Below are 576716 nucleotides of genomic sequence, written 5' to 3'. Positions count from 1 at the left end.
CTGAATTTGTTAACAATGAAGGCAAAAGTTAAATAAAAGAACACTGGCTATGTAACCTTTCTAACACACCGCTTCCAGATTGTGTCTCAAGCATGTTAGAGTTGGGCGATAAATTTAATTTTTTTTGTAATGTTAATAAATGTGATTTTCAAATACTTAATCGTAATTATTTAATTTCATCATCCAGTGACAACTGAATGTTTGTGGACTTAAGTCTCACGCTCCCTGACGGGCCGCGGGACCAGCAGTATGTCCAAATATTCGGTTGTCTACTTTCCTTAGTGTAATGTAATTTTAGATTTGTTTATGTAGATGTGTGTGTATTAGAATGATATAAAGTCAAATACCTGGTTTTGTTCTCCTTGGTTGTATTAGACTTCGTTGCTATCAGTCCGTCGTCCGGCGGTTCTTTCCCCTTTTTTATTTACAGTCACTTCAGGTAAATTGGTTTAATAATTTCACTCACTTTCACTTGATTCGATTTGTTATTAATTGATTTATTTCTATTTAATTCAGATAATGTTTAGCAAGCTACCTGTTTGATGAAGTACTGCACTCGATGAGCAACAGCGGGCTACTAACTAAAAACGCCGCGCAGAAATGCACCTTGCACGAAATTTAAGTTAAACTTCTTTGTCTAACTTGCTATGAGGCCGGTACTTGCTGACTTCATGTGTTTAGGCTTCTTGGCTCGCTTCGGTTATCACTTGACACTTCCGAGAGCCCCAAAGTACACAGTCAGCTTTGTAAGGTGACGACTTTCATCAAGTATGACTTTTTAAGACTCTTAAAATTTTATCATTGGGAATAAAATAGAATAAGAATAAAAATTTATTAAGTAAATAGTCGTCACTTAACAGCCTCCCCTTCTTAAAACTATCACCGTCCTGGGTGAATATACATGTCATATATTAAGGTACTCTGATTTAAGGTAAGAAGTGTATCATGGTAAACTAAATACTTGGAAGAAAAATTTCTGCTTTTCACTTTTTTCCTTTAAATTATTCTAAACGAAAAATAAAAATTTTTTATTAATAATCTTAGCATTTTTGTATATAAGAAGGTGATTTTTTTTTTTTTTTTGTAACTTTTATATCGTACTACACTCAAATGTTCATATATTCTATTATTCAACAGGATTATTACAGTTCATAGGAAGCATGCAATTTGGAAGGATAACGGGATTTAGTATTATTAGACATTGATTGTTTATTAATTGTGTTGAATCAAGAGGAATTAGGTTTCAAGGGTGGTGGTAAGTCCCACACTCGAATTTCATGGTCCACATCAAGCAATGAATCTGTTGCTGTTTTATCATTAATGTGTATCCTTGAACTATGGTTATAAATAGTTTCTGTTTGAATGCACCTTTGTTGGTGTTTATCATTTTTTATGATTGGAATGTGACCGCTGCATTCTTTACAAGTGATCAAGGTTTTACTTTGTATGTTACAAAGTGTAATATGTTTTTGTAAATCACTTTTGTAAATTTTATTGCCACATTTATTATGTATTATTATATTTTTCTTTATTTGTGTTAGTGTAGCAGATTTATGGGCGTATCTTACACCATATTGTTGTAATCCTTTCAAAGCTCTTTGTGTTGACGGCTCATTGCAGTAAGTGTGAAATGTCATATACATGGTCTTATTATCTGCCTGTTGTATTAGTAGACTCATGTATTTTATGTCGTTTAGAGGGCCTAAGTTCATTAGACATTCGTCCCATTCATTTAGTATTTTGTTTACTGGCATTTTTGACATCAATCGTGGTTGTAAAGTACGATCGTCATTTTCTTTCGTTGTTACAAGTTTATATTTAGTACTTTGAATTTTAATGTAGTGTACTACTATTTGTCGCATTCCTTCGGCTTCATTTTCATAGTATAAATGTATTGGTGTTATGTTATTATTTTGTTTCCTGTTTGAAAAGTAGATGTCTTCAATTCCAAATCTACTTTCGAAGAATCTAGTCACATTAACTGTGTTGAAAGGTTTTTTCAACAACACGTGTATTGCCTTACCATTACGGTTAACTCTAACAAACTGTAGTGAAAAGGTATCTGAGTCATTCTCAGCCGTTTTGTTACTGGGGTGGCTGGGTTTTATAGATGTTAGCATTCCTATAATTTCATGCATGGAAATCGAACGATCTTTCGAAGGTGTATATTCACTTTTAAGGGCTATTTTCACTGATTTGAGGGCCGTAGCCGCTGCTTGGGTTATTGATATCAGATCGGGGTCCTCAATCATTTTGTTTGGATTCTTTACATGGATAGTCATGTCGATTTCCGGCCTTGGTAATAACGGTCGGTTGACCCCTTCTGGTTCGATGGTTGGGGTTTCATCTAGAGTTGCTGCCGCAACTGCAGCATCACACAGTTGGTAATACACGGCCTTGTATCCACTGTAGGGTGTGATAGCTGGCTGTTCTTTCAAGAATTCCAATGGGCCAAACTTATTTAGGATCGTCTCTAATTGATGTGTATTTATTGGTCCTTCGATCATTATATCTATTCGTCTTCCATTTTCCGAGATATTATGTACTCGGGTTATTTCTATGTTTGTTAGATAAGCGGCTGCCGTTGCAGCCTCTAAAGGTTGATAGTATATGGTTTCATAGCTTATGTATGGAGCATCACAGGGCTGCTCTTGTAAGGCTTGAACCGTGCCGCATCGTTGTAGCACCGTTGTTTTAATAAGAAGATTTTTGTTCTAAGAAGTGTCAGGAATAGATATAAAATTTTTAACTGAAAATGTTTCACATTACATGTCAACATACTACGGTGTTCCATTTAGTAAGTCTCGGGCGAAGCCGAGACGGGGGGCTACTAGTCATGAACAACTATGAAATTTTTAATCGTTTCAAGCTCAAAATTTTACATTTTAAGAGTGTAATGTATTCAAACTATTCGTATTAATGTAAGCTACTGGACATAAACTTTTTACCATCGCGGCCAACGCTGCTAATAATGCAACTACTCGTCCAGCTTCTTTTACCTAATTGAATACGTCCTTCTTTCATTTCTCTCTTTTATTAGATGCTGCTATCCCCACTACGCTAAAATGATCCGATGGTAGGGTATCTGTATAACAAGGTTATAAATAATGTTTGTCGTCCTGCGCACTTATAGCAATTTTTTTTGTTATTAAGTGAATAGCTTATAATGATGCAATGATAAAATTCACTGCTCCCAGTTCATGTTAGAATTTTCAAACAGATACTTAATGTCATCTTTAAAGATTATCGTAGCCCCTACTACGAAGCTTTTTACACGTTTCCCTTTTTTTAATAAGTTTTGATTCTAAATTCTGACACATTTCGTTCTTTTTTTTCAATCCTACTAATTCATACATAATTTTACCGTTATTTTTATCTCTTATAAGACAAACAAATTTTTTGTTTTCCCAAGCCACATTAAACCTATTGTAGATAGCATAATCGTATGTGTCAGATTCTCTTTTATCATAGTATAAATACTTTTATTTGTTATTTTATCTATAAGCTTATGAGTGTCAGCGTAGAGCAATGTTCTCTAGTATCAAATTTTATTTCCCATGAAGTCATAAAGAAATCAATACACATGTTGTTAAACTAAGACATTTAATTTTATACATCTACCTCAATTGTATATAGTTGTATTGTGTAGGGCTGTCATTTTTTTTTCTATACTCTCCTCACTCCTCCACGCTCCCCTAATGCTCCACTGCAGCTTCCCCACAGTGCCTCCACAAATCCCGTGGTTATTCGATGTTCTTAAGTGATTTTTAACCCAATACTTTCTCAGGTCAGATACCCCTGCTAGCCCCCGCACTTTTCTGCTCCACCACTTGTCCCCCACCGAATTTACTTTGCTCCCCCACATATTACCTCACTTATCTTGTCATAAATGTATAAACACATGACAATATACTGATAAATTTTATTTTATAAAGCAGGTTTCCATACTACCCAAGAGGTACTGCTATGGCGTCAAAAGTTTTTGAGTTAGTGGAACTTTGTACGTGCACTATAAAATAGTTCGGTGGTGCAATATTTTTTCAATACTTAATTTTTTTTATAAAATACAACCGATTTATAGGTAAAAAAAAGCAGTGATACATCTACAATAATGTGTCACTATTATAACGTTACACAAATTTATTAATTAAAAAATGATGCAGTACATCATTTTTGTTACAAATATTTCTTCACAAACAACATTCTCAATTTTACAAAATTATTTTTTCAACCCGTTTGAATGAATATGTTATTTGGATCCTTATATCGAGACAAAGCTACATACAACTGACCACGAGAAAACCATGGTTTTGAAAAAGTGATGAACCAACTTAATCAGAACTTTGACCTTTTTTATTTATTGTTATCGAAATTACCAGAAGTACTGAAAACTCTTTCTGTATAAAATAAACAGCAGAAAAAACCTATTCACAGAATTCAAAAATATTCTAAGTAAAGAACACCTTAGTCTCACTTTTTTCTCCCGTGATCATTTCTGCTTATATATTGTATTTAAATAACTTTATAATTTTTAGACATATTGCGTTACATAAACCAACAGCTAAACTTTAATTTCTTATCAACATTACTATCACTCCTACTTTCAAATTTAACTCATGGAGTGGGAGACCTTGTCTGATACTATTTAATATTTCTCCAGGGAAGTTTATATAAATATTTTCTCTAAGTTTATATAAATATTATCTCACGTTAGACATTTTCCTCGCTATTTTCTCAAAATTTAAAGTGTTGATCGTGTCCTTTTTTAAAATAATAGGTTCTTCATAATCTAGACGACATGTACCAATTCAATGTATGGGCTTACAGCTGTTTGTTGCAGTATGGTAGTCAATGAAATTTTAGGTTTCGTAAGATTACGGGTTAAAATGACAAATTTTCACAAGCAATTTTCTCAGAAAAAAATGTATTGACATAGCAATTTTTTTCATAAAAAAATCTAGAATAATTTATTTACATAATCTTTGAGTTTCAGAGCTAGCCAGCACCTTATCTCAAATCAAATTCTGGTATGATATATTTACGAGGATGCTGCCTTATTATATGTAATACATGGTAGTTAAATTCAGGAAATTATGTTTATGTATCATATCTTATTTTAGACGTTATTAAACATATTTAATCTCTTGGGATGGAAATAAATCTCTAAAAATTTTATTGTTCTTTAGTAAATTTTTTTTCAAGTTCTACTTATAGTTACAATTTTACTTTTGGGTTTTGAAAACGGTATCAGCAGTAAGTTTCTTATAATATGCAAAGGTGCTGGTGTCGTAACTCACAATTATAATTCTGAATTGTGGATATGTGGATGAAGTAATAGGCGCCGTAGGTGTCCATGATGCATGTTGTCTTAGCTCCTGCATGAATATTAATCCTGAAGAGGCTGTCAGAGGGACAGCCAAATATTAAATTATGTAATTTAATTATAGATAAATAGTCGTGCTCCGCATTACCAAGATTGAATCTAAATATTATTTGATGACAAAGGAGCAAGCGAAGGGAGTTTGCAAATATGTATAAACAATAACAACAACATTCGTATGATTATCAATGCAGGCCAAAAGTGCATTTACATCAGTGGAAACAAGTAACATTTAATACGATGTAATACCACTGCCCTTCAACTAAAAAATTCACTATTGATGACGTTTTTATTACCAACAATACTTAAGGGGGGAATAAAATATAAGGGAAACACTGATGATTTAGATCACTACAAATCATGACGTTTTTGAATTCCTGGGGCATATATACATGAGACTGCGGCTAGCCATTTCTGAGGTTAGTTAAACTTGCTCCAGCTAACTGGAGTTAGTAGTAGCTCCAACAGACTTATGAAGTTAGCGCCCACAAAAAATAAATGACGATATTTCGTACTTGTCCGAGGCTTGAATGATTTTTCCTCGCTTGTGCAAATTCACTCCACTAATTTTTTGTTTGCGGATAAATGGTTTCAGGGATATTTGCAAAAGAAAACTTTCGAATAAGGCACGGCACGGCACTGAAAAAAAACCTTTATTTCAGATGCTAAATTGTGATAAAAATGTATTCGATTGACTCCATTCAATTCCTCCACATTTGCAGATTGCGTCAGTGTAGTTTGATTGATTTGGATGCAATAAAATAATTTAATTTAATTTTGTGACTGTAATACAAGTCAAATATCTAGTAACTTTCTCTAGTGATTTTTCAAGTCCCATTCCGTTCCCTTAGTTGAAACGCAGCAGATGTAAATTCCTTTGTATCGATAGATATTAGTAGGTATAGATATTATTTTTAATCGAAAAGTAAGGCTATTCAAAAAATAAATCAAGCTAATTTAAACTTAGTAATAAGCTGCTTTTTTATATGTGAATTCAAAATAATATTGATATTTAACATACATTAAAAAATGACAGTGACTCAAGGCACGCGGCCCCCGAGTCACTGCATCAAAAAATTCGTTCTGGTGGAGCACCAGTGGTGCGGTGTGGTTAATTTGAAACATTTAAATTTCAAATAACAACAATTATTATAGGTTATAGGTAGGGATAATGGCAGCTATTTTTTTACACTCGGGGTTTACTTAACTAAATCTATGAGCTGTACACAGGAAGCAGCTGTGGATGCAAGATTAAAGCTAAGCAGCAGAAAACTGAGAAAACTCAGCAGGCAGTAGTTATGTGAAAGTCAACAGCTCTTTTCACAACCTTTTCAGTGTTTCACTTCTCCGCATTAGTCAACAGCTCGTGCTCTACAAAATTTTTATCAGGTAAAATTGTTTCACTCAAGTGTCTATCTTTGCAAGTACCAACATTTTTTTCAAAAATTTGTTTCACGTATTTCAGACGTCAATAGCTCTTTGTTACCTTATCAGTGCTTTGCTACTCTGCATGAATCGTCAGCTCGTGCTCTGTAAAATCTGTTTCAGAATAAAGCTTTTTATGCAACTATCTGTCTTTGTAATTGCATTTATTCACAAATGTATTTTATGTATTTCAGCTAGATGATCCGACACAAAATTATCTTGAGTGGTTTTGAGTTTTAAGATTTTGTGACAAACAATACGATGGATGTATAAATGGAAGTTGTTGTGCTTTATATCAAGCATTTCGAACACGAGGATGCAGTAGGCATGTGTGTAATGTCTCATTAATATAACAAAGTAATCTACTCGATTAAACCGAAGGAGTATACTTTGTTCATCAGATACGATTATTTGTAAGATAGCCTGTTAAGTTGTATCCTGTATTTTGATGCAAAAAGTTTTTTGCTCAATTCAGACGTGTGTTTATATACGTTTGTTCTGTATTTTATAATTTCATCTTATTTTAGGAGGAAAAAAGTATACAAGAGGTACAAGGCATGAGTTTGCAGTCAGCTAATTGTATATTTTTTTGTCAGCTCTGAACAGTTAGATGTGTTCAACGATTCAGTCTTTGCTGTTTTATAATCTCATTTAAATCTTTGTCTCTTAGTTGTAAGTGGTCAATTGTTTTCACACTTTGTATGATAAAAAAATTTCTACGTTTTAGTAAAGTACATATTTTAAATACTTAACTATGCCTCATGTATTTGTTTGATTTACTATCCATAATCATAACCAACTTATAAATAATTCATCACCAGCAGATGAAACTCTTTCTCAAAAATAATTACTGCTGCCATTTGTATTATAATTTTACTAATTTGAAAATTTTTTAGATTAACTAGCGGTTAATTCGTTTTGATTAAGAGATTGAGGGAAAATAATTAAATTTTTTTTCTCGAACCAAAACGAGCTTCCAGTATTAGAATACTTTTCCGAAACGTTGTTGTATTACAAATAATATAATATGGATGGTAATTTGCATCTTTTTTGAATTTAATCACCCGCCAAATATGACGTCGAACGGACTGTCACACGAATTAATCAAAACTTACATGACGCCGTCGTGGTTGTTGCTTCTACTATCGCTCGAGTAAAAAACTGGAAATTGTCATGTTTTAACTTGTCCTGTTTAGTAAAACCTTTAATTTATTGTAGTTAGAATAGTCGTCGTATACGTATTGTGATTTCCAAATTGAAAAATTGCAACTTGATCATAACAAACTTTAAAAATTCAATTGTTTTATCAGTTATGCCCGCAGAAAAGTGCGCCGTAGATCATAGCCAACGTCTACGTGTGCTTTAAAATTATAATTTATTTGATAATGAAGGTTGTTAACTTCTTGAGAAAATGATTCGTGGAGTAAAACTAGTGAAGAACTTGGTGCGAATGTAAGAAATTTGTATGAATATGTGAAACAAAATCGGTTTGGAGTAAAAAATAAATTAATAGCTTGCATCGCAAATCCCGTTAAGTCGTTTGAAAATGATTCTCCAAGCGAGAAAAAAATTATATAAAATAAAGAATCCAAAAGTATGTTGATAAAAATGATTTAGAATATGAAAAAGAAGATTTGTCTGAAGAAAGTGATGACAGTGACAGAAATTGCTATGATGGCGACGGAAAATAAAAAATACTGTGGATAAATTGAACTCCATAAGATTAGCTATTATTAGAGATTCTTCTACTTCCCAATTGTGTGAACAAAATCCAGATTGGTGAATATAGTAGCTAAAATATTGATTTTTATATGATAATTGGTCGTTTAGTACTAGAAATTTATTTTTTTTCTCAAATGCTACGCGAGAATTCAAGTAAAGCATGTCTACGGTTATTGGAGTGGCTAAGATCAGGCGCAAAAAGATCCAGAGAAATATACTGCCCTTATCTTTTAAACGTGATTTCACAAGTAATGAGTGTACTGAATTCAAGCATAAGTTAAACACAATATTTGTTATTGTTTTTTAATTTTTCAACAAAAAATAGAAATATTATTCGATATGCCGTATTCAAATTAAAACTACTCGTATAAGTAAATGGTAAGATGAACTGAATTGTTTTGTTAAAAAAAAGCGTAAAAATTTTTTATAAAAAATGCGCCATCAGCTTAAGTACCATAAATAATTGATTGGAATGTATTTATTTGAGATATCCACAAAAATTTTTTTTTTACTTAACAACAAGTTACGTCGGCGTAACGCATAAGGTTTTGAGCTAAGCTTTCGCTTATTGCTCAGGATTGATTTTCGCTAATGTCTCTTGTTAAGCAGTCAGATAAATAAAGATAGACCACGATGCGAGGCAGTAAGGTGCGTGAGGAAAGTTTAACCCCACGCCAGCTACTCTCACGAGACGGTGCAATGGTACACGTAAGCAGATCAACTCGCTTGCTCCTTTGCACAAAGACAAGCAGCCCGAGAGGTTCGAGAAGACTACTCGTGAGGATGGGTGCGTCGTAGAAAATCAAGAAAGATTTTCGTTTTCTTTTAACTTACTATTTTATTGATTGCCAATTACTGAAGGCAGTCCGAGTTGACTGATAAATTGTATGAGAGACAGAGGATCTTGACTCAGGGGATCGAGGATGATCTTGGAAGAATACCACCAATTAAGAGCAGCAGTATAGGGAACATGACCAAAACGAGTCAAGCAAAGGACCTCGACCAAAAGAAAGTCAAGGATGGTAAGATTGATTGATTGAGACTAACTAGTGTAGAATGCTTCGGGCCTTAGATACGGGTTGACATGGGTCGATTCAGGGGCACCGTTCTTGCGTACACGCAAAGTTGGGATGTTGGGAAGAGTACGAACCAGGAAAGCAATCATCGAATGGAAAAGCGTGTTTTCTAGGTCACGCCCTTGCAGAGTTCGGGGCCACTACTCAGGTTCGAGACGTGATAGTTAGCAAATTTAAAAAAATCTTCTTTCCAGCCCAACACACTACAGAGGGGAGACAATGTCCTATTTGTCCTCCCGTCTCTCTTTGCGCCTGGTGTTTCTTATGACTAACGTTATTCTAAAACAGTGCTAGTTAAAAATAAAAGAGCAAGTATACTTAATAAATAATAAAGAAAAGAAATGGTGGTAATTTTATCGGTAACGATGATAATAACAGTACTAATTGAAACACTACAAATAGTGATAATAATAATGGTTGTAGCAGTAGCAGTGGTAATAAAAACAATAATAATAGCAAATATAGTAGTCAATAAGTTGAGTAGTGGTAGTAGTTACAATAACATAAATAATAGCAAATATAATGATCGTAGTTATAATAACAATAGTTCCAGTAGTGGTAGTAGTTATCAAAAAAATAGTGGTAGTATTAATCGTACAAGTGACAATAAGAATAATAATAATAATAATAATAATAATAATAATAATAATAATAATTATAATAATAAAAATAATAATAGTAATAATGATGATAATAATAATGATAATAATAATAATAATAATAATAATAATAATAATAATAATAATAATGTTACAGTAACAAAATTATTATTGATGATAGTAATTTCACTGAAAGAACTAGTTGCATTAGTCAGTAGTACGTGAGCCTTGTTTATAATATTGGAAAAACAAAATAAACGCTATGACAATTATGTTTTTTCTCAATAAGCTAACTATAAATGTTATCAATAATTAATCTTATGTTGTTTACTGATATTTATAAATAATTATGTCTTCAACGAACTCTTAATATTATTGAGAGAGGCTGTTTAGTTGTACATGTTGGTAGTGGCGTGGGGTTGCTCGTTCAAGTGCGGAAGTAAGGAAGGCACCAATAGCCGATGAGGCGTGTGGCTTTGTTTCTATTTGACTAAAAATATTTGGTGATTGTCATACCTAGGAATTGGTCCATAAGTTGGCATGTTTGCAGCGTTCGGGTTCTCACGGAAATTTTTGTCTAGAGCAATAAAGGTACACTGCATGCGGGTGTGACTTCTTTGAAACAGTTTCTTCTTGAAGGCGATAAGAAAATGCCAAATTCCTTTCCCTTGTGGTGCTGTTTGTGCAGATGAATAGGAGGAGTAGAGTAGAGTAGAGTAGAGTTTATTAGGCTAAGGACCAACGGTCCAAAGTAGCCTTGCAATGTATACATAGCTGTTTCAGACAGCTTACAGAGGTTTAATAAGGAGCGAGTCCTATTACATTGTGTTCGCAAGTAATATCACATACAGATGAGTAAATTGTTAGTTAGACAATAAATAATAATAATAATAATAATAATAATAATAATAATAATAATAATAGTACTTAATAATAAGATAAATATAATGCAAACTATACGTTGTAGATGCTGAATTAATACTGAATATTAAAATTTGAGCTAGGCTTATAAATAATTGATGTGGATCAATTAAAACTAAAAGAAAGATAGTTAAGAATTCAAGCGGCTGTCATGTTCTTTAATGACTTTTAAGAGTCGGCTTTTGGTCCAGGTGAGCGGTGGGCGGCGTAGAGAAGGAGGCAGAGCGTTCTATTCTCTAGCAGCTCCAATGGTAAAAGAGTTGTTGTAGATGTCTAAATTGACTGGTGACACTTGCAGTTCCAGAGAATCGGTGTTGCGAAGGGCAATGGCGTCGGATGATCTAGTCTTGAATTCGAAGAGTTCGGCCAGATATGAAGGGAAACCAGTTTTGAGTACATTCTCAAGGAGGCCAAGCATAATATATAGCCTCCTGCTAGAGAAGGAGACGATGCCATATTTTTTATAGACAGGAGTAATGTGTTCAGACTTGCGTAGGTTGTCCACAAAACATAGTGCTGCATTTATACATCTGGTCATTTTTTTTCCATCTCGGCAGAGAGCCCACATAGTACAGATGCACAAAAATCCAAGTGTGGGAATATCAGCGAGCGAACGAGAAGTAGCTTAGTGTCATTGGGTAGACTACAGCTTAAACGCTTTAGTCTAGCTAACGCTGAGTAACAGCTTCTAGCAACTAATGCACAGTGAGATCGCCACGTAAGCGAGCTGTCAAGAGTGACGCCAAGCAGTTTTACAGTGTCGCTAGGCTCGATGATCGTACCATTGAGTACCAAGTCAGGTAGTGTACCAGCCTTTTGCAGTCGATTGCTTATGCCTCTGGTACCAAACCAGATTGCATGAGTTTTGCGCTCGTTGACGATGAGTCCATTGAGCTTGGCCCAGTTAGAGATGCAGCTGAGAATGCTGTTGGCGCGCAGTACAATGTTCTTCGCTTCACTGGCGTTACCGTGGATGTAGAAACAAAAATCGTCGGCGTATACGTGATGGTTGCAATCATTACATACTTGTGGAAGATCATTGATAAACAATGAAAAGAGTATGGGGCCAAGTAATCTGCCTTGTGGAACGCCTGAGTTCCTGAAAAGAGTTTGGGACAATTCACCATCAGGTGAACGTACTGTTTGCGATCTATTAGCCAGGTAAGATCTGATCCATGCAGCAGCAGTGTCAGAGAAGCCAATGACAATGAGTAGAGAGCAAGAACGGTGCAAAAGAGTGGGTGTGTCAGGCAGTTTAAAAATTTTGAACATTCAGCTGCTGACATTACAAGTGAATACGACAATAATTGTTATACTTAATATAAAACTAACAATTTCAAGAAATTCAAGAAAAGTAAATTTCAAAGAAAAAATTCAAGTAATTTCAAGGATGTTATCAATCGAGTAAAAGTTCCAAATTAAATTTTTAAATTTTTTCAAGATATTTGAAAAACTAGTAGTGTGTATTGTTGTAGTAGTGGCGGAGTATCTTAACTTGGATTGATTTCTTTAATTTTGTACCTATTTTCCACTACGGGAAGATTTATGATAAAACGAATCATACCGATTGTCTGTATCAACATATCCATGTGACAAATTATACCCTATCTTACTAATATATAAAGCAAAGTCGCTAAAACCGTTGTAATCGCTAACCACGATAACCACTGAACCGATTTTGCTGAAATTTTGCACACTGATTTTTGATGATTCCGAGATGGTTTTCGAATAGTTTTTTTCTTGAAAAAGTTAATAACAATAGCAATAAATAAGTTCAAAGTTTTTCTAAAATAAGCTATCTTTGAGCTTCAGTTCAGTATGAACCGCTAGGTGGCCTCTAGGTAAAATTAAAGCCACCCGCAATCAAAGATAGTAAAGAGTGGTTATAACATACCCCATCGAGTCAACAATTATCGTAGTCAATCATTGGCACTACACCAAGAACAGAGTGGTTCGTCATGCAACTGGGCATTCCAGCTACCGATGACACTCTTCTTTTATGAGCAAGCGAAATAAATCGGGTTTAATCCCAGATAGCCAAAATAACCGACTGTCACGGACACATGGGTGTTTGGGACGTCAATGTCTACGGTGGAATCTTACCAGGAGACGTGTATAGCCAGAGCACAACCTGCTCTAACACTTTGGCCATTCAACCATTTGACCTGGTGCTGCAAGAGAATTTTCTACTTCAAATACAAGCCAGGGAAGACAGCCCTGCAGAGTACCGGCAGCCACAACGGCGACCTTCTTAGTGGTTGTCCCAACGGCATATCTATAGAGAAGGTATTTGTACGGTTCTTAACCGCTAAAAAGGTGACAGGTAAAAAAGAGAGAGAGAGAGAGGGTTGATCGCATAAAAACGCCCTCCCTCCTCTCCCTCTCGTGTTGCTATGCAAAACAAATTTGCGACAGTTAGTCTTGTGTGGCGCTGCAAAGACGTACGACAGAGAGAGAGATTTTATTGCAAGAGAGCGTATCTCTTCTTCTCTAATTCAAATTTTTATTGCAATAATTTATTAATAAGTTAGACACGTGCACGTGCTCGGAAGCGTGTAATTAGCCCTGGATCGGAAATATCCTTTTATAAAAACTATCCTCTCTCTTGGCACTAGTTACCAAGCGTATTGGTGCTAGACTATCGCGTTTAAAAAGGGTTATTAATGACCTATTACTTATTGCTGATAGTTGTTTGTATTTACTTAAAAGAATTAGAAAGAGGCCTCTGTCTCAGATTATATCAAAGCTAGTTATTTTGTTAACCTAATTTCTTATTATTCGTTGTGCTTGTTCCTTGTTATATTAAAGATATATTTCTTAACAAATAACGATGTTATAAAAGTTCATTGTAAATATATTAAAAATAAGTATGAAGAAAAGTACGAGACGACTTCACCCACGAAGAAATCTCGGACAAAACAAAATGGTGCGATGGCCGGGAAACATCTTTGTGGTTAGCTACAACTTTACAACCGTTTGATCGTCAAGGCTCAATTCTCCTCGCTACGCAACTCATCATTCTCTCGACTCGTCATCGCCACCCTGCTGCAGCTTGGTACTTCAAATTCGACTCGAGCTAAATATTTTGAGTTGAAGTTTTTTTGTGTCATACCAACACATTTTGGTTCGAGATGTATGTAAGCGTATTTTAGTAATTAGTGGCAGAAGTCTTGTTTTCATTTAATAGGTGAAAATTGGGTTATTTCTTTGCTTCTCGCGCAACCATCGTGCGTGCATATACAGAGCTGTACGAGTTTTCTAACTTTGAAATAAACAGCGTTCGCTTTCAAAGAGTTAATCTGGAATACACTATCTTGTTATTTCTTGTGTTTGCATTAGTAACGTGTCAAAATGACGTCTCGAATAAGGTTAATTAACTAAAAGCGAGCTTCGTTACAAGCTCAAATGAAACATTTAGAAAAATTCGTGGAAGACGAGCAAGCTGATCCGCCCGTGCATACGGAGGTGAGAATCGTTCGCGCACGACTCTCACGCACGAGAGAGCTCTTCGGTGCTTACGAGGAGCTTGATGACGAGCTTTCGTTATTAGTCGAAAAAGACAGCAATGACCTCGCGGAATTCAACGATTTCGAAACGCGCTTTCACGATACGTATATAAAATGCGAGGAATTATTCCCTGATTAAACGATCGCAACCACTGCAGCTTGGCGGCGACGGCTTGAATACAACAATGAGCGACAAAAATCGAAGGTTAAAGCTCCCCGTCACCGAGCTGCCTAAGTTTTATGGTAACATCGCTTAATGGCTGTCCTTTAAAAATGCTTTTATTTCGATCGTAGATTCAGCCAATATATCCAATTTACAAAAATTTATACACCTCCAGTCGTGCTTGATTGGGGACGCTTTGACTAAGGTCTCCGTATATAGTGTTAGTGAGGAGAATTATGCACACGCATGGAAACTGCTTACTGATGCTTTCGATCAAACGCGTATTCTTATGGCAGCACATATCAACGCTATTCTTGATACGAGGGTCTTGGCGGAGGCTTCGCATAAGGGCTTAACTAGGCTGATTGACGAGATACGGCAGCACGTCAACACCCTAGCTACCCTGAAAATTACGCTCGACGAAAATTTGCTAACGATAATTTTAGAGACGAAAGAATTTATTAAGTGAGAGATCAGTTTTTCACTATGACCGTCATAGTAATCTCTTGAATCATTCAGATTTTCAAATAGGTAGAATATGTATTTGTATTTTTCTTGCTATAAAAAACGTAGAAATTAAGCTCCAGGACTTTGCTGCTCTGGTAATGAAGTTATGAGATAAGAGAAACAAATTTTTCAATGATAAATTTTTTGTAAGCTTTGAATCTTTACAGCATAAAAAAATAGCACTTTTCGTAAATTATTTATACGGGAGAAACTGCAAATCAACGGCCCCTCATGGCCAATGATTATTTATGGCATAAGGAACACACGGTACTTTTCAGAATAATTATATATTTTTTTTTTATTTTTACAGCTTATTATTTGGCCAAATAAACTGTATGGATTCCAAACCAAAATATTTTTAATAAGAAGATTTTTGTTGTGAGAAGTCTCAGAACTGGATGTATAATTTTTCGCTGAAAACGTTTCACATTACGTGTCAACACACTACGGTGTTCCATTTAGTAAGTCTCGGGCAAAGCCCGGGGGGGGGCCGCTAGTAATTAATAATTTGATGTCTAATGTACTGGATGTTGATGACTTTTTCCAAGTGTATGTTTATGAAACGAATCATCTTTTAAATAAGATATTGTCAAATTCTATACTATCAAGTGAGGAAACACATTTCAATGACAGTTATTTGTTTCAAATGAAAAATTGGATGGGCCAAGGAAAAGAGTACTACAACAATGTTGAGTTACAAGAGAATACTGTTTAACAGTAAAGATGTATTTTGATCTTATGAACCTTAAAGTCCAAATTTTGATAGCTCAGATTCAATATTAAATATCAAGGTTGTAAGTTCTAAGAATGTATGTCTATCAAATACACTATCACTATGTCACAGCTCATAAATCGAAATTAACAAAGCATCGTTGACTTCTGGTGAATTTATTCATACAAATCTGTCTAGACACACGTTTATAAAAATTGGAGAAAAGGCTTTAGTGAATAATGGTGAGTATTTTACAGTGTACAATACTTGCTCTATACATAGTATACTTGAAGTGTTTATCCAGTTACTTTTAAAACAAAAAAAAATTTGAATATTATTTCGATAGTTTATCTACATCAATTGAAAGTTTGAATATTTTCAAGGTTGTTGTATGACTTTACAATAAATAGCTGTCTGTTAGAATTTTTAAGTAAACTCGTTTTGAAATTATGCTAGAGGTGACAAAAGCAAAAGCTAATATTATTACTAGTTTAAATTGTAGATGTGGCGTGACCACGTTAATTTAAAAAAATATATTGTCATCAACGTATATTATCATGAAGATGGCATATGGGAAGAATGTGACCATTTAAAACCAAAAAACGCTGAAGGCGATGGCACTTATCCGACAAAAACTACTATTTTGATCTTTATCGAGATTGTGGATTACAGTTTTTGAAATATTTGATTTTTTCTTCAAGTTTTCAACCAGCGTACATGAATCGAGGCATTCACTTAATTAATGAGACAATTTAATTCACTTTAGAATTTTTAAATTATACTTCGTACCTATTCTATAAAAAAGGTAAGAAAAATTAACTTATGATAAAAAATTTTCTTGTTCAATTAATGTTACAAAGAAAAATCAACTACCATTTTTAAACTTGCTTGGAATCATGGCTTCAAAATACCTAGACTAAGTAGAGTCGAAATCAGTTTGATAATTTTTTCTTGACTCTTCTTGGATATTTTAGAGCTTTGAGGATTTGCTTTCAGCTGGTTTAAACATTGAATGTTGATTCTTTAGAAGTTGTCAGTTATTAACGGACTTTTATAGGACATACGGAATGGGTACTGTTTAAGTATTCTTTTCTTAGACTTACTTTTTTGAGCTTCTGAATCCACTAGATGAGTGCTAAATTTTTTTGTTCTTTTTGCTCCAAAGCTCCAGCATCGTACAATTAGTGTCATGCTTTAAATTTTAATACCTACGCAAAGTTGACGAACTATTACCCACTAATATTATTGCCTCTATGTTCTTATTTTTTTCTAACACTTAAAGCTGTCTGATAATTTTTTAGTATCTGTAAATTACAGGCTGGCTAGCGCCAGTGTGGGTGAGTCGCGGGCCACGGTTACCTCTGTGAATGTAAACACCATGAACTCTGCTGCGCACTAGAAGTTCGAAGTAGCGATTTGTTGACATATTTTGAGATGCTACAAATATAATACTGTTGTTTTTATTGTTATTTGTTTGATATGTAGCGCTGAGTACCTGCAGGGACTCCGATATATCACATTTCAGGCATGGATATGGAATTTTTTTCTAGTCAGTTTTCTGAAATCATGGCAGTTAACGATTTTTCCATTTGTTTGTTTAAGCACTTAGTTATGGCTTATTAAAATTAGTGTAATGTAGTAAACATAGTATATTAGTTACGATGTGGATAGCTTCTCTGGCTAAGGAGTCCGAAATTTCATTACCCGCTGCTTATGCCATGGTGTGATGAAAACAAAACAAGTCGATTTGTAAGCCAAACCGTTCACTGCGTTTGATGAGCCTTTTTGTGTTGAGTATTGTGAAGTATGTTTAGACTTGATCGGGGAAAAGTGTTTTGTTACATTTTCGCTCATTAAATGTTGTATGGCCATTAGTATGCCTATTGTTTCTGCTGTCAAAATAGAAGCCTGTTCTGGGATTTTTTATAACAGTTTTCGAAGCAGATGTGAGTTTGAGTGTATGGGAACACCGTTGTCTGAGGATCTGTTGTCTTTTGAAGTATCAGTAAAAACTAGGTATTTGTTTGCAAGTCAATTTTGTAGATGAAGCGGCACTTAAATTCTGCTTCGGGGTGGTCTAATTTTTGTATTGCTAAGCCCTTGTAAGTATTCAAAGTAGGAGATTGTAAAAGGTCAAACTAGTTGTATTGACACTGTTTTAAATAGTGACGAAGAGTGTCAACCCACCACGTGTCTTTTAGCATTTTGATGATTTTCATGAGCTTGTATGCCTTATCGATGACAAGTTGGGCATATGCAAACCAATAATTAATACTTTCGGTCGTTACTTAATGAAGATTCAATTCCATATTGAAATCAAATAAAAAATGAGTTTACAAATAAATCTTCACAACTTATTGTCATATATTAGTGTACCGAAACAATTATAACACTAATATATGACAATAAGTTGTGAAGATTTATTTATAAACTCATTTTTTATTTGATTTTAATATGTGCAAACCAATTGAGCTGAGGCTCTATAACAAGGACATGGTACTTGATAGTTTAGCTAGGTGGCATACAGAAGTTATTGAAGTTAATCGAATAATTTTCTATGGATGCGAAAGGAAGTGCAGAGGCTATGAAGATAAATATAATACAAATTTACTTATGTACCTACACAACCTTGTGGTGTTTAATTGTGTACCTACATGATTTTGTAATTGTATTTTAGATTAATGCTGAGAACAATTACAGATGGTAATATGATCTTACAAATAACAATACAATTTTGGGGTCATCAAAGTGCGATACTAGAATTTTGATAACTTGTTTATATTACTTAACTTTGGCTCGGCATACTTTATGACAATAGATATACGGAATAAAGGTTTTTATTATACTCCTTCGAGGAAAGGCGCTCGACTATCAGGATCTAATCTTCATTGCCACGCCTGCTCAAGTCACTCCATGGCCATTACTTCGGGACTTTGTCTGTCCCCATCTTATCCTGGCTCTTCTTTTTAGCTATAGCCTAATAAGCTATGGCTCAGTACACGAGCTTAGTATGCGTTGTACTGTGTGTGATTAAAGTCTACGACCTTATAATCTCTATCATAATATCTATCGACCAACTGAAATGTACAAATGCTAAAATGCAATTATAAAACCATCAACTTTCGAAGCACTGAAGTCTGTTTTGTACATAGCTGAAGTTAGTTTGCTTCGTTAGGTTGATGTGATTTAAAGACAAAAAAGTATAAAGGCTTTTGAGAATGATTTGGTCTGGTACAAAGGAAATTCGACAGTACCTTTTCTGAATGCATTTTTTTAAAAGTGACCCTACAGATACGTTTCCCAATTTATTCTTTGTTTAAGAAACTCACTTCTAAAATTACAGTTAGCCTCGATGCTGACATACTTATGTTGAAGGCAAGGATTGAAAATGATGTAATGCAAGTGATTTCTTTTGAAGAATTTAAAAAGTAATGAATTTCAATACATTACAATTTATTATCAAATTCAAAAGTGTCTTCACAATAAAACATATCAAGTGAGAGTGAGATATCAGTTATTCTATTTCACGTGTTTATAAATAAATAAAAAATAAAAATAAAATTTTTTACACATTAGCTTCAATACATATTTTCCTACGATTCAATTTTCACTCAACTTATAAATACTTTGTTTCAAAGTTCGGCAATAAGCTGTATAATGGTGAAGACTTCCTATAAAGTTTGATTTGTTGCAAAGCTACTACTCCGACTATAACGTGCGATTTACTATTCGTCAAGAAATTTGTAGGAATAATTTTCAAATAATTTTTATTGCAAAACTCTTGACTGCCAATGAATTTAAAGTTTTCTAATTCTGGGCATAATTATAGATGCAAGAATGCAGTTCTTTGATGTTAAGTACTTCTGATTGATATTCAGATGTTACTTTGATGAAAGAAGTATTTGTTACACAATTTTCAAATAATTTGAATGTTAGGTAACCAAGAAATTTTTTAAAATGTAAAACATCATTACTATTAGCATCAAAATACTTCAAACAGATTTCAAATTTATTGTTATACAACATCGTCTTCTTAGCAGTTAAGATAAATTCTATTTTAATACCCCAAAAACACGATTTACCTTTGGAATTAGGATCAACATTTTTTTTAAATTCAGAATGATTTTTGTAAAAATTGTATCAAACGAACACGTACATTTATTTGAGTATATCTCGTTCTTGTGTGTAATAGGCTTTATTAGCAACCCATTTTTTAACAAATCAATTGTAAATTTTGATTTAGGTCTATTGTACATCATATCTGTCTTTCTGTGGTTCCATGTATTTACCTCTTATTTTATGAATATTTTTTTTGGGCTATCAACGTACATATTTCTGTAATCAGATTCGTTCAACTTCGGGAGAGCCTTGTTTTGATTTTCTAAATAAGCTCTAGCTAAATAAATCAAACCGTCAAGAAAATCTATGTATATTGCAAGAAAAAGTTGACCACAAATTAGCCAATTTATTGATGTTATACGTGTGATATCTAAAAAAAAAAGATTATGATCACCCTGAGGATGCAACATCTGAATCTGAATTAAAATAATCTGTCATAATATTTGTCTATTTAACAGTTTCTAAAGATAAGAAAAAACAACTTTTGGCAAATTTTCACTAACAGAAGGCGTCTTTTAAGTGAATGGCAGATGATCCGAAACAAATTGAAAAATCGGGTAAATTTTTTGTCCTAGTGGTATACTTATTAGGTATAAAAAGATATGCTATGATGTCTTTCAATTAGTAGATATTTTTTTGTGAGACGTCTAGCTGCATCCATGAATATGGAAATGTTTTTAAAATTCCTTACTGCACTCCACAAATTGATCTGTTCGGGAGTCCAAAACGTTACTGAAACGGAAAAATTGCTAATCTGTTTGATGGCACTGTTCCATTAAGCATTAATTTTCATAGCTATAATAGCTTTTACAACTTTTTTTCATTGAGAAACTCCATACTTTTTTGTAGATAGCTTCTTGGCGAGATTTCCACAATACCGAAGTATTATGAACAAGCAGACCTTCAAACTCGCCATAATTATTACAATATTGAGCTTCGAATCTCTTATATTTCAAGGCTTCCGAGTGCACAAGATCTTTGAGAGTTTTTTGTCGAGGAACTCCAAAAAGAGGTATTTTTTTAAAATGACGGATCTTTGTAGAGTCATACGTAGTTATATTAAACGTTAACTTATCAGTTGAAAAATTGATCTTCCTTTAACGGTATTACCACATTAAGAACGTTCATCACAGCTAGAGGGGTAATGTAGAGAGTGCAGTGAGGGGGGAGCGAGCATGTGGCAGAGCCGGCAACTGTTTTGAATGCATTTGTACACCTATTCATAGGCGTCCGACACTGTTTTTTTAATTTAATTGCAAGAATAACTTGTCGATCTCGTTAAAAATTGAGAACAATACCAGTATTATGGTATTGCGTCATGCAAAAAAAAAATTGGAAAAATTCTACACACCATTTCCTTATAAATTCTATTTTTATGTGACTCCTCAATAAGGTTACGTGTTAAATTGAAGTTTTTTCAACAATCATTAAATTTAAAAAACGGTGTTGTGAAACGATCTCAAATATAACACGTAACTTTCTCACAGTATTATAAGCGTCCTGTTAAAATTTCAGTAAGATCGTACAGAAAACGCTGTGTGTGATCAACGTCCTTAAGTGCACACCTTAATAAATTAAATTACTTCTTTTTGCTGAACAACGTATGTTTTTTTTTAATAAAAAAACACAGGGTAAGAGTTGAGCAAATCAAATATTTTCAATGGAGTTGTAGGTCTATCTGCTGGGAAAATTTTTTTTTTTTATTATTATTTAAGACTGGTTTTAGTATTGTTGACTCCACGTCGTCAAAAAATATGTTGAAGTTTAATATAAAACTGTTTAAAACATCGGGATTTTTATTTTTTAATTTGATATTTCTACACCACGTTTACCAATTATATTTCCAAATACGTAAAAATAAACAGTTTTACCACTTAATGTATTATGGAGTTTAAAACTACCTTTTTGCCAGATAGTATTTGATTTTGGTTTCCTTTTTCCATCAAAAATCATCATGATTTGAAAGATTTCAAACAGCTGATCAACTCCTAGTGCTGCATAACGAGGCATTGTAGAAGAGTTTGAAGTTACAAAAAGCTCCTTTTTTTGCTTCTAAAATGAGATAAAATTATAAAATACAAAACAAACATATAGAAACACATGTCTAAAACGAGCAAAAAATTTTTTGCATCAAAATACAGGATACAACTTAACAAGCTATCTTACAAATAATCGTATCTGATGAACAAAGTTTACTCCTTCGGTTTAATCAAGTAGATTACTTAGTTATATTAATGAGATATTACACACATGCCTACTGCATCTTCGTGTTCGAAATGCTTGATATAAAGCACGACAGCTTCCATTGATACATCCATCGTATTGTTTGTCACAAAATATTAAAACTCAAAACCACTCAAGATAATTTTGTGTCGGATCATCTAGCTGAAATACGTAAAATACATTTGTGAATAAATGTAATTACAAAGACAGATAGTTGCATGAAAAGCTTTATTCTGAAACAGATCTTATAGAGCACGAGCTGACGATTCATGCAGAGTAGCGAAGCACTGATAAGGAAAAAAAGAGCTATTGACGTCTGAAATACGTGAAACAAATTTGTGAAAAAAATTTTGGTACTTGCAAAGGCAGAACTTGAGTGAAATAATATTACCTGATAAAAATCTTGTAGAGCACGAGCTGTTGACTAATGCGGAGAAGTGAAACAGCTCATGGATTTAGTTAAGTAAGCCCCGAGTGTAAAAAAATAGCTGCCATTATCCCTACCTATAACCTATAATACGTGTTGTTATTTGAAATTTAAATGTTTCAAATTAACCACACCACACCACTGGTGCTCCACCAGAACAAATTTTTTGAGGCAGCGACTCGGGGGTCACGTGCCCCGAGTCACTGTCATTTTTTAATTAACGTTAAACATCAATATTGTTTTGAATTCACCCATGACAAAGCAGCTTATTACTTAGTTTAAATTAGCTTGATTTATTTTTTGAATAGCCTTACTTTTCGATTATAAATAATATCTATACCTACCAATATCTATCGGTACTGTAACGGTGCCCCACCGTTAGGCCACATTAGGAGGCTAGGGCAGGTAGGGAAGCAGGGAAAGGGGAAAAGAGCGTTAAAGGGCTGAAGAGGGAAAGTAGGGGAACGGGAGAAAAAGCCGAGAGAGCGGCAGATTAGCTTGGGCAAGCAAGCGCGCGAGAAGCGTAGAATTTTGAGTACGACTCTCGTGATCTATTTTGTTTTCTTTTTGCGCGATAAATTTTTGGCACGCGAGAAGTGTTTTCTTTGGTGACTTTGGGTGCGACGTCCAGAGAATACCAGGTGTGTGCTGAAGGCTGCTGAGAAAGCAGGCGACCTGTGCTGGAGGCTGCTGAGAAAGCAGGCGACCCCGAGTTCCACGAGAGGCGGAAGGTTCCCCCAGCCAGAGGGTTAACGCGACTCTAGCGTTAGTGACCTCGACTTCCAGACACTGCCAGTAGGGACGCCTACTGGCCCCAGCGTTGGCACGACAGCTCCTTCGAGACCGAGAAAGTCGTCACTACCTGCGACCGTGAGTACCGGTCCTTAGGCGACCGTTTTATTGTAAAGGGCAGCGGCCCTCGATTAGCCCGCGTAAGTCTGCCCGGTCTGCGTTTTCGCGCCGCGAGCTCGTCGAGCAATCACGCTCGACGAGCGAGAAATCACATACAAGCACATACACTACACACCCGCGAATACTTTTTTTTAATTATTTCATATTCCCTGAGTATACATTTTAATTTTGAAAAAATACCCGCGAGTGCTACTTCTTTTGGTGTGCCTCAATTTTCCCTTTTATAATAATTATAAACGATCGTCGCGAAAAGCGACGACAAACACCTTGCAGCCGCGATACAATATTCCACAGCAGTGTCTCGGCGCACGAGACCCGCAAAATATTTTACAGGGAGTGTCACCGTTGGGTATCCGGGCAACACAGGCCCAGTCAAAGTAAAGAGACTCCGCCTCGTTAATCCGCATTGTGCACCCCGTAACATTGGCGCCCGACACACAAAACCCACGGATAGGTATCGCGCGAAGTCGTCTACAAGGTAGACGAACTTCACTATTATTATCTCTATAATAATAGTAAAGTAGGAGCTGTAGCAGTAGCTACAGCAAAAATAAAAACAAAACAGATCGCGGGTATAACACGGAGAACGCTTATAACGCACACGAAAGACACCGGCAGACTCGTATAGGTCGCGCATGTAAACAAAGCAGCGGCTTTGTTTACGTGACAATTTTGAGTCGTTGCTGACTTCCAGCACTCAAAATTTTTGTCTACAAGTGCGAGCGAGAAAGAAAATAATATTTCGAGACGAAATATTATTTTCAATAGCTAACCAGCCTTGCCTGTGAAATCGGATTTTTACAGGCGGCGTACGCTGACACACAGCGCATATACGGCATAGTATACACCGGTATATATATATACACGGCTGTTGGCTTCTCGCGGCTTGTAGTGCGCGAAGCAGTAGTGTACGTGTGCAGGTACACTATACATAACTGTATTTACAACTGTACCACACACATATACACACGCAAAAGAAAGTGTTGAGGGAATTGACTTACTACAGCTGATAGCTTTAAATATAAGCTATAATAAATTAAAATTTTAATTTAAAGCCTCAAGGCATTTTAGGCAGAAAAATTGCGTCCAGCTAACGCCTTGGCGCAAATTCTCCCTAACCGTCAACTCTCTCCTCCCAAGCTAATCTGCGCTGCGGCACAGTGCACTTACTGCCAGTAGTTTTTTTTGTATAGTGCAACCTTAAGACCATGGCACCGCTACCACAGGATCAAGAGGATAAACTAAGCGATTTCTGCAGGTCGTTAATAAAAGAAGACCTAGGAATCGATTTTCTAGAAAATCTCGAGCTGCTAACGACTGGCAGTAAAGCAGCCAGATCACACCGCCTTTACCAGTGGCTGACGGGGAGCTATGTCCCCGAGAATTTTGAACCGGCGGAAGACGTCGACGCAGCCATTGAGCGACGTGTAAAAGCGCGTCACCTCATGGTCACACAGGCCTGCGAGGAGTTTGCAAAAGCAAACGATGACGAAATTGACGTCGAAGCCGTGCACCCGCTACAAATAGTGCGGGACAGTGAGGAGGTGAATAACCTCCTAAAAATCACAACGACGGCGGCAATGACAGCCACGCAGGTCAAAACTCTGGATATTCAGACATTGGGGACAAATAAAGATGAGCTCCTCATCAATACGTCCTTGCTTGTCAGGAACTCGGACAAAAGTAGAGCAACTCAGTCAGAGCAAGCTCTCGAAAGGGAGAATAGATGGCTGTAAGATAGGCTATTAAGAGCCAATGAAAAGATCGCGAACTTAACGCGAATAAGTTCGGCTATCACATCGAACCAGAATCAGCCACAAAGAAGAAATGTGACATCCTCAAACGAAAACGCGCCGGCGAAAAGGCGCGAAACTATATTTGGCGAACAAGCGTTTGCAAATATCGCAGGTTCACAGGCCACACCATTCGGAAACGGCCGTTACAACGTTGACTTAGCGTCGGCGTCGGTACACATCATGGCGCCACCGCCACCCACGACAATGGGACATGTATGGCCATCAAATACAGTCAGCTGGATACAAGCGATATGCCCATCATGCGCAGCAACTAGCGCATATATGTCTTCGGTAAGCTATCCGCAAAGAAGTGGGTACTCAACAGCACCACCTGCTCGTACAACGCAGTCACAAGCGTTTACGACGTGGCCCCACACATATGCGGTGAGCTCGTCAACACGCCCGACGTACCCATACCTACCCCCACATACGGCTGCACCGGTTGACCCCACACGTTCAGCCTGGTCGGGAGGGAGTCTCCCGCTCTCAGCGGAAAGACAGTCGGGGTTAGGTAGGTCATACGCCGACCCCGGATGCCGTGACTTAGGACAAATTGTCCGTCGATGGAACGTAAAGTTCACCGGGGAAAGTCATGACAACTTTGACTCCTTCCTCACGCGCATTACGGAATGCCGCACAACTTCGGGGCTTACGGAAGCAGAGCTTTTCCAAGCTCTGCCAGAGCTTATGACTGGCATCGCAGCGACGTGGTTTCGCAACGAATGCGACCAGTGGATCAGCTGGGCTGATTTTGTAGCCGCAGGACAGGAGTGGTATGGCTCAGGCGAAGAACTGCAACGCCGCCTGATCTCTGATGCGCAAATGCGTACCCAGTACGCTGGTGAGCCCATACGAAATTTCTTAACGCAGATTAAGAATATCGTGCGGCGAATTCAACCTCCATGGCCGGTAGAACGTCAGTTGGACCTATTCCACAGGAATATGCGTCCTGAGTTACAGGATCGAGTCCGACGAGACAAGGTTCACAGCATGGCAGATCTGCTGCGAAAGGCCACTGAGGCTGAACGCCTCTTGGAACTCAGGAGTGCGTTCCGTGAGCCACCCCCACCAGAACATTTCTACTTGCCAGAACCGGCATACAAGCCCAAGGCTAAGGCTACTGAGGCCAAAAAACAGCCCAGGGTTGCGGGTATAAGCGAAGCCCAACCTTTGAGCGATAGCGTACAGGAAATAGCGGCTATCCGGAACGAGCAAGCTGCCCTTCGAAAGGCAATTGAGGAGCTGCCAAAGAAACTGGCTAATCCTCCAAAAATTGCGGGGTTCGACGTGATGGATGAATACTCGGCAGAAATAGTCGATGAGCTGACCAAGAAAAAGGTCAGAAAACCGGAATTGGACGAAAACATGCTGAAGCTGCTGCTTGACCTTCTCTACGTCGAGAAGCGTCGAACAAGCCTGGCTAAATATGCTAATGAGCCAAAGCAGAGTTCTCGCGCTTCAAACGGGCCCCGTCAACAGGGGCGACGATCACCCACGCCTCCTTCGCCCAAGGCGAATAGACGCCGAGATTCGGGCTCGCGCTCACCGAGGCGAAACCCGAACGAGGGGTCAGGCACGAAAAAGTCTGGCACCCGGAGAGACAGGTCTCCCTCGCAGGAGTCACAGCCACGTTGCTACAGGTGTAATCACCTAGGCCACTATGCGCGGGACTACCCTAATAAGAGGCAGGGAAACGAAAGGAGGCAGTCGTAAGCGAGGGTATTACGCCGCCTCCCTCTCCCGAACCCTCACAGGCCACGGTTACATCGGAGGACGCGCGCCGGTGGTGGCTACAGCTGGAAGTAGCCGGGTACAAGCTGCGAGCGCTATACGACCCTGGCGCTACGCACACGGTCATGCGAGCAGTTGGGCTCCAGATAGCCAATTCCTGTCGTCGGCAACTACGCCCCACGCTAGGAAGCGCGGCTATGGCCGACGGGCGATCGTCACGCACCTTAGGCTTCGTCACCCTACCCTTCGAGTTGGGACGGGTGAAACGGGACGTAGACGTCATAGTGTTGCCCGAGTTAGACGCTGACTGCTACGTCGGGGCTAACTTTATCAACGCTTTTGGGACCGTCCATGATCCTGTTGATAGAGTCCTGGTGTTGAAAGGACCAGATACCAAGGTTCCTCTAGAGGTAGCGGGCGTGATGACGACCGGTGAGGTCCGACTCGCTGCCGTCGGGCTGGATGAAATCTCGTCCACCCAACAAGAGGAATTACAGACCCTCCTGGACCGCTACGTGGAGTGTGAAGCTCCTTTAGGTTGCACTACGTGGGTCGAGCACGAGATTGAGGTCACGAGCTCGCGACCCATCAAGCAGAAGTGCTACCCGGTATCGGATAAGATCCAGGAGGTAATCCATGCCCACGTGAGCGAGATGCTCGAAAGTGGCGTGATTGAGCCATCCAATAGTGAATGGGCAAGCCCTGTGGTCATGATACGCAAGAAGGATGGCAAGTATCGGTTTTGAGTCGATTACCGGAAAGTAAACGCGGTAACAGCACCCGACGCGTATCCACTGCCACATATGGATACCATCCTGCGCAAGCTGAGGAAAGCACGTTTTATTTCGACCCTTTATCTCAGCAGCACGTACCACCAGATACCGCTGGCCGAGGCGGCTAAGCCGGTGACAGCATTCACCGTACCAGGCAAGGGGCTCTTTCAGTTCCGACGGCTACCGTTTGGCCTGAGTAATGCGCCGGCGACGTTTCAGCGGCTAATCGACAGCGTCATTGGGCCGGAGCTCGAGCCCTATGCCTATGCCTACCTCGATGACATAATAATTGTCACAGAGACATTCGAGGAGCATCTCAAGTGGCTAGAGCATGTGCTGAAACGCGTGCGCGAAGCCGGACTCACCCTCAACCGAGGAAAGAGTGAGTTCTGTCAACCCGATGTAAGATACCTTGGCGTCCTCGTAAACCGAGATGGTTTGCGACCGGATCCGGCTAAATTCAAACCAATTACGGCGTTTCCGGCTCCGAAGAATTTGAAACAACTTAGGCGGTTCCTAGGCATGGTTTCATGGTACCGGAAGTTCCTGCCAAACTATTCGACGGTAGTAGAACCGATCAACAGGCTGTTGCGTAAGGATCAGCCGTTCGACTGGAAAGATGAACAGCAACGATCCTTCGAACAGACAAAGGCTTTTCTGACGTCCTCGGTAGTGTTACAACGACCCGATCCCAAGAGTCCGTACGTGGTGCAAACGGACGCCACCGACTCCGGACTAGGTGCCGTATTTTCCCAGATAGTCAACGGGCAGGAAAGAGTACTGGAGTTTGCAAGCCGTTCGATGACTCTGGCTGAGCGCAATTATAGTGTGACAGAGCGAGAATTGCCTTGCGGTCTTATGGGCGACGCGAAAGTTTCGCCCTTATATCGAAGGGACACGCTTTAAGGTTGTGACCGATCACAGCAGTCTCCGGTGGTTGGTTAGTATTAACAACCCGACTGGACGACTGTCAAGATGGGCCATGGAACTTCAAAGTCATGGCTTCGAGGTTGAACACCGGAAAGGAACGCAAAATCGCGTACCCGCTGCCCTGTCACGACTGTATGAGGATGATGAGAGTGGCGCTGTGTCAGCGCTCATGTGGGAACCCCCGGCTGGAGATCCTTGGTACCAGGAGATGGTACAGAAGGTACGGGACGACCCACGGGGTCGACCGCGATGGAAAATCGTCGGGGGATACCTGTATGCATATCGCCCCGATTCCACGGTTGATGAAACTCTCGGTGACCTGGAAGCCTGGAAGCTGGTGGTACCTAAAAGCCAGCACGACCAAGTGCTTCAGGAGTGTCATGATACACCATCTGCCAGCCATCTTGGCCACAAGAAGACGTTCGCGCGTGTCTCCCGGTTGTACTACTGGCCGGGATACTACCAGGATGTTGCCCGTTACGTGCGGAGCTGCTTGGTTTGCCAACAAACCAAGGTAGATCAGAGGCTACCCCCAGGACTTATGGGGCGTAGGATTATCACTGCTCCATGGCAAGTAGTGGCCGCTGACATGATGGGCCCCCTACCAAAGACAACGCACGGCCACGAATACATCCTCGTGATCGAGGATCTATTTACGAGGTGGGCCGAAGTCGTACCGCTACAGCGAGCCAATGGGAAGGCTGTTGTGAGCGCACTGAGAGAGCGCGTCATCTGTCGACATGGTACCCCGGAAGCGTTGTTGACGGATAATAGCACCGAGTTCCGGAACAAAGACGTCGATGGGTTTTTGGAGAGTCTGGGCATACGGCACATGCTTACGCCGCCGTATCACCCGCAGGAGAACCCGGTTGAACGTTTGAACCGTATCATCAAGACCATGATTCGAGCTTTTGTCGAAGCCAATCATAGGTCATGGGACGAGAAGCTGCCCGAACATGTGTTCGCTTACAACACAGAAAGGCACGCTTCCACAGGCTTCTTCCCCGCGATGCTTAACAGCGGTAGAGAACCGTACGCCCCAGGTACGATGCGCCGACAGGTCGATTCGACGGCCTAGCAACGCCTAGAGGATGAGGCAATAGAGAGCTGGAAGCAGCGTATGGAGCGTCTGCCGATGCTGCACGTAGAAGCAAATCAGCGAAACGATAAGGCACAGGCCAATGCCACTCGGCATTACAATGCCAAGCATCGCGACGTGGTCTACGCTCCTGGCGACCAGGTATGGCGGGAGAACCACGTCTTGTCCTCGGCAACGCAAGGCGTGGCAGCAAAATTAGCCCCAAGGTACGCCGGCCCCTTTACCGTCCGGAGGGCATTGGGTTCCAACACGTACGAGTTGGAATCCGAGGAAGGCACACCATCGGGCCCCATTCACGTGAGGCAGCTGAAGCCCTACGTGAGCAGACCCTCAGCGACGGCGGGAGAAGATCCTCCTGAAGATTTGGGGTCCGAAGAAGAAGAAGTGGCTAGAGCTCCTCAACCACCGTTGGAAAGCGGCGAACAGGCGAAGCGCGACCCACCTTTAGCAAATCCATCCGATGTAAGCGAGGCTGCCGGATCAGCCAGGCCAAAGCGAGGCCGCCCGCGAAAAACGACCGTGGCGTCGAAGCCATCCGCCACGGCTAAGACGCCTGCAATTAAAGGCAGACCACGCAACGACGCTCGAACATGCGACCCAACGACGGGTCAATCGCCGAGCGATATGCGATGGCTGCGGCCCCGTAGAATAGAAAAAAATTTAATTTTGTAAGCACCTCTATCCCAACTAATTGTGTTTTCTTCTTTTTCTCCACTTTTTGTTTCTTTTATTTTCAGGGGGCAGTATTGTTACAGAGATGGAGGCAACACACCTTAGTCTGGGCGGTCTTATTAGACGCCTCAGGCACGCCACTGATGAGCAGGAGAGGACCAAGCTGGTCGAGGCTTTTCAACGAGGCCTCAGATCCCAAGTGGGAACAACTCCGCGACTGGCCATTGAGCCCCGAGGCGAAGACGAGGCCGACCCATCGTCGGCAGTCCAACCAACACCAGAGGCCACGGAGGCGCCACAGCTCTTGGCCATCGAGGCCACGGCCGATCCAGACGACGCCTGGGAAGGCATCCTGGAGCGGCTCAACGAGGCCCGGGAATGTGTCGTGGCGAGCCGGGAGAAGGCGCTCGCCACCTTCACGGAGGTCAAGGCCTATGATCGGGAGCACGGCTCCACGACCAAGACCGTCAAGGCCGAGAGGACGGCCCTGATCGGCCGCAAATGTTTTGCGGCCTTCAATGACACCTGGGTCGAGGCGCGCCAACTCCTCGCTGAGGAAGAGCGTCGCCGCGTCGAGGAGGCCCGCCGCCAAGAAGAAAAAAAGGAAGGCGGACGCCGAGGCTCGGCAACTCTGCCAGGAGGCCGAGCGCCTCCTGACCAGGGCTCGTGCGGTCCAGGCAAAGGCGGCAGGGACCACCACCCGCCCCGTCTGCTGCTATATGTGCGGACTGCAGGGGGTGAAACGGTCCGAGGAGTGCCCAAGACGCTCCGAACACTTTCACTACGAGCGCGTGAATGGGGTCTGGATCCGCTCGTGATACGGTCCTAGGATCAACCAGCCACAGATTGACAGTCCCAATGTGATTTTGTTTTCATTTTCTTATTTTTTTCTTTTTCTTTTCATTTTTCATTCCTTTCTGTTTTTCTTTTTCTACTCACGGCAATAAATAGTGCCCTTTTTTTTTTTTTTAAACATATAGCCGACGTTGTATTTTTCTTTATCCACCTTTTTCTTTCTCCCTCTAGTAGTTTAAACCCCAGCCTTCCTAAATGGCGCGTAGGAGGTAGAGTTGGATACCCCGGTATCCAACGTCTAGTCAGGGGGTGTAACGGTGCCCCACCGTTAGGCCACATTAGTAGGCTAGGGCAGGTAGGGAAGCAGGGAAAGGGGAAAAGAGCGTTAAAGGGCTGAAGAGGGAAAGTAGGGGAACGGGAGAAAAAGCCGAGAGAGCGGCAGATTAGCTTGGGCAAGCGAGCGCGCGAGAAGCGTAGAATTTTGAGTACCACTCTCGTGATCTATTTTGTTTTCTTTTTGCGCGATAAATTTTTGGCACGCGAGAAGTCTTTTCTTTGGTGACTTTGGGTGCGACGTCCAGAGAATACCAAGTGTGTGCTGGAGGCTGCTGAGAAAGCAGGCGACCCCGAGTTCCACGAGAGGCGGAAGGTTCCCTCAGCCAGAGGGTTAACGCGAGGCTAGCGTTAGTGACCTCGACTTCCAGACACTGCCAGTAGGGATGCCTACTGGCCCCAGCGTTGGCACGACAGCTCCTTCGAGACCGAGAGAGTCGTCACTACCTGCGACCGTGAGTACCGGTCCTTAGGCGACCGTTTTATTGTAAAGGGCAGCGGCCCTCGATTAGCCCGCGTAAGTCTGCCTGGTCTGCGTTTTCGCGCCGCGAGCTCGTCGAGCAATCGCGCTCGACGAGCGAGAATTCACATACACACACATACACTACACACCTGCGAATACTTTTTTGTAATTATTTCATATTCCCTGATTATACATTTTAATTTTAAAAAAATACCCGCGAGTGCTACTTCTTTTGGTGTGCCTCAATTTTCCCTTTTATAATAATTATAAACGATCGTCGCGAAAAGCGACGACAGATACCTTGCAGCCACGATACAGTATTCCGCAGCGGTGTCTCGGCGCACGAGACCCGCAAAATATTTTACAGGGAGTGTCACCGTTGCGTATCCGGGCAACACAGGCCCGGTCGAAGTGGAGAGACTCCGCTTCGTTAATCCGCATTGTGCACCCCGTAACAGTACAAAGAAATTTACTTCTGCTGCGTTTAAACTAACAGAACGGAACGGGACTAAGAAATCAGTAGGGAAAGTTACTAGATATTTGGCTTGTATCACAGTTTCAAAATTAAATTCAACTATTCTCTCATTTTATTGCATCCAAATCAATCAATTACTACACCGTCACAATCAGGAAATATGGAGGAATCGAATGATGTCGTTCGAATATACTTTTATCGTAATTCAGCATCTGAAATGAAGGTTCTTTTTTTTTCTACGCCGCACCTTATTTTAAAGTTGTCTTCTGCAAATATCTCCGAAACCATTTGTACACAAATAAAAAAATTAGTGGAGATAATTTACACAAGTGAGGAGAAATAGTTTCAGTTTTGGACAAGTACGAAATATCACCATTTATTTTTTTTGGGCGCTTACTTCCCAAGTCTGCTCAAAATGCTTACTATAAGCTTTCTATAAGGATATAGTGATTTAAAATATATTGCAGAGCGTGCTTCACAGCGTACAGATTACAAACTATACCCCCTTATTTATATCACGCCGTAGTTGAGCAGACAAGGTCATTTTCGTGCTTGCTTGTCATACTTTCAAATTGCATCTGCGGTTTTTTTCTCTACAGCTACTGTTTTAAAAAATTTCATTAAAATAAACTCATGTTTACAAAAACTAGATTGACAATTAATTTTCATTTAGTATTTATAAATTGTTAGCTTCAAAGAAAAAAAAGGAGGAGTTTATCATGTTTGTGAAAAACTCAAAACACTTGCTGCATTCTAATTAACAATAAAATCACCGTTAAATAAAGATCAATAATTCTCACTAAGGTCTGATGAATAGTAACAAGAATTGCAATTCTTTTTCTACTTTATAATTATATTAATTGATAAACTAGCGCCTTTAACTAAATAACTCGGTAAGCGCGTGTGTATTAGTCATAACTAATTTATAATGTTGATTTATAAACAAGCATCTTCAACCCAATAACTTTATGTACTCAAGTCTTTTCATTTTAAATAAACAATAGCGTTAATTGAACAAGTAGCTCTAGCATTTCTATCTTCAATAAATAAAAACACTTGACGTTCTAATTACAGAAGATTTGAGTTGGAATGCACACGTAGTGGCTACATATTACACGGGGTCCTATGTTAATTACGCTATGGGGCGAAACTTTTGTTCAGCTCTCTCAAAGCAATGATGGTAACTAGCCTAATTATTCCTCACTTGGATTATATTTGTTTAGTTTATAAAGCCCTACCAGGATACCTTGATGTTAAGGTGGCTCAATACGAAATGAAAATACATTAAGTATCAACGAAACTTGGAGGAATTACACTTTAATATGAACCGAATCACTTCTAAAAATTTGAAGCTGTGTTGCCAGACAATTTTTAAAAACAAATCTCTTAAAAATTTATGTTTTACTGGGGCTCTTATAAAAGGCCATACAATATTGATTAAAAATGTTACGATATTTTCCAAAATATATCTTAACGTTTTGTATAAAATTAGAAATTAAAAGAAGTCGTAAGCTTCTTAATAATATCAAAAAAATTTGGGAGTGCCAGGTAATATTTTGGTATGAGCTATCGAAAAGGTGATTTTGTATGAACAGACACAGGTTAATTGTGCTACGGCAGCGTCATCCCCGGATGTTTGTTGATCTGATGGTCTGTTGTCACGCAATTAGATATAGTACACGTGTCATGAGCCACCTTAAATTAGATAGACTTTGTAACACGAGACTTTGTAATGATGAGCTGGGGAGTTAAATTGGGTTAAAAATTAACAAAGGCTTGAAAAAAATATAGTTTGGATGTAATGAAGTAATAAATTTATTAACTCTTACCTTAGTTGCCTTTAGATACAACAATATGTTAGAGCCTTTTGTATCATCATAATTAATAGAGTATTCGTTGTTGAATCGACTAACTGCATAAAGATGTGAATGATACGCCATACTTTTTTTAGTACGAATTGATTCTTTCACAAGCCACTGTAAAAACGAGGGAGAATAATTTGTTACTTTTTCTACATTTCATTCATAATGTAATAAGATTTTCTTAACAAAATTATGTAACATATGTTTTTTAACGTAGCAGATCATCAGATTTTTGACTTAGAGATCATGCTACACTCTCTATCCTAAAATCCAGAAAAACACGTCATATTTTTAAGAGGCATACAAAAGTCTAACAGACGCACGTCTTTCAAACGTGAACTCGTAAACTTCCTCCAATTCAGTGATTGCCCTGAAGAAGATGTACAATAGTATTGTCTGCAGTTTCTATTTTAAAACGGATTGAAAGAGAATGCTAACAGTACACTAAATGGCACCTTGAACTTTACCTTGAGAGTAATATCATTTGTATGTAGAAATATCCTCCTCTTTTTTTGTGAGAAAACCAATACTTACAAAAAGTTCTTGGACAAAAAAAAAATTGACACAAAAAAAAGCTGAGTTTTACATTTATAAATAATGTGCCATTATAGGCAAGAAGAAATAACAGCGGTGTATGTTATCTCTTACAGATAAAAACATAAAAGATTTAATGTACTAACAATTAAATAGCATCAATTTAAAGACTTTTTTTTTTGAAGTCTGTAGATGAATTTTAGTAAAGTTAAAAAAAAAAAAAAAATAATAATGATAAAATTAAAAAATTAGGAAATCAGGTTTTGAAAGCAAAGCTCTAAGCCAATTTGATCTTTAATTCTCTATTGTTTTTAATAATCAATACAATTCACAAAAAATATTAAAAATGTTACTTCTTCATTACTTAGTTAATATAGTTTTAATAAAGCGATACAACATAATAAAATATGTCCTATGTAATGATGAACTTGGCATGGTTTTATTTCAAGAAACGATTTGAAAATCTACATAAGGAAACTCATTTGTTTAGTAAATATATCTCAAATATTTAATAGAGCTTATCTTTTTTTGTTGTAACGTCTAGCTTATGGATACGTTATAAACATAACAATATCTTTGTGAAAAAGAATGGGAATTTGAGAGTTATTAGTTTCTTAATTTTTTTTTTTTTGCAAATACCTCAACAAAAACTTACGATATTATTATAAAACTACTGCATTTTTATCGGTTGTTGTTAGTCCAACTTCAATTTCTTTTTTTTTCGAGTAGCGAGATAAAATAATAGTAACTAAGTACTTGCACAGTTTTTATATTGATTTATCATTTTAGTTAATAGCTGTAGACAAATATGTCAAGTAAGTGACAAATCAATTCACTACAAATAGAATCGTAACTTTTGATAAGTATAATATTAAAGATAAAACGAAACCAGTAGAACATTTGCGGTAAACATACTACATAGCTGGCCAAACGTTGAAAATCAAACAAAATTTTGAGATCTTAGTCTCACAAAAAGATTTTTTTTTTAGTTATAATAAATTTTAGATAATACTATGTACCATGTACACAGGAAACTTGATCCCACAGAAAAATACCGATCAGAAATTGTGTATAAAAATCCTTATATTTTCATTATCAACACAGTCATCGAAGAAGCTTAATTTCAAACGAAATATAAGTATTATTGATGTTAGTCAAAGTGCGTCAAGCAGATTAGATAGTTTTCTATTTCAATGATTCTCATTTGCTTGAATAAAGTTTGAATGTTTGTCTTTCCGTGTATTTCCTGGTTAAAAATCGCATTCCCATGTTTCTATCAACTCATAACTGAATGTTCGTATTTTTCCGCTAGTTGCATAAGTTTTCTTACATTTATTATCCATAGATCTGCACTCCTCAAATTAGTATCTCTGTTCATTTGATAACACTGGGGCAACCGTGCTAGAAGTAACTTTGAAATTTTAATTCGATTCTTTGATAAATAATCATCCTTAAGTTTTAAGGATCATCGTAACTATTGACAATACTGTCTGGTCTCTCTTGGCAGTGTTCAACATGTTAGATAAATAGCTTGAGAACGTATTTCTTTAAATAAATCCGTTTTAGAGCTACTGTGGATTAGTTGTTTGCTATTTAATAACCTTGTTGTGGAATAACACGAATTTGATTTTTTTTACAATTTTTACTCTGTACACACGCTTACTGGTCGAAACCATGGTTGAGCATTCAGTAAAGGATCTACTTTAAATTAGATAAAGGTTTTTGGGAAAAGCTCCGTAATTAATCTCAAAAATTTCACATCTTGTTAACAGTTTTTTTTGGAATTTTATTTTTAAAGCCAGATACGTAAGAGGTTTATCTAGTTCGTTGTAGTATCCTAAAAACGGATTTCTAACTTTGGTATGCATAGTAACAGATATATATATATATATATATCGAGCAGTGGTAAGGGACTCACGTATGATTGATTATCGGGCATGTTAGAAAATATGAGAAAATACCTTTTTCAATTTACAACAGACCATACGACTTGGGTAAACTGCTTAAAGGCATGCGAAAGTAATTGAAACCATCGATAAGTTTTATTTTCAAAAATTTCATCAATATTATTTTTGATCAATTTATGATAACGAATAGTGCATTGAGTTCATCGACTCTTTTAACTGTACACTTACGCTATAAGCGTTATAAACTTGTTAGACGATTGTCTTTTTGTGGTTGGATGTAACATAGATAACTCATGGATGAAATAATATTCTTTGCAAATGTAACAAAATGTAATACCTCATTATAAATCAATGTATAATCTTACTCCTAGTTGTATAAATAAATACATTATAAATTACCAGTAGGGTATCTGGGTAAAAACAATACAAGTAATAAAAAGAAAAACGGTTTGATGCTTATGTTTTTGTTTAAAATTCATATGGTTTTTGTTAAAACCCATTTGTCTCACTACCGAATGGGCTAAAAATTTTGTTAATAGTTGTAAGAAAAAAAAAATAATAAGGCTACATTTTCACTGATGATAATAGTGTACGATACTTTTTACCAATCGATGATTTCAACCAACAAATTTTTGAACACCTTTTCAAACAAACAGTTTTAATAACAATTGCGTTTAAACATATCTCTTAGGGTTCTAATTTGACAGTGTCAATTAAAAAAATGAATTTTTTTAGTAACTTAACGATCAAAAATTACTAAAAAATTACTGCTCCATACTCTACCACACACAGTACTAAAGTGTGGCTCACGAACATTTGCAACGCGTAGCGAAAATTTGAGCATACTTAACAAATGAGTTTCCGTATTAGGCTCCGCTGTTAATGTGGAAGCAATACCTACTAATGACTAAATGTCTTCCTCATATTTCATATGAACTTTCCGTAAAAAATTGTTATAGGTAGACTTTCTTATCATACCTTCATACAAGAGGTAGAGACGACAAAACCAACATGAAAAAACCCCTTATGGGTAAAAGTGTAAAGTTCTTCGATTGTGATTGGCACAAGAAAAGTTATGATTTTTATTAAATATTCTAATACATAAAATCATAAATAATGTTAGTATTTTTTCTGAAATAAGTGTAGCTGCAGTTTTTCACCCTCGGGACATACTTATACTTTGTTCCTTTGTAGAAACACTTTGCACCCACGGGCCAAAGTTATTTTCTAAGGCACGAAGTGTGCCCAAAGGCTCAAAATTTCACTTAACGCCCTTGATAAAAGAACAATATACGCAACTTGGACACAAACATACAACAATGTTTACACTTTTTGCCTTAGAGACGTAATGTACCATTTTCTACATCAGGCACTTTTGAAAGGCTGGCGTGCCCTGATAGAAAAATAGATTTTTCACGTAAGTGCCATCTCACCATGGCTGTCTTACGTCCCTCAGGTCGCAAATAACCCCATGGACAATGGCACTTATTCGACGAAAACTACTGTTTACTTACATACACAAAAAACTGAAAAGCATACATGGTGACGAATCTCTAGTATTAGCAAAGTATTATTTGTTAAACAATTTAATTACATGCTCGATATCAGAATATAATCACATAACGTGACTTGATATGATTATACAATTGTCCATCGTAGTCATACGTAATACGAAAAAAAGACATCATTAATTATATAACTTATTACAGTCAAGACAAAATTTGGGAAGATAGACAATATTGTACGAGATTTTCGATCTTTTTTCTATGCTCATAATAGGGATGACATTATCAAAGTACGACCTTAGGTACTAAGTTTCTTTTATGTTGATAACAGCAAAGAGTTTGTGTTTAGTGAGAGATTATACTGGAAAGTTTTCTTACAACATTTTATCTTGAGAATATACCTTTCTGTTACAATTTAATATTTATACATACACTCAGTTTGCACAACAGTACTGAGAATAATCAGTGTCTCTACAGTGTACCACTTTTAAATCGCAATAACGTCAGCCAGTATTTGAAAAAAAGTCCACTTAAGGTATTTTCATTAGCGTACAGCAAAGTAAAGTTGTAACATATTCGGAGACAATGACCATTACGACTCGGGGTACGAGAGTACGAACATAGTTGATGAGATAGAAGGGGAAGAAAACTAGAACAGGGACAGTGAAAGTATATGGTACCAGTAAGAAATGTGTGATAATTTTTCAAGATGATTTTTGAATGAAGATAATCATCCTGGCATACCATTTTTACTGCCGTTTTTAAAAAAAAAGCTCATGATGGGACGATGTAATAGTAAGAAAACAGGTGTCATTCCAGGTTTTAAGAGCGTTTTAAGTGCATAGCTTTAACAATTATTTTACATAAAAATAAGTGATGCATAGAACCAGCTTCATAAGCAAATATGTCAAAAATGAAGAGACCTTGAGTTTCTCATTGAAAATAATGACGTAGTTTTGTTACGTATTTGAGTACGTATCAAAAGTACGTCACATAAATACGGAGTGAAAATACGTGTTGGTTTGGAACCTTTCGTCACCTAACTTTATCACGTATTTTGCAGTCATGAAGTATTTCTTTATTAAAATAGTTTTAAAATATGATTACGACGTGCATTAGCATGATCTTCGTGACTGTTGGCATCCGCATAGTAACACTAAAATAAGGGGGTTCAAGTATTTTTTCTTGAATTTGAAGAAAGTGGAATCTTTAATTTTTTTGTTTTTATGTTGTCTCAATACTACTGAAATACAAGAAAATATATTTAAACCCCTCTGTTTTGGTGTTATTATTTGAATAATGACAGTCATTACGATCATGTTAATGCACGTCGTAATCGTATTTTAAAACTATTTTAACATTGAAATACTTCATGACTGCAAAATACGTGATAAAATTAGGTGACGAAAGGTTCCAAACCAACACGTATTTCTACTACGTATTGATATGTCATATTTTTGATACGTACTTAAATATGTAACGAAACTAGGTTATTATTTTCAATTGGATTACGCAGTAAATGAAGGCAATAGTAATAGTAGCATTGACGTGACAACTCTCACTTACCATGACACTGAAGAAACTGAAGAACTGAATGATTTACAGTGATGGTGAGTGTGAGGATTGTTGTCAAATAAGATAACTTCGATTATGCAAGGTATAAAAGTTTTCACTATACCCTAGCCGAATAACGACTTTTCTTTCCCGATTTCAGGGACGAAAGTACCAAATTCCCCCGGGTAAAAATGTGCATTTTTTGCTCATAGAAAAGTACTATTTGTGTGTTCTTCTCCTTCACATAAGGATTGAGGGACTTTCCACGCATATTTTTGCAAAATATTTTTCTAATTAGCAAAGAATGCGAGTTTTATCTGGAAAGTTAAATAACGCTATTTACTGTAAATAGTGATAATAACGTTGTGTATTAACAGAAAAAGAGGAAAAATTGCATACACGGGAAAAAATAACAATATCGACTTCCAGGTGTTTGCTTCCTTCTCCGTTGACTTAGGAAGCGATTAAACACCCAGGAGAAAATGCCATACTTTCATCCCTTATAGAGTAATACATCATGATGTTTAGATGCTAGTGATAGTGAAAGTAGCGAGGGTAAGAAGACATTAAGAAAAGAATGTAAGTGGTGTCAAAACGCTTTGTTTCAAATCCGAAAACAAGACATCCTCTCGTCTTTTCTGTAAGGAAACAACTGTACAAATTTTATAATGTTAAATATAAAAAAAAAACCTTTTTTATTACATACATAATATGTTTACTGTAATATAACAACTGAAAAAGTGGCCATTCCACATATAGATTGATAAGAACAATGTCTTTCTTTTGCCGTTTTAAGCCCGATGAGGCACGTGGCAATAGCAGCAGCAGGTGAACAGCTTTATAAATATTTTTGCCAGAACTCATTTAATGCTGCCAGTGAGACCACTGTGCGGTGACCAAATAAATGCGAGTCCGCAAAACTTATCGGCTCAGCAGCAACGGAGTTATTGGCACGGAGCGCGCACATTTAGGTGTTTCAGGCGCTCATGCCATGTTTTGAGACTAGCAGTAGATATATTAGCCTCATGTTTCAGTGCCTCTGCTCGCAGGAACATTCTGTATATCTCATTCGACTGTTTCACACCTGTGGTTATAATTTTGTTGTTGCGCAAGATTTTCACGCTGTTTCCCTTGAAGTTTAAGTTCGCGTGATGTGCATGCACCAACGGAGAACAGATTCTTTTTCATCCCGGGGACATGCAAAACATTCTCGAGGTAAGCATTCAGCCACTGTCCCTCGACGAGCCTCTTGACAGGTACAGTACCTTCGTCAACAACTGTGCACTCACTATCATCTCCCAGAGTGATGGTACTACCTTCCCTCTTTGGACGATAGTTTGTGAACCACTCTTTTCTGAAGGTGATGTATGCGGATGCACTACTAACGGTAAACCACACATCGTCATTATCAGTGTTAAGCAGCCATGCTATCTCGCGTGTGGATGGCTCCCGTTTATCAGCATTGAACGTTACAGGGCTTTTGAGGTTGTGACTGCTCATAGTAACGAGCGCAACGTCACGAAAACTCTCTGATTCCTTCGAGCCACTTATGTTCTAAGAGTTCGACTTCCGATCTGGACACTCCCGCGCGAAATATTCTTTCTCGCCGCATACATCGCACTCAACGTCCTTAGTGTCTCGACATTTTTCCTTGTGCTTGGGTTTCGTTGGATTCGCGCCACTTTTATGAGTCACACTTGAGGTAGCAGCAAGTGCCACAGCTTCCTCATGTTCGGCGTTCAAATATGCTTCCTCTTCGATCAGCCTCTTTTGTAAACATCCGACTGTTTATTTTGAGAGGTCAACACTGCTCCAGGTCGTACGTAAGTGCCGGTACTTCGCTGGCAAGCTAGTAAGGGTTTTGGAGATGATTAACAAATCTGGTATATTCTGACCCAAATTGATCAACTGCGTAGATAGGTTTTGCACTTTGGCAACATGTTGCGAAATTGGGTCAGTCGGATCCATCCGATACTCATGAAAACGCTGACTCAAAAGCAGCTTGTGCGTTCCACTCTTTTGCTCGTGAATTGCCAGCAGTCGATCCCACATCTCTTTTGCCATGCCACACGACAACAAACACTGCATCGGCTCCAGTTCCATGGACGATGAAATAATGTACATGGCCTTCACATTGTTCTTTATCCACGCTTTCGCCTCCAAGCTACTTGCGTCTGCCAGCTTTACACTCATACCGTTCACGACCACTAGCAGTTCGTTAGCAACGAAGATGGCTTTCAGCTGTGATTTCCATGCCTGGAAGTTCTTACCGTCGAACCTCGAGATATGACGTGTTGAGATTTCTCCAGCCTTTTTGCACTATACACTGTTTCGTGTCCTCGTAACAAAAAACTTCTCGCCCTTCTTCACTGAAGACAAAGAAACAAGAACATACACCTTACTCTTGAACTCATTATGCAGTCTCGTGGTCTGGGCCATAACCTATTAATATGAAAAATAAAAGGTCCGTCAAGTGTATTTTTTAAGTAGAACAAGAGTGAACGTAGTGTGGATGAGGATTTGTTTATGGGCAAAAGACAAAACTCGACAAATGTTTAATGTAGAGTTTAATATAAAAGATTGACTGATACGAGGATACAGACGCATGTGAATTCTTGTCGTAGGTAGAGCGAACTAAACGTGTTGCAGGGAGCGCTGCTCACGACGATAAAAGCGTTACAGACATAATAGCGAGTAAGACATATATATAATCCGGAAATACACAACACCTACTTAATCGATGAAACATTAATTAATAGTATAGTGGCCAACCACCAGATAACCTGGGGCACTTAACAGCCATTAAAGTAATTTTTAAAATATTAACTAATTTCATAAGCACCCTTCACCAGACAAACCAGAGTGTTTACTGGGCTTTTTTTATTTAAAAAAACGTCAATTAGACTCTTCAACAAAACATTAATAAGACTTGCACCTGTTACCAGGTGAGTGACATTAATACTTATTGGGCACTTTATTAACTGACAAAGATCTTAATTATGACGTGATTGCTAGATTTAAATACTTTTGAAATTTTTTTTTTTATTACATTAATCTACGTATGTTTTTATTCAAAATTCAAAAAAAAGTAACATGTCATTTAAAATATTATTATTTGTTTTCATTAAGATGCATGTTAGTAAATAATTACTTAAATATTAAGCAAAAGCAACTGTTTTATTTATTTAGCTTTCAATACGCATTCGAAATCGGGCTGATAATAATTAGTGTTTTAATAATTAATTGAGTGGCCAGTAAGTGCCTAGAGTCATGTACTTATAGGCATTTGTGTCATTAATTTTCGTTATTAATTAATGAAAAAGCCAGTAAGTGCCTTGGATTATTTGGTAATAAGCGCTTGTTTGATTTTTTAAAGTTCTAATTGTTAGTTAAGTGGCCATTAAGCGCCAGGGGTCACCTGGTTGTAGACACTTGTGTTGTGAGTTAATATTTTATTAGATGTTATTTAACAACAATTGGATTAAGTAGCAACTAAGTGCCCCAGGTCTTCTAAATATAGGTATTTGTGTTATTAATGAATGTTTCATTAATCATTTAAGTAGCCAGTAAGTGCCCTGGGTCACTTAGTACAAGGTATCTGTGTTATTAGTAAATGTTTTATTAACAAGTCTTCAAATAAAGTGTTAATTGTTAAAATATTTTTTTCATATCATCCATGACCAAAACAAATGAAACTTCTTGGGCCCTAATAGATCTAGAAAAGAAAACTGTTTAAAATGACTATGTTGCTTCATTTTTTTTAAAATTAGAGCATCACGGACTCATAAAATTTCATCACAATTGACATAATGGCACTGTCAATAATAATTCTACTTTATTTTCACATTTATATTATACTAGCAGCCCCCTGTCTCGGCTTCGCCCGAGACTTACTAAATAAAACACCGTAGTGTGTTGGCACGTAATGTGAAACGTTTTCAGTTAAAAATTTTACACATATTCCTGACACATCTCAAAACAAAAATCTTCTTATTAAGAACATATTTTTTCGGAATCAATACAGTTTGTTTGGTCATATAATGTGTGAAAATTCAAAAAAATAATTACGCTAAAAAGTACCGTGCGTCCTTTATGCCATAAAATAATCGGTGGCCATAAGGAACCGTTCATTTGCAGATTCTCCAGTGTAATTCACGAAAAGGGCTATTTTTTAAAGCTGATAAGATTTTAAACGCCTAAAAAATTTATATTAAAAAAAATTTTTTTTTTCTCTTATCTCACAACTTTGTTACCAGAGCAACAAAGTCCTGGACCTTAAACCCTACATTTTTATTGCCACAAATACACAAATATATTTTCTACTTATTTAAAAATCTAAAGTAGGATCTTTAAGCATTTTAGAGATTGCTGTGAGGGTACAATGAAAAGCTGATCTCTCACGTAATGGATTCTTTATTTGTCGATTTTGACGCTGCTGTTCCAATCTCGGTAAATTTTCTGCGTCAGTTTCTTGACGCCTAAGTAAAATTGTATTTATTAGATACATTTAAAGTTTTTCTTCCAATTAACCTTCTTGCGACTTTTGGCATGCTTAAAATTTTTGTGACCCCTAAAGGCTGTTTTCTGTCAACTTTGTTAAGTTCTAATACATTTGTTGGCAAGGTAGTTCGACGTCCGATGGCCCTAAAAAGGACCGGTGAGCTTCTTAAGTTAACTCTTTCTTGACTGCAGTTAACAGCAATTGTGACTGCCTAAATACCTCAGGCTGATTTTCTCTGGCTTGCTGTTGAAGACCCAGACTGATTGGGAGAAAAATTACAAAGTCCGAAGCTTTGGGGCTAGTTGTAGTGCTCTTTCCCAACGTCTCCCGGTATAACATCGAAGACGTTGGCGTCTAAAGCACCTTTTTTATTTGCAGATTCAGTTGTTTTGGTGATCTTAGATGGGGAGGTTGGTTAGTGATACTTGTCCAGTGGAGGCTGTCCCGTTGGCTCAAGTTTTTTTTCCTTCATAGCTGTTAAAGGTTTGCCCAGCGCAGACCTTGGAGAGGATCAGTGATTTTTGGTTGAATGCTTAGAGTCGAGAGGGTAATATTGGGTCGTCGGTCACCGGGTTTTCCAGCCTTGCGAAGAACAACTCCGCAGGTGACGTCTGCCAGTGAATGGCTGACTTGGTTTAATAGTGCCCATCTTTAGTCTTTTAGTCGACGAATCGCTTTCCGAAAATGGTAGTAAAAATGTATTTGTTGGCAAGGTAGTTAATACTTAGGTGGCCCCTAAAAAGAACCGATGAGATTGATGGTTAAGAAGGGAACGTAAGTACTTATAACGGCCCTAAAAAGCGCCAGTGGTAAGACTTCCAGCTGTTCTTTATTATTATTCCTGATGATGAAGAGCTGGCAACGGGTAGATTGATTCTTACCCTGGGAGTCTCTACACAGTGGATTGATAAGTTTCCGGCCCGGCCAAAAAAAACAACGTTTTTAAGAATTTTTTTTTTTTATTTCTCAACATAATCTCCTCCAAGGCTGATACATTTCTCATAGCGGTGTTCTAGTCTAGTCATGCTATCTCTATAGACTGATTCGTCAAGCTCCTCAAAATAACCATTTACAGCTTCGATTACTTCTTCATTGTCCGCAAATCTCTTACCGCCAAGCCATTTTTTGAGGTAAGGAAACAGATAATAGTCACTCGGGGCTAGGTCTGGAGAGTAGGGAGGGTGCGGCATCAATTCAAACTTCAGATCGTTGATTTTAGCCATCGCAACGATTGACGTGTGCACTGGTGCGTTATCGTGATGAAACAAGATTTTTTTTTTCGCCAGATGAGGTCGTTTAATTTTTACTTCGTGGCTCAAACGTTGTAATAAGTCTGCGTAGTATTGACCAGTGATAGTTTTACCCTTTTCAAGGTAATCAATGTATATACCTCTTGCATCCCAAAAAACAGTAGCCATAACCTTGATCGCCGAAAAAATTGTTTTTGCTTTCTTTGGAGTTGGTTCCCCTGGTCCAATCCACTGTTTAGACTGTTCTTTGGTTTCAGGAGTGTAGTGGTGAACCCAAGTTTCGTCAACGGTTACGAATCGACGCATAAAATTCGCTTGGATTACGCTTATACAACGCCAAATTGGCGGTAGAAATGTTCTTTCGAATCAATTTTTGGTCGACTGTCAGCAAACGTGGCACCCATCTTGCACAGAGCTTATCCATGTACAATTGTTCGTGCAAAATATTTTGTACACGTTCATATGACATCTTACAGGTCTCAGCTATCTCACGCACTTTTAATCTGCGGTCTTTCAGCACTATTTGATGGATTTTTTTGATCATATCTGGAGTTATGACCTCAATGGGGCGTCCTGAGCGAAGCTCATCAGAGGTGCTCACACGACCCTTTTTAAACTCGGAAACCCACTGCTTAACGGTTGAGCTGCACAGAGATGTTTGATAAAAAACGATTTTCTTTCACGTTAACTTTTTACTTTGTAGGAACTACCTTCTCATGTTTAAGAATTGATTACCAGAATAAAAGATTCAAAACGCACATCTCCTTTTCCACCTAACTTGTAAAGTTTTGCACGTATGTTACACTTCCACTCTCCAGCGGCATATAATGCCGTAAGAAACTCATTTTTGAAATGCCTCCCAACTGTTCAAACAAAGAACAGGTGGTTAAAAACAGATGATTTTTCGCCCGGAATATCGTATGAAATTAAAAACAAAATTAGTGATATGACTGAGAAAGAACATGAGAAAAGTCGGACATTAGTTTTCAATTTGACCTTCGATGAGATGAGTATCAAGCAAAATAAAGAGTGGGATACAATCACGCATTCATCGACAGGACTGGTAGATCATGGTGGTCAGCTTTCGGAGCTGCATTCAAATGAAAAAGAACAGACAGCTTCTAAAGCATTTGTTTTTATTTTGGTGAGCATTAATAGGGGTTTCAAAGCCGCAGTTGCGCACTACCTCATTGATTCCCTTACTGGTATTGAAAAGGCTATTCTTTAAAAAGATTTGCTAACATTGCTAGGCGAAAAAAAAAATTAAGGTCATGAGCATCACGTTTGATGGTGATCCGGCACACTGCTTAAAACTCTGTAGAAACTATTTTGCTTTAAAAGGATCGTTTACATTTGATAAAAGTAATACCATTGACTGAAAATACATTATTAACTTAAATGACAACTTGTGAAACCTGTGAAAAAAAGTAAGGCAATGTTTCATGTAAAATATCGGACTGTGAGAGTTGTAGAGAGTAGATCAGTACAAACTGGTTTTAGGAGATCTGTTATTTCTCTAAAAAATGTATACGACTTGGCTTTTTATTTAATTAATAAGAAATATTTGGATTATGTATTGAGTTACAAACTGAGCCAGGACCAGAACTTTTTTTTCCCCTTATCAGAAGCATGATTGGCCCTAATAATAACCGTACAGCTACTCAATTTTTATCTGCATACAAGAAGCTCACGTATTACAAAATGTTGTGTGTAACATCAAGTTCCGCAAACTGCTCATCTTTGAATAATACTTCTTTGTTGTCAAAGACTGGGAATACTAACGATATCAAGCAATTCACTGAAGAAAAATGCTTGAATACGCATAAAAAAGTAAAAAGTGCACCTACAACTAGTCGACCTTGACCACCAATACCACAACCGATTTTCTCAGTAGATATTACAAATTATTTTCGTAATGAAAGCTGCCTTGTGGATCACGACTACAGTACATCAAAATCTTGGACGTGTAATGAGTATGCTCATGAGGTCACAGCTTACATCGCTGGATCAGTAGTGCATGTTTTCAAACAAAAAATTTACTGCCAGGAGTGCTTGCTATTAATGGTCAAGAACACTAATCTTGGCAAGAGTAAACTGACAAGTATGAGAAATTTTGGAGGTTTGAATTTTGTATCGGATGATGTACATATTATTTGCAAAACAACAGATTCAGTTGTTAAACATAATAAAAATTTATTTGCGAAGAAAGTTTTTACCAAAATAACGCTGGAAACGTTAAACTCTTTGCCTAGACATATTTTCAATAGTTATCACTTTCTTGAGCAAGAAGCACTTATGGACCATAGGTTTCAAATAATTTTATTAATTATAGGAAAATACACTGATATTCAAATGGCACATGAATCAAAACTTGCAAACGATCAAAAGGAACGGGTCCACATGCAAAATAATAAAATAACTATTTTTAATGGACAGTGAAAAGAATGTGTGGTTTATGTACATGATTAGTTTCTGCGTACAAAAATTGTAGGCTATGGACAATGTTACCGGTTTCATTTATTATTTACTGTATTCTATCGTTGTGCCTACTATACTATTTACTACTGTATATAAATCCTTGCTGTTATTTAATCATATCGTCTTAATTCATTAACTTTGCAATGATGACATACGTAGCACGTTACTCTAGTAGTACAGTTATTATTTGTTTAAATAAAGTAGCCTGATGGTTAAAATTTAATTTGTTTTTTTATTTTGTATTCGCCCTATATTTTTTATGTAAAATTTAGCTCTTGTATTGAACAGTTAACAATTTTAACAGTCAACTGGCAGAATTTATCTTAAAAATGCATTATCTGATTAAGTATTGGTTGTAATTTCAGCTTTACATGTTATTTTATTATTGGGTTTTGTACCCGTTATACCTTATGCTTACGCTGCCTACATACACGTGTAGTTTTGAATCTCCCGCCTGTACAAAAATCAAAATAATGCCCAAAATACTATAACCAATCACAGCCTAGCAAAACAGAAAGAGAAGGAACTATCAGAAATCCAATTCTCTCTCTCTGCCTATATCGCTACCACTACCCATGTAACGGTGCCCCTTGTTCACCTTCCTGAGAAGAGGGAAAATTAAAATGAAAAATTCACTTGCGTCATATATTGTTTCAAGATGACACTTTCGAAATCATTGGTTTACTCCAGCGCAAAACGCACACGTAAAAAAAAATTTTGAAAATTAAAAAAAAAGGTATTTGAAAGGTGTGGGAGAGGAGGGTGTAAAATTCTGACCACATAATAAAAAAATACGTGTAACTCTGCTCTTCACACATTAACTCAACACATCAATGGTCAACATATCTATCTTCTTAGTAGCGTGGAAAAATTAATAAAAAATATACAAATATAGATTCAAACAATGTCTACGTACAAATGTTGTTGTGGAGGCGTGTTAGAGATATATACATACATACATTCACACAAGGCTATAGAGAGTATGTAAAGGTATGAGAGGATGGCTGCATGGAATATTTTTTGGCTTAAAACAATGCAGAAAGTGGCCAAATATCTCCTTCTACTGTGAGAAAGGGCTGTAGGGTGGCTGTGGAGTATATTTGGTGGTATGGAGAAATTATGTGGTGTTTCTCCCTGCCCGACAAAAACGATATAACTATTTTAAACGGGTTAAGAATTCCAGCTTGTTTTAAACTTACATAGGAGGCATTCTATGTCAACTCTTCTAACACGGTACACAAGTGCCAAACAATCTGCTTTTTACCTCACGGTTACAGCACAAAAACTAACTCATAAAATATTTAAATTCTACAATCCAGATGTATTTTTACTTTAGCTTTTTGATGCAACTATCAGTTCTTCCAAAAAATGAGTTTCTTACTTTAAAAACGTACAGAACATGTTACATTTAAAAATGATCTGGCAACTTGTATTTGTCGTCGTATTCTCTCAAAAAAAATAATTTAAAAAAAATAACTATTTCGATGTAACAAAAGCTGCTTTTCTGATTTAGACTGTAAAAAAATATTAAAAATATCGTTCTCGAGATACAGCGTAATTCATAGTGTTTTAAGGTAAGAAACGAGTTTTTCAGAAAAATCGATAGCCGCATGGGAAAGCTGAGGAAAATTTACATCTAAATCATATTTTAAAAATATTTGAACGTTAATTTTATTGTTGTAGTCGTGAGTTTAAGAGTAGATGTTTTGGCGCTCTTGTGCCGCGCTAAGAGAGTTCATGTGAAACGCCTCCTATATAGGCTTGAAATCAATAAGTGGGGCTATGAAAAAGCTTCCTCACGAATTTCATCTCATGCTCTTTTTACCACATTATTTGAAACGACATTTTAAAAACTAGTGGTAAAGCTGTACGTATTCAACCTAATATTATTTAGTCTACTTCAGCACCTAGTATGATAATTTGGTTCGCTCAAGAAACCGACAAACGTTAATAATTAATCAAAAACATTAAGGCTGCTTTTTTGAGGTTCAGAAATGTTAGGATGGTTTAATAGACCAATAACCTCAACCTAAAAAAAATTTTGGAGTCTGGTACTTCATATGCGGAACTTCAAACTAGCGGGAAAAGGCAACAATTTAAACTATACTTAACTCTCGCTAGCTTAAATCTTCATATCTGAAGTGCTGAACTCTAAGCTGTGATATCTCGACTTTTGATACTGTACGATACATCTAGCACTGAACTATGAATTACAAATTTTGAGGTACATAATCAGGAGGATTGGTGCCTGCAGGAAAAAAAAAATTCTTAGATTTGTGAGACAAAATTTTTTTTGTGTAGAATAGCAAGACAAGAACTAGAAAGACAGCTGAAACATAGTATTAATGTGATATTTACCAGTTACAGTTTAAGCTTACACACAAGTTTGTAATGTATATCTTAAAGACAAATCCTAGAGAGAACAGATCTACTTATAGGTCCAAATTAGCAAGTAGTAACCTCAGTTATATTTCCATGATAAATAAAAGATCTCGCTCTCTCTACACTCAGAATGTATATATGTAGAATTAATAATAATTATAAATCCTACATTAAGTTAAACGTATAATTCTACAATTTATGAAGTTTTATTGAATTAGCAAATTAACACTCTCCTTAGTTATCGAACATGGATATCTCATTGCTTTTTAATTTTATACAGTAAACAAAAATATCAGACTTGTATTTTATCTGGTGGTTTTTGTTATCATCAGTTTAATTTTTTTGTTTTTTCTACGATTATTGAAAAAATAATTTCAAAATATAAATAGGTATGAGCTATAATTTGTAACGATAAACCTATTGGTAAGATGAAATAAGTATGATGGACTATTAAGTCAGAGACAATTTTTGTGAAACAACAGGTTCAATCGCTGAAAAATGATATAGAAGTCACGGAGTGATATAATGAGCTATTAAACGAAAGACAGGAGTAATAATGCCGTCTGCGATTTCATTTATACCTAGGTAGATGGAAATATATGTTTTGGGATCCAAAAAAAAAAAAAATTTCATTTAGCTACAAGAGGGTTGAATATTTTTATTTACTTCTAAGTAAAAACTAATGAATTGTATTTACCTGAATTACAGGAAGAATGTTGATTAAATCCAAACCTTGTATTTGATGAGGCTCAATACTGTAAGGGCAATTCATTTTTGGCAGCATACTTACAATTTTTTCTGTTAGAGCTCTGAAATATAAACTTTTATAATGATTAACGAGTAATGCAATAACTAAAAGAAAATACTTACATTTTTTTACCAATAGTAAGGTTCTCCTGAAAGAGTATGTCCACATTAACGTCAAAGCAACACGATTCAATACACCACGTCATACCGCCAACAATCTGAAAATTGTAAAGTGTTTTCATACATCATCTCAATATGAAATGTTACATTAGAAATAAGAACATGTAACTTCTATTATATAAGGCAAGTGATTTTAAAAACATATTTTTTTCATCATAATTAATATTTTTTATGTATTAGAAAGCATCTTCTGGTAAGTTTCAAACCATATTAGGAAAAATTAAGTACAGAAGCTATGCTTCAAAAAGCAGACGCTATACTAAACAGGTGTATTAGCTGCGTACTCAAGTACTGGTGCAACATATTGTAACGAGGCCGTAGCTATCTCGTAAGCATATAGCAGCAGCGCTAGCTATAGAGTTAACAGCTAGTGTACCAGTTCGTGACGAGAGTACAACTATTTCCCTTTCTTAGGTTATGCTGCTGCTCAAAATTTCTTTTAATAAAAAATAGTTTGAGCTTACAAGTTTACGAGTAAAAAATAATATTTGCGTAAAAGATTTACATGTATTTTTTGAGGGAAAATAGCAGAAAGCTTCTTTCTAATTTTTTATTCAAAACAAAATGTTGGATTCACTTTTTTTGAAAGAATTTTTCTTTTGTAATATATTAACACATATTTATGCACGTGCTACACTAAAACTCACAAATATTTTGACAACTGAGTGTATTTGGAATTATAACCAATTAACTGATATAGATAATACGTAACTAACGCTTTTTTACAATGCTTGAAAAAATCCTTACTGTTAGTAAATATATAGTACCATACAGAGAACTTCTCAATGATTATTGTGAAAAAAGTTATGTGACCGCCTAGTGGAAACAGTGCAAAATTAGACTAAACTAGATTAATCGGTATAGATTTGTGTACAGACACATGCAAAAAAAATGAGAGAAAAAAGTATATTGCATACGCAAATGTACAAGCTGTATACACATATTACTGATGTGCATGCACATCTTCTGTAGACTTAGGCCTGTATTAAAAAATTGAAGGAATAATACATGAGTTCTTACTTATCTAGTGTCATCCAGAAACAGCATCTTAAAAATCAAAAGTAAATTATTTCTTTCTGTCTGATTCTCTCTATATCTCGTTTCTTTAATCATCACCTGGAAGTTTGTACCTATCTGAAATTCACACATATTCAGTTAATAATTTTATAAAAATCGTGTACATTCATGTATATATACACATACACACACAATAATTGAGCTTGGCCGTCTTCTATGCGCTCTAACAGCTAACCTATTTACAGATAAATTTTACTTAAAAAAAAAATTCTTTGTTACTAATCATTTAAATAGTATCTGTCTTACCATTATAAAGTATAATTTTGTCATAATGAAAAAATACAGCTCACACAGTTTCTAGTTAATGATTAGTTTTTTCAAATGATTAAAATAGTTTTATTTAATTTATAAAATGATTCAGCCAAATTTTCATTTATTATTGTGAGCAAAATATTTTACTGCATCATTAGCACGTTATTATAGCCCCATTACCGAAAATGTCACACTTTACACAGAACAAAATTCTTTTGAATTTTGTCCTTTACCTGGCTGAGCTAACCTTAAATGTAACCTGCTGCATACCAAGCATATAAGAATAAACTATTGAATCTAGGACTGGACAACTGGTTGTGTAAGTGATTGCATTATGATAATATTGTTTTTATCACGTAAATTAACATGTTTGCTTAAGAGCAGGGTTGTATCTCTAAAAGAACGATTAAAATTTTTTACATATCAAGGCCAAAGACATCTTGTGGTGGGAATTTACTTGTTGTAGCTTCAGGCGTTTCTTAAACTATAAAAGTGTCTCTTTGAGCTTACTATGTAAATTACATCTTGGCAGTGATCTCTTTATAAATCTTACACTAATATATTTGTTATAGTGAGCATTAAATATAAAAATATGTGGACCAATTTTTTTTTAAGTTTCTTAGTGACCAGATATAGTGTATTATCTAGTGTTAGTAGTGTAATTAAGAAAAATGGCTATAATTTATTAAATGATTCTTTGTTAAAAGTGAGACCTAAAAAGTTATTTTTAAAAAAATGACACGAGAGGAAACAAAAAATCACTTAAAAAAAAAAAAAAAAAATTAGACAGAGCATTGTGTAAAAAATTTAAAATTGTAGCACTGAAACAAAGCGAAAAAAAAAAAAATTAGTAAAAACAAATCTGTCAAGACCTTTCAAAGAAAACACAGTTTTATAAATTTTTTGTACGATTTGAGTAGATGCATCAAGGAACCGAAAAAAAGCAACAAAAAATCAAGAAATGATGTCAGCATGGCAGTAAAGTGGGGTATTTACATCTCTGTCTCCTCCTCCTCGTACTTACAACGTTATATGTACACATAAGGCTACAAAGAGCAATTAGCTCTTTCGTCATCTCTCGCTCAGCTCAGCTGACTGCTCAAAAAGTCAAAATGCATTCTGCAACTTTAAATAAATAAAATGGAAAAATTAAAGTGCATCTTAGCAATTATTCTATAAATTTAAACGACACTTGTTTTAAAGAAGAGAAACTAGTTAACATTATAATTTTTGCCGTCAATGAGAAATAATAAAATTTGGTTAGTCCCCTTCGCTACCTGTTGCCATGCGACATTTTGGTGATCTTTCTCACCACCCGTTAAAAAAGACAACTATCTTTATTGGTTGACATTCTCATCCACTCTCACATTTTTCGTGTTCCCCTTGAAAATGCCAAAATTACCTTTAGAAAATCTCCTCCCCTCGCACCCCAACAACCCATCAACTAAGCAAAGAATTCTCTTACTTCTTAATGAAACTAATCCAATAAAATTTTGTTTAGTAAATTAATAGCGTATTGGTTAAGCCCCCTTTCACCTTTTTATTAGCCACTCTTAGACTTTTGCTTTCAGTTAAGCAACTTATCACCCTCCCTTACTCCTAAGAAAGAAAGTCAAATTTCATTGATTTCTATATAAAATCAACCCAATAACACTTTTGTATAACTTATGAATTAAAAATAATCAATACACTATTTATATATTGTTCTTATCAGTCAATAAAAAAAAATTTTACAATATAATACTTTAATAATAATTCATCTCACGTCTCATTTCACGGTTTCAGTATTAATTATTCACAAACAATAATCACTTTTCTTTATATTTTAATTAAAACTCTTTACATACAACATCTTTCATTTCATAAGTATTATAACCTTCGAGTTATGTAAATACATCATTTTTAGTTTTGCATAGTAATGAAACTATATAGAATTCACCGTGAGCGGATAAAGGTTTTTTTTTAATACAAACCAACACTGCCAAACCTTTGTTTTTGTGGTTCACTAATTGTCACAGCAAATGCTAAAAGTAACAGATATTGATTTCTATACGAAACCATCCGTAAGGATGATAAATTACCTGTATTTAAAATTAAAAGTTATTTTTGGTATAAAAAATTTATTTTCAAATTTTCCTTTATTTATTGTGTTTTGCTTTAGTATCATACTAAAATAATTTTGTAATTTGTAATCGTGTACTTCTACACAAACCGTCACGTATACTAAATTCCATATGAACATAACTATTACTCTAACTTGTCAAGGATGTCGAGGGTCAAGGATTTACTGCCTTAACCTATTTATAGTATTGTTGGTAGTGTCTGTATCATTGCTAACCCTACTATAAATTCTATCATTGCTGTAATTGTTCTTATTGTCATTTCAACTACTACAAAATTTTTCACTCTTTTTTTTTTTAATTATTATGCTTGTCATAAACTACTTATATTTTACGATACATGGTGTTTCGAAAATATTTCGGTGATGAGAATACACTTACTACTATATTTAAGTTACAAAAAATCCCATAACTTCGCTTACTTTCTGCGTATTTATTGTATCGTGGTAATAACAATGTTACCAATTATAATTGGTAAATGTTTTATGACTTTTGTCGAGGATGTCGAGGGTCAAGGACGCAATGCTTTAACTTAGTATTAGTATTGTTACTAGTACTTATTACTAATCTTATTATAGACGCTATTATTATTATAGATATTTTCAATGTCATTCTTATTATGTATAAAATTGTCGAATTATTATTATTTTTTTTTTATTTTCTCTCGGTGCCCGGCTGCCTTTTATATGGATGATCGCGTTACACTTAAATGATTATTAGTTGAGGTGTTGTTAATCCACCCTCTGTGGTGTTGTTTCTATCCCGTGTGCCTGTAATCATTCTCGATAATTTTAGTAATATCAGGGCCCCCCATTTTTCAAAACCCCAATGGTCCTGCAGCTGCTCTTAATAATATTTCCGCCGCAATCCACGCGTAATCCTTCCAGTCTGACAGCTCTCTTTTTATTTGCACTAACTCGTATTCATACATTTGGTGATATGTGCCCCCGTGATGTTTCCTTATTTCATATGTCCTACTCTATTTCCACGGGTATATATTTGTATTTTTATTTTTTTAAGAACCGTAGTGGAGAAAGTGAGGGGTAAGAAGGGGAAGTGGTCAGCCAACTGTCTGTGCGTCATCTTCGTTGACGTTTTGTCCACGTTTCTCTTTCTATACATTTACGCTTACGCACACATGTTTGTAGCTGAAAAGTGATTTGCTCGAATATGACGCTACCCAATGCATTATACTATTCAAGAACCACGTGCTTATTTTTGGATGCAAGTGTAGCACTCTACTTACAGGTGTTTATTTCCTATCTTATGTTGTGGCATAAGCTATGTGGTATACATGTCTATTTCTTGCCATCCTACTACGGCTACACTTTACTGTTGCCACGTGCTTAATTTTTTCTTAATTTGTCGTTATTTTTTTTTTTTTCAATTCATTGTTTTTTTGTAGTTTAGTATTTTTTCCTTATTTGTTATTTTTTCATAATTTTTTTCCTTTTATATTTTCGAACTCTCTTTGGTTATTCAATAAGCACACTTTTTTAAAAATATTAAACTAGTATAATGCCCTAATAAAGGCGATTCCAGAAAGATTGGCAATCTTATGCCAGAGGCTCAATTGGCTTACATTGGTCTAGTCTGATTTTCTGTTTGTAAAATATTTCCGCTCCCTTTCTTCTGTTTTTGTGTGTCATGCATAGAAAGCAACTTATGATGGAGCTTTCTCGATTTCAATTATCTGACGGCGCTGGCGCCCATTCAATGCAATTATTATTTTCCACTGAATTATCTCCATCTTTGTTAGCTTGGTTCATTGATTCGTACGCTCTATTTTACGTGCTATAGCCACTAGGTGTTCCCAGGTAGGTGACTTTTCAACCACCTTTCCCATTTTTTTTTTTTTTCATCTTGGTGGTTGGCCACCACCGTAATTTTCCTGGATCTTTGGTGTGTCCTACGCCCTAAGGTGCTAGGCGGGTTAATTTTAGCTGGAGTTGTTGGTGTTGTTTTCTGCAGCGTTGCTGGTTATTTCTCGAACGCCATCCTGGCATCCAGGTCATCCGTTACGTTCGTTTTTTTGTTGTTTTTTTTTTTTTTTTTTGGGATTTCAATGCGTTGCTTGTTTTGCCTTCTCCCAAATACAGGCGTCAGCTAAGGGAGTTCACTGAGCAGTCCGTAAGCCTCCAACAGGGTTACGAGAATCACTTTCGATTACTCCAGGTCCATGCCTAGGGGAAAATCTTTGTGAAATTGTTGGGAATAGTGGGGAGCTCTTAGGCTATCTTCGAGGAAGGAAGTGATGAAGCTAGGGGATCATGGTATCAGCGATAACGAACAGTAAGTTTACGTTACCCACGAATAATAAATTTGATGACCGACTTTTTTTTCGTACTCCTCTCTGCCTTTCAATTTTTTTTGTTCGTCTGTTCAACCCTGCATGTTCCATGCCAACAGCCTAATTTTTGTTCTGTTCATACGATAATTTTTCGTTAATTGTAGTACCTCGCTTTCATTTTGGTAATGCTATCTGTCTATTATCTTATCATTACATTATTATTATTGTTACTATTATTGTTATTACTTACATTATTCTTATTATTATTCTTATGATTATTATTATTATTATACATTTTTTTTGTTTCATTTTTTGTTAGAGAATGACACGCATGCATCTTGTATGCTTTATGTTTTGTTCCCATATCGTTCGTATGTTACTGTTGTGATTTCTTACTTTTACCAGAGTGCAAATATGTGTTTCCGTTTGCTTTATTTACCGTTGGCGTTATCGTTTGGTTACTTACATCTGTCAGTGTATGTTCTTTCGTAGCACATTCGAGGACTGCGAAAGAAAAACAATTTTTTTTACATATTTTATCAATATTGTTCCTACGGAAAAGAGTGGGTTAATTGTCTACAGTTATCAGTTAGACTAGTTATCAGTTATTTTATATCTACTTTCTGTATGATTCGTTGCTCACTCGTGGCTCGTCCACGGGCCATAACTTAAAGAAAAATGATGCTTTTTCCTACGTATTTATACACGTATGATTCTGTGTATCCTGCCTTCCTATGCAATACTGTGTTAGCATACTTGCTTTATCGTTCTGATTTTCTGTATTTCTTCTGTCCTTACAATTATTAGTATTATTACCGCTATTATCATGATTGTTATTATTAATATTATTATTATTTTTATTGTTAGCATTATTTTATTTGTTATTGTTATTGTTACTGTAACTGTTACGGTTACTGTTACTGTAACTGTTATTGTCATTATTATGATTGTCATTATCATTATCATGGTCGTTGTCATTATCATTCTCATTGTCATCGTGTTTGTCATTATCATTACCATTATCATTATAAGTATCATTATCAATATCATTACCAATATCATTACCATTATTTTTAATTATTGTCATTACCATTATTATTAGCATTATCGTTGTCATTACCGTTATCATTAGCGTTAATATTACCAATACCATTATTATTATTATTACTATCACCATTATTATTATCTTTATCATTATTATTATTACCATAATCATTATCATTATCATTATCATTACCATTACTATAACTATTATTATTATTGTTATTACTATTATCAATACCGTTCCCATTATCATTATTATTATTATTTTTATTATTATTACTATTATTACTATTATTATTATTATTATTTTTTTATCGTTATTATTATTACTACTGTCGTGCGTTAGTGGCTTGCAGTCGCTTTAAGGGTCTGGTGGTGGTGGTGGGTCTGCTGGGGGCATTATGCGCTTTTTATTACTATTAGCACTTTTTTGCTTTTCCCTAATCTTTTTTTGTCTTTCTATGCCTTGTATGTGTTCTTTTATGGAATTCCTTTCTTCGTTGTTTCCTGCTGCAAGGGTATTTTTTCTGTCTTATCTTTTGGTTTTTTCGTTACCTCTCATTTGGATCCAGTATCTCTATCACTGTAGCAGCCGATATTTGATGTGTGTTTTTTTACTCTAAGTTTCCTGGGTTTCTTTTTAATTACTTGTTTATTTGAGTCCAATGTTTCTATTTTATCTTTTCTATTCTTTCTTATTATGTTTCTTTTTCTCCTGTGGCGCATTTTATATGCGTGTCAGCAGCGCGTTCACATCTTCTTGATTTTATATTTCCTGTCTTTCCACAAGCTCATACAGCTCCTGGTACGGTCATTCTGGGTTCACCCCCCTCCCCGATCTTTTAATATTGGCTTACAAGAAAGGACATCCAGTGCCTTGTTTATTTGTTCAGATCTATAGACAACATTAAACTCGTATTTCCGAAGTTTTGCCTTCAACCTTGTAAATCTTAAGTCAGGTTTCTTTAATATAAAAAAATGTTTGAGCAGTTCGTGGTCTGTCAAGACTGTAAATTTGCGACCAACAAATAGGGTCTTAACTGCTCTTCAGTATACACTATCGACAACAATTCCTTGTCGTATGTTGGGTACTGTAATTCAAATTTCTTCGATGACGTAGTCGGATGCGTCGGTTGTTTCTATGAATGGTTTACTCATGTCTGGGGCTCTTAGTACCAGCTCGCTAAAGAAAGCATGTTTTAGTTTTACGAATGCCTGTTTTCTCTTTCTTCCCATTTCAAAACTATAATTTTCTTTATTAGTTATGAAAGTGGTTGGGCTATTTTTGCATATTCCCTCATAAGCCATCTTTCATATCTCAAGAGCCCGAGAAACTTTTTATTTTCTTGGCATTCGTCAACCCCAGGAATTCTTTCACAGCCTTGTTTGTCTGTCGATTTGTCTTTATTTTTTCATTCCCAACAATGTGTCCCAGTACTTTTGCCTCTCGCTTGAAAAATTAGCATTTCTTTGGCTCTCTTGTGAAAGTTGCATCTAATAGCCTTTGCAACAGTCTCTTAAACGCATTCCATGCTATTTCAGGTTTTTCCCAAATACCATGATATAATCCATGTATATTTCAATTTCCTGGTCCTGCAGTCCTGCGAGTGCTAGTGTTATCACTCGCATGATGGTATTTGGTGAATCGGAGCATCCCATCGACATTCTTTTACATTGGTAGTGCCCTTGTGGGCATGAGAATGCGATCTTATGGGCGTTATCCATGTGTGTTTCCACCTGAAAAAATCCGCTCTTCAAGTCGATTACAGTTATACATCGCGCAGCCACCAAATTTTTTAAAATTTTATTTTGAAATGGTAACGGCTAGCATGAGCCAACAGTTACTTGATTCAACAACCTAAGATCTGTGACAACTCTCCAGCATTTTTCTTCATTTGGTCCTGCATTTTTCAACACGATCTATGCTATGCTGAGCTATGTGGTGATTTTGATGGCTCGATTGTACCTTCGTTCAATAATTTGTCCAGTTTTGTCTGCATTGTTCCCTTAATTTTACAAGGTATCTGACCCTTTTTGCAGTTATGGGTCTATCTACTATTGTTTGTATTCTGTGTTTCAATAAATTAGTTGCTTTCAGTGGTTCACCTACTAGGCCGAATACGAGCAAGTACAATTCTATTAGTTCGAGTACGTGCCCTATTTCTTCTTGGTTGCAGTTTGATGTGTTGCCAAGTTTCATTATCCCTTCAACCTGAGCTTGCATGTTTGCTGTTTGTCGGGTACGTTGTTCCTCTCTGTTGCTATAATTCTTTTTGTCTTCCCTCTTTGCCCAACATTTATTTTCTTGAACATTTGATGATTCGGTATCATTTCCCCCTGCTTGATTTTTCTTTCAAATTTCGCTCGATTCTAACTTAAATAGTCCTATCATCACTTTTTACAAGCCTTAACTCTATTTACGGTATTGGTACCTTTTTTTTTTCGTTCGCTATATTTATCATTTTCCTGTAAAATTCCCGAATAAGATTCTCTCTTTAGAGAATCTAGATGTGGTTACCCAGACTTACCTGAGCCTCATCGTCCAGCTTCACCTACTGCCAGGGCCCCTACGCCAGTCGGAGAGAGTCCCCGCCACACACAAATCGAAACAACTCGTGAGTGGTTCCACTGGCTTCATAGCTTGTCAATCTGAGCTTGGTGACGTTTAAAGGCGCCTACAGCTGTTGCCAACAGCCCGACAAGGTCTTTCTGGTCCTTGCCGTGTTGGGTACATTACCATTAGCGCCCTGAGGTCCATCATCTCCCTGGCAAGAGGCTCCTATGCAATGTCGGTACTTTTTTGAAACTCGGCCTCCAAGTCAAGCTCAGATCGACCACCGGGGTCAGAAACAAGGAGACTCTGCAGTGGAGCCAGCTCTCTTTCATTTTGGCATCATTTTTCGTGACGTAATGACCCGCGCAGGCCGGCACTATCCTTTTTTTAAATGAAGATTTGAAAAGAATTAAAATCACGGCAGCAGCCTTCTGTTTCCAGAGAAGAATGCTACTTGCTCGGGCTGGCCAGAAGTCGCCACTCTTTCTAAGTACCACCTACGGAGACTTCCAAAGCGTTGTGTTAAAAAATTGTGAAAGTAGTGATTGTGTGTAGTAAATGTTTATGTAGGCCAACTACAAGTGCCCCAGCGCGACAAGCAGCAGGCATACAACACAATAAGCAGAGCAGAGAACTCACTTAAAAGAGCTGGCGTAAACAATGCGGGAAAGAGAAAAATTGGGCTGAGAGGTATGCGTTGCTGTTGCAGCGGAATGGGCCGATCCAGTCTCGACTAAGGAGCCATCGTAAGCATAGAGGGCTAGCGAGGTTTTTTGTGAGATAGAGTTTTGTTGGCTGGGTTGTTTTCGTGGAAGAAAAAGAGATCGTGCGCGTCGCCATTCTTCCTTCCTTTCAGGTGCGCGAATCAGAGGTCGCAAAAAGAGAACAACAAGATAACAAGAAGACGGACGAGACGAGCAGTGTCCACGGCTTTGTACCCCTCCTTATTGTTCCTATTTACAGGAACAGGAGTGCTGCGTGATAAGTAGTAGTAGTAGAAATAGTGGTAGCAGTAGTAGTATTTTTTTTTTTTTTTTCGTGGTGGGAGGAAAAATGCATTGAGGCACACCGCAGGGGCAGCAGTAGTGTGGCACTCGGTGGATTTTTTTTATTAGACCACCCATACCCACTAAAAACCCCCCCCCATGCCACGTGGCTTTTGATCCACCCCGAAACCGCGTTAGCATTACTTCAGGGTGGAGCCACCAGGGAGAACATCGCGTCTCACAGCATTAACGAGTTAACTCGCCACCGTTTCCTAGAGGTGCTGATGCTCTCGAGTCCTGAAAAAGACTCGGGGTTTCCATGAGGACCAGCACCTTGTATAGCGCTTCATAGTAGGCCGCCTACTTAGCCAGCACCACTATAAGCTTAATGCTTTCCCTTGCTGATAGGTAAAAAGTACCTAGCGCAGCGTAGGTCCACGTTAGCCTGTCTTTCAACTCAAGGCCTTTTTGGCTTATTTTGATCCTGCTTGGGCCTTATCCCTGGCCTCTTTTAGGGCTCTTCTAAATAAAAGGCAGCTCCCGCTGCCTGTTTCGTGCTTGTTGTCCCTTGTTGGGCAAAGGAAGCACCGTGCTGGGCCTAGACATTCCTTCTTCCGGTGGTTTGAGCTTCCACGCCGGAAGCAAAGCTTGGATCTGTTTTCGTTCTTACAGTTGCCTGAGACGTGTCCATATCCCAGGCATTTGTAACATCTTATTACTTCAATTCTTCTTCGTATTCGGAAGCTTACGAAGCCAACTCGTAACCTGCCTTCCTCTTCTACTTGTCTGACAGTTGCTTTGTCCACCTTTATCAACGCCAGCCTCTGTCCTCTGGCATTTGGCTTTAAGAGAGCTACTTCTGGCTCCTGGCTCTAATGTCCAAAAGTCCTAGCGAAAGCCTCTTGAACCTCTTCTTCCTCTACAATGGCATCCAGGTCTCGGACCTTTAATGTCACTTTTCTGTTGCTCATTTTGACAGTACCCTGTCCGGCTATCGACTTCTCAATTTGCTGTGAGAATGCAGTAGCATTCTCAACACATTTGGCCTTAATAAGTATGTCTCCTTTTTTTGTAGTGACAACACTTTAGACTGCAACATTAGCCTTATCAGGGTCAAAGTTCTCCTTCATCGTCCTCAGCACCTTTGCAAAGGTCTGCCCTTCGGCCATCTTCACTACTACTGTTGTTGTCGCTTCCTTTTTGTTTGTCTGGCTTGTTTTTGCATTCAGGAGAATTTCTTCTTGTTTGCCACTGCCTGTTTTTTTTTTCTTGGAGGCATAATTTGCTGGCGTCTCTCAGGGCTGTCCGATGGGCTCCTGTTTCTTTTACTTCGTTCTATTTCCTTTAGGGCAGTGTTCAGGGTTCTTTTCTGTACATGCCGTCGGAAATTATCTCGCCTTTCTTCCCTCCACTGCAGGGATTCGAACGACAACTTCCAAGCGTTTGCACACACTTCTTCTTCATGGAGAAGGCCTTTTCTTAGCACCTCTGCCTCTTGGAAGTGTTTAAGCACAGCTTTGAGCCCTTTCTTAACAGTATTCGCTGTGTTACCGTACTTATGGTTGATTAATTGTAGCATCTCTGTAATATCTTTCGTTGCTGATTCGACTTTATCAGCCACTTGCTGTCGCTTTATTCTGAGCTTAGCACCACTTTCTTCTAATGAGGCAAACTCCTCCTGGGTCTGGTGGCTAAATACTGACACGTTGCTGTCCTCGGTGACGTTGATGCCTATGCTCGACAGACTTCCTTTTCGTCCTTTGTCCGTTAGGAAGGGCCACGGAACATTAAGCAGTCCCTGATGGCCATGAGACACGTCTTTGTGCCCCCCTCCCCAGAATCCGTGGGGCCTGCAAAAGTCACCCGGGCTTTTACCGGATCGGAACTGCCGGCGGATTCCCTCTGAGAGGTTACCGCCTGGGGTACTAGTTTTGCATCGACGTTTTTCATTTTGACATCTTTTTTAATGGCGTACTCACCCGTGAAGGCCAGCACTACCCTTTTTTTTTTAAATAAGTATTTGGAAAGGGTTAAAACCAGGGCAGCAGCCCTCTCTGTTACCAAAAAAAACCGCTACTTGCTCGGGCCGGCCGGGAGTCGCCACTCTCCCTCAGTCCCACCCGAGGAGACTGCCCTGGCGTTGAGTAACAAGTGTAAGAATCGTGTTCGTGTTTAATGTATGTATATGTTGGTACACAATGGTCATTCCAGCGAGACGAGCGGCAGGTGTACAGTCCCACGACCGCGCAGACAACCCAACAAAACGGGCTGGCGTAAGGCAGTAAGGTGCCGCCATATAGCCTCCTCAGTGGTAGTAAGCCTAGATTAGTCAGCCCACCACGTCTTTTTTGTTCATGAGGCGTACAGCCATATCAGATGTGGTTACCCAGACTTACCTGGGCCTCATCATCCGGCTTCACTCGCCGCCAGGCCTCCAACGCAAGCCCGGAAAAGGACCCACCACACGCAACCCAGAACAATCCGTAAGTGTCCCTGTGTTTGTTTAGTGAGAGTCTGTGATGCATGTATCTGAGGAGAATGTTTTAACCACCGCTTACTTCTATACACGATGAATGCTAGTTTTTAGTGCCCCGCATCAAGCAATGGAGTGCCACCCACGGAAGCAGCAAAAAGCGAAGAACAAGGAGCACAAGCAGAGCCGGCCCATGCATGTACAGCGATGGAGACATGGGGCATTAGTCTCCCGTCCACATCGCCGCAGATACACACGCCAACGCCACACACGCTTTCCGATCCACGCCCCCGACCACCACCACAGAGAGCCACCCCAGCTGCCCGTCGTTACCTCATATTTTAAGAGGATGCCCCTATCCGCCACCCGGGGAAGCGCCCGGTATGGAGAAACTAGCGAAAACCCCACCCGGGAGTAGTAGTAGTAGTAGTAGTTGTAGTAGTCCCGGGTGGAGTTTTTCTAGTTTCTCCATACCGGGCGCTTCCCCGGGTGGCGGATAGGGGCATCCTCTTAATATATGAGGAGACGATGAGCAGTTGGGGTGGCTCTCTCCTGTGGTGGTCGTGGGCGTCGATTGAGGGGCGTGTGCGGCGTTGGCGTGTGTATCTGTAGCGGTGTGGAGAGAAGACTCGTGCCCTCTGTCTTCATCGGTGTGGATGCATGGGCCGGCCCTGCTTGTGCTCCTTGTTCTTCACTTTCTGCTGCCGCCATAAGTGATGCCTGTATGCTCGATGCAGACCAACAAAAACTAAAACTAGCACCCCGTCGTGTATAGAAGTAAACGACGATTATAACATTCTTCTCAGATACATGCATCACACAGTCTCACTAGACAAACACAGGGACACTTACGAATTGTTCTGGGTTGCGCCTAGTGGGTCCTCTTCCGGGCTTGCGTTGGAGGCCTGGCGGTGGGTGAAGCCGGACGATGAGGCCTAGGTAAGTCTGGGTAACCACATCTGATATGGCTGTACGCCTCATACACAAAAAAGACATGGTGGGCCGACTAATCTAGGCTTACTACCACTAAGGAGGCTATATGGCGGCACCTTAGTGCCTTACGCCAGCCCGTTTTGTTGGGTTGTCTGCGCAGTCGTGGGACCGTACACCTGCCACTCATCTCGCTGGGATGACCATTGTGTACCAACATATACATACATTAAACACGAACACCATTCTTACACTTGTTACTCAACGCCAGAGCTGTCTCCGCGGGTGGGATTAAGGGAGAGTGGCGACTCCCGGCCAGCCCGAGCAAGTAGCGGTTCTCTCTGGTAACACAGAGATCCGCTGCACTGGTTTTAACCCTTTTCAAATATTTATTTTTAAAAAAAAGGGTAGTGCTGGCCTTCGCGGGTCAGTACGACATTTAAAAAGATGCCAACATGAAACACGTCGATGCAAAACCTGTACCCCAGGTGGTAACCTCTCTGAGGAAATCCGCCGACAGTTCTGATCCAGTGAAAGCTCGGGTGACTTTCGCAGGCCCCACGGATTCTGAGGGGGGCCACAAAGACGTGTCTCATGGACAACAGGGACTGCTAAATGTTTCATGGCCCTTTCTCACGGACAAAGGACGAAGAGGAAACCTGTCGAGCATGGTTCTCTGTCCATGGGCACTTGTATGTATTAGAAACAATGTAACAAATCTCCACTGTATAAGTATCAGTTTATTTTATCTACTGCTATCCTTTATTAACTTCGTAAGTTAAAATTATAACAGTATTCTTACTAAAAAAGAAATTCAAAATTACTTTTACAGCATTCAAGGGTGCGCTGTTGGTGTTGCCATTTAGATGGTACATCTAAAAACACATTTTGAAAAGTGTTTAATTTCAATTTATCGCAAATAAAATAACTTTCTTAAATCTTCACGTGAGAAATTTCAAGTGCGATGGGGCAACTTTAATACTAAGAAATAAATCAAAAAAAATTTTTTAGTAAGGATACTTGTTAAGAAATTTCAATTGAGATCTTAGATGAGTTTTCAACATGAAATAGTTACCTGAGATCTCACCTGAGGGCTGTAGACAGGGAAGGTCATTACCTATTTATTTTTTTTTTTTTTTTACTCTAAATAAAAACAGCCCTGAAGAGTACGGGCAGCCATAACGGCCTCCTTCTTAGTGGTCATTTCAATAGCATACCTACAGAGAAGGTATTCTCCAAGCCTACTTTCCCGACTAACGATGAGCGGTTAGTTATCCGGAAAACTACCTGAAGACGAGGTATTCTTTGGTCAGCAGAGTACCTACCTTCAGTACGATCTCCGTACACAGAGACTTAAAAGTTGAGGGTCAAGCTACCCATAGCTGGCTCTTTATCATCAACCATAACGATAAAGAATAACTGTAAATTTCACCACAGGACCTTTTCAGGGCCATTCTAAAAATTTACGTTTTCTACGTAACCTTCAATCTCATTGGTTCTTTTAAGGACCTCTAAGTTTAAACTACCTTTCCAACAAATACATTTTTACTACCATTTCCGGAAACGATTCGTCAACTAAAAGACTATGTAAAGCCGGCCACTATTAAACCAAGTCAGTCATTCACTGGCAGACGTCACAAACGGAGTTGTTCGTCGCAAGGTTGAGAACTTCAGTGACCGACAACCCTATATTATCCTCTTGACTCTAAGCATTCAACTAGGAATCATCGATCCTCTCTAAAGTCTTCACTGGGAAAACGTAACAGTTATGAAGGAAAAATAAACTTAGGCTAACGATCTTTCCACCTGAGATCACCAAAACAAGTGAGTTTATAAAAAAAACGTGCTTTAGACATCAGTGACTTTGACGTTGTATTAGGAGACGTTGGGAAAGAGCTCTACAACTAGCTTCAAAGCTTCCAATGTTGTAATTTTCCTTCTGATCAGTGTGGTGCTACAATAACAGGCCAGGAAAGATCACCCTGAAGTAAAGAAGCAATCACGTTAGCTGAAAATTCCAGTCAAGAAAGTTTACTCAAGAATCTCACCGGTCCTTTTCAGGATAATCAGACTTTGAACTACCTTGCCAACAAATACATTACAACCTTATAAAGTTGAAAAAAACAGCTTTTAGGGCTTACAAAAGTCGTACGAAGTTGAACTGGAAGGAAAACTTCTAATGCATCTAATGAATACAATCTTAGGCGTCAAGAAAATGACGCTGAACATTTATCGAGAGTAAAGCAGCATTAAAATCGATAAATGAAGAATTTCTCAAGTGAGAGATTAGCTTTTCACTATAACCCTCATAGTTATATCTTGAATCTTCCAGATTTTTAAACACGTAGAATGTGTATTTGTATTTTTGTGGCGATAAAAAATGTAGAGATTAAGCTCCAGGACGTTGTTCCGGAGATAATAAAGTTGTGAGAAAAGAGAAGAAATTTTTATTTAATTATATATTTTTTGCGAGTTTTAAATCTTTACAGCTTTAAAAAATAGCCCTGTTTATAGATTATACGGGAGAAACTGCAAATCAACGGTCCTTTAGGGCCAATGATTATTTTATGGCATAAGGAACGTACGGTACTTTTCAGCACAATAAAATTTTTGTCATTCAATTTCAATTTTTTTTACAGCTTAGTATTTGACCAAATACACTGTGTGAGTTCCAAACTTATATGTCTTTAATAACAAGATTTTTGTTTTGAGAAGTGTCAGAAATAGATCAAAAATTTTTATCTGAAAACGTTTTACATTACATGTCAAAACACTACGGTGTTTCAGTTGGCAAGTCTCGGGCGAAGTCAAGACAGGGGGGCAGCTAGTCATTTATATGAGCCTCATACAAACTACTATAGAAGCAGTTTTTTGGAGGAAGACTATCTTGGAGTTTTTCATAGGAAGAGGTTTAATTATAAGGAAACACTTCCTTTCTTTTTAATTATTTAATTCGTTCCATAGAAAACCCATATGAATCGTTTCCGCTTCAATCGTGAAAAATTACTGGAATTATCCGTGAGTCTTGATAATTTAAATTACATTTATTATGTGCGGCATTGCATACTTTGTATTTACTGCCTTGTAAGATGATAATAATCTCAAACTTTTTGATCGTTTGGGTTTAGACCAATTATTTCATTGCACATATGGCAAAACATTGCTTTTTCGCATTCTATTTGTTCTTCTAACTACACTCTATATAATATTCAATACTTAATGCCTTATGATGTTAATATGCACGTTCATTTTCAATAGTTTCTAGCAAACATTTAAAATCAGCATACACAACGAACGGTACCCAATTTTCGTACAAAAAGTTTTTTAATTCAAGTATACAATTATTTTCGTTTCGTTTATTTGGAAGTATTATCTTGCATTTGCTAATATTTCTATAACTAACTCTATGAGCTTCTAATTTTTTAATCGTCTAGAAGTAGTGGAGGCATTGGTCACATATGTTTGTTGCATATGCATGATGTGATAAATGATTACTTACTAAGCAGGAAAGACTTATTATCTAGACATAATGGTACTTATGTTTTTTCGTTCTCTTCCGCATAAAAACTTTTAACTAGCAAAATATTAACATGCTTTTTTTGTCAGTTAAATGATTAGAGAGCACCTTATAAACTTGTACTTTTTTCTTCAAAAAATATAAATTTATTAAAATATCGTTTTTTCTCAAATTTTTTCACTTTCTTAGGATTTACTAGAAAGTCTATTCCGTCAAAGTTACATTCATTAGAATATTGAATATAATTGGTGACACGATGTGCATTATGTTTTATGATGCATTGCTGATCAAATGGCCCAATTGAAACACTGTACATCATTATTCATCATATCATTATGCATGCTTTTTTATTTTGAATATATTTTGGTACATCAATAAAAGAGCTACCTCTCATAAGGTTCAATTCATTTATATTGACAACTCAGTTAATTATTGAAAGCGAAGACCATCATGATTCCTTGTCCCAAAAATTTTCCATATCTCTTTCAATTGGTTGTTGCACATTTGTTTCAGACCACTCACTTATATTATTTGTTTGATATATGATTTTTTATTTTGTATTGAAATATTTAATGTCAACATTTTTAACATCCTCACTTACTTTTTTAAAACTTAGCTGCTTAAACTACATTCACTTACAAGTTGTTACACTTTTCAAGCGTTTGCTGTATTCATCTAATAAAGAGAACTTTGCAATCTTTAAAAAATTTTCCGTTATCTACATGTTTTAAATTCGAAATTACCGCTGTCCTGATACAGTTTTCAAACGCGCTGTTTACATCATCATAGCTAAGAGATGCAGTCTGATTCGCTGCTGATACATTTTGACTATTATCAGAAACTCCTGCTGCTGTTGGTATTATCCCAGCACCCGACGTTATTCTAAAAGTAAGTAATTAATTTTTGAATGCTCTCATTGCAACAGCAACTTTTTCATGCACATTTAATTCAACATTCTCATATTCAACTGCATCATTTTTGATTGCTTCCTTAGACAGTAGAACTTCTAAATGATCATGAAGTAAGCGCATACAAGTCTTCAACAAAGTCATTGAAGCTTGAAATTTTTGTCTGTCAGAAGTTGATACATCCGAACGTTTGCTTATAATTTCAGTCTTATGTAGAACTATGCATCCCATATTCATTATTTCCTGTACATTTGCAGTATTGGCACTTTCCCTTGAAATCCGTCTTTGCAGCTGCCATATATCATTAGCGTAGTCTTTAAAATACTGAGCAGTAATCATGATTATTTTATTCTTATTCGTTTTTCTGACAAAAACACGAACTAAGTTTAATCTTAAGGCAAACTCATGATACATGTATGAAAAAAAAAAAAGAATTAGACAGCGACAACATTTGCAATTTTACATTAACAAAATTCTTAACAATGGAAATATAGAGAAAATAATTATATTTATCAGAAAGAAACACAGAGCTTTAGCTAGTGCCCTTATTTCACTTGAAGTACAAATTAATCTACATGCGCTACAATCTTTTCGGAGAGATCTTGTATCAATTCAAATTTAAGAAATAACAATAAATGTTTGCCACACACGACAAGAGAAATCCGAAGCGATGTTTCGCGACGCATAAAACTATCGAATAATGAATATAGCACAAATGCTGGCATTATAAGTACGAATACTTAAGTTATGCACGAATGCTTGGCTTTTGTTGGAGAGGAGTTTACCACTCGAACGCTTAGGCTAGTCTAACTCTCTTCTCTGGAGAAGAGAAGACCAGAGCGCCATAGCAAAGAAAAGGAGACGGAAGATGACGCGCTCGCTAAAGACACTAACGCCGTCCGCCGATCCCCAACTCCCTCCATATGTGTGTAGGTATAACCACCTGTTTTATTTTTTTCTATGCCTCTTTTGTAGCTCAAAAGTACAGGTATAAAATTTGAATGCCTATGTGTTAGCGTTTCTTTTTCTTTCTTGGGACCAGTCTGTAAATTTTTCTTTCTCTCTTACCGTGCGGGTAGTCATGTGTGGCTAGCTACAACAATATCGCCTACATGTATACCTATACGTATGTATATATTGGTCATCTATTTATCAGAGAAAATTGTACAACGTTAGTAGCACATAAAAATCAACTAGTATATAGGAGGCTAAATCAATACTGTGGGAAGCTCAAAATTTTTCATTTCAGCAATCAAGAAAAACGACGCATGTACCTACGTACAAAACAACTATATATGAGAGCAGTGATGTCTCAAACCCCCGGTATAAAATCAAACGCATCCAGGATACTTAATGGAACACCGTGTGAAAGTTAAAAATAAAGCAATAGGAAACTTATAAAATTTTTGGAAGTAAAAAGGCTCATACGCCTATACTACGCCTACGTGAAAATATTAGACGTCTTTATGAGAATCTTTAGTTCAAAACATGCACCTCTGAGTCTTGACTGAAAGTCGTATGAAATGTAAAATTTTTTGTTACACAACGCATCTGTACCATACTCAACGCTCCGTCTTCGCTCATCTCTCTTTCTCTCTCTGTACCTGTACCTGTAGCATCTTGACTCTGAGCCAATCGAATTCTTTATTAGCCCATAACATTTTTCCATAATACTATATATCAAAGATAAAGATAGTGCACACCTGCAATACTCAGTCAAATTTTCTTTCATCGGCTTTTCAAAAATTATACCATAATTGAAGATAAGTTCCCCTCCTTGAGTCTATCTCTATTCTCGCAGCAGTTTGGCATAGCTGTTCAAAAAAAAAATAAAAACAGATTGCTTTCCCAAAATATATTTATTTATTCCTTGACACTGGTTGACTGAAAATTTTTAACTCTTTATTTACATTTGCTATAGAAAGTACTAGTCTACAAGATCGAAGTCAGTGAGAAAGACGATACGTGGCAATTTTTAAACTTGATACCGCTCGAAGATACGTCAGTTGCACTACAGGATGGAGGATCATCAGATCCATTTCAAATCTACCTCCAGGACAGGTATGTGTTCAGCCAAGTATCTCAAATATCTTAGTTTAAAGACATTCTAAGTTTTCCTTTCACACCACCTAGTAATGAAAAAAATACTTGCAACAACCTGCTTGCTGTAGAGGCATCAGAACCAGCCTATATTGGAAAAGTTTATATTTTACCTTCAGCACAATCATTTGTGCAAACAATACTCAAACCGTGGGAGTCACCAGCATCGCCAACGCCATCATTTACAGCTAAATTTGCAAACGAGCCTCAGTAGGCTGTTCAACCATCAGGTAAGAGATGACTTCATGCATTATACATAAAAGAATATAGATTGATTTTATTTAACTAAATAATTTTTTTCTAGCAGCAGAGTCTATGATGCCGTTGAAGTTACCCAATATCGCTAACGCCGTCATTCACTGCTCAATTTGAAAACGAGCCATAGTTGGCTGTTCAGCCATCAGGTAAGAGATAACTTGATACATTTTTTATGTTTATGAAATACTGTAACTGATTTATTTAGTTAGGTTTTAGTTTTTTTTTTTTTTCAATTTCAACAGCAGAGTCTATGGCATCATCAGAAGGATTAGAGCCCACCGCTCTTGACGGAGTTAGAAGAGAAATATCAACTCAGATTGAATGCAATTTGTTTTATTTATCGGTTTCGTTTTTTTTTCTTTTTTCTTAGTAGCTGTAACAATAGTAGCAGTGACAACAAAAATAGCAGCAGCAGCAGTCGCCACAGCTACAGGTAAACTCATTCAAATAATTGACTTGACAATGTCCCCAGTCAAAAAAGTGCCTGCTAGACAAGCTCCGCTATTAATTAATTTAATTGAAGACAGACCTTCACACCAGAAATAGAGATAATACGTGAAGTAAGATCATGAAAAAAAAAAAATCAATCACCAGAAATAATATATGAATTACGTAAAATTATAAAAAAAAAAAATTCTACGAAAAACCACTTTGTGAATTTTGAATTGTAAATTGTACATTATAAATTATAAATTTTTAATTGTACCAAGAATTAAGATATTAATACAAAAATTTTATATATAGCATTTGAGTTTATAAAAAAAAATTGTTTATTTAGTGATTTTGTATTCTTCTACAGCAAAAAGAAAAGGTGTGAAGATGTGGCTAGCTAGGATAATACGAAATTCTAATTACAAGTCCAGTAACATTTTTCTTTTAGTTTTTTACGAAGTGGAAAAGTGGTACGAGCGCAAGCGAAGAAAAAATAAAGCTTTTTAGTATCAGTGCAGACTAGAAAAGAATCTTTGTTTTCATTTTTCAAATTAAAAACACAATTCGTAGTTTCCTTACGAAGGAAAAATCTTTTTTTCTTAAAGTAACATTTATAAAAAAGTGCAGTGATTAAAACAACATGGACTACAAAATAGATATCCAAGGCTTTTACGATACTAATGAAAAATTCATACCAAAAGAAGTTGGAGTAGTATCACTGCAAGGAAACGTTGTGGGGCATAGGTTAATGAAACCTTCTTACGCATTTAACGATTTACCTCATGATGTGAGAAAATACAACAATTATCGTACTCTGTAGGGTCATGGGATTGAGTGATATGAAGGTGACATCACCATTAGGCCAATCAATCTACGAAGGCTCAATGTTAAATTTGACATAATTGTTAACAGTAAACAAAAAATACGTTGATATAGAAGAAAATGATTCAAGAAACATAGCGTTTCGTTTTTTCGGTTATTCAGTGGCTGAGTTAACCTAAAAAATTCGTGAAAGTCCGAAAATCACTTTTTTCGCGTTTGAAAAAAAAGTTGACCTCCAATGCCGAAAAAATAAGTGACAAAGTTGTAGATCTTAAAAAAACCTATCGATTGACGCGCGTTGGATATAATTTGAATGCGTAGTTGCTGAGGAAACTTGAAAAAACCATCGAAAATCGTCTTTTTTTAATTTGTTAATAACTTTTTTTTTTTTGAGATTTTAAAGTTGGTATTTGGTCAAATTATGAGTTTTTAGTTCACAAACCTTTAGTTGTTTTTTTAGCCAAAAATATTAAAAATTTTTCGAAATATCGCATTTTTTCGAAAAAAAACACTTTTCGTAAAAACTTCAATAGACGTCAGGAAATAATGCTGGAGCGATTTTTCAGGGCTTAATCTCTTCGTCTAGACTTATTCTATCATGCAATGTTTGTAGTAAGTAAAATTTGTTAATTTTTCATGCCGAAATCGGACTCCGAAAAAAGTACTTTTTTTTTCTATCGGTTTTTTGCATTTTTTTTACGTATTTTGATAATTGCACGTATATAACTAACTGCAATGCATTGCACTTATTTTTTTACGAATTTAAAAAAAAAAAATTTTATGATACGACCATGTGGAGCCAAGTTAGGTTTTTTTTTTTAAAAAAAATCCCTATGCGACGGTGAAAAGCGTAGAACTCGGAAACTTGCACACTTTACTAACAAATACCCATTTTGCATTAAAAAAATTATTCGCAATCGTTAACTTTAGCGGAACGATGGGTATGATAACGTTACAGTTGAGTCTTTTTTCGCGTCGCGCATCGACTGCCTGCTGGTATGAGGTGTGTCTGGCTGGTTGCTCTTACTCGGGCGCTCCGATACGGCTCCGAAATGGAGTCGGAGTGGTGAGAGAAAGATGCTCTCCCCTCACGCAGCTGCTCCGGACCGTGAGTCTCTGGAGTACATTAGTGCAGAAATGAAATGTATCATTGAATGACCTTCGCTACCAACAATTCAGCAAGTGCTCCGCGCGTTATACGTTTCAGTTGCCCAGTATACCGCCCACCGAAGGTGCAGCAAAACAGCATGTATTTCGAGCTTACCTGCAACTACAAAAGTGGTTGGGAAATGACATAGAACCAACCCTTTGGGGATGGAAGTTATCGAACAACGTAATTCTACCCAACTATACCGACGAAGCCCTAGTACCGGATGAAATATTAAAAATAATTGCATGTGGGTGCGAAGGTTCTTGCAAAACAAAAATTTGTAGTTGTTTCAAGCACGGTCTGAAGTGTTCCAATGTATGTGCTCATTGCCAGGACTCGCAGTGCACAAATTTTGAAGAACTAGATCATGCTATCTCACATGAGCAGTCTTTCGTGGAGAATACGGATATTGGTGATGTAAGTATTGGACAATTTCCAATTAATGAAGACATGTTTTGCAATTTGCAAATACCGGCTTTTAATGATCCAGTACTGGAATGTACCATGGATCATGAAGAAAACGAGGATGTGCTTGATGACATTACTGAGCAACCCTATAAAAAGGTGCGAACATATAATATGAATTAGTTTTACTTTTTTTAAAAGAATGTGTATTATTGAATAAAAAAAAAGAATTAAAATATATTGCTTTTTTTCGTTAACCCATTACTTATTTTTAATGAACCTGTGATAACATCTACAAATAAAGTCAGGTAACCATAATAAAGGTAATATTTACAAGACTTGACGTCCCCAAGCAGCGTAGTCCGAGCGCCCGAGTAAGAGCAACCAGCCAGACACACCTCATACCAGCGGGCAGTCGATGCGCGACGCGAAAAAAGACTCAACTGTAACGTTATCATACCCATCGTTCCGCTAACGTTAACGATTGCGAATAATTTTTTTAATGCAAAATAGGTATTTGTTAGTAAAGTGTGCAAGTTTCAGAGTTCTACGCTTTTCACCGTCGCATAGGGATTTTTTTTTAAAAAAAAAACCTAACTTGGCTCCACATGGTCGTATCATAAAATTTTTTTTTTTAAATTGGTAAAAAAATAAGTGCAATGCATTGCAGTTAGTTATATACGTGCAATCATCAAAATACGTAAAAAAAATGCAAAAAACCGATAGAAAAAAAAAGTACTTTTTTCGGAGTCCGATTTTGGCATGAAAAATTAAAAAATTTTACTTACTACAAACATTGCATGATAGAATAAGTCTAGACGAAGAGATTAAGCCCTGAAAAATCGCTCCAGCATTATTTCCTGACGTCTATTGAAGTTTTTACGAAAAGTGTTTTTTTTCGAAAAAATGCGATATTTCGAAAAATTTTTAATATTTTTGGCTAAAAAAACAACTAAAGGTTTGTGAACTAAAAACTCATAATTTGACCAAATACCAACTTTAAAATCTCAAAAAAAAAAAGTTATTAACAAATTAAAAAAAGACGATTTTCGATGGTTTTTTCAAGTTTCCTCAGCAACTACGCATTCAAATTATATCCAACGCGCGTCAATCGATAGGTTTTTTTAAGATCTACAACTTTGTCTTTTAACTTTTCGGCATTGGAGGTCAACTTTTTTTTCAAACGCAAAAAAAGTGATTTTCGGACTTTCACGAATTTTTTAGGTTAACTCAGCCACTGAATAACCGAAAAAACGAAGAGCTATGTTTCTTGAATCATTTTCTTCTATATCAACGTATTTTTTGTTTACTGTTAACAATTATGTCATCTTTTTCGTAGATTAATTGGCCTACATGGAAAATTTAAAGTATCATTTTGTTATCCTTGCAAAGAATTTTAGAAGAATATATGTGCATGGTAATAAGGAAGTTAAGTTTGTTAGCTCAATATTAGGATGTGAAGCTCACGATTTGTTTTCGAGTGTGTCCTTCCTTGGACGAACTTGAAAATGAAGACTCTTCTCTCATGTGTCTTACAAATGCATTTAAAAAATACACCACTATTTTATGCTGTGTACAAAGCGTGCTTACTGGAAAAAATGGTTTAATAACATCTTATCTTCAAAAACCTTAGGGCAAGACAGTAATATGAATTTGAACACACGAACTACTTAAATGTGGAGTATTATGCTCACAATTAAATATTTCTGAAGATGTTGTCGATAGTACAGGACTTGAAAAAAGATAGTGTACAAAATTTTACTATTTACTGATGGATAAAATTCATTATGAATAAATATTGTCAACTAATACATTATGTTTATTTTGATTATCCTTTCAATGCCTTTCCTTAATACTCATTTACAATTTATGAAAACAGAAGTATGAAAATATTCAATCAAAAAAATAAACAATATCATTAAGTTTCAATAAAAACACTACTATTTTTATCAATAAAAATAAAAAAAAATGTGAAGTGCAAGTCTTCAACAGTTTAAGCAGAAGCTAACTAATTTATGTCAATGAAATAGTCAGTTGCCGACTGAGCTACTGAAGACTTGCATACAACAAAGTTATCATAGATTCAAGAAGCAGAAGGACTTGAGAAATTTAACATCACTTGTAGTAGCTTGAGCCACCCTTAAGTTGAGAACACTAGCAACATCATGAGCCCCTATCAAGTTGAGAACGCTGAGCGAAGTAATGCCAGCCAGCACTAAAATACCTAGCGAGGGGGAGCAAGCAAAGAAAGTCGGCGGTAGGGGGGCTACGTGTCCTACAGTTGGCGCCAGTTCTAGTGCAGCCATTCCAAGAACGCCAGAGGGGAGAGGCTAGCTGTGCCAAAATCGGCGCCGGAACTGGAACAGTCGTTCCAGAACCGGCATAGCCTATCTACCGACCGTAACCCAGTATATGCTATACATTCAACTGACTCTTGCTCTCACTCTGGCTCTGGCTTAAATGTTATCAATCAATCTTATTTACTTAAATCGGGGAACTAAATACTCATAATTAAGCGCACAGACTTTTGATTAGAAGACATTTTTTATTAATTATTCATCCCGTACTTTTAATACTTATTTTGAAATTCATTCAGATTTTAAAAAAATATTTAGCTTTTTTTAAGGATGTACGTTTAGCTATAACCACCAATTTATTATTTTTCCTCATCATGATTGATATGAATTATAGGACAAGCTCCGGAAGCTATCACTTAACATATGTGACTTCAAGATTTGTATTTTCCGGAGCCCCAATAGCTAAGATGGCTAAGGCTTATGCCACTTCTCGAATCGTTTTGCAATCTTAGAATCGATTTCAACTGACGGTATTATTTTTTTTTTTTTTCAATACAATGCATCATTCTGGTTAATATTCTTTTATTTATGTTTTATTTAAACTTATGTAATGTGTTGTAAACACTTTATTTCCGATACGTCTAAATCATTATGTTTTAATACTAATTCTATGAAATAATTTTATAAGTTGATACTTCTCGTTGGCAAGGCCATTTTGTAATTTCATAATAATGAAATAATTTCTTGGGATATGAATCTAATTCATACATTTCAGAACTCCCAAGAAATTATAAACATCTAATCTGAGAGAGAGAAAAGGCACAAGAAAACTTACATTTGTTACAACAATATCAAATAAGATTGTCACCAGCAAGGTAGAACATACATCTAATTATACATTAACAGTTATCTGCATTTACGTATCAGATTTTTAGCTAGTATTTACATTTCTAATTTTTACCTTGTGGTTACTACCACTTATACTTACAGTATGGATTTCAAAAACAAATAAAAATTTCATTATGTGCCAACAATAAACCCTTTTTCCTACAATACATAATGGCTGTAATGTTATACAGATGGTTACCGAAATTTTTTTACATTACGTTAGTTATAAACAGAGAAAAATAAGATTAACAAATTATTGGTTACAGTACAGTTGGTACATTTTATTTTTTACCATAAAGCCATTAAAATTCTCTCTTTCTGGACAACTTTATTTTGTTTTTTAAAATTAAAATTTAAGTTTTTGTTTGATCACAAATGCGTCAGTAGACAATTGTCTAATTATAAAACACTTTCAAGTGTTCACCACATATTTATATATAGACACATCTACACACATATTTACACCGACATCTTTGTATATACGTACTTATTCATGCATACTGGTTTGAAAGTACGTCAAATTTACACTTGAATTCGTGTTTGCTGCTTCATAGACATTGGAGGAAAACTTTTGATAATTAATTATTTGCAGAAAACTACCTATGATAAGAATCCAAAAATGAAAAGAGCATATAAATTATACGTCGGAATAAAAAGATAAATATATAATTTTAAAAAGTGTCCTTAGATACTAAACATAAAACAAAATTTTACTTATTTAAGTCAAAACTTAATTACTTATAAAACTATTGATTGCTGGTGAAAAATAAATATACTTTTTTAACTTAGTGCTTTATGTAGGTAAAAACCTTTTCAAAAAGAAACGTTAAAAAAATCTGTAATTGATATTTGAACATTTTAAATTATTAAGTTTTGAATACTGAGAAAAAAGTTGAGCATTTTTAATTATTTTCGTTTTACAACTACTTGTTACAATTGCGAGTTTTGCTTCAGCTCTACGTTTCTCACTGTTTTCCCGAGTAGTATTAAATACTTTTACTTTTAATAAAAATTTAAACGCAGCGATTCGATGTTGATAGCACGAATTTTTTTTTCTCAAACCATTTAGGATATTCATTATTAATAATTTTTTCTACATCATTTTTAGACACTTGATTAGTTTCCTTTGAGACCAAAGACTTGTATGATATTGTTCATAAGCATCTAACTGACGAAAAACAATTTTAGACAAAAAATCTGTGTATAGTAACCTCTTCATCTACAATTTTAGTGAATACTTTTTTACAATCAGGACATTTGCTTTTTTTTTAATCATTTTTAGCAGTGTAACCACTGAAGTAAGTAACAGTATTTCTCGCATAAATGCCTTTGGTTTCAAAATCCACTTTTTCTCGATTAGTCTAAGGGTAAAAATGTTTCCATCATTTTAGCTGCTTGCAAAAGTTCTTGTATTTCGGTAAATTATAAATCAGGTGAATTTTTTGCAACAGCTGCTAACGAGTGTACCTTATTATCACTATGTTCAGTCTGTTTCGTATTAATTAATAAATTTGATTTCGTTGTTTGAACAATCCCATGTTGACGAGTAGCAATAAAGTATGTCTAAAAGTTAGACGATACATACGGCAAGTTGGATTAGGACTAAAGCCACCTCTACTCCGACATTTCGTATTACAATGCTCGACGCTATCTTGGTTATGAAAACTAGTTGCTAACTCAAACTCTAGATTGATTAACTCTACTTTGAGGTCTTTAAACAATTGTAACAAGCAATTAGCAGTTAAAGAGAAGCCAATAAAAATCGGCGGTCTGATAACTGTCTCAAATTTTCTGCTTTTACCTGAGCGTACCAGATATATCGTCCAATTTTTAGACCATTGCACAAACTCTTTGAGACACTTTTGGCAGAGGAGAGTAGAGAGATTGCTAAAGCCAATGCTACGATGCAAAACGACTTTTTGGCGCTGATCAGAATGCCCCGCCGCGGCCAGCCGTCGAACAGGGCGCACATCTTACCACTCGTATCGAACAGCGTGCGCCTAAGAGAAGAGAAGTGGATTCGCGTGGAAATGATCGTATAGGCGCACATTTTGGAAAGATGTGGAAGGGGTATACCGAATATGTGTCTACGAGGAGAGGAGTAGAAATGTTGACTATAAATGTATATCTGAGCGCACAGCAAAAGCAAGCGACGACACGTGTTTTTCTCTTTTGACTGCAACCGAGTATATCGTATATATATTGAACTGATTTTTTCCCGCTCTTTTTTTTCTTTTTCCCCTACTTTTAATACTTATTTTGAAAAAAAATTTCAGCTTCTTTTTTAAGGATAGCAAGATGGAGCATCAATCAACTTAGCTACCAAAACTTCGATCCTTAGGAATCTGAAAGCCACTCATGTTGATTAATAACCTCTGGAGCTTGTCCTACAGTTCATAACAATTATAAGAAAAAAAAATAAATTAGGGATAATAACTTAACTGTCATCCTTAAAAAAATAGCTAAAATTTTTTTTCAAAATAATACTGAATTTCAAAATAAGTATTAAAAGTAGGGGAAAAAGAGAAAAAAAGCGGGAGAAAAATAAATTCAATATATATACGATATACTCGGTTGCAGTCAAAAGAGAAAAACTCGTGTCGTCGCTTGCTTTGGCTGTGCGCTCAGATATATAGCTATAGTCAACATTTCCACTCCTCTCCTCGTAGACACACATTCGGTATATCCCTTCCACGTCTCTCCAAAATGTGCGCCTATACGATAATTTCCACGCGAATCCATTTCTCTTCTCTTAGGCACACACTGTTCGATACGAGTAGTAAGATGTGCGCCCGGTTCGACGGCTGGCCGTGGCGGGGCGCTCCAATCAGCGCCAAAAAGGCGTTTCGCATCGTAGCATTGGCGTTAGCAATCTCTCTACTTATCTCTGCTTTTGGATTTCCGCAAAAAAACTACTCAATTGATAAATGACAAATCAAAATCCACCTAAAAAAAACAATTTTGCTGAATTTATCTGAACGGAGGATATGAATGAACTGAGTAAAATAAATTTAAAATGCACTGATTATGAGCCACGAACGAAGATATATTTCGTGGCTCAAAGGAAAAACTCCGAAGAGAAAAACCCAAGAGAAGAAAAATTAATGAAAATACAAACGAGTGAGGTTGAACAATAAATTTTAAGATAAACTTCCTGCAATGGAGAGTGTGTTCTTGTGCATTGTGTGTAGAAAACGTATACATGCGCGTCCGCACGTGTCTCGAAAAACTCACGAATCGACAAACGTCGCACGGTCCGTGAAGCGGATTTTCGCCATGCTTTACTCGCAGCATGCCGAGCTTCTCGAAGATGATGCAGATGACGATGATAATAAAAAAAAGGAAAGCGTGAGAGAAATTAACCCCAAAAAGGTGACTCCCAGATACCCGTGTGCGTGATGATGAGAAAATATGTAGAAACCAGTAGGACGAATATAATACCCAACTATGCCAGATACTCGAGATCGCAGTTGACAACTGTAGACCGCTCTGTATAGACAGATAGTTCGGAACTGACCCGGCACGCCCACCCAAAGTAGTCACATGACCCCCCTTCCTTTTTTAATTCTTCCACCCGCTGCAGTCGTCAGGACCCATCAATCCCTAACACCTTATGTGAAAAGCCAGGAAAAGAGCGAGAGAGAATGATATAAGCAATTAAGAGAGGGGGAGAAACCTATGACCCGAGGACACTTAATAAGAGCAAAGGAGATAGAGATGTAGGTGCATGATAGAGAAGGAGAGAAAAAGTCTAGCTAATCAGAGTATAGAGAGAGAGAGACATAATGAGAGTTGGCGCGAGAGCGATTAATTGTACCGACTGAAACAAAAGGAGAAAAAGGATGAAGGTAAGAAAGAAATTGACCAGCACTTGCATATGTGAATATGTGATCAATTTTGTGTGAACTCGGTGTGCTGCCACCTTCGGCGTGCTGCGAGGTTGATCCTCCACCGCTCACGAGGTGGTCTACGAATTTTAGTCGTTTTGACTAAACACGCTGATTTACATGTTTCTGGGATTCCACTTTAACAATCATCACATCCTTCAGAGTATTATTGCTGCCATGATCAACTTCATGAGTTAAATAAACTTTGTTAGATTCACTTCCATTGACTTTAAAAAAAATGTTATTTTTCGAAGGATATGATGAATTATTAAAGTGTTTTGTAACAAACGATTCGCTGCTATATTCGACACCACAACTAACTGCTTTGTTCTAATATGCAAGGATTTAAATTACTTCACTATTACATGCAGCCATTTCCTCAGATTCATGATCAGATTTTTCGTCCATAATCTGAGCTTCAACCACTTGCCAATCAATGGGCACTGCTTTAGCCTGCAAGCATAGAGTACTATCTTCGTTCTGTATCACGTCATCCTCCGCAAAATGATCAGTGAACAGACCTGTTGATCATATAGAGGATGCTGACCAAGTACGAAGATTGCTGTTACCTATATAGGAAAATATTTCACCAATTTTCTTGTGTATTCAAAAAAATACATTTATTATTAGGCCTATCCCGGACATGGTTAGTAACCACGGGAGAGAGTGGTTATTACGTGTGTGCTCGGCTCCGTCAATTTTGCGTCTTTTTTGCGATTTACTGTAAAACTTGTACGGTTTTTGTGTTGCCGTTTTGTTAATCGTGTCTGGATAATTGTGTTTTCGCCAGAAGCGGCGTGGGACTATTGGGGAAGTAAGGTTAGGTTAGAGGTGCGTTTTGTGTGTTATAGTATTTGAGAGCGTGTAAAGTATGTTTGGAAAGAAAGGAGATAAAGAAGAGGAAAAAGACTGTAGGAATAAAAGCTTGATGAAGAGTTCGAAGGTTGTGGTGGCGACTAAGGGAGAAGGAGGTTTGACCAGTACAGCAAACACGAGGTCTAAAAGCTCGGGATTGATGACGTGCGTGACGGAAATCAAGAGGACGGAGAAGGCAGGAAATGTGCAAACGTCAATCACGGATAGTTTTGCGAGGGGAATGAAGTTTAGTGAGAAGGAAAATGTGGTGGAATGTTCGGGCTGTCTGGCGTTGAGAGAAAGGTTGCGCAAGGTGGAGGAGTTATTTGTGAAGGAGAGAGAGGTGGTGAACGAGGAATTAGAAAAAGTGAGGGATGAAGTAGTGTCGGGGTTAAAGAATTCAGGGAGGAAAGCGTAGCGCTGGAAGAGTAGTGTAGACGTAAAAGCTTTGGAGGTAGGGTTGAAGGAGAAAGTGGAATCATTGGAGAAAGAAATGGCGGATTTTATAGGAAAAGTTAGAGCTAAGCTAGAGCACTTCGAAGGTGTGGTAGATAAGGTAGAAAATGTAGGTAATGTGCTGTCAAGGAATAGTGTAGAGAATGATTGTAGCGGTAGTATAGGTAAGGTATCAGGGGGCTAGGTTCGAGTATGGGTAGGAGTTGTCTGTCCGAACGCGATGTATCCATAGTAAAAAATTTTGTCAAACAACAGGACGAGAGGGATCGACAAGAAAATGTTGTAATTAGAGGTATTATTTTGCACGGAGATTTTCGTACAGGGGTGAATATGTTTCTCTCGGAAAGGCTTGGTGTACGTGTTGAAGTAGTAAGTGTGTGAAGGAGCGGAAAGGTATTTGTAGTAAAATTTGGTAGCGGGGAAGATAAGGCAGAGGTTCTGAAAAATAAGTATAAGATGAGGGGGTCGAAATATTTCATTGAGAATGACTTCAGTTTTGAGAATAGGGAGAGGCAGAAAAGCGTTAATGCGTGGGTAAGAAGAAATCAAGAGCCAGGCACGAGGGCAAGGAGTTAGTTAGGTGGATTCTGGCTGAATGGAAGATGGTTCAAGTGGCGGAGCGAGGTTAAAGCTGATTCAATTTTCAACAGGTGTACAAAGGCAGCGGGGGCGGACAGCAACGTCAGTAGCCAGGTGGTACCTGAAGAACAACTAGGAGAAGGGGCAAAGAAGAATAACTGTGTGGCAGGTGTAGTGAGTGAGGGAAATGAAATTAACAGTTCTAGTTAAAGTATAAAAGAGTTTTTTGCGTAGAACCCACAAGAGGTAAAATTAGGCGTAAGATTTTAGGTGCAGAGTCAGGTAAAGTAAAGTGTGCAAATTGTAAGTTATCTTGTGAGGTTAAGTGTATGTATTGGAATTGTGCAGGTATTGCAAAAAAAGACAGGGACTTTTGGAACTTTGTTAAAGATTTCGATTGTATTAGCTTGTGTGAAACGTAGCTGGCCCAAAACATTGGGTGGCTTTTGAAAGCAAGCTCTAAAGACTTTGTATGGAGAGCGATTGAGGCAGAGAGTAAATAAAAGAGGTAGGGCCTGTGGTGGTTTTTTCTCGGTATAAGAAAATCACTACTAGAAATTAATAAAAAGTACGACGTCTGCGTAAAAGGGAATATTGTAATGTTTAAGCTAAAGATCAGAAATTGCATATTCAATGTTTGGTCGGTGTACCACTCAGGTGATCTAGGGCAGGTTTTAGATTATATAAATAGCTATGAATTTAACGGAAATGAGAAGTTAGTAATTGGAGGGGATTTTAACATAAGGGTGGGTAACTTAGGTGATTTTATAGATCTAGATAAGGGGCTTTTTGTAAAAAGAAAAAGTAAAGATGTAATAGTAAGTAACGAAGGAAATCAGATGATGGAAATGATAGTGGGTAAAGGTTTAGTAATGATAAAGGGCTGGAGTAAGGGGGACGAAGATGGGAAATTTTCTTTTGTAGGGGTAAGACGCAGCTCGGTGATCGATTATGTACCAGTTAGCGATGAGACGTTGGGCTGGATATGAAGTTTTAGGGTTGCTGGGAGGGCGGACTCAGACCACATGCCCTTGTGATTGACCGTGGATGTGCAGGGCAGTTTCATGGAGCCGACCAGAGGCAGCGTTGATAAGCCAAGAAAGAGGTGTGTCTATAAATGGGACGTGGAGGACATGGCTACTTTCAGGCAGGAGGCGAAGAGATTGTGCAGAGAAAGCTGTGTGGTGCCAGGAGAGTCAGTGGATACGGTGTGGATAAATATAAAGGAAGTGGTGAATAAATCGGTGGTGAGAAAAGAAATTGTAGTGAGGAAATGGAAGTTAGGATAAAGGAAGTGGTGGGACAAGACTTGTGGGGCTAAGATGAGAAAGGTGATGAAAGCTTACCAAAAGTGGAGAAGGGGAAAAGCGGACAAAGATCTTTATGTAAGAGAAAGAAGAGAATGAAGGAAACTATGTAAGGATAAGGAATGTAATTTTAAAAGAATAGAAGAAGAGAGGTTAAAAGGCATTAAAAACAAGAGTGAGGCTTGGAAGTTTCTCGGATCAAATAGCAAGGGTGTTTCCACAGATGAAAGTAATATTCCATTAGGTGATATACCCAATAACCCAATAACCCACATAGTTTTAAAGTAATAGTAATCAAAACATTGCTCTTCGTTTGATTTTGGAAGGTAACCAAGTAAGTATTGCGTATGTGGTAACGTTGCATTGTCACATGAATACAAGTAAATATATTGTATGTATAAGTATACGCAAAGGCATTCACATTTCACTCTGATGTTGAAAATACGGGATGAAATACGTAAGTTGTATATCTATATATAAGATTGACCTATACATTGGGAAACAACTACATTAAGAGAAGAAGGATGCTTTAAAACTACCTGGTTAGAAGTGTATCGTCATATGGGGCGGAGATTTGGGGTTGGCAGGAAAGAAAAAATTTTGAAAAGATTCAGCTCGATTATTATAGGTGGGTTTTGAATTTCGACTTTTGTACACCGCGATACATTGTTCTATGCGAGACGCAGGTCGATAAATTATGTAACGTGTGGCGATTGCGTGCATTGAATAACGAGAGAGAGTTAAGCGTTTTAGAAGATGACAGATTGGTTAAAAAATGTTAGAAAGAGAAAAAACTGTTGGGTAATACCGATCTGCACAATGTAGAAAGGGAGTCGTTTTTTAATTCGATAGGTTTAAGTGCTCTGGCGGTAAATATAGGTATGTGTAGGGATAAAGATTTGATTGAGGAAGTTAAGTGCAGAATAATTGATCTGGAAAGGCAGAAATTGGAAAGTTGTCTAAGGAATGCTAAGTATAATAAAAACTAGTCACATTAGAACGAGTAAGTTACCGAGATATCTTGAAAGGTGTAGTAAAGAAAGTGACATTAGTACAATTGCAAGGATCAGATGTGGAAATGTGGAAGTGGTAAGTAAGTATTGGCTAGCGGCAGAGATGAGATTGTGGTTTTTATGCGGTAAGGAGGCGGGTACAATCAAGCACGTAATCAATAAATCTTGTGTATGTATCAATTGGCAGGAAAATAAAGTGGATTTTAAACATTTGTTAAATAAGTGTGCCAGAAGCGATCTGGGTGTAACTGAAGTAGTTAAGTTGTTCAAAAAATTTGAGGCTGAATATAAGAAGAAGACTGATTATTTATGAATTAGAAGTTAGCGTATAAATCCCGATACTTTGTAACTATATTATATTGTATTAGGTTTCATACTTTCAAGCAAGAGCAGTATATGGTTTAAATAATAGTTATATATGGATGTAGCGGGACCGAGTACTGAGTACGGTAATATATAAGAGTGACTGTGTAAGGGGGCCAATAGTCTGAGAATAAAGCTATATATATATATATATATATATATATATATATATATATATATATATATATATATATATATATATATATAGGTCTGTCCCAAGACAAGATTATACGATGTTTTTTTCAATCTTTTCTTGTTCTTTAAACCAGTAATATCGTTCTCGTCTTGATTTGCAGTCAACTTTCTTGATAATTCTTGATTTTGAGTTTTGTATATACATAGACCCATTACGCTCTAACGAAAAAAGCATAGTTTATTTCTTCCTCATAAAATAATAGATTTAATATACAATAAATATAAACATGTTTGAATTTCTTAAATATTCCTTAACATTTAAAACGTGTTTAAAAATCGAACATATTTTTAATTCAACTTCTGGTTTCTAGTAAAAGTTAGTTAACAAAATACATCGTCCGGCAAGAAAGAAAACGTAACTATTTACTAATCACCGATATCTTCTCGTCGACGGGCACTTTTTAAAAATAAACTATTCTAATTAACAGTTGGGTTTGCTTATTACTGATGTTCGCTGGCTTTAGGGCACATTTAATTATTACATATTACTAAATAATGATTGAGTTTTCAATAGCCAATGTTTGCAATACTTAAGGGCACATTTTATTTATAAATAATACTAAAGAACAGGTGGATTTTTAATCGCTGATGCTTGCACGCCAAGAGAAGCAATTTATTACTTAATATTGCCTAAATACGGTTGCCAAAATATTTTAGTAATAATAACCTGTTTTTTACTAAATATTTACAAGTATTTGATTTATACTGGACTCAATAAATAAATCAATCACCTTTTTAGCGTTATATACCTTAATTAAAAAAAATTTATATGAGGTATTACTTCAGATGAAATTCTAAGTATACCCAAAATATCGTTGATTCGATGTGATGCTATTACACCCTATATATAAATGGTATTCTGAATTAATAATTTTTTTTATTTGTAATAGTATGCCTACTTACTTTTGAACTTTTAATGTTATTTTATGATTTTGATTAAATATAGAATTAGAAATTCAAAAAAGATTGAATTTTTAATTATTATGTGTACTTGTTTATCAAGATCCTATACAAAATAAACACGTAATATTGAACAGAATTAAAAAGAGAAGCTGGTTGAAGAATCCTGTACAAGTCCTGGCTTGCCTAGTATTATTCAAACATATATTACCATTTTCTGTGCCATAAGTGTGTTTTAAGGGCCACTCAAAAATAAACGCTTTTTGAAGGTAAATTTTTAATAAACATAGTCATTTCGATAAAACCAAAGTACAAGTTCAAAAAATTGCCAAAAAAGTACCATGAAATTATAACTTTCAAAATTGGGAGATGTTGCGAGGCAAGCCAGATTAATATTGTATACTTTTCTTCTGATTTTCTCTTAAGTTAAGTCGTCGACAGTACATTTTTAAGAATGTAATAGATTCTTTTTAAAAAAATTCACCAGAACTATACATAATTTTTGGGGTTAATCAAAGATTTCTAAAGATATGGTTGATTTTGTAACGATGTTAGGTTTATATCGAGCCGATAAAAATCGCCGAAGCCACCTTAAGATGCGTAAAAGTAATAAATTAGTGGTTATAACTGTATTGAACACCTTAAAAAACAGTTGCAGCTGAAAATTTTTTTTTTAAATATTACCAGATTTGGGAACGTTAAAAGTACGAGAGAATTAAAAAAGAAATGTTTTGAAATTAAATGCCTGTGCATATAATTATAAGTATTTTATTTCTTGATTTGATTTTTGGAAAATTGTGTGGCTAATTTCTCTTCAACTGTCATATATTTTCCATGAAATTTTGTAAAAAAAAAATAACATTTTTCTTATTAACATATGCCAAAACTTTTTATTTACTATTTATGCCTCCTTAATTTCTAAAATGTTGAATCATAAGATTAAAGTAAGTCAGTCGAATAGCAAATTATAATTATTATACATAGTTAAAGTGTTCGTAGCAAGAAAGACTCGTCACAGTCGTTGCCGCTTGCTTTTGTCATCCGCTTAGCTATAAAGCTATATAGCCGACATTATCCTCGTAGGCACACATTCCGTATACTCCTTCCAAGGGTCTTCAAAATATGCGCCTTTATGCACATTTCCACGCGAATCCACTCCTTTCCTCGTAGGCCTATACGCCTACCATGGTTCTCAAATAAAAAAATTAAAAAATGTGAGCCTGGTTTGGCTGCTTGGCCGTGACAGCGAGCTCGAACCAGTGGAAAAAAGTAGGCACACTCCGTAGCATTGCAATCAGCAATCTCCCTAGCTACTAATCTCTGCACTAGAAACCCCGGGGTGCCTACTGGCCACTTTATTAATTAATAAAGGATGATTAAACAACACAAGTGCCAATCACCAGGTAACTCGAAAGGCTTACTGGCTACTTCATTCGTTAATAAATTATTACTTCGCAATAGAAGCGCTAATCATCAAAGGGCGCTGGTGGGAAACACAACAAATTAACATAAAAACAATAAATAACGCAAACGCCAATCACCAGTTAACTCTGGGCACTGACTGGACACTTTTTAACTTAATAAAGCATTAATTAATGATAAAAACACGTGTCACTAGGTAAGCTGGATCCCTCTTAGGTAACTTTATTTAAATATGATCCATTAATTGTTGATATAAGCGCCAAACACTAAGAATCTCGGGGTGCTAACTACATCCTCTTATCAGATTATGAAGCAATAATGCTTCGTAACACCAAAACTTATCACTAAATATTTTGGGGCGCTTATTGGCATCTACGTATAAATAGATAAATCACTACTAAATAAATGAGCACAAATCATCAGGTAACTCGGGGCGACTATTGACTATTAAATAAATCAATCAAAACAATACATAACATTAGCCCTAATAATAGGTGACCTAGGTCACTTGAATTTATGACAGAATATTAAAACATTACGCGATAAAAATATACTAAATAAACAACTGAGGCGCTTGTGATATCAAGTGAGGCTTTATTAACTAATAAAATAGTCAGACATCGTTCTTGGTCACCTAGTATTTGGCGCTTGTGTAACGAAGTGACACATGATTAACTAATAAAGAATAAGCAGTAAGCATTTTGAGTAACCTGATCATAGGTACTAATGTTGTTTAATATTTCTTTATTCATTTGTTAAGCAGCCAGCCAGCACCTCAAATAACCTAGTGATTGGAATTATTAGGTTTAATATTTAATCGTGCTCTATTAATGTTTAAAATAGCATGTAAACTCTCCGGTTCACCTTATGTTTAAAAGTTACCATTTAATAATTAACAAAATGGAAAATTAGCGTTTTAATTACCTGGTTATTGGCGGTAGTGTTCACGATTATTTTTATTATAATTTATTTAGCTGCCTGGAACTGTCTCGAGATTTATCTGGTGATTGATATTTGTGTTGTTTAATCGTACTTTATTAATTAATAAAGTGGCCAGAAGGTGCCTTGGATTATCTGGTGATTAGTGCTTTTGTTATGAAATAATAATTTATCAAACCATAAAGTGTCTAGTAAGCGCCATTAGTTACCTGATGATATGTGCTCGTGTTAGAAAGTTACAATTTATTAACCTATATATGTATATAATATAGCAAGTAAGTGTTTTGGGTAACTTGGTAATTGGCTCTTGCGTTATATATTAATTTTATATTAATTTATTAAGTTTCCTACAAGCGCTCTTTAATGAGCACTTCTATTACGAAGTAATAATTTATTAACTAATAAAGTAGCCAGTAAGCGTTTCGAGTAACCTGGTAATTGGCATTTGTATTGTTTAATCATAGTTTATTAATTAATAAAGTGACCGGTAGGCACCCCGGGTTACCTGGTGATTGGTGCTCATATTGTTAATTTTTAGTTAAAGCATGTATGACTGTTTATGACACTATAAGTAATCGGGTTCAATAGTTCACGATAAATAAAAAAAAAAAAACATGCGCTTGGTTCGGCCACTTAGCCGCGATAGAGCGCTCGAACCGGTTGAAAAAAGTGGGCACACTTTGCATAGCTTTGCAGTTATCAATTTCCTCTCTACGGAAGCGCCTATTTGCCATTCGCGCGCGCGTCGCACAAATGCAAGTAAAGTTGATGCGTGCAATGCGGTAGTACGCAACGCATGAAGTATTTGTCAAAAAAAAACTTTAATAAATAGAAATACTTCTATAACCAGTGCTATAACATTATGACTTGGTAAAATTCAATTATTTCTAGCAATAATCAAGAAAAAATTTATGGTATTACGAATAATATATTTTTGAATCTTAAATTTGAGGTTATATGTATTAACTGTGTACATCAATACCTATACATATAAAATTAATTATATTTATTAAAGATTCTTTTGACAAATAAATACTTTATGCTTTGACAAATAAATTTAAGCATTTCAAGTATTAATGAAGATAAAATTGCATAAAAGATTTTTTTGACAAATAAGTACTTGATTCGTTGCATGCGACCGCGTTATCATTAACCAGAGAATATAGAATATATCTCTTTAAGTATAGAAGGCCAGAGCAGGCCTTTTCTTGTTTCCAACTTTTGAGGCACATAAATTTAGTTAGGTACCCCATAAGGCAGGTGGCGTTAGCGTTGGAGGTAGTGTACCGAAGCAGAAACTGTCGTTACCATGTGGGTCGGTGCTGTAGGAAACAGTTACCATGTGTTACAGATCAGCTGAATCTATTATCATGTACATCGACTTAGTAGGTAAACCAACTAAAATGTCAAAAAAAGCCTAGCTCCTTTTAAACGTCTTCAATTTTTTATTACCACACTTAATTTGCCTAAACAATAATTATGATCATTCTACGTATGGATGCAAAATGTTACGTATTACATTTATGTGCATGTAAATTATAGTATGATGTATAATGTATAGCGTTGCAGATCAAAACTGGTGTAAATTCGATCCCCATAAAAAAACTAACTTTGTTTTAAAGTAAAATGTTAGGCGAGTTTAATGTGTTTCGTACATATCGGAAAAAGAATCATGACTCCAACAATAACGTGATATAGTGGTATGTAATATAGTATTTATTTTAATAGCAAACTATAATAATACCAAGTGCCTCTTTCAATACAAAACGAAAGATTGGAAAAGTAACGAGATCAACAAAAAATAGTCACATTGTTTGATACATCAAAAAGTTATTAAAAAGAAACATTTTGATAATAAATAAATATCTTATTTAAATATCTGAGTAAATAAAGAATTTACAAAATGAAATTAAAGATTTACAAAGTAATAAGATCAAGATATAGTCAAGTTATAAAACATCATTCTAAACCTATATAATTTTAATAACAGAAACTATGATAATACTAAGTACCTTGTTAAACATGTATAATATTTCTTATGTTACTTATACAAAAGTATTAAACGATATGAAAGATTTTAAAAGTAATGAGATCATCAAAAAATAGTCCAATTTGTTGCTACATGAAAGATTTATTATTCACAAAAATAATGGAATGATAACATATCTTTGTAAAATATCTAAGTAAATAAAAAATTTCGCCAAACGAAATTAAAGATTTACAAAGTAATGAGATCAACAAAAAATAGTCAATTTTTTAAAGATCACCCTGAATCTATATTACAATTGTTTACAATTGTTTAAATACTTAAATAAGGTAAATATTTTATTACAGAGCAAAACATGTCAATATTTTGCAAAATTCTTAAACCTGTATAACTTGCCGGGCTGGCTTTATACTGTTTTGGACGTATAATACAAATTGTGAAAATTCCCGTTTACTTTCTGAAGAAGTTCATAAATTGGTGAATTGTGGAAGCTGTAATACTTGAAATATTTGTTTCGGAAAATAATAAATAATAAAGCATGAAGTCTTTTGACAGTCATGAAAAATATTTGAAGGCTGTAGAAATTATTTGTACTAAAAAAGCTAAGGGAATGAATAAGCACGCAAATCGGTTTCTGATTAATTTCACGTAAACAATTATAATATATATTCTTTTTCCAAATTTACTTGCAATTGTTCGCCAAAAAACAGTGTAAAGCCAGCCCGGCAAGTTATACAGGTTTAAGAATTTTGCAAAATATTGACATGTTTTGCTCTGTAATAAAATATTTACCTTATTTAAGTATTTAAACAATTGTAAACAATTGTAATATAGATTCAGGGTGATCTTTAAAAAATTGACTATTTTTTGTTGATCTCATTACTTTTTAAATCTTTAATTTCGTTTGGCGAAATTTTTTATTTACTTAGATATTTTACAAAGATGTGTTATCATTCCATTATTTTTGTGAATAATAAATCTTTCATGTAGCAACAAATTGGACTATTTTTTGATGATCTCATTACTTTTAAAATCTTTCATTTCGTTTAATACTTTTGTATAAGTAACATAAGAAATATTATACATGTTTAACAAGGTACTTAGTATTATCATAGTTTCTGTTATTAAAATTATATAGGTTTAGAATGATGTTTTATAACTTGACTATATCTTGATCTTATTACTTTGTAAATCTTTAATTTCGTTTTGTAAATTCTTTATTTACTCAGATATTTAAATAAGATATTTATTTATCATCAAAATGTTTCTTTTTAATAACTTTTTGATGTATCAAACAATGTGACTATTTTTTGTTGATCTCGTTACTTTTCCAATCTTTCGTTTTGTATTGAAAGAGGCACTTGGTATTATTATAGTTTGCTATTAAAATAAATACTATATTACATACCACTATATCACGTTATTGTTGGAGTCATGATTCTTTTTCCGATATGTACGAAACACATCAAACTTGCCTAACATTTTACTTTAAAACAAAGTTAGTTTTTTTATGGGGATCGAATTTACACCAGTTTTGATCTGCAACGCTATACATTATATATCATACTATAATTTACATGCACATAAATGTAATACGTAACATTTTGCATTCATACGTAGAATGATCATAATTATTATTTAGGCAAATTAAGTGTGGTAATAAAAAATTGAAGACGTTCAAAAGGAGCTAGGCTTTTTTTGACATTTTAGTTGGTTTACCTACTACGTCGATGTACATGGTAATAGATTCAGCTGATCTGTAACACATGGTAACTGTTTCCTACAGCACCGACCCACATGGTAACGACAGTTTCTGCTTCGGTACACTACCTCCAACGCTAACGCCACCTGCCTTATGGGGTACCTAACTAAATTTATGTGCCTCAAAAGTTGGAAACAAGAAAAGGCCTGCCCTGGCCTTCCATACTTAAAGAGATATAGGTATTATATATTCTCTGCATTAACTTTACTTGCATTCATGCGTGCAATGCAGTCGCATGCAACGCATGAAGTTCTGATTTGTAAAAAAATCTTGAATAAATAGAATTTTCTCTTTATTAATACTTGAAATGCTTAAATTTATTTGTCAAAGCATGAAGTATTTATTTGTCAAAAGAATCTTTCATAAATAGAATTAATTGTATATGTGTAGGTATTGAAGTACACAGTTAATACATATAACCTAAAATTTGAGATAAAAAATATATTGTTGGTAATACCATAAATTTTCTCTTTACTATTGCTAGAAATAATTAAATTTTACCAAATAATAATGTTTCAGCACTGGTAATAGAAGTATTTCTATTCATTACAGATTTTTTTTTGACGAACACTTCATGCGTTTCGTGCAACCGCGTCGCACACATGACTGACACATCGACTTTCTTGCATGCATGCGACGCGCACACGTAAGTATGGCTGATACTAATCATTGGTTTGGTCTCCCTGTGAGTAAAAAGACTCTTGCATGTTGTTTTCAATTTTTTTCGCATAGATACTTCACACCTTTTATTAATTAAAAAAATGACGGTATTATTATAGAATAACTAAAATACAATCTCTAAGGTGCTTTACTGTATTACTCCATGTAAATATAGATTTTTCTCTAAATTTTCACATCCATTTCTAATTGATATTCTAAGTTACATCATTAGAACTAATTGAGATACTAAACCTTATAACGTTTTAAAATTAAAATTTTAAGATATAAAATAAGACTTAGTTTGATTTACTTTCCTTACAAAAGTAGACCAATCTACAAACCTTGTCAAAATTGCCTAAGCCTTTTATTCTAGCACGGTAATATCCAGCACTTATCAATAAAACTGTTATGTTTTCCAATTTCATAGCTAATTCTTCATCGTACCAACAGTCAACCTGTCAAACATGCGAATTTATATTAACAATATAATTCTTGTAGTTTAATTTTATAACAATATAAATAATAATTTATCGTTTAAATATTACGCTTTTTATCTCACCTCTTTAGAATTTAAATTTTCAAAACCCCTTTTACAGGCTTTATCAATCATCTTTGAGAGTATATAAAAATTGTGTGAAAAACAATTAGAATCCTTAACATCAATTTTTCGATCAGGTCTGAAATGTAACTTTGTAAGAGAGATAGTTAAGCACTATTACTCAAAATAATTACGATTACATACAAAACCACTGGGTTATAACTCTAAAAATAACCTCATTGAAATTTGAAACATGATTGAGTTATTAAACAAATTACAGAATTATAGGAAACACATGATAAAAATGTAAATTGCAATATTTTCAAGTTTAGTGAACTTCTTTAACATTATTAAAATATCATAAGGTACAATAAACCGGAATCAGTAGAATGTGCTCTTTCTCTGACAAAATTCTAGAGAAAAAAGGCTAAATAAATCAGTATAATGTTTATTTTCTTGTTATTTTTAATTCTTAAGTTATTTTTACTAATCATAGAAACAGAATGTTATTTTTAATACAGTAAATTAGTAGCACCTTACACATTATTTCAAAATAAGTTTTGAAAACATAAACAAGTTGGTGCTGTTACCGTAGTCTATCACTCATACGCCTATCATTATATGGTAATGCATTCAAAATACACACAACGCTTAAATGTAGAAAAAGCTTATGCTTAAGGCACGATTCCGATTTCTGTGGCACCGTGATCCGTGATCTGACTGATCTGAGGCTGAATCCGCTGAAATCACATAGAGCGGAATAGACCGACACAGGGGTCGTACCATACTACCATGTAACTATTTTTCAGTACATCGACCTATGTTATAACCATAGAGGTATAAGAATAGAGGGGAAAAGCGCTATACTTGCCCATTAGCGGCAGCGACAGCATAACTAAGTGTAACGGGGCATCTGTCCTTGTTGCCAAAGCCACGTTATTGGCTACTTCTTCGTCCTGAATCCTACAGTTGATTCAATCTCATGTAGGACTCGACCAATAACATAACTGCCAGACAAAGACAGATGCCCCGTTACGTAGCGAATTCTGCTGTCGCAAATCACGCCCCCTTTTCTCCTCTATTCTTATACCTCTATGGTTATAACATAGGCCTGCAAAGCAAAAAAAGTTATATGGTACGGACCCAGGGTGTAATCCGCAATCGCCGCCAGCAGTTACATATGTACGACGTGACAACGTTGCGTGGTTGGGGAAGCGTCTAAGCGCCATCTGCTTGCGAAGTCGGAAGCATGCATATTTTTCTGTAAACAATGCACAAAACGATCGTGTAGTAGTATCCATGCTATGTACTAACAACGCACGTTGTGCTCAACAATGAAAGTTTGCTTGTTATAAATTTACGATAATTGGACCTTAAAATAATAATAAAATAAAGTAGTTTTTTACATTTGCGATTAAGGTTTGTATCACTGTCGACTGAAAAAAGCTCATTTGAGTGTAATCATATGTGCAACCAAGTTTTATAGGTTATTTTCAAATATTTTAGTGGTTGTTTACATTTTCTGAAGACGTATCCTGGTGCTTATTATGTGTTATTGATGTTCGATCGCTGAGACTTGCTGCTAATTAAGAAAAGGTAAATTTCGTATAAAACCAAGAAATGTTAAAAGCAGCATAAATAACTGAAATGATGATGTTTTATTGTAGATGTCTGTGAAAATTAAGACAGTACAACTAAGTATGGCTGATAAAGTTATGAATGTGCCTGTAAGTAATAATTAGCTTATAAGAGTATCCTTTTACAAAGTATTTTTTTATTTTCCCCACAATAAGTGGGTTCATTTTTAAAATCAAAAACAAATGAAATTTTAACTATTAAAAAAAATAATTTTTATATGAATTTACATTAGATTTGTGTAATTACCATTAAATGTTGTAATTGATTAATTTATTAAAGAATAGAGTAAGGCATCAGAAAATGACCCCCAAACATTTGAACATAATCTATAATACTTATTGCACATATAATTACACTTAAATTAGCTTTTTTTAGTCAACAGTGGTACAAACCTTAATCGTAAATGTAAAAAACTACTTTAATTTATTATTTTAAGGTCCAATTCTCGTAAATTTATAACAAGCCAACTTTCATGGTTGAGCACAACGTGCGTTGTTAGTACATAGCATGGATACTACTACACGATCGTTTTGTGCATTGTTTACGGAAAAGTATGCATGCTTCCGACTTCGCAAGCAGATGGCGCTTAGACGCTTCCGTATGGGCGCGCTACTATCGATTTACTGGTGATGTGATCCGCAATCTCACCAGCAGTAAAGCAGACGACGTCCGTCTACTTGCTCTTTTTCGTGACATTTTCCGACATTCTGTCGTCTGCTTTGCTTTGTTTACAATCAGAAAATGTCACGAAAAAGAGCTAGTAGACCGACGTCGTCTGCTTTACTGCTGGTGAGATTGCGGATCACATCACCAGTAAATCGACAGTAGCGCCCCCAACCACGCAATGTTGTCACGTCATATATATGTAACTGCTAGCGGCGATTGCGGATTACACCCACAATAGAACGAGAAGCATAGAAACAGCCAATGAGAGCTATTGCACTGCTCCCACTATTTGTGTTTCTGTGTGCTGCCCATAGAGATATCTCTATGGTGCTGCCGCCGAAAGTGCCGCGTAATAGAAAGTGCAAACAATGCGCATGAAGATAAGTAGAGTTATAAGTGGAAGTGATACGAGCTCTGAGTATTCATACGAAATGTTTATAAATTTATATGATAAGTATTTTATATTATTATTAAGTTTTTTAACATCGAATTCTTTGCCTGATAATCTGAAAGAACTCTTACAACCATTTTGTTTGCAAACAACAGTTTATACAGTAGCGACACTCAATGCAGAAGTAGCGTACACTGTAGAGATATAACTAATAGAGTAGAGGAGTGAGTACCTAACACATAAGTGTAAAAATGTCTCGTTATAAGAGAAAGACAGAAAACGAAAAGACCTTCCATCACCCCATCTGTAAGCATGGAAACTTTGAAAGTATACCTATACATAGAGGATCACATCATTTGCCCTCTCTTTCTACCAACAGGACGCGTTTTAAGCCGACTCCCCTACTTTATTCGTAATATCTTTATGACACCAAAATCACTGGACGCCATGTTGTTGGTAGGATAACTCGGTCACTTCCCGGGAACATTTACAACGTCACAGTAGACTTTTAAGTCACGTCAAAATACTCAGTACGGAAAATCTAAATAGAGCTCGTTAGTCATTTTCTATTCTTGTAATTAAATATTTAAAGAACTCGCAACAAACTCACTTTCTTATTAACACCACAATGTAATCAATCCAAACATTTAAATATTTGTATTGCGCGCGTGGCAGCTATCCCACCTGAAAAAGAAAGACGGAATTCAATGTGTAATGACTTTTGTAATACCTTTAGGAAAGCCATGTGGTATTACATATGGTTTTACATATATCATTACATAAGGGGTATAAGCTTGATATTAACATATGTAATTCCATTTGAAAAAACACGTAGAATTACAAATTGGAAGAAGGAAAAAAATTTTGTCATCTAGAAATAACTGCAGAATACTGTAATGCGTCATTTACTGTGAACAATTGGTGTTACCATCTGGATGATAATTCTAAATTAAGGGAATTCAAATTATATTTTAGGAATTTAAGAAATAAAATTGATAAATTAAATTTTTTTTTATAGAAGTAAAATCAACTGAACCCCCTTGTTTAGGAGTTATCATACCGATGATAAGACAAATTGTCATCTGCTAATAACTTATTATGGTATTTTGCAGTTAAGTATTTCTAGATGATAAAAATTTTTTCTTTTACCAGTTAGTAAGTAATTCCATGTGTTTTTCCATATGGAATTACATATGGCATCACCAAGCTAAAACTCCTTCTGTAATGCCATACGCAAAACCATTTGGTCTTCACGAAAGTATTACAAAAATAATTCTACTTAGAATTCCGTCATTTTTTCTCAGGTGGAATGTTCTTGGTAGGATGTAACTTTATACTTACATACACAGAATCGAAAACTTGGTACGCTTTTTCAGGCCGAGTGTCGCAACTGTATAAACTGTGACCGAACTACTTTTTTTTTTTATTAACATTCATCAACACCCATAAGCTCAGACATGGATTTCCTTTAGACAAGCATAGTGTTTATTAGCCATCGATGCACCTGAGTTATGACCAGATGTTTATACGTATAAACACGAGGGCCAAGCCAATACAGTTACACTTATGATCACGTAGACGAAGCATGAGAGAAACAGTTAATCGACCCACGAGAATCAACTGCACAGGCGAAACGGCGAGACTTGAACGGTCACCCATCCACGTACTAACCGCGCCAAATGCTGCTTGACCTCGGAGATCGACGGAACTACAATTCTACCGTTGCGCCACCGCGACCACGACCGAACTACTAGTAGTTTCCACTACTTCCAGGCTTTCAGCAGATGAAGAATCTGTCACTACAATACTACATTACTACAGTCTATTTCGTTGAGTCAGAACGTCAAGAGGTTTATGCTCACATGGAGCGCAATAGAGTGAGCAGAATATATAAGCCGCTGTGAGAGTAAGAGAGAGGTTTTATCCGCGCACCTCTCTCTCACTCTCCTCATGGCAGCTTATGTAAGTATGCTGCTTGTTCTATTGTGATTATGCTCCTCTTATGATTTGGCCGCAGTGGCCGCTGTCTGTCGAACACCAACTGCAGATGGCGCTCGGAGCGGCGGTCGATTGCCTGAGCTGATGGGTTCAATACCCGGTAAGGCACTGAAATGCCAGACGATGGTCAGAAAATCCCCTGGAATCCTGGAGAGACCTTTCCTTAGAGTATCCCAGTCCTCTGGTAATCCTGGTACAACCGGCCGCGTGATTTGAGCCTTTTTTCAGAAATATCCTGGAGACGATGTCCAGGTCCTTGAACCTAAGATAGGATCGCGATTATTAATTTCGGATTACCTTAGCTAATTTCAGAAAGAAATACAAATTTTTACTAGCCGTAGAGTTGGTAAGGGAGCGCTTAACTGAGCGTCGCAAGCTCTGGCTCTCGGTTCAGGCTTTAGAATAGGACTTCGGAATTAGACTGCCTGTATTCAGCTGGTCCTGCTCCTTTTATACCCAATTGTAGTCTTTCAATTGGTTTTTATAAATTCGTCTTTGACTAGCTTCTGGTCTCTGGAAGGCGGCAGGTCGTGCTTCCTCATACTTAAGAGGCGTCTCTGGCAAGCAGCGGGTCGTGTTACTCGTGCTTCCGCGTCTCTGCACTGAAAAAATGTAGGGAATGAGGCTTGCCCAACAGAGTAAGCTCTTTGACAAAGTATGCTTTCAGCTTCGTATTATCCACTCGGGAATGCTGCGCGCTTCTTTGAGAACGCTACCTTCTCATTCAGGGCAGGCAGCCTGCCCTAAATGTTAAGCAGTTTACCCGCTGAGTAGGTAAGGCAGTGGACCTTCTGCGGGAGCCGTGCGGTAGCCGATGAGTGAAGCGCTCTCAAAAAAACGTATCTTATATAAACAAATGTGTATGGTAGGAGTTGATTTCTCTATTTTTGTATGCCCTATTTCATTTAATGTAAAAGATGGATTTTTTTCTAGACGCGCATAATTTTTTTCATTTACGTGATCTGCTTGTAGGTAAAGGTTTTTGTGATAAAATTTTAATAAGACCAACCTAAAAATCTTTCATTGCATGACACAGATTATTTTCTCTTTTATGCACATATAAAACAAAATGTTTTAAACTGATAAAAATTTGACAGTGTACACAAGCATCCAGCTGTAAGCTGTTCACTGTATACGAGATGCTTTATTAGAGGTTACTTCTCACCAGTAAAAAAAAAAGTTTACTCGTCAGTAAGTTTAACATACGCTCGATAACTTTTTTCAAGCTCAAAGGCTACAACATTTCACAAAGGACCTATAGGTGGACCTATAGGCTGTATATAAGAGTAACGCGTGCACGTTATTCTTATATATAGCTATCAGCAGATTTCTCTTACACGGTAAGACAGCTTTCTTACGACATATGTAGCGACTCCCACTCTATTCACAGGGTGCGCAGCGCGCCCGAGCCGAGGCAGAGGTCGAACAAAGATAGAGGGGGTGCTGCGTTTCCAATGATGGTTGAGCTGCTTACCAAAAAAATTTTCAGTGTGAGTGGCGTCTCTGGAAAGTCGTTTCTGAATAGCGGCTGGTCGTGCTTTTCCGTCTCTGAAAGGTGCCTCTGGAAAGCGGCTGGTCATGCCTCTCCGTCTTTGAGAGGTGGGTGGCGAAAACCGGCTCTTAAAAGTGAGCGGCCAAACCCGTCTTTGGAAAACGGTGAGCCGAGTCATCCGTTCTCGAATGCTGTAATTGATTCTGAAAACAAAATTCTCCTCCCGAATTCTTTGAAAGTATCTCATTATTTGGAAGTGCTTCACTATTTATTATTACTATTATTATTATCACCTTTATTATCACTACTTTTACCATTATTATCATTATTATTGTTACAACTACTATTTTTGAAGAGAACTACTCTTGCTTCCATTTTTGTCGAAATAAATTTGAGCTACCCACCTACCGCTACCCTTAGCTCGCGAAATACGAAAAAGCGCAATAGCTCACAAAGGCTGTTTCTATACTACTCGCTCTATTGCGTTGCCCTAGTGATAACTGTCAGCTGATATGTCATGTGAGATGTCATCTGATATGTCAGCTGATATGTCATTTCAAAATGTCATGGATAACTTAACTAAAAACATAAAAATTAATAAAAAACTGTTAAATTGTTCAATTAACGGCCGTCTAGCGTGCCAGTTTGATTGTACCATCCGCATGATGTATCGAAAAAATACCTATTGGAGCTTTAAAGCGTTAATTTTTATTATTCAATGTTCAGAAAAAATTTCAAATGACACAGCACCTGACATATCAGCTAACATATCATCTGACGTGTCATCAGGAATTTTTTTCATAATTTTAAATAATAAAAATCAATGCTTCAAAGCTTCAATAGGTATGTTTTTCGATGTACCATGCGGATGGTAGAATCAAACTGGCATGCTAGAGAGCTGTAAATTGCATAATTTAACAGTTTTTCATTAATTGTTATGTTTTTAAGTTAAGTTATAGATGACATTTTAAAATGACATATCATCTGACATGTCAGATGGTATCTCAGATGACATATCAGATGACATTTATCACTAGGGTGGTCTATTCCGCTCAATGTGATTCCAGCCTAAGTGTGGTTTCTTATACTCGCTGCGTGCAAGTGTATTAAGGGGGTTAGAGCGGTACAGCCAGTCTCAAAAGTTAATTCAAATTAAAAATTAGTGTATTTTATGACTATTCTTGATAAATCATGCGAGCTTTTTATATCGTACAGCAGAAGATTACTAACAAGTGAGAAAATAAAAAATTAATACTTTAAAATCGAATTTATGCTCCATGTTTTATTTTTCATCTGCTGTATATAGATATACCAATTGCATTTTCGTAAAATTTTTAATTAAAGTATTTCTTAAACCGTGACGGCTTGCTTCCTCAAATTTGGATGTGTTATTTCAATTGTTACTTACAATTACATGCTAGTTTTTTTGAAAGAATTGTAAAAATATTTTCCAAGTTGTTGGTAAAAATGTACATGTCGCGACGACGTTCTAATAAGATTCTGTGTATAAGATACTAAGTTTGCTATTTTTTTTTCTCAAAAACTGTGACTCTATGGTTCCTAAAATTTCAATATGTTAGTAACGTAATGAAAACAAACGCATTATAATTTTTCGAAGACTGTCGTAAAAAATTTGTTTTTCGCTCTAACCCCCTTAATGGTGAAACGGTACGTAATAACAGTACTTTATAGGATCCAATCTTACTAATATATGAGGCTAAGTCGCTAAAATCGTTGTAATCGCTAACCGCAAAAACTACTGAACCGGTTTTTAAGAAATTTTGCATACTGATTCTTGATGATTCCGAGATGGTTTTTGCATAGTTTTTTTCTTGAAAAGTCAATAACAATAGCGATAAATAAGCTCAAAGTTTTGCTAAAACAAGCTAGCTTTGCGCCTTAGTTCAGTATGATCCACTAGGTGGCGTCGAAGTAAAATTAAAGCCACCCGCAACTATAGATAGTGAAGAGTAGTTACAAGATGCCCCATTGAGTAGACAATTACTGTAGTCAATCATCGGTACTACACCAAGAACAGAGGAGTCCGTCGTGCAGCTGGGCATCCCGGCTCCCGGCTACCGATGACACTTTTCTTTCATGGATAAGCGAAATAAATTGGATAATACCTCGGATTCCCAAAATAAACGAGTGCCACGGAAAAACAGGCGTTTGAAACGTCATTATCTCCGGCGAAATACCAGGAAACATTTATAGCTAGAGCACAAGTAGCACAACCCGCTCCAGCACTTCAGAGCTTTGTGGCCTTCCAACCATCCAACCTGGTGCCGTCAGAGGATTTTCTACTTCAAATGCAAGCCAGGGCAGACAGCTCTGAAGAGTACGGACAGCCACAACGGCCTCCTTCTTAGTGATCGTCCCAACGGCACATCTACAGAGTAAGCATTCTCCAGGTCCATTTTTCCAACTAATGATCAGCAGTTGGTTATCTGAGAAATGACCAGAAGACGAGGTATTCTTTGGTCAGCAGAGTCCCTCCCTTCCTGTACGCTGTCCGTACACAAAGACTCAGAGGATAAGCGTCAAGCTACCCGCAGCTGGCTCTTCATCATCAAGAATAATAAGGAATAGCTGCAAGTTTCACTACCGGCTCTTTTCAGGGCCATTCCAAGTATTTACGTTTCCTACTTAACCATTAATCTCATCGGTTCTTTTAAGGGCCATCTAAGTTTAAGTTACCTTGCCAACAAATATATTTTTACTACGATATTCGGAGACGATTTGTCAACTAAAAGACTATAAAAGGCAAGCCTCTATTAAACCAAGTCAGTTATTCACTGGCAGACGTCACGAGCAGAGTTGTTCATCACAAGGCTGAGATCCCGGTAACCGACGACCCTATATTATCCTTTCGACTTTAAGCATTCAACCAGGAATCACCTATCCTCTCCAAGGTCTGCGCTAGAAGAACCTAACAGCTATGAAGAGAAAATAATAATCGTGAGCCAACGGGACAGTTTCCAACGGGTAAGCATCATGAACCAACCTTTTCACCTTAGATCACCGAAACAACTGAGTCTGCAAAAAAAGAAGATGATTTAGACACCGTAATCAACGTTATACCAGGAGACGTTGGGAAAGAGCTTTACAACTAGCTCCGAAGCTTTAAACGTTGTAGTTTTCTTTCCGATCAGTGTGGTGCTGCAATAGCAGGCCCGAAAAGATCACCCTGAGATATCCAGGCAGTCACTTTTGCTGGAAACTTCAATCAAGAATGACTTTACTTAAGAAGCTCACCGATCCTTTTCAGGGTCATCGGACGTTGAACTACCTTGCCAACAAATATATTACAACCTTATAAAGGTGAAAGAAATAACCTTTGTCGAAATAGAAGGAGAACTTCAAGTGCATCTTATGAATACAATTTTAGGCGTCAAAAAAAGGATAAAAGAATTTATTAGGTGAGAGATCAGATTTTTACTGTGACCTTCATAGTAATTTGTTGAATTTTCCAGATTTTTAAATAAGTAGAATATGTATTATTTGTATTTTTGTTGCGATAAATAACGTAGAGATACAGCTCCAGGACTTTGTTGCACTGGTAATAAAGTTGTGTGATAAGAAAAAAAAAATTATTCAATGAAATGTTTTTTGTAAGCTTTGAATCTTTACAGCTTTAAAAAATAGCCCTGTTCATAGATTCTATGGCAGAAACTACAAATAAACGGCCGTTTAAGGTCAATGATTATTTAATGATATAAGAAATGCACGGTACTTTTTAGCATAATTCTATTTTTTTCACTTTTTACAGCTTTTACTCGATCAAATAAATTGTATTAATTCCAAACTAATATGTTTTTAATAAGATTTTTTTTCTGAGAAGTGGCAGAACTAGATGTAAAATTTTTAATTAAAAACGTTTTACATATCAACACATTACGGTGTCCATTTAGTGAGTCTCGGGCGAAGCCAAGACGGGGGGGCCGCTAGTACATTATAAATAGCAAATATCACAAGTTAACTGATTTATTATGATAGCAAACGTGAAAGCAACAATAATTTCAATTAACAATTCTGAATATCCTAGTTGTTTGTTATGTACAATGTTAAAGCAAAATGTTACGCTGACATATAAATTGATAAAACAAAAACGCCACTTAAGCCAGCAACATAACCTCAATAACCTTAAATTGTAGTATCGAAGCAAAACAGACTCATCTCGACTGTAAAGTTACGCGAGTATGATGTAAGTGACAGTAAGGGACATCTCCGCTAGCTTTATTTTATTAATTACCATTCGCATAATGGAGGATTATAATCAAAATCTTTCCAATAAAAAAGCTGCAAACCATGAGCTGATCATAATAATAATTACATTTACCTTCAGCGATTCGAAATAATATTTGACATAGGCGCATAGCGAATAGCGAATACGTACAGGAGACACTGTATTTTTTTACAGGATTTTTTTTTCATCTAAGAAGTAATTTAATCTCATATAGTAATCTCAGATGTGCAACTAAAAGAAAAGTACAGCTTGAAGCCTCACTGAATACAGCAGCCTTTAAAACATTGAAAGCTCTGTGATTATTTAACTATTGTTGTAAATATAATAAGTAATGATCCGTTGAAAATATTATCTTAAAGTAGAGTTAATTTGTTATCAATTTTTAAATTTTTTTTTATTTTTGTTATTGCACTGCGGGCTGTTTATATTTTTATAACTGGATGAGAACAATCACAATCAACTAAAATTCATTCATTAATTCAAAAAAAATTATGACATACTTATTAATGATTTTTCTACCATAAATACGTACATGACTTACTTCAAATAATTTCTTTCTTAAATCCAGCTATAATTAATTTTTATTAACTCATCACTATTCAAAATAACTGTTAAATGATGTTTTCTCGTTTTTAGCAACAATTTTAGGCATCACTTTTAACATTGTAATGTAAGCTAAAACCTTTTTCAAACTATTGACAATCACATATTTTTGAAACACCGCTACATTCGGATTGGCTTAAATCCCAATATGGACGATGTGCGGATGAGGCACACTATTGGAGAAACTCGGACTCATCGGAAAGTTGCGCCATCACATACCTTATCTACTTACATCATGTTGAAGCCTGAAGCACAAGCAGAAAGAGACAACGCAATAACGCATTGAGCGCATGGGTATCAGTCTCTCTCGCACATTTCCAACGGCGGCGGGGAGTCGTATCAGCCAGACTTAGTTTACTGACCCTCACCGTTGGCCGTGTAACCTCTTGAGCCCATTAGAGTGAGAGAGAGGTTCGCGTATTTTACTTATCTCTCACTCTAATGGGCTCAAATGGTTACGTGGTACGCATTACGCTCTCCGTGTGACCACCGCCTAAGAGCCCATAGTGAGAGAAATGAGCAAATTTTCAGGACTCTTGAGATCTCATAACATTATTGATTGTGTGTTATTGAGTAGCATTATTTTACCAAGTGTAACACGCACAAAGTCTATGACTGAAGAACTCAAGCGCCGCGTAATTACGCGTCAGTTTTTGCGTAAAACCTCTAAGTTACTATTGCATATATTTGTAATGATAACGTAATAAAAAATAAATAATAAAAAATTGCTTAATAATTAAGTTCATGTAATAAGAAATAAATAAACATTTTTTCAATCAATTATTTACGGAATTATCATGTGTACACTGACGCTGCCGTTGTGCGGCGCTTGAGTTCTTCAGTCATAGACTATGTGCGTGTTACACTCGGTAAAATAACGCTATTACGCTACTCAATTGATGCAATCTTCTTATTAAAAACATATTTTTTCGGAATCCATATAGTTTGTTTGGTCAAATAATAAGGTGTGAGAATTCAAAAAAATAATTATGCTGAAAAGTATCGTGCGTTCTTTATGCCATAGAATAATCAGTGGCCATAAGAAGCCGTTGATTTACAGTTTGTCCCGTGTAATTCACGAAAACGGCTATTTTTTAAAGCTGTTAAGATTTTAAACCCCCAAAAAATTTATATTAAAAAAAAAAATTTTTACTTATATCTCACAACTTTATTACCAGAGCAACAAAGTCCTGGACCTTAAACCCTACATTTTTATAGCCACAAAAACACAAATAAATTTTCTACTCATTAAAAAATCTAAAGTAGGATCTTTAAAGATTTAAGAGATTGCTGTGAGGGCACAATGAAAAGCTGATCTCTCACGTAATGGACTCTTTAGTTGTCGATTTTGACGCTGCTGTTTCAATCTCGATAAATTTTCTGCGTCAGTTTCTTGACGCCTAAGTAAAATTGTATTGATTAGACACACTTAAAGTTTTTCTTTCAATTCACCCTCTTGCGACTTTTGGCAGGCTTCAAATTTTAGTGACCCCTAAAAACTGTTTTCTGTCAACTTTGTTAAGTTCTAATATATTTGTTGGCAAGGTAGTTGGACGTCCGATGGCCCTAAAAAAGACCGATGAGCTTCTTAAGTTAACTCTTTCTAGACTGCAGTTAACAGCAATTGTGACTGCCTAAATACCTCAGAGTGATCTTCTCTGGCTTGCTGTTGAAGACTCAGACTGATTGGGAGAAAAATTACAAAGTCCGAAGCTTTGAGGCTAATTGTAGTGCTCTTTTTTAACGTCTCCCGGTATAACGTCGAAGACGTTGGTGTCTAAAGCACCTTTTTTATTTGCAGATTTAGTTGTTTTGGTGATCTTAGATGGGAAGATTGGTTAGTAATACTTGCCAGTAGAGGCTGTCCCGTTGGCTCAAGTTTTTTTTCCTTCATAGCTGTTATAGGTTTGCCCAACGCAGACCTTGGAGAGGATCAGTGATTCCTGGTTGAATGCTTAGAGTCAAGAGGGTAGTAAAGGGTCGTCGGTCACCGGGTTTTCCAGCCTTGCGAAAAACAACTCCGCAGGTGACGTCTGCTAGTGAATAGCTGACTTGGTTTATTAGTGCCCGTCTTCAGTTAATATAGTCTTTTAGTCGACGAATCGCTTCCAAAAATGGTAGTAAAAATGTATTTGTTGGCAAGGTAGTTTACACTTAGATGAAACCTAAAAATAACCGATGAAATTGATGGTTAAGAGGGAACATTAATACTTATAATAGCCCTAAAAAGCGCCAGTAGTGAAACTTCCAGGCTATTCTTTATTATTATTCCTGATAATAAAGAGCTGGCTACGGGTTGCTTGATTCTTACCCTAGGAGTCTTGATGTACGGAGACTGTGATGGAGGGAGGTACACCGCTGACCAAAGAATATCTCTTCTTGGTCGTTCCCCGGATAACCAACCGCTCATCGTCAGACGGGAACATGTGGGTAAGCGCGTTGGGGACGCGACGACCAAGAAGGTAGCCGTTGTGGCTGCCCGTGCATCTCAGAGCTGTTTTCTCTTGCTTACATTTGTAGCCACAAATTTTCTAACTGCACCAGGTGGGATGGTGGGACTGCCACACAACTCTGAAGAGTTGGTGCAGATTATGCTCTGGCTAGATATGTCTCCTGGTATTGTGGCAGAGACGGCATCGGTTGGAATTAATTTTTTTTTTTTTTATTGCACTCGTCGAGATTCAGGGTGAAAGGACACCTACCCACCTACCTACGTCCCTTCCCTCTTAGAGAAGAGTGTTGTCCGTAACCAGGATACCCAGCTGCAAGACTATTATCCGCATTCTTTAAACAGCTCGTTGAACTGCCGAAGCTCGACTACATTACTATCGAGACGCTCCGGCCTATTTTGACCATACTTGTCTAATCATGTTGCAGGTAGCTTTGATTTTATGTCGACGCCACCTAGCAGATTTTACTGAACTAAAGTGAAAAGCTGGCGTATTTTTCCAAAACTTTGAGCTCAGTTATTGCTATTGTTATTAAATTTTTTAAGATAAAAACTATACTAAAACCATCTAGGAAGTATCATGAATCAGTGTGCAAAATTTTAGCAAAATCGGTTCAGTAGTTTTCGCGGTTAGCGATTACAACGGTTTTAGCGACTTTGCTTGATATATTATAAGTAAGAAAAAAAATGTTGTCAATGTAAATGTCCCTATTATGAGACAGGGTTAAGCGTACTAAAAAGTAAATTAAGCTTTTCAAAACCAAACAATACATATAAGTGGGAAATTTTTTATATTATAATATAAAATGATGTGCTCTAGCAATAAAAAATTTATTATAATGTATAAATAAGATCGCAATAATAATTTAATTTGAAATAATGGAGAAAAATATGAGGTACCGATTAATGGCATATCAAAAAATAGCATGGCTTAGTTGTCCCACTCAGTTAGTCCCGGTTTATGGGACAAACAAAAACTGTTATATTTAACCTACCTTGATAAAAAGAATATTTTGTAGATCGTAAAAATTGATAATAAGTTTAATAATTTAAAAAAGTTCATCCCACAAAATCTTCTATAATTTAACAAATTAAGCTCAAAGGAAGGTAAAAATGAAGATTTTAAATAATTTTCGATAATTATAATAATTCTTAGTGACATTTAAATTTAATTTATTCATTCATATAATTAACATTAGAATTTAAAAAAATAAATAGTATGATGCCCGACACTAAACTTCAAATGTTGACAAACAATAAAATATTAAGAGAACAAAATCTATTAATCCTAATATACCTACTTTCCTTGTTTAAATCTGCTTTTAATATCTTTAATGTATTCTTGTAACTTTTTTTAAGCATCTTTTATGTTTTTTATCTCTTGTAATTGTTTTTTTTTCTCCCTTCGTTTTCTAAAATTGTTTAACTAAAATCAATAAATGTTGTTAATTAATTAGGTAATTAAATAATAAAGAGTTTAATGACTGCTAAATTTTGAGGTTATAAATTCGTTTGAGGTTATAAATTTATTTAATATATGACGTGTATTGATTTTATTTTAAAAAATGAAGGGAGAAAAAAAACAATTACAAGAGATAAAAAACATAAAAGATGCTTAAAAAAAGTTACAAGAATACATTAAAGATATTAAAAGCAGATTTAAACAAGGAAAGTAGGTATATTAGGATTAATAGATTTTGTTCTCTTAATATTTTATTGTTTGTCAACATTTGAAGTTTAGTGTCGGGCATCATACTATTTATTTTTTTAAATTCTAATGTTAATTATATGAATGAATAAATTAAATTTAAATGTCACTAAGAATTATTATAATTATCGAAAATTATTTAAAATCTTCATTTTTACCTTCCTTTGAGCTTAATTTGTTAAATTATAGAAGATTTTGTGGGATGAACTTTTTTAAATTATTAAACTTATTATCAATTTTTACGATCTACAAAATATTCTTTTTATCAAGGTAGGTTAAATATAACAGTTTTTGTTTGTCCCATAAACCGGGACTAACTGAGTGGGACAACTGGGCCATGCTATTTTTTGATGTGCCATTAATCGGTACCTCATATTTTTCTCCATTATTTCAAATTAAATTATCATTGCGATCTTATTTATACATTAAAATAAATTTCTTATTGCTAGAGCACATCATTTTATATTATAATATAAAAAAATTTCCCACTTTTATGTATTTTTTGGTTTTAAATAGCTTAATTTTCTTTTTAGTACGCTTAACCCTGTCTTATAATAGGGACATTTACCTTAACAACATATTTTTTCATACATAAAGAGTTGCTCTTCAAGCCTCATTCCTCTCTGACTCCAAAAAGTTCGAAACTCTGATTTTGGTGTAAGTAGATGCGGATACTGCACAGTGCACACGTATGATCACGTATACACCTATATTCATACAAGGACCCAGGCCATAAGTGAAAGAATGACTGGTCACGGTACCAGCGCCTACTTCAAATACATTAAATAACCCAATGAATTCCAGTTGCTGTTAAAATTAATTTTATTGCTTTATAAACTGAATAGAATATTCTAATAATTGTTTATGGCAATGTTTAAGGTATATAAATTACAGAAAAATTATAACTAAAGTAGAGTCTCTTGATTATCAAAATTAATAATACCTAATATTGTTTGAGGGGTATAACATTTGCTTACATACTCTTCTGACCATTAATAATTTAATTTTAAAGTCACCTTATTGTAACAATAGAAATAATCATGTAAAATTTCTTAATGTGGTGCAGGACAATCGGTACATCATATTTTACTGCATTACCCAATAGTATCTCTTTTATCGACATCCGTATTATATATAGTGGATACCTACAGGTAAGTCAGATATTTCAACCATCGACGAAATGAGGATGTAAACAAACGACTATAAGTTTGCAAACATTCAGGTTGATGAAGTTGTCATCATTTATGTACCAAGAATATTAACTTAAGTTTTAAATACACATTTATTTAATTGAATAAAATAAGCACTTCGCCATATATTTCATCATGATGAGTTTCTGTTACTAGGTTTAATTTTTAAACGTGAAACAAAATTACCTCAACTCTCTATGAAATGCGTTTTAGTCGTTTTGTTTCGACTGCTGTTTCGTTTTGTTTGAATATATAGTTATATAGTATAGCCTGAATAAAAAAGTTTTTCTTACTTCGAATTATTCAAAAATTATGTTTTTTACTCCAAATTTTCTAAAAAGGATTGTTAGTATTTTATTTTTTACAGCAATTTTCAAAGTCACTTTTTCAAATATGCATTAGGTATCATATTGTTTAAAGCTTACAGTTCACAATTAAGCTTCAATTACTCATTACTTCTAAATGAAACTACTAATGATTTATATTAATTAGTATATAAAAGACATTGAGGTGTCTAAGTATATATATTGTTATAAATAGGAGTGGCTATACTTTTTTATGTTTAACAAATATTTCTACTACTTAAATTTGCAAAAACTAACTAATTATCTTTTTTATTAATCAAAATACAGCAGTGAATCGTATAGGTTTTCTGTACTTGCAGTCGGAATTAAAAATTATCTACATGTAAATATTTTAAAGCCATACTGATGATAATATTACTAATTTAATTCCTTTTGGAAGGTATTCCACTCACATCCCAGTCTTGAAGAGATACTTTCTGGAGATAGTTTGGCAGCGGTTCCTGAAATCATGAGGAGACAATTTAAAATGAAGTTTCTTTTACCATAGAGTAAATTAGTTGCACAGCTATTGTATTTACTGAGACTATTGAGTTGCTATACATTTTTGTTAGTACTCTGATAATACCATTAGTCTCTTATACCAGAGCTATTAACAAAAAAATTAATTAAAAAAAGTGGTTCAAAACCAAAACGTATGTACTAGTGAAACCACTTAAGTGTATATCTTGTGATAAATCTTTGTTTTTTTGATTTATGCACATCTTAACACAAATCTATAAATTTATTAGAAATACTACAGAAATATTCTAAAAGGAGACATCCTATTACTCTTTCCTACTTTCGAATTCCACACTTATTTAGTTTATAAGGTGTTCAAAGGTATTTTACTACAAATGTAAGTGTATTTAAAAAATTGTAATGAAAAATTACAAATAATTTTAAGATGGTTCAGTGTTTATTGGATGGTACTTAAGGACGTTCGGTAGTGATTGAATTTTCCAACGAATTTTTCTGAAATTTTGACCAGACGTTTTTATTGTTGTTACAATAAACCAGTCAAAATTTAAAGAGGTTCCTCTGTTTCGTTTTCGAGATATTGAATTTCAAAGTTAAGTCATTTTAACACTGTCGCTTATGGGAGAACTGACTAAATCACAGTTTTAAGCAAATTGGGCCAGTGAATTTGGCCAATTTTTTTATATGTTACAGATAATGTTATTAATTTGATGTATACCAAGTTTTGCGACGATCGTCTGATTCGTTTATAAATAAAAAATTAAATAAAAGCTCGACCGAAACGCAACGGCAACGTCGCAAGTGGCGGGAAATTCAAAATGTTCCAGGATGTTGATCAGTAAATATCTCAATATTATTGTAGATATTTATGCATTCACGCATAAAATACAAGCTTACGTGTGTGCGTGAGTGTATGTACAGAACGCCCACCCCTTCCCATAAAAAACAATAAATGTTAATAACACGCTATTTATTTATTTTTTTTAATTTCAAATTTATTATTTCTTTTTAAGATACAATTTTTTTGCACATTACAAAATCACATGCTCATAGTTTGAATCACTCATCTTAGAAATCATCCTACTTATCTGACATCCCATGCTGTATGAGACTTGTCAAGTCATTTAAAAATTCAAGTATTTTATTTACACTAGTAGCTCTTTTGATTAAAGGGCTTTGCCCATTTATTAGAAACGATCTTAAACCATCATTACCTTCCATAAATTTATCAACAATAATATTAAAATCTACTTTATTTTGACTTAGATTTTTAATCACTGTTTTGGGAATGATAGACTAAATCTACAAATAGAAATACAATTGTTACAAGTCTTTCTAATTACTCATTTATTCATTTTCACTACACTTTTATAATAAATCAGTAACAAATACTTACAGCTTTATCACAAAAACATTGATACACGAACGCTGTCGTAACCGACGCAGCACGCAGCAGACGAGCAGACAGTGTAGAGTGTGCAGAGACACCTGATGCGTGTACATGAACACTCACACATTTAAGACCCGTACGACGTTGCCAAATCTTCATTCATCGCTGGTTTCCCCTCACCGCGCAAATGTTTCCCCCCGCTAACACTACCGAACGTCCTTAATTATGTGAACTGTTGACATATTATAACAAAGAAGACCACTTCATACAAAGATATCCCACCTGAAAAAAGGAAGACGGAATTTTATGTGTAATAACTTTAGACAAGCCATATGGCATTACATATGGTTTTACATATGGCAGTACATGAGGGGTTTTGGCTTGGTGATGCTATGTTTAATTTTAGTAGAAAAAACAGATGAAATTATAAGTTAAAAAAAATGTTATATAGAAATAACTCCAGATTATCGAAATGCGTTTTTTCCTGCACATTACTAGTATTACCATCGGGATAGTAACTCCAAAACAAGAGAATTCAGATGATTTTTCTTCAATATGAAAGAAAAATCGTATTTTTCTTTTTATTCCTGAAATGGTAATTGAATCCTACTGTTTTGGAGATATCATCTGGATAGTAACACTGTGAATCGCAAATAACGCGTTACAATATTCTGCAGCTATGTCTAGATGACAAATGATTTTTCATCTTTATAATTTGTAATACTATCTGTTTTCCCTTATGGAGTTACATATGGCTTCACTCAGCCAAAACCCCTTATGTAATGCCATATGGCTTTTCTGAAGTTATTACAGAAGTAATTACTCATGGAATTCCGTCGACCTTTTTTCACGTGGGGTGTTTACGAGTTCAGGAAATTCATTTTTAATTTCGCACATTTTATGCACATGTATCATTGAATATAAAAATGAACTCTAAATATAAAAAAAACATCTTGTTTTTAAAAAATTATTATTTTTAACGACCACTTCAAATTTCTTTCTAAACAATAATTTCCCCTAATTAAAGGTAAAACATCCAAACACTTACTCCATAGTCGTATAATCAACAATAAGACTGAACACAAAATGATGATTAGAGCTTGACTTTATTAGTTATAAAATCACGCTCTAATCACCATTTTGCGTTCAGTCTTAATTTTAATAATTTCCCCTGTTGATTGTAAATGAAATCTTTCAAGAAACAATATAAGCTTCAAGAAATTGGAGTAAAATAAACAACAAGAATAGTTGCTGAATTTCATCAAATTTATCTCCACAGTTAACAATACGCAAAATTGAAAAAAAAGTAATAAATAAATAAATTTATTTGAGATAATGTATTATGGCTTTCATAGGTGTGGAATCGATTTCTCTGCTATTACATATCAACTATTGAGTCACTAAATTATTCTTGAAATAGACACTATGCAGAGATCCTAAGCCCCGTACATACATACGAGTTTGTTAATCTTCGGGAAACCAACGACATACTCAAGGATTTGATACAATTCCAGTATTTATACATACAGTTAAAAGATATGTGCTTTTCCAAACATGTTTTGACATGCGTATATAGTTATTTTAGACGTATCCAAGTAAATTTGTATTTGCATTTAAAATATTTCAAATTTCCTCCACGATAACAAAATACTCGTGGTAAAAGCTCGTCGATTTATCGTAGGTGTGTTTCATCATCTCTACTTTACCCGAGGACGAAGGTGCAAAACTCATTTCCTACAATTCCGTATTTTTATAGATTCGCATTTAATTTGTTGCAGCTGTACACAAAAAGTATTTTGTTATTGATTGTATGGCTTACAGTGTAACATAAAGTTTCGTAAAAAAATCGCATTCACTGTTTCCCAGGAATTTTAACAAATACATATTAAAAATGTGAAGCAGAAAACAAGACGTTTTCCATTTTTAAATAATACATCACAATTTTATGAAACTTTAATGCTGCTTTGCCAGACTTTGTCGCACGTAAAAGCATTAATTAAAAAAAAACATGGTAAAAAATTATAAACGTCTCGTTAGTATTATTAAACTAATAAAATAAATATATTGATAATGATATTCGTAAGCCAATTAGCGGAACTCTTATTTATTACAGATTTACGCAATTGTTACGTAGAGCCGAAAAAATTGTTTCTTTTTTAAAATCAATTTTTCATTAGGAGAATTAATTCGACGTTCAAGATATTAATAAAAATATTACTATTAACATAATAATTATTCCGTATGAACTCTCATTCTGAAGTTGTAGCAGTTTTCGATAAAGAAAAAAAGGTAAAAATAAACAACTGTAATAATACAAATACATTTGTACTATATGCTAGTAAAACATTGTCTAAGTGCAAATATAATAATTTTTATGTGTCTATATAATAGTACATTACGTACTAAGCGAAGAAAGTACGGCATTCCCTCCCTATGTGAGTTGCATCCCGCGCCCAAGGCGAGGGAGGCAATTTCCTCGCAGAGGATGCCAAAATACTTTTCCTAATAAGCAGTAAATGCGTTTTTTTACCTGGGAGAAATGTTGCACTTTGCTCCCTGAAAACAGGGAACAAAGACGTACTTTCGGCGGGGGTATGAGAAAAAAAAGTTGTTCCTACCTCGTGCGTTTTTGAGAGGCTGGTGTGCCCTCGGTAGGAAAAATAGCATTTGCCATATCAGCGCCATCATTATCAGCGCCATATTTTCTTCGCAGGTCTCTCAGGACACAAAATAGCCCCGGAGACGACGGCACTTACCAGACGAAAACTACCGTTTCATCATGTTTTTCAAGTAGAGCGTCGAAATGATATTTCATTACACATCTACATTTTAATAGAATAAATGTGTGGTGTGGATAACTTATATAAAAATTTTTTATTAAGGTAAACTTTTCACTATGTATAATAGCAACATAAAAAATTATATGTATACTTCAAAACTTTTTCCATTTTTTCAAAATTATTTGCCGCTCCTTAACGATCACGTCTCTATTGAATAAAACACGTGGTTTTAACACACGCAAGTTCCTATAGCAAAACCATTTAAGGTACAGGGCTCATCTATGACGCAGTTTTTCAGGTATATCTTCAGCTTTGAAGTTATTTACTTTTTTTGATAAAAAACACATACATAAGTTTTAAGCAAAATAATTCAATCAACGCCATGTCCGTACTATAAAACAGTATATTTGAAGGATGTACGTATAGTGTCTCATGCGCCATGTCCCCTTTTATGAGACACTCAAAAATCATGTAAATAGACGTTTACTATAAATATAATATGAAAAATGTATCCCTTGCAATAGCGTGTAGGTAATGAACAAATACATAAGTATGTATGATGTTTCTACTTCATACATTATTAAAAGATGAGGAAATTATCATGCCAGAGGAAATGCATGGTTTTATATTAACATATAATACTTTCGAACAGTCTAACCTCAAATATTTTTTAACAGGATACACATTGCATTTCTATCTTATGGTAATTTGAGGTTAGATTGTCACTGCATTGATTCTGCATTTTTATCAAATTTGTATACATTTTCCATTATGCGATAGCTACAGAATAGTGTCCCCCCATGACGAGACACTGAAATCATGCCCAATACATAGGGATATCTGCATAGAGACTGTACCCTTCATGGGACACGCTTATTTTTAATAATTATTTACACTTATTAACACAGTACAAAATTTATGACATTGAACAAGCTATAAACGTTATTTATAACTTTTTTTTGTGTTGTAAAACATCTTGCATTTAATGAAATCAATTAATCTTTGCGAGACATATCTACCTATATATTATTATATGCTCTGTAGCTAAATTTTTTTGCTTATCACTTTTGTTAAATACATTTTTTTTTTCTAGTTGTTGGATATACTTAATTTCATAGTGATTTTTATTCATGTTAACACCAAGCTTTATAAAACCATTTAAAAAAAAAATTGTTTATAATTATTTCTAAAATCTCGTTTTCATGAAAGTGTCTCATAAGCAAGGACCATCAGGTATCATAGATAAAGCTACTTTTTTGTCTAAAATTACCACATTGCTTTTTATACGGTAAAACTACATGATTTTTTTTTCGGTATAGGTAAAATGTAAAATAGTTTGTTGAACACTTTCAAGAAATTGAAAATGCTGCATTACAGTAAAAATATTATAAACACATCATACGCAATACTCTTCGTGTTATTTTTAAAATATAGTTTAATTTTTCTTTTATTAATCTGTATTGCCATCTATCCATATCGCTTTATCTTATACACAAATAAATCTGGAAAGGTTCATACGAGAAGTAATTTGCTTTTAACTTACCAAAAAAAAATTTTCCGCAAATTGCAGTAAATATAAACCACAATCATATCCGTTATGTTGTTGTGGAACATCTATTAAAATTACTCTCATGGTTTTATTGCTAAAAATAATACTAGAGTTATCGATACTCTGGTTTAAATATCGATATATAACTGTTGGAACATCATCCACACCATAATCTCCCATAGAATTGAATACAAGAATGCATGGCCTGAAAATTTAATGAAAATAAAATACATGAATATCTTGATTTTTTAGTACTTAGACCACAGCCATTTTTGTTTTAAAACATACAGAAATTGAAAAAAATTTGGAAGTGAGTATGTGCGGAATTTCGCCTATAGCCGCATTTTGAGCTCGACAGCCTTTCACCACCAAACTGGAAGCTCTTGCTTTTTGCAATCAATTTTTTTTATATTTCCAGTAGGTCAAATGATACATCATTGTAGGATGGTGCAAAGGAACCTCTTTGTATGTTGTTCAATTTTTTTTTGTCTACGCCATGTTTGCATTTAAAAGTTGCATTTTACATTATTAAAAATATATTGCAGTTTTATTTTTATTAATAATTTATATTCCACATAAAAAATGTTGTTTCTTGTAATTAATTCCACGATAAACAATTTAATTTTTTTTGTTCATAAATGTTTATAAATGCAAGGATGAATAAAAAAAAATCGGACTTTTTTTATAAATTGTTCAATAAATGAATGAAGCCGATATCTGTATGGATCAAAACTATTATTCCAATAAAGCTGAGAAAAGTCATAAAGCTGAAGCTAGCCGCTGAAGTGTATGAAAAAGTCTGTAAAAAGACGATTTCTGAATTAGATTTTAAAGGTTCTAGTACGCTTTGGCCTTTCCGATAGTATGTCCGATCACAACACAAGTCATAAAATTATATTGTGGAAGTTAAACAATACAAATTCATTATAAAATAGCAGCGAACGTTGATTAAATATACGATTTCAGATAGTAAAATGTGCGTATGTTGTATTTAATTATGCAAAGCATCAAAATAATAATGAAGAGGTCCTACGGGGCTTTTTTCTTTCTTCCTTGATACACAACACGGACTACTTCTTTTCATTAAAGCACAAAACTTATAAACAATGCTTTGTTTATAATAAAGCTGTCACAATAACGAGAAACTGAGATTTTCTCGAAGAAAATCGATCTTACCAAGCCTCAAATTAATAATCAAGAGGTCTAATGGGGCTTGTATTCTTTCTTTCTCGATACAGTACATGACCTACTTATTTTCATTAAGGCACAAAACTTGTAAAATTTTAAATTTCCTTCGAGAAAATTTTAGTTTTTCATAATGTTGTCAGCTTTATTATAAACAAAGCATTGTTTATAAGTATTGTGCTTTAATGAAAAGAAGTAGTCCGTGTTGTGTATCAAGGAAGAAAGAAAAAAGCCCCGTAGGACCTCTTCATTATTATTTTGATGCTTTGCATAATTAAATACAACATACGCACATTTTACTATCTGAAATCGTATATTTAATCAACGTTCGCTGCTATTTTATAATGAATTTGTATTGTTTAACTTCCACAATATAATTTTATGACTTGTGTTGTGATCGGACATACTATCGGAAAGGCCAAAGCGTACTAGAACCTTTAAAATCTAATTCAGAAATCGGCTTTTTAACAGACCTTTCCATATAGTTCTGTGGCTAGCTTCAGCTTCATAGAAAATTTTGCACAAGAATGAATGAATTTTTTCAGAATTTTCTAACTTTGTCGGTCAAATCATGCATCGATTACCGGTCTAAAATAAGCTTTAATCTTGGAAACATCACCATCAAAAGATATAAACTCTGATTTAATGATTTTTCTAACAGACTATAAAATTATCCAAGACATTTTTGAGTATAATTTAACTCTATTACTTTAAAAACCATGTCTTAGTTATCAATGCGTAAAAAAATATATTTTCCGACCTCGGGCGTTTTTGAGGATCGGGTATGCCCTCGGTAGGAAAAATAGGATTCGCCACATAAGTGCCATCGCTCCGCGGCTACTTTACGTCCCTCAGGCCACAAAATAGCCCCGGAGATAATGGCACTTATTCGACAAAAACTACTATTAAATGATATAAATAGGTGTAGCCCAGTAATTAATATTTTAATAAACTTATGTCTTTCCGTTGCAAAACAGTTGACTACGTACGATTCAGTTTGGTCGATATTTTTTTGCGTGTCTATACGGCGCCGTTTCAAGGGAGAACTGTAATTCTGTTCGTTACTGCAAGCTTTAACCAAACTCGGTAAGCATACCACGGCCAAAAACCAATGATACCTAAAAATGAATAATATTAAAACTCGAGCTTCGAAGGACGTTACATTATCTTATTTTTACCTGTTATTGATAGGTATGAAAGAAAAATCCTTTGCAAATATATCCACATATGTAGCCAATTTTTTTATGTCTCCAGCAGGATCTGCATATTTCCGTTTAATACTTTCATAAAAAAATGAATCGACAATTTGACTCTTATGCCTGTCACTGTCACTAAATATTACGTTATAAATGAAACGTAAATAGAAGTTTATTATAGTGTCGTTAATAAAATGCGTTTCGTTTAAACATCCAAGATCAGCGATGCGTATAGGTATTCCCCTGTTGGGAGTTTCGGGATATACAAGTATTCTAAAATAGATTCAACTTTAATGTTTTAAAATTTTTTTTAATGTTAGTAATAGGGGTGTGTCTTACATGTCGTTCAATCCGTATTTTTCAAAAAATTTTCTTGTCAATTCTTCAACAGAATTGGAGGAAAATTGTTTACTTTGCACTTGATGGTCTGCAGCCGTATTCTATAAGAATCCAATAACATACAATAATTATATTTCATATACGAATAACTATACGTGGGCTTGCGTAAAATTTTGTAATTTTGTTTTACACTATTTTTATAATATATATACCTATATATAAATTTTTTCAATACAGGTGGTGGTGGTATAACAAAAATAATGTTATGACAAACAACGCGTAGATTGATGGTAAATACATCACGAAATACATGAAATGTATAGGGATAAATCGTAAATAAGACGTTCACAGACATTGGTGCGCAGAAATTAGGTCTGAGCTTCAACATGAAAACCTCATGGGAGATACCCGTGCAATAATGAGGTGCGCAGTACCTAATTGGTGATGATTTTATAACCATGCACAGTATTAGAAGCAAGTGATATTAACGCTAAAACAATTGTTAAAAAAATAAGTAACATAACAAAAAAAACACGTTCTTCGTATCATACGAAATGCTGCAGATAAAAACAATATGAGGCTGCTTCAACCTTCATCTAAAAATATAGAAGTAAACAATTTAGCACAGTCAAAAATTTCAACGCGAAGTTACTGCGCCATTTACCCCTATATTTGTGCAAGTATTAGTTACCTGTGAGATTTTTTATAAAAAAAAAAAATTAAAGTACACTCACCTGATAGGGAACATTGTCAACCCATACTGAAGGTGTGGGACAGGTAGCTACAGTTTCTGGCAATGCTTGTTTACAATAGAGGCAGTAATTCAAATCTGCTGATTTTAAATTACAGTAGGGGCATAAGGCCAATAGTCCTTTGACGTATCTGGAAATCTAAAAAATATTTTTTTTTTACTTTCATACTTTATTAAATCACGCTTTATTCCATTCGACGTACTTTTCTCAACTTATTACTTTTCGATGAAGCTTTCGAAGATTGGGATAATTGCATTGATCTGCTCTCTCTAGATTCGATTGACAGTTCTTGAGATAGTCTCAATGATCTTCACAAGTTAAATAAAGCATTAATGTTTTTTAACTGAGTTCAGTAACTCGTGAATTCGCTGTAATAATATCAACTTTGTATTAGGTTTTTAAATTTTTTAAGGAAGTCATATCATAAAAAAAAAATTTAGGAATCTCTTGAAAAAAAATGCGTGAACTATATATAATTATCATAGGAACATATAAAAATTTCAGACACTGAAACTTCACACTTATTTTGAGAAATTATTTATTTACTTGACAAGATGGAGCTAAAAATAGCCTCACACCAAAGTAGCCTAACCAGGGATCGTGCGTGAAGAGCCCTGGGCTTAACATTTTTTATTCGAGGGTAGCTGCGACTAGTAGCGACGCGTGGTGGTTGACATGGAAACTAAAACCTCTGCCAAAGTGCTGTCACCGCTATATACGAAACTGTCCCAATCAAAAATTTTTGTCATGGAAAAATAAAAGAATCTAAATATAAAGTCCCAACAATTGATTGTGAAATTGGTATAGAAGCTAAGGCGAAAATATTACAAGGTGTGGTGTAAAACTTATTGTTTGTTGAAAACCCATGGAAACTTAATTTATGAATAACAAAATATTTAATAATGTTAGAAAATCCAGATTGTATGCTGCTTCAGTTAAAAAACGGATATGATAACAAGAATTGCATCTCAAATGATCAGAGTCCATCGCCTCATGCAGCTATCACATTTTTGAAAACAGAAGAATGCAAACAAATACTTGTATCCAAAATCTATTTTGAAATCAAATCTTATTCTATTTTATATGGTATCCATGCATCAAGGCCAAGTAATTAAAACATTGTCAGGTTTCATAATTTGAGTAAGGAAGAGGGAGATTTTTATTTGACGTATGTGTTTCTGTAGACTTTGCTATTAAATTAAATGAAACAACTATCAGTTAGAGTTGCAAGGTTTGGAAAGCTGAAAGAAAAAAAAGGATCACCTCAAGTAGTGCATATCAGTTGTACACTTATACCCAAAACAAAAATCCAAACTGGACAGATAAAATGCCGCTCATAGACGTCTCATTTTTACTCCAAGACACGCTGCACTTATACAGGTGCTTTGCTTTTACGTTTTCTTCTTAAGTTTTTGACATTTTCAATGTTTTCATTACTATTCTCTTATCACTATCTTAACTTAAACTCCAAAAATGGGAGAGGTTTTAGTTTATACTTGAACCACCACGCGTCGCTACTGGTCGCGGCTACCGTCGAATTGGCTTATTGCAGCTAAAAAGCAATAGATACCATTATTCAATAACCTGAGCATTTTAAAATTTTTGTAGGACACTCAAAAACGCCACGGTTGAAAAAGAAAGAGTTTTCTCATAGATACGTATGTGAGGAATTGTAAAAAAAACCCCTCACTAAAGTGATAGAAAAAAAAAAATTTAAGGCAGTCATGCGGCAAAGTTTGTCATGGCTCCCATACTCTCTGAAATATCATGAAAAATCATCTACTTCAAAAAAAAAGGTAATGTTTTTGTTCTTTTTTTATATTGATGATCTGGCAAGGAACTCTTGCAAGGTTTGCACCTTGCCCGGTTCCAAATTTTATGAAACTTTTATTAGTAGAAGAACATAAAATTATGAGAGACTATCCTTTTTTTGGCGAAAATGCGATTTTAGGGGGTAAAAACAACCCTTCAAAAATCATCATTAAAAATACAGTTTTTTTAATATCTCGAAACAAAAAACTAAATATTGACTAAATTCTAATACCAAATTGTTATGAAATGGCAGTTCTATGACTATTATTTCGGTTGTTGACGGTTGCAACCCATAATGTTTTCAAGTAAAGTAATTTTTCCTACTTTGGGCGTTTTTTTTAACATTTGGACGTTTCGTGCGCCCTCGGTAGGAAAAATAGGGTTCGCACCTGGTGCGCATCCAACCAGGGCAAGCACAAGGAGTCTGGTGCCTGGAGCTCGCCTTGGCGACTTGCGCCACCAGATACGAAAGCTACCATTTTTTTCCGATTTTTCGAAAACCAAGTTGCAATTTTGTAAATAAAACGATAGATAACTCCCCTATATAAAGTTTTTGATAAAATTACAGTAACACTTAGACTATAATTTTTTTTTTCTTTACGAAAAATTATATTTTTACTTAATTAATACGATTTTTAAAATTTGGTATTCGATAAATTAAAAAAAAAAAAAAAAAAATTATTACTTGAAAAAATTAATGGTTGCAACCTATTTGGGTTCAAATAATTGTTATAGAGCTGCCATTTTATAACAAACAATTTGGAGTTCAAGTTATATCTATATTTAATTTTTTTTGCGATATTAAGAAATAGTATATTTCTTACCTAGGGCGGAAAGTACAACTTGCGCGCCCGAAGGGCGCGATTGCTGTATGTTCCTGCTGAGGTAAGAACATTATTTTCGTCCCTCGGGCGAAGTGCTTTCCACCCTAGGGCATACTTTCCGCTTGCCAATTACTTTCCGCCCTAGGGCGGGAAGAAACATTGTGGCCCTACCGGGGAGTAATTGGCGGGCGAAGAGTTTTCCCATGGGTGGAAAGTCGCCCTCGATACAAAAAATGTCGTTCTCACCTCGGGCAGAAACATACAACAATTGCGCCCTTCGGGCGCACAAATTGTCCTTTCCGCCCTAGGTAAGAAATATACTATTTTTGTATCTAGGCCGGAAAGTGCAACTTTCCGTCCGTGGGCACACTTTTCGCCATAGGGCGGGAACACACTTTGGGCCCGGCAGAGCCACAATGTTTCTTCCAGCCCGTGGGCGGAAAGTGTTGCCCTAGGGCGGAAAGCACTCTGCCCGAAGGACGAAATGGTAGTTTTCCTACGAGTTTGAAAAGTCTCTGTTTGCGAACCGAGAGGTTTGTGGCCCGAGCCGAAGGCGAGGTCCGTAACGAGGTTCGTAAAGGAGACTTTTCGAACGAGTATCGGAAAACTGCTTTTTTGCCCGAGGAAGTACCAGCCTCCCAAAACCACCCGAGGGCGGAAAAGTTTATTTCAATAGTTATTTATGAGGGTTGTTTTAACCCTCTAACATCGCTTCTTCGCCGATACAAAAAAGACGTCTCTTTTTTATGTTATGTGATTAACTTATATTATAAATTATGTTGAGTTACCACAGTTATTGAAAAAAACTTCACTTTTATTTTACTACCATAACTATACAAGATATCGTTTGTAATTTATATGTTTGCTTAGTAATAATATTTACTTTAGGACTAACGAATGCTTACACTACATTCATACTAAATCGTCGGCTAAATTTACTATACACTCGCATACATTGCACTTACATTCACATACTTAATTTTCAATAAAAACTTACAGTTTCTCTTCCTCCTCCTGCCACGTGCTTGGTTCCAAATGTTCTGATTCATTAATTTCTGTAAGTGTGATTGAGTTTTTATTAATTGAATCACGTAACGTAATAAAGTATTTTGTTATAATAAATGTGTATCACTCAAAATTAAAAAATTTAATAAATTAAAGTACTCATTATCAGTCTAAGACACTGTTAATAATCACTCATTTTGTATATAATTATGGTGGTGGTATTCCTAAGCCTCGACACGAGACTAGCCTATGCTTTGCCCCACCCCTACCCCGACTGTTGTTCGGATCCCAATACGTTCAAAATACTTTTATTCTTATCACTACTGCTTTTAAATTCCAAACAATGATGTAGAAATGATTACATCAATTTTCATATGCAATTTGAATGATATTATACTAACCAGTTGTTTCGAAAATGTTATCATCATGAATGTCTTCAACTTTACTGCAGCAGAACTCATCACATTTTTCTACTTTGCCGTGTTTTTGGAGCTGTATTAATTTTTCTTTTAATATTTTTGACAGCTTATATTTTCTTATTAATTCTTCGTCCAATTTCAGAATGATAGGACGTTTATTAAAGAAATTATTGTTCATTCCACGATCTAATTTTGTGGCACATCGAACTTTGCTAGTGGCAATGGTTTCTGTACAACTGTCACTGATCTCTGAAACGGACTAAGTATCACACAGCTTTTACGTATTTTCAAAAAATAAAACATGTCAGGTGTACTGATCAGCAGTTTATGTTCTTAAAAATTTTCTTGACACAAAAAATTATTTTTGTTAAACAGGAAAAATTTAATATTATTTATACAAAGATGATAAGCATATTAGCAAATCCCAGAAACTTTTTAATTTAAAGCAAAAAATGATAATCTCTAAATTTTAGAGCACACTCATGAAATTTAATGTACAGTCTTGTCACAAAGTCTCTTGAAATTATTTCCTAGAGTGCTTCTTAAAAAATTTGTGAATTTCTTAGTTTTACATAATCGTTTGAGTCAATGGAGATAGAGCTATATGAGTTAAAATATTACTTCAAATGTAGATACTATAAACAGTATTGTAATAAGTGAAATGGAACAAATTTTTTTAACTGTGAAAAGAGACATGCAGTTTAATAAGGTTGGAATTTGATAATTTTTCTTTGACAGTTAACTTCATCTAATTTCCAAATTAAAAATTATAAACTGAAATTGCAGGCTGACCTGCTAAGAAATATTTTCCGCACGAGTTATACATTTTTATAAAACACATTAAATAATAAACGTTAATTATCAAGTTTTTACGATATTTGTATAGTTATTTTCACAGCGTTCACGACACAAAATTTTGTTTTTTATTTTCGTTTGCAAAACACTTTGATTATAATTCACAAGATATAAAACTTGAACGATTAATACTCTTTCACAATATTTTTTCGTTATTCATGTTGGGGAAAATGGATGTTGCAATAAATTTTTTAAGACAATCAGGATAACATTAAAAATTAAAAATATTGTTAACAAAAGTTTTAGACTACTAAGATGTACAAATTTTCTGAAAGACGCATATATATATATACATATAAGAAATTACATATTAATACTTGCAAGTATCCTACCCCTTTTCCCTTTATTGGCTCTGTTAACTAGTTTAAAAAAATAAACGAAAGTATAAATTATTTTTTTCTTATTTTCTATGTATACTTTCACATTTTAACCTAATTCACTGAATACCAATTCACCAGAATATCATAATTTGTTTACCATGCAATTGGGATTTTGCATCAAAAATTCTATTTGGTCCGTGTTGTAGAGCTTTGAAAAATACTCGGCATGTATTTTTCTTTTTTTTTTAAATCAACAACTCTAAAAGATGTAGCCCCATGAAGATTATCTATTCTTCATAGCTATAGATATACTCCTTATGTATGTAACGTCATAACGACATATATGAAAAACAGTCATTTTTACTTTTCACTGTAACTCGAGTAAAAATAAATTTTTTTTCTTGAAACTTTCAAAAACACTTGGTTTTGATATTATGTTGACAATGTTTAATTTTGAGCAAATTTTATGTTACCGTTTCTGCGTTATTTGAGGTTATGTGTACGTTTGATACTTTTTTAAAAACGCTGTATCACTGAAAGTTTTATACCGTTTTTTATGTTTTTGGGCTGATGTTTTTCGTACTTAATTGTAGAATATCCATGTGTAATGTATGATTTACAAGGTCACACATATATAGTGTTTTCTGTTAATTTTAAAATACCATAATTTTAAGGTACTATATATACACTATATCTCTTTCAATTTTTATTTTTAAGAAAAAAGAAAAAATACGTGTCCATTATTTTTCAAAACTATACAAGACGGACAAAACAGAATTTTTCATGCAAGATCCCAATTGTTTAAACAAGTACAAAAATGTGTGGATTTAGATTTGGACTATATTTTGTAGAATAATTAGGCCAATTTTAAGAAAAAATTATCTCATGCAGAATTTTTGTTTATTGCTGTCAGAAAGTCATAATTTTTCAATAATTAAAGTTAAAGCAGTGATAACTCTACATAACAAAACCAAATTTTTTGACGTATTGCACATGTTGGATCCACTTAGCGACCTGATAATATGTTTATTGCATTAAAGTGAATGGTGAACATTGTTTTCATAATGTTCTTATGAAAATTCATGATATACCATTGAAAATACTGATTTTTAAAAATTATGTTCGCACCTTTTTTTGTTATTTCTAATTTTATTTCCAGTTTATGCAAGGGAGCACCTTTAATTAAAATACCCGAATTATTTTGTCATCAAGTTTAGTTTAACGGAAAATTTTTTAATGGCAATTTAAAAAATACTCAACATCAGAAATGCTCGATGTAACAAACATGGCATGATAAAATACAAAAGATGCATTTTTAAGTGTCGCGACAGTACTTTCAAGCCTCCAACATTTTTTTCTAATTAGGAGTTCACCCAAAATCATGAAAGTTTTAAAAAAAAATACATTAAAAGTTAACCCTGTGAAAAATTTCAAGTTATTTAGAGGTATGTTTCAAAACAGTCCAAAAGTTACAGCGTACTAAAATACAATTATTCAAAAAAACAAATAAAATTTAGCGTTTTCGACAATTTTTTCGCTTTTATATTTTCTACTGAAATAATAAAAGCCGTCTATTGCCTGTTGTTCAATTATTTACCTATAATAATATTCATAGAATGAAACTACAATGAATGAGTGGAAAAAAAATCGTGATGTAATCTTATATTATGCCAGGGACAGAGAAAAAAATGTTCTGGGATTTGATCACATATTTTCAATGTTGTTCTAGGATAATATAAAATTATTAGAATTTTACAACGACCAATACAAACAATTGTAGCGATTGCCAATCGAAATTATAACTGTGTACGTTACTTACTTTGTCATCAATAATATAATCATCAATATTAGTAGAACTCGTAACAGCAACTTCAGATGTGGGCTGCACTGATGCAGTAAATGCGGGAGGAATATCGTTGACTTCTTGCGATTAAGTCAAGTGTAATGGATACGTAACATCGGATTTTTGAATTTGCGTCAACTATTCAGAAAGTATCATAATTAAAATTTAAGAATTATTATTCCTACTTTGGGAGTGTTTGAGAAGCTGAAAAATTATTATTTGAGAAATAAAATGATAATGTTGTCAAGTATATATTTTGTGTTCATTCAATTTATCGAAAGGGAAAGTGCACTTAGCACTAAATTCATAATACTTATTAAAAAAGATTGATGACATTCGATAACAAAAACGTTACCTACTACAAAGCATTTTTATAAAAAATAGAAACTATTTTTTTCTGTCTAACACATTACATGTTAAGAATTAAAAAAAATCTTACTACCTCTAATTATAATGATAACAGCCCAATTACATTTTTGTATGAGTTCAAATTTACACCTCAACATAGTCAGATCGATTTTTCAACTTGATACGTACGTTACAGTCTCAAGAACTTCGGCAATATACTAGTATGTATGCGACTGGAATCCCATTATTAACATTAAATTGTAGGTCATCGCATCCAAACGTCTCTTTGACTTTTTCCCACGTTACCTAAAAGGAAAAAATCTTAAATAATAATACAACGTTTATGCACACAATATTTTTAAAAATAAAAAATTTTATCCATAGTTCTATTTTGATTTCATTTAGTACTAAGTCTGAAAAATGTTGACATTTTCGATAAACATCTATTGTTAATACAGGTACAAATAAAATTAATAACAATAACATATCATTAGACTTATTACATGCGTAAATTATGTAACCCCTCTTCTATTACACATATTTTGTTCCGGATTATAAATGTAAATACATCCCACCCGATGTATTCTGTAGTATTGAACTTTATGTCTAACTACTGTCAGTATACAAATTATTGTAATGTATTCAATACTATTATATATTTTTTTTTCTTTTTAATTTACATTGAGACAAAAAGGTTGGATAGACGAAGTTGTGATAGACAATCTTAATTTTTATAAATGTATAAAAAAGCTATCAGAAGTTGTAATTTAATTTACCAATGAAACTTTTTCGTCATTAAAACAGACCCACGTGTTATGTTCAACATCCTTCACAAATGTATAATAATGACCTTGCATCATACTGCTTCCTCCATGTACAAGGACGGCAAATAAATTATACTTTTGCTTATCTGGAATGAAACAGATTATTGTACTTTGGACTACAACAGTATTTTTTGCAATATGTATGAAACCAACTATTACTAAAGTAGGAATTCTACGAAAAATCTGCCATTGTCAGTGTCGAAGTATAAGGTAAAAATTTTTAAGTAAGCACACCTTTGTAAGTACGTTTTTTCATCCCATGTATTTCTCAGAATCAAAAAAACATTGTTAACAAGCGATCTATTTTTCTTTTTTGAAAGACTTCGTACGACTTTATGGAGCATAGTTATGATCAAAAACATGAAAATACCTTTAACACAATATTTTCTGACTTTTTTACTATTTTACTCATAATTACGCCCAAGAAGGTATTAAAAAATAGAAAATAAAGTTTTTGACATAACCTTGAATATTTTTTTTGAGTTTTTAAAAGTTTTGATGACATACTAAATCTGTGAGCACTTATAGTAAAAAATCAAAAAATTAGTTAAATTTATTACGTACGATATCGTTTTCCCACGTAACAAATTCATAAAAATTTCCATATTTTTGTTATTTTTTTCTGTACTTTTCAGTCATAACTATGCTTCATAAGGTCGTACGGAGTCTTTCAAAGAAGGAAAATGAAGCTCTTGAGATAAGCTTCAATTTCCTTTTTACATTATTGAGAAGTACGATCAGCGGTAAAAGTACCAAACAGAATAAGCTTAAAAAATGAAAAATTCAATAAAATTTGTGAAATTGGTTTACTCCTATTGAGCTTTAAGTGTCAATAACTATTAATGTAGGACACTGTTTAAGACTTTTCAAAAATAAAAATTGAAGCTTTTTTTAAGCACTTTGTTTTCCTTCTTCGAGCAATTCTCTATGATCCTTTGGGACAGAGTTAAGATTAAAAAAATCAAAATAATCGTGAAATTCAATCAACAATTGAGTATCGAAAAATGAAGAAAGGGAAAATATAGTATGTGTCGGGACAAGTAATAGTAAGTATCTGATCAGTGGAGGTAAGACACAATTTTTGTAAATACGAGATGACAACTATGAAAGGCCCATACCTATAAAGGCGATGTTACGTTAGTGGTGAAAGCAAATTTTATCAATGTATTCTACGTTTTTTATACATTATACAAATATGCAGCAGTAAAAATTATTGTTAATAGATGCACGTTCAGATGCTTACCTTTATTTTCTCCATGTATAATTTTATCATCATCAGTCAAGGAAATAAAATCGTTAAGATCCAATGTGGGTGAAAAAGTAATCCTGTTAAGACAATATTGTTATAAGACAACGTGTTAGATATAGTATGAATATCATTAGGAAGAACAAGGTACTATCTCGATTTTGAATTGAAGAGGAAACTATCTCATATTTGCGCTCAGAATGGTATCATTTCGGCGCTGTTGAGACAAGATACTAGTTTGTCTCAGCACCGAGGAAAGTAGTATGTTGATGCTCGGTGGTAGGTACTAGCGAAGCGCTGCTAGACTTAGGTACTATTTCAGAGCAACAGAAAAACGGCTGTATTGTGGCTTCCAAAAACTATAATAATTTCGGATGTATGAGAAAAAATAGATTTCTCGAATACTTCCCAGTATAAAACAGTTGGTCAATTATTCATTTTCTTATCTACGATATAGCCGTTTTCCTGATAGCTAGGAGATGGTTCATTTCTTCGTACTGCCTAGATAGTACCTTTTTTCAGTGTAAAATCAAGATAGAAACTTTTTCCTCCATGATTACCATCTAAGAAAATGTATATATGAATATGACAATTCATACAATTTATTTTTCATGTACACTGGGAAAAAAATTACTTGCCTTTGGTGAAGTTTTTTTTGCACTTGGTTCACGTGATCATATTGAAACCGCTTCAAAGTTAATGTGAGAATAGTTGGTAAATTTTTTATTTCCATCACTCTTATCATATAGTCCGGGTCGTAATCTGGAATTCGTGGGAGAAATTATTTGGATAGGATTTTTTTGCATGATCTTACGCAAAATGATCACCTAAAAACGAATTTGCATGTTGCCAGGCTTCAAAGTTGTATGAAAAGTGTTTAAACAAAATTTTTTAAACAAATTAAAAATATTGTTTATTTTGCCCTGAAAAAAATTTTTTTTAGCTTTTTTGGACAATTCTAAACAAAAAAGATGTGTTGCAAATTTTCTCTAAAATCAATACTTTTCGAGATATTAATTGTACAAAGTTTAAAAAACCGTGAAAATCGCCACTTTCAAGTATGAAAAACAACAATAAAGATTAAAAATTTTGATGTTGCTAAAGTTCTCAAATATTCTTCAAACATCCCTTGACAAAATCCTAAGGTGTTTCCGGATGTTATTTTATTGCAAACCCTTCATTTTTAATTTACAATTAAGCGTGTGCAGGCTTAATTTACAATAATTTTTTTTATTTAAATACATGTATGTTTATACAGCAACAGTGAGGTTAACCTCATTTTTCATCAATATGAAAGATTATATAATTATTATTATTCCCACAATTACTGTAGAAGAATAATATACTTACCATTAAAATCAAATATGAGCGCCAGTAAATTCCGTGTACTCCTCGTGAGTGGGAAAGAGACGGAGCATGAGAGCCGCGGCCAGCAGCGGACGACCGTAACGATGCACACGCTTGATTGTAAATTAAAAATGAAGGGTTTGAAATAAAATAACGTCTGGAAACGCCTTAGGATTTTGTCAAGGGATGTTTGAAGAATATTTGAGAACATTGGCAACATCAAAATTTTTAATTTTTATTGTTGTTTTTCATACTTGAAAGTGGCGATTTTCACGGTTTTTTAAACTTTGTACAAATAATATCTCGAAAAGTATTGATTTTAGAGAAAATTTGCAACACATCTTTTTTGTTTAGAATTGTCCAAAAAAGCTAAAAAAATTTTTTTCAGGGCAAAATAAACAATATTTTTAATTTGTTTAAAAAATTTTGTTTAAACACTTTTCCTACAACTTTGAAGCCTGGCAACATGCAAATTCGTTTTTAGGTGATCATTTTGCGTAAGATCATGCAAAAAAATCCTATCCAAATAATTTCTCCCACGAATTCCAGATTACGACCCAGACTAATAAAGGTTCGCTTATTACAAGCATAGCAAGTTATAAGATTATCTGATATCGATGGTTTACTCATAAGTATGAGACAGTCTTCCTGTGAAATTAACGTATTGTTACTACATAATAATTATTAATGTATTCATAGAACATATACTGGTACTAATAGAGATACTGCACATACTATGTTATGTAACATCATCTTCGTATGATCAATTACTGGTAGTGATAAGTCTAGAAAATTTTCATCATTGCTACGTTGTGAACCACATTTTATGCATTTGATTATATTAACCAAAATACCTGAAGAGTGTTTCAACCATAAGCTTTATCCGTAAATAACTAATATGCTGTAGGCGTTTGTTTTATATATGTATATAATATATATGTAAAACTGTAAAAAATTTCTTTTTCTTGTCCAATATGGTGCCATGAATATATTGTCAACGGTGATAAAAAAAAAATTTTAACAGTTGTTGCTCTTAATATTAATACTAAGGATGCCCCATTACCATTTTCTCATTTTGTAACAGAGAAAAAATTGTTGATTTTCATTTTTTTTCACTGTAACGAACAAACATGTTAGAATAACTACATTTTTGTAGAAAATTAAACGATTTTTGAAAATTATCCGACACGATTTTTTGAACTCAACTCGTTCAAAAGGTATTAAAGGTCAAAGTGGAACATCAAATGAAGTATGAGTATTTAAAAAAAATATTTTTCGAGAAAATAATAGCTGAGAAACATAAAACAACATTTATTTCATTTTATTTTTCGTTTATGTTCTACAAATTATGTTCTTAAACTTTTAAATGAGTGAAGTTTGTGAAAAATCGTGTCAGACCTTTTTTAAAGATCGTTCATTTTTCTATGATAATATGTATTCACACGTATAATACACTTGTTCATTGGGCTGCAATGAAAATCCAAATAAAAACAAAGGTTTTTAAATTTAATAATTTTGGTGTCCATTACTTGATGATAATCTATCAAATGAAGCATAGATGAAATGTAATACTTACTAAGTTTTATACAAAACCTACTAAGATTTTTTACAAGATTACCACTTAATAACACACAGTGTATATTACGGCACAAGTACAATTTTTGCTACAAGGGTTAAACTTATACTTGGCACTTACAAATAGAGGTAAAGGAAAAGGAGGAATCAAAGTACTCTAGGGGCCAGGTCATTTTCACCGCCGATCGAGGTCCCCTTGAACACCAAGATTTTCTAGATGTATTTTGACCTCCTGAATCCGAATCTGCAAGGTGTTTGGCCGTATCGACTGCTCCTTAATAGTTATTAATAAATTCAATGTTTAAAACGCTTTAAAAAATAATAAAATCGCTACCAGCAAAATAAAAACCATGTCAAACGATTCCAATTCTTTTTATAAGTACGTCAGGGTTTTAAAAATTGAGAAATATTAATTAGAACCTATGTTATTGCTTTTTTAGTGGAAAAATCTAGCTTCTGCGTCCGTCGCGCTCGTTATTTTCGTCATAACTTGGTCAAAAATTAATATTTTAAGCTTCAAAACCTCTCATTTTGAAGAACAAGGTCTAATCTATATGTATAAGTTAAAAAAAAGTATTCTGAGAGTGCTTTATTTGTTTTTAAATGCTGTAATATATAAGAATTTTGGCGAATAAACGGACAGTAATTTGTTTATAAGCTCTCACCTTTTTTGCTTTCGAGGTGATAAATACAAAAACTAAGTATGCAAACTTATTGCATTTCATCCACAGAGCACGCCAGTTTTTACAGAATTTATAATAACGACAAACAAATAATTGAAAAATTCAACTACATGTTTAATTTTATATTTAGAAATAAATTTATTTATTTTAATATTATTACTAAAGCGGAAAAATTCAAAAGCTTATACGTGCATTTTAAATAGTACGGAAAAATTTTACAAGCACAATAAAACAAATTGTTATTATATGATACATTAATACGTATAATCACTATTATAATCATTTAATTTGAGCTATCTTATTTGAAATTAAGTATGTAGTTAGATTTTTTAATTATTTATTTGTCGTTATTAAAACGTTGTGGGCATATCAGCAATCGTAAAATTTCATTTCAAATGCAATTTCGTGGCTCATTTTACGTAAAAAAATAATTATAAACAATTAAAGGTGGTAAGATTGAAAATTTAAGTCAAAAGCCAAGTCAGCGTGCGAATAACGAGTACGTCATTCGAGGCGCGGCGCGCACCTTACGCCACGCGCAACATCATCTGGCTAATTTTGGAATAACTTTTTTTCTTGTCCATATTTTTCAATTCTGTAGAAACTGGCGTGCTCTGTGGATGAAATGTAATAATTTAGCATAGTTTTTGTATTTATCACCTCGAAAGCAAAAAAGGTGAGAGCTTATAAACAAATTACTGTCCGTTTATTCGCCAAATTTCTTATCTATTACAGCATTTAAAAACAAATAAAGCACTCTCAGAATACTTTTTTTTAACTTATACATATAGATTAGACCTTGTTCTTCAAAATGAGAGGTTTTGAAGCTTAAAATATTAATTTTTGACCAAGTTATGACGAAAATAACGAGCGCGACGGATGCAGAAGCTAGATTTTTCCACTAAAAAAGCAATAACATAGGTTCTAATTAATATTTCTCAATTTTTACAACCCTGACGTACTTATAAAATGAATTGGAATCGTTTAACATGGTTTTTATTTTGCTGGTAGTGATTTTATTATTGTTTATAGCGTCTTAAACATTTCATTTGTTAATAACAATTAAGGAGCAGCCGATACGTCCAAACACCTAGCAGATTCGCATTGAGGAGGTCAAAATGCCTCCAGAAAATATTGCTGTTCAAGGGGACCTCGATCGGCGGCGAAACTGACCTGGCCCCTAGAGCAAAGGAATAAAGGAGTAGAAACGAACTCGTTTCGTTCTTGACCACTAGCTGAACTCTTCAGTACAATAAGTTTAACGCTTGTAGCAAAAATTATACTTGTGCCGTAATATACACTGTGTGTTATTAAGTGGTAATCTTGTAAAAAATCTTAGTAGGTTTTGTATAAAACTTAGTAAGTACTGCATTTCATCTATGCTTCATTTAATAGATTATCATCAAGTAATGGACACCAAAATTATTATATTTGATAATACAAGCCTTACAGGCTTTTCGGTGTCATCATTTCCTCCACCACTCATATATTTCGACATGCTGTATCAATCTTGCCATCGTATAATGTATATCTGCATATCAGTAAAAGTATCAGTCGTGCTCGTCTACGGCTAAGATCACTAGCACGCCGTACTGAAGAGTTCAGCTACTGGTCAAGAACGAAACGAGTTCGTTTCCACTCCTTTTTTCCTTTGATTCCTCCTTTTCCTTTACCTCTATTTATAAGTGCCAAGTATAAGTTAAACGCTTGTTGCAAAAATTATACTTGTGCTGCAATATACACTGTGTGTTATTATGTATTTAGTAAGTATTACATTTCATCTATGCTTCATTAAAAAGGTTTTTCTGCACTATTTACGGTTGAAACTAAAAACTACAATGAGGCACCTCTTAGTATATTTACATGAAAAGCTAAGAACATTCAAAATTTATTTGCATCATCATTAACAATTGTTTCATAGTAGCACAAGGAAAAAAAAATTTTCTGTAGCCCACCCCTACGCGCGTACATATGTACGTATATTATGTACCTACATTTATATGTATATTATGGTATCCGTAAGACCGTCAGTTACAAATGAATATTTTATTGATTATAAACCCTACAAAATTTCTTCATTATTTCCCAAAATAAAAATCTACATATACAGAATACATAATTTTTTGAGTAAGCACGTGCCACCAGACACAAAATGAATTTTCAAATCAATAAGAATTTAAATTTTTCAACTTCGTTAAATTTTTTCAACATTTTATTTATTTGTTTCGTATTTCTTAATCATGATATTTTATCATTTATTTATTATATATGTGGTAGAATATAATACACCTTTTTTTTTTAGTTAAAAAAAAAATAATTGCAAAAATTGTATTTAATTTTCCGGATTTGTTGTCCTTTGAGGGCTTTCAAGACCAAAATCAAATTTTTTTAACGTACTCCTTTTGGGCTGAAAACCAAAATGTTTCTGAAGTCCAAGCAATGTGTAAGTAAACTTGATACTTTAAAATTCCAAACAAAAATAATAAAAATGATCAAAAAAATGGAACAAATTTTAAATATCCAAATTACACTCTACTTGCCTGGAAAATCGGTGGTATAAATATTTATTTTGGGACGTAACGAATAGTTTTCGTAGCGTATATGATAAAACCTAAATTGATAAATAACGAACACCCTAATATGTATACACTAAGGCAAAAGTGCACTTTCCATAAAAGAGAAATTACTGAGTTTTCCATTTTAAATTGTGACAAGATCTAGTAAAAGATTTGACCAGTACTCTAAGAAAGTAACTCTTAAAATTATGCGCAACATGATTCTCATTTTTTGTACAATAAATAGACAAGAGCACTCGAAAAGTGCAAAGCTACATACTTTCATTCCCGTTAAGAAATTAGCATTGGAGTATTTTGTTAAGTAACTGTAAAAAAAGAGAAGCTCGTTCGACAATTAGTAACCAACGATATGTTTATTTAACGCACAATACTCCCTCTTATTTGATTTCAAATAGCGCTTTGTATCACTCCAAAACAAATTGCACAATAATAATCACACGTGAAAGAAACACGCGTACAGTGGAATAATATGGTGTATTGTGGAAATTTTAGACTATTTTTAACGATTAAACAATCACAATTCTGACGTTGTTTTCTTCTCATCTATAATCTATTATTTTTATAAAAATTATACAATATTTATGTTTTGTTATAAATAAAAATTTATCAGAATCAAGTTTGATCCGTAAATCAATTGAAGAACGCACCGAAAATAAGATAAAAATTAAATTGTAAAAAGGTATGTGAATAATATTTAATGATTATCATTTTGTGGAAACCAATAACGGAAAAATAAAAAATTCTGAATAGCCAGTATTCTGAAAGTATTCTATATATTAATGGTTCCTCATCTATTCATTGTGATACACGGTGCCAGTTACTAAGAGGATTTCAATAAAAATTGCTCATAAGCGCTCTTCCGCTCATAAAGTAATTAATTTTGATTTGAGCTCAGAATGTATCGTAATAATATTTAATCAAAGAATTTCTTAAATCTTTTTATGTAAATTAATTACTAAGCCATACCTTGGAATAAACTTGTGATAATATCAAGTACTTTATGACTTTGACATTTATCTCGCGAATTTTGAAGAAAGTGCAAAAAAAACTCATTTACGTCTTGCTGTCCCCTAGTATTCCAACCGAAAGTGCGAGTCAATTCATAAGTGTCGATATTGGTATCTTTACCTATCTAAGAAATTTTATATAAAATAACTCACCTATTTTTTATTGACTGTTTGGTGATTAATTGTGAAAATGATGTATGCATTTATAAATATACAATTTTTTTATAATACCTTCATTTTTATAAATAGTTGCTGTAACTGATATAAAATGTCATTACCAGCGTCTGAATAATTTTGTTTAAAAGTAAGACTGAGAATGAAATCTCTAAAATCTTGTATCATGAACAGGGTTTGTACAACAGTATTTACGTAACACCTGTTATCTGTATTCTGTAGTCCAACATCTAAAATACAAAGAGAAAGCATTTCTGAAGTAGGTAAAATTATAACATTATGTAATGTAGGTAAGAGAATTATTCACTGACATCTATTCATTGCTGTCACAAGTGTATTAAAGCTATGCAAAAATCTACATCATTTCTTGCTGTACCTGAAATGTAATAATGATTGCTAAACTAAGTAATAAATGTAATTATAATTAAAAATAACTATTGAAACGAATGCAATGTTTTTAAAAGGGTTTTATCAATTAAATGGAAGTCAGTACATCAAAATTTGTTTACTCCCATAATGTAGCATTACAAAATAAAAGTAATTTATAAAATTTATTCACATATATGGGTCATTCTTTGAAAACTGACATATTTTAAGGGCCTTCAGTAAACAAAGACTTAAAATGGGATTTTAATTGCTCGAAAATGTTTTTCGTATAGTCAGTGACCAGAATAAGTTTCAGTTGTTTGGACTCTGCTGGAATCATACGATAAAAATTTTTTTGAATAATGTTCTTACAATATTTAACGGACATAACGGCGCTATCAATAAAAACTTGGCTTCAATAAAAATTTGACTTCGTTCTTACATTAATATCATGTACTTACCATTAACATAAATATGAACAAGTCAGGATACAAATCAAATATTCAAGACTAAACGAAAATACGGGCTCTTAGTAAAAGGAGCGTTATGGGCTCTTAAAATTGCGTCGAAAAGTCGAGATTTTAACGCACCAAATGAAAATGAAACTTTGCCACTGAACTTATATACAAAAAAGCTATATTTTAATTCACCACTTTTCTAATCAATAATCCAACTCCTCGGAAATATACATGGCATTCTTTAGCGTTATGGGCTCTTACTTAGTATTTTGAGGAGACTGAATTTACGAATTTGCAAGCCTGTAGCACTGACTTATGAGCATACAAAAATCGAAAAAAATTTATGCAACATCCTCAACCTTCGTAGAATACTAAATGTCAAAATAGAATGCCCAAATTCGATGGCGTGCATTTGAGAGAGCATTTTCCAAGCAAATATAAAATTTGTCAAATTTAAATTGAACACTATCCAACCCTTGGGTATAACTTTTTTGGTTTTCTGAAATGCGTGAAAATGTTTACTAACTATAACTGTGAGATCCCGTATCGTCGAAAAATTAAAAAATCAGTATGCATCCTCCTGGCGTCGTCGTGGCAGCTGAAAATTTTTTAATGATAAACGAACCCGTATCGCTAATTTAGCCTCTGTTGTGCATGTGAAACTAAAAGCAATATTTTTTTTTGCATCTGAATTCTGTTGTACCTTTAGCAAAATACATCCTTCCAATATTTAAAAATGATTTCAGATCGATATCTTACATGACGTTGTAATCGACTGGGGCGAAATAAATCAGTTTTGGTAGAATGACCCATACGTACGCTCACAGAAGACCAGAATCTATTTTGGTTACCTTATTTTTCTATACCCACGTAATGTCGAATTACAACGTACTACCTTAACAATTATTATAAAATGCTGTATAATGTATCATGAATTATTTTCTGTATAGTGGTCATGAGCCAACTTATATATATTTTTCTAAACTGTTTCAATTGTGTTGTATTCATGTGTGTATGATACGATATAATCAACGAAATTTATTACATTTTACTAGATAAAGCAGTAAATAGATTATGAAAATTATATTTCTGAATGAAAAATTTATAACTTCCTTTTCATTATCATTAATTCAAGGAAAGACCGTTGAAGTAATCGTAAAGGAGATTAAAAATACAAATAAATATTGTGAATTATTGGAATCAATAAATATTGTGAGTCTTTGAATAAAATCTGTGCACTCAGAATTAATAGAAGTCGATGCCCGAAAACCTGTTTAATACTTGCGCTATGGTATAAGTATAAAAATTTTTGCAGCCCTAAAGATGGCAAGCAAATAAGCTGATCAATTTCGTTGACTTATAAAATTAAATAGAGTTTTTTTCCTACTATAGGCAAAAAGCGCAACTGCTGCTTTGCGCCCTCGGGATACAATTTGAGACCTTCCGATTGAAAGTGTCCAATAAAAATTGATAAAAAATATTTTTGTCGGTTTCTAGTCGGCTTTTGCACTCGGAAAACCACATAAAACATGATAGCGTTGAAAAGTTGATTTTTATCATATTTATTTTTATAAAAGTACAAGATTAAGTCTCACCATCCGGATGGTAACAGTAAAAGTAGGGGGTTAAAGTATTTGTAAAAGAATTGTAGTAAAATCTTTATTTTTTTTTTTTTTAATTCCATGTCAAATAGTTGAACCCTACAGTTTTGGTGTTGCCACTCGGATGGTGGGACCTAATGTTGTACATTAAGGTGATTTATGCACGACTACTGTGTCAAATGTGCAACTGAATAGATAATTTATGTTGAAGTTGTCAATAATCATAAAGATGTTATTAAATATTCTTCATTAAATTAATTAAAGCACCCATGTTACATTATAGATCACAATATCCAATATGAAAGTTTCCAAAAACTATTCTGTATAATTACGATTAACCTCAAAAAATTAGCAGCCCACTCTCGCCTATGCTTTTAACATAGTGAATGGCAATGCATGATTGCGTTTAAATCAATATCTTTCGGTTTTGTCCTATGAGGTACAATTTTTAACGTACCATTACAAAGAGGACGACTTCTAGTTTATTCCTCTAGTTTTTGGTCATCCTGGCCCAGTTCTATGAAGAGTAATCGCAAAACTTATGGTATAAAAATTGTGTACGTCCATTAGAGTCCGTGTTATACAAGTACTCAACGACGATTTTCAAATGACTTGTACTCGTGATTTTATCCTATGAGCCTATCTGAAATTTTGTAGAAAGGTATATAAAAGATTCATAAACAACATCTCCAAGTTTTACTTTTGATGGCCCATTTTTTAATTTTCACATGAACCACCACAACTTATGTTAAATCTTGTGCTTTTAAAAAATAGATAGGAGAAAAATCAACTTTTGAACGTTATTGTGTTTTATTAAGTTTTCTGAGTGCAAAACCAGACTAGAAACCGACAAAAACATTTTTTATCAGTTTTTATTGGACACTTTCAATCGGGCTTGTAATCGCTCTGGGCCAGTGAGCCCACTCTCCCTTAAGTGTATAAGAAGGTTATGTAAAGTGCCAAAAACTCAATGTCAATTACTGTGTAGGAAAGCCCTCAAGTTATCTACAGTATTGTATGTATTTTCTACGCGTAAATAACTTACCTTTTCTACACCACGCTTCTACCTGCCCATCCCTGCTCATAGTGAATAGCTGTTATAGTTTTTTCATTTATTTTCATTTATGCAGTCGTAAGGCGGTTACTGTTCTTTCACTATACGGAAATTATGGAATAAAGCAACTCTTTTCCAGTCGTACCGTCGCCAAAATCGTAAACGCTTTACAGCTAGAGTAAATAAGTCTGTCTCAGACCGTCTGAGAATACCATAATACTGCCTACTTGTAGGGGCGTTACATGAATTTACTTGATTGCTTTATACTTACATCTGCAAATCCTTCCTCTTGTTCAACCATGCAACATATCGATATTGTATAGATATATTTATACCACTCCAAATTTGTTTCTTCAAAGTAAAAAAAGTTTCTGGTTTTATGTACCCGACACTTAAGAAGAAAATGAAAATAAAGCGTACTACAGACTAAGAGTAAACGTGTCAATCTGCAATATCTGCATTCCAAAATGACAATGAGTACTGGTTGTTCGTCTGCATGCATAGCAGAAACTGTGCATTATATTTGCAAACGAGAATGAAACTAAATTAGGAACGCAGTCGAATGAAATATATTCTCAAAAAAGTAGAATTAAAACTGGTAGCTACAATTAAAAATAATAAATGCTTTTCATGAAGTTCTTGCATAGTTCAAATATAACACTTTAAAAATCTTCATCATGTCAGAAAAGAATAACAGTAATCATTGAGGTTACACGCAGTGTCGTTTTATTTGCTCTCTATATCGACCGAGGCCATAGCCGCTTAGCGCCGCTCGTTTGCTGCGCATCTTGCCATTTTTTCAGCGTGAAACCTAATACAGCCGGCAAGAGAAACAGTGTTTCGACGAAATGAATGTTGATAAAAGTATGTTTAGCGATGATGATGGTGATGATGACGATGTAAGAAAAAAATATTTTATAATAAACAAAATATTAAATATTTAATAACATTCTATTTGTATGTAGTGTGATTCACTGATCGTTGACGTTGAAGAAAATGAGCCTCCCAGAACCAATGTTTCCCTAAAACGGAAATGGCGCGCTGTATGGGCAAGTGTTCCTGCTTTTAAAAATTGGATAATTCTTAACCCAGACATATTGTATCATGTTTTTTGTGAAGTGTGCGAAAAGTTTCTTGGTTCTTGTTTCAATACTTTAAAACATCACACTCTGTCTACAAAGCACAAAAAAAAATGTGAAGAAGAAGGCTTGGAAGTTATTTGCGATTTTTCAATACCTACGTTTTCTGATCACGCCTTCAAAGTAGCTACAGCGGAATTGAAATACTCTGCGATGTTTGCCAAATTTAATTTACCATTTGAAATTGCTGCCGTAATGAACGAAGATTTAAAAGAAATTGAACCAAATGAAATTTTTAAATATATGAAAGTAGCAAGAACGAAACTTACAGCTTTGGTCACCAATGTTATTGGCCTGGCTGATAAGCAAGACACCGCAAAAGATCTTAGAAAGATGTATTTTTCCATTAATATAGATGAGACAACAAGGCACAGCAAGTACAAATCACTGGCAATTATTACTCGATATCCTAATCGCGAGACTGGAATCGTGGAAACAAAAATCTGGCATTTAATGCCCGTCTTTAAAAAAAAAGGAAACGCCAGTGCAGATTCACAACGCCTTTTAGAGTGTATCCAGCAATCGTTTACAGAACACAAAATTGAAATGGATAAAATTCTCGCTGTATGCAGCGACGGATGTTCTACGATGGTTGGGGCGGTTAAGGGATTAAAAGCTCGCTTGGAACAGCTTGTACCAGGAATTTTGCACGTCTCTTGCCCAGCGCATAAGTTGCACTTGTGCGCAAAACATGCAGCAAAGTTTCTTCCAGAAGAGATAGTACACTTAGTAACAGATATATACACTATGATTGGAAATAGTCCACACAAAATAAAGGATTTTGATCATTTTCAAGAACACTTTGGTGTACCTGTTCATGCTATACTCCGTTATATACCATTGAGATGGCTTTCGTTGGAAGATTCAGTAAACAGATGTCTTGAGCAGTGGCCAGCAATTATTGAATATGCACGATTTTTATCTACAAAAAAAGATGAACTTGCACAAAAAGTGTACAATTTAATGATGAAAGTTGATACTAAATGTTTTTTCTATTTATTACAACACGTTTTAGGTCTTATGAATGGCTTAAACCGGTTTTTTCAACGCAGAGACGTTGTTATCACTGAGATGACTGATAAAATTGAAGTGACGTACAAGCGCCTTGTATCCACATTTCTAAATCGTGAATACGTGATCCGCACACCAGTCTCAGAAATTGATTTATTTAATGAGGAGGAATATCTGCACTACTTAGATTTCCAGCTGGGGGATGGAATTCGACATGAAACTTTGATTCACGGCTGTGAATTAAAATTTTTCTACGAGCGTGCATATAATTGCATAGTTTCGATTTCAATTGAAATGAGAACTCGCTTTGATAATTTTAAAAATGTATTATTTGATGCTTTTTCATGTCTACATCCTAAGAATGCGCTGAGTGAAGATTTCCATCGCAACAAATCCTCCCACTTCGATTTATTTTTAAAATTATTTAGCAAACTAATTGAATCAAAAGAAGTGTTGGAAAAAATACGAATGCAATGGAATGCATTACCATCCCATCAGTTTCATCCTAATAGCAAAATGGACCGAAAGAGACCAGATGAGTTTTGGAACTGTATGTTTAATTTAAAAAATTGCAATGGTGAATACCCGTACAATGAACTAAGTTTCGTGGCTCAAATGGCCTTGTCAGTTCCTCATGAAAATGCAGATCCTGATAGAATATTCAGTGATATGAATAACATGTCAACAAAAAATAGTAATTGCTTGAGTGATAAAACTATAGACTCATCTTTGCGAGCAAAATTTTTATGTCCAAAGGGAAAGCGATTTGTTCCTAGCAACCGAATGATGAAACTGTGCCTCCAGAGGAAATACTACAATACAAAGAAAAAACAAAGTTAATTTACATGTGCTTTCCTGTATAATACAAGTAAAAGGTATATAAACAATCTAAAAATTATATAAAAGTAAATGAATAATTTTTATAAGAATCAAAATTGTATTGTCAATACAAAACGTTTTAAAATATTTTACACTAAAATAAATTTAAACAATGAAAAGAAAAATCGTTAATAACAGCACTATTGATAAAATTATCTGTACTTGTACAAATAAACGGTATTTGGAAACATTTAATGGAATAAACACACATGTCAGTACTCGAATTGTAGCTCTTCGTGCAGCACCAGGAGTTACATTTGACGCTGAAATTACTTGCCCAACGAATATCGCCAGTGTAGCCCTGATGAATTTAAATCCACCTAAAATAACGAAGGCTATTTTACTACAAATTTGAAGATATTAACACCAATAACAATAATAATAAAACGGTCTAAGAAATTAGTGGTGCAACAATCTGTTAGAGAGGAACAACTGTCCACCGTCGACTTATAAGTTTCAGTGCTTGAACAGAACAATGAGACCCATAGTCTCCTTGGGAAGATTGTAGAATCCGAGCTGCTTGATGATCAAAGTGATCTCAACAGTATTCCATCATTGTGAACAGCTAGTGCTGGATGTAAATAAGGCAAACCCTCATGATGATCCTAAACCACCTAAAGGCATGATGTTCATCTGAATAAGCAGTAAATGTAAAAACTATTTTTAGAGTTGATGAACATTTTATACTTATCTAGAGAAGAAATAACACAACGCAACTGCAAAGCATAATAAATAAATATTGCAATAAAGTTTAAAAATATACTAGGGTAAATTTTTCACGCTGTAACTTGAGCTCACTTTTCGACAAATTTTGAGCTGCGAAGAAGTTTTTTGTAAACTGACTGGAACTTTAAACTCATCATGATGAAATATATGGCGAAGTGCTTATTTTATTCAATTAAATAAATGTGTATTTAAAACTTAAGTTAATATTCTTGGTACATAAATGATGACAACTTCATCAACCTGAATGTTTGCAAACTTATAGTCGTTTGTTTACATCCTCATTTCGTCGATGGTTGAAATATCTGACTTACCTGTAGGTATCCACTATATATAATACAGATGTCGATAAAAGAGATACTATTGGGTAATGCAGTAAAATATGATGTACCGATTGTCCTGCACCACATTAAGAAATTTTACATGATTATTTCTATTGTTACAATAAGGTGACTTACAATTAAATTATTAATGGTCAGAAGAGTATGTAAGCAAATGTTATACCCCTCAAACAATATTAGGTATTATTAATTTTAATAATCAAGAGGCTCTACTTTAGTTATAATTTTTCTGTGATTTATATACCTTAAACATTGCCATAAACAATTATTAGAATATTCTATTCGGTTTATAAAGCAATAAAATTAATTTTAACAGCAACTGGAATTCATTGGGTTATTTAATGTATTTTGTGACGAGGATTTTTCGGCCGAAAAACAGCCGTCCCGTATCCCCTCACAAAATTCTCACTTACGTCACTTACCGTATCCCTACTCACTGGATACCTCTCCTCCAGGAGGTCGGCCACAGGTGTCCGGCTCGGGAACGCTGGACACTCCCTAAAGGAAATTAAAAAGGGGAAAACTGAGGACACGAATTATTGACACTAACACTGATATATCTTTCACAGCGCGCGCGCGCTATTTATTCCTCCTCAATGCTCTCACACTATGCCCGCTCTCTCTCTCTCTCTCTCTCTCTCTCTTCTTCTATATCGAATTATGGTGCACTGCTCCCGTCGTGGATGTCTTGGTACGGACGCCTCCCGATCGTCCTCCGCTGGTCTTCACCTTGACCTTGGTGCGGACGCCTCCCGATCGTCCTCCGCTGGCCTTCACCTTGACCTCGCTGACGGTGGCCCGTACTCCGACCTCTCACCCATGCGCCTACACACACACACTCTCAAGCACGCCTTGCCTCTTATACACGATACTCACACGACCTCAGCCCTTGAGCCTTTACCCGCTCCTTTACCCGCGCCACTAACACAGGTTATTCTCCTACACTCACTCACTCTCGAATCGCCCTGATTCTCTGCCCAGTCTACCACCCGGTGCCCTAATACTATAACTTTACCTCCTGATTATCCTCGCTGTTGACTCAGCTGGTATCTCCCGGTCGACGGCTCCTCTGCTCTTCGCGGGTATTGTTCTCACCTCTCTCTGTCTCTTACTCGGCTAATCGCGGTGGAATTCCCTCGATAACGGTGCCTCGATCGGCTCCCTCAGCTCCTCCGTGCAATCTACTTCCTGGACCTGTCACTTTCCTATCCCTTGAAAACCCTTGCTCTCCGCTATCCTCTCTCTATGCTCATCCGTGCCGTACTGACTCGTTATGGCGGTGCACTTCGACAGATGCGCGCGCCCCTCCCGTCTATGCGAAAAATCTCCAACACGCCTAAAAACCGGTAAATTTTTGGAGGTTTCCAAAACTAGGGAATTGACGCGGCCGCTCGGTGCTCACACCTCTCTCTCGTATCGCGAGCCCTCGCCTCTCTCTCCTTCTCTACCTTGCACACATGCTCACCCAATCATACCACACACACTTTCAATCCCTTCTCTGATCTTCGGTCCTTCTCTCTCCTCTGGCTCGTAGTCCGCGGCACCGAGAACACACATTAAGAATGTGTTGTAAAACGATACATATGTAAAATATATACTGTATCATAGGACTCGGTAGCCGCCAATGACTCGCCCAAAAATATAGGTATATAGTGACGTGATAGCTTCAGCTACCACGTCACAATTTGAAGTAGGCGCTGGTACCGTGACCAGTCATTCTTTCACTTATGGCCTGGGTCCTTGTATGAATATAGGTGTATACGTGATCATACGTGTGCACTGTGCAGTATCCGCATCTACTTACACCAAAATCAGAGTTTCGAACTTTTTGGAGTCAGTGAGGAATGAGGCTTGAAGAGCAACTCTTTATGTATGAAAAAATATGATGTTAAGGTAAATGTCCCTATTATAAGACAGGGTTAAGCGTACTAAAAAGTAAATTAAGCTATTTAAAACCAAAAAATACATAAAAGTGGGAAATTTTTTTATATTATAATATAAAATGATGTGCTCTAGCAATAAGAAATTTATTTTAATGTATAAATAAGATCGCAATGATAATTTAATTTGAAATAATGGAGAAAAATATGAGGTACCGATTAATGGCACATCAAAAAATAGCATGGCCCAGTTGTCCCACTCAGTTAGTCCCGGTTTATGGGACAAACAAAAACTGTTATATTTAACCTACCTTGATAAAAAAAAATATGCTGTAGATCGTAAAAATTAATAAGTATGATAATTTAAAAAAGTTCATCCCACAAAATCTTCTATAATTTAACGAATTAAGCTCAAAGGAAGGTAAAAATCAAGATTTCAAATAATTTTCGGTAATAATAATAATTCTTAGTAATATTCAAACTTAATTTATTCATTTATATAATAAACATTAGAATTTAAACAAATAAATAGTATGATGCCCGACATTAAACTATAAATTTTGACAAACAATAAAATATTAAGAGAACAAAATCTATTAATCTTAATATACCAACTTTTCTCGTTTGAATCTTTTTTTAATATCTTTAATGTATTCTTGTAACTTTTTTAAGCCTCTTCTATGTTTTTTATTTCTTGTAATTGTTTTTTTTCTCCCTTCATTTTTTAAAATAAAATCAATACACGTCATATATTAAATAAATTTATAACCTCAAACGAATTTATAACCTCAAAATTTAGCAGTCATTAAACTCTTTATTTTTTAATTACCTAATTAATGAACAACATTTATTGATTTTAGTTAAAAAATTTTAGAAAACGAAGGGAGAAAAAAAACAATTACAAGAGATAAAAAACATAAAAGATGCTTAAAAAAAGTTACAAGAATATATTAAAGATATTAAAAGCAGATTTAAACAAGGAAAGTAGGTATATTAGGATTAATAGATTTTGTTCTCTTAATATTTTATTGTTTGTCAACATTTGAAGTTTAGTGTCGGGCATCATACTATTTATTTTTTTAAATTCTAATGTTAATTATATGAATGAATAAATTAAATTTAAATGTCACTAAGAATTATTATAATTATCGAAAATTATTTAAAATCTTCATTTTTACCTTCCTTTGAGCTTAATTTGTTAAATTATAGAAGATTTTGTGGGATGAACTTTTTTAAATTATTAAACTTATTATCAATTTTTACGATCTACAAAATATTCTTTTTATCAAGGTAGGTTAAATATAACAGTTTTTGTTTGTCCCATAAACCGGGACTAACTGAGTGGGACAACTAGGCCATGCTATTTTTTGATATGCCATTAATCGGTACCTCATATTTTTCTCCATTATTTCAAATTAAATTATTATTGCGATATTATTTATACATTATAATAAATTTTTTATTGCTAGAGCACATCATTTTATATTATAATATAAAAAATTTCCCACTAATATGTATTGTTTGGTTTTGAAAAGCTTAATTTACTTTTTAGTACGCTTAACCCTGTCTCATAATAGGGACATTTACCTTGACAACATTTTTTTTCTTACTTATAATATATCAAGCAAAGTCGCTAAAACCGTTGTAATCGCTAACCGCGAAAACTACTGAACCGATTTTGCTTAAATTTTGCTAAAATTTTGCACACTGATTCATGATACTTCCTAGATGGTTTTAGGATAGTTTTTATCTTAAAAAATTTAATAACAATAGCAATAAATGAGCTCAAAGTTTTGAAAAAATACGCCAGCTTTTCACTTTAGTTCAGTAAAATCTGCTAGGTGGCGTCGACATAAAATCAAAGCTACCTGCAACATGATTAGACAAGTATGGTCAAAATAGGCCGGAGCGTCTCGATAGTGATGTAGTCGAGCTTCGGCAGTTCAACGAGCTGTATAAAGAATGCGGATAATAGTCTTGCAGCTGGGTATCCCGGTTACGGACAACACTCTTTTCTAAGGGGGAAGGGACGTAGGTAGGTGGGTAGGTGTCCTTTCACCCTGAATCTCGACGAGTGCAATAAAAAAAAAAAAATTAATTCCAACCGATGCCGTCTCTGCCACAATACCAGGAGACATACCTAGCCAGAGCATAATCTGCACCAACTCTTCAGAGTTGTGTGGCAGTCCCACCATCCCACCTGGTGCAGTTAGAGAATTTGTGGCTACAAATGTAAGCAAGAGAAAACAGCTCTGAGATGCACGGGCAGCCACAACGGCTACCTTCTTGGTCGTCGCGTCCCCAACGCGCTTACCCACATGTTCCCGTCTGACGATGAGCGGTTGGTTATCCGGGGAACGACCGAGAAGAGATATTCTTTGGTCAGCGGTGTACCTCCCTCCATCACAGTCTCCGTACATCAAGACTCCCAGGGTAAGAATCAAGCAACCCGTAGCCAGCTCTTTATTATCAGGAATAATAATAAAGAATAGCCTGGAAGTTTCACTACTGGCGCTTTTTAGGGCCATTATAAGTATTAATGTTCCCTCTTAACCATCAATTTCATCGGTTATTTTTAGGTTTCATCTAAGTGTAAACTACCTTGCCAACAAATACATTTTTACTACCATTTTTGGAAGCGATTCGTCGACTAAAAGACTATATTAACTGAAGACGGGCACTAATAAACCAAGTCAGCTATTCACTAGCAGACGTCACCTGCGGAGTTGTTTTTCGCAAGGCTGGAAAACCCGGTGACCGACGACCCTTTACTACCCTCTTGACTCTAAGCATTCAACCAGGAATCACTGATCCTCTCCAAGGTCTGCGCTGGGCAAACCTATAACAGCTATGAAGGAAAAAAAACTTGAGCCAACGGGACAGCCTCTACTGGCAAGTATTACTAACCAATCTTCCCATCTAAGATCACCAAAACAACTAAATCTGCAAATAAAAAAGGTGCTTTAGACACCAACGTCTTCGACGTTATACCGGGAGACGTTAAAAAAGAGCACTACAATTAGCCTCAAAGCTTCGGACTTTGTAATTTTTCTCCCAATCAGTCTGAGTCTTCAACAGCAAGCCAGAGAAGATCACTCTGAGGTATTTAGGCAGTCACAATTGCTGTTAACTGCAGTCTAGAAAGAGTTAACTTAAGAAGCTCATCGGTCTTTTTTAGGGCCATCGGACGTCCAACTACCTTGCCAACAAATATATTAGAACTTAACAAAGTTGACAGAAAACAGTTTTTAGGGGTCACTAAAATTTGAAGCCTGCCAAAAGTCGCAAGAGGGTGAATTGAAAGAAAAACTTCAAGTGTGTCTAATCAATACAATTTTACTTAGGCGTCAAGAAACTGACGCAGAAAATTTATCGAGATTGAAACAGCAGCGTCAAAATCGACAACTAAAGAGTCCATTACGTGAGAGATCAGCTTTTCATTGTGCCCTCACAGCAATCTCTTAAATCTTTAAAGATCCTACTTCAGATTTTTTAATAAGTAGAAAATTTATTTGTGTTTTTGTGGCTATAAAAATGTAGGGTTTAAGGTCCAGGACTTTGTTGCTCTGGTAATAAAGTTGTGAGATATAAGAAAAAATTTTTTTTTTTAATATAAATTTTTTGGGGGTTTAAAATCTTAACTTTAAAAAATAGCCGTTTATGTGAATTACACGGGACAAACTGTAAATCAACGGCTTCTTATGGCCACTGATTATTTTATGGCATAAGGAACGCACGATACTTTTCAGCATAATTATTTTTTTGAATTCTTACACCTTATTATTTGACTAAACAAACTATATGGATTCCGAAAAAATATGTTTTTAATAAGAAGATTTTTGTTCTGAGATGTATCAGGAATATGTGTAAAACTTCTAACTAAAAATGTTTCACATTACATGTCAACACACTACGGTGTTTTATTTAGTAAGTCTCGGGCGAAGCCGAGACGGGGGGCTGCTAGTCGTACATAAAGAGTTGCTCTCCAAGCCTCATTCCTCTCTGACTCTGAAAAGTTCGAAACTCTGATTTTAGTGTAAGTAGATGCGGATACTGCACAGCAGTGCTCTCGACAGTGGCACCCAAAGAAGCGCGGAGTTCAAATTAGCTATATGGAGCAAGACGTGAAAACCCAGATATCACGACAGTATTTCATACACAAAAAATTAATAAATAAACCCTAAGCTATTTAACCCAATTACCCAGTGAGCCTACTGGTCGCTTTGTCATTAAATGAATTTAATAACACAAGCGCCAATCACCACACAACCCGGGGCGCTTACTGGTCGCTTTGTTATCAGAAACATTAATTTAATAACACAAGCGCAAATCCCTAAACAAGCCGGGGCGATAACTTGTCGCTTTATTATTAAATAAATTAATTTAATAACACAAGCGCCAATCACCACACAACCCGGGGCGCTTACAGGACGCTTTGTTATCAAATTAATTAATTTAATAACACACGCGCAAATCACTAAACAAGCCGGGGCGCTTACTGGTCGCTTTGTTATCAAATAAATTAATTTAATAACACAAGCGCCAATCCCAACACAACCCGGGGCGCTTACTGGTCGCTTTCTCATTAAATAAATTTAATAACACAAGCGCCAATCCCCACACGACCCGGGGAGATTACTGGTCGCTTTATTAATAAGTAAATTAATTTAATACCACAAGCGCAAATCCCCAAACAGGCCAGGGTGATGACTGGTCACTATCGTAATTATTAAAGCTATAAATAACAGTGAAAACAGTAATGTTTACATGGTAATAGAACTTGCATCATTGACTGGCGCTCTTGTTATTAAATTTATTTATTCAGTAATAAAGCGACCAGTAATCGCCCCGGCTTGTTTAGTGATTTGCGCTTGTGTTATTAAATTCATTTATTAACAAAGCGACTAGTAAGCGCCCCGGGTTGTGTGGTGATTGGCGCTTGTGTTATTAAATTAATTTATTTAATAATAAAGCGACCAGTTATCGCCCCGGCTTGTTTAGGGATTTGCGCTTGTGTTATTAAATTAATTTTTCTGATAACAAAGCGACCAGTAATCTCCCCGGGTCGTGTGGGGATTGGCGCTTGTGTTGTTAAATTTATTTATTTATTAACGAAGCGACCAGTAATCTCCCCGGGTCGTGTGGGGATTGGCGCTTGTGTTATTAAATTCATTTATTAACAAAGCGACTAGTAAGCACCCCGGGTTGTGTAGTGATTGGCGCTTGTGTTATTAAATTAATTTATTTAATAATAAAGCGACAAGTTATCGCCATGGCTTGTTTAGGGATTTGCGCTTGTGTTATTAAATTAATTTTTCTGATAACAAAGCGACCAGTAAGCGCCCCGGGTTGTGTGGTGATTGGCGCTTGTGTTATTAAATTCATTTAATGACAAAGCGACCAGTAGGCTCACTGGGTAATTGGGTTAAATAGCTTAGGGTTTATTTATTAATTTTTTGTGTATGAAATACTGTCGTGATATCTGGGTTTTCACGTCTTGCTCCATATAGCTAATTTGAACTTCGCGCTTCTTTGGGTGCCACTGTCGAGAGCACTGCTGCACAGTGCACACGTATGATCACGTATGCACCTATATTCATGCAAGGAGCAGCCGACAATCGTCGGTGTAGGTCGGAGGACACAGCTGCTTGTCCACGCGCTCTTATGGCATTTTGGACGAATATACATTAGATACTTTTTATCTTTTAATTTTGTGTTGGTCCGAACAAAAGTAAAAGACCTTATCGAAATTTTTCGCTGTACACGCTGGTATTTTTATTTTCGTTCGATCTGTTACCGTTAATGAGATATAAGCGAAACAAGTTTTAAACGCCATTTTTACGCTATTCAAGAGAGCTTTTGAGTTTTTAACTATTTTTTTCGTAATCTACGCATTGAATTACGTACTATATTAAAAACGACCCCTCGGATATCAATTTTTAGGTTCAGCGGATTTTCTACTCGTCTATACATATGGCATTACCAAGCTAAACCCCCTTATGTAATGCCATCCGTGACACTATATGTAATGCCACATGGCTTTCCTGAAGGTATTACAGAAGTAATGACACATGGAATTGGAATTCCGTCTTTTTTTTCAGGTGGGGTATTCTCCTCTTCCTGCAGTCACCTCACTACTCTCATAGTTAGAAAGAGTAAGAGATACGGTATGTATTGCGTTCTCTCTCTGGTTTTGGAGTCAGCAACGAATATAGATATATTCGTTGGAGTCAGCCAGCTCGTTGTTGGGCCTTGGACCGCGCAGTCTATTTGTACAAAACTATGGCACTAGTAGTATAACTATATGTGATATTAGACTTTTGTTTGCTATCTGCTAGAACTTGAAAGAAACAGCACACATGTTTCACAAAATCTATGCCGACATATCCTACATGGAACCACCTGTATATCTTAAATCTTACACCATGATCCAGGGTTCGTACCATATAACTTTTTTTGCTTTGCAGGCCTATGTTGTAACATAGGCCGATGTACTCAGCGCTCGGAGACAGAATATTTTTTCCGAGGATGCAAGGTTTAAGTTGGTAACACCTTGCATGAGCGCTCTCAAAAGTGACTGCCAAACTTGCGGGAAATTCAAATTGGCTATATGGAGCAAGACGCAAAACCCCAGATAACTCGACAACATTTCATACACCATAACTTGATAAATTAATCCTAAGCTATTTAACCCAATAACCCAACGCACCTAAAAGCAGTATCACAAGCTTTAATGATTAATAAAATACAATAAACAATAACGCAAGCGCCAATCCCCACACAACCCGGGGCGCTTACTGGCCGCTTTGTTTATTAATTAAATAAATAAAATAACACAAGCACCGATCACCACATAACCCGGGGCACTTACTGGCCGCTTTGTTTATTAATTAAAAAAAATAAAATAACACAAGTACCGATCACCACACAACCCGGAGCGCTTACTGGTTGCTTTGTTAATTAAAACAATAAATAAAATAACACAAGCGCCAATCCCCACGCAACCCGGGGCGCTTACTAGTTGCTTTGTTAATTAAAATAATAAATAAAATAACACAAGCGTCAATCCCCACGCAACCCGGGGCGCTTACTGGCCGCTTTGTTTTTTAATGTAATAAATAAAATAACACAAGCACCGATCACCACACAACCCGGGGCACTTACTGGCTGCTTTGTTTATTAATTAAATAAATAAAATAACACAAGCACCGATCACCACACAACCCGGGGCGCTTACTAGTTGCTTTGTTAATTAAAATAATAAATAAAATAACACAAGCGTCAATCCCCACGCAACCCGGGGCGCTTACTGGCCGCTTTGTTTATTAATTGAATAAATAAAATAACACAAGCGCCAATCACCACACAACCCGGGGCGCTTACTGGCCGCTTTGTTTATTAATTAAATAAATAAAATAAGAAATAACATTCCGGAATGTTATTTTATTTTTTTTAATTAAAACACAAAGCGGCCAGTAAGCGCCCCGGGTTGTGTGGTGATTGGCGCTTGTGTTATTTTATTTATTATTTTAATTAACAAAGCAACTAGTAAGTGCTCCGGGTTGTGTGGGGATTGGCGCTTGTGTTATTTTATTTATTGTTTTAATTAACAAAGCAACCAGTAAGCGCTCCGGGTTGTGTGGTGATCGGTACTTGTGTTATTTTGTTTATTACATTAAAAAACAAAGCGGCCAGTAAGCGCCCCGGGTTGCGTGGGGATTGACGCTTGTGTTATTTTATTTATTATTTTAATTAACAAAGCAACTAGTAAGCGCCCCGGGTTGCGTGGGGATTGGCGCTTGTGTTATTTTATTTATTGTTTTAATTAACAAAGCAACCAGTAAGCGCTCCGGGTTGTGTGGTGATCGGTACTTGTGTTATTTTATTTTTTTTAATTAATAAACAAAGCGGCCAGTAAGTGCCCCGGGTTATGTGGTGATCGGTGCTTGTGTTATTTTATTTATTTAATTAATTAACAAAGCGGCCAGTAAGCGCCCCGGGTTGTGTGGGGATTGGCGCTTGCGTTATTGTTTATTGTATTTTATTAATCATTAAAGCTTGTGATACTGCTTTTAGGCGCGTTGGGTTATTGGGTTAAATAGCTTAGGATTAATTTATCAAGTTATGGTGTATGAAATGTTGTCGAGTTATCTGGGGTTTTGCGTCTTGCTCCATATAGCCAATTTGAATTTCCCGCAAGTTTGGCAGTCACTTCTGAGAGCGCTCATGCAAGGTGTTACCAACTTAAACCTTGCATCCTCGGAAAAAATATTCTGTCTCCGAGCGCTGGATGTACTGAAAAATAGTTACGTGGTACGACCCCAGTCTAACACATCTGTGGTCTAGTCAGGGCATTCGATATCTCGCTTAAGTAAGCATTTTTGTCGATAATCCCTAAACTACGCAAGCACATTATCGTTATTTTTGGTTACTTTATAGGAATTATCGACAAAACTGCTTACTTAAGCGATATATCGAATGCACCGATCAGACCCCTACCCTGAGGCTCTATTCTATCACGGCTTTCGATATCTCGCAAAAGTGAGTATTTTTTTCGATAATTCTTAGACTGCGCATGCGCTCAACCATAATTTTATTTAAATTATTGAAAAAAAATACTGACTTTTGCGAGATATCGAAAGCTATGGTATAGGTCTACTCGTTTCCTGTGTTTCTGCTAGCAGACAGATGTTGAGACTGCATACTTTTACCAGTACCTACAGAGGGTCAAGTGCAGTGTGGCAAATAAGCCGCCATATTTAGGACTTTCTTAAAAAACTACCCTGCTTACATCAATCACGCGACCATCGTGCAATTGCCACACGATTATCTTTCGATTATTACGCGATTGACTCGCGATACTCGCGTGAAAAATTGTACAGATTTCTCACGTAAAAATCGCGTGATAATCGCACGATTTTGGCAAAGTAATTGAAGAAAAAAATATGCAATGCTCAATTGCTCAATCGGTGTTCTGCAAGACTTTTAATGTTCAGTTGCCAGTACTAAATGAATACAGTTAATGGCTGTACAAAATTTCTCATCGCTGTGATTACGTAGTAGGCATATATTTATTGTAAAAGCTTATCTATGTGAGCTTATGTGTCTTATTAACTGGCGGACTGTGATTTTTCAAATTATTAATAATATTGTAATCCGAAACAATATAAAAAAGTGTAAGGTTTTTAATCAAGAAAATTGATAAATTTACAATTTACTGCAATAAGTTGTGAGTGACGGGTAGGAAATGATTATTTGATTAGACAAATTAGCATAACGGCTAACAAAGCACTTTTAAAGAGTACGAATTATTATCTGTGTTCCGAGATTGTTAATTGATCACAACTTATTGCAGGTTGATTGATTCCTCCTAATGTACGCTATACTTATATCTTCTATCTATTTTTCTTAAAAATAGCTCTATTAATAGTATAATTACTAACGATTACCTAAAATCTATGAAAAAAAGAGTAAGTGATGAGGTGCCAAGGTCCAATAATATACTAAATAGCCTTAAGAGTAAAACATACGTACAATTAAACAGTTTACAACAGAATTCGATTAAAAATAAATTTCATACATATATTTTCATTCAACTAGATATATTTACATTAATTTTTTATTTATGTGCCATGTATATATCCTTACCTTAAAAAGTATGTATGCATGTGTGTATATATATTACATTATCATATATGTTTTTTTTAACGTGACAAATTATTGGAAATATTTTAAAATACTAGTAAACAAAATTTTATTTTTTTACCTTTACCCATGCTGAATTGCATGATTTGTTGTTGTAAAACTAATTTACTCAATTATTAAAAAGTAATATACATATTTTGCACAATAATACAGATTTCTCCAAGCGAGAACTCAGTTGGGTTGGGTTGCCGTAGTTTATACAAACGTGGCTTCTCTATCTGACGCCACCTCTCTAATTGATCAAGCAAAAAACTGTGCGATGTTGCCGTTCGGGGCAACTAACGAGAAAAAAATCGCATTTTCACGAGTGTACTAACTATAGATTTTTTCAACACAACATTTATCTTTTACATACGAACTGTAAATAGTTACCGAATGTTATTGATCCAAAATGTAGTATCATACATAGCGTTCTATCTAACCAATTTGAACAGTTAACTTGTATGCATGTACTATACTATCAATAGGTAAAGCTTTATTGGAAAATCATCGGCCATAGTCTTTTTTAAACAGTGATGTGGACCAAAACATTGCATAATATTTTTCGCTCCAATTATTTCGCCAAAATCGCGCGATTATCGCGTGGTTGTGACGTGAGAAATCTGTACAATTTCTCACGCAAGTATCACGAGTCAATCGCGTAAAAATCGCAAGAAAATCGTATGGCAATCGTGCGGTGATCGCATGATTGCTGTAAGCAGGGATGTATATCTGTATATATTACCCATACAACTCATTCACATCGATGTATGTCACTCACACTTATAAAGCTCACAGACGTAAGAATCAGAGTCAGTGAATGGCTGATAATAGACCAAGAGCTGAGGCTGATGTCCAAGGGTGGAATCTTAATCAGCCGCCACTCTCACTCTGAATCAAGGAACCTTCTGATTGTCGGAAATCCAAAATATTTTTGGTCATATTTTATTCTGGTAAAGGGTTTTGTTGGTATTTTAGAAGTGTCATTCAGTCTATCTTATAAACCAGTCGCAACTTAAACTGATGAATAGACAACGCAAAGTTGTCACTTCAAAGTGCTATTTGCGGTAAGTTAAAAATGCATTTTAAACCCGAAAATTAACCTTCAAAAATATATATATTGTTATCTTATCTATAATTTAATCTACAATACATCATCTATTATCTTAGATGAGCGTTAGATGATCGTTTAGAACGGTCATTATCTCACCCTTATTGAATTCGAAAATTGCCGGAACTTAACTTTCGGGGTGACTTGAGGTTCAGTAAACAAGTACACGATCAGTAAGAGCTAATTTGAAAGTACGAATAAAAACTGCAAAAAATTAGGTGTTAGTTTGAGCAACGTTTCGTTGGTCTTAACGCCAACCTTATTAGGCTCACTTTATTAACAAATAAAACAAGAACAAAAAACACAACAATTTTTGTAAATCACATTGTAGGGCCACAGTTTATAAATATCAATAATAAATATTTACGTCTATATCGTTAAGACGATCGTTACAGACTGTTTGTCACCTTAAACTAATAACGTAAGTGTCGAACATGTATGTATTCCTATATATAAATATAAACAGCAAATATACGTTTCTTGCAAATATAGATAACGTGTGCACGTATTTAAAAGAGATTACTTATAAAAACTTTATATATGTTATTGAGAAATAAGGTATCCTCTTTTTTATTTATTGTGTGTTTAGTACAGTGTATGTGTGGCATTGCTAATAATAATATTTTTTGTCTATTTGGTTCAATGTTTAGAATTTTGGTTTGAGGAAAATTAAAGTTATTGTTGAATTCTTTCGTGTGTGAAGCGACAACAAGTTCATCTTTCTTTGTACTTTTGTATTCGTTCAGGCATTTTTTCAATGCTCTCGTTGTGTGACCTTGTGTCACCTACGTATGATGCAGAACAAAAATCGTAAAAGAACCCGAATAGAAATGTGCCGTACGTAGCTTGCCTGACTGCCTGTACAGGTCCGGTGCTCTTGCCTGAACTGACATCAACTCGTCGGCTTGGAGCAAGAAGGGGCCAAGTCAGGACAAGTGGCAAGAAGGTGCCTAGTCAGAATCAGGGGCCGTACCATATAACTATTTTCCTGTACATCGGCCTATGTTATAACATAGGCCCGCGAAGCTAAAAAAAGTTAAATGGTACGGCTCCAGACGCAAGAAGGGGCCAAGTCAGGACAAGCAGCAAGAAGGTGCCTAGTCAGAATCAGACGCAAGAAGGGGCCAAGTCAAAATTAGCAGCAAGAAGGTACCAATTCAGAATCAGACGCAAGAAGGGGCCAAGTCAGGACAAGCGGCAAGAAGGTGCCTAGTCAGATTGATTTTTATTTCTCCTGATTTTAAGTTGGCGACACTTTGTGTATACACTATATATGTATACGGCCATGTAGATCGGATAATGATATATTTATTAGGTATAGAGGTGCAGGATTGCAATCCAGAAGCACTGATTTCAAGTCAAGAAGAACTTTTTGGGCTTTTGATTAACAATAGTAAACATAAATATTATATCCACTTGCATACACACTCACTCTTGTTTACATATACAGCAGCGGCTGCTAAGTAGCTACGGTCAAGTGACTTGGTGCTAAAGCTGTCGTTTCATCGCTCATTAATTATAATGCACATTTCTACGTTTCAGCTACTCGAAAAAAATTGGGTTATTTTTTATAAGTGTCATTTTCAATGTGTATTTTCGAGACCGCAATAAAGTTCCATACCCTTTTTTTCTGATAACAGGAAAGTAAAACAGTTAAATTCTACAAAAGTCAGCTCTCAATTTAGACCTATTGGAATTTTGCAGAAATTTGAATCAGAAAACTCATTATAAGACGTCTCATTTTTAAAAGTAAGTAAAAAATTCAGGATTTAAGAACAAAAAAATTTGCATAACATTTCTGTATCGTCTCATTCAGAATTTCAAGTCTTGTACGTTTTGACACGTCGTTGAGAGTCACATATCATTCCTTTTCAAATAAAAGATGTAGTTTTGAAAATTTTAATAATCTTTCAAGGTAGTCCGTCACCCTTGCACAGCATTTATTTTAAACATTTTTACTAATAATGTTAACTACAAGTCACCAGAACTGCTACTTAACCTGACAACCATATTCCTAGAACTAAAAATTATCGATTTGAAAACAAAAAATTTATAAATTTTTCGGATAACAAGACTTCAGAAAGGATTTTTAAAATTAACTAAGTATTTTTTTTTATCTAAGTCCAAATTTATATTTATTGGCTTAGTTTTTTCTTAAACAAATTCTTAGGGAATCATCGGTGGAAAATTTGCAAAAACTTCTGACATATTTAAAAAAAAATTCAATTGTTTACCTATTTTTCGTATATTTATATAAACATCTAAATTTTGTTGTTGTTTTGTGTTGGTGCCTTAGATGAGAACGTCACCGAGGGCTCAAAGTAATGGAAAGGCGAAAAGTATGCCCTAGGGCGCAAAGCCGTGTGCCCGAAGGACGAAAAAACCATTATAGTATCCTGAATCTAAGAACAAATATCATTTCATTCATATTAGTTGGGCAAGGCTCCCAGATTTTTGGGAGTTCGCCGCATCCGCAGTGCGCAATCACCCTCTCTCCATAGAGCAAGCTGGAGCGGGAGAGCCCCCCTACCCAGACCTTTAACCTAAAGCACCGCCCACTTCTCACAAGTTAAATATGACATCTTGTCAAGTACTAGTACAATCGACGATAGCCGTGCGGGCTATTTCTTTTGCCCCAGCCAAACTTGCTAGCTTTCGAATCTCACTGATAATTTTTTTTTTTTTTTTCCCATCAGCACAATTTTTATACGTTAGGTTTTTGTTTTAAAAAAATATTTTGTTGGTTTGTTGCCTTTTGTACGCTTGGTACATGCGACGAGTCGTCACTATAGACAATTTCAACAAAGCAAAATAGTTAATTTTTTTTTTTATTAAAAAAATGCTTGTAGTTACATATCAAGTGTCATGAAACGTTTATGTAATTATGTAAGCTCATGTATAACGTTTCAATACTTAGACATAATTTTTAAAAGTAGTATGTACAAGACAAGGTAAGTAAAATTATAAAACAAAGTATTCGTCACTTATTAAGGAAATCGAAACATTATTATTTAGTGAGTTAAGCTTCGAGTTATTATAATTAAAGTATTATTTAGTATTTACAAATTTTTAAACGACACGTCTTGATCATTGTTAATGTAATTCACTATTACGTTATTATGGTCGGTAAGCAACACTGATTAATACATTAATCAGTCCCGAATTGCACAAACTTTTTTTTGATTGGTGTATCATTAATAACTTACTTCGCTACAAGTATTTATTCTTGGAAATACGTCTCGTCGAAAAATATGGATTGCCATAAAAGCTCATGCTGCAATTTCTCAATATTTTTCTATATGTACCCTAAAAACACTCGACAAAAAATAGTAAAAAAATTCATGCTAATTTCAGATAGTATAATTAATAAAATCTGTAAATTTTTAGTTGTTTTTAAATGAATAAACAACTTTTTTTTCGCTCAGAGTATGTTTATTATAGCACGCTCTCTCTGTAGTTTCTCTGTGATTTTAGCTGTATAGTAAGATATTTCGATTGATAAATTTAATATAGCTAAAAACACGTCAAAAACTTCCAATTCATACAATAGTTTTGTAACATAATGAGCATGAAACAGTAAAGGTCTTTCGAACACTCTTCATGGTTTATATCAACCCATGATTTACATCTCCAGTTCCATTTTAGCTATGGAACCAAAATTTGAAGAATTGTTCTAACTTAATAAGACAAAACAAGCTACCTAATTATAGCTCTCTAAGTTTCTTTTCAGATATAATTTGAAGCATGACTGAAAATCACCGATGAGCTAAAATCTCATGAACATGTTTACATGACTACAAATTAGCCTCGCTGGCTTCATTAGTATTTCTTATATCTCAGTTTAAATAAAAGTTGAGTTATAACATTAAACTTAATTTTTTGTTTCAAAACATTTATAATTGTATAAAATTTCAGATGCTTGGCTTTAACCGAAAGAAATCATGTGAGTTAAAATCAATGTTCAAGATATAATTTTTCATCGATCACTTCAAATATTAAACTCCTCTTCAATTTACAGTTATTTCCAAACTGGCTGTCAATCAATATACGTGTACTGTAAAATATTGTTTATACTGATTCCTGAGTATTCGTTTCAATTGATACACTGTATAAACTTTACAGCTTTGAACGTGTACTAGTTAAAAAAAAGTCGTCATCTTTAGCTAAAAATAATTATGTTGGAGAGCAAGTGCTTGGTTATCGATTTAATTTGCTGTATATGGAACATTTTCACGTAAAAAGTTGTGATTCATTGAAAACTCTCGTTATTTAATGTACTTTCATGTTGGAAGTACAGTACATAATGTGGAATACTGAACTTCGTGCCTGAAGCATACACTTCGCAAAGTCCTTGCTTCCCCTGCTTTTGTAGCTATGTTGCACACCGTAGTGCAACTTTAGCAGAGGAGCCAAGCCAAAACAGCGGTATGCCACCGTGTTCTAATGTTTTTGCGTTGCGATAACTACAATACTTGTGAGAACTGCTGAAAAGGTGGTGACGTGCTCACTCAATATCATTTTTTTTTTTTTAGAGTAGGAATAGGTAGTAAATTGCAAAAGAACCATTCTCTACTTGTTTAAAGACTTTTTGACCGCTTATGTGTTATAGGGGCGATCATGAAAATTAAGAATGGTTCTACAGAAAAAGGAATAAAGATGAAAAAAAAGAATTAATAAACGGGTAAATTGATCGCCCTTTCCCGATGATAATTTACAAAAAAATTTTTTTTAGATGCGGAACGGGTGTTAAGTTATGAACCTAAGGAATTCGAAACATCAAGATCATGTGTGCCTAGTTTTTCAAACATTAGTGAGGGCAACAATACAATTTTATCGGAGAAAGAGGACGCTTGTTCAGATGAAAATTCCGGGATTACCTCGCATTACTCTTTAAATGAATTAAAAGAATCATCCGAACCTAGCACGTCTTTGACAACGAGCTTGACTCCTCCCATGAATGGTTAACTTATTTTTTGATATTAATTTTTTCAAATACCTATCTTGACCTCACGAAATAACGGTAGTTGATAGTGTATGAAATTCTTCATTAACTTATTCATTTTTGCAATACATGTTGAATTACAATACTTGATAAATCGACGCCTCCAACGAAAACTACAAATTTATGTATATTACGTAAACTATCCCAACGTCCTTTTGTAACGAAAATTAAATATGAAAAAAAAAGAATGATATATGAAAAAAAAGGGAATGAAAAAAAAAAGATTAAATATGAAAATAAGAAAGAAATTAAATAAAGGAAATACAAAAAAATGAAAAAAAGTGTAATAAAATGAAATATGAAAAAAAATAAAACAAGAAATGAAAAAAAAAATAATAAAAAAATAAAAAAAAAACAACAACAAACCAGGGGGGATAAATGGGTCATGGGACCCACGGTAAGAACGAAATTCTTTGAACATGACGAGTATAAAAACACAATTTCTCAGGTAACAAGGGGGTCGCCAGACCCATTGAAAGAACGAAGCTCTATAAACGTTAATACTGCATTCATGTAGTTCACTAAACAAAAACTTGAAAAACGAATAAAAAAAAAAAATTTTTAAAATAGTTCAGTACTCACGATGGTTGAACTTCGTGAGTACTGTATTTATGCACGACGTTCTCACGAAGTTCAACCATCGTGAGTACTGAACTATTTTAAAAATTTTTTTTTTTTATTCGTTTTTCAAGTTTTTGTTTAGTGAACTACATGAATGCAGTATTAACGTTTATAGAGCTTCGTTCTTTCAATGGGTCTGGCGACCCCCTTGTTACCTGAGAAATTGTGTTTTTATACTCGTCATGTTCAAAGAATTTCGTTCTTACCGTGGGTCCCATGACCCATTTATCCCCCCTGGTTTGTTGTTGTTTTTTTTTTATTTTTTTATTATTTTTTTTTTTTTAATTTCTTGTTTTATTTATTTTTTTTTTCATTTCTTGTTTTATTTTTTTTCATATTTCATTTTATTACACTTTTTTTCATTTTTTTGTATTTCCTTTATTTAATTTCTTTCTTATTTTCATATTTAATCTTTTTTTTTTCATTCCCTTTTTTTTCATATATCATTCTTTTTTTTTCATATTTAATTTCATTACTTTTTTTTCATTCTTTTGTATTTCCTTTATTTCTTTTTTTTATATTTTTCTATTTATATTCATTCTTTTGTTTTTTCTTTTTTTCCATTTCTTTTTTCATATTTCATTTCATTATTTTTTAATATATTATTTTATTTGTTCAAATTTCATTTAATTTCATTATTTCTTTTTTTCATATTTTATTTTTTCATATTACGTTTCTTTTTTTTCCATATTTAATTTCATTACCTTTTTTCATTTATAACAGTAATTATTAGCATTACTGTAATGCAAAAAAAACCTCAGGTATAATGAAAATACAAATATTTAATGCGTTATAACGCGCCTTATTATATTTAATCTACATAACCATATTTATGCTAATAAAATTTTTTTTTTTTTTTTTTTTTTTTTTTTTTTTTTTTTTTTTTTTTTTTAGATGTATTATTTAGAAAACAAATACACAATTTATGAAACAAATTCATAATTGAATGTATTATCAGTGAATACATTTAAAAATGGAATGTTATAGTTACGAATTACACGATAAGTACAAGAAACCGACTTCTACAGTCGGCAGCGCTCGTAACAGAGTGGGTAAGGTACAGGACTCACATGCAGAAGGTCGAGGGTTCAAATCTCTTTATTGGAAAATGTTTTTTTTTTTTTTTTTTTTTTTTTTAGAATTGTAAAAGAAAAAAAAATTCAAAGTGAAAGAAAAATTACTGTGGGGAAATAAAATTAAAATTTGTTAAAAAATTAATTGCTTGGGAGTGTGAGGTGGAATGGTGGGTAAAGGTATGCAGAAGAGTAACACGGCACGGTTGACAAATGTACATATATAGTTAGGAGAGGGGAAGTGTGTAGAGAACACTTGGTGAGGGGAGACGGGGTGAGGGGAAAAACTTGAGAGGAAGAGATTTCTGATTCAAAAAAAAAAAAATCTGTCGGTTTTAAAATTCCAGCCCCCCGAGTAACGCGACATAAAGAACTTCGTTCTAAAAAATACAGCAGTCCAGGCAGTGATAGAAACAAATCACAGGGATCTTCTCCTGACTTTTGAAAGATCGCTATCTCTAACTTAGAGATCACCCAAGCGGGATTTAAATTAGTGCTGAGCACTGTATTCATAATCAAAATGGATGTAATATTATAATTTCAAACTAAAAATTCTGTATTCGAACACAAATCTAGTTTTGGGCAAAACATTTGTAAATAAAAATTTTAGTTTTCTTTGCTACATTATTCGTCGCAGCAAACATCGTTGGGATTTTTTTCGTTGCAGTCTGTTGCACTATGATTATTTTCGTTAAAGCAGTGCGTTGAGATGGTCTTTATTCGATTCCATGTCACGGTGGTAGTCTTCGATGTGTCGGAATATTATACACAAAAACACGATTTAATCAGATTTTTAAATAAATTTTAATAACTAAACTAAATCAAATTCAGATGAAAAGATAAAAGAGAAAAAGCGAAGCAGGCAGAGAAAAAGGAAAAGCTCAGATTGGAAATCTGAAGCTGCTAAAAAAGCGAAGGATAGTGGTGCTGCTGGTATTTCAGCACTAGGTACTCCCATTAAAGCAGCAACAATGGGCTTTGGATGTGCGAACTGCCGGTTTGATTGCTCGCAAAAAATAACATACACAGAACGACAAGCTCTATTTAAAGAATTTTGGGAACTTCAGAATCATTCAAGGCAGTGGGAGTACTTAGCTCGAGTAACGACTTACAAGGAAAACAGCTCAACAGTCACGACTTCTAACCAAGCTGATGTTGATACACGTCAACAGCGTAATTTTTTTTTGGTTACTCCCAAAAATAAAATTCAAGTGTGTCGCAGTATGTTCTGTCAAACTTTCGGTGAGTATAATAAATCGACACCTATTGGAAATAACCACTCAGTTAACGTTTTTTGATTAAAATAAATATTCGAAAATCTGAACTGTACCGTTCTTCGTCGAAATTTATATATATATTATTTATAAATTTTTTTATACATTAAACTACAAAAATTTTACGTACATTATGAGGTTACATTTAATGCATTCTATAAATATCGTCTATATTTTTCTTAAAGTATTTATTACAATTTCATTGAAACAATTATAGACAACTAAGTGATTGAAAAAAAATTTAAAAGCGTAAATCCCGAATTCGTTTGATAGTCATACAAATATTACGTATTTCTTTTTTTGCTACTTTACAATACTATTCAAATAATACTTATAATGCTTGATGCATTGAACGAGGAATGCAGGGTTCGACATCCCCTTTTGGTCAGCAATGTTTGGCTTTTGAAATGTGGAATACTTCGAATCGGATTCTACGACTCCTCTCTCTAGATAAATTTGTTTAAGCTTATGAAAATTCGTACAGAGTTTTTAAGGTGGCTTATGCGTGATTTAAAGGATTATCATACAAGTTGGGTCCCTTTGCCAAGTAGAACGTTAACAGTACGATTTTATCGACGATATCGCTCTATACGAAATGTATATTGTATATTGTTTTCAAAACTTTTCCTAATTTATTAATAACTCTATCGTGTATCCGAAAAAAATACTCTTCTCCGTCGAAAATCTTTAATAATCATTCGATTCTAGTTAGTAAATGTCGTCAAGTTTTTTTATTCAACTAATTCGCTACGAACTTACCAGCTTCGACTTTTTGAAAATAGTATATTTTTTGTCAAAGATACATTTGTCGAAAACTTTTTTTTATAATCTCATACGTATAGGTGATTTTTCAATTAAATAAATATTTTTTAAATAAATTTGCCCTTCTTTTATTAAAATTGGATAGTAATTACATATTTTTGACGGGGAAGAGTATTATTTATTTCAGATACACGATAAATGATAAATAAATTCGGAAAAAATTTGAAAGAAATCTACAATATACCCTATGTATGGAACAGTATCGTACAAAAAATCATAATGTTGACGCTCTATTTGTCAAAGGGATCCAACTTTTGTAACAATCCTTCAATCCACGCATGAGCTACCATAAATAACGGAAAATGTATTGCCTCAAACATCTTTAATTTTCATTTTGAAGCATCTGAAAAAGTGCCGAATGTTTAAAATTATGAGCATTCAAAGGACCAAAAATGAGCGACAATTTCGCAATCAAATTTGTGCACAGACTGTTAAAAAAGTCATTTTTAATTTTTTTTTGTTTATACAAAGTAGAAAATCTGAATATTGTGGTAAAGATATAGCTCACTCAGAGAATTTATTGTTTCTACAATTTTTTTATGGCAGTACTCCTTTGTTATGACGAGAGCAGTAACTGATTCATCTCTGCCTTTTAAGATGGCTTGGGCGTTTGGTGTCGTACCTAGCGAGGGGCACTTAGAGGTTCTGTGGATTATAAAAAATATTCTTTGTCATTGTCGTGATAATTAAATATCTGAATCACATACTGAAATTTAAAAGTTTAGTTCGCCTGAAAAGTTGTAGAATATTGATAAAAATAATATATAATCCAATAAGGACTCATAATTTTCATCTGCATTTGCGCAGAAGCCGATAAATAAATTATTTCTTAATTTTTTGAAAATCTAAGTGGTTTATATATGATTTTTACTCGTCAAAAAGATTTCTTATGGAAAAAAGTAGGAAAATCATTTTCATTTGTAGAGGTTTGTCATTTACTTTTAGAGTTATAGTCATTTTAGTAATGATTCTCAAATAGCTGCGTGTTAAATTCGTGAATTTTTAAAAATGATTTTCTAAAAAAAAGATGTGGTTGACACTACTATTTCTTTATCGCAAATGAATTTGGCATAATTTATTTATATAATTTCAGAATTTCTGAGATTTTTATTACTCCGGTAAAAATCACCCAAGCCATCGTTCTTCCATTTCCTTTGAAATCCATTTCGCTTGAAAGAAAATAACTGTACCACTATGATGAAATGTAAGGAAAAATATATTCTCTGAATCACCTGATTCCTCATGACACTTAAGTAATAATATATCCGATAGTAATGGACTATCATTACAGGCATTAACAAAAAATGGTTGGAAACAATTAAACGAAAACAAGATTCAACTTTCGGTCAATTTATTGAAAACGATCAACGTGGAAAACATGATAATAGGCATAATCGAATATCAGATCAAGTAATTAGTAGTGTGCACGAGCATATCGCAACTTTTGAACGCGTGGAGTCTTACTATTGTAGAGCGAGCCCAAGTCGAGAATACTTGGATAGTGATTTAAATATAGAGAAAATGTATGAGTTGTATAAGAGTTGGATGAATGAAAAGAACGGCGGAGAAATCGCTACCAAGTATCATTACAGATTCAATTTCACTAGCAAGTACAACATATTTTTTCACAAACCCAAAAAAGACTTGTGTGACGTATGTACAGCGTACGAATACTTGCCAGATGATCAAAAAATCGCTGCCAAAAATGCATTCGACATTCATATTCGTAATAAGAACTACGCTCGACAACTAATGAAGCAAGATAAGGAAGAATCAAAAAATGACCAATATGTGTGAATTGCTTCGTTCGACCTACAGAAAGTATTGAATGTGCCACATTCAGAAGTGTCGGTGATGTACTACAGCAGGAAAATTAGCATTTACAATTTTAAAGTATTTAATATGGCTAGTAATCAAGGGTATTTTAACGTTTGGAGTGAAGTTGATGCTAAAAGAGGGGCGAACGAGGTCAGTAGTGGCGATTTATTCAAAATGAAGCTCAGTCAGGAGTTAAAAAATTTCATTTTTATTCGGACAACTGCGTGGGGCAGAATCGAAATAACATTCTGTTTACTATGTACTTAAAAGCAGCAGTAGATCTACAGGTGCATATTCGTCATCGGTGAGCTTTATTTGACATAATTACAATACACATTATATGACACAATTAATTTTTAAACTACGTTAGCTTTGCTTAAAATGGTTAGACAGCAAATAAGAGCCCTATTTTTTATGAATCAGAAAATAATTATTATGCATCAAAAAGTCCTGAGATAAATAATTCAACGTTAGGGAGAAATTATGTTATGTACCGAAAAAAATTTTTTAAAATTTTTTTTCCATTCCGTGTGTTAAAGTATTATGAATAATAAAAACGACTATATATTTGTATTCATCTCCACTTTTCTTCATCTTACTTTGATTCCACAAGGCTCGTATTATTTCTTAATGGATTTGAATGGAAGTCATCGTCGGAAATTTTTAAAAATAATTAACACACCAAAAATTATACGCAATTGTTTATAAAAAAATCTGATTTTTTTTTAAACAACTGCCAATATCTTTTGACACGTTGACTTTTTTTTTTAATTTCTCATGATGACTCCCATTCAAATCGATCAAGAAGTAAAATGAGCCTTGTTAGATCAAAATCGGATAAAGATAAAGGGAGATGAATACAAATTATAAAGCCATGGAATAAAAAAAATTATTAAAAAATGTCTTTCTTGACGAAAACATTACTTTTTACTACATTATTGATTTCAGGGCTTAACGGCACATAATACTCACTTAATGGTTTATTTAAAATAGGGCTCTAATTTGATGTCGAACCACCTTAAGGGAGTTCTATCCTTCGCTATAGTACGTAATGAACATAATATAATTATACTGTGTATGCGACTGTTTAATGTGTCGTCTGTGCTTTTCACGCTTACACGAAACTATAACCTCTAGGAGTTTTCAGTAAGCTTATAAATTTATTTTGTATTTTTTAAATACCCTCACCGCGTTCTGTAAAGTTATGTCAAATTAACACTATAATCTTTTATCGCTGAAAAAAGTTTGATTGCAAATTAATTGTTAACGAGCTAGATACAAAAGTGCTGTTTCTCATAAGGTTGCGTGCGAAAATACGGCAAAGTTTAATATTAATTTCTTGGCTCCGAGGAACCCCCACGTCTCCAAATTTTAACAGTGTTCTTGTGAAGGCCCAATTTATACCTAAATAAATTTTCGTCACACTCTCATTGTTATTTCTGTTACCGATAGAACTTCTTTAAGTCTTTCGTTCATGCCATTTGTTTCAAATTATATGAGTCAACTTGTACTGGGATGCAGTATTTTGTTCAGCGCTAATTATACCCGGGTAAAATTCAACGCAAAAATCGGGAAAAAAATCATTTTCATGCGTTTTTGCAAATATTTTTTTCGGTCCCCCCATTTCAACAAATAGGGAGATACCCATTTTTCTTGAGCGACACTCTCACATAATTATTAATAATCAAATATCCTTTTTTTGCATACCCACGCTTCAAGTTTGTGTCTTATGCTCCTGTACAACATAATATTACATTTCTAAATTTCATTAAAACACAAACATTTAAGCACGTATATGAAAAAAAAAATTCTATACACACCTCGGGTACGAAGTCAACTACCATCGCTCGTGTGTCTTTATGGCCCTCGCCCTCGGCTAGGGCAGTAATGAACCAAACGAGCGATGACTTATTTATATTTTTCCCTACGTGTGTGATACACTATTTAAAATCTCCTTTGGAGAATAATAGTACATTAAGTCCTTAGGGCGTAAAATACAGATTTGAGAGCCCAAAGGGTGCGGTAGTTGTACGTTTCTGCCTGAGTCGCGTATCCTAGCGTATACCGAGGGCGAAAAATGCATGGACACACTTTCCGCCTTCGAAATTAATTTGGTCCCTAGTGAGCAAAGTGGCAGTTGCGCTTTGCACCCTTTGTAAGAACACATTTTTCTTACTATGGGTGCGAAGTGTGGCAAGACTTCACAGTCAAAAATTTATAGCTTATAATATACTAATAAATAATAGCTATAAATGTAGCTATTATTAACTCCAATTATAAATATAATCACCTACAATGTAGCTATAATCGGCTAAAAATATTAGCTAATAAATGTAGGTATTTATAGCTATAAATTTCGGACAACTATTAAACAGAAAAAGTTAATTAATGATCTTTGTTTGTAAGTTATATCAGCCACAATGGATGTTACCATCCGTATGATAACACCAAAACTGAGAGATTAAAGTGTTTTTAAACAATTATGTGGAAAAAAATTTTATTTATTTGAAAACTTTTTTTTTTTAATTGTTTAAAAATACTGGAACTCCCCAGTTTTGGTGTTATCATACGGATGGTAACACCCATTGTGGCTGATATAACTTACAAACAAAGATCATTAATTAACTTTTTCTGTTTAATAGTGGTCCGAAATTTATAGCTATAAATACCTACATTTATTAGCTAATATTTTTAGCCGATTATAGCTACATTGTAGGTGATTATAGCTGTAAATGTAGTTAATAATAGCTATATTTATAGCTATTATTTATAGCTATATTATTAGCTATAAATTTTTGACTGAGCTTCGAGCCCAGGGCCGCGTTTTTCGCTTTTCAATTACTTCATGGTTAAGGGTTCAAACTCATATTTCTCGCAGTTAGTACGAAATAGTACATTACGATACAAGTGTCCTAAATGAGCCATTCGTGAACGGCGTTATTAGCGCACGAGCGAAGCGAGTGCGATAAAGACGTCGTTCATGATCGCTCATTTTGGACATGAGTATCGTACATTATTTTATAGCGCAAGTGTTCTAAATGCGTGCAAAGGATCCAACTGCGGGTCCTAAGCACGCATTTAGGAAACTAGTGCTATAAAACATCGTAAAAATACTCTAGCCACGCCATTCGGGTGCGTTTTTTGTATTTTGCGCCCTAGGTACGCAATATATTATTATATACACAATATTTTTCAAGCACTTTGTAAAGTTGTTTTATTTTTTATATAGTTTTTATCAAAGATCGAAGATCGATTATTGTCAAACTTAAAATATGACTTAAAAATTGGTTTCAGCTACCTAGTAAAGGGGCACACTCAAACAGAAGGTGATTCAATGCACTCGGTAACAGAATCTGCCTCAAAAAATAAATTGATTTTCACGCAAAACCAATGGTGCGATATAATGGCGAATGCAAAACGTGACGATCCGAAGTATACAGTTCATGAGCTAAAAACAAAGGATGTTTTTAATTTTGAAAAATTGTCCAACAAAAATTTCTGAAAAAAAAAAATTTTCACAGATTAGCGAGATAGCACCCACTGTCCACTAGTTTTGTTTTTGTTTTTTTTTTCCTTTTTTCATTTCTTTTATCTAGTATTATTAGAATAAGATATCAGAGTTGTAATTAACTGTATAATAAAAATACTAGAATTAGAAGATACGCTTTCCTCACCGCCTAGCGGTAAGTATCAGGGGCCGTACCATATAACTTTTTTTTGCTTCACAGGCCTATGTTATAACATAGGCCGATGTATAGAAAAATAGTTATATGGTACGGACCCAGGGCAAGCTTTTTTCTCAAAAAAAACTAAAAATACGTTGAAAAAATTTTTTAACTCTTAATGGATTTATTAGTAAATGATCAGTTGTTCTCAATAATCTAATTATACGAAAAAATAAAGTACTTCGAATAAACTGGAGAAATAAAAAGATTGATTGTTACCGTAATTTTTCCATTTCTGATATCCCACGTAGGCCTATTCCACTAATGATGTTGATGTCTGAATCTTGAAAATTTTTTTGAAAACCAATTAATTTGAAAAAAACTAAAAGAAGAATAATGAAACTTAATTATAAAACTAAAATAATGCATTTTACTTCAAAGCGATTATCGATTCCTAAATAAAAATACTGTTAATAAGTATCATATTATTTAAATGAATAAATAAATTACTACATTACTAAGCCATCTTTTTAAAGTGACTATCAACATTACTCTGATAAGCAACAACTACTTCATGTAAACACTTTAAATAAATTATTTAATAAAACATCACTTAGTATACTTATTTCAATAACAAAAAAAACTCTAAATTTTGAATAATACTATAAAGTGACGCAAATCTAATGACTAATTCAAATTTTTCACAATACGCTTGATGTGTAGGAGTAAATAAATAAAGAAATTAATAGAAAATTTTAAATATGGTTAAAATAAAGGTAAGTTTTTATCTAATAGTGACTTTATGAATTTAATTTGCATAAAATAAACAAAGTATAGTAAAAATTTTAAGCTAAATTATTTAAAAGATGATAAAAATTTTAATAGACCATATTAATTACAAGTTGCCTTACATTTTGATATATGGATTGAGTGCTGAATCGTGTTTATATATTTTGGAAATGAATAGTTCAAGATGTTCATTCGAAATTAAAAAATTACTTGCATTAATACTTAGATTTGAAAAATAAGATTAAATAAAAATCGTGTTGAGTAAGTAAATTTACATTATGTTCTGTTTTTTTGGTTTTGTATTTGCAACACTTGAAACTATTCTTTCCGCTTTGGCGTTAGAATGTAAAAAAGATGAGATCGCATCAATTGATATGTTCAAATATTGTTGTTATCGAAATAAGTTTGCTTCAATGATGTTTTATTACATAATTTATTATTTGTGTTCGTATAAAATAGTTATTGCTTATAACAGTAACTCTAATAGTTACTTCTGAAAGACTGCTTGATAATGTAGTAATTTATTTATTTATTAAAATTCTTTATTTGATACTTATTTACAGTATTTTTGTAGATTTCTAAATCGGTTATTGCTTTGGAGTAGACTGTATCTTTTTAATTTTATAATTAAGTTTCATTTTTTTGTTTTAGTTTTTCTTGAAGTAATTGTTTTTCTAAGAAATTGTTTCAGACATCATCATTAGTGAAATACGCCTAAGTGGGTTACCACTAAAAGAAAAAATTGAAGTAATGATCAATATTATTTTATTCAACGTATTTTATCTTTCGTATAATTAGTTTATTTAGAAAAACTGCTCATTTATTAATAAATCCTTTAATACGCATAAAATGTTTTTGACGTCTTTTAAGTTTAAGTCATAGCCCAATCATTCCTTTCGTATCAATTAAATTATATTAATCTTTCCTTGAAAAAATTAATAAAAAAAACGTGCTCTGATGCTTAACGTAAGGTGGTGAGGAACGAGTATCTTCTAATTTTAGTATTTTTATTGTACGAGTAATTGGATTTCTTATAATTCATTCAAATAATAATGATGATAAAAAAAATAACCAAAAAAATGATGAAAATAATAATAATAGCAGTAATGATAACAATAATGATAATAATAATAATAATGATGTTAATGGTAATAATAATAATAATGATAATAATAATTATAATAATAATACTGATGATGATGATGATGATTACGACAATGACAGCGACAATGAATGCGTTAAAATCTCTTTTTGAAAATTCACATGGAAAGTATAAAATCCAATAATTTATTGTTTTAGGAAGATGATTGTTCATCCGAATTATTTGACGATACGTTGCCAACTTTTTTTGATGAAGAAGATGAGCTGGAAGAAGATGCTGACAACGAAAAAATACGATCGTTAGAAGATTTACTAAATTTCAAGAATTACTTCGAAGTTATCAGTGAATCTGTCGTAATCAATCGGGTCCAATTATTTATGATGATTCTTAAATTTTCAAAAAAAAATCATTTGTCCATGACAGGAATATTAAGTTTGGTAGCATTAATCAATTCAATTTTTCAAACTCCTGTACTGCCCCAATCAAAATATAAGTTAGATCAACTTTTTAATGTTGACGATGGAACATCTTTCCACACTACTTGTAACACGTGTACAGGGTATATAGGTAAATACGAAGATATTGATTTCGATACTGTTTGTAGGGTATGTCAAACAAAAGTTAAAAATGTAGTTCCATCGTGCGATAATGTTTTTGTTATTATGAATCCCTCGCGGCCAATAAAAGAAGTACTGGAGGCAAATGATGTTTACTATAATAATGTAGTATCAAGCAGGTTGAGCGATGATAGAACTATCAGAGACGTTTATGATGGCAAAAAATATAAAGAATTCGTCAATACGCTACCAGCTAATGAAAAAACCAACTATGTCACAGCTATTTTGAATACTGACGGTGCCGCACCCTTTTAATCTTCAAAGTACTCAGTGTGGCCAATTTATTTACAGCTGAATGAAGTTCCATTCGAAGACAGGACAAGATGTATCATTCCATGTGGGTTGTACTTCAATCGAAAAAAACCTAATATGTCTGTTTTTCTTGATAGTTTAGTAGATGAAATTAATAAGGTGACTGAGCAAGGAATTCAATGTTCTATAGAAGGTGAAGTTCGAAATATTAGGTTATACGTGTTAATTTGTTGCGTAGATAGCGTTGCTAGAGCACCTGTTCAGGGAATGAAGCAATTTAATGGCCACTACGGTTGTAATTTTTGTCTGCACCCTGGAGTACATGATGGCACTACCATAAGGTATCCTATTGATGATGAAGAGCCACGTGAAAGAAATGTCGATGAAACACTACATTACATGTATCAATCCGTTATGGATGAGGAGTGTACCAACCACAACTTGGCATAAAATCAATCTCGCCGTTAGTAAATTTACAATCGTTCGACATTATTTCTGGATTTGTAGTTGATTATATGCATGCTTGCTTATGCGGAGTCGGCAAACAAATTACAAATTACTTGATTGATGATAAAGACACAGAGCGCTATCAATCATTACTACAGAATATTAAATCTCCGAATCAAATATCTCGTAACACTAGACCTTTGTCCGATAGTAATTACTGGAAATGCAAAGAATGGGAGAATTGGATTCTGTATCAAAGCACACCTATAATGGCATTAAAACTTCATAAAAAATATATCGAGTACTGGACACTGTTTGTTGAAGCATTATATATTCTTTTGGGGACCAATATTTCTATAGTTCAATTAAAAACGGCAGAGAAAAAATTGAGGTTATTTGTTTTATTGACTCAGAAGTATTTTACAGAAAGGGCAATGACGTATAATGTGCACTTGTTGTTACACCTATGCAGAAGCGTATTGGACTGGGGACCTTTGTGGGCACACTCCACATTTTCTTTCGAAGCAGCAAATCACGACTTGTTGCAAGCAATAAAGTGTGGCAAAGGTGTAATCTTACAGATTCTCAGACATGTCAATTTAAATCGAAGTATATTTATCCTAGAAAAAAAAGTTTTACCAACAGCTCCTCAGATCGTAAAAGTATATTTAGACAATTTAAATAAATTAAGAGTCAAAAAATGCTTTAAAGTGATGAATATTTTATATTTTGGTAAAGCTGTTGATGTTGAGTCAGATATTCTAGGACGATATGTGCCTAAAAATAGCAAAGCTTATTTGCGCATGATTAAAAATGGATGTTTGTATGCAACAAGCTTTAAAGTAAATTCAAGATCTGATAATTCTTACGCTCGATTAAAAGATGGAACGTACGTCCGATTGATTAAGTTTATTGTTGGTTTTGATGATGCAGAGAAGAATTATGTTCAAAAATTAGTGTGTAATACAATAGCTACGCGTAATCACGATTTAAGCTCAAATTATCAGGTACTTCAACAAGTTCTTCATATAAAAGAGTCTCTTATGCTTATAGATACAGATGACATTGAATCTGTTTGTATTTCGATAAATGTAGATGGCAGGCAGTACATATGTCCTGTAACTAATCTATTGTATTATTAATTGTAGTAACATGCATATATTATTTTTTTTTTACTTACCCAGATAATCAGTTAAAAAAGTTTTATTGATTTTTTTTATTCAACTCCTCCATGTTTTAAGATTTCTTATTTTTTAAAGTCTGTGAATTTTTACAGCTCACTGTTTAGCGTATGTTCCTTTTCTCACTTTATAAACTAGAGTTATTTCCAACACTTTAAATGATTTTTACCTACGCTCTTTTTCACGTCAGATTGAAAAAAATATATCTTATATTAACCAATAATTAACAAAAAATTTAGCATTACGAAATTTTATAGTTAGTGTTGTGTTAAAGTGACTTTTTTCCACTAGTATATTATGATAAATTATTCCATCACTAAGAATAATGTATTTGATAAATCAAATTTAAAAAAGCTTAACAATAAAAAGTTGTGCATTAAGAGACCTGTAAATATTGTTTTTTTTGACAACAATTATACAACAAAAATAAAAATTATAATAAAACTTTTTGTACAGTCATTTATACGAAATCACACAAGAATTGAGATAAGAACTTACATAAGAACTTAGATAAGAACTTACATAAGTACTTTGATAAGAACTTACATAAGAACTTAGATAAGTTCTTGGTCGATAATCGAGTATAAGTTCTTATGTAAGTTCTTATGTAAGAAATTACATAAGAACTTACATGAGAACTTAGATAAGAACTTACATAAGAACTTACATAAAAACTTATGTAAGAACTTATGAGTTATTTTTTGCTGGGAACTGCGGGTCCTAAGCACGCATTTAGGAAACTAGTGCTCTAAAATATCGTAAAAATACTCTAGCCACGCCATTCGGGTGCGTTTTTTGTATTTTGCGCCCTAGGTACGCAATATATTATTATATACACAATATTTTTCAAGCACTTTGTAAAGTTGTTTTATTTTTTATATAGTTTTTATCAAAGATCGAAGATCGATTATTGTGAAACTTAAAATATGACTTAAAAATTGGTTTCAGCTATCTAGTAAAGGGGCACACTCAAACAGAAGGTGATTCAATGCACTCGGTAATAGAATCTGCCTCAAAAAATAAATTGATTTTTACGCAAAACCAATGGTGCGATATAATGGCGAATGCAAAACGTGACGATCCGAAGTATACAGTTCATGAGCTAAAAACAAAGGATACAACACCAAATTACCGTTGGATGACAAAAAAGTTAAAGATATACAAGACCTTATCAAAAAAGGCTTGATTCCAGATGAATATATCAATTTTCATACTAACCTCATGGAATAAATTCATTTATCACTGTATTACTTAAAATAAATCAGAATGACAAAATTTTTAAAACTACATCTTTTATTTGAAAAGGAATGATATGTGACTCTCAACGACGTGTCAAAACGTACAAGACTTGAAATTCTGAATGAGACGATACAGAAATGTTATGCAAATTTTTTTGTTCTTAAATCCTGAATTTTTTACTTACTTTTAAAAATGAGACGTCTTATAATGAGTTTTCTGATTCAAATTTCTGCAAAATTCCAATAGTTCTAAATTGAGAGCTGACTTTTGTAGAATTTAACTGTTTTACTTTCCTGTTATCAGAAAAAAAGGGTATGGAACTTTATTGCGGTCTCGAAAATACACATTGAAAATGACACTAATAAAAAATAACTTAATTTTTTTCGAGTAGCTGAAACGTAGAAATGTGCATTATAATTAATGAGCGATGAAACGACAGCTTCAGCACCAAGTCACTTGACCGTAGCTACTAAGCAGCCGCTACTGTATATGTAAACAAGAGTGAGTGTGTATGCAAGTGGATATAATATTTATGTTTACTATTGTTAATCAAAAGCCCAAAAAGTTCTTCTTGACTTGAAATCAGTGCTTCTGGATTGCAATCCTGCACCTCTACACCTAATAAATATATCATCATCCGATCTACATGGCCGTATACATATATAGTGTATACACAAAGTGTCGCCAACTTAAAATCAGGAGAAATAAAAATCAATCTGACTAGGCACCTTCTTGCCGCTTGTCCTGACTTGGCCCCTTCTTGCGTCTGATTCTGACTAGGCACCTTCTTGCCGCTTGTCCTGACTTGGCCCCTTCTTGCGTCTGATTCTGACTTGGTACCTTCTTGCTGCTAATTTTGACTTGGCCCCTTCTTGCGTCTGATTCTGACTAGGCACCTTCTAGCCGCTTGTCCTGACTTGGCCCCTTCTTGCTCCAAGCCGACGATACTTACACTTTACTGCTGAAAATAAGTACAACTTACCTCGATCGAAAAGCAGCATTAAATAAAAAGCTTCGTACATATGACAACGTTAATTAGATTGCCCGAGATTAACAAAAAAACTGACTTCTCATGTTAAAATTCTTATAAAAAGATAAAAAAATCGTAAAATTCGTTTGTTAAAATATTGAATAAACTGTATTCATTGTATATATTTTACAATAATCAGGTGGTTATACAGAATTCTATTCATATACAAAACAGGGTACCCATAGACATATAAAAAATATAGACTGCTCGTTCTAATGTACTAATGTACGGCGCTAAGGCACAAGTAGAAAGAGACGTTGCTACCCTATCTCAAGTTATGACGTCGATCATGACGTCATTTGTGACATCGCAAAATATGTCATTCATGATGTCGTGAATGACATCACATTGACGTCAATATGACGTTATTTACGACGTCACAAAAGACGTACTTCATGACGTCTCAAAAGACTCTTACTAAAAAGCATTATGTAGTTACATTTGTAATTACATTTGTAATTACACTTGTCAAGCCATTTGTCATTCCACTTGGAATTACACATGGGGTTTGAGAATGAAAATTCCAAGTGGAATGCCAAGTGTAATTCCAAGTGGAATTACAAATAACAATTGGAGATTGATTTTTTTCATAACGAAGTTCTTTATGTCGCGTTACTCGGAGGGCTGGAATTTTAAAACCGACAGATTTTTTTTTTTTTGAAACGAAAGTGGTTTACTCTTCCTCTCAAGTTTATCCTCTTACCCCGTCCCCCTCACCAACTGTTCTCTATACACTTCCCCTCTCCCTACTATATATCTATATCTGCCAACCGTCTCGTACTCTTCTGCATATCTTGAATTTTATTTTCACACAATAATTTTTATTTCACTGAGAATTTTTTTCTTTTACAATTCTAAAAAAAAAAAAAAAAAAAAAAAAAAAAACATTTTCCAATAAATAGATGTGAATCCTCGACCTCTTGCATATGAGTCCCTTACCTTACCCACTCTGCTACGAACGCTGCCGTCTATAGAAACTCTATTTCTTGAAATGAAATGCAATAAATACGAACTCCAATAGCTGTTGCTGTTGAAAACTAGTTTGGTGTTAGTATTTATTGCATTTCGTTCTAACCGCTGTTATTGGAGTCATTAACATCATTCAATCATAAATGAATTATGTAAGATAATTATATAAATATATTTCGAGTTTCATGTCATTTTAATGGTTTTGAAGGGCACTTATTTTGAATTTGATAAAAAAATAATGGCACAATGTGATTGAGTAATTATATAAAAATGAAACAAAAATTGTATTAATGGGCTATAAAATCGCAAAAAAAAAGTGAAAAAAAATTTTTTTTTTAAATTAATGAAATGAAATATAAAATTAAATAAAATAAAATCACAAAAGACATAAATAAATACAATGGAATCAAAAAAAAATAAAATAAAAAAGGGAAGAAAAAAAAATAAATATAAAAATAAAAAAAGGAATTAAATAAAGGAAATACAAAACGATGAAAAAAAATATAATAAAATCAAATATGAAAAAAAATAAAACAAGAAATGAAAAAAAAAAAATTAAACAAGAAGTAAAAAAAAATAAAACAAGAAATTAAAAAAAAAAAGAAATAAAAAATGAAAAAATTATAAAGGAAATTAAAACAACAAACCAGGGGGTATTAATGGGTCATGGGACCCACGGTAAGAACGAAGTTCTTTAAATATGAGATGAGTATAGACACAATTTCTCAGGTAACAAGGGAGTCGCCAGACTCACAGGAAGAACGAAGCTCTGTAAACGTTAGTACTGCACTCATGTTGTTTACTAAAACAAAAACTTGAAAAACGAACAAAAAAAAAAACAATAGCTTAGTACTCACGATGGTTGAACTTCGTGAGAACGTCGTGAATAAATACAGTACTCACGAAGTTCAATCATCGTGAGTACTAAACTATTGTTTCTTTTTTTTTTAATTTGTTTTTCAAGTTTTTGTTTTAGTAAACAACATGAGTGCAGTACTAACGTTTACAGAGCTTCGTTCTTCCTGTGAGTCTGGCGACTCCCTTGTTACCTGAGAAATTGTGTCTATACTCATCTCATATTTAAAGAACTTCGTTCTTACCGTGGGTCCCGTGACCTATTAACACCCCCTGGTTTGTTGTTTCTTTTTTAAATAGTTTATAATAGAATCGTGTACAGCGTAATGGCCATTAAAGATGTTATCATCCGTATAGTAACACCAAAACAGGGCGATTAAAGTATTTTTTCACGAACTTAGAGAAAATAGAATTTTCTATTTTTTTTCAAATTTTCTCAAAATGAACTGAATCCCCCTGTTTTGGTGTTACTATACTACTGGTCACATCAATTAAGACCATTACGCTGCGTACGATTCTGTTTTAAACTATTTTAAAAAGAAAAAAATTCATCTCTGATTGTTATTTGTAATTCTACTTAAAATAACACTTGGCATTCAACTTGGAATTTTCATTCTAAAACCCTATGTGTAATTCCAAGTGGAATTCCGAGTAGCACTACAAATGGCTTAACAAGTGTAATTACAAATGTAATTACAAAATATTTTTCAGTAGGGACGTCATTTACATAAGTTATTGTTTAACAAAGGGCTGTTTTAAAGCATTCCCTATCAAAAACTTCAATGCTGAATCAATGCTGAATCAACGTTGATTTTAGCGTTGAATCAACGCTGAACCAACGTTAAATCAACGTCGATTCAACAATGATTCCATGGATGACGGAACACTGAAATCAGTCGTAATTTACATTGTAGATTCTACACTGATTCAACGTTGAATCAGCGTTGATTCAGCGTTGATCAAAACGTTAAAATTAAATTTTAAAAAATTTCAAAGTAGAATAATAACATTTGGAGCAGATATATTGACGGTTATGGAGGTACTATCCGTATGGTAACACCAGAACAGGGGGGTTCAGTTATTTGATGTTAAACTGTATTTAATGCGTATTATATTTTTCTATTATTAAATTAATGTTTATATCAATGCTAATTCAACGCTGATTTAACGTTGAATCAGTGTTTATTCAACGTTGAATCATTGATGAATCAACAATGTAAATTACGACTGATTTCAGTGTTTCATCATTTATGGAATCAACGTTGATTCAACGTTGGTTCAGTATTGATTTATCGCTAAAATCAACGTTGATTCAGCATTAATTCAGCATTGAAGTTTTTGATTGGGTTTGATCTCCTTACAAAGGCTACCATCAAGATGGTAACACCAAAATAGAAGGATTCAAAAAGTTTTTGAATTTAGAAAGTTTTTTCCCTACTAGAGAAAATTTTTTTTTACTATAAAAAATACTTGAACCCCCCAGTTTTAGTGTCACCATCCTGATGGTAGCCTCCATGACGCCATCAAATGCTTTCAAACAGCCCTTTGTTTAACAAAAACCTATGTCAATAACGGCTTTTGAGACGTCTCGAAATACGTCTTTTGCGACGTCGTAAATGACGTCGTATTGACGTAAATGTGGTGTCATTTATGACGTTATGAATGACGTATTTGGCGATGTATTAAAATTAGATAATCAAAGCTCTAGATTTAGAAGATTTTTGATTAATGAACTACCTCGATGCACGGTATTTTTAAGCTTTTTTTTATTTATTCGTCATGTTGTACTCCAGTGACCAAGAGGTTTATGACCTATAGACACGCAAATTGAAAAACAAGCATAATCATTCGCGCTGAGCCGATAGAGCTTTATAGACGATAAAGCTTTGTACGGATTTTAGCCTCTAGACGATAGAGCTTTGTATGGATTAAATACTGATCCTTTTTCAGTAAAATCTTACACGTTAGAGAGGTGTCCCATATAAACGCACTTGACGCGTTCAATCGTAATTTTATTTATTATTTTTTATTTTTTCTATTTTCGTAAATCAGACTCAAAAGTTTGATGAAATAAAAAAATTTGACCAAGTAAATGCGTGAAATGAGCTTCTTCTACAGTATACAAAAAATTAAAATTTTATTTTTAAGTAGTTCAACGTTAAAAGATCAAGAGTTTTACTGAGTATTCGAGCTTGACGCATGAGACCCTCTCGCATTCTGATTTTTTTTATTAGGCGATGCATGTTCAAAAAAATTTGAACTGTATTGTTTTTCTGTGAAATTTAGTGAGAAAAAAATATGCACTGAATAAGCGTATTGGACGTGCGTAATCATTTCTTAAAAATCAGATCTCCGGTTAAAATACTTCGGCCTTGCTATTTGAATTTTGCGCTGGTACGGTAACTGATCAAATCTCTGCAATCGGTAACCTTGTCTCCTGGCATACCTATTTCCACCTTATCCGTAAAAGAGTTTAGCTATGCGTAGTCGCCCCTCCACAATGCTTAGGCTCCACCTACTGAGGCTAAGTGCTCTGTGATTGGAGGAATTGATCAATTATTAAATCAACAATATCTCGTTAATTATCCGTCGAATCCAAATTTTGTAAAGCGCTTTTCGAGAGCTTTTGATAAGCTTTATCTCGTGATATAGTTTTCCGGGCTTAAAATCAGAACGCTCTGTATATGTATATGTACACATCTTATCACCCGATGACCCGGGGTGGCCGGGGTGCTAAGTGGCCACTATCTTAAATAAATAATTATGAATCACACAAGCGCCTATCACCCAATGACCCGGGGTGCTTACTAGCCTCTCTATTAAATAATAAAATATAATTTGTTAACACAAGCGCCTATAATCCGATGATCTGGTAGCTTACTGGCCTTTCTATTAAATAATAAAATATTAATTAACAGCACAAGCACTTATCACCTGATGACCGTTGTGCTTATATTAAATAACATATATCGTTCAATAAAGCGACCAGTAAGTGCCCCGGGTCATCGGGTGATAGGCGCTTGTGCTATTAATTAGTAATATATATCGTTGAATAAAGCGACTAGTAAGCGCCCTAGGTCATCGGGTGATAGGCGCTTGTATTAATAATTAATATTTTATTATTTAATAGAGAGGCCAGTAAGCGCCCTAAGTAATCGGGTGTCAGGCGCTTGTGCTATAAATTAATAATATATATCGTTTAATAAAGTGACCAGTGAGCGCCCCAGGTTATCGAGTGATAGGCGTTTGTGTTAATAATTAATACTTTATTATTCAATAGAGAGGCTAGTTAGCGCCCTGGGTCATTGGGTGATAGGCGCTTGTGTGATTCATAATTATTTATTTAATATTGTGGCCAGTTAGCACCCCGGGTCATCGGTTATTGATAGGACTCATCGGACCTTAATGTGTACATATATATAGCTCACTCTGAATCGGTTGTCGGAAACGTTGGAAATGTTTATACTATATGAATCCGAAAACCAATGTATTTAACCAACTCTGGCGCGCGAGCGGATCTACATGGATACATATACAAACTTAAATGCTTGTATATATCCAATATCAATGCAGACGAAAGTAAGAGATTACGGGGTGAAAGTCAGGCCAAGCTGCGCCCAAGTCAGCGCCGTATTACAAGTTAACCCACCTGCGGCCAAACTTGGTTGCTTGATATGGATCATGCGTTTGAGCTGATGAGCTACCTACTTTTAATTTCTACTTAGGTTATTTTACTGACTCCCACCGTTGGCAATGTGCAAGAGTGACAAATCCCCACGATCAATACTGTGTCTCTCTTTACTCGTGCTTCATGACTGTACATAAGAACGAGCATCGAGGAGTCGGTCAGTCCAATTTCTCTAGAATGTATGTTTATATTCATAGTAAGTATAGGTATACTTTCTTGAGGAATTGGACCGACCGGTCGACCGACTGACTACAAAAAAAGACGTACCTATATGCCATATGTCTATAATGAAATAAGTACGATAAAGTCGTCAGGATCCGTACCATATAACTATTTTTCTGTACATGGGCCTATGTTATAACATAGGCCTGTAAAGCAAAAAAAGTCATATGGTACGGCCCCAGTAAATTGTTGGAAAGAAAAATTGGAACACACACTATAGACCAAGAGTTGAGTTGAGGCCATAGAGATACTAGAATAGAGTGCGCAAGATATACTGCTCCCAGTAAGTTAGCCCGTCAGAGGGTGCGAGAGAGACAGATGCGAGAATTTCCCTCCGTCTCTCTCTAGCCGATCGCTGTGATTGGCTCTATTCCCTCTCCAAGCGCTGAATGGCTGGAAAACAGAGAGAGACGGAGGGAAATTCTCGCATCTGTCTCTCTCGCACCGTCTGACGCAGTTTTCAGGCATTAGCGCACTCTATTCTAATATCTCTATGGTTGAGGCCGAAGGGTGGTCTAAATTTTAATTATCCGCCACTTTTACCAGAATTGAGGAACCTCATGATTCGTGGAGATCCGAAATATTTCGGTCATATTTCATAGAGGTAAAGAGTTATGTGGTAATTATAGTTCTTCCATATGATCTTTTTCATGAACCAGCCGCAACTTAGACCAATGGATTGAATATTAAAAAGTTGTCTACGAGAATGCCATTGGTGGCAAGATTAGAATGTATCTTGTACTAAAAAATTGACCTTTAGAAAAATAGACTCTCTACCCGATTGTAGCTATAATACTCATCTAAGATAGTAAATGATGTATTGCAGATAACAATATAGATAAGAATACAATATCGGGTACAAGATGCAATTGAGTCTTGCAGCAAATGGTCTTTTTTATAAAAACTTTTTATTTTCTATTTACTAGTATATGTTGCGGCTGGTTATTAAAAAAATTATATGGCACAACTATAATTACCACATAACTCCTTATCACTATAAAATATGACCGAAATATTCTGGATCCCTACGAATAATGAGGTTCCTCAATTCTGGTAAAAGTGGTAGCTGGTTACAAATTTGACCATCTTTTGGCCTTAGCTCTTGGTATACGAAGGCCGCGGTCACATGGAGAGCGTAACGCGTACCACGTAACCGTTTGAGAAAATAATTTAACTAATAATCCCCATTCATCGAAAGCCGAGATATGGGGTGATGATAAAAATTACGAACCAAACAAATGTCCAACTACGGTTAACAAAAAGGTTACACCTAACGTATATCACACAATTTTTGCCAGCCGAAACGAACCGGCTGATTTAAAACACGGAATTATATTTAAAAAATTTTTTTTATCATTTCATCGCCCCATGTCTCGGTTCTCAATAAATGGGGAGCATTAGTTTAAACGGACGAAAGGTTGGAAATCGCTTCTGCTGCAATGTTACTAGGTGTAATCCGGTTATTTTGCTGATGCTATAATTACACATTATTGCTCTAACTATATAAGGTGTTGCGTTGCGCATCCATTTTGATTGACCAATTAGAAACGCTTTCATCGCACCGTCATGTCTGTCTGAGAATTCCAAAAGCTTTTTCAAAATAAAGCATATTAACATCAAGAAACTCGTAAAACAATTTTTTTTTTTATTTCTATATTTTCATTCCAGTTGTTTCAGTAATAACATGCACAATTCATTAATATTTACACAGAAAAAACTGTCTAAATAGTAGTACACGTATTGACGTACATGTACATTCATGCGTATGTCTATATCTATATATATATATGTCTCACTTCGAGGTGGATGCAGGGGATAGGTTTTAGTTTCAACTTTGGCCACTTCGTTTCACTGTGTAGGCTCTTTGGCGCTGTAGCTCCCTCAAATATGGCGTCTTGGTGGAAGGCGCAGAACAGCACACAAATGAGACCTTGGAACGCCACACCTTGTATTTTTACATGATGGATCTCAATAACAAAACACGTACCCAGTACCTCTAAGCTATGGTGTAAGATATACAGGTGGTCCCATCTCCCATGTAGGCATAATTTTTGTGAAGTACTTGTGCTCTTTCATTTAAGGGGGTTAGAGTGGTACAGTCAACCTCAAAAGTTAGTTTGGATTGAAAATTAGTAATTTTTAACATTATTAGTAATGAATCGTAAGAGCTATTTGATATCGCCCAGTAAAAGATTACTAATAAGTGGGAAAATAAAAAATTAACACTTCAAAGTTGAATGTATGCGTAACGTTTTATTTCTTTCCTGCTGTATATAGATATACCAATAGCATTTTGTTCACATTTTTAATTCAAGTATTTTTCAAACCGTGACGGCAGGCTTCTTAAAATTTGGATATGTTATTCTTATTATTATTTACAATAACAAACTAATTTTTTGAAAGATTTGTAAAAATATTTCTCAAGTTATTGGTGAAAATGTAAGTTTCCCAACGACGTTTGCACAAGAGCCTGTGTATAAAATCCTAAGTTTGCTATTTTTTATTTCAAAAACTGTGACGCTATGATTCTTTAAATTTTAATATTCTGTTAACATAATGAAAACATAATTTTTTAGAGACTGTCATAAAAATTTTTTTTTCGCTCCTCAAGTTCCAGCAGGTGGCGAATAAGAGTCAAATATTTATAACTACCAGTGTTAGTGAACACCATTATATATAGTTTTTTTTTATATTATAGTGCTTTACATTCAGCTATCTCGTAGAGGCACTACTAGTGATCTTCGTGGGAATGAGGAGACAATGTCCACCATTTGAGGCTCATGTGGAAAGGCGTGAGCTTGAAAATGCGTCATTTAGCATATATATACGTCACGACATATATATGGATACATACACGTATACAAGTATTTGAGTAAAGTCTCCATAAGCCTCAAACGGCGGCTGACCAATTAGCAGCGGTCCCGACGGTGTCTTCTCACTCCCTCGAAGCTTACTAGGCACCACTCAGGGCACTTAGCACTTGGAATTGGGAAGGAATTATGGTGAGATTGAAAGGGGGGAGCGGCGGGAGCGCTCTAATAACTGCTCCACATTTGCCTATAACGTTTTTCATGTGAATCAGGAAAACCCCGAGAAATCTTCCGTAGGAAAAACCTGATCTGAAACAGCCCGGTGTATCTGCCTCATTTCTAACCTGATGTTCAAGCTGCAGACTTAACCAACGAGGCAGAAATTTGGCACACCTCCCGCTCACGATGTCACAGGGACAGAGAAACAGTCAATTAATCCACGAAGCAAATAGCAGAGGAGAAACGGCGAGACTTGAACGAGTTGAACGGTCACCCATCCAAGTACTAACTGCGCCAAATGCTGCTTAACCTCGGTGATCGACGGGACTGTGAGGAAGTTTGCCTTGCAAGCTCAAAGTAGATAGCGCCAGGGTAAACCAACTCTGTCATGGCGACTCGCGGGAAAATTCAAAATATATTATTTTTAAAACAAATTTTTTTTTTCAAGAAAGACTGTTAAAAAATTTTACATCGCATTAAATAAAAATTACTAATTTATTAAACACTATAAAATATTTATCGCTTATATTTTACGCAGAATAATTACTTAAATGAAACATCCATAAGGCTCATTTGTACATATCAACGGAGATATCCTCCTTATCAACGGAGAAATCTCTATCGATGCGAAGATGAGCTTTATGGATGTTTCATCTAAGTAATTATTCTACGTAAAATATAAGCAGTAATAAAAAAAAAATTTGTTTTAAAAATTATATATTTTGAATTTTCCCGTGAGTCGCCATGACAGAGCTAGTTTATCCTAGCACCATCTACTTTGAGCTTGCAAGGCAAACTTCTTCATAACTCTCCCCGTCAAGTCATCGTGTCAGTCACTATCTATAGTTTTTTTTTTTTTTTTTTTACATTATAGTGCTCTACGTCCGGCTCCTTTAGTAAGGGCACTACTATTAGACCAGTTACTGGAGCAGTTAGACATATAGATTTCGGTTTTGGCGTGATGTAACGGATTTTGTTGGTGGAATCGGTGGGGAATGGCACCTTCAACAATATCTAGGGGGTGCGCAAGCATAAAATCAACAGGAAAATTTACGGGAGCTCGGAAACTGCAAAATTCGGTAAAAATGACCTGTTTTTTGCCTTTTCTTGATAAATATCTCCTAATGAGAGCTTCTAGGCGAAAAGTTTGCTGCACATGATTTGTTCGTTATTTAATTTGCTAAAAGATGACACGATTTTAGTTTTTTTAATTTGCATTTTTGCATTGCAAAATGGCCAAAAACTGCGAAAAAACGTATAGTCACTTTAATCCTTCGCCAAGATAAGAAAATACCCATATTTTTTTATGAAATTTGGGAATTTAGTAGTTTCAGGTATGCATAACTTATATTCAAAACCTCATCACTGTCGGTCGAATAGTTTTTGCATAATGTATTTTGCAATCAAGCGAATTTAAAAAATTAAATTTGTTGCAGCGCCCAAAAAAAAAATCTCATGTTGCTCCTGATTTTTGTACATAGGCTCTGAGACGCACTTTACAATATGTGATCATAAAATTGTTTGTTTTAAACTTTTTTATATGGTTTTTAATTTTTTTTAAAAAACGCCTTACATGCAAAATAGCATAACTCCGCGATTTTTTAAAATAAATTTATAAAACTTAGTGAGCTTATAGGAGGCATCTTACTGAACAATTAGAGCTTTGAAAATCGTTGCTAGCTGCATTAGAACTAAAGTTATAAACGTTCAAAGTTAATAAACTTTTATCACACATACGACAATGTTATAGCGGAATAAAAAATTTGTTAGTATTTGTTGATACCCACTGTAACCAAGAACGTTAAGTGTTGCGTTGCATGGTCAGGAAACAGTTTTTTAAAAAATTAAGAACGTACCGAATAATCGTGCGAAATCGGTCGAAAGGTCGGAGTGGGGATGACAGAACACCGGCGCCAGAAATGCCTCGGCGCGTTTCAAATTCGCTAGAGCCGAAAAAATTGCATTTTCTTAGCTTCTGTTGCACCAATTCAGCTGTTTTTTTTTTAAGTTGGGGTAGCAAATCGAGAAAAGCTTAACTATCACAGGGAGAAATGTGGTAAAACATTGTTAATAACAATTTTTTAAACAAATTAAAAAAATTACTCATTTTGGTTGGAAAAAAATTTGTAATTTTTTTTGTTTTTTTGTTTTATAAAACAATTACATTTTTACACTATCTACAGAATACATAAAATGATAAAATGATATTTTGTATCCATAGTCGTAGCTTTTGAAGGTGTTTCATGTACTAATACTTTATTGATATATTTTTTTATCTTACGCATACGTAGATTTACTTTCAATTCACAGTATAATATATTATGCCGAACTTACCACAATTTAAAATTTGAAAGCTTTATTTTCATGAACAACTGGACATGGACAAGTTTTGTATGCTAAACTAGCCCAGGTGTATGTGACCTAACTTGATCCTTACAGTCGTTTCTTACACCGAACGTTGGATACTTTTTGGCGGCCGTAAACTGCAACCGGCCTGTGGTCATAGTTGCTGAAGATATAGATGTACTGGTTATTTTCACTCAGCTGGTTTCAGACAATGAAAATATATATTTTCTAAAACCAGCAAAAGACAAAACAGTACAAGAACTGTATAGTACCAGGTCATTCACATACGAGACCATAAAACATTTAATATCTATAATGCACGCATACACAGGGTGTGACACGACATCAGCGATATACAATCAAGGTAAAGGCAAAATACTAAAGGTATTAGCATCCAATGATGATTTGAGACAAGACGCTGCTATATTTAACTGTTCATCAGCAGACCGCGAAAAAATTCAAGAAGTTGGGCTACAAATTATGAATGCTCTATATAATGGCAAAAAATCCAGCACCTTTTTAAACGAGTTACGCTACTTATTGTTTAAAAAGAACTCTCGTAAAAGTACATTCAAATTAGAAGCATTACCACCGACAGAATCTGCTACTGCTCTTCACGCTCTACGAACGTACCATCAAGTCCAAGAATGGCTAGGAAATAAACTTAATCCACTAGACTGGGGCTGGGAACTTAAAGAAGGTAAATTATTACCTATATTCGTTGATGGACCTCTTGTACCCGATGAGATATTAAAAGACATCAAATGCAGATGCCAGAAGAACTGTTTGAAATCTTGTACCTGCGTCAAACACGGTTTGCGTTGCTCAGTATATTGTACAAATTGTGCTGGACAAACTTGCAACAACTTTGAGTATAAAAAAATAGAAACGGAAGAAGTCGTAGAAAAAATAATTGATGATGATGATAATGATGATGAAGATATAATGGTTGAACAAGATGATATTAACTTTATTGAAAATTATAAAGAAGAGATAGAACAGGAGGAGGATAAGGAGGAGGAAGAAGAAAGTGAGGAGACAAACGAAAATAAAGTTAATAATATGATTAACCTTAAGCGTAGGCGTGTTGATGAAATTCAAATTTAAATTTTTTTAAAATAAATAATGTACTATCCGTTTTAACTTATTTTGTAAAAATAAAGAAGACAGTTGTATTATAAAAAAGGCAAAAAAAAAAAATACAAATTTTTTTCCAACGAAAATGAGTAATTTTTTAAATTTGTTTAAAAAATTGTTATTAACAATGTTTTACCACATTTCTCTCTGTGATGGTTAAGCTTTTCTCGATTTGCTACCCCAACTTAAAGAAAAAACAGCTGAATTGGTGCAACAGAAGCTGAGAAAATGCAATTTTTTCGGCTCGAGCGAATTTGAAACGCGCCGAGGCATTTCTGGCGCCGGTGTTCTCTCATCCCTACTCCGACCTTTCGACCGATTTCACACGATTATTCGGTACATTCTTAATTTTTTAAAAAACTGTTTCCTGACCATGCAACGCAACACTTAACGTTCTTGGCTACAGTGGGTATCAACAAATACTAACAAATTTTTTATTCCGCTATAACATTGTCGTATGTGTGATAAAAGTTTATTAACTTTGAACGTTTATAACTTCAGTTCTAATGCAGCTAGCAAAGATTTTCAAAGCTCTAATTGTTTAGTAAGATGCCTCCTATAAGCTCACCAAGTTTTATGAATTTATTTTTAAAAATTGCGGAGTTATGCTATTTTGCATGTAAGGCGTTTTTTGAAAAGAATTAAAAACCATATAAAAAATTTTTAAACAAACAATTTTATGATCACATATTGTAAAGTGCGTCTCAGAGCCTATGTACAAAAATCAGGAGCAACATGAGATTTTTTTTTTGGGCGCTGCAACAAATTTAATTTTTTAAATTCGCTTGATTGCAAAATACATTATGCAAAAACTATTCGACCGACAGTGATGAGGTTTTGAATATAAGTTATGCATACCTGAAACTACTAAATTCCCGAATTTCATAAAAAAATATGGGTATTTTCTTATCTTGGCGAAGGATTAAAGTGACTATACGTTTTTTTGCAGTTTTTGGCCATTTTGCAATGCAAAAATGCAAATTAAAAAAATTAAAATCGTGTCATCTTTTAGCAAATTAAATAACGAACAAATTATGTGCAGCAAAATTTTCGCCTAGAAGCTCTCATTAGGAGATATTTATCAAGAAAAGGCAAAAAACAGGTCATTTTTACCGAATTTTGCAGTTTCCGAGCTCCCGTAAATTTTCCTGCTGATTTCATGCTTGCGCACCCCCTAGATATTGTTGAAGGTGCCATTCCCCACCGATTCCACCAACAAAATCCGTTACATCACGCCAAAACCACATAAAAATCTATAGTACCTGGACTATATGGGCACTTAGCACTTGGGAAAGGGACAAGGAAAGGGATGGGGCGGCCTCCCATTACTGGGGGGAAGGGGGAATTAGGCAATTTTGCTGCAAGAATGTCGCTAAAAACTCTCCTTGAGGAGCATTGCGTGATGAAAAAGCACATGTGAAAATTCACAGAGGTACTAGTCCGAAAAGTCGCACTGGCCGGGAATCGAACCACGGTCTCCCGCGTGCCAATCCACGACCTAGCCGACTGAGCCACCGCGCGCTACTATATATAGTTACTTCTACGTTTGCTCGGTGTTCCAGTGAGCTTCGAGGGAGTGAGCGGACAATCTTGGGACTGCTCGTGATTGATTGACCGCCATTTGAGGCTTATGGGGACTTCAGTCATATACTTGTATATATGTATATATCCATCCATATATATATACACCATGCCGTATATATATGCTAAATGATGCGTTTTCAATCTCACGCCTTTTCCCATGAGCCTCAAATAGTCAAATGGCAAACATTGTCTCCTCACTCCCTCGAAGGTTACGATGGTATTCGTTTTTTATGCGACACCTGGGAGAAAGCGGAAGTGACACAAAATGTTCACATAAATTTACTGTATAGGCAATATAGAATATAGACAGTAAGACCATCTGTGTATCTTACACTGTGCTCTATGCTCGTAACGCGGATAGGTACATGTTACTTAATCGTCATAGGCCTTAATAAAACAATTTTTTTTAAACAATTAAATCTTGACATCTTAGACATATCCATTATTAATCTTGCATAGATCATTGTTTCGCATATAAAGTTGATGTATGTAGATCAGTGTAATTAATATGGTTATTTTTGCAATCATATATTTTGCTGACATATATTTTTTTGAATTAAAAATTAGTTTAACCAGCTTGAATTCGTGATGAATTGTATTGCATGTGGATAAGATATTATTTCATTTTATATATGACTTTAATACTAGCTTGTAATACAACCTACTAGATGTCTCTTAATTTTTCATTTTTTGTAAATTTAAATATAAAAGTTGAAGTGTATTACTTTTTAAAATTTAATTTAATAATAATCATTGGTTGAAGATCATCAATTTTTTTTTCTTTAAATGATTTATAGCTTACATTAGTACTTTAAAATTAAATTATTACGTAACTGAAGAATGTCTTTGCTGTAAAAGTATAGAGATGTAAGTCCTATTCCAGAATAACTACTTAACGATAAATTATTTGTCATTTCTACAGACAATGCAGATGATTCAGACAACGAAATATTTATTAGTACAGCTAAAAAAAAGTTTATATTTGAAGCAAGGAATGGTTCGCATTCATACAACTCTTTGTAAACAACAGCTAGTCCAACCTGTGACAGAACTTATAGAAATCTTTATTGATGATAAACCAGTCCAAGTCCCTCCGGGAACAACAGTTCTAAAGGTAAAAGAGTTTTAATTTTTTTTCCATTCGGATGTAAGACAATAGAAGGTATATACTAATTATCTATGATAATTGGAGCACATTTCACTTTGATAAGAAATTTTGTGAAGTTGAGGCCTGTTGTAATTATTTGTTTCCAAACAACTACCCGTGCAATAGTATGCGTGAAATATGCATTTTTTTATTGTTTTACAGTCAGTGTGCAAAGTTCAACTTTTCTTGCCTGCTCAGAGTGAGTAAAGTGGTTTTGGTACATAGTAGGTAACATAGTCACTTTACTGTTTTGCAATCAGGTATCTACGCATTTAAGCATGAAAAACCACTTCAAGATGATACAAGTGGGGGTTGAAAAGGTTTTGCAGCCTGACAATGACCTAGGGAGGAAAAATAAAAAAAAGCGTCAGATCAGGTATTCGATACCAGATTGAGTACCAAGTCGTGAAGGGCGTATAGGAGATTTAATATAAGTTTCTGTATAGGAGCAGGCGTAAAAAAAAAAAATCAAAGACAGCATTGCAATTAGCAGAATACAGTACTGACCGTTGAAATACATTTAATATCTCCATGTTCGCTTCGTGCTCATGTCAGGTAGTACCATCGAGTTAGATGAATTGTCTGATTTATTGGTCAATTCACTCTTGATAACCTTTTTTTTAATTTATTAGAGAAATATTCCTACAAGTCTCTGTAAATTTCTGGCGATCTTAGCAAGTGACAACTCCTCTTACTCGATAGCACCACCTGACGTAGGCGCATAGCGAATAATCACGTGTGAAATTCAGTTTTCTCGATTTTAATTATTTAATAGCAGAGGCGTTATTTTGAGTGAAATATTTCTAATAGAAAGACGTTAAAGAGAGGTGTTGAAGGAAATGGATGATTAGATCCAGACTTTATCCATTATATTAATCAAGCCTGGATCCATTATCCATTATATTGCTCCATGATTAATATAATGGATAAAGTCTGGATCCATTGTGTCCGCAGTTTTATGTTCATTATGGGTCCATTCTGGTTAAGGACGTTGCTCTGTTTATGAAAATGATTACAGAACTTGACGAAACTTGAAAGTATGATGGATTAAACCATTCTGAACTCGCACACGTTTTTTGGGCATACCTTATAATACTAAAAAAAGAGAAATATGCGATCTATGATAAGCAGTTTAACACTGTTCTCATGGGACAGCGATTAAAATAACCTTATAGAACCTGTGAGAAATATTTTGTTAATAATTAAAAAAATATTTTATGATTCCACCCTCAAAGTTTAGAGCCATGTTATAATGCTTTTTAATAAGATATCAATGAAAATAGTAACGAAAAAAGATGTTTGAAGGTTAACGTGGCAACACCGTATCTTAGAGAAAACGAAAGAGAGAGCGGGACATTGGCGGCACAGTCAAATGTACCTCATGTGCGATACTGAATCCACAGCAAGTTATTAAAGAAGGTGTTAAACAAAAAAAAATTATTAATTGACAAATACAAATGTATTTATCACGGGAGTATGGTGTAATATGTATAAATTTAAGTATCGAATTTTTGTAAAAATTTTTGCTTCTCTATTTATAAATTTTACATAACATTACTTGCATCAGTGCCAATGCGACAAACACTTTTATTTCTCAACATGTTTTTACAACTCTAATATCACATTCAAAATTACGCATGTAATGATACAACTTCAGTAATAATCTGATTTTTTACTTTTGTGACTGACAGTAAGTGATTGAGAATAATATGGACAATCAGTCTTTTTTCAATAATTATTGCTGATCCATTTACTCTGCCTTCTAAAAGGTGAGTCGCACATTCTGGGCCATTTTTATAGGCATCGATTAAATTTTGATAACTGAAATTTGACTCGGCCAATCTTTGCATCATTTCTTTTGAAAGTACACCTTTCAAAGGTAAAAATGTAACTACCGTTCTCTGATCGCCGCAACATGTGTTCGTTAATCTTTTTGGACACATATTTTCCTTTCCAATGGTATCTTCCGGGAGGCATGACACTTGACTTGAATACTAATACCTAATAATGAACAGCGATCAGCTGTATCTAGTATATATTCTCTTACCCCATATATAAGTATACTTAAAAACAGCTGGTGGTGTTGCCAAGTTTCGATTCTACGTCGATAATACAGGTAACTGGTCAAGACGAAAAGATCCAGGGCAACGTCCTTAAAGTGCTGGATGATGTCATCACGTAATACACACACACACTGTACAGTACTCTCTACCAGAGATTAGTAGGGAGATTGCCGACTGCCATGCTACGGAGTGTGCCCACTTTTTTCCAGTGGTTCGAGCGCCCCGCCGCGGCCAAGCGGCCGAACCCGGCGCACAATTTTTTTTTATTTGAGAAACACAGTAGGGATATGAGAAGAGTGGATTCGCGTGGAAATGTCCATATAAGCGCACATTTTGGAGACGCGTGGAAGGGGTATACCGAATGTGCGCCTACGAGGAGAGGAGTAGGAATGTTGGCTATATAGCTGTATACAGAGATGAGTAGAGATATTGCTAACGCCAATGCTACGGCGTGAGACAACTTTGTTCCACTGATCGGGGCGACCCGCCGCGACCAGCCGTGGAACCAAGGCGCACATTTTTCGAGAGTGCGAGACTCGTATCGAAGAGCGTGCGCCTACAAGAAGAGAAGTGGATTCGCGTGGAAATGAGCATATAGGCGCACATTTTGGCGACACGTAGAAGGGGTATACCGAATGTGTGCCTAAGAGGAGAGGAGTGGAAATGTTGACTATAGCTATGTATATCTGAACGCACAGCCAAAGCAAGCGACGACACAAGTTTTTCTCTTTTGACTGCAACCGAGTATATGCTATATATTTAACTGACTCTTGCTCTCTCGCTCTTGCTTGAATATTATCTATCAATCTTACATTCGATTAAATCGTGAAACTAAAGGCTCATAATTACATGCACAGAATTTGATATCAAAACATTTTTTTTTTCCGTACGTTAATACTTAGTTTGAAATCTAGTATTATTTTTAAAAAATGTTCAGCTAATTTTTTGAAGGATAACAGTTCAGCTATAACCACTGGTTAATTATTTTTCCTCATCATGATTGTTATGAACTGTAGGACAAGCCCCGGAGGTTATCGACGAACATATGTGACTTTAAGATCTTCTTCCCTCGAAGTTTCGATAGCTAAGGTAGTAAGGGATTCTGCCACTACTGTTCTTGTTTTGCTATCTGAGGATCGATTCCAACTGTCGGCAAATTTTTTTTTTTAACGTGATTCATCATTCTAGTTTATTTTCTTTTTATTTATGTTTTATTTATGTTTTATAAATAATATTAACAAACCCTTTTTTCCCTATTCATCGAAATACATTTTTTTAATACTAATTATATTAAATAATTTTATAAGCTGATACTTATCGTTAGCATGGCCATTTCGGAATTTCATTATAATAAAATAATTTCTTAGGATATAAGTATAATTCTTACATTTAACACTCCCAAGAAATTAAAAACAGATCTTATAAATCAAGTTAACTTTTAAAAATCAAGTTAACCGTTAAAAAAATTTTTTTTAATATAAATTTTTTGGGAGTTCAAAATCTTAACACCTTTAAAAAATAGCCCTTTTCATGAATTACACAGGAGAAACTGTAAATCAACGGCTTCTTATGGCCACCGATTATTTTATGGCATAAAGAACGCACGGTACTTTTCAGCATAATTATTTTTTTGAACACCTTATTATTTGACCAAATAAACTATATTGATTCCAAAAAAATGTGTTTTTAATAAGAAGATTTTTGTTCTGTGATCTTTCAGGAATTTGTGTAAAATTTTTAACTAAAAACATTTCACATTACATGTCAACACACTACGGTGTTTTATTTAGTAAGTCTCGGGCGAAGCCGAGACGGGGGGCTGCTAGTACATATATATGTCGTCAACATTTTTTTAGGATACATCAAAATACACGAATAGTGTTATTTTGATACTTCTTGTTAGCAAGGCAATTCTATAATTTTATAAAACTAAAATAACTTTTAAGGATTTTAACATAATTTGTGTATTTTAAAACTCCTAAGAAATCATTAACATCCTATTTACGGCAAAAAAAAGCCGTCCGTCTACTGCTATTTATTTAATGTTGAAATTTCATCAGTAAATGAATTTGATGAACACAATAGAAAATAGTTTTGTAAATATTTAAAATTTTTTGCAAATCTTTAATAAGGTGTGCTACTTTTATTTATTTTTAGACAGGCAGGAGAATAATAATGAATGTAACAGTTCGATGAATAAGTAATAAAATTTATTTGGCAAGATTCTGAGACAAAACATTTTTTATAATACCGCAGTATTTTGTTTAAAAAAAAAAAAAAAATGAATTACCTTTAAGGGTGATGATTGTAATAAACACATTTTTAGGCTGTAGATTATTAAGAAAGTTTAATTATTTATATCGAATGCAGAAAAAGCATCGTAAAAAGGTAAAAGTACGTATTATGGATACAAATTTCGATTGTTACGTTTCATCGACCAATATTAAATAAAAAAATAGTCATATGTCCATAATTTTTGGTTTTAATAGAAGCGCTATGCTCTTCTGAACAAATTGACATTTTTGAAATGAAATTTAGATGTAAAAAAATAATTTTATAAGCAAATTTTGACACGATCAAAATGTCCATAACTATGGAATAGCTAAAAAGTTGTGTCCATATTTATGAGACACAAGTCCCAATTCTGAAATTTACATGTTAATTAAATGGGCTCGTGCGTTTTATAAATAGGAACATCACATATTGCAGGTTATGTTTCAAACTGTCCGTATTATGAAAACCGGATTCGTAATACTATATTTTTCAGTATAATAATGTTTGAAATTGTTTACTATTTTTGTTAATTTGATACGGTAGTATTATAGAGATTCTTCAGTATATTTTATTTTTATTATTAGAATTTTCATGATTATTTAATCTTGAGTTATCATAATATGGGCACGTTTCATATTACGTACTTTTACCTTACTTTTAACAATGATCCCATCGGGTGAGTGCAAGAAAGAGCCTTTTTAAATTCTTGGGCAGAAGAAAGTCTTCTTAAACTAAAAGAAGAAGCCTTATTATATGCCCCTTCGTAAATTGTTTTGCACTTAAGGGTTCAAATCCACTTAATAGTAGATTTTTTTTTTTTTTTACCAAATTTATCATTTTGTCTTCATTATTTTGTTTATGTTTCGTTATATATATATATATATATATATATATATATATATATATATATATGCGAATCAATCATCAGACACCAATTTTTAATTGACCCTTTACGTTTAAAAAATTTTGTTTATTTTTTCCGTACTCAGCGTAAAAAAATACTGTATGTACTAAGCAATACTACCGTATGTCATGTTATAATCAGTGGCGTACAGCTAGTAATAACAGACTTTTCCCACATTTTTGTATTTTTCGGTCATTTTTCTGATCTAACACTGGTAACTAAAAATTCTGGAAGACAAAAAGTATTAGTACTCATTATTGTTGTATGTACTAATTTATGTTACCACATGTCTAGTTATTTCTAGTAGCGTACTTCGAGTAATAAAAAAATTACCCAGTATTCTTGAATTTTTCGGATTAAATTTTTCATTTGATATTATCAATCAATAAATTTAGATTTAATGTAATTGTGGCCATTTTTGCAATGTAATACTATAAATTTGGAATTCCGGAAGGCGAAAAATAACTAAACGTATTATTGGTGTATGTCCTAATCGAAAAAACAGTATGTCTAGTTGTTATAAGTTGCCAACAGCACGTAATAAAAGATTATCCCAATATTTTGGTGTTTTTCGGTCATTTTTTTGTTGCAACGCAGTAAAATGTGGATTCCGTAAGTCAAAAAATATTAAAATGTATTACTGTTGTACAAAATACTGTTTGCAAAAAAATAAAACGGTACGTAATACTATTGCACAGTTTATTTAAATAATGAATAAATGTATAACATCAATAAAATTATTATTTAAATATTGTTTTATAACATAATATGGTCAATTTTAATAATTATTGTATACAGTTCACTTTTCTAAAAAAACAAAGTTATACTGTATTATTATACGTAAACATCCTTTTTACGTATACTGCTTGGTTGTACAAAATAACTTAAATTGACAAAAAATTTCTGGTAAATAACTGATTTCAAAAATTAAATTCTAAAATTTTAAATGATATAAAGTTTTTACTACACATTAGTTCTTTTCTTTTAAACGTTGCGCATTATTTTAGTTAGAGACAAAATAGTAATTTTCATTAAAATATTGAAGATGTTTTTTGAAAAACGAACATGATTTTTACTTCTTCGTGGTGAATAGAGCCACCAGCGAGGTCCGTGGTTAAAATATTATATAAGATCATTCGTTGTTTTTAAATTGAGTATTAAAACATCGTGTCATGGTTTTATAGATATTTAATAATGCAATGAACAAACGTATTGAGAGCTTAGGCGAAAACAAACCAGCGTGATATAGTACCACCTCAAGGGTGGTGTAAAAATGTTTTAACAAATAACATAGATAAAATACATATTAAGCGAGTGGAGGTTAACGTGTGAAGAGGACTAAAACAAATATTGGAGCGTTGCTCAAACTATGATATTAATGAATTGTAATCCTCTACATCGACTTGAAGATAGGAAGCAAAATGTTTTACTCAAAATCTTATACTCTATCTCAAAATAGGAGTTGTGTGATTTAAGTTAACTACTTTATTTTTATTTCTAAATTATGAGTCACGTTATTTTATTCGTTAAAAATAACCTATATTGCATGTAAAGATTTTTATGAACAGAAATAGAATTTTCGGAACAAAAGTTCAAATATAAAGTTTCGTGGAAATTAATGACATTTTTGTTACAATGCAATATAAAAATTTTAATTTCATGCATAATATAAAAAGTAATTTTAGGACTTGGTTAGCAGCCGCGTTAGAGTGCAGTCGCGTGCGTTCTCGTCTCTGTCTATCCTGAGCATATCGCGTGATTTGGTAAGTGAGCGAGTTGAATTTTGGTGTGTTATTGTGAATTAAAGGTAGAGATATCGAGTGAGATATACATTTTTTGCAGAGCGAAGTGTATTTGTTTGTAAGAAGCGGTAGAAAGCGAGCGGTGAGTGAGTGAGGTTAGGTTGGCTGCAAGTGTGGGCATTGCGCGTGCCATGTCCATGTACGTTAGCTACTGAAATTGTGTGTGCGGATAATTATGCCGGGAAAAATGAGCGAAAAGAGCGATAGAAAAGATGTATGGGTCAGAAAACAAGAGAAAAATCAGAGAGAGATAGCTGATGGGAGTGGGGGAGTTAATACAAGAGGAACGTTAGTGACAAAAGGGACAGCGTGTACAACGGCTGGTAAGGGACAAACCGGTGCAGGGAATTTGCAGTTTAGAATTAAAGATAGTTTTCAAAAAGTAGTAAACATTAATGATAAAGAAAAAGTTGTAGAGTGCTCGGGCTGTGTTTCATTAAAGGAGAGGTTGCGCGAGGCTGTGGAAAGTTGGGAAGATGAAAGAAGGGTGATAAGAAGGAAATGAACAGGTTGAAAAATGTCGTCGAAGCGGATCTTAAAAAAAATAAGGATAACGTAATGTAATGTAAAATATGGGAAAAATAAAGTCGAATTCAAAGCCGTAGAAATAGAGTTGAGGGAAAAGATTGAGTCGATGGAAAGAGGTGTTACGGAGTTTTTTAATAAAGTTAACGACAGGATAGGACAGTTCGCAGTGGTGGTTGATAATAAGGAAGGAAACATAGGTATGTTGTCAGTAGGTGCGAGTGTAGGAAGCAGTACAAACAGTAACACGGAGACAGGTATATATGCGCATAGTGGGGATTTTTCATCGGCAAGTAGAAATTGTTTTTCGGTCCAAGAGGTCAGTTTTATAAAAAAGATAGTAAAGCAGCAAGATCAGAAGGATAGGCAGGAAAATATTGTTCTTAGGGAGGTTACATTATACGGGGATTTATACGTGGGAGCAGAAAAGTTTCTGTGGAAACAGCTCGGTGTACGTGTAACGGTAATAAATGTGAGGCGTAGCGAAAGTGTTTTTGTTGTGAAAAAGAGTAGTTGGGAAGATAGAAACGCGGTACTAAGCAATAAATTTAAGTTAAAGGGAACCAAATATTTTGTTAAGAGCGATTTGAGTTTTAAGGACAGAAAGAGACAGGAAAAAATTAACGCGCTGGTCAGACAAAAGCGAACGAGCGATACGAGCATAAAAGGTGGATTCGGTGGTTTTTGGTTAAACAGTAGGTGGTACAAATGGAGGGGTGTTGCAGAAGCGGAAGGTATTTTCAACAGGCGCTCGAGGAGAGTTGGAAATTTTGACAACAGAAGCATGGCCCTGGCCGCGGCAGTGGCCACAGCCCGGGGAGCACAAGGAAAGGATAAATAAAAAGAGAAGTAAGGTAAAGACGCAGCAGAAAATAATGATAGCGGTAGCTTCAGCGGAAGTGTGAAGGAGTTTTTTTGCGTATGGCCCAGAAGAGCAAGTTGCGGTGATATGGACGAAAGAACGGTGTCGGATGAGGTAAAACGTACAACCTGTAAATTGTCAAATCGTATTAAGTTCATCTTTTGGAACTGTGCCGGGATTTTTAATAAAGATAGGAACTTTTGGGACTTTGTTGAAAAGTTTGATTGTGTCAGTTTATGTGAAACATGGTTGGAACAAAATCAGTGGCCAAAGTTTAAAGGCAAGCTCTCAAACGACTTGGTGTAGAAATCTGTGGCAGCGGTGAGACTAAATAAAAAATGTAGGGCTAAGGGGGGTTTCCTAATCGTTATTAGAAAAGCGGTTTTAGGCGAGGATAAAGATTTTGATTTATGCGTTAGAAATAATAGTGTAATGTATAAAATAGAATGTAAGAAAAGCTTTGTAAATGTATAGTTGGTGTACAATTCCGGGGACTTAAGGGAGGTTTTGAGTTTTATTGAAAATTTTGATGTTAACGAAAAAGAGAAGGTGATAATCGGGGGTGATTTTAATGTGAGAGTAGGTGAACTAGGTAACTTTGTAGAGGGTAAGTCGAGGAAAGTAAAGGGTAGAAAAAGCAAAGATACGAGAGTTAGTAATGAGGGTAAACAAATGATAGAAATGGTCGGGAGTAAAGGTTTGATCATGCTAAGCGGTTGGTGGGATGGGGATGAAGGAGGGGATTTTACATATGTAGGTGCGGGAGGGTCCTCGGTCATTGATTATGTGTTAGTTAACGATGCTTTGCTGGGATGGGTTAACTGTTTCCAGATTAAAGGTAGAATGGATTCGGATCACATGCCCTTTGGCTTGGCCATAGATCTACATGACAGTTTTGAAAAGTTTGATAAGAAAAAAGACAGTGCGGTGTTAAAAACTATGTGTAAGTGGTCTGAGGAAGGTATTGTGAACTTCAGGCAGACTGAAGAAGACCTGTGTAAACTGATAAGTGTTAAGTGTTACGAATCAGTGGATAAGTTGTGGACAGCGACAAAAGACACGTTGAATAAAGTAGTGGTTAGAAAAGAGATTAAGAAAATGAAATGGAAGATTAGTGAGAGGAAATGGTATGATAAAGAATGTAGGGCAAGGAAGAGAAAAGTGATGGCAGCGTATTACAGATGAAGGAATGGTGAAGTGGACAAGGTTTGTTATATGAAAGAAAAAAGAGAGTGGAGGAGTCTCTGTCATGAAAAGCTGGAGAACCTTAAGGCTATAGAAGAGGCCACGTTAAGGAGCATGAAAAATGAGAGCGAGGTGTGGAAATCCCTCGGCATGAAGAGGAGAGGTTCATCAGCGGATGAAAGTAATCTCTAACCTACTTTAATCATCTAAGTGTCAGCGATTAGAAACCCAATAGTTTTTTTGTATTAATGACAAATAAAATGTGCTCTTGAAGGAGTAAGCAACAGTGACAAGGAACCTAACAGTTTTTTAGTATTATTGATAAATAAAATACGATCTTTAGCGAGTAAGCGTCGGCAATTAAAAACCGCATAGTTTCTTAGTATTATAAATAAATAAAATACACTCTTAGGTGAATATGCATCGGTGATTAGAGACCTAACAGTTTTTTAATATTATTGATAAATAAAATACGATCTTAGGTAAGTCAGCGATGGCCATGAGAAATCTAATAGTTTTTAGTATTATCAAAGAGTAAAATGTGCCCTTAAACCGTCAAAAACTAGAAATTAGCAATTTAACTGTTATTACGTACATTAAATTAAAAGAACATATTCTCGGTTGAGCAAGCATCGGTGATAAGAAACCTGTTGTTTTTCAAACTGTTTTTCAAAATCGCTGTCTACGTGATAGAAATAATCAGTGATTCAGTGTGCCTCAATTACATGAAGTAGATTACATATAAGTTCAATTTTATTCATTAAATAATGAGTTATACTATCTTGCAGTTTCAAAAAATTAGTCTGCAACTAGTTTGAACCACAAGTGTGGGTGTGTGGAAATTTTTTTTGTGTGTGCATGTGCATTTTTGTGTGTGTGTTACGTTGAGTCAGAAATTAAGTTTTTCAAAAAATGCCTAGAGATTTTTGTGCAAAGTGCAGAAAAAATACGCTGGTTTATGCTCAGTAAAAATTAACAGTTATTATATTACATTAAAATACTAAGCGTTTACATCGCATGGACAGCCTTATAAAAAAAACAGTTAGTTTACTAATTATCGTTGTTTGTTCTATTATGTGTACATTTTATTAGATAATAATATCTACAACAGTCTTATTGCTTGCCTGGAATCCAATTGGTTCATGAATTATATTAAAAAATTGTTAAGTTGCTAATCGCCAATACTTGCTTGCATGAAGATACATTTTCTTCACTAACAAAATACCCTGAAAAATATTCAATCTGCTTATCACCAATGCTTCCTTGCGTAGGGGAAAATTTTTGTATAAACTTTTGTGGGTAATGTGTGTGTGTGGCGCTGGGCACAACACGTTGTTTGTATCGTTGCTTCTTATACACCTACAACACAACAGTACGACACCACAATTGACAACACTGCAAGCAGCCGTCATACCTCGTGCATCAATGAGTCTCCGTCTCGGGTCATAACGCCAATCCTTGGTGTATACCGGTGTTGCAAACGGTGGGTCATACTTACTCGTACTCTGAGACGTTTTCTTCTACCTCCGACTCCGAGAAAAAGCGTTGTGTCAGTGAATCCTCCCCAGCCCCTCAAACGGACGCAATGGCTGACCAAGTAACACTTAGTGACTTAAGAAAGCTGATTCAGGAGTCAACCAGCTCTCTACACCAAAGAATAACAACATTAGATACGAAACTCAACGCCACAAATAGTGTGCTGTCACTGCAGATGAAGGCGATGGACAAACGTCTCCAGAATCTGGAAACCCTCCCATCATCCGTTCAGGAGTTGGATAGCAGGCTGAAATCACTAGAGTGTTCAACCTCATCTACACAGAACTTAGGTGTACTAGCCAACAAGATAGCTGCCTAGGAAGACAAGCTCGACACTATTGATGGGGTACCCAATTGCTAAACTCTAGAATAGGCTCCATAGATCGACCAACGTAATCCTATACAACGTCACCAAACCTGCCCCAGACTCCGGCACCGATAAAGTCGTAGTAAAAGAGACCCTTGCGAAGGTTGGTGTAACATCGGTTGAGCGGGTGATGCGTCTAGGTAGGGCTCTTGCACAGAGTAAAATAAGATCTCTACTGGTAGCACTCGACAGTCAGAAGGATGTATACTTCCTCCTATCACAACGTACTAAGTTACGAGCTGGTGTGGTGGTCTCCACTGACAAGACCAAAGAACAACGCGCTGAACTTGCTATTTTTGGCGATAAAATAAAGCAGCATAATCTGGCGAACCTCACATCTGAAAAGAGAATAAAATACATCAATGGTGTACCTAAAATTATTGACGATACTACCCAACAGCCGTTTCGTGCATGAACAAATATACCAAAGCACAGGCAAAATATCCGTTTACTATACAACAAGCTCACAACACTGAAAACCACACTACCTACACTCACCAGAATCCAAAGTATCATCATATTTACAGAAATATGGCTTAAGCCTCACACGAAGACAGTGAAAACTAACTAAACTAACTAATTATTGTTTAATAATTAACATTAACAATCTATTTTATTCCTATGTGCGCTCAGCGCCTCACCCTTATTTCCTCGTATGCTTTGTAATTGAACTTTTAGCCCGTTAATCAAGTAAATAAATAAATAAATAAACAAACTTCTCTAAAGAACAATAAAATTGCCAATCACTAATACTGTATCGACTGGAGGTATTTTTCATTTTTTAAAAAAAAATACAGTTGGCTTTTTAATCGACAACACTTACCTAGCTAAATATAAACTATAATAATAAAAAATTCTTAACAATAGTTATGCCGCTAATGGACGATACTGGCTCACCTAAGAGCACTTTCTATTTATTCTTATTACTAAATTCTGTAAGGCTTCTAATCAGCGATGCTTGCTCGCCTTCAAGCATATTTCATCAATTTATAATACTTAATTCTGTTGGATTTTTTAATCACCGATGCCTCCCTTCCTGATACCACATTTTATTAATAAATACACTTAAAAACAGTTGTGTTTCTTATCTCCAATGATGACCTGCTTAAGAGCGTATTTTCTTTATTTAAGCGTGCAGGGGGTCGAAGCCCCACTAGTATGTATTAATATAAGTTTGCATACATCATACGGGGTCAGTCCACAACAATATATATACTTGTCGGGTTTGGCCCCTGCGCGCTTTGCATGCCAACCCCAAAAATTATTTGTTATTCTATGCTTTTTAGGAGATAAGAAATATATTGGCATAAAAAATGTATTTGTGGAATAAAAGATGGTCCTTGCTTGAATTACGTGCGTTAATAAAAAACTTTTTGCATGTATTTCCCATTTTTTTCAATTTTCTACATCTGGAAATTTTTTCTGAAATAGTATAAGGAGCATTCTTTGGTCTCATTCTGCACCCACATTAAAAAATATACTCAGTATATCGAATTCTCTTTCCGTAATATAATTCAGATAGGGATCAGTGTATAGTTTTCAAATCAATCTACTGCTTTCAGTTTTATACACATTTTTTTTAATTTTTCAACCTTTTAAAGATAAGACTCTTTTAATTTTATCATATTTCACTCAAAATACAAAATTTGTACAAAACTTTCTTTTAAGCATGTTTACATCTAACAGCTCAATAAATATTAATTAAATTTATTGACTGGCTCTGTAAGTTAATTTATAACAATTAGCCTTCCTCATGAAGCAATACTTCAGTGGTTAGTATTATCATGTAATAAAGTGTTATTTACATTTATGTGTGTACTACATTGTGTGTATTATGTTGTTATACGAAAATCAATGTCTATCTTTTTGCGTTTAAGCATTATGGGAAAATATATAAAATTAAGTTTTTAAAAGCAAATACTCAAGTACGTATAAGGTCAGTGGTGACCGTTTGGGTATCTTGGTGATAAGTAATATAACTCAGAATAACGAAAACGACGTTCGCGTACACTTACCGTCTTATTAATATATATGTTACTGGCAAATGATGCTCACTAACATTTAAATTTGTTGTTCGTGTATGTAAGAGTTTATTTTTAAAGCTAATGTCTTGCCGTGAATTCTTAATAAAATTGTATGTATATATATATACATATATGTATCTTCCTACATTAAATAGTGAACTCAGTAGGGCATTCCACACAAACCCCCCACCGCCCCCCATTTGCCCCCCACCGCTCCCCCAGAAAATAAGGTAAAAATCCGTTATTTTCTTGCTTATTTTGACATATTGTAGTTTTTCTCAAACCCCCCCAGCCCCCCACTGACCCACCACACATTTTTTCATGGCCCCCCACTGCCCCCCCCACCGATAACCCACAAAATATTACATGAATAGTATAGAAGTATGGTATAAGTCTTTATTTAAGCCAGGGGGTTCAACCACGTATGGCTTCATAAGATAATAACAATGTATGTTTTAATATTTAATCAAATAGTTACAGATTACTGCACAATACTATAATCAGCTAAACTTAAATACAATCAATTGTATTTCGATTTACTGGATCCCTTGGTTTTTTTGTAAGCATAAAGTTTTTGGTGGGCTGACTTTTTTTGTTAGCATTTTGTAACGTTGCATTTTGCCAGCCCTGTCAATGTGTTAAAGTCTATTACCACATTCCTACCAAATCACATGGAAATATTGTATAGTATTTTTTCTCAAAACATCCCACATTCCCCCCACCTACCCCCTATGGCCCTCCCACTGACCCCCACGAATTTTTTCATGGCCCCCACCGCCTCCTCACACCACTTTTTTGAAACCTGACCATGATTATACCGTCTTTACCTATCTTTGGACAAAACTGTCTTATTGCCATAATTTATTTCATCGTCAAAAAGAAATTAAAAGTCATAAATTGATTCATAGGGGATTGTTGCGCAAAACATCATTATTTATACAACTAAGTACGTTTAAAAACCAATTTATATGGAGTTAACAATATTTTGAAACCAAATAATATATACACATATATTGGTGTGCATAATTATTATATCATCATCACTTATATAGTCCTTTATTACACAATTCTTCTTTTTACGTACATAAACTTAAGTTAAATTTAGAGTATCATTAATATAAACAATGAAAGTTTCGCACCACTTTATGAGTCATCTTATAAAGCCTGATGAAACCACGAAGACTTACGTCCATTTCTATTTTGTTTTAAATTAATGCTGAAATTGGTACAATAGATGAGCACAATATACATTCATAATATGTATTATTAATTAATAAATTTTACCTATACATAAAAAAAATGATTAAATCGTGTTATGAATATTAGATACATTATTACATTCAAAAATTTCTTTCCAAACTATATTTTCAATCTCTAAACTGTTTTCTCTATCGACTTGAACAAAAATTCCATTTTTATTTTTGCATCTTGATAAAGCCACGTATAATTGACCATGAGAAAATAAAGGTTTTTTTAAGTATAATCCCACATTATCAAAACTTTGACCTTGAGACTTATTTATAGTCATAGCAAATGCTACAACTAATGGGAATTGTTTTCTATATAAAATAAAAGGTAATGATGAAGTATTTCCAGTATTTAATGTAATTCTTGGAATGAAAACTTTATTGACAATTTTTTTTCCCGTTACTATTTCGCCATCTACGTTATACTTCAGTAATTTAGTAATTCGCAATCGTGTACCGTTACATAGTCCGTCTGATATACTCAAATTTCGAATTAACATTACTATTGTACCTATTTTTAATTTAAGTTCATGAGGTGGCAAACCTTCACGAATGTTGTTTAACATTTCTACGGGAAAATTTATATAAATATTATCATCTGATTTATCAACACCTTTATATGTTGCAGTATCGATGCTGTAATAAGTTTTAGTTTCCCCATGTAATTTACTTGAAATCTTATTGTTTAAAAAAAAAGTATATTTATTACGTGAAGTTAGTATCACGTTATTGTCAAAACAGTTGCTGTAATTACCAAATATTTTGGTACAGACATCATCTGTTATCCAGGATTTAGGAATGTTAAATGTTTCTATGTCCCCTTCTCCAATTCTTAACAGTAATTTTAAAAATTCGTTATTACTAGAACGGATATTATTTTGTAATCTTAAAATTTTGAAGAATTTTCATAAAAATGATGATTTAATAGTTTCTTCCATTATTATAGTCTTATTACCGTTTTTTATTACTGGAAGAATGTGTCGAAGATCTCCTCCTAATACTATTAATTTATCACCAAAGCAAAGTTTTGTATTACAAAAGTCTCTCAACGTTCTATCAACGATTTCTAGAGCTTTTTTCGGAATCATAGAAGCCTCGTCCCATATTATTAAATCAACTTCCCTTAATTTTTTTTTTCAGTTTCAAATTCTAAAAATACACTTTCAATATTATCTAAGTCTAGAGGTAAACGAAAAGTTCTATGACTAATCATACCTTTTGGTAGTAATACAGATGCAATTCCTGTCCAAGCCATTGACAAAATATTTTTACCTCTAGAAATAAAGTAATAAATGAGTGTCTTATATAAGTAGGTTTTTCCGGATCCACCAGGACCATCTATGAAATATAATTTTTCATCTTGTTGCCAAACAGTTTTAAAAATTTTTCTTTGATCTTCATTTAAATTTGTGTACATTATATCGAACATTTTTTTACTGAAAGATATTTCCTCAATATTGCAATTATTTATATAGTTGTTAATGGTTGGTGTGGGTAAACTAAAAGACTCACATGATTTACCTTCCGATACCAAAATTTGATTAATATGTAGAAGAGCACTATTATTATCATCATTGTCGAAGTCTTCCGTAAAATATTTTTTATATTCATTCAATATTTTATCTCCTTGAATGTTTTATGAAATGAAAAACCAAGCAAAAAATTGTCTTAACCGGTATGGAAACATAATTGTTATGGCTTCTTAAAAAATATTGTCGGTTTCAGAATCATGTTCTATTAAAATCATTGCAATTGCAGTATCCCTGAAATTTTTATATGTTATTCCATTATGTTTTTTAACGTCTTCAAACGATGTAGCCCCATGTAATTTATTTAAAATAAGTTTAAAAAAAAGCGTTCATGATCTTTTGGAGATACTATGTTTAATCTACCTATAGCAATATTTTTCAGTGTAACTTTCCTTTTTTTCCAAATTTTAAGTTTATTGTCAAAAATATAATGTTCTGAAATGTTAACATATTTTAGCGATTTTGCAAAATCATCTACTTTATTTAATTCAAACCAAGCTGTAAGGGGTCTTTGATAATTTTTTATTACATTTTTGATATTATTTTCTTCAAATATGAGTTTTTGTTTATTTTCAAGATGAACAGCTAGATTTACAACTGTATGACTTCTACCACACATTGGATATTCTTGAAGTCTCCAAGCTGCTTCCATTGGACTTACATATCTAGCATCTACGTAACTAATAATTGTACGTTGTATTTATACTGCTTTGTATTGATGCACAATATTTGGAATTTGGGGGATTGGCGCGCAGTGCGCGCAGGGGGGCGTGAGCCCCACTAGTACATATATATATTCATATATATATATATATATAATAAGAACCTATTAGTGTAGTGTACTCATTTTAAGGCTTTATTGAAAACGAGTACATATAGTCTTGTTACAGTGAGGAAGATTTTGTATTACATTAAGTGACGACTTGCGTAAACAAATGAATTTTTTTTGTTCCATTTCATACTACATTTGTTACATCAATACTGAAATTTTAAGACTTTTAAAAGAGTCCTACTTAGCGAAAGTCGTCACCTAACAAAGCTGACTGTGGACTTAGTGGCTCTCAGAAGTGTCAAGTGGCAACCGAAGCTAGCCGCTAAGTCCAAACACATGAAGTCAGCAAGTACTGGCCCTATACTATGTAAGATAATAAAGTTTTAACTAAAGCTTCGTGCAAGGTGAATTTATTTGCGCTGCGTTTTAGTTAGTAGCTTTTCACTGGTCATCAAGTGTGGTTCTTAATTATTTGTTTAAAATTTAATCCAAGTTGTTATAATTGCGTGATAAATTCATTGTAATTTATTGTAAAATGAAATAAAAAGAACAAGTATACCAGATAGTGCAGAATATTTCATTAGTTAAAACCAAATAAAATCAATAATATCAAAAAAAGTAGTACTGAAATTTCATATAGAATTAAGCTGCAAAAAAAGGTACGTTGACACATATATTTTACAAAGCCTAACACTCTTTTTTTCTCTTTTCCTCGATGTACAAACAAACAAATAGTTGGTCATTCTGCTAGTCTTGCAGCATGTCAGAAAGCGTGAAACCCAAATCCACATACGTCCAGTTTTTACCGGATAATAAAGTTAAATAAGTACGATTAATTGTTTAACAAAAATTGGTAGCAGAGCTTGGTTCAAGTCTCTTATTATTTGTTTGTTTATTATATGTTCTCTTAGTGCTATTTTTAAAGAAACAACTAACACAATTCATAGAAGCATGTTTATGAATGCCGTGTAACACCCCATATAGTGAAGTGTGTGCGGACGTGTATATGCTGTGCCTTTGTGGAGGGCATAATATATGCGGTATTTTGTTATAATTGAAAAAAAAATAAAAAAATAAGTAATCTATTAATAAATTTACGGTAAAATAAACAAGAAAAGTTTACTGTTATTTTTAAAAAAAAGTGAAAAATAAGCTAACATTGTGTATTATATGATGGTAGAAAATGAAAATTAATGATTTATTATACTACACACACAGACACACACTTATGAGACATAACAAATACACTATTGTTGCCCCGAACCTGCTAACCAGAGTGGTTTATCCCTTAAGTCCTTCTTCAATAGCGGGCAACCTATACCCAAGATCTAACCAGAAAGTTCTTCATATTTCTATGCTGAATCTGATAATCAGAGCGGTTCATCCCCATTAGTCTTCTTAAAAAAGCGGACACTCTTTACCCTAGGTCTGCTACTTAAAGCGATCTACCAGAATGACAAATACATACACACAAACAGATTCGCACCTAATATTGTTAGTTGTAGATAAAGAATTCTTGAAGATTGAGTAAGGATTTAATGTAATCTAATGATTTCACTTGTATACACACCATTGATCAATTTATTTTTATAAAACGATATTTAATAAAACCCTCGACCCGTAATTTTGCGAGTAATAAAAAAAATAAGTAAAGTGGGAAGAAATTGTTTGTGTAAGAGCTTATAAGAGAGAAAAATGTCCTTGAAATAAAGATTGGAATGAACTAATGATTAAATACAAAGTTACTATAATTTGCACAAATTAAATACTGAATTATCGGAAAATAAAATCAATAATTTTGAAGCAGATATCAACAAACAATTCAACAATATCATCTTCTCGGAAAGGAACCGTTTTTTTTTGTTTTTTTTCTAACATCTTATATGAGCAAGTACATGAGTACTGTATTGATACATACAGTACAGTTTGAATTACGGCGTCAGCGTTTGCATTGTCACTCTCTTGCATAAATGCGCAAAAATACAAACAGAGATCCATACACTGTTAACAATACGTGTGCTATTCAGTGCCCGAGAGAAGATACAGCGATAGTGTATTTGAGCGCGTTAGAAGGCGAATACTCTTATTTAACGCAGAGAGAGAGAGAGAGAGAGAGAGAGCTTTAAATCACGCCTTTGATGATGGTGGCGTAGCGATTTAAATATATATAGCTGCACATACCATATTCGAAATTTCTGTGCCGTATACTTCCTTGTTTAAAGCAGATGATATCATACAATCGCGCTTGATTACACTCTCTCACTTTAGTTTCTGGGTAGACACATAGTACACTTATCGTTCCGTCGGCAGGCGTATACCTATAAAAATTAAAGCAGCAAACTCATTGCACATGCATGCCCCATACAAACATTCACCTTAGAGACACATACACACACACATAAATTCAACTATTTCTTTATTAGTTATGTCGAGGATTTAATAGAATATCTTTTAGAAACAAATAAACAAAACAAAAAAATAGTGTAATAGTTTTTTTTATGACACACACAGAAAGAATATAGGATAAAAATAAAAAAATAAAGAAAAAAATAAAAAAATGCACATAAAGCAAACTATACAACTAAAAAATGGTCAATGAAAACGATGATGCTGATATGACAGTAGCTAAAGCTCTGATGGAGTCTCTCAAGGCCAACTTCTCATTTCAGCATGCGATTAAATCCATTCCTATATTTGATGCGAAAAATATTCCGCTCAAGGACTATATTCAAAATGTTGAGAACGGAGGAAGCCGGGTCAGAGATGACCAAACAGATTTATATAAGAGAGCAGTATTGCAGAATCTACGAAGGGCCGCAAGCATAAGAGTAAGTGGACAAGATTTCGAAAACCTCGAGGCATTTATAACACAATTGAAAATGATAATATGTAACCAGAAAAACCGTTGTTTACTATCAAACTAAGCTGCCGAAAGTACGCCGACGACAAGGCCAATCAGTGGGCGAATACTATGGCTATGTAAACCTACTGCTGACCGGTGCTGAAAGGGTTTCGACAACGTGCATATGATGACGCCAATAAGAGATTTTGTGCTAAACATGTTTATGAAATGACTAGCACCTATGATAAGCCAGCAAGTAGATGTGAAAGAACTTGCCTCCTTAGCCAATGCCTTTAAGTATGCGTTGAGATTAGAGAACCGAATGAGAGCGGGTATAATTCCAGGCACACGATACCAAGGACTACCTCGCGTAGTTTTAGAAATAATCTAAATTACTTATATCAACAAAAAAATAGCTATCCTGACCGGCAATTGTCATCGCATCAAATAAGACAAGTTGATGAACACCAAATCAACAATGAGAATCACAATCCTAATAGGAAATTTAATAATAATCTAATTTTTTGAGAAAATTTTAGGAACAATGAAAAAAGTCAATATCATGGAAATCATTAAAATAGTAATAATTATGGTCAAAACGATTTTAATCAATATGACAACAAGAATCCGAAAAGTTATGCACAACAAAATTCGAATTTTAATTCTAGAAATAACAAATCTGGTTATCAAGTCCAGACAAATAATTATAATAGATACCCCCACAATGGTAATCGTTGTAATTACGACAATTAAAACCGACAAGGCAACATTTTCAGAATTATCAACAGCCAAGAGACAATTATTGACCGCGTCATTTAAACTCGCAGGTGGCTCACCCTTAACGTCGTACGGAGGTGAGCCCCAGCGTTTTAATCAAAACTAAACACCGAGTACTACAGCTCTGGTGATAAATATTGCAACGGAATCGAAACCGTCCACATCGGTACGTGCCACGGATTTGGTGTAGACGACGAGCCTACAAGCATAAGGTTGTCGGTCCCACACGGAAAAAATCGTTTTATCACACTCATGCTCGATAATTGCGCCGCCACAGACCCGATCAAATTAAACCAGTTGCACCCATATTTACGTGTAGAGACCCCCACCTAGTTGTTACTAAAAGAACAATGTATAGAACAGTACAAGGGAAACCTACAGTTTTTTATGTGATCCCTTACGGTTTTTCCATCAAAGATGACGGTCAACTAGGTCGAAACTTTTGTAAAGAACGACGAGCCACATTATCATACAATCATGATGCTATAGTATTAGATGATGACGTATTAAGAAACCAATGCTAGAAAATCAAATTTTAGCTACAATTCTTAATACGAACAAAGAAACTAAATGTTCTAGGATAAAATTGACCAACAAAATTTGCACAACGAATACATCGTAGGCCAGCCTGAAAAGTCAAATATTCCTAAATACGAAAAATTTGGAGATTTAAAAGCTGATATGCACTTTCGAGATGAATATAACAGATTGATTTTATCAGAGAGGGGTGATAATTTTATGAAGCCCGCTGATAATAAAACTGATGAAAGTGGCATATTCAGTAAAAAAAAAAAGAATTAGATGACCAAGATACACTCCAACTCCATGCTATTAAACGGAGTAAAAATACTTCTAGTGTGGAACAACATTGCCGTTATGAGGAACAAAAAAATACTAATAAATCAACTAAATATACGATCAAGGCTCAAACACGTCAAACGGAAGAACGAGACCGAATTTATCGATTGATTTCCGAATTTCCAGAAATCTTTTTGTTACTGGGAGACCTTTTACCTTGTAGTAATCTCGTTGCACATGAAATCCCGATGGAAAAGGACGACCCTATTAACACTAAAAAATATCGTTACCCACCGGTACATTAAAAAGTTTTATAAAAGCACGTAGCAAAAAAAACTTAACGATGGAATAATTGAGCCCTTGTCATCACCGTATAATTTATCTCTCTGGATTGTTCCAAAAAAACCTGAGAGCCATGGAAATCAAAGATGGAGGGTAGTAACTGATTTCCGAGAACTTAATAAAAAGACCATTGGTAATGCATATCCATTGCCTATTATCGCGGAAATTATGGACCAGTTAGGTGAATCCGTATATTTTTCAGTTTTTGATTTAGCAAGTGAATTTCAACAAATTCCTAAGTGACCATGATAAGTCTAAGAAAGCATTTACGACGCCCCATGGACATTACCAATACAGACAAATGCCTGAAGGCTTGAAAAATTCACCTGCACAGAGATAAATTTTGTGCCATCACCGTTCAGAACCCTACTGCACTGCTACAGTACGAATAAATTAGGCTCTCCTCGTTCCAGAGTTTGTACGCATACAGTACAGTGCAGCATTGAACGGTGGAAGTTCGAGGGAGGGGGCTGTTTGAGCCCAGATGTTTGGACTCTCTGAGTCCAAACGCTTGAGCTCGCCTCGCAGTCATGACAGATGTATATTACATTCTGTATGCGCTCAAAATTTGGGTTAGGTGGCAGGCATCATCCATACTGCAGGAGCTCAGTGATGCATCGAACTTCAGGAACACAACCACTCGTACTCCTATGGTACAAAATCTACCTCCGCGTGGCACGTCATTCCAACGACTAATGGATCTCATATTAAGAGGTTTATTAAATGTTAAAATGTTAGTGTATTTAGATGATAGTATTATTTACGCGAAAAATGTAGTAGATCATGACCGTTAAATAAGGTTACTTTTCTACCGATTAAGATCAGTAAATATGGTACTCCAGCCAGATAAAGTTGAATTTTAGCGAAAAGAAACAATATTTTTTGGGCATATAGTAAGTCAACGGGAAATTGAACCAGACCCTCAAAAATACAATTCGTTCGAGAATTTTCCTAATCAAAAACTATAAAAAATATAAGACAATCGTTAGGACTAGCAGAATACTACCGATGCTTTATTAAAAATTTTTTAAAAATAGCTAAACCATTATCAGATTTTTTAAAAAAGGTAGATAAATTTGAATGGACTGAAGTGCCAGAATAAAGTTTTTAAATACTAAAAAAACCATGTGTGTCGAGAGCCTATTTTTCGATTTTCCGACTTAAATAAATCATGCAAGTTGACAACAGATGCATCTAACTACGCTATTAGAGCAGCATCAAGGCAAAAAAAGTGGGTTTGACCATCCTATAGCCTATCTTTCAAGAACTCCAAATAAAGCTGAAGTAAATTATTCTACGACTGAAAAGGAATGCTTAGCTGCACCATACGCATCGCATTATTTTCGTTCGTATTTATTAGGAAATGAATTCTTTCTTGTAGCTGATCATAAGCCATTAAATTGGTTGCATACAAGAAAAAATCTGGGTCAGCGTTTAATGCGCTGGATGTTTAAATTCACCGATTATGAATACACTTTCAAATACAATCCAGAAAAACTCAATACCAATGCTGATGCATTATCTAGAAACTCAGTAGGATCACTTCTGTGTGTGGAAAACAATATAAATAATAGATTAACATTATAAGGAGTTATGATAGTGGATCAAAAAAGAAAAGATGAAAAAAGGAAACAGAATTACAAAGTCAGAAAAAAGGAATAGTAAGAACATCCAAGTCAACGACTATCAAACCTAAAGCATTGTTAATAACCTTAAAGGAGACAGTGAAAGTAACAAAACCTGAAAGCACGACTAAATCAGGAACAAATGTACTTAATTTGTCCAGGGGTCCTGGACGACCCCTTGGTTCAAAAACATACAAGGAACGGCTAAAGTTAAATCATAATGAGATTGCTTAAAGGACTCGAACGAAAACATTTCCACAACCACAGACATCATCTACATTTCGACTGAGTATTTTAAAAAATGTCATTAAAAATACATCACAAGATTTCAGCTCATTAAAAGTTAATTTTTTAAAATCAGTAGCCTCAACATCACACGCTAGCGATACATATACAGAAATTACCGGAATAAAACCTAATGTTTCCAAAAATGAGGAAATGCCACAATTACCAGTCAGTTACATAATTAACCTTGGTGCATCGTCAAGGACAAGTATGTTTTCCTAAAACGACGCGAGTGATACTGACGAGTCGTCAGGAGAAGATACACAACCACTATTGTATGGCCCTAGTCGAAGTAAATTATGGCAAGAAGTTACTGAAACGGAAGTCAACTCAAATACAGATACTGACTCAGATTCAAGCGTGACGAATACTGAAATCTCTATTATACCCATTTCACTTAGTGGAGGTTCAAACGATGACGTTTTTGAAGACAAACCCAAAACTACGACAAGTAATACTGACAAGGTTACTAGTTAAAAAATACAAGAGTTAACAAAAAATTTAACCAAAGTCTACAAGAATATTTAGACAAGTCTAACAACGATGATGAACCCAAGCAAGTTGATACGGATTTTTTTTATCAGTAACTAGATTTTCTGATGAAGTTAAGCCGGATCCCAAAATTCAGGACACATTAATCGAAATGGACACCTATGATCCCGATAATTTTGATGATTCTGTATTAGATGAAAAATTGTTGATTTATCAAGAAGTACAACGGACTTTAAACCCGTATTCAATGAAGATGAAATTTTAAGAAAATATATGACAAATAGAAAATTATCGATTACTCCTCGTATTTAAGAAAATACACTCTTAAGTTCTAGTACACCGAAGCATACGAGTACTTTTATTATTGCAAAAAACAGACCGTTTGAAGCACTGGACTTGAAAAAAATAACAGAAGAAACCTTGGATAACTTGAATGAAAACAACAAACAAACTGCAATGCAAACAAATCATTGAATCGAAGTATTGCACCTGATCTTATGCTACTATCGGACTTATACCCTTTCCAACCAATTAATCGATACCAACAATAGTACGGAAAAGTGTACGTAAATCTTAGTGATGATAGCAGACGTACTGACAATTATTAGAACGTAAATAGAGATAAACTAATTAACACTGTAATTACCACCAGATATTGTCTTACATACAAAAAAGGCAATATAGTTAATTTTATTAGCAAAGATTGTTACCCAGTCACATCTATCTCAAGACTGTTGAGATCGATAAGTGCATTGACCGTGAGTTATTTGATATCAAAGAAATTAAAAGTCGGCCAATTATAAATAACACCTTATAAATGCATAATAAAGTGTAAATCGGTATTCGTGAAGCACCTACTGATTAAATAACTTCAGAAAGTCTTACAAAAGCTTTTAAATTACTGAGGAAATTATTATTGAGACGCAATCTTAAAACTTTCCGAATTTCAAAAAAAGGAAGATCTTAGTGACAAATAAGAACCTGGATGTATAACAGAAGTTTTAGCACCCATACAAATGACTGTCTGTTACGGTAAGGTTGATTTTCCGAAAATTCGAGAACGTAATAAAACAATACAAACACTACATGGTGGCCCTGTTGGAGGACATAAGGGAATAACCAATTAAACCAATCTTATCGGAAAATAAGAGCACGATTTTTCTAGCCCGTAATGAGAAATGATATTTTCGATTATGTTCGTAAATGCAGCAAATGTCAAGAGAAAAAAATTAAACGAATTAAAACAAGAGAGCCCTTGGTGCTGACAGATACACCTATTGAAGCTTTTAATAAAGTTTCCATTGATACCGTCGATAAATTAAGAAAGACGATAAATGTTAATTGCCATTTGTTAACCGTACAGTGTAATTTGACTAAGTACATCATATTAGTCTTCGTACCAGATCTAAAATTGAGTACGCTTGCCGATGCAATCGTACAAAATGTAATATTAATTTACGGTGCGTCTATAGAAATTTTATTAGATAGACATGCTACATTCATGTCTAATTTATTGAAACAACTCAGAAAAACCCTTAAGACCAATCATCTAACTACATCATCATATTATCCTCAAACAAACGTATCACTAGAGTGAAGTAATGCTGCCTTAAATGACTATAAGAACTTACTCTGAAACTTATTATGACTGGGACACTTTGGCCAAATTTGCAGCTGTCACGTATAACACAAGTGTACATGCAGCAACGAATTTTACACCCTATGAACTAGTATTTGAGAGAGTAGCAAGGTTACCCTTGAAGATACCTAAAGACGGAAGGTTACAAACCTATCCATTATACTAACAAGATCTTATTAAGCGACTTTAAAAAATCCAAATTGTGGAAAGAAATTAACAAAAAAAAGTGAAAATACAAGCAAAAACAAAATACGATAAAAAATAAAGCCTCTAAATGATAAACCAAAGATGACGTCTGGGTAAAGAAAGAAGTACGTTCCCTTAAATTTGATCGCTACTATAATAAACTTCTAAAAGTTAAACCAGTTTTAGAGAAAAATAATGTATTAATTGAAAAAAATGATGGGAAAATCATACGAAAACACTCAGATAAATCAAAACTAGTTCTCCAATAATAATATACTTGGAAGAATTATTTTCTACATGTCTTTCAGTAAAAAAAAAAACAACGACGCCGATTATATTGGCTATCTCAATGACAATAATACTTAAAGGTTGCGCAGATTTAAACCATTATAATCATGGCAACTATAACATAGAACTACTGGAAACGAACCCTGGCATGAATTATGAACGAATCAGTATTACAAAAATTAAAAGAGCTGATTGAAAGATAATGATATGGCTTGGTATTAATAGATTCATATCGAACACACACCTACTTAAGAACTAGATGGAACCTTTCGATATTATATTTTGCAGTTTGGTTATCCTAATAGTACTAACTATATGGAAATAGACTTTTTAAATTCAAAGATAATGCAATTGAAAAATCGTATAGCAACACTATTGAACATAATATATATACTGTGGAAACTTATTTAAGAGAGACTATTATTTCACCTCCCCCAGCATACGAACAAAAAGACTGACGTCTTGTGGAATTATTGGAAGCATTGCTAGAGGACTTTTTGGCTTGGTCACAGAAGATTACCTCAACCTCATAAACACTAACATGTACAATTTGCGTACCTATCTAAAGGAGTATATTAAACTGTATGAACAAAACAGCTATATTTTTGCTGCTGCATTCACAGAACTACACAACACTACAAAACGCCATGAGCATATTCTAAAACAAGTTACTGATACATTGATTTCAAGACAAGATTTTACTCTCGACAGATATCTGATACATTTATCAACTTACCTTAGAAGAACTAAGGCTACCCTAAATAATATTATTTTACGAACGAATGATGGCTGTACGAAAAAAACACACAAACTATCCCTAATAAGTAAACATAAGATCATCACTCAGATACAATCAAGTAGAAGTGAACTAGAACCTTTAAAGGGCACTTATGCCTTCCATAAAGCTATTAAACCGATTAGAGAACTAAACTTAAATAAACAAGCATGGACAGATGCAGAATTATATATACAAAATATAATACATCAAATGAAGAAAATACGAACTTAAAAGTTGGAAGAGAAACAAACTTTTCTTTTTATTTCAATACGTAATGTTATTAAAGCTATTATTACCATGATTATAATATCAATACTCACCAGCAAAGCAAGAAGCTGTTTGAAAAAGACTATAAAACGTAGTGTCGGAAAAATTCATAAAACGCACCATCAATTTACTGAACACAGATCCCCGAATAACCATAGCACAAGAACCAAAGAAACACGAACCAACTGAACTTTATGTCGAAATTATAAAGAGTTAAAAAGTACCTGAATTATCTAAAACTAGACTTATGATGAAGACACGGAGTTTGATATTCCCACGCCATACACCCCAAAAATAGGAAATGGACTTATAAATCGATAGTAATTTGATAATATTTTTCTTCCAGGCTGCACGATAAATCCCGACTATGAAATAACAATAGAAACTACAATCAATGTAAATCATCCCTTGCATAAAGTTATTGAACAATTAGAGAATAAAGGAAATATCAAGGAAATTCTCATACTTACGGATTTACATAGTTATCGAATGTTAACCGTTATTTACAATAGTGATTTATTCAATAAAGAAACTAATGAAACACCAAATATAGGGAAAAAAAGTCATACACTTTCTACTTTTAAGATGAAATCCACTATTTATCAAGCAGAAAATATTTATTTACCAACATCGCCAAAAAGTGACAACGATATATATACTAAACATTGACCCAAAAAGACTTATATGTCTTCTACTGTGGGATATAGAAGAAACAAAGGGGAAAAGAGATTTCTTTAAACATTTTTCTCAACATGGTACCCTAGAATATTGTTATGCCATTAGAGATCGGCGGGGAAGGTTATCCCAAGGATATGTAAAATACGTGGATCCTAAGAGCACTATTCTAGCGCTGCAGAACGATGAACCCAAGTATCGCACAAGATACGCCGAACCAATTAAAAGGAGTGCAAAATACAAATTGAACAAAAAATTGACTCACTCTGTATGTCATCAACAAGTTGAGTTTATGACATATCTAGGACATGTTATTACATGCGGAAGACAACGATGTACAAAAACTTCAGAAACAAAGCTAACCTTTGCCAAAATTATCGATTTACGAGAAAAAATCAAAAGGATCAGAAAATGAACCCAATAATTGGACCACACCATTCAACTAACTACTTTCTACATCGAGAAAATACATCACTTAGTTTTAAGATTTTAATTTTAAACTTTATAAAACAATTGAGCGAATTTGTATTCAGTTAATTAATACCGCCACGTATTTAAACTATATTGGCAGACACAGACATCACAAAAAAAAAAAAATTCGAGACTTTGAGATTAGAACGCATGTTGTATTTCATTACAACTGCATTTTATTTTATTGTAAAAATGTTCTAATAATAATAAGCTCAGCATGTATTACTATCATTTATTTCATTGTATTGTCAATCCGCAAAAATTTCGATATAGCATGATAAGTAATGATTGCATCCATCCATGTATTTCCTGCCCGTCATCCAACCGTTCCATAAACATAATTTTATTTGTATATTCACATTCCACACATAACCTACGAATCATTACAATTATTAACTGTACGAAATACCCTACAACAATACTCATACATATACGTGTATCAATCAATGATATGGGTAACACCCATCAAACTCACGCTTACAAAGTTATATTCACAATGGACAAACAAAACTCAAAAATCGTCGAAGCAATGGTTAATGGACCCCGACTTAAAATACTATTAAAAGGAAATTATAGTCAACTCATGCTAAAAGAGATACGTTTTGCATCGAAGGAACAAACATCAGGGCGTATTACGAACTTCAAAATCGTGGAGTTCGGTATGCCAACAATGAATGGATACGCAATCAAGAACAAGGCACAACAATACATATGCCATCCGGAAATCATGTATACAAATGCGATTTACAATTGCATAGTATACTGAGTAGTATTCAAATTAAAATTAAAATGAATTGCAATATTTGTAATAAGAATGTCAGCCTTGTCAAAGATAATGGCACCGCGATCTGTGTTGTAGGACAGGGCAGAACACTAACCTCGAACGTTTACGTGACTAACGTTGAGAGGTTAGAACGCCAATAAGAACACATTGAAAAAAAAGAGATAATGGACAAGAAAGAGGAAAACAAAAAAAAATCATTGCATTAAAATTAATTGCAAGAAGACGTTGTCCTTGTTCCATTACATAAGCCATCAGTTGTATTCAAATTTTTTATTAACATTACGATTGCGCCTCCTTTTACATTCAACTCATGTGGTGGGAGACCTTCTCTAATACTATTTAAAATTTTTACTGGAAAGTTTAAATAAATATTTTTGTCCGTTTTATCAACTCCTTCACAAGTAGAACTATCGATACTATAATAAACACTTGTTGTTCCATATATCTGATCTAATAATTTATTCTTAAAAAAATGAGTGTACTTATTATGTGATGTAAAAATAACGTTATTTTTTTGGAAAATTGTGATAGTTACAAAAAATAATAGCACAAACATCCTGGGTTCTCCATTTCTTAGAAATTTCACAGTACTTTATTTTTTATCTCCCTGTTTCGAACAGTAATTTTGAAAATATTTTATTAACACAAGGAATGCTAACATTTAATTTTAAAATTTGAAACAATCATTAATGAGCTAGTAATTTTATTGAATGCTCAATTAAACTTCTGTTAATGTTTTTAATAATTGAAAGAATTTGATGAAACTCACCTTCGAAAACAATTAATTTATGACCAGAATAGATGGATATTTGTATCACGTAAATCATGCAATGTTCTTTTATCTACTTCTGGCTTTTTTTGGGTCGCAAAAACCTCATTTAATGTAATTAAATCTACTTTTATCAATTTTTTTTCCAGTTCTAAATTCTAATAATAATCTTTCTATATTGGTGAAGTCTAATGCTAAACGATATTTTCTATGAGTAGTTCTATGAATAGTATTATAAAAATAGTTGAAATAATCAAACACAACCGTAATGAACATATTGTATTAATACATAAAACGTATACAACACAATATCAAATTCAACTTTAAATTTGTTGGAATTAGGTGAAGTATTAAGCTTAACTTTAGTATGCAAAAATGGTATGTAAAAACGTGTAAAATTAAGTAATCATGCCCTTTCTCAGTAGTAAGTGAGACTTGTCTGGAATTTTTTTATTTGCTGTGATGTCAGACATACTTTTGCATAAAATCGTAATACCGAAAGTTCAAGAGTTTTAATTAACAGAAATAATACACTAGAACTTACAATACTGTACTGATAGAAAGGAGTAATTTAATAAGTATAACTTCTTACCTTCTTATTGGTAATTGTCTTCTTTGTAAGCTTAATTGATAACAATACAAAATTTTTTCAATTGCCTGAATGCAGGGCGAGTTCACAAAATTTATACTTATAGCCTTATGACGAAACGAACAATACAATAGAACGCTCGCTTGAGGTATGCGAGGAGCTCAACGATTGGAAGCGAACTAGTGAGTCGTCTCGATGCTAGCAGCGAAAGCCACTGTCCATCTTACAATCTGATTGGACGCAAAAAAACGGCATGTCATCTCAAGATAGGCTTAAACAAATACTTAACAACCGAGGCTAATTATGTTTGATTTTAAATTTTAAATTCAATGGAACGCTATTAAAAATCGATTAACCTCAAACAATGTTTGAAAAGTTTGATAATCAATACTTACTGATAACTATTCCTATATTATAACCTCTGTTTAAATTGTTATTCCTGCGATTTCTTCATTTCTATTATTCATAATATTGTGATCACCAATATAAGATAACATGCTGTTTTTTTGAATACTGAGTTCAAAAGGCACTAAATATTTTGCTTCTTTGTCATAAGCTAGAGTAACTACTTTGCAGTGTACTCCATCCAAATGCACAATCTGTAGAAGAAACACAATTTAAACAGTGTTATAAAAAAAATAATTAAAACTTATTCTATTGATCATCACTTCATATTAAAGCTTATTTATCAGCTCCGTTTCCCAAACGAAGCACATAATTCTCTTGCTATCATTTGTGACGACAAATTTGAATAGATTCAATTTCTTTGCTTGCCCAACAACTGGTAGGGCAATTATCTTATCAACGTAACGAATGACTTTGCTGGTAAAAAAATATTAACACTAAACTGCATGGTAAGTATAAGTGTTCTTAGAAAAATCTAGACGCATAGTCGTAACCAAAAATTTAACTTACACAGCATAGTTTTCATCTCTTAGCTCATTCAACTCGTCATCTGTTGTAATTTCAAAATTTAATTTTAGCACAACTAACAAAATACGATTGTATCAAAAGTATTAAGTAAAATATACATATTACTTGGATTATTTAATATGCACTTATACTTTAATAAAAAGAAGTTAGTGATCGAGCAAAGTATGTTATAAAAATTTTTCTGTAGCTTACATTGCTTTCAATAACAACTGATGGTCAAGAAAAATAAAGACAATGAGAGAAAAGGAGTGACATCTACGGGTAGTATTGGCTCCGAAAATGACCTGTAGCGTCCTAGCCCATGACAAAAGTTGGAAATCTGGGTGGAAGCCAGTGACATCAAACTCATGTAGTTCATACACATCTTTAAATATCTTCAAAGTTTTACATTTCATCGTAATACGTAAAGAGAAAAAGTATAAAAAAATTTAATTATAAGTAACTTTTTATCCCAAGTAAATCAAAGCAAGCGTTTTTATATAACAGCCGTCGCAATTATAAGGAGCCTGCAAGAATATGACGTATGTAGTGAATAGTCTATCCAAACGGTGCATCTGTTGGATATTTTTCTAGATCGATCGATATTTTGCTCTCAGAGTTTCTATGTATACATGGTAAAGCAGAAGCTATCACCAAATGCAAAAGAGATGATTTGTGTGGATAATAAAAAATAATGCTCATATTGTCAAGAGCGTGGGCCACATTGTACTAGCAGGTGCGAAAAATTGTGGCTAGATGCAAAAAAAAGAATAATAAAAAATCCTAATATTAACGAAGAACCAAAAAAAAAGAATAGAAGAAGAAGAACAAGGAAAATATAGTTACAATAGTAATAATAATTGTAACAATAGTTATAGTAATGATAATGATAATTATAATATTATTAAAAATAGCGATAACGATAGTGATAGCGATAACGATAACGATAACGATAACGATAACGATAACGATAACAGTGAAATAATAATAATCATAATAATAGTAATAATAATAAAAAATAACACGCCAGAGGAGCACACAACACTATGGGCTTAGTAAGAATACCCTTCGAAAAGTTTATGTATGCCCTGCACGTAGTCCTACGCGTCTTTCCCATAGAAGTGTAAAATATAATAGGATGGGACATTTTTAAGTTGTGTGACGGCCAAATGAATGCCACAGAGAATACTGTTACGTTGAATGGAATCGAAATCCCACTGAAAAAGCCAGGAAGTTTCAAGATTTTTGTGAGAACATGGCAAGTAATACATCCATATGGGAAGCAAGTGCACAGAAACACAGAAATAGGCTGTAATTAAAAAAGGGAATTTCATTGGGCAATTTTGTTGCAATAAATAATGATGGTAAGATATATGCAGAGTGTGAATACAGCAGACAAAGCAATAAATATATTGGTCCTGTTTCTAGACTTAATAGAGTGCAAGGTTATTGAAACACCTAAAAAAGCTGACGTCAATGGGGACGACAAAAAAGTATTAGGTGAAATTTTTATACAAATGTTTGGAAAAATGGAAAATTTGAGAAAACGATGAAGTCACTTGAAGAGAGAGTGAAAACAAGATAAATCATACAAACGAAAATAAAAAAAATGTTAAGAATATGGGCAAAAGTAAACATGGCAGCGACGTCGATAATAATGACAAAAACATTCGAACCTACAAGAGGGGTAATAACTGAGAAACATTAATCAGCAGAAAAACAAGAGCTTACGAGATTAAAAATAGTCGATACGTCGAGTTGTAACGAGAAGAAGAAGAAACACGTGCGAGCATTGAACCTGTACGTGTTTTGACTTGAGGAAAAGCCTCTTAAAGCAACAAACTTGTTAAAACACAAGATAAGAATGTCAACAGAAAAACCGATAACAGCAAAAAGATACAGATATCTATCGGCCATAAGAGAGCAGAAAAAAATAGAGATAAACAAGCTGCTCGAACAAGGCATAATAGAGCCATCTGAATCACCGTACAGTCTGAACATGTGGACCGTGCCAAAACACGCTGGACCAAATAGTGCGAAACGCTGGTCCATGGTAACTGATATACGGCAGTTAAATGACGTAACAATAGGCAGCTGCTGCCTAGTTCCGTTTCAGAGCGATATACTTGAACATCTGACTCCAGCACACTATATGACAGTTGCTGACTTGAAACAGGGGTTTTTCGAAATCGAGATACACGAGGATGACACCTAAAAAACCGCGTTTTTGGATCGTGTAGGCGTTGTCAGTATAAAAGAATGCCTATGAGTTGTACTCTCCAAATACGTTATCAAGAGCCATGACTTTGGCACCAGCAGGTCTACAGGTACGCGAGATGGAGGTTTATCTCGACAATATAGTGGTGTTTGCATCTAACTTCCAAGAACATCAGAAATTATTTGTTAAGCTTTTATAACGGTTGTTGAAAGCAATTCTAAGAGTTAAGCAAAAGAAATGCCAATGTCTGAATAGTGAAGCCAAAGTTCTAGGGCATATCGTGAAAAATGGCCAAATAAAAATCGATCTGAAAATGATAGAAGCTGCAAGGAAATATTCAAACCCTACAAATGTAAAGAAAATTAAATGGTTTCTTGGATTCGTAGGATTTTACGAAAAGTTGATTAAAAACTATGCAAAAATCGCTTAACCGCTGTCTAAACTTATAAAGAAAGGAACAGCGTTGAAGAGGGAAGAGCAGCGTGTACAAGCATTTAAAACACTTGTAGATACGCTTTGTAGTGAGGCGGTACTTAAATCACCTGACCTGGAAATAGCATTTCTGGTGGCGATGGATATATTAGATTATTCTATCGGAGCATATTGAGTCAGGGGCAAATAGGGAAAGACAGCCCATGCGAATATGCCTCAAGATACTTCAAGGGCAGTGAATTTATATACCCTATATATGAAAAAGAATTGCTCGCAATAGTATATGCAAAAAAGCAATTTTGATCGGCAAATGATTAATTAGCTTACATGTGTAAAAAAGAGAAAATCCTTGAGACAGTAAATACCGTAGAGATGAAGAATGCAGCTGCAAGTATATGGAATGAGAATGAGAGTAAAAGGGAGAAGGAAAGTGACTTAAAGGCACAGGCTTACGCGCAACATGTGCTTCTATAGAATAACAAGCAACATCCAACTGTACCGAGTTCCGTCAAATCGAGCCAACTGGCGCCGAAGAAAATAGTGCAGAGAAAAATGTTTATTAAGAAGGTACATGAAAAAACGATTGAATTACGGCGGTGTTTACAAGCGAAAGAAAGTCCAGGAAAAGGCACTGGATTGAACGAAAAAATCAAAGCGATACTTAACGATTCAATAGATAACTTCTAAGTGAATGTTTAACTAGATGTTAAGCACTGAGATTTAAAAGGTTAGCCAGGCATCACAATAAATTACTTGGAAATCTGATACTACCGCCGGACGACCTTCAAGTGATCCAATGGAAAGTACGGATAATGATACAAACATGCCTAGACAGCCCTTGAAGGAGAGAACGGGCTCATGAGATATATGACTACTTAAGGGAAGAAAATTCTTTGCGTGGGTCACCATAAATATAATAAAAACCATCGGATGATGAAAATACAATAAAAGAGAACATGAGCGATAATACGGACAAGGGTGATAAGCTTAAAAATAAAAAAGAGAATAAAAATATAACCAAACTGAATTCAGAATAAAATTTCATGGAGCCAAATAAAATTTTAAAATTATGGAGGAGCTTACGGTAGAAATACTAGTTAACTGCCTGTTTGACTCGCTTATTCTTTCCTGAATATGGTAACATTGACTATATATTTCAATTGGTATAGAAATTAAAAAAAAATCTTTATATACACTTGCAGGACACCAAAAAAGAAATGAAGTACGAAATTTTTGCGAAAGCTTCACGATAAACAAAAATAAAGAGTATGCATACTTGCCACTTTAGACCACTCGTCGCTGTAGATAAGCAAAACGAAGAAAAACAAAATCTTTGAAAAAAGGGACTGTTAGTTAGTAAGAAATCAAAAATTGTTATCAAGTGAGAATTCAAGTTAAAGAAGCCTTAAGGGAGAATAGGGAAAGACGGTAATAAAACGAATCGAAATGAAAATAACTCCATGGAGAAAAGTATTCATGAAGATAGGGACACATCTCTACCCGATCCCAGTAGCACGTCAGGATTGTCATTAGAGAACGAAAAAGAGAGCAGGGTAGTCAAGAAAGTTCAGATGGAGGTAAGCAAAAGTGGCTCCAGGTAAAAGATAATTTTAAAGATTGAAGCACGCTAGAGAGATATAGAATATACAAGACCTGACTACCGCGTGATGATGAGCCACCAGGGATTGCAAGCGATGGTTCAGACCCCCTTCTGTTCCAAAAAGTAAAAAAAGTAAAAAAATCATTGTTTCAGATATTTAGATTCTGCACAGTGTTAAAAAATGTCCCAAATATAGAAAAAATTTATGTGATTTACGAATGAGATTATATTGATCCAATAATCATGAATAATGAAGAGAGAGCAGTTGAAAATACCATACTTTCTAAAAAGAGGAAAGTATTCATAATGTATATATGCATGTGTGTGAAAAAGCACTTTAAAGATAATGTAGTGAGGTCAGATATTAAAACTTGCTTGCTCTCCGAGGGCTTGTCATGAGTAGCCATATAAAAAATGTAGAAATAGTAAAAGACCTCGAGATTTTAAACGTGAATCAATGGGTATACCTAATTGAACAATTAGAAGAAGTTTTTTAAAGATATGTTTATTATAGATACGCTGTACACAAATACACTAGTTGTACCACCAACATACTAACGGTTTAAAGTTATTAGGGAATATTATAAGTCTGCAGTAGGAGGCCATAGAGAAACCAACAAAACGTACAATAGAATCTTGAAAGATTTTTGTCAATTCAAGACTGACTGACAATATACATCGTGTTAGATCTGGTACAACGCGCAAGAACTCTAGGAACGGTGAGAGCCTTGATGGATAAATTTATAACATATTTTGGCGCTCCAGAAAAAATACTGTTGGACTGGGAAAAGCACTTCAAACATGAATCGATGGAAGACTTCGCAAGATTATTTAAGATCAATAAAACTGGCAGCACAGCATTTCACCCACAAAGTAATAAGGCAGTTGAGAGAATGTACCATGTTTTGTGCGAATATTTGAAGGTGTATGTTGATAAGAACGATAGATGGGACGAGTTATTACCTCTATGCATGCTCGCATATAATACATCCGAAAATAAGAGCAAAGGATACACGCCGTATGAGTTACTCTATGGGCAGAGAGCTCGTATACTTTCGAGCTTTGAACGGATAAAAACGGATTAAGCATATGGTATATAAAAATAATAAAACGATTAAAAAGCCAGGTGTGGAGTGAATGTCTTTATTTCAATAAAAGATTTTCGACAATTCGCCCCTCGAGGAGGCCTTCTCAAGATATATCAACCTGTACATTATAAATGATAAATTGACAGTATAATATTTTGTTATTTTAATTAAACAACAAAACTGAAAAATATGGTAATCTACTTTTTCACAACAAATATAAACAAAGAAAATCCGCACTGATGTCATGACCAAACCACAGAACTGCCAAAGATAAGGAGAGCCAAACTACTGGACTGATCATAAGTAGTGTCATCCAATTTATTAATACATACAGACAGCTTATTCAGCCCACAAGTCCACCGTATAAACGTGCATAATAAAGCCCTTACAATAAAATTTTTTACATAAATTTTATAAAAGTTTTGTAAGATTCGGGTAAGTTTTTTAAGTCAGATTTTTTACAAATGCTATTCGAGTGGCGAAAAATGTGTTTTAATTCCGAAAATCAAAAATATTTTTCATGTGTTGTTTTTTTCTAACTAATAACTGTCTAGAGGTTTGTCCAACATGGCAGGCCTTACAACCTTTGCAAAAAACAACGTATACTACAGATCTTTTCTTATCGGTTTTTAATTGAATCTTTCCTAAGTTTTATAATGTTCAATTTCTTACAGTTTGTAGAAATTACGGCAAACCCCAGATTATACAGAAGTTTCTTTAACAAATCATTTTTAACAAAACAAGTTTTATTGTTTGGAATAAAAGTTTTTGGTTCATTAATTGTTTTTTTTGTTTTTACGTAGACTGTCAGATATGTAAATCCTAATCAAATATCGAACTTTATTTTTTATTACTTGACAAAAGAAATAACTGGGGTAAACATTATTTTCAAGCATTTCTCTGTTAATAATTAGCCTTTTTGTTCTAAATCTATGATTATACAACTTAAAACATTTTTCAATTAAATCTATTATTATTGCTCTTTAACAAGGACATTGTGATGTTAAAAATAGTTCAAAACCATGCCTGAAGAGGAGCTCTTACTATATTAATCCATCAAACAAAAATCATTCTCTATTCGAATTATTTTCATATCTATAAATGATAAAAAATTGTCTACTTTGATTTCCACCTTGAACTGGTAATATTTTTAATACGAATTAAATTTTTCAGTACAACTTTCTAATATATGAAGCAAAGTCGCTATGTGTAGCAAATGTATAGCGGCGATGGAAGTAGCTGACAAGAAGTGTATACGTACCTATACTGACTGCTATAGGACGGTATCCCCTCTCTTCCGAAAACGCATAGGCACGATGGAAAAAAGCCAGTGCCTTTATGCATTTGCTCCGTGGTTAGGGCTTATGCTTGTGGGCTATAGCTATATACATGCGTTAAAGGCACACACGTCATGAGCCAATCACATAGGTTCAAAAAAGGGGGGGCACATCCATCGCTGCTATACATTTGCTCCATGATTTTTCCCTCCGTGTAGCTTAGATCTTATGTCGACACCACCTACTGGATCCTACCTACTGAACTAAAGTAAAAAGCTAGCGTATTTTAACAAAACTTGAAGCTTATTTATTGCTATTGTTATTAAATTTTTCAAGATAAAAACTATACTAAAACCATCTAGGAAGTGTCAAGAATCGGTATGCGAAATTTCAGCAAAATCAGTTCAGTAGTTTTTGTGGTTAACGATTACGACGGTTTTAGCGACTTTGCTTCATACATTAGTAAGTTGTACTGAGAAAATTTAATTCGTATTAAAAATATTACCAGTTTACGGTAGAAATCAAAATAGACAATTTTTTATCATTTATAGATATAAAAATAATTCGAATAGAGAATGATTTTTGTTTGATGGATTTAAGGGCCAGCTAAGTTTAAACTAACTTGCCAACAAGTACATTTTTACTACCATTTCCGGAAATATTATTCGTCGACTAACAGACTGTGTTAACTAAAGACGGCCACTATTAAACCAAGTCAGTCATTCACTGGCATTCGTCACGAACGGAGTTGTTCTTCGCAAGGCTGGAAACTCCAGTGACCGATGACCCTATATTATCCTCTTGATTCTAAGCATTTAACCAGGAATCACCAATCCTCTCCAAGGTCTGCGCTGGGCGAACCTAACAGCTATGAAGGAAAAAAAAACTTGAGCCAACGGAACAGTCTCCAACGGAGAAGCATTACGAACCAATCTCCCCATCTTAGATTACCAAAACAACTGCGTCTGACATAAAAAAAGGCTTTAGACACCAACGTCTTTGACGTTATACCAAGAGACGTTGGGAAATATCTCTACAACTGGCTCCAAAGCTTCGGACTTAGTAATTTTTCTCCCAATCAGTCCGGGGCTGCATCAGCAGGCCAGAAAAGATCACCCTGTGGTATCCAGGTAGTCACAATTGCTGTAAACTTCAGTCAAAAAAGAGTTTACTTAAGAAGCTCACTGGTCTTTTTTAGGGCCATTGGACGTCGAACTACCTTGCCAACAAATATGTTAGAACTTAACAAAGTTGACAGAAAACAGCCTTTAGGGGTCACAAAAGTCGTAAGCATACTAATAGTCGCAAGAGGGTGAATTGGAAGGAAAACTTTAAATGTATCTAATGAATATAATCTTAGGCGTCAAGAAATTGACGCTGAAAATTTATCGAGATTGGAATAGCAGCGTCAAAATCGACAAATGAAGAATCCATTACGTTAGAGATCAGCTTCTTATTGTACCCTCACAGTAATCTATTAAATCTTTCAGATTTTTAAATAAGTAGAAAATGTGTTCATATTTTTGTGGCGATAAAAAATGTAGAGATTAGGCTCTAGGACTTTGTTGCTGTGATAACAAGGTTGTGAGATAAGAGAAAAAAAAATTTTTTTATAATATACATTTTTTGGGAGTTTCAAATCTTAACAGCTTTAAGAAATAGCCCTTTTTGTAAATTATACGGGAGAAACTTTTAATTAACGGCCCCTTGTAGCCAACGATTATTTTATGGCATAAGGAACGTACGGTACTTTTCAGCATAATTATATTTTTTGTAACTTTTACAGCTTATGATTTGACTAAATAAACTGTATTGATTCCGAAAAAATATGTTTAATAAGAAGATTTTTGTTTTGAGAAGTGTCAGGAATAGATGTGAAATTTCTAACTGAAAACGTTTCACATTACATGTCAACACACTACGGTGTTCCATTTAGTAAGTCTCGGGCGAAGCCGAGACGGAAGGCCGCTAGTTATTAATATTTATTTCTTCAGCATTTAAGAAGCAGTCATCCCTATATCTTCTATAAACCAATATTGATTTCGATGATTCTGGTAACACCTTATGTTCTAGGAGCCTTATCTACCAATATTAGACTACAATAATCACGTATAGGACAGCCTATTAGCTGTTTATAGTATTTCTGGTTAAGTACAAAATATGTGGCGTTAAGAAGAAACCTCAAACTGTTTAAGAACTGCTCCTTTGACATGTACAAGAAATCTCTTAAAATTTCTCATTTTTTTGAAACACCCTAAATTATGAAATAATGTGGTAGATTAGTAAACAAAGATACATTAAGTTAAATTAATCTATGTCCACCGGTAACCACGATATGTTATAGTAAACTCTTTAATTCATAACTTATTTTTAGAAAAGTATAGCTAGGTTTTGGAGTATTAGTTATTAACAATTTGGATGAAACTTTATCAAAAATATGAAGAGGAGAATCAATGCTAGAAGCAATAATTTTAACAAAAAAATTACTTTTGTATACTTTTATAAACTCATGTGCTCTGACTAATGCAGAACTATCAACTTCAGAGGATAAACTTCTTTGCATTTTTTGCAATTCAAAAAACCCCCATCTTTCCCACTTAGTAATTAATTTTTCACCCGCTTTTTTATAAACCTGGTAATTTATGACATTTTAAAGATTAGTAATAAGTAGGGTCATTCCACGCATTCTCAACCTCTTCTTGGTATTGAGATGCAGAGATGACAACTATAGAACTACTCTTATCCGACTTACAAGCAATTAACTCTTTGTGACTTTGAAAAAATATTTTTGTGGCATCCAGATCCATCTTAACTTTTTTATCAATATAACTGAGTTTTGCCTTATTATGTACCCGGGAATTAATTACATTTAAGAATTTTTTTTAATCTCTTTGTGGTGTTCCTTATTAACCTTATCTAATACAAGATTGGATTCTAAGGACTTACGTAACTGAAACAAAGTATTCTTATATAAATTATGTTTTGTTCTAATTTATGTGTAGGTGTTACAAAGTCAGGCAAGGGTATACCTGAAAGACTCTTTAAACCAGTATCATTCGAGGCAGAAATAAATTTATTAAAACATTTACTGTCGTAATTTTTTATTCACGTTCATATATCGCTAGTTTCATCCTTATTTATTGCAATCAAGTTTTTAGTGAAAAGTTTAATATTATTAAATTTCTTTTCCAACCTAATTCGATTCTTAAAATAAAACTTTTTTAATTGTCTGTGGGTATAGATTATATATATTTCTCAATAAAAATTTGGATACAGACATGAATAAATGACGAGTCAATCGCTTAATCTGGAAGTGTAACCTGTTTAAAAAAAAACAAATACATCGTTGATTTCTAATTTAAAAGCTGTTATATTAAAACTTTTATGTCATATGTCAAGTGAAAAATTAATGTTTTTGTTTTTAATATCCATACTATTAACATATCTGATAGAGTCAACTAAGTGCCTTGAAAATACATCAAAGTAACGACAACGTAACAAAAATGTACGTTGTAATTTAGCAATTTTTTGTTGTTTGATAACATTAAATAGTTTTAAAACCAATGTGGATTTATACTACCCAAAAATAGAGTTTATTTGTTGCAAAAATTGTCCTAAACATACGTTCGTGTCTAGATTATTAAAAACCTCATTACCATTAAATACAAAATCATTCATATCAATCTCTTCATCACAACTTAAATCATACATGATGTCAATTACGCAAGTCAACGTGTTGAGGACGCCATCAGTCGAAGTGCCGTATGGTACATAGTTTAAACAGATTACAGATACTCTCACACAAATGTAAACAATAGCAGCGTTGAAAAAAGTGCCTAGCCAGTATAGATCAAAATATTACTATGATAAGAAGCTTAATATCAAATTTTTGATGAAAATGGAACTATTGTATGTACTAAAAGAGCCGTCGAAAGGAGAATATGATAATTAATTCCAAGGCCCATACGAAATAACAGGGATAAATAATGAGCGTCATGATGTCAACAGAGGAACGATGAAGTATGAGTACTGCTCGTAGACAAAATGAAAAAAGCATGTGTCTCGAAAGTGCAAAACGAAGATAAGGAGGAAGATCTAAATTAAAGACATAAGGTGCAAAAAGCTAAGAGGGAGACAAAAAAGGAAATGAAGGAATACTGAGGAGGCCTGACAGTTAGCGTGACTGACGCAGTTGCCGAAGCCCATGCACATGTTCACTACGAGGATGTTGGTGTAGCGTAGGGTACGGGACTTATATAATGCATACTAATGCAGTCTTTGTACAGTCAAATATCTAATAATTTTGGGTTGGCGTATCGCTACGTGTAGAATATAACGTAGAAACATGAGACGAAATGTTAGTATTGATATAACAAACGAACAAAGACAATTAGGTTTTCGTCCAATTTTCGCAGCCCCTAGACACAAAATTTTTTTCTCGGTTCGCAGTAAATGAAAGAATGGATTTTCCTTCATTAAGTTCATAACAACGGGATGATAAGAAGACACCTTATTTTAGAACCTTAATTTCATATAATCTATAAGACGTTACTTTTTTGTCATCACAGCCCCCAAACGCACCGCGTAAAATACAACAAAAGTAAATTAAAATTACAAAATGTTTATAATACACATAAAAATCGTGGTAAAAATAATAAATAATTGTAATACGGACAAATAAAATAAAATTGCATGGTAGCTGAGACATACAGGCGACCTATCTTTATTATACGGTGCCCCAGCCACTCCCTATCAAGCGCATTGAGGGAAAAAAGAAACTGAAGGACACTCGTCGAAAATTTTTTTACTGCAAATGTCTATACACCCAGAATTCGTGAGGACAAATCATTGTATAGATAATGAGTCACTCATATTTTTATCCTTTTAATATAAATTGTTATAAGCAATAAGGAATATTATTTGTAATAACAAAATTGTATGTTTACCATCAAGAATATACGCAAAACAAATTTTATATTAACATGTGAACAATAAAAGCATATTGGAAAAATAACAAAAAATAAGAGAAAAACGTCATGAACGATACAAAAAAAAATTAAAAACACATTTACAAATACACTTATGAGTTAATGTGGCCCACTTTAGATTTGTGTAGTTAGTAGATGTAAACGATGTCAGATATGCGAGTTTTTAAGAAAAAAAATATTTCATAGTTATTTTGATTTAAACTATGAAAAAATAAAGTTGCAATCTAAATTTAATATTTTATCGGGCGCCCAGCTGCAGCCTCTTAATTAATTTATTTATAAAGATCCTTATATTCTTCACCTACCAACAAAATCAGCAGAAAAAGGAAATGGACTTTCGTTTAACTGGAAGAATTGTCTACCTTGGAATCACAAAAAAGCTATGACTGCATAATACTTATGAGAGTTAGTCTGAACAGTAAATTTACATTTTGAACTCAATCAGTCCCCAAACGCAAGCTTATTTTAAACACTTTAAACGCCTTCTTACAGAATTTTGATAGTTTATATAGAAAAAAAGTTACGAGCGAAAATTTTTTTTTTTTTGTATTGATCGAATTTTTTCATAGTTTTGCGTAATTTCCCTCTGAAAGTTGAAAAAAAATTAGTCTCCCTCTACTTTTTTCATGTTCACGAATTTTCTCGTATTCGTAGATGCATAAAGAAGAAAAAACGCCGTACCTTGTAGGTGCTCTTTCAATTTTACTTTTTAAGAAAACTGAGGACTCCTAAGTATCTCCTAAGTGTACATTTAACGTGAGGCTGAATATACAAAATAGAGCTCAGATTATACAGACTCCTTTTTTCCATAATCGATAATTAGTTGACTAATGATAAGTTGTAATAATTTAATCGTTAGTAAAATAACTAACCGGATTGAGCGGAACGAATGAACCGACTAGACAGAGCGACAGTATGATTATAATCGAGCATTATTCTTACGAGCACTACACGTACCACGAGCGCTGTTCACTTTTTAACATGGAATCCAACAACTATAAATAAGTTTTTATAAAACAACTAGCAGCCATATTAGTTGGTAACTTCTGAAGCAAAAATTTATAAGTATGCTTACTGAAAGTAAATGATATTTGTTATTCTGCTACGTGCCAATATGCTTGTTGGTTTATAATACGTTTATAAATCTAACAGTATTTTGTTTTAGCTAATGCAATTAAAATATGCGACATAAGGTAATTTCATAGGTATTTACTGTAATCTGAAGTGTATCACCTACATGCATTTTTTCAATAAAATTTTTCAGTCGTTCTGAAAACTAGATTTTATTTTGAAACACATTTTTGTTTTTTATTTACAGATGTGCACCAAAAATTTATAAATTAAAAAAATAAAGTTAAGATACTGATTTTGATTTCCTAACTACATATATCCTCAAGATGTTTATTATTGAGCAACTATAATTGCACCAAAACTACATACTAAAAATCAAAGGTAATATTACGCATTTTGATACTATCTACTAAAAATACATAGAATCAAAGAAAAAAGCAAAATCCATGGTAAAATATTTACTGTATGTATAGTAACTAAAGTTAATGTGTAAGTTACATTAAAAAAAAGTTTTAAATAATTTTTTATTTAATCATCCAGGAAACCTTATAAGAAAATTTTATTTTAAACTAAAATGTTGCTATGACGGCTATCTTTTTAAGCTCTAAATCGAAAGGTTTCCGTATTTTTGAAAAACTTGAAATTTAATTTTGACTTGATTTCTCAATTTTTCAAATCTATGTAGGAATCAAAAGATATTAAGTGATTACTTTTTTAGCAAAAAAGATCAAAGAGTATAAAAAAGAATTAGAAAATCACCTTCCCTTATTTACTAAATTGGCAAGGTCAAGACATCTGAAGTTTCACCTATCAATGTTTTACCGTCCCAACACTTTTCTTTCCCCCACAATCCTTTATACCTTTCAAATTGTTTGGTAGGATATTAAACCTGAGGCTACTCTAATTTCAAAATAATATTTGTGATAAATAGACACAAGATACTGTTTTGTTTGATAAAAATAGAATTTATAATGCATTAATAAAGTGTATGGTTAAACTAGTATTTGAGTGCTTGCAGTAATGTAAATAGTATTTTTATGATGTTTGAACAAAAGACATACATAATTCAAATTAAATTCAGCAAAGTAAGCGTGATTATAGCAACATAGCAAGTATTTTTCATGTAAAAGTTTCCAAACAATGTCTATAATTTAAGATACTTACACCAAAAAAGTGTTGAAATAGCATTCTATAAAAACTGGCATATTTTGAGAGCTGGAATAGAAAAACACTTTAACGGAATTTTTAATTGCTAAAACATTTTTTCCTTATTGTCCACGACCATGCGAAGCTAAAATTTTTTGGGCCCTGATGGATTTCCACAAGAAAAGTAACGATCGTATATGAGAGTATGAGACTCTCTTCGAGTCTACAGTTCAATATTAAACGAATAAACTAAAAGCTAAATCCTGAGGGTGATCAATTAATACTAGCGGCCACACTCACAAAAATGAAGAAAACTCATGATTCGTGTAAATCAGAAATGTTTGTGACATATTTCATTTGGATAGAGAGTTTTGTTGATATTCAAGAAGGTCAATATTATATACCAGACGCAACCTAAACCAATAGACGGAAAATAAAAAGAGACATTTGCGGAAAGCTTAGAATTTATTTCCTTCTCGAAAAGCGTCCTCCAAAAAAAGTCAACTCCATACAAAAACAATACCTGCCGCAACTTTACTAATCGTTTTTTTACAATAATTTATGGCAAAAATGAAAGTTACTGCAATTTTCAGATTTAGTCGATGTCGTAAAATGTTCTTTCTTTCGTCAGAATTTGCACCGCTTATCTGACGTTAATCTTATCCATAAATACTTATCCTACATATACACGCTACTCTTACTAACGAAATTTTTTATGTCTTAGCTCTGTAAATAGCAAAAAAATTTTGTTTTTGCGTAACAAATAAGCAACAGATTTTGTAGTAGAGGTTGTTACTTGGTGTGGCTACCTTCATGTTCGTCTCAGTTTTGATTTTTGCTTTATTTTCATACAGCAATTCCACAGTTTAAAATCCATAAAATTTTATTGATGGAAAACATTTACTAGCCTTATATTGCATCATACTAGAAACATTAAGACCATTTCTTATTGTTGGTACAAAGTGCAATCACCACTATACGCCCTTGAGCCACACTTTGCGCTCTTGTAATCACTAGAGATCCTCGGGCAGAAAGTGATTTCCAGGGTGAAAAGTGTGTCCCCGTAAATGAAACAATTTATACGATATCGTCACAAACATAAAACCACTGTGCCACTCGGTCACTCATGTTTGTAATTTGTGCTGTAATGACGTAATGTACTATTATTTTGCATGTAACATTTTACATCATTTTGGGTCCATACATAGTCGAAAAAAATGTATATCGCGAAAAACAAAACTTTTGACTACGTATGTAGACCCTCAGAAAAATATTTTTTTGCCTTTGAAATTAAAAAAATACTACTACACAGATTAATAAGAATCAGTTTAAGGGTACATTATAAACATTAGTTAAATGAGTTTAATCCTTAATTTTGTCTTGTAAAGGTTGAATTAAGAAGAAAACAATATTATAAATAACTATTACTGTAGATTTTGTAGCAACAATGTCAGTGATAGCGATGGTGGTAAGAGCGTTGTTGTAATGAGTGCTAGGAGTTGTAATGACGATAAGGGTAACTGTGCTATTTTAAAAGCAAGTTTTTTTTTTTTTTTTTTTTGTGGAAGGAGGAAAAATCCATTAAGGCACACCGCAGGGACAGTAGTAGTGTGGGACTCGGTGGATTTTTTTAATAGACCACCCATACCCACTAAACCCCCCCCCCCTCCCATGCCGCGTGGCTTTTGATCCACCCTGGAACCGCGTTAGCATTACTTTAGGGTGCAGCCACCAGGGAGACCATCGCGTCTCACAGCATTAACGAGCTAACTTGCCACCATTTGCTAGAGGTGCTGATGCTCTCGAGTCCGGAAAAGGACTCGGGGTCCCTGAGGACCAGCACCTTGTCTAGCGCTTCATAGTAGGCCGCCTACTTAGCCAGCACCACTATAAGCTTAATGCTTTCCCTTGCTGATAGGTAAAAAGTACCCAGCGCAGCGTGGGTCCACATTAGCCTGTCTTTCAATTCAAGTCCTTTTTGCCTTATTTTGATCCTGCTTGGGCCTTATCCCTGGCCTGTTTTGAAGCTCTTCTAAATCAAGGGCAGCTCCCGCTGCCTACTTCGTGCTTGTTTTCCGTTGTTGGGCAAAGGAAGCACCGTGCTGGGCCTGGACACTGTTTCTTCCGGTGGTTAGAGCTTCCACACCGGAAGCAAAGCTTGGATCTGTTTTCGTTCTTGCAGTTGCCTGAGACGTGTCCATATCCCAGGCATTTGTAACATCTTGTTACTTTAATTCTTCTTCGGATTCGGCAGCTTACAAAGCCAACTCATAACCTGCCTTCCTTTTCTACTTGTCTGGCAGATGCTTTGTCCACCTTTATTAAAGCCATTCTCTGTCCTCTGGCATTTGGCTTTAAGAAAGCTACTTCTGGCTCCTGGTTCTGATGTCCAAAAGTCCTAGCTAAAGCCTCTTTGACCTCTTCTTCCTCTACAATGGCATCCAGGTCTCGGACCTCTAATGTCACTTTTCTGTTGCTCATCTTGACAGTACCCTGTCCGGCTACCTACTTTTCAATTTGCTGTGAGAATGCAGTAGCATTCTCTACATCTTTGGCCTTAATAAGTATGTCTCCTTTTTTGTAGTGACAACACTTTGGACTGCCATGTTAGCCTTATCGGGGTCAAAGTTGGCCTTCATCGTCTTCAGCACCGTTGCAAAGGTCTGTCCTTCAGCCATCTTCACTACTACTGTTGTTGTGGTGTCCACTTTTTTCTTCTGGCTTGTTTTATCATTCAGGGGATTTTCTTCTTGTTTTGCGCTACCTGTTTTTTTTTTCTTTGAAGACATAGTCTACTGGCGTTTTTCAGGGCTGTCCGATAAGCTCCTGTTTCTTTTACTTCGTTCTATTTCTTTTAGGGCAGTATTCAGGGTTTTTTTCTGTACATGCCGTCGAAAATTATCTCGCCTTTGTTCCCTCGACTGCAGGGATTCAAATGACGACTTTCAAGCGTTGGTATGCACATCTTCTTCAGTAAGACAGCCTTTTCTCAGCACCTCTGCCTCTTAAAGATGCTTAAGCGCCGCTTTGAGCCCATTTTTAACAGCGTTCGCTGTGTTGCCGTACTTATCGTTAATCATTTGTAGCGTCTCTGTAATGTCTTTCGTTGCTGATTGGACTTTATCAGCCACTTGCTATCGCTTTACTCTGAGCATAGCGACACTTTCTTCTAAAGAGGCAAGCTCCTCCCGGGTCTGGTTGCTAAATACTGACACGTTGCTGTCCTCGGTGTCGTTAGTGCCTATACTCGACAGGCTTTCTCTTCGTCCTTTGTCTTTAAAAAAAGGCCATGAAACATTTAGCAGTCCCTGTTGGCCATGAGACACATCTTTGTGCCCCCCCCCCCCAGAATTCGTGGGGCCTGCGACAGTCACCCGGGCTTTCACCGGATTAGAACTGCCGGCGGATTGCCTCAGAGAGGTTACTGCCTGGGGTACTAGTTTTGCATCGACGTTTTTCATTTTGGCATCTTTTTTAGTGTCGTACTGACCCGCGAAGGCCAGCACTACCCTTTTTCCTAGAAATAAGCATATGGAAAGGGTTAAAACCAGGGCAGTAGCCTTCTCTGTTACCAGAGAGAACCGCTACTTGCTCGGGCCGGCCAGGAGTCGCCACTCTCCCTTAGTCCCACCCGCGGAGACTGCCCTGGCGTTGAGTAACAAGTGTAAGAATGGTGTTCGTGTGTAATGTATGTATATGTTGGTACACAATGGTCATCCCAGCGAGATGAGTGGCAGGTGTACGGTCCCACGACTGCGCAGACAACCCAACAAAACGGGCTGGCGTAAGGCACTAAGGTGCCGCCATATATCCTCCTTAGTGGTAGTAAGCCTAGATTAGTCGGCCCACCATGTCTTTTTTGTTTATGAGGCGTACAGACATATCAGTTGTGGTTACCCAGACTTACCTAGGCCTCATCGTCCGGCTTCACCCGCCGCCAGGCCTCCAACGCAAGCCCGGAGGAGGACCCACTACGCGCAACCCAGAACAATTCGTAAGTGTCCCTGTGTTTGTCTAGTGAGACTGTGTGATGCATGTATCTGAGAAGAATGTTTTAACCGCCGCTTACTTCTGTATATGATGGGTGCTAGTTTTTGTTGGCTTGCATCAAGCAATGGAGTGCTATCCATGGCAGCAGCAAAAAGCGAAGAACAAGGAGCCCAAGCAGAGCCGGCCTATGCATCCACACCAATGTAGACATGGGGCACTAGTCCCCCGTCCACACCGCTGCAGATATACACGCCAACGCCACACACGCCGTCTGATCCACGCCCCTGACCACCACCACAGAGAGCCACCCCAGCTGCCCATCGTTACCTCATATTTTAAGATGCAGCAGCAGCAACAGCAGCAGCAGCAGCAGCAACAGCAGCAGCAGCAGCAGCAGCAGCAGCAGCAGCAGCAGCAGCAGCAGCAGCAGCAGCAGCAGCAGCAGCAGCAGCAGCAGCAGCAGCAGCAGCAGTAGCAGCAGCAGCAGCAGCAGCAGTAGTAGTAGTAGTAGTAGTAGTAGTAGTAGTAGTAGTAGCAGTAGTTTTTTTGTGATTAGATGGGAAATGCCTTAATGCACACCACAGAGACTACGCTAGTGTGGGTATCAGTGTATTTTGTATATTACACTGCTTACCTCCCCTCCCTTATGCCGCGTGGCTTAAGTTTCACCTCGAAACCGCGTTAGCATTACTTCAAGGTGGAGCCACCAAGGAAATCATCGCATCTCATAGCATCAGCGAGCTGGATTGCCACCAGTTGTTAGAGATGCCAATTCTCTCAAGTCATGGAAGGGACTAGGGGTCCCTGACGACCGTCACCTTACCGCCTTTGTAGGATACTTTCTTGACAAGTGCCTTTATATACTTGATGCTCTTCCTAGCTGATAAGTAGATGTTTTCAGTGCAACGTGAGTCCAGATAAGCTCACAATACTTTGAGAAGCCTGACCTTGTTACTTTAGTCAGAATTGGGCTTCTTTCTTGGCCTTTTCTAACGCCTGTCTCAATGCTGGGCAGTTTCCACTAACCGCTTTGTATTTTGTGTTTCGTGTTCCCTGTATTGCAAGGGAATCGCCGTGCTGTACTACTTAATCTTTTGTACTGTGCTTTAAACTCCTGCATCAGAAGCACAGCTTTGATCTTATCTTCTTGTTTGCAGTCGTGGGATACATGTATGTACTGGAAGTACCTTATAACAATGAGCGGTTTTTGACACGACAGAGAACGAACCCAACTTTGACCCTGTTTGTATGCTGTACTTGCTTGGCAGCCTTCTTATCCAAATTTTCCAACGCTATTCTTTTTTCTTCACCGTTTGCTTCAAGGAGTTGGACCAATGGATCTCTTAAATTCTTCTTCTTCGACGATACTATTCAAATCTCAGATCTCAATCGTTTTTTTTTGTACTGTAGTTACTGCAGTTCCTTAACCAACCACTAACTTTTCCACTTGTTGAGTGAGTCTTGCCACATCCTTAACTTCTCTGGCTTTCTGGAGAAAATCTCTTTCCTTCATAGTGACTATGCTTTGCACGACGGCTTCTGCTTTGTCAGGATTAAAACTAGCCTTCGTTGACTTAACTACTTCAGCAAAAGTTTTTCCTTGAGCTACCTTTACCAGATATTTTATCATTACAGGGAGGATTGAATTGTGGTCTTTTTTATTGCTGCGTTGATTTCTTTTCTGCTTGCCATCGCTAATTCTCCGTTTCTAGTTCTCTTAGAGAATGGAGCTTGTTATCTTTTCTCTGGGCTGTCTGAAGGACTCCTATTCCTTTGGACACATTCTCTTTCCTTAAGAGCAGAGTTCAGAGTTTTTTTTTTGAATGTGCCGATGGAAGTTATCTCTTTTGTGTTCCGGGTTTGTAGGGATTTGAAACACTCCTTTCACTACTTACTACAGTTTTCTTCTTCAAAAAGACGTAATTTTTAATAATTTTTTTTCTGACTTACGGTGTTCAAAATCAGCTTTCAGATCATCCTATATGACCGTTGCCGTGTTTCCATACTTTTGGTTGATGGCTTCTAACGTCTTTTCAATCTTCTTGTAGCAGATTGAACTTGTTCGATTTTTTGGTTTTGCTTTAATCTAAGGTTTTTTGGTTTCGCTTTACGCCATCATTTTCCATAGAATCGAGCTTTTTTCGAGTCTAGTTGCTAAAGACGCTTACTTTACTGCCTTCGCTGACATTGCTGTCAAAGCTCGAAAGATTTCATTTTTGTCCGCAATCTGAGAACGAAGGCTATGGAACTTTCAATATTTCCTGTTGGCAATGGAACACGTCTTCATACTCCCCCTTACCCCTTAGAATCTAGGGGGTATGCGACAGTCACTCCTGCTTTCATCGGATCGGAACAGTCAGCGTATTTCCTCAGAAAGGTTACCTCTTGTTGTACTTGTTCTCAGACGTTCTTCATTTTAAAATCTTCCTTACAATGAATCTACATCTTGACCGATGAAAGTCAACGCTTCACTTTTTTCGAAAATAAATATCGAAAAAGGATTAAAAACCAGCGTAGTAGACCACTCCGTTGCCAAAGATAGGCTCTACTTGTGTGAACCGGCCAGGAGTCACCGCTCTTTCTCTCAGTCCAGCCAGCAAGTTGTTGGGTGTATTATCATCTGCTACATTATCGCTAGCTAAGTCGTAGCCTACTAGGTCACCGGTCATACGTAATTGACCTCAAGTGATCACCTTTACTTGAAAAATCATCGACGTTGAAGAAAATATTTTCCTTAGTCGATCCTCTGTTAATGCACGTAGATTTGATTACTGTAAGTCTAAATTAGTAGGGCCTCATGATGCCAATACCACTGCTAATTGATTTTACAAATTCACCAACCACCCTTCTGTTACTGCTACTGATTTTATTTCAATGCTTACATTTTTGCTGAGCTTAAATGCCTAATTAAATAGAAATTATGAACGGGTATTGAAATATATATCATCTTCAATAAAATGTATGTAAAAATGTATATATATGTGTGTGTATGGCTCAAATATATATATACACTAGTGAGCTTCGCCCACCTGCGCGCACTGCGCGCTGTTAAATAACGTTTAATGTCATTTAAATTTGTTTTCAGCTTCAAATCGAAAACTAAAAACTGTGGACTACAGTCTCACGCTCCTTCACAGGCTGCGGGACAGTAAATAGTCCAACTATTTGTTTGTTTAAGAAAAATTAAAAGGAAGGAAAAAGTAGAGTGTTGAATATAATATCCAGATTAACTTACCTTTCTTTCCGCTAATTATTGATTCTGATGGCCTGCACTTCCTCTTTCCGTCGATTTATAACTATTTATTTTTTATTTATTATTTTATAATAATTTAAATTCCTTTATCAATTAGTTTTATATAACTTTATTTTATATTACTAGTATACATATAAAATAAAACAGAAAAGGAAAAATTAGACGGAACGTCTGGTTAATCTTATAAAATTAATTATTACGTCTGCACTTGATGAGCGGCAGCGGGCTACTAACTAAAACGCCGCGCAAAGAAATGCACCTTGCACGAAGTTTTAGTTAAACTTCTTTGTCTTACTTGCTATGGGGCCGGTACTTGCTGACTTCATGTGTTTAGGCTTCATGGCTCGCTTCGGTTGTCACATGACACTTCCAAGAGCCACGAAGTTCACAGTCAGCTTTGTTAGGCGACGACTCTCGTTGAGTATGACTCTGTAAAGAGTCTTAAAATTTTATCATTGGCTCAATTTTTCTGCCCACTCAGCGGATCCATAAGTTATATGAACGGGAACAATATCTTACCGATGAATATCATCTATTGGATATTTGTTTTCGAAAAATTCAATAATATAATTTGTGTTAATAGGTTTTTTTTAAATGACGCTTATTTTAGTCCCGGTACGATTTACTCTTACAAATCGTAATATTAGACTAAGCTCTTCTTCATTAATTTTTTTAAAGGTTTTTACTTCCGTCGTGGATTCTACATTCTTAGCTGGTGCTGCGATGTTTCGTGAAGATAATTTGTCTTCTATTTCTATGGTTGTTGTATTATTTAAGGTTGCTGCAGCAACTGCTGCATCACATAGTTGGTAATATTCGACTTCGTAGCTGGTGTATGGGGCCGAACATGGCTGTTCTTCTAATGATAACATCGGACCAAATTTGTTAAGCGATGTTTCCAATTGGCGCTTGTCAATTGGCTCTTCGGTCATTATGTTTAACCAACGTCCATTTTCCGATATATTGTGGACCTTGACTTGTCTTTTATTTGGCAAGGGGACAGGTGCCGTTGACTTTGCCCAATTCCTCTCGTCCGATACATTCGACAATGAGTCGAATAGCTCCTGTAGCGTTGGCGCTGCATTTAGGTTATCAGCCGCTAACGCTGCCTCCCGTGGTGAAAGGAATGCCACTTCGTAACTTGAGTACCCCATAGCACAGGGTTCCCGTTCGATGGACCTCACTATCCCGAAGTTTTCCAGAATTTTTTTTAGCATTAGCCTACTATAATCCCCCTGCAGCAGTATGCTAAGCTGGGATCCATCAGCCATTGCTTCTATGATATTAGCGTTTTGTTTGTCCATTGTGTGTGTAATTCTGCAAGCGTAAATATGATGGATGTTGTGAGGATCATCACTTGATACTGTACATGTATGAGTGTTACTTATCATTATTATTACTTATCATGCTATGCCGAAATATTTGCGTATTTGTAATACAATTAAATAAGTAGTTTTAATACAGGCTAAAGCTTAATATTAAAAAAGAGGAGAGAAAAAAAAATTTTGACAATAGAGTAACATGCAGCTAAAATAGAATACAACATGCGCTTTTAAATTTAAAGCCTAATTATGATTATTTTTATAATCATTATATTTATTTACTTATGTTTATATATATATATATATATATATATATATATATATATATATATATGTATTTTTTTTTTTTTCAGTTTTACTAATAATAAACGTACTTCATATAAATCCTACAGATAAAATTAAAAAATAAAGTGAAGTTAAGAAGAAGGAATACGTGAAAGAAAAAAAAATTGATTTTACAAAGCTTAAAGTTAAAATCTTAGAACTAAGTGATGTGTGTTCGACGTAGAAGGTGGCTAGTTGAATGGTAGGGTTCAAGTATTGGGTTCATTTTCTGCTACTTGTGATCTTTTCTCGTAGATCAACGGTTTTGGTAAGGATTGACTTCGTTTCTGTAGTTTGTGTACAGCGTTGTCTTTTGCATGTAATCACATGTCTGTGGTAGGTCATTAACTCAACTTGTTGTTGACATAATTGGTGAGTTAATTTTCGGTTCATTTTGTACTTTGTACTCCTTTTAATTGGTTCAGCATATTTCGTGCGATATTCGAGTTCATCGTTCTGCAATGCTAAAATAGCGCTTTTAGGATCCATGTATTTTACATATCCTTAGGATAATCTTCCCCGCCGATCTCTAACGGCATAACAATATTCTGGGGTGCCAAATTGAGAGAAATGATTAAAGAAATCTCCTTCCCTTTTCTTTTCTTCTATATCCCATGGCAGAAGACACATAAGTCTTTTGGGATCAATGTTTGGTGTATCATTGTCGTTTCTTGATGGTGTTGGTGAAGAGATCTTTTCTGCTTGACTAATAGTGGATTTCATCTTAAAAGGAGAAAGTGGTTGAACTTCTTCTCCTGTATTTAGTGTTTCATCAGTTACTTTAGTAAATGAATCACTACTGTATTTGGCGGTTATAGTTCGATGTTCATAACTATGTAAATCCGTAAGTATGTGCATTTTCTTAATATTTCCTTTATTCTCTAATTGTTCGATAACTTTATGTAAAGGTTGGTTTATGTTGACTCTAGTCTTTATTGTTATTTCATATTCGGGGTTCATTGTTCTACCTGGAAGGAAAATAGTATCAAATTACTATTGATTTATGAGTCCATTTCCATTTTTTGGGGTGTATGGCGTGGGAGTATCAAACTCCGTGTCTTCATTATAGGTCTAGCTTTAGATGATTTAGGTATTTTTCGTTTTTCTTCAATTTCAACATACAGTTCAGTTGGTTCGTGTTCATTTGGTTCTTGTTTTATGGTTACTCGGGGTTCTGCGTTCAGTGGGTTGATGGTACGTTTTATAAATTTTTCCGAGACACTACGTTTCATAATCTTCTTGAAACAGCCTCTTGCTTTGCTGATGAGTATTGCTATTATAATCATAATAATAATAGCTTCAATGACATTTCGTATTAAAGAAAAAAGAGAAGTTTGTTTTTCCTCCAACTTTCGGGTCCGTATTTTCTCCATTTGATTTATTATATTTTGTACATTTAATTCTTTATCTGTCCATGCTTGTTCATTAAAGTTTAATTCTCGAATTGATTTTATAGCGTCATGGAAGTCATCAGTGTGTTTTAAGGGTTCATGTAGTACTGTTAAGTTTAAGTTCACTTCTACCTGATAGATATATTGTATTTGAGTGATAATCTTATGTTCACTGGTTAAGGTTAATCTGTGAGTTTTTCCCTTACATCCATCATTCATTCGTAGAAGACCTATACCTTTTACTCTTTCTTGTTGATCCATTTTATTAGGACAGATAATGTTTAATTGTTCTTCATTGGGTGTTGAGAATAACCATGAACTATCAGCTGGTAAATAAATCCATTGGCTTTCGGTTTTCAGCGTTAACATAATTTCACAGTATTTAAATACTTCTGGTCCAGGTCGTAATAACATAAGAATTTCACATTCGTTCATAAAATAGGGTTCCTTTAGTGGTTCCATAGCCGAGCATATATAACCGTATATCGTCTTATCGCATTGGTTAAATGTAACTTCGTTTAGTCGTAAATACGAATTATGATCTGCTGCTAGTGCTAGGTAAGGGTACGACGGTTTTATGTAGGCAGATCCATTTTGTCCATAATGGGGTATCATGACTGGATGTAGTCTATAAAGATTGTAAGGGGTTCGATCTGCGAGTGGCAAATGTAATATTACCATGGTTCTATTTTCTCGATGTACAACATCTAATTTGCTTAGGGTACTTATTTCGCCAGCATAAAGGTTTTTATTGGTGCTACAAATTCTAGATTTCCCGCAAGGTTCTTTACATCCCGGGCTACTGTTCTAAATATATTTGGAGAAAATAGCTTTGGATGTGCTTGATCTCTTTGTAAATCATGCAAGATGTCAATCAGATCTTCATGGGAACGAATAATGTGATCTAGGGTAGCCTCAGTTCTTCTAAGGTATGCTGACAAATGAATCAGATATCTGTCAAGAGTAAAATCCTGTCCTGAAGTCAATATATCAGCAACTTGTTTTAAAATATGCTCATGGCGTTTCGTGGTATTGTATAGTTCTTTGAATGCGGCTGCAAAAATATGGCTATTTTGTTCGTACAATTTAATATATTCTTTTTGATTGGTATCCAAATTGTTGATGTTAGTGTTTATAACGTTAATATCATCATCTGTGACTAAGCCGTAAAGTCCTTTAGCAATACTCCCAATAATTCCAAAAGGTATTAGTCTTTTTGCTCGTATGCTGGAGGGTGGAATAATGTTATCTCCTGCATGGATTCCCACAGTATTTATTATGTTCAATAGTGTTGCTTTGAGGTTTGTCAATCGCTTTATTTTTAAATTCAAGAGGTCCATTTCCATACAGGTCCATATAGTGAGTGCAATTAGAATACCCAAACTGTACAATACAATATCGAAAAGTTTCGTTTAATCCTTGAGTAGGTGTTTGTTCCAATATGAATTTATTAACATCCAGCCATATCACAATCTTCCAATCGGCTCTCCTTATTTTTGTTATACCGATTCGTTCGTAGTATATTCCAGGGTTTGTTTCAAGTGGTTCTATGCTATAGTTGCCATGATTAGCATAGTTTAAGTCTGCGCGGCCTTCGAACGCTATTGTCATTAAGATGGCCAATATAATCTGCATCGTTGTGTTTTTTCTCTGGAAGACATGTAGAATATGTTTTTTACAAGATATTATTATTGGGGAACTAGCTTTAATTTATCTGTATGTTTGCGTATGGTTTCACCATTGGTTTTTTCAAGTAACACATTATTTCCCTCTAAAACTGTTCTAACCTTTAGGGGTTCATTATAAAAGCCATCAAATTTATGGGAACGCACTTCTTTCTTTACCTAAACGTAATCTCCTGGTTTAACATTTAGAGGCTTTAATTTTTTATCATATCTTGTTTTTGCTTGTACTTTCATCTTTATTTGTTGATTTCCTGCCGCAATTTGCATTTCTTAAAGTCGCTTAATAAGATCTTGTAAATATAGTAGGTATGTTCGTAATCTTTCATCTTTAGGTATCTTTAAGGGCAACCTCGCTACTCTCCCAAATACTAGTTCATAAGGCGTAAAATTTGTTGCTGCATGTACACTCGTGTTATATGTGAAAGCTGCAAATTTTGCTAAGTTGTCCCAGTCATCATATGTTTCAATGTAAGTTCGTATAAAGTCAGCTAGGGCAGCATGACTTCGCTCTAGTGATCTGTTTGTTTGAGGGTGGTATGCTGATGTAGTTAGATGATTGGTTTTGAGGGTTCTCATGAGCTGTTCCAATAAATTAGACATAAATGTAGTATGTCTATCTGATAGAATTGCTCTAGGCGCACCATAAACTAATATTAGATTTTGTACGAGTGCATCGGCAAGAGTGCTTGATCTTAGGGCTGGTACAGGGACTAATATGATATATTTAGTCAAATTACACTGTATGGTCAGCAAATGGCAATTACCATTTAGTGTTATTCTTAATTTACCAACGGTATCGATGGAAACCTTATCGAAAGCTTCAATAGGTGTATCTGTAAGTACCAAGGGTTCTCTTGTTTTTAGTCGTTCAATTTTTTTCTCTTGACACTTGCTCCATTTACGTACATAATTGAGAATATCATTTCTCATTCCAAGCCAATAAAACTGTTCTCTTATTTTTCGGTAAGTTTGGTTTATTCCCTTATGTCCTCCAACAGGGCTGTCATGTAATGTTTGTATTATTTCATTACGTTCTTGGATTTTCGAAAAATCAACCTTACCGTAACAGACAGTAATTTGTATGGGTGTTTTATCAAAAATTGTTAATAACATTTCTGTTATCAATCCAGGTTCTAATTGGTCTGTAAGATCTCCCCTTCTTGAAATTCAGAAGGTTTTAAGATTTCGTCTCAACAAAATTTTTTTAAGCAATTTAAAAGCTTTTGTAAGACTTTCTGAAGATACTAAATCGGTCGACGTTTCATTAATAACGATTGACAGTATATTATGTCTTCCATAAGGTGTTATTAAAATTTGGCCAACTCTTGGTTTCTTTGATTTCAAATATCTAAAGTCCAGTGCACCTATCGATCTCAACAGCCTTAAGACAGATGTGACTGGTTGACAATCCTTGCTAATAAAATGAACTATATTGTTTCTTTTGTATGTAAGGCAATATCTGGTGGTAATGACATTGTTTACTGGCTTAGCACCATTTTCGTTCTTATAATTATCAGTACTACTGCTACTATCACTAAGACTTACATACACTTTTCCGTGCTGTTGTTTGTATCGATTGATGGGTTGAAAAGAGTATAAGTCCGATAGTAACATAAAATCAAGTGCAATAGTTCGATTCCTTGATTTATTTTCATTGCAGTTTATTTGTTTGTTGTTTTCATTTAAGTTATCCGGGGTTTCTTCTGTTATTTGTTGCAAGTTCGGCGCTTTAGATCGTCTGTTTTTTGCAGTAGCAAAAGTACTCGTTTGTGTCAGTGTGCTAGAACTTAAGGGTATATTTTCCTTAATACGTGGGGTAATTGATAATTTTCCACTTGTCCTATATTTTCTTAAAATTTCTTCTTCATCGAATAGGGGTTCAAGACCTGTTGTACGTCTTGATATATCCGCAATTCTTTCATCTAATACAGAATCATCAAAATTATCAGGATCGTAGGTGTCCATTTCGGTTAATATGTCTTGAATTTCGAGATCCGGTTTATCTCCATCAGAAAATCTAGTTACTGATAAAAAATCGGCCTGTTCGGGCTCGTCCTCGTTGTTAGACTTGTCCAAATATTCTTGTAGGCTTTGGTTGAATCTCTTTGTTAACTCTTCTATTTCTTGATAAGTAACTTCATCAGTATTGTTTGTCGTAGTTTTAGGTTGGTCTTTAAAAACGTCATCATTTGAACTTTCGCTAAGTGAAATTGATGTAACGGAAATTTCAGTGTTTGTCATGTCTGAGTCTAAATCAGTATCCGTATTTGAGTCTATTTCTGTTTCAGTCAGTTCTTGCCGTAATCTACTTCGTCTAGGGTCATATACTGGTATTTGAGTATCTTCTCTTGACGATTCTTCAGTATCGCTTGGGTCATTTTCGGAGAACATACTTGTTCTTGACGATGCACCAAGGTTAATTATATCTCTTACTGGTAATTGTGTCATTTCCTTATTTTTGGAACTATTATGTTTTATTTCTGTAGTTTCTAAATTCGTATCGCTAGCGTGTGATGTTGAGGCTACTGATTCTGAAAAATTCACTTTTAATAAGCTAGAATCTTTTGATGTATTTTTAGTGACATTTCTTAATATATTCGGTTGAGATGTAGATGATTTCTGTGGCTGTGAAAATGTTTTTGTTCGGGTTCTTTGAGCAATCACACTATGATCTAATTTCGGCCGTTCTTTGTTTGTTTTTGAACCAAGGGGTCGTCCAGGGCGCCCTTGATCAATTTAGGTACATCTGGTTCTGATTTGGTCGTGCTTCTTGGTTTTGTTACTCCTGTTATTTCCTTCGAGGTTGTTGGCAATGCTTTAGGTTTGATCGTCGTTAATTTAAGTGCTCTTACTATTCCTTTCCTCTGACTTTGTAATTCTGTTTTCTTCTTTTCCTCTATTTTCTTTCGACCCATCATCATAGCTCTTAGTAATGGTAATCCATTGTTTATATTATTTTCTGCATAAAGAAATGGTCCTACTGGGTTTCTAGATAATGCATCAGCGTTGGTATTGAGTTTTCCTGGTTTGTATTTAAAAGTGTATTCATAGTCGGTGAATTTAAACATCCAGCGCATCAAACGCTAACCTGGGTCTTTTCTTGTATGCATCCAATTCAATGGCTCATGATCGGCTACGGGAACGAATTTATTTCCTAATAAATACGAACGAAAGTGATGCATTGCATATAGTGTGGCTAGACATTCCTTTTCAGTCATGGAATAATTTATTTCGGCTTTATTCAGAGTTCTTGAAAGATAGGCGACAGGATGGTCAAACCCATCTTTTTCTTGACTCAATACCGCTCCAATTGCATAGTCAGATGCATCTGTTGTTAACTTGAATAATTTAATAAAGTCGGGGAATTGTAAAATAGGCTCTTGGCATAGGTGATCCTTTAGTATTTGAAAACTCTTTTCCTGCACTTCAGTCCATTCAAATTTTTCTCCCTTTTTTAATAAATCTGATAATGGTTTAGCTATTTTTTAAAAATCTTTAATAAAGCGTCTATAGTATCCTGCTGGTCCTAAAAGTTGTCTAATATTTTTCATAGTTTTTGGTTGTGGAAATTCTCTAACGGCTTGTATCTTTTTAGGGTCTGGTTTAATCCCTTGTTGACTCACTATATGCCCAAGAAATATTACTTCTTTTCGCAAAAATTCAACTTTATCTGGTTGGAGTACCATGTTCGCTGATCTTAACCGATCGAAAAGTAACCTAACTTTACGCTCGTGATCTACTTGATCTTTTGCGTAAATAATAATATCATCTAAATACACTAGCATTTCAACATTCAATAAGCCTCTCAATATGAGATTTATTAGTCGTTGGAACGTGGCAGGTGCGTTTTTCAGGCCTTCGGGCATTCGTCTATATTGGTAATGTCCATGGGGTGTCGTAAATGCTGTTTTATACTTATCATGTTCATCCACGGAAATTTGTTGGAATCCACTTGCCAAATCAAAAACTGAAAAATATACGGCTCCTCCCAACTGGTCCATAATATCTGCGATATTAGGCAATGGATATGCATCACCAATGGTATTTTTATTAAGTTCTCGGAAATCAATTACTACCCTCTATCTTGGGTTTCCCTGGCTATCAGGTTTTTTAGGGACAATTTAAAGAGGTGAATTATACGGTGATGACGAAGGTTCAATTATTCCATCGTTAAGTTTCTTTGCTACGTGTTCCTCTAAAACTTTTCTATGTACTGGTGGGTGACGATATTGTTTAGTGTTAATAGGGATGTTATTTTCCGTCGGGATTTCGTGTGCGACGAGGTTAGTACACGGTAAAATGTCTCCTGGTAACAAGAAGTTTTCTGAGAATTTAGAAATCAATTGATATATTTGGTCTCGTTCTTCCAAGTTTATATGACCGGTCCGCACGAGTCCTTTTAGGTCGTTTATTCTATCTCGTTTATTTTTAACAATTGGTCTTTCATGTTCGCTGCTAGTATCGGGATCAAATTCAGGTGCAATGTATTCGAAAGGTAGGATTTCTCTTGGGTCTATTTCAATCATAATATTATCCTTATTAGTATTTATTGCCATAATATTACATTGACCGTTCTCATTTTTTACTATTCCTTCTCCTAAATATATGTTATCACACCCTACATCTATTCGCGGTAAGTATCCTTCAGTTAAATTAGTATTAATTAAATTAATTTTTACTATTTGACATGTTCGAGCCTTAATCGTATATTTAGTTGCTTTACTGGTGTTTTTTTGTTCCTCATTAGGGCAATGTTCTACACTAGGAGTATTTTTATTCTGTTCAATGGCATGGGGTTGGTCGACAAATTCATTATTTTCACTGTATATCCCACTTTTATCAGTTTCATTATCAGTGGCCTTCATAAGATTTTCACCTCTTTCTGATAAGATCAATGTATCAAACTCATCTTGAAAATGAAAATCAGCTTTTATGTCTCCAAATTTTTCGTATTCAGGTATATTTGACCTTTCGGGTGGGCCTACGATATATTCGTCATAAAATTTCTGTTGGTTAATTTTATCCTTAAGGCATTCCGTCTCTTTGTTAGTATTAAGGGTTGTAGCTAAAATTTGATTTTCCTGTGCTTGTTTTTTGAGTTTTATGGTTTTTTGTTCTTTTTCATCTCTTTCCAATTGCTGTATTTCCTCAAGAGTTTTTAAAAAAGGGATGGGGTTCATTACGTCATCATCTAGTACTATAGCATCATGATAATATGATAATGTGGCTCGTCGTTCCTTACAAAAGTTTCGACTAGATAAACCGCCATCTTTGATTGGAAAATCGTTAGGGATCACATGAAAAATTGTAGGTTTTTCTTGTATAGTCATATACGTTGTTCCTTTAGTTAAAACTGGGTGAGATGTGATTCCAGTAAGGTTATTAATTTCACTAGTCTCTACTCGTGAATATAGGTGCAACTGATCTAATTTAATCAGATTTGTGGCAGCGCCATTATCGAGCATGAGTGTTATAAAGTGATTTTTCCTTTCTGGGATCGATAACCTTATGCTTGTAGGCTTGTCGTCTAGGCCAAGTCCCTGGCAGGTACCAATGTGGACGGTTTTAATTCTGTTGCTATTTTTATTACCTGCGCTGAAACATTCGGTGTAGGGGTTGAATTCTGTCTTTGGGGGCTCACCTCCGAACGACGATTGGGGTGAGCCGCCTGAGAGTTTAAATGATGTGGCAAACGGTCGCCTCCTGGTTGGTATTGATTTTGAAAGTTCTGATTCTGATAGTTAGGATTAAAACTTTGTTGATCATAACTATTATAATTATTATTTCGGGAATACCTATTGTAATTCTGACCTTTGCCTCGGTATCCTTGATTATTACCAGGATTAAAATTAGCATTTCTTTGAGTGTAATAATCATTAGGATTTTCGTTATTATATCGTCCGAAATTATTCTGATAATAATTAGAGTTTCTCGATTGATTTTGAAAATTCCAATTTCTTCCCTGATTCTGATAATTTTTACAGTAATTCTGTCCATTATTTTGTTGTTGATATTGTCTATTATAATTTTGATAATTATTATACTGCCTGTCAGCGTGATTATTCTCATTGTCGATCTGTTGTTCATTAACTTGTGCCACTTGATGTGATGAGAATGGCTGATCGGGATACCTATTCTGCTGTTCATATGAGTTGTTTAAATTATTTCTAAAGTCACTACGAGGTAGTCCTTGATATCGCGTATCCGGAATTATATCCGCTCTCATTCGGCTCTCCAATCTCAACGCGTAATCGAAGGCGTCGGCTAGAGAAGCAGGTTCTTTCGCATCTACCTGCTGGCTTATTATAGGTGCTAGTCCTTTTATGAACATGTCTAACGCCATGTCTTTTATAGGGGTCATCATATGTGCGTTGTATGTATTGCCTTTATCTTCCATCAAGGCTTTTTCAGCACCGCTTAGCAGTAGGTTTACATAATTATAATATTCACCAACCGATTGGCCTTGTCGTTGGCGCCTTTTCTGTAGCTGAGTTTGATAGTAAGCAGCGGTTTTTCCTGTTGCATATCTTTTTTTTAAATGGGTTATAAATGCTTCAAGGTTTTCGAAATTTTGGCCACTTACGCTTATGCGTGCGGCACCTCGTAGATTTTGCAATACTGCTTTCTTATATAAATCTTTTTGATCATCTCTGACCCAGCTTTCTCCATTTCTAACATCTTGTATACAATCCTTCAGTGGAATCTTTTTCCCATCGAATATAGGGATGGATTTAATCGCATGCTGAAATGAGAAGTTGGCATTGAGAGACTTCATCAGCGCTTCGGCTACTGTGATATCGGCATCATCGTTTCCATTGACCATTTTTTTAGTTGTATAATACCTTACGTGCGGTTTTTTTTCTTCTCCTTTTTTTTTATTTATTTTTTTTAAACCTTTTTTATTTTAATTTTTTTTTTAATTCTTTATGTGTGTAATACTAACAAAAAAAAAATTATACTACTATTTTGTTTTGTTTCTTTGTTTTGGAAAAATATTTTATCAAATCCTTGACATTCATCGCAGAAGACATAAGAAATAAAGAAATAATTGTATATATATATATATATCTGTGTATTTATTCGTGTGTGGATGTGTATGTGTTTAATGTGAGCGTTTGCTTAACGCATGCAAGTGCAATAAGTTTGCTTTAATTTTTATAGGTATACGATAAGTGTACTATGTGTATGCCCAAAAACTAAAGTGAGAGAGTGTAATCGAGCACGCTTGTATGATATCATCTGCTTTAAGCAAGGGAGTATACGGCGCAGGGATTTCTAATGTGGTATGTGTAGCTATACATACAAATTGCTACGCGAGCATCAGCTAGTGCGCGGTGTAATATTGAAGGGCTCTTTCTGTACGAGAGTATCCGACTTAACTTAACACTTTTTCTTCTATAAGCAAGAATAGGCTCGACGGTCACGGTTTAAATACCGTATTGATAATTTTTTTATATATTCGTATGTATATGAGTAATCTCCTGCCTATGCGTGTATATGTTCTTGAGTGCCTTTAAGAAACTCTTTTTTCGCAAAAGCAATTAATTCATCTAATTGTGTATTTAATCGAATTTTAAAATTATCGCATTTCCGCTAAACATTAATTTCTGAATTATAAAAATTATTTTTCTGAAACGTACTTACTACTTGTTTTTCGATTTTTTTGTTTTTTGATAAATTACTGTTTAATGTATCACAGTTATAGTAATTTTGTAACTGATTATTAATAAAATCTAATTTTTTTTCTAGAACTTTTTTCTCTCTTACAAGCTCCTGCATAAACAATTTTCTACCACTTCTCTTACCTTTTTTATTACTCGGAAAATTATTCGTTGGAGGTTTCATGAAATATTATTTTATAAACAATCGTGGGTATATAAGTGAAATCATTAATTATATTAAATCTTTACTCCGTTTTTTTAAGAATTCTTCTTCAACTAACACTATTACGTGCAAATATGTCTGTGTGTATGTATTTGTTATTTTGATAGACCGCTTTAAGTAGCAGATCTAGGGTAAAGAGTGTCCGCTATTTCAGCAGGACTAATATGGATGAACTGCTCTGGTTAGCAGATTCAGGGTAGGAAGAGAAAGACCGCTCTGGTTAGCAGATCTTGGGTATAGAATGTCCGCTATTACAGCAGGACAAGAGGGATGAACCGCTCTGGTTAGCAGATTCAGGGTAGGAACAGTGTATTTGTTCTGTCTTGTAAGTATAAGAGGTCACTATTCTCTTATTTTTCTGTTATCATTTAAAACACATTATTATATTATAACTTATTTATTTTTTTGTTATTTTAATGACAGTTAACTCTTATTTATTTTTCCGTTTATTTATTAATGTAGTATTATATTTATTATTTTCTTTTTTTTACTTTATTTATTTATTTATTTGTTTTTTTTTTTTAGTTATAACGAAATATCGCATATACCATGCTATCCGCAAAAGCACAGCATATACGATTCCGCGCACAGTGCACTATATGGGGTATTACGCATCATTCATTAACATGCTTCATTAATGGTGTTTGGTGTTTCTTAAGAGAAAGATAGGAATAAGAGAATATATAATAAACAAACAAATAGCTAGAGTTCATAAACCACGCTCTGCTACCAATTTTGTTAAATAACGTTTAATGTCATTTAAATTTGTTTTCAGCTTCAAATCGAAAACTTAAAACTGTGGACTACAGTCTCACGCTCCTTCACAGGCTGCGGGACAGCAGATAGTCCAACCATTTGTTTGTTTAAGAAAAATTAAAAGGAAGGAAGAAGTAGAGTGTTGAATATAATATCCAGATTAACTTACCTTTCTTTCCGCTAATTATTGATTCTGATGGCCTGCACTTCCTCTTTCCGTCGATTGATAACTATTTATTTTTTATTTATTTATTTTTTATTTATTATTTTATAATAATTTAAATTCCTTTATCAATTAGTTTTATATAACTTTATTTTATATTACTAGTATACATATAAAATAAAACAGAAAAGGAAAAATTAGACGAAACGTCTGGTTAATCTTATAAAATTAATTATTACGTCTGCACTTGATGAGCGGCAGCGGGCTACTAACTAAAACGCCGCGCAAAGAAGTGCACCTTGCACGAAGTTTTAGTTAAACTTCTTTGTCTTACTTGCTATGGGGCCGGTACTTGCTGACTTCATGTGTTTAGGCTTCATGGCTCGCTTTGGTTGTCACTTGACACTTCCAAGAGCCACGAAGTTCACAGTCAGCTTTGTTAGGCGACGACTCTCGTTGATTATGACTCTGTAAAGAGTCTTAAAATTTTATCATTGGGAATGAAATATAACAGGATAAAATAGAATAAAAATAAAAATTTATTAATTTACGCTAGTCGTCACCTAACACGCGCCAACCCCCCATTGACAGAGTAATAATATAGTTTCAGCAGTAAGTTTCTTAGTTAGAAGTGCTTGTGCTGCCACTCATTTATTTAAAGGCTAATCAATATATTTTTATTTAGTTAAATTAAACATGTAAAAAAAGAAAAACTGACTTAGGGTGAGCTTAGCAGATTTAATATCATACAACTATACTTTTTTTACCCTCCTGCGGTCTTTCTGCGGTGACTTTTCATTACCAGATCATAATTAAGTTTAAGCGAATTGTGTTTGATGCGCTCACCTTTTATTTGCTAAAATTTCAAAGCAACGCGCGAATGTTAGGAGATGAATGTATTTACTTCATCATTAAAATAATTATTTGGGATTTAAAATAATTATTCTCTTCAAAAAAGGAATGACCAATGATTATACTTTAGAATTTCAAAAACGTGGTTCACCACATGCATATCTTCTTGTAACACTACAGCCTAACAATAACATAATTTTACCTGAACATATTAATGACCTAACACAACATCGTTAAAAAATGGTTATCCAAAGATATCAGACAAAATAATATTTTTGATAATCAAATATATAAGACTAAAAATAAACATAAAATTACAGTTGACAATTGTAGTACCGTGTAATAAAATTTTGTTAATAAAATATAATTGCAACATAAACATTAAATATTGTATATCTATTCAAAGCATAAAATACATATACGACTACATTAATCAAGGTAGCAATAGAACTTTTAATAAATTTAATATTAACTAATGCTGATAACGAAATTTTAGATGAAATAAAAAAACCATGTTGATGGTGGATATTTCAGTCCCATGGAAGCAGCATTAAGATTTCAAGAATATTCAATTTATGGTAGGAATCACAAGGTTGTAAATCTTGCTGTCCAACTTGAGAATGAACAAAAATTAATTTTCGAAAAAACAAAATTAGAAAGATTATAAAGAAATGGCAAACGCATCTAACAGCTTGGTTTGAGTTCAAATTAATAATTTTGCAAAATCTTAGAAGTATCTTTATACCTCAGAAAACTACATTTTTAAAAATCAACTAAAAATTTGGGTAAAAAAAAAGAAAACTAAAAAATACTGCAATAGGTAGGTTAAATACAGTATTATCTAAAACTCATGAACTACTCTTTTTTAAATTAATTTTAAATAAAAAAAATTGAGCAACTTTATTTGAAGATTTAAAAACATATAAAATATACGAAATATAAGACATTCAAAGATACTGTGATTGCCATGAGTTTAATGAAGTATGATTTACAGATTGACAATATTTTTCAAGAAGCTACTACTTGCATGGTTTCTCATTGATTAAACAAATTTTTTGCATGGTTTTTAATATCAAAGAATACACAAGGTAAAAGAATTTGGAATAGGTACAAAAACTTTTTTTGTGAAGGTTTCATTCAAAATATAAAAAATTATGCTCTTCTGCACATCAACGAAATTTGTGAACTTTAAGATAAATCATGTTAATTATTTGATTTACCTGTACCGTTTAAAATTGACCTACAAAACATTGATGAAGCAGAGGAAGTTGCATTCTGTAAACATACGTTCGATTCGATGTATGCTTAGCTGAAGAATGAACATAAGAATATTTTTAAAATTGTATGTGAAAACTTTAAGAATATTTATTTTATACATTGTCCTGAAGAATCAGGAAAAACCTTTTTATCCAAAACTGAAATTTATTACTTCATATCACAAAGAAAAAAAAATTTGTCAGTGGTATGGACTGGCATTGCGTCAGTACAACTACCAAAACGTATGACCAGTCATAAAACTTTTCGCTAACCTTTGGATTTAAATAATATTGAGTTTGCATTTTTTTAAACCAAATATGAAAAAAAAGTTACGTAAAATCGATTCGATGATTTGGAATGAGGTTTCTATGAGGTTTCGAGAAAAGCTTTAGAGAAAGTAGACAACTTTGTGTGATATATGCAATACACACATACATTTTGAAAATAAATCAATAATTTAAGGAGGAGATTTCCATTAAACACTTCCTGCTGTAAAAATGCTAATTCAAGTATGGTTATACCAGAAACTGTTAAGACATCATTTCTTTAAAGTTCTTTTTATATTTTGAAATTAAATACAAACATTCGTTCGGTTGATGAAAATTTTTTTAAATTGCTTTTAGAAATGAAAGAGGGAAAATAAATGTCACCAATGTTTTCTAAAAAATGGAAAGTCAATGATGTATGTTTAAATATTTACTCAAAATTGCCAATATTCATTAAGTAATGTTATTCTGACTTCTCAGAATGAACTCACTATTTTTCTAAACAACAGAATTTTAAATCTAATAAAAGGAAATATGACAACTTATTATAGCATGGATCATGTCACGTACAAAGGTGTCGATAAATCGGATGATAACATTTCTTTCTTCCTTTTTCACATATTAACTCTTAAGAGAAAAGTTTCTATAAAGTTGATATATACTTAAAAAAGCCTGTATTTCCGTATAATACAACTATACGTATCGTTATCAAGGTACAAAACTAAAGAAGGGATAATTATTTAAATTGAACTTACAAACAATTCGGAATCAGATAATGTTGTTTGGGAAGAAATTTTCAATTAAGAGGAAGTACGATTTATGAAGAAAAAAAAAATTAACGAATTTGAAGTTATCGCACAAATTAAAACAACACTATTTAGTTGTAGCATATGACATGATATGTTTATATTGTATTATGCTAAAATTTTGTTAGAAATCATTAAGGTTTTAATTTTAATTCAGGATAACTATTTATAACAATTGTCTAAATAAGATCCTTCTTTCGATGTTCTTTAGCAAAATTGGTTTATTTTTGTGATTACTCCGTATACTTATTGAATAACAATAATTTAAAAGAATCAAATTTCAAGACTTTCTACTAAGAATCGTATCTTATGAAAATTAAAGTTATGTATTAAATAATAACTTTCACGTATTACAAAGTTGTTTTTTAATTTGTTTACATAAAAAGTAGTAGGTTTACGGCAGACAGGGTGAAAAAAAAAAATTGTAAGCAAATGACTACCATAGTTTCTATTATTTTTTACTACTTGAGTTACAATAAATATTTGTGATCAAATCATGTCACACGATTACATGTAGTCAATTAAAAACTCAATGTAAGAAAGAACTAGTACAAACAAAAAAAAGGTCAAATCGCCTCAGATTTTATACTTATCAATATTTTTATAAAGAAGTAACTGTATTTGACATTTTTATACTTGTTGTTACTAAGTATAAACTCTATTTATTTGCCTCCTGGGCGGTGTGGAAAAAATAGATAATTATATAATGCTAAGAGCTTGATAATTATATAACTGTTAGTTGTGGGAGCTGCCGTTTACGATTGCTGGCTACAGCTAGTCTCAGCTAATGTACAGTTTGTGTATACAATAGCTTATTGTTATACTATAGACTGAGCAGCTACAAATCTATAGAATTATCCTTCACACTGCAAGGGTTGCTGGACAGGTTACGTAGAGTGGGGGCCGTGGAGGGGTGGTAGAGGGGTGGTGGTGGGGCCCTAAAAAATGTGCGGGGGTAGCGGAAGGGGATAAGGGAGATTTTTAACAGGTCAAAATAACGGTGAAATTAACGGAATTTTCCCTTATTTTGTGGGTAGCTGCGGAGGGGTCATGGGGGGCTTTAAAAATTGTACGGGGTTCAGAGGGGCTTAGTGGGTTATTGGCTAATATTTTGTTGGGTTAAAATATCATTGACAGTAATCAACTTCTCCCTAATTTTGCGGGGGGGGGGTGTTGCGTGCGGGTGGTAGAGCGATTGGGGGGGGGGCAGTCTCGAAAGCCCTGCTCTTACAACTATATAATATAGGAAGATGTGTGTGTGTGTGTGTGTATAGATTTATGGATTAATGTATGAAGATAACCATTGGTGGTACCTCGTGCTTAAAAGCGTATTTTTTGTCCTTATCCACTGATGAAAAATTATGATTTCTTTTATAGTTTTAGTACAGGAAGAACGATGTGAGCAAACCACCTTGTGCATTGAGGTTCATGTAGATATATGGCTATCGATATACAATAGTAGATGGTGAGATAAAAGAAGTGCTAAGCCGACTACTAGCAATTTTAAGCATGCAAGATCCAATTTTTTTTTAGTTCAAGGCATACAAATTCTATCTTATAAGCAAAACTGCTTGCGGTTGAAAAATTATTGATACCATTTTTTTTTTTTTTTTAATGAGAGTAACTTGTAAATATATCACGTTGTATGCATTTTACCATACATTATTCGCTATGCGTCTGTGTCAGGTGACGCTGGCGAGTGAGAAAAATCGTCCCTCGCTAAGATCGCCATAATGCACGCAGCCTTATAGGAAAATTTTTCAATAAATTAAAAAAAAGATTATTGAAGGTGAATAGACAAAACAAATCGTTGATTCGAGTGTATATTATATTTTAGAGTACAGTAATAATTTTGTTTAGATTTGTCATGTGTAGTACAAGATTAGAAAAAATAAAAATTTGGATTGCGACTGTAATAACGTACATATATAAGTGTTAAGAAATGTTTTTAAGGAAATGTTACATAAATGTGTAAAAGTTAATCTAACCTGTCATTAGTGTTTACGTTCATTGATTCGTTTGTGACAAATGAATAAGTGTAAGCCGTACTGGTATTTCTCAAGCTGCACACAAGTGAAAGCATGTGTATACACTAATATATGTTGTGTTATTACAGTCGCAATCTAAATTTTTCTTTTTTCTAATCTTGTAGTACACATGACAACACCAAACAAAATTTATGACTGTACTCTAACATAATATACACTGAAAGTACTGATCCATTTGGTCGATGCACTTTTGATGATCGTTTTTTTAATTTATAAATAAATTTTTCTATAAAGCACCGTACATTTTGGCGATCTCAGCAAGGGACAATTTCTCTCACCCGACAGCGCTACCTGACATAGGAGCATAGCGAATAGAATCGTCCATAAATACTCATAAGTTTTTATTGATAATTCATTCTACAGTCTAATTTTTGAAAGCCTTATTTTCATGGCTCATTTTACCGTCTGTCATAACTTTTCTCCAGAAATCAAATTTTTTCCAAAAAATAATTACCGTTTCAAAAAAAAGGTGCGACTGTGCGAAAACGGTTAAATAAAAATTATGAAGATTCTCTTTTATATTAACAATATTTAAATTACTAATAAATTTAGAAAATCTACATTTTAATAATCTTACACAGTTTGTAAGTAAACTTATAATCGAAGGGTCAAACACTTTTTTTGTTGGTTTTTAAATAAACAGATTTTTGTGCGTAAACCCTTTTTTAGTAATTCTAACAAGAAAACTACTTTTCTATGTTGTCATAAGATCTCCATAAATTATGCACACAAGAAGACCTGTTTGAAACAATATAATTTAAATACAATCTACTCAAGGTCCTTAAAACTAATAACCCTTTATTCCCTATAGTTTCCTCTATCGGTTGCCCCTCCTAAAAGTTTTCAAAAATTTTTGACAATATTATAAAAAAACCTTAAATAAACCTAGTTAATATATAAAAAACAGTATTGATTTAATAAGTAAGTTATACAATTTGCACATTCTAGATAATTTTATCATGATCAGCCTAGATGTTTCCTCACTTTTTACCAATACCCTTATTGAACTTGTAATAAATGGTATTGAAAGAAGATACCATAATATCATTAAGTCTTACAGTATTCCACTCCAGGACCTTTTTAAAGCTGTTGATGTTCTTTTGACAGACAATTATTTTCAGTTTGACAATGTCTTTTATCAACAGATTCATGGTACAGTCATGGGTAGCCCCGTTTCACCAATTTTTGCAGACATAGTCATGATGGACCTTGAGGAGGACTACCTGAGTAAACTTTATTTCACCCCAATATACCATGGTAGATATGTTGATGACATACTTACCACAATTCCTCTAGATAAAGTGAATGAAATAGGTTACATTTTTTATTCTTACCATGACAGATTGAAATTCACTTATGAAGTAGAGCAAAATAACAGCATAAATTTTCAAGAAGATAACATCTTCAAAAATAACAATAACCTTATTACTGATTGGTATAACAAATCAACTTACTCAGGCAGGGTTCTTTATTTCCATTCAAACCACCCCTTGACCAAAAAAATAGCTATGGTTTACTCATTGGTGGATAAAGCCATCTTACGTTCTGACAAATCGTTTTAAGAAAAAAATATTATTTTAATTAAAAAACATTTTTAGTAATAATGGATATTCTAAAAAGTTCACACATGATTATATTAAAAGACGAATCAACTTGATCAATAAAAAAGACGCGTCCCAAATTAACCCCCCATTGCCACCCGGTTGTAACAATAAAAAATTTATTTCAATTCCATGTATTAATACTGTCTTTAAAAATATTTCAAAACAATTACTTAAATTAAATGTATTAGCTGTTCCTAGAATTACCAATTCATTAAAAAAAATTATAAAAAGAGACAAAGATCCTACAAAGAGGGTTGATCAAACTAATGTCATGTACAAGATTAATTGTCTTGATTGCGATGCCTCTTATGTTGGTAAAACTAAACGCAAAATCTCCATAAGAGTTAATAAACACAAAAAAATACAAAAAGATGAAAAAAAATTTTGTCATTAACAAACATATTTTGCAATTCGATCACCATTTTGATTTTGAACAGATGATATTTTAGATAAAAAAAGTAATTAAAACAAAAGAAGAATTTCCGAAATGGTACATATTAATTTACAGAAAAGGTCCATTAATAAAAAAGTAGACACAAAAGATTTACATAATGTATACAGTCCTCTCTTATATAAACTCAAAACATTGTTATTATTATTAATGAAGCAATAATCCTCTACAATTTGTGTATTATGAATCAATGATCCATCACTAAAACATAAGCATATTTATATTCACGGGTCTCACAGCACCAAGTACACTACTGCATAATAAGTATATACTCTACACACATTTACTGTAGTACTTAACTTTTATCATTCTATGTCATTCGAATCTAGTCATAGTTAGTCTTTAAGAATTACTGTGATATTTTATTATACTTTGACGATTTTATAACGATAACTGTACCATCAGCGTACATGTTGTTTTTACTGTTTATGCGACGAGAACAAGGTACTGCGTTTCACTACTTGATTCAGAAATTCTAATTTTGATACACGTTATTGCTAACACAATATGTATTATGGTTGTATTGTTTACATACTAGACTTGACACCCTCAAGTGTTTTATGAATGTCGACGAACACTATGTGCAATTTCTGCAGTAATTTTTACCAACAAGGTAATGTTTATACTGACTGTTTCATAATAGGGGCAATTTTGCAAATTTTGTTTTGTATGTATTTTATATTCAATAAATTATTTCAGACGCCTGATGAAGGTGGCAAATAGCCACCAAAACGTTGTGTATAGTTAATTATCAAAAACTATTGACTTGTATTATTGACTACCATTACAAAATTGAATAATTATTTATTTGTTTACATACAATTGATAGAATTTTTTAATATTAACAGGCAGCAGCTTTGGTAGGAGTTGAAATACCTCGATTTTGCTATCATGAAAGACTTGCAGTCGCTGGAAATTGTAGAATGTGTCTTGTGGAAATTGAGAAACAAGTGAAGGTAAGTCATATTATTTTGAAAAATTTCTTCTTTATTAAAAGGACTTATGACCAAAGTGTATTATACAGCCCGTTGCTGCTTGTGCAATGCCCGTAATGAAAGGTTGGAGAGTAAAGACGAATTCTGATTTAACACGTAAGGCTCGAGAGGGAGTTATGGAATTTTTATTAGTTAATCATCCGTTAGATTGCCCTATCTGTGACCAAGGAGGTGAATGTGACTTGCAAGATCAAAGTATGACATATGGTAATGACAGAAGTCGATTCACAGATATTCATCATAGCGGTAAAAGAGCAGTTGAAGACAAAGATATTGGCCCACTCATTAAAACTGTAATGACACGTTGCATACATTGCACACGGTGTATACGTTTTGCATCTGAAATCGCTGGCATTGATGACTTAGGGACAACTGGACGAGGTAACGATATGCAGGTACTATTTTCAAAAATGATTTCTTTTATGTTATTAGAAAAATACATAGATTAGTAATTTGTAAGTACAATTATTTTTTGATAAGTATCGTTTTTCCAAAAAATTTTTTACTTTCAATTGATGTCATACTGATAACAGTTTATTTATTCAAACTAATGTATTTAATGGTAAAATGTAGAGTGTAGAAACCAGTTTATTTTGTTCATATTAATTATTTTTTATTCTCAACGTAGGGCAAGAGTGAATTCGGCTTTTTCATGTTCTTAAAAATGAATTTATTAATACAAACATTAAACACTAATCAATCTTATAAGTGCGGTTCTAGTCGATGACCTTTTTGTTCCTTTTTTGGTAAAACAATCATTCCGTTACTGCAGAGCCTTCGCGGCCAGCCAGGGGTGAATAGGTGATGTCAATATGCCCCATGGATTAACAAAATGACGAATATTAAGGCTAGTCACCGCTCAGAACAACTATTGACTATATACAATAAGTATTTAAACTCAACTAAACGCTAGTAAACGGCAAATTACAGAGTTATAAGCAAATTGAACAAAAAAATTTTGCTTTTCTATGTGAAATCGAATATATTGTGGTCCAGCATGATCCAACATACTTGAAATTAAACATTCATTCTCTTGAATTGATAAATTATATTATCAGAACATGCTATTGTTACCACAGGTGTAAAGTTATAAATCAATTAAATAAGCAAAATATCGATTTTCTCTGAATAATCGACTGCAACTCGGCTCAGCGTGATCCCAGGTGCTCCAAATTAATCATTAATACTTTCCCAATGGGTAATTTTTAGCACATGTTTTTACTAACACGAGTAAAATGTTATTAAAAAGGTTACAGAAAAATTACGTAGGGAAAGTGTTGATTGTTTGTAAAAAATTGACTATGACTTGACCTAGTATGATCCCGTAGACTTGAAATGAAATGTAAATACTCACCTAACCATTAGTTATTAAAACATAATATAGCTAACCCAGGTGAAAGGTTATTAAAAAAGTTATAAACAAATAAAATACGCAAAATATCGATTTTCTCTGACAAATTGACTACAACTCAGTTTAGCATGCTCTCAGACATTTAAAGATAAACATACATACTTTTTTATTTATAAGACATTAGCATACGTTATAGCAAGGACAGCTAAGAGTTGTTGAAAAAGTTATAAACAAATAAAATAGATAAAATATCGATTTACTTTAAAAAAATCGACCACAACTTGGCCTAGCATGATCCCAAAAATCTAAAATAAACATACTTACTCGTTAATTAAATACTCATTGGCACACGCTAGAGCTAACATGATTGAAAAATTAGTAAAAAAAGTTATAAACAAATTAAATGGGTGAATTATCAATTTTCTGTCAGAAATCGACGCCTGTAATTTTCTTATAACTTTTTTAAAACCTTTTTACCTGTGTTGCCTGTAATATGTGTCAATAAATAAGCATTATAAGCGTATAAATGTTTAATTTAAAGGGTCTGGAATCATCTTAGGCCAAGTTATAGTCACCTTTTCCCAGAAATATTGAATTTGTCTGTTTAAATTGTTAAAAATTTTCTTACTATCTGTTCACATAAGATGATAATAACATAAGTAAAAGTATCAATGCTTAATTTTAAGCGTCTGAGATCATGCCCGGCCGAGTTTTAGTTGACTTTTTATAGAAAATCAATACTTTGCTAGTTAATTGGTGTATAACTTTTGTAATAACTTTTCACCCATGTTAGCTGTAACATGTGCCAATGAGTTATCAATGAAACGTATGTGTTTAAATTTAAGTGTTTAAGATCATGCTGGATCGAGTTGCAGTTGATTTTTTTTAGAAAATCAAAATTTTTCTTATAAATTTTTTTATATCTTTTATAATAATTTTTCACTTACTGATCAATAAAAGAGTATCGACGTTTGATTTCAAGTGTTTGGGATCATGCTGGGCCAACTATAGCCAATTTTTTGTAGAAAATTAAAATTTTGCCTATTTAATGAGTGTATAACTTTTAAATATCTATTATCTTGTGGTTGCTTTCACACGTGACAATAACAAATTAGTGATGAAGTGAGAATGCTTAGTTTGAAGAGTCTAAGATTATGTTGGGCCAAGTTGCAGTTGATTTTTCTCAGCAAATCGATATTTTGCCTATTTAGTTTGTTTATGACTTTCTCAATAACTTTTATGCATGTTTGCTGTAATATGTGCAATTGATAAACTACTGTAAGAGTTATTTTGCTTAATTTTAAGTATTTCTGATCATGCTGGACTGAGTGACAGTCGATTTTATGAAGAAACTCGACATTTTTTCTGTTTAATTTGATTGTAACTTTTTAACAATTTTTTACCCGTGTTGACAATAACATGTACCTATTTTAAACTATTTAGAAACTATTTTCCTAGGAAACTAAAACTTTCTTTTTTTTTTGTTTAGTTTCTTTATTACTTTGTTTTTGCCGTATACCGACCTTTCATTGAGTTCAAGTACTCATAGTACATCATTAGTAGTAGTTCTGACATGTGGCTGGTCTTAATATTCGTTATTTTGTTGAGCCATGGGGCCTCTTGACACTAAATATTCGTCCCTCGCTGGCCGCTAACTCTAGCTGTCAGTTTTAGGTTCATGCTTTACACCTAGTCCATCTTTTTGTAGGTTCTGCACCACAACGTAGTTTAGAAACTGTCCTGTCAGTAAGTCAGAAATCTCGCACAGCATTCAGTGGTGCGAGAATTAAGGATGTTAACCTACTAGTAGTACTACTTGCTAGACAAATAACATAGTCTGCATCAATGAAAATATTATTCGGAATATTGTAAAATATATCATCGCTCCAAAGTTCACAAAAATGTAGTAGAGATAAATTAACTAATTTTTACAATTAAATTACATTACCAATCTACAATTTTTGTAAAATTTTCTTGTAAAAAAGGGAAAATGCAGATAAGTTTAAAGTGTTTAACTAATATTTGTAATTGAATTTTTAAAGCCTATGTACAGTTGCAACAAATTGTATTTTTTGTCATAAGTCGTCAATCTTGCAAAAGTGTAAGATTAACCTCTAAGAAAAAGTATTTTAGTTTGTCTTTAGCGCAGCATACTTTTTGTATTTTAATTGTAACATTACAATGTTTTACACTTTTACTTTAACAAAATCGAGCTAAGTAGTTCAAAATTACTTGTTAGCACATTTTTACATCTTCACAAAAGATTATTTTATTATCAGATTGTCATGTTATGAGTGAATGTGCATGTGGTAGTCTACGTTTTCAGAACAGTATTGTGTAAACATAAGCTAATGTATTACCAAAAATATTTTTACGCCTTATATCGTCTTAAATTAATTGTAACTTTGTGTGGAATAGCCAAACAGTTACTTTTGGTGTATACTTAGCACGTTTTTTTTTTGGTAAGTTAGCCAGAACCATTTTCAATTGTTTTTATGTAGTATTGCATGTAGCTGTTATAAATTAATCTAGTGTACCACATTTTCTCATTATAGCCATAGCATCTTGATAATGTTGTTGCATATAACGTGGTCTTCCAACATACGTCGATGGTAATATATACATATACGTCTTCAATTTTTTTTGTTTATTTTCAAAAAATTTTTTAATATATTCGACGCGCTATTTGTAACTGTATATGCATAAAAAATATGCAAAACTAAAAATGTTATTGTAATGTTTGACTAGAAATCTAAAAGTTTTATCATAAAAAAAAATTTTTTTCATTGTTTTGTCATATTTACTCAGAGGACTTAAACTAATTTTTCCATTGTGACAACAAGTATATTTCTTACGATTTTCTTTCCAGAACAGTGCTAAACAATACTTTAATTTGTAACTCATTTCAGCACAGCAAAAAGATTTTATTAAGAATTTATTATTACTAGTTGCACTGATACGATTACAATTTTTAGAACGAAAATTTTTATTATTTTTCTAACTTTTTTTTTTTTTAATAAATCAAATTTATAATTTCTTAAATTTTTTTTATATTTAAATTTTAAAAAGTTATTAAAATAAATATACCAGAATCAATGTCACATGAAAATGATACATGTAATTTTAAATGACTAAAATAATAACCAAAAAAGATACTGTTACTTAAATCGTCTAATGTTATTGTTATGTAAGCATAAAACTTTCTTACAAATCATTGAATGCCAATTGCCGTGGAAAAATTTTTCCTTCGTGACATAAGATCAAAATAATTATTACTAAATAATACATTTTCATAGTAATCATTTCTAAGAATGTCGTTTTTATAATATCGCCACCCATTAACAATATGTTTTACTTTTTTTTCTCTTACTCTCATATAATAATAATTAAAATGGAACAAAAATATTGGAAAAAATTTTAATGATTAATACTCGTCTCTTACAATTACTTTTTTATCAAAACGATTTTTAAATTTTTCAATAATATTATAATTGTCATTTTAAGTATCACTGCTTTTTCTTACTACATTATACAGAGTTTATTGACCATGTAAATTGTTTTGGAAATTAGTTTTTACGTTATTCTGAATCATAAAATTTTTAAAGCGGTATTTTTTTACAATTGTTGTTGTTATTATATAAATATGTAAAAATTTATAAAAATGTGTCTTATTTGATATTTACTATAATTTAATGTAATGTGAAATATTTAACAGTTCGATAAAATAATAATAAATGTAGTTGTTATCACCAGTAGCCAGTAGTAAATTTTTGAATACTCTGTACCTGAATTCTAGTAAAACAATAAAAGTTCATACTTTCATGATTTTTTTCTTTTTGTTAATAATTTTGTTTTACCATTTTTTTTGAACATTAATTAATAATAAATTTTTTTTATTTATGTTTTAATTAAGAAACTGTTTTCACACAACATTGTCTATTTTATAATCATTATCACCTTTAGTTCGTATAAATGTACCATTAAAAGTTTTGCATCGTAATGCCGCTACTATTGTTCGTGGAACAAGAAAGGTTTTTTCAAATATAAATCAGCACTATCAAAACTTTGTCCTTGCATTTTACTAACTGTCATGGCGTATACTATAAAGGTGGCTCCTCACTATGAATCCCACAAGAAGAGTAAGCATACTGCAACACAGCTTTTCATTGGCTGTGGAGGTTCTTGACTAAAATTGGATAGTTACCTATAGTCCCTTCAAAAAAAGTTTAGTCACATCTACACCGTTGACCTATATCGTACAATACAGTGACCCGAGCAGACGTATGTATACAAATCTGACAACATAACCCTTGTATATAAATAATAATAAGCTGATGATAAGTACCTAACAAGTACTTAAAGTACAGAATAAAGGTACTTTGTTACAGTACAAAGAATAATAAACAAAATGGCAGAAACTGATATTACTAATACCGTTTTACAAGAAGCATTCAGCACAAACGGTAAAGAGGGTCTCCGCATTTTACTCTCTGAAAATGTTAATAATAACCCACGGGTGACCAAAGACAAAAAAACTTTAGAAAAAATCTACAAGTTATTTATCAGTGACGAGTAAATACAACCGTGTCCTAACTTTATCATGATATAGTCTATTAATTTTATCTATTAGTCAAAAAAGTACATAAGTCAGCCCCGCATCAAATTATTTTCTTAGTTCAGCGTCTCATTTATTTTTATTATAATTACGATTTCCCACAACCCCTATTCATTTTACGTACAACTTTCTGACCAATTCAAACTACGTGGGCTACCGCTCTTCGGTGTAGCAGACGCCCCACACTTTTCATCTGTTCCGTGACTTGCACAGTTATCTACTATTTTTACAAAATATCCTATACAACCCATGGTAATGTCTAAGTACCTGAATGTCGTTGAAAAGATTCTGATTTCTTCTATCTGCTACATAGTTTTCTATTAAGAACTACAGTATCTTTGCTGAGATATCATACAACCTGCGCCACCAATTTGACGATCCTCCATAAGAGGCTATGTTACAGAGTCTATTTTCCAGTTAGTTTTTTTCAACAATTTTGGTGGTGACGAGGTCTAAAATTTTGGGAAATGACTCCTTGCACCTTCAAGAATCATCCTTTAAAATATCATTTAATACTCCACTGTTTTGATTTAGTGAGGAGCCACCTTAAGGAAATTGCTTTCTGTATAGTATAAAAGGTAACAAAGCATTACCTGTATTTAAAGTTTTTTTGGTATACAAATTCGATTTCCTAATTTTTCTCTAATTATTATTTCTTCTTGAATATAATACAAAAAAAAATGTAATTTTGAATCGTGTGCTGCTTCCGCATAAGTCTAGAACCTGCAATGTATGTAGATGGTAAGATTTAAAGATTACTATTTTTGATTTTATTTTTCAAAATTTTTTGAAGTAAATGAAGCTTTATTAATGACACCATCTAATTAGCCTTAATAACATATAAATCCAAAATTTTTTTCATCGTTTTTTCAATTTTTTAAATGATTATTTTCAATCATAAGATAAGCATGAATGAAAAATTGTTATGTTAATCTTTTTGCATACAATAAAGGACTAACAGTTTGTTTGCCAGGTCCTTATGATAGTCTGTATGAGTAATATCGCTAAGGAGTTGATTGTTTATTATTATCATTCAAATAATTTTGTGTGTAATTTGTACTCCATCCTAAGTCTCCTACTAGAACAAATGCTAGGAAAACCATGGGATTAAATAACGAGATAGTTTGCTTAGATATGTTTGCTTAGAATAATTTTTTTGTAAGTTTTTTGAGTGCACTCGAAGATAAAAAAATTTTTGGTAAACTAGAATCCGAAACTATAATAGTGCTATACTCGGCTGGTGGTGGTTTATTATACCTATGTTTTTGTTAATCGCTTTTACGTAATAATACCATCTTGTAGTTTGATGTCAGTGTTTGTAATTTTTAGCCATTGGATTTTTTTTTTTTTAAATAAAGGTTATAGTTTTTATGCTCTTTTTCAGTAACTGATTATTTTTATTACAATGAATTTCTTATATTCCGTGATATTTATAAATTGAAGGTTTATGAAAAGAAACACGAAAATCAATTTAAAGAGTGTAAAGTATGCTGTGTAGTAATCAAAGCAAATCAACAACATGTACGTTGTATAAAAGTACATATTAATGACAAGTTATTTAAATGCCTTTTATGTCCAAAAATGTTTAAGAGACAAATACATTTACGTCGTTACGTATTCATACACAATCCTAAAAATTCAGAAATATGTAAAATATGTGTTCAGAAAGTAAATTTTTACGAAATGATTCATGGTAACGATATGAAGTTGTGTACATTAAAATATAAGTATATTGAAGAATTATTATCATGTAAACATTTTTAAAGAATGCCTTTTTACAAAATTTGTATCAAAAGTTATTATTATTTGTTTCAATTTAGAAACACAATCAAGAAAAAAAGATAATTTCAAAATATGGCCAATTATTAAAACACTTGAAGATATTTTTAAAAGAATGAAGTAAATGTATAGAAATATGGTTTTATGTTATTATTTGTAATAAAAAAAATCAAAAATACTATTCTAATAAAATTTTTGTAATGCGTCATTTATAGTAATAATGTTTAAAATAATATAAAAATAGTAAGTTAGATAATTGAAAACAAAAAAAGTAAACATTCTGAAAAAGTTGTTAACTTAAAGTTACAATCTATTTGTAGGGGTTAGTGCGTAAGGAGGCGAACCTCTACTAGTATACAATTATATATACATATGTGTGCAATAATAAGAAACTGTTTGCATGTGCCTCCTAGTTTTATAACTTTTTCAGGTCCTAATATTCCTTCCGTGATAATATAAAGTTAAGATTTTTAACGGGGCTATATGTCCGTGGATTTTATTATTGTATAATCAAGTGTTATTTGAATTTATGTCTGCATTATTAAGTCATACACAGGCAATAAAAAAGTTGAATATTTTTTTTATTGTTTATCATCACTATTACCAAGAAAGAGCTTAGTGGACCAAGATCACTTACCTTTCGTATAAATTGAAATAGAATTAATATAAATTTATTTATGATCTTACTCTTGGTTATAAAAATGACTTTACTATTAATGATTCGTAAATATAATGGTACATTGCGTCACAAAGACACAAAGTACAAACATGAGTGTCTGAAGGACGCGGTTGTTGTATGTTGGTACCTGAGTCGCGTATGTTTTTTTTACCAAGGGTGCAAAGTGCAATTTTGTGCCCGTGGGCACATATTGCACCCATTAAATCATTTTGGGCTCTAAGGCAAAAAAGTAGTTTGGGCTCAGAGAGCACAAAAAACTTTTCTAGCCATGGATCCAAGGTGATAACAAGGGTGCAAAGTGTGGCCCGAGGGCGTCAAATGGTAGTTGCACTTAAGAAATTGTAGTTTTCGTTGGATAAGTGCCATTGCCTCTGGAGCTATTTTGCGGCCCGAGGGTCCATAAGGTTGCCTCGGAAGGATTGAACTTATGTGGTGAATACAATTTTTCCTACTGAGAGCATACCAGTCTCTCAAAAACGCTCAAGGTAGGAAAAGTCTATTTTTTACACCCCGGACGTAATAAATTTTGGGAAATATGTCTTTAAATGAAATATTTAATTGTGTACTAACTGTATCACTATACAAAGTTCATATACATATCCTATAAACAGAGCCAACAAGACACAGAAAAATACTCCAGCCCACAACAGGAAGCGCAATTTCAATAGTCATTCGAAAACAGTCTGACAGAAAAGGTAGCAAATATATCTATGAAAAACTCTACGTTCAAGATTAATGCAAATCAATCCAGGCACGGAGAAATAACCAGCAGGCTACAAAAAAAGCTTCGTGACAAAGAAAAATCGTAACAATTTGAACCATGGGAGAAGAAAGCCAGTGATACCAAAACTACGTCAGATAAATTCTAGTCAAGTTCCAGTCAAGTTACATATTTTACGTTTTATATTCTATATTTTATATTCTGCACACTTTATAGTTAATTCTATCATTATACGTTTAAGTATTGAATACAAAAAATAAATAAAAAATAAAAAATAAAAAAAAATAATGAATGGAACATCGAATTTAGGAATATATATCAATAATAACAAAAAAAATTAATCAAAATAATAAAGTGAATAATCATGAATTGAAAATCTTACAATGGAACCCCAGAAGTTTGAGAAACAAGCTCGATATACACAAACATTTACAAGAATACAACGTTGTAATCATCATAAAAACATGGTTTAAAGCGAAACATAATTTTTAAATCAGAAATTTTAGCGTAGCTCATTTTGACAGAGAAACTGACGAGAGAAGAAGAGGACTCGCTATATTCATAAAGAATATGCTAGTGTATGACAAGTGCGACTGGAATCTATAGTTAACAAGGCTGGAAATTGGTGTCATCACCGTTCGTACCGTCAGGGGTGAGTTGTGCATAGTGGCATATTATTGGTCACCATCTGTGGGAAATGAGCTTACTGAGGAAGAATCAGAAACAATTAAATTAAAAATAAACAAACATGAGGAATTTCTGTTATTGGGAGGCTTTAATACTACCCTTATTGGTGAAGTGAGAATTCTTGTTGTAATGGCGAGACCTTGGTGAAAGTCTTAGACAGTGACGAATTTTTTCTATTAAACAACCCCAAATATACTATTCTCTCTTCTCTATATGAATACTCATATATCGACATTGCTTTTGCATCTCCAAACGTAGCAATAGGATCGAACTGGACCGTTTAGAACGACCCGTAGAGTAGTGATCATTTCCCGATAACAATAGAACTAAAAGTAGACCCAGTAAAAATATATAGAGAAAGTAACCGCTATTATGTTAAAAATATTGACTGGGACAGGCTGTCTGGTGTCCTGGGAGAAAATGCGTTTGAACGAAACCAACTAAGTTGTATAAACTTAGATGCGTTAACTGGATACAAAAGCTTCGTAACTCACCTAGACAAATTAATTATTAACAGTTATAAAATAAAAAAGCAAGAAACTCATAATGTTAGTAACAATTTAATTAATTTAAAAAAAAGCGATGCAACTAGAAGATTAACTAGTCAAAAGTTATACGAAATTTTATAAAAGTCAGTTTTCATCGATTTTTGAAAAATTGTGTCTCTTTCTAACACGTGTAGCTAAGCTCCTTTAACAGTTCGAGTGTTCTTATTAGGCTTAAATGAAAACTGGGGCCCAGACCTATCGATTAAAAAAAGATTTTGTTTGATTTTGTGCCTCCATTCAAAAGTTACAGCTGTTTCAATTAGAGCGTAAATATCGTTTATAATGTGATTTTGGCTAAAATTCAATATTTTTCATAAAATCACTATAACTTTTTATTTGGGGCATAAAATCCGAAGATTTGTGTTTCAATCATTACGACTATGTTTTTTCATTTACGTAGTGTAAAAAGGCTAATTGGACTAAACCCTGAGACATATGTCTCATCTTTTAGTCAAAAAGCGATGAAAAAAAGGTTTAACTGTGATTGATTGCTCTAAAACAAAAAAACGGCACTTTGAGGTGATGTAGGGTCCGAATAAAAAAGTTTGGAATGGAATTTTCAAAGTTTATAGTGCTCGTATGACTCATAGACGTATTAGAATGACTTGTCCACCCATACTTAATTATGGTGCAAATATGCGGACAAAATTTATGCAGTGAAAACTCACTCGTCTTTGTCAATTTTTGGTGGGGCTAAGGCACAAATCACATCCCCAATAGCTTAAGTATATAATGCTTACACACTCAAGTGGCAGATAAGCCTTATTTTTTATCGGTGAAAGTTTTTGAGTGAAATTGAGTTGCAGACATGGGTCGGAATGGAAAATTCGACTATAAATGATCGATTATCTCAATGAAGAAATCAATATATCGGTATAAGACAATATGTCAAGTAAAGTTGATAACATTTAATACAATTGAACGTTTTTAAAGTTTTGGATTTCATTATGGCATGCGAGTACGAGTACCGGACACTGACTGTACACGGATTCTGGGTAATCAATTGAGCTGGCTTCCTCACATAAAAAATGTTGAATACAAGTGCGCCTTCCTGATGATGATTCTCAGAAGGGGTTTGGTGGAGGGCACCCAAACATTCTTCTCTCGTTCTATAAAGCTATGATAATATCGAGAATAGAATATGGGGATTTTTTAATATTCCCCTGCAAATAGAATCACCTTAACATTTCGCAAATTATCCAAAACAACTCCATTAGATTACCTCTAGGATTTCAAATGACAATTCCCATAAATGTAATAGTGGCTGAATAAAAAATCATGTACCTGTCAAGCTGATTCGAGTTCTTAGCGTTCAAATATCTTTTGAAAAACTTATCGTATAACAACAACCCCGCTATTGACAGCATCCAAAAAACTTTTTATTTGAGCGAGCATCCGATACATAGCATGAACATGCAGAAATCACTACTAGTTAAAATTTATGACCCAGTCTGGTTTAGAGAAGGCATTATCATGAGACACAATAGTTGTTGTAAATACTTCACGACTTATGAGTCCCTCTTCTCTAATGTAGATTGTAATATAGCTCTAGGAACAAAAATACAAAAATCTGCCTATTCTCCTTAAATGTTTGAGAAAATTTTTAATACTGACAAGGCCTCTTGCATCGATATACACACAGATGGCTCAAAATAGACATAGCAGGGATAAGTGTAGTCAGATATGCTACATGGTCAGGAGCAGATGGGTTCGTAGAAGTGATGAGACTCCCAAGGATATTGTCTATATTTACAGTAGAGTGTCTCGCAGTGATATCTGCCCTAAAAAATATTTTAAACAACTTTAAGGCCCAATAAGAAGGTAAAACAATAAGAATTTTCACTGACTCACAGAGTACAGTTAAAGCTCTCCTTCAAATACGAGGGTTATTGTGAGAATCTTCCCTGGTGGTGCGAATCAGACAAAGGCTCCATTCGATAAAATTACTAAATATTAAAGTAAAAATATTCTGGAATCCGACTCACGTGGGAATACCTGGTAACAAACAAGCAGATAAAGCTGCCAAAAAAGCAGCCTCTCATGGAAATAAACAATGTCTCGATTCCTCACTCAGATTTAGAACCCAGTTATAAAAACATCTGCAGAGAAAATAATAATGAGAAACTGACCAATGTAACAAAAACCAAAGGTAGATTTAAAAAAAAAAAATCATTACATGACTAGTGGCGCCAAACCATGGTTCAGTAAATTTAAATTATTAAGAAAAACAATAATCTGTGTTAATAGATTAGGATGTGACCACACTATACTAAAAAGCAAGTTAATAAAAGACAAGATTGTAAAGGACGATATGTGTGAATGTGGTAGGGAACCCGAAACAGCGGACCATATTTTTTTTAAATGTATAAAATACGATAAAGAAAGAAGAAACCTTATGAACTCATTAAACGAACAAAAGCTCATTGGTCCCTATAGCATATATAGCCGTATATGTAACCTAACAACTTCAATTCTGAAAGCTATAGAAACGTACATAAACGCAACTCAGATAAAAATCTGAGTAAATGGAAAAACTTTACGTTCAAGCAAACTCACTTTGTGTGTCTTATTCACTACTCGATCAACTTGATAGTATCGATTGCGATCTTGTACATTTGAAAAATCTTCAAATTTTGCGCCGCTTACAATATATACGTATATTAATATTATAACTCTGTATTCTACTTACCTGATCTGTGTTATACCGATATGTATAAATGGCGATATGTAAATTAAAAAGCCAATAAATATCTACTTAAAGCTTTAAAAATTCTCAAATGTATACTACGTTTAACATACTTCAAAAATTTTTAAATTCAATTCGTCCTTACGACTTAGTAAAAATATTCGCTAAATTTTCTTCTGAATTAACTTTTACAATATTGATTTCATGTTCCACATAGCTTTCATGTACAAAGTAATAATAAGTTTCAATGCATTTCAACTTTTTAGTAAAATTTTCAAACTTAGCTATACTTATCGCACCAGAATTATCTTCATGCATTTTAATTGGATAACAAACTTCAATAGTCAAACGAAGCAATAAATCTTTTATAACTTTTGGATCAAGCACACACCCAGACAACGCTACAATTTCAGCTTCTGTTGATGATTTTGTAACACTATTGTGTTTTCTGGATTTCCAATAGATTACAGTCTTATGACAGAGCCTCTCGTTGAGTTTCCATTAATTATGTCAGCAGCCCAATCAGCATTAACACTCAAAGCATATTTTAAAAGTGTTTTATCGTAACTACTTTGAAATCCACTCAAATATTGTAATTCACACTGATACTAATGTCAGGTCTAGCTTCCAATCTTACATACAGAAGAGATCCAATTAGGTTTCTAAACTTAATATCATCACACATCAATTGCGCTGGTTCTAATTTCAAATTATGTTTTATAGGAACTGCATACAATTTCGAATTTTCAATAGCATACTTCCTTACTAATGTTTCAATACAGTTTTTCTGATTAAGTATAATTTTTTTCATTTTCATATCCATTGTTGATGCTAATACCTAAATAAGTACTTTATTTTTCTAAATCTTTCATTTGAAACCTGTTACCCAATAACCTTCTGACAAAGTTCAACTTAAAAAAAATTAAATACATGGCTTCGTTTTCATAAGATAATATATAAAGGCAACAATCATTCTTACTTCTTACAAATCCCCATTTCTCAATATACGTTTCAAAACATTCATAACAAACTCTTGGAATTTCTCTTAATCCATACAAGCCTTATCTAATTTAAATACCTTGTTGTAGTCATTCTCATAACCTTGTGGCTTTTTTACATAAGCTTAAGATTTGACTTTACCGTTTGGAAAAGCTGTCTCAGCATCCATTGATTCTATAATAAAATTATTCTGACAACAAAAGAAAAAAAAAGTTTTAAAAGTTTGCATTTTTGTTGCTAAAGAATAGATATCATCAATAAAATCTTTTTTCTGATATTCTCTTACAACTAACCTAACTTTCAAAGCATCGTCTTTTAATATTGATTAATTTTTAATCCAAAGCTTTTATTATGATTAAATTTATTTGCAGAAATTGAAGTTTTATTCTTATTTCAATCATCTATTTCTCTATCCATCGTCTTTTTCCACTCTTCAGATTCATCGTATCATTATAAAAAAACAGGCGTCTGACCATTCGTATAATTTGAATAAATGATATTACTAAACACGAAATTTTTATCTCTGTATCTTTCATGCTGTCTTTTACGAAGTTAACTGTCTTAAATTCAGAATCCAATTTTCATCATTGCCGTTTGTATTTAACTTGCCATTTTTGTTTTCAGCTTTGTTTTTTTTAATCTAATTTTTATTATGTCGTCTTCTGATTATAAAATAATAAATCTGTGCTATCTTCGATGAAAACAACGTGTCTTGCAACTACTATTTTATTTATTTGTTTCCAAGTACAAATCAATTTACAATCTTTTTACTTTCCCAACACATTTTTCGCCTCTTATAACTAAATAATATTCCATTGCATTCCTTCTTTCGCTTCATTATACCATCATATATCACCATTTCCATTACGTAATTTGGTTTTCTGTCACTATTTATCTCATTCTAGCCCTATCACCTAATGTCGTCACCAAGTATTCTATTATTCTACTATACTTTTAGTCTTAGTCTTTTAGCTATTTGGTTTTCTCTAAGTCTTGTACTTTCTTACCCCTTATCCCCTGATTTCGTGCTTGATCTTAGTAGTTCTTCAAACTCTCTACTAAAAAGACACATCTCTGTCCTTATCTTCCTCATAAGTAACTCTCTAGTTCTCAGAATTGATTCATTTTCCTCTCCCGTTAGTCCTAGTTCATCCACTCCCTCCACTAACTCCTTTTTTATTTTTACCCTGGATTCTTCGCAGTTCCATGCATGCTCTAGCTTCTCCTCTTTGACCTTGCATAGTCTACACACATTATCCTCATACCCCTTATTCCCGCTTTTGCCTACGTTTCCACATCTCATTCTTGCCCACTGCTCTTTTAACTTTGCATTTGTTTTTTCCTCCCAATATTTGCCCGGTATTATATCATTTTTGACAAATTTATAGTTTACGTTATATGTAGACTTGTCAATTTTTCCCCAATCCCATTGAACCTCTTGCTCAATTCTTATTAATTTATTCTTTGCCATTTGTGCCTATATATTATCAATCTCCTCCCTTTAATACGTCTTTTTAATCAATGTTTAATCTCCTACTTACTGCCAAGCCTTCAGCAAATTCTTGGCCCACTTCGAACTATTGCCATTTAGAATCCCTCTCAGCTCCTCTTTCAGACATATTGCCACCAATCTATCTTCCTTTTTCTTCAGAATTTCAATTAAATAGTCCCCCGCTCTTTTTTTTGCCTCTATACTCCAGCTTCTGCTTCCTACCTCTAGCCTCCATATGTAATTCGGCGTGTTTATGTTTACCCCCATTGCTGTTTTGACATATCTACCTTGTATCTTTTCAATTTTCTCTCTACTTTCCTATCCCCAGATTTCAGCCCCGCACAGGTATGCCGACATCACTATTATATCAAGCAAATAGAGTCTTTTTTTTAGTCCCCTACCCTCGTTCTTTGATATACTCCCCATATTGTATTCATCGTCTTTCAGGCTGTTTCAAATACCTTTTTTGTATAAAAGTTGAAGTTATTCCTTCCATTAAACCAGAAGCCTGAATATCTGTACTCCTTCACTATTTCTAATTCGTCTCCACTATACATCCACTTCTTGTATTTTTTCAAATTTCCTCCGTTTTTAAAAACCAGTACCTTTGTTTTTCGTATTTATCTCTATTTTGTTTTTTCTACTAAACCTTTCCAGATCTTTAATCATCCCCTTTAACCCCTCTTTGCTGTCTGCCAGGGCCACTACGTCATCTGCAAACTTTAGACAGAATTTTTTTTTCCCCATCACTATTCCCCTTCATTTTTCCATTCCCACTCGTCCTCAAGATCGCAACAACATATGTATATATTGAATAGTGTTAGACTCAATGGGCAACTTTGCCTTACACCCTTGTTCGTTGCAAAACTTTTTGTAACCCCCTCGCCTGTTATTACTTCGTTTCTCGTTTCCTTGTATATTTTCTTGATTATTTCGAGTATTTTACCTTTTACCCCTTTATTCTCTAATTTTTCTATTAAAATTCTTCCATTCACTACATCAAACGCTGTTTTAAAGTCAATAAATATTGCGTATATTTTCCCTTTTTTTCTTTCAGTTTATTACTTATTAGACTATTTAGGATGAATATTTGATCCCTCGTTCCTCCTTTCCCCTTAAATCCTGCCTGACTTTCTTTGATTTTTCCCTTCTCGTCTGCCCAGTTTTTTATCCTATCTGCTATTATATTTGCCAATAATTTGTCACAGAAATTTATCAACTTTTTGCCTTCGCTACTTACAGTTTTGTCCTCCGACACTCTTATTACTCTATTATCATTTATCTTTATACCTTGTATATCCCCTATTCTCGCCTTAAAATCTCCCACTTTTACAATATTTTCATCATTAAGCGCATAATTTTCAAGAATATTTTCTAAATGTTCTATTACATATTTGATCCCTACATTGTTATACACTATTATTAAATTTGTTACATTTTTCTTGACCCGGATCCCCTTTAGTATAACCCTAAATTCCCATTCTTCAAACTCTGTTCCTTTGATATTACTTTTTACTCCTACCACAACCCCTCCCTTTGCCCTCTCTCTATTGTTTTCCGTGATTGCTTCCTTACAGAACCACTTATAATTACTGTCTAGTTTATTCGTTACAAATTTCTCCCTGTTTTTTTCTAGCCACGTTTCCTGCAGCATGATAACATCAAAATCTTTCAAAACTTCTCTTACCTTATTTACCCCTGCTATGTTTCATGTAACTATCCAAACATTACTTTCATCTTGCACTTGCTTCTTCTACTTCTGCTCCCCTTCTGCTTCCTTGTGCCCGAAAAAACTGCTTGTTCTCCTGCCTTACTATCATGCCTTCTTTTTCCAACCATACCAGCCATTGACCGTTGATGTTAATTTTCTGATACCCGATTTTTGCTCTCTCGTTATCCTTTGCCACTTATTCTTCTAATTCGTTTAACCACCTCTGCACTTCTTTCTCCCTTCTCGTATAATCGTCGTCTATCCAGATTTTGGATCTTTTTAGCCATCCCTTCCTTTTCATGATTTTTATTTTGTTTTTTAAATCACCTGTCACTATCGGCCACCCTCCTGCTATCGGCTTCGTTCTTCTTATTTTTATTGGTATCTGCAAGTTTGTTTCTAGTACTTGTACTATTTCTTGCTGTACACCGCTACCGACTGATCTAAAACCTTGAACAAAAATGTCATTTTTTCTTTTATTTCTCTCTTCCAATTCATATTTTATTTCACTTTCCGTCATTTTATCATATTGTTTCGCTGAACAATTTTCTATATATTTTACTATATTCATCGGCCGCTGGCTAATCTCCCTCTCTTTCTCATGGTTTGCGCATTTAGTTTCTGTGCACTAATTATTTTTCAGTAGCCCTTCCACCTCTATCTCCACCTGTTCCGCTCCTATCTCTTGGCTGTCTTCAGAGGCTCCTCGTTCCACTATCCTCTCGGTTTTCGACTGTCTACTGCTTAGCTTTTATATTCTCTTAACTAGCTCCTGCTCGACTTTTTTGGACGATACCTTTAATTTCTCAATCTCCATGCTTGTTCAGCTACCTTCTTTATCATCTCCTGTTTTTCCTCCTCCATCGATAACCCTACTACCTTCATGTCCTTTATTATTAATTCTTTCTCTCTCAGTAGATCAAATATGATTCTTTGTAACCTCTCGATTCTCTCTATGAGTGTTTCGTTTATTAACTTGTCTATTTTATCCTCTTCCTTTATTTTCTCTCCTTTTTCTTGCTCAGATTCGGATTCTGGCATCGTCTCTGTTTCCCTTACCATCTGCCCTGTACACAGATCCTCTCTGTTTATTTGTTTTATCCTCTTGTAGACGCTGTTCATACCTTCTTCCTTCGAGCCCGCTCTTGTCTTTCTCTTTCTTTTCCCCACCGAGTACTCATTAACTATGCACTCATCGTCATACTGTTCGTCCTCTGTAGCTTCTCCTATCTCCGATGTATCCCTTCTTGGCCTGTTCTCTGCTTCTATGAAGGCTACCTTATCACTTTCTGACGGCGGGAATAGCTTCCTTCTGACTAACGTGCCTCGCTTCAAATACTGTTCTATGATTCCAGCGCCTCCCACACCATTCTGTAATCTACCCGGCCTTCTCTTTTTTTTTGCTTTATCTCCTTCCTCATTGCCATTACTTTTTTCTCTCGTACCTGCCTCTTCCGTCTTCTCCATCTTGTTGTCAGCCATATTTCACTGCCACTACTGCCTTACTTTTTAAACTTTTTGTCCGTCCTTTAGATTTCCCGCGTAGTTACCTAGGATAACACTGTCCAGTTACAACCTCGTACTCACGCTCACTTTTAAACACTTATGAACAATTTTTTTCACTTTGCTATTTTTTATTTTGTCACTTTTCGCGGAGTGCCTTGCATACGCGTGCTATCCCTACGACCGTTGAACCTAACCTCCGTCTTGCAACTACTATTTTATTATTTATCAGAACTCTGTTACCAAATTGTCATAACCCAACAAAATTCCTAAATCACCTTTTTGTCGCATTTTGAACTGCTTTTTTTCTCTGGTATTCTCACAAAACTCTGTTTCCATATATTTTCATGTTTTTAACTCTAAGCTATGCTCCAAACATACTTTAAAGGGTGTCTTATTTCTTTTAATAGTATTCGTAATAATTTTATTTTCTTAATAAGCTGCCGTCTTAACTATTTCTGGCCAAAATCTATTCGGTACCCTCACTTATTTCAGTAAACGTCTATTATACTATTCTGCCGTTTCATTTAATTTATGCACATAAGATGGACATGGTTCAATAGAGATACCTCTTTTATTTGCAAAATTACTTACATCCTGATCTATATATTCCTTTCCACTATCACATCTAAATCTTTTTATCTGTTTTTCTGTCTTATTTTCAACTAAATTTACATAGTTTATAAAACAGTTATATACCTAAATATTTGATTTAATACAATAAATTTCGGCTACTTTACTGAAATTATCAATAAAACTTATAAAATATTTCTCGCTATTCAAACTAATAGTACTATAAGGTTCATTTAAATCGGCAAGTTCAATATCTAAATATTATTGGCCCTTGATCTGTCATTATTAAATGTTGAAATTGAACATTTTATTTTCCAAACAAATTTTACACTTTAAAAAAACTGACTCTCATTCTTTAGGCAAACCATCTAGCATTTGTTAATCACACAATGTTCTTGAATAATTGATGTTCACATGACCTAGTGATCTATGTAATTTTTCTTTTTCTGTTAATTTACTTTCTGTCACTAAATTTGACTCACTTTTTCTACTTTTACTTATCACATGATGAATATCTTTTTTTTTAATAGATGATGCAACTTCATTTTCATTTGGATTAAAAAATTTTTGATGTATCACCTGTTTAAACAATTTCATCGACTTAATAACATGTCTCATAGTATTTACTTTACTTTTTCTAAAAACAATGAATTTTTTTTTAATTTTACCAACTTTAGTTGCTTCAAAAAAACGACCATCATTTACTTTTACATAAAGAGGCTCTTTTAATTTAATTGATTCATAAATGTATCGATTATCATTTACATCATCTGAGTAACCATTAAACCTTACTAACACAGCTGCTTACTTGAACACGTGACTCATGAGGTCTTTCCTCAAATTCTGCATTAAAACTACTTAAATTACCGTCTTTGTTTTGATGCCCTTGACTATTCTGCTACCAACGGCCTCTTCGACGATATTGACTAGAGCCTCTACTAGCTCCACAACCTCGACCTCGGCCGCTGCGATGTTGCCACAGCTGTTGTTGTTGCCGCCCGCCTCGTTGCTACTATGCACCACGTTGCTTCCATGAATTTTTGATCCACTTTTCTCTATTGATCGTTGCCCCGACTCGAGTCACTACTTCGTTACACTTCTTTAATTTTAGAATCGTCGTGATTCTCCTTTTTCAACACTCAAAATCTTTTCAATCTAACACCGAAATTTTTACTTTATATGACATTTTGGCTTCTTCTTCTTTTTTCGAATCTTCTAGAATTTTCTTCATTATAAGTACTTTTTTTGTTATTTTGACAAAACTTTTTCTTAAATATCTTATGTCTGTTGGATTGACACTTCCTTTTAATTTCATTAGTGTTGGATTGACAGTTTTACTTGGATCCGTACTTTTTGATTATTACAGGCTACCAAAGCAGTACGTGAAAATCAAAAGAGAGCAATAAAAACTACGCTCTGCTACCATGTCAAATATATTGACTGAGAGGTAGTGGATCATTATTGTTACACTTATTAACACATAAGTTAATATATCCAATAACGGAAATAATGATTGTTTAAGATTATGAAATCTCCTCTCTGAATACTGAGAGAGACTCTACAAGAGTGTCTACGCCATGTTCTTTGCGTACTTACTGTATCATTATACAAAGCTTATGAACACATAATCCTATACTCATAGTGCTTATCCTACACAATAGATGTAACTAGTTACATAAATGGTATAAACTTTCTTATATTTTAACAAGCATCCCCAGCGAAGCTCCATGTTTTAGGGACCACTTCTCACCGATAAGGCCGGCGATCCCTGCCTGGCATCAGATCCACTAACATCTACCTATAGCCCTCACACTATTTTGCATTCAATCAGGCCTTAAGACTTGTAAGACAAGGATAAAACTTTAGAATCACTCTGAAGGAATATTTCACAAAAAAATCTATGAAACACCTGTGGTTTTATAGGAACTTTAAAAAAATCTGCATTTACTGAGAAGTGAACTTACTAACTCTAGAGTAGTGTTGTATCAGTAGCAAGCACGCTTACCACTGTCAAATATCGCTCCGATTATGTTGTTATAATTTTCACAATAGCTTTTATTTTATTCTTTTTCTTTTCAATACATGTATCTCCTATCAATTAAAAATTCTTACCAAAACAACATTTTTTACTTTCGATATACTTTCAAGTTTAGTTTACATAAATATTTTTTCTTTAGTTTCTCATCTTAATAAGGATACGTGTAATTGTCTATAAGAAGAAGTATTTTAAAATAAAACTAAGTTTGTTTGAAATAAAATTTGTTGTAAATAATAATTTTGTAACAGACGAATTAAGAACAACACTACAACTGTCATTGAAATAACTATTTTAAAACGTCGTATGGGTAGAGCATTTTAAAATAGCATTTGTCCCCTTTCCCCCGAACGTACTTAATTTACCGCTAAAATATACCACAAAGGCCTTCAAAATTGTAAAAATGCGCTAAAGGTTGCAAATCTTACTCCCAGCAGGTTAATGGCATTGCAAAAGTGTTCGGGATCCTTTTATCATACTAAGTGACTAGCGTTTTATTCATTTTTATGTTCACTGATAAAAGCACCTTTGAATTTCAGGAATCTATGATTTTGTTTCGATGAAGGAAAATAATTATTTTTAGAAAATTCCTGAAAGTATAATAACTATTCTCAGGTATGCATTTTGGCAAACTACTTTTAGTTCTCTGATTTTCAGCTAACTATCTTAGATAGCTTTTGAATAACTTTACTTACAACTAGGACCTGTTGGAGTTGTAGTTAGTTTTTTTTTTATTTTTTTGGTTCTTTCCTCTATTAAAACTTTTTTTGTTTTAAGTTTTTTTTAATAATGATAAAAAAATTTTAATATCGAAGTATCGTCGTCGTAATTTAGATTGCAGCTTAAAGTATTCGTATTTATCTTATAATAATTTTTCAAGTAGAATGCAGGTACTTTAATTTTAGGTGGTTTATAACATAAGACGAACACAAGTACCAATATTTCATGTTCCACAACCCTTAGCACATTTTTACAACTTTTAGTGGGTTTGCGGTACTTTTTTAAGGTAAATTGAGTTCTATCGGTTAGGTTCGAGTGAAAACTATAAGAAAGTCGTTATGTTAACTCAGCCATATGAGAGTTTTTGAGTATATTAGAAAATAAAAAAAAACTTATGTCAGTTTCCGAAAAAAAGTATTGTGCTGGTAAATTTTAGATTTTTCTCACAGGTTTTAAGAAGACAAATAGACTCTCGTTGAGTTTGTAACAAAAAAATATCGCAAGCACCTTCAAAATGTAATCTACTAGGAGAGAGATTTTTACCCTTTAGTGCATTTTTACAATTTTGAGTGCGTTTGTAATACATTTAAGAGATGAATCAAGTATTATCGGTTAAGTTTGAGCGAAAACTACGAAAAAATTGTTATTTTAACTTAAGGCAGAATATTTTGAAGTATATCATAAAATTTAAAAAAAAATTAAAAAAAATCATTGCGCTTGTATGATTAAAAGTTTTTCACACAGTTTTTAAGAAGACAATTGATGATGCTAAACAGCTTGAAAACCTTACATTCTAAAAATTCAGGGTCAAATAGTTTGTAGTGTTCTTATTATTTAAATAATTGAATTAATTCTTTTTTTTAATCAATGATTTGAAGCAATTTTTCATCGAAATCTCAATGAGTAAATTTTTGAACTTATGTTTTGGTAGAACTAAGCGTGCTTTTCTTAGAGTACGTTTTGATAGAGTCTGGCAGTCAGCAGACTGATAGACTTGCCTGTAGAGGTAAGAGAGAAATTATCTACGATTACGTGATCGGACCTTTTTCACTTTAGTGAGCAGTAATGAAGCGAGTCTGCCAGTCTGTAGACTAATAGATTTCATCCAAACGTACCTTTATGAGTCCATTTTATTCTTTGATCTTTTCTGTATATGTATGTATGATTTCGTAAACTTTCATAAATTTTTCGGTAAGAAAACGAAATTTATAAAAAAACAGGTCTTAAAATTCATTTGTTTTTAACTTGATTGTAAAATTGAATTTCGAAAAAAGAAAAAAATACATTTTTCCGCCTTTAAACCCCAAAATTAGCACCTTCGCCGCTTGATTTGGGATTCTCAGGTGGAAAAATAGTATACGAAACTCGTTCAAAGAGGCTTCTTTACGAACCTCGTTATGGCCCTCGCCCTCGTTATGATTTTTTGTTATCTTTTTTTACAGACTAAATTAAAGTTTTTATTCGTTTGAGCAAACAATGATTTTTTTTTTAACGAACAAAAATTTCTTCGGAATTATTGTTAATTTGTGATATGGAATTATACACAAAATTAAAAGGAATTGTAAAAATTAAAAATCAGATTTAATGAATTGATAAAAATAATTATATTGCACTAACGAAAACGGAAACTTAAAAAATAGCATTTTACGTTTATGAATGTATTGCTTGACACAAAAAAAGTTTTTTGAGAATTCCCCTCTATAACATGTATCCTCCGACGGATGAACTTATTTTTCTTTACACGCACAGGTTCCCCGATCTACAGTAAGATCCCTGTATTAACTCAGTATCCTCATAGTTTCTTCTACCACTAAGCTTAGAAACCACTATAACGTCAAAATCGACATTATCAACACGGCTTACAATATAAAAATCGAAGATGAGATTCACAACAGAAAATAATAAGATAAAGTCTCATAAAGACTGCTGTGAATTAAAACAAAATTATCATCCAAAAATCTGGAATGCACTCCGGCCTCATTTTCTACTTTTGTATTATAAATAAAAAAATCTCATCAATTTGAAAAAGTAAACAACCAACGCATATAAATTATACACAGACAGACAGTACCACTGTGCCGACGGTAACTCGAGAAACGTTGTACCGGAAAAAATATCTATATTAAGAACTCGCTGCAAAGTGACTCCGTGAATGACAAGGAAAGCAGTCGGTGGATCACCACTCGGTTGATTAAACAGCTGGGGATTTTTATCCACCATCTGAATGATTTCACGAAGTGAAATCAATACTTATCATAAATTCGAAAGCGTGACCCCAGAACATACCAAGAAACACCGGAAATCTTCCCTAAAGCCTAACTACTCCGTAACAGAAAGAAATTTAACACAAATAAAATAGCACATCTTTGCTACTAGTCGCCGATTCAAGACCACCACTTGATAAGATCAATTAAGCAACCAAGGATAAATTTTGTCTTTCATCTGATCTCATCAATAAATTGATGAAAAAGCGAATCCGTCAAACAAAGGGTAGACTTACTATTCTATTCAACGTGCAGCAATCTGAAGTGATGATCGTCCCCAGCACATAACATTGTGGTAGCAGGAAAAAAACACCCAAGCGATGTCGAAGTTTTTGTTACTGAGTCCACTTCTTTCAGTGGGGCCTGTAATCCTCTTCTTCGACTCATACTTTTGAGAATGATTTCTTAAGCCCTTTCTTTCTAGTCTCTCACTGGCTGCGAGCTCTCTCGACTTAGTCCGTACTTCTAGTCAACCGCTACACGCTGCCCTACCGAAAGTGCATTAATTGTCAATCCTATTTTTTGCGCATGCCCGAAATAATGTTCCCTCGACGCTCTCGTGCACACACACACACACACACACACACACATAACGCATGCCGCATACATGTGCTCTCAACGTAAAGTATAAAGTGGTAGATAACTACATTTGCGAAGTCAAAAAACTGACAAGCGTCACTTACAGCTTAGTTTGAACTAAACAGAATTTTTTATCCTGCAAAATTAATGAAATGTGTTACCATTCTACAGTTTAATACTTACAATAATCGACTCAAAAAATTAACCAAATCAAAAATAGTACACTAATAAAAATAGTACACAATTTTCCTTAAAATTGTGATTAAATAAATGGGAAGGTACAAAATTTGCAGTAGATATTTGTAGAATCTTACGCAATACAATAATCTTTGAATACTAAAATTCTGAAACAAACACAAAGGAAAATAGTGACGAACTGGAGTATAAATCATACAACAGTTAGAAACGTTGTACTTTAGAGTGGTAAAGTATGACTAAGAAAGTAGATTTCACTTTTTTTTCTTAAAAATATATTGCAGTGTTAAATGTGAAAATTTTTATCATATTAAAAACGTAACCTATAACTTGTAGGAAGTAATAAGGTCAATGGGAAAAATAATACAGTAAGATAAAAAAATTGTACTAAATTTCTTAGATCTTCTTAATTATTTATGTGTAAGTTGAATATAACTAAAAAGTAACTCATTGCAACAATTTTGATTGTTGTTTAATATTTTATTCAATATTGAATTATCACAGTTGTACATTTTCATGATTCGTATCTGAAAACTGTTTTTTAGAAACACCAAGTTTCTTATCGTTATTTGATACGTTATTACAAAAGTCTAGAGAAAAGGTCCTTCTAAGGTCTGTGGGCGTGGGTTTGAATCCTGTAAAAAAATATCAACACTAGATGTTGCAAAACCACTTATCTAATTTTTAAAAATAAATAGTGGATTTTTCTGGTGATGTCTAGAAGAAATAAAAGGAACAAGAATGACAGATGTTAGGGATAGGGTTGGGTGGGGCAATCGGAGCGGCGGGTCAATTGTTAATTGGGCTAGCTTTTCTTAGAATCTTTTTGTAAATTTATCCAATTGTAAAAAAAATTTATTTTAAAGTTCTGACTTAAATACAGCAATAAAAAACCGTATTTTCTGAATAAAAACAAGTTAAAGTGTACTGTTACCTTGTAGTCGAATTAAATGGTTTTTATGTCAGTTTCATCTTATGAAAAATACTTTAAAAATTCAAAAATTTAAATTTTGATATGTAAAATAAAAAATATAGTATCTAACCTTGATATTTATGAAAAATTAAAAAAAAAAATTTAACAAACTTTTTCAGAATCTATGATTTTAAAAAAAGGGTATCAGAGTGGTTTTTATGAGGCTATCAGAGTGGTTTCGTGACGTTTGTTTTGTCTGCTTTAACTTCAACAAAATAATGTTAAAAAAAATTTTTTTATTTAGCAGGTTATAAATTTTTATACACTAAATATCATATTATAATTATTATAAAATGTGAGAAAATATATTTTATTTATTAGTATCATATAATTATACTTTGAAATGGTACTTTTAGTCACACAAAATTATTTGAAAGTAAATTTCATAAACACAATATTAAACTTCACACAAATAATCTTTTCATTTCAGTAAAACAGGAAAAGAGACTTGCTTCTCAAACATTAAAGAGTTCAATTGATTATTTATCGTTTTAATTTTATTGTTTGATTATCCTACTAAAGCCCCCCCCCCGTCTTGGTTTTGCCCGAGACTCACTAAATAAAACACCGTACTGTGTTGACATTGAATGTAAAACATTTCAAGTTGAAAATTTTACATCTATTCCTGACACTTCTCACTACAAAAATCTTCTTATTGAAAACATATTTGTTTGACATCCATACAGTTTGTTTGGTCAAATAATAAGCTATAAAAAGTGAAAAAGATACAATTATGCTGAAACGTGCCGTGCGTTCCTTATGCCATGAAATATACGTTGGCCCTAAAGGGCCGTTCATCTGTAGTTCCTCCCGTATAATATATGAAAAGGTATATTTTAAAGCTGTAAGGATTTAAAACTCACAAAAAATATATAAGTAAAAAAATGTTTTCTCTTATCTCACAACTTCATTACCAGAGCAAAAAAGTCCTGGAGAGTAATCTCTACATTTTTTATCGCCACAAAAATGCAAATACATATTCTACTTATTTGAAAATCTAGAAGATTTAAGAGATAACTGTGAGGGTACAATGAAAATATGATCTCTCACGCAATGCATTCTTTATTTTTCAATTTTGACGCTGCTGTTCCGATCTCGATGAATGTTCTGCGTCAGTTTCTTGACGCCTAAAATTGTATACATTAAATGCATTTAAAGTTTCCCTTCCGGCTAATCATCTGGCTACTGAAGGCATTATTAAGACTTTGGTAGCCCTAAAGATTGTTGTTTGTCAACTTTTTAAAATTCTAATATATTTGTTGGCAAGGTAGTTCAACGTCCGATTGCTCTAAAAAGGATCGGTGAGCTTCTTAAGTAAACTCTTTATTGATTGAGGTTTCCAGCAAACGTGATTGCCTCTATACCTCAGGGTGATTTTCTCTGGCCTGCTGTTGTAGTACCAGACTGATCGGGAGGAAAACTAAGGCGTTTGAAGCGTTGGAGCTAGTTCAAGAGCTCTTTTCCAATATCTCCTGATATTACGCCGAAGACGTTGGTGTCTAAAGCACCTTCTTTTTTTGCAGACTTAGTTGTTTTGGTGATCTAAGGTTGGAAGATTAGCTTGTGATGCTTGCCCGTTGGAGACTGTCCCGTTTGCTAAAGTTTATTTTTCCTATAGAGCTGTTAGGTTTGCCTAGCGCAGAGAGCTCAGAGAGGATCGATAATTCCTGGTTGAATGCTTAGAGTAGAATGAATAATATAGGGTCGTCAATCGTCGGGGTTCCCAGCCTTATGACGTACAACTCCGCTCGTGATGTCCACCAGTGAATGACTGGCTTGGTTTAATAGTTGCCGGCTTTATATAGTCTTTTAGTTGACAAATCGTTGCCGAAAATGGTAGTAAAAATGTATTTGTTGGCAAGATAGTTTAACCTTACGTAGCCCTTAAAAGAACCGTTGAGATTGATGGTTAAGTAGGGAATGTAAGTACCTATAATGGCCCTGAAAATGACCAATGGTGAAACTTCTAGCTATTCCTTATTATTATTCTTGATGATAGGGAATTTGCTGCAAGTAGTTTAACCCTTACCCTCGAAGTCTCTATGTACAGAGACTATGATGGAGGGAGGTACGCCGCTGACCAAAGAATATTTCGTCTTCGGGTTGTTTCCCGGATAACTAACCGCTCATCGTTAGTCGGGAAAGTAAGTCTGGAAAATCCCTTCTTTGTGGGTATTCCGTTGGGACGACCACTGAGAAGGAGGCCGTTGTGGCTGCCTGTTCTCCTCAGAGCTGTCTTCCTTGGCTTGCTGTTGTAGCAAACTCTACTCTTACAGTACCAGGATGGTTGGAAGAATGTCCCAAAAACCCCTAATGGCTAGAGCAGATTATTCTCTGGCTATTCTCTGGGATTTTGCCAGAGACGTTATCATTTAGAACACCTTTTAATTGGTGGTACACTTGGTGGTCCAGGATGGAGCTTGACGTAAGTCACTTGTCTATTAGAGAACAGTGTTGTCGGTGGTCTGTTTACCCAGCTGCACAACTACCACCTCTATGGCGATGAGTGACATGCTGTGGCATTTGGTACTTTGCTCGGGGACATGATAGTCAGACGTACTTATTTCTGTTGCAGGTAGCTTTGATTTTAGTTCTACGCCATCTAGTAGATCCTACTTGTCTAAAGTTAAAAGCTAGCGTATTCTTTCTAAACTTTGAGCTTATTTATTGCTATTGTTATAAATTTTTTCAAGATAAAAACTATACTTAAACCATCTAGGAAGTGTCAAGAATCAGTATGCAAAATTTTAGCGTGATTGATTGAGAAGTACTTGCGGTTAGCGATTACAACAGTTGCAGTGACTTTGTTTTATGTATAAGTAAAATTACATAAAATTTATTAATAAGGTAATTATTTGCTTATTGACTCTGGCTACACTTAAAAGACCTGAACTGTTGTAAATTTAAAAAGCAACACAAATTTTAGTTCGCTTCCAGCGTATCTTCATAGAATTTAGGAAAATTTTGAACTAAGATAACCATTATTCAATTACTCAAAAAACAACTGCTATCCAATTCCTAAAATAGTCTAACTTAGTCTAACTTATAGTTGAGATTGGGTGTGTAGTTAAATTTTGAAATGTTACTACATACAGATTTTCTAACTTATTTTCTAGCTATTTTGACGAACTATATATACAAGTATAATGGCTCTTTGTTGGTGAACTATTATGCACGTATACGCTTTGGTCATTGGCATATCAAAAAGTCGTCCCGTACTTATTGTAAATCAGTTATTCACACAGCAGTGCAGATATTTTATGTTACATGGCTTCTGAACCATCGAGCTATGATTGAAAAAACGCACACAAAAATGTGTTTCCTAAAGGTGCAAGCTAAGTAAGTAAAAGCCAGGTCTTAAACTCGTCAGCATGCGTTACCAAGCTCCTAAGTTATAAGAACCATTTCTTAAACCGTTGTGCTACTGTGAATTCTTTATAAAGAAAACGGAGAATTTCCACAAATTTTACCTTACCTGGTGGCTAAGAATAGGGGAGTTTGTCTACTTTCCGAATACTTTGGCCTTTTTCCACAATAATCATTTATGTTCGTAATTAACAAGCTAATAAATCTGATTACCTAATAAACTAACGATTAAATAATTCAAGTTATCTTGAAGTTTGAAAAGACTCGTGGTAGGGGATTAAAAAAGTTTGATTCAATCGAAGTCATTGAGAAATTCAATAAACTTTTCCTTACTTTGGTGTATGTCTTCAGAGGAGATGTGGGTTGTTAGTGAGGGAATTGAATTTTCTTAGAAAGGCTGTGGTGGCGTAGAATGAAATGTTTTTAAAGAAATTAAAAAACTAATTTCGACGTATCTTAATGCATGACTAAAATAATAGAAAAATATTTTTTCTACCTTGGACGTTTTTGAGAGGCTGGTGTGCTCTTGATAGAAAAAATCGGATTTTCCACGTAGGGGCCTTTGCACCACGCCCACCTTACCCTTGGAGACGATGGTTCTTATCCACTGAAAACTACTATTACCATGTGTACAAAGTGCAACTGCCATTTTGTGCCCTTAGGCCTTACTTTGCGCCCTTGTAATCACGTTGGACCCACGGGCAGACAGTACTTTAGGCCCGCAAGGCTATATTTTCATAATATTTATGTTACTTGAAGTATGGGCTCAGCGTAGTTAAAACCAGTTGTTTACTTTGGAAAAAAATTTATGTTTTTAATGACGTTTAAGAATTAAAGAAAACTTAACAATTTTCTTAATAGTTTTTCTGTATTCTACATTACCTAATTTTTACGATCCAAAAAAGCACATCTTTTCAGCTTTTTGAGGTAACATATTTTAAAAAAAAACTAAGTTATTTTACACATACGTAAAAACAGTTACATATAAACACTGTTTTAATAATTTTATTCAAAAGATTTTAGAAAATCTTAAATTTTGATTACACCAACATTGTTTTGCTAAAAAAAAATTTTTTTTAATTTTCCTTTGTATATTTCAGTCTGCTACATCACGATGAAAACCCCTCAATTGTTTGAACATATCAAAGTTTTAAACAAACCCTTAGTAAAAATAAGCATTAAGTTTAAAATAAAACTCTTTGATAAGCATCGCACGAATAAAATTATTTATTTTTAGATTTTCATACCTATTATGGTATCGCAACTTTATCCATCCAATTATTTTAGTCTTTTAAGCTCCTACAATAGGAAAATTCATCATGTCTCAGACATATCTTCCACACATTAAAACTTTCTAAATAAGTATGTAGTGTTAGTCATGGGTAGCTCTAGCCTGTAACACAGTTTTAGATATAATTACTGCATCATGCATTATTATTAATAAACCAAAACTGCAACTTTAATAATTAGAATACATAGTAGCAAAGTTGTTCAAACCACAAAAATTCTATAATCTAGCATTTTTATTCCTATCACTTTTAAACTAATGTAGTTAAAACCTCCGTTACCCTTACGATGTTGAATAACTAGTAAATTCTATGCTGTAAAAGTTGAATTCTCAGTGATTTCTGTAATATTCACGTTCGGAATTGATTAACTTTTTTGCTTTAAATGTTTGTTACTAAGAAAGTTTCATGCTTTCATTTTGAAGAGCCAATAAGTTTCATCCTATTTACCATAAATTTTTCAATCATAAAACCCGCTGAGTTATTTACGACAAAAGTTTTGAGTTACCATCAGTCATTTGTAAGTTAGCGCCACTGGGGTAGTCTTTAAACTTGAAATCAAAACTTATAGACCTAGTAAAGGATTTGATTATTGTTGACTTCAATAGCCTTATAGTTCTGATAACTCTCTCCTCTCTTTTGCCACAACACCTTAGTGGCTGAGTCCATGATTTCAAGCAGCAGAAGACTCTCTTGCTTACTTTTTCAAGACCTTGAACTAGAAACATCTCCTAATGCAAGCACTTTATGGTCGTTAAGGTTCAAATGAGTTTCTTTGAATGATTTTCTACCATGCTGCCTCGTTGATCTTGCTCGGTTCATTCGAGCATAATTTAGTAACCTAATATGGTTCGAATTTTTCATCTTTTGATTTCTGTTATTTAATCAATTTTCTGAAATCTCGCCATATTACATATAAGTATCAAAATAAACTCTGTATATATGTTAATACAAGTGGCCCACCGATTTAGCCCGAGATTTACTGCGTAGAGCACTGTATTGTGTTGACACATAATGTAAAATGTTTTCAGTAAAAAATTTTTGTATCTATATTTAACAGTTCTCGGAGGGAAAAAATTCTAATTAAAACATTTTTTTCTCACACCCCTGCCAAAAATACGACTTTGTTCCCTCTTTTCAGAGGCAATTTTCTTGTAGAGGATGCCAAAATAATTTTCCTAATCAGTAGTGAATGCAATTTTTACCTGAGAGGTTATGTTGCATTTTTCTCCCTGAAATCATGAAAAAACGTCTTATTTTCAGCAGAGGAAGAGAAAAAAACGTTTATGGGCCTCGGGAAGAAAGTGTGGCATCATCTCCCGGGTATTTGCCACCCTCGCCTTCGGCTTGGGTGGCAACTCACACCTGGGAGGGAATGCCATGCTTTTTATCCTTGGTGCGTAATATACTGATGTTTAGGAATCCATGCAGTTTTGGGTGAATAATAAGCTGTAATAAAGCAAAAAAAATGTAATGATTCTGAAAAGTACCGTACGTTCCTATGTCATAAAATAGTTGTTGGCCCTATAAAAAGGCCGTTGATTTGCACTTTCTCTCGTAATATATAAAAACGGTTATTTATCAAAGCTTTAAAACTTCAAGACTGAAGTACGAAATTTATAGTTTTTTTTTCAAATACAAATCCTAACCACCAGAGCAAAGTCCTGGAGTCTTATTTATTCGTTTCTTAGCGCCACGACAAATACAAATGCTTATTGCTCCACCTATTTAAATAGCTAAAAAATTTAAGTAATCGATGTCAGGGTTATAATGTAAAGCTGATTTGTCGCTTAAATAATTATTTATTTCTCGATTATGATACTGCTGTTCCAACCTAGATTAATGTTCTGCGTCAGTTTCTCGAAGCCTAAAATCTTTTCAAGCTTTTAGTAACATTTCAAGCCTTTAATATTATTTTTTCGATTCACCCTATTAGAATTCTAGGCATTGTTAAAAACTTTTTTAACCATAAAAGATCGGTTTTTGCAAATTTTGCTAGGTTTCATGCTTCAGACAGTTAAATAATACGCTGTAGAGTTAGAGGGATCCTTTCCTGGTGGTATATCTATCATCAGAACGTCCATTTTATACCATGGATATGGGGAGAATCACGTCAACTGTCCCAGCGCCGCAGTGGACGGCCCGCGCGGTCGTCAAACACGACGTTTTTAACTCGTTGTTTCGGTGTCAAAACTTTGATAAAAAAATAATCTAAAAACATATTGTTACGTATTTTTTCCTCAGCTTTCCAGTGGTGGCATCAGTTTTTCGGAAACTTGCTTTCATAACCTCAAAAAATGCACTTGTTTGAAAAACACGTTTTATCTCCATGATCTTCAACTTTTGGAATTTTTTTGATAGTCTAGATCGAAAGATGAGACATTTTTACGTAGATATTGACAATAAAAAGAGGGGTTTTTCGTTTTTATAACGTATTTAAACGACGAACGAGACGATGCGAGCCGCAGTGGCCGGGCCACGCGTGGCAGCAGCGCGTCCGCCGTGTGTCGTCTGCTACGGTGAGTCTGTTTGGCTATATAATATATAATGTAGTAGTGGCGACGTAAACAACAATTAGTTAACCGGGGCTTACAATGGATAAATAATAAATGTTCTGATAAAATTTATTTTTATATACAACAATTTTATAATAAAGAAATAAATAATGATCAATATTGATTAAATATTAGATATTTACATAAATAAAGCAAAAAATAAAAATAAATTTGTTCTACTTCGTTCTTTTTTTTTTTTTAGGCATGGTAATCGAAGTGACACTTGTTTTACGTTCTTTCAGTTTCGGAAAAATTCCATACTGATTACTCAAAGAAGTCTTCTTCAACATTAATTTATTATCCTTAATGGGGATGAACGCATGATAATTCAGTGTCCCTGGAATCAGTTTCGCACTGGAAATTTCGTCTTTTAATCTCAAGGAAGTTTCTTCGTAGTCAGATTTGCTACTAAAAAACCTTCGTTTCTTTGCAGTAAAACCTACGAAAACTTCGACTTACGATAGCACAACCTCAAGTCATAAAAATAATAAATACTAACATTTAATTAATCAATCGAAACTTGTTGCGAAGTGCAAACCGTCACGGTTAGGTGTATTTGTTTACATCCAGTCAGAGAGACGGTAGCAGACGGCGCGCTCCTGCCGCGCATGGCCCGGCCGCCGCGGCTCCCATCGTCTCGTTCGTCGTTTAAATACGTTATAAAAATGAAAAACCCCTCTTTTTTTATTGTCGATATCTACGTAAAAATGTCTCATGTTTCGATCTAGACTATCAAAAAAATTTCAAAAGTTGAAGATCATGGAGATAAAACGTGTTTTTCAAACAAGTGCATTTTTCGAGGTTATGGGAGCAAATTTTCGAAAAACTGATGCCACTACTGGAAAGCTGAGGAAAAAATACGTAAGAATATGTTTTTAGATTATTTTTTTATCAAAGTTTTGACACCGAAACGACGAGTTAAAAACGTCGTGTTTGACGACCGCGCGGGCCGTCCACCGCGGCGCTGGGACAGTTGACGTGATTTTTCCCATATTGATGTTACTGGCCGAATATCTATTTTATTTTTGAGCGATGGTGCTTGATAACTGCTATAAGGAATATTTTTTGGCCACGTTTGCGTTGGCACCATTCACGGCAACAGAATAAAAGGTTACACCCTACAACAAACTTTGAGCAAGGGGACGTTATTGTTATTTGAACTTAGTTTTTTATTCAGATGAACATTGTGTCGTACGAAGGAAATTCACTTTGGACGGGATGATCTGGTGCACCTTGCATCGTAACGATCTGAACTGTAAACTTAATATTGGGGTGACCAAACCATGACCGTCAAAGGCTTCTTAGGATTTGTCAGAAAAAAGAACTATATTCAGCAGAGATATTTAAGTTATGGTTAGGAGTATATTTCTTGGATACAGTAAAATTAAAACGCTTATTACGACAGTTTAAGTTGTTATTTAGTACACAGACTTATAACATTAAAGGTAAAAATGTTGACAACAAGTAGTATTTAAATGTTAATTTTATGAGTTTTTTTTGTGACAATAACTTAACATTGATTAAAACAAATGATCTGGCTAATCTAAAATTGTTGATCTTCAACATTATAATTTTTATTAACGTTTAAACAGTTGTTCAGCAAGATTGTTGTTAAGTTGTTGCTGACTTGCATTATCTAGGTGGGCAGTTATGTTAAGTTTAAATTTGTAAGTTTGCGCAGTTAAGACAGTCGTTGGGCTTGAAATTGGAAGTCATAGACCTAGTGGTTAGCTTCATTGTTGTTGGGCTTAATGTTTATATGATTTGATAATTTCCTTTTTTGCCTACTACGCACAGTGTGACGAAGCGGACTTTTTTGTGTAAAAATAAAATAGCACCGGCTGCACGGAAAATTGTTGTTACCAGAAAAACAGGTTCTATATGTTAGTACAAGTATTTTCGATACTCTGTACAAGAAAAATGTGTACTGGTACAGGTATATTTGGTACGGTAGTATACTTTAAAGTACCTTATTGAGTATAGCTAAACCTTATGCTTAGTACGTCAAAATCCGATACGTGGTACGGGTTTTTCCTGTACCAGTACAGAAATTTAGTCGGCCAGTGGGAGCATTCAGAATGTCAGTATGTGTGTGTATATGTGTGTATATATATATATATATATATATATATATATATATATATATATATATATATATATATATATATATATATATATATATACGTAGCTGTATACTTTTTTTTTATTTTTTCGTCATCGCCCCTTATGAGGGGCTCAGACATGGCTATTTTGATACTGTATAGTGTATTCAGCCACACGTTGATTAATCTACGGTATGTTAAACGGTAGGGAAATAGGTAGGTTTAATGAAGCTCAAATTCCACCCAGAAAAAAACCTCATTTTTTAATAAATAATTTTTGTCCAGAGTGGGATTTGAACTCCGGCCATCAAGATCTGTAGACAGACACGCTACCGACAGAGCCATCATGTGGCTGGGAGCTGTATGTATATAAGTATACTTGTAATAAATATTCATTAACATGTTCGGATATATATGCATGCATATAAGTTTTTACTCGCAAAGAACAATTTATATATTGAGCCAAAATAACAATGACAATCCCATACGTGTATGCATATACATACATATATATATATATATATATATATATATATATATATATATCTAGCTCCACTGTATATAAGCGCACGTATTACGCGCGGTAGACGGTACAGTAGAAAGCCATGCGCAGTATGATAATTTAATGGACTATCCATGGTACAGAAAAATCCTGTACCAAAGCTATTGAAAAACTTGTACTAGTATAGTTATAAAACCGACTAGACACAGGTTTTTCGGTGATCCAGATAAGTATGTAAAAATGTGAGACTGGTTGCAGAAATCTCAAGACCTGTACGTTATTTTTCTATGTTCATCACTTTTGGTATAGCTTATTCTGGTAACAACAATTTTCCGTGTGTGATTACACGATTGAAAATTTTTTTTCTGATGGTTATAGTTTAAACCATACAGAATACGGGAAAATTGTCCAAACTTAAAAAAATTGTTAGTGGTTGTTAAAACAACCCTTAAGACGGAGAAAATATGAAATCTGACACCTGAGTAAGTATATTTTCTTGAACTAAGAGTTACAAGTGTCAATCAATGTTACAATCAAACAACAATGGTCCGATGGTAATAAAAAAAAAACCTACAGGGTAAATTCACTACATACAGGGGTAAAACGACATAAAACCACCTCTTACCGAGAATTTTGCTTCTTATTAGCATTAATAAAATAACATGTGTCTAAATTATTTTACTTTAATTTTGAAGATCACTGATCATGGATTGACTAGTAAATTTTAAAATTTTATAATGGTGGACACAAAATGGCAGCCCAAAAAATCAGAAAAATAATTAAAACCACTCCTTAAGTGGAAATTCTAATTGATTCGGTGTGAAATAAATTACACTATTTCAACTCAGAATATCTGATTTTTTTTCTTTTAGGTTACTCTGGAGACTGCTGATTACAAGATCTAAGTCAGATTTTGAAAATTAACAATAGCGGACACAAAATGGCGATTGTGAAAAACCAGAAATTATGTTTTTTTTCACATACTGGGGTTCTTAGGGTTTCTGATTGCGTATTTGCATATCAGATTTAAATATTCAGCAGGTCTTACATGATATGGCTGCTAAAAAAAAGTTAACACTCTTGAAATTGTGCTTATACAACGAATGTTAATATGATGTTAATATAATGAAGTAATGTTAAGGGTGTTGTTAGAGTTCCAGATTACAAATGAGATATCAGATTTAAAAAACGCTAAATGGCATACGCAACTTAGCTATCGAAATATTTTAAATTATGTCAAACATTTTAAATTATGTTCAGGTTTTAAAAAAGGGTTATTGCGGCTGTCGAACACGTCCACGTGGATTCAAAGTAGATTTCTCGCAGAACTGGTAAAATGTAGAAAATTTACATAGACATTTCCCTTTAAAATAATTTAAATTTTATAAATTTCGCGTGTACACATCGATGTGAATATCCTTTAAAAGCTACGTAAAATTTCGACGTGAAATCCGCGCGGGTTCTACATGGACAATTGAATAGCTTTCACATGAAAACCACGTGGATTTGTTCATGCGACTCTCAAATTACTATCATGTACGAAAATTGTTTTTCTAGTAATAATTTGTCTCTTACTATAAGAATACCTGAAAACACTGTAATGTCAGTATTAAGCACAAAAAATTTTTTTTGCAGCAAATCACTTATAAATCAAATAATATAAATTGCCTTTTCTCAAGTTATTAGGTTTTTGTCTATTGTATAGTGGAATTTGAGAGTTTTGGTAACACTATCATTCTGTTTTCATCAAAGATTATTTGCATGAGATGTGACGGATAAACTCGAACTCGATCGCGTACATCGAAGTGCTCGATTAGACCCTTGTCATGCCGTACATATCCACGCATATACATATCTGTGGCAGACTCATAATGTTTACATGTACAGAGATTTTTTTTCTCAATGGATCTCGTGAGACTCACGCGGCAAAAGTTATCTTAAGTAATAAATGTTTTTGTCCTAATAGTGTTGTACTATTTATATAACTGTTTATGTTCTTCATTGTGTGCTTCCGTCATATTATGCAATAACGGAAAATTTATTGTTCATATAAAATTTCCTACTGGTCTCAGTTAAGGTACATATTTGTTGTTTTAATACTCATTATTTTAGGTAAGTTATATTCCGAAACCTATTTATGCTATTCATTAAATATAATGTTTATACTTGCAAAATCTAGTGCTACCATAATAGAAATGATTCCGCCATCATAACAGAATTGTTGCATGATTTTTGCATATACTCTTATATTGATGCAAAAAGTTTTAATCTGCACTCACAGACGTTCTCAGTGTCAAGTACTAAATGATCCGGTGTTTTCTTTTAAAACAGCCCGTACAAAAACATTGAAATGTTATATGTGGCATACTTTAGCCTAAAATCTCGTTGCTTCGTAATCTGATAAAAATTTTTTTGATTAACATTTTTTCCGTGTGAGTAACTTTCTTTTGGTTCTTATATAGAGTGATTTTTCCCTTTTTTTCATAAAGATTAACTTAAAATTTTGAATGATCAGTTTTACAACAGCATCTACGGAAACTAAATCTTTTGAATACTATAATACTCTAATAACAATACCTATCATTTGACCTTGAATTGTTTTCGATTTCACGTATTTGTTATATAAGGCTTTTTTTATGATAAAATGAGAGCCTCATAATTTTTTAAAGAATTTCAATAGAAAATGAAATATCACGATAACCCCCTCAATAAATTGTGAACAAATAGCAATAAAAGTATGAATTTTTAGTGACAGTTTGTACACGAAACGTCTGTTTAGCTTTTACAATGTACCTATTTTCATATGTTCAAATATTTTTTGTACGATATCATAGAATGCCTGAAAGCCCGCGTAAAAGGAATAGTACTAGCAGTCATAAAGGTTGACCAAAAAAAAGAGGTGGAATAGTACAAAAGGAGGAAGAAACCGAGTGAAGGGGGAAGATGCATGTCGAAAATCACGTTATAACCTTGCTCACGAGATTATTGAACTTGCGGGAGGTAATTTAGAGATTTTACAATTGGCGGTAAAACTGTGCGAAAAAAAAGAAAATGAAGGCCTGCAGATGCACGAACCAATACATAAGCAAATACACACTAAAGAGTCAGCCCTGGCATTTATTTGGAATCTGATAATTCCGTTAAACAGTATTGTTTATCCACCTTGCACGACTATCAAAGTTGCTATGGAAGAGTGTTAACCAAATCATTGTACTGTTTCTGAAGTAGAAGCCTTAGTACCTTTACAAAGCCTATTGGACAAAACTGCTGAAAGGTCGTGCGAGGCTGTTGCTCTACAGTGTGACGAAGAGCATTTAAGTTATCTACGAATGACATGCACACTTGGATTTGACAGCTCTTCGTGGCACACTAATGTGCAGCAAAGATGTATAAACCCTAAAAATGAGAATCATGATAGTGAGCTATCATTATTTGTGACTAATCTTCTTCTTTTAAAATTGAGCTATAGTGCAACTGGTACAAAATATTCGTTTAAAAATTTTTTCACGATAATCTGTTAAGATGGATCAAGCATTGCATTCCTGTGTACATTATCAAATTAGAATTAAAGTAATTTTTTACATAACAATACACTCTTACTTGAAATCTGTGTAAAGGTTTACAAAAATAATATGGAAAAACCTTTTCGAACACTATAATTATAATTGAAACTCCATAACAGTCTTTTTTTAAGCCCTAAAAGAAATTTAAATACAAAATCTAAACCAAAAATAATGCAAAAAATCTGACACCATTTTGGACAGACAATTACCTCGCAGTGTATGCGTAATATACGTTTAAAGATTAAAACTTTATTGGCTTTTTAAACTTATCTTGAACTAGAAAAATATTTTAAAGACTGAACATTAATAGTAATAAAAATGTAAATTGCAGAAAATAAGATACTTCTCAAGGTTTCATGGTTTTCAAATAACAAGATTGATAATTGTCGTATTAAATCAAAAATTTACAATTTAAAAAAAAAATATAATTCTTATAATGTTACTTCAATTGTTTCGAGTTTCTTTAATTTTATTGGCAAAAAGACTTGATACATATTAAAGGTACTTTGCCCGTGAAATAAAATTAATCATTTTTTTCTGAAATTTTTTTTGCTGGTTGACTACACCTCGTACACTTGTCGCAAATATCAAAACAATCATGCATTAATTTTTTGCAAAGACAACACTTAAAACCTAGAAAACTCAAATGTGCAGTCTTGTATAACAACCAGTGTCTTATGAAAATGCTCTCGACTTTCTGCTCCGTTTTGAAAATTGATCGCAAATAAATATACTATTTACGGAATAAAAAGTATTGACTTTTTTCAAGTTTTAGAAATCAGAAAGTAAAAATAATGATATTTCTATCGATATCGTATACTACCGATATAAATTTTTTTGATGAAATATCGAGGTCGTCATTATTGATTTGATATTGAATATTGTTATTTTAGTATTATAAATATGTATATAATATTATATTTAATACAATTAATTTCATTTCTAAAATGTATCAATTTCATACTATGATCTTAAAAAACATGTTATCATTTCAATTAAATACATCATTAAAATGTATTCAAAATTTTTTATATTGATTACAATAACTTTTCATTTATTACTTGTACATTGACTGGTGAGTGTACCAAGAACCATTTTAAGGGAAACTATGCTTATATGAAATTAAGTGCAATAGCGAGACAATTTCCTTCACTCTTAGCTTATTATGCAGAAGATGCTCAAGAGTCCAGTCACAAAGAACTTCGAAAAAATTTCATTCGTCATTCGCGACAAAATAGCAGGGTAGTACGGCTAAATGACAGGTTTAATAGAGCCATATACAAAAGTGACCCTATGATTTCGCTGACATATGTTAATGATCGTATAAATAAAACAAAGAAATGTCACTCACTGAAGACATGAAAAAGTTTATCATACCTCAGTAAGTATAAACAAACGTATAAACATTTGCAGAGCAAAATCAATAGTAAATATATATTACAATATTTTTAGAAATGATACAAGTGTTAATATAGAAAATTTACTAGAAGGCATAAATAACGATGATGAATGTAGCGATGGAGACAGTGCGGAATATAGTGAGCTAGACGACACAGAAGAAAGTGGCGATGATCATGATTTATGATAGTGTGTAGTATAATAGAAGTAAAACTAATTACTATGTCACGAAGTTTACCTACTCTGTATACCAAATGCTAATTTGTGTTGTGATAATTCCATACGAAACTACTTATAATATGTTGAGCTTACACATTGTACAATCATCTTTATAAATTTAAATTATGACAAAAGTGTTTAAACACCACCGTTATAAATGTATTGATTGAAATTCAAACACAACAATTTTTCATCGTTAATCTAAAGTAACTTAAAAAAAGTTAGGGATCAACTACTTAACAAATCCCTCATTTTTATATATTAAAGTATTATTTTAAATCTAATATGCAAATACGTAATCAGAAACCTCAAGAACCCCAGAATGTAAAAAAAAACATAATTTTCTGGTTTTTCACAATCGCCATTTTGTGTCCGCCGTTGTTAATTTTCAAAATCTGACTGAGATCTTGTAATTAGCAGTCTCTAGTGTAACCTAAAAGAAAAAAAAATCAGTTATTCTAAGTTGAAATAATGTAATTTATTTGACACCGAATTAATTAGAATTTCTACTTTAGGAGTGGTTTTGATTGTTTTTCTTATTTTTTGGGCTGCCATTTTGGGTTGGCCTTTTTTAATTTTCAAAATTAGACAGTATATTTGTAATCTGTGACCTCAAAAATTATAAGATACCAAATTGAAATAGTATAATTTATTTGACACGAATTGAAGAAAAATTTTAATTTTAGGGGTAGTTAAAATTATTTTTCTGATTTTTGCGTAGGTTGGAAAATTCTATAATATATATATATATATATATATATATATATATATATATATATATACACATAAATGGTATGTATATGTTAAATTTCGGTAGTCCGATTACTCAGGGTACATAAAAACGTGGTAAAAATGAATGAATTTGCACCAATTTTGAAATCACGTTAGTCAAATTCAAGATGGTGGATCCAAGATAGCGGCCAAAATAAAAAAAAATCGACCGATTTGTGTCAAGTTTAGTTTACATGGTGATTATGGATCGCTGATTACGAATCCGGGGTCCAATTAGCCAAGTTCGAAACGTTGGATCCAAGATGGCGGCGAATATTATAAAAAATCAACCAATTTGTACAAATCGCAATAAGATTCAATTCGCTTTATTCCAGAAAGCCCAAAAACGGCTAAAATTTCTACTTTTTACGAATTCTCACTCCATCCACATAATTTTGAGCTTATTTTGTTCGTTACATAAAAAGCTACAAGGATTCAAGTCTCAGGGTTCAAAAAACTGTTCAGTACATGCAAATGAGGTGTATGTACATATATATACATAATTATCGTAAATTCGGAAAATCTACTGGCTTTCTATCGATAAAGACAGAATGTAATTTGAGTACATCCATATCTTGGCTTTTTTCTGTTGGAATTTTACTTATAAAAGCACTTCTTATTTTTTTTCTGTCAAAAACCTGAAAAAACATTGTGTTTCGGTATTCCTCTCCATTTATCGGACAGCAAATAAATTGTATTAGAATCCATAGTTTATTTGATTATAAGAAAAACGTATCAGACTAAAGTACATATCTTATATTTCCTTTCGTTAAATCGATGAATAATTTTTGTTTAGTATCTTACAGATCGCCCCTCCTCTCCCTTTAAAACGTTTTGATGGTTTTTTGGACGGATGAATTTAAAAAAACTTTTTAGATCTTGTTTCTATAGCCTTTAACATTGAAAGCACGATACATCTAATTAAATGACAAATTTATACTTTTCCATATACTGATGCAAACCTTTATATGCACATACATTTGGCATTACACAGTAACTGTAATGGTAAACAAGTTATTTTTAACTGTACGGGAATAGCTATTGAGATGAGGTTTATTAATATTATACAATGTGGTACTCATTTCTGATAAAATTTTCTATTCCAATAATATGCACACATTTACATGTATATACACAAAATTATACACATACTTATAGTAAATACACTATACTGCATGGACTATAGGTATTAAACATCTTTTTCCTAGCACCTTTGTATTTGCGTACAGTGATTGTTTTAACTGCCAAAAATCCCATAAATATTTCTGGTTTATCTTCTTGCAACAGATTATGCGTTTTGTAACATAACTTTAATGGTTTTGTTGAAGAAATAAAATAAACATAGATGTGTCTTATTTTTAATAGTTATTTACACGTGCTATATTTTTTCCAACAATGATTTACCTCAATTCGAACCAGAAACATCAAAAAAACTAAAAATAGAGAGAACGGTTGTACAATAATTAACAGCTCTTTTTTTATTGCAACAATATTTTGTTTAGTGTGAGAAAGCGAACAAAAATTGTTATTTCTAGTCTTCCTTGCTTTCTTCTAAAGGTAATGCAACATCTTAGATTCAGAGGTTGTGTGCACACATGACCATGGAACACCTGTCCTGTTTTATTTGTAATTTTTACCAAACATAGCGTATTTTTTAATGAAATTAATACCGTAAATTAAATGAAGATACATCTTGAGTACTCAAATATTAGGTTATGTTCTAAAACATACTAAAACAAACTAAAATTCTTTATTTCTCCGCCACGAAGTTTTTTTTGGAAACATGTAGAATTGTTATTTTTAGTTTATCAAGCTTTCTTTTCAAGATACAGCGTGTTTTTTAATGCATGGAGGTTAATTAATATTTAAAAAATCCGTTAAATATTAGCTGTCTGTGGGAATCTGCCGTGCATGTAAAAATTTTACACTATTTGTTTACTATACAAAAATTTTAATGTTAACTAGTCTATGTGTGGTTTACATACACTTTGTTGTTGTGAGATCTACAATTAAAAAATAATCAAAATTTTTAATAAGTCTGCCGTAGTTTTAGCACTGATCGTATAGTACAGCGGTTGCGAAGTAAGATCAAGGATAAATGCCCGCTGTAGTTATAGAGATTAGAAAATCAAAACAATTCCACGTCGCATAATGATTCCAGATCAGTGGCCATAATAAATGCATGCTAATTTGGTATCGTATCCTTACCCATAATATTCCTCATCTATATTACGAAAATGCTCAGAATTATTCGTTATTACACGTTAAAGTTGCACTTCTAATACTGCGGGTGCATGTATAAGCCTGCGTATAGTGCGAAATAGATTTTTTATATGCTAAACATTAGAGTATGTAAATAACAAAATTAAGTACTAACATGTTTACAGTTGCTTTGTCTAGTGTATCGTTATTGGATATAAAAATTTAGTTTAGGAATTCAGAATCTTTCAAAGCAGCCGTTACAGAAACGTAAACATAATATGTTAGACTACAAAATTTATTGTGCTCCCACAATATTTATTGACGTTTATGCACTTCTTTGCGTAGCATAGTAAATGAGCAATCGTTTACGGTAATACTTCAGTACTTAGCAAAACTTTTTTTCCCATACCTCCGCCGAAAGTTCGTTCTGTTTCCCTGGTTTGAGGGAGTAAACTAGGCCGTTATTCCCGGCTTTTAAGCAGCTGACTATAACTATACATACCGTTGCTATACTGATATACGTGTAGCTGCACTGTGTGGTAGTGTAGGTTTTTTCTTTCTGCTACTCTTTGTTTACATGGTTTATCTAACCTACATCTTTCGGAAGTTGTCAAATATCGTTTAGAAATTCACACATATGTCTGAGAATAAATACATTCACGTCGGCTTTTTGTAATTTTACTAACAAATTAACGAATTGAGCATTAGATGAATATAGTAATCATGAATTTTATAAAGACACCCGAATCCGTGCATTCGTTTATACACATGTTAGTTGTATCTTATATCTACTTAAACACGATACCCTAATTACAATCTTTGTAGATATTTTTTCACCGATAATGTGTAGTAGTGAATATTGTTTCGACGTTTTATTTGTAAATACTTGTGTGTGTATGTGTGTGAAAGAACGTTCATTACAAAATTGTTATCTATAGTACTCGTTTCTATTAAATAGTTTGGTAAATAAATAAGTATCGGTGCGTATACCGATAGAACGATGATTGATCGTTTGTCATGCACAGTGCAAGCTTTTTTGCATCTGAGAATTTAATCTCTGTCCTTTGCCCGCGTTCGTTAACATTCCAGAATCTATATGTTTCATGAACTAATACATTACTGAATTACTTTTTTTTTTTTGAATGATCACTTGGGTGCCCGTTGACTCCGTTGTTTGGCTGAATTTGTTATATTTAACTATCTCATGTGTTGAGTGAACTTTTAGCCGGGTGTGGTAAAAAATCGTATACGCTCCTCGGGAACAAACTATGACATGGATCCATTGTTTCGAACTTGGCTAATTGGACCCCGGATTCGTAATCAGCGATCCATAATCACCTTGTACACCAAACTTGATACAAATCGGTCGATTTTTTTTATTTTGGCCGCCATCATGGATCCGTCATCTTGAATTTGGCTAACTTGACCCTGAATTCGTGAGCAGCGACCCGAAAAACCCCCGAATACCAAATTTGGTGCAACTTCATTCATTCTTACCACGTTTTTATGTACCCTGAGTAATCGGACTACCGAAATTTAACATGTGCATACCATATATATATATATATATATATATATATATCGAATTTTCCAATCTCTGAGGGAAATGGATCCTTGAAGCCTATCATCTTACGAACAAAATGAGACCAAAATCAGGAGGATAGAGTGAAAATCCAGGGAAAGCAAGAATTTTGACCGATTTTTGGGCTTTCTGGACCACTGTGCAACGCTTGGGTGGCTGAGTCTGTAAGCTTGAGCAGTGGAGCGCTTATCTGCTTACTTTTTCGAAACGTCGAACTAAAAAATGGAATATGTGAAAATAATCCTCTGCCATGGTACCTCACTGATCTAGCTTTGTTCAATACAAAATTGTTCAGTAACCTTGAATTGTTAAATTTTTTAATCTTTCTGTCTTTATTGTTTCATCAAAAATTTTAGCTCATGTCGTACTATGTTCAATTACCGAAAGAAAGCGTGTATATATGTATGTATTTGATAAGTTATATTAAGTTATAGTAGTCTGTTTCACTTATGCATCTCTTGATTGCTACATTAATATAACTCTTCCAATTGAATTCAAAGAAATCCAACAGACTTATGGATCTTAGGAGCTACAGAACATCTTAAGGTAACTGGTAAAAAAATATGACGATGAAAAGCTTACAATGGAAATTGTTTATTTACACGGTTTTTGATTTTCATACCTTGGCTACAATTTATTGTAACTTTTTTAGTAAGTATTTTGTTTTGTCAATGTTAATGTGTCGACTGTAGAGCGACCCTTTTGATAGAATATCGAGACAGATTCAAGCGGTGCATGACTTCCTGAAAATTTTTAAAAGCTTAGGATAAAGTCTAACTTAGTAGACTGAATTAAATTTTATTTTGTTAGGGTGAACCAAATTAAATGCAGAAGAAAGACAATAATCAAGTGGTATGATAGAAATCACTAAAAAGGGGCACACAGCACTTTTTGTAAAAATTAAAATTAGTGTACTAAAATATAACGCTAGCTTAAAATGCCTTTATAATTTAACACTATTAAACAATACAAAAATATTGATTCAAGTACATTTATCCGATCATAAGTAAAAGTTTCTACCAAAAATGACTGAAAGCAAAATACCAAAGAATAAGAAAAAACAAGTAAACGGAAGCACACGGAAATTTTATAACCTTCATAACCTTCGTAACCTTTATAATTTTTCATGGCTCAAACAAAGAAACAATGGCGTTCTCTAGTTGCTTCGATGAGTGAGTTAAGTAGACTGAGTACCGTAACATTGAGCTGTTAGTAGTACATAGGACGGTACTACCAACTTGTATATAATTGATGCTTTACAAGATTATAATTTATCTGAGGGATGCTATCAGGAAAGAGAGTTGATTCCGTGAAAAAAGTTTTTTAAAGGTTTGATGCTCTAAAAAGACAATTAGAAATTCATAGCGTATTGATGTGGAAAAAAATATTTTTTATATTTTTATATTAACATTAAATAGGTATCTAACAAGGAAACGTTCTCAAGTGTGTCTTACCAATTTCAATAAAATTGATATATGTTATAAAGAATGAAAAAATATAAGATGCGAATTTTTTTTTCTTTGCGTAAAAACCTTCGAAAATCACCCCCAAAGCTTCCCCCAAAAAACAGTTTTTTTCAATATCTTCGACTCTAATGAATCTCTCGAAAAAAAAAAAAAAAAAAAAATGAAATATACATCTTATGTAGAAATCATTTTCTGTAAGTTATTTGGCCCCCCATTAGAATTTTTTAAGTAAAAACTTGTATTTTTTCGTACTCATAGGACTTGCATATACTTGCCAGTGTGAAACTCACAAATTCAAGTGTTAAAATTTTTAATAAAAACATTAAAATGTTATTATTTTTACTCCTTATAAAATTATATTTTTTTTGTCGTACTTAACTGTTAATATCCTAATATACATATATTTTACAATTAAAATTATGATTTTTTGAAAAAAATACATTTTTAAGTACAAAAAATCACCTGTTGATTTGGCTTCGGAAATCAGGTGATTTCTTTTACTAGTGATATCTCACTTATATCAATAGATTTTAGTCTTACATCTTATATAGATGCATCTTACTTATATCAGAAGTTTCAGTACAGTACGTCAAGTTTTTTCAAACACAACTCTGCTATTTATTGAAAGATTCACATGCAAGATAGCTGATTGTATCTTACAAAAGTTATAGTACTTGTTGATATCGTAATAAATTGAAAATAGTTGGATTATTAGCACGAGGAAAATAGGAATTGTCATGAAAAATAGTTCGTATTATAATATTTTCAAAAATTTTATCTTCACAGTTATTATTTTTTAAATTTTTTTAAGCGGGTAAATTTTTCTAAAACAAAAGTTATAGTAAATAATTATTAATATTGTGTATTTAAAAAAAAAAATATGTGAAAAAACAAACAATAAAAAGTTTGTCAAATTTTTGTTTTATGGTGCGCGTTATTATTTTAAAAAAACACTTTTAAAACCATTAGCAATGCGATTCACTACATGATGCCTTGTTTCTAACTAAGGTATTATTCACTAAGAATGTCACATTTTTCATTCATCAAGAAAAAATGTTGTTAGCTGAAGTCAATTTCTCTTTAGTAAACAATGTCGTTAAGACATTTCAAAGTCGTTTTGTAGAGCAACATACGAAAAATAAAAAAAAAGTTATTAAACTGTAGAGCGTGAATTAAGAAATTTTGAGTTCACAGGCATTTGTTACCTAAAGTTCAGCTCATTCAGTGAAGATGGTGACAGAAATCTTTTTTTTTTTAAATAATTATTATTTTTAAAGCAAATTTTAAATATTGTTCCAGTAACATTGATAAATTTCTTTGAAAACGATAAAGTAGTATCGATACAGAAGCAAAGTTGCAAGTAGAGAGTCTTAGAAGCGATAATTCGGTCACTGAAATTAAAGTAATAAGAATTAATAGCCGGTTTCGCAAATAAGCGCGAAACTGCAACCGTAGAAACAGCGATACAGTTAAAAGCTCCAGAAATTTTATTTATAAAAAACAACGAGAAAAAAACAGTTAAATAATTCTAAGGTTAAAAACAAAGAACCTTAATTATAGAAAAATCGGTTATTACAGAGTCGAAGAATAGTTGATTTAAAATTTTTAAATAATGATACTGTGTCATGGGGAGAGCCAAATAAAGTAAGCTCTGTATTGTCGTTAAAGATGTATACGTAGATACAGGTATAATGTAGACAAGCTTCATTTCTTTCAGAATTAAAAATGCAGTTGCAAATAAAAAGATTGCAGAGACTAGGAGACGAAAAATAAGGTTCGATATATTCACAGCTCTCAATCCTCATGCAAAGATCATGTTTCATAGTAATATAAAAAGCGATGAAGTTAATCACCGATTCGTAATTCATGTTTTACTGGAACTTTTCTTTTGCCACCAAATCAAATTTTTTTCCAGCAAGCTCTACATTTTACATTACAATTAGTTTTTTTTCCACTGCATTCTCTTTCTTAATGTTTTTAACTTTCTACCTCAACTTTTTTTTTACGTTTGTTTTATTGCCATCATCATTTACAGTATTGGATGCTACAGGTGCAAATCCATTTTTTTAACGGTTTTGTTTTCTGTAATGCTATGTTTTTCATTGTTTTGCTATGTTGCATCACTACTTATTCAGGGGTCAGATCTCAGGTCTGATATCATAAGAAACAATGGTTTTATTGCTAGTATCAATGAATTAGAACCCATCATAATACTAATCAGATGATTTTTAAATCATGCCACTGAAGAATTTTGAATGAAAAAAAAAATTTTAATCAAAAGATACAGTTATGGAAAATACACCAATTTATTATCTGGCTTGGTGTGTGATAAAACTGAAGCAGTGTTTAGCATACATTGACCACTTTCTTCTGTTTTTACGATTAATGATGTTTGAGTATTTGTACTAGGGGTGAACTCAATAATTTTTTGTAATATTTCTTGATATACATGATCTTCTCGCTGGAATTTTAAAAAAGATACAATTTAATTGACAACGATGATAAATACGGACAGTTGTATTAAATGAGGTTTAACAAATGATTCACCTGTATTCACAGAATACACTCTATCACTGCTGTTTACGTTTCAGGGGCTCTCTTCAATATTTAAAATTTTTTCTATTAAAAATAACTTAGAGTTAAGTGGATAAATTCTGGTTTTTTTACTGACCTTAGCTGCCATCTAGATCTCCAGAGTTTTTAAAAATGCCGTGGCAAATAGATGAAATACTTTTTATTTTTACAGTTTGCCCTTGGCGTTGTAGTGAATTTATCTTTTAAATAAAAAAATTAGTAAGAGGCTTCATGAATCCCACATCGAAAGATTGCAATCTGGGAGCTCAATGAGGAGAAAAAAGCACAGTATTTATACGCCATTCTTTTCATCTAGTTTCAAAACTTCCAAGTTTTTGACTTGTGAAAAGTGGCCATCTAGTGAGAGTAAAACAGATTTTTTTCGAAGGTTTATGAAAATTTGATAAATTTTTTGAACCATTAGACAGAAATTCCATCTGCAGCCATCTGTTTAGGTGGTATCCTATCGCGGAATTCTTGATTCTGTTTAATACGAGAAATGACTAGCATGCCTGACGCGGACATGCAAGTTTCATGCAGAAATTTGATGAAATTATATTTTTCAAAGAGTTGTTCCAAAAATAAATAGAACCCTCCTAATGCAACTTCAGTAAAACCATTCGCACCTGCTATAGAAGTGTACTCCTGTAATATAAACTAAACTTGAATCTTCTCTTTCCATTGCTCCGCAATCAATATGTATCAGCAAGTCATAAAATATAAAAAAAATCGTTTTTAGCATTGACTATAAATGACATAGCGTATTGTACGATTCATAGCAACATAGTTATTCGTAGGTAATCACCTATCTTTACATTAATGTTAAAACCATCATTTTATTTTCCATTGCATAAATACTTAATGTTCTTAAAAAACCTGATTCTGAAAAAAATTAAACGAAAATTTTTATTCTCAAACAGTATTTTCTTAACGGTGTAATGATTAACTTAACTATAAAGTTTTCACTGTAATTACGGCTCTTTGGAAAACTTTCATTGTATCGTTCAACTTAATTTTTTTTGTAAAGTTGATCTTCGGATGCCAAACTCTCATGCAGAACTCTTTATAGTTGATCTTTTTTTGAAGTTTTCAATGGTTAGTAAGATTTCTCCATCAGTCCAAGTACGGCGTTTTGTCTTTGGTTTGTTCCTTACCATCTTTGACTATTTAACACTGACTCATTCAAATAAATAGTGAACGTAACTTTAAATACCAACACGGATCTACCTATCCTTCATAACTGCAAAAGCAGTCCATGGCATTCTTGTGTTACTCACATCCCATAGATAGTGACATTTGATACCCCATCCAAGACTCTTTTTAAAATTAATCATATTTTTCTTTGTAGTCAACTTGAAGTAAAATTAAAAAAAAAATCAAAGCTTACAACTTTTTAATAAACTTTGTCATTCATTGATCAGATACATGTTATTAATCTGACCAATTCTTAAAGATATGAGGGAAGTCATATTTTTTCGTGTTGAATTTGAATAATTTATTATTCGAAAATAGTTTCCTGTAATCGTATAAATTTTTAGTAGGTCTAAAAATGGATTGATAAAAAAGTTTTATTCAAAGTGTGCTTTAATTGAAAAAAAAAGACTAACACACCCATGAGCCATCGCATATCCCACGTTTTCCTACTAAAAAAGTGTAACAAGAGTTTTTTTCGACATCTTTGTTAAAGTAACAGCCATGTATAAACTATGAACATCGTCCCTTACAGCTCTTCCATGCGCCAAGAGACGGGACAGTCGATGGCTCTTTTCCCTTAAGCTTTCTTCGGTTATACTCCACTAGTAGCTTAAGTAGCTAGTAGTAAAGGCAGCTGTAAATATATTGTTTGACTCATCTGTAGGAAGTCCATAGACTCCCTATGGATGGTTTTCTGTACCAATGTATTGTCCCTGGTAAGCCATGCATAGAGTGGCTCGTGACTAAATTACGAAATTACTTCATACATGCAAACAAAATCGAATTTCATGACAGATGTGTTCAATTCTTCAGCTTCCACACCTGAGTATACGTAAGTCATTAAAATTTACTGATTACTAAGATCAAAATACCGTGTTACCACTGGTAATACATAAATAATAGTATTAATGAAATCTAACATTTAATACAAGTACTGACTTTCTATGCATTTTATAATGTTTTTTTTGTTATTTGTAACATACTCATTATTCAAATAACACAGAATAGTAAAACGACAAACTAGTTCATAATTTTTCGTTACATACAAAAATGTTGTATCATTTTCGTTAAATGATTGAAAACAATTGTTTAACTCTGCCTTCTGTTAGAGCTAAATGTTGTGGACTCTAGTCTCACGCTCCTCGACAGCCTGTGGGACCATCGATCCAAGAACTTGCTTGTTTATTCAAAAAGAGTAAGAGAATTATAGGTTTACAAAATACTATGTTACGCACCTTTTTCCTCTATTTCTTTTTAAGAGGCCTTTTTAATCAGTAACGCATTATGTACGAGTTCCTTTCACGTATATTTTATTTAGTTCATCAAAGTTATGATGAAACTTTCTTAGGACTTGAAACTTGATAAATTAAGACCACACTCGATTAAGGGTGGTGAGCTACCGACAAAAACGCTGTAGGAAGGAATTCACCTAAAGCAATGTTTTAGTCAAATTATTTTTATTCTAAGTAACATACTAAGAATAAGACACCACGGCTCGCTTCGGTTATCATTTGACACTAATGTATTATGCTGTAGCCACTTACATTGACTTTTTTTACTTTAATCCATCTTATTAACTTGACATTGTCTACTTTTCTTTAACAATTCATTGCTCTTATTTTTCTTCCATTGCATAATTTTTTAAAATTCATCTTCTCACAACGGTGTGCATATCAGTGTTATAATTGTCAGGTTTTATAACTTGACGCTATTTTTTTCCACCATATTTCTACCTCGTATGATAAAAGTATCACTAAGTAACCAAACAGTATACTATTAATTGATTCTGAAATTCTCTGTCTTATTTCTTCAGTTTTAACATTTTACATTTTTTTCCACTTTTGCAAATAGTTCTTTTTAGAATAATCTTGTTAAATTAATATGCCTTTTACAATAGGAATATTTCTCTCCAGCTTTCATTGATATCCATACTCTACTATTGGGTAATCTATTATTTTATTATTTTCTATAAAATTTCTCCCTTTCCATATTTTTCGTAGTACAGTAATCAGCATGATAAATAGTTTATTACTATAGCATTCTCAATCTTCATGAGGAGTTTGATTCATTTTGAAGCATATTATTTTTTTTGGAATTTCTATTCTTTATTATACCCACTTTATTAAATTGAATAACTGTAATAATAATTTTTCTGTGATTTTTTTTGTATTTTTTTTTGTTTTTTTTTTGTTTTTTTTCTATCTATAATAATTTTTCTGTGTTTTTCTCTGTTGCAAGGAGGCACTTCTATCACCTAGAATTTATAATATACGCTTTACATTTATATTTATTTTCTTGTAATAAAAAATCCGTCTAATAGACGATTCAAGGGTATAAATTTTTTTTTATGTATACATTTATTTCAATTATAAAAATTTCCTATTTGAAACATGAAAATTTAACTTTAAACGCCGCGCGCGGGGAATGTGCGTCTAGTACGTTAAGAAAACGCTAGAGCGCGTTCACCCAAAGAAGGGAAAAACCGCTACTCAAAAGGAAACAACGTTATCGTAAAACGTACCAGCGCGCAATGTAAAAGTCAGTCCTCTTCCAGCGAGCCTGGGACGCGGAAAATCCGTTGCTCACCCAGACCTGGAACTTTCCCGTGCACCGGTACATTACCACGACAAGCACAAAGGGAGAGAAAGAGACGAAGTACGAAGGCCGAAAGCTGCAAAGTAAGTTTGTACACCACCAACAGGTAACACTTTCACTAACCGGTTTCTACTTGGACTTTCGGTGCTCGACCGCTTTAAGCGCGGAGACGACGCATCCCCAAGTAGTCAAGGCACTAGGGTTAGCGACCACGTTCTTAGGTGAAGTTCCTGGGTCGACGACTTGAGCAGTGCTCAAGACACCCAAGGGCCCTGAGAACGACCTAACCTTACGTGACTTGGTAGGATAGGTAGTTACCTAACATTAACCTTTCGTGGTTGTAATAAAAATTCGTGCTAGTATAACCTAACGTATTTAAGCGGATACATTAAGGAGGGAAAATTCAAATTGTCATTTATGTAAAATTTTCTATTAAACAACGGCAGATAAATTTTAAGTAAATTCTCAACTATCGAGTATATTATATATTTCCTTTTTTTTATTATTAACGTAAATAATTGCGATTACTCAAAAATAATTAATACATGTAGAAATTGAAGATACAATTTCCTTAGAATCATATGATTGAATAAATATAAGATAATTAAAAATAAATTGATTGTACTTATTCAAGCAAACCTTCCCCTCCACGTATGATTGCGAGTTCTTTTTATAGTTTAAGATAAAAACTAGAAAAATAGCTGTTAAGATTTGAAATCGTTTATATAAACTGAGAATATTATCTGTATCCCAAAAAGGGGCAGGAATAAATTAAAAAAGATATTAGATTAGAAAAATATTGAATAAGTTAAAAAAGATATTAAATTATTAAATTTATTAATTTAAGGGAATATTCAGGGAACGATGAGAATTCAATAAAGTAATAATCAAAAAACAATTGCTGTATATTGTGCAAGAATTAATTGATTATTCAACAGATAAATTTAGAAACTTGATAATAATTATTTTAAATATTTTATATAATCGGCAATCTGAGCAACTTTGCTCTTTTACACAGGGCAACGAACCCGCCCTCTGACATATAAACACTAACATTGTTTGTGTGTTGGTCCCTAATCTTAGAGTTTCCTCAGTACAGATAATATTCTTAGCCGATTGTTACCACCACCAATTAACCGGGGTTATACTCAAAGAAAGGGAAGTCGTACTGTTATACATCTTTTTTGTTCCTAATTTTTTTAAATTCATCCTTTTATTAGCTGCCAGGAACTTAAATTCTATTTTTGTCATACAATATTATTATTTTTAGTATACTTTGTTTTCCTGAAGTGTTCTCGTACTTCAACAAACAACAGTTTAAGTGAGCTGAGTGTTTCTTTATTACAAAAAATGTATCTCGTTTTATATATAAGAATGTCCACGTGGAACCAGCCACCCGGCGCTTGCAGCACGTTTTCTAACTTTACCTGTAATGTTACAATAAAAACCAATATTAAGAAAGTATAATATTATTCATCAAGTAATATGTAAACTGTAAACTAAAAATTCTTTTATTTATCATTTTTTTCACACTTTTCACTGTTGTTACGAGGAACATATTTTCTTACAATTTTAGATTTTTTATTAGATGTATTTTGTACAGCTTTCCTTTTAAATTCATTTTTTGTTTCTGATTTATTCTCAGCTTACCTACTCACTTTTTTTACGTTGGAAGCAAATTTTATAATTTTAAAGTTGAAAATTCTTTCATTTCAAGCCGATTTGGTCTTTCCACAGGTATTTTCTTTAACATTTGCGATAGTAACTATAGTTAACTTATTTAATATACCCCTTGATTGAAAATAATGTTGGCGTAAAAAAAGCAAAAAAATCAATAAGAGGTAATAAAAAATACTGTCGAACAGAATAAAACGACAATAGCAAATCAAAGTAAATATACGTAGTGTAAAGTTGTCACGGATCTACAGATAACAATAAGAGCAGGTGTTAGTAAGAACTTGTACTTCTGAATTTGATGCGTCTCTTTTGGTCAGCTAATTGTTGTATAGCAGATTTAAAAAAATCTTTCGTTTATGCGCATTTTTCATATTCGACTCTATATTTACAAACTTTTTTTTACCCAAAAAAGAGTTAACGATGAAGAATAAACAAACTATCGAATAATGCAGCTCAAAATCTATAAGCTTACATGTTATAATAATTTTTTGGCTTGCGTCCTTTGATCATAAGTGAGTATAAAAAAATGTAAGACATAGCAGCTGCAGCGGCTCGTCCGCTCCGTGTGTGTGGCAGCGCGCAAGACCACGCTCCATGGTTTTTATTTACTTACTATTTCTACCCTTTAGCTCTCCTGCTCTAAAAATTTGAGATGTTGTTCATGAGTTGCCGTTTTGATTGGTCTATATATATATTCTTTGAGAGAAATTGACCTGAACTTAGAATTCGATGTTCACCGTTAAAATAGTTTTTTCTAAAAGGTCAAAATCTATTTGTTCATGTCTACATTTTTTTCTAGCTATTTTCCATCGCTTGTGAGCAAGTTTTATGTACACGGAAAATAATTTTGAGCATAAGGAGATCAAGTACGTGGACTTTTAGAGTTCAAATTATTTTAAATTCCTACTACACAAGTATTTGGACTACCTAAGATCAAAGATTGTGTCACACTAGTTCAAATGTGCATTGAACTCGTAAAGCACAAGCATGAGAGCCACGCTGCCTATAGTTTGTGCGTGCACAGTACGGCGCAGCATTGAACTGTAGAAACCGTTGGAGGGGAGCCCCTGGAGCTCAGTGATCGTGCTCTCACAGCACAAAGTCTGGGCTCTGCGCGTTTAAAGCTTCGTTGAGCTCTGCAATGCGGTATTTTGGGCTAAGAAAGCTAAATCGTGCGTATACCTCCTCGGCCCTAAATATCATCGAACTACATTATGTATATATACAATGAAAATAGTTTTTTAACGAAGATATGAAAACTGTTTTACTTCAATAAAATAGTTATTCATTCAGATTACATCTCGTAAGTTCTTACAATATTTGAAAATACTTGAGTGCAACAATAACGGGTTTTTTAAATATTTTTTAAAAAGCATCAAAAGATTGATTACATTTAGTTATTAAAGCGCATTTTCATAAGAATCGTTTTAACTATAATATCAATAAATTTTATCAAAAAACTTTCGTGAAACAACGTTTTTCAAACGTAATTTGTAGATAAAACTTAGTATACAACAAAAAGGAGTATTCGAAATTTAAGTACTTTTGTATGTGCAAACGGATTTACAATTCTATTTGATAACTTTTTTCAAAAAATTATTGAAACAAATTTTAATTTTATTGTATTTATTTATACAAAACGTACCTTAGACCACAATTTATGTTAGTTTAGAGAGCTGTGCTGGGCAAAACAAGATCTAATGAGTTTAACCAAAGTTGTTTGAATCACACAACTACTAATATGAATTTTGTTACTCAAAACACTAGTATAGTAAATGGTTCTAATAGATATTAGTCTTAGAGTCTTAGATCCTTTTTAACAGCTAGTTAACTAAATAATTTATAAACGTGATATTTTATTAAATGGTGACACGAAAAAAAAAATTGGAGGGGGGTGGGGGCGAAATAATGTTTTATTGTGTAATGAATAATTTATTTAAAAAATACAATTGCTTTTTTTTAATTTAAATATCGTATCTGGTTGCTCTGAACAAAATGATCACTTTTTATCATTAACCGTAGTGGACTGTCTTACTACACTACACATTAATGTAAACACAAAAGTGACAAAAGGCTTGCACTGCAAAAGCACGTTCATATACACATGTTAGTATATACCTATACTATCCACATAAGATGAGCCCAGACTTTGTGCTGTGAGAGCACGATCGCTGAGCTCCAGGGGCTCCCTAAAAATAATCGTTACTCTATCATCCTGGTATGGTCAGTGTTAATTAGTATCAATGTTTAGTCGGTGTTGAGTATCAATGTGACTCTGGCATACTACTGTTCATCGATAATCAGAGTACTATTAGTTTAACAAAAGATTCTAATAATCACAAGAGGACGAAGCTCATTGATACTCGTTATCATTTTCTGAAAGAAAGATGTGAATCAGGAGATATTGTTATTCAATATATCTCTACTAAAGAGCAAAAAGCAGATGTTTTTACCAAGGCTTTGCCCAAATTTGGACCTTAAGGCTTATTTATCAAGATGCGAAAAAGTCTTGGGCTTACTGATTAAATGTAATGTAATCATATTCTTTTTGTGTAAAAAATGGCGGGAGAGTTAGAGTTATTTTTTACTCTTATGCTTTTCATGTACGCGCAGAGTGGTGTGTGTGTAGAGACTGGTGTGTGTATGCGAGTCTCTCGTTTCTGCTTGCCTTGGCGCGTAGTGCGCCGGCAGACTCACTCCGCCTTTAACCGCCAAGCCGAGTGTTGCTCTCTAAGTGTAATTTTTATTATTTGCTAACCAATAAACCAGTTTGTATCCAAAGATTACTGTTTGTTCATCTCCTGTCTTTAGTTTTCCTCTACCACTTAGCTTGAACATTATTAACTGTAAATAATTACAGTGTGAATATTTTATCTAAAAGAAAAGCAATTTTGTATGCTCATAAACATCCTTTGCATCCTGCTAAATAAAAATCAAACCCGAACGCAATAGAGGTCGATAGCGTAGAAACGCCTGTTTGTTGATACTTGTTAGACAATTTGCCAGTGTCAGGATACAGACTTGAGTCATTGTATTGCCTCATACTCTGTAAATACGTTTAAAGGCAATAACTTTATTGTAAAAAATGTTCTAAGAAGTAAAATTGTGTTCATCAATAAATTTATATTACAATATGTTTATAAATAGTGACTTATGCGGACAATCACGTGTATGTAAGGGTTATTATGAGGACAAAAGTTGAATTATGTGGATGTCCGCATAATTCTACCATGTAATTAATATATATGTTATAATCACGTAAAGTCCCCATACGTCACAACTTATAAACATATATATTTTCATTTCGACAGCTAAACACCTCTTCTGAAGAAGGAATATGTAATCACTTTTGTAATTTCATATATACGCACGCTTGTAAAGTCACTTGTAATTTCACTGGGAATTACTAATGTGGTTTTGGAATTAGAATTCCAGATGTTATTCCAAGTGTTGTTCCATTCAATGTTACTTATGTGATTTCACATGAATTTACAAGTTGTATTTTTATTTTCTAATAAATGCGAAAACTTTATTTACCCTAATCATAAATCATAACACAGTAGATTATAATTAAATCGGTAAGTAAATTAACACTTTAGTATCTTATGTAAGTTCTTGTTTGATATGCAAATGTAAGATCGTGTACAAGTTCTGACATAAGTTCTATGTAAAGAACTTATACGAGAACTTACATAAGAACGTACTTCCAAGTGAAATTACGAGTGATTTTACAAGCGTGCGTACATATGAAATTACAAAAGTGATGACATATTACTTCTTCAGAAGAGACGTTAGTGAATAGTACGAACGTAGGTATGGGTATTGTTTTTCTTACAAATTTTTAATTATTAACACTGCTTTTAAATACCAACATGAGACGTGTCAATTTGCAGGTTAAGCAGGTGCAGCAGACGTCTGCTCTGTCTTATAGGTTCTCATCTGTACCACGTGACCCTAGCTTTACCTTAACAGCTGAGTAAAAATTACAGTTGCTGCACCATAAAAACTATGGTTCTAGCTGACGGTGCTAGACTTGTGATCTTAAAGCGTTAGCAAATGAAGTTCCGTAAACTTTTTATATTTTTTAATTATTCGAGGTTAATTATTAAACTTCTATAGTCAATAGTATCATATACTACGGGTGAAATTAAAACTTTTGTTTGACACACATTACTTAAATGTATTAAAATTTAATCTTTAGTACTAAAGCTTTGAATTATTTGCTTTTTGCAGTGCAGCAAAACTGTAGCACTGAATGAACTTTCATAATTATTTAAAAAACTTTTTGTTATGCTGTTCAATCTTAATCTTTATTAATAAAAATGTAAAACAAAATGAATATGATCTTCCTTTACAATTTTAATGATTTATTTTTACCAAACTATGTAAACAGAATTATTATGATTACATTTATGAAAAATAATATTACTTAAATTGTGTTTTACATGAAACAACATTTAATAAAGTTTCTATTTTCTTACGTAATGATTAGGGCAGGCTTTGAGAACAGTTACAAAAATATCAATTTTCTTGTGTAAATCGAACAGTTTTTAGAACAAATTCTTAATAAATTTAACAAAACTATAGAAAATGATATTTAATAATGTTTATTATGTCTTCAGGATATTGCTCTTTGTACAGTCTCTACTTCTCTTTGAGAAAGAGTTTTCCTAATTTTTGTTCAAATCTAATAGTATTTAAGAATACTTTATTTTATGTATAACATCCCACCTGAAAAAAAATGTCGGAATTCTATGTAGAATTACTTCTGTAATACTTTCAGGAAAGTCATATAGCATTACACACGGTTTTACATATGGCATTACATAAAGGGTTTTAGCTTGGTGATGCCATATGGAAAAACACATGGAATTACTAATTGAAAAAAGAAAAAATTTCTATCATCTAGAAATAACTGCGAAATACCATAAGTTATTTGCGGTTAATAATTTGTCTTACCATTGGAATGATAACTCCAAAACAAGGGGGTTCAGCTGATTTTACTTCTATATAAAAAAATTTAATTTTTCAATTTTTTTTTTTTTAATTCCTGAAATTTAACTTGAATCCCCTTGTTTTGGAGTTATCATCCTGATGGTAACACTAATTGCTAACAGTAAATGATGCATTACAATATTCTGCAGTTATTTCTAGATGACAAAATTTTTTTCCTTCCAATTTGTGATTCTACGTGTTTTTTCAAATGGAATTACATATGGCATTACCAAGCTAAAACCTCTTATGTAATGCCATACGTAAAACCATATGTCATGCCACATGGCTTTCCGGAAGGTAGTACAAAGGTAATCACACATTGAATTCCGTCTTTCTTTTTCAGGTGGGAAACATAAGAGGATATTGCAACGAGTGATATAATCGGTGGAGCTCAGAAACTCGCTCCAACCGCCCATGTCAACCATGTAGAATAATGTATCTAGCCTTTTTTCTCGTAAACTATTAGTGCAGCAACTTCATTTACTCTGGGCGCATTGTATCATCCTCGATGCTCCCCAACAGGGACTCGGTCGGCATGAATAATCAATTTCAAGTTTTCAAGTTCATCTAATGTTCGAAAATAATAATTGGATTTAAAAGTTCTTATGAGAGGATTGCAATCATGCATCATTATTTGTAATGATTTAATCAAAGTTTTCTTAGGGCATTATCTGACCGAGTAGAAATTTGTTCTGCTTCAGACATGAAATAGATTTGTAAGCACTGCGGACCTTTGTTCTGTTCAGGAAATAAGCTACCTATTAAGTGGTATACTTGACCTTGGATTTTGAAAGTTGGCATAAAGTTTCCTTCTCTGATCTTTTTCCTCCAAATAATGTCATTTGAAATTGTGTATTGTAACGCCTGTTGAGAGCGGCAGGACGTCTCTGTATAGCGAGTGCGGATCGAATACTCTAGAGGGTGTTAGGAGTATGGTCTGACACGGTCGCAGTGAGGAGTGTTAGCGTTGCGAAGTAGTTGGCGAGAGACAGCTAAAGAGTGCACTTCTTGCGCGAGGCGATGTGTTGCAGTTCGTGCTGCGTTGCTGTCTCTCTCTCTCTCTCTCTCTCTCTCTCTCAGCCTGTTGCCTTTTTCGTTTGTGTACTGAGGATCAGTTTTTCTTAATAAATATATGCTTTATATTACTTTACGCAAGCTATCTTTTTTATTCAGTTACACCCATCTTGCATGAGAAAAAGAAGAAGAGTTCGTAACAAATTCAGAAGTGGGATTCATATTCACGATTGGCCTTGAGCAAAGATAGTGCTTCCGTGTTATCTGGTTGTGAGAAAGGTGAACTAGGAAGTAGCTGCATGAGTAATGTATGTGACGAATTTGAGCATTTCGTAAAAGAAAGCAACTTGGGCAACCTGTTGAGAGGAGATCCGGCCAATAGGGAGAACCAGCTAAAAGAAGCGATGGCAGAGATCGAGCGCCTGAGGATGCATCGGACGGAGGATCGACAAAGGTACGACCAGGAGGTACAGAGAGTGCGGGCGGAGGTGCAAGGAAATTCTCGTGGGGCTTCCTCTGACTTGGGTACCAGTTCAGACGCCGCCATGTTGCAAGTAGTACAACAGTTGGCCCAATTGGTGCAAGTCCAAACCAGTTCGTTCGTGGCCATGCAGAGATCGGTCGCGAGTGCGCAGCCGGCGCAATTGATGCTGCAGGAGACGGTTCGAGAATTCTCCGGTAATGAGGGACCAGAAAAGTGGAGGTGCACTCAAGTGGATGCTGACGAAATCAGCTGTAGTGCAAACATTTGAGCAATTCAAGCAAGTTTTCCGAGCAGCTTTTTTATCTCCGAGCTCAGAGAGGAAGCTCAAGGTGATGATGTCGCGCAGACAGCAGCAGCAAAAGAGTTTGCAAGACTATGTGCTTGATAAAATCTGACTGTGTGGGGGATAAACTTCTCTATAAGTGATATTTGTGATAAAGTGGAGGTAGGATTTTGGTCGAAAAATTTAGCGCACTATGCGCTTGGGCGCGATTATGTGAGCACCGATGTGATGCTCCAGGACTTAGTGAAGGTATCCCTAATTCAAGAGGGCTGGCAACAGAAAGCGTTTCCTTCGCAGAATGGGTACACGCATCCAGGAAACAACAAAGAGGCGGGAAAGAGGGGCAGTTCCAGCATTAACAGCGGCGGTGACAACAAAGAGGCGTCGGGGGTGCCGAATTCGACGAAGTCAACCGACGAGGCAGTTCCAGCGACAAAATCGAGAAGTTTTGGCGGGGAGTGCTACAACTGCCACGGATCGGGTCATCGTGCGCGCAGTTGTGACCAACCTAAGCAGGAATTTATGTGTTTTCTGTGTAAGCGAGCGGGATATGTCGCGATGCAATGTCCCGATAAGTCGAGTCCGAGTGTGGGTGAAGATTTGCGTGGATCGTCAGATGTTAACGTGGTTGCGAGTGACGACATGACGGGGTCGGGTGAAAAATTTATTCGTGATGTAAAAATTGGTTTGAGTGTGTTTACAGCGCAGGTAGACATGGGATCGTCTGTGTGTACAATAAAGTTATCTGCAGTGCGTCGCGCTCATTTTGTAATAGCCGAAACAAATTTAGTGCTTGAAGCGTTTGGTAGCGGGAAGTTCAAGCCGATGGGAATGATTTCTAAGGTTATGTTGTTTGAAAGCTTGACGCCTCGCAAGTTAACCTTTCATGTTGTGCCAGAGAGTGCCCAGAAATATGATGTATTGCTCGTAGACTCTTCACCGAAGCGTTTGACATCAGTTACTGGCGAGTGGGGAATACGTTAATGTTTTCAAATTTTGATACATTGCTTTTTGAAATGCCTGTAAACAAGAAAGCGCGAGAGCTGGAGGAAGCGAAAGTGTTGCCGGGTTCAGTGTCCTTGATTGATGTTGTAGTCGGGAACCGGAGAATCGTGCTGCCTGTTGTGCGTGAGCGGGACGTTCGCCGTAGTCCAGTCACGCTGGACGAAGTCATGATTGACAAGCATGTTACTCGTGAGCAGAGAGAACAGCTGTTGCAGTTACTTAATAAATATCGAGTGTGTGTGTGGCAAAATCGTTGAACGAGATCGGTCTGACTAGCGCTGTGCATATGGATATCGAAGTTGCGAAGGATCAGAGTGTTTTTTGTAAGCCTTATCGCTTAAATGACAGCGATCGCTCTGATCTTCAAGCGGTAATTGATGATTATAAACAAGCGAGTATTATTACCGAAACGAGTTCTGCGTTTGCGAGTCCGGCATGTCTCGTGCGCAGAAAAGATGGTAGCCCTAGACTAGTAGTTGATTACCGCAAATTAAATACCATTACTAAGCCTGTATCATTTCCCATACCTAATTTTGACGAGTTGCTTGAACGTTTTCATGGTGCTTAAATATTTGCATTTTTAGACTTGGCTTGGAGTTATCACCAAATACCGTTGACTAAAAGTGCAAAAGAAAAGACCGCTTTTATTCCGTAACACAGACTGATCAGTTTGAGAGGGTGGTATTAGGACTTACAAATGCACCACGGTATTTTGCCAAACTAATGGACCGAGTGTTAGGTGTAGCGAGACGGAAAGGAATCGTTTTTAGTTTTTTTGATGGTATTTGCGTGTATGCCAAAACTTGGGACGAGTTAATACGGAATACCGAAGAAGTGTTTCAGTTGTTATTGGACGCGAATTTGGCGGTAAATTTATATAAGTGCCTATTTGGAATGTTACAAGTAGAGTACCTAGGTCATGTGTTTGGGCAAGGAGAGCTGCGGCCAGGGGAAATAAAAATCGACGCGATCGAGAGTTTTCACAGATTCGGCAGATAAACTTGACGGATGTCGTTTTTTAGGTTTAGCCAGTTTCTTTAGGCGGTTTGTGCCGCGTTTTGATCAAATCGTAAGCCCGATAAATAAGTTGCTGAAAGGACACGTGAAGTTTAGTTGGGGTGAGGAGCAACGGTGCGCGTTCGCGAAGTTGAAGTGTATGTTGTGCAGCAAGCCCGTATTGAAAATATTTAATCCAAAGGTAGCCATGACTGAGCTCCACACGGATGCTTCAGCAGTCGGGATAGGCTCCATGTTATTGCAAGCGGACGGTGAGAATGAGGTGCTACGTTTAGTGTACGTGATAAGTCGTAGTACCAGCGAGGCCGAGTCCTGGTATCATAGGAGTCGCTTGGAGTTGATGGCGATAGCTTGGGCGCTTGAGCGTTTTCGACCTTTTCTAATCGGGCTGAAGTTTGTTGTTGTAACGGATTGCTAGAGTCTTGTGCATACCAACGTGTGAAAGACTATAAACGCTCAAATTGCGCTGTGGATGAGTCAGATATCTGAGTTTGATCTTACGATTAAACATCAGCCGGGAGAGGCGATGAAGCATGTAGACGTACTGTCACGAGCACCAGCTAGGGAACATAGTGTTGTTCATATCAGTCCGGTATTAATGGTATTTTATGGTAATTTATTCTGATGTTCCAGCGCTCTGATCCCGACTCGGAATTATTGATTGACATATTGAAGAAAAACCAAAAGGAAATAGATAAATTCGAGAAGCATTTGGTGGAAGATTTTCTGTTTGCAAGCGGCTTATTATTTAAAAGAATGGCTAGAGATGGAGGGGAGCGATTATTATTGTATGTGCCAAAAACAATGCGTAAAGCGATAGTTATTAAGTGTCATAATTCATCCAGTCATTTCAGAGTCGATAAGACGGTTAAGCAAATTTCCGAGCTGTATTTTTTTCCGAAGATGCGTAGGTACGTTAAAATGCATGTTGGAAATTGCTTATCTTGCATTTTAGCAAAGTGAAAAAGTGGTCCAGGGGAAGGCGACCTGCACCCTGTCGCGCCAGGGCGGTGCTCATTCGATATAGTGCACATTGACCATGTTGATCCGTTTCCAACAACTACACAAAAAAATGTCTACATTTTAGGGTTGATAAACACGCTCACGAAATTCGTAGTGCTAGAGCCGGTAAAAGATATAAAAGCGAAAACTACTATTAGAAAACTCGAGTCTTTTATTAAAATTTTTGGTGCTCTGGGCAGAATAATTTCTGATCGTAGAACGAGTGTTACGTCTCATAAGTTCCAGGGATTTTGCATAAATTATGGTATTAAACATACGTTAAATTCGTCTAGGCACCCGCAGGCCAATAGGCTGATCGAGCGAATGAACCAGACAATTATTTCAGCGTTAAAAATTGCAGCAAGCGATGATGAATACGTATGGGATGTTCAAGTTAAGGTTGTGGAGCAAGACATTATCTCGAGCGTAAACGTGACGACGGGAAAGGCTCCCTTCGAAGCTTTGCTGGGGTATCTACCGCGTCTCGAAAGAGATGATGGAAGGGAGGTGGCGGAGGCCTGTAAGAAATATGTTCCGCCCAGCGAGCTTCATTGTAAATTACTCGAAAAGATCGAAGCAGAACAAGTGCAGTATAAAGCGCAGTATGATGAAAACAGAGTACGAGCGGCACAGTTCAAAATAGGAGATATTGTATTTATGAAGTGCGCTCCGATTGTCACTGGGCACTCAACTAAATTGCAGCCAGTATTCGTCGGTCCGTTGGTAGTGATAAGAGTAGGCCCGAGCGATACATATCGTGTGAAGCATTTAAATGAATCTAAAGGACGACATTTTATAACTACCGCGCATGCAAGCCAGCTAAAAATTTGGAAAAACGAGTCCTTGGATGTTGAGAACTGCGTTAACTTGAACCATTTTTTATCATTCTATTTTTCCTTTTTAGGATCATAAACATTTTATAAAAAAAGCTATTGAATTTATATGTTCCAGAGTTCGCTGATCAAAAACAAGATGTAAAAAATTATGTTTCAACATGGTGAAGTCAATATAGCAGATCAATACTCGAAATTTCACAAATTTCGCATTTCAAATAATCATACTGTATTTTTTATAAACTTTACAGTAGAAAATGTGTCTTCCTGTTTTGTGATAAAGTGCATGCTTTTTAAGATAGTTCATCACCCGCCACTTTTAACTTAAGTTTACTTAAAAAAATCGTATGTTATGGATTAAATTTTTCTTTTTCGGAATGAATCATAAAAATATATTTCTACCATATTGGTTTATGAGACAATAAAGTTGCAAGTTTAAAATTTTAACGCAAGTTACAGTTAGACTTTCTGAATACAGACAAAACGAACTACTTAAGTAACTAAGAAAATTCTGAAAAGTATACCGTTAAAAAATTTACGATTCGTACTATTCTATACAATTTTTACTGTTGGATCACTAGTATAAATACGAAGTAGTGAATCATTTAAAAATTGTCATGTAACTTGTCTGCTGCATACGTAAATGTCTCATATATTTGGCAACAGAGCAGCCGCATTTATATAGCCATTTGCAAGTGTGTGTGTATGTGTACAGCAAATGTATGACGACTATGACGAGCTGATCGACACTGCTGTCATATCTCAGCAGAACGTGACAATAACCCTGCTATAAAAGGTCGATTCAAAAAATTTCAATCGGTTCCAATGGTAAATCTTAATACCAAAAAATTCCATTAGAACCGATTGATCATATGAACGCCGATTCAAGTCGATTCAACCCGATTAGAGTGAATGCTAAAAAAAAAAATTGAAAAAAAATTTTTTTTATCTCCGAATCATTGTACCACTATTTTGGACACATATAAATTGTTTAAAACCCGGATTCTGTCATTATGAATTTACTATACAAGTTTAAATGTTACAGTGGCGGAGATTTGAACCCGGATCCTTTGAGTCGGGAGGCTAACACTTAGTCGACTGAGCTGAAAGAGACTTTGGCAATTGATGTAATTTTATCGTATATATACTCTACTTAAAGTGCAATTGATATTCATGAAATTTAAGTTGATTTTTATTAATCAGAAATGTATTTGATTCAATTTTTATTTATAGTTTGGAAAAAAAATTTTTCTTTCAATATGTACCATTGTGTGCTTTGTAAATGAATCGACTTTAAGAGTCAAAAGTGGCATTGAATTCAATCGACTTGAATCGGCATTTTGAATCTGGGCAAGTCAGTCAGCTTCAACAGGCAAAAATGGCATTGAATGCAATCGACTTGAATCGGCATTTTGGATGGGAGCAATTGAATTAGCTTGAATAGCAGATTTGTCAGTCTATTTTATTCGACTTTATATGTAATTTTTAATAGTTTAAGTTAATAATCTTTGTTAGTGATTTTATTTTTCTGTTTTTCCTTATTTTCTGACGAACTACAATACAACTCGCAAGTAGACTATATTTAAGTTAACAAACGTTAATTAACTAAATCGAAATACAGACACAATGAAAAATTTAATGATAAAATGTACAAAGTTACTAAGAATTTAATTTGAAAAAGTTAAGTAACAGACTTTAATTAGTGAAAATTGCTACTAAAGCCGATTAAAATGAATAGTGCGTTAAAAATTTTTTATTCATGTCAATAAAATAAAAGTAGGAAAATTGCTCCAAAATGCCGATTCAAGTCAATTGACTTCAGTATCACTATTGCCTATTGAAACCGATTGACTTGCCCAGATCCAAAAATGACGATTTAAGTCGATTGACTTTAATGACACTTTTGACTATTAAAGTCGATTGAAAATGAAAATATCCAAAAGTCCCATCAAAGTCGATTCATTTCAATCGACCAAATAGTGTGAGCCGATTGGACCTATTCAAGTCGATTCAAAATTAATCGGCTTGAATCCGTCTTTTATAGCAGGGAAGCTTTTTTTACATTTAAGCTTTATGCGTATTTTAAATGCACTCTAACAGATGATGATGGATTGTAGATAGGTCTGTGGGTGATAATAGGCTACCTTAAGGAATAGTATATTTCTTACCTAGGGCAGAAAGTATAACTTGCTTATTTGAAAGGCGCGGTTGTTGTATGTTTGTGCCCGAGGTGAGAACAACATTTTTTGCATCGAGGGCTGAAAGTGCAACTTTGCTCCCATGGGCCTTTCCGCTCGCCAATTACTTTTCGCCCTAAGGCGGGAGCAAACTTTCGTTCCAGCAGGGCCAGAATAGTTCTTTCTGCTCATGGGCTGCAAGTATTTAGTAGGCGGAAAGTGTGCCCTAGGGTGCAAAGCACTTCGCCCTAGGGACGAAAAAAAGTTTCAAAATCTTTTTTTTTGTTTTTAATTTTATAACAGTATTACGATCATGCTAATGCACGTCGTAATCATAGCTGTTATAACATAGAAATACACTTCATGACTGCAAAATACGTGATATTATTAGGTTACTAAAGGTTTCAAACAAACACTACGTATTGATGTGACCTACTTTTGATACGTACTCAAATTCGTAACGAAACTACGTAATTATGTTAATTGGGTATATACTTTATCAAAAAACGATAAGACATACTGTCGATTACGAATTGTACAAAAATTACCGTATATTTTTGGAAAATGCAAAATTTGTAAAACTTTGAGTATAGGTCTGCCATATGGTAGTTGCCTTTTTTTAAATTGAATTTTTAATATTACGATATTCATTAGCAACCTTAAATACGTATTATATTATACCTTTTTTACAAAATGCTTATGATTTTAACGAATGAAAAAAGTAGAAGAAAAGTGCATCTTTAGAGCCCTCTAGTGGCCACACTGATCCGCAGCTGATGTTGGTACAAAAAGGGCTTAAGGAGGTTGGATACATATCATCGACAATAGTGGGGGCTCTAATTTAGTTTTTGATTCAGTCTATGTGTTATAAAAAATAAACGTACTTTTTTTGGGCGATCTCAGCCATGTAGTTATTAAAATATTTCAAAATAAAAAATGAACAATTTAACACGGGCTGTTATGGGAACAATGTTGTAACCTAAAAATGACATTCCTTAGTAATAGTTAAAGAATCGATAAAAAATATATTTTGATACTTCAAATACTGCAGATTCATATAAATACTGATTTTTGTCAGTATCCATACTAATTAAAGAGAAAATCACGATTTTTTGAAATAAAAATGAAAACTTTGGTTAGGTTTATAAGATGGATGCATGTATTCCATAAGAATAAGCTGTATTACGTTCTGTCGGTAATGCTGTGAGCTTCCCACACCCTCGACCCCGCTTCCCCTCCCCTCTGAAAGATTTTATCTAACCTCCTTAAAAGAGGAGTTGATGGCTGCTTACACTTGAAAATAAAGAAAAAAAAAGTTATGGAGCTGTCATACTTCCCCAAATTTTGATTTCAATATGAAAAACCACCGTAATATGCTGAAAACCAAACCTACAGAACTTTAAAATAATTTTATCGTTTTACGAAACAAATGCTAACGAAAACGTATTTCTTCATTTTTTTTGACCCACATGATTTTCCCCCTAAAATTCACAAGGTTGCGGTCAAAGTAAAAAAATTAAATATTTGTGACCGTGACTGACGGTGAAGATGTTGGTAAAAAAATCTGAAAATAATACATAATAGCGTTTTCATGGAGTATAATCAATCCCCCAAATCAAAAGGAAAATAAATTTTTTTCTGTTTCGGCTAACGCAACACGTCTTATGTGTAAATTTGTATGTAAGTGTGTCTGTATGTGTGAATCTAATTACATAGAAATAAAGTATTCCAAAACGTAGTAATCTACTTAAGGTAGTTGTTTCTCAATATATAGATCAATCGCATACAATACTAAGGTTATGTTCATATATCATCCCGTATTTTCAAAATATCAGAGAGAAATGTGAATGCAATTGCGTACACTTATACGTACATAACCATATACATCTATCTATTTGTACTCATGTGACAATGTGACGTTGCCCCAAACGCTATACTTACTTGGTTATCTTCCAAAATCAAACGAAAAGCATTTTTTTGATTACTATTACTTTAAAACTATGTGGTAAAAAATTCTCAAAAAAATGTATGTGTTTCTTTACTGTCTAAGGTAGTTTTAAGTAGTTTTTTAATATTTATAGATATGCGGTAAGTTACACTTTTTAAAATAATGGGAATATGTAGTGTTTGCACCATTGCTCCAATGTTAAAAGAGTGATTTTTTGATGAGGATATTTCAATAGCGATGTGGTAAATCGGTCTCAAGTTTTCTACACATTTCTCAACGCTTATATTAGTTTTGCTGAAAATTTCGTATCTTTTTAGATACTTTTGATTTAGGAAACAACTACCTAAAATATTATTGTAAAAATGTCTTTGTCTTTATCAATTATTGCGCAACTTATTTCTATTGGGAAATATACTAATGGCCAAATTGAGTTATACCGTGCGACACATCAGTAGAATATTTATCATATTTATTTAATAATTGATTACTGTTGATACTTAAGTATCACTGATTCCAAGGAAAATATGGTTAACTAAAAATTTTAGAATGTCAGTGGTAAATTATTTCATTACAATAGTTGAAGTTTAATACGAACATTTCTTATTTGAAACTGAAAAAAATTGTTTTTGCAATACTACAGCGTTTTACGTTATCGTTTACTTGGTGCTGCTGCCGTTCTGGCGCTCTGGTCAAGTGCCCAGTTCACCCCACTCTTAAGCCGCCCCTGGTTTCAATGAATTATTAGTGTACAAATGACACTTTAATTTTTTATTAAAATTGTTCCCCAATTTATGAGCAAGATTATTATATTGTCTTCTTAAAACATTATTGTTCAAAAAAAAGCGAAAAAGTTTATGGCTATTTGTACTTCCAAACCTTCTGCAAACATAATCTTTGTCAAACAATTTTGCTCAAGTCCAATAGATTGGTGATTCTACAAGTTACCAGATTAAAGATTTCAAGGTATACGAGTATATGGGTAATTCTGCCGTAACTTGAACTCAGATTGACTTGAACAATTGTTTAAAAAGAAGTTGGTTCGAAAAAATTTTTTTCATAGTATTTCTACTGTTCACAATATCAGTAAAAAATATCTAGAGCGATGCAACTACAAAATTTGCTAGTCAAAAGTTGTACAAAATTTTATAAAAGTCAGTTTTCATCGATTTTCGAAAAATTGTATCTCTTTCTAACACGTGTAGCTAAGCTCCTTCAACAGTTCTAGTATTCTTACTGAGCTCAAATAAAAGCTGGGATCAAGACCTATCGATTAAAAAAAATTTTCTCTATTTAGAGCCTCCATTCAAAAGTTACAGCTATTCCACTTAAAGCGTAAATATCACTAATAATGCGATTTTGGCCAAAATTTACTATTTTTTATAAAATCGCTATAACTTTTCATTGGCACATAAAATTCAAAGATTTTTATTTTGATCATTAGGACTATATTTTTGCTTTCATTTGAGCCCAGATAAAATCACCTAATTGGGATAGGAACTCAGCTGACACGCCAATTGCAAATGTTAATTTACATAAGGTGATGAATTTTAGAAGCTGCGAGAGTAGGCTCTTTAAGTTTAAGTTAGTTTATTGACTTTGTATTTTCTTACATATGCCAGGAGTAGGCTCTTATAGGCTCTCTGCCAGCAATGCCCTCCATTGTTCTATCCTTAAACATTATGGCCAACATTTGAAGCTCCGAGACTAGGCTTTTGAGTTCTGATCCCAATAGAAGGCACCACTTGGCTACCAACATTGGAAGCAGCACCACCGTTTTTGCATTTATGTAGTGAAAAAAGGCCAACTGGACGAAACTCTAAGACACTTGTCTCGTCTCTTAGCCCAACAATGATGAAAAAAAAGTTTGGCTCAAATTGATTTCTGTCGAAAAAAAAAAAAAAAAAAAAAAAAAAAAAAAAAAAAAAAAAAAAAAAAAAAAAAAAAAAAAAAAAAAAACGGTACTTTAAGGTGTGGTAGGGTCAGAATGGAATTTTTAAAGTTTGTAGTATTCAGATGACTCATAGACGTATTACAATGACTTGTCTGCCCATACTTGATTTACTAGCCTCTAATAAAGTAAGAAAGTGGTTGTTCTATAGGGTTCGAAACGGAATAAAATGTTTGTACGCGTGAAATACGCAAAAAAAAGAGTTAAGCTATTCCAGAGGTAACAAGTTCTGGCACTACTGTCTAAAGGATTTGTTTATTTTAGTCTTATACTTTAAAAAGTGACCATTAGTTAGCATTTTCAATCCATAAAGTTACTTGTTTGAACTGATTTTTGTTAAAAAAACTTACTTGTCTTTGTCGATTTTTGGTGTGATTAGGATACAAATTTATAAATTTTAAATAATAAAGGCTCTATTAACAGATTTTCAATTATCAATTTTTTACATTCTTTCTCATATCTTTTTAACAATTTTATCATCCCAGTTACACTTAATTCACTAGTAATATATTCATTAATACTTCTATTTACATCCTCGCAATTTTCTCGCCATTTCGAACATATTTCCCATCTGTTAATTACATGACCTATGGTTTCTGTTTCTTTATTACAAAATTCGAAAAATCTATCAGACTCTTCTAACCAATATTTGTTTCTTAGCCCTATGTTACTACATCTTATTCTAGCTATAATACTAATATCACATTCTTTTCTAAATCTTTATAAATACTTTGGGAATTTTTCAACTTTAAAGTTAGCATAAATATTATGATCAGAATCAGCTCTTATTTATACAGTTTCCTCAATGTACCTAATATATCTAGCATTGCCTCTCTATTTAATGCTACCAAGATCAAATCATCAGCATAAGCTAAAGATGAAACCCTTATACTTCCTACAACCAGGCCTTTTATATTCATAGCCTTAAAAACTCTTTCTTACGATGCTTTATATAAACAGAACAAAATTAGGCTCAGAACGCACCCTTGCCTTACTCCTTTCGTAGTCCAAAATTTTTCTGACAAGTCAATTTCGTTTTTTAGAGTATTTATAGTTTCTTCGTAGATTTTCTTTATTCTCTTAATTAAATATTCGCTAATCCCTTCTTATTTTGTTACTTTTCAAAGCATCTCTCTCGAAAGTGTCAAACGCTGCCTTCAAATCCACGAAGGTCACGTATACCTTCTTCTTTCGCGCCTTGGCCTCCTGGACAATGTGGCTTAAAATGTACTCGTTATCCATAGTAGACCTTGTTTTCCAAGCCCTGCCTGACCTTCTGGTAGTATTTTTTTCTTCTGTATTTCCTCAACTAGTATTTTTCTTAGTATTTCTACATACACCTTATAAGCTGTTAAAAGAAGAGAGACTCCCCTGTATAGCTTACTCGGTATATTTACATCATCTTTCTTTTACAGTGAAACAATAACTATAACTCCAAGTTATAACAATAGCTACAATAACTACAACAATAACTACAAGTTTCCTTCGCTATATTTCCAGACTTCGTTTGGGATTTCATCTATGTCTGCTGCTTCTTTCTTTTGTAATGCTAAGGTTGCTTGTACGATTTCCATGTATGAGATCTCATTGGACCCTAAAACTTTTTATGGTAACGTCTCTTCTTTCTTCTAACCTTCTTCCTTTGCTCCCCTCTATAAGCGTCCTAAAATGTACCTCCCACTCCTCCAACGTTGTATTTTTTTTTTACAATTTTACTTTTTCTTTGTATTTTCGAAAAATTTCCACACATCTGATTTGTTCTTAATGCTACGAAAATGAGCTTGTTCCATTTCTTTGAATTCTATCTCCTTGTCCTCACATAATTTCTTCCACTCTCTCCTTTCTTTTAAATACACATCTTCAATTATTTTATTTTTTCTCCATTTATAGTACGACGTCCTAGCCCTTCTTATTTTGATCCTACGTGCTTGGTCCCACCACTTTTTTTCTACTAATCTCCATGGCCTAACTACAATTTCCTTCTTTATAACTGCCTCGTTCACAATATCTTTAAAATCAGACCAGGCCTCTTCAACACTGACTATTCTCTCTGTCATCAATTCTTCGTAGAGGTCGTCGGACCCTCGTATAAATTTTATAATATCTTATTCTCACAATGTAAACACTTTTTTTTCTCTACATGACGTTTTGCTCACTATTTATTTCTTTTTTCCCTTTTTTAATATGTCACTTAAATTACCAGAATTGTACACTGACCATTTTATTATTTGATTCCACTTAACATTCAACTGCCCAGTAAAAAGTTCTTAGCTGAATTTATAACTAAAAAAATTGCAGATAAAGCAGCTAAAAATTTAGCTGTATCATGTGTTTTTTTAGCTATATCTGAGTGTATTTTCAGCTTATATTTTCAGCTGAAAATTCAGCTGTAATTCGATGTACGTATGCAGGCTAATTTGACAGCCATAGTTTCAGCTTATATTTGTAACTGTATTTTTAGCTAAAAATTCAGCTGTAATTCGATGTACGTATGCAGGCTAATTTGACAGCCATAGTTTCAGCTGTATTTTCAGCTTATATTTGTAACTGTATTTTTAGCTAAAAATTCAGCTGTAATTCGATGTACGTACGCAGGCTAATTTGACAGCCATAGTTTCAGCTGTATTTTCAGCTTATATTTTTGACTGTATTTTTAGCTGAAAATTCAGCTGTAATTCGATGTACATATGCAGGCTAATTTGACAGCCATAGTTTCAGCTGTATTTTCAGCTATTATTTACAGTTGTATTTTTAATTAACAATTTAGTTATTTATGATGGATTGCAATTGCACGATTCGAGAAACCATTAACAGCCTCTTGCACAACTATGTTTTTGAATGTTTTTTTGTAGCCGTATTTTTCTAAAAACTTAGCTGTAAATTTATAATAGGTTAAAAGTTTTTAGCTAATTTTTTTTTCACTCAAATTTTTTAGCTAAAAACCAGAACTGATATATTTTTTTGGAATGACATAACTGTAGGCATAGGTAATTTTGTATGTTTCATTTTTATTTTATTTGTTTGTACTTTTACAAATAGTGGTAATCAGAATTCATCAATATAATATATTTTTAATTTTAATATCAATTACATATTAACGATAGTTAAAATATACACATTATGAATAGGCTATCATTGCTGGTAAAGGTGAAATGTATGTGTGATCACCTACTACCATTAAAATGCATATTTTGTCGATTTCATTTATTTCTATAATACTAACATTTTTTTCAGTGTTTATAACATTTTTAATACATGTGCATCTGCTTAACATTCCATTATTAACATTGATTTTATAATATGTTATCACCTCCCGATTATTAATTGGATCGATTAAGAATTAAATTATTGGCCCAAAATCGCAATTTTTTAATTGAACTACTGTATTACTAGTTCTGTTAAAATTTTTTTTTTAATTGATATAAACAATTATTAATAATCGCTCTGTGATAAGCTTGTGTTACATTTGACAATCCACTTTCATTTGGTATAGGTAACTGTGGCATATTAGGAACATCAAAATATCTACAAGTCATAAATTTTTCGCTTTTATAAGTATTTCTCATTAATAATTCGTTACAATATCGTAAGGCAGGCGAAAAAGCATTGCGATTACAAATAAAATCTTTTATAATTATAATACTGCTTTTCATTCTAATATTTGTACATATTTGGTGAATTACTCTTTTCGCTGCGTGTATCGCCTTTACTATCTGTCCATTTCCTGACTCAAACGCATAGCCGTTAGGGGCCCATAATGGTCCCCAATTGCAAACACTTCGTGTTATGTGCGTTAATTGGTGTATGTTTGAACGTCATGGCTTTTTTGGAATGAAAATATTCCGTTTTTGCAACGAATTCGCTTAAATAATGGTTTGCTACAGTTAAATCGTTTGAATTTATATTTTCATTCATTAGAATAGAAAAGGCCTGAACTAGAAAACTCCAGTGTTCAACATAAGGTGCAAAGGACGGTTGTTGAACAGCTACTTCATGTAACAGAGGTAAACTGTAAAATAGCAACCAATTCTCCCATTCACGACTTTTCCAGAAATTTCTATCGTAAACAGATCTTGATAATCGAGATACATGGCTTGGAACTTTAAAAGAAGTAAACTTGTCTTGCAAAAATTTTATATTATATTTCGACAACGAATAGCTTTTCCTACTACAATTAAACCAATAATCAGTGAATTGTTTCGCAACGCCTAGAGCAATACTATGCATTTGATTAGGTACAAAACCTTCTATAATAATAAATGCATTTAAATTAAAAAGTGGAGACGCAGCTCTTACACCATCAACATGAGAGTTCGTTTTATTTGTTGGCAAGGTAGTTTGACGTCCGATGACCCTGAAAAGGACCAGTCAGCTTCTTAAGTAAACTCTTTCTTGACTGAAGTTTCCAGCAAACGTGATTGCCTCTATCCCTGAGGGTGATCTTCTCTGGCCTACTATTGTAGCACCACTCTGATCGGGAGGAAAATTACAACGTCTGAAGCTTTAGAGCTAGTTGTAAAGCTCTTTCCCGACGTCTCCTGGTAGAAAGTCGAAGTCGTTGGTGTCTAAAACACGGTATTCTTTGCAGACTTAGTTATTATTATTGTTCTTAATGATAAACAGCCAGCTGTGGGTAGCTTTACTCATTTCGTTGGAGTCTCTGTGTACGAAGACCGTACTCGAGGTACGCCGCTGACCAAAGAATATCTCGTTTTCAGGTCGTTCCCTGGATAACCAACCGCTCATCGTTAGTAGGAAAAGTGGGCTTGGAGAGTACCTTCTCTATAGGTATACCGTTGGGACGACCACTAAGAAGGAGGCCGTTGTAGCTGCCCGTACTCTTCAGGGCTAGTTGTCTTCCCTGGTTTGCATTTGAAGTAGACATTTCTCTGACGGCACCAGGTCGGATGGTTAAACGGTCACCAAAGTCTGTAGTATTGCAGCAGGTTGTATTACGCTCTATTTAGACACGTCTCTGGCTTACCAGAGACGTTGACGTTCCCTGAACGCCGACTTTTTCGTGACACTCGGTTATCTTGGCGATCCGGTGTACAACCGATTTATTTCGCTTGCCCATGAAAGAAGAGTGTCATTGGTAGTCGGGATGCCCAGCTGCACGACTAACGACTCTGTTATAGGTGTATTGCCGATGAACGACTACGATATTGTACAACTCTATGGGGCATCTTATAACCACTCTTTACTATCTCTGATTGCGGGAGGCTTCAATTTTACCTCGACGCCACCTAGCAGATCCTACTGAACTAAAGCTCAAATCTACCTTATTTTGGCAAAACTTTGAGCTTATTTATCGCTAATGTTATTAATTTTTTCAAGAAAAAAACTATTTGAAAACCATCTCGGAATTATCAAGAATCGGTATGCAAAATTTCAGCAAAATCGGTTCAGTAGTTTTCGTGGTTAGTGATTACAACGGTTTTAGCGACTTTGCTTTATGTATTAGTAAGATTATAAATATAATAATAACTCAAGCGCCAATTACTACACAGATTTGTCCATAGGTGATTGATATTTTTCAAATCTTTGTATTAAAGTGCGTTTATTTTCAAATTCACAAGCCAAAGGTTATCCTTTAGAAAATTTGTGGTCAGCTCTCAATTTATTAATTTTTTTCTACGTAAACCTCAATGAAATCATTGTTTAGGGGATAATGGCTACGCACAATCAACGGTACTTTCTTTTAATACCAGCACAGATCGTGCTTGTAGGATCTTCTTATTATTTATACACACAAGAACTCGTGGGAACTCGTTGTCCTGTAGAGCACTCTAATGGTATTTTGGTTAAAGTTTGAATACCATTACATAAATGTAGAAAACTTCATTATTCACCAAGAAAAATTGCAAATATTATGAATACTTGTGCAATATTGCATAATTCTAGAAAATGACATGGGTTAGTTCTAAATAAGTTATTTAATAAGTAAAAGAGTAGACTTATAAACATACGTGCGCACATCACAATATTGTATCGCTCACAGTATGGCTGTTTCACAAAATCAAAGGGTCGATCGTACAAAACCTACGTAATCAAAATACAGGTAGAAAGGGTTTATTAAAATATACTAATTGAGCTGAGCGGGTGGTTGAGTTTGGATTTGTATTAGACTCGATTATTTTATTTTTTTTAATTTAAAGAAAATTACAAAGATAAAAGTCATGATTACATTTTTGAAATACATAGCCTAAGATATCTTTTTCGTGCTAGAACTAAAACGCCAAAAATTATTATAACAACAAGTTTTGCTTTTAAATTATATTTATATTATTACACAATTTTCAACGTTGACGTTAACGTTTTTTTTTTATTGGTAATGTACGCGGAAACCATGGATATGTTGCCGGCATTGCAGAACGAGATCAAATTATAAATCAGCATTATAATTAACAATTTAACAACTGCCCAGGTAGCGCAATTTTAGGCACTGGCATTGCATAAGTCTGCAGCTAGTCATGCTTCCAGAATCTTACGTGATTCTGGTACGAGATGAGTGCGTCATGCACTTGCACAAAAAGTGCTTAAATCTTGCGCTTAGTCAAGTGCGTTATTTACAAAATAAGTAGAAAAACGTCAGATTATGAAAACAATTGTAAATGCTGTTAAATATGATTCACTTGAAAAAAAAATTTTTTAGGTTAACGATCTTTGAGGCTAACTTTAGAACAAAAACACTTATTTTTAAGTACAGTCTCATAAACTATGTCTATGTTAAAACTTTGTTCTAATAAGGCAATGCTTTCTTCAGTTATAACATTTAATAGAATCATATTTAGTATAACTTTTTTAAATTATCAACATAATCAATACGGAGACTTTTAATTTTTTTCCTACTACATAAAGTTTTGTAAATAAACTTTTTTAGCATTATGCGACTAATTTTCTTGTCAATGGAAGGTTTTTTATAATTGTATAAGACTTTCTTTATACATTATTAAACCTGTAATACAAAAATTATAACATAGAAATAGAGGAAAATTCAATGGGAATATATATGATAACCATAATATTTTTGATGATGAAATTATAATAAATGTAATAAGAATTATAATCATGTTTATGGTAATAATATTAATAATAATGATAATGTAAATAATACTAATAATTATAATAGTAATAATAATATTCACAATAGTAATGATAATACTGATAATAATTATCGGGCTCTGCGGTGAGGGCGCTCTTCGCACCGGCAGCGTTAGGTGAGGCGGATTCAATATCGGAACTTTTTATAGCTATATATACGATCTAGGGAGAATGTTCTGTCGAGCAGACAGCAGTGAAGGGGCATTGCCAAAGACGATACCAACAACGCGCGAAAATTAGAAATTGTAATAATCATAATACACGCGCCTATTACCGAATGACCTGGAGCGCTTACTGGTCACTTTGTTAAACGATATATTATTAATTAATACCTCAGGCGCCTATCACCCGATGACCCAGGGTGCTTACTGGCCTCTCTATTAAATAATAAAATAATAAGCAATAATACAAGCGCCTATCACACAACGACTGGGGGTGCTTACTTGCCTCTTTATTAAATAATAAAATATTAATTAATAGCACAAGTGCCTATCACCCGATGACCTGGGGTGCTTACTGGCCTCTCTATTAAATAATAAAATAATAAGCAATAATACAAGCGCCTATCACACAACGACTGTGGGCGCTTACTTGCCTCTCTATTAAATAATAAAATATTAATTAATAGCACAAGTGCCTATCACCCAATGACCCGGGGCGTTTACTCTCTTGAAAAAAACCATAACCGTTAACCACATAAGAAAACCGTATATAAAAACCATAAAGAATCATGTGGTTCTTCTACTCCGTTTTCATGTGGTTTTTTGTCTGAAATAACAATGATTATAAAAATAAAACAAAAAAATAAAAAAAAATTCCTTTAAAGTGGATTAAACTTTCACTATCAGATTCTTAGCCAAGTATCTTATCCATTGGCCTAGAGTAGACTTAAATCTAGCTACCAATTTTTTATCCTTATGGGTACAGAAGGCATAGTATTCTATTATTTGTATTTGTGCACAACTGATTTTTCATATATAAGCTACAGTAGACTCATGTGTATTATTTACATGCTATAAATTTAATATTGTTATTAATAATATGTGTTAAGAAATTTGTCTTCGAGATAAAATTTCTACGGAAGATGAAACTTAAATTTAGTTCGCTGATTATATGTACCAATATACTACCGTCCTTAGTCATGCATTATCTAGTTATTATATCGATATTTAATGAACAACTAATCAAAACAAAAATTATTTTTTGCCATTTAATTGTAAATAAAAAAAATTACTTGAATATAAATATACTACTGTTATGTTGTAAATGAAAATTCTTGAAATTAATAGAAGTGTGTTCAAATACCAATAATATAATGTTATACCTTTCGTAGCTCATAAAGACGAAAAATTATCTGCCAGCATCAAGTCTACTCTAGTAAATTTTATCTTGGTACCAAATATCTTAACACATATTAATAACAATATTAAATTTATTGCATGTGAATAATACACACAATTCTACTGTAGCTTATGTATAAAGAACTAATTATGCACAAATACAAATAATAGAATACTATGTATTCTGTACCTATAAGTATTAAAAATTGAAAGCTAAGATCAAGTCTACTATAGGCCAATGCATAAGATTCTAGGCTAAGATTTTGTAAATTACGGTTCAAGCCACCTTACAGAAATTTTTTTCTTTTGTTTAATTTTTATAATCATTGTTAATGAGTCTTTAAGATTCCAAAATACTTGAACTTTAGTCGAAATATTTTTTTATGAAATGAAAAGTACGTAAAAACCATATGATTTTCATTGTTAAACCACATGGTGATTAGAGACAAAAAATCACATGAAAACTGAGTAGTAAAACCATATGATTCTTTCTGGTTTATATACATGGTTTCTTATGTGATTTACTGTTATGGTTTTTTTGGAGACAGTACTAATCGCTTTATTAAAGAATATATTATTAACTATTAGCACAAGCTCCTATTATCCGATGACTTGGGGCGCTTACTGGCCACTCTATTAAATAATAAAAAGTTAAATAATAACGCAAGCGCCGATCACCCGATAACCGAGTGTGCTGCTTGTGTTTAATTAACATTTTATTCATCGGGTGATAGGCACTGGTATTACTGCATTACTGCTTAACATTTTATTATGTAATAGAAAGGCAATTGAGCGCCCCGGGTCATTGGGTGATAGGCGCTTATGCTATTAATTAATAATATATATTGTTTAATAAAGTGACCAGCAAGCACCCCGCATCATTTGGTGATCGGCGCTTATGTTAATAATTAAAATTTTAGTATTTAATAGAGTGGCCAGTAAGCGCCCCGGGTCATCGGGTAATTGGCGCTTTTGCTAATTATTAGTAATATATATCGTTTAATAAAGCGACCAGCAAGCGCCGTGGGTCATTTAGTGATAGGTGCTTGTGTTAATTATTCATATTTTAGTATTTAATAGGGTTTCCAGTAAGCGCCCTGGGTCATCGGGTGGTAGGCGCTTGTATTATTGCTTATTATTTTATTTTTTAATAGAGTGGCCAGTAAGCACGCCGGGTCATTGGGTGATATGCACTCATTTTATTAATATTACAATTTTTATTTTCGCGCGATGTGGGTACAGTCTTTGGCAATGCCCCTTTACTGTTGTCTGCTCGGCAGAACATTCTCCCTAGATTGTATAGCTATACACACGATCTAGGGAAAAAGTTCCGATATTGAATCCGCCTCACCCAAAACTGGTGACCGGGCCTGTGCTCAGGGGCAGCTTAAGACATTCTTACGGAAGCTCCTATCCACCATCTATAGGCAAGCTGCTTGCTTTCCTCAAAATAGGCAATGCAACTACTTTAAGCGTTGCCCAAAAAGCATAATCAAAACAAAGCGTCATAACCTGTTTTCGGTTCTTTCGGAAATTAAAAAACATTGTAAAAATATTTGCAGCTTCTATTCGCCATCTATAGGTAATAAGCTACTTGCTTTCCTCAAAATAGGCAATGCAACTACTTGCGTAGTTAGAACCACAGTTTACTTTTTAATGATAAATGGATGGTCATAATAGTTACCCGTTTACTAAAATTTATGTATGTACTCTTAAAATTAATAAATATTGTAAAAATATTTGCTGAAAGATCCGAAAACAGGTTATGACGCTTTGTTTTGATTATGCTTTTTGGGCAACGCAAGTAGTTGCATTGCCTATTTTGAGGAAAGCAAGCAGCTTGCCTATAGATGGCGGATAGGAGCTTTCGTACATTCTGGTACCCTGGGCAACTGACCAGTTTGGCGCCCTACATAGCCCTACAAATTTTGGAGATGGTTAGTACTTCATGAGAAAATTATTTAGTAATTTTGTCTAATTTTTTGACAAACATCTTCGCCGTCCGTGACGGTCACAAATTTCGAGTTTTTTAATCTGACCGCGCTGATAAAAGTGGTGTTAGAAAAGGATAATAACTGTACTAAAAATTCCTATATTTTTCGGAAAAGCTAAGACATACTTACTTTACGACGCCAATGGTTACGTTTGAAACAATTTTTATTATATTTAAAGTCATTATTTTTGTGTAGCAGCCGTACAAAAATAATTACATGGTATAATAAAAATTACTATGTCTAACATAGTAAAAATTGTGATAGTACAATTTTTGCTATACAATATTGTAAATTTGATTCTAATCGTTTTAAAATTTTCCACATTTAAAAGTAGAATTTGCTCTTTTACATAGTAAAATTTCTCATTCTACTGCATTGCCATTCAGTATAGTAAAAATTACTATGATCGGAAGTAAGTTTGTACAACATCTATAGGTATGCACGCCTATTGATTTTCAAATTTAAGGATAAATTAATGTAATCAGGACAAGAAAAATATTTTTTAATTTATAATGGTTGAAAATGGATACCTGCAGACAATTAATTTGAAATCGATTGATTATTCGTTGTTAACAGTGTTGTCTACAGAAAATCTACAAAAGACGAAAGTTTAATTCCCAGTCACTGCAGATCTCTTTTAAAATAAAATACTTTTAAAACACTTCGGTAAGTATCTGTATTCTAAAAGGAAAAAAATATCTATACACAAAAAAACTGTTAATCTTAATGTTCTGTTAGTTACACATATATATATTTCGTGTACAACATGTATGTGTATGTATATATTTTTTATTTTACTTTAATATAAAAATTATTTCTGCACAAAGTAAAAATTACTATGTCACATAAAAAATTTTAATGTAATCCGGTTTTACTGTGTAGCATGGTTATTTTTATAATATGGCGAGTATTATATACTATACAATACAGTAATTTTTATAATAGTTGTAGTTCTTTTTCTAACACAACTTTTCTCAGTGTGCAAATTGTAGAATACAATAAAATTATTTAAAATTTGTAGGTTGGGTTATTAGCATATTACAGCGACTTTAGATATAGAACAGTGTATTTCTTACCTAGGGCAGAAAGTAGCACTTGCGCGCTTAAAGGGTACAATTGTTGTATGTTTGTGCCCGAGGTGAGTGCGACATTTTTTGCATCGCGGGTGGAAAGTGCAACTTTATGCCCATGGGCACACTTGCCTCCCGCCAATTACCCTAGGGCGCGAGCAAACTTTCAGTCCAGCAGGGCCAGAATGTTTCTTCCTGCCCGTAGGCGGAAAGTAACTAGTAGACGGAAAGTAGGCCCTAGGGTGCAAAGCACTTTGCGCGAGGGACGAAAATATACGTTTCAAAATTCTTTATTGTTTATAATTTTACATCAGTATTACGATCATGCTTATGTCCGTCGTTATCATATTGTCAAACTGTTTTCATGTAGACCTACGCTTTATGACTGCAAAATACGTGATACAACTAGGTGACGAAAGGTTTTAAACAAACACTACATATTGAAATGACGTATTTTTGATACGTCCTCAAATACGTAACGAAACTACGTATACATTTTCAATTGGGTATGTAATTTATCGAAAAACAACAAGACTAAGTTATAAAGATTCCATACTTTCCAAATCTTTGATTTCAAAGTGAAAAAGTACCGTAATATGCTGAAAGTCTAACCTACAAAATTTTAAAATAATTTTATCGTATTTTACGAAAAAAACGTTAACGAAAACGTATTTCTTTTTTTTTTTTTGACCCGCATATTCATTATTTTTTATTTCATACGCCGCCCCTTTCGGGTTTGGAGGGGTTCCATTACACATTTAACATTCTTTTTACATAATAATTTAATAATTTTTATTTTATCTTATATTATCTTCATTTCTATTTGCACAAATTTTCAATTCTACTTTAGCTTTATATTACATAATCATTCATGAAAACAAACAATATCAATTTATATCTTCCAAAATTCAAAAAATAAAAAAAAATAAAAATAAAACAAAAATCAAAAAAACGAAAATTAAAAAAAAATTCAAAAAAAAGAAAAATTCAAAAATTCAAATAATAATCTCCTTTTTTTAATTTGTCCTATAAATTTCTCTCATTCTTCTTTCTTCACTGCACTCTTTTTTTTTCTCTTCTTCCTTGTCCTACAATTCATTTATTTCTCTTCTCTACTATAAACTTTCTTCATTCTTCTTTCTATTGTTTATTTTCTGCTTCCTTTCTTTTTCAGATAACACGTTCTACAATCATTAATCCTACAATCCATCTAATCAACCCCATCTTCCATTATCCATAAATCCTGTCTCAAATATCCCCACTTTTCGAACTAACTTTTATCACCCCTCTTTCCACTTTAAGCCTCAGTTCGTATCCCAACCCTTTAAACTGGCCCTGCCCCTTTCCCATACCCAGAGTGCCTACGGAGTTTATCCCTGAGTCTTCTTAAGAGCAAAACCAGCCGTTGGACTTGAGAACACGTCTCAGATAGATTCATCTTTTTAACAAGTTCTTCTTACCTTATCGAACGCTTTTTGAACAAAGTTAAACAAAGATTAAACTACATTTTTTTACTTTACTTTTCCGTGGATTTTGCATTCTTTAATTAGTTTGCTCTACAGCATGGCAATCAAGTAATTTTCACTCCTCTAGGTATCAAGTATTTTATGTCTTACGGCTCAAAATGTTTAGCAGACCCAAATATTTGCTTACGAGCATAAAACAGCAGTTTACGCTTTTATAAAAAAAAAATCTAGTTTGTAACTTGGACATAAGTCATACTATACAAGCCCTTTAGGTGTGTTAGTTGCTCTTTATGCTTGTGTACAAGAATTAGTATTTTTTGTGTAATAGACAAAGTATGATTTTTTAAGTATAATGAGGTTCAAAATTGATATTATGCCATAGAGCTTGATGAACAAGTGTATTAGGATATCAGTTATGATTTGGAGACACATTGCATTCTTGCATATTACAACGTACGTCACTTCTCTTAGACGTTACTTAATTTAACGCCTTTTACATTACATTCGATTTCCCCTACTCTGCTTGGAGTTTACAAGTACCTATTTGCGCTTTCAAGTAAGTACATGTATGTGTATGTACAAATACATCACAAAGAGATGTAGACCAAGAGATTAACAAATTTAATGAAATAGATAACATCTTGAATTGAAAATTAAAAGCGGTCAAGCAATTAGGAGGAAAGAGGTTAAATGATAAGAACAGGGTCATCATAAAATTAAACAATCACTGTGAGAAACAAAAAAAGATTGAAAGAAAATTATAAACGGCTGGTTAATAATGCTCAAAAAGAGAGACATATTGAAAAGATGAATTTCAGATTTAGCGAGTAAAAAGGGTTAAAAGGGCAGTATGTTCGAAAAGCATTTGAAAAATAAACTAAAAATATTTAGGACTCATAATATCAAACCACATTAATTCTTCTTCAAAAAAATTATCTTAAGAAATAAGTAAGAATGAGAAAAATATCCTCCCTTAAAAATATCTTGTATTAAAAGTGCCACCATCTATGCATATGCACCTCTTGATACAATGATTGAGATGTATCAACATTCGCTTGCATACCATTGGTCGTATGAATTTCTTATTTACCGTCAAGCATTAAAATCACACAATTACTTTATCGGGCTTTGGTGAAAGCCAACTCTGGAAATTAAGAATGAGAAACTTATGTAAACTTACGGGGCGAGTAAATGTACAGCTCCTTGGTAGCTCAAGTGCACGGAAAATTGTTGTTACCAGAATAAGCTATACCAAAAGTGATGAGCATAGAAAAATAACGTACAGGTCTTGAGATTTCTGCAACCAGTCTCACATTTTTACATACTTATCTGGATCACCGAAAAACCTGTGTCTAGTCGGTTTTATAACTATACTAGTACAAGTTTTTCAATAGCTTTGGTACAGGATTTTTCTGTACCATGGATAGTCCATTAAATTATCATACTGCGCATGGCTTTCTACTGTACCGTCTACCGCGCGTAATACGTGCGCTTATATACAGTGGAGCTATATATATATATATATATATATATATATATATATATATATATATGCATAAATGTATGGGATTGTCATTGTTATTTTGGCTCAATATGTAAATTGTTCTTTGCGAGTAAAAACTTATATGCATGCATATATATCCAAACATGTTGATGAATATTCATTACAAGTATACTTATATACATACAGCTCCCAGCCACATGATGGCTCTGTCGGTAGCGTGTCTGTCTACAGATTTTGATGGCCGGAGTTCAAATCCCACTCTGGACAAAAATTATTTATTAAAAAATGAGGTTTTTTTCTCGGTGGAATTTGAGCTTCATTAAATCTACCTATTTCCCTACCGTTTCACATACCGTAGATTAACCAACGTATGGCTAAATACACTATACAGTATCAAAATAGCCATGTCTGAGCCCCTTATAAGGGGCGATGACAAAAAAAAAAAAAAGTATACAGCTACGTCTGTATATATATATACATACTGACATTCTGAATGCTCCCACTGGCCGACTAACCTTCTGTACTGGTACAGGAAAAACCCGTACCACGTATCGGATTTTGACGTACTAAGCATAAGGTTTAGCTATACTCAATAAGGTACTTTAAAGTATACTACCGTACCAAATATACCAGTACACATTTTTCTTGTACAGAGTATCGAAAATACTTGTACTAACATATAGAACCTGTTTTTCTGGTAACAACAATTTTCCGTGTGGTAGAGCAACTGTCTAGTAAACAGGAGATTGTGTGTTCGATCCGCACCCGGGGAGAATATTTTTCTCATTCTGATGTATTTCAAAATTTTCTTGAAGAAGAATTTATGTGGTTTGATATTATGAGTCTTAAGTATATTGGATATTGAAAAAAAAGTGGCATGTATGGATGATATAGAGTGCTTGTATTGAAAGTGCCGCCATCTATGCATATGCACCTCTTGATACAATGATTCAGATTAACAACATTCGCTTGTTACATATATATATACCATTGGTCACATGAATTTCTTATTTACCGACAAGCAATAGAGTCACACAACAGAAAAAGTTGCAGCTTAAGCCGAGGGAACAAAGTAAGGGTTTATTATTAAAAACTCAAAATGGGTTACATACTTGAAATAATTTTTGGATCAAATAACCAGAGGATGAGTCATAAAGGAGAACAATGGTTCAATGGTTTGATTAGATAGAGAAAAAAATAGTACGAGGTGAGAAAATATCATATTAAAATCGGCTAGCATCTAGTTCAGGAGTGTAGACCCATCTACTTGCAAAGCATACACAAATATATAGTGTTGAAGGGACAACATCAATATCGAAACATTAGAAAACATATTTTTTAGTAAGTCAGCTAAAAAAAGGCTGATGAAGACTTAATATGGGACATACTCATTTCGATATCTATTGAAAAAAAAAAAAAACATTTTTTTGGTAGGTATAGTTAAGTGAATTTTTCAGTAAATTAAATTTAATTATGAAGTTAAAGTTTTTATGCTCATTCAGCATAAAAATTATATAGAAATAAGAAGATATTATGAGAAGATATCTTTCATTGTAAAATAATGAAAGTTAAAGATAAATAAATTTTTGTTGAAAAATTAATGTTTTGAAGTAATGTGTACACCGCTTCTCTTTATGGCGATCTGTTAAAAAATTTTTATAGTAGTTTTCGTTGGATAAGTCCCGTCGTCTGCGGGGCTACTTTGCAGCACGAGGAACCTGCGAAGCAAGGCTCGAGGAACGTAAAGTAGCGGTGAAGCGATAGCGCTTATATGGTGAATCCTATTTTTCATACCGATGGCACACCAGTCTCTCAAAAATTCTCGAGGTTGGAAATTAGTAGTTTTCCTACGAGTTTGAAAAGTCTTTGTTTGCGAACCGAGAGGTTTGCGGCCCGAGCCGTATTAAAAGTATTTTTCCGCCCTCGGGTGGTTTTGGGAGGCTGGTACTTCCTCGGGCAAAAAAGCAGTTTTCCGATACTCGTTCGGAAAGACTCCTTTACGAACCTCGTTACGGACGCAAACAGAGACTTTTCAAACTCGTAGGAAAACTACTTTTTTTTTTTTAGTATTTCCAACGGAATTATACTCTTGGAGAGTTTGATTACGATGTACTTCATCATCAGTTCTTTGAGCTGTTTACAAGTTACTTAAAAATTGATGTGGAAGATAGGTATTTTTTTACTTAACCTGGAAAAACTGTAAGCCTGACTTTCTTATAACTAACTTCACTATTCGTCTTGTTATTGCCAAACTATGTTGTTGAGTTTGGGAAAGGCTTTTTTAATATGAGAAAAGATTTAATTTTCTTACCATGGGCACAAAGTGCAACTGCTGCGTTGCGCCCTTGGACCACACTTTGCGCCCTAGTAATCATTTTAGACCTACGGGCAGAAAAGTTTTTTGCACCCTCCGGGCCCAAAGTGATTTTCTGGGCGCAAAGTGTACCCAAGGTTGCAAAATTGTACTTTGCGTCCCTGGTAAGAAAAACAGTATACGTGATTCAGATACCAATTTACGACAACCGCACCCTTCGGGCACTCATGTTTGTACTGTGCCCTAGTGACATAATGTACCATTTAGATACTTTTGATTTTTTTTAATAAAAACTGACGTTATTAGCTTAACTGATATAAGCTCTGGTGGAGATACATGAGATCTATAGTCGTACGACAAAAATGTTTTTGTAGTAACTTCATCTTTTCTATCTCAAAATTATCTTTTACGATAAAAAGATGCTTTGACAATTTAAAATTTTTGTATCTAGTTTATGTGAAAATGAAAAAAAACCTTTTTTTTCAAGAAATGAAGTTGTCTAAATTATTTTTAATGTTATACGTATCATTAGGTGGGGACTTACGTAGAAAAACTATTCATGTCCGAAGTATCTGGAAACATTATAGACTTATGCCCTGTTGGTGCTTTAACAAGTAAACCCTATGCTTTTGTTGCTCGTCCTTGGGAAAATCATCGCACTGATAGTATTGATGTACATGATGCTGTGGGCAGTAACATCGTTGTATCTCATCGGACTGGAGAAGTTTTAAGAATTCTTCCTAGAGTTAATGAGGTGAGTCAAAATAATATTGTTATTTTGTCATAGAAAAATAATAAATGTCTAAAATAAAGTTCCGTGTGCAGATGAATAGTCTTCCTTCAATCTGAAAGCAATAAACAATTTTTTTCATTCATATATAGCCCTTGAATATTTATATATACATTAAAATGTGTGTGTGTGCGTGCGTGCGTGCGCGTGCACTTACATGTATAAGTGTATCTATTGAAAGTATACCCTAGAGTACACGTGCTGTCTTCTTTACTCAAGAAATCATCACATGTAACTCGCTCAAAAGCTATAATTAAGGATTAAAAACACAGGCTTACCCCAGTGATGGATAGATTTTAATATTCCATTATGATGCTGTGCTGAAAAAAATTACTACATTTAAGTGGAGTCATCTTATAATTTATCGTTGGTGTACTGATTGTGTTGCGTGTGGCTGGATGTGCAAACCACAGTGCAAGCACTCGATAATCCAACTACCCATGTGATCTCAAATATGTCTGGAAAACTTGTGGGAAATATAAATATAGAAATTTCCAGGCACATATGATGTCACTGAGCATGACAAGTCTTGCGCTTAATCACTGTGCATGACAGATTGCATGTTAATAATCGTCAGAGAGCGTCCCTTGCAGTAGAGATGCTACACGTGAAGCGACATCCTGTAAGTTCCAAACTGTAGTGAAATTATGAGAGTTTGATTTTTGTTTTACTTTCACAACTAGAATGTAAATTTTTATAATTCAAAATAATAAATTCTATTTAAGTTTGGAGTTTACTTTTAATTTAAAATATAGGTAGAAAATAGCAATTGTTAAATTTTTTGAAAGTTGGAACTAATAGTTTAAACTATAGGTATTACTATAATACTTAGTAAAATTGATCGTGGTATAACAATAATTTTGTACTGTACATTAAAGTTAACTATGATTTAGTATACTTTTATCAGGGAAAATACGGTTATTTTTTTTCTGAATCGATACTGAGTAGATTCTATATCTAGTCGGATATAATTAGCAGAAAAGCATGGTTAATTTTTGGAAGTTGCTATTAGCGCGAAAAAAATCATGGTGGTAGGTATTCGGTTTCTAAACAAATCTAAATAGTTTTAGACTCCAAATTGTGTCAGCTAACGGCCCAAAAAAATGGTAAATGTGGTCAAGAATGGTTTTTCGCATCCAGAAAAAAACCGGAGAGTCGGACAAAAAAGTTGTACCGTTGAAAAAGATGCGCAATTTCAAGACGAAAAAAATGAGCTTCAAAGGAATAAAATTGGCACAGCCATTTTTTCGCAATTTGCTAAAAAATGCTATTTTGGACCGTTTTTTAAAAATCTATAACTCACGTTCATTTGAATATTGAGATTTAAAAATTGAATACAAGGTAGATCTTGTGTCCACACTCAATTTTAAAAAGATCGGTTTTAAACGTTTTGTAAACTGCTGCAAGAAGCAAAAAATGGCGTTTCCACAAAAAAGTTGAACGTGGCTGGTTTTTTAACATATTGCCATTTTTCAAATGGCATTGTACTCGTCGAGAGTTATTCTATATCCTACTAAAACGTCTTTCCGATCGACATTCCGGAAGTACGCGAAAAATCTATGTCAAAAAGTAGCTATTTTCCGTGGATTTATGTGGATGTGGATTTATACGGCTCGCCGTGCCGCCGCATCCCTGAAAAATAGCCGGTTTTTGACATCAATTTTTCGCGTACTTCCGGAATGTTGAACAGAAGGACATTTTAGTAGATTATAGAATAATTTTTGACGAGTATAATGCCGTTTGAAAAATGACAATATGTTGAAAAACTAGCCACGTCCAACTTTTTTGCGGAGGGATAATTTTTTGTTTTTTGCAGCAGTTTGTGAAAAGTTTACAACCGATCTTTTTAAAATTAAGTGTGGATGTTAAGAGGCACAAGATCTACCTTATATTTAATTTATAAGTCATAATATTCAAATGACCGTGAGTTATTGATTTTTAAAACATCGGTCCAAAAGAGCACTTTTTGGCAAATTGCGAAAAACGGCTGGGACAATTTTATTTCTCTGAAGCTCATTTCCTTTGTCTTGAAATTTTGCATCTTCTTCAACAGTACAACTTTTAGTGTCTGACTCTCCAGTTTTTTTTCTAGACGCGAAAAACCATTTTTGACCACATTTATCCTTTTACTTGAGTCGTTAGCTGACACAATTTGGAGTCTAAAACTATTAAGAATCGTTCAGGAACCGAATACCTACCACCATGATTTTTTTTGAGCTAATGGCAATTTAATTTTTCAAAAAGCTAATTCTATCCTACTAATCTTGCAAATAAAATATTTTTGTGATTAGAAATAAATATTATTTAGTATTTGTTGTTATTCATTTTTTAAATTATTATTAATAGACACGCTAAAAAAAGATTGCTGATTCAAATACCCGTTTACACAAATACAATTAAATCAATATTGATTGAAAAAAACTAAATGTTTATTGTAAGTTCATTGAATATGTAACGTTGAACAAAAATAATTTTTTTAATTTCAAATCTTATTTTGTAATCTCGACAAATATTTATTATACTTAAATATACATTAGTTTGTTTGTTTGAGTGTATGCGTATACATGATTATTTGGATTATCATAGTTTCGGTTTTTCAGTGTATTATGCCTTTTTTTAACTTAAAATTTGAATAAGTCTTTCTGTATATGTTATTACAGTTTAAAGGTACCAAAAATAACCGTTGTAGAATCATTCTGAAGTTACTTTTATGTACATTCCTAATTTTCACCATCATAGTTAATGATCATCTTGTTAGAAGTATGTACTGCTTTTTTTGGTAGCTATTTTTAAGTTAAAATCGTAATAAAGTATTTTAATTGAATGGTGTAACGTTAAGCTAAAAATAATAAGTACAATGTTTGCATGGATAAAAATACCTTTATTTACGTGCCTGCACAACATCGTTGTTCACTCCGGAATAAAAAGTAACGTATATGCACAAAAATATATTTACTTACATGCCATTTTACGTGTATTCACTGAGCCTCTTACGATAAGCTGAGTGGAGAGAAGAGGTACTTGCAACGGGCCCAGCAGCAGCAGTGACTCGTAGTGTACTTAGGTGTGTGCGAGAGAGAAAGTGGAAGAATAATTGGTAATGTAGTTTACCTTGGAGCACTGAAAGTACTGGAGGTATTCAATTTTCTCTAAAAATAGCTGCTTGAAATAAGTTGGTATTTACAAGCTAGTAGTGTTGGTAGAGCCAGTCATATCATAGATAGAAAAGGGAGAGTTAAAACAGTTATAACAAGAAACTAAAACAGTGTTTTTGGTGCAAACATTTTTCCGTGTCAGTAAACAGATGCATTTTTAAAAATGAATTCAACCAAAATTTTCCTATAATTAATTTTAGCTTACTTAAAATTCACTTTTAATTGTTAAAATTCGATTACTTGAGATTCAAATTTGTTGCTCTACAGACAGTTTTCTTTTATGTAGTTGTGGAATAATGCCATTTAATTGCAAATTTGATGGCATTAGCTCACTAACATTCTCAAAATAATTGCAATGTTCGAACTATTTAAAAGCTTCATTAACAAAATTTTGTGTCATTTAAATTAAATATTTCCAATGAATGAAAAATAAAGATTTTCCCTGTTGTACGTACATCTCTGCTTTGAGCCCATTTTGTTTTTCCATCTGTTTGGTTTCGCGCCCGAGCGCGACAGCCGAGCAAAGCGCTGCGTGCACTTCCGCCATGCTCACGGGCTTCCGCCTTGCTGGGAGCCGCCTCTGCGTTCGGGCACTTAAGCACTGCTCTCCGAGACGGCCGGACGCTTGTCCCGCTCACACTCACGACGCCTCTCACGCTGTAATTAACCCTCTTGTACAATATCTAATAAAGTGTTTTACCAAACATGGGTCCTTTGAGAGCCGGATTCCGCGGAGATAACCAGCGACCAGCAGCCCAGAGGACAGCCGGTGGTTCCACATTATTTGAAGCAATGTAAGTATAAGTGACAAACAAAGCGCGAACATGGCCGCCGCGGTCGCCATAGTGCCCGCGGCCCGGCACCAGTCGTTCGGCCACGGCAATGTCGAAGCCGTGTCGCCCTGCACGCGTGAAATGTTGTGAGGGACTGCCGCGGCTGACAGAGCTCGCGGTCCAGTCATTTGGCCCAGCCACGGTGGCAAGCAGGCTGTGTCGCTGACGGCCAAAGTTAACGAGTGGTATAGACGTGCCCCGGCTTCATCAAGCCGCCATTGTTGCAATGATCTGCCGACGGCCTCCTTGTCGGCCGTGGCGGCCATCTTGTCGTCTCAAGCGCGTCGCCTGCCGATTCGACTCGAATTGTCGACCCCCCTAACACCGCCAGCTGTGGCTCGGTGGCATATTCCGCTCAAGCGTCGAATACTAATGTTTCAGAATGGACGAAGGCTGGACCGCGCTGTTCGGTGCTCAGTCGGCTCTTACCGAGGTTGTTGGCCACATGGCCCGCACCATTCATGAGATTGAGCCAGCCCGCTGGAGCTCGGGCATGGTAGAAGCGAGGTTGGAGTTGCTCGGCGGATATTGGGGCGATTTTCAAGCCAACCATCTCAAGCTCATCGAAGCTCCGCCACCGGAAAAGGCGTCTCGGTTGGTCCAGCTGTACACTGACGTGGAAGCGCACTACCTCGACGCACGGTCTTACCTCTACGACGCGAGAGACTCCCTGGCGCCGGCACCTGTCCCTCCCGGGCAATTTCCGGGCCCAGGGAACCCGGCTTCGGGCCGTGGGCCTCGCTTGCCGAGAATCAGCATTCCGAACTTCTCCGGGAGACGAGAATACTGGGAGAGCTTCCGTGATCTCTTCCGAGCACTGATCCACGAGGACTGCCAACTCACCAACATCGAGCGCCTGTTCTATTTGAAGTCGCTCGCTCAGGGAGACGCTAAGACGGCCCTCGAAACGGTCCAGGTAGCCGAGGCCAATTACTCTACGGCATGGGCTCTGCTTGAAGCGCGCTACAAGCACAGCCGCCTTCTCTTCCGCGACCATGTCACAGCCCTGCGGAACATCAAGCCACTCAGAGACGAGTCCGCCCGCGGGTTGCAGAGCCTCTTGGACACCCTGGAAAAACATCGCGACCAGCTTCGCACCTTAGGTCGTCCCGTTGCCGGCTGGGACGATTGGTTTGTCTCGTGTGGAATGACTGGCATGGATCCAGCGACGAGGCGTGGATGGGAGGAGGAGTTCCAACGGTTGGAGAGTACCGTTTCCGGCTCCGAGGTTGACGTCACCACATTCGCCACCTTGACCGACTTTCTTCGGCGCCATTGCCGCGCCGCCATCTCTGTCGAAGCCTCGCAGCCCGCACGTCCCTTCAGCGGGACAGCCGCACGCTCGAACTCCTCGACATCAGGACGCAATTACCACGCCCTCGCCACGTGCAACGATACGCCGTCGTGCCCGGCGTGCCACGAGGGCCATTATCCCGGGCGTTGTGCGCAGTTCCAGGGGCTTGATGTACGTGCACGGAGGGAGCTCGTCTACCAGGCACGGCTGTGCTTCAATTGCCTCCGACCCGGGCACGCTGTGAAGTACTGCCCCTCCCGGTCGGCTTGCCAATATTGCCGAGAGCAGCATCACAGCTCACTGCACGACGGTGCCCGTCGCTGCCGCTTGGGGTAGCCCGACGGCTCTACATCATCAAAGCAGCCCCGCACGGACCCGCCCACCTCTTCATCGGGAGAGCACTCGACTGACGCGTCACCTCAAGCTTGACTAGCCGTGCTTCTGACCGCCCTCGTCCATCTGAGTGGTCCTCCTGGTCGTCAAGTTCCGGCCCGAGCGCTGATCGACGCGTGCTCCGAGGTCACCGTCATCTCTGCGACTCTCGCGCGCCTGGTCGGCGCACGACTAGAAACCATCGAAGCCAGCATCTCCGGCGTCGGCGGCGAGTCCGCCGTCCGGTCCAGAGTCCGAGCCCACCTCCGCCTTGAGCTTCCAGGGCCCGCACCACCGGTCGCGCTGACAGCGCTGTGTTTGCCCAGGCTCGGCCTGGTATCCCCCTCCACCCCACTGCACCCGGAGGCAATCCGGCAGTGGGCTGACTGCGAGGGCCTCGCCGATCCTTCGTTTGGCACGCCACAACGCGTCGACTTGCTGCTACGACTCGGCTACACTCAACGAAGAGAAATCGTCGGGCAGCGCACAGTCTTCGGCTGGGTATTGGCAGGCCGTGCCGTCGGGCTCGCTCCAGGTACGTCGGCCGTCTGTGCAGCCGCCCAATCCGACGTGGCTCCGCCTTGGCACAACGAGCTAACCGATCTGCTACAGCGGTTCTGGGAGATGGAGGATCTTCCTCAGGCTCACCGCCGCTCAGATGAGGACATCGAGTGCGAGCGTGCGTTCGCAGACCACCGACGCGCCGCGGACGGACGGTACATCGTGCGCCTCCCGCTGAAGGGCAGCGGTTCGCTTCTTCTTGGTGACAGTCTTCAGAGCGCCAAGGCCTCGAAGCCCCGACATGGCTGTGGAGTATAGTCGATTCATGGCTGACTATCTCGCGATGGGCCACATGCGCCCACTCACCAGCGCTGAGCTTGCAGCTACAGCTGGGCCCGTCAACTACATCCATCATCATGGCATCTGGCAGCATGCTGATCGTGGGTGCAAGCTCCGAGTAGTCTTCAACGCGTCCAACCCGACTTCCAGTGGCCACAGCTTGAACGACGTCCTCCACGTTAGACCCAGACTCCAACCCGCGCTCCCATCGGTGCTCATGCGCTGGCGGCGGCACCGCGTCGCCTTCTGCAGCGACATCCGCATGATGTTCCGGCAGATTTGGATCGACTACCGTGACGTCGACCTGCAGCGGATCGTCTGGACTGCCGATCCCAGCCAGCCTCCAACCCACTACCAGCTGCTCACTGTGACTTACGGCGAATCGTGCTCGCCTTACCTGTTGCTGCGTACCCTCCAACAGCTATGCCAGGACAAAGGCCACAACTGGCCCGAAGCTGTGTCAGCCGCCCCGTGTGACCGCTATGCCGACGACTTTCTCTCCGGGGCCAACGACGTCACCGCGGCTCGGCACCTCCGCGACCAGCTGAGCGGGCTCATGAAGGCCAGCGGCTTTCCCCTGCGGAAGTGGGTGGCCAATGTCCGCGAGCTGCTCGACGATCTGCTTGAGGACGTCTGCTTACGTCCGACCTGGGAGCAGCTCAGCGCTGAAGGCCTCGTCAGCGAGCTCGGGGTCAAGTGGGATCTACCGTCGGACTGCTTTCAGTTGACGCCTCCACCACTCCAGCCGCAGAGCACAAAGCGGACGATGCTCGCGGCGCTCGTGGGTCTGTTTGACCCATGCAGCTGGCTCGCGCCGATCGTGTTGAATGCCAAGCTCTTGCTCCAGGATCTCTGTCGCGCCAGACTGGGCTGGGACGAGCCTGCACCGATCTCAATGACTCGCCGATGGGCGGAATTTACCGCCGAGCTCCAGGCCATCTCCACCTTCACCTTACCGCGCTGGATTGGAGTCAGGCCTTCTTCCGAGCTTCACCTGCATGGCTTTTCGGACGCTAGTCGCCTCGCGATGGCAGCCGTCATCTACTCTCGCCTCGCGCCCGGGGCTGGGCTGGCGCTCTGCCACATTCTTCTGGCTCGGACGAAGCTCTCGCCGATTCGCTCGCTCACGCCGGCGCCAGAGACATCCGCGCACATGACGATTCCGCGCCTCGAGCTCCGCGCCGCACTGATTGCCGCCAAGCTCCTGCGGGCCGCTGCCGACGAGCTACGCGTACCTGTCGACCGCTGTCACGCATGGTGCGACTCACAGATCGTTCTGCACTGGCTGCGTTCAGACAGGCCAACCAACAACGTGCTGATCGACAACTATGTCGCCCTAATCCAGGAAATCCTGCCTTCGAGCGTCTGGCGATACGTGCCGACCCAGTCAAATCCAGCCGACCTCGCGACCAGAGGTGCCGACATGACCGGCCTTCGCTCGCAGCGCACTTGGTGGGAGGGCCCCGCTTGGCTCGCCGAGGACGTCGACTCGTGGCCCCTAGACCCGCTCCCCGCACCGAACCAGCATTCATCCATCTGCTGCGTAGTGCAGCAGCTCGACGCCAGCTACCTCGAGCAATTCTCCAACTTACGCATGCTACTAAGCTTCCTCGTACGCATTCGTCGATTCGTCCGGAGCCGCTTGGGCAGGGGCTCCATGCTTTCGGTCGCTTCACCTCTTACGCCGACCGAACTCTACGACGCTTTTCTCGCGTGTGTACGCCTCAGCCCGGAGAGATCATTCTCGGACGACCTCCAGTGTCTTCGACGGGGCGAACGTCTGCGGAAGACGAACCCCTTGGTACCGTTAGCAGCCTTCCTCGATGACGACGGGATTCTGCGCGTTGGCGGGTGGCTCGAGCGTTCGCCGCTGACCAATGAGGAGCGGCACCCGCCGATCCTCAGCGGCGCCTCTTCCCTCGCTTCCATGGTCATCGCCTGGGCGCACTCTCGGGCGCTGCACGGTGGATACCGTGTCACCAGTGCCTACGTCTGCAAGCGCGCTTGGCTCCTCGGTGGGCCCCGGCGGATCAAGGCTCACCTCCGCAGGTGCGTCGTCTGCACCCGGCTGCGAGCGCGACTGGCGACTCAACTCATGGCCTCACTGCCGTCGTCTCGAGTCTCCCTTTCTTGTGCCTTTGCCTGCACCGGAGTGGACTACGCCGGCCCTTTCCATGTACTCTCCGCCAGAGGACGAGGAGTCCGGACCACGAAAGGCTACATCGCCGTTTTTGTGTGCCTCGCCACCAAGGCCCTGCACCTGGAGCTGGTCGGCGATCTCTCAGCTGCGTCCTTCTTGGGCGCCCTCCACCGATTCGCTGGACGCCGCGGTCGGCCCGGCGAGATATGGAGCGACAACGCGACTTGCTTCCGCCGCGCTGATGTTGAGCTGCGCTATGCCTTGCTGACAGCCGAGCTTGACTGGGGATTGGTCGCGGGCTGTCTCGCCGATCAAGGAGTTGCTTGGAAGTTCATTTTACCGGGTGCTCCTCACTTCGGTGGCTTGTGGGAGGCCGCCGTCAAGTCAACCAAAAGTCACCTCCGGCACGTCATGGGGTCACGCCATCTCACCTACGAGAAATTTTCCACGTTGCTCGTTGGCATCGAGATGGTCTTAAATAGCTGGAGCGACCACTGACACCGCTATCTGGAGACACTGGAGACCTCGATATTCTCACCCCAGGGCACTTCCTCGTCGGTGGCCCTCTTAACTCCATCGTTCTGCCCGGCCCCCCTGTGGAGAGCTTGGATGCGCTCGCCCACTGGAAACTCGTTCGGGGGGTCTGGTCAACAGCGGTCAAAATGGACTACTCCTCGCAGGAACTTCATCGTTGGCGATGTGGTCGTTCTCCTCGACGCTACACTTTTGCAGTCCTGCAGCCGATGGCCGACCGGCCGTGTCATCAGCGTCCACCCGGGAGCCGACGGCTTTGTCCGCGCTGCTACCCTCAAGAGGGCGACTGGCGTGTACGAGCGATCCATCACCAAGATGGTCTTGCTGCCTGTGTCAGCGCCTCCCGTGGCTCCGCCGCCTCCAGAACACTCCCCGACCGACCCCGGTTTGGCGGGCGGCACGTAGTTCTTCGATCCAGGATCGAGGCGGGCGGATTGTTTGGTTTCGCGCCCGAGCGCGACAGCCGAGCAAAGCGCTGCGTGCACTTCCGCCATGCTCACGGGCTTCCGCCTTGCCGGGAGCCGCCTCTGCGTTCGGGCACTTGAGCACTGCTCTCCGAGACGACCGGACGCTTGTCCCGCTCACACTCACGACGCCTCTCACGCTGTAATTAACCCTCTTGTACAATATCTAATAAAGTGTTTTACCAAACACCATCTCTAAGTTTTTATTATTCTTTTCACTTTATTTTTACGACTATTACTTTACAACGTTTCCGATCTACTTGTTTTCTTCCTTCTACTGTCTTTTAATTACCACGATCTTCCGCTATTCTGACAAAATTTGATTCAATATTTTTATTTTATTAAGTCGTCCAATTATATGATCATATTGCATTTACGAAATCTTCGATGGCTTAGTGGTTAGCGTGCTAGCAGTCTCTTAGCTGGAGGAATTCGAAGTGTCGTGGATTTGAATCCTGTCGAAAATTATCGATTTTTTCTTAGGCTTTTTCGATGTAATGAGTACCCAGGATATCGAAAAACCACTTATCTAATTTTTAAAACGAATAGTAGATTTTTCCGGCGATGCCTTGCGATCTTCAGAGGCCTCCTTTTCAAAGGAAAGTCAATACCTTTTATTACACTTGATAATAGCTGGGATGTGCTTGAGACCATCGCTGCGCCCTGTAAATAGTACCCGGTAGCACAGATGACCGAATCGTCTGAGAGAAACTTTGCTAAGGGCCTGCATGAAAGACTTGCACGTTTCAGAAATAGGAGGATGATTAAGGAAAAAAAGTAACGATGGTAAATATTAGGAATGTAGGATATGGAGAAATTCCGTAATAGGAATATGTATAATTTAAATACTATAAATATAATTATTGCATTGATGACTTAAAACAATTTAAAAATAGACAAAAACTGTATAATTGCTTTCAGCTATTGTAAATGTGCTTCGTATGTAATATTCCAGTTGCCTAAGTAGCTGTGATAACGCTAAAAACTTTGTAAGCACATAAAGTATTATTTTATGAGTTATAATAATAGGGTAGATATGGGTATTACTAGCGCTGCTCTTATTACTGGCAAATATAACATAACCTCTCGATATTATTTATACTATATTGTTTATAAACGTATAATCTCTTGATCTGACGGTTGACGCTGTGTACCTCAAAAAAAGATCTTTCCTTATATAACTGTATCCAGTTCGATATTTATCCGTTAATGATTAAAAGTCCACTACAAAAGCTCAAAGTACTTCGCAAGATCGGACAAACCCGAAAACTAATCTTTGGTTATATAATCTCTTCCACATTATCGCCATTGGCCTTCTGAAAACGCAATAAATGAGAAATTGAGTTTAAAACTTCATTTGTAGCAAAAATAAATCAAGGAAATCTAGAATAAAAACGTATATAAATTGAAAAAACCGAAGCAAAAAAACAGCTTAGAGCAGAGAAGCAAAGTACAACTCCTATACAAAAAGAAAACAACAAATTGCAAAAGTACCAGCAAGCTTATCTAAAAGAGCAAGAACGAATTGAAAAGCAAAAAGCAAAAGTGTGAGAATGAACAAAAAAAAAAAGTTAGAAACTTTGGTAAATATAAAAAAAACATAGATTTGAAAACCATGAATGCTGGCTTACAAGCTGATTGAGAAAAAAGTATTTATTCATAGTCGATTTTTTAAATTCTTTTTATTTCAAATTTAATCAAAATATTTAATAACTCATCATTGCATGTGATTTTTGAGATAAAATAAGAGTTGACAGTATTCAGGTGCCAGTAATTAAAGCATACTGCTAGTATTAGATGCATATTGCCTATTGATATAAATATTTAAAATTATAATGTATATTCTTAATCTCAATAATAATTAATGTCCGTTAATCAATTAAGTTCAAAATAAAATAAAAAATTTAGCAGATTCGTTTGTTTTTGTTTTCTTAATAGCAAATTAAAGTGAACTAAAAATAATTCCGTAATATCCACATTTACCCTAATATTTCATTATAAATTTCTATCGTTTTCATAACTCTTTTTCTCTATCCTTTGGCTTGATTGTCCAAGGCTTGAAAAAATCAGACATTGACCATGCTTGCTATCGGTTTGTCTCTCGTGCTGCGCATTATAGCCTAGTCTTCTTTCAGCTTCGACGACGACGGCTTGGATTTCAGACGAAGTGATTGTCACATGCTCAGAGCCATCAGCACAGTCCTCTCATCGTTGTTCAGTCTAAGTAGCAGACTTTAAACTCCCGAGGGTGATTAAATCATTTTCCACCACGTTGAAAGCCACTCAACCGAAGAGGGGTCGTTGAACAAATTACTCAAATGACTTGACAAAACTGTAGTTAGATTTTTTAATTATTATACAAAAACAATGGGACCAATTTAATTTTACAATAAATTAATAAATGAAGTTAGTTGTTATTACTTATAAATACAAAAAAACTTGTTTGGCCTCATAGATTCTGTTGAAAAAAAAGTAGTAAATAATATTTTCGTTAAATAAAAACTTACTCAATAAAAAAAGAGACTAATTGTTAAAGAACTCTCAAAAAGGCATGGGTCTTTCAGAGGTTTGTCCTCATGTCTGTATAAACATAATAGTAGCAATTCGTCCCCTGCTCACTCCGTGCTTCAACCCGCCTTATGCTTAAATTTAATGTAATATGGTAAGGCCGTATTGTCAAAGGTCTCTTTTTTTCAGCTCTGTGTATTGATATTTAACAGTTTTACAACGTGATTACTTATTTTTGCATTAAATATTTCTAGTTCGATCAATACAATGTTGAATAAAAATTTCTATACTGGACAGTTCAAAGAGTCATGCATCAATTTATTTATTTTAATAAAGTTAGTTTGCGAATACAGAGGTAAATTTAATTTATTTGTATTTTAATTAAAAGACTTACTTTGAGAAAATGTTGTTATTTACAACAATAAAGAGATAAAAGAAATTTAAAAAATGTATAAAATAGCAGACACACCTAACAGTTTAGTTTGGTTAAATAAAATCAGGATTTTGCAAAATCTTATTAGTACTTCCGTATCTTGGAAAAAAATATTTTTAATAACAAACTTAAAATTTAGGTTAAATGAACAAAGAAACCGATATTACTGCTATAGGTAGATTGAATTTAGTATTAATAAAAGTTTATGAAGCATTCTCTTTCAAATTAATATTAAATAAAAAAGTTGAGCATTTTCATTTAAAGACTTAAAAACTCGTAAAAAGATGAAATCCTGTAAGATATAATACTAATAGATGCTGCAATTGCCATGAACTTAATCGAATATAATTCTGAAATTGATAATGCTTTCCAAGAAATTAGTACTGCTATGATTTTTTTTATTAATTAAAGCAATTTTTCGCATGCTTTTGAAATCAGAAAATGTACAAAGTGATAAAATTTGTAAAAAGTGTAGAAAACATTACCAAAGATTTCTATTGAAATGAAGAAAATTGTTTTTTTAAACATTTTTATGAAATTTTTAAACCAAAAAATAAACCGTGGAAATTGTTCTATTCACCGATATCAAATAAAGTTAATTTACAAGGCATTCGTAACACTAAGAAAATTACAAACTCAGCTACATAATAAACGAAAAAAAACGTTTAAAAAATTATTTTGTGAAAACGTCATTACACTTTATTTCCATGATTGATTGATTTTTCTCTAATTTTTATTTTCGATTCAATGTAGTATTTAAAGAATGTTGCTTAGTATAGCGCTATGTATTCTTAAGTTTCCTTATAACATAACAATTTGATTTATTTTTAAATTTAAAACGTATGGTGGTCACCATTTATGTATATTCTTGAGAGATTATACTGGAATATCTATATCTATAATATCATCTGTGCGATCACCCTTACATTAGGCGTAGTCCATGCTGTAATACGTATGTTCTATTCCTTTCATTGCACTCAAAACTAAGTTGTTTAAAACGTATGATTATTCATTATAAGTTATTAAAACTACTTTGTGGAGTTGAATACTTATGTCATCTCCACGCCCATTGGACGTGGCTTATGCTTTTAATTAACCTCTAATTTAAGAGAAAAAAGCAACTATGTAAAGCATTTATGACTAATATTATCTCAGAAGTTATCTAAAAGTGGATGATGCAAGCAAACGAATACAAAACGACTGAACTTCTGAACGGATGAGTACGAGTTGTACGAACGAAATAAACGAAATAAATAGTACAAACAAACCCAACAAATCAACGATGATAATTAAATGTACCATAAATGTGTAAAACTTTTAATATGTATGAAGTAAGTGTTACTTTCAATTTAAGTGTTTATAAATTAAATTTATTTTTTGAGGTGTGTAGAGATCTATATTTTAGAAAAAATTTCAATTTCGACATCTGTCCGGAAAGTATCGGGCCTTCCTCTACAACTACGTGCCATAGTGTTCTAGCGAACTCTGTGCAACTGTTTTTGACTAAACAAAGTATCGCATTACTGCGACTACTTCCGTTCAATTCCGACATAGCCCCCTGTGACTTTAGGCTGTTTCTGAAAATAAAAATGGCGCTGAGGTAAAAAACATTGTAAGGAACAAAATTTTTCAGTTATACAAAAAAGAACTTTGTCATTGTTTGTTTTGATTCTCTGCTGCTCTGTCTCTCCGTGGTTCATAAGGCTGATTAGCTTTTTACGTAACTACAGAAAAGTGCCCTGTATACAAATATCTACTAATACATATTAGTTTTTCATTTATTTGTATGAGCTTTTCACGTAACTAAATGGGTTGCTTGACTTTGTACATAACTGCAGAAAATTGCATTATCAAAATTGCTAGAATATAAGTAAATTTGAAATTACGCGCGCGACACTGGAATGCTAGGCATTGTAGGAGCTTTTGATTCGCGTGATTGATACATGGTTGATGACAATACGTATATTCAGTGTATAGATAGCCGTTGCTGACGCAAGATGTCTAATGTTGGATATGAAATGTTAATTATAAATAATTCAAGTAAATTATAGAAGGTATGTGTGAAGTATTTATTTTCCCAGACTTATTTATTTTTAACATCGTAGCAGAGGTCCGTGGTTTGAGTTGCCTGTTTCGTTTTTTTCTTTATTTTTCACGTGTCTCTTCGGAGGCACATGACAATCACTTGTAAGTGAGGCTCAAATTAAAAATGGATAAAAAATATGTAAAGTATTAAAAAGATTAGTATAAAACGTGTGAAGTGATATGTTCCACAAGTGTTTCAGTGCAAAATTTATTGACATGCAAAAGGATTAAAAAGTTTTATGACAGAGGAAGTTTGGCACGTGTTTAGTGGAAGAAAGTGTAAAGGCAATGTTCAAGTATAGGTAAATGGAAAATATACAAGAAAGAGAAAGAACTCAACAGATTGACATGAAGAAAATCTTAAAAGAAATAAACAGTGAAAATTTTGAGTTAAAAAAGCAAGACAGACAGTACGTGAGAAGAAGAAGAAGAAGAAAAAACGTGCTGTATATATTAAAAGGAGTCGAAATCGAAAAGTAAGAAGACCAGATGGTGGACGATATTAAATTCATGTTACCAATTTTTAATGAAAGTGATTATAGTTTGTGGAAAAAGAGAATATCGATGTATTAAAGGTTAAGAAAATGTGAAGATGTAATTAATCAAGAAACAAGAAATCAAAATATAACAGAATCAGCTTAGAAAGAAAAAGATTTGAGAGCGATTTTTCCTTATCATAATTGTTATGAATTGTAAGACAAGCTTTATAGGTTATCGATAAACAAATGTGGCTGTAAGATGTGTCTTGTCTGAAGTTCTTAGAGCTACGATGGTTGAAGTTTATGCCACTGCTTGATCAGATTTCCTATCTTGGGATCGATTCTAACTGTCGGCAGATTTTTTTTTTTTTTTTTTCAATGCAATTCGTTATTCTGGTTAGATTTCTTATTTTACGTTTTCTTTAAATTTACAACTAATGTTGCAAACACTGTTTTTTCGATACGTTGAAATAATAGTTATCCATGTAACAAGTGCCAAAAAGACGATTTTCTGTACGAGTCTCGATTGACTATCACAAGTGACCAGTTGCTCGCAAGGCACGAGTAACCGTCACCAGCCACAATTGCGAGTTTATCACACAAGTGTGGAAAATCGTCCCGCACGAGTTGCGTACAAGATTTTTCGCTATAAGTGTGACAGAAATGGTAAGTATGTTGATGATTCGTGAGAAAGGTTGTGCGGGGTTCAGGGACTGCAAAAATACCAAATGATCGTAAAAAAAGTGTTTTTATGCCTCACATATTAAAGCAAAAATTTGGTTAAATTTAAATTATATTTTGTAACATAAACTTTGAATTACTTAAACAAAAACATTTCCAAAGAATTTTCCAAGGGTATCCATTTTTTTTAAAGGAACCCGCACAAATACATCAGAATTGTTGTTCCCAAAGAAATTTTCTGTTTTTCGTATACGCGATTACGGGTGCATTCACGTTTGTATGTGAGCATGATTTATGTTAATTATATTTGAATGATCGTGAGCTTAAGAATACAATACTTACGACTTTGTCTCAATACTTACCATGGGTACCATGATTTACCCCATCTAGCCTTTCCTTTACAAACATCTTCTACAGGAATCTTGCTGATTTGACTCGTTTTTTCCCATAAAATGAGGGCAACAGTTTGCATCTTCTTGAGAGTCTTAATTTTCTCTCTTGCTCTGAAATCGACGCAACTAGATAACTCGTCGAAATTCAATTTTTTGTGCTTACCTTTCAAATAAACATCCAAGAAGTTAGCTGATAACCTATACTACCTATAGCAACCAACCCTAGTATCATCTATCATGACAATCTGTTACAAAATACGATTAACGGCTTTGACATTATTCTTAAATATGTTGAAATAAACTTGGATATTATTAATCGTAAGATTATTAAAGATAGTAAAGTATCCTGTCCAGTACCTTATTTTTTATTCAGCCTTACTCGCCTTACAACTCTAGTAAAGCCTGCGTGGCTCGATTTTCATGCAAACCTCCAAAATTTGTATTGCTTATTGCACGGAATCTTTCAGAATAACTGCATACTCACATTATTATTGAAGTAACAACGTTGATTGTTGACATTGATGGCATAGTGCTAATGATGACGCTGCAATATGTAAACTTAACGCCCAAAATGGTAATATTATGCGCACCAATTTATTTAATAGTTAGGTACAAGCTATAGCGAATTTGTCAAGGAATGCGCGTGCGTCAGTCGGGTTTTCCGAATTTCCTCTTGCACCTATGGTGTATATAAGTATTCAATACATCGTGTGTTCGGAAGCACAATTAAAAGCCATAATAATAGAGCTGGCTTTCCTGCGTCTCTATAAAATGTATGAATGTTATACTCTGCGCCCTTGTTATAAATATTTTTACTGATACTCATTCAATCAGAGGCACTACAAAGTAGGCTTGTACACTATAATATGCCCTGATTAAACATTTTTTTAGTGTAATCAATACAACAACAAAAAAGCGTGAATCATTTTTAAATGAATATTGAAATTTTAATTTTAATCAATGTCCTAAAGTTTTGTTGCGTCAAATAAAATTGTTTCAACAAGAATGAAGAAATTACATTCAACTTTTTTAAAAATTTCATTTAAGGCAGAAACAAGCATGCCAAACAAAAAATTAGATACAAGCCTGTCGAGTGACGATTCAGTGATTTATTCAACACAATAATTTCCTTAAACCTAAAGAAATGCAAACGTTCCTTGAAAGAGTATTCTCGGAGTGGAAGGTATCGGTTCTTAAAAAGACAGACGAGAGAAGAACTAGAGAGAGATGTAGAAAGTTCTTTGTCAACGAGTAGCTCAGAAATTCACTTGACTGGTATAAGATACTTCTTAAATAAATTATTTTATTATTAAAACTTCTCTTAACGTGTCACTTTTGTTTACATTGTTTTCAGATAGTTCTGAAGTATTTGACAGTGATCAACAGCGAATTGCATGTCACCAAACATTTCAAAATCTAACAACAACAAAAAATAGTTACTCATCGATGAACTTTTTCAGTTATAATCAAAGTAAATATTTATCATACTACATAGAATATAATCTCAAATTTTGCCTCATTAAAAAGCATCAAAGTCATTTAATATTAGTCAGGTCACCTTTAATTATTTTGATCGACAGCATACTGACTTTTTGTACAAAAAGCTTAGAATTCTAACGTTATTTATTTTAAATATTCACATTATGGTGGGCGTACATCATGATACATGCACCGTGTCATGATTAAAATTTAACGATATTTTTTAAAATGATGATTTTCATAATGTGACTATTAATGAAATAAAACACAGCAGACTAAGGCAATGTTTTTTTTTTTTTTTTTTTCCTTTCTCAAACATTTACAGAAAAAAATTACGAGCGACCTTTTCAAATTCAATTTTTGAACTGCAATTTTCAGGAACTTATTCTTTTTTGGTCTATAAAATTATACCGTAACAATAAAAAAAAATGCATTAAAAAAAAAATTTAGTTTTGTGCCATTTTTTAAATCTTAAAAAATTTGGAGCGACCTTTTAAAAATATTTGTTTGCGCTGTCCTTTGAAGGGAGTTCTTAGCACATCAGAAACTAACATGTTTTCACTCAAGATTTAGAAAAAAAAATTGGTTTTTTTGCGCCTTAGAAAATAGAGATTTAAAATGATATAGCATTAAAGTACAAAGTTTCATGAAAGGCTATACCAAGTTTTAGATCATTATTTTGAGTGGAATAATTTCTAGGAGTGATTTTATGAAAATCCATTAAGCCACTTAAAAAGTTGAGCTGATAGCAGACAGTGTACTCAGTGTATCTTTGTCTCCTGCATGTATGCAGCATACGAGCTTAAAACAAATTTGTTAACGTTTGTGCAAATATCTCCATAACTGAAGACGCGATTTTGTTGAAACTGTGCACATGTATTAATAAAGTTGTCATAAATAACATGTCATTTTTTCAAAAAATTCTCATCGCTTCGTCAAGCATAATAGGTATTTGTCTAAAACTTGTTTGACAACTTACATTTTAGCCCATGTTAAACACAACGAAAAAGGGAAACTTCACGAAACTTTTTTCCGACGTCTGTAGACACTGTTTTGTTGAAACTTGGTGTTTACATCAATACAATGCTTCTTTTCAACACATATATTTTTTTCGAAACATTTTTGGAAGAGCATGTACAAACCAAATTCGCTCTATTGTCACTGGTGTCGTGGTTGCAAACGAAGGATTGTGCCAGTAATTGGGACCAAAAGAGGTGTTTTCTTGGAAATAATAAATACTTGAGGTTAAGTCACTCTATGTTGCTTATTTGACCTAAACTGTACGTATATGTGAGGGTCTCTTCGCAGTTGAAGAGGCCTCGTGTTCAATAAGGGAATTTACGTTAACTCAATAATAATAAGCGAACTGAGTTATTTGAGTTTTCTCAAATGTACTAAAGTATCTACATTAAATATAATAAAGGACAGGATGGATCTGGTCGGGTAAATACTAAATAAATAAACAGAATTGTGGGAAAAAGCAGAGAAGCATAAAAAACCCAATTTATTAGAAAAAGGCGGACAAATTAAATAAACTGTAATGTAAGTAAAACAAAATAATGGAGGTGTGAGCAGCGTGTATATGCGTGTGTAGAAAGATCAGAAAGACGGTCAGTAGAAGTAGAGTACGAATGGGTCGGCACGTGGTGCTGAGTCTGAGAGACCGGGAAGACGAAGACGTCGATTCCACGTGTCACTCGAGCTGGTGGACGTCCAAGGAGGTAGGTAAGAGTGGAGAGAAGCTCTCACACTCTACGGACCGGCTGGCCAAGCGCGGTCGCACAATTAAGGGCGACGATGATGACGTGCCCGGTCGGTGGTAATCGCGGCGAAGTGAAGTCGCCGGACACACGTGTGTGGCGTAATCCGCGGCACGTGGCGAGCCCGCGCTCGCGAGCAATTTACGCGTGCTCCGCGTACACGACAAAACTATTATTCGCGATCAAAAAATGTTGTTCACGGATTGATTGAATGTTTAACATTAACCCAAAACGGAATCGATGGTACAAATAAGTAAAGTACTGATCTCACCAAGTGGCATCGGCAGAGGACTGTCGTCAGCGAGGAGCAAGAACAGAGTGAACGAATGCGCGCGGCACTTTCCTGAAGATTCGGTAGCTCTCCCGCATTATCCTTTTCTCTCTCCCTCCGGTCCGAAAGCACACCAATTAGCAAACGATATGTAATAGACACGCCCGCGCATGTGTGCAGGATTTTTACGATGTGAGCCGAGCGGAGTGTGCACGATCGAGAGAGGCTAGCGTATACCTATATCGGTTCGAGACGGAACATAAACAAGAACCCCCTTTTCAGATAGATCCAGCGAAGGAAGAGTAGATAGAGAGCAATTCATCGAATAGAGACATACAAAAGTGAATTATCACGGTATTTACTCTCCAACAGTAAGTCGCCTTGGAAAAGTAGAAATACTCGTTTTATAATACATGCGCGACGCTCCAGGATCATTCGCCTTAGATTGTGCAAATACGTGTATTGCACGTATCTCCTTCTTTCCAACTGTCTTTGTATAAGGCAGTGGTAGAAATACGTACATTTTCAATTAACATCACTGTACGCTAAACTTTTTCTCACTTTACTTCTTCCTCTATATCCCTCTCTCCTTCTCTCCTATCTCGTATGTACCAGGTGCTCATGACCTCCCCACCTCTCAACCAAGAGTGGAGGCAATTGACCCCTAGTCAGTGAATAGACGACTGTCTTGCATAAGGCTACGTGGTGGTAACTTCCCATAAGTTTCTCCCAAGAAAACCCACTCGGGACATAGCAACACATAGTTGATAAAATAAAAAAATTCTTTGTAAATTAGTTTAAAAGTCGAAACAAAAGTAGTGTATGTTTAATAAATACCTTTTTATAAATTCTTAAGACAATTTTTTGCCTCGTTTCTAATCCCAGTAAATATTCAAGGAGATAAAATTTAAAAAACATTTTTAATCATTTTGTTACTTATATAATGTTTCTGGAAAAAAGGTCTAACAATTTCTTTTTACTTCACTTTAACATCCTAATATGGGATTCAAATTAGGCCGAATATCAAGTACAGGTAAGAATATTCGAAGAAATAATAGAAATGAAAAAAATGTTGGTTTTACTCTCTGGCCGTAATAAATATCTCTGAACATAAAGTACGATTTTCAAAATTATATTTGAACAAACAGATACCATTTTTTTTATTAATGGCCTAGGAGGTTAAGAAAAAACATTTCTATGTAGAACGTCAATTTATTATTTCATTTCTCGTGGAAAAAAATCTGATCAATGGCATGGACTGGTATAGCATCAATATTACTTTTAAATGGAATGACAAGTCATAAAATATTTCGTTTACCATTAGACTTAAACAACACAGAAAGTTCATTCTTGGAATTTGAATCTGAAAAAAAAAAAATTGAAAGAAGTAGATTTAATTATATGGGACAAGGCCTTTATGGTCCCAAAAAAGACTTAGAAACAGATAAAAGAATATTACGTTATTTATGTGATACTATAATCTATTGTAATGATAAATCAATTGTTTTAGGAGGCGATTTCAGAAAGATTCTTCCAGTTTTCAAAAATAGTAATAAAAGCATGATTATACAAGAAAGGATTTAATCATTATATCTTTGGTTGTTGTTTCGTATTCTAAAACTTAATATCATCTATATTCGTTCAATTGATAAATTATTTCCAAAATTATTATTAGATATTGGAAAAAAATAGAATCGTTTCAAGTACCAAATAAATGAAAACAACTGACGTTTGGTCCGATATTTTTGGTAAAGATATTAACCTTTCAATAAATAGGGTTATACTTACTTCTCATAACGAATATACTTTTTTTTTAGTAATAAAATTCTAAATCATGTAAAAAGAGAAATGAAAACACATAACAGCACGAACCATGCTACTAACAAGTGTTGATGAATCTGATAATAATATTTATCAAAAATTTTTAATTAAATTTTCAAATAATATTCGTAAAGGTTCACCACTGCATCAGCTTAATTAAAAAATTGGAGCAATTATTATGTTGATACAAAATTTTAGTATACTTGATCGCTTATGTAACAGTACAAGATTGCGAATTACAAAATTACTTAAATACAATATTGAAGCAAAAGTTATAACTTAAGGAAAAATTGGATATAGAGTTCTTATACCAAAAATAACTTTCAATATAGAAAATTCATCATCGTTATCTTTTATTTTATCCAGAAAACTGTTTCCTTTGGTCTTGGCGTTTTTGATGAGTATCAATAGATCTTAAGGTCAAAGTAACAATAATATTAGATTATATTTAAAAAAAACACTGTTTTCGCACGGTCAATTATAAGTCGTGTTATCAAGATGCAAAAATAAAAATAAAATTAATATTCAAATAGAACGTGATAATAATTTAGAAATAGAAAATATTGTTTGGAAAAAAATTTTTGACTTTAATTAATCTAAAGTAGATAAAAAAAATAATTTTTTTATGTTAGCATAAGTATAAAGCTGTGTGAAATATTCTTGCACAGTTCATTTAAAAAGTAAACAAATATATTGAATTAATGAAATTGTTATTTAAATACTGTTCCATGACGATGCGCATTATTTGACATATTTCAATGTATATGATTTCTATATTTTGTGGTAAATAGGGCTACAAGCAAGGTCCACGGTTTAAATATTTTTCAAGTTTATTTGTTGTTATTGATTTAGTATAAAAATATAATGGCATGTTCTTATACATATTTAAGGATGCAATTAATATACGTTTAGAAAATTTGAGGAAAAAAAAATTAGCGCAGCATTGCACTACCTCAACAGTGATGTATAAGTGTGTTAATGTGCTAGAAATCAGGGGCTTTCTTAAAACTGTAAGGACAGCTGAGACATAAGGTGCAAATAGTGACATAACTTGGAATGACATGAGAACCGATATAATTTTACCTCATTAGACGTGGCTGAAGGGTAACTGGAGAGAGTTCTTTAAAATTGTGTTGCATTATCCGGTTGCTAGTTTATAAAGTTATGAGAGGGAGCAGAAAATGATTAAACAAAAATTTAACCCAATAAAAATAGGTAAATAATGACAGTATGTAAATGTTCTAACAAACTATGCAGCTAATAAAATTATAACATTCGAGTAAGAAATAATAACGTGGAGCTAAGAAGTGGTGAATACTGGCTGTTAAGAATATGAGAAAAGGCTGAAAGGTTTTCTTGAAAAGTGTTAGGAGAGCTAAAAGTGGTGGTACAAAAAGTAATTGAATAAAAAATGACATGATTACTAAAATAATTTTACTTTATTTAGAGATGCTGCTGATGGAAGGCTAAAGGGAGTTCTTTTAAATTGTAAGGGAGGCTTATTAAGTCATCCGACTATTGAGTTAAAAAATCATGAGGACTGATGAAGGAAGGACTACAAAAAAATTTAAATTAATTAAAATACAATTTTTAACTGACAAAAATTAACCTTATTTAAAAAGACAGCAGAGAAGTGGGGGCTCATCAAAGTCAAGCGGGTTGATGAGGGTGGGTACAGGAAGAAGGGATGCTAATGAATAATGTAACCCAATGAAAATTACGTGACAACTGTTAGAATTTTACCGTATTTAGAGGGGGAGGACTAAGGGTTGCCATAGAGGGGCCCCATTGGGTAGAGAACGATGTTGCGTGAAATGACCCTCCAAAATCACTGCATTATATAGGATTTTATATATATACATACATATACAAGGGAGAAAATGACGGGTTTTCACGTTATTTAGTGGGGGAAGTGGGGGGTAAATTAGGGATAAATGTATCGGTGGGACATTCCATACAACCCCCCTTCTGCCCCCAGACCCCAATTTACCCCCCCCCAATGAAATAACGTACTAATCCGTCATTTTCTCGCTTATTTTGACATATTGTAGTTTTTTCCAAAACCCCCACAGACCCCCAAGCATTTTTTCGTGACCCTCCACCACCCCCCTTAGTACTTTTGGGGAACCTGACAAAGATCATACAGTCTTTCTTGGACCTAATGTGTAAACAGACGTATACGTGTCGTACATGGGTCATTCTCTTACAAACCGAACAGATTTAGCGAAAAATTAATCGTCACCTCTCTGATTTGGCTGAAAATTTTTTTCCAGTTTTAATATTGAAAAATGAAAAATACGTGTCTGGAGAATTTTTTTTATCGCCTATTTTTAATTTTATAAGTTATAACAAATTACATAATAGTGGTTAGAGACTTATTTTTAACAATGTATAGCTCCAAATTCTTAAGAGCAATAATATTTTCACCAATGGCACTTTTGTAGCTAAAGAGTTAGACTTAAAGAAAAAAAATTGGAAAAAAAAATTGTCAACAAATTAATATTTTTATTAACAGGTTAACTGTTTTAATCAACGTTTAAAAATTGCACCCGAAATAAATCCAGTTTTTATTATTACCATCGTATTCTGCGTCAAATGTTACGTGAAAATCATCTCTTCAACATGTGGAGACTTTTAAATTGTTATTGTTAAAATATTAATTAATGTAGCGCGTAATGGTAAAGACAACTGTTTTTTGAGTATAAAATGATATCTGTACCTCGTATCAAAAAAATTTGAAAGTAAAAGTTGTAAATAATTGAAACATCCCCAACTTTTGTTTTTACCATTTGTCAGCATAGCCTCAAAATTTTGGATTATCATGCATAAAAGCGAGAAATCACCATTTTATCATTTATTTAGTATTAATTTTCATTAAATTTAAACCATGGGTGATTTGTTTTTCAATCTCATCTCCTGAATGATGTATAACGAATTTTCATTAAAGAAAAAAAAATATTATTAACCACTAGACAAAAAAATAATAATAACAATGCTCCATGTAACATTAACACGTAAGCTGTTTTTTGTTCTTCAAATTTTTTTATATCTACTTTTTTTCTTATTGTTTTTTTAATTGTCTGCTTTTATATAAGAAATAGATTTTTTATCTTTTTTTTTTGTAATTTTAAAATTTTGTGGGGAAGCCTGCCTCCAGTACGATCTATGATTCAAAGTGTTACCCATGCTAAATGCGTACATTCCTCGTACTAAAAGTTCGTTGGCTTTTGGATCAGCTGTGCGTGTATTTTGGTCCACTGCCAAGGCATATTATCACTCGTTGTAATTAAAAGTTAAATAATTTTTACTTTGTAACAATGCCATGAAAAGAGGCATATAAAATTTAAAATACTAGTTACCGATAAGACAGATGTTTTAATCCTTTTAATCTCAAACATTTAACAACAAACACTTCTGATTTAAGGACAGTAAATGAAAACTAACTTTTGAAACTGGGCTTGGCAATTTCGTCCGATGCATAATAAAAAATCAAAGTTAAAAAAAGAAAATACAAAAGAGAGTTAAAACAAACTATTAGAATTGGTATGTATAATATTTTGATTGTTATATTGTGTGTAGACATACCTAACTTCTCTTAGAATTTTATGTCGATGTTTTAGTCTAATCTTTTTTTTCAGATGCTACAAAAAGAGGATTCTTCAAGTAAAGAATCTGATACACGGAAGATTGATGTTACCAGAAAAACAGGTTCTATATGTTAGTACAAGTATTTTCGATACTCTGTACAAGAAAAATGTGTACTGGTACAGGTATATTTGGTACGGTAGTATACTTTAAAGTACCTTATTGAGTATAGCTAAACCTTATGCTTAGTACGTCAAAATCCGATACGTGGTACGGGTTTTTCCTGTATCAGTACAGAAAGTTAGTCAGCCAGTGGGAGCATTCAGAATGTCGGTATATACATACGTAGCTGTAAAAGTTAAAGGGGTTAGGATTTCAGTACATCCACCACAACACAATATAAAGTTCAATACATTGATACGAATCTAACAAGATATAATGATAAGTGCAGTAGGCACTTGTAGTCACTTTCCTGTTGCGTATAATAATTGGTTTTCACTCGCAAATAACAATTTACATATTGAGCCAAAATAACATTGAAAATCCCATATATGTATGGAAGTATGCATATATATATATATATATATATATATATATATATATATATACACATACATATCTCCACTATATATAAGCGCACGTATTATGCGCTGTAGACGGTACAGTAGAAAGCCATGCGCAGTATGATAATTTAATAGACTATCCATGGTACAGAAAAATCCTGTACCAAAGCTATTGAAAAACTTGAACTAGTATAGTTATAAAACCGACTAGACACAGGTTTTTCGGTGATCCAGATAAGTATGTAAAAATGTGAGACTGGTTGCAGAAATCTCAAGACCTGTACGTTATTTTTCTATGCTTATCACTTTTGGTATAGCTTATTCTGGTAACAACAATCTTCCGTGTATAAAAGTTGAGAGCAGTGGCGGTACACTTGGATTTTCGCGAGATAATCCATCTTTGCAAAGTGAACTAGTGGATTTTTTAAACAAAGGATTAAGCCTCATAGGATCTTTGCCCATCAAAAACCAAAAACTATCGTCGGAACGGTATTTAGAAGTAAAATCAAAACAAATACTGTCCGTAATTAATAAAAAAATTCTAATTTAAGCCGAAATGATCCAGATAATCATAAAGCAGATGACGAGTCCTAGATAATAAGTGCTTAACAAGAAAGTTTCAATACTTCGGCTGACCGCGTTCATAAAATTAAAATTTTGACTTTTTTTCGATCGTGGTCTTAAGAAAAAATTGAGGACACATTTCCATCCGCAACTTGTCATATAATAGGCACAGCAAAAAACGTCGCTCGAGGTAAGGGATTAACTGGAGATCCAAACTCAAAACAACATCCATCTCTAGATAATTATGTTATCGATACAATTGTTAGCTTGTACCAGTCTGACGACCACACTCAATATATGCCCGGAAAAAAAGATTGCCTTTCGATAAAAGTAGACGGCAAATCGGTACCTTTTCAAAAAATACTAGTATTAAATAATTGAAAAGAATTAAACGAAATTTTTACTAGTACATATCCAACTATGAAATGTAGTTTTTAAAAGTTTGCTAGCTTAAGACCGTAATATTGTGTTTTGGCAGGTGCTTCTGGTACTCGCTCTGTTTGTGTATTTTCTATACATAAAAATGTTAGTTTATTAGTGAGTGGTGCAAATTTTAAATTACTCACTTTTGGTTCTTAGCTGCCTTTGATCAATTATAAGGATTGTTTGGATCGTATGATCTGCAAAAATAAAACGACTAATTGTTATTCAAATTCTTGTAAGAAGTGCCCAGGCGTGACGAATGTTATTGAGCAACGGGAGGAAATTTTTGAAGAAAGTCTTGAAATTGTTACCTACAAACAATGGGTTATGGTTGAAAGAACCTTATTGCAGACCCTAATATCTCCAGTTAATGAATTTTTACGTAAGTTAAGTGACGGTTTGCAAAAAATGTTAATTTATTCATTTTTACTCAACAAACAAAGGGATTTTTTAAATGAGATGAAAAATAAACTGAGAGAAAACGAGTGTATCGTAATTTGCGACTTCTCAGAAAATTATGCTTTCATAATTCAAAATTTGGTTCAGGGTATACATTGGAAAAACGATCAGGCAACCGTACACTTATTTTCAATTTATTATAAGAATTACTTGGATAAATTAAAAATTTCAAGTTTTGTTTGCATTTCTGAATGTCTACATCACGACACTATTGCCGTACATCTATATCAAAAGCAGTTGTTTGACTTTATTAAAATTAATTTACCGTGTGTTAATAAAATAATATACATACCTGAAGGTGCGAGTGGACAGTATAAAAATAAAAAGAACTTCCTTAATCTCAGTCATCACTTTTAAGACTTTAAAATAGCAGCAGAGTGGCATTTTTTCCACACTTTACATGGAAAGGGGCCATGTGACGGAAAAAGCGGGACTGCAAAATGACTAGCTGCCAGAGCAAGTCTTAAGAGAATTAATAATCACAATCGAACGCCACAAGAAAATTTTAATTGGGACACAGAATCACTCTCAACTATTACTTGTCGTTATTCTATAAATGATGATTACGAAGAAGAAAGAAAAAAGTGTCAGAGAAATTTTTTAGAGGATTAACCATTAAGGTAACGCTAAAATATCGTAGCATGGTTCCACTATCTCGTCAAGAATTAGAAGCGAGGCACAAAAAAACAAATATTGTGAAAGTTTTCAAGTGACATAATTTTGTTATGAAACTGTAAAAAAAATTTTACTCGTACATGAAAATTTTTTTACATCTACAGATAAATATTAAGCAATCATAATTTTACTCGGTTTCTTATTACACTTTTTTATTTATTTAATAAAATATAATGTCTTCAGTTATTATTGTTTGTATTTGTTTTACAAGTAAAAAATTACTCCTAGTAAATGATGAAATGGTGATTTCTCGCTCTTTTGCATGACAATACAAAATTTTGAGGTTATACCGACAAATGGTAAAAATAAAAGTTGTACATCTTTTAATTATCTACAACTTTAACGTTAAACTTTTTTTGATACGAGGTACAGATATCATTTTATACTAAAAAAAAGTTGTTTTTACCATTAGGTGCTACATAAATAAATATTTTTACAATCACAATTACAAAGTCCCACATTTTAAAAACATGATTCTTATGTAAAATTTGACGCAGAATACGATGGTAATAATAAAAACTCGATTTATATATGGGTGCCATTTTTAAAAATCAATGAAAACACTTAACCTGTGAATAAAAATATCAATTTGTTGATAATTTTTTTTTTTTTTAATTGTTTTTTCTTATAGTTCAACTTTTTAGCTACGAAAGTGCCATTGGTGAAAATTTTATAACTCTTATGAATTCGGAGCTATACATTGTTTAAAATGAGTCTCTAACCACTATTATGAAATTTGTTATAACTCATAAAATCGAAATTAGGCGATAAAAAGAAGCCCTCTAAACATGTATCTCTTATTTTTGAATATAGAAACTGGAAAAAATTTTTCAGCCGAATCATAGAGGTGAAGGTCAAAATCTGTTTGATTTTTAAAAGAATTAGCCATATGGATTCATCTATTATTTCTCATCTGCTTCATTAAAATTCACTTTAAAATAATTCTGTCTTATTTACATGATTTATCTCATAGTCAAGAAAAAATTTGAAAGTCATAATTAATTTTGAGGGATCGTTGTGGAAAGGGTCATTATAATTAAATATTAAATTATAAAGTTATCTGTTGTCACATACAGTTACCTGTGTTGGGCATTCCAAGCAACGTTTCACCGTATAAATCTATTTATATTGGTAGTTAAAAAATTTTTTATTTATTGGGCTGATGTTGAGTTGTGGCTCGAGTGAAAGTAAGCGTTTAATCAGTGTCGAGTTGCGGTTGAGGAATGAGCTTCGTTTTTTTAAAGTATGTCGAATTGCGGCTGGCCTTTTCTTATCTCCTCTTGAATTGCGGTTACTGTTATTATTTTCGTATTTATTTATATTATTTATTATATTACATTGACGTCAATTTGAATAGTGATGTATGTACAAACTACCTTAAGAATAATATTGCCAGTCAGTTTTGCGTTTACTGAGCCAGCAAGAAGTCACAAATATTCACCAGTCATCTATTAATCCTTTTTTTTCATTTAACTACTGTTTTTTGAAAAATGGAGTTCCGTACAAGTGAGAAAGGACGAAATCTTGTATATGTCAATGAATACAGTTACAGATTCAAAACATTTTTGTGCAACGAAGAAGAGCGTTGGGTTTGTACTAAAAAAAATTGCAAAAGTTTTTTAAAGCTTAACTCACATTATGACCTCATCAAACACGAAGAAAAACACAGTCATAATCCTGTCCAAGAGGCTATAGCAAATCGACGAAAAATCAACAATAGTGTGAAACGCAAAGCATTGAACGATATTTCGACTCGACCGTCCAATCAAAAGAATCCGTCAGCATACTTGAACTTATTTACGTTTGTATCGTTACTCTAGAATGTTTCATCAGAAGTGTATGTAAAAATGCGAAGTAGTAGGGTAAAATCAAAGACGACGCAAGGAAAAGAAAATTTCTTCAGACTTCTTACGATATCGACAAGGAGTAAGCACTCGATTTAGTTTTATAAAAACTGAATTCAAAAAATTGTTACTTGTGTGATTGTATATATGCTGAAAAGACCGAGATGACCCTTACACACTTATTTGTTCATTGCACAAAAATAACATTTTTTAAACATGCCAGTTTTAGAACTGCCACTCCGAAGCCTAGGTAAAGTGTGACGGAAAAATGTCGTTATATATCATTTAGTAATGGGACTGTTACTCAGCCGCAATTTGACAGTAGATAAGAAAAGGCCCAGCCGCAATTCGACATACATTAGAAAACGAAGCTGATCGTTCAGCCGCAACTTGACAGCTGTTCTCTTTCCAGCCGCAATTCGACATTTGCGATTCATTTATATTTAACTCAAAGTCTTTCAATGAAAATATCATTTAATATGTCATAAAAATGGTATGTCATATATATTTTTGTACTATTAAAATACTTATTTGTGGAGAATGTGAACTAATAGGAACTTTTTTTTTTTACAATAAATTTTTTTTTCATCTGTTTTTCCACACTGCTCGAATAGCAAATAGATTGACTTGATACATCTGAATAATTATTAACCATTTTATTTATAAAACTAAAAGAACGATTAAAAACCAATTTATATCAATTGTATTTTAGTTTATTTGTAAGTATAAAGTGCTTGATACGCTGAATTCTTGTTTTGTTAGCATTTATGATAAATTATGTGTAAAATATTAGTTTTTATGTGTATGTATTATGTTATTTCGTATATGTGTTGATAAAACCAATAAATACATAAATTCAAATTACATTCATTTTATCATTAAAAGAAACCGTGGATGTTCCACAATAAGATGACTTATTTTATGAGTCAACTTATGAAGCCGTAATAAATTACGAAGACTTGAGTTTATTCCTATTTTATTTTAAACGAATGTTAAAATTAGAACAATAGATAAACTTAATATATATTCATAGGATGTATTGTTAGGTGATGAATTTTGTTTATACATATAAAAATATTTAAATTATGTTATTAGAAGATACATTATAACTAATAGTCACCAGTAAAGTAAGGAAAGTAACAAGGATTGAAACGAGTTTGGTGCACTTGTTCTTTTCTTAATTGTTTTTTCGGCATCTTGATAAGGTAAGCACTTGCACCCGTAAACATGGTCAATAACTAAGGATTTTTCCAATCTGAAAAACACCAAGAGCAAGAACAGTAACAATTAACATATACAATGAGAAAAATTAGGCTTTTAGGGTGAGAAAAAATTATTACAAACAGCACTAACGACAATCGGTAAACGCAGGCGAGCAGATAATTCAACACGCGTTAGATTAAACACTAGTACTGTTGGATATTTAGGGTGCATTTTAATGGAGTCTGTCATTTTGCAGAATGCCAGAATCCCGCCAATTTTGAATTTTTTGAAATATTTATTTCTTATGTCATTCAATTATTTTTATGTTAACTCAAAGAAAAATTGATTTACTATTATCTACTAATTAGAAATTACTTATATTACGCTAAATGCAGGATAAAATGTGGCAAATATCATATTATAAATGTTAAGTGAGCAGGGAATAATTTTTGGTCAGAAGGTGCTTACCTTGACATAGCCTGACTAGAAAAAATTTTGATATTCCTTACTTGACACATTTTATTCTCATTATGTGTTGATGTAATTATTATTATAATATACAAAAAAGAGTAAATTAGTTTTTTGAAGTGTTGCATGTTACAAAGGTGTAAGATTTGTTAAATAGTTGCCATTTGTATTAAATAAATTTAAAAAAGAAAAATTTTTAAAATTTTTTGCATTTTACTTCTTAATTTTGAGGTTATGTCAGAAAACTCTAGACAGAAAAGTAGTAGATCTTTTTATTATTTACAACTTTTACATTTAATTTTTTTCGATACAAGCCATAAATTTCGTTGTAACACGGAAAAACCGTAAAATTCTCACGTGTTGCGCTTAGTAAATTAATATACCTTTAATAGAATTTATTGCGGTCCCATAAATTTTACTATAGTTTTTCATGTAAAATTTGACGTAGGAAACTATAGACATGCTAGGAACAAAAAAATGGGGGTAATCATTGTTAAAAATCGATTTAAAAATTTTAATTGTTAATGACAAGATAAACTTGTTGATAATTTTTTATTTTAATTTTATTTTCTTCAAATTAAATCCTTTAGCTACAAAAGTGGAATCAGTGAAATTTTTGTAGATTGTAAGGGTTCTGAACTAAAAATTTTTGAAAATGACTCAAAAATGAAAAAAAAATTTTTTTTCAAATTTTGGATCTCTTGTATAAACGGAAAAAAATTTCCGGGAAAAATTCCCGGAACACATATTTTTTTTTTTTCGATGTAGAAACTGTGAAAAAAATTGCAGCCAATTTTGAGATGAGCCGGTCAAAAAGTATTCGATTTGTAAAAGAATTACCCATTTATATACTTTGCAACAAACAACGAGTAGAATCCTATGTTAATCTTATTATCTACTGTCCCACGTTCTGCTGCTCACTCCCTTAAAGCTTACTACCTGTCGACTAAACCTCCCTGGTTTCTGAAGATTACTGCACAGCTGCCACACATTTACAACGATCCGGACCTTGAAGGGAACAATGATCCTATCACTCTCACAGCTTAGGATGCGATACCACCATCGTGATTCATTTTGAAGGATTGTCTTGACTCACGAGAAAGTGATTCTCATCACCCCCAACTCCCCCTCAGTGTTCACAGACGCCCACCCTTACAGGCCACTTTTAACAATCAAAAAAAAATAATTTTAGTAAGAAGAAAAATTTGTCAGTTAATTTTTGTTTGTATTCGTCTGGTTTATAAAAGATTGGCGCATATACTCATGTATGTTAAAATATTTGTTTGCCAAATAATTTGAATGTTTGCGTTTTTTTAATTGAAGTTTTCGAAGCGACTGCCAATTTAAAGCTTAACGCTCAAGTTTATCATAGTTTTCTGAAAACAAATAATTTATTAGTTTCTATACAATTTGTCCGTGTGATTTCACTTACTCAGAGTATTCTTAAAAAAAATCATGTAATACAGATAATAATTTGTCATAAGTACATTTGACATCGTTATCAGGTATGTGTGATAGGATATGCATCTTTACACATATATTTACGTTGTTCTAAATTAAGTAACTTTAGCAGCTAATTCGCAGTGGTTTTAACTTAACTTAAAAAGTTAAAAGGAAAGGAAAACAGAAATATCAAATGTAAATTAGGTAAACATTTTTTTTCTGAAAAACAGTCTGATTTGTTTAGTTTATCAATGATTGTCAAGTACTTCTCGATGTTTTTTCACTTACGGAATGTGGGTGACAAAAAAAAATTAGGGTTAGTCAAAGAAATATGTTCGTAGAAGAGGATGAAAAATGTTAGAAAAATCAATGCTTCGATATTAATAATATCAACCGGTTATCCAATTAATAGAATTTAAAAAACATTACATCAATTGTATTTTCCACATCAATACTTCTTCCATGTAACCAATTTATAAAAATTCCTTGTATTAGAAATATATATATTTAAAACATTTAAATTAATAATTGTTTTAGGAAATAAATGAAGAATGGATCACTGATAAAGCTCGTTTTTCTTACGATGGACTTAAAAGACAAAGGTTGATAACGCCTATGCTGAAGCTTAATGAAAAATTTCATGCTATAGATTGGGAGGAAGCTCTTATTGCCGGTATGATTGTTTGCTTTTAATAAATTGTCATAGTATTTATGTTCATATTTTTCGTTATTGTATGTCATAGCATTCATTTTCAATCCTTCACTTCTTTTAACTGTCGATACTGCATAAGGTAATCAATCTTGTATCTTTCTAACGTTTACCATGAGAATTTAGTAACAAGTTTACTAAATAACTGCCCTTATTATTTATTTGTCGATCGAAATTTTCTTACAATTTGTGCTTGCAGTGGAGCTCATAGATTCAACCAATGAGATTTTTCTGCTGAAGATTTTTGTTAATTTAATTTCCTCTGCCTTACAAATGTGTTTAGTCTCAAGCTACCTAACGTTTTATTTCAAATTGCTGTTATTTAATGAATGATTTTGGTACTTTGAGAATGAAAAAGAATTCACAGCTATTAACCATGTATTTTAGTGCATGAAACATGTAACGTAGATCTCACACAGCACTTTATTTAACAGAGTTTTTACATGAAATAATAATATGCTGTAATCGAGATATTTTTCGTACAACTATTAAAAAACGAAGAAGGCCCTAAGATGTAACTGTAAGGATCGGTTTATTTGAGAAATAAATTAATGTTACGATGTAGTAACCATACAACGCCATCACATTTTTTTAAAAACTTATGAATAAAAAATCTAAATGTCTTGGTACTATACGAGGTCTGTCTAGAAAGTATCGGGTCTACCTCTACAATTCTGTGCCCTAGTTTTTTAGTACTTTTTTCGGTCGTTATTCAAAATGCGCCTTATACTTCTTTTATCACTTTATACATACGATATAACACCTTAGTACACGTTTTATAGTAAGTAGAACTAGTTTGTTATTTTTAAGTTGACAAAATATAACTTCTGTTATATTTATTTTGAGTGAATATTTGACGTTACTTATTTGTAAGTTTAGATAGTTTAACCATTGTTATCGTTTTCTTATTTGCGTATGATTCGTGCAATATGTATGTGTGTATGTTCTTAGCTTTTTATTGTTACAGTTTACTTGAAAAAGGTTGGCAATATACAACCAGAACATTGCACACATTTCTTAGGAGTCAAGAATAAACTTTTCGACAGTATGCCATAAAACTCATTTGTTTATTATAGTATGGGATAATATTGAGTGGGTGTGACTTGTGATTGAACAGAATCGTCGTATGACTGTGCGGGAACTAGCAAAAGATCGTGGAATATCAAAAACTATAACTTGGGAAATTTTAACCTCAAATTTACAAATGACACGCGTGTGTGCGAAGTTCATACCGAAATCGCTCAGAACAGAGCAAAAACAGCTTCACTTAGAAATCGCACAGGACAACTTAGAAATGGTTAATTATGATAATGCTTTTCTTAGAAAGGTTATTAATGGTGATAAGTCATGGGTTTATCGTTATGATCCTGAAAGGACAGCGATTTGATGACAAAACGACGGTTAATAATAATGCGACTAGAGAACTCAAGGCCATCTATAAAAGTGAATTCCAAGACTGTTTCGAGAAGTGAAAACATCGCTGGAACCATGTTGTTCAAATAAATGGGGATAACTTTGAAGGACGCCGTGCACCAGATGATGAAAAATAACGCCAGCGCAGAGTTGTAGAAGTAGGTCCGATACTTTCCGGACAGACCTCGTATTTTGCTTTACACGACCCCCGTTCAATAAGTGTTGAGCTAATAAAGGTTATTCTTAGATGAACAATACTCAACATAACATACAATTTTTTTTTAGTTTTGGTACGAATTGCAAGTAAATTGATAACCTGATTGTTTGCTAGTGATACAGATTTTGAACTCTTGCGTAGTGTCTAGCTCTATCAACCTATTTAAAAAAACTAACTTTCTGCTTACTACGTATGCTGATGCTCCATTCGCACACATTTTTGTTACGCTTATGTACGTATGTATAAATATCGGCTTATGTCGTCCATCATTTATACACTTACAGCACTTATCTTACAAATAGAAGAATGTTTCTAATAACTGTGGCCAACAATGAGAATTGCTGATATAATTTTTGAGATCCATGCATGTGTTTGAAACATCAGCACTAACATTATTACCTGTCTTATTTCATTTACGTGATTTTTATGGCTTTTCTTACTCTCAAGATCGTTTTTTAATGTCTTTATCTCATATAAAAAGAATAATCTTCATGACTCGTAATGATATTAATGCTTTTTTAAATGTCTTTGCCGAAATTTTTTCTTACAGTGGAACCTAAATAATCTAAAAATTTTACCTTTTTTATTGTTTCTCCATCGCTCATTTGGCAAAGTAATACTGCCCCAATTGTGACTTTATTGTTTATTGGTTGATTATCATGCCATCAGTTAATTTTACCAATGTAAAGAAAAGTTATTCAACGTACATTTCCCTTCAATTTGTGATGACTTCGAAAATCTTGTTTTATATCATCTATACAATTTCTTTCGCTTACTGTAATTTTAGATACTTTTTATGTTTACTTAGTTAAAAAAGTTTTTGACATGGAATTAAGAAATGGTTCAGAATCTTCACGCAGCAGTGTTTATTCAAATTACGCGCACTTTTTCACAGTAGATGTGATAGCAGCACTGTACGGCTCATGAATTACAATCGTGACTAACTTTCAATGTTGTCTCGTAGCACGCACTTTTCTGCCATGCTGGCGTATGTGATTGGTCTGTTTTTTCTGTTGGCGCATTTTTTTATTACCTAACGTTATATGTATTCAAAGTTTCCGTTGGCAACTTGCTCTCAGCAAGCTATGCTCATGCCAGGTTATTAGCTAGCCATCGAACAGTTAACATTCAAACTTATTTCAGTGGATAAGGCACAGTGCAACCATTTATATTTTATTTTTGCCTTTGTTGCAACAGTTTTGTAATCAAGTGTTGTATTGTTCATGAAGTTTAAATTCCGTGAAACTCTTACTTAGTTCGAATTCTCTCACACAGATACGCTCTCTACAGTCACACTTACATACACGCACAGAGTGAGAGAGAGAGAGAGAGAGAGAAAGAGAGGTACAATCAAGTGCACACAGACAGTCTCACTATTATATCTGCTAAAGTGAATATAGACATACTCAGTGCTTATAAACTCAATAAAGTTCCTTAGTGACCATTGACTTTTTATTACTATATTTTTATATTTTTTAGACTTAGTGTTATTATCCACTTTAAGTTTAGTGTATTATTGTTTTACACAAGTTTAGAGATTATTCATAATATTTCTATTTTGTTGAAAAATCAGTGTAAATATTGTTTATAAAATCAAGACCCTTGATATTGTTAATATACCAGTTGTAATTAGTGTTAAGTATCGTTATATTCATTTTCTTTTTAATTACGATAGTTTTTCATGCTCACATCCACCTGATCTGGCACCTCAGAAGTACATCAATATCAGCACTTAATAATGAAACAGAAATCTATTTATTTTTTTTTTTTTTTACCGAGTTATCGTGACAGCCTACTGGCCTAGTTGCCAGGGCCACCCACTCAGCACCTATGTGTGGAGGTGTATTGCCGCACCCATTTCCAACCCTTTTACTGATATCCTACCTAACCCATGGGCACAGTGCGAGTATCTCCAGTGAACCACCTTGCCAGTTAAGCTAACACTCTCTGCCCCAATGGTGCATCGGCTTTACTCGCCACTGTGTCGCCTTTCCCTGGAGAAGACTCCATATTTCAGGACATTTTTTAATTGCAGTTACAAATTTAATGAGCTGAAAAAATTCGAACGACGGTTGTGATAAAATGAGCAGTAAGAAAAAAACTGGATGAAAAAAAGCTCAAAGTAATTAGTGTGCGAAAGTATTTCATGAGATAGAAAAGAGCCAAAAAAGGCATGAGAATATATTTATGACAGACATTCGTACTGTAGAAGAAGGGTTAGAAAGGTGAATAAAAAAAATTATTCGGTATGTTTTGAAGGTTCGGTTAAAAATTCAAACAATCCGAGTGACAGGGTAGAGAACTAGTAACTTTGCAATGAATACATAATAAAATTAAAATAATAAAAAATATGAAAAGACTAAAGAGAATCGAAATCCAAACAAACGATGATTAGACAAAAAAGTATAAGAAAATTATGGACTAGATAAATGTAGTAGCTAAAAAAGAGGGTAGGGAGGAACGAGAAACATAAGTAGGTTACTTGAAAATAAAAATGCAGGGTTTTGGACACAAGAAAAATAGGACATAAAAAGGGCTGAAACACAAAAAAACTAAGGAGAATTAAGACATTTTGCAAGAAAAAAATTAAAACATACAATTTTGAACATCAAAGTAGTATGCTGAAATATCTCAAAAATTACTGACATAAATTTGATAATGTAGCACTGCAAAAAAATTGGATACAGGAAAGTAAAGAAGGGGAGTAAGTAGAACACTTGAATAATAAAAAATATGAATATATAACTGAAAAGCACTAGCAGCATTAAGAAAAAATAAAATAAGATAATCAAAAGTAAGAAACTTTGTAGGATCAGGAAAAACATCGTCAAAGAGGGTATAAGAAAATGGGAATATCAGGTGGTGATTTTAGGGATACACGTAGAAAAAAATACTCGACTGAACATTATAGATCATTATGAAAATATCATATCTAACGATTATATACGGATATGAATATTATCAGAACATTATGAACATCTTATAGATCATGCGGTGATTCCCCGAAGTGTTAATGGATTCGAAGAATCGTCCGTGTCGATCTCCATACGTTGTACTTGTAAAAGTACGTACGAGCAAAGTACGCTAGTCCTGCGATGTGTGGCAGATAGAGGTGCTTTTAATTGCTCACTTTTTTGAAATCATAATGTGTATTGGCTGACGTGACAGTTAATTACGAATAAAATTTAAATCTTAATGAAAACAACATTCAAGCACAAAGCACTATCCAAATTTAATTAAATATAATTTATTTTTATTTTTTTTTTGCTTTACCGTGACAGTCTATTGACCTAGTCGCCAGAGCCTCCCACTCACCACCTATGTGTGAGGGTGTAATACCGCATCCATTTCCAATTTTTTTTACTGACATCGTACGAAATCCATGGGCACAGTGCGAGTATCTCCGGTGAACCACCTTGCCAGTTAAGCTAACACTCTCTGAACCAATGGTGCATCGGGTTCACTCGCCACTATGCAGCCTTTCCCTAGAGAAGACTCCATATTTCAGGACGTCCACTCCTCGCCGGTTGAGCCGGCGCTCTCTGCCGAAGCATCAGATTCAGACTAATGAGCATCCCCGGAGAAGCCCCATGTTTTAGGAACCACTCCTCGCTAGAAAAACCCGCCCCGAAACAGCCGAGGTTACATAGGAACTTTTCCCGATGAAAACAGTTTTTGAAAAAATCTACATTCACCGGGAATCGAACCCATGACCTCTAGAACAGCGCTATATTAGTAAAAAAATACGCTCACCACTAAGCCGATACCACCCACTTATTTTAATTGAGTATAATTATTAATTAAAAAGAGTAAAATGGCACTGGAGGAGGAAAAGCCTTCTGACAAGTGCTTTGATAAATATTACACGTGCCACCTGAAACAAAAGTGTGCAACAGTTACTTGCATCATATGTGAAAATGTTTATCATCAGACTGATTTTAACAAATTCAGTAGTGGTAAATATGTTGGTGATGTGCTTGTTATTTGCCCGGAGTATGAAGACATAGATCTTACTTCAAAAGTAGAAAGGATGATATTACTATCACAGCAAGAACCATTACTGCCAAATCAAAAATTAATCAAACAAAAGATTCAAAAAAGAAATTACTTTCGGGATTAGAAAAAAAATCTCAAGAACTTTGTGACACTACTATGATTGACAGTTATACAGAATATGAATTACTTAAAACAGAAAACTTACTACTTAGAAAATGGAATAAGGAGATTAAAGAAAAAAAATGCTATTTTAAAAGAACCAATAGAAATGCATAAACAAAATCAAGTGTTGCTAAGTGAAAAATAAAAATAAACTTTAGAAACCATTAATAAAAAGTCTTTTGCTAATGCACTTAGTAAAAAAATACCGTATAAAACAAGAATTCCTAAAATAATAATAAAAACAAATAAAAATGGAAAAAATACTGTTGATATAAAAAAATGAAGTAGCATGAATAATGCCTAATACTAAAAATGTGCAAACAAAAAATGTGTACATTAAGAATAATGAATTACTAATAAACTGCATAAACAGTGAAGGTGTAGATGAAATAGAACGAATATTTAAAAAATCACTAAAAGAGGAGTATGAAGTTAAAACTGAACAACTTAACAATACAAAAATGTAAATGATTGGGATAGACAATACAAATGAAATTGATATGGGAGAAGTTGGGAAAGATATTAACATGAGAAATTTAAGTAAACATGAAGTTAAAGGAAAAGTACTACAGACAAATAAAACCAAACAGAAGAATTCTACTACAGTAAATATAAAACATAAAATTGCTTACGATGTCAACCATCTAACAAATGATTCTACGAAGTGTGTAATACTACGAAAAAAAAAAAAAAAACTAATTGACACAACTGATTAACCCATTGAACCTGAAATACTGACATGGACTGGCAAGGAAGCTCAACGACTCAACAGGATAACTAATTGACAGATTTCATCGAGATCAATGAGTAAACTTGCTTATTCAAAACAATGGAGCAAAACGTAAATATGCTTGATGACCTGCTAACAGATATAGTCAAGCCGGATTTTTTTTACTGTGATATTGAGTCTCTTAATGGGAACATAAATATCAAAGAAAAAATATTATACATCAACATAAGAAGTTTAAATCCAAATTATCAAAAAATTAGAAATTTTTATTGAGAGACTTAAGATCCAACCGATTATGATTGTGTGTGCTGAGTTGCTGATTCTTGAACATTACTAACACTATGTTATACAAGGGTACAAGGTATATTATAATTTTGTAAAAATTAACAAAGCTGATGGAGTAGTAGTATATATTAAAAATGAGATCATTGAAAACACTGTAATAATTGAAATAGGAAAACTACAAATGTTCCATACTCGAATCATGCTAATTAATGAAATCAATATACATGTAACCTCATTATAGAGATGCCATGATTTTACTTGCAATAAATTCAATTAGTGTGTTAAAAAATTTTTACTAAACATGAAAAATACTAAAAATCACTTGATACTTGAAGATTTCAACACAAATATAGTACAGTGCAATATGATTAGTGAAGATATTAAAAATAATCCAACGGTTAATGGATATAATCCTGACTTTATTGATACAACTAGACCAAAAGATTCCAGTGGAAATGGCTCATGGCTATTAAAAAATTAAAGAAGATGGACAAAAATTTCATTTTAATTATAATAAACTTAGAAAATAACTAATAACTTGGATTGGAAGGATATAAAATCAATACATAAACCGAATACACCTGTAAATAAACTTATTGACATGATGCAGTATAGTGTAAAAATAAATAAATAAATAAAACACATATAGAAACAAAATAATAGCGTCTCTAGGAAAAGCTGGATAACTTATTTAATAATTAAATCTTGTAAAAATGAAGAAACTGTATGTAAGAAAATGAAAAATGATAACAAAAATGATCAACTAAAGTTTGAATACAAGAATTATGTTAAGGTACTAGACAAAGTTATAAAAGAGGCCAAAATATAATATGATAACAAAACTATCGAAACAAGTAGTAAAAATTCTAAGAAACCTTGGAACATTATAAATTCCAAATTAAGTATAAAATGCAAAAACAAAAATAGAAATACAAAAGATTTTTATAATGAAGAAAGAAATCTAGTAAGGAAACAAATTGAAAAAGCTGATTATTTTAACGGATGTGTCTGTAAAATAGCTATAAATTATAGTAAAAATATAGTAAAACCAATAAAATATAGTTTAAAAATGCCTAACAGCAACATAAACTGGATTTATTTAACTCCTACAAATAATTTTAAAGTTTAAAAAATCATAAATAAATTAAAAAATAAGAATGGTGGAAGTGACAGAATAAATACAAAAGTTATTAAGGTATTATCTGAGAATATTAGTGATGTACTAGTGCACATTCTTGACATGTGTATTGATAAATGGATACGGCTTGATGCATTACAAATTGCTGAGGTTATACCTGTATACAAGTCTGGAAACAAAAAAGAAATGTCAAACTATGGTCCTGTATCGCGTATATCTATCATAGCAAAAATATTTAAAAAAATAATTCACAACAGATTTATAAACTTTACATCTTACAATAATATCATTGCTAAAAATCAATATGGTTTTACTAAATAAAAAGGATCAAAAGATGCTGTAAATTATGTAACTGAGATATTATATGATAACCTAGATAAAAGTAAGCCAATTGCGATATCTTTTATAGGTTTAGCAAAAGCTTTTGATACTGTCAGTCATACTATATTACTTGACAATCTATATAACTACGGTATAAGGGGTAATGCATTAGACTTAACCAAAATATATTTTGACAGTAGATTTCAGTGTATAAGAATGGGACAAGATCGAAGTGATATAAAGAAAATTAATATTGGGTTACCACAAGGAACAATATTAAGTCCTTTAGTGTTTATAACGCATGTTAAAGACCTTTTAACGACTTTTGCTAATGGTTGTACTACGTCTTATGCTGACGATACTGCAATTATTTCTGTTGGAGACTCTTGCAGTAAAGTCGAAAGTAATATGAACAAATATTTGGCACAGACATCCGATTGGCTTGCTCTAAATAAACTCTTTCTTAATATAGATAAAACAGTATTTATGACATTTGGAAGCTGCTGTCATAGCGTACCTCGGGCATTAAATATTACAATTAGGAATAAAAAAATGAAAAGGGTTGAACATTGCGAGTACTTAAAGTTAATCTTCGATTTTAATTAAAAATGAGACAAACACATTTAATATGTTGTTAAAAAAACTAAGTATTTAGTATTTGTATTTTATAAAATCTCTCAATGCATGAATTGCGATACACTAAAAATAATATATTATGCTTTTTTTCAAAGCATAATTAACTGCGATATAAGTGCTTAAGGTGGTGCATATATTGCCGATATTAATGTTCCACAGAAAATACAAAACAGACTTGTAACAATTGTGAATAAAAATAGGCATATAACGGACAAACCTTTATCTGTAAAACAGCTCTCTGATATTGAGTCTATTTGATACGATTATACGGTTATAGTAAATTACAAAAACAATCTAAGAGTTTGAATGGTATAACTAGAAATAAATTAATGCAATTACCAAAAAAAAAATGTAAGTCATAAGAACAGTTACATATGTGCTATAAAACTATTTAATGAATTAACAAATGATCTCAAACTATTAAATATTATCAAAAAATGAAATCTAGATAAAATAAAAAATGGATATGCACTAATAAGCTTTTATAAATATCCTAATTTTATCTTAAACAGTAATATGATCACTAATAATAATATTATATTAAATCTTTTGTTAACTCTTATAAAGAGCATTATATTATTTGGATGTTTGAATGTTAGCCGAATTAGCACTTTAGTTCATGGTAATTAGGTTATAAGATATTTATAATTATTTTTGTATACGTTGTTATTAGAGTTCAGGTAAACCAGTCTGCAAACGGGTATATGCTTATACTCAGGGTTGAAAGGGAATCATATGTTTCTATTGCTCTGTATACTTTGCATACTCTGGTTATGAAATAAATAAATAAAGAAACATAATTAGTGTGGATAATAAATAGTGGATAAGCAGATAATTTTGTAGAAAAAATTGAGATTATTACACAAGAGGATGATAATGAGGCAGGCCCAAAAGATAGAGAGAGAGATAGTGCCCAAAAAATATCAAATTGAGAGGCAAGATGAAAAATTGATTAAGTAGTCTAATAAAATGAATACTCGAAAGGAACTCTTTAAGATAGAGAGAAAATATACTCAAGAATCGTGGGAAACGTTGATAAACAAAGTATAAGAGTAGTTATAAACTTAGGAATGGTAAGGAAAGGTAAGGTTGCAAACAACGAAGGGTATGTAGAAAGGCACAAAGAAATTAGAGAATAATTAGGGAGGACTTAGACAGCCTTAAACAAATGGATAAATTCCAAAGGTGCTAAAGGCAGACAAATATTAATAGAAAAAAAGGCATTAATTAGAGTAATATAAAAGAGACATCTTCTTTCCTTCTTCTTTCCCATTATTTACTTTGGGAGAATCTAACCGTATTGATCAGCACTTACTAATTTTTCTCTTTCCTCTTAGATTACGGCGCACTATTTTATGACGACACTTACCAATTAATTGTTGTGCCTTACTTTACCTGTTCTTAGTTTGTTTGTAATTTTTAATTACTTCTAACCCGTATGCCAGCTCTTTTTTTTACGAAGCGCCCTGCACAAGAGTATTACCCACACGACTACGATAACTCAACTGTTTTTTTTTGACTAATATTTTTTGCTTTCAACTCGAAACTCTGTCAGTAAATGTATTCCATTATAATCTAACAATTTTTTTAGTATAAAGTATCACTTTGTGCAGTAACCAATTTTCAGAATCTGTGTATGATAAATGATGATCTTGCACTACCTGTGCAAGATAGCTTTTTTCGCTTATCCACTATAACTTCTAACATACTCCTTATTTCTTTGCTTTTTCCTTCTTACAGTATCCCAAACCTGAAACCTTAGTCTTAAAGGCTTATATTTGTCGTTGAACTTTAAGTCGTACCTGATTTCTTGACTGTTTGTGTAACTTATTGGTACGATTTTTAAAAAATTCTAAGCTTTTTAAAAGTTTCTCCAATTCGTTCGAAATACTTTAAAATAGTTTTGGTTGCATATGGATACTTTTTCAATTTTGAATAAATGAACAATTAATATTCTGACGGTCTAGAAAGTAGTAAACATTAAAGAACGATAAAATTAGAAGCTCTGATCTAGTGCAACGTAAATTTAACAATATACCACATACTCATAAAATGAAAATTCTTGATATTTTTCTCATTTCCTTAAGACTCGTTTTATGCTCTTAAAATTCAAGAAAATTTTTTGACATACAAAAAAATCAGTTCATTTAATACAATTTATGTCTTAAATTATATGTGGTTGAGTTTTCAATTTTAATACGAATGAAATAAACCGCATTGAGTTCAAATCGGTTCAGCTGTTTTTTCGCTAATTGCAAAAACTGCCATTTTTAGCCATTTTTCAAAACTTAATAACTTGCGTTTTATACCTTTTATAAGAAACTCTGACATAAGGTTGATATTACAGTCATTAATATACACATCACATTTTTGGTTGATCTGTTTTAAACTTTTTGCGAACCGCAGTAAGAACCGAAAAAAGGCCCTCTCCAGAAATGGTCAGAAAAAAGTTATTAGCTAATAATGGAATATTATTTGTTTTATTATCTAATTATTGTTAATTTCATCATTACTGCTAATTTTGAGCATAGAAGATCTACTTATTTTATACTAATATTACATGACATTGCTTGATGTATGCTGACTTTATACGGTGACAAAATGTTGGCTTAAATAATGATCTGACCTTAATTTTGACTGACTATCCACTGGATGCATGAACTCGGAGGAGAGAGCTGGTATGACAAGTTACTTTAACATGTTTCTCAAGGTGGCTCATTATCCTTGTACTATGTTTGTGTGACATTAGACTATCACACCTAAAAACATTGAGTAGCAGGCTCAATATGTATACCCACAGAAACGAATCTGCTTGTGTACGTGCTGAGGTTAGCCTCCAGTTTCGGACTTTCAACACGTTATATTTTTTTTTTTTTTTTTTTTTTTCATTCGGCGACCTTTGACTTGAGCGATTTCATTAAAAAGGAGATTATTTAAGCAACCTGCTAAATTCTTGTAGTATGTGGCTCGACTTTTAGCTTAAAAAAACTAACACTTGTAGTGAAAAAGCCAGAATGTCTCATGAGACTAATGCTAAAATTTTGAATTTCAAATGTATTTTTTTTTTTTTTCCGATTTTGGTCGGCAATATGATCTGAAATTTAAACTGTACATCCGTTAAGTGCTACTTCACCATAGATTTCAAATAAGGTGCAATGACTTGACTTTCTAAAAGGTGATGAGCCACCTTAACGGCCTGTGAGGGCTGATTTGCTAGTAACTTGAACTATTTTTCTTCCATAAGATTTAGCATGAACTTTGTGGGCAATGAAGGTAGCACCGGTCATGCACCTTGCATATTATACTAGACCTTACTTAAATATTTCTATAGTACTAGAAATTGATTTTCTAAATATTTTTATTTAACTGTAAAGAAAACTTAACTTGAAGTACTATAGCATTAGTTATATTTGTTATTTTGTTATGATTATTTCCTAACGTTTTTTCATACACTTTTGGTTTTGAGTTTATCTATTTACGTAAAGCTTATAATGATCAAGAATCTCATTAACTAAATGTAAAAGTATTGATCTACATTTTTTAATTTTTTTAAATTATGATTTTAAAATTGATGGTAATGGCAATATACTAATTACAGTCTAGCTTGTGGAATGTTGGATCATATGGTGTTTATGATAAGGAAATTATGTTAGCTAACACTTGTAGGTAAATAAAATTTTTTGGAGAATTGTTGTTGTGGTGCTGCAAAAAAATCTGTCAGAGCTATTCCCCGATTTGTCTCGATATTGAGCCATTGATTCACCATAAATGGTCTACCATCTATCAAAAATTCTTCTTACTAACAATCTATTTTTTTGTTTGATAATTTGATCATAAGCCCCTTTTTCTTTATTAAAGAATCTGTTTTGTAATCGTACAATGTATGATGCGATTTGAATACAGTAGGATTTTAGTAAACTGCTTAGTTCTTGAAATTTGTCTAATATTAGTTGTAAAAAAAGAATTTCCAACACATAAAATCGTTTTTTCTAGAATTATAAGTAAGTTTTTTACATCAAATTTTCAAATTAAAATTCTTTTGTTTGAAACAGTGGCAAGATCCTTACAAAATCTGCAGCCTAATAAATGTGCTGCTGTTGCTGGTAAAATGACAGATGCAGAAACATTAATCGCTATGAAAGATTTACTGAACAGTTTTGGAAGTGATCTCTTGGCAACAGAACAACAATTTCCAGTATTTGGTGCAGGAATAGATTTTCGGATAAATTATCTTTTAAACACGAAAATTAAAAATATTAATGAAGCTGATGTCATTCTACTTATTGGTTGCAATCCAAGGTATGAAGCGCCAATAATTAATATTCATATTAGAAAAGGATATTTGCAGAACGAACAAACAGTTGGAATAATTGGACCTAATTTAGATCTTACTTATGGATATGAGGTAACAAATTTTTTTTTGTTAACTTATGTATTTTGTTTACTGGAAGGTTTAAGCTCATTTTTGACAGTGGACGTATTAAGTAAATGATAATTTTCTATTTCATTTTGGTAACTTTATCTTTATTATACAATGATTTGTAAATATAATTGAAACTTTTTTTTAATGACCCAAAAACTCAATGATTTGATGCTACTATTTTAAATTATGTGTTGTTTCATCCTAGGCCCAAGAAAAGGCACATGATTCTTGTTTGCCAAGAGAGAGATTTTAGTATTATTTTACGGATTATTTTCATGCTAAAACTTTAAATAAAACATAATAAAACATCAGCAAGTTATGTAATACGTCCTTTATAATTAATTTTTAAATTAAAGAACAACATAAAAACGATGTTGTATTATTTTTTATGTAATATCCTTTTTAGGAAAAGTATTCAAATGAAGAAATTCACTTTTAGCTATGAATCACTCTATTTATCTATGTCAAAGATTAATGAGCAGTTTGATATATATGGTATAACATTCTACGCATACCATTTGATCAATTTTTAATTATTATATCTTTTGTAAAAATAATGTTTTCTATTGACGTGCTTCTGGATACATAGAAGTTAAGTTTTCTAAAAAATGTTTCACTAGCACCTTAAGTATAATTTTACAGTATGTTTAAAATGGCTTAGTCGTTTTTCGTATCAGTTACCAAAACTTTATGGAAAACTCTACTAAAGCACATTAGAATGCCACTACCAAAGTTATAGAGTAACTACCACTATAGACTTTAGTAAGCTTTACTAGCCTTTTTTCTGTGTTGGGTTTAAAAAAAAATCGCTTCCATTATACATCTGACTTACCATAGAGCTCTACTTTTTAAAATATTTGAAATTTTACTGAGGAGCTAACCTGGTGCTGGCTTTCTCCGGAAAAGGAGCCCCTGGGAATCAAGACTTTACCCAGAAAAATCCTTTTAAAAAATTTTTTGTTACCTTAGGTACTCATCCTTTTAGAAGATTTGGGAAAAAAATCTCAATTTTCTTTGACGAGATTTAAAACTTTTTCATCCATAAAACTTACACTTTTTGTGACATTCTATGTTCTACTCTAAATATTTATTATGTCATAACACCCAGCTATTGTTTTACTTGTTATGAGTAATCAGAAATTGCAACATCACTGCCACTTTATTTAATTTTTTTTTGCTCAACCTACTTTTTTTTATAAAAGCTGCCGTTTCAGTTTTATGAAGTGTTCATTATACACTATCGGTTTGCGTAACGTGTAATAATGTGAACGAGTAGTAATTATAACGTTGACGTGTGATCCGCAATGAATATTGTATGCATTTTGACATCAACCTATACCAAAATATAAACTCCGATGGATTAATAGTTTAAACCATTAATCGTTATTCACGTATTACACCAGTAGGCGAGTAGATAAAAAATGGTTAGTAAGAAATTTTCTGCGACTACAACGATAATTGTTAAAATCGCTTCGTAGAGTAATTAAAATATATGGAAAAATAATACTGGGGCATAACTGTGCGGGCTTCTTTTAATATTAAACATTTAGTGAAAATAGACTCAAGTTTTTATTTGAATTTGCTTATAACTTTTTTTGGAGCATCGTACTGTAAAAATAGCTAAAGATAATTCATTCGTTATTTGGTATTATGTCTGCCCTGAACCTTACAGGCTTATGACTAGATCAAATTTAAAAAGTAGATTTTGTTGAGGATATCGAGAACTTTAATATAAAGGAGAAATGGTACATTACGTCAGTGGGGCACAAAGTACAAATATAAGCGCCCGAAAGACGTGGTTGTTGTATATTGGTGCACGAGTCGCGTATAATGTTTCTCTTACTGAGAGCACAAAGTGAAATTTTGTTCCCGTGGGCACACTTTGCCTCCAGTAAATCACTTAAAGCCCTAGAGCAAAAAAGTATTTGAGCCGGTAGGGCAGAGTGCAAAAAACTTCTCTGCCCATAGGCCCAAAGTGACAACAAGGGCGCAAAGCAGCAGCTGCACTTTGTGCCCATGGTAAGAAAAAAAATTTTTTTTTTTCAATTCTAATTCTAATTTTTTTTAAATTAAATATTTCGATATAAACAAATCAATGTAACTCTGATGTTTCATATTTTACCGTGTTTCAGCTATTTTTACGTAACGGAGTATATTTTTATATAAATTTAAAAACAAAAATTCTTATAACGTTTTTTTAACGATAGTTAACAAACGTTTATTTTTATGTTTTAACTTAAAAAAGTTCTTTTTAGTTCTGCATGGTGTTTCTTGTTGATTTATACAAGTAATTGTAGTTTTCGTACCCTTGCTATGACGAGTTACATAAATAGATAAAAATGGCTCAACGCACAAAAATGTATACTTGCTGTGACACGGCCCAGTGGATAGAGAATAAAAAGGTACCGTTGAGAAGTGACATTAATGTTAAAATTTAGACTTATCTACGAACCAATAATTGACATTAAAGTTATAAGATCCCTTGAAAAATATTTGCCACCACTTTGCTAAAGTTTTTTCAAGACTATTTCTATCTAGATCAAGAGGGACAGAAAATTTGGAAATCAACGAGGAGGAAAGGGAGATGATTTGGACCAACATTGTCTGTGTTATGAGAATGAGAGTATATCTATATATATACGCTTTATATATGTTCACTTTAAGGTAAGTTTTTAGGTGGTAGATTAGTCCCAATTTTGCCACTCATGTCATTTCTCTGTAGCAACTTTTTATTCTGTATCCACTCGGCCTAGTTGGCAGTTATAAATTTTGTGCATTTGGCAATTTTTATAAACTGATGTATCTCGATATAGCGAGACTACGTAACGAAAATACTTTTGAACTCGATGAATTAGTATCCCAGGTCTTCGTTATAAACGTTATAAATGCATGAAACTTACCGTTCGGAGAAGGTCAGAGTGTTTAAGCACAATTTTATTTTTATGTTGACGTATGTAAAAATTATTTCCTTGTATAAATATAAAGAGAAACACCCTGCAAAAGTAGAGAAAATTTTTTTAAGTTGATTATTGAAACAGCAGTTAAAATTTAAGAATCGTACTAAATACTAAACTGTTAATAGCTATTGTTCAAAAAACGTTATCGGAAGTTTTTTTTGATTTTGTTTTAATTCATAAAAAAATATGCTTCATCAAGTAAAAATGATTGCAACACGGTGAAATAATAAATGTCAGAGTCACATCGATTAGCTTATTAAAGTAAGTGTAAAGCTTAAAGTTTTTTCAATTGTATCTTTAAAGAGAATGTTCTGACATGGGACCTTATTCGGTAATTAAGTTGCTCGTGAAAGTTTCCATTTCGGGTAAATGTGAAACTTAGTTCGGTGATTTATGTGACGAGAAAAAGCTCAAGTAACCTGAGCTTTTGTAGACTCACCTTAAAAGTAAAGCAAAGATGAACCACAAAGCAAGGACTGTCAAATTAGGTTCAAAGTTAAGAACAGCAGATGTAAAAATTATAATCTTCACGAGAACTTAACTTCCGTATATATAAGGAACAACATCATCGAGTTATTTTATAATAACTAATAATTTAAAAGTTAAAAGTTCACTTTGAAACCAGTATCAAATTCATACTAAATCAATACAATAATATGAAGTATAACAGCTAAAGGTATAAACCAACTAACGTATTGTAATGACACGCGAAAATCGATATTTTATATCTTACAATCCAGCCTTTCTGACTGAGGGGATTATTGTCGAGCAATACGTGCTAAAAGTTTAGTGTGCTGAGATTCAAGTGGAGGCTACTCGCGTACACTCCCCACTTTTTCCCAAATGATGAACTTATGAACTTGAGCGAATGACTGTTATCACACATGCGTAGCTCTAGTATGTACGTGTGAGAGCTTTCGAGTCTGACAATGTTGCTTTTTGTAAAAACTGTTGTACTTATCAAGATATTTATATTATACTAAAGAACAAGGCATTTATATTATTTAATCACAATTACGGGATGAGTACAAATTTAAAACAGTCGATTGGCAAAGCAAACGATAACCGATCATAGACGAAAAGTTCTTTTGGCCACGGCAAAAGGAAAAAAGAAAATAAAAAGCGTATTGCAAAACAGTGTCCACAATGGAAACAGGATAGTTAAGATGGCTTGGGCTATTTTTATCGGCTTGATCAAAACCTCTGAAATTCTGGAATTATCTTAATAAAGTATGCCAAATTTTTTTGCGATAAAAAAATACTGGGGTCAACGACTTAATTTTTTTGCAAATCGCTACTGAAAATTCACCTATTTAACATGCAGTCTTTTGGGTGTTGTCACTAAAACGGCTGTAACTCAAGAAGTACTTGATTCATCTCAAGAATTTAAAATAGTTCTCGTATATTTTTTTTACAAATAATCTATCAAATTCTTGAAAATAAGGATCAATGACTTAACTTAAAAGAAAATCAGAAAAAAGTATGAAATATTCATCTGGCTTGCCTCGCAACATAGTCCAATTTTTACAGTTATAACTTCACGGTACTTTGCTGGCAATTACTTGATCTTATACTTTAGCTTTATCGAAATAACTATATTTATTGAAAAAATTACCGTCGAAAAGTGTTGATTTTTTAGGGGCCCTTATTTCACCCTACTCTAGGTACGGTACTAACCACCCAAGCCACCTTAACCTCAAAGTTCTGCAACAACAGATGATTTGTTGTACCTGTCAATCTATTTTAAGTTTTGGAAAGATTAAAAGTGAGATACGTGAAAGCTGATATTTAAAATGAATTATTTCATGTTAAATCTGTAATACGATAAATATTGTTAACAGTAACAATAAGCTGCAGAGTGCTAAAAGCTACTCCAGAATAAATTGAGCAGCTGTACTTGGTAATTATTTTTATTGGCATAGTATAATCAATGAAATCTACAATGTTACCAAAGTGTGATGAATTGTGTGATTATTTATAGATGTTATCAACTCAGGACTTGGATGCACTGGTTTAAATTAAGTTTACTCTCATCTGGACGTTCTAACATTATGAACAAGAAATTGGTTCAGTAATTGAAGAAGCTAATAAAGTTGCACAGGGTAGTTGCAAAAAAATAGCCTGAGAAGAGAGATAACATGTTTTAAGACAGGCTTAAGAACTTTCTAAAGTTTTGTAAGTAAGTACGTGAAATTAAAAAAAAAATTTTTTACTTAATTTTTTTTAACTTCCAATTTCTTAGACAATTCTGATGATGTATTGAATTTCTTAAAAACAATTTCTTGGCGTTCTAACAAGAGTTTGTGATATTAATATTAAATGACTCATTTAGTATTAATTATAACAAAGGAAAACTAGTGCTATGTGATTCGTAATATTTCTTTAAATTTAATTTTTGTAATTCAATACTACAGTTTGTCATGTGACATAACATATCAAAAAAATTATTTATTTGAAGTTTCTCTTTTTAATTCCAAAATCTTTCCATGAATTATTTTTTCATAATGACAGCGACAAACTGATGCATGTATTTTTTTTTAGTATTGTTATACATAATGTCGAATAATCTTTATTTAGTATCTACAATTTAAGTCGTACCATTTTTCTATATCTGTTAATTTTTCTCATTCTTAGGCCCTTTAACATAGTTTAATAGTCTAGTTAGTAAGCCGGAAAATGTAGAAAAATAGGAAAACACAATTGATTTGAACGGGACATTTTTCATTGTGTTGCCAGAACCTTCAGAAACACTCATCACTTTTAACCTATCTTGGCAAATAAAAAATTAAAAAACTTGGGTAGATTTAACCCCCTGTAGGCACCCTAAAAAAATGATGTAGTGAAAAATTTTGTAAAATTTATATTGAGTCTCTAAAATGGTCCCCGGAGGGTTTTGTGGGTCGCTGAATACGAATATAATGATGGCGGTATTCTCCAAGGTACCTGGTGCTGAGAGTGGACAGTACCAATGTCATCTCTTGGAGTTTTATGGAAATTCATACCAACTCAACTACGCTCTTTGTATTTACTTTGATCTCTAAAGTGAAAATAAAAGCTACCACCCTCTCGCAGTTCCGAGTGCCCGGAGAAATTACCAAGATTCGGTACTCGGGGGTTTTTAACGAATACGATAATGGCGATATTCTCCAAGGTACCTGTTGTCCAGGGTGGACAGTGTGAACGTTGTCTCTTGAACTTTTATGGAAATTCGTAACGTGGACAGCCAAGACTCGGTACTCTAGGATTTTTAGGGTCGCTAATCTCGAATGTGATGATGGCGATATTCTCCGAGGTACCAGTTGCCCAGGGTGGACAGTATCAACGTCGTCGTTCGTTCTTTTATAGATTTTTAACGTAGACACTTGAGACTTGTTACTTGGTAATTTTTTGAGTCTTTGACACAACAAGACGTATATCCTTATATAGACATCTGTCAATCCTTTATCCATTCTTCCGTTACGCAAGATAATTTTATTGATGCTTGTGAGGATATTATTTAAATAATAATAATATCGTATGATATGGGCTAGAGTAAGAGAGGCACTGTCAGAAGTTACGACAGTTTGAACGACTATGGAGCAATTATTGGAATTTTTAGTAAAAAACTGTTGGATTACACAACTCGAAATTGTTATTGATGTTTGTGTGATAAAAGTCATGATTCGCTAAGTCATAGCTGCAGAAAAAATTTTTAAGGGCAGTGCCAAACCTAGGGAAGCCGATGCTGGTGCAGAACCTCGTAAACAGTAGCCGTACACTACAAGAAATAATTCTGAAGGTTAGTGTCATTCAGTGGTGATAAGGATAGCTCAACTATTGCTGCTATTGAGAAAGAACGTAATATTGAAGTAATAAAATAAGCTGATAATCATGTAATAAAAAATTCTGTTATTAAATTATGTGAAGTATCTAATATCTGCAAGAAATTGCAAAAACCAGGTATTATAGCTTATTTTAAAATATGTTTGTCGTACGCTAATGCTCAAAATAAAAATAATACGTTGAGTTTAGCCAATAGCTTCAAAAATATTTCTTAGCATTTTTTTAACAAACACGAAAATGTGGGAAATAGTAAAAATGAGCTGAAAATATTAATGAGCAAACGACCTTTTCAAATGACGAGTTTTTGTATGTAAAATTTCGGGAAGTTTTTTCAAAATATGCCATCAATACGTCTAAATTCAGTGTTACTTGTTTAAGCCAAGAAAATCAAAGTTTAAATTTTATCATAGTGTGTTAAGCTCCCAAAGCAAAATATTACAGCAAAAGCGAATCCGCTGATTATAGAGTTGTTTGCGTTTCACTTTCTAAAAAATATGGGGGTAGAGTTTTACTTACTATCAAAAGGAATACAGGCTTGAAGCAGGTTTTATTAACAACTCGATATCTCATCAAAGTTGACTAACTTCACGGAAAAACACGTTAAACTAGAGAGAGAAAAAAAGTATTACTGCAGACCAACTATGGTATAAATAATATTAAAGTTCTTCTGATTGTTCTACGCATAAAAGTTGTTGATTCTCTAAATTGTAAATTTTTTTATTTCAATTAAGAGACGACTGGTCTAAAATTTTCTTACAATATGCTACCAGTGGCTGATTTAATCTAATAAGTAGTTTCATTGATGCTAGATACGTGGATCTAATAAAACAGTTTGAGGACTACAAAAATTTTTAATTTGTGCTACAAGTCATGTAGTTGTAAATTGATCTGTGTATCTTGGAAACAAATAAAAAATTATATTCGATAAAAATTAATTTTGAAAAGAGTATAAAACTAATCAACGCAACTTACAGCTTCAACGTAATTAAACAAACATGATTATTCTGCAAAATCAATAAAGTACGTGAACATTTCAGAATATTACATTTTTAATAATAAACTAAAAATTTATGGGAAAGAAGAAAATGTAATGAAAAATTTTGCAATAGTTTACTCAAACAAAATATTTTCAAAGGATCATTAACGTTTTTTAAAATTTATTTTAAATATAATAATTGGTGCAACATCCTTTGAAGACGTTAAAACACTTAAAGAAATTAAATACCAGACTTTTCAAGATACTGCAACCGCAATGGGCTAAATCTATCGCGATTGTCAAATCGATACTACTTGGGAAAAGCCAAATAGTTTTTTGGTTTCCTAATCGATTGAGACAATTTTTTGCATGGTTTCTGATTCTGGAAAATGTTTAAGATGATTGAATACAGACTAAGAATAAAAAAATATTGTGGAAGATTTAGTTGATAGTAGAGATGATCGCACACTTTTATACATTAATTTAATTTTAGAATTAGAAGATAAATCATGTTAATTTTTTTATCCGCCTCTACCGAAAGGAATAAAATTCATCAATCGAAAATATTCTTGAAAAGAATTGAAAAATAAATGTACCTTAGCTAAAAATTTTAATACATACATATACATGACTTTATAATGATATGAAAGTTATCCTATTAATCATGATTATATTATATAATAATAATAATAACAATAATAATACATGACATAATGCATTCTTATTCTATAGTAAAACTTTCGTTAAAAAAAAGTTTCTGTTAAACCATCATAGAACGTCTATAATTACTTTACTTATTTTAATAAAATTCATTGGTAGTATAATAGCTTTATGTATTTGTTATAAAAACGTCATTTATACAAAATTTTAATATACCATTCTCATGGTATTTGATCGTTTCAATATTTAAAGAATCAGAATTAGAATAATAAGGAACTAAATTCGGTTTCACTATCAATTATTCATACATATTTGATTTATAACTTCCTTACGGTGAAGGGTTAGGTAACATAAAAAACTTTCATTTTTGAGTTCTAGGAAAAACTATTTGGTTTGATTAAAAAAATAGTTAATTAAATGAATGATTTGATAATTAACGTAATGTATAATAAAATCTTATTCATTAATAAACAGCAAATAAATATCAAAATTAAAAAAAAGTTACGAATTACAACAAAACAAGGAGAAAGATCTTAATCTATATTAGGAGTAGCTTGTAGCAAAGTAGTGGATAGGGTACTTAACAAGTATGCAGAAAATTACTGGTGCGAATTTCGAGAAAAGTTTTTTTTTTTTGTTTTGTTTTTTTTTTTTTGTTTTTTTTTTTTTTTTAGAATTAGGTCTTAAACAAAATCAAAATTTAAAAATGTTTTTCTTCGCATATGTGCTTCGCGGGTAGGGTTGGAAAAATATAATTAAAATTTACTTTAGTTTCACATTTTCTTAGGATCATTAATCTCAAAAAATCGTTTGCTTAAAAAGTTTTAAATTAAAATTTTACAAATGTTTCTGTTTTATAGATTAAATGGAAAGACTTCGTCTTAATTAGAGTATTAGGGAGCTGGTGGATGCAGTACGTAAAGCGCGGATCTCCACCAGTATTTATACATGCATGTATATAAAGGGCAGTATATCAGTTATACTGACTTTTAATGGACTAAACCCATACACGAATGAACCCTACAATAGTCGAGTATATCTACACTTTGATAAGTTCACTACTAAAGAGATAGAATTAACATTTCATCATAAGTTTGCTTGTGTTTCTGTAATTTTCGTTCGTTCATTATCTTAATTCCACATTATCAGAGAACAACGAGGAAAAACATGTAGGTTAGGGTAATCCTGTTATTATCTTATTACATTAAATGACTAAGAGATCAGTCTAGCTAGATTATCTCCTGGAGCTGATTCAAGAGCACTAATAAATAGTGAAAATCTTACATTATTTGATAATGTGGAAAACGCATGGTCGACGCTAGTAAAAATTTTATTTTTCTGATTAAATTTATAGTGTAAAATGAATCCATGCTGTATAAGATGTCCTGCAATACTTTTTTACGAGTGAATGGCGTTACTACCATGCCACTGTTAATGTAGTGACGTGTAAAAATAAAAAAAAATGTATTGGCCTAGTCTTAAATAGTATTTGTTCTTGACGACTCCTCTCCTGACTTAAAAAAGGCAATTTGAGAGTGCAGTTTCTTTTATTTAAAGTAAATAAGTCAGTATTTGGCTGCTTTAGAATGGTTTATAAGTATCTTTGTTGATAATTGAGGCACCAACTATGGCTGGTAATATTTTGTATTGTTTAATTACCATTTAAGTTGCTTAATTCTGATTTGTTACTATTTGTATATTATTTGTTTTGTGTGATAGGTTCTAAAGAGGCCGTTTTAAAGCAATGAAACATTGATCCAATTATTTTAAATAAAAGTAGTTAAACTCCGAATTTTTTTTTTGCTAATAATAATTCTCTGGAGTGAGCATGGAGGTTGAAAGAAAAGTTTTCTAAAAGAAAATATTTTTAGTTCTATAAAATTATTTTTTAAGTCATAGTATTTTAAAGTAAATATGAAGTATAGTTTGCAATAAAAATTATCTCCTATATAAACTGTAAGTTGTGTGAGCTAGTTATCGCATACCAGGAAGTATGTGTATTCTATTTTTCTGAACAATTAAAGTTTGTCTGCTTGAAATGACTATTTTATTAATGAATTAAATAACTAATTCTTAAATTTTTGATTTCCTACCAGCAGTAAAATCATAAGTATGACCAGTATAAATTAGGTGTTGAGCTGAAGCTGATGTTTTTCTGTTTCATTTATTGCCCATTCTAAGAATCGGCTTGATTTGTTAACACAGTTTATCAATTGTTTTAATTTATTGTGTAAGACGGGGGAGGGGCTTAAAATTATCAAATTATTTGTTTTGTATAAATGTTTGCTTACTTTTTTTCCGATAAATTGAAGGTAATAATCATTAGCTAATAGAATTTCAATGTTTCCTTCATAAATTTACTGTCAGATAACTTAATACTATAATATACAATGGTGTATATGTAAAAGAAATAGTACGGTTGACCTTATTTCTTTTAAAACTTATTTTAAATTGGATTGATTGTGCATGCCCGTAAAACAAGATAACTGACTATTAAAACTGATAAATATATGGGAGAGATGGAAAAGCTACATACACGGTACAATTGGTTTGTTATTGATTGTCTTTAAAGTGTACATCTCTACAATAACTAATGTGAAATAATAGCTTTTAATGTCGTTTCTTGTTTTACAGGCAAACGTATAATGTTAAACTATGTAAATATGTAAGTAAAGTAATTAATAAATAACTTGCTGTACAGGGAAACTCAGTATAGTAATTATTTTCTTAGTATTTGAGATTAAAAAAATATACATAGTACAGAACGACATAAATTATATTTATTTAAAGAACGCAATGGAGAAGTTGTGTTTTAATTTTGTAGTGATAGAAAAATCTGAAGATCTTAAAACAAACATCTACGCGAAAACATCCATTGCTACTCCAAACAATCAAACTTTTATTATACCTAAAGAATTACAGCCTATAGGAAATCACAAAGAGATCATGAAATGCGAGGTTTTTAAAAAAGTCAAAACATCTTTAAAAAAAGAGCATAACAAAAGAGAAGTTTGGATAACTCTATCCAAGGAATTAAAGGAAACTTATATTAATGAAGATAATATTCAATTTGAAAGATTTTTGTCAGAAAGGTTGAAGAAAAAAACGAAAATAAAAATACAGAAGAAAATTTGATAAAATTCATAGAATAACGAAAAGAAAGACGAACAACAACATAAGAATAAGTTAAAACTTATAGAGAAGTTTGTACTACAGAAATTTTCAACAAAAGTTACAAATGTTTATCAATGGCTAAATGATTTCGAAAGTGAATGTGATAGGTTGATAATAAGTATAGACATAGATAAGATTGTAATATTAAGATTGTTTATAGAAGAATCTGCTATAGACGGGTATAATTCTATGATGAAAAAAAAATTCAATAGATTCTGAATGAAGTATTTGGAAAACCAGTCATGCGAAATGTATTCAAATAAAAGATGGTTGACAGTTCGATATGCATTAAATTACAGATACAAACAAGGATCAGTACTGGAGTATACTTTAAAGAAAGAAAGATTGTTGCTAGAAATGAATAAATCTATGGATACACAAACACTTATTAAACTTATTGCCACAGGATTACCAAATTACATAGTAGATAAAATAGATAGAGAAAAATTACAAACAACAAAGGATTTACTTTATAATATCAGTGGCTTCGAACATTTAATGCGAAAAACAAACCCAACAAAAAAGTATGATAATAAACACTTATTCCAAAAATAGTTATAAAGAAAATAAACAACCATATTGAATATCTAAAAAGAAAAACAAAGGGATAAGATTCCACCTGGAATCTACATGCTGGTTTAAAGACAAACAAAAGATCACTCAACAAGAAATGCATAATAACCTAATCGCAACAGAATTTATAGACATGGGTCCAAAAAACTAGTTTTGCCGCCATTAATCAAGGTTACAGTAATTATCAATAATACGTCCTGGTAATATACGTCTTAAATAATATGTTCTGGTGCAAATATATTTATAATGAACTCAAAATTGTTACATTATAAAAATAATTGAATTTAAAAAAAAGTAGTAATTGAAGACAATTAATGATGTAAAAGAAACTTTAGGCATGGTATCAGTAAAAAAAAAAATAAAAATTAATAAAGAAAAGATAATGAATGTATTTGTTATAAGCGGGAAAAATTTTGAACACGATTTTTATTAGGATTAGATTGTGTAAAACATGGATGGAAAAATTAAGATAAACTTCAATGAAAACGTAATACCACAAAATTTTGATATTTTAGTGTAGCACTTGAATTTACAACAAAAAATCGAAATAAATGAACTATAAAACTAAGAAAGGAATATGAATATATTTTTGCAAAAGACAAGTATGACGTAGGAACAGTAAAAGACTATGAAGCTCAAATCGACTTAATAATTGATAAATATTGTTACAAAAGGCCATACAGGTACGATAGAAGATAAAAAAGAAATAGAATCGCAAATATCGATGTTACTAAGAAAAAATTAATAGAATAATCTTACAGCCCGTTTGCTGCTTCAGTAACGTTAGCTTTAAGAATGATAATGATAAAACATTATGTATAGAGTTTTGCGATCCAAACAAAGTATAATCTCACAATTACAACCTTTTCCTAGAATTGAGGACCTTATGGTTAAATAAAAAAGATGTAAATATTTCACAACATTAGATATAAATTCAGCATTCTGGTCAATACCACTCTAGATCGAAGATAAAAGCAAAACAGCATTTTTAACAAAAGAAGGGCATTATCAATGGACTCGTCTACCTTTTGGTTTGAAAACATTACCTGCTATTTTCCAAAGAATTTTAAGTAGTATTATTAAGAGATACAAACTAAATCATTTCACAGTAAACTATATCGATGACATACTTATATTTTCTAAAACATTCAAAGATCATATTAGCCATTTAAAGTCATTATTAAATGCAATACTATACGAAGGATTTAAATTAAAATTATCAAAATGCAACTTTGCACAAGACTCAGTGAAATATTTAGGTCATATTACCAAACATGATTCAGTAACGCTCTTAAGAGATAATCTAATAGCAATAAAAAATATCCCAACACCAAAAACACAAAACCAAACTGGACAAAGTCGTTTTCTATAACAAATACATCTCTAACTTCTTAATAACATTAGATCCCTTGTATAATTTACTTAAAAAAGATATGAAATTTATTTAGGATGAAAAATGTAAAAATACATTTCAAAAAAATAAAAACGTTATTATGTTCAAAACCTATACTGTCGATTTTTGACCCTCTATATATATATATATATATATATACCGATGCTAGTTTTCTAGGTATTGGAGCCGTTCTCAAACAAATACAACATAATGAAGAAGAAAAGCCAGTAGCATATTTTTTTGAGTAAATTAAATGAAAGCCAAAAGAAATAGAAAGCCATTTATCTGGAATGCCTGGCTATCAGAGGGACAATAAAGTATTGGCATCACTGGTTAGCTGACAAATTATTCACGGCTTACTCAGATCACAAACTACTGGAAAAATTAAATATAAAAGCAAGGACTGATAAAGAATTAGGTGATCTGACATATGATTTGTCACAGTATAAATTTAAAATAATATATTCGCCCGGAAAACAAAATATAGAAACAAATACATTAAGCAGAAATCCAGTGCTAGAACCAAATACATATGAAGAAAGTCGTATCAAAACAGTTAATCTAATAAAATTAAAAGAAATCAAAACTGATTAATTACACAATAAAAATATACAAGATAATAACAAAAAATTTCTTTTTTTAAAATGAGATACATTATAAAAAAATAAAATTAATAGATACAATTTTACTCTCTAAAAATCTGAGTATAATACTAATAAAGGATGTTCATGCTAGATGTTGTCATTTAGGAAGAAAACAAATGGAACATAAGATAAAACTATATTATACAGCAAAAAATTTAATCCATAACGTAAAAAAAATATGCAACTGTTGTGAAATCTGCATTAAACAAATCAAGAAAACAGTTAAAGATAGGATTAATATCACACTTGGGACCACCCTTTTGAAATTGTATCAGTAAATACAATTGAAGGTCTTGAAGGTATACGCTCAAGAAAAAAATACCTACACCTACTCGTAGATCATTTCTCAAGGTACGCATATATTTTAACATCAAGAACCCAACCAGCAAACTGTTACATTAAACTAATTAAACAAATATCCCAAAATGAAAAAATAGGAATGGTTTTATCAGATCAGTACCCTGGTATAAATTTAAGAGATTTTAAACGATTCTTAAATCAAGAAGATATACCAATAATATTTACAGCAGTTAATGCACCTTTCTTAAACGGCTTAAATAAAAGATTAAATCAAACACTTATCAATAAAATTCGATGCAGAATAAATGAAGAAAAAAATAAAAGAACGTGGACTAGCATAGCACATGAATGTACAAAAATTTATAATGAAACCGTACATACGGTAACAACATTCGCACCCAAACACCTGCTAGGAGGAAAAGACATCAACATTCTACCGGGAGAACTACGATAAGAAAAAACAATAGAAGATTTATATAAAGATAGGAAAACGGCTTTTGAAAATACGTTGAAATCTCACAATGACAACAAAAAAATTTTTGACAAAAACAGAATAGAATATAATTTAAATATTAATGATCTGGTCTATATAGAAAATGGTAATAAAATAAATAGAAGAAAAACAGAAGAACTAAAAATAGGTCTATTTAAAATTATAGATAAGAAATCCAATGTAATTTTTAAAATAGACACAGGTCACAAAAAAACAGAGTCCAATTTGTTTCATAAAACAAAATTAATACCCTATGTTAATTGAAAATATTTTGTCCCATGATAATTATACTCTCCAGAGGAAAAGAGATGTCAAAGAAATTTAACAAAAGTAAAAGGTCATGTTAGTTAAGTGTGTTCGATTTAGTCATATTTTTTATTTTTATTTTTAAAGCATTTAACCAGAGGCAATAAATTGTCAGCTTTGCTAAATTGTGATATTATAATTTTCAAACGGTTTATTTTCATTTTGTTTTCTGGCCTAGCTTAACTTTTGTATGACACTCATAGTGTTATACTACCTTCTACTCGTACATAAACAAAATCAAACTAAGTAATATTTACTTCTGATTGATACAAATACAAAGCTTACATCGGACTCGGTCGGTAGACGCCTCTGCGAACGGACGTACAGTCACTTGTGTCCGTGCTGAGGTGTAGTTGTACTCACGAGAAAACAATTAAAGGAGAGTATCAATATACAGGTTGAGTGCCAGGAGAAGTGCAGAGATATACAATCTGCAGGGTGTGGTGTCCGGTAAGTACAGCAACTTAGTTAAAACGGGTACCGCAATTCTAGGTTAGGAAGAAGTGATGACACAGCATCATCAAGGGGCGCAACATTGAGAGACAAAAGTAGAGGCAGATCGTCGGTACGGAGTACGGGGTCAGGAAGAGGTGCAAAGAGTCGACTGTCGGTAAGAGAGGTGATGCAAGTTAAAAGGTTGGTACATGCGAAGGAGAGAGAGGAACGTGCGAATAACGTTGTGATTAAAGGCGGGGACATGAAAGCGCGTAGTCTGAGTCTATGGGTGCGAAGAGTGTTTAAAGACGTTTTAAAAATAAAAGTTAACATAAGGAATGTAAGAGTGAAAGGTACAGTCATACTAGTAAAGTTGGCAAATTATGAGTAAAAAAAAAGCGTGATAAAAAATAAGAATAAATCAAAAGGCACGAATATGTTCCTAGAACATGACTTATCGTTTAAGGATGGAAGAAAGTAAGTACAGTTAATGAGATGGGTGAAATAATAGAGAGGGAATGGGAGGTCAAAGCAGAGCAAGGTAGATTTTCGTTTAGGGGCAACTGGTGCAGATGAGAGGAGAATATGTCATTGTATGAGGATGATGTGAAGACAAAAGGAATGAATGACACCGCTCGTTCGACTGAAGTGAAGAATGTTTATGCACAGAAAGATAATGGCTTGGAATGGAATGCGCAGTTAACGAGAGCCTGCGATAAGGCAGCGAAAAACAATAACAAAAACGCGACGAATACAGTAACCTCTAAGCGAGTCAAAAATGTTGGAATAGAGAACGAGGTGACTATGAGTAAGGATGAGTTGTTCACGATTTTCGAGTAGCCCAGAAGCAGAATAAATATAAATAGTTGCTGGAGGAGTTAGCTAAGAGTAATCGTGGAATAAAATGATACTTTGGAATGCAGAAAGTATAGTCAATAAAGATAGGGATTCTTGGAATTATGAGAAAGATGCAGACTTCGTGAGCCTGTGTAAAACGTGGTTGGAGGAAAAAGGATGGGAAAATTATAAAGGTAGGCTCTTGAAAGAATTTTTACGGGAGGCTGTTTTTTTAGTAAGAAATTATAAAAAAGGGAGTGTGAGGAGTGGCTTTATTTTTTTTTTTTTTTAACTGGGTTACCGTGATAGCCTACTGGCCTAGTCGCTGGGACCACCCTCTCACCACCTATGTATGGGGGCGTATTGCCGCAACCATTTACCAATCCCTGATACCGCACGTATGTCATACCATGGGCACAGTGGGATATCTCTCTGTACCAATGGTGCATCGGATCCACTCCCCTCTGTGTAGCCTTTCCCTGGAGAGGGTTCTATATTTCAGGATGTCTACTTCTCAACGGTAAGGCCGGCGATCCCTGTCTGGCGCATCGGATCTGCTAATCCATATACCTCCTAACACTGTCCCTTATTTACCCGGGCCCGAAGACCTGTGAGGCAAAAAAACCCTGGAATTCCTCTGAAGAAAAATTCCACGGAAAAACCTGCCCCAAAACAGCCAGGGTTACATAGAAACTTTTCCCGATGAAAACAGTTTTTGAAAAAATCTGCATTCACTGGAAATCGAATCCACGACCCCTAAAACAGCGTTGTATGAGTAACAAGCACGCTTACCACTGAGCCAACGCCGTGCCGCTCCTAGGGTGGCTTTATTTTAGGTGTGAAAAATAACTTATATCGTAAGGGACGCAAATTGATCGAAATGGTAGAAGATGGTATTATAAGGTCAAAATTAGTCGGTAATAATGGTAGGATGGACTGTATCAGGGTCATTTCCGTATATAATAGTGGAGTACTATCTAAAATTAATGATTCCTTGTTGTGGGCAGATTTCTTAGAGGAGGGCAAATTAATAACTGGGGGAAATTTTAAAATAAGAGTGAATAATCTAAGCTTTGAGTCGTCGATAGAAATAGGTGAAATCAGTAAGAAAAGGAATAGCAAAGATAAAATAGTAAGCAATGAGGGAGAGAACTTTGTTGATATATTTAATTATAAAGGATGGTTCTTGTCAAATAGTATGGACATTGGCGATAAAAGAGTGGAGTACATATAAGTAGGACTAAGGAGAAAATCTTTCATTGATTTGCCAAGTGAAGGAAGCAGAATTTAAAGAATCGGAAAAAAAAAAGTTTCGAAGTGTATAAGAAATAAACCGTACGTAGAGAGCTTTTTAAATAAGTTTAGAAAGAAACGAGAATGTGTAGAAAATAATATAATTTTAAATTTATGGAAATAATACTCTAGAAACCTGTTAAAAGGGAGAAATGAAAGAATACATGGGATGGAGGTATTAAAAGGGGAGGAAAGGGTAGAGGAGGTTGAACTTAGTAAGGCTGAATTAGCACTAGCGGTGAGAAAACTAAAAAAGAAAAAGGCTGCTGGGTACGATGGGATTCCAAATGAAGCGTGGTTATATACAGGGAGGGGAGTGATAAGGCAACTAGAGGAACTGTTAGTAAAGATTTGGAAGGGTGAAAAAATACCTGAAGATTGGGAAACGGCAGTTATTATACCATAGTTAAAAAAAGGATACATAAACGAGCCGAATAATTTCAGGGGAATCGCGTTGTTATCTACTAGCTACAAAATATACACTGTGGTACTTAAAGGTAGATTAGGGAAGAAAATGAATGATAAAAATCTACTACTGGACGGTCAAGCAGGATTTAGAAAAAGTAGGATGACAATGGATGACATTTACATCTTAAACTATGTAGTTCAAAAGATGAGGGCCAAAAATGGGAAGGACATAATCCATGCGTTGTTCGTAGACTTTAAGGCTGCGTTTGACACTGTGAATAGAGAGATACTGTGAAAAATCATGGAGAAGTATGGCAGTTGCATGGATCTTATATATAAAATGAAGGAACTTTACAGAGAAAATAAAATTAGAATTAGGGAGAATGAAGAATTATCTGAAGAATTTTGGGTTGCTAAAGGGTTCAGGCAAGGGTGCTTATTAAGTCTAGCGTTGTTTTGTATATATATTGCGGGGTTGGAGAATGATTTAAAAAATAAGAATGTAGGGAGGGGGGGTAAATAATTAATGAGTTAAGGGTGTGGTCAGTATACGCAGATAACTTGGTTTTGCTGGCATTGAATAGAGAGGCAATGTGGGACATGATTGAAACATTGAGGAGATTTTGGAAAGAAAGAGAATTGTGTACAAGTTACGAGAAAATGAGAATGGTAATCTTTACTAGCAAAGGCAAGCTTAATAAAGCAGGTTAGAAATAAAGGAAATATACTATAGAGGAAGTGGATAACTTCAAGTATTTGGGGTTTACTTTCAATAGAAAGAAAAATTCCTCCAATCATTTAAGGGAACTAAAAAGAAAAGGTATTTTGGCAGCAAAAAAGGTGTGGGGATTAGAAGAAATAGTTTGTAAGTATGACTTGATCCGAAGGTTGATGTTATTCAACTATCTAGTCAGAAGTACAATAAGTTATGAAGCTGAGATTTTCTGGTGGACAGAAATTAAACAGTTCGATTATTTTAGATAGGTTTTAAGCTTAGATTTCTGCACGCCAAGATATTTGATAAGGAAAGAAATATTTATAGAAGAGCTAAGGGTTCACTTGGCTATGAGAACGATTAATTTCGATCAGAAAATCTTTAACCATGGAAAGGACAGGCTCACATGGTTATGCTACAAGGAGACTTTTGAGAAAGTGTACAAAGTGAAAACAAGAGCAAATAGAAATGGATTTTTAAACAATTTAGGTTTTAGTGAGCCCTTAATAGAGATCTGGAGAAACCAAACAGTAAATTTTAAAGGTATAGTAAGAGAGCGTATGAATTACATTAATAATCAAAATGCTGAAGCCACAATTAAGGAATCGCAACATAATACGAGATATAAAAATTTTATGTGCGTAGACAAAGTGAATTACCTAATTGTACATCATAAAGTCGTAAAGATTAGTTGTGTAGCCAGGGCGAGATGTGAAAACTTCGAAGCAAGTATCGAATTTTGGTTAAAAGAATGAGGAAAGAGTCTACGCGTTGTGTAAAGGCGAGGAGGGAAGCTTCGAACACATATTTTTGATATGTAAAAAAATAGAAGAATGTTAAATTTGTGATGAAAATACACAGCAGGATAATATTATAAATATGTTGAATGATGCAAGCTTATGTAAAACTGCGAAAATTTAGGATAGGTTAGATATAATGTTGGAAAAACTTAAGACTAAGGAATGAGAGTAGTATAATCCACTTGTACCCCGGTCTAATTAGAATCTAGGTATATATCCATATAAGTAAAGAAACAAAATTATTAAAAATATTTGGTTCATTTAACGGTATAAGAGCTAAGAAGAACGGGTAATGTACTCCATGGTTTATGTTTGTGTATTTTTCGCTTTGGTATCTGTATGAGAAATCGTTATTGTATTTTGTTGTAATAGCGCTTTAAATTTAATATATTTGATGAGGAGTGTTATACATAATACTACAACTTGTTTACAAGTTATTATGATCACTGTACTGAGTCCGTTTTCTGGGCCAATTTTGGTTGACAACTAATGAAGAATATATCTATACAAAGCTTACATCAAATACGTTAACGCATTGCTATGTCGTTAGTATATGATTTCGTGAGTACATTCTTTTAATTTATGTAATGTGAGGTTTGCATAAAGTACCTGTCATTACTTCGTTTGATTTGATTTATGTATGAATAGATGGCAGTACAATAGAATTAGGATCATACAAAAATTGTGCTGCAAAAAAATCAAAACTCAATTTTTTATATTTTTATTTCACAATTTACAGAGCTGACAATTCGTTACAAACATACAACTTAGTGCAGCTTTTCAAAGGCTTTATAAATTTAAAAAAATACATTTTCGAATAAAACATATCCAACGAAAGCGATCTTTTGTTTTTGTTCAAAGATAATTTTTATCAAAATATCATAATTTTTTAGTAAATAACCATTTTTTCATATGTATTTAAAACAAGTCAATACTATTGAATACAATTAAATAATAAATAATTAATTACAATCAAATACTGTTCATGTTATCAGGAATTACTGGATGTAAATAAAGTCTGTACAAAGTAGCTGCGATGTACTATAATTGGTTAATAAAAATTAATTTAGTGCAGTGAATGAAATTAATGCCATTACGAATGAGTAAAAAATGTTTTACTTCTCTATAAAACACATGTACTCCTTTTGGGAATTTTTTTTTACACTTTGAAGCCTTAAAAAAAGTATTTTTTAGTTTAAAATAAATACTTATCTCTAAAAACAATCGCCTTGTTTAACGGTGGTAACTTAGCATAAAAAATAATTAAAAACAAGGTCTCACTAAGCCTACGTTATTACAAATAAAGTATTGCTACTTTTTTTTTGCATGTGGGACTATGTTCATTTGCTACACAAAACCCAATTAAATTTATTGTAAAATTATTCGTAGAAATTGCTCAAAATTCTGCAAAATTTATGGTTATTTGTAAAGAAAAACAACAGTTTTAGAATTTTTAATCTACGATGCTATTTTCTTAAATAAACTGCTTTATCGAATAATTTTGATTACTTTTTTCTTCAAGCTAATTATACAAATTGATTTACTTTATTTTCGATATAATTTTTGGATAAAATAATCTGTAGTGCAACGCATTGTAACACCGATTTGTATCATTTCATTGGCTAGTTTTGATCATTACGTCTTTTCATAAGTTAACGAAGTCCAAATATTTGAAACTATAGTCTTAAGCATGTAATTTCTACACTCAATCATGATTTACTTTGAAAACTCTACGTGCAGTGATAAAGTTACTTGTATTTTTATTGAGCAATTTTTTCAATTCACTACTACTGAAAAACATCTATTTTCTACGTATTGTAATTACTAATTAGGTTGTTAAGTCTTATGAGGCTTGGGTGTATGGCCTGTAATTAAGAGCAGTCTGGAAATAATTCTTTAATACGAAATAAGTTTCTTATCTTATCGATTAAATTATATTGACTATATAGCTGTAGGTAACATGATTTATTATATAAATAGTTGTGTCGTATACCTAGTAATTTTCGTTTTTCTTCTTGAGTTTAGAATTATGTCATTTATTATAGGCTTGTTTACTTATTGAGAGTAGTATAATCAAATAGCAATCCTGTTTTTCTAAAAAAATAGCTGTGAATTTAATAAATTTGGTTAATTTGTTCAGTAGGTATACTGGAGAACTTCTGTCTCAGAAAAAGGTGGGAAAGAGGAAGGGGGCTGGAGCTGTTGCCCTAGCATATCAAGCTGCCTGCCCAAGTGAAGTGAAGTAGCACTGTCGTAAGAGCTGTCACGATATAACGCGGGTGCGTCCAAGTTTTCTCCCGCTCCGAATAGAGAAAGCGATCACCTGTGACGTACTTGTGATAATACCCCATTTGACCACATACCAACACGCATGTATGAAAATGTACATGTACGTATGTGTACGCGCAAACTTGAGCGTGCTTATATTTGCACACACTGCCATTTACTTAGATCCATCAATTGTTAGCGTAGAATTAAACATTTATATAAAATAATGAAAAAATTATAAAAACATTCAAGTCATATTTACAAGTATATTGAATATATGGCTTTTACAGAAAAAGATGTTAAATGTGTCTTATACGTCAAATTATTTGTAATTACTAGTTATATCTTACACACATCTAATGGCTTCACTTTTTTCTTCTCTATCTACTAATTTTTTTTTCTTGTATAGCACGTGCTTCAGTTATACGAAGCCTTTTCTTTTCGTCTTTATGCGATACCAATGTGTATGTAAGAAATTTTATCATCTACTGAGATATAGCTATTTTTATCATCATCAGTATTGTATTTCATAATAGCTATTCTTTCAGTAATAAAGTTTAACCAATTTTTCGTTCGCTTACCACTAAAATTATGATGGTTTTTTTTTGTTACACTCACTCGTAGTCTTGATCATAATCACAAAATTTACTTCTGTCTGAATTTTCTGTACAGTTAATTGTGTTAGTGTAATTGTCTCTGTTTCTAATGCAAGTTTTTTTATTGCCACCATAATGTACATCATTTTAGACAGCATCACTTTTTGTATTTTAATTTACAGTAGCTATAGTGTTGCTATCACAGTCAGTATCAGAACTACAATCACTATTTATTCTTACAATTTTTTTTTTCGGTATTTCACTAGTTGTAATGTTTTTCTGGTACATATTTGATCTCAAAATTAGTAGCAAAAATCTTTTTTTTTATTGGTAGTAAAGTGAGTAATATTTTATCGTCATTTATTTTACCATTTTTTATTTTGCATTATAACACTGCTTATTTCAGAAATATTTTTTCAACTTTAAAAAAAAAATGGGCATTTGCAATGTAGGAAAATCAAGACAAAACTAGTTGTTTTTTAAAAGATTTTCTTGACCTGAAAAATCTGATAACTATACTTCGTCTTGCATACAACACTTTGACCTCTACAAATATAGTGTTGTTGTGGTAATAGATACATACGCCTACGTTATATAAGATATATACCATTTCAATGTGTGAGTAGAAAACACATGTTGATTGTTTCTTTATAACAAATGTTTTTGTAGGGTTATGACAAGAGCCATGACAAGGGTGGATAAAGAAGAGTGGATCGTAAAGGACTTAAAGGCGATTAACATAATATAAAATAAAATTTCGCATGATCAGTTGCAGTTCGTGAAAGACAAAAAAACGGCGAACGAAATAATGAAGAAATTCGATGAAACGTACATGAAGGAGTCTACTGCACTGGTAATTTATGTACGAAACAAGTTAATAAAATTAAATTTAAAAGACTGAATATTTAAGTGCATTTTTTATCAAGTTTAAAGTATTGATTAATGAATTGCAAAGTACTGGTGCAAATGGGACTAAAAAAAAAGTTAATCTACATGATAAAAATGCTCCCAAGTTCTTTGAGTTATATTGGTGACTCAATCGATGTGTTGAAAAAATTTGATTAAACAGTTGAATACGTGAAAAGTAAGTGTGAAAAACAGTTTAAGTGCGTTTAAAACTTAAAGAAAAAAAGATGGAGCATGTTTCAAAGGCGGAAAATATAGACACTTCAAGGCACAATATACGATAATGAGACAAAGCGATAATTCATGGAAGCAGCAGCAGCAACGAAGTGAGCGCCAACAACAACAACAACATTGCGGTAGTGGATACTGAAGTCATGGAGCTGGTAGAGGTTCTCATCGTCAACATCGTCGAGGAAGCGATTGGCAGCAAAATAATCAAGGGCATGAAAACGAAGATGGTAATGCGAGTAGTTTTAATGCGGGATTCAAGGAAAGACATAATGAGTCGCGAGTTGAAGTAAACAGCTGTGCTAGTAAGGTTGAATGGTTACTCAATAGCGGTTGTTCAAATCATGTTATAAGTGATGATTGATATTTTTATGAATTTGTTGAATTAAAAGAGCTTATAAATGTAAAAGTAGGTTATGGTCGTTCTTTAAAAGCAACAAAAATTGGTAATATTAGGCACAAGTTCAATGTTTATGGTCAAAGTAAAATGAATATTATGAAAAATATTTATTTTGTTAATAATATAAATAGAAATGGAGTAAGTTACGGTAAAGTAAGAAAACCAAATAAGTTTGCATCAGTAGGGAATATGTCAAAGACTTTTTATCAAAATGGAAATGTAATTGTGTTGGCTATTAAAAATGATAATATTTATCATATGATGAGTGAAGTTATGTATAGCGAGTCAAGTTCAATGACAAAAAATAAGTTAATAGAAAAGGTAAAATTACGTAGGAGACTAGATCATGTAAATTTTAATTATTTGAAAACAATGTTTGAAAAACAAATGCTTGATGGCTCATGAAATAACTCACTGATTATTTTAAATCCGGGATTTGTTTGGAAAATTGAATGCATAATTTACCATTTAATAATAACAGGTGAAGGGCAAAAGATATTTTAGAAATTATGCATACCCATTCAAACGGACCTTATACTAATGGTTTGAATGGCAAAAAGAATTTTTTTTTAGTTTTATCAATTAATATAGTACAGTAGCTAAAGTTTATTGCATTAAATCAAAATATCAAATATATGTTGTATTAAATCTAAAGATCATATATATAATTGTTTTGTTGACTATGTAAATTTAATTGAAAGTACGACAGAAAAAAGGACGAAAAGATTGAGATGTGACAGTGAAAAGGAATTTATAAATAGGGATATAAGTAGTTTTGCAAGTGAAAGGGGTATTTGTATTGAACCGTGTCCACTGTATGTACACGATTTGAATGGGACGGTAGAAAAGTATAATAGGAATATTATGGATATGTCTAGATAAGTATTTATTATTATTAAAATAAATAGCTTGTATTAATGTCAAGAATCATTAATGTTTTAGAAGAAAAAGAAGAAGAAGAGAGCGAGAAGAAAAATTATTATCGTTAGCATGCTAATAATGGGATTATTTAAGAGGCATACGTAGAAGAAGATGCGTAGTCAAAAGAAAGCTTAGAGAGCAGGGTCAATCGGCCGAATAATGATTAATACTATTGTCTTTATGTTAGTGTTGTTAGATGACCATCTTTTACAAAAGTAATCGGGTTAGTGTAATTTCTGACCATCCACCAACATGCCTTTCAGTAACAAAAAGTAATTCTTTGTTGCAAAATGACGGTTATTTTTATTTTGGTCAGGACAGACTGACTGACGGTTGGTAGACCGTCAGCTTGCAATTATATGGATACAAAAGATATTTTTATCTTAGAGTAATGATATTTAATATAGAAATTATTTCCAATTGAAAAGTTACATATTTTTTCTTAAGCTTTTGTCATGTGCACATTTAGAATATCAGAACCTAATACATTGGAAATGAAAATTGTTATATAGTACGATCATTTATATGTGTTTAAACAGCTTACTCTTATACATATCGTCATAAATTCAATACTCTTAACATCTCATCAATTCACAAAATTTACTACTTCAGTCGTGATTCCTAGAACTGAAGTCTGAAGTAAACTTTTTTTTTTTCTTACAACATCCAGAAGGTTTTTACTGGCTAAAAATAACATTTTTAAGCTACCGAGATCAATTAGAAAACCACGTTTAAAACTTTGTATTCAAAACCAAATTTATTTTAAATATGTATAACACTTCATTATTTATTATTATCTTTTATTTAGTTTTTAATCCCCATCATTGTCGATGATAGCTGTGAACTTTTGTTTTATTATTCTTCGGATTAAAGTTATCTAACGTCGGTAACAGGCGGTTGGTCAGAAAAATTCCCTTCCGTCGGTGGATGGTCAGCAGGACGGTCTGAACACCACCTTCTGATGGTCAACCTGATGGCCTCGCAACACTACTTTATGTGTTGTATGTTAAAGATCTGTTTCGGCTTGTAAAAAAGTCACTTACTTAATGCAAACGTAAAATATACATTTTCGATCGTTATTTGTATAACCTTTAAAATAATGGAAAACTTATAGTGCACATAGTGGAGTGCATAAAAGTAAATAAGTCAGTGAGCTTGCCAAAATGTGGCGATATTTTGAAATTTGAAAACTATGAGAGTAAAAATTTACTGCCACTTATAGTATATGCATATGCAGTTGATTAAAATCTATACGCGACAATGAGCGAGCAGTGCAACGTCGGGAAGCATTACAAGTTCGATATTACGTCAAGTGCAGTTTCAAAGATGCTTAATTACGATACGTTTCTTAAAGAAAAGAAAATAAAAGTAGTAAAAATGTAGCTACCTCGTTTGAGAAAGAAGAGCAAAGATTTGCAACATAATGATTTATTCTATTCTTATAAATTTTAAAAGTATAAGAAAAAAAAAAAAATTTAAGATTACTGCTGTTTTACTAAAGAGAAAGTGTTTTCTTATACTTCTCTGATAATAATTTTTTTCTCGTCTTACCCATTTATAAACTTTTTATTTTATATGTCAAAGACGTGCAGATAATGTAGACTAGTCAATAAAGCTGGTTCGATGATGGTTTTATAAAAAAATGAAAAAGTCAGTTTGACCCTTCCATGTTTTACCTTTTTATATGTACAATTATTGTACCAACTTTTTAACAGCTTTTCATTAGGTAAGCGCAATTTTAATCTCAATTAATAATACACTAATAAATACTGTAACCCTTACTTCCCTTTTTCCCATTAAACCATTTCTTACCCCTCTTTTCCACCCCGTTTTTCTCCGAGGTCCGCATACATTTAAGACGCTCACACAGCTGATCTCCGGGTTGCCTCGTGGTAACGTCTTTTCCTTTTTCCACCCCTATGACTCCTGACTTCCCTAACTGGTCTCGTATCTACCAAAGGCGTCCGTGAAGTATAATTTTACGTCGCCCTGTGGCGCAGGATCAGCTGCGAGGCTTGGGAACGAATATCGGACGGAAACATCTCTTGAATAAAACTTTTCCAAGAATTGTACCGACCGGGATTCGAACCCACGCCCCGCTTGAGAAGCCGTATCTTCACTGACCAAGACTTGCGCCTTAGTTAACTGAGCTATGACCGCTTTCTAACTAACGCTATTATTAACGCATCGTGGTGGCATAGTGGGGATGAGCACCAGCTAGCGTTTAAAGAAATAAATTTGGGCTTTTCAAATCATGCATGCTGTCAGAGTCTTCATTATCTCGACTTCGTGTGATCGTACAGAAAACTATAACCAATCGATTTGGGATAGCTGGACGAAATATAACGAAATATTATCTCAAAATAAAAAAAAATGTTTTTAGTACATAGATCACTCCTACTAGTACTTCATATGCATGTGTACGTGCATTGAACTGTTCACATACTTCATGAATCATTTTTTATCATGTGAGACCATCATTTATTTTAACTTATACATAATTAATGATTTACATGGAAGTAGTTTGAATATTAATTAAAAATAAATGAGTGTTGAGAATTAGTTCAGGTAAAGCTAAGCCTCCGAAGCTCTTTTTGATGCGTTTAAGAGTGCCGTAAAGTATTCAAAAAATTTAAAGGCTGTTTCTGAGAATCAAATGGAAATCTGTACTAATGGTACTGGAAGTTACTTTATTCGTGATATTTGTAGAAAAAAATGTCAAATAATGAGCTATCTACGAATAATTATTTTCACATAACGATAAATTTAAAAATTCAACTATTAGATGTAAATATATATTTGAAAATGAAAGAATGTCATTATTCCTGATATTACCTAACCCTTGACTGAGCAAAAAAGTATCGTTTTAAAATTTTTCTTGAAGATTAGTTGAATTGTCTATAGGGTCAAAAGAAAACAAATCTTTAAAAGCCCGTGGATAGATATTTTTACCAAATAAGACCCTTGAAAAAGTAAGACTTTGATTTGTAACGATGAAAACAGTAGAATATTGCCTAGAATGAAGAATAATAAACGTGTGAAACAAGAATGTGACAGCAAATTATTTTATACAAAGCGATTATTCCTTTGTAATTTAAGAGAATTATACCTCAAATTTAAAGATGAGGATCCACAAGTGAAAATTGGATTGAGCCATGATATAGCCACTGTGTATTATATCAAAAAATTAAATATTGATTATATTAAAATGACATTTATTTCTATTGACCGCTTACTATATTTTAATCATGACGTTGCACCGCATTTGAAAAATGAATTTAATTTTTGCTTTAAACTATAACATTTTTAGAATTTTTCCCTAGGAGCCGAGTGATACTTACATATCACAAAACATGAAAAAAACGCGTGCAAAGGTATAAGAACTTATATAAGAAGTAATGCAAGGCATGCAAGTTTGAGAATAGATTTAAGTAGTAGCATTTTGATGTCCATCACTTTTAATGAGTGGTCAAAGAAAATATTAAAAAATATTATGTATTCTAATACATCCAAAGATTATTACATAACTGCACAAGAGAAATTGAAAAGCAGGTTTAAAAAAGCCATCACAGTTCCTGGTACGCTATCTTTTCATTGCGTAAAATTATTACATAAAACGGAACGACTGGAGCTGAAGTGATTCTCAAGATCCGAATTTTTTCACCTACTTCCAACTTAAAAAAAAAAAAAAAAAAAATTAACTGAACAAAAGTACTCCTAGAATAGCCAATCTTGATAAAAATTTAAATTGATGATTCTGTTTAGAAAAAAATTAGCTCAATAAGGTATTTTCGCTCCTGACGTCATCATGCAAAATGGCGAGGGCTAGGAAACAAAGTTTGAATTTACACAATAAGTTTAATCGCAACTATAAAATTTATTGAAATATTCCAGTTACTCGATTTGATTACAAAAACTTCTTTTCACGAGCTATCGAATGGGTATCAGATATACGACATTTTTTCTTTACAAATAAGTGAAATCAATAATTAAAGTTGACGTGGGCAAAAAGTAAAGCCGAAAAACTTTTTTTTAAACTTTTTACAAGCATCTGATCGCACCTCTTTGCAATATAGCAACAATCGATATTTAAATATTAATTAAAAATTTTTACTGCATGACATTACACCACGTAAATAGCCTAAAACTCAGCTCAACTGAAAAGTGTGGATTGTTTGGTCAGAGTGCGAGTCACTCCTATACCTATACATACAGACTTAGCTAGCGTCAATTGCATCAACTGCTCACTGAGACTGTATACAAATGTATATGTAATACTATGAGGGTTATAGTAAAAAGCTGATCTCTCACTCAATAAATTCTTTATTTATTGATTTTGATGTTACTGTAATCTCGATAAATATTCAGCGTCATTTTCTTGACCCCTAAAATTGTATTCATTAGATGCATTTAAAGTTTTCCTTCCAATTCGACTTTTTGCAACTATTAGCATGCTTACGACTTTTGTGACCTCTAAAGGCTGTTTTCTGTCAACTTTGTTAAGTTCTAATATATTTGTTGGCAAGGTAGTTTGACGTCCAATTGGCCTAAAAAAGACCGGTGAGCTTCTTAAGTAAACTCTTTCTTGACTAAAGTTTCCAGCAAACTCAATTGCCTCTATACCTCAGGGTGATATTCTCTGGCCTGTTATTGCAGCACCACCCTGATCGGCAGAAAAAGTACAACGTTTAAAGCTTTGGAGCTTGTTGTAGAGCTCTTTTCCAACATCTTCTGGTGTAACGTCGAAGACATTGGTGTCTAAAGCACCTTTTTTTGCGGACTCAGTTGCTTTAGTGACCTAAGGTAGAAAAATTGGTTCGTGATGCTTGCCCGTTGGAGACTGTCCCGTTGACTCAATTTTATGTAAGGAACGTAATTACTTATCACTGCCCTAAAAAAGGCCAATGGTGAAATTTCCATTTATTCCTTATTATTATTCTTCATGATGGAGAGCCAGCTGCGGGTAGTTTGAATCTTATCCTTGGAGTTTCTGTGTACGGAGACCATACTGGAGGGAGGTACGCCGCCGGCCTGAGAATATCTGGTCTTCAGGTCGTTCCCCGGATAACCAACAGCTTATCGTTAGTCGGGAAAGTGTGCCTGGAGAATACCTTCTCTGTAGGTATACCGTTGGGACGACCACTAAGAAGGAGGCCCTTGTGTCTGTCTGCCTGTACTCTTTCGGGCTGTCTTCCCTGGCTTGCATTTAAAGTAGAAAATTCTCTGATGGCACTTGGCCGGATGTTTAAACGTTCACAAAACTCTGATGTTGGAGCAGGTTGTGTTCAGGCTTGATACGTCTACTGGTACTCCGCCGGAGACGTTGACGTTTCGACCGCCTATTTTTCCGTGGCACTCGATTATTTTGACAATCTAGGATTTAACCGATTTATTTTGCTTGACCATGAAAGAAGAGTGTCAATGATAGCCAGAATGCCCAGCTGCACGACTAACAACTTTGTTCTTAGTGTACTTCCGATGAACTACTACGATATTTGGCAACTCGATGGAGCATGTTTTAACCACTATTCACTATCTTTGATTGCGGGTGGCTTGAATTTTACCTTGACGCCACCTAGCGGATCCTACTGAACTTAAGCACTAAGCTAGCTTGTTGTAGCAAAACTCTGAGCTTATTTATCGCTATTGTTATAAACTTGTTCAAGAAAAAAACTTTGCGAAAACCGTTTTGGCATTATCAAGAATCAGTATGCAAAATTCCAGCACAATCGGTTCAGTAGTTTTCGTGGTTAGCAATTACAATGGTTTTAGCGACTTTGCTTTATATGTTAGTAAGATACATCTACATATATTATTAAGTGAGTCATGGGGGTTATTCCTAACATAACTTTTTTTTTTAATAAATAAAATTTTTTATCGTCCCTTTTAAAAACTTACTTATAGTTTTAGCTCATTTCTTTGATTGTAGCTAAAATTTGCTTTAGTAATAAAAGCAATTATAAAATTTTTAATTACTTGAGTATAAGATACTACTATTCTATAGTTATCTTACGTAACTTGTGTAACCACTGGCTCCATCACTATATTTATATGGTTAATTAACCAAAAGATCAAGTGTAGTGAAATAAACAATATTGAAATAAATAAATGAAGACAATGTTGATAAATATCTAATTACATAGTTATTTTTAAAACATAGAAATAATGTGCAGTTAAATTCATTTTTTTAAGACAATAATTTATTTATTTAAGCGCATTGTTTAATAAAGTTACATACATCGAAAGATACATTATTTGTTAATTATTATCAAATGCAAAATATACTTTATCTTGTTTTCCATCAGAATAGTAGCAACTGTTTTTGGAAATTAGAAAAATCATTTAAAAAGGGATGACTTTAAAAGTATTACTATCATCATGATCACAGTCATCATCATCATTATTATCATGATTATTGTTTTTTCTCTCCTAATCATCATTATCATGTTTTAGTATTGTTATTATCGTTATCATTATTATTACCATAATTTTTCAATGATCACCATGAATATTGTTACTATCATTATGGCAAACATAATTTTTATTATTATCATGTAGCCCTATTGCCCTTCTCACTGATTGTTATTAAAATTTTTTAAATTTAAGATTCTTAAAATTTTTGTTAAAAGTTACTTGTGTATGTTGATATAACTTTTTTTTTAATTACTTAATTTTTTTATCCTATTTCTGTTCAAAAAATTAAATAGCATTTAAAAAAACGTATAAATCATTTGAATTCGAATAAAAAAAAACTGTGACAATTATATAAATTTTTCTAACCTATATGTATTCAATTATTTTGGTAATATCAATTATGCATATTCTTTATTTTTTATTTCACCGTGTATAAATATTCTTATCAATTAGCAGTTTTTAATAGTCAAGAAATAGAATTTCAAGTAATTGTTGTCGCAATCAAAAGTAAAACGTTATCACCACCTTTATAACAAAATACGCATTTAGCAGCTGTTGTTTTATGACGGAAACCTTTGATAGATATTTAACTTTATTAATTAATTGTTTGATTTTGCAACGTTGACTGCGAATGTATTGCAAGAGAAAAAAAACAAATTATAATTTCGAACAACCAATCGTAGTTTGTCATGTTAATCCTTTTACTTTAGGAGTTTAAGGAAAGAAGCTATACATTTATTATAAGTTTTTAGCTGTAAAAAACATTTTAACGTTAAGTAAGAAGTTGATTACAAATTAACAAAGAATAAAAAAAGAGATGAAAAAATTAACTAATGGTAAGTAATTTGTAACTTAAAGTAATGAGGTCAAGTTTCCCATATTAATACTTTTACTTTAGAGATTAAAAAATTAAAATTAGTTATGCCTGTAATGATATAACAGCTATCAAAAAAACATTAATATTAAACAAAAAAGGAAATTCAATATTTCGCTGAAACTTTAAAATAAAAATCAAAGTAATGACTGTTCGCAAAACATTATAAACAATTATTATAAATTATAAAAATATATCAATTGTAAAAATTTATTATTTATTCTTTGTCTCATTTTTATGTCTCACTCAGTAGCTGGCGAACCTATTTTAAATACTAATCTATAAATAGCGTGATATTGATATTTACAAGCTCATTTAAAATCGTACACTCATGAAGTGATGATCATTCATTAACAAAAAGGCCGTGGTGTCATAAATACAGCCATAAACAAACTGCCTGTGGAACTACTGCACGTATCAAAATATCAGCATTGTTCACTGAGCACTAAACTAACCAAGAGATAAGCCTATGGAGATCTGGGCATTAACTTATCAGATGTAGCTTGTAAACAACACGATCAAGCTGACTCTTAAAATGTGAAAAATATCATGGCTAGAAACGTAGAAGATAAGAATCTTTTTACAAAGGTTTGACAGCACTTTACAGTCAAAAATTCAATTAGTTACGGAAAGTATATGGCTTTCGCTGCGAACAGCGCCATAAAGATAAAGTCAAAATTAGACAAAGATTTATCTTTCAATAAAAATAAAAAAAGTAAAACAAAAAAGATACTCGTAAAATTGTAAGTTCTATTTTAAAGAAAGCTTTGGAAACCATAAAATAAGTTAGTAATGAGAAAGATATCACAACATTGTGTATATCTTAAAAGATTTTAGATTTTTTATAATACATTATACCCGCATTTGCAGGTTGAAGCTCAGTAGGGACTACGACTAATTATGCTAGGCGTACATACAAAGCAATAAATCAAGAAAACTAAGTCGAGAAATAGATTGAATAAAATGTGAGACACAATAAATAAATGGTATTTTAAGTAATAAAAAATGTTAAAGATGTCACACTTTCGAGGAGTTTTCATGAGCAATGATATGCCATCCAATTGCCCCAACCATAGTGAAACAGCTATTAGTAATCAAAACATTAAAGATCATCTTCGTACTTATAGGGTTCCAGACAAAAAATAAAGTGATAAAGTAACAGGTGATAAAGTAAGAAACTGTGATCGTTTTCGAGATTTACAACCACCACTGGATTTTATGGTATGGATACTTACAACCGTGGTAATCTCTGTTTAAAGTTATGAAGTTATAAGATTAACTGTAAGCCTATAAACAATGGATACGAAAAATTCATCATCTATTGATGAACCATCATAAGATAATTATTTACTTTGAGTTTTTCTAGTATATTATCTGTCCTCAAAGCACAATATTTTTCCCTGATTGAGTCCTCACCTCATAAAAATGACGTTCTTAGTTTTGTAGAATTACTCAAATTTAATTTTATACCTAATATTGACGAGAGTAATAGTAAATTTTATGTAGGTGAAAAGGTGGTCACTTGAACAACAGTCAGCTATAAAATTTTAGGTATAGAAAATTTTCTTATAGACATATTTCTTATAGACTTTTTATCACAAAACTTGTTGTAATCAGTTTTGGGTTTTATAAAACGCATATTCGCACCAAACAAAAGTCAGATAAACCTGTAGCAATTCTTAAGCTTTATGCACTTTGAGTTGAGTACAATACTACTGAAGCTTACAAACGTTACAGCTGTTTCGGTATCACAGTACCTTCTTCAGATGTATGTACGAAAAGACTAAGTAATATACCGCGTTTATATAATAACAATACACACAGGCGTACATAAGTTTCGGTTTAACAACAACGGACAATACATAAAAATCGTACATAGTCAATACACATATGTTATCTTAATTCTAAATTTAGTAAAGGTGAGGTATTGAGGTTTAGCATATCATTCAGTAATACATTTAAATTTTTCAATTTATTTATTTCTAATGCTTCTAAAAAATCTAGGTTTTAACCCTTCTTACATGTATGCAAAATCTTAAAATTATAATTATAAGCATGATTACAGTCATTTATATGGGTAGCATAACTAGAGAACTATCTAATATTTTTATGTAAGCATGTCTGTGTGTGTGTCGGCATATGAAAAATACTACACTCTATGTGACCGTTAATTCAATGTAATGTTAAATCTAGATAACTGATTTTATTGTTGTTTTCTCGTTCAACTGTGAATTCAATATTCTTATGCACTGTATTAATGTAATCTAAAAAAGTACCTAGTTGTCTATTTGTACCAGTCCAGCTACAAATTACGTAACGATACCAAAATAGTCAATTAGTACTGAAATTATGCTTCATAATATCTATCTCTAAATGATTCATGAAGATTTATGTTAGAAGCGAGCTAATAGGGTTGCCCATTGTTAGTCCGTCTGTAGCTAAAAATATTTTATTTTAAAACTGAAATTAATTTTGTTTTAAGCAAATTTTAAGAGTCTGCAGTATTTCTTATGTAACTAAATTATTGGTTTTGGACTTTATCAATAGATTTTTAACAATATTTGGTACTTTAAGAACGTGTACACTAAGGAAAAGATTTTTCACATCAAATGAGATTAAGATTAAATTACATGATACTTTAAAGTTTTCAAAAAAAAAAAAATTTATCATCAAGTGTTATTTAAGAACATTCATATTACAATAAGGACAATTATGCATATTTGGCACGTAACATTAAGAAAAAAATTGTATCTAATGATATTGTTGTCACTCGAGCAGATAAGGGGAAGACCGTTACACCAATAGATATACATCAATACATTTCAAAATCACTTGATTTTATAAAATCTGGTAATTATTTTGAATTGGAAAATGATCCTATCAATCATTCCCAAAAAGAAGTCATAGTTTTCAAAAAAACCTTCACTTTCTTATTATCCCTCCCGTACTATTCAATTATTCAAATGAATCCACAAACACCAAAAATTATACTTATTAATGAAACCACACAAAAATAATATGCCTATTAGACCAGTAGTCTCGTTAAACAGGTCACCATCATACCAATTATCAAAAAAATTAATAGAATTTATCACATATAACACCAGTTTTAAACTTCTTTTAGCATTAAGAATTCAATAGAACTTATCAACAAAATAAAAAACTTTAAAATACTATATAATTCAATCTTAATCTCATTTGATGTGAAAAATATTTGCCTTAGTGTACCAGTTCTTAAATAAAAGGTATTATTAAAAATCTATTGATAAAGTCCAAAACCAATAATTTAGTTACATAAGAAATACTGCAGACTCTTAAAATTTGCTTAAAACAAAATTAATTTCAGTTTTAAAATAAAATATTTTCAGCTACAGACGGACTAACAATGGGCAACCCTATTAGCTCGCTTCTAACATAAATCTTCATGAATCATTTAGAGATAGATATTATGAAGCATGATTTAAGTAATAATCGACTATTTTGGTATCGTTACGTCGATGACGTAATTTGTTGCTGGACTGGCACAAATAAACAACTAGATACTTTTTTAGATTACATTATTACAGTACATAAGAATATTGAATTCACAATTGAACGAGAAAACAACAATAAAATCAATTTTCTACATTTGACATTGCATAGAATTAACGTTCACATAGAGTATAGTATTTTTCATAAGTCGACACACACAGACAGTACCATACATAATACTTCTATCCATTCTTTCTCACATAAAGTGTCTGCATATAACAGTTTTATTTATCGACTTCTCTCCATACTATTTAACTCTATTAATTACAACAATAAATTAAATATCATCAAACAAATAGCATACAACAACGGTTATAATCCCGAAGTAATTGATAAAATGGTTAAAAATATGAAATATAAAATGGCTATAAAAGAAGTATTCCCCTTTTCCGTAAGGGAAAATAATATATTGTTTGTCATCACATATAATGGAAAACTATCAGAAAAAATAAAAAATCATTCAAAAATATACAATATACAGAAAGCGTTCAAGCCTAATAAAAGTCTACGAACAGTCATTAAAAAAAAATAAAGACAAAACAGAAAAAAGAAATAAGTCTGGTGTTTACGAACTCAATTGCGGATCTTGTGATTGTAAGTGTATGGGACCGATGGGTAGAGCTTTAAATATAGTATGAATAAACATGAAAATGCTTACATAAAAATATTAGATAGTTCTCTAGTTATGCTACCCATATGAATGACTGTAATCATGCTTATAATTATAATTTTAAGATTTTGCATACATGTAAGAAGGGTTAAAACCTAGATTTTTAAGAAGCATTAGAAATAAATAAATTGAAAAATTCAAACGTATTACTGAATGATATGCTAAACCTTAATATCTCACCTTTACTAAATTTAAAATTAAGATAACATATGTGTACTGACTATGTTCGATTTGTAGGTATTGTCCGTTGTTGTTAAACTGAAACATATATTATGTACGCCTGCGTATATTACGACTTCCCTTTCTTTGAGTATAATCCCGGTTAATTTGTGGTAGTAACAATCGGCTAAGAATATTATCTGTACCGAGGAAACTCTAAGATTAGGAACCAACATACAAACAATGATTGTGTTTATATGTCGGAGGGCGGGTTCGTGGCCCTGTGTAAAAGAGCGAAATTGCTCAAATTTGCCGATTATATACTTAAAAATATTTATTATCAAGTTTCAAAATTTATCTGTTGAATAATCAATTAATTCCTGCACCATATACAGCAATTGTTCATTGATTATTACTTTATTGAGTTCTCCTGAATATTTCCTTAATTTAATCAATTTAATAATTTAATATCTTTTTCAACTTATTCAATATTTTTCTAATCTAATATCTTTTTTATTTTATTCCTGTCCCTTTTTGGGGTTCAGATAATATTCTCAGTTTATTAAATGATTTCAAATCTTAACAGCTATTTTCTAGTTTTTATCTTAAACTATAAAAAGGAACTCGCAATCTTATATGGAGGGGAAGGTTTGCTTAAATAAGTACAATCAATTTATTTTTAATTATCTTATATTTATTCAATCATATGATTCTAAGGAAATTATATCTTAAATTTTTACATGTATTAATTTTATTTGAGTGATCGCAATTTTTTACGTTAATAATCAAAAACAATATATACTATACTCGACAATTCATTTAAAATTTATCCGCCTTTTTAATAGAAAATTTTACAAAAATGACAATTTGAATTTTCCCTCTTTAGTATCTCTGCTTGAACACGTTAGGTTAGACTAATGCGAAATTTTATTACAACCGCGGAAAGTTAGTGTTAGGTAACTACCTATCCGACCAAGTCACGTAAGGTTAGGTCGTTCTCAGGGCCCTTGGGTGTCTTGAGCACTGCTCAAGTCATCAACCCAGGAACTTCGCCTAAGAACGTGATCGCTAACCCTAGTGCCTCGACTACTTGGGGATGCGTCGTCTCCACGCTTAAAGCGGTCGAGCACCGAAAGTCCAAGTAGGTACCGGTTAGTGGAAGTGTTACCTTGGTGATGGTGTACACACTTACTTTTCAGCTATCGGCCTTCGTACTTCGTCTCTTCCTCTCTTCGTCTCTTTCTCTCCCTTCGCGCTCGTCGCGGTATTGTACCGGTGCACGGGAAAGTTCCAGGTCTGGGTGAGCAACGGATATACCGCGTCCCAGGGTCGCTGGAAGATGAACTCAACTTTGCATTGCGCAATGATGCCTTTTATGCTAACGTTATTTCCTTTTGAGTAGCAGGTTTTCCCTTCTTTGGGTGAACGCGCTCTAGCGTTTTCTTAACGTACTAGACGCACATTCCCCGCGCGCGGCGTTCAAATTTGAATTTTCAAATAGGAATTTTTTATAAAATGAAATATATGTATACATAGAAAAATGTGTACTATTGAATTGTCTATTAGACGGATTTTTTATTACAAGAAAATATAATAAATAAAAGAATATAAATATAAATGGTAAGCGTGTATTATAAATTCTAGGTAATAGAAGTGCCCCCTTGCATCTGCCCCCTCTAATTTGTGAAAATAAAAAAAATTTTTCTTTGAACAAATTAGGTTTGAGGAATAAGTTTTGTTAGTTATTATTAACATCATTTCCTTTTAGATGTCTCATTTTTTTAACCAGCAGGAACTTTTTCTTTAGAGGTAATGGGCTCCTTTCCGAGGCACGTTTGCAAAAGAATTTTCTTTCTATGGTTACATAATTTATACAGGATTGTCCGTTTTAGTTTATACCGATTATATTCCTGTCCATTTATTATGTTTTGTTTGGTTATGTGCCATTTTTCATCGTTTGATCGTACGTTAGATGTCGATTTTGATTGTTCAGGTACATTATCGTTTGGTTTTCTTGCCAATATTTTTAATGTATTGAAATCCTCGGTACTTCTTTGGTCCTTTTGATTGATGTGTCGGTTTAACGAAATGGCTACCACGGTTTTACTCCTCTTGATTGATGATGTTTTAAAACTGTAATCCAATATATACGAAGGAAATTGGTGTAATATCGAAACGATTGCTAATATTTTGATCTCTGTGGTAGAATAATTTTTCTCTGCCCCCTGTATTGATCTATTTGCAACGTATATTCCTCTTTCATTACCATCGCATGAGATGGCTCTGAGTGCGATTTTACTAGTATTTATTTTTACTTCAGCCTTGGATTGTTTCTTAGCTTCAAGAAAAATTTTACCAATAAATCTACATGTTGGAAACTTAATTACCGGAAGAGTAGGGAAAATTTTCCGTGCGTCGTTATATTTCTCATACATGTATTCAAATGTACTTGGTAATTTACTCCCCGTATCTATTAATGCCTCCAGCTTAACCCTTTTAATTTCAAAATTTATTTCCGGGCATACAAGAGCTTTATTGGTCAACAGATTTTCGCTGTGTGGTTCTTCTAGTAGTGTCTGTCTTAAATCTTCGAATACTGTATGTATTTCTGGTTTGACTACTGAACAACTTTTTATTTGATTTTTATGGCAAATTGAGTAGGAATGGCATGCATTTGTAACAATATTAGACTTATTCTCCTCAGTCACTTTTTTTTCAAGCTGGTTATCAAATGGAACCAAAACTGTATATGTACGAGGTATCAAACATTCTTGAGCCTTGATAAGTAGATTCCCTTGATTATTGTTAGTTTTCGACATTATTTTTAAATTTTTATTTCCATGTGGTAGCGTGGTAGTGTGTAAGGTGTTTATGTTATTTTTTTGTTCGGGCTTGGATTCATAATTTTTTAATATACTTGTCTTTGTAATGCCCCCTCTGATCGTTGTATCCCATGAAGTATAGGTTTGATAATCTTTAGGGGTTTGGGATACAACGTCTATTCGTTTTCCTGATTTGGGATCTCTTCAATTAAATTTATTTGAGTTCCCTGGGTCCCTCGATTGTATGAGCTACTTTGTGGTCTTTCTACGTATGGTCGATTGGAATTATTATTGTTGTTGTTAGTTTGTTGGCCTGAGTTCGTATTTCGGTTTATGGTGGTATTACTTGTATTGTTACCACGGTCACGCCAATTGCTATTGGGAGGGTTTGGTGTTGAGGCTCGGAAGTTGCTATGATTCCGCGTAGGGCTTGAGTTTATTTGTCTCCCGGAATCTATGTATGAATTTTCTCGAATCGAAATTGAGCTATTTAACGCGCCTACTGCATCCATAGAATCTAAGAGTTTTATGAGATCGTCAATTTTGTTAATTCCCCGAAGAATTATAGACTGCTGTATGACTTCGTCAAAATGATTTGCGAATTTCTCAACGGCCTCCGCTTCAGTGGGTGGTGCTGATAACATTTTCACGTTACTATACAAATTTAACACGTATTCACTACGGCTCATATTATTTGTGGCTTCGTATGCATTCCATTCGAGCGCTCGACGAACTTTAGCTTGTACCGTCGTGTTCCAATATTTATTCAAAAATAAAGTTTCAAAATCATTCATGGAATTTATTCTTTCTTCGATGTGCTCAAACCAATCAAGTGCCGGGCCTTTTAATGCTTGAGATAATACTAATTTAATCGTGTCAGTTTCTATGGAAGTTATTTCAATGTAAGTTTTTAAGGCTTTAAGGAATTTGATTGGTCGATCACTTGCAGCTGCGCTAAAAGTGGGTAAATCTACTTTCAATTGAGAAACTCCTCTGCCTTGTACGTTATTTAATTTTCGGGTGATGATCGATTCCACGTCTTTTTTGTGTTGGGCGATAGCCTTGTATATGCGATCATCTTCCTGTTCTAAATTGACTATGGCTTGTGTTTGTGCCGTGACTGTTTGATTGAGTTTTTGGAATGTTTGTGTTGTTTTCCCTATGTTTAGTGCGAGTTGATCGAATTGTTTATTTAAGTTATCGAGTATTTCTGATTGTCTAATAAGTTCTGCCTGACGTTGTGCGTTTTTAGTACGTATTTGATTTTGTGTTTGTGTGAGTCGTTCTATATGGGTCTCCAGTGCATCGTACGTATGTGTAAGTCGCATCGATTGTTCTTTCAGTGTGTTCGTTTGTGTGATGACTTTATTTACTTTGTCAATAATTTGTTCCGAATTATTCTCGGGGTTGAGTGGTAGGATTTCAGCCATTAGCTGCTTTTGGACCCCTATGACCTCGAAAATATTTCCATCATTTCCACCCACTGTATTTGGCTGAGGTGACTCCTCTAATGGAAAAATTCCACTTAAGTTATCTTCGTTTTCCCCGTGGATCTGAGCCGTTACTTGTTGTGTTTCTTCATTATTGCCCCCTCGTCGTGTTTTAACCATTTTTAAGGCAAACGAATAATATAAAACTTTTAATAAAATTTAATAATGTGTTTATTTATAATATAATACAAGCCAAAGTGGTACTAAACTTTTCTGTGACTTTATGATCACTTTTCAAATTCTCTATCGATTCAAATTCGTTTGGAAAATCCCGTAGTGCTCGATAATTCGGGAGTTTTTTATAAATATGTGTAATTTCCGAATCAAGGAAGGTAAAGTATCTGTTAAAATTACAATCAGTTAAATAAAATTTGTTGAGTTCGTTGGTTATTTGGGTAAGGTCTTTTTGTCGGACTAATTTTAATTTATTTATTTTTCTGTTAATAGTATCTATGACTGGCTCTAGGGAATATATGTGTGTGATTTGTGCTTCGAGTTCTAGTAGTTGTTGTTTTTGTGTAGCGTTTTCTCTCTCGAGCTCCTCAATTCGTCGCACTATTGCCTGATAATGGAGCCCAGAGTACGCAGTTAGCTTATTATTCGCCTTGGATTTTGGCATCTACAACATATTGCGGGGAAACTAATATAAATTTTTTGCACCCATTTAAACACTCCCTCTTACAATTGCGAGTCCCACCAGGGGTACCATTTACGACTTCCCTTTCTTTGAGTATAACCCCGGTTAATTTGTGGTAGTAACAATCGGCTAAGAATATTATCTGTACCGAGGAAACTCTAAGATTAGGAACCAACATACAAACAATGATTGTGTTTATATGTCGGAGGGCGGGCTCGTGGCCCTGTGTAAAAGAGCGAAATTGCTCAAATTTGCCGATTATATACTTAAAAATATTTATTATCAAGTTTCAAAATTTATCTGTTGAATAATCAATTAATTCCTGCACCATATACAGCAATTGTTCATTGATTATTACTTTATTGAGTTCTCCTGAATATTTCCTTAATTTAATCAATTTAATAATTTAATATCTTTTTCAACTTATTCAATATTTTTCTAATCTAATATCTTTTTTATTTTATTCCTGTCCCTTTTTGGGGTTCAGATAATATTCTCAGTTTATTAAATGATTTCAAATCTTAACAGCTATTTTCTAGTTTTTATCTTAAACTATAAAAAGGAACTCGCAATCTTATATGGAGGGGAAGGTTTGCTTAAATAAGTACAATCAATTTATTTTTAATTATCTTATATTTATTCAATCATATGATTCTAAGGAAATTATATCTTAAATTTTTACATGTATTAATTTTATTTGAGTGATCGCAATTTTTTACGTTAATAATCAAAAACAATATATACTATACTCGACAATTCATTTAAAATTTATCCGCCTTTTTAATAGAAAATTTTACAAAAATGACAATTTGAATTTTCCCTCTTTAGTATCTCTGCTTGAACACGTTAGGTTAGACTAATGCGAAATTTTATTACAACCGCGGAAAGTTAGTGTTAGGTAACTACCTATCCGACCAAGTCACGTAAGGTTAGGTCGTTCTCAGGGCCCTTGGGTGTCTTGAGCACTGCTCAAGTCATCAACCCAGGAACTTCGCCTAAGAACGTGATCGCTAACCCTAGTGCCTCGACTACTTGGGGATGCGTCGTCTCCACGCTTAAAGCGGTCGAGCACCGAAAGTCCAAGTAGGTACCGGTTAGTGGAAGTGTTACCTTGGTGATGGTGTACACACTTACTTTTCAGCTATCGGCCTTCGTACTTCGTCTCTTCCTCTCTTCGTCTCTTTCTCTCCCTTCGTGCTCGTCGCGGTATTGTACCGGTGCACGGGAAAGTTCCAGGTCTGGGTGAGCAACGGATATACCGCGTCCCAGGGTCGCTGGAAGATGAACTCAACTTTGCATTGCGCAATGATGCCTTTTATGCTAACGTTATTTCCTTTTGAGTAGCAGGTTTTCCCTTCTTTGGGTGAACGCGCTCTAGCGTTTTCTTAACGTACTAGACGCACATTCCCCGCGCGCGGCGTTCAAATTTGAATTTTCAAATAGGAATTTTTTATAAAATGAAATATATGTATACATAGAAAAATGTGTACTATTGAATTGTCTATTAGACGGATTTTTTATTACAAGAAAATATAATAAATAAAAGAATATAAATATAAATGGTAAGCGTGTATTATAAATTCTAGGTAATAGAAGTGCCCCCTTGCAATATTGTTATTATATAAACGCGGTATATTACTTAGTCTTGTCGTACATACGTCTGAAGAAGGTACTATGATACCGAAACAGCTTTAACGTTTGTAACGAATAAAACTGAAGGTCGACCATTGAATGAAGATTCATTTATTTAATCCAATAATTAACCTGACATTGATCTTCACCATGTAACGACCAATACTATCAAACACTACTAAAGCTTGTATACATAAATATGTATCGTTAGATTTATGAATTTTTCCTTGCAGTTTTTCCTGGGTACAAAATTATTAAAGTCTATCACAAATAATTTACCTACTCATTGCAGTCAAGACGATATATCATCTTCAAGCTTAGATTGTTAATCAGCAATGAAATTTGACAAATTTTCTTGAAAAATTCATGATAATAAGACATGTGTGAAACAATTAAATAAAAGGAAAGGGTATTGTATATGACTTAAAGAAAAAACTAATAGTTTCAAGGACGATACATAAGTAAACTATCATGGTAAAGACAATTCAGAATGAACAGCTAAAAAATGAACAGGTCAGAACGCGCAGACTTTCAAAAGCCTTAGCTTGAAGGTCATTGCTGGCTGAAATTTATTTTGCATATTTTCTTGCCGTCTTAAAGATAAAAGAAATTCTAAACGCTCAGTGAGGTGCTACATTGGATCAATTAATCGTGCACTACAAAATTTATGCACATTAACTTTATAACAACAGTAATGACACTCGCATCAAATTGATGTCTCTTATCCTCACAAAGCTCTGTACATATTTTTGGATGTATTACATTTAATAATAGTACTGCAGTAGCGTGAAGTAAGTCAGTTGGTAATATTACTTACAAACGAGAAAAGAAAACGAAATTTTCTACAAACTTAATGCCATCAAAATAGATAAGCGCAAAAATGATAAAATAACGTTAATGCAGGTAAAAAAAACTCAGAATAGCTAGATTTTGTAAAAACAAATAAACAAATTAATGATTAGCATTATTATTATGTTCTTATACCTGCGAGCATGATATTTGGCTTTGCTAAGGACTATGGTCAAATTATAGCAAATGCTAAACATTAATTAATCCTTACAAAATCGAGAAACGACTTAAATGCAGTCGTACAATTGAAATGGCTTATGCCTTCCGTAAGTGCGTTGAACAGATTGAATGTTTATTTGCTCAATGTCATTGCAAAAGGTAAACCAATTTCCATAATTGTTTGCCATTTAGAATTGTATGAATATGCCCTGCTTCCAAGAACTATGGAACATGTTTGGACCGTAAAAAGATCGAATGAATTAAAAAAGCCACGCTTTTGTATTCTAGGCTTTCAAACAAACTAATCTTTGTAGTAAAAGTATTGTTAATTTGCTTAATCTAATATGATTCTAATTAATCTCAACATTAATGACAATTAATTTTATTCACTCTGAAATATGTATACAGATTTTCTAACTGTCTACTATGGTAAAAAAAACATATCCTACGATTAATCAAAGCAATTTCATCACACTCATACTGCTCATTGTTATTGACTGATTAAATAAAAATGAAGTTTTCAAAAGCACAGCAGCTTATGTACTTTTGGAATTCAAATTGAAAGATTATTTTTTGCAAGAAACAGCTACTTATCGTCTTATTTTACAAGGTTATAGAGTGGAGTATAGCTCTGAAGTAGATTTTTGAGAAAACTTATGTAGACTTGCTCATAGAAAATAGAACAGCTTTAGTCACGTATGTCAGTCCATATCATTAAGACTGTAAGGATTTAATACCGAAGAAAAAAAATTACAAATGGTTTTTTCCAATCTTACAACTTAATTACCAGAGCAACAAAGTCCTGGAGCTTAATCTTTTCATTTCTTATCGCCACAAGAAATACAAATACATATTATGCTACCTGCTGATTCAATCTTAGTAAATGTTCGGCGTCAGTTTCTTGAGGCCTAAAGTTGTGTACATTAAAAATATTTGGAGTTTTCCTTCGAATTCACCCTCTTGCGACTATAGGCATGGTTAAAACTTTTGTAAGCCTTAAAGGCTGTTTTTTATCAAGTTTGTTAATTTGCAACATATTTATTGGCAAGGTAATTTAATACCCGATTGCCCTAAAACGGATCGATGAGCTAAACTCTTTCATGACTGACGTTTCTAGCAGACGTGACTGCATGGATACCTTAGGGTTATCTTCTCTGGACTGCTCTTGTAGTACCAGACTGAGGAAAACTAAAATGTCTGAATTGATGGAACTAGTTGTAAAGCTGTTATCTAACTACTCCTGGCATTTATTTTGCAGAGGTCAGTCGTTGTGATGGTCTTAGGTAGGAAGATTAGTTCGTGATGCTTGCCTGTTAGAGACTGTCCCTTTTTTTCTTTTATAGCTTCACTGCTAGGTTTGCCCATCGCAGACATCGAAAAGGATTAGTAATTCCTGGTTAAATGCTTAGAGTCGAGAGGGTAATGCAGGTTTGTCGGTGGCCAGGATTCCCAGCCTCGCGACGAGCAGCTTCGCTCGTGACGTTTGTCAGAAAATGATTGACTCGGTTTGATAGTAGATGACTTTTATAGTCTTTTAGTCGACAAATCGTTGCCAAAAATGGTAGTCAAAATGTATTTGTTAGCAAGGTAGTTGAATGGTAAAAGGCCCTCAAAAGAACCGATAAGATTGATGGTTAATTAGGGAACGTTAATTCTCATGATGACTCTGAAAAGGGCCAGTGGTAATAATTTCAGCCATTCCTTATAATAATTTTTCGTAAATTTGACGTAAGTTGCTTGACCATTGCAGAAGAGTATCGTTGTTAGCTGGGATGCCCAGCTGCATGAGTCACAACTCTTCATTCTTGATATACTGGTGGCGAACAAGTATGGTATTAGGCAATTTTATCGGGGATATTGTAACCTGACCCGCTGATTTCTATTGCAGGTAGCTTTGATTTTACTTTCACGCCACTTAGTGGATCCTACTAAACTCAAGTAAAAAGCTAGCGTATTTCTGTAAAACTGAGAGCTCGTATATTGCTATTGTTATTAATTTTTTCAAAATAAAAACTATAAAAATCGTTTAGGAAGTGTCAAGAATCAGTATGCAAAATTTTAGCAAGGTCAGTTAAGTACTTTTCGTGGTTAGCGATTTCAATGGTTTTTGTAACTTTGCTTTATATATTTACACACGGATTATGTTCTGGATATTCAAAAATTGTTTAAAGCTTCCTGACGGTTTTTACCAAAAAGAGTAGCTGTGATGCTAATGATGCCGTGACTTAGGTCTATTCCTATTATGTTTTAAATTAATGTTAAACTTGGTATAATAGATGAACACAATATACATTCATAGGATGTATTATTAGGTAATAAATTTTGTCCATACATATAAGAATATTCAAATTATGTTGTTGTTATTAGATACATCATAACTTATAATCAAGAATTTTTTCCAAACTATATTTTTAATATCTAAAATGTTTTCTCCATCGATTTAAACAAAAATTCCATTTTTATCTTTACATCTCGATAAAGCCACGTACGATTGACCATGAGATAATAAAGGTTTTTTCAAGAATAATCCCACATTGTCAAAACTTTGACCTTGACACTTGTTAATAGTCATAGAAAATGCTACAACTCATGGGAATTGTTTTCTGTATAAAATGAAAAGTAATGATAGAGTTTTTTTGGTATTTATTGTAGTTTTTGGAATAAAGACTCTGTTACCAATTTTTCTCCCGTAACTTATTGTGCCTTCTACTTTATACTTCACAAATTTAGTAATTCACAATCGTATACCGTTACATAAGCTGTCTGATGTACAAAAATTTCGAATAAACGCTACTATTGTACCTATTTTAAATTTATTTTCATGAGGTAGCGACCCTTCACTAATATTGTTTAACATTCCTACGGAAAAATTTATATGAATATTATCGTCTGATTCATTTACACCTATATTAGTTGCATTATCGATGCTGTATGTTGAATACACAAAAATTTTTAACCAGAGCAGAAAATCTTACATTGTTTCAATATCACTTATTGAACGTCTTATCGACCAGAGAGTAAAATTTTCAGTCCGATACTCTATGCTGCAAAATTAACGTAATAATTTTTTTTTCATGCATATATTATTATAGAAAGCAATAGAATAAATTTTTCTCGCAATAACCGAATCATTTTAAGGATTAAATGTTATCAAGGATAATTATATAACATAATGCGTAGTACCTCAAATAACTCTAAAAATTTGACAACTATAAAGTTGAAAATATTTTTATTTTATTTTTAACATACATCGGTAGTACTAGGTATATGCAGAAACACTATCAAAATGCAGTGGCAATAATAAAAAAGCATAGACGACCTAATTTTTTTATCACCGTAACGTTGAACCCTAAATAAAAATAAATACAGCAAATTTTAGAACTTTCCTCAAGGTACCACTCTGAATGATATACCGAATATAACTGTTATAATATTTCATACAAAATTAATTGATTGAAATTAATTTTAGACGATATAACTAAACAAAATATTTTTGGAAAAGTCATCGCTTTGAACGTTTACCATTGAAGTTCGAAGAAGAGAATTGCCTCATTTTCATATTATTGTATCATTGCATCCAAACAATAAATTATTTACTACCACAGACACAGATAAATATATTTCAGCGGATATTCCACTTAATTCATAAATACAAAAATAAGTTATTAAACACATGCTTCATGGACCTCATAATAAAAATAGTCCATATCTTACCAGTCATCAAAAAATTTGTTCAAAAAATTTTCCGAAAAAGTTTACTAATCATACTTTTTTTTACAAAAAATGGATACCCAAACTACAAAAGAAGTGACAATAGAAAAAATTTCAGTTGATGATTCAATGGTAGTACCATACAATTCATTTTTATGAACTAAATATAATTGCCACATAAATGTTGAGTATTGTGCATCTATTTAAAGTATAAACTTTATTTTTGATCATGTTTATAAAGGAGGAGATACTGTATAACATAAAATAACGAAAACAGATACGAGTGATGAGAAAAACGATGTAGAAATTTTTGTTTAACTATTCTGTATTTAATTCATCAGTACATTTTGAAAATATACAAGAAATCGTTTTTAAAAAAAATAATATGTTGAAAGCAAAAGAAGACTCTAAAACCGCATTAACGGCTTGGTTTAAATTGAATAAAATAGATAGTTTCGCAAAAAAGTTAAATACTTGAATATTCCAAAATATTACTGTTTCAATTTAACAGTAAAAACTTGGATTAAAAAAGAAAGAGTTAGACGTAATTTAACATTAGGGCGACTAAATATAGTGTCACGTAAGGACTCTGAGCGTTTATTTTTTTAATTAATTTTAAATCGGGCGAGTTGAGCTAAATTTTTTAAAAGATTGAAAACAGTTAATTACATAAATTACAGTACGTTTGGATATACTGCTTTTACTTAAGGTTAAGTTACACACGACTCTAAGTTATATGAAATATTCAAAGAAGCTTGTAACGTTATCCTGCCATATCAACTGAGAAAATTTTCGTATGGTTTTTAATATCTGAAGACGTTTGTGGTAAGTCTATGTGGGAATCACGCTAAAAATTTTTATTGAATATTCAAAAGACGATAAACAAAATAATGCTTTATTACATCTAAACGAAATATTTAAATTTAAAAGAAATTTATGTAAAGATTATGGATTACCAGAACCAAATTAAACAGTAAAATCTGAAAATATTAAAGATAATAAAACTGTAATTGATGTAGGAAAAAATTTTAAGGATTTATTTGCTAACCTTAATAGTAATTAAGAAATAATTTCAATGGAAATATTAACAACAATACAAAATTATATTTTAGTGATGGTCCAGGAGGTTCTGGGAAAACATTTATATACAAAACATTAATTTTTTTTGTTTGGACAGGAATTGCTTTAATTTCATTATCTAAAGGAATTACAAGTCATAGAACATTTTGATTACCATAAGAGATAACTAACATTGCAAGTTCTTTCTAAGAATACAAAGCTGATTACGAGAAGTAAATGTAATTACTTGGGACAAAGCTTCAATGATTCCTAAAAAACTTTGGAAGTAATAGATAATACTTTGAAAGACTAATGTGATAATAATTTTGCATTTGATGAAAAATTATTTATTTGAGGAGGCGATTTCAGATAAAGTGATAAAGCATGCGTGGGAAAGTTCTATGATTACTGAAACTAGAAAGTCTTTATTTTTATGGAAACACTAAAATTATGAAATAAAAAAGTAGTATGCTATGTACAGATTAAAAGTTTTTATCATTGTTAATGTACATTGGAAATGCAACAATAAAGACTTTCAAAGTTTCACAGGGATGGGAAACTGATGATGTTTCTTAAAAAATTTAAAGAGATGGTATAAACAGCTGCCTATACAAAGTAATTCTAACAACTTAAAACGAACTGTCGTACATTCCAAATAATAAAATTTTAAGTTTTATTGAAGGAAAAAAACATACTTATTACAGCATGGATTATGCAAAATATAAAGGTTGTGGTTGTACTGATGAAAAAATAAACATAATCTTTTCTGTAGAAAATCTAAATAATATACATGAAGTATTACAGCCACATGTTTTAAATTTTAAAGTGGATGCTATTGTTATCTTGATAAGAAACTTGAGTATATTTGATGGATTCTGTAATGGCACTAGACAACGTATAACAAAATTATTTTAATATAATTTAGAAGGAGAAATAATAACTGGTGAAAAATTTTGTAATAAAGTTTTTATTCCAAGAATCACGGTCAATACCGGTTATAATTTATTTTTGCTATTTTCTTACATACGGAAAACAATTTCCAATAGTTCTAGTTTTTTCCATGACAATCAATAAATCGTAAGGTCAAAGTCTTGATAAATTAGGATTTTACTACTAAAGACCTTTGTTTTCTCATGGTCAACTACACATATTTGTATCAATATGTAAAAGTCCTGAAAATATATTTATACAAAATGATTCGGAGAACCAAGCAAACATTGAAAACATTATACGGAAAAAAATTTTTGATCGTTATCAACTTTATTTTGTCAAAGTTTATTCCTTAAATTTTTTATTCTTCTCTAAGAAATTAAGTTTTTCAAATATATAGAGTACATCTTAAAAATTAGAGCTTAAACAAGTGAAAATATAAAAAAAACTGATTTATTATGATACTGTATGTTCAAATTCTTACATTAAAAAAAATAGAAATGCTCACATTGCAAAATTTTTCATGCATATTATAACTTTGACATTCATCTTGAAAATTTAGAATTTTGGTAAAAAATTAATTTTTCCGCCCTCGGGTGGTTTTGGGAGGCTGGTACTTCCTTGGGCGAAAAAGCAGTTTTCCGGAACTCATTCAAAAAGTCTCCTTTACGAACCTCGTTACGTCCCTCGCCTTCGGCTCGGGCCGCAAACCTTTTGGTTCGCAAACAGAGACTTTTCAAACTCGTAGGAAAACTACTATTTCGCAACAGTGTGCGGAAAATGGGTGTTTTCCGCACTGGTATAAGTGTGGAAAATCGATTTTCCCACATAGTGTGCGACAAAGGTGTGCGGCAAAGATTTTTCCTTACAGTGTGCGGAAAAGGTGTGTGGCAAAGGTTTTTGTCGCACAGTGTGTGGAAAAAGTGTGCGGAAAAGGTTTTGCCACACACTGGAAAAAATTTTGCTACACACTGGAAATCAAAATTCATACCTATTTTGTACCTATTTTCCTCATACATTGCGAAAAAACTTGTACGCAACTCGTGCGGGACGATTTCCCGCACTCGTGTGATAGACTCGCACTCGTGGCCGGTGACGGTAACTCGTACCTTGTGATCACACTCGTGTTACGCACTCGTGTGCTCAACTGGTACTCGTTCCTGTCAACTTCGGCCACTCGTGTGAGTCAATCACTACTCGTGCAGGAAATCGTCTTTTCCGCAATTGTTACGTAAATAACTATTACGGACAGAACAGCCTTCAATTTCGTACTAGAAATTCTACAATGACAAAAATTGTCGTTTATTTTGAAACGCCGATTCCATAATTATAAAATTTCTATCCTTTTAATCTTTGTGCCAAATACCATATCGCTGCTATGTTATAATAATGTTACATATTGATAAATAAATATTTTAATTCATACGATTGTACAGATATGTTTACTTTTCTTTTGCAAAAAAGCCTTACTAATACAATTTTTATCTCTGAATACTTAAACTTGAGTTATAAGTTGTGTATATCAAATAATCCAAAATTGTGAAACAATATTATATTAAAATGTATATTAATAAGTAAAAACTTAAAAGTTGGCTTCGTTCCACAATGTTTTATTATTCGCAGACAGCTGTTTCGGCAGTTACGCCATTGTCAGATGCTCGACATACACTGAATGGTCTATGTACATCAGTTCGCTAAAGTCAAGTACAAGTATTACAAATGTAGTTGTCGCTCAACGGTATGATATGTATGTGCCTGTGTATGAGTACCTTATGAGATACTATGTATTACATTTTCTATTATTGGAGATAGAGTAAAATTAATTTGATCGTTCGTTATGGATTTATTATGTTTTTTTGCTAATTCTATTTCTATTGTCTCAAACAAATTCAATTTAAAACTTTGAGGTAAACTGTGTAGTAACTTTATATTATTTTTATCTAGGAAATGCGCATTAGAATTACAATGTTCACTAAAACCCGTCGTATTGCGATCATTATAAATAGACTTTGTGTGCTCCTTTATACGTTCGGAAAGGGCACGTCCTGTCTGTCCAATATATATGGCATCGCATTCGGAACAATTAATCTGATAAACACCACATTTATGTATAATACCAACTTTTTCCTTATTATTACATAAATTGGATTTCAAGTTACGTTTATTGACCATGATTGTATTTACATTTTGTTTTTTTAAAAAATTACTTATTTTATCGGATACTATGGGAACATAATTCAACATATTAAATTTTTTGGTTTGTTTTGCGACTGCGTAAAAATATTCTGAAATAAGTCTATTGTTTATTTTAAAAATTAGATTATCTATGAGGTTTTCATTGTAACCATTATTAATTGCTAAAAATTTTAATAGATTGATTTCCTTTTCGTAGTTAGATTTCGTTAACGGTACTGTTAATAATCTATGTACAAAAAAATAAAATGCGCTCATTTTTATATTGATGGACTGCTTTGAATCGTATGGTACTAACGTATCTGTGAAAGTTGGTTTTCTATAAATTTCATACAACAACTCACCGTCTTTTCGTGTTATTTTTAGATCCAGAAAATTTAAACTATTGTCATTTTCAGCTTCTGCTGTAAATTTTATACCCGGTACTAAATCATTTATGTAGCTGAGAAAATTGGTTATTGTCCTCTTTGTACCCTTCCAGATGCAAAACACATCATCGACATACCTCGCCCAGTGTAAAACATTACTGGTGAGGGGAGAGGTCGAATCGAATATAAGGTCCTCTACGTATGACATGAATATCTCACCGAGAAGGGGGGAGAGGGGAGAGCCCATTGGAAGACCGTTAAGTTGTAAATAATATTTATTATTGAACTTGAAGTAGCTTTGTTCTAAACAAATGGATATTAATTTTAAAATTTCTTGTTTTGAATCAACACACAAGGAAGGGCTATTGTCAACCAATGAGACCAATAGTATCTTATACTAATGCACCAACCTACTTACTCGCAAAAGAACTTAATAAAATACTCCCTTCCTTACTCAACTTTAAGCCAAAACATAGTATTAAAAATACAAGTCAACTAATAGATAAACTTAGAGATCTCAAAATTCCATGTAATGCACGATTGCTTTCATTCGATGTTGTTAATCTATTTCCCTCCATCCCTACAGACCATCTAAAAAATGTTATTAAATATCTGGTTGACAATAGCCCTTCCTTGTGTGTTGATTCAAAAAAAGAAATTTTAAAATTAATATCCATTTGTTAAGAACAAAGCTACTTCAAGTTCAACAATGAATATTTTTTACAACTTGACGGTCTTCCAATGGGCTCTCCCCTCTCCCCCCTTCTCTGTGAGATATTCGTGTCATACGTAGAGGACCTTATATTAGATTCGACCTCCCCACTCACCAGTAATGTTTTACACTGGTCGAGGTATGTCGATGATGTGTTTTGCATCTGGAAGGGTACAAAGAGGACAATGACCAATTTTCTCAGCTACATAAATGATTTAGTACCGGGTATAAAATTTACAGCAGAAGCTGAAAATGACAATAGTTTAAATTTTCTGGATCTAAAAATAACACGAAAAGACGGTGAGTTGTTGTATGAAATTTATAGAAAACCAACTTTCACAGATACGTTAGTACCGTACGATTCAAAGCAGTCCATCAATATAAAAATGAGCGCATTTTATTTTTTTGTACATAGATTATTAACAGTACCGTTAACGAAATCTAACTACGAAAAGGAAATCAATCTATTAAAATGTTTAGCAATTAATAATGGTTACAATGAAAACCTCATAGATAATCTAATTTTTAAAATAAACAATAGACTTATTTCAAAATATTTTTACGCAGTCGCAAAACAAACCAAAAAATTTAATATGTTGAATTATGTTCCCATAGTATCCGATAAAATAAGTAATTTTTAAAAAAAACAAAATGTAAATACAATCATGGTCAATAAACGTAACTTGAAATCCAATTTATGTAATAATAAGGAAAAAGTTGGTATTATACATAAATGTGGTGTTTATCAGATTAATTGTTCCGAATGCGATGCCATATATATTGGACAGACAGGACGTGCCCTTTCCGAACGTATAAAGGAGCACACAAAGTCTATTTATAATGATCGCAATACGACGGGTTTTAGTGAACATTGTAATTCTAATGCGCATTTCTTAGATAAAAATAATATAAAGTTACTACACAGTTTACCTAAAAGTTTTAAATTGAATTTGTTTGAGACAATAGAAATAGAATTAGCAAAAAAACATAATAAATCCATAACGAACGATCAAATTAATTTTACTCTATCTCCAATAATAGAAAATGTAATACATAGTATCTCATAAGGTACTCATACACAGGCACATACATATCATACCGTTGAGCGACAACTACATTTGTAATACTTGTACTTGACTTTAGCGAACTGATGTACATAGACCATTCAGTGTATGTCGAGCATCTGACAATGGCGTAACTGCCGAAACAGCTGTCTGCGAATAATAAAACATTGTGAAACGAAGCCAACTTTTAAGTTTTTACTTATTAATATACATTTCGATTTGAAATGTTTCACCAACGCCCAAGCGAGAAATCAATTAACAATATAATATGTTTTGTGTATATTGTTAGTACATTAAAATATAAAAAACATCATTAAGAAAAGTAAGCAAACTGAAAAACAATTGATTATTCATCGAATAAGTCCATCATTTTGTAGATATTAATTTTCAACTATATTTTGTTATTTAATTTCTAAGTTTTAAATATTCGTAAAGGGTTCACACGTGAAGCGTGCAGGAAAGCGAAGCTCGACTACTGTATATATATATATATGTCCCTATATTATATAGTTGTATTGACAAAAGTGAGTCTCAGCTCCCCCTCGATTAACGTAGTTATTTGCTTGTTTTAACGTCATTTTTGATCAAATAATATTCAAGTAAGCTCCCCCCTCTCCCCCTCAGCTCCCCCTCCACCTCCCACTCAATACTTATTTATAAGATGTTTTACCATCATAAGTTTTAAAAAATATACGTAATTTTTATCCAAGTCATACCTTGTTTTTAGGGTTTTGTAAGTCACTGATCATAGGTCTCCATCTATCTATTCGCTCCCCCTTACTCACTATATGTCTCTGAAGTACCATTATTTATTTAACTTGATTGAACGTTTACATTTCAAATCTCTTTCTGGTCCATGTTTACTTTATCCAAGTATAAAATTCTTGATTACCTGAGGTCTTTATTAACAAAAAGACAGAATTCAGGAGGAGGTATAATTAAATAAACCAACACAATTAAGCTTTTGAAACAATAAATCATTCTATCGGCTTAATTTTGTGACATTTTATGTGTTGTTTTAACCCATCTGTTCTTTTAAAACCCTTTCCATATTTTTCTCATATTTGTTTTTCAGGGTTTTTATGAATGAACATACGTCTGTTTAAATGTGATGATTTTCAAAGTTACATATTTTTGAATTACTGAAAAATTTCTTGCCAAACACAATTTTTAATTTTTGATTTATTCTTGGATTTGATTTGAATAAAAAGTTTTTTTGGATTCTTACATCTTAATAAAGCAACGTACAATTACCGTAAGAGAATAAAGGTTTTTTAATATACAATCCTTAGGAATCAAAACTCTGTTCTTGTGATTTGTTGATAAACATAGAACATGCTAGCACAAAGGGAAACTGTTTTCTATAGAAGACAGAAGGTAATGATGATGAGGTGCCAGTATTCAATGTTATTCTAGGAATATAAACTTTGCTTTCTTTTTTTTCTCCCGTTATTATTTCTGTTTCTATATTATACTTAAATAATTTTGTTACTTTTAATCTTGTGCCTCTACAGAGACTGTCTAATATACTTAAAGTTCTTATTAACTCTACTACAACATTTATTTTTAATTTTAATTCGTGTGGTAGGAGACCTTCTCTGATATTATTCAAAAATTCTATTGGAAAATTAATATTTATGTTATTATATGTTTTATCAACTCCTTTGTGATTCACGTATTCTGCTGTTGTGAACTAATTATCAGCCTGCATTGATAAATATACGAGTAATGTCGTTATTTTGTCTACTCAATCAGTTAGTGGGGGGTTGCTATAAAACTAGTCCAGAGTAGCAGAAGAATGACCAGCTGATGAACTTAACCTTGGATAAACAAAAATAAGTTACAAGATACTGTACATGTTACTGTACTTAGACAAATGTAAGAATCATTGTTCTGTTAAATGACAGAAACTTGTATCATATGTAATATGTATTCTATTTCTGGCTAGGACTGTCGTAGCTTTTATATGTAAGTATAAGCAACAACAAACGAGTGCAGAAAAGTTACATGATTATACTTACCTATTTGTGAATTAACAGTATTTTTAGTTAAATTCATACCTCGCAATTTACATTACAGATTTGCAAGTGATATCATTTTAAAACAAAAATCGTGGTCCGCTTTTGGTTTATTATCAGTGATAAAAATTGCTACATCGTATGTCATCTGTAACAGCTGATGTTCCATTGCCGTATACAATCAGTTATGATAAAAGTGAAAACTATTCATTATCATCCCAGTCTAATGAGACAGTTAATACTTCACTTCTAAACCTTTATGGAAGGAAGAGATTGTACAGTAATGAATACAGTTTGGGATTCATTAGAAAAGGTTTCATCACCAGAGTCTTTACAAGAGAAGGATTATAACTTTGTTCAATCAATGAAACCTGATTCAAGTGATGATTGCCGTACAGCGTTAAATTGTAAAATAAAAAATTGTTAAAATAGGAAAAGGTTTTTATTTGATAAATTTTTAATGAAATGAAGTATAAAATTTGTGTTAATTATAAGAACTTATGTATCTTTTAGGAAACTCAGTTCAAGTTAAAATGACAAGGATTTAAGTGCTGGTTTGACAAAGAAACTTAAGATTGACAGATTGTTTTGAAACTAATTATATTACAAGAGACGATTTTGTTTTTGATGAAGCTTTGAATTGGTGTTTTAAATTTAAAATTCATAAAGATTACCAACAAGAAGCTTCGCAAAAAAAAATTTTCCGACTTACGGAAAAAATTGACAGCTTAAACCAGATAATTACTCATTTAATAAAAAGGATTTTCAATTCAGTGGTAGAGTTTGTAGACATTGTAACTAAATTTTTTTTTTTTTTTTAATGCACCCTACAACAAAATCAATTTTTATAGATTATCAGTTCGATATCGTACACTGCAAAGTATACATTTACATGAGAGAATCGGTTCATTAAAATCTATATGTATATCTGTTCATTCAAGTAGACTCTTATTAGTTTCGTATTTAGATGCACAAATTATGTAACATTGTTGTAAAAATGTAAAATTTGTAATGTAATGTGTGAAAAAAATTTAACGTCTCAAAAAAAAATATTTTAAAATTGTGAAGATATCAGTAAAATACATGTATAATTATTAATATGCTCTGAGTATGGTGTGTAATTTTAACAAAAAATTGATTGCTTATTCTTTGTTACTCGTGCTGTACGATGTTTTCGAAACACATTGCATGTTATAAAGATATTTTTGCACCTTTTTTTCATTCGATTTTTATACACGGTAAAAAACAATATTTAATGTACGCTGTTTTAGTAACGCAGTAATTCAATATTATTTATACCATTGTATCAACTTAAATACATTTTTACTGAGTTTTAATAAGTGTTTTGTTTTTTTTATTTTTCAAGAGTTTACTTGAGCATGTGAAGCAGCTCATACACGGAATAAAAGAACAAAAAGCTACAACGGCTTTTTCACAAGAATTGAAGAACTTTGACAGAACGCTGCACTTTCATTCTCTGGTAGCTTATAATATAATTCTGGAAAATTTTTTAAAAAGCTTGTCATGCGTTGAGTCTCTTAATTGATGGAATAGCTCGAAAAATTTTGAGCCAGGATATTGTTTTAAAATAATCGATCATGTCTCTCATTGGACAAAAAGAAGTAGTCATAACTGAAAAGCACTTATTTTTGATTTGATTTTCAACAAAATGAATGTTAAACAGTGTACCTTCTACTGTAAAAAGAGTCGTGAGTGGAAAGGTTTCGTTGGTTGTTGTGGTCATCTGGAAGAAATAGATAAAGAAGGTAAAAAAGAGCAGGCAATGCAAGCCTTGGTTTTTGTGTTAGTTAACGTTAATGATGATTTCAAGACTTTAGTGGCATTTTATCTAACGAATTCCTTGATCTAACGAAACTGGTGAAGAAAAGTTTATACTTCTAAAGGATCTCTTGATTGAACTTCACGCTCACAACATTAATGTCGTAAGTGTCACTTTTGATAGAGATGACTACAATGAAAAAGCGTGCAAGGTTTTAGGTACTAACTTTTATTATTCAGATCGACAAAATTTCAAGCCACACTTTCTTTACCCCTCTTCATTAGAGCCAGTCTATGTTTTTTTTACCCATGTCATATGTTAAAGTTAATAAGAATTTATTTTGCAACCAAAGAACCTATAATTCATTCCGAATCTGACTACATTAACTGTAGGTAAATTGAAAAACTAAATAATCTACAGTACGAAGAAGAAATGCTTTGGGAGTGTAGGATTAGAAATGGACACTTGCGTTTTTATGATAAAAATGTGAAAGTATTCTTAGCAGTTCAGATATTAAGTTCAAGTACTTAAGCAGCACTTGAGTTGTTAGATAAAGATTTAAAAAATTAAGAGTTTCAGGGTGCTTCTGCAACAGCAGAATCCTGCTTGATACGTGATCAATGATATGTTCGACTTATTAAATTTTAGAAATTTATTCTGCAAGACTCTTGGTGCAATCATTTTTATTAGACTTAAAAATCAACGTAGATAAAGGACCCCGCACAAACCCTTCGGATATTTTCTCTCGGTTAAATTGGCTGAAAATTTTATTCATTACAGATTAAGTTATCCTAAATAAGATGCAACTATTTTTTTTCCAAACAAATGGCTAGTTTTTTAGAAAAAAATTGTTGAGGATGGTGATTTGTCATAAGGTTAGTTTGACAGGTGGCATGAACCATTACAACCTTATAATGTATATATACACACACATAAATGTATATTTATTGTTTTTGACTCTTGATCGCCGTTTGTACCTGCTAGAAAAGAGCGCGTGATAAATTCTTAATGAAACAAAAGTCGATGGAGGGGTTAGACTAAGAGAGGAGTGAATAACCCCGATGAAATTATGGATTTTTTTGTAGATTTGTAGTTTGTAATTACTAAACAAATGTTGACATATGTTCAAGCCTTTTTAATAGAATTTTAGAGTTTCATCCAGACATAAGAAAAAAATCAAAGCCACACTTTTAGCCAGACTTCGTAAAAGACATTTAGCCAGACTTCAAGCCATACTTTTTGCCAGACATTCAACAAGACTTAGAGCCAGACTTCCAGCCAGACATTCAGCCAGACTTCCAGCCAGACTTTAGCAGTTCCATGACCAACTCGCTCACGGCGGGATTTCTGGTGTACAGGATTATGTAACTATGAGCCATCGTAAGCAGATCCTATAAATCCGTGAGCTCGAGTAACCCACTGAAGCCCCGTTTCGGTGGCACGTGTACTAACTCCGTGCTCGCCTGCTGAGGGAGGCTCAACCAGCTCTTGGCGAACCCTTGGACCTCCTTGTCCGCCGCTGTAAAGCATTCCTTCTCGACTATCGCCCCCTGCATGACGAAGTCAAGGCGTGGCAGCAGGAACGTGCCCACCGCGCATCCAACTTCAGCCAAGGGGTGAGCAAAGAGTTGCCGATCTTGTTGACACCGGAGTTTGTCGGACCTGGTACCCTGTGGGTATATACCCAGATGGTTGTAGGTATAGGTAATGTCGAGCGTGGGCAATGGCACGCCCTGCAGCTCGAACGTGGTCGGCCGCATAGTACCCCCTCTCCCACCAGTTTTAAGATTTACTTACGTCAAGAAACGTCCCACCGAAGGCAAGAGCCCACGGGTTCATGGACCAACTCGGAGACATGCATATTTTCTGACGTAAACTACTATCTCACTTTCTCTATTATTTTAAGTTTTTGTGGTTGAATTTTGTAAATAGCAGAATTAATAAACATGTGAAGTTGATGTAAGCATTTAAAATGATGCTGAAATTATTTATTGTATAGTTTAAAAAAATCAAAATCCTTCTAAACTCATAGAAAATGATTTATTTCGTATGATTAAAATTTTTAACTGCCGTTTATCGAAATAAAATTGAAAATAATGTCTAATGCTTTATTTTCGCTATGTTGTATTGCTAAAATTATTTTTTCTTGTTCTGCTGAATTCTCCAGTGATATCTATTGTAAATTTAAAAATATATTTTCTCCCTCATTAAAGTCGGAAAAAAAACTAACCAAAAAATGTTTACAGTCATTATCTTTATATTGTTTTTATAACAATAGTTCGATGCTTATTATTTTGTAAGTTTTAGTTGTGCGATTGAAATCTTACAGTACTGCATCAAGTTACAAAGTTTGCTGGTGAACTAACGATCAAGTAGAAGTAAAAATGGGAAAAAAAACAATTGATAAAGTGTGAAGTCCGAAGTCCGGATAATATGTCACAGTCATACCTTTTTCACAACGACGCTAATCTTTTTTCTACAGTATACAAAAAATTCTCGTATTCAACATTGTTAACGTTTTCATTATTAAGGTTACGTAAATTTTTTTTTAAAGTTATAATTTGTCAGTGACGTGAATGAATAGTGTACTACTAGTGATAACTGCATGCTGTATCTTTGCTATTTAAAAAAAAAAATATCTCTTGAAAAAATTTAATGGAGATATGTAAAATATGATGAAAGTCAGGCAGAAAAACTGGCTCAATGTCTGGCTGGAAGTCTGGCTCAATGTCTGGCAAAAAACATGCTGAATATCTGACTGGAAGGTTGGCTTAATGTCTGGCAGTAAGTATGGCTGTATACCTGACTTGATGTTTTGATCAATGTCTGGCAGATAGAATGACCAAATGTATGTCTGAAAGTCTGGCTTAACGTCTGGCTGAGTGTCTAGCTGAAAGTCTGGCAGAAAATGTGGCTGAATGTCTCGCTGGAAGGCTGGCTAAAAGTCTGGCTGAAGGTCTGGCTAGAAGTCTGGCTCAATGTCTGGCAGAAAGTCTTGCTGTATGTCTGGCTGAAGGTCTGGCTAGAAGTCTGGCTCAATGTCTGGCAGAAAAACTTGCTGAATGTCTGACTAGATATTTGGCTTAATGTCTGTCAGTAAGTATATCTGGGATTCTGACTTGATGTTTTGCTCAATGTCTGGCTGAAAGTATGGCTGTATGTCTGGCTGGAAGTCTGGCTAAAAGTCTGGCAGAAAGTCTGGCTCAAAGTCTGTCAGAAAGTCTGGCTGAATGTCTGGCTGGAAGTCTGGCTCTAAGTCTTGTTGAATGTCTGGCAGAAAGTATGGCTTAAAGTCTGGCTAAATGTCTTTTACGAAGTCTGGCTAAAAGTGTGGCTTTGATTTTTGTCATATGTCTGGATGAAACTCTAAAATTCTATTAAAAAGGCTTGAACATATGTCAACATTTGTTTAGTAATTACAAACTACAAATCTACAAAAAAACCCATAATTTCATTGGGACCCAAAACAAATAGCGTTTTTAAAAAGATCTTGATTGATGTCTTTGAGCTGGTTACAAATACATCTAGAAAACATTCTCATTATTGATATTACAATGTATTGAAACAAGTAATGTGTATTAAACATTTTGTGACAGCAGTATTCAAATAGTTCGTGAAAAATTATTTTAGGTACTTTAAAAACTGGTCGGATATTAGGTCTTATATCTTGTCTTAAATCTGGTAGTTAGATAATTTTTAAATATCATGAAAATATTGATCTGAAATTGGATTTTAATGTTTTTCTTATGGTCTGTCTTCAATTTGGTTTTATGATACGTCTCAAACAAGGTCTCAAAAATTTTCTTGGAACTGGTCATGTAAACGGTTAAAAAGAGAGTCAAACACTTTATCTTAAACCTGGTCTTATATTACGTCCTATAATGTATTTTTTTAATAAATCTCAAGGTTTACCTTAACATACGTCTCAAATTGGTCGTATGTATCACAAGGTATGCATTAAATCTGGTAATTATGAAGGTACTGAGATCAGTGAAGCAACAGATATTTGAATAGATCTCAATACTCGTCTTTCAACTTGTTTCGAAAAACAAGAGTCCAAACAGTTCCCAATACTAATCGGATCCTAATGTTCGTCACAAAAGTAATTGTTTAAAAGAAAGTATTAGAGTATCAAAGAAAGTATAATTCTAGTTCTTCACTTCAACAAGAGGCAGAGCATGATCGTTAACGGCCCTGCAGTTGTTAGCAAATAGGTCAGATTAGAGGTGACGGCTTCTCATCAAAGCCAGCTGCGAGACAACGAATAGGAGTTGGTACTGGTGTATCTAATAAAAATATTGAAACAAAGTAACGTGTTACTATTACGATTATTTATACATTAATAATTTATTGAACTTATCTGAGTATTTAATAGGAAGGATTGCAACTCAAGAACATCAACCGCTGCTAAGCTTAGGGTTTTAATTGGACCAACGGTGAATATCATTAGAGCGGGATTGTAGTAACGGCCACCCAGGTAAGAGGAAGAGCACGACCGCTCATGACACTGCAGTTAATGATAAATAGGTCGGATCAGTGGTGACGGCTTCTCATCAGAGACAGCTACGTGGTTGAGAGTGGGAGGGGGTGCAGGTTCATCTAATAATACAAAGTAAAAGTATAGTGTAAGGTAAAAGACCCAGTTATGAGACACTGTCCGTATTTATGAGACACCACCACAAATCTTTAATTTTAAAAACATTCGTCCATGTATATCTACGGTAGAAATATTTATTTTTATTTATAAGTATGGTACAATAAAACTGTAAGAATTAAATCTAACTTGCGAAGATTTTTATTTGAAAAAAAAAAATAAAAAGTAAAAGTGCACCGCGTCTCTTCTATGAGTGGCTTCCATTCGTACCATAGTATAGGTTCACATGCCCATTATAAACTACCGTATTAGAGAATCAGAAGCATTCCAGGTATAGTAAAAAACTAGTTGTTTGTAATATTACAATCCTAGAACGTAAATAAAAAAAAATATATTTAATTTTTCAATAATTTTCAAAAATATTCGAGTGTTTCATAATTTATACACCGTCGACAGGGTTATCTCTATTTATGAGACAGTCTAGTGCGTGTTCCATAAACTAAGGCTAAGGTGTTTACTTGCATTGCACCATTTTACGAGACAACAAGCATACGCGTTTGTCAATAAGTTTTTTGGTTGTTTATCGTACTTAAACAATCACTTGTGAAAGTTTTTTTTTATTAATAAAGAAAAAATATTAAAGTTACTTTGTTGATGCGTGAAAATACATGTAATTGAAACAACGCTGATTTTGAGGTAAAGTTGTTTTTCTAACCTATAAAGCAATGCTTACGTAGAATACTTATAACGAGAAATTTGTATTTTTTTCTTTATATTGTTTATATGATTCAGAAAAAAGGTATGATATAGAACAGATTCCTTTAAAATAAATTGAGAAAGTTGCACGATGAAAATCAGAAAAAAATTAGACAATCATGAAGTGTTGAAAAGTGAAATCTCAAAAGTGAACAAATCTGGTGTTGTCATCAAGAAAAATAACAAGAGAGGAAAAAAAAGGGAATCATTATCAGAAAAAATTATTTCAGTGATTTCTATTAAGGCCAGCAAAGATAAATCTGCATCAAATAATTTACAGTCGACTTCTAGTGAAAATAATTTACCTCAAAATAATTCAGGAATAAGCAATGTTCAATCCACTCTAAATGAGCAAGATAGGCCCAAGTCAAATGGTAAATAAATGAACAATTTTTAATAAAATATGTATTTATCTAAATAATTAACAATAACATGTATGAAATGTTTTAACAGATGCTATTACCGCCAGTTTCCAAAATGCATTTACATTGCCTTCCAAATATTTACCAAAAAAAAAGAGAATAAAGGTAGAAGGCTTAAATAAACCAAGATTACCCTCTGCGGGAACGTCTGATGCTTGGTATGCCGAAAAATTAGAGAAGGAAAGACAGCAAGAAATCAAGGAAAAAAAAGCTGAAAAAAAAGGAATTGCAAGAGAAGAAAAAAAAGTTGTTGATGCAAAAAAAAGAAATGACAAAAAATATTCAAGAACAGATTTTAAAACTACAAGAAGAAATGAAAAAAGAGTCTTAACGGTTTTATTTTTATCTTTTTATTGGCATTTAACGTTAAATTATTTATTGAAAGTCTAATATTTAGATTCGAGATTTACCTGTGTACTTCCGATCCTACCATTATTAGTATTTATTTTAATTTACTTAGTTTTAAAATACATAACAAGCTATTAAATACTTTATTACGGTGCATTATTTTATGTAAAATATGTTAATAAACATAATATATACATTATAAGTATGTTAATTCAATTTTTTTAATGTCTCATAAATAGGGGCAAATTTATGGAACACCGGGTCATAGTACAAATCAATGTTCCATAAACTAGAGCATGTGAACAACGAACATAAAATTAATTTTTAATAATATCTAACACTTTAAAAGTCAGAGTTCAAGTATTTTTTTACTTTTTGACAGTAAATATTACTTATTTGATTGAAAATTAGGATAATACACCGTTTATATGACGAAAATCACTTATAATACGCGACTCATATCAAAAACCTGTCTCATAACTGGGTCTTTTACCTTACTTACTATAATAATTATTTAAGAGTCAAATACAAGAACTTATCAGAGAAGGGGATTATTAATAACATATTCTTAAATCAATTAAGAACAATGAAATGGGCACTTAGTACTCGGGGACTCTTATTAAATAAAAAATATGTTCTGGGCTTGTATTAGACCTTTAGACTACAGTAAAAGAGCAGAAACAGAAAGGAACTTTATTAGTGCCTTTAATGAAATAGGAAAAATATCACATGTAAGAATAATTGTATAACATATCAAAGTTAAATTTAAAAAAAAATAATAATAGAGTTTTCATGATGAATAAGACCGTGAGAAATTGCAAAATATTATAAGTGGTTTTAAAAAGCATATTCAATTGAAGATGAGCGCATATATAATAAACATCTATTGAACAGTTGATTATGCCTATCCGACCGTTCAAACCACATCGTTAAGGCTATGGGATTATTCACTCCTCTCTTAGCCTAACTCCTTCCGTTGACTCTTGCTTCATTAAGAATTTATCGCGCGCTCTTCTTCAGCAGGTGCAAATGGCGATCAAGAGTCAAAAACAATAAATATACATTTATATGTGTGTATATGTACATTATAAGGTTGTAATGGTTCATGCCACCTGTCAAACTAACCTCATGAAAAATCGCCATCCTCAACAATTTTTTTCTAAAAAACTAGCCATTTGTTTGGAAAAAAAATAGTTGCATCTTATTCAGGATTACTTAATCTGTAATGAATAAAATTTTCAGCCAATTTAACCGAGAGAGAATATCCTAAGGGTTTGTGCGGGGTCTTTTATGAGTTACATAGAGAACTTAGAGATTTTTTAACTGAAAAAAAATAAGCAAAAAAAGGCAGGAGATAGTGAATTAAAGGGAGAAAAAAATGTTTATATTACTGTCAAAAAATCCGTCATTACTTCGTGATATTTCAAAAATTAATTTGTAGAAATTGTCATCTACCTTAAGAGTTTGAATGCGTTGTGCAAGGATCTGTTTGACAAGAAGATTATAACATACTTGTAATCATACAAGTTGTCACAGTATCACGTGAAAATGCTTTTTGCATTGATCAGAAGTATGAATGGATTCACACACAATCCCACCGTTGTAAAATTCAAATCAGCTTTAAAAAAACTATTATTAAATAACATGAATGTATCTCTGCCAGTATCAGCCAACTGCACTGCACAAGATAAGATATTGATGATTTCTGATGCTCACGACGTATGTAAAACAAGTGAATGAGGAAACTAATCCAGTTGTTACAACAAAAGTCAACTCTTTTCCTGTAGCACGGTTATTACACAAAATTACCATTTAACAGTTCATAATTACTCTAATTGAAACAATTGGTTGGAGTTTGAGTACCTCAAAGAACTAATGAAACACACGGCTAGCTCAACTGTTTACACCATAAAAGAAAAAATTTTTTTTTGCTGAGTGTTTAAACTTGCAGTAGGGATTGACATCTGCAAAATCTAGATTAACATTTGTAAAGAAAAGAGGTGGTTTAAATTTTGCTTCGGATGATGTATACACTATATGCCACTACAAATAAAAAATTATAGGACGTTTCAAAGAAATGTTGTTCGATAAAAACATTAATTTTAAAATTGTTACAGAAACACTAAAAATTTTACCTTTGTCGATTTTGTACAATGATTTTCATACTTTTTAACAAAAACCACTGTTATTTAAATAAAAGGTTAAAGCATGAAAGTGTTAAGTTACGTGACATAAAGAACCGATTTCGAATGCACTACAATAACCTGACCATTTTCAAGGTAAACAGATAAATCCCTTCTTGGGATATCATTTAGGTGATAAATGCCATAGTTTACTTCAAAGCTTTGTATACACATGTTATTTGAAGGTTTGTGTAAACAAATGATCATTTATTTGCTTATACTTACTTATTGGTCAAAAATTTTGTGATTTATCTTCTTTTAAAAGGTCATTGTCAACATTAGTTTAACAGAAGAACGTTGTGACAGAGTCGGGTAGTGGCTTCTTGGGGGCAATTGTAGTGGCTCCTTGGGGGAAATTTTAGTGGCTCTTTGCAGGTGAGTCACTGGCAGATATTTAAACAGTGTTAAAAAAAGTATTAACTGCTGTGCGGGGCACTTAGGGTTGCGACGCAGGGGTACGACGGTTGCATTGAGGAGGCTGGAGTCGCACAGCTGCGTACCCATAGCGTTGTACTCTGGGTAGTTGTTTGCGTATACTAAGCTGGCCGGATACAACGTTACAATGTATAAATTAAGCCTCAAAGTTAAGTACAGAATACTATCTTTCATGAGTAGAATGACTTTTTCATTCAGTTTGTATTATTAGTTACAAATAATAATCAGTTGCAATATTACATGATATAAAGTCGTGCAAAGTAAGGGTGACCCTTGCTTTTGGAGAAGCAAAGAAGGTTGCTCATTAACTGGTTGCTGGTAACTAGTTTTTTGTCTTACTCTACCGGCCGGATGCTCCCACTTACAGATGAACATATAGCTTGCCCACTCTATGTATATTATCTCTATGAACATACCTCGTATCTCTTTTGCACTGCTGGATTAAGAATTACAATTTAAGTATCGTTGAGAGTAAGTGAGTTTTATTGCATTACCTCCTGGAATAACAAATTGAAAAATCCAGTAAACCAAACGACCCAATAATCTTTAAATTGTTATCAATAGTATTGAAGGCTTAAAAATTTTTATGAATTTGTAAAATGGGAACACTCAGTAAAACTTGACTGACATAATTTTATTATAAAAAAACACTTCAAAATTAATTTTGTTTAAGCAATGTTTTTCTAAAAATCACATAGTTAATTCAGATACAGTAGCGCTTATTCTAAAGTGAAACCGAAAATTTGCTATTAAAATTTATTCCTAACTTTAAAAAGTGTTGACTTTTAAAGTAGACTAACACCTTCAGAAAATGTATGTGGGAGAAGATAAATGTTATTAAGTGGGTATTTTAAATTTTCTCTAATACATGCCACAATAATTTGTCTACTTGTGCCAGTAAATAATCTTATTACATTTAAACTAAAAAAAATGTCATTTGTTAGTAATATGGAAGACTTTTTTCTCATTAAATACATTTTTTTAATCAAACAAATTGATTTTGTAATTATGTTTTTAAAAAATTTGGTGATTAGTTTTAACAGTTAACACATACATTAATTAATGGCTAAGACGATATTATGGATGGGGTGGTTGAACTTAAGCTTAACTATGACAATAAGACGTATTGTTTTTATTTATTCATTTATTTTTGTTCATATATTTATAAAACCGCAAAACTAGAAAAAGTTTATTAGCTTATAATTATGTCCTCTAGTTTATCGAAACATATGTAAAGACGTGGTTATATAAAATAAATAACTTGCATGTATTACGTGTTGGACCGTTCCTTTAAACACATCTGCTTTTTTTACCACTCTGTTTTTGGTGATCACTGTTGGTTTGCCTATGTCAATAGAGGTGCTACAAAACGAAAGTTTCATCTACTTAAAATTCACATTAACAAGTTATATTCTAGTTCACACAATACTCAACAAATCAGCAAACAAAAGTTAAAATACCATGACAAAGGAAGAATGCTTCATAATTTATCTTGTGGTCAAGTGTCACTTGATGACAATTGAACTTTACTTTTATCAAAGTAGAATTTCTGATTATTTCTGATTTATACATGCTTCGTTAATATAAAATGTTTAAATAAGCGCTTTTTCAAAAATAAGATGTTAGTTTTAAGTTTTGACTAAGGTTTAAGTATAAAAATAGTAAAACAATTCATGGATGCATCAACACTCGTAAGAGCTGTAGAAATATCTATGGGCATATATATCATGCATTTCAAATTTTGTAGTAGCGTTTGTAATAATTTATGTAACCTAAATAAATATTTTAGTATTTAGGGAACTCTCCTGATATAATTACACAACTTAAATCTGGCACACATGAATTTCTGGACTATCTAGTAAATGCTAAAAAACCGATGATCATTCTTGGAGCTGAACAACTGACTCGTAAAGATGGAAATGTTATTCTTGCGGAAACATTGTCTTTGTGTCAATTAATTGAAGATCGCTCAAAGGTAGATACATTTTGATTGATTTAAAGCTTATAAAATTTATTAAAGCAGCATAATGTCTTAGATGCCAAAAACTTGGAAGGTAATGAATATTCTACATACCAATGCATCACAAGTTAGTGCCTTAGATATTGGTTATGCATCATCATTAGAGGATGTTAAGAAAAATGAACCTAGCATTGTTTTTCTTCTTGGAGCTGATGAAACATTTCTAAAAAAAGGAGATTTTCCGAACTCCTTCATAGTTTATATAGGTTATTTTTTAAGCATATACAATTGTATTTAAATGGTTCAAAGTCTTAAGCTTATTGCCTGTAAAATAAATCAAATTATATTTGTTTGGCAGGAAGTCATGGAGATAATGGAGCAGCATTAGCTGATATAGTTTTACCAGGTGCTGCTTATACAGAAAAGTCTGGAACTTACATTAATACAGAAGGTAGAGCTCAACAAACAAATGCTGCAGTAACTCCTCCAGGAATGGCACGCCCGGATTGGAAAATCATTCGAGCACTTTCTGAGGTAAATGTTCATTTATATCATAAATAATATTGACAAATTATGATGAACGAAGCAAAGAATCAACAAATTATTTCTAAATAGCTCCTTTATTGCAATCCTACAAACGTAGATTTTCATAAGAATGTAAGGTTGGTGTTTATGTTATCTTAATTATAATTTTATAATGCTTCATTACACTTCAAGAGTTTTATTTCAAAGCATTACTTTGATAAATTTATACCTGAAAATATATGTTTAACTTATAAATTCCAAGACAAATCTTACAATTATTAGTTTGCCTTTGCCTTCTTATTTATTATACGCTACACGTTAGACTCTGTTCTGCAAGCACTACTGAGGGCACTAAGCAGTTTGACTTTGCTATTTTTATTATTTGCGAAAAAAAAAAAAATTAAGATGTGCGTGTGAGACAATATTCACATATCTCAACGTTCTTCTAATTTTGTAAATTTTTGTATACCTGTCTTTTACACTTACAATATAATACAGGTACGATATTATAAAGTATCAAAGTGGGATATATTTTACAACCAACGTAAAAGTTTCGAATGACAATTTGAATCTGTCTCAACTGTGGATGCTTGATTAATACTTTTATTGAATGCACTCAAAACAAACGTTATTTGTATCTTTTAGAAATTTTTTAAAATACTTAACATATTTGAGCTATTTAGAGTGATCCAGATAAAGTTCATTATAGCATTTCTACACTTAAGCATCTGCAACCTTTTGAGTGCAAAGTTTTATTGGTCTCAAGAATACTGACGTATTAATGCATTATTACTATACCTATAACCGTCTATAACATTAAACGTAAGGTAAAAGTACTAGTTACTGGCCACTTAGTAGTTGTTATCAAAAGAACATCATATATTTTAAACAGCTTTTAAAACTTTAACTTCTGTTAGGTATCATTTGAAAGCTATGAATGTATTTTTAACTATACGATAAATAGAAGTCGTAAATCCGACCGTAGACAATAACAATTTATAAAAATCTGAGTATGTCAGATGCTTTAGTACATGGACACTGAAAAAAAAGGTTGCTTTAGTGGCCCAAATTTAAGAGCCAGTAACTGGCCACCCCATGCTAAATGTACATAAATCGAGGTGGTCGGCTACTAGTGCTCGCAGAAGTGAGGTTATGTACATATTTTACGTACAAGTGCTCTAGTACTAGGCCACCACTTTTTCAAAATTATTTTTCAAAGTGGCCAGGTACTGGTCGCGGCCAGTAACTAGTGCCTTTACCTTAATTAATACAATTGTATACCCATCTAATAGTGTTCAATTCAGGTAAAAACGATTTTTTTCCTGTAACGTTTCGTCGACTACATATGCTGACTTTTTCAGACTTTACTAACAGAATTATAAAAAATTTTGAAATCATAAAAAAAATTTTCGTGAAATAAAAACAAACACGCAATCACCTTTTTTTGGATTCGGCCACTTACTTGCACGTAAGTTAAACACAAATATATTAAGTAAATGCAATTGGACTTGAAGAGAACGAGTTAAGAGTTCAGAAATAAATGAAAAATCCAGAGGAAGAGCGAGTGAGAGAGTGAGAAAGAAAAAAGGGGTGAAAAAGAGAGAGAGAGAGAGAGAGAGAGAAAGATGTAGAAGAAGTAAAAAACTAAAAATTACAAGCACTCCAGCTTGTGCTTAACTCAAGCCTTCGGAAAATAGTATGTATTAAATCAGGTTAAAAAAAACATAAGACAGTATAAAGTCTTACTTTTTTGGATGCACATATTTTTTTGTGTTAAAATTTTATTTTGGTGTAAGTGAGTCATAAAGTGGAGGCATTTACGGAAAAGATGTTATAGAATATTTTCTAGTGTGTAAGAGAGTAACTAAAAAACTTACTATTACAACTACATTACCATTAACCAAATATGATGGCTGGCACAGTATCGTTTCATCTGCCGACAATGTATGAATATTCTATGTACATGAAAGGGCTCACCCTGTACATAATATTCAAATTTGGTTTAACTAAGAAGTATAGCATACATGTTATAATGGTTAATATAAAATTATGTTTTTACTAATCCTTTATAACTTTCAAAAATTAGGATGATAAATAGAAGCTAATATAATGTGGTCCGTTAAAAAATTGAATTAAAGCAAAATAACATTCTGGAAATATTAAATAATTACCTAAGCAAGTTCTATTTACATATTATCCTACAGTTCAACAATACTGAATTCTTCATTTGATTAAGTATTCACTTAAAGCAAATCCATGGTAATACTAATGGTAAAATAAAAACTTATAAGTTTATATAATTTTTACATCCCTTACTGTAGTCCATGCGACTCTCTCTCTAGCTTAGTATATCGTCTGTCTCTCTCTCACTATCCTGTAAAAACATAGCCTTTTATAGTTTTTACCATACTTATTGATTAATGTCTTCTCTTACTGATACCCTCGAGATGATTAATAAAATTAAACACGATCGTTAGAAATTTTACTATCGTTGGTAAAATTATCGTAAGTTTATTGTTAATAAGCGAAATAAATGCAATTAAAGTGCTCAAAAGGATGACAGCCCATAAGCCTACATGTACAAATTTTGACAGCGTCATTTTCATGACTTCAATGATTTGTAACTAATAGAACTCTCTTACAAAGAACTGTTATTATTTATGGCCGAAATTTCGAAGCTTAGTAATTGCCTCAATAAAGAAGGTTTCAAATGGTCTAAATGTCTATTTCAAAGTAAATTATCTTCTGTAACAACAGCATACTAAGACTCTAGCCAATGAGATGTGAGAACGGTTTATGCACGAAAGTATACATATATATGTAGTTTGCAGTGCGCGTGCATGCTTTCGTACTCACATCTCATTGGCTAGAGTCTAAGTACTGGTTGCGCCATCTGAGATTAATTTGCTAGGTCGCCATCCCCATAAAAATTTCTGCTTTTTTCCAACAATTATTTCTGAAATATTTAGCCATTTTCGAATCGACCTTACTATACTCAATCAATTTATTTCCTTGAAAATAACGCTTCTGCTCGTTCTGCTTTTTGCGAAGAAAATTAAAAATATTTAGTTTGGGCAAATCTAATCTGAATAGAAATTTCCTGCCTATTTGCAGTTCAAATAGGGAGACTCCTGTTATTATACAACGCGTTGAACGATAACTAAATAAACATTTTGCAAGAGCTTCACGCATGTCTATTTTTTTAATACATACACCTTAAATTTTTATTTAAACATTTTTATTACATTTTTCATAGCTTACAGGATGGTACAAAGGCGTAAAACGATGTTTAACATTGTTTTTTTTTTTTTTTTTTTTTTTTTTTTTTTTTAAGCATACTAGCTAAAAGTGTCAGTAATTTTAAAACAAATTTAGTGACTGGGTATTTTTGTACCTTGTAGGAAAAAAATCGCACTTTTTAGTAAACTAAAATGGAACAAAAACTTTCTTCAGCGTCATAGTAAAAAGACGAAAAATAAAACGAAAAAATGCATAACCTGGAAATGGTTCACGGTGGTTTGGATGTTTGGCCCCAAAATGTTGCCAACTGACGCGCTAAATTTAAAAGTTGGAAAACGCGTTGTCGTACTTTTATTACATTTATTTATGCATAGATCAGTATGAAACGGGAATCAAACATTATATCATGAGCATTAATTGTATTTTCAGCTTATTATACCAAAATATGTAACATTGTAAATAATAAGCATATAAATCTGTACATCTAAGCGTACGGCTCATTCATTTATCTATTGGAGTTCGATTCAACATTAGTGTTGCCCTTACGCAAGAAATAACGGTAATTTTGTTACTAGATTATTTCGGATATTCCTATAATTACAAAATGATAATTATGGAAGAAGATTCAATCTGTCTTCTGTATGATAAGCCACTGATTGAAGAAAACACTAGTATGATTAAAGAGCGCTGCATCTCTTCAATCATTTTTGCAAGTAAGAAAAAGAAAAACAAGAATTAAAAAAAAGTAGTTCAAAACGAGCCTTGTCCCTCTGCTTCCCTCTATTGTCTATTGCTCCACCCATGAGAGCGTCAGTTGATGTAAAGAATTTTGATTATAGCGCATGTTGTTTTTTCTGTAGAGAGGGCGCTTCAGATGAATACATAAAAAAAATATGTAAAAAATTACAAGATAATTTTGCAAACTACTATCGTTGCATCAAACGAGTTCTTTAAAACAATCCAAAAAACTATCGACGAGAGGCAGGATGCGCGTAATATTTATAAGTTGCTGTCATTAAGATTAACGAAACCAATCGACTTCGGAAAATATCGAGCCCACTATCACTGCCTTTGCTACAGTAGATTTCAAAATAACAGTCCGTATTTTATAATTGGTCGGCCGTTGACAAACAAGTGTACGGTTGTCAGTTTGTTGCCACATATATAGTGGATAATCGTCAAAACAATCAATTTTTATCGAGAGATATGTTAGGTAAATTTGAAGGACCAAAAAGGGTAAGTATTCTGTATTTAAAGAAAAAACTTGTAGAATACTTCAAATCAATTATAATTATGTAGCCTACTAAATAAAATAACAGTATTTGTTCCGTTGCTATGGGAGACAGGATTTTAAGTAACGGTTGGTATACTAATAGGAAAAAAATGAGAAAAAAATGCGTGTAGTTAAGTGACGTCGATGATTATCTCTCTCTGCATCATTTTTTAGATAATGTTGATGCACTTGTTCCCAAAAGCTAACGTTTACTACTTGACACTATCATAAAAGATAATAAAAAGCAACCAGAAAAGCTAGATAACACCATAACAACTTTGCCACATTGTATTATATCTAGTGCTGGGCCCTGTTCGTTTATCTTGTCTTTATTATTAGAACTATCGTCCATGATTTACAAAAAAATTGTAAGTAAGACATTAATAAAAGCATTAGCTAATAGTGGCTTTTGTGCATCTTATGCCAAAACACACAGCTTCATCTTTACCAAGCATTAATGACACGAAGCTTCAGTATTTCAAAGGTAGCACAGTCAACTTCTCAAAAGATAAAGCGATTCAAAGTTTTAGAATGGATTTTGAGAAAGTGTGAACAACAGCGGCCGATTTGTTGTGGTTTATGGCTAAGTATGATAGAGGTGCCTCTACCTCTAGGTGGAATGGCTTTCTGGAACAGATGACAGAGGTAAGGGAGTATCAGGATTCCACTGCCATTCGTTAATAATCTGCCAAGTAGTTACGACACTATCCTTACTATTCTACTGGAAGCTAATCACAGACGGCAACTCAGTAATTAGTGACACTCTGTCGTTACTTTTAACTGTCCGTTATACTTAAAAGCATACGGAATCGTTGCATGCAGTAAGGGAACATATATTGAGAATAATCTGAATTCAATTATACTTTGTCTAGAAATATTTCACACCCTTATAAACTTTCTTGCTGCCATTGAATTTATCATTTGTAAGGTCTGTTAGTTTTTATCTTTTGATTCAAAGTGCATGGGTGGACGTAATTTGTACGAAATTATGTATCTCATCAGAAGAAGCAGAAGATAACAACAAACATTGGAACAATGTTGGCAGCGATAATTTTCAAGAATATCAAACCTATTCCCACTTTTTAAGCGTGAATGAAAAATTTTATAAGTCATCGGTGTCAATGAGAAACAATGCCCCAATAAACCAACTGTGGCTTCAATCTTTTCAGATGGTAAATATAGTTAACAGATACATACAAGCTGTATGATTCGGTGACTGGACTTCTCACTTAAAATACACTCAAATGATGTAATCATACTTCCACAGTAGTGGGCATAATTATGACGCAAAGGTGGCTCATATGTATATGCGAGATAAGTCCCTCGAAAAGAAAAGAAGAAAGAAAACGGCGTGTAGTGTCGTTAAAAGCTGTTACATCGTCTATGAAAATAAATAATGACGCCGTCCTTGTTGATCCAACGCTACTGTTCCAAAAAGCGTACTTGTTAATACAAAGTAAAGACAACATGCATAAATTTCTTAGACATGAACCATCGCCATTTCTACCGTCTCTTTTCACAGATAAAGCGTTTCGAAAAAGCACTAAATCGTTATTTTATAGCAACTTCACAGTATTTGAAAATACAACAGTGGACTCCGCTCCCACTCATATTCTCGACGGAGGACAACATGCATAAATAACATGGGTATTTAGTAAACCCAGACTATTAACCTAGTAACATAGACAAAATCTTATGATTCCTGCAAACTTGCTATCTATGTTCTTCATACTTAATCTTCCTTAAAACCATTTCTAGGTAAGAATAATCTTCTTTCAGCACAGTGGAATGAGCCAACGGCAAAGGAGCATTCTTGTTCGTATTATGGAGAAGGACGTCATGTACACTCCGCTTTGATAAGTCAATAACTAACCTCTATTCATTAGATTTGTACAATTTTTATTTAAATTCATCAATAAGACCCTTCATGTCTATATAGTACAATAAATTTCCCTCTGTTGTGAAATATTTTTGGACGCTTTCCTCTCGATTTTGATACACTGCAACCATTGTACCTTCCATCAGCACATTTTCTGCTTTTAATTCTGATGCGAATAATTCAGCACAATTCAAAATGTTCTCAAAAGTCAACTGGGAAACCTATATTTTTTATTGCAGATTCGTGATCAGCGGGAAAAAATACAATAGACAAGTATAGTCAGACTACCATCACACACTACTTATTTTTGTGGTCCTCTGTAATTTTTTATTAGTATTAATTAACCTCGACCGACAGAGAACATAACCATTGTTTTTGTCTTTTATATGTATTATTTCATGATTGTTACCCGACAAAATCACTACCCAACGTTGTAATCTAGTTCCCAACATTTGCAATAAGCCTTTTTTATTATCAAAATATAGATCGGTGGCTTGTGATCTGTTTCCAATATAATTTTAAATCCAAAAGCATATTGATAAAACTGATGAACAGCAATTACAATGACCAATGTTTCATGTTCGATCCAAGCATAATTTTGCTTTGCTTTTGTTAATGTACTTGATGCAAACGCTATCGGTTACGCACCTTTATGTGGCATCGCGAGATCACAAGTCATCTTCATTGGTAGTTTTGGAATTAAATGTATAAGTTCCTCGTAAGGAGTTGACTTCTGTTTAGTTAAAACAAAAGCATTCTCACATTCCTGAAACAAAACCCAGCGCTCACCCTTTTTCAATAATTTATAGAGCGTACTTACAAACATCGCCTAATTACGAATAAATTTTGAGTAAAAATTTACCTCTATAAAACTGTAATCCTTAAAGATTATTTGGTCTATGAATTAACGTAACTGCTGATATTTTCAAATTTAGTACATGGATTCCTCTAGAAGAAATTCCATATCCTAGGAAGTGTATTTTTGATTTAGACATATCGAACTTACTTATGCTTAAAGTTAATTTTACCTTTTTTAACCGCATTAAAACTTATATTAAACGCTTAGAACTAACCTAAATTAAACTAGATAGCCCTTTAACGTAGCCAGAATATATTTAATGTGAGGAATCAGGTATCTATCAATTTTCATATGCGGACTTGATGTGACTTTAAAATAACCGTAGATTCTCACCTGACCTTTTTTTTAATTGGTACGATAAGCATGGCCCATTCATTATTCTTAACCGAAATCAAAAAACCTAACTTTACTAATATATTTAATTCATTTCGAAGGAAGCCTTTGATTGCACAGGCAACCGTCCTCGGTTTTTCAAAAACCAATTTTACGTTTTCATTAAAATGTACTATAAATTTTTTAACATTATACAAGCCTAGATCATTCGAAAAGACTATTGAAAAATCTTTCTTTAGAATAATTTTATCAATCTTCTCAATAGATATATTTCTGGAATTTACTTCACGATTAATGACGCCTCAATGCTATAACCAATCTTTACTCATAATAAGAGCTATTTCCTGGTAAAAGGAACAGCTAAAATAAGTAGGCTCGTATCAGTAATCGAAACGTGCATAATTCCCAAAGGTATTAGGTATTATACTTTGACATGTGTAACATCTAAAGTTACCAGTCATCGACACTAATTTTACGTTAGTGAAATACTTAAAATAAAATATTGTTGATATCGCTGAAACACTTGAGCCCGTATCGGTTTCAAAACTAATTATTTTATTTTTAACCAGTCAATTTTCAATTAATTATTTCACTTGTTTCCGCTTTCCCGAAACTGAAAATATTTTCTGTAAACCGTTGCTATTAACACTAGTCGCGTCTGATTTATCATCAACAAAATAATTCTACCCTCTACTATAATCTTTCCGCAACTTTACACTGTAACCTTGGCTACTACTCAAACGTTCATTACATACATGTGCTAAATGTCCTTTCTTATTATATACTTTACATTAGTAGTCTCTGTACCTACAAATTTTCGCTGTGTGGTTTGTGTACCCATAAAGAAACATGCTTAACCTTTGAAATTCTTTGAACTACTCGATGTGCTGTTTACATTCTTCACCGTGTGATTCTTGACTTTAATGAAATGTATGGCGCTTCCCTTTTCTGGAAGTATGTCTGCCGCGTCCCTTGTTGCTGATTCCATGGCTGGAGGTTTTTCACTGCCGTATCATACGTTTAATTTTCTTCCGTTGTGCAACATCAGTAACATTGTACTGATGTAAATAGAAGATTTAGTTTATGAGATTTGAAATCTCGCGCTTTAGGATATTCTCTTACCTACAAGGGCCAATCATAGCGTGCGCGCGTCTATTAATACACCAATAGACTCTGTTTATACTTACCTTTGTCCAGCAGCTTGCTGCTGCTGCGGTTATCGTTAGTCAGCCTCAAACGCCCTTTTCGGTAAGTCGCTTTGCGCTCGTGTTATAATTTTCACGTGTAGCGTTTTATGTAAGATATTGTAACGAAAACGATTCACATTTAGATTGACACGTAATTTCTCAGTTTGACTCAAAAATTAGTTCTGCCTTTTTTTATCTTGTATGTAAGCAAGTATTATTACTTGTTAAAGTAGAATTAAATAGAGAGATTGTTTTTTATAATAAACGGCTAAAGTGTTTAAAAGTGTGTTGTGCATTTATTATAGTGTCCTTTAATTACATCCTTTTTCACGCTCCCCCAAATCCGGCGTGCGATATAAAAAAATATATACAGTCCACTAACTTACTGAGTTCGATTTCGAACATGGTCCTTCGAGCCGGATGGATTATGTGCAACATCAGTAACATTGTACTGATGTAAATAGAAGATTTAGTTTACGAGATTTGAAATCTCGCGCTTTAGGATATTCTCTTACCTATAAGGGCCAATCATAAGCGTGCGCGCGTCTATTAATACACCAATAGACTCTGTTTTATACTTACCTTTGTCCAGCAGCTTGCTGCTGCTGTGGTTATCGTTAGTCAGCCTCAAACGCCCTTTTCGGTAAGTCGCTTTGCGCTCGTGTTATAATTTTCACGTGTAGCGTTTTATGTAAGATATTGTAACGAAAACGATTCACATTTAGATTGACACGTAATTTCTCAGTTTGACTCAAAAATTAGTTCTGCCTTTTTTTATCTTGTATGTAAGCAAGTATTATTACTTGTTAAAGTAGAATTAAATAGAGAGATTGTTTTTTATAATAAACGGCTAAAGTGTTTAAAAGTGTGTTGTGCATTTATTATAGTGTCCTTTAATTACATCCTTTTTCACGCTCCCCCAAATCTGGCGTGCGATATAAAAAAATATATACAGTCCACTAACTTACTGAGTTCGATTTCGAACACGAACATGGTCCTTCGAGCCGGATTTGGGGGAGCGTGAAAAAGGATGTAATTAAAGGACACTATAATAAATGCACAACACACTTTTAAACACTTTAGCCGTTTATTATAAAAAACAATCTCTCTATTTAATTCTACTTTAACAAGTAATAATACTTGCTTACATACAAGATAAAAAAAGGCAGAACTAATTTTTGAGTCAAACTGAGACATTACGTGTCAATCTAAATGTGAATCGTTTTCGTTACAATATCTTACATAAAACGCTACACGTGAAAATTATTACACGAGCGCAAAGCGACTTACCGAAAAGGGCGTTTGAGGCTGACTAACGATAACCACAGCAGCAGCAAGCTGCTGGACAAAGGTAAGTATAAAACAGAGTCTATTGGTGTATTAATAGACGCGCGCACGCTTATGATTGGCCCTTATAGGTAAGAGAATATCCTAAAGCGCGAGATTTCAAATCTCGTAAACTAAATCTTCTATTTACATCAGTACAATGTTACTGATGTTGCACATAGTCCCAAGGTTGATATACATAAGTGTAATTAATGTATATCAATAACAAAGTTTTTTTTTTTTTTTAATCTAATGACATTCAGTCGGTAACAATCAGTAATACTGATGTTTTGCATAGTCCCAAGGTTGATGGACAGGCGGATGGAATAACATACAATTAAGTACCATGTGTTGAAAGCAGTGGAACGCTTTCCACGTACAATAGCAAATAATTCGAAAGATAAAATAAAAAAACATAATAAACAAATTACTGATGATTTTATATATAATTTCGCAAGGTTTGTAACTTTTAGATATGAGATTTAATAATCATAATAGTAAATTAAAGAAAATAAATTGATCTAAATAAGACTAATTATTATTGTGTCCTGACTCTAGCTCAGATACGGTACGCAATAATATTAGTTTGTGTATTGGCCTTACAAAACTAGATGAAGCGGTTCTAATCTTGGCGACTCTGACGAGAGACTTGGCATCTTTATAGACTTCAACAACCATGCCTAAAGGCCATTTACCAGGTGGAGAAGACTCGTTTTTTATGAGCACGAGATCACCAGGCTTAACCGAGCGTTGAGGATTCAACCACTTGCAACGACTTTGTAAAGTAGAAAGGTATTCAAGTGACCACCTTTTCCAGAAGACTTGGAGAGATTGTGTCACTAGCTTCCAGCGTTTAAGTGGCGATACCTTTTCAGTAGAAATATCGGGCTCTGGCACAAGAAATGAAGACCTCATGATCAAAAAATGAGCAGGGGTAAGAGGATCAAGCTCAGAGGAATCATTATTAAGGTGAGCCAAGGGCCGAGAGTTGAGGCATGCCTCTATTCTACACAATAAAGTAGAAAATTCAACCACTGTCAAAATCTGATCGCCGACTACACGCTTCAAATGATGTTTAGCGGATCTGACTGCTGATTCCCATAAATCCCCAAAATGTGGAGCAGAAGCAGGAATAAAGTGCCACTGTGTACCTGAGATACCTAATTCATAGGCAAAATTAGGGTCACGACTACGTTCTAACAACATTCTTTTTAACTCAGTATCAGCACCGATGAAATTCGTGCCATGATCACTGAATAAATCAGTGCAGTGTCCACGTCTAGAAATAAATCTGTGAAAGGCAGCTATAAATGCCTCCTTTGTATAATCCTCCACAACTTCAAGATGTACTGCACGAGTTGACATGCAGATGAAAACTGCAATGTAACCCTTGAAAGTTCCTTTACCCTTGTGTTTTGACAAGCGTATTGGAAAGGGGCCAGCATAATCGATCCCTGATTTTTGAAAAGGAGGACTCTGAGTAACACGAGAACAAGGCAATTCTCCCATTAACTGAGTTTGTGGTTTAGACTTGTATCTTTTACAAGTGAAGCAACGAGTAAGCTCAGCTCTTACAGTCCGTCTACCACTTACAATCCAGTACGTTTGACGGAGTGTAATAATCGTCAACTGCACTCCACCATGTAAAGTTAATCGGTGATAATAGTCAATAAGCATAAATGTCAACTGATCTCTATGTGTTAGTATCAAGGGATGTTTGGCATCATCATCAAGTAGGGCTCTACTCAATCTACCCCCAACTCTTATCAATCCGCGGTTTATAAACGGCGTAAGATTAGGCAAACGGCTAGATCGAAGTAGTGGTAAGCTATCTTCTAAACTACGATCTTGATTTTGAGTTAGTACCTTGAACTCAGCGGAAAAGTGACATTGTTGATGCTGATAAACTAGACACAGTCTAGCACAATCAATTTCTGATGTTAAAGGGTGAATCGAGTCAACTTCAATAAAAGAATACAAGTCTATAAACTGCAAACTAGCCTGTAAAGGGGGCTTAAGATTTCCAGCTATAGGTAAATACGAATTCCTTTGTTTAACTTTATGTAAACAACAGTATGTAAAACGAAGGCAATATGCTGTTACTCTTAGCAACCGTTCCCACTTGGAACAACGAGTTAATGGAGTCACATAAAAAGACTCAGAACTATTTACAAGACTATTTACAGAAGGCATTGAACTATTTACATTTATAGAAACTTTACAACCATAATATTTGATTTTTGTGACAAGTTGAATCCTGAACCAAAGGGCATCTGACCCGATAACAACCAACCAATTTGCGAAGCAGAGGCAATCGGGTAGTCAGGGGCTAATTTGCGAACTTTCTGACCTATAATAATTGCATGGACAGATGCATCTAACAAAATATCAATTTTATCTAAACTGTAAAATTCTGGATCTGCTAAAATTACATCCTTCCCATAATCTAAATTTGCCAAACGACTACCTAGAGGTGGTTCGTAGGAAGAAATTTTTGGCACGACTAACGCATCAACAAGGTGCTCAAAACCAGACTCAAAATGAGGCCTAAATTTGAAAGCAACTGATTTACTAGCGTCCATGGAAATCAGTCCACCCACTCCTGACAGAGTCGTACTAACTGATCTCGGTTTCAATTGCAGCATATCACAGAGAGATTTAGTAATAAGACAACTCTGTGAGCACTGATCAATGAGAGCTCGTACCAATATGCGAGATCCATCAGTGGCATACACGAAAACACGAGCAGTAGCTAAAAGCACCTTGGGTGAGACGATTTTATTACTACTACATGACTGTACATTCACACTAGACTCTGAAGAAATCTGAGCTTGGTTTTGTACAGTAAAAATGTTCGTCAAGTTATTTACAGATATTGTTTGCTTATTGTTAGCAGAGACAGATGTTGAGCTGGACTTATCCCCTGTGTGCATAATGGTGTGATGCTTTTGGTTGCAGTGTGAACACTTATTACTACCAGAGCACTCCCGATTAAGGTGAGGACCAAAACAATTAACACAGAGACGATGGGACTTTAGAAATTTCCATTTATCGCTCCACTCCTGTGATTTAAATGAATCACAAGAGACAAGATGATGTTTTTGATTACAAAATTGGCAAACAATGGAATCTGAAACAACTGTCTGATGTGCAGTAACACCAGATATAGGCTTACTACTAGAAGATCCCATATTTTTAAACGGAGTAGTTGCGCGAATATTTAAAATCTTATTTACAGGTTTACAAGGAAACGATTCCATTGTAATGATTTGTGCCGAAATGAAGTCTCGTAGTTGACCTAAAGTAGGAGGATTACTGCTACTACCTAACATTTTTTGCCAATCCTTGTTCGTTTGAAAATCAAATCTACTAACTACAAGAGCGATGAATATGTCAGCATCTCCTACTGCTCTCTCTAAAGATATCAAGGAATCAACAGAACTTATCATCTCCTTAGATATGCGCCTCATTTCAGAGCAAGAACTGTCTCTCATAGCTTGACAACTGAGAATAGTAGTTGTATACGTATTAATGAGACGACGTTTATTGTCATAATACCGGGTTATGGTATCCCAGGCCTGTATATAACTCTCTTCAGACAAGGGTATATTTTTAATGAGGTCTAAAGCTTCACCCTTTAGATGCGCCCTAAGATGTTGATATTTGATAATAGCTGGTAATTCTTGCTTCCTATGGACTATAGCCCTATAAACATCGCGAAAATTCTCCCAGTTAGCAAAATCACCATCAAAGGATGGCAAGTCTATTGGAGGTAAAGAAGAGAAACTCTGAAACGAACTACCATTGGCATTAGTAGGAGGTAATGTGCCTGTTGGATTCGAATGATCATTAAGCGAATTGAAAAAATCGTTAAAATCACCCTGAACTGAATAAAAAGTATCCTCTCCCACTTCAAAGCACTCATTTTTAAAATAATCATGAGTTGTGGGTAAAGGTTTTATATTCATAATGTTATCATGAGTGGATTTAAACTGTTCAAAAGTATCTCTGAGTTGTTCAAGCCTAGAGTCAGCCTGACCCCTGGTCATTTTCACCTGGCCAAGTTTCTTAAAGTTTGTAAAGGAATCTTTAATTTTGTTAAACAGTTTAACTTGTACCTCATAAAGGTTATCCATTTTGATAAGGTAAATTTCAATTCAAGTAATAAATATTCAATAAATAATACAAACCGTGCACCGTAGCCAAACTTGAGTCAGACAAAGGCTAACTAATTCAACAATAACGCTGAACGACGGTAGTGTTCTTAAATTTTACATAAAGTGCTTACATAAAGTTAAGTTCGCAAAAATATATTCAAGTCAATCGGTAAACAAAAAAAAACGAAAAACTATAAGGAACTGATGTTACAAACCAAAATATACAATTTTACAAACCGTGTAAACAGTACCAAGTATTCGTAGTTATCTTGAGTTCGAAAGACCTGCAGGACTTGACAGCAGCGGTGCCGACTCAATAGCCTGCAGAAACAGGCAGCAGCACACGCTGACGACCAAAACACAAGCAGTAGCAGCGGTGTTGTCACAATAGCCTGCAGAGGCAGGCAGCAGCACACGCTGACGACGAAAGGACCCGTGAAGCCAGCAGCAGCAGCGGTGCCGACTCAATAGCCTGCAGAGACAGGCAGCAGCACACGCTGATGACGGCCAAGGCACGAACAGTAGTAGTGGTGTTGTCACAATAGCCTGCAGAGGCAGGCAGCAGCACACGCTGACGACGAAAGGACCCGTGAAGCCAGCAGCAGCAGCGGTGCCGACTCAATAGCCAGCAGAGACAGGCAGCAGCACACGCTGATGACGGCCAAAGCACGAGCAGTAGCAGCGGTGTTGTCACAATAGCCTGCAGAAGCAGGCAGCAGCATACGCTGACGACGAAAGGACCCGTGAAGCCAGCAGCAGCAGCGGTGCCGACTCAATAGCCTGCAGAGTCAGGCAGCAGCACACGCTGATGATGGCCAAAGCACGAGCAGTAGCAGCGGTGTTGTCACAATAGCCTGCAGAGGCAGGCAGCAGCACACGCTGACGACGAAAGGACCCGTGAAGCCAGCAGCAGCAGCGGTGCCGACTCAATAGCCAGCAGAGACAGGCAGCAGCACACGCTGATGACGGCCAAAGCACGAGCAGTAGCAGCGGTGTTGTCACAATAGCCTGCAGAAGCAGGCAGCAGCACACGCTGACGACGAAAGGACCCGTGAAGCCAGCAGCAGCAGCGGTGCCGACTCAATAGCCTGCAGAGTCAGGCAGCAGCACACGCTGATGACGGCCAAAGCACGAGCAGTAGCAGCGGTGTTGTCACAATAGCCTGCAGAGGCAGGCAGCAGCACACGCTGACGACGAAAGGACCCGTGAAGCCAGCAGCAGCAGCGGTGCCGACTCAATAGCCTGCAGAGACAGGCAGCAGCACACGCTGATGACGGCCAAGGCACGAGCAGTAGTAGTGGTGTTGTCACAATAGCCTGCAGAGGCAGGCAGCAGCACACGCTGACGACGAAAGCACCCGTGAAGCCAGCAGCAGCAGCGGTGCCGACTCAATAGCCTGCAGAGTCAGGCAGCAGCACACGCTGATGACGGCCAAAGCACGAGCAGTAGCAGCGGTGTTGTCACAATAGCCTGCAGAGGCAGGCAGCAGCACACGCTGACGACGAAAGGACCCGTGAAGCCAGCAGCAGCAGCGGTGCCGACTCAATAGCCTGCAGAGACAGGCAGCAGCACACGCTGATGACGGCCAAGGCACGAGCAGTAGCAGCGGTGTTGTCACAATAGCCTGCAGAGGCAGGCAGCAGCACACGCTGACGACGAAAGGACCCGTGAAGCCAGCAGCAGCAGCGGTGCCGACTCAATAGCCAGCAGAGACAGGCAGCAGCACACGCTGATGACGGCCAAAGCACGAGCAGTAGCAGCGGTGTTGTCACAATAGCCTGCAGAAGCAGGCAGCAGCACACGCTGACGACGAAAGGACCCGTGAAGCCAGCAGCAGCAGCGGTGCCGACTCAATAGCCTGCAGAGTCAGGCAGCAGCACACGCTGATGATGGCCAAAGCACGAGCAGTAGCAGCGGTGTTGTCACAATAGCCTGCAGAGGCAGGCAGCAGCACACGCTGATGACGAAAGGACCCGTGAAGCCAGCAGCAGCAGCGGTGCCGACTCAATAGCCTGCAGAGTCAGGCAGCAGCACACGCTGATGATGGCCAAAGCACGAGCAGTAGCAGCGGTGTTGTCACAACAGCCTGCAGAGGCAGGCAGCACACGCTGACGACGAAAGGACCCGTGAAGCCAGCAGCAGCAACGAAGGACCAAGTTCGAACGTAATTATAACTTCTTCTTTGCATCACAGCGAATTCCCCACACGAATTGATCATGCAAATCACTGTTGAGTTTATTAGCAAAATAACAGTACATAATCTTGTGCTTTAACTTTAAACAACACTCACTAGTGCTCTCACCATTACTCTGTATGCACTTTTTAAATTTAAAACGTTCTGTTATTTTACTAACCCCGGGCTGCAGATGTGTTTTTATAATCTCCACTAACGTTTTATAGTCCTTTGTTGACGGTTTGACCGGGCAACACAAGTTCCTCAACAAAGAATAGCCATTTTTTCCTAATGGCGATATTAATAAACCACATTTCTCAAATTTTCCATTAACTTTAAAAACAGTTCTAACCTTTTGATCCACACATCCCAATTATCTTTCTTTTTAACCAACGGCTTAATATCGCTAATGATTCTTCTTGAGGCCATTATTTCTTCAAGGAAGGCCGTGGTTTCTGATAACTCTATCTTGATTTCTGTGCACTTTACTTTTAATGACTCAAATTTACTTTTACTTTACGACAATTAGTGCAGGTATAATCTGACATAATCTATACCCAATATGAGATACCTACGTAACTCATATGAAATACGAGAAAACAAACCAAAATGCCTATTGATTTCTCATGAGTAGTACGTTTTTATCCTCGTTGCCAATGTGGTATGTTTATTAGATGTACTGAATAAAGAAATACATGTATTAATAATAATATACGTGTATTTAGTTTAATTGTAACAATACAGGGGCTGAGATGCTAGGTGATTAGCATGTGTAGGAGCTCTCGAGTCGCGTGATTGATACATGTTTAGTAACGATACGTATATTCAGTGAATAGGTAACCGTTGCTGAGGCAAGGTGCCTCGTGTTTGATATAGTATATTAATAATAATAAATTCAAGTATATTGTGGAAAATATGTTTTTAACTATTTATTTTTCCAGGCTCATTTATTTTTAATATAGTAGCAGTCAGTGGTTAGAGTTGCCTGATTCAGTTTTTTATTTATTTTTTTATTTTTTGAGTTCCGAAGAAACACATGACAATCACTTGTAACAAAGACTGTGAAACTAAAAATGAATAAAAAATGTGTGGAGTATTAAAAAGATTAGTATGAAACGTATGCAGTGATATGTAACACATGTGTTTAAGCGCAAAATTTATTGAGATGCAAAAGGATTTAAAAGCTTTATTAAAGAGAAAGTTTGGCAGGTGTTTAGTGGAAAGAAGTAAAAAGGCGATATTCGAGTAAAGGTAAACGGAAAATATACAAGGAAAAGAAAGAACTGAACAAATCGACAACGAGAAAATCTTAAAAGAGATAAACAGTGCAACTTTTTAGTTCAAAACGGAAGACAAATATTGCGTGATAAAGAGTTTTTTAAAAATTTTTAAAACGTGCTTTGTATAGTAAAAGTAGATAATAGCGAAAAGAAAGAAGATAAGATGGTGGATGATATTAAATTCATGATACCAATTTTTAAAGGTAATAATTATAGTTTGTGGAAAAAGAGACTATCGATGTATTTAGGTTGAGAAAATGTGAAGATGTAATTAAACAAAAAACAAGAAATTAAAACAAAACAGAATCAGCTTGGGAAGAAAAAGATTTAAAATCGATGAATTACATATGTAGTGCATTAACTGTCAATCAATTAAAATTGATGCATGAGAAAAATAGCTCGTATAAGATTATTGAAAAATTATACAAGTTATACTTAAGAGAATTCACAGCATTGCAAATATGTGTCAGAAATAAATTAGATAAAATTAAATTGAGCGACTATGAAAAATCTAGAGATTTTTTTAGTGAATTTGAAAAGATAATGATTGGATTAAAAAATTCTAGAGCAACGATTGATGAAAAAAAAAGGTTAATTATTTACTAAGAACATGACCTCCCGCATTGGAACATATTGCTGATTTAATACACGTTTTGAAAGAAGAAGAGCAAACAGTTGAATATGTTAGAAACAAATTTAAAATTTATGAGATAAGAGATCAAACATACAAAAATAAATACAATAGAGGAAAGTCAAGTGTGTTTAAAGTAGAAAAGAAAAAAAATAAAGCTGTTATAAATGTGGTAAATCAGGATATTTTCAAAATCAATGTTATAATAACATTTATAATCAACGACAAAACACATCAAAAGGATCGTGGACTGGTGTTTCAAATGTCAACAGAGGAAGAAGTAATCAACAGCGAGGAGGTGGACAAGGTCAGTTCGGCAATGAAGAACAAGAAAACTTTCACAACAATAACAGAGTCCATGTCAGAGCACAGCGTAGTCGTGGTGGATATCAACAGTGGCAGTATCAACATGGGTAACAACAACATTATCAAGATAACAGTGCTAATTATAATAGAAGTGATAGCGAAAATCAAAGTACTAACAAATACTCATTTCGTACAATTTTGGATAACAATTGTAAGTATTAATAATAATCAAAATCTTGCCGATTGCGCAGCGAATAATTGTAGTTATGAAATTAAATAGATTTTGGATAGTGGTTATACTGATCATATTATTAATAAATTGAATTGTTTTTCCAAATATATAGATCTACAAAATCCAGTCAATGTTAAAATAGGCGATGGAAAAATTTAAAAAGCTACAAAAATAGGAAATACAAATGTATTATTCAAACTAAATGATAGAATGACAGAAGTCGATATGAAAAACACTTACTGTGTTGAAAAAATGGATAAAAATTTAATGAGTGTTGGGAAAATCAATTATACTTAAATTATTATGGAAAACAATTCTACAAAAATATTTAATAAAAAGAATAAATTGCTTACGATAGCATACAAAATAAATGATGTAGACAAGATTTTCAGCATAGTAGATAACAAACAGGCATACGATATAGCAAATAATATGAGTCAAAAAGAAAAATGTCATAGGCTAAAATTCTGGGTCATGTTAATTTTAATTATTTAAATATTTTATGTAAAAAACAGTTAGTTAAAGGTCTGCCTGATAATTTAGAGAATGATTACTTAAATTGTGGCACTTAAATTTAAAATAAAGTGTATAATATTAAATTTCGTAATGATAAACGTAGAGAAAATGATATGTATATTAAAAATCTTACATGTGGATTTGAGTGGGGCTGATGAAGATAGTTATAATGGAGATGAGTATTCTTTTATTATTGTTGACGATTACAGTAAAATTGCTAAGGCATACATAATGAAATTAAGAATGAAACTTAGAATTGTTTAGTAGATTATATAAATGAATTAAAAAACTTGACAGAGAGCTTCGATGGCTTAGTGGTTAGCGTGCTAGCCTCCTAGCCAGAGATACTCAAAGGGTCGTGGGTTCAAATCCCGTTGAAAATTATCGAAATTTTTTGTCGATCTTTTCCGATGGGATGAGTACTCCGGATACCGAAAAAATACTTTAACCGATTTTTAAAACAGATACTCGATTTTTCTGGTGATGTCTGGACCTCCAGGGGCTACTTTTTCAAAGGAAAGCCAATACCTGGTCAGCTCATCAGGTAAAGTCACTGTTGGTTACAAAAAGGTCGGTACAGCAAGTTAGATAGTTTATTGAAAAAAATCTTTCCATTAAACTTGATAGTAGCTGGGGTGTGCTTAAGACAATAGCTGCGCTCTGTAAATAGTATCCAGTATGAATGATGACCGAGTCGTCTGAAGGGAACTTTGTAAGGGGCTCGCACGAAAGACTCGCATAATTAGGGAAATAGGATGTTAATAATAACAGAAAAAAAAACTAAGAAGGTATTGGGACATAAGATACATGAAAACCCTGGAATGGGTACTCTTTGGAATCATACTACGTATATTCAGTGGATAAATAACCGTTGCTAAGGCAAGTTGCCTCGTGTTCGATATGGAATATTAATAATAATAAATTTAAGTATATTGCAAGAAACATATTTTCAACTATTTATTTTCTCAGGTTCATTTATTTTTAAGGAAAAGATAGTAACAATTATCATATTACTAGCGGCCCCCCGTCTCGGCTTCGCCCAAGACTTACTAAATGGAACACCGTAGTGTGTTGACATGTAATGTAAAACGTTTTCCGTTAGAAATTTTACATTAATTTATTCCTGACACTTTTCAGATCAAAAATTTTCTTATTAAAAAAATATTTTTTCGCAATCCATACAGTTTATTTGGTTAAATAATAAGCTGTAAAAATTAAAAAAAAAGTTATTATGCTGAAAGTACCGTGCGTTCCTTATACTATAAAATAATCGCTGGCCATAAGGAGCCGTTGATTTGCAGTTTCTCCCGTATAATTTACTAAAAGGGCTATTTTTTAAAGCTGTTGAGATTTTAAACTCCCAAAAAATATATAAAAAAAAATTTTTTTTTCTCTTATCTCACAACTTTATTACCAGAGCAACAAAATCCTAGAGCTTAATCTCTACATTTTTTATTGCCACAAAAATACAAACACATTTTCTTATTAATACATAAACACATCTACTTATTAAAAAATCTGAAAAATTTAAGAGATTACTGTGAGGGTACAATGAAAAGCTGATCTCTCACGTAATGGACTCTTCAGTTGTCGATTTTAACGCTGCTGTTCCAATCTCGATAAATTTTCTGCGTCAGTTTCTTGGTGCCTAAAATTGTATTCATTAGATACATTTAAAGTTTTCCTTTCAATTCACCTTCTTGCGATTATTAGCATGCTTACGACTTTTGTAATCCCTAAAGGCTGTTTTCTGTCAACTTTGTTAAGTTCTAATATATTTGTTGGCAAGGTAAATTGCCGTCCAATTGCCCTAAAAAAGAGTGGTGACCTTCTTAAGTAAACTCTTTCTTGACTAAAGCTTACAGCATTAGTGACTGCCTGGATACCTCAGGGTGATCTTCTCTGGCCTGCTGTTGAAGCCCCAGACTGATCGGGAAAAAAGTTACAAAGTCTGAAACTTTGAAGCTAGTTATAATGCTCTTTTCCAACGTCTCCTGGTATAATGTCGAAGACGTTGGTGTCTAAAACACCTTTTTTTCGGCAGACTCAGTTGTTTTGATGATCTAAGGGGGAGAGATTGGTTCGTGATGCTTGCCCGTTGGAGACTCCCGTTGGCTCAAGTTTTTTTTTTCTTCCTAGCTGTTAGGTTCACCCAGCGCAGACCTTGGAGAGGATCAGTGATTCCTAGTTGAATGCTTAGAGTCGAGAGGGTAATATAGGGTCGTCACTGGGGTTCCCAGCCTTGCGACGAACAACTCCGCTCGTGACGTCTGCCAGTGAATGACTGACTTGGTTCAATAGAGGCTGGCTTTACATAGTCTTTTAGTCGATGAATGATGTTTCCGGAAATGGTAGTAAAAATATATTTGTTGGCAAGGTAGTTTAAACTTAGGTGGCCCTTAAAAAAACCTATGAGATTGATGGTTAAGTAGTGAACGTAAATACTTATACTGGCCCTGAAAAGGCCAAGGGTAAAATTTCCAGTTATTCCTTATCATTATTTATGATGATGGAGAGCCAGCTGTAGGTAGCTTGACTCGTAGACCCTCGGAGTCTCTGTGTACGGAGACCGTACATGAAGGAGATACGCCTGCCGCTGACCAAAGAATATCTGGTCTTCAGGTTGTTCCCTGGATAATCAACCGCTCATAGTTAGTGGGGAAAGTGAGCCTAGACAATACCTTTTCTATAGGTATGCCGTTGAAACGACCACTAAGAAGTTGGCCGTTGTGGCTGCCCGTACTCTTCAGGGTGGTCTTCCCTAGCTTACATTTGTAGTAAAAAATTCTTTGACGGCACCAGGCCAGATTGTGGTACGGTCAAATAACTCTGAAGTGTCGAAGCAGAATGTGCTCTGGCTAGACACGTCTCCTGGTATCCCGCTGGAGACGTTATGGGTTGGAATAAATTTTTTATTGGTGGCACTCGTCAATCCTGGAGGTTAAGGTTGAAAGTAGACCTAGGTCACTTGCCCAATGGAGAAGAGCGTCATCGGTAACCGGGATACCCAGCTGCACGACTATCATCTACATTCTCGATGCAGCTTGGTGACTTGCTAGTTAATGGCGGCAGAAGTTTTCGAGATGCTCCGGCCTATTATAACCACACTTATTTCGTTAGGTTGCAGGTAGCTTCGATTCTATGTCGATTCCACCTAGTGGATCCTACTGAACTTAATTAAAAAGGTGGCGTATTTTTGCAAATCTTTGAGCTTATTTATTGCTATTGTTATTAAACTTTTTAAGATAAAAACCATTATAAAACCATCTAGGAAGTGTCAAGAATCGGTATGCAAAATTTCACCAAAATTGGTTTAGTAGTTTTCGTGGTCAGTGATTACAACGGTTTTAGCGACTCTGCTTTATATATTAGTAAGATAACATATGTTCTTCCACTACCTAATCTTATACCCAAGCAATTAAAAAAGACATGCTAAAATATTTCATTCAAGACATACAAATTGTAATAAAAAAAATTAAGAATAATAAGATGAAATGCAAAAAAGATTAACTGTCAAGTGTATATAGGTCAAATGGTGAAACGCGTAGAAATATATACAGAGCTCAAACAGATAAACCATTTAATTTGAACACGTATTGGAGAGTATTTTCGAGCATCTAAGAAAAACTTGGATACATGTAACTTATGCGAATCACGTGAATGATTATAGACGTAGCTTTGATTTATAATTTTCTTTTTTATCTTACAGAGATATCTGAGAACTATGCCTAATGGGCTCTGCATTGCTGTGCTTTAGAATATAAAGTTTTCAATGTACGTAGTAAAGTAATAAAGGAGATTTATTAGAATCATTGGAAATAAGTAAAATAAGAGACAGTTGTTTTTTATTTAATTGCCAACTTGACTTAAATTTTTTGCCACTAATAAATGAAAAGTAACAGTTGACAAAGTTTGTGTATAATCTACGTGTATATGTGTTTTATTTACATCGTACATGCTTTGCTCAGCTGTTTATAATTTTCTGTATCTCTACATATGTGTCAGTGTATTTGTAACACCGATGATGACACTCCTTGGAGTTGAAATTGTACGTTAACTTCTTTTTTTTAGATTTTAACTCATAATGGTAACACTAAGTCACAATATATAGGTAAACCAAAACTTGTTTTCTTGTATCTAAGCTGTAAAAAAAGTTTTTAAAAAATTTACTTTTCTAACAGTTTTATTATGCATTTTTTTAACAGACTATAAGTAACAGAATATAAAAGATGCAAAGTTTTACCAAAAAAAGTGTTTCTAGGAAGATTTGTACTAATTTTTATTTATTTTATACTTAATTCTATCTCAAGATCTCATCGATAAGTTCTGATCACACGGAAGATCTTGTAGGACCTCAGTGGATTTTTTTTTCCTGTAAAATTGGCTGAAATTTCACTGGCTTAGTAGCTGGAGCATTCAATAACCACCTGCTTGAAACGGTGTATTGCCGCATCCATTATCCAGTTACCTTACTGGGCTTATACCTATCATACCAGTGAAACTGTAATTACACTTTGCCAGTTATGTATACTTCTCACCAGTTAAGCCGGTGCTCTCTGCTAAAGCAAATTAGCATTCTCAGGAAACCCTCGTGTTTCAGGGATCACTCCGGTAAAGCCGACACCCTTTCCCGGTGCACAGTGGTCCAGAAACTCGAAAAATTCTCAAAATTTGTGCTTCCAATGAATCTTTACTCAAATTAGACGTTTTTGGGCTTATTTTGTTCCTGAGAACTTCAGCTACAAGGATCTGGGTCCCTCGGACGTTTTACTATTTTTGATATATATGTATTTTCAGGTATGTATACAGCAATTTTTGATAATCAAAATACTCTGAATACATAATGCGTTGTTAAAGTTAATCGATTTGTACAAAAATTAGTATACGGGAGTTTTTGAAGTCGCTAATTACAAATCAAAGGTCAGAATTTGAAATTTCAAGATGGTGGATCTAAGATGGTGGACAACTTTTGAAAATTACCCGTTTTCTGCTAACTTTGAAATGTAAATGCTTGAGGATTTTTAGATAACTAATCTGAGGTCACATTTTCTGATTCGAAGATGGCGGACGAATTTTTGAAAATTACCCGTCTTCTGCTAACTTTAAAATGTGAATGTTTTGGGGTTTTCGGATTACGAATCTGAGATCACATTTTCTGATTTGAAGATGACAGATCCAAGATGGTGGACTAAACTTTAGAAAAATTGCCAGAAAATGCCTCACAATGTCTGCCTCTACTGAATTTTGACTGGTTGAAGTTTTTTTTTGGCTTACGTTACTTCTTGCATCGAAACCTACAATAATTCCATTCCCTTGGAGTAGTGATGTTAAAAAATATATGCGTATTTACAGGAAAAATTTCAGTAATTTGTGAAATTCCGACGTTCGAATCAAATTTTAAACTAGTTTCGGATATTCCAGTGGACTAAACTTCTAAGTAAGTGTTTAGTATCGAAAGATAATGAATGTTAGGTTACTAAATAATATTCATGATACAATATGGCGGCTGATATAAAATGGCGAATTGTCTTTTGTCTCACAATGCATGAGTTATGGGGCTTAAAGGAAAGGGTAATCCGAGTATATCATATGAATATAACGTTATTTGTTTATAATCTAATAATGTCACAAATTAATATTTTAGAAACACATATTATTTATTAATAAAAACAAATTTAGTATTTACAAGTATCTGTTCCTAAACAAAACCGTTATTGTGTGATTAAGACCTCTCGTATTCAGATAATTCATTACTCGTATCTTCCATCGATGTATCTGTAGATTCACAGTTAACTAACAAGTTATTTTCACATTTCTCTGTAGAGTTATTATTTTTGCGTATGAGCAGAGATATCATTCCGTATGTCAAACATATACTCTATTTTTTTGGAGTCTAACGACGTAACAAAAAAAATGGATCAGAGTTAATCATAAATTTCTGGAAAATATATGTATTAGTTGCCACTCTAAAAAAAATTTTTATGTTCGGGTAACAACATATTTGAGTTTAAAAAAAAAAAAAATTGGTTGTTTTTTGAAATAATAAAGGTTGAAAAAATAATATTTTACCTACAATGTTTTCTCGAAAACTTTTTACGAAAATGTTTAACATTTTTGTGATTGCATTCTTGAGCTTCCTTGGAAAGCATATCAATTGGTACAAACAATGATTCCATTATCCTGTGCCCATGAATTAGAATCATACATAGTGAGGTCGGCATCTTGTACCAAGAATAGTTTTCCACGTAAATTTCCGTTGTTCTTAAAGAATACGCTCTGAATTCCTCAAAGTCGATTTCTTTACCAGATGATACAACGGTCAGAATAACCTTAAAACGTCTTAAAAGTTCCGTGTTAAACCTCAAAATTTAGTAGATTTTTTTATATTATACTACTTTGGAATATGCATTTTAAGAAAAGTATTGGTAAGAAATAGCTTTAAACCTATTACTTCAGATACAGCATCGACATCATTAAAAAATTTCCGAGAGTTGTTGCCGTTATTAGTATTACCCTCGCCTTGAGTCGGCGCATCGACTAATATTCCTAGTTTCTTCATGAGACCATCTTGAATTAATTTTTTTTTTTTTGCGATTTCTTGATTCTCCTTCCTTACCTTGATCATAAAAATTAATTGTACAACCTCGTGCGTTACTATCATAGGTGAGTAGGAATAATTTTGTGAAGTGATTGTTTTAAAGTCAATAAAGCCTATGTTTCTTTACATCAATTAAGAAGGGGTAAAACGATTTTGTTATATTAAAGCATATCTGATTGTGATAATAATTATTAGATCTCTTGTACAATAAATGCACTATGAATTTTCGGTTTTTAATAAACATTCATAAAACTAGCGTTACTCTCAACTTAGTTGTTATCAAAAGAATATAACTGTAAGTCTATGGAGTTAAGAAATATGTAAATTTACGATCATATTAAAATATTCATGAATTATTGGTGAGTTTGCCTGTAATTAGCTAAGAAAATTAAAAACGGAAATTAATCTGTGGCACATATAATGGAGACAGAAAAGAATAACATGAATTAGTAATGAAAAAGCAGTTTTATTTGCTTACACTATCACACGTGCATATTGACTTTACTACATTTACTTTAAATACACATGTTTTAACTTTCATCCCATACTTTCACGTCCAGCCTGTACGAGATGTACAGTACTAATTCCATTATGCGGAAATGAGCGTGCAAAACGGAGAATCAATATTTCAGAGCGTTTTAATCGACCGTGACTTCAGACATTTTTTTAATGTTATTCAATTTCGATATCGTTTCCTTACATACAAAGCATCTCTAACTTGATGAATTGTTTAACGCATTACAGACCTATTTTCAGAAGTTTTATAGCTTTACTGAATCTGAGGTTTGATGCAAAGTATATTAATTATTACTAGTGCAGTGTAATTATTATTATTTGCATATGTTTTTGTTACATTTTTTATATTTTTGTCTTACTAAAAAAGAAGATATGAATTCACAATTACAGAGAAACGAATATTTTTCACAGTATACGATTACCTACATTCTATTTTCTTTTTCTGTTGGAACAACAAATTCAGGATGTAGAACTACAAACCTAATTTGCTAAGATAAATAATTAGAATACAGAGTCCTTAGTCATGTATTGCACAAGAGGGTACAACCGTACAATACAATTATATTACAGAATATCATTCTATTGCTCAAAAAGATATTGAAATTAAGTTACAGAAGAATAAACGTAATCATACACAATGATTAAAACAGTTAGAAGGATATGAAAATAGGCATCGCAATAATAAATATACTAACCTTTCCGTTGATGATGGTAAGAACCATCTTAACATTAACTGAAAATCTATTGATAAAAGCGGTTCTAAATTAATCGATTTGACGTTGCATATCATCTTGTGTCTCTTTGCACAGCTTGTCAGTTTCTTTTTCATATGTAATTACTATTGGACGGCAAAATCTAATTGAAGATGGCTTAGGATTTTCCCCGTGTATAAAACTGTCCTTTTTATTGAAAAGCTTCAACGGAATAAGAAAAACGCAGAAGACGTGACTCATATTTTGGGTACCCAAATCTGTTTCTGCAGACTTTTATCTGTAGCCGTTAACGTTGCTTCCATCAAATCCGTATCTAAGCAGCAATGAAAATTATTCATTGTTGTCCTAGCTAAGTTGTAGAAACTTAAGTAATCTCCTACTGTAACAGAAAAGAAAACTCACATTTCTTTTCTGTTACGGTAACATACTCAGGATATGATTCCTTCTTTGCTTTTTCAATCTTGAAAAACCAATTAACGCTTATTGCATCAGAGCACTTACATGCACAATATTTTTTATAGTACAAATTTGGTTGTAATATATTGAATACATAGATAAAATTAGAGATCTTACGAATGTTTGGTGAAAGAGATTAAAAACATAAACTATTTCGTAAACACAATGAATTAAGAAGTATAAGAAATACATGTAATAAAATGTTTTTTAGAATTGAATGAAGATTAAAAAAAAATTTTTAAGCGGTTTTCTAGAAATCATTTAGTTTAGATACAAAAAAAATTTTTATACATGACTTTAATGTTCCTGGAACAATTTTCATATAGAAAACACTAATTCATTATTTTATATCAACTTAAACAAGAATTGTATCAAAAGCTTTAATAGATACTATTCCATATAAGTCCCCCAAGGAATGATAGGACACGCCACTATCAAATCACCTTAAGGTAGTAGTCGAGCACTCTACAGTGCGTGCCATAATGTGCTGTAGCGTATGCGTATACTATATATATCGCTTCGACAACTATCTCGAAAAATGACAACGTTGTAGGAGCGTACAATGCACTGGAAGGAATATACATACAGATTCATGAATACATGTAGAGATCGACGAAAGCAGTGTTGCCGGATTTTCATAACGCTCCTCGTTCTACTGAAATTTCACTAAATTTATCAACTTTGCAAAGCTCGAACAACAAAACTATACCGCTGAGCCCTTTTAAATTGGAACCACAGTTGCTTTATAATATAAATTATATCATACTATTTTTTACGAAACATTGTAAAAAGCGTTTTAGAGATATAAGCAATTTCGTTCACAAATCGACCCCCAATCCGGCGCTTTCCTATACCTCCGGTGTTAAAAGTTCAACATTAAAACTTTAATATCTCCAAAACTATACCGCTAAGCCTCTTCAAATTTTGGCTTATGATAAATAATAGCAATCTTAAGGTTCTACACTAAATTTTAGAAAAATCGTAAGAAAAGTGTTTTTGATCGACTACTACCTTAAGATATGAATACTGTATAAAGTACATTTTTCGAATTTAAATCAAATTTAGAAAACCCGTTCAGTTAACGTTATGGTTAGGTATTGGGCGTCCATGATATCCAAAAAATCATTAACAATTGTTAAGATAACTTCAGATACTTGTCTTACTAATATATAAAGCAGAAGCGCTAAAACCGTTGTAATCGCTAACCACGAAAACTACTGAACCGATTTTGCTGAAATTTTGCACACTGATTCATGATACTTCCTAGATGGTTTAAGTATAGTTTTTATCTTAAAAAATTTAATAACAATAGCAATAAATAAGCTCAAAGTTTTGCAAAAATACGCCAGCTTTTCACTTTAGTTCAGTAAAATCTGCTAGGTGGCGTCGACATAAAATCGAAGCTACCTGCAACATAATTAAATAAGTGTGGTTATAATAGGCCGGAGCGTATCGATAGTGGTATAGCCGAGCTTCGGCAGCTCTACAAGCTGTATAAAGAATGCTGGTGATAGTCCTGCAGCTGGGTATCCCGGTTACGGACGACACTCTTCTTTAAGGGGACAGGGACCTTTACCCTGAATCTCGACGAGTGCGATCAAAAAAAAAAAAAAAAAATTAATTCCAACCGATGCTGTCTCTGCCACAATATCAGGAGACATATCTAGCCAGAGCGCAATCTGCACCAACTCGTCAGAGTTGTGTGGCAGTCCCATCATCCCACCTGGTGTAGTTAAAGAATTTGTGGCCACAAATGTAAGCAAGGGAAAACAGCTCTGAGGGGCACGGGAAGCCACAACGGCTACCTTCTTGGTCGTCGCGTCCCCAACGCGCTTACCCACATGTTCCCGTCTAAAGATGAGCAGTTGGTTATCCGGGGAACGACCCGAGACCCGAGACGAGATATTCTTTGGTCAGCGGCGTACCTCCTTCCATCACAGTCTCCGTACATCGAGACTCCCAGGGTAAGAATCAAGTAACCCGTAGCCAGCTCTTTATCATCAGGAATAATAATAAAGAATAGCCTGGAAGTTTCACCACTGGCGCTTTTTAGAACCATTATAAGTATTTATGTTCCCTACTTAACCATCAATTTCATCGGTTCTTTGTAGGGGCCACATAAGTGTGAACTACCTTGCCAACAAATACATTTTTATTACCATTTCCGGAAGCGATTCGTCGACTAAAAGACTATATTAACTAAAGACGGGCACTATTAAACCAAGTCAGCTATTCACTGGCAGACGTCACCTGCGGAGTTGTTCTTCGCAAGGCTGGAAAATCCGGTGACCGACGACTCTATATTACCCTCTCGACTCTAAGCATTCAACCAGGAATCACTGATCCTCTCCAAGGTCTGCGCTGGGCAAACCTACAACAGCTATAAAGGAAAGAAACTTAAGCCAACGGGACAGCCTCCACTGGACAAGTATCACTAACCAATCTCCCCATCTAAGATCACCAAAACAACTGAATCTGCAAATAAAAAAGGTGCTTTAGACACCAACGTCTTTGACGTTATACCGGGAGACGTTGGGAAAGAGCACTACAACTAGCCCCAAAGCTTCGGACTTGGTAATTTTTCTCCCAATCAGTCTGGGTCTTCAACAGTAAGCCAGAGAAGATCACCCTGAGGTATCCAGGCAGTCACAATTGCTGTTAACTGCAGTCAAGAAAGAGTTAACTTAAGAAGCTCACCGGTCTTTTTTAGGGCCATCGGACGTCGAACTACCTAGCCAACAAATGTATTGAAATTAACAAAGTTGACTGAAAATAGCCTTTAGGGGTCATAAAAGTCGTAAGCATGCCAATAGTCGCAAAAGGGTATATTGGAAAGAAAACTTCAAATGTATCTAATGAATACAATTTAAGGCGTCAAGAAACTGACGCAGAAAATTTATCGAGATTAAAACAGCAGCGTCAAAATCGACAACTTAAGAGTCTATTACGTGAGAGATCAGCTTTTCATTGTACCCTCACAGCAATCTCTGAAATCTTTAAAGATCCTACTTCAGATTTTTAAATAAGTAGAAAATGTATTTCTGTTTTTGTGACAATAAAAATGTTGGGTTTAAGGTCCAGGACTTTGTTGCTCTGGTAATAAAATTGTGAGGTATGAGAAAAAAAATTTTTTTTTTAATATAAATTTTTTGGGGGTTTAAAATCTTAACAGCCTTAAAAAATAGCCCTTTTCGTGAATTACACAGAAGAAACTGTAAATCAACAACTTCTTATAGCCATCGATTATTTTATGGCATAAAGAACGCACGGTACTTTTTAGCATAATTAGTTTTTTGAATTCTTACACGTTATTATATGACCAAATAAACTATGTGGATTCCAAAAAAATTTGTTTTTAATAAGAAGATTTTTGTTCTGAGATGTATCGGGAATATGTGTAAAATTTTCTAACTAAAAATTTTTCACATTACGTGTCAACACACTACAGTGTTTTATTTGGTAAGTCTTGGGCGAAGCCGAGACGGGGGGCTGCTAGTATAAAATAATTGAGACTTTTGTGATAAAGTTAAGGACTGTACAATTTTAGTTTAGTCACAGTTTTTTTTGTTCGGAATGCAATAAAATGTTAGATCTTAGGTTCACAGAAAATATTAGTTTGATCTATAATAACTATGATTCCTTACGCGCTAATACAATTAAAATACAATTTAAAAAGAATTTCAAATACCGCATCAAACTCATTACATGCATACATTATTTTGTAGTAGATATTAATGAAACATTTAATTCTTGTAAATAATAAATTACAGAAAAAATTAGTGATATTAAAAGACTTTGCTAGAGATCAGTTATGGTAATATTCTTTTTGTTTGTCTACATATCGTCGATATGCAAACAAAATCAACAGAGGTTTCCATGATTCTAATCATACTACAATATAAAAATTAATTTGTTTTAACCATATATACTTGCATACTACAATGTAATTGATTATGACTGTTTATTTGTTACAAATTTCGTATTTTAAAATTTTATATGAAGGTTCTTTATTGAATAAGATTAATTTTCATTGAGGAAAAACTTATGATGTCTAGAATTACGTACATTTTGTAGAAAAATCGTATTGACAACAGTAAGATAGGTCAATATCCTCGAAATACCTTGTTATACTCTAGGTATATATCATGACCAACTTTTAAGGCTGCAGATCGAATGTGCTTATAGGCATGCTTAGTCAGGTTGGCATCTAGAATAATTATAACTGCTTCTTCTAGCCTCATGGCTCTGATCCTCATACCGCTGACAATTTCATGAATATTGTTTGCGCTTTCTGGCTTTATAATTTTATTAACAAGTCTTACAGCAAGTGGATTAGAATCATTTTTCAACTTTTTTTTTACGAGTGTGAAACATTCCTTTGCATTAACACTATCATCTTATGCTGATACTTTGCGATACCAGCTTCTTTCTGATGCATCCACAAAATTGACGACAGATCAGCCCACTTTATCATCTGCATATTCTAATATTATACGACCTCAGTTATCTTATATAAATTAAGTTATGAAGTTATTAAGTATAAAATGTTTTTTCCATGTATAATAAACAATATACACCTGTATAAATTTAATCGTGCTTTCAATTTTGCTTTTAATCGTGCTTTTTAATTTTTGTATTTTTTTTGTTATTCAACAAATTTTTTTTCGACTTTTTAAATAACAATGAGTAGTCAACAATTTACACAAATAGTGACATTTTTTTCATATTTGTAAATTTACACTCGTTTGAGAAATTTTTAGATGTGGCTTTTATAGTTGTTTATATAAGAACTTCAGTTGTTCTCCTATTAAGTTATTGTACTTTGTATTATTTTTTATTCAACGGGAAACATTAGAAATAACAAATGTATCTGTAACAATTTAACAAATTTATAACTTGACTGAGAACATTTATTTTGCGAATTCATCAAATTAAAAAACTATGGTTTATTTTTCAACAAAAACAAAATTTGAAAAGTCTTTTTACTTTGTTTACTGACTAATGCAACGTTACATTAGTAGTTGACAGATACAACCATTTACAAGCATGATCTTCTCATATACAAATTGATACTGTCATGTATTATTACATTGCATTTTCTACATTTTGTTACATAATTGTTAATGCGTACTATATGCTTTGCTTATATGGCTGGATCTATTATTAAAAAATTAACTCAAGTCCAGATGTTTTCTGTCTCGTTAATATTGGCACACTATTCACTAAGTTATATTTTCTGTTTATCCAACGTAACCTCAAAACTGTAGGCATTACGTGTATATACGTTTCTATATAAATATATTGAACTCGTACTAATAGTACACGGGGCTCCTTAACAAAATCAAATAAAATGAATAGGTAACTAAAATGTTTTTGGGATCATTTCTATTTTATTTCAGGGTAATTTTCTGACCAAAATAACAAAAAAAAAAAACCACTAGGTGGTTTTTTTTACATCAAAATGAAAAAAAAAATTACAAAGTCGATTTAATCTCGTAGGAAAGAGAAATTAAAACGTATAGTTTTCTTAACTGATTTTTTTTAAAAAAAAAGCTAAATTAAACAACGATGATTGTAGGTAAAATGATTTAACTTGAAAATTTTTTTTTCAATACCTTTCCTTTATTTTAAAAATATAAATTTGAAAGTTTTAACAATATTCTGATCTTCAAAGTTCGTAAATGGCGAGTAACACAATATATTAAGCATTGGAAAGAAAAATTAGCTTTTTAATAATTATAATTATTTTTGCTCTCAACATATTGCTAACTTGCAAACTCTTAAGATCCAAACAAAAATATTATCACTTCCGGAATATTTGAAAGAAGAAATAGTATTGACTGCATACTTTTCGTGAGTTAACAGTGATGAGATTGTCTACTAGCGTGGTGTCAGTTAATGTTTATGGTTGTTGAAAATAAAAAAATTATCAATTTTTTAGTTTTTTTTTCAATTTTGCTGTTAAATAAAATGGCATAGTGTTTTCTTTTCATTTTGATCACAAAATTACCCTGAAATAAAATAGAAATGATCCAAAAAAAAAATTTTAGTTATCTATTTATTTTATTTAATTTTGTTAAGGAGCACCTTGAGTAATATTATAGTCTGCCACTTGCAGTATCGTATAAATATTTACAAATTTCACAACTATCGTAAATTAATAATATACGTACGTATGTAAACATAAACTGTGGAAATCGTATGATAGCATTTTTAAGGTTAAACAAATACAAGTCAGAAATCTATGATTTTAAAAGTTTTAAAATAGCTATTGCAAAATGTAAAATTAAAACTTATTATCAAATACATCAAACGTAGTACATACTTGAACATAAAATTTTCAGGTCCTCCGTGTTTTGTTGCATACAAATATTACACACTCCTTCTGTCCAAGATTTATTATTCTCCATGAGATGTATGTAACTTCTCTTATTTCTTGGCATGACTTTTAATCGTTTTGTTATGTTGTTATAGAATTTATACCTCAATTCATTCTCAATCTTTTCTCTTAAGACATAACTTGCCTCAATTTTCCACTGGGTAATTAAGTATTCTAAAACACAAGTTTTCTGTTCTTTCCGCGATAAGCCTCTCTTCCTGCTTAATAGCAACAAGACGTCTTTTATTTTGAAACTCAAAGTACACATTGTGAACTACGAACTGTGCGTAAACATTAAAAAAAAAAAAAATGTATATGTAATTTTTTTCTTGTACATTAAAAAAAATATTACGGTCACTGTCTCCGAGTTGTTATTCATAGGAGGATACTATGTGCATAATACAAGTAAACACTGAATGAGAAAAAAAAACCAGAAAAAGGCTGTTCGTGGTTTAAAATATACAGAAAAAGGATAAGGTTTGATCGAATTCGAAAATCGGAGTTCGTTATTGGCCACTACCAGAAGTGGGATTTATATCTGAACCAAAGGTTTTATACTGCGATTTATAGAAAACTGTATAATACTTTTAAAAATGTCAGAAACGAAATGACCATACTTTTCTTGACATCTTCTCATGTAGTCATTGCTTAAATATAGTAACTGTGTCTTATAAAAACTACATGTAATCGATGATTATGTCACTGATTTTTTTATAAGAAAATTGAAGCTTTCGAAGTAATAATTTTCAATGGATATTGGTAAGTATTGCGATGCAACATGTAATCCACTAAACAAGTAACAAAAAAAAAAAAACGATGTCACCAATAAACTGTTACAAACCTCAAAACTGTTCGACGTAGTATTAACATGTTTCATATACGCATAAGACCTATGTTTTATTTCTACAATAGATTTCGTACGTACAGAACCCGTACCCACCAATACTTTGGACTACATGAAAATTGGAAAATATTATTCAATATAATATTCATGATAACTTTTTTCAAAAAATACGGGTCTACTTCGGTGCATTGGTATTCTTAGAAGAAGAATTCATCAATATATATTTATATTGTTAAGAGGAAAACAAATTCATGTAGATATCTTTTCATAATCGCATCTATACTTATCTATGCGTAAGTGCCTACATTTCTTCTTCATTTAAAAATAAAGATATTACGTACAATGGCCAACTATAACGTTGGTTAACAAATCAATTCCTTATTAATTTACAATCAGCTAGTACGCCCAATTTGAATATTACAATAATTTTTTGTTAATGAACAGATACTTGTAGATACGAAATTTGTTCCTTTTAATAAATAATATGTATTTCTTAAAACATTCATTTATGGCATTGTTAGATTATAAACGAATTACGTTATATTCATATGTTATACTCAGATTACCCTTCCCTTTAAACCCCATGACTCATGTGTTGTGAGACAAAAGACAATTCGCCATTTTGTATTAACCGCCATATTGTATCATGAATATTGTTTAGTAACCTTACATTTATTATCTTTCGATACTAAACACTTACTTAGAAGTTCAGTCTACTGGGATATCTGAAACTAGTTTAAAATTTGATCTAAACGTCGGAATTTCACAAATTACTGAAATTTTCCCTTTATATATGCATATATTTTTCAACATAACTTCTCCAAAGGAATGGAATCATTGTAGGTTTCGATGTAAGAAGTGATGTGAGCCAAAAAAAACTTTAACCAGTCAAAATTCAGTAGAGGCAGAAATTGTGAGGCATTTTCTAGCAATTTTTCTAAAGTTTAGTCCGCCATCTTGGATCCGTCATCTTCGAATCAGAAAATGTGACCTCAGATTCGTAATCAGAAAACCCAGAAACATTCACATTTCAAAGTTAGCAGAAGACAGGTAATTTTCAAAAATTTGTCCGCTATCTTGAATCTGCCATCTTCGAATCAGAAAATGTTACCTTAGATTCGTAATCTAAAAATCCTAAAGCATTTACATTTTAAAGTTAGCAGAAGACGGGTAATTTTCAAAAATTGTCCACCATCTTCGATCCGCCATCTTGAAATTTTAAATTCTGACCTTTGATTTGTAATCAGCGACTCTAAAAACTCTTACATACTAATTTTTGTACAAATCGGTTGACTTTAACAATGCATTATGTATTCAGAGTATTTTGATTTTCGAAAATTGCTGTATACATACCTGAACTACATATACATCAAAAATAGTGAAACGTCCGAGGGACTCGGATCTTTGTAGCTGAAGTTCTCAGGAACAAAATAAGCCCAAAAACGTTTAATTTAAGTAAAGGTTCGTTGGAAGCACGAATTTTGAGAATGTTTCGGGCATTCTGGACCGCTGTGTGGTGCCTGGGACAAGGAAAAAATACTAGAATCATACTAAAGGAAAACTCTCTGGAATAATCTGCCCCGAAACAGCCAGAAAATCATAGAAATATTTTCCAATGAACACAGTTTAAAAGAGAAACCTACATTCATCGAGAATCGTATCCACGACCCCTAGTTATTAATTGTACTATTCAACTACACCCCGTTATACGACGTTATAATATTTAGTTGTTGATAGATATTTTATTTTAACCATTTGTCAAATAAAATTTTCCTGTTTCTTCATGTAAGGAAAGAAATTTGACTTTTGTAAGCAAAGTTAAATTCAACACTTAATTAATATAGAGCTCTAATGTATTAATTGGCGTATTACAACATTTTATTTTACATCGTACTCATTAGCCGTTCTTACAATGAGTCAATGAAATATTTCAGAAGCAAATACTATAAAAGAAAAAATTAATACGCACCTTTTTGTTTAAGGTCAGCTAAAAATTTATACATAAATGTCCTAATATTAAATAGTTGTAGGGATGAAAATTTCTTTTGCTATCTTAATTTCTCTCAAATCACGTGATTCTTCATGTGGTTTTACATGATCTAACTTAATTCTATTTGGAAAATCTATTTATTGTTCGTTTCTACCTTCTTCAAGTATTATTTATTGTCAATCAAATGATAATTTTTTACCTTTTTCTAGCTTGTTAAGCTCAATTAGTTTCTTTTTTATCTTATAAAAAATAAAGTGTTTTCTCATTTTCTATTCTAGAAGTAACTATACTTAAAATATAACGTCTTGTACCAAAATATCATGTTATTTGACGACCAAATTTTTCATTTGCTAGATAAAAATATTAATTCGATTATATGTAACTCTTGAGAGTTGGTAATCTTTCTTGTAAATTATTATTGTTAATGACTAGATAACTATCACGTATATTCATAATACTAGAAAGCTTGAATTTCTAACAATTTTTTAATAGTGTTATAAATCCTTGCCATTACTTAGACAATTATGCTTGTATAATTCTTACATTTCCAGAAAATTAATAATTTATTGAGGAGTTGACAAAATTTAAAAAGTAATATAATGTATTTTATTTTATGTACATATGAAAAAACGGGTTGCATCACATGTGACGCACCGCAGAAGTAAGAACTTTGAAAATAATTGAAATATACATATATGTGAATAAACGGAGCGAGCAAGAGTTTGTGACTGAAATAAGGAGGGGTTGTAAGGTATTGAGGATTGGTACAACAAAAAAAATGAATCTGAACAGGAAATAAAATAGTCTTTTTATAAACATGTTCATCGATGTGTTTTCCAGAAAGTGTATAGTACTCATACTATGGCCATAAAGGTTCGGTATTGTGAGAAGCACATTAGCATAATGCTCATTAACAATAAAATTGCTTATTAAAATTGCACACACGTGCGTACACATGTAAGTAGTTTTCTTTGGTCAATCTATCTGTTCGTCCGCGATTTTGGGTTTTTAAAACAATTTTTAAAGTTATTTTTGAGCAAAAAAACAAAAAATATATTGTACATATTTGTAATAATTTTGCAAATATCCTATGATTTTTCAAAAAAATTTCCACTTCAATTTCATACAGAAATGTTAAAAATACTGAAATTTGGATGTTTTCTAATATTTGGAGGTTATACCCCGTATTATGAAAACCCTTTTATTTAATACTGGCTACCTGCATCAATCTTCCATATATGCAAAAATTATGTGTTAATGTGCCTTATTAAAGTAATAATATTAAGTAGTGTATAGAATATTAATATTAAGTACTATATTTTATAGACACGTGCGCAGGCAAACATGTACACACTTACACAGTAAAAGTAGAAAGTACACACAATACACACTTATCATGCATGCATACTTTCATGCTTGCATCCAAAATTCTGTAAACAAGTTATACACGAATACATACGTGCATGTATGCGTTGTATACGTGGACACTGCTCATAGTATCACACTACTACATGGCAATAGGAATTTGCATAACACTACATGCTGACTATATATGTGTTGGAATCCGAAAGCGAACGGTGAGACTTGAGCACCACCGAGCTGTGATATACATATGTATGTTCAAAAATAGATCTCAGTTCAGAAATAAGCAAAAATTACAATTTGAAAAAAGAAAATTTAAAAACATGGTGAAAAATGGCAGACTCTTCTGACAGTTTAATTAAATTTTTTTTTTTTTTTTTATTTAACAGCCTCTCTGACAAACTCTACGTATAATCACTCTGCATTACTGCGTTGCTCTGTGTATGGATGCTGGCACCTTGAAAACATGCACACAAGAAATCAGTTTCCCAGAAATACGAGCCAAGTAAAGCCTTGATGTTGAATTCGAAGCAAGCGTTATAAAGCTGCCAAACTACAAGAACTGCAGCCTCAACCAGTGTGGTCGCGTGTCACCAACATAGTTGAAATAGAATCTTATTAACGGTGTTTTAAAAAATAATACACTCCCTTTCCTAAAAGTACATATCATTCGGCGCTAAAAAAAATAGCAATTATTGATGTAAACAAAAGAAGTATCGCAGATATAACGTTTGTCTGAATTATCGTCTGTGTGCAAATAATACTTTTATAAATAGTTATTTATTTTTCTAATGCTACTTCGCAAACTAACCATATTTATACATAGATGTATGGAATGCAAGTCGAGTGCGTTTGAATATCACCACATTGCACTATAGAACGCCCTAGGCGTATGCTTAATGCACCTTGTAGCGATAAGGTTAAGAATATCATCAGTGTTGTTGCTTATTTATCTTGTTTTTTTTTGTTCCCTGCTGAATTTTCGATGGTGTGTATACGTCCAGACATTTTTATTATTATTTAAGGGTACTTTCATATTCGACTGATATATGCGTACTTATAATTGCTCAGCTTTATGACGATATAACCTGTTAAACACTGCCGTTACACACAGTTCAGCAATTGCCAGTTTATCTAAAACTCCGTCTCATAACCAGCCAATTATGTATGCGTGTAGTATCAGAATCTTAGGAATAAAGGTAAATAAACTTGATTTTACTAATATACGATCGTCTACTGCGTTTCTATGCTAGTCTCTAAAATTTATAGTATGAACGATAGCGACATATGCTAAAGCTGAAAAACAACAGCAATATCTCCTGCCAATAATCAATGATTTTACGGTTTATTTTTCTAAAGTACTAAATTCATGTTGCCAAAAAACCACTTTTACCTTTTTAGGAATTCAACTAATATTTATTGTTCCATGTATTACCACAAAAGTTGCATGTTCATTTTGTAAGTTAATTAAATTGTCATAAAATTGTAGATTTTAATCGCAAATAGAATAATGTACGAATAATTTGAATACATTATCAAACTACCTTCATAATACAATATCGTAATGTTTTTTAATTTTGTGGATACAACATATTAGATAGTAAAATACATGGAAACAAACCATTCGATAAGACTCAAGGAATGAAAATGTGTTTCAGTACACTGTTGAAATAAACTTTAAAAATGAGATACTTCTTTAACACAATTTTAATTTAAATTTATATTGTTATTGGATTATTCTTATTTTAATTTACGTTTTTAAAACATTTAACATAAATGTGTTTCAATTTTCAGATGTTTTCTGATTTTTCAGACACATATTTGAACGTCTTCATAAAAATTGATTCAAATGTGTCAAAAGTCCCTTGCCATAACATATTTGAAAGTCTCTAGCCATTTTGAATAAGATTTGAAACTATATTTGAAACATCATTTTTGAGCTTGTTTGAAAATTTAAATACGTATTTCGCTAAGCCCTTGGAGTTTATTAATTCTTCGTATCATTTTTACTGTTCTTGGAGTCCTCTTATTGATGATATAGGTAGATGTATATGTTTATAAAATGTTAAAAAATATTAAATATAAATTTAACTAGAACATAATTTTTTAAGTACATGAGAACAAGAGTATAACCCTTGTGTAGTAAATTCTGCACTTTTTGTACAATGAAATAACAATAAGAAGTTTTTTTTTATTTCTAGCTTCCACGCATACCGAACCCAGGGTTTGAAAGTATCCTTTGCCTCTATTTACTACTTTTTTTTCTCTTTTTCTGCACTTATCTTTCTTTTTCTTAAGTATGCAAGTCTTTTGTGATAGCCCCTTGCAAAGTTTTCCCCACCAGGGGCTGCCGCCCTGGAACCACGCACAACCTACTAGTAAATTATTTATTTTTTACTTTAGATTCAACTATCTTTCAATGATGAATAAATTCAGAATATTTATAGTCTCCAGCTCGTATAAGTAAATATTGCAGAAAGCATAAGCTTTAAATTCATTATTAAAATTACTTATTTTAAAATTTATATTAATTTTTCTCGCACATACTACGAAAAATCGTGTACGTAACTCGTGCGGATGATTTCCCGCACTCGAGTGATTGACTCGCACTCGTGGCCGATGCCAGTAACTCGTACCGTACGATCACACTTGCGGTACGCACCCGTGTGCTTAACTGGCACTCTTTCTTAGCAACTTCGGCTACTTGTGTGCGTCAATCACAACTCGTACCGGAAATCGTCTTTTCCGCACTTGTAACGTAAATAACTATATTAATTTTTTCTCGTGACACTTCGCACCTAAATCTACGACCATTTTACTCATCGACAAATTTCGTACTGTTCCAGATTATATATGAGTTAATATTTTTATAAATGTGTTGCTGTTTTAAAATAATAAAAAAATTAAGTTATAACATTTAAACTCCCTATTAAAAATACTGTACAATTTTTTTTCAGAAAACAAATTAATTGTTGTGTAAGGAGGGACAAGTACAATATGATAATTTTTGAAATTGTAGTAGGCCGGAAAAGAACAAGTAAAATCATGTGGTGGCAGTAAAGGGGTAGTCAAGGGTTTGTGGAAGAGCAATAGAAAGGATTGGCTTAGTTTTTATTGAGTAACAATTCAGAGAAAATAAAAAAATGTTATTATAATTTGTGCAAAGGCTGCTAAGTGGGTACTTTCAAAAAAGCAGCGGGTTGTTCTGTAGAATGCGCTACATACTTAACCATAAAATGTTTCATACAAAATTGTTTTAATTTATTTTCCTGGTAAACAACGATGAGACATAATTATTAAGAATACAGTATTATATACATGTATATATGAAGGTGAACGTTAATAAAACATAAGCGGGAATTAAAAAAAAAATTTCGAGCAAATTTTCCCGTGCATCAAAAAAAAATACTTTTTTTTATTGTAATTACATGTTAAAAGTGATTCAATTTATTCGTCTACTATAAAAATCATAAGAAGCGGTCAAATTGTAAGTTTGAAATACGTACTCACATGTATTTTTTTTCCTTCTGAATCTGACAGTATCATTAATTGTAACCGTCGTATTGACTAGAAAGTCTGTGAATAAAAACTTACTAAAGAATTCAATGATGCTTAATGTACTGATGATATTAATTATATAAACCATCAATGTTATAAAAACTGTGGTTCTAAGAAATTGTATGGATTTTTTTTCCTGAATCTAATGGTATTATGCGTTTTTACCATAGCATCGACTCAAAAAGTTTGTGAGCGAAGTCTTGCGAAAAAATGCGATAATGTGCGAAATACTAAAAATATTTATCATAACAATCCATGAAAAATTATTCTCACAGCCGTTTCATAAGAACGTCTTACATCTATTTTTTTCTGCTAAATCCTCAATTAGTTTTCACATATTTGTAAGCAGAAGAACGTTACGAAATAAATTTTATAATATGTTGTATCCACAAAATTAAAAAACATTACGATATTGTATTATAAAGGTAGTTTGATAATGTATTCAAATTATTCGTACATTATTCTATTTGCGATTAGAATCTACAATTTTATGACAATTTAATTAACTTACAAAATGAACATGCAACTTTTATGGTAATACATGGAAAAATAAATATTAGTTGAATTCCTAAAAAGGTAAAAGTGGTTTTTTGGCAACATGAATTTAGTACTTTAGAAAAATAAACTGTAAAATCATTGATTATTGGCAGGAGATATTGCTGTTGTTTTTCAGCTTTAGCATATGTCGCTATCGTTCATACCATAAATTTTAGAGACTAGCATAGAAACGCAGTAGACGATCGTATATTAGCCACTCACCTTGCCAGTTAAGCTGACACTCTCTGCACCAATGGTGCATCGGGTCCCTTCGCCACTGTGTAGCCTTTCCCTGGAGAAGACTCCATTATTTCCGGACGTCCACTCTTCGCCGGTTAAGCCGGCCCTCTCTGCCGAAGTATCGGATCGAGGCTAATTAGCATCCCCGGAGAATCCCCTAACACTGTTTCACATTCACCCAGGCCCGAAAACCTGTGGGGAAAGGAAAAAAAACCCTGTAATTAGTCTGAAGGGAAATTCCACGAAAAAACCCGCCCCTAAACAGCCGGGGTTACATAGGAACTTTTCCCGATGAAAGCAGTTTTTGAAAAAATCTGCATTCACCGAGAATCGAACCCACGACCCCTAGAACTGCGTTGCATCAGTAACAAGCACGTTTACCACTGAGCCAACGCCACTTTTATATCTATGTGTATTTAATAAATGGAAAATTTGGATAACAATAGTGTATTACTTTACCTAGATACTTAAAATCGTCTTTTATGCAAATAAAAATGAGGGTAGTAAGTTTTCTCGAGTTTGAATTTATATTTATTACATTGATACTTGAAGAAAGATTGCATGAAAATTAAGCTAAAGAAGAAGAGTCTGCTTAGGCTTGTTTTCGTACAGAGTAAACTATGGAAAAAGTTTATGTAAACGAAGTACAATTACAAAAGAGAAGGTTTCTCATATTTACTTTGTTTATAAACAGGAAAAAAGTAAATAAAAGCGAGTAATAGAGATGAAGGAAAGCGTTCTTATTTTTTATCTACTGCAATTAACAAAAAAATCTATAAAAAGCGAGTGATGTTGAAGAACGGTTGGCTTTTTGCGTATTTATTGTCGTCGATCAATAATAAAATAGCTAAAAAGTGGGTATAGTTGACAGGAAGGATCGGTTTTTTTCTTCAATGTATATTATTCGATAAATAAATCAATGGGAATCAAGGAAAATTAAAAGAGATGCATCTTTTTGTGTTTTCAGTAGCATCGGTGGAATAAAATAGCCGATGAAAAGTGGGCATAGTTGAGGAAGGAAAACATTGTTACATTTTCACGTACATTAATCAATGAAAAAAGCAAAAAAAAGACAAAAAAGCTGAAGACGGAGAGCGTTCTCATTTTTTCATGTGCATTATTAATCAAAATTACAACTTTACAATGGAAAATATCTATACTGTTTAACTATATACAGAGAATATGCCTATTATTTTTCCTAATCTCAATCAGATAGAGTTGATTACTTTACTGTTCTGGTAGCCAAAATTAAAAAAAACTTTTATCTGTTGGTCACAATGATTTCAACAAGAATTGATTGTACGTATATGATGTCATATCAAATGTACAAATGGTATTTAAAAAAAAGGAATTTTTGTCCCATGTAACTGGACAAAAGTACCTTTTTTCGGAGCAGTATGGTGAAAATTTTTGTTTCATTCTTTATTACCTGACCCACAATTCTTACACGTATTAATACATATATCATAGCAAACATGCAAGTACTTAGAATGCGCAAATCATGTGTACCATAAGTAGTATGTACAGTATATATATATTATGCATGCGCGAGCTCGAATACATAATAATAATAAAATATTTACTATATTAATATCGGATTTTTAAAAACCTAGTAAAATTAAGTGTAATCTAATTTTCTCAGTTTCTGCTATACCGAGTTTAATAAGATTTGAGTTGGAAGTTACACTTCTGCCGGGGGTTCCGAGACCCACATCTGGTTTTCTTTCATTTGTATTCTAACTTACTCATTTTCATAAAATTCCAGGAAGAGACGTCAACGGTGCCTCAGAGGCAGTGTCTGTCACGATATTCGTGTTTAGTGACCAAAAAAACCTCTGAGTAACGAGTTTCGATTGTCTATGTTACGAGTTTCCACGAAACTCCAGAAAAAGACGTAGAATCAGTACATCTTGGGTACCATGATTTCGAAAAAGGTTGTCGTCGAGATATTCGTGTTTATCAACCCCAAAAGCCCGCAAATTGTAAGTTGTAAGTTGAATACTTGAATTTTTGACTTTTGGATAGGTTTTTTGGATTCGGCCTCACTGTGTGTCGGTGCTATGAAAATTTCACAGAGGGTCCTTGGGTTCAAACTTGTAATTTTACACCTGAATGTTGGATGTAGGCCATACATAAACTGCCTCCCCTTCCACGCTTTTTTAGAACTTGTTTTCGAACTGGCAATAGGCTTCGGTTAGAATTGTAAAGCATTGTGAGCCTATATTACTGATATCACACCCCCCTGCCGTAGTCTTCTATTGATTAATGATTTTGTAGTTTGATTATCTTAAAGAGTTTTTTATTTTTTTATTTATTTTTTTGTTTTATTAAGCTTTGTCTGACTTATTACGAAATCAATATAGCTTTATCTTGAGCAGATTTAATCCCTCGATGTAGTCCATGCGACGCTCTCTATAGTTAGGTATGATGTCTGTCTTTTTTGCTCTCCTGTTACAACGCAACCTTTTGTAATTTTTATCTCGCTTATTAATCAATTTCTTTTCTCACAAGGACCCTCGAGATGTTCAATAAAATTAAATACGATTATTAGATATTGTTTCATTATTGATAAAATTGTTATCGAAAGTTCATTGTAAATAAGTGAGGTAAATGCAATAGAAGCGCTTAAAAGGTCGATAGCCCCGCAGTACTACAGGTAAAAATTAGCTAAATATGACTATTATTTATTCGGCTCCTAGGAACCCTTGTGCCTTCAAATTTTGCCAGCGCCATTTTTATGACTTTATCTATTTGTAAATAAATTTTCATCAATTTTTGATTGTTAAATCTGTAATCAGTAGAACTCTCTTTAATTGTACCATGAACGTGTCTAAGTTGTTTATACTGCTATATCTATTTAAAATTTTCCGAAAAAATTCTTGAACTGTTCTTAATTGAGCTTTTTAGGGTGTGGAATGCTCAGCCGCTTTTCCTTTTAGTTTGCTAGCAGTAGTGCTAATGAAAAACAATTCTTTTTCTGGGCCCACTATTTGGGCAATAATCCTCACCATTCTTTTAAATGGTGACAGATTCATTGGGTCACCGTCTAAATATGAGTTATCATTTGTCATGTGCTGAGTGACGCCAAAATGTTATGTTGTGGCCTTCTCGTATAATCTTTGCTGCACCACGTATAAGCTCTCTCTTCATACAGCTGTGAGTTTAATAATATATTTTCTTGCTGCCCTTGCTTGTGTGGTTACGGGTTAGTCCAGGTGGGTTGATCTCTATACGTGGAACGAGCTGCTGCTACAAATGCTGCCTTTTTATCCATTCTAGTTCTTCAGTATGCCCGTAAGATGAGCTTTCCAAAAATATCTACATCCCCTAGTATTCTTAATAAACCCATACTTTTCGCCTGAGCCGCGAATATTTCCGCCGTTCCCCAATTTCAATCTGTTTTCTTTCTGTCTCATATTGTCTCGTTTCTCTGTCTCTGCCCAGTCTACTCTCTCTTGTATCCTTCAGTTCATCCTTCCTATTTTTGTTTGTCAGTGCCCTGGTTTCTTTTACACTGAACGCTGGTGACATTGAAACGCCAACTGTTGTTACAATAGCATACTTACGTCGTGGTACGCACGCTTCACTAATTTTGGGAATGCTCCCCTCTCAAACGATTGCGCAAGTGCACCAACACGCTGGTAAAGACCTTTTTGTTCATACAGTACTGACACCAAATAAGATAACAGACTTGTATTAACGTCTTAATTATAGTACTTTCTGATTCTTGAGATAACGACGCTACTATGTAGGTGAAGTATTTGCGCTACGTCTCTAATAATATAGAAGCAGATGTAATAGGCTGTATGTATGTAACCTTATATAATTAATTAGCAAAAAAGTAGTATAGCTGAAATGCGTTAAATTACCTGATAATTTTTTGCTTCTGCATAGAGGAAGCCTTGTTACACACTAGTAATAACATGTTAAGATAATGTCTTTAGTTTATTTTATTCATAATGGAAGTATATGTAATGTTTTAAAAATGGCAAAAATGTTCCACGATGACAATTTTCCATGGTGACAAATAACTTAAATTAAATTTTTCAAATTGTACAAAAAGCTTTTAAAAATTGCAATTACATAAAAAATTAAAGAGATTCCTGTTTTTTAAATTGCAATTGTAAGTTTTAAAATTATACACAAATGCAAAATAGTAAGTTTTGTAAAGTAATTGTTTTTTATCTTAATTGAGGACATTGGATAAGATCCATAACTGTCTTTGAAATTTTATATACTATGTCATTAAAATCTGTGTCAAACAAACAATTTAACGTACACTTTGTACGTACTAAAATTTATCAGAATGTGTGCAATACTATTCATACTTAGGATTTTATAAACTCGATTTAATTTGATAATAAATTAAGTATTTTTTATAAAAACGAAATAACTAAATCATAAACTTATAAAATTCTAGAATAATTGAAATATATGTTTTATTTACATATCAAATTAATATAATTTATGTCAATGAGGACTCTGTGTACCAAAACTTTGAAGGAGTTTTTAACCTCTAATAGATTCTGTCATTGTTGTTATGGTTACCCAGAATTCTGATTTTTATTGTCATTGAACAAAGAATAAGATATGAACAAATATTAGGGGCTTATGCAGAGGAAATCGTTTTCTTTATTTATTTTTTATGTTGATGCACCTTAATGTATGACTATGAAATCCTTAATCATCTACACTATCATCGATTAACGTTATAGCGCGTTTACAGCACAAATTTTAAACGGACAGAGGTTATTCTCTCGGACGAAATAAATAGTGTGTCATCTATTCTGTAGACGGTAAGGTATCTAACGTAATGTACTAGTAGCGTTGCTGCCCATTTCTTGGGAATGCTGTGGTCCTAAATAGGAGAGCAGCTCTCACAAGCTGTGAGAACTGTAAATAATCATTTATTTCGTTCCTGCTGGAAAGAGGCATGTTTGCTATGTCTGTGGTAAAGATTTTCTTAAAAGTATCCATTTCACTCGCGTGACACACTAAGCTCCCACTTGAAGAATTCTACTCACCCTGAAATAGTACTGTACGCGTTGGCTTAATGTGTCTCGAGAGCTAACGCTTCAGGTCACTATTGTTTGCGTTTACTCCGCTAGATGTTATGCTCAGGTCCTGATATTTGATCCCTTTTACCTAGCTGTAACAGTAAAGAGATAATGGGTAGAAAATTCACTTGCTTTTGGTGCCCATCTCGATTTATAATATTCTGTTTATTGAAAAACACCATTATATTATTCCATTCCTCCTCAGGATTCTGCCGTTTCATGTTTCCACCCGACTGGTGAAATTCTCGTGTTTTGAATCACTTATTCTCTCCTTAGCTTTCGAACCATTTTATCAAGTGTGTCGTTTCTTCAGAACAGTTTTCTCAAGGCTAATGCTTATTCAAGTCCTTTTTTCTTGCGCTATTTTTGTTTTGGTTCATGAAAAAACTCAGTAAGAAGGAGTGGACAAAAAACAAATCAAAAATTCTCTTTAATCTCATTAATGCTTCATATGTGCCTGTGCTTCTAATATGTTTTCTCGAGAGAGGAAGACAAACGTTATATTATAAACTCTTGTTTTCAGATGCTTGTTGACGTTAATACCAGCAGGAAAAATATGCTACAGAACATTTCTCTTCAACGGTCGCGTCGTTTGTCTGCCTTGATAATATGATGTCTTGTAATCAATACCCTGGTTCTGTTAGCTTTTGGGCTTTTTTCGTCGTTGTTGGTGGACTGGGATTGGCAATGTCGTCCTTGATTAGGACCTTGGACTTTGATGTTTAACCGTCATATTCTCGTGGTGCTGGACTATGTGTGTTTATCGACAAAAACACTAAAACTGTTACGTTAAAAAAAATCAGTTAAGAGGTGCATTGCAGAAATAACAAACACTAATAACGTTAAAGACTTTTATTTAAAACATCCCTTTCATAAGGCAAAGTTGCACATTCTTTCCCTTCCAAGGCTCCTCGTATTTTTGCACGGGAGTTTATTTTCTTCCTTTCTCTATCCTTCTCCAGGCCCTTAAGCTCCTTGTTACGAGACGCAAGAAGATGAAGCTTTGAGTCTCACTTACACTTCTATACATTAAATCTGTTAGAACTTTTAGCTAATGTCTTCTTCACCATTTTCATTTCAGCTGTAGAATGAAAAATTACTTTTGTTAAACTCATCTTCAGAAGTAAGCTCTCAGCATCATTTAATGTTGCTGCTGCTACTTTGTTGCTTTAAATCTTTTATTCTATTATTTTACTCAAAAAATCGTTAAACAGATATCGTTCATTCAAAATATAGGAGATACGAGCAGATAACTTTTATAGAAATACAAACGACTAGTGAAAATTTTTTTGTATTGAATTACTCTTTTTATTGGTGGGTACTTAAAATAATTTTTTTCCTAAGCTTTCTAGACGTAAATGCAGTGTATTAGTTAAATTGTTCAGAAAAATAAAAGTGTGTAACTTGTTTAACGACAAAATTAGGTAGAAAGATGACACTTTTTATCTTAAAGTTAAGGGATGCACAATATTTTTAACCCTGTACATGTGTTTTGTAGTATTGTGTAGTAAAACCTTAACACGCTTTATTTATCATTGGCTATCTCGTATGTATGACAATAATAATAATAATCTCTTTTTTTCAGTCAACCTCACGTATTTCACAAAAAATAAAAACTTTTTATTTATTGAAAATAAAAATAAAAAATCTTAGGTGTTTTATTACTAACTAAGTATTTTATTACAGATCGCTGGAAATCGTTTGCCATATAATAATTTGAATGAAATAAGAAATCGCTTAGGAGAAATAGCTCCACATTTGATTAAATATGGATGCCTAGAATCTTCATGTTTTTCTTTCCAATTATACAATGCATCAGAAGTAAGTATACGTTAACTGATAATTTTGCTTATACAAACACATTTACTTGTCAATAAATTACATAAAAACTGGTACATTAAAAGGCTCATTTAATTATATTGTTCAAGTCTTTTAGTGAAAAATACAACCTTTCTCAACCTTCTACGAATACCTTTTTCTAATCTCTGGTGAAAACTATTATACTTAGCAACTCCTCTCTTCCTACAAAAATTGTTACTTACTGCTGAGTTAAGGCATGATTATCATTTTATGATTAGCATAGGAAAAAGTTGTTAGCATTTTCTAAGTTTGACAAAGAGTATGCAAAGAGTAAATTGATGGTTATACTTATTAGGGAGTCCGTTATTTACCATAATTAAGGACCTCAATTGAATTTTTTTAACATAATCATTTTGAGCTGAAAAAATGTGTTAATGGTACATTATGTTACTAGTAGTTTAGGCGCCAGGTAGGGTCCCGTGGCCTTTTCAATTAGAACGGACCCACCATAGTTTTTTTAATGTATTTTTGCCTGCTGAACACGATTATCGATGGTGGGTCGCGATCCGGATGGACAATTTTTTTTTATCAACAAATTTTATAAACAAATATAAATTATTCATTTTTTTGGAAAAAAAAAATTTTTTCCTATTCTTTAGCTCATTTTGAACAAAAAAGTTCATTTACACCATATGCCTAAACCCAATACTTTTCCCGTAAAAAATTCGACAACTTTCAAAAAATGCGTTTTTTGCTATTTTCAATAGCTTGCTACTTAAAGCCCAATTAATATTTTTCAACTCAACACCTCTCAAATTGTGAGCCAAACATAGTATTTGAAGAATACGTAAAGACCAATTGATTTCATTTGGTTGTTCTTATCCAGCGAGCTTGACGGTCTGTGCCTTTTTAATGTGACCGTACGGCCTCGGCGCAATACAATATATTCTGGCATTAAATGTTTGTTATCTGGACAGCCATACATAGATTGTTTTTTATGTATTTTTGCCTGCTGAACATGATTATTGATGGTGGGTCGTAATATCGAAGTTGATCAATGTTTTTTTATTAACAAATTTTATAAACAAATTGCAAAAATGTAATTTTTTCTAAAAATAATGTTTTTTTTTGCTTTTATTATATTTTAAACAAAAAGTTTAGTATAATGTATGATGTACATCTGTTAAGCCCATACTATTTCCGCAAAAAAACGTGAACTGTAAAAAGAAAGATCTACCTCCGACCTCTAATTCTATCAATTTGCACATTTTAAGAGCATATTTCGTTGTATATTATCAAATTAAATGTTTGAATGTTGATGTTAAACAATTAGATCCGAAAGAGTTTGGTTACATAGAGTGTGACGATCTCCTTATGCCACGAAAAATTGAAACTTTAATTCCACCTTACGAAGAATTATTACAACCTTGTTCTTGTAAAGTATGCAGTAGAAAAATCTGCTTATGTGTTGCAGAACAAATACCGTGCTGCACTTTTTGTAATTGTAAAAAAGAAAACACATGTAAAAATAAGTACAGTGGAAAATAAAATAACAAAAATTGTGGTAAATTCGTAAGATATGTATATATGTACAAGATGCAGTATACTATAAAATAGATTCTAAACAAAGAAATGTATCGTACCTTAATAAACTACGTATCATCACATTATTATACTTTGGGGTAGTCCTGTTATATTTTCTTAAATTTTATTTTGCACACATTGATAAGATCAAAAATTTTTGATTACTGGTGTATGCTAATTTGTTGACAACAAGAAACTGACTACATAGCTATATATATACTACCGTAAGCCCCTATATAAACTGGAGAATTAAAAACTTTTTAGTAAAAAAATATAATAAAAGCAAAAAAAAACATTATTTTTAGAAAAAATTACATTTTTGCAATTTGTTTATAAAATTTGTTAATAAAAAAACATTGATCAACTTCGATATTACGACCCACCATCAATAATCATGTTCAGCAGGCAAAAATACATAAAAAACAATCTATGTATGGCTGTCCAGATAACAAACATTTAATGCCAGAATATATTGTATTGCGCCGAGGCCGTACGGTCACATTAAAAAGGCACAGACCGTCAAGCTCGCTGGATAAGAACAACCAAATGAAATCAATTGGTCTTTACGTATTCTTCAAATACTATGTTTGGCTCACAATTTGAGAGGTGTTGAGTTGAAAAATATTAATTGGGCTTTAAGTAGCAAGCTATTGAAAATAGCAAAAAACGCATTGTTTGAAAGTTGTCGAATTTTTTACGGGAAAAGTATTGGGTTTAGGCATATGGTGTAAATGAACTTTTTTGTTCAAAATGAGCTAAAGAATAGGAAAAATTTTTTTTTTCCAAAAAAATGAATAATTTATATTTGTTTATAAAATTTGTTGATAAAAAAAAATTGTCCATCCGGATCGCGACCCACCATCGATAATCGTGTTCAGCAGGCAAAAATACATTAAAAAAACTATGGTGGGTCCGTTCTAATTGAAAAGGCCACGGGACCCTACCTGGCGCCTAAATTATAGGGCACAAAGTACAAACATGAGCGCCTGAAGTGGCGATTGTTGTATGTTGGTGCCCGAGTCGCGTATAACGTTTTTCTTACCGAGGGCGCAAAGTGCAATTTTGTGCCTGTGGGCACACTTTGCCCCCAGTAAATCACTTTGGGCCCTAGGGCAGAAAAATACTTCAGGCCTGGAGGGCGCAAAAAAATTTTTTGCCCGTGGGCCCAAAGTGTGACCCGAGAGCGCAAAGCGGTAGTTGCACTTAGGGCCCATAGTAAGAAAAAATAACTTAGTTTAATGGTTAAAAAGTCCAAAAGAAATATTGGAAATTATAAAAAAATATCAAACAACATACTATTAAAAATTTTTTTTAAAGAAAATAATGTGCAATTTTCTTTTTCTTTTATATGCTTACACAATATTAGTTTTTCTTTTTAAAAGGTTTTTCCTCACTCAATTTTGAGTTCTCCTGCCGTTTGTTCTATCCCAGCCACCAAGTAGTTTTCTTGTCACTTGAATTAAAAAGTTAATAGTTACTAATCCCGTTGTACTAATCAAAATCCAAAAATATTTAGTAAAACTTCAAAAAACTCAAAGGTGAATTCTCCAAATTTTTAATGTATATTTAAGATGCTTACTTATTGATTGACAAACTGTTAATCTCTGTGAAAAAACACATAAATTTAAAAAAACTAGAACTTAAAGATTTTGTCGATATGAACTTTAATCAGTAAATTTAATAGAATAATTCAATAGGACCTTCCAATTCTCTCAATCAGTGTAATTTCTATTTGCCTCATATTTAATGAAATGATACGAGCTCCAACCTTAATTTAGTACTTTAATTAAATAGTTGCATACCACTCTTTAAGCCATCAGGCGAATAGCAAATGAAGTCGCGTTCTACAGTCTAGATCAATTATACCCATATATATCCAGTTCAAGCATTCTTTCTGGACTGCTTCTTGTTCTATTCATCCATCGTCTAAAGTATTTTACCTTAAGATAAGCTCCTGCATTATGATTTCCATCATATGCCTTTAATATGATACCGATGTTGTAATTATCTTCATATCAGTAACACAATTATCAATCTACATTTTAGTATAGATAACTGGGACCCTGTTGTTGAATAGGAATTTTGATAAACGCTAAGTGCTTTTTATAAATTGATCAAGGCCTAGATTTCTGGTCATGTTTTTTTCAACAGAAACTCAATTATACTTTAAACTTCTGATATGAGTTTAATCGAATAAGATTAATACAATAAAAAAAGTAAAGTTTTAGTCAAGAATATCGTCAAAAAAGAAAATACATTGCTAGATGATTCTAGATCTTTCTGAGGCTTTGTATATCTTAAAGATTTTAAAAGGCTATCTACTACCATGTAAAGACATATTAAAGATTATGTTACGAAATTCGGTATAGCCAACGTTTAAACATTATTGTTAATCATTCTCTGATTTTTGTGCTATTCATAAAAAGTATTATGTATTTTTGGTAGCTGTCTATTTTTGCCGTTTATTGTCACCAAAAACTATTTAAATCTACATTGAGAGAACGCTGGTGGCACGAAAGCACCAACTTTAGTTACAATAATACACGAACGTCTTTGTACGCACGATTCATCAATTTTGGGAGCGTTCCGCTTCTAAATGGTAGCGCATGTTCATCAACACGCCGGTTAAGACATATATATATATATATACCTTTTTGTTCGCACAGTACGTACACCAAATAAGATAACGAACTCACACTTATGTCCTAGTGCCAGTAATTTCCGATTTTTGAGACAATGACGCTCCTATTAAGGTGAAGTACTTGAGCTACGTCTCTTGTAATATAAAACATATGTAATAAGCTATATTCTTATATAATTAATTAGTAAGAGAATAATATAGCTAAAGTTGATTAAATTACATCATAACTTTTGCTTCTGCACATAAATAGCTTTTTAATACAGAAATAATAACGTAATGAGATAATGTCTTCAGTATTTTTTATCTATAATCGATGTATGTTGAATGTATTAAATATGGCAAAAATGTATGTATGTCATTAGTTGAGTATTAAGATTTACACGACTGATTTTGATGTAATATAGCCTTTTAATGTGAAACATCTTATGGTGGGCAGTAAACATGCGCGTGAGGGGAAATATGCAACAAAAAGTCTGGTCCACTCCTCCGTTGCTGTTCACCCCGCCACTCGGGCCTCGTTCTCTCTATCTCTCTATCTCTATATATGTATATATACACGTGATGGAACTTGTATATTTACATATACGTATATACGATACCTATAACTCTACTGTCGTGTATATATAGCTTTTTTTGTAAAGTGTATTACCCGTATATATAGCTAAATAGAAGTATAGGTGTACATATGTGATTAAATACCATATATGTATTGTATATGTAGCATATACATACGTGCACACATATTTTATACTATACATGAGTATATGTATAATAAATGTGAATATATTATACATAATATATGTGAATATATTATAAATAATGTATGTGTAAATAAAATTTCCAAATTTTACTGACTCTAAGGATCAAACACGCATTCTTTGGATTCGTAGTTGGGGACCTTATCGATTGTGCTACGCAGTACGCCAATCTGTTCTCTGTTCTTAGTACTTATGTATACCTACTGAGAAACTTCTGAATTAGAAAATTGAACGACAATTAGGCGTCTTTTATATTTTATGAAATTCAGCCCGCTGATTTAAAATTAAATATTAATAATTATTTTTAAGTGGTCTTTTTAAGAAAAAAGTACTATAACTAATAGCATAAAATGGAAAAATCTATGTTACCTTATAAATATCAAAATCAATACGTTTAACAATTTGTCAAATGTAACGTTTCGTGATGTATATTTATTGTATTTACAAATAATGAACCTTATGTTATTGTTTAGCTTAACATGGCTTTTAGATTGTAGACAAGACTCATAACAAAAATTCTACATTCATGATTCATTAAATAGTGTTAAGATGCGTGTTCTAAAGGCAGCCTTTTCCGAGCTTGAGGAATCTGGTAAGCTTGAGCCAGGTGAGCGCCAAATAAAAAGTACACAGAAGTAGAAGATAAATTAACTACTGATTGAATATAAAAATTAAGTGCATAGTTAAATTAAATTGATTTGGCGGTGAAGCTCATATGACGTAGCGCGTGCTATAGGTACAAGAGCCTAAGCTGGACTGCATTGAACTGCGCTACACTCCATGGTCCAACCAAGCAGCAGTGGGGATAGTTGCGAAAGCTTAGCGTGAGGACGTGAGGTGGCTGCACTGTATGGTTCCGCAATTGAGATGATTTTGCATGGAAACAAGCACTGCTTCTAATGATGCATTGTGTGGAAAATATAGTCTAAAAGATAATTTATTAAAATTACTACCAATTCTTTATAACTTATTCTGTTAATGGCACCAGGGGTCTCTCCTACAGTCTACGACTGTAGAACATACTGTTTCCAATCGTAGAAGAGCTCTTATTCTTTTTTATTATTGTTTTTATAGTCAGCTTAAGTTTATAATCATTGCGAAAATATAATTTTAAAATAATGTGACAAACTATTTCGAAGTCATTTTAATTATTTCAAATCATTTGAATGACGGAAGGAGAGAAAAGTGCAGGGATTGACGCCTGTAGGAAATGTGTTGAAAACCTTGGTTATGTTATACCGTTTGTGGTAATAAATACAAAAAACCTTTTTCAAGAGATAGTTGGTAATTAATGAAAATCTTGAGAAATATTTAAGCTGAGTTATCGAGATTCTCAATATATTGACAAATTATACAGTAAATGTAATTAAGGATTAAATGCCAACCGCTGAAGTACCAGTAATAAATTAAAAATAATTAGAGTGATTTAACAATCGAAAGTTTAAACTTAATGATTATATACATCACTACAAAAAGTAACAGTTGCACATGATGACATTCTTAAAAGTAAGTTGGACTGATGTAAAAGTACATTTCAATGTTTCAAAATAAACATTAGCTTTAGCTGAAGTCTTATAGGGTGACAAAAGAGTTATGTGAAAAAAAGAATTAAAAAACATGCATTATTGATCAAATAATTCAAATGATTAATATTTTTATACTATCTATAGTTTTGATTCATCCAGTAGTCATTCAACAATTTGTACAGTAGAATTTTTAATTTATAATTTCGAACTACATTTTTTTATTTGGACGACTTTGAATATAAATATCATATTAATCAAATATCATAGTAAGCTGAATACGTAATAATTGAAAAATTATTTTTTATAAAAACGTACCTGTCATGTACTAGGACCACTTTATTTTATGCAAATACATGTAATTAATAGTACAATTAAACATAAGTGTACGAAGACACAGTTTATCGTTCAGTTATTTTTTTAATGCAAACAATGAATAAGCAAACAAAACAGTATCGTTTAACATTTTACACTTTTAAATAATTTTTACATTTCGTTTTAATAGTTTTTACGTTTTAATAATATATCGATTGTTTTTAACCTGACCCACAAATCATAGTATAAGTTAAATTGCTTGTCACGTAACAGCTGATCTTTTAAGATCGATAACTTATACTGAATTTTCATCTTTTGTATAGTAAACTTGACTGGTAAACAAAGATATTTTTTGAGTTTAGTTACATACACTACTGGCATGTAATATCGCATCATTTAAGTCAAAGTGATACTACAGAATGTTTTTTCTAAGCCTATTTTTAGATATATATTATGGTTCTTACATAAGAGTAAGAATGTGATCGAATGTAACTTGTGCAAGCGTGGAGTAAGAGATTTTGTCATTATAGGTAGTTGTTTCGAAATAATCGGAAAATTCGGTTAAAGCAGGCAGTCTCACAAGCGCTGTGACATGCATGATATATTTTATAATTGAATACTTTATGACTTTTAAACCTTTTCTGCTTTCGTGACCTGAAGATACGAAGGTCACGAAATGAGCAGAAATGGTTTTTAATGCTCAAAAATTTAAATGCACATTTAAATTTTCCTCCCTGGATAATAATGCTCCAGTTCCGAGAAATCTCCCTTTCCTTTTTTATGTGGGATTGGCAAGTGATTAACAACCAAAAATCGACTATTAAGTAAAGATAATTTGTATTTAACAAAATAATGTACAAAATGTAATTTGACCAAGAGTTCGCTACGAGGAAACACGAATCTCAGTACGTGGTATAAATGACGAAACTCGAGACGACGATGTAGCAAATCGTTCGAGAAGGCCTTGGACTTAAACATAAGCAAGAAAGACTTTAAAGGGGCTCAGCTCGAGACGACGATGAAGCTAGTCGATCGAGCTGGCCTCCAAGAATCATGCTGATCCTGTTAATTTTTTAACTCATTAACAAATCACCTCTACTCAGAAAAGACGGGCACTATACCTTAGGCGAATAGTTAGCGACGATGAGAAGGCTGCCCTGATCCTGTCACAATGGTTGCGAGTTTAGCCTTAGAAAAAGCTGTAGCGACTTTAAATATCAAGCTCGACTACGCGGGAGCGACTTGATACTTGAAAGGTCCGCGTGCTAGTAGAAGGAGCTCAGCCGAACACGCGAGCTCGCCAGCAAAAATACTCGGCGCTCGAGGCCGGAGAGGGAGAGGAAGCACCCACACCTGCGGGTATTGCACTAATTACCCGAGTCAACGACCAAGTGTGTGTACTCCCACCACTCCAGGCTCCCATCTCCTCGCGCCTACATTAGAACGCGTTAACTACACTGATCCCGACAGCCTTCTCTCACAATATTCACTCTTAAGTGAACATATCGCCCGCCTTGACGAATTCAGCGTCAAAAAAAAAAAAAAAAATTAATTAATAAGATAGAAAAGCCTAGTGACGAGTAGAAAATATTTCCTAGGCTGCTAACGCTAAAAGTAGCCGTACAAAAAAAATTAAATAAGCAATATTGAGATATACTTATACAATGCAAGATTTAAGCAGATCAAGCTGCGTTTAAAATGTAAAGCTGCAAAAAAAATATGTAAGTAAAACGCAGTATCTAGCCTATCGCGAAATCTACCGAATGTCTTGGCCTTTATACAATTCAATATATTTAATCGCTCACTCTGCCTTGCGAGCGCGTTTTGATTTGATTGTGAATCGTTAAGAGTTCTGGCTCGGTTGGCAACTTAACCAGTTTAACCACTGGTCGTTTGAAGGTTGAACTGGCAGTTCTGACAGTGACCGTCCTCACTAGCCCGTCTGTGCCTGGATGTGTTTCGACTATCAGTCCAAGACGCCACTGGGTAGGTGGGGTGAGCTCATCTGTCAAGAGCACAACGTCACCTGTTGTCAAATTGGGGCAAACATTCAACCATTTGTTGCGACGTTGCATTTGATGGAGTACCTCCTTCTGCCATCGCCGCCAGAAGGAGTTGCGCAGGTTGGTCAACAGTCTCCAGCGGTTGTTGAAAGAGATGGGCTGACTTTCCTCATTAAACGGCTCCGGATGGGCCAGCAGAGAAGTTCCCACCAAAAAATAAGCCGGAGTGAGTGCCACGGCGTCAGTGGGGTTGACGCTTAACGGACACAGAGGCCGAGAGTTGAGGCAGGCCTCGACCTTTGCAGCCAATGTGGACAGCTCTTCAAACGTGAGGGTGAGATCGCCAACTACTCGGCGGAAGTGGTGCTTAAAGCTGCGCACCGCTGCTTCCCATAACCCTCCGAAGTGTGGAGCCCGTGGTGGAATAAATGACCACTCCGTACCTCGGGCTGCTAGAGTCGGCGTCACACTGTCCATGAATGGCGAGGCTTTGGCGAAAAGCGCTTGCAGTTCCTTTGCAGCGCTTGTAAAGGTGGTGGCGTTATCGGAATACAGTTTTTGACAAACTCCTCGTCGTGAACAAAATCGATCGAACGCTGCAATAAAACAACTCGTTGACAGATCAGAGGCTACTTCAATATGAATCGCTTTTGTGAAAAAACAAAAAAATATGACTATATAGCCTTTAGTTGACTTAGCGCCTCTGCCTCGGGAAAAAAGCACTGGAATAGGGCCTGCGTAGTCCAGTTCAGTGACGGTGAAGGCTCCTGTTGGAGTAGTTCTCTGGGCTGGCAGGGAACCCATCAGCTGTTTTGGACTTCGCCGACTATAGCGTGTGCATTGTATGCATCGTCTAAAGACTCCTGTTGCTACTGCGTGTCCGCGTGTGATCCAAAGAGATCTATATATGTGAGATAGCATCAATTGCACCTCTCCGTGCAATGTGATGTGATGCACTTCCTCGACGAGCCTCTTAACAATGATGCATCCTCCGGGCAGCACGATTGGGTGCATCTCGTTGTAAGAAATCGGTGAATGTTGTAACCGACCTCCAATTCGAATCAATCCGTGAGCACAGATGAATGCATTGAGTCGAGCAAGTGGGCTCCGCTTGAAGAGCTGCTCGCCGGCCAGTAGTTGCTTAAGCTCCTGCTTGTAATGTTGATTTTGAACTGCGCGGTAGCAAAAGATTCGAGCTAGAGTCCAGTCTTGATAACTCAGCTTTTTGTGAGACTGACTTTTATTAAGGGCTTTCAGACGCCACGAGCTGCAGTAAGCTAAAATGCGCAGGATCTTACTGAATCGTGAAAACTTCTGCAGCGTTGATAAGCAGTTGCATCCAGGGCCTGTAGGGACGCCTTCGTCGATGCTTTCTTCTAATGCAGCGAGGGCATGCGCATCCTCAACTGTCTGAGCACTGAGTGGCATGTTGGTTGGCCAAGTAGATTCAGGCATGGACAGCCAATCAGGTTCATGCCACCAAAGCTTGTGCTCAGCAAGATCAGCCGTTGAGACACCTCTTGAAGCGCAATCAGCAGCGTTGTCTGCAGATCTGACGTGTCTCCAAGTCGCTGTTGGTAACCTTGTAATTATCTCGCTAGTACGATTGGCAATGAATGTTTGCCACTTGGATGGGTGTCCTTTCAACCATTCCAACACGACTCGTGAATCCGACCAACAGTGAATATGTGCTGGTGGTTGTTGACTTGCGTCCAAAGTGTGTGAAATCAACCGAGCTAGTAATGTGACCCCACACAATTCGAGCCGTGGCAATGATTGGACCTTTGTGGGAGCGACCTTTGTTTTTGCCGTGAGCAGCATGGGTTGGCGTCCTGGAATGACTACGTATAGAGCAGCTGCATACGCTCTCTGCGAAGCGTCGGCAAATCCGTGCAGTTGCCAGTCATCATTTTCCAGAGTGTTAAGCCATCGTGGAATCCGGATCCTCGGTATTTCTGCGAGTCCAGCTTGGAATTCAAACCAGCGGGATAGAAGTTGATCAGGAACAGGCGTATCCCAGTCGATGTGGTCCAGCCAAAGATCTTGCATGATTACTTTGGCCACGATAATCATGGGCGCCAACCAACCTAGAGGATCAAATAATCGAGCGACTTCAGACAATATCGACCTTTTGGTAACGCAAGTCGCTTGATTTACTGTTGCTGTGAACGAAAAAACATCGTCCTTTGGAAGCCATTTAATACCAAGGGTAGATTTTACCTCGTTTTGATTCAATTCAACTTCAATTGCAGAAGATGAATTCAAACCTGCTAGCAGATCCAAGGAATTTGCTGCCCACTTATCCAGGACCATGCCAGCTGATCCCAGGAGATTGATCAGTTGCTCGCGGCGGCGTACGGCTTCATTAATAGTGTCCGCTCCGCCGAAGAGGTCGTCAACGTAAAGTGTATGACGAAGAATTGAAGCAACTTCCGGATAGTCCAGTGAACCGTCAGTTGCAATTTGCTTCATAACCCGAAGAGCCAGAAAGGGAGCAGACGAAGTACCGTACGTCACCGTGACGCATCTGTAATCCTGAATTGGCTTGCTAGTGTTGTCTCGCCAAAGTATTCGTTGCCAGTCAGCGTCATCCTGATGAACCTTTATCTGGCGAAACATCTTAATAACATCAGTAGTAAATGCGAATCTAAATCGACGCCAAAGAGATAAAACTATTGAGATGTCGGCTTGAAGCTTAGGTCCTGACAAAAGCATATCATTTAGTGATAGACCATTTTGCGATTTCTGCGATGCGTTGAAGACTACGCGTATTTTCGCAGGGTTTTCAGGTCTCACCACCGCATGATGAGGCAAATAAAATCCAGGATTGAGCACTTGATGAGAAGGAACGGGCTCCATGTGATTTAACTCCAGGTATTCAAGCATGAAGGCTTGATAACGCTTGGCGAGTTGCATATCACGCTGCAGTCGCTTCTCAGATCTACGCAAACATGCAGCCGCGACATCTCGTGAACCGGAAAACTTGTGTTGCTTTGCGAAAGGCAATCGGACTACAAAGCGTCCGTTTTGGTCGTGATAATGTGTGTCGACAAAGTGTTGTTCACAACGCTGTTCGTCAGGAGTCAAAAGTGCCTTGCGCGGAATTTCTTCGATCTCCCAGAACTGCGTGAGTTGCTGTGAAAGCGATGGCTCAGTCGTTAAATGAAATGCACGAACTGGATTTTGATTGTAAGTGTTGATGGGTGAAATGGCTCCGGTAAGCAGCCAGCCGAAGACAGACTGCTGAGCACACGGAGTACCCATTGGTCCTCTACGCATGCCTTCAAGCATAAGGATAGGGTATATGTCTGCACCAAGTATGCAATCTACCTTCGCGGGTTCCGAAAATTGAGGGTCTGCTAGAATTAAACCACGAAGATGGGGCCAATTCCCTGACACGACCCTGTCTTTGGGCAGACAACGAGTTAGTTCATTTAGCACAAGCGCGGAAAAACCCATAGCGAAGCTTTTGTCGGTACTTGATTGTAAAATACCGTGAGCTATGGTCTTGCAAGTTGATGTCTTTTCGGAACCGACGCCTATTACCGAGATTGAAGTCTTTTCCGAATCAAGCTTAAGCTGTTGCACTACCCGTTGCGATATAAAGCATCGTTCGGCACAAGGATCGATCAGGGCCCGGACAGTCAGCTTCTTACCTAACGCGTTTGATATCAATATCTTAGCCGTAGCAAGAAGCACTGAGGCTCCAACCGACGCACTGTGTGATGCGACATGACTGTGCGATTCGTCAGAGTTTGCAGAGGTACCGGTAGGCTGGGACCCGTTATCAGCGAACGAATTACCTATCCGATAGCCTGAGCCTTTGTTCTGTGAATTGTCTTCTGAGTGCAATTTCGTATGATGCGCGAGTTGACATTTGAAACAACGGTTAGATGACGGACATTTAGAGGCCTTATGTCCTTTTCTTAAACAATTGAGACAAAGCTTCGAACCCTTACAAAAATCCAAATGCTGAGACTGCGTCTTTGCATTAAAATGGCTACAACGATGTAACCAATGAGGACCTTTGCATAAGTCACACAAGGGACTCGATTTAGGTTCAGATTGATCCACCGTTTGCGCGTTATTCGCGGTAACTTTATTCGATTTGCGAGGTGTCGAGTTACTTGATTGCTTGCTTGAAGACTCACATTTGTCCATATAAGAATGCGCTTGTTCTAGCGTTTGAATACGCATCTCCAAAAAATTAATTAACGCGTTAAATGTTGAAAAACCGTCCACGTTCGACTGGGACGCTTCCCAAGCTTCGCGAGAGCCAGCATCGAGCTTACGGACAACACAGTGAACAATCCAATTGTCGTAATGTTCGACTGGGCAGTTTAAGTCGCGAAGAGCTCGAACAGATTCTTCGGTAGTATCGATTAACTCATTAAGGTCTTGCACGCTGCGAGCTTTGTTTGAAGATAACTGAAGCAGGCTTTCGAGTGTTGAAAAGAGTCGGATACGTGGGTTGTCATAACGGCGCACAAGTTTTTCCCAAGCAACATCAAAATTCGCGTCGATAACGTCAAGACCTTTGAGACGATGTGCGGCTTGACCATGTACTGCATTTAATAAATGCTGCAATTTTTCTACTCGGGAGATATTTGATTTGTCTTTTACAAGAGAACAAAATCGCTGCTTAAAGCTTTCCCATTCACCCTGCTTACCGGAGAACGTGGGCAATGCAATAGGAGGAAGTGCTACGTGAGGCGCAGAATTAGTGATATTCTGCACTATTGGAGTCAGTGCTGGCAAATCTTGACTCGGCGCGGGAGGTTGGAGTTCGGTAATCTTATCGCGTATCCGACCCATTGCGATTACAAATTCAGCTTCGCAAGTAGTATAAAAATCGTCTTTGAAGTAGGCAAGTTCCGCGTTACCATCTTCCTCAAGGATCAACTTATCGTGATTTGCAGTGTATTTGGCCCAGTAACTAGCTATCAACTCTAGTCGAGCTTTATAATAACTAACAGTCCGACTTTCTAATGTGGCCTTTTCAACGGTATTAGTATAAAAATTGCAAATGTAGCTTTGCAGCTTCAATTGTGCTTTGAACAATTCTTTCATGGTGTGTGGAGTAATCAATAACGAAGGCAACTAATGCAAAGTTACGCTACTTAATAGCAAACAAAAATAAGATAAAACACAAACAGCTTGAAATACAGCTGCTGTATGAGCAACGAAAAACAATAACAACGACGACTGCTCTTACCGTCCCTGTTGCCGCACCCTTCCCCGGTGCTCTACCTCATCCAAAGCGCCGATGAACTGGTAGGCCAACGAGAGTAGAGCTGAACGGGGCGATGAAAATCGGTGTGGAAGTGGAAGGTACTCAATTGCGCTGCGAACATCCGCACAAAGAAGAAACGCCGATAGCGCTCGTCGCTCTCCTCCTGCTAGTCGTCTTGTCCCTCTCTTAGAGACGATTTTCAAAATAAGTCGATGTTGTGAAGTGACGTCACTTGACCTTTGAGAAAATTTTAACGAGGAATTTGTTTCTCGGAAGCCGGGCAACCACGCTCTGCTACCATGAATATTGGTAGAACCACTCCAGGCTCCCATCTCCTCGCGCCTACATTAGAACGCGTTAACTACACTGATCCCGACAGCCTTCTCTCACAATATTCACTCTTAAGTGAACAATAATTGTTTATTTATTCAATACTTGAATAGTTATTAAAACCACGCTGGATTAACGAATATCCTAATTCCAAAGACAATTGCTCTACCGTTGATACATAGCGCTAAGTTATTCAAAATATTGTTTTATAAAAGGTTTATCTATATTCATACATTGTATGCCATTAAAAAATAATTTATATTTTGGTACTCAAGCACACACCAACTTCTGATTTTTTTTAACGTATTGCTAAAATAACTTTATTTATTAACATTATTCTTCGTCTTTGCTTCCAACAATGTTTTGATAACTACAAAAATATTTTTGATTTTTTATCTATACTAGAGGCCAGTAACAAATCAATAAAACAACATCGTTCAATATAGAAAAAATAAACGTATAAATGAGTAAAATTCATAATTGCTGACATTAGAAGTAGTTATAAGGAAAACATTGTGAGCTCACCAAAATAAGACAATATAAACAACCGGTGGATGTCAATATTCTGCAAAAAAATTTAGCCTTGAAGATGTAGTATGAAAAAATGGTCAATAAGGAATACTTCAGAGATAGCGTTGAAACTTTACAAATCGGCTGGCATTATGATCGGAGTATGTGGAAAAACACTTTTTTTCAACCAAACTATGTGCTTCAATTATTTTTTAGCAAATAGTAAAAATTGATCTATTGTTTTCTTGAAATTTCCTGTGTAGCTTTTTTGTGGCGATCGGATTGCAAAAATAGCCATAGAATATTTGTTTAATATTCAATAACTTATTTATCTGCGTAGGTTAGATCATCGTTAGCCTTTTTTCGTTAGGTTCTGGTGCAAAAAATTTCAAAAATGGGCGTTACGTATTTTTATTTTAAACTTTCCATAATTTTCACATTTTTCAATAAAAATGCTTCAAAATTTGCTTCAAATTCTATTAAAAAAATGAACAATGGAAACACATTTTTTAGCTAAACAAAACTGTCTTTTCACTTTTTTAGATCATAGTTTAAGAACAAAATATAAGTTTAATATATTGTAATTACACTAAGCTGACGTCTATTCTGAACGTTATACTTAATTCTGTCAAACAGTTATTGCATCAGTCTTATTTTAAATAATTTTTTATTATACTGAGCACCAGAAAAAAGTGATTCCTCACCAATTCATAGACAAAAACTTCTTATCAATTGATACAATTTTTAATATTGTTACGTTATTACCAAGCTAATGCTTGTAAACGACTATCATTTTTTTAAGTGACTTCAAAACTAAAAAAGTACAAAAAATCTAACATTTACGATCTCGTCTATTAATCAACTGCAGTAGTAAAAAAACCTTCTCACTTGTTTTTCATTTTTAATGATGAGATATTCCAGTCCTTATTCGTTTCGTAACATGAAGTTATGCATTACTCTAACAATTGATTGCAAAATTTTATACTGTTTAATATCAGTGTTAGTTGAAGACAAATCACATTCATGTTATTCATGTACGAGTATTATTTTAACAATATGAGAAAAATCGATTTGAAGTTTGTACTATTTTATTTGTTACATTAAGGATATTAGTTGCACAAAACTCTGCCATTCAATTTGCTAATAATTTAACTGTGCTGTACATGGTGTTACGTCAGCGCGACGATTTATTCGAGTCTAAGCTTGCCCTCAATAACTCGGAACTCGCACTGGGCGCGTAGGTGGGATGCGGGGTTAGAGGATAGTTAATTTAAACGATATGGGGCATTTGCAACGGGGGTACAACTGTTTAGAGGAAATCAAGATTCACCGAATCGAATCTGTTATTATGCAGTATCCCGATGCACTCACTCGCGGCGAGCCTAAGGTTTTTCAACGTTACCTGGAGTGGCGTACCGAAGGGTGTCTCGTTCGCGGTCTAGAGGGTTTCCAGTACCGTAACAAGTAAAGGTAGTTGCTCTAGAGATTACGCAAGGGGTAAGTTGTAGGTCAAAGCCGTGACCGGTCTAGGAGCCACCAATACCATCCCAAGAAGAGGCGATTGCTCTAGATTTTACGCAAGGACACTCGATTATTTATTTCCGTGGTTAAAACTTATCGATACTGTAATAGGTAAGACTACATCCGCGAGCAAGAAAAATAGAAGAAAGGACAAAGTTAACTGTTTTAATACTTGGAAACAACTTACTTTTATTTTAAGTATTAAACTCGTACACGCAGAGAACCAGCGCGAGACGTTAGATGCTGAAGTTTAAGCCGCACTCGTGGAGGACCGTATGATAGCAGAGACAGACTCTAACTACTCAGTCTACCGTTCGGGGTAAAAATTAAGTATATATTTCTGGGCCTTCAAGCCCTTTTTATAAAGAGTAGTGGATCGTCCACGCGCTGGCTCGGAAACGACGCAGGAAAACTTGCCTGCAAAAATCTTGGTAAAAAAGACAATAGCCATAGATCCAATTGGCTAGAGCTGCTCCAGTTTAGCCACTCAAAAATTGGCAGTTCCCACATCTGGCTTGCTCTCCTACATGCGTCAAGAGGGGGAAGGTGATTCACTTACTTGTGCCCTTCCTTTCTCTTTTACATCTAAATTTTACAGATTTTTCGTGTAACTTAATAGTAACATCAAGATGAGATTTTACTAATGCTAAGCACAGTTCGTTTATTTAATCAAATTTTTTGCAACAAGAGCGGTGAAAATCGCTTAATATTTTGTGTGAGTGTTGATTGAATAATCGCTTAGTGCGTTGTGGCATTAACAATAGATGTAGTAATAATTCTTAGATCCTAATAAATATAACAGTTGCTAGGTTTGCCGTATCCATTGGTCAAACAAATTGATAATCGTGAAAGATTAATTACCAACAACGGTGGCTGTGGTTCAAACACTTATATCTAAAATAACTGTAATCAGGTGTTTGTCGCGACCCATTGATTATTAACTTAACTAAGCTTGTTAGTCGTTTCAATTTATTATTAGTTACAAATGTATTCTGAAATTTTAGTAGCATGATCAATTCGTACATTTCCCTTTGCCTACTCGTTGGAGAGGACGTCGGCTCATGGTGCCCTGGGGATTTGAAAATTCCATTACCTATATTGGAGTGGCCGTGCAGACTCTCTCTCTCAACATATCTGAGTTAGGAAAACTAGGCTATTGCGGATAGTATGAAAATTCGACAGTGTAAAAGGGTACCTCGGCAAATCGTGTATCCGGAAAAATGAATGAAAAGTTAATAATGTTACTCTGCTGGATTTACCGTAGTTAACACCTCTACTCACATTGCTGTTGCCTATTGTAAGTCTCGTGAGTACGGTCTGGCCGTGTCTGTTTTATTACTTAAATTAACTATGTATAAATTCTATCTTAGTCTACTTGCTTGAATTCTGAATTATTCTTACCTACCGGCACAGCTATTCTCAGCTAGTTTTTGTATCTATTAGTTCTTTAAAGTTATTTTATTTTTCAGCTTTGAAAAGTATTTCGTTTCATTTTCGTTTCCGGTCAGCATAGGCCAGCGTGCGTGTACATAAGTCATGTTTGGTCATACCTCAGCTACACGCAATCCCCAGAGATGATTCACTTCTTTTCAGATGCACGTTAATCTCTGCGTTTAGTGCTTTTAAAATCAGCGTGAAAACTTTAAAGAAAACGAAGAGAAAAAAAATTAATGTGGATATACCGATGTTACAATGGAAAAAAATCATGTGACCAGCGCTCCCATATGTCACTAGCGTAGAACCTATGCTCTGCCTTGTGTGGCAAAAACTCAAGTCTTAGCTTTGCACGTAAGAGACCGCTTGCTTTTGCGCTATAGTGTTACTTCATGCTGTGAACGCATCAGATTCAATGTGGTGAGCGCTTGGGTCATACCCATACCGTAAACGCAAGAAGCTCCGTGCAAATTTTACACATCACCTCTTGCGTTTTGGAGTATCAAGTAAACATTGAAATTATTGTATGGCAAGAAGTTTTTGATCGTTAACAATTTCTTATTTTTTTGTAAAAGCTTATTACTTATAATTTTTTCTTTTTTCTTTCGGAAATTAAGTTTTAAGATGTATATAGAATAGATCCTAAAAATTTGACTTGTAACAAGTGAAAACACAAAAAAATAACTTATCACGACAATGTATTTTCGAATTCTTACATTAAAAAAAAAAAAAACATATTATTTATGTTACAAAATTTTTCACGTATATCATAACTTTGATCTTTATCTTGAAAATTTTAAAGTTTGGAAGTAAAAAATTAGTTTTACAAAATTGAAGAATAGGATAGTCTTTAATTTTTTACTCAAAATTTTATCATTACAAAAATTGTCATAAATTTAAATTTTTAAACGCAAATTTCATAACAATAAAAATTTTATAAATTTATATCATGTGCCAAGTACCATATTGCTACTACGTAATCATAATTTTCAATGTTGAAACACGTTAAGAAGCTTAGTTTTTAATTGCGTAAAATGCAAATTACTAAAAGCAAAACCAGCCAATCCAAAAATGGCTCCACTTCCACCTGCTGGACTAGCGTATACAATGAGGCCATTTTCGCAGCAAATCGCGCAATCGCTTCCACAGCAACTTAAGGAGGTTCGGTCGTTTTTCTGTGGGGTGGTACGTGGGTATGCGAGGGCTTCAATAAGACGACGTGTTGAAGTAAGTTGTAGTCACCATGTATGAAAACGTCCACTCACTGCATCATGGTTAATTTAATTGTGTTCAACTCGTCAGTGCTCAAAGGTTAAACCATTAAATGTTATGAAAAAATAACCGTACACACTTTAAAGCAGCTGGTTTCCGATAGTTCGTGTAAAAAACTTAAAATCATGTTGTTTGCACGATAAAAATTAACCTTAAAAAAGTAGAAGGAGACTCAGTTTTCGTCAACAAAAGTATGTTTTAAATTTTTGAAAAATAAACTTTTTTTTCACAGCATTATAGTTTGAAGTCTTGAGAAGGGTTGTGCCAAGTTTCAGATCATGGTTTCAAGTTAAACAAATTCTAGAAGCAATTTTGTAAAGACGTCTCGCTCCGTGTGAAAAGACCAGCTAACAGCAGACGATGCTTGGTTCTCTCTCATACACTTAGCATAGGACCTGCTCGTGACGTTGTATACGTTCGTACATATATTTTTTCCAAATGCCTGATAAGGTACATATTTTTTGATACAAAAGTCTTCCTGAGGAGTTAAGCTATCCATTTGAACTTTTTTCTCATTATGAATACATCTCTTGCTTCGAAATTTGTGCAACAAAGGCTGAATAATCGCTCTCACCCATAAAAGCAATGTTAGATCATTCGATTTCCGATTTTTTTTTCTCGAATATTCAGCTGGTAAAAATATTGAAAAATTCATGCGTACTTCGAGCATGTAAAGTACAACAATAATTTTTTTCAGTGAGTGAATACATCTCCTCAAACACGACCGAACCTCCTTAAATTTGCAAGATTTAGTTTCACTAGCAAGTGACCGTTTCGAATAAATCGACCTTGAATTTAACGGATTTTCTTATAAACTATTAACGTGAGCGTTAACACAATTATTTGTTCTCTTAATTAAAAAAAATGACAACCATATATCTTTATATCACAAATTGCAAAATCTTATAACTATTTAGTACTTGAACGATTTAAAAAGTACGCAGTATTCAGAAGAAAAATATGTATGTGCAATAAAAATAATATTGTGCTCTGTGCAAATAATAATGACACTATATATGTAATAGTAAAATTTTGTTGTTCGTTTCGTATATTTATACTAGTATCGTGATTTATTAAAGCCACATCAAACAAAAAAAGTATTCCAAAATAACTAAAAATAACAAATCTTCACCACTAAGACACGGAGAAACAGACGATCGCAGGAGCTGCAGATGTAGTTGATCAATGGAGGGTCCACGCTGGAAACGCGACAAATAAAAAGCAAACTGAAGTCATCGTAAGTTAATATCCCTTAAGTATCCTTTTGACTGATTCGGAGCCATCCTCTGGCTAATCAGTAACACAACCAGTGATTTTACGTTCCAGATGCAGAATTTTGCGGTTCATGAAGCTAAAAGTAGGCGCTTTTCCCAGCTGCGGGACAGTTACAATACCTTACAAAAATTAAATGGTAGTTTAGGAAACTCAAAACTTCGAGTTAATTAAAATATAATAGCAACAGGGATGTAATGTAAGCCAATCCTTAAATATTGCTCGTTTTGCAATAATTAATTTGTTAGTAGGTAATAATAAGCTATTATCAGTAAAGTTACGAGTTAGAGTTCTCCAAACAATATTTCAAGACTAACCAAGATATGTTCCTTAAAAACAATATACTCAGATAATATTCGATAAACTTTTGGACAAGTACATTATAGTCTTTTGGAATAAATAACTTATTTAATAGCAACAATTAAGTGATTTCTTTATTTTTCCGAATTTTCTCGCTGAAAAGGACTTGAAACAAAATTCCAAGGGTAAAAAAATGTAAACTTCGTCAACAACATGTACAGAAAGTTGATAAATTTTTTTTAAGGGTACCCTTTGCCGTTTTGCCATAAGTAATTAATCAGTTGGCGTTAATCGAGTACTTTCATCAATTTTTCAAGTTTTATTATTTTTGAGATGTCTAAAAAATATTTCACGATTTGGGAAAGTATGTTCATTAAAACCAATATATAAAACAGATATTAAAATAATTTTCAAAATGGTACACTTAGCCCTAACGAAATAAATAATAAGTTAATTGCCAAAATTAAAGGAATTTCTTAATTTTTCTGAATTTTCTCGCTATCGAGGATATACAACAATATTTAAGGTATAAACAAAGTATTTACTATATAAAAACAAGTACAGAAAATATATAATTTTTTTAAGAGTACTTTCTGCCACTTTTCCGTGAATGTATGTAATTTCGTTAATCAAGTATTTTTATTACTTTTTTTAAGTTTTACGATTTTTGTGGCCTGCAAACAATATTTCACGACTGAAAAAAGTATGTACATCTAAAACAATATGTATAAAAAATAGTCGAATAATTTTTGAAATGGTTGACTTAGTCCTCAAGAAATAAATGATAAGTAAATTAGCAGAAATAAAGAATTTCTGCAGTTTTTTCGAAGTTTCTCGCTATTAAGGACCCGAATCAATTATTCAGAACTAAACAAAGTATGGATTTTATACCGATATGTACATACGACAATTGAATTATTTCTAAAAGAGCACGAATGGCTGTTTTGCAGTAAATAATGAGTTAGTTAACGAAAAGTAAGTATTTAAAAAACATTTTCCTAAGCTCTATCACTTTTGAGTTCTCCATATAGTATTTAAAGACGTAACAAAGTATGTATTATAACAACATGTATAATAGGTGATATTAAAAAATGTGGCTCTTACTTAATGAATAATCAGTTGATTAGCAAAAATAAAGGGATTTTTCCATTTCAAAAAATTTTTTTTATATAGTAGAAACAGAGTAAAAGCAGTACGAATTGTCTAAATAACACCTACAAACGATGATTAAAAAATTTAAAGAAGGGGATGAATGGCTGCTTTGAAATAAGAAATTAGTTAGCAAAAAGTGAATATTTCCATTAATTTTTTCACGTTTTATTACTCGTGAATTCTTTAACCAATATTTCAGAACCAAACTTAGTACGTTCTTTACAAACAACATATATAGAATAAAAATAGTGATAATAAGCATTTTAACTGCGCTTCGCTAAAAGTTGTAACTGAGAAAGCGTGTATAGCATATTGTTGAATGAAGCCTGGTATCATTTTGTACTCTTGTACTCTTGAAAACTCGTTGTAACCGATGATCAATTTTCTTATATAATTGTTAAAATACTTGTCTAAATCGTTCTTCTTACGCTCATTTCTGATAATTTTTTGTAAAATATTTAATAAAGGAACATCGTTCACATTTACTATTTTTAAACTAACTTGGTTAGTGTTAATAATAAGCTTCTTTCTAGTTAATAGTAAATTTTACTTTTATATTTCTTGTTCAAACTTTTCCCTCATCTTATGCTTTATGAAGCATGAATGAATTTCATTACTCGAATGATCGCAAACAAGTTTGTTACTCTGAATTGCAAGTGTGTGAGCTGTATGATGAGTCACAAATTTATCTTTGCAGGAAAACAAAAATTGACGGCACGTAGAATGCTTACACAAATCTTTTACTTCGAACCTTCTTTCTGCTCTATTTGATTTGCCTCAACACTTGTGATCTTTTATGATCAAATCCATTCTGGAAAATATTTTGGAAACTCAGTATTAAATTCCTCTGTCTAGCCTGGTTGCAATCTGTTATTGTAATCTACCCAAAATATATTCCAAATTTCAGCCTGCAGTTTTATTATTTGAGGTAACTTATGCTCTAGACGGTGTATTTCATGAACATTTTCTATTTTTGACGAATTTCTTTTTCGAAATTTTCACTTGAACTACTATTTCTTATACAATTATTATTTATGTTAAATGTATTTAAATATTCGAAACTGTTACTACAAATAACATTACATCTTAAAGTACTCATCGATTTACAAGATTTATCAAATTCTGTCTTCTGTACGATTTTCATCGAATCTAATTTTACTTAAAATATTATCCAATCTAATATTACCATCATCTTTTATACTATTCTTATTACCTTCACGGTTTTCACGTATTTTTTTTGTTAAAATCACAGGGGAAAGTTCTTTTTTTAAATCATTACCATAATACGTTTGTATATCATCTGTTGTAAAAAAACTTTGTTGATGACTTTATTAAACATGCAGTGGAAATAAGTTAACGAGTGTATTATTTTTTTTATATAAATAACTAAGTATTACTTTTTTTGTGTGTTTAATGGTTGTATAAACATTTTTTTTTTCTTACAATGAAATATGCACAGGTTAGTGTAAAAATTTAGTAATTTTCGTCAAATTAGAATTATCATCGCCTTCATTGTGCCTAAGCCTGAGTAATTTGCAAAGCAGAACTTAAGGGTCTCTTAGGTAGCCCTAATTGGATGACAGATATATGTCTAATCCTGCTTTCTATACTCAGGATATAGTGAATTTGCAAAGTTGAAGACAAAGCACTACGGAGTAAAACTTCCATTCATTAATATAAAATATACTACGAAGTAAAACAAAATTGTAAAAGGCCTAAGACGTTTCATATTATTAAAAACAAAAAGTGGATAATATTGAAAGACTTATTTTTCAAAAGAGAGTACCATTAGTATTAGAGAAAGTTTTACATAGATGAAACTCTCATTAAGACTATTATTTTTTTATTTGTAAAGCCGTTTGACTTTTTTTTCAATATAATTTTATCAATATTACCCACTTCAACTGAAATACTCAGTTGCCGCCAATATTGCCTTAAGATAACGTAAAGAAAATCGATCGTTACGTTGTCTTGAAAGTATTACCATAGAGGTTGCCAAGCATCTGTTCTTTCTTACGGGAAACGTACCTACTTACTTTTTTAAACTTTTTTTTAATTTAAATTTTCACACTTCAATTCTTTTCCATTAAGATGAAAAATTCTACGTTACATAACCATTAATTTTAAGTTGGCACAATCTTAATCTGTACCTTAAAAACTTACAAAATCATCAGTGATAAAGTATGACGGTTTTTGTATTCATAAAAAGATAGTATTTTGGTCATAGAGATTTTAAAGATTAAAGTTTTCTAAATACTTATTACGAGTCTGAGCACTCGGCTGTCTTGGCTGGTTTCTCAATTTTAACCTTTGTACAAGCGTATATTATGATCAATTTTTACATACATTTACACAATATTTTTGCAATCCGAACTAGTACCTTAAAAGTAAATCGCTTCGTAAATTTACATTGATGTTTCATTGGAATTAAGCAGACAACAAAAAAATACAGCTATGGTTCGTTAGAGGAAAATAGCATATAGTGAATGGAAACTGTTTAAAAACTTGAAGTAAAAATATCGTCGCATATTAGTAAGTCCTTTCAACAGTTCAATATGTATGTAAATGTATCAGAATTAAATCATTGTTTTTCGATAAGTACGTATAGTGACGATAATATGAGTTAAAAGTATAATTTGAGCTAAAAGTATAATGAAAATTTATATAAAAATGGATTAAATTAGTCATAGTGATTATCATACATCTCATATTTCACTAAAATTGCCCTACAAACTTTGTTTCTTACTAATCTTTTAATGTTTTTATGGGATTTAGAACCAAATATTAAATATTCAAAAGCAACTTAGTACTGTATTAATGAACGTGCAACCATATTTTCTTCCATGTGAATTTCAGTTTTTACTTATGATTTAGCAGTTACAAAACAATAAAATCTTACCATACAATTGAAGTGGATTTTCAGAAAATAATATAGTCTTGATAGCTTCAAAATTTTGTTTAAAATATACTCAACACTGTAAGAAGTATTTTTTTTTTTGTATTCTTTTTAGTAATATTTATTTGAAAAATCGATGAAACAATACGAGTCAAAATATTTCCATATGTTTTTAGTGCACTACTAGTGGTATAATTTGATTGAGCTATAACTGTTATCATTTGTAATATGCATTTTTACTCTGTCATTTATAAAACTATATGAAACAAAATAAAAATTGAAGTAGTGCATTAATTTTCAATTTGATGTTAAATGTTAATTGTTTATGATAATACCACAATAGCTTTGACGAATCACGCTTGTTCAAAATCATCTGCATATTTTTGCTTTGTATACAAAAAAAGTAAATCAAATTTATGAGAAACACTTTACTTAAGATTGTAAGATTGTTGTGCAGTGGTTTAGAAGTTTAGTAAGTATAATAAGAATAAAATTTGGGGTTAATTTATATCGAGTTACAGTACATTAATTTCCTTTAGTATTTTAAAATTGGTTAACAAAATGAAACGTTAAATAAAGTTTATAAATAATAGCAACTTTAACATAGCTCTTAAAAAAAACACCTGTTTCTACGTGAAAAATATACTTATAAATTTATTAATTTCAATATTCATGGATAAATTAATTTTACTTTATGTACGGAAGCTTATGCAATTTTTGAGATATTGAGCTTTTAAAAGATATAGTTGAATAAATTGAAATTAAAAAAAAAATTTCGCCATTTCAATACCTCTTGCAAGTGTCTTTATAAAAAGTGTTGGTGACATGATTTGCTTACTGAAGTATGTTTTAAACACATAATTTTTTTTTAAAGTTACTGTTACCAAGAACATGGTAGGAAATTAATACGTACACTTCGGTAGCAAAATGTCTTTGATTAATGTGAAAAAAATTCAAAAATATATGTGAAACAGTTTTTATGATCTGTTTGCGGTGAAAAAAACTAAAAGCTCACAGTAACTGGTACAAAAGTAAAAAAAAAATACTTTAACGATTAAAATTAGCTCATGCCATTGCGTAACAAAAATTCGCAATAACCTATAACCCAAAAAATGTATGTTTTTTATTATCTAGTTGGATTCTGTTGTGCCCCACCTATGACAAAAAATTCATCCAAGCCTACAGACAGTTGAAATAAAACTGTTCATTAATTTTGATAAAAAAAAAAATTTTTAGAGATTCTTGTTTCAATAATATGGCTTAGACTATTACATAAAGAAGTTAAGGAAAATTGAAATAAACAAAAGAATACCTACCCAATGCCAATTTTAAACTAATAAAGTAGTTATTTCTGATTCATTTAATGGATTTTACTCGTTTGATGGCACTTATTTTTTAACACAGCAGCTGATACAAAATTTAAACTCAAAATCTGTTTTAAAAAGACATTAACTTAGATTCGGTTTAAATAAATCATTAATTCAGATAAAAGGCATACTTGAGATCAATTGTTGGCATTTCACATGAGCTGCAGTATTATATAGACGTAGTATTTGATAAGATTGAAGAAATTGTAAAGAAATATACTTTTAACTATCGCATGGGTCAACAAAGGACAGAGTCTTTTAAGCAAGCAGTCTTTTTACTTCTTCACATTACCAATAATAACGCAATGAAATACAATTTATCAGTAGCTGTAAACCAGTAATTAGCTTCAGACTTACTATACTCAACAAAACAGTTGACTAAGTAAGTAGTTGATTCTTACGTAAGCCGAAAACGTTAAGAAAGTCTCACATCGTCCGAGTATTATCTAAACAACACCAATAAACGGAAATTCTGAAGCTTCTTGACTTTTGTCATAGCATAAAAAAATTGAAACATCCACTTCTCTTGAATAATACGGGTTTTAAGTTATACAGACATACACAAATACTTTGAACAGAAATTTTAGAGCACAATGCAAATCGTTAAGAAACATCTCATTAATTATCTACTAACATTAATTAGCTTACATTTTTGACACGTTTAAAAGTCTCCTCTTTCACTACTTTAACTATTATTATTATTTTCACACATCTGTCCACAAAATGTTAGATTATATTTTTGTGAATCAGTCTGTTAGAAAAACAATGAGGCTGCATAATAATAAAGATAATTTTGTTGATTATAATAATAATGATAATAGTGATAATGATCATTGTTATAATAATAATGAGAATAATAATAATATCAATAATAATAATAAAAATAATAATAATACTAGCAATAATGATGACAATGATAACGATGATAATCATGATGATAACTGTGATAATGATGATATTGATGATTTTTAGAATTTTTTTTACATTTATAAATACAGTAACTACTATTTTTATGGAATGCAAGATAGAAATTAAAATATGTTCTACTTTCTTATTACAATTTATAATTAATGTATCGTTCGATATAAATATTTTATGTTCTTTTTTACTTATTTTTTATTTTTCCTGGACATTTATTGCATTAAAAATATTTATGTCGTATTTTCCTGTGAATTTTCAATAAATATTTATCAACATAAATCATAAAATAGTTGAACTTCAAGAAGCGTAAAATCTTTAAATAAATTTATGTTAGTTATTGACGTTTTTTTTTGAGTAAACAATATGGTTCAATAAATAAATTATATTTTACTGCATATTTTTTGTGTTTTGTAAAAATACCTTATAACTAGATATTAATGAACTTTTTGTGTATCTTCAATACATTTACATATTTTTTTATTTTGGTTCAGTTGACGTTTTAACTGATTCACCATATAAATGTTGTGATTAAGCTGGTGTCAACATGAGTCACATTCTACAAATAAAGATTCGTAGTATTTAATACTAAAATAAGAAAATATCTTATAGCTTTTTCGATTACTTCAACAAAGCTTAGCTCCAATCTTAGACATTAGCTTGAACTAAATGTTGGTTACTGAAGTACTAAAAAAAATTTCCTTTTCCCAAAAAAAAATCAGAAAACTTATTTTTGAAATGACTTCCACAATTAATTACATAACATAGGTAAATGTATGTATACATCTACCTATGTTATGGAATAAATTGGGGTTATTGGGGTTGTTGGGTTATTTTTCGCAAAAACTGTTGATTCATTCATTTTAGGTTAACAAACAAAGGGATTTTTTAAATGAGATAAAAAATAAACTGAGAGAAAACGAGTGTATCGTAATTTGCGGCTTCTCAGAAAATTATGCTTTCATAATTCAGAATTGCGTTGAGGGTATACATTGGAACAACGATCAGCCAACCGTACACCCACTTTTAATTTACTGAATTAAAAATTCCAAGTTTTGTTTGCATTTTTGAACGCCTACATCACAACACTATTGCCGTGCATCTATATCAAAAGCATTTGATTTAATTTATTAAAATAATTTTACCATATGTTAATAAAATAATATACACGTCTGACGGTGCGAGTGGACAGTATAAAAATAAAAAAAACTTCAATAATCTCACTTATCACTTTAAAGACTTAAAAATAGCAGCAGAGTGGCATTTTTTACCTACTTCACATGGAAAAGGGCCATACGACGGAATAGGCGGGACTGTAAAATGACTAGCTGCCAGAGCAAGTTTTCAGAAAATTAACAATCCTATTCGAACGCCGCGAGAACTTTTCGATTGGGCCACAGAATCACTGCCAAATATTACTTGTCGTTATTCTACAAGTGATGATTACGAAGAAGAAAAAAAATTAGTGTCAGAGAGATTTTTGAGAGCAACAACGATTAAGGGAATCATAGCATGGTTTCACTATCTCGTCAAGAATTAGAAGCGAGGCTGTTTTCTATGCACGAAAAAACAAATATTGTGAAAATTTTCAAGTGACACCATTTTGTTATGAAACTGTAAAAAAAGTTTTACTTGTATATGAAAATTTTGTTACATTTATAAATAAACATTAGGCAATAATAACGTTTATTTGGTTTTTTATTACGCATTTTTATTAATTCAAAAAAATGTAATTCCTTCAGTTATTATTGCTTACCTCCTTTTTACAAGTAAAAAATTACTCTCAATAAATAGTAAAATGGTGATTTCTCGCTTTTTTGTATTACATTACAAAATTTTGAGGTTATACTGACAAATGGTAAACACGGAAGTTGTAGATCTTTTAGTTATCTACAACTTTTACATTTATTTAACTTTATAATGCGAGGTACAGATTTTATTTTATACTCAAAAAACAGCTTTTTTTACCATTACGCGCTACATACATTAATATTTTAACAAAAACAATTGAAAAGTCTCCATACTTTAAAAATACGATTTTTACGTGAAATTTGATGCAAAATACGATGGTAATTATAAAAACTCTATTTATTTTGGGAGCAAACTATACATTGTTTAAAATAAGTCTCCAACCACTATTAAAAATTTTGCTATAACTTATAAAATCGAAAGTAGGCGATGAAAAAAAAATTCCTTGGGCAAGTATCTCTTATTTTTCAATGTAGAAACTGGAAAAAATTCTTAGCCAAATCAGAGAGGTGAAGGTCAAAATCCGTTCGATTTGTAAAAGAATTACCCATATGGGCTGCGTGCCGTAATGAAATCCAAAACTTTAAAAACGTTAAATTGTGTCAAATGTTGTCGACTTTACTTGACATATTGCCTCCTTCTGATATATTGATCCTTTCATTGAGATAATTGATCATTTAGAGTCGAATTTTCCATTCCGACCCATGTACGCAACTCAGTTTCACTAATGAAAGCTTTCACCGGTAAAAAAATAAGGCTTATCTGCCACTTGGGCGTATAAGCATAATATACTCTAGATATTTGGAATGAGATTTGTACCTTAGTCACACAAAAAATCGACAAAGACGAGTGAGTTTTTACTGCATACATTTTGTCCGCATATTTGCACCATAATCGCCGTTTTAACAAAAATTAATTCAAACAAGTAACCTTATGGATTAAAATTGCTAAATAATGGTCACTTTTCAAAGTATAGGACTAAAATGAACAAATCCTTATGACAGTAGTGCCAGAACTTGTTACCTCTCGAATAGCCAAGCTCTTCTTTTTGCGTATTTTACGCGTACAAACATTTTATTCCGTTCCGACCCCCATGGACCAACTACTTAGTGTGCGTGTTCTTATTTCATTTGAGGCTAGTAAATAAAGTGTGGGTGGACACGTCATTGTAATACGTCTATGAGTCGTACAATCACTACAAACTTTGAAAATTCCATTCCGAGCTTTTCCGTATTTACTATTTCGTAGCTGTTGGGCTACTACACGAGACACGTGTCTTGGAGTTTCGTCCAGTTGGCCTTTTTTCACTACATGAATGCAAAAATGGTGGTGCTGCTTCCAACGTTGGTAGCCAAGTGGTGCCCTTTATTAGGTAGCTTCATCTAGGCTCAAATGAAAGCAAAAATATAGCCCTAATGATCAAAACAATAATCTTTGAATTTTTTGCCCTCAATGAAAAGTTATAGCGATTTTATGAAAAATAGTGAATTTTAGCTAAAATCACATTATCAGCGATATTTACGCTCTAATTGAAATAGCTTTAACTGTTAAGTGGATATTTTATATCCAATACATTTTTTTTAATTAACTAGTCTTGATCCCAGCTTTCATTTGAGCCCAGTAAGAATACTCGAACTGTTGAAGGAGCTTAGTTACACATGTAAGAAGAGATACAATTTTTTGAAAATCGATGGAAACTAACTTTTATAAAATTTTGTATAACTTTTGACTAGCAAATTTTGTAGTTGCACCGCTTTAGATATTTATTACTGATGTTGTGTACAGTAGAAATACAATGACCGAAAATTTTTTTTAACCAACTTCTTTTTAAACAATTTTTTAAGTCGATCTGAGCAAGTAACGGCAGAATTTACCTGTATACTTATAATTTTTTTTCTAAGAGCTTGATTGTTTTAATCAATTCAATAGTATGATTTAAAAATTTTTTTTCATTCTCAGTAAATTAAAAATCTATCTTCATAGACGGTATTGATGAAATAAGAAGAAATTACTTAAATAAGGTAGAGGTGGAGGGAAAGAGGAAGCTGGGGAGAGTGGAGTGGAGCGGGGTCGCTTACTCAAATATTATTAGATCAAAAATCACATGAAAATAAGCAAATAACTTTGTGAATTGTGTGGGAGCTAAGGATGAGTGGATGAAGTGGGAGGAGCTAAGACTCACTTTTGTTCATACAAGTATATAATATAGGAAGATATACATAAGAGCGTCCAGTCGGAAGCGGACAAGCGTTGGCGCTATTAGCACTTTTAAGCTGTCTTTAAAACGCTTAAAAACGGTTAAAAAATATATTTAAAAACACGTAATCGATAGATTTTTTTCTTGTCTTTGGGATAAAATTTTTATTTTTTTCAAATGTTTTAATTTTTAGGTTATAATCGCAATTCAACGTTTGAATAAATTTTTTCATACGAAGGGCATGTCTAATCTGAAATTTAGTACTGCCAATTGAAAGAGGAGGTTAAAATCTATCGATGATAACTTTGAGTAAGTTAAGGAAATGAAAAATGGGCTTCCGTAAAAATCCGAGAAAAGTTTGGGTGAAATTGACGCACGAAGCATGGCGACGCTGTGACAAGCAGATCATTGTCGTTCATTTTGTATAAAAACAATGTGAAATACATTAATATTGAGTAAGTATATTTTTTGATTGATCAATAGTCATAAAACCAATTAGTTAAATTATTTTAGACAAGAGTTCGTTCAACAAAAAAATTGTGTCAAAAACAATCTGGCCTGATCCGTTTGATGTATCGTAAAACTTGCGTTTCAATTGGTTAGTTCCTTAGAGCATAAGGTTAGTTTAAAGAACCAGACCAATCACAGCACTGTATTGAACGATTTTGGGCTGTTTCGAAGTGTCGCGATCAGACTCCTGCAGTATATTGTGTTCAGTAAAAAATAATGTAACATTTAAAAAAAAATTTCCCAACCGTGAATAAATGTTGCATTTTACTGCTGGAGCGGCCTAACAGTTTAAAAACCATTACAACTTTAAATATATTCAAAAGTATTTTGATGATTTTGAGGTTGCCATAGAGTGGAACATGCTTATAAAATGGCTGATGGAAAAAGTCCTGCGGTGGCATAGGTGCAAGTATAAAAAGTAACGCTAGACGTGCGAGTTTAAGGAGGATCATAGGCTATCTAATTTTGACTCCTACAGCGCTTTATTGCTGGATGCAAATTTTTTTTGAAGAACATCAACTGCTTTTTTTATTCTAAAGAAGAGTACCGTTCTAATTAGGGAAAATTTAGCAAAAGATTTGAATCTACGATTGTAGTAACTGGTACCTTAGCCTTCTATAATTTAACTATAGTAAATGACAATGGCTCTAGTCGTCAAGCGTTTCGTTAGTTTTCTGCTTCCGATGAAGTTTACATACATCTGCCAATAAAGCAAGTGGAAAAAATTAATCTTAGTTTGAAACCAAAGAGCGAAACCAGAATGAAGTAGAAAAAAAGAGCGAAAGTTAATCTGAAAAGAAAAGGTAAATCTAGTGCGAAAAAAGATAAAACAAGTAAAAATTTTAATAAAATGCAATTGATTAGCGCCACAACTTCAATTTTTCTGTCCGCACAAAATCTTATCTCAAAAGGTTTCACCTAATTTTTTTCATGAATACTGATTCAGAAAAAAAATACTAATTCACTATTAATGTATTTTAGATTGTTTTTATTCAAAATAAATGACAATAATCTGCGTGTCACAACGTTGCCATGCTTCGTGCGTATATTTTAACCAAACTATTATCGGATCTTTCAGAATGCCCAATTTTCATTTCCTCAACTTACTTGCAGTGATTATCGATAGATTTTGACAGGCTCTTTCGATTGTCAGTGCCAATTGGACCTGCCCTTTAAGTCAAAAATTAATTCTTGCATTCAACTTTTTAATTGTGATGACAACCTAAAAATTAAAACGCTTAAAAAAATAACAATTTCATTGCAAAAAAAAGAAAAATCTATTGGTTACGTAATTTCAAATATTTTTTTTAGCATTTTTTAAACGTCTTTAAGTGAGCTAAAACATTTTTGACGAAAAATTTCGATAACGTCCTCGCTGGTCCGCTTTATATATATTTTGGCTGGACGCTTTGTATGTGTATATATACACACACACACATTGACATACATATATGAGATAGGGATGAGAATTATGATGGAAAGCATATCAAGTTAATAACCCCCTCTAGCTGAACTTAATCTAAAGTAACGCTATAGGCGATGTGTTAAATTTGCACCGAGCTTTTTGTATTAACTGCATGGGTTTGACCCGAGTGTTCACCACTACATTGAATCCCATGCGTTCATAGCTGGGAGTAACACCATACCGTGTGAGCAAGCGGACCCTTTTGTGCAAAGCTATGACTTGAGCTTTCGATGCAAAAGTGTATAGGCTCAGCTCTAGTGACGTGTGTGAGTGTCGGTAGCATGTTTTTTACACAATAGTTAAGGTATTTACACACTTAAGCATGGATAGACCACTAGTGTCGTTACGACCTCATTTATAAATTTGTTATGACTAAGAAGTTTGCGGAATATATAGTATCGCGTCAACATTGCATAGCAATTGAAATGGCGGGATTCATCTTTAAAAACATAAAGTGATTTAACAGGAACAGCTATAGCAATAGCATTGGCGAGCTCATCTATGCAAAAATATTAGTACCTGAATGGAAACAAGTGTAGTAATCCTATTAATATGCTGGATCATGCAAAATTATAATGTTATTAAAGGGGTGATAATGCAAAAACGAAAAATTTAGAATCTAATTCAAAAATATTTATAAAATAACAATTGTATTGAGAAAGACATATCAAAATCTGCACTAGTATTATTTTTTTGTACCATACTTGAAAGTTTTCAGCTGTATATAAAGTGACTTTATATTCGGGGTTCCCAAATACTCAGTTGTGAAATTAAGTCAACATGTTTGTAAGACTTTACATCAACTGTTTTGTCTATACAGTTTGTATTAATTTATAGATAAGATTTACATATAAATTAATAAACACTCTTTCTAGGTAGGGTATAGACTATAAGATTCTTGTTAAGATTATTAATACTCACAAGATGTATATATGCCATCACTATCTCCAGCCATGTAATGAACGCATTACGTCGTAATGGATTAAGAAAAGTAGGTGAGAATTCGTCGAAGGTCTGCTATGAATGAGTTTGCAAAAAATACATAGTACATTAAACATCGGTTAAAGGCTCACTATGGTTAAAATTCACGTGGATCACTATTATGTTAATTTTCTAAGAAAATTCTCGTAATGAATTTAAATATAAATTTGTACCGCAGTTCTAAAACATTGTTTTATACAATGACAGTGTTAAGTAATCAATGGTATTTGTAACGTAAGCTAAGACAAAAAGCTTTCATATTGTATTCATTTAGTTAACTAAATAACTTCAACAAGCTCTAAAACTTTTTAGAAAAATTTATGACCTGTAAAGTAGGTAGCATATGAATGAGAAGTACGCAACATTACTATTACTATTAGCTACTATTAGCTGGCTGGAACATTGATGTGTCGATATTATTAATGTTTAGCTTAAAATACGTCAAATGCTCTATAAGCGTCGATTCAAAGCTTTGTAGAAGGTTTTTTTCTTCTTTTTGTCATTGATAATTTAATGAAGCGGATAAGTAATAAATAGGCTTTAAGGTCTCGCCAATCTGTTTTTTAAAGTTTTCTCTACCTGACTAAAATAAATAATTGATGCTTACGTCCAACAGCTTTTCTTGCTATTTCAACTAGCCAAATAACGTGTTTTTCCTAACGAAAAGCGTCCATGTTGACTGCTTGATAGTTAACAATAGACTAATGAGCATGAGTAATATTTTTAGCAAAAGAGCAAAAGAGTGAAAATATATTCTGTACTTACTACTATCCACATCTCTTTCCTTGGTTCCCAACGGTTTGCAAATAATTTTTTTAATCCATTATACATTATATTGGTATCAACATTGTTACATCCCGAATGGATACAGACGAACCATATTATAAGTAAGAACGCAATTCATCCGTAAAATTCATACAAGACGTATTGTGTATATGCTGACCTCGTTGTTAGAGTTCGTGTATGTATTGAAATTGTACGTAACATGTATGAATGCATAAATCGTATTACATGTATGAATGAATAGTTAACTTGCGCATTAATTGTCCATTTCTAATGATGTATACCAATTTAAAAATTGTAATTTACACATTATTTCATTATACTCAAAATTGATTGTAAAATCTCTTAAAGGATTAATTCAATCGCACTTGTCAGAAAAATGCGATTGGTACTGTTATTGGTATTGTTACTTCCTAATATATGAAATCATAACACATAACATCATCGTGCAAGCCTATTGTTTTGCTGTCAACGCAGTCTGCAAGAACATCGCTCATTGGTTGACCTAATTCAACCAAAGGCTTCTTTTACTCGCTCTGATGCTATCAAAACTCACCATCAAGAGGAAAAATTGCTCTTTTCACGTCCATCACCTATCCTCTAAAGTTTTAGTCTACTCTTGACTCCAGTGACTCATGAGTACCTTATATACGTAAAGCATAACGTGTTGGCTGAGGCAACTCGGGTGCAGTTTGAGAGCATTAATAGTATTGGATTACGCTTAGAAGTGAGGTACAACGAAGTAGGCCTGCCAAAAGTAGTTCCGGCGATAGCAGAATACGCAGAAACCACAACATCTTATCGGCCACGAACTCATTCGTGTAGTTAAAGGAACCACTGAAAATTACTGCACGAAGCATTAGGGAACTTCGAAGCAGCAGTAACAGCAATCAGTAATAGTTGTAAGTTATTTATCAGTAATATAATTAATATCAAAATCTTGTTAAAGTTATCTGAATGGATTGTATCTAAAAAAATAAGTATTTTGAATTATTCTAATAAAAAAATTAAAAATAAAACATTCATTAAAATCATCCATATTATTGAAACAAATATTTTTACTCAACTAAAAAGAACAAATAAAGCTCACAAGTTCAATCCTAAGAGACCCACGAATGACACTAAAATAAAACGATTAAGACCATACTCTAAAAAAGTCCGGTCATAACAACATGATTATTATGTATGTGCTTAAAATTTATACTATGTAATCGAAGTATCACTAAGAGATTTAAATTATCTTTGACTAAATGCTTTGGAACTTGAGTATGATTGATAAAGACAGAAGCATTCAATATTTCTGTGGTCTCCCATGCAGCAAAAGGCTTTCACAATACCTTGTTTTTCGCAGGCAATGTCGTCAAATATCGTTATGGAGTTGGGTAGTGCCTTATCCGAAGATATGACTTATTCATGATCACTAAATGGAAAATACGTTACACCATCTGTAGGCTTCAACAGTTGTTCTAGAAATTTATATTTTGGCTGATTCAGCTACTTTTAGTAAAGATAAACACCTTCAAGTCTCAATCCGTTGTGGTTAGTAATACAAGCAAGCAAGCTGTTTTTTTACCACAGTTTGATGAACCTTAAAGAACAGCTCTTATGGTATCAGGTAGCAAATCATCATGGCGTTTTATTTTCTCATCTTGCTTAACGATTTCATCCATATTCACGACCGTCAGTCTTATATTCTATTCTAATAAGCCCATGATTGCTGTATGCTGACTCAACTACAACTACATCATAATACTATAAATAGTTTGCCTTAATACTTTTAAGCTCATTCGTCTTCGTATTTTCCAATCTTGCTGATCAATCAGTTGCAATTAACCAAAGTTTGATATTGTATTCTCCGGAGCTCGTATTGACTGTATGCTAGCTCAGTTGAAATATGAAACCATAAATAGTGATCTACTTATATTTTCAAGCTCATTTATTATTAAGCATTTGAAAAGTTATTATCATTCACAATCGCAAAGGCTGTAGAGTTATAAACGCATTTATCAACAAACTGCCTGTAAAATTGCACGTATCAAGATATCAGTATTACGGACCGGGCACTAAATTAACCGAGCGATTAGATCGTGGAGATCCAGGTATCAACCCATTAGATCAGGCTTGTAAATAAAACGACATAGCCTATTCTTAGAATCGAGAAAACATTGCCGCGAGAAACACTGCTGACAAGATGACAAGATTTTCGCTGAACAAGTGTAGCAAAGATTTAAAGCCAAAGACGCTAGTTTAGGAGAAAAAGCTGCTGATTTTACCATCACTAACGCCATGAAATTGAAATTCAAACTCGGCCTGAGATCGTTTTATAGTACGAGTTATTGTAAAGCGAGTAAGGATAAAATGAAGAAGAAAAAGAAGAATCTCACTTCGAAAAGCTTGATTCAAAGTGCCTCAAAGTCTATGGATCCAAGAAGTTGTGCTCGGAAAGTTGTTAGTTTGGCGTTAAAGAAAGCGTAAGAGGTTGTGAAAAAAGTTGGTGGTAAGAAAAATATTGTTATGCCTTAAATATTGCCTATACCGCGAAAAACTGGTGGATTTTTACCATATTTTATTTCTGCGTTTGCTGGCTTCACTGCTTTAGGTGCTATCACTAATGGTGTAACTGAAGTGAAAGGCATAATGAAAAAATGGAATCGCTCTTACTTGAAATGAGGATCTTTTTAAAACCATATAAGAATAAAATAGGTCTACATTTAAGGCATAGAAGAAGCTCAAAAGATTAATTAAAAAAAAATTTTAACTGCCTTACCAAGCTCTCACTGACTATGATCTCATCAAGTGTGCAAAAATTTTGAAAATCCCACATTTTGGTAGAGTTTTTGAGAGAAATGCTTTGCCAGCCGATCGCTAATGTTTTTCCGAATCAGCTATAGTCAATATTGATGATAAGAATGGCCCTGGTACTCACTGGGTTGCCAATACAAAGCGTGACAATAACGTCACGTATTTCGGCAGTTTCAATGATCTACAGCCACCAATTGATCTAATGCTATATCTTGGTGTTAACGATGAAAAATATTATTATGAAAGGTGACAAGATTTTGGTACATACAATTGCGGCTATCTTTGCTTAACCTTTCTTTATAAAAAAACTCTATTATTAGCCTATATAAACGTATTTTAATACTGGAGTAACATTAGTCATGAAAAAATCATCATGAGAGAATCGTTGACATTAAGTTTATCAGGAACATCATCTGTTCTAGAAGCACAATATTTCTATCTATTGAGTTGTCATCAGCACGTCACTACGTTCTTGGTTTCAACTCCTAACTTTCAATCTAATTCCAAATATCGATGAAGATAATAATAAATTTTACGTAGGTAATCAAGTGGTTGTTTTTCAACGGGGGTAAAAACAATAAGTCATTCATGAGCCACCAAAATTAGACGAAGCTATAAAAATAGACCGAAATGGATGAGATGGATCAGTTGTTGTCGAGTGCCCAAAGTGTCAACACATTAAAGCGTGCAGTTCTTAAAAAACTTAGGCCTAAAAGTAAGAGTTCCTGGTGGCAATAACTTGGGCTTTTTTTAGCTACCTGCAAACAAAAAAATGTCGAGATAGAAGAGATTCTCAGGATTTATTCAGGTGTCGTATTCGATGAGTTGGTTGCGCACTACGAGTTTCATGCACATCGACCCCACATCGCATCAGCATTTTATAACAGTGATAAGATTCGAATCTTACAATTAGTTCAACATCAAGATTTATGTCTCTTACCTTCTCAAAGTACCCTACGTATTACTGGATGTACAACAAATGGAGATGATGTTGAAAACAGCACTAGTTAATAACACCTTCGCCATCTGTTTGAAGAAATACGATATGAACTGAATAGTATGGTAGTTAAAAAATGTAAAAATGTTGGATTAACAACTTTAATAGAAGAATAATTATCTTTCTCTCCTCGTCAGAGTTAAATGCTTGAAAATACTGGTTGGATTGACATTAAAGAAAAAAATCAATTATCAATGACCATTCTTATTTTGAAGCGTCAATACCTTAAGGTATGATACTTAGTTTTGCTGAAGACTATCGCAAAGTTAGGACAATGAAAAACATAAATTAATTCTAATAAGATCGAGAGATGCTGTTGGCAACGTTATACGAGGTCTGTTCGGAAAGTATCGTGCCTACGTCTACAACTCCGCGCTGGCGTTATTCTTCATCATCCGGTGTATGGCATCCTTCAGAGAAATTACTATTTGATTGAACAACACGGTTCCGACGATGTTTCCACTTTTCTAAACAGTCTTGGAACTCACTTTTAGGGATGACCTTGAGTTCTCACGTCGCATTATTCTCAACCGTCGTTTTGTCATCAAATCGCTATCCTTTAAGTGGTTTTTTCAGTTTTGGAAACATCCAAAAGTCACAGGGGACTATGTCGAGACGCACGGAGGTTGTCGCAGTCATGCGATACTGTGTTGAGTCAAAAACTGTTGCACAAGATTCGATGAATGTTCTGGCACATTATCGTAATGAAGGAGCCAGTCACTACTTGACCAAAAGTTTGGGCGTTTTCTTCTCACTGCTTCACGTAAATGTTTTGAAACTTCAACATTAAATTCTTTATTGATTGGCTGACCTGTTAGAGCATATTTGTAGCGCATAACCTTCCTAATGAAAAAAATTATTAACATTGACTTAACATTGCTTCGTCTATCAACAGAAGTACGGCCTTCTTTGAAACGATTGAACCACTCTTTTATTCGTGTTTTGCTTATTCACTCATTCCCAAAAGCTTTCTGCATCATCTGAATAAATTTAGAACTTGTTTTTCTGAACTGAAAGCAAAATTTAATGCAAATTTGTTGATCTTGCTTTTCAGTCATTTTTAACAACCACAAAATCCGCCAAACTTGAAAATAACTTTGGAAACAAAGGCGCGCTGCGCATGAACTATGCGCCGTAAGCCATGCCCCCTCTCCACATCATAGCTTCGGGGTTTGCAAACGTTCGAAAAATGGCAATATGTTGAAAAACCAGCCACGTCCAACTTTTTTACGGAGGAACCATTTTTTGCTTCTTGCAGCGGTTTGCAAAAAGTTTCCAATTGATCGTCTTGAAATTTGGTGTGGATGTTGAGAGACACAAGATATGCCTTGGATACAATTTTCAAGTCTTAATATTTAAAGGAACGCGAGTTATAAATTTTTTAAAAATGGTCCTACGTAGCACTTTTTTGCAAATTTCGAAAAAACGGCTAGAACGATGTTATCCCACTGGAGCTCATTTTCTTTGTCTTAAAATTGCGCATGTTTTTCACCAGTATAACTTTTTTTCTAACCCCCCAGTTTTTTGCTAGATGCGAAAAATCATTTTTGGCCACTGTTACCATTGTTTTGAGGCCGTCAGCTGACATAATGTAAAGTTCAAAACTATTTAGATTTGTTCTAAAATAGCTTTACTACCACCCAGATTTTTTTCGCGTTAGGAGCAATTTTTAAATTGAAAAGCTAATTCTATCATACTATACGTAAATACAGACGCCCTGATTTATTTATCACTTTTACACGTAATTCTGAATGGACAGAAATAAAGAAAGAATTATTTCTAGGGTGGAAGTCATTTAATACACATGACATTATTTTTCGAGTCTTTCATTTGAAACTAAAAAAATTGATGTACCTGATGATCAAAAGGGAAACATTTGGAAAAGTTAATTGTTATTCTTACAGCGTTGAAAGGCAAAAGAGAGGTCTCCCACATGCTCATTTACTTCTGTGGTTCGACGATAACATTCAGCTGGATAAAATTAATCTCATAATTTTGGCTGAACTTAAAAATGAAAACAAAGATCCCTTATTACTTGAAACAGTCTGTAAAAAAATGATTCATAGACCCTGCGGCGATCTTAATACATCATCCCCTTGCGTGAAAGATGGAATATGTTTAAAAAAATATCCTCGCTTATTTATATTGGAAACACGAACTGGAGTTAATGGATATCCAACCTACCGCAAAAGAAGTTGTAAGAGGGGTCATAGTACTGTATGAAATATTCTAGAGAATCCTATTGATTGTAATAACAGATGGGCCGTGCCTGATTGTCCATATTTATCAAGAACTTTTAATTTTGTTATTCGGTGCAGGCTATAAAATACATTTGCAAATACATCAACAAAAGACCTGACTGTGCAACATTTTCAGTTTGAAATTAAGAAGACGAATTATGTAAATACGTTAATGGACGTTACATATATATTTCAGAGGCAACTTAGCGTTTCTTTGATTTTTCGATACATAAACGTTTTCCTACCATTGTACACTTAGCTGTACATCTTGAAAATAATCAACTAATTTATTTCACAGAAAAAAAATTTTATAAAGTTCTTCATAATCCACGAAAAACTATACTTCTTGCTTTTTTCAATCTTGGCAAAACAGATGAAATTACAAAGACTATTTTGTATCCTGAGAATCTAATTTTTTATACTTAGAGAAACAATAAATTCTCAAGAAGGAAACGAGGAACAAATGTCAAAGGTTTTTTAGGTATCAAAAAAAGATACAGCTCTTGGTAGGGTGTATACAATTCATCCCAATTTCTGTGAATGCTTTTATTTCCGAATGCTTTTACATACCATTCTTGAACCGATTAGTTTTGTTAGTTTAAAGACTGTTAACGATGGTGTTTATCTAATATTTGACGCTGCTTACTGTGCATTAGGTCATTTAGAAAGTGATAATCACTAGAAACATACACTTTCAGATACTCTGATTTCTATGTCTGCAACAAAATTAAGAGATTTTTTTGACATTGTTTTAGTTTTCTGTCATACTTCTGAACCAATTGTTCTGTGGGAATCATTTAGAGAACACTTATGTGAAGACATTTTATACCAAGATAAATGTCGTAGGAATGATAATAGTTTTACGTATTCTGAACAAATTTTCAATAAAGATCTTATTGAAGTTGATGACAAAGTTGTGAGTCTTGGGGAGAAATATTTATGGGATTTTGGTTTGCCAACACCGATTCGTGATGAAATAAATTTCTAAAATCCGTTTGACATTACGTTTCGGAATGCATGTACACGTAATATTGATGAACTTTTAACAAATATCAATAATGAACTCCCTAAATTAGTACTAGAACAAAGTCAAGCGTTTGATTATATTACTAGAAACGTTAATAGTAATGAAAATAATGTTTTTTTTCTTACATTCTCCTAGAGGTACTGGAAAAACGTTTCTAATTAACCTACTTCTCGCCTACGTTCAATCAACAGGTAACTTGGCTCTAGGTGTCGCATCGTCGGGGATCGCTGCCACTCTTCTTACGAATAGTAGAACTGCTCATTCAACTTTTTAACTGTCGTTAAATTTGACTTGTGAGCAAGAATCAATTTTTTCTACACGCAAGAATGGTCCTTTGGCTAAAATTTTATATGATACAAAAGTCAATGTATGGGGTGAGTGCACAATGATACACCGAGCTCATATTGAAGCAATCGATCGTATGCTTAGAGATCTAAAATCGTGTGATAAGATAATGGATGATATTACTTTCGTTTTTGCTAGAGATTCTCGGCAGACATTATCAGTTATATCTAGAGAGACAACAGCTGATGAAATCAGAGCATGTCTGAAATCATCACCAATTGTGAAATTAGATATTATTTTGAATTGAAGGGATAACATGAGAGTACAACTTGGCGGTGAAGATACACAATTATTTTAACAATTGCTTAGTGTTAGAAATGGAACGATACCAAACGATCAAGGTTACATATCTATTGATTTTACACAAGATGAAACTGTTCAAACCAGTAAAACTCTGATTTCAGAAGTTTATCCAGATATTAGTAATCTTTTACAGAAACCATACTACTGGTTATGTGAAAGATCTATTATTACACCTAGAAACATTTCGGCATTTGAAATAAATGATGCTGTACTGTCGTATGTTGCAAGATACATCAAAGAATATAAATCAATCGACATGTAAGAATATAAATCAATTGATACCGAAGATTCAGTTCACTTCCCACTAGAATTTTTAAATTCACTTAATCCAGCCAGGTTTCCACCACATAATCTTCAACTTAAAGTTGAGATACCTGTAATCCTACTACGTAATTTAAATCCACCAAAACTATGTAACGTTACCCGATTACAAATCAAAAATATGAGAAACGATATCATTGAGGCTACTATTCTCACAGGCCCCGCAGCTAGAGAAATCGCTCTTATACCACGTGTACCTATGATTATCACAGATTTACGGTTTCGATTTAAACGACTCCAGTTCCCCATTAAAGTTTCATTCGCGATTTCTCTCAACAAAACTCAAGGTCAGACGCTTAGATATGTTGGAATTAACTTAAGCTCTGATTGTTTTTTACATGGACAGTTTTATGTTGGGCTTTCGAGGTCAGGTAGATCTGAAAACCAATTTATACTAATGCCACATGGCAAAGAAAAAACTAAATATAGTTTACTCTGAAATTTTTCAAAATGAATGAAAAATACTTAAATTTAATATGTAAATCAACACGAACAAAATCAAATATTTTTCTTACCATGGGCCCAAATTGCAACTGCCGCTTTGGGCCCTTGGAATCACTTTGGGCCCACGGGCAAAAAAGTTTTTTGCATCCTCCGGGCCCAAAGTACTTTTCTGCCCTAGGGTCCAAAGTGATTTACTGGGCGCAGAATGTGCCCACGAGCACAAAATTGCACTTTGCGCCCTTGGTAAGAAAAACATTATACGCGACTCGGGCACCAATATGCAACAATTGCGCCCTTCGGGTGCTCATGTTTGTACTTTGTGCCCTAGTGACGTAATGTACCATTAAACATTCGTGGATAAGAAGTAGGCAAAGCTGTGATAAAATGTGCTATGTTGTACATTTTATAACTATTTGTGATGTACAGAAGTCTTGTAGGAAGATATATTACAATAAAAATGTTTCAAACATTTTATACAATGCGGGCAAAGTCGAGTCGTAGTTCGCTAGTGTACATACATATCTGCTTCGCCCCCTTACTTGCTACGTTCGCTACTTCTCCTGTATTCAATCGCAGGTTAGTTTTAATTAGAACCTCCGTAATGCTTTTTCACGGCCTTGTGAAGTCTCTTTCGAAGACTGAATAAACCGTCAACATACCCTCATAATACAATTATTAATTTCTTATGATACCATTTTAACCCCTAACGACGACTTTATCGACGCCTCAGACGAAAACAAGCCCAGATCAGATTTTCTTATTAAAAATAACATTGAAAAATCTGAACTAGACTTGTTTTCATCCGAGGCGTTGTTATAAATGCTCTATGCACCTATCTAAGGCCGTTACTGAGAAACATTTAACACTTATCAGTTTTAAACCATAATTTAAATGAATGAATAAATAAAAAAGGTTAAAGGCGTTTACTATGTGCTTCAAAGACCAAAGCATACAAATGAACTAGGATGGGGGAGGAACACCTAATGTTTGTGCATTAATGTGTTTTGCGCGTTGCTGTATTTCCGTACATCGTGTACTTTTAGCCATATAATTCGCTATATGTTACCTGTATGGAACTCACGGAGTACTATTAAAAAAAGATTATGACGTTTTTAAGTAATGCACTTGCATATACAAACGTAACAAATAAAGTCTATATTAAAAGGGGTTTTTTATATATGAAAAAGTAGTGTGGGTGGTAAGGACAGATGTTCACATACAGTATCACAATAACAAGGAATAAATACTGTTAAAATATGATTTATTATAAAAATACAAAAATAATGGCAACAATGTGTATAAATCCGTCATTCGGGTAAATCGCTTACAAATATCAACATGAGACGAATAATTAACAAAATTGCCGCGCTGGTGAAAAACAAGTGGCATATGGCCGGTAACGCATAATATAGTGAGGTAAAAAATTTACCTACACGCAAAAAGAAAGAAGAATATGTTGAATGCAAAATATTATAGTCAATACGGCATGGGACTAGTTTCGAGTAAGTCGCATGGCCGAACGCAAAAGAAAATAATAATAACCGTTGGAGGTGAATTCCGAGAATTTAAGTATCACTGTTCGCTTATGATAACAACTGTTATGATCCGGCGTATACCAAAGTAATACGTACAAGGTCAGCGCCGCTGCTTTTAAATCGACCAAAAGAAAATGATGAAAAAATGCGTGACGACGTCTACGCGACACCAAAACAAAAAAATCAAACCCAACACGCGCCGCATTTACGTTTCTACTCATAGGAATTCGATCCTTATTCGCTCCGTGCATCAGGTTGGAGGGGATAAAAAAAACGACTGCAGCGCTGTAGGTGAGCAAAGTTGGCGAACCCGTACCCCCATGAATCGTACAGTAAGCGTTGTCTTATATGAGAAAAGATATTATTTCATTCAAAGTAATTAGTTGAGAAATCGAAGGTGCAAAAAAATGTTATTTAGCCAAACCGGGTCTATAATACGGATAAATAATTTTTCTAGGCACTTCAAATCGCCCGAAATTTTAAATAATGGGTTATTAAATATCATCTGTCATATAGTACACAACACACATACTTATCTGTAATGTTGTATACGTGAGAGCAAGAACTCCAAGCAGTCGACATAGGCTGCCGCTAGCTGTATAATCTGAATCAGTGTTTACGTTTACAAAGTAACGAAATGCGTACGAGACAGTGCTGCGTTGTTAATTGCAACAAGAAAAAAAAGCAGGGGGTGGTGCTGTATAAATTTCCAAGTAGACCGCATGAAACAAAACAGAAGGAGCTGTCAGCTCACGTCGGAGATACAGCGGTCTTCGTTAATCTGATAAATAAATTATACATTTATGTATATGTTACCATAACCTACATTTGTCAAGCATAGGCAATAATGTACTTACAGATAATTCTACTTTGTATGGATTTAAGCTGACAGATGTTTGTCTCACAACATAGCAATTGATCAGATGACCGACTCCTTTATTTACATATTCCTGTACGTAGGCAACGTGCACACTCTACTAATTTTTTAGCTTTTTTCAGCGTTTCATTATTAAAAACTATGTTGCAACTTAAACTTCTAAAACCTGTTTGGATAATCATATCCATTTTTTAGGGTGCTGATGTTTACGTGATAGCAGTATGTACGTCTTATTCAATAAATAATACTTTCTCCTATAAGCGACAGTGTTACGATTTAATCATACGGGGGTACGGTATTGCGCGATTCTGACACCGAGGGTGGCGCTGCGTGTCATGCTCGGAGCGAATAGAATAACCCGGCGCTCTGGCGCGTAGGTGCCTTTCATATATTCGTAAACAAACAAAAGGAAGATCACACAAGGTCTTGACAACAAATTAAATTCTTGGCCGTTTCGGCGATGCAAAAAAAAATAAATTGTTATAACGCAGTTACAAAGCATGGCGGCCCTTAGAATAAAAAAAATCGAAAAATCGAGCAGACTAGATAAATTAAGGAACGCACACAAAATAATCGCCAGATCGGAACCACACGGGCGTAGAGACACACAGTTAACGAGCGCGTCGACGAAAAAACAAGACACGGGGCAAGAATCGCACGGAAAAAACGCAGAGAAAAAACAATTGCAAACCCGTAACTTAAAAAAAAAGAGAACAATAGACAAGACGTGATACAAAAACCAAGGAAAGCTCCGTCGTTCGAGCTAAGCAGATCAAAGGGCACCACTTGGTTGATTATTAGACAACCATTGGCCAAGGATTACCCCTTCGATCGTGTAAGTGCTGGACTCACTGCCTCGCTCTCCGACGGATAGCTCCTACTCACTCCTATCCGATGCTCGGCCCGATTCTACTTGGTTCCGCTCGGACGTCCCGTGACTAACTAACTTTTTTCGGCTCCGCCTCGACCCCTTTTCTTTTGCTTCCCCCTTTGCCTCTCTTTTCTTTTCGGCGGTGTACCTGCGGCCAACCTGCGCACTTACAAAATGCGCAATTCCCCTTTTTAAAAAGAAAGGAAAAATAAAGCAAGAGGTCCCACGTGACTCAGCCCATGCGTGTACGCACCTACACCTTGCAATATTTTTAAAATAGTTGGAGTTGACTTGTGCAAAAACTTACAATAAACTTTTCCAAGCACTTCTCGTTCAGCAATTTGTGATTAACTTCTAACCTTTTTTCTAAAAAATAATTTCGAATGATCCTATGTCATTTAAAGAGTCGTAATCTTCTTTTTGTATTCTTCAAAGAGAATGCGTTCCTTTTTCTTCGGTTTAATACAATAGAACTACTAAAACTGTTTAAAAATTTAAACATTAACCATCCCTTCATACGAAATACAAAATTGAATTTTAATAAAAATCCTGCAAGAAACAATCGCTACATTATTTACTCACAATAAACTTTATTATTACATTGTTTTCTATGTTAAATTAACGATCCTTGTACTCAGTGGTGTTGGCGGTGGCTATGTCAAAATTACTTTTAACATATTAATATATACCACCTCTTGTGCCCCCTGTACTCCTCCCCACCAACCCTGCAATTTGCTAATTCTTGTACGTAGTAGCTGAGGCAGTGGCGGCACTGGCGAAATAAATTTAGCGCGTATAATAGACTATTAGGTTAATTTGGCCCATTCTCGGAAATATTGGAATAAGTGCGGAAGCCAGGCGTAAAATGATTGCATGGGATGGTCTCGACCCCGCCAATTTCGGATTTTTATACACGGTGGTGTTAGCGCTGGCACGATAACTTCATAATATGTAGAGAAAAAAGACTATTCACTTGACTTCGGCCAACCTTAGGGATCTTCGAAAAAATGTGGATCTTAAAACTTGACACTATTTTGATTTGTTACATGCGTAAGTGTTGTAGATGAAGAAATAAGAAATCCATATAACTGTATGTAATAAACATACTTGCAATAATAGTAATGTTGTGAATGATTATGACATAGTCAAACGACTAAAATAAAACGTTGCCTTCTCTTTGTCATCTACTGCGCAAGTGCAGCGCTTGTCAATTTGCAGCCGTGCAGCCGCTTTTGTGGTTACATGAATCATCATGTATGAAATTATAATTACTAAACACATCCTTGTCAAATAGGACCGTATAAACTCTTTTTTTACTTATCTACAACTTTTACCAATACTAATAGTCAAAAGTATGCTTTGACTTTAAGATTTTAGCGAAATGATATGTACGGTTTTTGCCTACTTTATATACAGAGCTATGTAATTTTTCCGAGAGTTCACCCCATTTGGAACCACCAGAGGTCGTTAGTAGCAGTTCACATAGCGAATAAAGAGAATGAAGACTATTAGGTCGACTTAAGCCAATCCCGGGAATGTCCGTAAAAGAGCGGGAGCGTAAGGGGATCGTCTTGGTAGGCTTGCTCTTGTAGATGACAGCAGCGACGTCATTTTACTTCGGCTTACCTTGGAAATATTTGGACGAAGTTTACGTATGAGTTTATCCTTATAATAACTCTTGTAATTTCTTTTCCGTAATAGTGTCCGCAAAACCGATAAAAAAATTTCTGCTCGACATCGTGCACGATATGCTACAAGATTTCTTGTCGCATGTCGTGCACCTTTAGTAAGGGGATTTATACGTCCAGAAAATCCTTAGTCGAGTGTCTTGCCACCTTGGTCAGAACAGATTTAGCATTCGGGAAAGAATGAACGTCCTTACATATAAACATTCATATAAAACAACATACATATAAAACAAAAATTTATGTTCCATTTCGTGTATAACATTTACCGCCTTGTTAACTTAATTGGTTCATTAACATTTTATAAATGTATACATAACATTGTTTTGTGTCAGTTATACGTTTGTCAAAAATAAATCTAGTAATTGATTTATTATAACTGATTTTTGTTTACGAATTTCACTTAAACTTCACGTATACTTTTTATTCTAAGGGAAAAATAATTTATCTTTAAAAGTGTAATAAATTTATTGTAATTGGTACAACAAAGTTCAGGAGTGCCTTTTCCTCTTTAATACTTTAATGTGAGCATCTAGTGCCAGCAAAAGAAAATTTCTCATTTATTCATACAGTACTTATAAAAATTAAATAAATTTTTAAAACATAAACTAATTCATATAATGAAGTTTATTTAAAAACTATTTGATTTTAATCAAAATTAAAATGAACTCTTCTTAACTTATATCGGACACTCTAAAAAGCGTTAAATTGAAGATGTAATAATATAATTAGATATCATTTTATATAGTTTTGTTTTATTTTATGTAAAAATTTTTTTTTCAACTGTTTGAAACAGTAAAATTAATATTCTTTTAACCATTATGCAAGCTTAAAAAAAGCATTTCTCAAGGACGTAGAAACTTTGTCAAATATTGTTTTATGTCAAATTTAATCGAAGTATCTTATTTTTTATAAATATAATAACAACAACAATAATAATAATAAAAACAATAATAATAATAATAGTAATACTAAAAATAACTCTATTTACATAAGTTGACAAAAATAAGTTATAAAAATTGTAAAGAAAGATCATATTCACTTTGTTTGATATTTTTCATTAATGCCAATCAAGTTTAAACAGCATAACAAAAAAATGGTCGCTAATAATTATGTAAAATATATTTAATGCTATAGTTTTGCCATGTAAACAGGAAACAGTTCACAGCTTTAGTACAATAAATTGAATTTCAATGCGTTGAAATATTGTTTGTCAAAGAAAATCGTTGATTTAACGTATATTATGATACTTTTAACAAAAAAAATGAGTAATTAGCACAAAATAACTAATAAATATGAAGAGTACTCGGAACTCCTTACGCGGACGCCAAGATTAAAAGCCTAACGCTTGCATCGTCAGCTAGACACAGACATGTTTGTCTGTCGGTGTGAACAGTCTACCTACAGTTTATAATTAAAAAAGGTCTCTCCTTTATTTATAAGATGCTTTGTGTATAAAACAAAACTGTTGGTTTATAGTACGTGAGGTTTTTGCATAAAAAAGTGAGAGTTTTGAAAAGGTCTCTATGATGAGACGAAATATTGACAAGTATATAAACAAAAAATTTTTGCTCAAGAAAGACCAAGTGGTGTTTTATTTTTTATGTAAACCCTAAACAATGGTCAAGTTATCAAAAAACGAGTAGTTCCAAAGTAGTTACTCTGTCCAATAAAAATTGTAGTTGTCCTTTATAGCTGACAAAGAATAAGTCATTTTCAGAAAGTTATCGAATGAAAACAAATATTTATTGTTAACAAATAAATTGATACTTATTCATCGTAGTTTATCATAAACCAAACGTCTTAAGAAACCAAAATCGACAACATCTTTTCAACATGACAACGCTCGTCATTACCATTTGAACACATTTTTCTTAATTTACTATACATACAAGACAAAAAACTATCACAGATCTTACACCAAATTATGTGCTTAATTGATTTGGGATACTTTCGTCACGACCATCTCTTTTCTCCCATTGCTTTAGGCCATACTAAATTCGAGGATAAAAAAAGCACGAATTCATATTTTTGCGCTTTAGTTCAATAAGATACAAGTCTAATCTTCCAAAATTATTTTAAATTAATTTTATTTATACTTTTGTATTTTTCTAGGTTACTCAACAGTCAATTTCATCAGAACCGTTGGTAGTCAAGCAGAAAAGTCTAGATAAATTCTACATAACGGATGTCATATCGAGAGCATCTCCAACAATGGCTAAATGTGTGCAAGCTGTATTAAACAAAAATAAGAAATAGCTTTGTTTATTAAGAATTTTGTAAATATACACCAAATCTTGGTTAAATTTTCTTCGTGTTAAGTTTTTGTTTAACATTTGATTTATATAATTTAAAGTATTACTAATTACTAGACAACTTGTTTGTATCAAATTATCATTTTAAAATTAAAGTAGCCCAATAATTTTGACCTCATTAACATTTTTACAATATTCAAAGGAACTTTTACAATTTCTGAAAAACCGTACATGGCTTCCCATTTAAGAATTCTCAACTACATCATATAAATATTTGAAGTTGTATTAAGCTTCAACATACTGACAGTGCAACGACTTATCTCTCAGCCTACACACCAAATTAAAATGTAATTCACATTAATAATTTTTTTTCTTGATAAACATCGAAATTTTGTAAAATTATTTTATATTAGTTTTGTATCTATTTAAAAATAATTCAAGTCGATTTGAATAGTCGATGGAAAATTATTAATAGGACTAAAAAATACTTCAATCCGAAATTGAACTGAAAACCTCTTTACTTAAAAGGATCACTTTCAATGAGGGAGTATCAAACATTTGATCACCAGAGGGCAGCATGGCGCTACCTTCACTATTCTCCCTCACTAACCTACAGACCGTGCAGTAGTCCTGTGTACATGTGCAGTATTGTGTATATATATACTTGTATAGAGGTACACACACACACACACGAATATATATATAGGCTGTAGGTGCGTCAGGCAAGCCAAGCGCCATGCTGCCCTCTGGTGATCAATTTTTTGATACTTCCTCATTGCGCTACGTACACCTTGGTGATTTGGTCCTCTAAAGCCGAACATTATCACTTTCTTTTATCTAACGCGCCATATCAGAACTAATATAATGATTCGAAGATAAGTAGATGGCATGCATATCTGCTTTTCAGTTTAGTGACGTTATATATCGAAAAATATATATAAAGCCCAGTGAGCAGTGATTACATGATTGAAAAATGCTACACGTAAATAACTAGTTTCCTTAATAAATATCAAAATTTTTGCGAAATATTTACATATTTTTTTCTAAGTACATTTAAATATTCAATGAGAAATTATTTACTTAAAAAAACAGCTCGTCTTGAAGCTGAACTAAAAACCTTCTTCGCACCAGAAAAATACGCTTCTGAATGCGCTACTGGGCCTAAGTGCCCTTGTTCGTGCCCTTATTCTGTCGAATGGAATAAAAATCACTTTTTTTCAGGCCCAGCGTCATACTGATATTTACATTAGGGTTCTAATATGGGCTAAATATTTAGAATTAAGGTTTATTAGCAACATTTATCGAACGCACTTGACGACGTTTTTACCGTTATGTGAGAAGCCTACATATGTGATAAAAGAATTATATTAATAATGGCTCTTCCTTTTTCCTCGAAATATATATTCTACTAAACTCAAACAATTTCGCAAATGAATAAATTTAGATAGTTGATCAGAAATTATTACCAGAACAAGAAAACATAATTTCTTGAAGCTAAACCAGGAACTTACTATATTTTCACTGAAAATGAATTGCACTACTAAGACCTTAGTACTACTACTAGTAAGAGTACTACTTAGTACTCTTGTTTTCCTGTGAGTCCGAGCGTAATTGATTTCTTTTCATACTTTCAGTAATACTGTTTTTTTTCTACTTTAAGAGAGTAAAGAGCCAAATTCCTCCCAGGCAAAAATCGTATTTATTGCTTATTAGTAAAGCATTTTACTATTCTCTGCGTACTTACCACCCTTGCTTTTGGCACGTAAGACAATTTCCACGCAGAGAATTTAAAAATACTTTCTGAAGAAGCAGTGAACTCGATTTTTCTCGGTAGATTATGTAGCACTTTTGAAATTACAGAAAAGTAGAATTTTTGGCAGAGAAAAAAATGAAATTGCGTATGTGTCTTGGGACAAAATCGCTACGTTATGTTCTGAATGTTTTCCAGTCTCACCTTCGACTCAGAACGCAACTGACACCTGGAAAGGAACGCCATACATTTTTCCTAATATACTCTCTTTAATCCAGGATATCATATGAATGATTATAAAATACCTGTTTTATAATACACATTAACTTCTGTACAATCCAGTTCCAACCAGAATATTTTTTTTTAAAAAACGTCACGTTAAAACTTGTACTACAAAGTTGTTGGTTCCCTTCTAATCTTGTTAATTTGAGTGTAATCAATTTTTTTTATCGTCAGCAACATTTTTATATTCGTACACTTATTCCGAAAAAATTGGATCTGAAAAAATTTCTTTTACTCATGTTTTCTGTTAAGCGACATAAGGAAAACAAA

General features: G+C 33.8%; 2 protein-coding genes and 1 pseudogene across 4 annotated transcripts in view; 2 read left to right on the top strand and 1 right to left on the bottom strand.

Annotated features, from left to right (window-relative positions):
* Positions 1 to 95720, bottom strand: part of fidipidine (coiled-coil domain-containing protein 93) — a 525830-nt gene extending 430110 nt beyond the window's left edge. The window contains exons 1-6 of one of the 3 annotated variants that reach the window (XM_089595044.1): positions 95230 to 95720; positions 95047 to 95164; positions 94829 to 94942; positions 51603 to 51697; positions 51430 to 51541; positions 34589 to 34735 (exon numbers count right to left, since the gene is read on the bottom strand). In XM_089595044.1, coding sequence (XP_089451170.1) covers positions 34589 to 34735; positions 51430 to 51541; positions 51603 to 51697; positions 94829 to 94942; positions 95047 to 95097 — 519 coding nt within the window. In that variant the 5' untranslated portion in view covers positions 95098 to 95164; positions 95230 to 95720. Of the gene's footprint in view, positions 1 to 34588; positions 34736 to 51429; positions 51542 to 51602; positions 51698 to 94828; positions 94943 to 95046 lie in introns of all 3 variants that reach the window. The other 2 variants (XM_089595046.1, XM_089595045.1) reach the window with 2 other exon arrangements.
* Positions 95721 to 173559: 77839 nt separating this feature from the next.
* On the top strand, positions 173560 to 184975 carry LOC149374015 (uncharacterized; annotated as a pseudogene).
* An 8637-nt stretch (positions 184976 to 193612) lies between these two features.
* Positions 193613 to 574527, top strand: ND-75 (NADH dehydrogenase (ubiquinone) 75 kDa subunit). The gene is made up of 12 exons (XM_014363556.2): positions 193613 to 193770; positions 194208 to 194399; positions 268762 to 268869; positions 268938 to 269303; positions 358101 to 358322; positions 391664 to 391799; positions 404786 to 405138; positions 473861 to 474046; positions 474108 to 474297; positions 474390 to 474565; positions 523885 to 524019; positions 574275 to 574527. The coding sequence occupies exons 2-12, from the start codon at positions 194211 to 194213 to the stop codon at positions 574416 to 574418; spliced, it is 2205 nt and encodes a 734-aa protein (XP_014219042.2). The 5' UTR covers positions 193613 to 193770; positions 194208 to 194210; the 3' UTR covers positions 574419 to 574527.
* Positions 574528 to 576716: the final 2189 nt, after the last annotated feature.

Source organism: Copidosoma floridanum, unplaced genomic scaffold (assembly GCF_036245765.1).
Source record: "Copidosoma floridanum isolate Cflo_tuat_1 unplaced genomic scaffold, Cflo_Japanese_pri ptg000024l, whole genome shotgun sequence".
Classification (NCBI taxonomy): domain Eukaryota; kingdom Metazoa; phylum Arthropoda; class Insecta; order Hymenoptera; family Encyrtidae; genus Copidosoma; species Copidosoma floridanum.
The sequence above is the reverse complement of the archived record's forward strand: the minus strand, read 5'-3'. Positions and strand labels throughout refer to the sequence as shown.

Coding starts and splice junctions, on each gene's coding strand:
- ND-75 (XM_014363556.2), top strand. CDS start 194,211: ATGCAGATGATTCAGACAACGAAATATTTATTAGTACAGCTAAAAAAA. Junction 391,800..404,785: donor GGAGGAAGCTCTTATTGCCG/GTATGATTGTTT, acceptor TGTTTGAAACAG/TGGCAAGATCCTTACAAAAT. Junction 524,020..574,274: donor AATTATACAATGCATCAGAA/GTAAGTATACGT, acceptor GTATTTTTCTAG/GTTACTCAACAGTCAATTTC.